Source organism: Bufo gargarizans, chromosome 5 (assembly GCF_014858855.1).
Source record: "Bufo gargarizans isolate SCDJY-AF-19 chromosome 5, ASM1485885v1, whole genome shotgun sequence".
Taxonomy (NCBI): Eukaryota; Metazoa; Chordata; class Amphibia; order Anura; family Bufonidae; genus Bufo; species Bufo gargarizans.
Window position 1 is genome coordinate 421,646,045 of NC_058084.1, and position 576,716 is coordinate 422,222,760.

At 43.4% G+C, this 576,716-nt stretch overlaps 1 protein-coding gene across 6 annotated transcripts; it reads right to left on the reverse strand.

The window, feature by feature from the left end:
* Positions 1 to 22,763: 22,763 nt before the first annotated feature.
* Positions 22,764 to 443,386, reverse strand: DIP2C (disco interacting protein 2 homolog C). Of its 6 annotated transcripts, XM_044292963.1 has the most exons (41): positions 442,870 to 443,386; positions 256,710 to 256,778; positions 223,978 to 224,049; positions 219,488 to 219,598; positions 217,710 to 217,835; positions 215,763 to 215,972; positions 212,006 to 212,035; positions 211,375 to 211,512; positions 200,231 to 200,362; positions 193,176 to 193,295; positions 185,653 to 185,850; positions 174,404 to 174,495; positions 163,386 to 163,496; positions 161,198 to 161,321; positions 159,609 to 159,718; positions 158,933 to 159,035; positions 155,597 to 155,661; positions 149,001 to 149,094; positions 147,673 to 147,792; positions 138,507 to 138,621; positions 124,709 to 124,848; positions 118,494 to 118,630; positions 112,136 to 112,344; positions 105,554 to 105,668; positions 104,926 to 105,127; positions 103,466 to 103,575; positions 90,585 to 90,665; positions 89,197 to 89,320; positions 87,833 to 87,954; positions 79,850 to 79,961; positions 72,922 to 73,031; positions 70,176 to 70,306; positions 67,368 to 67,536; positions 64,422 to 64,592; positions 51,834 to 51,863; positions 43,699 to 43,760; positions 30,002 to 30,059; positions 29,752 to 29,826; positions 26,083 to 26,257; positions 24,647 to 24,770; positions 22,764 to 23,053 (listed from the first exon to the last, which is right to left on the reverse strand). In XM_044292963.1, the coding sequence occupies exons 1-41, from the start codon at positions 442,952 to 442,954 to the stop codon at positions 22,801 to 22,803; spliced, it is 4,935 nt and encodes a 1,644-aa protein (XP_044148898.1). In that variant the 5' UTR covers positions 442,955 to 443,386; the 3' UTR covers positions 22,764 to 22,800. The 6 variants fall into 6 exon arrangements, with proteins under 6 accessions (XP_044148898.1, XP_044148893.1, XP_044148894.1 ...); XM_044292958.1 differs by lacking the exon at positions 51,834 to 51,863; XM_044292959.1 differs by lacking the exons at positions 51,834 to 51,863; positions 256,710 to 256,778.
* Between the last annotated feature and the right edge of the window lie 133,330 nt (positions 443,387 to 576,716).

The following is a 576,716-nucleotide window of genomic DNA, read 5'->3' on the forward strand; positions in this document are numbered from 1 at the left end:
TATGGGGGCTCTAAAGGGGCTTTTTATTTTTACACATTATGGGGGGCACTATAGGGGAGAACGGCACTATGGGGCATCTGGTGGCACTATAGGGGCATTATTTGGGGGCACTATGGGGAAGTGTGGGTTCTAAAGGGGTCTTTTTTTCTTATTGGCACATTATGGGGGGTATTATGGCATCTGGTGGCACTAAGGGGGCATTTTTTACTGGCACATTATGAGAGGCACTATAGGGGAGAGCGGCACTATGGGGGAGTGGAGCACTATTGGGGCATATGGTGGCACTTAGAAGGGGCATTTTTTACTGGCATATTATGGGGGACACTATGGGGAAGGGGGAGAGGAGCACTATGAGGGCATTTACTGGGGCACTATATAGGGGTATTTTATACTGGCATACATTATGGGGACATTAGCTCAACAGCGGGCACTAAGCGGGGGTATTTCATGTACTGTCATATTGTAGGGAGAATTATTAGTACTAGGAGGTATTATGCGGAGCTTTGCTACTACTTAGGGACTATGAGGAACATGATTACTAGTATGGGCACTATAGGGGAATTATTACTACTAAGTGTGCTCTGGCAGAGAATTATTTCTATTTTGGGGAGCACTGTTACTTTGAGGGGCACCCTGCCACAGTATCAGCTTAGCACAATTATTTTTGGGGGACATTATCTTTATACTATTAGTGTCTGGGCACAGTTATTTTTTAGAGCACTGTGTGCCAATAATTGTTGAAGGGGGCACTATCTGTGCGGTAGTAGTATTTCCAGGGGGACTGTTTCTGCAGTATAGTATTGGGGGTGGCAGGAAAGGGTGTTCAGAAGATGTGAAGATGATGGAAATGTGGGAAACTAATGTCTGTTTGTTAATCTCTGCAGAGATGGGAGATGGCTGAAAAATCATCATGGCGGTCTGGTCTGAATGGAGAAGATAAAGAAAGAGAACGTCTACAACATAGGTGACATCACTGGATGTAAGAGGTATGGGGCGCTATGTAGGAGAGGAGATGCTCCGGCTCCTCCCCCTGCCATTTGCAGAAGGAAGATTCAGAGCTAGGTGAGGATGGCCAAAGGGGGCAGCAGACCACGGGCGGGTGGCAGATGGTAGGGGGGAACCACAGGCCTTGAGCAGGATTGGGGTGGATGATGATGATTAATAACAAACTTGGGCAGCTCAGCCTCTGTTGGTGGTGGACCTTGTGCCAGCCCTGACTCTACATATAGAAATTCCATTTCTTAGACAGAATACACCAAAACACTCCTTTTTAAAAGATGTTGTACAACTTAGTCTGATAGTGGGGGAGGGGGTCCGTTGCTAGTATTGAATACGTTTTCTTATCTTCCAGCAACCTGTTGATTTGGTTTATTGCAGTCCGTATCTGACCGAGTCCAGGTCTGATTTTCCGTGCTTCATCGGGAGGGTGAAGGTGAGATCTGCAGTGATCTTCTTTCACTACACTATTGAGTATCCTGGACAGCGTGCACTCCCTGTACTTTTGCCATTATATTGCGGATTTTACTTCCTTGATCCTGGGTGTGATATTAGAATGTCCGCAGCATTGCGATCCGTAGAAGAATATGAGGATCAGCTGAAGGAAATGGACAATATCTTCAACACACATGCTAAGCCTGAGTTTGGCGAGATGGATCTTAAAATCAAAATTACATCATTGAAGAGACTTCTCACTAAGGAATTACGTACATGGTGGGATTTGACCTCATTGAAAAAGTACCTTGATAAAAATGATACCTCAAGGTTTACGCATACAAAAGAAGCCCACTACTACGTTTTCCAATGCTTTTACTACACAGTGGCATGACATCTTAACGGAGTGTTCCTTTAAATTGATGCGGTTAATTGTCACCCATGAGGAAGCCGCTTTAAAAGAAATCCATGATAAGATTAAAACACTACAAAAAGGAATTATGCGTTATGAATTCGAACCTAATTTCATCAGCTTGTAAATTAAAGGAGAGTCTCAATGAATTGGAGAAGAGTCTCATGGATTTTAAACAAGAGAAATTCAATCGAGACCTTTTGGACTACAGCACCAATACAGTATATGCCGTAGGTAGTCCAATAATAGATCGGATACTCCCCGCTCTGTCCTGAAGAGGTTAAATCGGTCAAGAGGCAAGCGGGACTCTAGAGCAGGGATGGCCAACCTGCGGCTCTCCAGATGTTGCAAAACTACAACCCCCAGCATGCAAAGACTGCCTACAGCTATCAGCCTACAGCAGGGCATTCTGGGAATTGTAGTTTTACAACAGCTGGAGAGCCGCAGGTTGGCCAGCCCTGCTCTAGAGTATCTTTCAGCTCAATAGAGGCCGGCTCACATGATTCGGTCCCTGATCTGGTAGGAGATCCGGGAGTCTCCGATTTTTCTATGGGAGAAGGTTCGGTGGATCATGGCTCAATGGTTAAGGAAAATACAAGTCACAAGATATTGGCAAAAAACGCAGGGTGGGGAGAAAGCACCACAAAAGACCGACGATATCCTGTTCCCCGCAAATAGCGACTGAAGATATTCCGGTAATTAATCTTTAATCTAAAATTATTTAATCATTATAGAAACAAGCGTTATGTAGAGGTCTTTCTTTTTCCCCGTCCTGCCATTTTGACCTTTATCGTACTATTATAGATGTCAACTGTTTGGCAAGAAACCTGACCCTGAGAGAATTTTTCCTCTACCATCACAGAACATGTAATGGAAGAACCAGCAGCCCTTGGTGATCCTCCATGTGGGGAGGCAACACAGGACAACAGTGTAGCATTATATAATAATGTGTTTGATTTTTCTGAACTTGTTCAGATCTCCTCACTGCAGGACATGTATCGAGGGCCGGATACTACACCTTTGCAGAATACCTCTACAGGTTTTAGAACATCCAATAAAAATTTCTATCCCATCCAGTCTAGATCCACTGCCCTCGATAGATTCCAGGAATTAGTGGAGAAAGATCTCTGTTCTTTGAAAAATAATATTAGACAAAAATGTCAGAATAAGAATTTGTCTAGACAAGAATATGCAGCTCTGGTTAACCCTTTCATGACCAAGGGTCCATGATGCCCCAGTGTCCAGGTCAAAATTTACAAATCTGACATGCGTCACTTTATGTGGTAATAGCTTTGGAACACTTTTACTTATCCACGCCATTCTGAGATTGTTTTCTCGTGACACATTGTACTTCATGATAGTCATATATTTGAGTCAATATATTACACCTTTATTTATGAAAAAATCCCAAATTTACCAAAAATTGTGAAAAATTCACAATTTTCCAAATTTCTATTTCTCTGCTTCTAAAACAGAAAGTCATACCTAATAAAATATTTATTACTTAACATTCCCCATATGTCTACTTTATGTTGGCATCATTTTGGAAATGTCATTTTATTTTTTTTAGGACGTTAGAAGGCTTAGAAGTTTAGAAGCAAATCTTACAATTTTTAAGAAAATTTCCAAAACCCACTTTTTAAGGACCAGTTCAGGTCTGAAGTCACTTTGTGGGGCTTACATAGTGGAAACCCCCATAAATGACCCCATTGTAGAAACTACACCCCTCAAGTTACTCAAAACTGATTTTACAAACTTTGTTAACCCTTTAGGCGTTCCACAAGAATTAAAGGAAAATGGAGATGAAATTTCAAAATTTCACTTTTTTTGGCAGATTTTCCATTTTATAATTATTTTTTTCTTTAACACATTGAGAGTTAACAGCCAAACAAAACTCAATATTTATTACCCTGATTCTGCGGTTTACATAAACACCCCACATGTGGTCATAAACTGCTGTACGGGCACAGGGCAGGGCGCAGAAGGAAAGGAATGCCATACAGTTTTTGGAAGGCAGATTGTGCTGGATTGGTTTTCTGAACGCCATATGTTTGTTATTTTTCTGCCGATCGTCTTGTGCAGGGGCTCGTTTTTTGCAGAAAGTGTTGAGGTTTTTGGGTAGATAGGATTTTTTGATCATTCATTATTACACTTTATGGGGCAAGGTGACCCAAAAATTGACTGTTTTGGAACAGTTTTCATTTATTTATTTTTACAGCGTTCATCTGAGGAGTTAGGTCATGTGATAGTTTCATAGAGAAGATCGTTACGGACGTGGCAATACCTAATATAGGTATACTTTTTCTTATTTATTTAAGTTTTTCACAATAATAGCATTTCTGAAACCCCCAAAAATGATGTTTTAGTGTCTCTATAGTCTGAGAGCCATAGCTTTTAAATTTTTTGGGCGATTGTCTTAAATAGGGTATCATTTTTTGCGGGACGAGGTGACAGTTTGATTGGTACTACTTTAGGGGTCACAAATTTTTTTTGTTCATGGTAATGCAAACGGATCCGTTGTGAACGGATCTAAGCGTTTGCATTATAGGTGCGGATCCGTCTGTGCAGATACCAGACGGATCCGCTCCGAACGCAAGTGTGAAAGTAGCCTAATATGTGTATTTTATTTTTTCATTTTTTTTATAGGAAAAGGCAATTTCTTTTTTTAATTTACATTTTAATTTATTTATTTATTTATTTTTGCTTTTATTATTTTCACTTATTTTTTTATCAGTTCCCTCTTGGATCTTGAAGATCCAGTGGGGCTGATAGTTGTACTATACTTTGCAATGCTCTTGCATTCCAAAGTATAATACTTCCAAATTGCCTGTAGGTGGCAGCACTGGACGCCTTTGCCATGGCAACCATCGGGTGCTGCAATCACAGTGCTGCAGCCCCGATGGTGGAGAGAGGGAGCTCTCTCCCTCTGTTAACCCCATGGATGCCGCAACCGTGGCATCTATGGGGTTACAGGAGAGTGTCAGCATAGAGCTGACACTCCCTGCTGATGGCGGCGGCTCAGTAATGGAGCCGCCGCCATCACACACAGAAGGGGGATCGGGGGCAGCGCTGGAAAGGGGGGGGGGGTCAGGAGGCTGCCTACAATATTGAGGGAGGATGGGGCAGGAGGGGCGGCTAAAAAATGAATGCATGGGGCGAGGAGGGGGCGGACCACATCAGGGCAGATGAGCGCAGGAGGCAGGAGAGGGGCACAGATCGGGGGGGGGGGCACAGAGGGGCACCAAGGGCTTGGAGGGGCACAGATCGGGGGGCATGAGGAACACTGCAGATCAGAGCCTGAAAGCAGATAGAGCGCGGATCAGAGCCTGAAACCGGCATTTTTTCACTGCCGCGATCCGATTGGTTAGTCTGCACAGACTAACCAATCGGATCGATTGCTGGCAAGGGGCCACTCTGATTGGTCCCTTGCCGGCATTACTGCACTGTATGCTGTCCGTGACAGCATTCAGGGCAGGGGCAGAAGCTTTAATCCAATCGCTTTGCAGTGCTTGGATGAAAGAGATGCCAGAAAGTTTATATACGTGGTAGCTGCACGGGGTATGTGCAGCTATCACGTATATATACAGATTGCGGTCGGGAAGGGGTTAATCTATCTAACATGAAGGATGTTGTTCTAAGTAAGGCTGATAAGGTGGGGAGCAGTGGTGCTGCTAGATAGTGAGATTTGTAATATGCAAATAAACAGGGTGCTGGAAGATAAGAAGAGTTATTCACTACTAGCAACGAACCCCCTCCCCCACTATCAGACTAAGGCCCCATGCACACGGCCGTGTTTCACAGCCGTGTGCGGGCCGTGGAACCGCGGCCTGGATCCCTCCTGAGAGCAGGAGCGCACGGCGTCACTGGTTGCTATGACGCCGTGCGCTCCCTGCTGCCGGCACAGTACAGTAATACACTGGTATAGATCATACCAGTGTATTACTGTATTGCGGCGGCAGCAGGGAGCGCACGGCGTCATAGCAACCAGTGACGCCGTGCGCTCCCCCTTCAGGAGGGATCCAGGCCGCGGTTCCACGGCCCGCACACGGCTGTGAAACACGGCCGTGTGCATGGGGCCTAAGTGGTTCGACATCCTTCAAAAAGGAGTGTTTTGGGGTATTCTGTCTGATAAAGAAAAGGAATTTATATATGTAGAGTACCCAAGCACTCCTATTTTCCATGCTCTTCCTAAGGTGCACAAGGAGGGTTTTCCTCCACCTTTAGTGGCGGGGATAGACCTATAGTGGCGGGGATAGACCTATAGTGGCGGGGATAGGATCATACTCTGAACGACTGTCGGAGTGGGTCGATTCCCTGCTGCAACCCCTTGTGCCCCTCATACCTGGCTGTCTTAAAGATACTTGTAGCGTCCTCCAGAATTTTCATCAGTTCAGATGGTAAAAATAATATATGTAGGTTACTGACGATATCACTTCATTGTATATTAATATTTCACGCCATTTGGCTATTTTAGCTTTAAAATGGTTTTTGGATATGTAAAACAATTACACCCTGGAACTCCGTGATTTTCTTTGCATTTGTATTAATTTTTTACTTAAACATAATTTTTTATGTTTAATGGTTTATATTATTTACAATTATCCGGAGTTTCCATGGGTGCTAAATTCTCACCTTCTGTGGCCAACCTGTTTATGGCGTGGTGGGAGAGTTCCTTTTTCTTTTCGGACAGTAACCCATATTCTACATCTATAAAATGGTATGGGCGTTTCATTGATGACATGTTGTGGGTATGGCAGGGTGATGCAGAAGATTTGCTTTCCTTTGTGGAGTATTTAAATAATTGTGTTTCCCTCCATTAAACTTTCTATGGTTAGTGATCCTTCCTCGATTGTATTTTTGGATCTCTCTTTGCGGGGAGATCCAGACGGGCATTTAGTTCACACCTGTACTTACCGTAAAACCACTGCGGGGAACACTTTACTCCATGCATCATCCTGTCATCCCCCTCATGTAGCCAGAAACATCCCCACTGGGGAAATGCTGAGGGCTCGACGAAACTGTTCCACCGTTGATCTTTTTTCTAGGGAGGCCTCTGATTTGCAGACCAGGGGATATTCAATGGAGAGTATCCATCTAGCTAGAGAATTTGCTAGACAAGAAGATAGGGACTCTCTTGTGAATCAATGTTATGTACGGGGTTTGAGTGAACCAGTGACCTTTGTCGCGAATTACAGTAAAGAATATCCCCTTATCTGCAATATTATAAGAAAACACTTCCCAGTCAATTGCATCAGAATGACCAGACAAGGGTCCGGTCATCTTGATGGATACAAAGAGCTCAGATTCAACAGAATCTGAGCCCTTTGTTGTAATTACCTCCAGCTCTGCTGGAGATAATTACGCATGATAGAAGAAGGGGAGAAGCCTCCCCTCCTTCTATTATGCGCATTCCGGCAGTAAAATTAACATCTCGCTGGCCGGAATGCAGAGTGCCACAGGCGGGAGATCAAAGGCTTCTCCCGCCTGTTGGTGTGCAGCGCGTCTCCGATGTGCGGGCCGGCGCAGTGATGTCATATCACTGCGCCAGCCCACGTGCATGATGGCCGCGCGGGTGGGCGGCGCGGGAGTTCGGGCCGCCGGGGATAAATATCTGGTGGCCCCGGCACTCAACTAGTTAGGGTCAGGGCCCCCACCTTGAGGAGAGCGCAATCGGCGCTCAGTACAGCGCGCCCTCCCCCCCCCCCCCTCCGGTTGAAGAGCCCGACCGGACCCCCCCATATAGGAGAGCGCGATCGGCGCTCAAGGAAAGCTGCCCCCTCAGAAGGAGAGAGGATCGGGACCCCCCCCCCACCTGAAAGGGCACGCTCAGCCTGACCGGACCCCACACCTAAGAGGAGAGCGCATCCTGCGCTCAGGAGAAGGACCGGACCCCTGCTGCCCCCACCCCCCAGAAGGAGGATATTGGCGCTCTGTACAGAGCGGCCCCCTGGCTGGAGAGGATCACCCTAGACCAGGCATCCTCAAACTGCGGCCCTCCAGCTGTTGTAAAACTACAACTCCCACAATGCCCTGCTGTAGGCTGATACCTGTAGGCTGTTCAGGCATGCTGGGAGTTGTAGTTTTGCAACAGCTGGAGGGCCGCAGTTTGAGGATGCCTGCCCTAGACGAACGAGCTAAGACTGAGTATCTCCCCCTGTATTAACCCCTATCCCACCAACGATTCCCCCTCTGGTTCCACATAACCCTTCTCCTACACCCCTGATCCCCTGGTTATCCCTTGACCCCCTAACCCTTACACCCCTGACACACTTGCAGGGTATTAACCCTTGCATGGACCTCACCCCTATCCACAAACCCCTACACCCCTGATCCATACCCCTTAACCCCTGACATTCTGGGCCCCTGATTTCCCTGGTGGCATTGCTGCTGTCCTTAACCTCTGCTCTGCTGCCACAGTACAGAGCATTAACCTCAGTGCTCACTGTGGTGTTTAACCCCTTGTATCCTGTAGGGACAGTGATCAGTCAGGTGGGTGGGTTGTTAATATACTTGTATGTGTGAACTGTATAGTTAGTTTATGGGTGGAATTTGGGAACGTGTAGTGTAGTTTAGGCTTGTATATTGTAGTGCTGTGTATTTACTGTATATCGTGTGCGTCAGGTGTTCATAAATACCGTTATATTTGTACCCTTTGTGTAGCGTGTACTTGTTAGCGGTATTGAGTTGGTTAGGCGCATGCAGTTAGCGTAGTGATTAGTGTAAAGTATAGCAAAAGTATTGTGTTATTGTTATATAAAGGTATAAATAGGTGGAGTCATCAATAGATGGCTCCTCCTATTTATGAATATTAATTATCGATATTCGCATAATATTGGTGATTAATATTCCCCCTTTACAGTCCCATACTTAGATGACTGGCTTCTAAAAGCCGCCACTCTAAACGTCTTGCAATCTCATCTTCCGCTGGCTCTTCAAACTCTTCAACGCTTAGGCTGGCTTATAAATTGGGACAAGTCAGAAATTCTTCCTTCCACCACAAGTAAATTTCTGAGGTTTGTGATCAATTCTGATCACATGACTCTTTCTCCGGAGAGGAAAGATCGTGTAAAAAGAGCAGCGGAGTTCCTTCCGGTACCCAGGCGAGTTTCCATCAGAACTCTTATGAAGATGTTAGGCCACATGTCAGTGTCTGCAGAGGCAGTTCTTTGGGCCTTGTGGCATCTACGTCCCCTCCAAGAGGAAGTATTAGCGGTTTGAAATTGCAATTCTAGGGGTTTAAACAAGACGCACCCCCTGTCCACCGAAGTCTGTTTTTCACTCAGGTGGCGGAAGAACCTATCAGATGGGAGGTCCTTGATTCAACCTCTTTGGATTACGTTGACCACGGATGCCTCCCTTCTAGGTTGGGGAGCCTATCTGGAGGAGAATCCAGTACAAGGTACTTGGAGTCCTCAAGAGAAACTTCTCTCATCCAATATGAGAGAGTTGAGAGCAGTCCGTCTAGCTCTCAATCACTTTGTTCCTCTTATCCGCTACAGGGCAGTGAGAGTTCGTACCGACAATACGACCGTAGTCGCCTACATCAACAGACAGGGAGGCACAAGATCCCAACTACTCCTCAGGGAAGTGAGTTTAATTATTTCCTCGGCAGAGACCAACCTATCCCACCTAATGGCGGTTCATATCAGGGGAGCTCTCAACATAGTTGCATTCGAGGCCTTCCAGTTTCAGGCGAGTGGTCTGTGAACAAGGGCATCTTCACCAAGATAACCCAGCCCTGGGGAACTCCAGAGATCGATTTGATGGCAACTCGCCAAAAGCCAAGGTGAACAGGTTCTGCACCCTTTACAAGGAGGACAATCCTGTAGAGATAGACACTCTTTCCATAACATGGAGGTTCAGGCTGGCTTATGTATTCCCTACAATTTCCATGATACTAAGGGTATTGATAAAAAAAATCAAGCAAGACCAGACCTCAGTGATCGCCATCATTCCATTCTGGCCAAAGAGGTCTTGCTTCAACCAGCTCACAGGGTGTCTATTGGAGACTTCCCCTAACGCAGGACCTAGTCCATCAGGACACGGGTTCCTGCCTAGATCTGAGGAGACTCAGTGACAGCCTGGAGATTGACAGGTCCATACTAGAAGCTAGAGAGCTTTCAGCGGAGGTCTTGAGAACAAATTTCAAACTCCAGGGCGGAGTCTACAAACAAGAAGTATTCCAGGATAAACAAGATCTTCCTTCAATGGTGTGCTGATAAATAGGTAGTAGCCTCAGATCCTCCTCTTTCAGCTATTTTTCAGTTTCTTCAAGATGGTCTGGACAAGGGTCTAAGCCCATCTAAACTCAGAGTCCATATCTCTGCTTTATCTGCCTGTTTTGGCAGATCTCTTTCTCAAGACCCTCTAATCAGGAAGTTCCATAAAGGAGCTGAGAGACTTAAACCTAGCATCCTGAGACCAATCCCTGAGTGGGATTTATCTATTGTTCTAAAGGGGTTATGTTCTTCCCCATTTGAACTTTTGGAAAATGTTGACCTTAGGTTTTTGTCCCTAAAGGTCACCTTTTTGTTGGCCATTACCTCGGCTAAAAGGATTGGAGAGCTTCAGGCTCTGGGGGCCTCTGAGCCATATATATTGTTTCTTCAGGACAAGGTCCTGCTAAGATTCCTTCCGACCTTTGTACCAAAAGTTCCGTCTTTCAGGAATACCAACCAGGCAATATCTTTACCAGTCTTCTGTCCTTCCCTATCACCTCCAGAAGAAGAAATGTTGCATACATTGGACATCCCTAGTCTTAAGAATTTATTTGGACAGAACTGTGGGCTTCAGAAGATCAGAAAATCTCCTGTTAGCATATGCCGGTAAAAACAAGGGTCTTAAAGCCTCTAAACCTTCTTAGAGCAGGTGGGTAAAGGAGGCTATCTGGGTAGCTTTCCTATCTCAGATTTGGCTCCTCCACCCTTTGTGACTGCCCATTCCACCAGGGCAGTCTCCACTTCCTATTCCAAAAATAAGCTGATTCCGCTAGACCAGATCTGTGCTGCTTCTTCCTGGAGCTCCAGAGCACTTTTATTAGACATCATCGTCTAGATTCTAGACGGTCTGAGGGAGTGGCCAGGGGCGTAACTATAGGCGAAGCAGGGGAAGCGGCTGCTTTGGGGCCCTGACCTAGAAGGGGCCCATCCAGGAGGACTCAAAGTCTTTGTCAGGGCCCCTCTATTAAATTATATAGTGTGAGGAATGAGGGCCACATGAAAGGAAGGAGTTGCGAAAAAACTACTGGGGGAGGGGGCCCCATTCAAAAATTTGCTGTGGGGCCCAGTCATTTCTAGCTACGCCACTGGGAGAGGCCTTTGGACAGTCTATTCTAAGAAATGGGGTCTCTCCCAATTTGTGTGCTGTACTCCTTGCTAAGTCCCGACTTGTGCTGCCGGTTAGGATGACAGGGAAACGTTCCTTTTTAACGTAAATTTGTTTTCCCTTAGTCCTAACAGCAGCACACAAATCTCCCACCCTATCTCGTATATTATTTCTACTTGCTAAAAAGCACCTCCTGCCAGGGGTGGGTTTAATTAGTTAATTAATTATACCTGGCAGTAATTTTATTTTTCAACAAAAATTCTGCCTGTCCTGACCGGCTTCACAGGGGAGGAAACCCCACTTGTGCTGCTGTTAGGACTAAGGAAAAACTAATTTACGTTAAAAAATAACGTTTCTACAACATCTGCTATCGGGGGAGAGTGAGAAAGCACCCCATAAACATTGAATACATGACCGATTCTGCCAAAATGTTCTAGCATGGTCAACCTCATTTTTGATACATACAGTAGATATAAAAAGTCTACACACCCCTGTTAAAATGTCAGGTTTCTGTGCTATAAAAAAATGAGACAAAGATAAATAATTTCGGAACTTTTTCCACCTTTAATGTGACCTGGGGCTTATGGAGAGGCTACTGTGAGGCTGCTGGGGAATGATGAGAGGTATGGGGCTCTTATCTGACGTCTGATTGGGGGTCATTCATATTGGGGTCTGGGCAGAGTTCTTATTGGGGTCTTATTAACATTGGGGATCTTATTGGGGCTGTTAGTTAAGGTCTGATTAACATTGGGGTTCTGATTGGTGGTCTGACCTGAGGTATAATGATTTTTTTTTTCTTATTGTCCCCCTCTAAAACCTAGGTGTGTCTAATAGGCCAGTGCGTCTTATAGGGCGAAAAATACAGTACTTGCTTGCTCCTCCTCCCGATCTCCCCTGCCCCTTATGTACGCTGCGCGCCGTGACGTCACATGGAGGCACTGCAACGCTAGAGTGAGCCCCGGTCTCCTTCCTGATCTGCAGAGTGATGCCCACTTCCAGCCCTGAGCCCTGCACCCAGAGCACTGATCCTGCTGGAGTCTTCAGAACTGTAAGTATTTACAGTAATTCTCTGTAAGCTATATTATATATATTACTTGTTTTATGTGAGTAAGGGTTGGAGAAGGGGAGGGATGAAGGAGGGAGAGGCAGAGGTGGATGGAGGGGTTCGTAGTACATTTGCTTCATAACATCAATATCCATTATAAAACAAGGAAAAGGTGTGCATAGATGGTGAGCTGATTCGGTGGTGCAATGGGCCACTTGACTGGATTTGCCCCCCAGGACTAAGGCTGCCAACCCTCCCCTGTGTATAAGTGTGCATATTGGGATGTGTACGGTTAATTCCTGTAACGCTGGCCATCTAGCGTCTTGTGTATCAAGCCTGTAAAATAATTGCCTTCTATTGCATAGACTCTGAGCCATCTACTATCCAGGAATTCAGAGTGCGTGTACGACACCTGATCCCAATGGAAAAATATGTTTATCAAATAAGGGGGAATATGCAAAAAAATTATGACATCTGGGGATGCTGGATCATTAAAGATTTTTAGAAATACATCTTTTATTCATACGGGCAAGTAAGTTCCTAATAGTTATACTATAATTGGGGTGCGGGGTGGGTAGCAGATGCTCTGTGTGGGATGATTCTGTGGCTGAGTTGAACTTAGTGCTCCCTTGGGGTATGGGATGCTGGTGTGTTGGGTGCGCTGAGAAGTAGTGAGGGTGAAAAATCTAGATATCTAAGAATACCCAAATCCTGATGGAACGGAGAAATTATGGACTATGCCACAAATTGTAAGACTTGTCAAACGTGGGCTGTATTGCATATGGACTGCTATGCGTAAACTACAGACACAATGGAATGGGAAGGAAGGGGGGGGTAAATGTCATGTTTAATGGTTCTGTATATTAAAAAATGTTTAATAAAAAATATCTGAAAAAAAATAAAAAAAACATTAGTTGTCCGCCTCTTAATTGTGCACTCTAGAATCCACAGTCTGTGTGTAACAAGCTCCTCTACATTCATAACTTCTTTCTTACTACCGCTCTTAAAGGGTTTCTACCACTTTGATTTCACATAATTAGGTGTCAGACACTAGCGATCCGCTAGTGTCTGCTCTGCCAAACTATCCTGCTATAATAGCTTTTGGGGCAGCCGTTTACCTAAAAAAAGAACTTATATTAATATGCTAATGACCCTCTAGGTGCTATGGGGGCGTCATTAGCACCTAGAGGATCGGTCTACCTTCTCAAGATGCCGCCGCCCAGCGCCTCCCTCCAGCCCACCCATCTGCTTCGGAATGCGATCAAACGGACGACTTCACGCGCACGCGCCGTGCGCGGCTGTATTCGGCGCATGCGCAGTGAATGTCCGACCGCTTCCCTGCTCAGACATCTCCACTGCGCCTGCGCCGATGACGTCATAGTGCTCCATCGGCGCAGGCGCAGTGGAGATTTCTGAGCAGGGAAGCGGTCGGACATTCACTGCGCATGCGCCGAATACAGCCGCGCACGGCGCGTGCGCGTGAAGTCGTCCGTTTGATCGCATTCCGAAGCAGATGGGCGGGCTGGAGGGAGGCGCTGGGCGGCGGCATCTTGAGAAGGTAGACCGATCCTCTAGGTGCTAATGACGCCCCCATAGCACCTAGAGGGTCATTAGCACCTAATTATGTGAAATCAAAGTGGTAGAAACCCTTTAACCTGCTGGCCTTCACTGACACCTGGATTCAGGAATCTGACACAGCTTCCCCTGCTGCTCTTTCCTACAGCGGACTACACAGCAGCACATCTCCCTGTGTAAGATAATCAGTAGAACTGAATGGTGAAAAAAAACATTGTGGTAGCAGTCTGACCTCCCCCATTGACTTTGTATTGGCCTGTGTTTACCATCGATTATTGGCCTGTGTTTACCATCGATTATTAGCCTGATCAATCGGGTCCTTCGCTAAGCACAATTCCCCTGTCAGCTTTGTTCAGCTCTCCTGGAAAAGCTGGATATAGCTATGTATGGATTATTAGAGATTCTATATCCCATAATACTGTGCCGCTAACCCAGTCTATCCCAGGATCAGCCAAACAAACATAAAGGAAACTGACACTCTGACCCACACCCATTAATACTTCCTAAATGTTGTCATTATTAGAATATGATATTGCTCATGTGACATTTCTAAGACCTGGGATGTGAAATGAATGACACGCGGGGCAGATATTCAGAGCAACAAAAATAAAAGCTTTTATTTGTTCATTTGAATATAAAACAGGCGTTATCACAGATGTACAAAGCGTACTGGTGGTTTAACATACAAGAAGGTTGCTGTCTTTTGCACTTTTTTTTTTTTTTTTCGTTTGTATCGGTTCAGCTGTGATTGGCTGAGTGAATGGCGTTTCTCAAACCAGTCAACACTCCATGAAGTAACGCTTCTGCTAACATTCAACTGATAGACAGGGACGGTCATTCCCTGGGGTAAAGTGTCAAGCAGAATTAAATAGATCATAAAACAAGCACCATGAGTAATCTGTTGGACTGTGTGTTGTGTGGATGGATTTATCTGCACTCTCCTCTCGGTCTACCCACATCTGAAAAAAGCACAAGGGTCACAAGACAGACGTTACGAGATCCCATGAATGGTATTATCTACAGTACGCATTCTAATACAGAATCTTCCTTTATTGCTGTTTCTTATCCTTGCCAGAACTAAGGAGGGCAGTCACATGTCATGTGTGATGGGCACAATGCACAAAGATCTGGAGAACTATTATTATACATTTCCTATTTGCAGGCAGATAGTGCTACATGTTTCTGTCTTTACTAGGTTGTTGGTTCGCTGATGTCCCTCCAAAGTGAATAATTGATGCTCGTTGCAGTCTAATACCTGAGGTCAGATGCTGGCATTTTGAGTCCACACGACCGTAAAGAGTTCATCGGGTCAGTACTGCTTCCTTATTATAGTGAGTTCAATAGTTTTAATCACTAGAATCATTTTACTGTCACAAACACCACAATCATCTATTCATAATTGACAAGCCAAAGAAAACCGGTGACTGTAATGATTGGCTTCGATGTACCAAAGTGACACAATTGAACCCTAGGATGAAATTCTCCTGATTATGGAATGACAACAGGTTAATCACACACATTCTACTGCAAGTGTCAAGACACAACGGCTGCCTCATGTCTGTGCAAGTCAGGGCGCATTCACACTGCTTGCAGTATACACTGTCCATAGGACACCGTTTACCCAATGAATTCCAATAGGGTGTCCTCCTGGACTCTATCTGGCTGGTTTATGCCAGGGTACACTTTTTCTGCTGTACTGAATATTGCATCTAATAAAAAAAAAAAAATTATGCCACATGTTTTTTTTTTTCACAATGGGAACCTAGGGGCAGCAGATGCCACAGTATGACTAGACAGTGCCATGCATTGGAGGTACAATTCATTAAAGTGTCCCAACTTATACCCCTGATGGGCACTGGAAAATACAATGTGAAAAGACAATTAGTGAGCTGTAATGGGTCACTAAGCTTTCGGTATGCCATAGCTTAGATCGGTGGGACTCCGAGGTCATAGACCCCCACAATCACTAGAAAGAGGAGAGAAAAGCACCCACATACCGCACTCTCTCATTGCTGCAGGAAACACGCTCAATAGATAGTCTATTGATTCCGTCTCCTGCAGCGAGGAGTGTGCTATGTGAGAACTTTTCTCTCCTCATTCTAGTGATCGTGGGTGGTCTCAGCAATGAGACTTCCACCAATCAAAACTTTTGAAATGCCACTAATGTCATAGCTTTGAGTCTGAGTTCTTAGACCCCACGATCACTGGAAAGAGGAAAGAGGAAAGAGAAGTGCCCACAAAGTGCACTCTCTAATAGTTACAGGAGACGCGTTCAATAGAAAATCTACGGGCAAGACTTGATTTCTTCGCCTGCAGAAAGGAGTGTGCTATGTGATTGCTTCTCTCTCCTCGTTCTAGTGATTTTGGGGTTCTCAGCAATGAGACTTCCACCGATCAAAACGTTTGATATGTCACTGACATAAAGCTCAGTGTAATTTTAAGGATCAGTAGCAATTATTTGTTATATCATCACTATTGTGCATTTGTTGTAGAAATTTCTGCATCTTAAAAGCTCTTCCATGCATGTGAATGAGGTTGTGTCTGCAACAAGTAAATGGGTTTCTGCAAGCTTCATTCAGAGTTTTGGGATAATTGCACACATTTCTGCAAGAAAATGCCATGTGTGAACTCAGATTTGTTAATAAATTATGCTTATGATTAAAATAGCCCTTTCTAATGGGGGCAGTTTTGAAGTTTAATTTCAAGATCTGTAAAATGCCAAAAAAACGTTCCTCATCTACACCAAACAGAGCATTATAATCCTATAAATCAAATTGCTTGGACGTACGCTGGAGCCAATGACGACCTGTGATGAAAGTTATCCAGCTGTCGAGTTGCCATAAGGAAAAAGCCTGCAACTCGAATCTAAGCTCCGTACAGACATTTATTTTTTATAGGAAATCAAATTACAAATAAATAAATAAAATACATAGACTAAATAATTTATGGGATCCCTTATTAAATCCAAAGACCCCCTAAGTGACTGCAGTAATCTTCTTGACCTCTTTTAAAAATTGAGGCACTGTTGACTTTCGACAAATATAAAATGCAGTCCATGTTTAAACTTTAGGTATATCTGTTATCATATGTGTATGTTGCAATCATCCTTTATTTTTTAAAAGGCAACTATGGAGATTCAAATTGATTATCAATTTAAATTTATGTTAAGTGTAAAAAAAATAACTAAAAATCCTTTTTCCTCATCACATAGAGACCTAGCAGAAAAAAAGACAAAAGAAAGCTAGCTATAAAGTAAACTATACAGATTCTTGAACCAGATCCAACATGAGGGGCTTTATGAGTAGAGGTAGTGGTTATGTCTGGGTGGATATAGGGATGTCAAGAAACCCCTTTTTATGCTCTCCTGATCACCTTAGGAAATCTAGTGCATACAGTAGGTTTTTAAATTGAAAAAGTACAAAAGTATGTCAACTGATATACGTTTTAATACACATCTTCCCTTTATAGCATTTTACCATATAAAATATAAGTCAGAAGTGCAACTAGAAACAATATCTCATTGGGAAAAATACTTTTACATGTCCACACTCTTCTACAATTGCCTATCCTGTATGAATGTGTTTGGCTGTGATGCTTGATAGAATTAAAGAGTAAGTAAACTTTTATTCAACTTTTTTATTTTTTTAATGTCCCATTTTCTAATATACTTTATTAACAGATTGAGGGGGTCATTTATTAAACAGAAGTATGCCTATATTAGGCATAATTCTGACGCAGATTGCAGCATAAAGGTCCTTTGCGCCACAACCTGCTACTTTTCCCCACTCACACCAGATCTAAAAAAAAAAAAAAAGTGGCCGTGGCAGGGACGTGACGGCAGGCCAGTCTTATTCATCAATTTCTGCTCGGGAAGCGGTCTCACATTTAGAAGCGTTGATGTATCCGCCGAAGATATGTAGGGGCCGGAACCTATACATAACTTTGGCGCAGACTTTTTACTAAAGAAATTGGCACCCAAAGTCCTGATTTCTACTATATTCGCACATCACTGACTTCTCAGCAGTGTACAGATTCCTTGTGCACAGTGAATGGTGTACGGGCAGGAGCACAAATCCTGCCTGTGCCCGCTCAGCTAATCCTGGCATAGCATTTAGCCAAACTGAAGGGCGCATGAGCAGCTGTGTGCGCTCCTGTCCTTACACTGTTCGCTGCTGCCCCATTGCTACAGTACAAGGAATCCGTAATGTTTACACCACTGAAAAATCAGCAATGTGCGAATATATTGCATTTAAAGCGCAGTAGAAATCAGGACTGTGGGTGCCAATTTCTTCGGTTAAAGGCTAAATATGTTATTAAAATATATTAGAAAAATATGTTATTCATTACTCTACTGAACATGTTCTAGACTGCAATGTAATGCGTCCTTCAGAAATGTGACAATTATCCTCTCTCCACACTCACACACCTAAAGCTACTTTCACACTGGGTTTCTGGGTCCGCTTGTGAGATCCGTTTCAGGGCTCTCACAAGCGGCCCAAAACGGATCAGGTAAGCCCCAATGCATTCTGATTGGATAAGGATCCGTTCAGAACGCATCAATTTGGCTGCGTTTGGTCTCCGTTGCGTTTTTTAGGCGGTCACTAAAGCGCAGCTTACAATGCAAGTCAATGGGGACGGATCAGTTTTTCATTGACACAATATGGTGCACTTGAAAACGGATCCGTCCCCCATTGACTTTCAATGTAAGTCAAAACTGATCCGTTTTGACTTAGACTTTTTTTGAATGAATAATGTAAACGGATCTGTTACGAACGGATACAAGCGTTTGCATTATCGGTGCGGATCCGTCTGTGCAGATACAAGACGGATCCTCACCCAACGCCAGTGTGAAAGTAGCCTTACAACAAAGGCGAAGCAACCACTAAAACATATATAGGTGGCTGTACAGATTCATTGGAACCATCTTACACTCCGTCTGCTCCTTCCCATTGAAGAGAATGGGAACAGAGGAGCTGCAATGACACCTACTTGCCGCCTTGATGTTGACGGCGTGGAGGTAAACAATGAAGAGAATGCAGCTCTCGCATGTAAATACCATGAATATACAGCAAACATATTTAAGCAGTTAAAGTCTATAAGAAAACATTATGCCGTCAGCTCCCTCTAGTGGTTGCAGCAGGCAGATTTTTATGACTTAAAGAGAACCTGTCGACACAAATAGCAATGCAGTCTGCTGGCAGCATGTTATAGAGCAGAAAGAGCCGGAAAGATCGATATGCACTGTGATAGGCTCTCTTTATAGGGAACCTTGTCAGAGCCCTTATGCCGCCCTCTCTGTCAGATACTGTATGCGGTTTTCAACTGTCTGAAGTAGTTTTTCTGTACTTACAAGTTAAAGTTCAGACAGTGTGACCAACGAGGAGTCTGGTGTGAAGGAAGGCGTCCGATGTATTCATGGGATCTGTGCTTTACCCCACCCTACAGCCTCTGATTTACAGCTTTCTCCAAATGCATAGTAATACAGAGAAAGCTGGGGGTATATTATGAATACATGGCACTCGGCACATGTTAACCTGCGAGTTCTTAAAAACGATATGTTAACGTTAACGACGCTGAACTCATAGTGTCTGTCACAATACCATGCTGCCGTTAGAAAGGACAACAGAAGGGACCTTTAATTCTACATCTATGCAGGGGGATTTGGCGTTCTCCATGTTGCTGCTTCAATATCCAGATGGAAGCAGACATTAAGAAATGTTGGTTTTAAAAGCAACAAAGTGTTAAAAATAGGACATTTAATTTGTGAAAGAGATGCCCGAAGCGTGTACAAAACTGGGGGTGCCTTTAATTTCTATCAACCTAATTGCTAGAGCAAGATGGAGATGCTCATCGTCTCCAAAACACACTGTAGATTCAGGAACAGATTTTTCAGTATGGGAACATTGTCCTTACTGGAAGCATACGGTGCATGCAGAAGCCGCACTTTCACTAAATATTAGGAAACTGCTTTTTATTATACTTTTTCGAGATCTGCTCTTGATTTAAAAATGACAGGGGCTGCCCATGCTCCGTGAACTGTAGACTGCCAGCAGGGTATTATGGGATCCTGCAGACAGCTAAAGCAGCTCTGAGGACCTCCATACAAAAATCAGTGTCTGTAGTCAGCAGGGGAGGACGGCCGCAGGAATTACTGCAACTACCAGCTCAGTACTGAAAGCTTATCTGCAAATACGAGTATCATCACAGAATTCCACAACTTGCCTCAAATACAATGAAGTGTTTAGAGCCAAGCTGAGCTTTCTTTCTAACAGCTATCTAGACCTTTATTATTATAATTGCTCCAATGCATCTAAAAAACAAAGCAACTTTGCTAATAATCGCCATTAAAAATCGGCAGTTTTGTGTCTATACAAACCCTGTGTAATATGATCCTGCAGTCATCCAGCTCCCTATTTTCAGCGAGCTAGCAAGAAAACGGGATGAATGGAAGGGAGTAGGACTACAAGATGAAACAGGTTTGTAGTCTGTTACCATGGAAACACATAGGTCTTCGAAGAAGCTGTTGGCACAAAACTATAGATTTTTTTAACCAGGGCTATTTGCAAAGTTATGTTATTCTTTATTTTCTATATACTTAAGCAATGGTTGCAGAGGGTTTTCCAGCTTTCATGTATCTGCCTTATATACTCTTCTGTAACTTTTACTAAGAAACCCTTGACTCTGACCTGACAGTGCGTGGAAATCGCCTGCTTATGACACAGAAGCTGCAGTTTACAGCCAATGTGCCGGTGCTTTCCTATAGATTAGAAATCGCTGGAGACAATACACTTGAAACTTTACTGAAACTTTAGTTTCTGCGGTCAGAAGCTGCTATCGGCTGGCAGACTTCCATGGTGAGCGAGGCCTGTCTGCCGTTACAGATTCTCTTAAAGATAAATGACTGGATCCAAAGTTCTTTTTATTTGTTACCCTGTGAGAAGATAAAAGACTTTCTGTATTTTCTACATTGGACACAATTACAAAAAAAAGTCACTTTTTGTCATTTCTGAGGTCAGAACAAAATAACCTTACACAGAATTTAGGACGAGGCAGCAATGGTGCACTTGGTATTCGCAGAACATTGGACATGTAAACGAATGGACGGAGCCTCTTCGACACATACAAATAACCATGATTAATGCCTTTTCATCGTTAGGTGGCTTTTAATTTAAAATTCATGGGGCTTCAAAATTTGGTCTTGAAAATCTGCGTAAATTAAAAATCTGTAGTTTTTTTTCTACATATCATTACAATGCAGACGACACTGAATGCCCATGGAAGATGTGAGGCAGCACATTTCTGAACAAGGAGGATGATGACGGCACAACTCTGAATTTCTGAACACCACTTCTTTCCTCAACATGATTTTTTTTTTTCTTTTTTTTTCTTTTTACATATTATCAAATGCATCCTCCGATCAGCACACACATTGTACAATTGTATCTACGGTTGCTTCTCTAGGAGAAAGGAAAAAAAATGATAGTGCATTTCAGACATAAGTTTTGTACACCATCTAAAGGATGGTCTTTAAAATCCACTTGCTGGTATCTAGAGTCGTCTTGTATACGGGAACAGAGGCAATCCACGATTGCAGTTTTTTTTCGAACAAAGATTGTGAAGAACACCCAGATATATACAGTGGGAGACACCATGCAAGTGACACGTACTGCATCGTAAACATTAAAATATATCCCTTCCCGCATAACCCATTAGTGAATTTATAATTTCATATATATATATTTGATGTGATACTATCCACTCAAGATAATACAACGTTTTTTTTTTTTTATATTAGCTAACATTACAAGAACTTGACTTTCTTGAATGCAGTTTTTGTTTTATACTTCTAAAGAGATCAAAATAAATTAAACATTTTATACATAATTACATATGGAGAGTTAACTTATTTTATCTTTTTAGTTCAGTACAAAGATACTTGCCAAAGTCCACCTAATGCATACTATTTTTTTTAAACAATCGCTAGTTACATTACTCTCAATCTGAGATGAACAGCCATTTTATTTTTTATTTTATTTGTGTGCTTACTTAGGAATTACTATGTAGACTGTCATGGGGTTAGAGAAATAAGATTGCTAGGTTACAATACATAACCTCAATCGGTCATTCTTCACCCCCAAGGAGGCAAAAACTATTAAATAAAGACTTTCTACAGTAGTCTGGTTTTGGTCGCAGAAGGACACATCAAAGCCCACTGTGTGCCCTCGATGGTTCGCAACCAGTAATCTTTTCTTGCCGTATCTGACGGAGAAATAATAATAATAAAATAAAAAAATTCCACTCTGATATCAAGGGGTTATATCACTGGGCAGATTAGCAGCTTACAAACTTTGGCTTCAATCCAGTACCCAAAAAGCTAGAACTGCGATTTCGATCCTTGTGTGTCATTATGAAATTGGATTTTTTTGTGTTTTCGTACCCTTTATCATTTCGGAAATAAAAGGACTAGATCCAATTGTCTCCGACACACAGATGGGAACCCTGTAACAATCCTGTCACCGTAAACATTTTTTAGCCTATTTCGTTCCATTTAAAGATAATCCTTCATAAAGTACACAGCTACATAATGAAAACAATGGGGTCAGTCTAGCAACAAAAAAAAGACAAAAAAAAACATTTTTCTTGCTTTAAAAAACTGCCATTTAAAATAATGATAATAATAATAAAAGCTGAGGGTCACACAAGGGTCTTCGTACAATGGAGACCTGTATAGTTCTCAGCCTGTTAAACTGAGGCAGCAAAGTACCTTAAAAAAAAAAAAAAAAGTCTATTGGTGCTAAAATGTAGTGGTAAAAACAAAAGCACATTTCACATTCTGTCTGCCCAATTTTGAGAAATTGGAAAGTTAAAATGACAAAAACTGCTCCATTCAGAACAAAAATTAAACCCCCTATTTGCAAGTTTGGCATTTTTTTTTGTGGATTTTTTTTTTTTGTGGACACAAAAAATTTATACATCTATTGTGAAGTCCATGGAAGCCTTTATAATTACAAGACTACATGTTGTAGGCCACATATATGGGGTCCAGCTGATCTGCCAAAAACCCATCTCGCAGGTGCATACGCTGTTTCTCTCCACGGGAGTTGATAGGAATGACACCAATGTCCACCACTACGACCACGCCTACAATAAGATAATGTTCCTCCAATATCACGTTGGTGACTAGTGGTACCAGATCCAAGGCTTCTTGTTCAGAGCCATCAAGTTCTACAACGACGACCAACAAATTTGTCCAGGTAAAGACAGCACTGGTGGGAGAAGGAAAGAGAAGAAGAGTTGGATATAGCACCAATGGAAAACTAAAATTCACCAGAAAAAGAAAAAATGTCCATCAATATTCTGTTCATAGTGATGCTGAAATATGTCTTATACGGAGTCATTAAAGGTGTTTTCTAGTTTCACTAAATTGATGACTGTGGGCACCCCCACAGATGAGCTGGGGGCCTAGGAGCACGTGCCCCCTGTTCATTGTTTATCTGCACACTATTGGGAGTCAGACCCCCACCGATCTGATATTGATTACCTATTTTGAGGATAGGTTATCAATATCATGGAACCAGAATACCCTTTTAAAGTAGACTCTGCTACAAAATAAATTTACAACACTAGGTACCTTAAATATCCAAATAAGTTCACCTATTGCAAAGAAGTGCATTAGAAGACAAAATGACTAAAGCTGTCCAAAATGAGATAACTGCCAACTAAAAGACATTTTGACCATTCATTATCAGGCTCTATGCCGTCACTAATGTGTGTTGGGCTGAGCTGTATGCTGAGCAGATGGATGTATAGTCTTATAGGAAAAGATTCATTAAAACCTGTATTTCATTTATTTCAATTTCTGCTCATTCTGGGCTTTGAAGTCAAGGAGACGGTCCCATAAGTGATTGCCAGCTTTCAGTCTATGACTGTATACAGAAATGTCTGTCAATCACTGGTAGGGCCATCACCTCAGAGAGAAGGCTGTCAATCACTGATAGGACCTTCTACTTATAGAGGGAAGGCTGTCAAGTCACCAATAGGACCGTCTCCTCATAGAGGGAAGGCTGTCAATCACTGATAGGACTGCCTCCTTATAGAGAGAAGGCTGTCACTCACTGATAGGACCTCCTACTTATAAAGGGAAGGCTGTCAGTCACTGATAGGACCACCTCCTCATAGAGGGAAGGCTGTCAGTCACTGATAGGACCTCCTCCTCATAGAGGGAAGGCTGTCAGTCACCGATAGGACCTCCTACTTATAGAGGGAAGGCTGTCAGTCACTGATCGGACCCCCTACTTATAGAGGGAAGGCTGTCAGTCACTGATAGGACCATCTCCTTGACTTCAAAGCCCAGAATGAGCAGCAATGTAAATTAATCAATACCAAGTTTTAGTGAATCCTTTCCCATAAAACTATATATCAATCTTTTCAGCTTCCAGGGTTATTTCCCTAGAGAACAAAGGACTGGGCATGCTAGAATTCAACATGCCTGATCCCTCTTTTACCCATCTGCCATTGGCAGATTGCCACTATACACATGGTTGGCTGGTTCTGCCGAAGTCTGCAGGGTTGGCTGACGTTCATCTAGTGTGTATGGCCACCTTTACGATTATTCGAAAGTGTTTGAGCAGCTAGCTTCCAGCTGAAGTAACATTCTCGCAACATTATCCACTTGTTGATAACCTGCCTGAATTGTCTTGGTATGATGGTCATATGACGATACAGTATGCAGTACACGCATCCTATTGAATGCGGATGAATTCTTATGATTCTTTCTATTGATTATAATTCCTACTATTTTATTATATTGTTATACGGTATTCACAGAGTTCAAATTAAAAGGAAAGCAAAGCAATTACCATTCTGTAACACTCTTGTGGGCTCTAATCACCGATGTTTCTATATCAATCGGGTGATATCTCATCCCTCGTAGCTCCATTGCTTCATCCAGCGCCCCAACCACATAAAGAGCATCATGTCGTTCTAAATGGATTAAAAGCATATGATTTCTCTGGGAAAAGCTTTGTCAATCAGTAAGCAAAAATGAACACTAATCTAGGCTTCTTTATCGCTCATAGATTCTCCAGCCCTTTAAACTATCATGTTGCTCGCCTAGAAACGGATACCGGTCTCATAAGATTTTGCAAAGTTAATGAGAAATGTAGAAGGCAGAATTAATCGTCACCTCCCAGCCCACATATCTTGGCAGGGTTGTAAAAGATATTAATACTCTGTAATTATGAAAAAGACTGAGCAATACATTGTGTAGCAAGTTGTAATAATTCTACCACTGTGGAGCCCTTACTTAACCTACCATTTTTTGGGGGAGTGCAGGAGGTAACCCAAACAAACACAGGGGACACATTCAAACTCCATGCAGATGTTGCCTTTGGATGGAGCTGAGCCACTGCTACCCATAGCAATGGAACAACTTAAAGGGGTTGTCCAGGCTCTAGATACTGATGACCTATCCTCAAGATAGGTCATCAATATCAGTATCAGATCGATGGGGGTCTGACACCTGGCACCCCCACCGAGAAACTGTTCTCAACAGTTGCCGGCACCAGAAATGACAAGGTGAATTGAGTCAGAAGCAGAAAGCTCCGTACACTGTGTAGCAGCCAGGGCGGGTGGCTGTAGCTCAGCTCCAAGTCACCTGAATATTGCTGTTACTCAGCACGGTTACTCTACAGGTGATGGAGCTGTCTGCTTCTGGCTCCATCGACTGTGATATTTCCAACACCAGCGACAGCTGAGAAAAGAGACGCTCACCAATCTGATATTAATGACCTAAGGAGAAGTCATCAATAGCTAGAGCATGGACAACCAGCTAACAAGGCAACAAATTCAGTAACAGATGTGTGTTATAAACCATCCTGCATCTCTACTAGCCATACATTTAAATACTAGCAAAAAGATGCAAAACTTTTAAGGCATCGTTCAGCCTTTCCGTTCTCCTGCTCCGTTTAGGGGCAGGAAAACGGCAAGGACGGATTTGGCACATAACTGAGCCGAACGGAGCCCACAGGCCCCATAGACTATACTGGGTTCGTTAAGTTTCCGCTCAGAAGAAGATTTTGGAGCGGAGACAAAAGTTGTGCATGCAGGACTTTGTCTCAGCTTCAAAAATCTTCTTCTAAGCGGAAACCTAACGGACCCCATTATAGTCTATGGGGCCTGTGGGCTCCGTTCGGCTCAGTTATGTGCCGAATCCGTCCTTTCCGAGAACGGAAAGGCTGAACGGTGATGTGAACAAAGCCTAACAAGGTATGTGATGTTTCATTTACTATCTTACCACCATTTGCATCCGTTAACTCCGTTCTTCTTAAGAATCCCAGGTAACCCGTTCTTGCCCAGACAGTTTGCGTGTCTCCAAAGCTAAGCCTCGAACTAAAGTGATCAGACTGCAAGGACTCATCTCCATAAATTGTGAAGTATCCGCTGGCATTGTGAGCGCTGTGAACCCAAATCTACAAACAAAAATCAGAGAATAAGTTTTTCATTTGTCTGAATGTGAGCTCTTTACTTTGCCAAGGTTATTTGACTCAACAGCTCACATGGCATCATAATGTAAGGAGAACTTGACTCCGGGGCAGACCAATTCTGATCAGCGTGATGCTCTACCAACACTGATTACCAATGGTCACCACATATGGTAACCAGGGCATGGGGACTGTTCTTTTTATCTCTTGGCCATTTTGCTGTACAAAGTAAACTAGGATGTCAGCTTCTCTCCACTTTCACAATGCCTCTGAAGTAGGCTCTTCCTTCTACAAAGTCCTTGTTACACTAAAACATAAGAGTGCCAATACACATTAGATAGAAGTAGGCTGATGGTTGAACACAAGTCGAAGAATCATCTCACAACAACCATTTCGCAGACATTTTACTCCATATTGACCATTGTTCAAACTGGTAATACATGTTCAATGAAACCGGGCGACGTATGAACACCCTTCCTGGGAATGTTCTTTCCAAGAAACATCTTTTGTCCACAAATGATCTTTCCTTAAACTAAAAGATCTTGCTTTTGACTATTGGATGAAAATTTCAAACACAGCCACAGGCTCCTTTTTAGAGGATGATGGTCCGTCATTGGGTGGCTAAAACAATAAACAAACAATAGTTTGCTGTTAAAGGGGTTGTCCAGCCTTTTAATATTGATGACCTATCCTCAGAATAGGTCATCAATATCAGATCGGCAGGGTCCGACATCCCCGCCGTTCAGCTGTACAAAGGGAAGGTGCGTGCAGTGTGCAGTCTCCCTTCTCTCTTTCTGCTAGCGGCTGCTGTGTCTATGGCAAGCAGGAAGAGAGACTAGAGACGGGAGACGGCACGCGCGCACTGCATGCGCATTCCCTTTATACAGCTGATCAGTGGGAGTGCTGGGTGTCAGACCCCCGACGACCTATCATGTGGATAGGTCATCAATATTAAAAGCCCGGAGAACACCTTTAAGTGATAGCCTATACGCAGGACAGGGCATCACTAGCTGATTGACAAGGGTGTGGGGTACCAGACTCTGGCCAATCAGCTGTTCAGTGTAGCTCCTTCCTGAAAGTCGGTGCTGGAACATTGAAGTTCGGCGCACTGAAGTGTACAGCGTTTGCAACTGCAGCTCTGCTCCCACTGACTTCAGTGGAGACGCGTTGCAGTGACAAAAATTGTCCACCACAACTGGGCTCTGTAGCTGATCTCTGGCCTATCCTTCACCTGACAAAAAATCGTTTTGTTTTAAATCATCAGTTTTGATCAACTTTAGACTAAAGTGTATAGGTTACCTTTATAGGCATCAATTATTAAGCTGAAGGAAAACATGACTTGGTGATGGTTTCCTTTTAAGAACCTAAATAAATGCTCAATTGTGAGCTGAATCCTGATCTAAACTGGCCACACTCCTTACCTGAATGCCATCTCCCCTGACATTAGTATACGCACAATACGTTAGTACGTTGGGGAACAGTCTGGAGGTCCCAATACACATTAGGCTATAGGCAGACCTTGACAAAATCTTCCACTGTAGCTAGGGGCAGATAGTCTTTAAAGGGTGTTTCTGGGACTTAGATACCGACAGCCTATCCTTAGAACAAGTCATCATTGTCAGATTGGTTGGGGCCCAACACCTGGCACCTCCACTCATCAGCTACTAGCTGGAGTCGCCGGCGCTGGAAATAATAGCAGGAAGCAGACGGCTCCGTACACTGTGTAGTGGCCGTGCTGGGGTACTGCAGCTCAGTCCCCATTATAGTGCATACTATTCTACACTGTATATGAACACTGTGTAATTGTGAATTATGTATAGATTTTCCAGTTTGACTCAAGGATATACGATCAATGTAAACTATGATTCAACCATAACTACTGAAAAGTGAGGGAGACTTAATTATTCTGCGCAAATTTCCAAAACCCATCATCACGTTCTGTAAATTAATTACAATGATCGTACAAAGCTTAATACGAAAAGAAAGAATGTATTGCTGGGAAAGTCATTATCTTAATAGTGAAAATACTTCAGACACGAGTTAATCGTGAGTAATTTCACATTGGCGTTTTCAAAAGCAAAATGGATACGTTCATGTCCTAAGCAAGAAAGCCGACATCTTAAACCATGGGAAGAGCTAAGTCTCATTGATTAATGTTCTGTCACGATTCAGAAGAGGAATGTAATCTCTTTCATAAACAACAGTAAGTTGTAAGTCTCTGGTACGAAGCCCTTTGATTTTTGATTTGCAGATATATTCAATATTAGATGCCAGAGAAAGAGAATAGAGAATGCCAGAGAAAGAATAATTTAAATGATTAAAAATAAAAAATGGGCATCCATGGTAAAGAGTCAAAAAAAGTAAGTGTGTATATAGAGCCATCAACAAACCCAAGAACCTAATGTCTCCGACACTGCAGCCTCTCCAGTTTACACGTTTTCTACGTGTCCTTCCAATATTCACGTGAATTTTTTTTAAAGGGGTTAGCTGGTGTAGAAAAACATCTATTGCCTCTCCACAGGACAGGTTAAATTACATGATCGGGGGTCTAGTGTGCCCTGTTTGAATAAAGCAGTGATAATGCAGGCGCACTTCCGTTCATTTTAAAGGCTATAGCAGGATGCTTAACCTGTGGCCCTCCAGGTGCTGCAAAACTACAATTTCAAGCATGCCTGGACAGCCTACAGCTATTAGGGCATGCTGGGAGTTGTAGTTTTGAAACCGCTGACGGGCCTCAGGCTGAGCATTCCTGGTCTATAGGATTGATGCCATAGAAGAGTATTATCCTTGGCAACATGATAGAAATTGCATGGAGCGGTAGTGTGCACGCATGACCACCACAAATTTCACTTGGGGAACATAGGAGCCTGTTCTCATGATCAGTGAGGGTCCCAGTGATAACACATTTATTCCCTTTCCTGTGGAAAGGTGATGAATGTTTTCCATGGGCCAACCCCTTAAAGATGTGCACCATATTATCCTCTGTAGTTTGAGTTGGGCTGAGCTGCAATGCCATACTCAACCCATGGACAAAAGTGGCGCTGTTTCTAGAACAGGAAGCCATTTTTTGTGTCTCACCCCATCCATGTAATAGTTAAGGCGATGTCCACACGACTGATTATCTGTAGATTTGCAGATTTCCGTGCACTACCAGCAGAGAGAATGAGATTCTAACAAATCTGATCCTCACGCTGTGTACAAACCGGCAGCATAGATTGAACTGCAGTGGAGATTTTAAATCCGCATTTATGCCTCGGATCTCTCCAGCGGATTTAAAACATTGCAATGAAGAGGGTGAAGTCCGCAGCCTTTTTTTCTGGCAAAAGCCACTGCAGACTTTTCCGGGACACGTGGACATGGGCTTAAGGCGATAAACCAAACGTGGGAGACTTTGAGGTTCTGAACATATCGGTTAGAAATCTTCAGTTTCACCTTATGACCAAGGTACGAGTATTACTCATCAAAGAACAGACATGACTCACCTCACCAAGATGAGAGTCTCCCAGTGGTCCCTTTGTTTCTGGATTTGCAATTATGATTCGAACACCTGGAAGGATCTGTGAAGAGAAGAGCAGACAATTATACGTGTAATTATCATTATACAGTCAGCGAAATCTACAGGAGGGAAGTTAGTAAAGACTGCAAACAGATATCTTCTTCAGTAAGGATGACAAGTGTAGTAATAAATGCGCAGAAATGAAGTCTTAAGGAGAAAGCGTTTAGTGCACTTACTTTTCCTGATTCCATGAGAGGCAAACTGTGTGGAGATCCTCTTTCTACCAAACGGACCCTGAAAGACACAAAGGCATGATGGGCATGGTGTTGTCAATTACATTACATTTACCATTTTTCCCCCATCAATCTGCTCTCAATACCCCATAATGTGAAAGTGAAAACAGAATGTTAGAAATCCTTGAAAATTTATTGACATAAGTATTCAGACCCTTTAATCAGGACTTGGCTGAAGAACTTTGGCCAGTGATTACAGCCTCCAGTTATAAAATGCCACCTCGAATTGGTGACTTTCTGCCATCCTTCTCTGCAGATCCTCTCACGCTTTGTCAGGTTGGATGGGGAGTGTTGGTGAACAGCTATTTTCAGGTGTCTCCAGAAATGTTCGATTGGGTTCAAGTCAGGGCTCTGGCTGGGCCACTCAAGGACATTCACAGAGTTTTCCCTAAGCCACTGCTGTGTTGTCTTGGCTGTGTGCTTAGGGTCATTGCCTTGTTGGAAGGTGAACCTTCCGCCCAGTTTGAATTCCTGATCACACTGGACCAGGTTTTTATTAGAAATATCTCTTTACTTTGCTCCATTCAGCTTTCCATCAACCCTGACCAGTCTTCCTGTCCCAGGTGAAAAAAATCCCCCCCACAGCATGCCACCACCATGCTTTACTGTAAGGATGGTATTGGGCAGCTGATGAGCAGTGTCTGGTTTCCTCCAGGCATGATGCTTAGAATTTAGGCCACAAAGTTCAATCTTGGTTTCTTCAGACCAGAGAATCTTGTTTCTCACAGTCAGAGTCCTTTAGGTGATTCTTTGCAAACTCTAGGCAGCTTTTACAGAGAAGAGGCTTCTTTCTGGTCCCTCTACCAAGCCCAGATTGGTGGAATGCTGCAGTGATGGTTGGCCGCCTGGAAGTTTCTCCCATCTGCACACATTATCTCTGGAGCTCAGCCAGAGTGACCACTGAGTTCTTGGTCACTTCTCTGAGGCACTTCTCCTCAGACTACTTAGTTTGGTGGGGCAGCCAGCTCTAGAAGGAGTCCAGATTGTTCCAAACGTCTTCCATTTAATAAATATGGAGGCCACTGTGCTCTTATGAACATTCAGTGCATCAGAAATTTTGATACCATTTTCCAGATCTGTCCCACCACAAAATCCTGTCTCTGAGCTCTATGGGCAGTTCTTTCCTCCTTATGGCTTGGTTTGTTCTCGAATATGTATGGACAGCTGTGAGACAGGGTGTTTCCATCCAAATCATGTTCAGTCAACTGAATTTATCACAGGTGGACTCCAATCAAGGTGTAGAAACATCTAATTTTATTTTTATTTTGGTACTAGGCTGCAACATAACAAAATGTGAAAAAAGGAATTGGAAGACTTTCTGAATTTACTTTACATGCTATATGAAAAAAAAATGAACACATAGTGTAATGTCTCTTTTATTGGAAGGTGTTCCTACTGGAGGGAGATCTTTTGCTGTTTTTCCTGTCATTATTAGGCACAGATACATTGGTGGTCTGGCACGCCGAATAAAACTCCTCTTACCCACTTTAGTTGTACTCTGTAGGCTGGATTTACAGACATCTGTTGTGTCTGGTCAGTTGTGCTGTGCATGAGCTGGGCACAACTGATGACGTTTTTGTCTACAGTAGAGTCCATAGCGGGAGAGAAAAACAGCGCGCATGGAAACATCCAGCATTACAACTCATGTGTTGTATGTCAGAAATTATCAGTTCTGTTATTTTCTGTACGACGCCAGAAGGAAACTACAGCAATAGGCAGATATATGGGCACACAGCCAAACTGAATCTCTGCTAGTGCGACGTCTTTTCCAGTTCCAATATTATTCTGCGCTTATTAATTTAATAACATATCTTTATATGAGCTGGAGCTTTAATTCTCTGATACACACCTCCGGATACACAAACATTGAGATAAACTTCTGGCTGACTGCATGTCACCACTAGGGGGAGCTTGACAGTTTACAGCATAATTAGTATCCAGTCCAATGTATAAACAGTAACCATCTAAGCAGCCTCAAGTGATTTATGTCTACAATCGGGATTTAGAGGTCTGTAAGACAAATGGAGTCCCGACTGCTATAAAGAGATCTAACAAAAAGTAGAAATATATAACAAAATATCACAGCTCACCCACTCCACTCCATAGTCGTGGAAAGGAACCCCGGGCAAGGGAAACAATTGTAGAAAAAAGGAAAACAGCACGCGAACTATGGATAAAATCCAGTTTCTTTATTGTAAGTCTTTTTAAAATTCCATAGGCTGACTGGAGTATTTTGCGGTCTACGCGTTTCGACAATCGTCATGTCACCCTAAACATGTAATTAATGGGATCCCTTATGGTGAAACCATAAAAGTCTGTCATAATCTGTGCTTGAGTTAGAGAATGCAGCATTACACAGAAGACTCAAAGCAAGGGGTTATAGTGAAGAGCTACTATAAAACAGGCAGAAAAGAAGGTGAGACTCATAGATAGAACAACTGAGAGTAGTAACCATCTTTAGTAGGCAATTTAATGAAATACGTAATATTATTACGAGATATTTACCCATTTTAAATCAGGATGACAATTTACGACAGATATTAGAACCAGGCACCCAAATAGTGAGTAAACGAGCATCTACTATATCTACAGTTTTGTCTCCTAGTCTACAGAGATCAGGCCCGACTGGGAACACATGGTTGAACATCACTGGACATAATATCTGTAAAACCTGGCACTTTATAAAAGTAAGCAAAATGTTAAAATCTAGTGTTACAGGGGAAGAGTTCAAAATTAAATTATATATTAACTGTAACACAAGTAATGTGATTTACCAGGCCACATGTAGCAGCTGTAACGTTCATTATGTGGGTTGTACTTCTAACAGCTTGAAAATGAGAATGAGGAAACACATCACGGATATTGCAAATTTCAAAGCTGTGAATGTCTCTATGTTGTCTCGACATTTTAGAGACATACATGGAGGGGGATACAACAGACTTGCAGTTTTGGGCATTGAAAGGGTTAAGAAACCAGCGAGAGGAGGGGAGATAAACAGATTGCTCTATAATCGAGAATCTCTTTGGATCTTCTTACTACACACTAGAATCCCAGAAGGTATGAATAATAGACATGACCTCATCTTTGAATATTGATTCGAATTCTCCATTGTATGATGTTGTTTTTGCATGTAGTATTGTATTTTATGATGTCACTTGACACACCTTCGTCTTTGATTCAATTATTATTCAACACATGGGGAGGTAGGTGTGTCTCGAGTGAGTAAGGGTTTTAAAACCAGTGAATTTAGCTATACGTTATGGTCATAAGATTGTCGAAACGCGTAGACTGCAACATACTCCAGTCAGCCTATGGAATTTTAAAAAGACTACAATAAATCCATAGTTCATGTGCTGGATCTTTTCTCCTTTTTTCTAAAATGTAGAAATGTAACATACTGTAAATTAGGATCTATTTAGATAAAAAGAAATGGCGTTCACTTTATAGCAACACTCCATACAATAGCCTGTTTGTCGACTATTACATTATTCTGACAGTTCTGCCAACAACGCGCAGAAACTATGTACAGTAATTCTTTATAGCCCTGCACAGTTATCATATTGCTCATGTAGCAAAAGAGAACACATCTGACAATATAAAATTGTATTAGGGAATTGCTATTAATGTCAGAAAAATCTAAAAAGGAAATTAAAACTAAAAATAATTTAAATTTGAACACTATTATAATATTTCTATTATATGAAGATTTAAAAAAATCAACAATAAAAATAATACTCTATCATCCATACATGGGATGCTTGCGTTACACAAATCACTCTTCCTACTCCCTGTCAGGGCCAATTTAGGAGCCCGGAGGAATTTCTACAAGCATTGACTCTTGAGTACAGGGTGAAGTTTTTGTTTTTTTCTCCCCACATTCCACAAGATTTTTTTTTTCTGTTCATATAGTCATATGATAGCTTATTTTTTTGCAGGATAAGTTGTATTTTTTAATGTAACCATTTAATTTACCATGTTTTGTACTGAAAAATGGGAAAAAATTTTTTTTTGAGGGGTCAAATTGAAAAAAACTCACAATTTGACAAGGTTTTTTGGGGGTTTTGATATCATGATATTGACTGTGTGCCCAAAATGACATGATGTCCTTATTCTGTGGTTCAATGATTATGGCCATACCAAATGTGTGTGTGTATATATATGTATATATATATATATATATATATATATATTTTTTTTTTTTTTTTTGTCTTACTACTTAAAAAAATAATAAACACCTGTGGAAAAAAAAAAAATCTACATTTTCTCAGCATCTTCATTTTCTTACAGCCATAAATTTTTTATATTTCTGTCTACATAGCTGTGTAAAGGCTTGTTTTTTTTATCACTGTTATTAAATTTTTTGGAGGATAAGGTGAATCGCATGTTTTTATTTTACTTTCCATTACAACGTACATGGCGCAGGAAAATTATTTTTATATTTTAATAGTTCAGACATTTTTGGATGCAGTGATACCGGTTATGTTTATTTATTTTTATATGTAAAATTCTGAAAGGAGATGATTTGATTAATATTTGTTTTATTTTTATTTTTTATTTTTACTTTTTACATGACAACATTTTGCCACGTTAGGGGGCTAGAACCTGGGATCTTTTGATCCCTTGTCCCATTCACCATAATAGTTCTCTTTTATGGTGAATGGGACAAGGGATCAAAATATTCTGCCACTCTGCCTGCTGAGCTGTGCCTAGTGTACAGCTTTGCGGCAGTTTATCATAACAGGCATGGGAACCTTCTGCAGGCCCCAGGCTGTCAAGGTAACCCATTGGAGCCCAGCAATTTCACTGTGGGGGCTCAGATCGTAAGGTAAAGGAGCCCGTATCCCTCTTCCCTACCTCACAGAAGCTGCAATTGCTATTGAACATGACATTTGAGAGGTTAAACAAGCAGTTTCAGCGTCACTGCCGATACCGGTCATTACAGCCGGTTGCCAGCTGTATTATAAAGCCAGCACCTGCTGCGTATGAAGCGGGCTCAGGGCAGCAGCCCACTCCATACAAGCCCTCAGCCACTATGACGTAGCTATGATTACAAGACATTCACCTGAAAGATCAAATAATTTTTGGCCTTTAGAACTACACACTTTTTTCATGTTTTTTTCCTCTTTTTTTCTATCCCGCAGTCAATGTACTTACTAATTTATTGTGATTGTCTATATTGCCTCCTTTGCTGGCTTGATTCATTTTTCCATAACATTATGCACTGCTTGTTTCCATAGTTATGACCACCCTGTAATCTAGCAACGATGGCCGGCTTCCACACTATAGGAAAATATGCTGGTCTCTCTGGTGGCTGGGACCATGGGAGTGCACATTGGCCAGTACTTTTCCCTACAGTGTGCAAGCACGACCATCACTGCTGGATTGCAGGGTGGTCGTAACTCCTGGAATCGAGCAATGTATAATGCAGTGGAAAAATGAATCAAGTCAGCGAAGGAGGCAATATGGACAATCACAATACATTAGTAAGTGCCTTGTATTAACTTTGTCTACATGATAAATTACATTTGCTGAAGTGAGACAACCTCTTTAAGTTCCCTATCAGTATGTCTTTGGAGTGTGGGAGGAAACCAGGGTGCCCAGAGGAAACCCAAACAAACATCGGTACAACATAAAAACTCCATGCAGATGTTGTCGGTTGGATTCGGGCTTAGGACCCCAGCGCTGCAAGGTACCAGTACTAACCACTGTGCTGTTTACTGCATTATTTCTTCAAGTTCTATAAGGCCAGACACAGACAAGCAAGTTCAATGAGAGAAACTTGCTGCGTGTTAAAGTGTGAGTTCTCGTCTTGACATCCCCACCTCTGACAGGACCACATAGAGTTATAATGATTTATAAGGCTGTGTCCCTGACAAAATGCTGCCAGTGGAATTCAGTAGATTCCAGGTCTCTCAGGGCCACACAGCATTATAAATCATTATAACGCTGTGCGATCCTGTCAGAGGAGAGTGCACACGCAGCGAGTTTCTCACATTGAACTCGCTCATCAGTTCAATAGATTCCACAAATTCCTTAAGGGGCTGATAACCTATAAAGACACTTATACAATGTGCATCTCTGAGAAGTTTATAATCTGTGTTCTGCTTTTTACTTACTAGAATTTTTGCCGGTTATTGGTTTCTTGTATTCAATTTTTTTGTCTTTACTTCTCTCTGATCATAAGACATTTATTTTCTTTAAAAATAATTTTAAAAAAATGATCTACTTGCTTGCAAAAATGTATTTGGTGTTTAAAGGAAACTCCAGTATCTAGGACAGTGTGACATAAAAAGCTATGGAAATAGGGGTGGACGTCTGGTATGAGAACACCGCATCATTAGTATTAAATGGCAAACACATGTTTCTAATGTTTTACTTTAGACAGCCCAGAGACCACGTTCTAATGGTGATCCACCGCTACCACTGCGGGCCAGGAGAACATATCCTCTATAGGAAGGGTGGGATTTTACATGGTAGCTTATAATATGCTTCCAGAAGCAAAATAAGATTGAGACTGGATGTGAAATGTGTAGAGAATGTTCTTGGCGAGTTCTCCAGGGAGTAATTGTGGGTAAATTGCTTGCGTTTTACAGCACTGGCCATGCTCAGTACATTCTGTAACTATAATTACACATGTAAGAGTCCTGCACTGTAATGCGGTCAGTAGGTCTACGCTCTACAGTTTCTAGGTTGTTATTTAGATGCACGCTATGCGTTATAAATGCCAGTCCTCAATCAATACTGATTTGGAGAAAATAAACCTACAGAGAAGCTGAAGGGACCAAAGCAGGTATTAAAGGGCAAACTGTTGGTCAACTACCTCCAGTGATCAGCCATGTATTCTGTATTCATCTTCTATGGTGATAGCTAAAGGGAGGTAAATTCACTTATCTTACTGTCTCCGCCATTTCATTCAGTAAATCCTCCGCAGGGCAACATTTTGGTTATGTGGTTTATAAGTTTGCCATACTGATGTGCAGACCCATATGCCATGGCTCATATGGAGAGCCTTGTACCGCAAGCTGCGCTACATCTGGTACATGCGGTAAACATTCTCTCTCCATGCTTGCAGATTGGGTAGACTCTTCCAGATGTGATAAAAGAGTAGACCTTTATGCTCTGAATCAATCAGATGTCCCCAACATAAGGGCTCATGCACACAAACTTATTTTCTTTTTCCGTGTCCATTCCATTTTTTTTTTCCATATGCAGAACCATTTACTTTAATGGGTCCGCAAAAAAATACTGAAATTACTCCCCATATTTCCGCATGGCCGTTCCGCAAAAAATATAGAACATGTTCTATTCTTGTCCGTTTTGCGGACAAGAAAAAGCACTGTTACAATGGATTCGCAAACGTAAAAAAATAAACCTGATGCAATACGGATGTCATGCATATTTGTGCGGACTGCAAAATACATACGGTTGTGTGCATGAGCCCTAAATCTCACACACTAGAACAAAGAAACTGCAGCTGCATCCCCCTCCTCCCTGTAAAATATTTACGGATATTTTGAAGAATGAAGGGTGTCTCGACATTTACAGAGAGATTCTCCCCCATAAGACAGGCCGAACTGGATGGACAAATGTCTTTTTTCAGCCTTATGTACTTATGTACTAAGACATATTACAGAGTTTTGTATATTACAGAACTCCCCAAAAATTGTATGTGTTTATGTGGATTTTTTTGCTGCTTCTGCTATCCAAACAGTTAGGCCCGTTTCATACAAAAGTATTATGAGCGCATTTTCGAATCATATTAAGGACAAGTGCCCTGGCCTAACCACAGGTCTACAACCTGACCTCATGGCATCTGTGAATTTGGTTCAGTAGGCCCACGGTCAGGCCTGGATGCTCGCCCGTAACATACTGTAGGTGCATAAAATATGCTAGTAATGCATTCATGGGAAACTGAATTTATGCAGACAGATCAAGAATATGTAGCACTCTGCTGGAATATTCTAAAAAAAATAATTAAACAGCGTTTTCACCTGATGATTTTCTATAGTTGTCACCACTGAATTTCAAAAAAAGGGGTTGTCTCACTTCAGCAAAAGGCATTTCTCATGTAGATGATGTACATACAAGGGCCTTACTAATGTATTTTGATTGTCCATTTTGCCTCCTTTGCTGGCTGGATTCATTTTTCCATCACATTATACACTGCTCAGGGGTTATGACGACCATACAATCCATCAGCGGTGGTCATGCTTACACACTATCAGAAAAAGTGCTGACCTCTCTGGTGGCCGGGACAGAGCGGACATAGGCAAGCATGCGCAGCAGTTCCTGACGCGGCCACCTCATATCTGCTCTGCAGCACTGGCCATAACCCATTGGAACAAGCAGTGTATAATGCGATGGAAAAATGAATCCAGCCAGCAAAGGAGGCAATATGGATAATAACACTAGTAAGTGGCTTGTGGTAACTTTCTCTACATGTTATTTGCTGAAGTGACACAACCCTTTTAACCCGATCCTCCTGTCATTGGTCTTACTACTAGGTCCCTCAAAATCCTGATAGCCAGAAGCATCTTTGGGACATGATTGCAATCATATATGTATGAGACATTACTAGTGCAGCCACCAGGTGGAAGCATCAGCCTCAGGATGTCAAGCAGCAGAGAAGCAGACTGTGGAGATGTAAGATTATGGCTGGATAACCACATACAGAACCCACAGCTCCATAGGATGAATGCTGCAGAACAGTTATTCCCATCTTCTATCGCTAGGATTTGCAATCACTTTACAATCAGAGGTGGTCTCACTTCTGAAAACCTGACATGATCCAGAGAAAGAGTGGTCCGCAGTGCTGCTTTAGCATTGTCCCCTTCCAGGTTTATCCTGCAGCGGTCTCCATCCACCTGAATGTGAGCATGGTGCAGAGCGAGACTGGGGCACTACCCAGCTGCCACCCTATTCTCAGGATCACTGGAGGTCCTAGGCTGGGATGCCACCAATCACACAGTGATAGCATATCTTAACAATATGCCATATAAGATGGGAACAGGCAGAGATGGGAGACAAGCTAACCTAGCCTGCTTGGAGAACCTGACTGAATTAGCATAAGTTTGGATTTGAGTCTTTTTGGTTCTGGACATTCAAACCATGAAAATTTAAAAAGTGCAATAAATCAAGGGGGTCATTTACTAACAGATATACGCCACGCTCACGCCAGGTCTAAAAAAGGGGGAGTGGAATGGGCAGAGAAGAGGGTGGGCCGGCAGGCGAGTCTCAGTAGTTACCATTTTCTACTCCTGTTTTAGGTGTAGAAAATGATCTAAATCTACGCCAGCAAGGGAGCTGGGGTAGATTTAGACAGGTGGTGGATACGCCGAAGTTATGTGAAGGCTTTCGCCTCTATGTAAATTCAGCACATCCACCACCAGTCTAAAACGCCGGTCTTAGTAAATGATCCCCCAAGTTCTTATACTGAACTGATACTGAAGAATATACACAGGTTCTAGCTTAATGTATCTTGGTTCCTTCTGCAGATAAGGAGGCCATTTTTACAAGATATACTCCGCTAGCTGCCGACTAGAGCCGGGTCCCAGGTTACAAATGTTTCTGGAATGGAAAGTTCTGCTGCAGAAGGCAGGTAACCATTAGTACACAAGTAAAGCAAGGAGGAAAGAAACATTTGCAACAGTACAAGGAAATAATGAGACACAAGGGTAGAGACATTCCTCAGTATTCAGAGCAGTCAGTGTGAAATGGGTCTCTGAAGCAATTAGATGGTATTGCAGCCTGTGTAGATCTGCTCTAAATAGTGACATATTTAACAATTTGCACTCCAAAATTACAGCTTGCCCAGAAAGTACTTTAATTATGTATAAGATAAAATTGCTGTAGCAAACAGGGTGGTCATGGCTGAATCCTGAGCAAAAAAGTACAGAGCCAAATAGAAATATAAGCAACCTACTATGTATTCCTTAAAATAAGTGGATATGGAATACCATAATGGCTTGAGTGTAGAAATGGGGTAATGCACATGGCATTAAATAGAATTGCACATAAACATATTGGACTGTGGGCTTTCCCGCCAATAAAATGTTCAATAGATAAAACATCCACTGGCCATAAGAATGGAATATTCATACTCATTTGAACTGGGAGAAGAGCTTGAAAGAGATAGTCTATGCGAGTTACAAAAATAGCTAAATGAACAACATTGTCTGTTTCCTCAACTATCCAGGCCGCTCTACATCTCTTTTCTCAGTCCTGATTTCTGCAAACAGCCCATATTATCTCCTCTCCACACTCTGATCTGCTGGGTCCAACTTCCTCCCCCTCCTTGCTGCTATCTCTGAGATACTGGTGACAACTTGGCTATGTTATAGGTACAGATGTAGTAGAGTTAACACACATGCTTTCTGAGATGTGTTATCTAAACTAAATGCATTAAGCAAACACCGTCAATTGCTTTTGTATCAAGATAACGCGATGAGTTGAGAAATTTGTATACAATACATAGGGAGTATTTCTCCATATATACCTTTGACATATGCCACTGTATAGGCAAAAATGTCAGCCATGGACTCTGAATGGACAAAAAAAACGACAAAAAAACATTTTATTAACTGTGTCCCTCTGCATAGGGCCCTGCATAAGGAAAAGGACACTCTTGGCGTACATTTGGTGCATGAGGCCTATGGACACATCAGAGGTATACACTCCCAACATACGCCTCTCATGTAGCCAAAAACAGGATTTGACCAAAGTCTAAGGCCTAGTTCACACGAACGTTTTTTTTGCGGGTGTACGGGCCGTTTTTTTGTGTTCCGTATACGGTCCGTATACGGAACCATTCATTTCAATGGTTCCGCAAAAAAAACGGAATGTGTTCCGTATGCCTTCCGTTTCCGTTTTTCCGTTCCGTTGAAAGATAGAGCTTGTCCTATATTTGGCCGTAAATCACGGGTCGTGGCTCCATTCAAGTCAATGGATCCGCAAAAAAAAACGGAACACATACGGAAATGCATCCGTATGTCTTCCGTTTCCGTTCCGTTTTTTCTGAACCATCTATTGAAAATGTTATGGCCAGCCCAATTTTTCCTATGTAATTACTGTAAACTGTACATGGCATACGGAAAAACGGAACGGAACAACGGAACGGAAACGGAAACACAACGGAACTCAAAAACGGAACAACGGATCCGTGAAAAACGGACCGCAAAAAACTATAAAAGCCATACGTTCGTGTGAACTAGGCCTAAGGGTCCATCCCCCAGATGCAGAAAGATTCATGTCAATGGGGACAAAAGTGCACTTACTAATGTATTGTGATTGTCCATCTTGCTTCCATTGTTGGCTTGATTCATTTCCATGGAACCATGGAAATGAGAAGTGTATAGTATGATGGAAACATGAATCAAGCCAGCCAAGGAGAAAATATGGACAATCACATTACCTTAGTAAGTGCCTTGTATGAACTTTCTCTACATGATAAATGCCATTTGCTGACGTGATACAACCCCTTTAAGTTTGCATTTAGAAAATAACCGATTCAGACAGTTTATATAAAGTACAAATATGACACAGAATATGTCAAACCTAAAGTTTAACCTTCATTGTCATCGGTTAAAACCCCATGACACTTTTAATACAAACAAATATACATGAAGTATCCAACTTCAGTGCCAAGAGTTCCTGTCTACTCCTCATCTCTGCTGGCATCTGCTCAGGGGACCTAGCAGTGGTGAGCAGCTTCCCTGGTGCATGCTGCCACTACAGTCCATGTGAGCCCCGAGGCCTTACTGGATATGTGATAGGTCCCCTGATGGGGGGTTTCTCAGATATAACTTGATATATTGTACATATGGATTCCTTATATCATAAATCTTGTTGTCCCCATCGCAGTCCCTGCACTCTGGCGGAACCATGACCCCCAAACTGGGAGGTTAACCATTTCAATGCCTTTTTCTCACCTTCATTTAGATTACAGCCCGCCATTGGATATATTTGGGCCTGTATATCCTCCATAACCATTATATAAAAATATCAAGTGGTGAGCCAGGAGACAAGGGGGGATTCACAGTAGATTTTCTACCTACTAAAAAAGATATTTCCTTAACCTCCTTATTTGCAACATGTTCAGCGGGTATTTCTATCAATTCACATAACAATAACCGGTCCTCATGCGAGAAGTGTGTGTTCGCACTGAACACTAGCGGGCCTATTTTTACCTTTCTTTCCCCTACTGGTCTTGTTTCCAGGGTTTCTTGATTTTTATTACCAAATATCTTAAATAAATTGATTTATTTAAGGCTGTAAGAAAGATGAAACTCAAACTGACAAAGTGCAGGCACGAAACTGCCGTCCCCTAGATGTTCATGTCCATGTTTATGTAACCCGCAGAAGGCAATAAAGCAAGAAGATTTTTACTCCCGGGTGAGTGCCCTGTTATGCTCTACTACACATTCTACACTTTATGCAGCCGACTACCAGATCCTTTTTACAAGACCAGTGATATTTAATTTGTGTGTATTTATTTGTATCATACACAGAGTTTGCCTGATGACAATAAAAGTTAAATTTTAGGTTTAACATTAGTTTGCATTTAAGAATAAAAATAAATAAATCAACAACAAAAAAATAAAAAATTTGCACAAGGTGCCCAAAGCCTTTATCCCCCCCCCCTTCCCTCCGCCCACTGATCAGTCCAAGCTCAAAGAAGAAAGCAGAGTCCAGCTCTGAGTGGCTGCAGGGGGAGGGGGAGCTATTGAGGGCTCATTTTCAGGCTAGAATACAGCTAGAGCTGGGTGAAAACAAGGCCAAGAACGTGGCTCTATCCACAATCTAGCCTGAAGTAAAGGAGGTTGAAGTAAGAGCCTCATGTACTGTACTTGCACCTCTCACTTCAGTCTGTGTGGAAGAGAAAAGGAAGTGGGCAGGAGTAGGATGAGCAGGCATCGTGGAGGAGGATCACAGACCTTCCTCCTGTCCCTGCATGGATTTAGACATTAACCCTTCATGTTACGAATAAATCCCCAAAACAATGTTGAAATTGCTGTGTTTTTATCTCATTACTCCAAAACCCCCCAATATGTTATTTAATACAATATAGGTACTCCAAAGTGGTTCTTATACGAGCTGCAACTTGTCCCACAACATTCAAGGTCTATATACAGCCACACTGAAAACAATTACAAGGTTATGACCGCTGGGACATTTTTCAGGTGGTTTCTTCAATTTTAATGTGACTGTTATGGGGCTAAGGAAGAAAGATTTGGATCTTGCTCATGTAAATAGCAGTTTGTTTAAAATCTATCTAAAAAAAAAATGGCAAGCGGAGATACTATTTTAATTTTTTTTAATAAAACGTCCCCTGAGCCATAACATTAATGAATCACCATGCTTTCATTTTGATGTTTTTATCTTGTCATGATGTGAACAACCATAGGGACTTCAAGGCCCTTTTGGTGGTTTATGAAGTGTTCATCTTTTAATATTTTAATTGTAGCCATGTATAAATAATGCATCTGTCCTGTGCCGACTATAGAATATCGCCACTGCGTAGCGTGGGTAGTATTCTGTTAGTGGAGCAGAAGCGAGGCTTTGCTGAAATGAGAAGTCACAAAACAATGTGTGTGCAGCCCCGGCTTAAAAAGGATGTTTCTTTAGGAAAGTTGCTCACATACCGGTCATGTCGTAATGCTCTCATATCCACATACACAGTTGTTGGATCTGGTCCGGATGTTCCCTGCAATACAGTAAGTGATAAGAAATATTTAAAGTGTGCTAAATAAAACATAAAGCTGTAATAATTGTATACAATGGGTTGCATGTTCACCTAATATCCTTAGGTATAATAACTCCAATGTAGCAAGAGAACATCTTTTTTTTAATGCTACTCTCACATCTTTTCTTTCCAGTTTTGAGATCCGGCTGAGGAGTCAACGGTGCCGGATCCATTTTCTCGGACACAAAAAAAAATTGATTCCACCGCCCATTGACTTACAATGGTTTTAGTGCTGGTCATTTTGGAGATAATACAACCAGATCCATTCTGAACGGACGCAGACGGTTGTATTATTGACCGGATGCGTTTTTGCTGATCCCTTGCCGGATCCAACAAAAACGCAGATGTGAAAGTAGCCTAATACATAAATCTATCTATTGTCCGTCACCCAGCTTTCCCAGTAACCTACATAACTAAGAAGTAGCCAGAACAAAAAGAAAGAAGAAAACAAGTCAAACGTGATCGCATCAAAAGATCAGTTGTAATGAAGCCAATGCTAGATACGTAAAGGTGAGGTATAGCAACAGAATAAAACAGGATAAAAAATATCACGCCAGGCCTCCTGCACATGAACGTAGATCTCCCATTGCCGTATTGCGGACCGCATATGCGGATTCACAATACACGGGCACCGTTCCGTGTGCATTCTGCATCACGGATGTGGACCCATTGACTTGAATGGGTCCGCAAATCTGGAACGGTGCGGAACGGAACCCTACTGAAGCACTACGGAGTGGGGTTTCGTTCTGTACTTCTGTTCCGCAAAAAGATAGAACTTGCTCTATCTTTTTGCGGAACGGGCGGATCACAGACCCGGAGGCCGCACGAACGTTCTCTGTGCTTCGGGGACCGCAAATTGCAGTCCCCAATGCACGGAACGGAGCACATATACGTTCGCGTGCAGGAGGCCTAAGGCAGAAACTGAAAAAAGTAAAGGGAAAAGGGAAAATATACAGCCATATTATAACTGAGATATTGAATTATTAAGAATTGCTGCAACATAAAAGCATTAACGAAATAACAGCACCATATCACTCAGCAGGGGGCAGCAGAACAAACACAGGCTGAGTTTTTAGGGAAAATGCAGCCAGTAATGCACAACACAAACAAGGCAAGAACTAATTCAACCTTATGCTCAGGCACGGTTGTGATATAAGCGCATGATGCATTCATGATCAATCACACTTTCTAGAAATTATAATCTGTACTTGATTAGAAACTATCTGGAGAACAGTAAATCCCAAAAATGGAGACTGATCAGTTCAGTAATGTGTTTGTGGTATAGGTATCTCCTGTGTAGATGACACCTTCTTACACCAAAATGTCATGCGTCACACTTTATCTACATTCATGGCCCCTCCACCATTGTCTAAGAGGCACACGTGGTTCTCGGGACCCTTGACTTCCCATCTTTTGGCAGCTGCAAATACTATTTTGCATCTATGACGTTACATTATTACTGGAATTATCCACTTGTTCACTGTTTAGCCACTATGTACGTTTTTACAGGCACCACATAATACCACATAACCCTTGCAACGGCTGAGCAGGTTGAGACTTAATGTGTATTTTTGACAAGGGATTGTGTTGATACAATTCCTTTAATTTAGCTGATCACCATTCATTCTACTTAAATGTGGCTCTTAAAGGGCTTATCCCACAAAAAAATAATGTTAGCATAGCTCCACCTGCTGTTTCTTTTGAACAACCTTTTTTCTTATGAACAGACCTCTCAGGGTGGCCAGACCCGCGGTGATTATCATACTTACCTGGTCCCCGCTACTGGGTTCCCAATCTATTGCCACCTCCGGTGGTCCTGAGTCACTCGGAATCAACACCCTGTTGATAGAGGTCACGTGACTGCTGCAGCGGTGATCTGTCAATCATGAAGCACATGACCCAGCGGTGTACCGAATGGGTGACAGGTTACCTCTGTGGCCAGTGATTGGTTGCAACGGTCATTTGACCTCCACCAACAGGACATTGATTATGAGAGATCCAGGACCTGCAGAGTTGGCAGTGGAGCAATGGAGCCGAAACCCAGTGGCAGGGACCAGGTAAGTATGAGCACCACCATGGGTCCCCCCACTCTGAGGTCTGTTACAAAAACACTGAAGTTGCACAATCCCTTTAAACAAAAAATGGTCGACACTAATGATACCCAAACCACAACCAAGAGGCCAAAGGATTATGGCACAACACCTGTGATGGTCAAAGAAGGGGAGCTATACATGGAGGTAATATTAAAGGCTTATCTCAAAACAGGTGGAAGATCTCTGCAATAATAAAGATTATTTATTTTTCCCCAAGGCAGAGGGAAGAACTGTAACTTACACTGTTCATCTACAGAATTTTGGGGCATCTAAACCTATTAAGTATCTAAAAAAAATCTGATAATGTTCCTGTCAATTATACAGTTCATCTGCAACCACAGGGGAACCATTTTAAGTTTAATTGAAGCACCGATCCAGTATATCGGTAATTATACAATCATAAGGAAGAGCACAGACACATGCAGAGATATTTTCTTGAGACTCTTAAAAAATAAAAATATATATAAAGGCAGCACTACACAGTTTACCATGTCCCTGTCAAGAAGACAGACTACAATGTGAGAAACAAGATGGCTTCCACAAAGAAAGAAATAAAATGTGGACATTACTTTCTGTGTATCATCAAAGTTAACTGTAAAAAAGCATTTTAATGTTTAGCTTCTGCGCAATTACCAAAGGCAAGTTAAAGGGATTTTTCGGGTTTAGAATACTGATGATCTATTCTCAGGATAGGACACCAATATCTGATCAGTGGGGGTCGGACACCTGGTACCTCCACCGTTCAGCTGTTTGAAGAGGCCTCCAGTAAGCACCATGGCCTCGTAGCTAACCAAGTACAGCGCCATACATTGTATAGTGGCTGCGCTTGGTATTGCAGCTCAGCTTGGTATTGCAGCTCAGACCCATTCACATAAGCCAAGTGACCGTATGAGCCAGGAGCTGGACTCCCCACGAATCAGATATTGATGACCTATCCTGAGTGTAGGTCATTAATATTCTACTGCTAGAAAACCACTTTAAAATCATGGACAAAAAAATATTTTATACATAAAGCAGATTTAATTATAAATGCTAAAATGTCAAGCTGTGATGTTAGATCAGATAAAATAAGTCGTCCTGTACCATCCTAACCTCCAAACAGTGTCGGTCTGGCTGGTTTAAAGGGATTCTGTCATCAGATTTAACCCCTCTAACCTAAACATATGCTCATGACCAGACTAATAAGAAGAATCCTAAGCTGGCCTTATTAAACCTCACTGTGGCTCTATTTGCCCAAAAAACTGTTTTTTATAACCTGTCACTCACTTACTTAAGGTGCCCAAGGGGAGGTCCGTTAATACAAGGTGCCCGGCCGCACCCCTCGCCGTCCGGTGCCCAGCGCTGCCTTTCCTGTTTTCAGCGCTGCCTTCCCTGTCTTCAGCGCCGCCTTTTACAGCTCAGCGCCGCCTCCGCAATCCTCCCTGTCCCTCTGCCAGATCCCGCGCCTGCGCACTAGGCTAGTGCCAATTCTATGGTGTCTCTACTCCATTTTGAGTTAAACATGGGCCACCACTCAAAATCAAATGCAGCTCACGAGGTACAAATGATTGGGACGTCTGGGATACCTTTCTCAACCAGTTTGTAACAAGGACCCCCACTTTGAGCCAAAGCTGAAAGCTGCTCTCACTTTGGCGGACTCGTGCAGCCATGCATTTCATGGACATTGGACGGCCATTCATCTAAACTGCCAACGTGTAACACTACATATAGCCCTGCAACGTCTGCTGCAGGGGAAATCAATAGGTGACAGCAAATGTCCCCAGTCAGCTGTTTGCCACCGGTGATCACAGAGGTTGTCTCCAACCAAGGACAACATCTGCATGGACATTTTATGTTCTCCTCATGTTTGCGTGGGTTTCCTCCTACACTCCAAAGATATACTGATAGGGAACTTAGATTGTGAGCCCAATTTGGGGACAGCTTGATGCTGATATCTGTAAAGCACTGTGGAATATGTCAGCGCTATATAACTGGATAAAATAAATAAAAATTAACACTAAAAGGGAATCTGTCACCATGAAATTTGTTGTTAAAATAGGCATCACTGCCTGAAGGTCTTTTAATCCACATGCAAATGAGCAGCTAAGTGCCCCGAGGGCAGGCCCAAGCCACTCTATGCACTCTTGCTCTTCCTGCTTCCTCTGCCAATCCCACCATCTTCTTCTTCCTACATAGTCATCTCACCTGTCCCTGTTAATCAAGAAGAAGAATGAAGGGCTTGTAAAGGAAGGAGAGGCAAGGGTGCTGGGTGCTGGTCATCTAATGGCCCTATCTCTAAATTACTAAGAGGTCATAAAACACTTATTTAAGTCACATTCCTATCAGTAAGATAAGTATTGAGCTATAATGAGTGTTTATATGGACAGAGATTAGAGATGAGGAGCCCTTCAGCCCAGAGCAGAGAGAAAATTCAGATTCTGCTTGTAGAGCATCTCAGCTTTGTACAAAGGGCTCCACATTTTTAATAAATAGCAATAAAAAAAAAATATTTTTAGCTCATAATGAGTACAATCACTAATAAAAAAAATGCCCCCAATGGTGTATATAGCCTTTAATCTGTAGAACAGGCTCTCTCGGTACCCAAGTTGTTCAGCTGTTTATAGGAGCTGTGGCCCTAACCTTCACTGTTTACATACAAACATCGCAACCCCTTCAAACAGCTGATCAGCAGAGGGCCAACAGTTAGACCCTCACCAATCTTAAATTGATGGCCTATTCTTAAGATAACCCCTTTAAAAACTGTGTCCACCTATGCAACCATTTTTTATATTGTTAATGGCTCTTTCACACTTGCGTTCTTTTCTTCCGGCATAGAGTTCCGTCGTCGGGGCTCTATGCCGGAAGAATCCTGATCAGTTTTATCCTAATGCATTCTGAATGGAGAGAAATCCGTTCAGGATGCATCAGGATGTCTTCAGTTCCGGACCGGAAAGTTTTTTGGTCTGAGAAAATACCGCAGCATGCTGCAGTTTTTGCTCCGGCCAAAAATCCTGAACACTTGCCGCAAGGCTGGATCCGGAATTAATGCCCATTGAAAGGCATTGATCCGGATCCGGCCTTAAGCTAAACGTCGTTTCGGCGCATTGCCGGATCCAACGTTTAGCTTTTTCTGAATGGTTACCATGGCTGCCGGGACGCTAAAGTCCTGGCAGCCATGGTAAAGTGTAGTGGGGAGCGGGGGGCAGTATACTTACCATCCGTGCGGCTCCCAGGGCGCTCCAGAGTGACGTCAGGGCGCCCCACGCGCATGGATGACGTGATCGCATGGCACGTCATCCATGCGCATAGGGCGCTCTGACGTCACTCTGGAGCGCCCCGGGAGCCGCGCGGACTGTAAGTATACCGCTCCCCCGCTCCCCGCTCCTACTATGGCAACCAGGACTTTAATAGCGTCCTGGCTGCCATAGTAACACTGAACGCATTTTGAAGACGTCTTCAAATGCTTTCAGTTCACTTGCGTTTTTCCGGATCCGGCGTGTAATTCGGCAAGTGGAGTACACGCCGGATCCGGACAACGCAAGTGTGAAAGAGCCCTAAAATGCATTTAAAGAAAAAAAAAAAAAAAAAAGCAATTTTGCAAACAGTATTAAAGGTCAAATTTTTGTATTACTTATTAACAAATTATATGTGAATGTTCTATATATCTATCCTATCTTGTCTCTTTAACTTCGTCCTTTTTTGCAGTCAATTTTGCTTAACCCCTAAGGACTCAGCCCTATTTCACCTTAAAGACCCGGCCATTTTTTGCAAATCTGACCAGTGTCACTTTAAAACGCTTTGACTTATCCAGGCCATTCTGAGATAGTTTTTTCGTCACATATTGTACTTCATGACACTGGTAAAATGAAGTAAAAAAATAATTTTTATTTGCAAAAACAATACCAAATTTACCAAATTGTTTTTAAAAAAATTGCAAATTTCCAAGTTTCAATTTCTCTACTTCTATAATACATAGTAATAACTCCAAAAATAGTTATTACTTTACATTCCCCATATGTATACTTCATGTTTGGATAATTTTGGGAATGATTTTTTTTTTTGGGGGATGTTACAAGGCTTAGACGTTTAGAAGCAAATCTTGGAATTTTCAAAAACCCAATTTTTAGGGACCAGTTCAGGTCTGAAGTCACTTTGCGACGCTTACATAATAGAAACCACCCAAAAATGACCCCATTCTATAAACTACACCCCTCAAGGTATTCAAAACTGATTTTTACAAACTTTGTTAACCCTTTAGGTGTTCCACAAGAATTAATGGAAAAGAGAGGCAGATTTTGCTGGACTGTTTTTTTGACACCATTTGAAGCCCCCCTCATGCACCCCTAGAGTAGAAACTCAAAAAAGTGCCCCCATTTTAGAAACTACAGGATAGGGTGGCAGTATTGTTGGTACTAGTTTAGGGTACATATGATTTTTGGTTGCTCTATATTACACTTTTTGTGAGGAAAGATAACAAGAAATAGCTGTTTTGGCACAGTCATCTGACAGGTTAGATCATGTGATATTTTTATAGACCAGGTTGTCACGGATGCGGCGATACCTAATATGTATACTTTTTTTTTTATTTATGTAAGTTTTACACAATGATTTCTTTTTGGAAGCAAAAAAAAATCATGTTTTAGTGTTTCCATAGTCTGAGAGACCAAATTTTTTCAGTTTGGGGGCGATTACCTTGGGTAGGGTATGATTTTTGCGGGATGAAATGATGGTTTTATTGGAACACTAGAGCCACAAAAAAATTGAACTTGTCCTATTTTTTTGCAGTATGGACGAATCACGGACCCATTCAAGTTGAATGGGTCTCGATCCGTCTCAGCCGCCGCATGGACGTTGCCCGTGCATTGGGGACCGCAAATTGCGCCCCCCAATGCACGGAACGGATGCACAATGTTTGTGTGCAAGAGGCCTTACTAAGACGTGATCTGATTACACAGGGTGTGTCTATAGTGTGTATCCATGGAGAGACATAGAGCTGCATAGGTGCTGTAGACACAAAATAGTAGATTATTATTAATTCAGACTATTTGTAAAGTTGCTTCATTTGCTATTTTAGATGCACAAATAAAACAAATTAGTTACAACAGTGAACATACAAGAAAGCAATTTGAATCACGTAACAGTTCTACTTTCAAACCTCATATGACTTTTGTGGTAACTAGAGATGAGCAAATCGAATCCCAGGAAGTGAAATTTGATCCGAATTTCAGGATAAATTCGATTCGCCTAGAAGCCGAATTTCCTCGTGCTTCGTGTCAGCTAATCGATTTAACCTGAAATAGTATATAAAACTAAAAAATTCTAACTAACCTGCTACATTTGCTTGCGATGGGCCGCCAGCCTCCATCTTGCTTGAAGATCTCGGCGGAAATCCGGTGTGGTGCGAGATTACCACATCACGGCGACGTCATACGTCACCACGCCAGCTGGCGTTATGACGTAATCTCGCGCCGCACAGGATTTCCGACGAGATCTTCAAGCAAGATGGCGGTGGCGGCCGGCCCGTCGCGAGCAAATTGAGGAGGTAAGTTTGATTGAATTTATTTTGTTATTGTTAATTTTACACTCAGATGCTGTGATCATGTATGAACGAGGCATCTGAGGCGTACAATATCGGGGGTGGCGCTATCGCAGCTTCCTGTCATTGCACCAGCTACTTACAAAAAAATGTGGTTTGTGACAAATTAATTTGTCACGAAGCGCATTTTTTTGTGAAATTCGGAGAATCAGTCGAATCGAACTTTTAAGAAATTCACTCATCTCTAGTGGTAACCTATATCAGTACAACACAGATATATATCTAGACTAATATATAAAATAAGTTATAGACACCTGTCACAAATGTGTCCCTTTAATCCATGAGTCCAGACTCATCCTATTCCCTATTATGGTCTAGTAAAGGAAGCTTACAGATGGGTTTTCAGTGAACGTAAAAATCCCATACCTGCTCAGTCAGTTTCCCCAGCCTGTGCGGCTATATCAGCAGGGATTGCAAAGGGGGTGAGTGAAGGTACAGTAAGGAATAGGTGAAGAAAATTAAAGGAAGGAGGTAACACACAAAAGTCAAACAGATATAAGAACACAGGGATGTAAGGAAAATGCCAGAAGCGGGGAGTAAAAGGAAAAACAAAAAAAAAAACAAAAAAAAACAAATGTCAAATATAGAAGCCTTTTTTTAAAATGAAACAAAAACAGTTACAAAATAACAAAAGAAAAAAAAAATCTGTTAAAAGTTTAAACAACTAAAAGATGAGATGTTACAAGTTCAGTAGAGACAGTTATGAACAGTTGATGCCAAAGCAGCATTTAATGTCTGACACGTACCTGAGACATCGCAGCACAATGCTGGTGCATACAAGCAGGACAATGGTAACATATGTGCATGGATTCAACTCAGACCAAGGCGACTGGTCTTAAAGGGGTTGTCCAGGACTAGAGAAACATGGCTGCTTTCTTCTAGTATCACGTCTGTCCATGGGTTGTGTCTAGTATTGGAGTCTCCATTGAAGTGAATGGAGATGAGCTGTAATGCCCAAAAATCTGTGGCCATGATTTTATTATCCTAGGCAACCCCTTTAATAAACCCCAAATGCTTTACAGATGTTTCCCCTACAACACATACAGCAAACTGTAGAAGCAGCAACAAGTTATGTAGGCTGTAGGATCCCACCTGCTTACCCTGGTTAGTCAATGTCCACCCCACCGCCCAATAGGAGATCTATGGCCAGGAGTAAATATACTACCTATACAACTGCACAGGGGAAGGGGGCAAACAGGGTGGAAATGGGTCTTGCAATCAGTGTCAGAATTAAGGCTACTTTCACACTAGCGTTCGGGTGTCCGCTTGTGAGTTCCGTTTGAAGGGGCTCACAAGCGGCCCCGAACGCATCCGTCCAGCCCTAATGCATTCTGAGTGGACGCGGATCCGCTCAGAATGCATCAGTCTGGCAGCGTTCAGCCTCCGCTCCGCTCAGCAGGCGGACACCTGAACGCTGCTTGCAGCGTTCGGGTGTCCACCTGGCCGTGCGGAGGCAAACGGATCCGTCCAGACTTACAATGTAAGTCAATGGGGACGGATCCGTTTGAAGATGACACAATATGGCTCAATCTTCAAACGGATCCGTCCCCCATTGACTTTCAATGTAAAGTCTGGACGGATCCGTTCAAGCTACTTTCACGCTTAGAAATTTTTTAACAATATAATGCAGACTGATCCGTTCTGAACGGATCCACCGTCTGCATTATATGAGCGGATCCGTCTCAGACGGATCCGCTCTGAACGCAAGTGTGAAAGTAGCCTAAGAAGGGGAATAGTAACGCCAAGTTACCATTTTTCAGTGTTTGTTTATACTTTTTAAAGAGGAATAATAAACAGAAGAATGGTACAAAGCAGAGTTTAATGAAAAAGCTAAGGCTACTTTCACACTCGCGTTTGGTGCGGATCCATTTGTATCATCTTTAACATAGTCAAGACGGATCCGAAAGTCAATGGAGGACAGATCAGTTTTCTACTGTGCCAGATTGTGTCAGTGAAAACTGATCCGTCCCCATTGACTTACATTGTGTGTCAGGACGGATCCGTTTGGCTCCGTTTCGTCAGACGGACACCAAAACACTGCAAGCAGAGTTTTGGTGTCCGCCTCCAAAGCGGAATGGAGACGGAACAGAGGCAAAATTATATATTCTGAGCGGATCCTTTTCCATTCAGAATACATTAGGGCAAAACTGATCCATTTTGGACCTCTGGTGAGAGCCCTGAACGGATCTCGCAAATGGAAAGTCAAAACGAGAGTGTAAAAGTAGCCTAAGCTGAAATGTTATTTTATGGGGAATCCAAGCATTTATTTAAAAAAAACACATGTCAGAAGAACTGACAGGTCCCCTTTAAACCCGGGCAGCAATTAGATGTCCCCTGACCATAGGTGTTAGTGCACCCACTAGGCGGTACATTCTGTACTATAACCAGTAAATCCCTCTCAGGAGCTGAGGAGGATCATGCAGTCAGCCTTCCTCATTTAGAAGTGATGGTATACTAATCTCACGGATCCCTCTTGGTCAATCACTTCAGAGCAATGCACTGATTACCATGCGGCATGCATACGTTTTTAACCCCCACAAAGCCGTTCATTTTTCACCTCAGTAACACAAATCCTAGAAGCACCCCTGTGTATGTGTGATGGGCGCCCTGTCATGCTCTATGAATACAAAATGTTCTGATTACTACAGATTTATTTCTTACACATTCATAATGCCTTAACTGAAATACATACAAAACACACATTAAAGGGGCTGATTTACCGATGACCTATGAAGTAGCATTGAGCGAACTTGTGTTTTTAATTTCAGCGTACAAGGTTCGGGTTATCTAAGAGTTCCATTACGGATCCCGCCACCACGGACTATAAGTTATGGTCTGTGGTAGTGGACTCCATAACGGAATTCTTTGATAACCCGAACCTGAACCTTGTATGCCGAACTTAAAAACACAAGTTCGCTCATCCCTAGTGAGAATCGTTGCAAAGTCACACCGGCAATCTGACTGAAAAGGGAGCGCTCACATGACGGTATTTTTGCATTTTCTGCGAATCACAAGCAGACTCTAAGGGGACACAAAAAATGCAGACAGCACATGGATGTCATCCCTATGTTGTCCGCATACGTGCGGCTGTTCCGCAAATGGTAGAACATGTTCTATTCTTGCCCGTTTGGTGGACAAGAATAGGCGGTTCTACAATAGCGCCCACAGAAAGTGCAGGATGCACACGGCTGGTATCTGTGTGTCGCGAATCTGTAGCTTGCGGACTGCAAAACTCATATGGTGGTGTGAATGCTCTCTTAGGCTGGTATGGTTTGTACAGTGCTGAAAGCAGAGATGTAGGAATCCAGCTTGCTAGCAGACACCAATGCCATGCATCTCCGACGACATTATTAGGGCTCATGCACATGACTGTATGGATTTTGCGGTCCGCAAAACACGGATCCACAAAAAAAAAAACTGTCTGACATCCGTGTGTCATGCGTTTTTTTTGCGGATCCATGTCCATGTGGATGTACAGACACAGAATGCACACCGGGTCATTTCAGGGTTTTTTTCAAGCCACATTCAAAAGGATGGTTCCATATACGGACCTCTACAAAAACGGAACAGAAACTGAGGGAAACATATGTTTTTTGTGCATGAGCCCTTAATTAGATTTAAAAAAAAAATATATATATATATATATATTTTTAGGTGGATAACCTCTGTACTTGCATGTAAAGTGGGATTTGCCCTGAGGACAAATCCCGTGTTAAGTGCGTGAGCGATAGTCACATGTATTACAAGCAAACGCTAAGAGAAAGCACAGGATTCTGCTACTGGTGAGATTTCATATAAATACAGATTCGCAAGCTAAAGATTGTCATCTACCAACCTCTCAGCCGATAATCTTAGAGATTTAGGTAAATAACATCAGGAAATGGCATTAGGTTCTTAAGCTCGGAAAGTGGAATACTAACGCTCATCTTGAAGAAGACTTGCACGGTACTCAGCTTAGAAATATTCTACCAAGTGTAAATATATGGAGACATGAAGAGAGAATTATGAATATGATAATCATAATCGTCACATAATCCACGCATGGGCACCGACAGGCACACGTGTGGGCGGCATGGTATAGCGCAGGAGGAGCTGGGCAGGTTGAAAAGATTCTGTATAAAGGCCATGTCCGTAATAGGATCATCAGTGGTTCATCCGTGAAGATGCCCGTTAGGAATGCGCTTTTGGTCCGTGCGTCCGTTTTTCTATCCCCTCTGTGTGTCATCCATATTTCATGGACACTGCTAGACTGAAAATGAATGTTCAGAGTATATTCTATCACAGATCCCTGAAAACTACAGACCAAACACGGATGGCATCAGTGTTGTGTCCGTAGTTTTCATGGACCCATAGACTATAATGCGCATGAGTGATCCGTAATCACAGACATAATAGGGCATGGAAAACAACTGATGTGTGAATACACACATTAAAGTCAATGGATACATGGGCGGTCCGTGGAGACCATGGATAGCATACGTCCATGACTCACTGAGACCTAACTTGCAGTTTATTCATTTACATCCCTGCTCTTTCCATGCTTAGGAGTCCAGTGGGTGGTACTAGTCAGTGGCAGACCATTATCGCTATTCATTGTGCATACAGAGATAGCTGTCAATCACTGATAGGACCGCCCACTGGACTCCTACACCCAGAATGAACAAAGATTTAAATAAGTTAAATACAAAGTTATACTAAATGTTTCCCAGCTGCCTGTGTATCGGACTGTAGAGAAGACATGTCCCCTTCAATGTCCTAAATTATGCTCTTTCTTGGAGAAGATTTGTGAGCGTACAAGATTAAAGGGTTTGTCTCACTTCAGTAAGTGGCATTTATCATGTAGAGAAAGTTAATACAAGGCACTTACTAATGTATTGTGATTATCCATATTGCCTCCCTTGCTGGCTGGATTCATTTTTCCATCACATTATACACTGCTCGTTCCCAGGGGTTATTACCACCCTGCAATCCATCAGTGGTGGTCGTGCTTTCACACTACAGGAAAAAGGGCTACCCTCTCTGGTGCCTGAGGCGGGAGTATGCCTAGGCTGGTGCTTTTTCCTATAGCGGGCAAGCACGACCACTGCTGCTGGATTGTAGGGTGGTTGTAACCCCTGGAAACGAGCAGGGTGTAATGTGATGAAAAAATGAATCCAGCCAGCAAAGGAGGCAATATGGACAATCACAATACATTAGTAAGTGCCACGTATTAACCTTCCCTATGTGATAAATTCCATTTGCTGAAGGGAGAGAACCCCTTTAAGTCATCCTCTTCCAACACAAAGCAGTTGTTGATGGAGTTTAGTCAATGGAATCTGAAAACTGTGCTTTGCAGAACGCACCAGTCATAAAATCAGAACCATCTATCAGTGAGAAGAACGGTGTTCTCAACAGTTTCACAGTACACTACATTCTGCTACGTCCAGACGGTGCGGCACAACGGCGGCAGTCAGGTTCCAGCAGAGACAGCAGGGTCTCCAATGTAAAGCCGCTCTCACACACTGGTTTCTGGTATAATTTATGCTGGGATTTAGACTGACTACAGACATTTTCCAGAACAGCTATTTTATATTACTGGCCACATAAATCTAACCCAGTGTGTTTTCATGGTGGGGGGATGTTGGAAACTTCAACTGAACCCACTAAGATTAATGGATTTTGCGTTGCACTTCTGTTAGGCTTAGGATATTCTACGCCCCCGTTAGGCTTAGGATATTCTACGCCCCCGTTAGGCTTAGGATATTCTAAAGCAGCGGTTCTCAACCTAGGGGTCGCGACCCCTTTGGGGGTCGATCGTCCCTTTCCGGGGGGTCGCCTGAGGCTTCCTATTATGCCCCCGTTCCCGCCCCCAAGTGAGCCGCCGCCGCAGTCAAGCACAGGGAGATGAGCGCTTCCATTGCGCTCATCTCCCTTGTAAACTGCCTGTGCTGCGGCGGTGCAGGGGAGGGAGAGGTGTGTCCCCTCCCCTTTCTCTGATAGGCTGCAGGCGCACTAGGCCGGCAGCCTATCAGAGGCCGGCGCAGGCGGCGCGATGACGTCATCACGCCGCCTGAGCCTTACAGCGCGGGACACAGGCCAGAAGAGGCCTGCATCGCATCGCTGACACCGAGGTAAGTATAAGTGTTTTTTTTGTTTTATTACAATACTGGCACATGATGATGATGATGATGATGGGGGGGGACTTAATACTGGCTGGCACATGATGATAATGGGGGGGGGGACTTAATACTGGCTGGCACATGATGATAATGGGGGGGGCACTTAATACTGGCTGGCACATGATGATAATGGGGGGGCACTTAATACTGGCTGGCACATGATGATGATGAGGGGGACTTAATACTGGCTGGCACATGATGATAATGGGGGGGGGACTTAATACTGGCTGGCACATGATGATAATGGGGGGGCACTTAATACTGGCTGGCACATGATGATGATGATGATGATGATGATGATGATGATGGGGGGGGACTTAATACTGGCTGGCACATGATGATAATGGGGGGGGGACTTAATACTGGCTGGCACATGATGATAATGGGGGGGGCACTTAATACTGGCTGGCACATGATGATAATGGGGGGGCACTTAATACTGGCTGGCACATGATGATGATGAGGGGGACTTAATACTGGCTGGCACATGATGATAATGGGGGGGGGGACTTAATACTGGCTGGCACATGATGATAATGGGGGGGCACTTAATACTGGCTGGCACATGATGATGATGATGATGATGATGATGATGATGATGGGGGGCACTTAATACTGGCTGGCACATGATGATAATGGGGGGGGACGGACTTAATACTGGCTGGCACATGATGATAATAGGGGGGGGGGACTTAATACTGGCTGGCACATGATGATAATGGGGGGGGCACTTAATACTGGCTGGCACATGATGATGATGAGGGGGACTTAATACTGGCTGGCACATGATGATAATGGGGGGGGGACTTAATACTGGCTGGCACATGATGATAATGGGGGGCACTTAATACTGGCTGGCACATGATGATGATGATGATGATGATGATGGGGGGGGGCACTTAATACTGGCTGGCACATGATGATGATGGGGGGGACTTAATACTGGCTGGCACATGATGATGATGGGGGGACTTAATACTGACTGACACATGATGATGATGGGCGGGGGACTTAATACTGACTGGCACATGATGATGATGGGCGGGGGGACTTTATACTGGCACATGATAATGATTGGGGGAGGGCGACTTTATACTGGAATATGATTGGGGGGGCGACTTAATACTGGCACATGATGATGATGGGGCGGGAATTAATACTGGCACATGATGATGATGATGATGGGGGGGGACTTAATACTGGCACATGATGATGATGGGCGGGGGGGCTTTATACTGGCACATGATGATGATTGGGGGGACGACGACATTATACTGGCAAATGATGATGATTGGGGGGACATATCAGATATTTACATTACAATTCATAACAGTAGCAAAATTAGTTATGACGTAGCAAGGAAAAAAATGTAATGGTTGGGGGTCACCACAACATGAGGAACTGTATTAAGGGGTCACGGCTTTAGAAAGGTTGAGAACCACTGTTCTAAAGGGATATAGCCGAATGTAAAATAACCAGTTAGTGGAAAACTGAAGGCATGAGAAGAGGACTCATGTCCTAGAGACCAATGGAAGCACATACAATCTTCACGACCTACCGCTGTAGGTGTTCACGACGGTTGGATAGAGAAGGATAGAGCCCTATAATGTGTCACACGTACTGTAGTTCCTCTGGCTCCATATTACAGACCTGTAGGCACTCTGTGTCCCACAATATGGTGCCCTTGTGAGCTGGAACAGTTTAACGGGTAGTAAACTGGCCTTTTAACCAGGCCCTATATTTTCCATGGGGGTCTCGCTAATGGGAACCTAATGGCAAACTAAAACCACTCAGGATTATTTTGTGCTGTATGTTGGTCTTATTTAGGATGTGAATGGTAGTATCATGTGGGCTTTATATGGCAGTATTATTTGGACACTGCACATTTATGGTGTTATTATGTATATGGCTGTAATATTCTGCCACTATAATGCGGGTTTAAAGGGGTTGCGCTCTCTCAGACAATGGAGGCATATCGCTAGGATATGCTACCATTGTCTGATAGGTGCGGGAAAGACAGGGACAATGGAAAAGTCAGTGGCGTGTGCCTGTACGTGAGGAGCGATATGAAGGCGAGTGTGAAGGAGGCAACTGTCGGTGATGATTATGTCGATTGGTTGAAACCTTATGGGTGGAATTACAAAGGGGAATAAATACTGAAATAAATAATCCTTGGTGTGATCTATAGACCCTTACCATCACAGAGGAGATAGAAGTTAAGCTGTCTAACCAAACAGGCTGATACATTGGTCAGAATGGAAAATGTTAACGTTCCCAGTTATTGACTGGGGTAATGGTTCTGGCTCAACTCTAAAGGGGAGAAAATCCGTCAACTTGCTGCAGGACCACATAATGGGCCAGTTTGTAGAAGCTCCCACTAGGGGCAATGCGGTGATGGATCTGGTAATTTATTACAATGTGGAGCTTGTTGGGAAGGTTACTGTTTGTGAAACACTAGGTAATAGTGACCACATTATCATTATATTCCCCCTAAACCAAACACAAAAACAAAAAACAAACGCTTAAGGCCTCATGCACACGGCCGTTGTTTGGGTCCACATTCTAGCCGCCGTTTTTTCACTTCAATGGGGCCGCAAAAGATGCAGACAGCACTCCATGTGCTGTCCGCATCCGTTGCACTGTTCCGTGGCCCCGCAAAAAAATTATAGCATGTCCTATTCTTGTCCGTTTTGCGGACAAGAATAGGCATGTCTACAATGGGCCGCCCCCGTTCCGTTACGCAAATTGCGGAAGGCACACGGGTGGCTTCCGTTTTTTGCGAACCGCAAAAAACGGCACGGTCGTGTGCATGTAGCCTAAAGGACATCTGTCAGTAGATTTGTACCTATGACACTGGCTGACCTGTTACATGTGCACTTGGCAGCTGGAGGCATCTGTGTTGGTCCCATGCTCATATGTGCCCGCATTGCTGAGAAAAAAGTTTTATTATATGCAAATGAGCAACGGGCGTTACCCTTACACCCAGAGGCTCTGCTCTCTCTGCACCTGGCACAACCTCTGCACTTTGATTGACAGAGCAGGCAGTAAAAACTGACGGCGTGGCAGTTGCAGAGCGAGCCGAGCCTCTAAGTTTAAGGGCAATGCCCCCATTGATCCTAGAGGCCCAAAGCAAAAGTTTGGGCACTCTGCATGGTTAGTACCTAGCAGCACCCCCTTTGGCAAGTATCACAGATTGTAAACACTTTTTGTAGCCAGCCATGAATCCTTTAATTCTTTTTTAGGGATTTTCATCCATTCTTCCTTGCAAAAGTCTTCCAGTTTTGTGAGATTTCTGCTCTTTTGAGGGTTAACCACAGATTTTCAGTGATGCTCAGATCAGTGGACGGTGAGGGCCAAGGTAAAACAGTGGAGGTCAAGAGAAGGTCTGGAAAACTAAGAATACTTTAAGAGACAGCTGCTCATAGGATTGCTAGACAGGCAAATTAGAACCCCCGCTTGACTGCAAAAGATCTTCAGGAAGATTTAGCAGACTCTGGAGTTGTCATACACCTGCACAAATATGGCCTTTATAGAAAGAGTGATCAGAAGAAAATGTCTCCTGCGTCCTCACCAAAAAATTGTGCATCAGAAGTTTGCAAAAGAACATCTAAACAATCTAACATCTAAACCATTGAAAATCTGTGGATAGACCACAAGAGCAGCGCATGCAAGAGAGCCCAGAAATCTCACAGAACTAAAAGACTTTTGCAAGGAAATGTGAAACCGGAAACTACCTCAAAAGGTGCAAGCTAAAGGTTTTACCTTGGTCCTCACAGTCCACTGATCTGAGTATCACTGAAAATCTGTGGTTAACCCTCAAAAAAGCAGTGCATGCAAGACGGCCCAGGACTCTCATAGAAGACTTTTGCAAGGAAGAATGGATGAAAATCCCTCAAACAAGAATTGAAAGACTCTTGGCTGGCTACAAAAAGCGTTTACAGGCTGTGATACTTGCATGGGTGCTACTAGGTACCAACCATGCAGGGTTTCCAAACTTTTGCTTCGGCCCTTTTCTTTTTTGGTATTTTGAAAATGTAAAAGATGAAAATAAAAATAATTGTTTTGCTTAAAATACAGAGGGAATGTGTCATCTTTAACTTTATGTCTTTTGGAGATCATTTCATCTTCGACTTGCTTAACTGTTCACAGTAAGGCTTCGTTCACATCACAGTTCAGTCTTTCCATTCTCCTGCTTCATTTTTGAGCCGAATGGATCCCAAGGACCCCATAGACTATAATGGGGTCCGTAAGGTTTCGGCTCAGAGGAAGATTTTTTGAAGCGGAGACAAAAGTCCTGCATGCACAACTTTTGACTCCGCTCAAAAATCATGTTCTGAGCAGAAACCTAAGGGACCCCATTATAGTCTATGGGGTCCTTAGGATCCATTCGGCTCAGTTATGTGCTGAATCCGTCCTTTCTGTTCTTCTGCTCCTGAACGGAGCAGGAGAGCGGAAAGGCCGAATGGTGATGTGAACAAAGCCTAACAGTAATTTTGACGAGGGGTGCCCAAACTTTTGCATGCCACTGTAGCTGTATTTATAACAAAACATTACAGATAAAAAAGTGGATGTTTTGGAGAAGTATCCACTAGTAAAATGGTAAAAGTAGTGGCAGACTAAGACTTGAATGGGACAGCAGTCATGACTTCTGCAGCTCGATCGATCCCTAAAATTACATTGTACGTTAGGTCACCCATTCCCCATTTTATAAAAGGTGGCATGTGAAGACAGAAAAACTAGTCTCTTCCTTTCACAGGGTAAGCACTTTACTCCAGACAGGTAAAAGTAAAATACATCTGTGGAAACTGATACTGTAATATTATATAAGCAAGATGTCTGAAGCCAGAACAAGACAGATGGTGAGCCCAACCAGTGTAATAAACAGCTTGTGACATAGAAATGCTCCCAATATCCTAAGCCCTGGAGTACATACATAATGACAGCATCGTCTACAAAGAGCCCGCACGTTTCACGGCCATGCCAGCCCCATAAGGGATGGGAACTTACAACAGCTGCACTAAGCATAGATCTAAAAATACCCCGCAGAGTCATTTCCAGGTCTACTGCAGGTACGTGAAAGAGGACCCAACACTTCATTATGGAGGAGGACAGATTTCAGCCATCATTATAATAGCTGTTCTGACTTTCTAAGGTTCATGGACATTAACCTACTGTAGATCTGGATGATGTTGAAAAGCCAGGATCTTACCACAAATGTTAATATGGGCTACTGCTTTATGAATGAGGGCAACACAAACATATTTTTGGGGACCTTTTCTTATAATTTGACAGTATCTTCAAGGATGGTTCTAACTGGTCAGCAGTTGATCGCTTCAATGACCAAGTTTTAGTGATTTTCCATTCATCCTCTCAGACAATATAGATTGGCTTGCGTCAGAACATAAAATCCTTTTTTTGGCAGAAGTGATATTTTGAACCATTTTCTTCTATTTTATGGAAATAAAAAAAATATTATTATAACGTGACGTCTGATTGATATTGTTCTTGGTTTAGCTCCACTTATGTTAGGTCATTTTTGGCCATTGTTTTAATATGAACACACACTGAGATGTTCGCGTTAATAAGCCACTCCATTTCTAGTGCTAAGACCTCAGGTTGAAGATATTTAACAGTATGAGCCACTGGGCACTTATAGTGATATCGGACTGTGCAGAGACCTCAGCGGCTCTGACGCTTCATCTTTTTTAGTGATTTTGTAGACTACGTAGAACATGTAATTTTTGGACTGGTCTCAGTAGTCTACATTAAAAAAATTAACCAAAATGTAATTAAAGTGGGAGGTGCAAATTTGGAAGGTTACAGAAAGAGTGCAGCATGAATTGTAAGGCAAAGGATCTAAGTGTGGCAAGATTACGGAAGTGTGTGGCGCTGCTCATATCAGTGGGACTAAAAGAGCGTATCAATCAGGTTTACTGAAGTAGGAACAACGCATTTTGTGGGCGAACAAGGTTTACTTGAATTGAACCTGACGAAGGGGCCCTTTCGGCCCCAAAACGCATTGTTCCTATATTAATAAAACTGGTTTATACACTCTTCGTGTGCCACTGTTAAGAGCAGAGATGCTGCACTTTCATCATCTTGCTACTTCCATTATCAGGCCCAACTTTGGGACTGAAGCCAGCGAGCACAGAAGCCTGTAGTGGACACCTCTTAATGCCTTAGAGAGCGTTGTACCTCTTTCACAACTCACTAGGGTGAGCACCCATTTAGCATCCGATGCCCTGCTTCTTTGCAGTCCTACCCATTGCGCTCTTTCTTTGTTTTTTGCAAGGACCTAAAGGTGCCCGTTTGCAAATTCAGGTGATGCCATTGATTTTGGAGGGACTGGCTGACCATACCTCCATGGGGTCGCTGGAAAGAAGGGTCAGGCATAGTGAAATTCAATATGCCCAATACTTGGTTCTCACAGGTGATAAGCTACCATCGATGGTTTGAGATTGAAGCTTACTCCTGTCTCTCCATTCCACATAACCAGATTAGAGCAGTTTTAACATTGTAGACACTACCATCAGGAGGTAAAAACAGTACACATACAGTTCAGGTGCTCATGGAATATATATTTTTGAAAAAGGAAATTCCTAATCATAGATGCCCAGTAATAAGGACAGCAGTGGCAGCTTGAGTTTGTGCGATATCCCTAATCAAATGTACTGGAAGGTGAAGATATTCATAGAGGCGTTGTAAGTAACATCTGTGCTTAACTAAAAGGAAGGCTAAAATAACCCTAGATATTGTGTCAGATCACAGCGTTCAATAACAATAATATATACTTTACCTGTAAACATATGGCTAGGTTAACACGGCAGCCAAATGATGTGCTTACGGCCCTTGGGTGCAGACCAAGGTCTTTAAATAATTTGGAGAATGATTGTGTTAGAGAGATACGAGGGCGCTCCTCAGCCACTACCACGCATGTTCGTACTCTAGAGAGGTCCAAGCCCCTTGCCTGAAAACCAAAATGACAAATGATTAACGTATGCTTCCGCAAATACATAGAATAAGAATGAGACTGGAAATCTTCTGGGTGACCCTTCATGTCTAGGGACAGTTTTGCCTAGATGATAAAGCAAGCCTTCTTATGGTATGGGTTTACTACCCCTTGCCAAAAGTCTCATTTAGAGACATATATTCCAAAAATGATGCCAGCACTGATAAACGCCCTGCTTAAAGTTTAAAGGGGTATTCCTGGTTTGCATCAATAGCTTTCAAACTAATTAGATGTGGGGAGGTTTAAAGTGAACCTGTCACCTGTACTGAGGGCAGCATAGTGTAGTAACAGACCCGCTGATTTCAGCTGTCTGTCTCTTCTAAGATGGCAGTCAGTACTTTTACGGTACTGACATGCTGAACTCCGCAGAGACCCAGCGCTACGTGGCAGATCAAATCAGTAAAAGTGTTCTGAGCTTCTGGGTATCGTCCTTGAAAGATATAATACTGCAAGTTATATATACTAGATTACTGTGGATAGGTGCTTGCCACAGGTATTTTTCTGGCTTTAATAATTGAAGTTGAGAAGAAATTTGTCCACTAATAGGGGGCAACTGGCAACAACGTTATATGGGCTTTTCGTCTTTCTCTGGATCAACATTATAGGATTATCAGTTGAACTTGATGGACTTGTGTCATTTTAACCTATGTTACTAATTATATGGAAGGCTATCAGGAGACAGTTAGGACTTTGAAGGTGTCCACCTCTGCCAGGCTTCCTTCACACTGCACACCTGCATTTATTCATTCTCTAAGAATTAGTATACAAGGATGACCCCACGAATACAGGACTCTTACATCAGATGGTCTCTTCAGAAGGCTTCTCAAGGATTTAAAGTTCAGAATTGAAAGATTTAAAAAAGGTAAACCAGGGGTCAACATAACTTGTTCACATCTATACACGACTATTAAAGAGGAAGCAGAAGAGTTGAGCCAACTGGATCCAGGTCTGCTCGGTATAATAAAACGTGGGAATGATCTGGCTTAGCGAATAACCAGAAATCAGACAAAAACTGAGAAACACTTCATAAAAACGAAAGGTTGTAGGAACATAAAAACAACGTGGTGCTTAATCCCCCCACTAGGACTGCCAAATAAGTGATGTGGACTGGCAGTGCTACAGAATAACATATCTGTGGTGGATCGGGAGCTCTGCCGCTCCTTTCATTGAAATACTTATTATTCATGTAAGACTGATCCTAATGAGTTATACAGACATTCCCACAGCAGTTTTGGAGGTGTGCAGCTACCTCCCAATTCTCTTCACTGCTGGATACATGAAAACAGCTTCCAGAAATCATTGAGATGAAAGTTTTTTTTTTGAGGTGTTTAAAACTGAAGACCTATCCTTAGGACAGATCATGAATATTTGATAAGTGGGGTCCGACACCTGACACCCCGGCTGATCAGCTATCTAAGAAGGCTGTGGAGCTCTGGTGAGCATTGCGTCCTCTTCGCAGCTCATCAAGCACAACGCTGTACATTGTATAGAGGCTGTGCTTCGTACTGCAGCTCGGCCCCATTCACTTGAAGGTGACTGAGCAGCGCCAAAGGGATGAACATGACGTCATTGGCCTAGAGAAAGGCCAGAGCACTCACTGGAGTGCCGCTGCCTATTTAAACAGCTGATCAGCAAGGGTTCCAAGAGTCGGGCCACCACCAATCAGATATTGATCACCTTTCCTTAGGATAGGTCATCAGTATTAAACAGACAGTCCCTTTGAGCAGAAGAATCTGTCTTTTCCAAAACCTACTGTGCCTTTTCTATCCTCTAACTTGTGGCACTTATTAGCCACTGATGAAAGACAAGTGTGCCCACAAAAGTAGCTGACTGTTTTTTCCACTTTATTCTTTATAATGCGAACACAGATTTAAGGTGGCCATACTCACTCTATAGCTGATCGAAATGGACAATTTCAACCAAAATGTTTGATTGTTGTGTGAAATTGCTAAATTGTTTTAGCCGGCCAATAACATACCATCATCTGAAAAGAAGTCGGCCATGTTTGAACTCTTAGCACGATAGTCTGAGATAAGATCTTCTGTTAAGAAAGTTGGTTCATGGACATAAGATCTTTAGTCTATCGCCCACTTTTACTGAATGTGTATGGTCAATTTGAACAACTATAATGGCCAATATGGACTACAATGTGTATGGCAGTGTCTGCGTAACAAACGTTCTCCAAATGTTAGTTTGTTCAACTGCTGGTCAACCATCAACCTGCTTCTATCCAATGTGTATGGCCACATTAAACGATCTATTAGGCCATCAATGCAGGAACATTGGGAGTCAGACTCCCACCAAACAGCTGCAGTATGAGGCACAGTGCCGTAAAGAAAGGTGTGGCTGTGCCGGTCAGAGACTCAGCCTCATTCACTACACGACTACTGCCAATGATATCATGTATGAACTGGTTGATGCTATTATATATTCACACCAATGCTATTAGATATGTCAACTGCTGAAGTGAAATACTGTGGTGCTATTATATATACACTACTGCCTATGTTGCTATATATGTTATTATATAAGCACTATACTTCCATTACATATTCCAGCTATATTCACCCCCTGGATTCACCTCTGAAGTCAATGAAAAATTCTATCCCAGGAATAATAAAGACCAACAAATGTAAAATGAATGCATCATCCCATAAAATACGACAAGCTTTAATTTTTCTTTCTGAAGTCAAGAGATAAACAATATACCTCAGGGCAAAATGCATTAGTTACCTTTAGGGATTCAGTCTGCAAGCCAAGTCCCTTGGTACAAAGCTCCATTACAGAGTAGGAACAAAATGTGTCTCTCACTTTGTACTGACTCACAGCGAGAAGCCACAAGGCAGGATTGATCTCCAGCTCTGAGGGAGGAATCAGAATAGACTGGTGTCCTGAATATACGCTGTAAAGACATGAGACGTATTAGCATGCACTGGGAGTCAGGCTGCAGCATTTTATGACATGAACACTGCTGACTGTGCAAACTCCTATGACCTGTACATAGCAATTAAACCTTACGTACTATTTTATGGCACTAATCTATGGTGGTTTTTAATCTTTCAGACACCAGACTGTAATAAGCAGTGCTCAAGACATGAATTTGAAAATAAGATTTTGCATTCACACTGCATGACACATCTGCACAAAATGCCTCTGATTTCTTTCCGTTTTAGACTTTGCCTAAAAATACAGTAAATGATGCTGCACATCATAAGAGACACTGAGGCTGCCTATGACGTGCAGATTAGGGCGGATTTTCGTGTGGAAAAACCGCAACGTAATACAATGCAGTCTGCTGGTGCGGAAACATGCAGAAATTCACAACTGTTGCAGGTAACCTAAAGGTACGGCCACGTCTGGATTCTCCACAGTCCAACTGCATGTGGAAAACCCAGTGTATGCATAAGCAGCAAACTGGATGAAAATTTCTGCAACAGAATCCACACATAAGATGGCATGCGGTGCAGATTTTAAATCCGCGGCATCTCAATATATGCTGCAGATCTCCTCCACAGATTTCAACCTCTGCAATATAGAAGAAATACAAAGAATCTCCCAAGACATCTCACCAGATCCACTTATTGGAAGTGGCTACCTATGTGTCAAGATCCAACTTTCCAATACGTCTTGGGATTTGACAAGGGGATATTGCCAAGCCAGATATACCTCAGTTTTGGGGTGCTTGTCCCTCATCAGTACAGAGTAGGATTCTGGCTGGTTGAGTGCGGTGTCTTGAATGCAGATTAGGCAGGGTGCTGAATCTTCTTAAAGGAGACTTACTGGAAGTATTCCATAGTATGGAGACTTATCACCAATGCTTTAGGGAGATCTAGCACCCTGCCAAAGCCGCATTCAAGGCATTGCACCCAGCCAGCTAGAATCCTACTCCAAACTTATGAGGGTCAAGCACCCTGAAACAACTGAATACGCCGGATATCTGGCTTGGTTATATTCCCTTGTCAAATCCCAAGGCTTGTTGGAAAGGCAGATCTTGGAGCCACTTCCAATAGGTGGTGCTTTCTTGAGACATACTTCTTTGCATATTCATTTCCTGTGGAGCATTGCCAATAAGTCTCCTTACCATGGAACGCCTCCAGTACAGGAGGAGATTCAGCACTCTACATAAGCCAATGTAGAGGATAAAATCTGTAGCCAATGCAGTCTAATCCACATTAACATCTCATGCAGATTTTGCTTAGGTTAACTTACACAGCATATATTTTTCACACCAAAATGTTTTTTGGCTTTAGATTTTCCGTTTTTTAAGGTACCCCGATTACTTGAAGGAGAGTGACACACTCACTTAAAAGGGGTTGTCCAGGATTTAAAAAGGGGTTTAAACAACCCCTTTTTGTTTAAACTGAGCCTAATGGGGTAGAGCGAGTTCTCATTCTCCCCGTGGAGACACTTTATTACATCTGGAATCTGTAATGTCTATTGTGCAAAGTAGATAAAGCCTTTAATGAGAGTCTGTCAGCAGCTTATACCCTGAAAAACTGCCGACAGTTCTAAGAAGGGGTCTGGGCTAGTTTGGTAAACGTACCTGTATCACAGCTTACAGCTGAAGCTTTATTCCATCAGGTGCCGATCCTGCAAATGCCCAGAATGCTCTCTGCTTTGAGCTGCTTCACAGCCCTGCCCTATGCTGGATGCTACAGCGGTCACTCAGTGGGGAGGGACTATGAGGGCACTTCACAGCGAGGGACCGCCTTCTGGTCACTTGCGGGAGTGACGCACGGCAAAATAAAACTTTGCTTTTTAAGTTCATAGATTCAAACGTTTTTACATTCCAACAGACCCGTGTCCTAGGACAGGCATGGCTAAGGACTATATGGGGTACTTCGCACAACACATGAAAGTATGTAGTAAAAAATAATAAAGGGGAGAACTGAAAGGAAAACCTAGGTACCTTATGGTATTCAAGTCATAAGCCTTTACCCACAAGACAGGAGATAAATGTTAATTCTGTAGGGATCTGGACTCTGAGACGCCCCCAAATTGATAGAACTTGCACACACTGTAGGAAGAGATGGTCGACTTGGGTACCACATTCTACTGATCAGCGGGGGTCTCACTGGTTAGACAAAACATGTACATATACCCCATATACCCTATTAGGGAATATGGATGCCATGGGGGGGGGGGGGCTTCTCCATTTGGGACCCCCGTGGGCTAGAATGGAGAGTTGCTTTGTGTGAGGGAGTGTCTCTCAAGTTAACCATGTCTGAATGATCACCATTGCATACTACATTTCTCCTGCAGGGTCAGGCTTGTTGCAGCTTCTCTTCACAAAATTAAATTGTAGCAGTTTCAGGAGCGGGACCAGGGGTGACCAGCAGAGCACCCCAAGGCCTGTTGTCTTTGATTGGACAACCCCTTTAATCACGTATGCCATGGATAGGTGATCAATTCAACTATTGTTTTGTCTAGGGAAAGGTAAACTCTTCATCAATAGCACCATACATTTCTGGAAAGTTTACAATGGACACCTACAAAAAAAAAAAGAAAGAAAACAAATGACAGACTACTCCCAAAACATACCTACAGAGGCACCATAGGACAAAGCCCAGTCCACAGTAAGGATCCAGACAAATAGCCACCTCTCTGGAAGGATAGAGCTCACACTGAAGTTTAATGGATCGACAGAAGGCACTAGTGGCTGCATGGGACATCTGAAAGAGAGAAACAGATTCCAAGTCCAGGCTAAGACAGTAAAAACAACAACAAAACCAAGTCAATATCCCGAAACTGAATTAGTATCCACAAACCGGGAAACCAGACAAAACAGTCCACTCAATCCCGAGAATACAGGATCACCAGTAAGGAAGACTAGAACATATATTTAATAACTAGTACAATAGCAGCACTACCAACAGGTAGCAATATGAGGGAGTAACAAGATTGAAGGATCTGACTACACATGGTCTGTCTGTGGTCTGCAACCATGGATACACATAGGTCTGCCTGGGAGATGTCTACTCAAAACGGTAGGACATTTTTAAATGCACCTACTCGCAAAATATCATTTTTACTATAGACGCACTGGTGTACATACCCTCAAGCCCTTGTTATTATTAAATTAAATTAGCCAGCCAGCTTTTTCTAATTTATTTTATTTTCTTGTTATTATTAGTTAGACCCTCTTATGAATTTAGTCTACTTTTGGAAGACATGTGTCTGTGATCACAAACTACACATAGATAGGCATACATTGGCACCACAAGAGTTACAACTGCTGCAAATTACAGAACGGACAGAGTGATAAATCTAGACCGAGGCTTTATTTAAATGTTAAATATGCTCGTAATGAACTGAAAATGATGACTTGGCTGCAGCGTATGTGCCATTAAATCTTTATGATGCACAGGGACATTTTTACTACACTGTGCTTGAACTGGAAATTACAGCTTGTTAGGGCAATCTGTAACGCAATTGGATCCATTCGCAATATAATATTTTCTAGTGAGTAAATACAGGCCATTTGACAAAATCACAGACACTTCATTGTAATCATTCTGTAGAAATTATTTCCCCAAAAGTTGTAATATTTAACAAGCATTTTGGTGTTATCGGGACCTGTCCTATAAAAACAGCAGAGTCAGACATTTCATGGTCCGAGCCAAAAGTGAGCTTATTAGTCCGCTAAGAATGTAGCATAGGGCTACGCTGTAATGTTTGGCATCATAGTGAACACTGGTTTCATGATTTGCTTTGATCATATTTATTCTTGCAGACATACAACAACTTGCCATAAGCATATGTTATCACTTCTTGTTTGCTGCAATATGTGGGATGCATAACTGGACAACTCAAAACCGGGATTGGAAACATTTGTCGGATATTCCACATATTCAGAGATGTAACTTAACAGCTGCATCTATACATTTTGCGACAGTCCACGGGGAGATATCAGCACATGTATTGTTCAGGGAATTAAATAAGTAACTACCCCTTTAAGAGAAAACTTTTAAAAATCACAAAACATTTTGGATCTTTCAATCAAATACGTGCATTCCTTGTGGAATGAATTGGAAATATGACCTTATCTTACACTATTACTATATCAGCAGTTTCTTCCTAATTTGTATCCATTTGTTATTCTTTGTGTTTTTATATATTGTAAATGGTGGTAGTTATATTGGTTTATTCCATTTTTATTGTCCTCATCCACATTTTGCAGGTCACCTTACCTATTTGATGAACCATCCACCAATTGCAGCAATGGAGATGGTCTTTTAGTGTTTGTATTATGTTATGAGGAAGGATTGTGTTGTTTAAGATCCGAAGCGCGTTGGATTATTTTGTGTCCTATACTGTCTTTACCCAGATGATCAAATAAAGGTTGTTGATTTTACAACGGAGTGAGCTGGACTTTTCCGTTGATACAGAACAGGAAAAGCTGAGCAGCTTGACACAGTTTTGTGTAAAAGATTCAGTATAACCTTTAATTTACTCATTTAAATCCCTGCACTTTCTAAGCTTAGGAGTCCAGGGGGTGGTCCTCAATCAATGAGTTAGACTGCCCACTGGACTTCTAAGCACAGAAAGATCAGGGATGAAACTTCTTCCATAAAATGACATATCAATCTAAACAACTTCTCTTGCTCTGTATCATGTAGAATACATTGTGACATGTTTGTTTTAAATAAAAAGTAGCTAGCCTCCATGCTGCTATCCAAAAGGGATGGACTTGTTTGTTGGTGGGCAGTCCAGCAGAAATACTCAGGGGTGGTCACAGGTGAGATATAAAGCAGGCTACCATCCAGAAGTGAGTTGTTAACCCAGAAGAAAGAGTGGAAAAACTGCCCACTCATAACTAGTCACGGGCACTTATTTGTATTGTCACCCAATACTGTAATTTGAAAGGGGGGGGGGGTTATGATTTTTATTTTTTTTTTATTTTTATTTTTTTACAGACATCTGACAAGTGCTTGAGCAAGAGCTGAGATTATCGGTGATGTTAAAAGGGGTCATCTCATAAAGATAAGCCCTTTCTATATACCTCAATTTTTAAACTATATGGACTATATAAACGGGGTCCCTGCTCAGGACCCTCTTCTGTTTGCTAGAGGCTAAAAGCTGTTCTGCTCTGGCGGACCTGATCCGGCCATGCATTACACGGTTGTCCATTTGATTAAATAGCCAGCACGTAATACCGCGCTTCTACTGCAACAGTCATGACATCAGCTTTCTGGTATTTCAGCTGCCAGATCAGATAATCACTTGGTCACCTTCAGTTGAAAAAGTCTGTTGAAATGAATATGGTCACACAAAAAGCGGGACCTACCTTTACCCCAGCAAGCATTCCAGTTGTAGATACACTAAAATCAAGGTAAGCCAATGTCTCCGGGTCTGAGGGTTTGTAGATTTGGGATGGTCTTTTCTTTGGCAAGTCATCTTAAAAATTAAAGAGATAGACAATCTTACAAACCAGGAAGAAATTTAGGGTCTAGAAAAGTCAGCAGAAAAAATGATTTTTACAGCCAATCACAGTGGTGGACTAGTAACTTAAAGTAACTCTGGAAACAATAACCCCCAAAACAATTGGCCTCACATTTTGTAGAGGGTGCAAATTGACAGAAGGCAGGGCAACACAAGTAGGCAAGGTCAGCAAAACCATAGTGCAGAACCAAATAATGCCTTAGCAGAACCAAATACCACAGTGCACTACCCAAATGTTGCCCTTCTGTAGTGGCCATCCCAAGCTGTCACATTCTTTCCTCCACTTCCTGCAGTCATCTCCAATTAAGATATGGCGCAGGGGATTAGGAGGTGAGATGTGGCCCACAGCATCTAGCTACCTTTACCATCATTATCCTGTCTGGACAGCCCCTAGTAATGACCTTTATAGTGCCCCAAGTGGCCAAGTCTCTTCCAGACTGCGTCCCTGCTCCTTTTCTGTGCTGCCTCATATAGTGCCCTGTGGCGTATGATGATGAACAGCAAGGCAGAGAGCCATGGATTCCGGACCCTCCTCCAGTATTCAACTGCATCACTGCCCTGATGATGGAGATACAGTTGAATTTAGGAGGGCACCTGTATCCACCAGCCACATACATAAGTGCCTGATGCACCCAGGGTTAATTAACACAGAGAGTATCAGATTGTTGGGTATCTGGCGAACAGCATTTAGGAGGCCTCAGGCAGCCCCCCAAGGCATAGGCCCACTGGGAAATATTCCTGTAGAGTATATGGCCAGTCCACCCTTGCCCATTCACACAAACTGGATTTCCAAGTCACTAACCAATCAAGTACAATGAAGAAATATGATATTTCTAAACCTGTTCTATATTCAATATTAAAATGTGGTCCCAACTGGCTGATCTTGAGGACTTTTACATGCAGACCTTTATTAGTTTATATATCTGAGTCCTCATACACTTCATGTACCTATCTAGTCCTTACATAGGAGGAAAAGAGACATTTGTGAGTACTGCTCTATGGGACCATGGACAGGCAAGTCTAAATTACATAATGAGAGCAATGTAGAAGACCATAAACCACATTAGGTCTACAGTCATACACACTAGTGAAGGCAACACTATAAAATAAAACACAAACCTCACCAGCATGTGAACTGCCAGCATGAGATAGCCGTAAAGGCAGAACAAAATAGTTTAATAATAAAGTGAATAGAAAGCACAATTGTAAAATACAATTACAGAAATGTTTAAACTAATTTGGGAGCAGTGGCCTTTTCATTAATTTGTCTCCAGATGCTTCTGTATCTGACGACCTACAGCCCAGGGCAGGATCGGTTTGAGACAATTTTCCCAACTGCCCTAATATAATTATATTTCTAAGTACAAGATCAAGATGAATTTAGGGAATCTATTGAGAAAAAGAGCTCCCCTGACAATAGTAAAATAAAGCACATTTACACATTATCGCTGAAAAAGAAGATAACATTTGTAGGGGCCCGAGAACGAGCCTAAAAACAGCACCAGAGCTCTGTTAAATGAGGACTTCAGATATAAGGATAAATGATAGGTGAGGTAGTTAACACGTGCGTGGGATGATTGACATGAAATCCATGGGCTATATCAGTAAAATTATCACTTCTGTATCAGAAGACATCACACTGTAGTTCACCCCTCTTTCGGGTGCTCAGTACGTGTTCTTAACCACTTCCCATCTGGGCCATTTGCCCCCTTCCTGACCAGGCCTAATTTTGCAAAACTGACATATCTCACTTTATGTGGTAATAACTTTGGAACACCTTTATTTATCCAAGTCATTCAGAGATTGTTTTCTCGTGACACATTGTACTTCATGATAGTCATAAATTTGAGTCAAAATATTTCACCCTTATTTATGAAAAAATCCCAAATTTACCCAAAAATTTGAAAAATTCGCAATTTTCTAAATTTCAATTTCTCTGCTTTCAAAACAGAAAGTGATACCTCATAAAATATTTATTACTTAACATTCCCCATATGTCTACTTTATGTTGGCATCATTTTGGAATTGTCATTTTATTTTTTTAGGACGTTAGAAGGCTTAGAAGTTTAGAAGAAATTCTTCAAATTTTTAAGAAAATTGCCAAAACCCACTTTATAAGGACCAGTTCAGGTCTGAAGTCACTTTGTGGGGCCTACATAGTGGATACCCCCATAAATGACCCCATTGTAGAAACTACACCCCTCAAGGTATTGAAAACCGATTTTACAAACTTTGTTAACCCTTTAGGCGTTCCACAAGAATTAAAGGAAAATGGAGATCAAATTTTTAAATTTCACTTTTTGGGCAGATTTTCCATTTTAATCCAATTTTTTCTTTAACACATCAATGGTTAACAGCCAAACAAAACTCAGTATTTATTACCCAGATTCTGCGGTTTACAGAAACACCCAACATGTGGTCATAAACTGCTGTATGGGCACACGGCAGGGCGCAGAAGAAAAGGAACTCCACATGGTTTTTAGATGCCATGTCCCATTTGAAGCCCCCTGATGCACCCTTACAGTAGAAACTCCCAAGAAGTGACCCCATTTTGGAAACTAGGGGATAAGGTGCCAGTTTTATTAGTACTATTTTTGGGTACATATGATTTTTTGATCATTCATTATAACACTTTATGGGGCAAGGTGACCAAAAAATTGGTTGTTTTAGCACAGTTTCTATTTATTTATTTTTACAGCGTTCACCTGAGGGGTTCAGTCAAGTGACATTTTTATAGAGCAGATTGTTACGGATGTGGCGATACCTAATATGTATACTTTTTCTCATTTATTAAAGTTTTACACAATAATAGCATTTTTGAAACAAAAAAATTATAGTTTTAATGTGTCCATGTTCTGAGAGCTATAGTTTTTTTATTTTTTGAGACATTTTCTTATGTAGGGGCTCATTTTTTCCGGGATGAGGTGACGGTTTTATTGGTACCATTTTGTGGGACATACGCGTTTTTGATCACTTGGTGTTGCACCTTTTGTGATGCAAGGTGACAAAAATTGCTTGTTTTGACACCGTTTTTTTTTTTTTTACGGTGTTCATCTGAGGGGTTAGCTCATGTGATATTTTTATAGAGCTGGTTTTTACGGACGCGGCAATACCTAATATGTATACTTTGTTTTATTTGTTTCACTTTAACACAATAATAGCATTTTTGAAACCAAAAAATGATGTTTTAGTGTCTCCATGTTCTAAGAGCTATAGTTTTTTTTATTTTTTTAGAGATTTTCTTATGTAGGGGCTCATTTTTTGCCGGATGAGGTGACTGTTTTATTGGTACCATTTTGTGGGACATACGTGTTTTTGATCACTTGGTGTTGCACCTTTTGTGATGCAAGGTGACAAAAATTGCTTGTTTTGACACAGTTTTTTTTTTTACGGTGTTCACCCGAGGGGTTAGGTCATGTGATATTTTTATAGTGCTGGTTTTTACGGATGCGGCAATACCAAATATGTCTATTTTATATTATTTTTTCTATTTTTAATTCCTTACTTGGGGACCTTTTTTTTTTTTTTTTTTATATGTGAAACTTTATTTTATTTTATTTTTTCAACCCTTTATTTTTTTTTTACACTTTTCGTCCCCCATAAGGTCATACAAGACCTCTGGGGGACATTTGCTTCACTTTTAAATTTTTTTTTCCACTGTTGATTTCTCCTGTAACTGGGGCTGACATAGTAGCCCCAGTTACAGAAGAAATGCACCCCCCAGAGAGGCTGTACAGTGTCATTCTGCGCTGTACAGCCTCAGAGCAGGGCTGATCGAGGTCTCTGTAAGACCTCACACAGCTCCTGCACGCTCCGGTCCCGGCGGTCACATGACCGCCGGGCCGGAACAGGAAGCGCTGCTCTGCAGACACAGCGCTCGGTGAGCGCTGTGTCTGCAGCGATCCGGAAGGCAGGGACACCTGGGCACTGTCCCTGCCTTCTCTCTGGGTTGCCCTGCTGTCACTGACAGCGGGCAACCCGATCAGCAGCTGCACGATTAGCGTGCAGCTGCTATTTCTGAAAGGACGTTTTAAAACGTGCTTTCAGAAATAGAGGTCCACCCATAGGACGTTTATATCCTATGGGCGGACGTAAAGTGGTTAATAGAGGAATAAGCCCATCTGCCAGAGAAAAGGATATGTCATATGTTGGTCCCATGCCCAAATCCTCTCTCCCCTAACATCTCTTGTTAGGAGAGAGTTGAGACACCCCCATAGATATTAGATGGTCAATCTATCCCGTGGAACTTGTTGGGCTTGGCCAATACGCATCTATTGTGTATTGTCTGCATAAATGGGTTTTCTGGGATTACTATGGTCTTTTAAAGTCTATGTACACCTTTAGGGGCATTTTTTATTATATCGATGTGCTGAAAATAATCTTTTCAATTGTTCTTTATTAAAAATGTTGAGCCCTTTTCTCTGTACAGCCTTAAGATTCTCTAGTAGCAGCCTCTCTATTTTTATTCTGTTCCATCAGGCAGCTGAGCTGACGGCTCCTTATCTCCGATCTTAAAACATTAATTATAGCTAAATTCTTATCGTACTGATAAGAATGTGGTTTAAATAAGTGTTTATGACCTTTTAGTAATTTAGAGAAAAGGTTTATTAGATGGCCGACAAAAAGTGAAAGTATGATTCACACAGCTGGGCAAACATCTAACCCTTTGTGACAGAACGGCTGAATATTTTTAATAAAGACAAATTTTTTTTAGCCAAAAATGATTAAAATGCAATCATAAAAATCACTGCCCTTGTTGCTGCTTTGACATGCCCATGGACATAACATCACAGGAAATAAGAAAGAACTGCATGTCACATGGCCCAAAAATAGGAGGTCGGAGCAATAAAAAATAAAATACAATACAAAATTATAGCTACCGTCATAAATGATTATTTTAAAGTATGTTGCAGCAAACCGGGAAAACCTCTTTTAAAAGGACCCTTCTTCTGAATTCAGATAAAATAATAACCCCAATAGCCAAATGGTTCTGCCTGAAAAGAAAATGTGTGGGTGCTTACCCTGTCAGGCTTCATTAGTCATTGGTTAGCCCAACAAAAAGCACCATACACCACTTTTTTTTATTTTTTTTATTGTACTGTGAAATTTATACAAAAGTTAAAATATTGCCTATGATGCCATACAGAATTGCTAAAAGTACAACCTTAGAAAATTAGTGTCGCCACAACCTATCTGTACCAAACATATGTCCATTCTTTACCCTTTGAACATGTGTTATTTATTTGGATTATTCTGCTATTTGCTTGACAAAATTTATGTAAATCCAGGTGGTTATGCCTATTAAATATTAACGAGATGTAAGTCGCAAAAATTTCTATTCAAAAAGTATGGCTACCAAAGTCACCTTCAAGGGCATATTAACTACAATGCAGTCTAGCTCCAGCCATCAGCTACCTATGTGTCCTACCTTTACTTGTCTATCAGCCCGCCATATCCCAAGATGTATGGCGCAAGATGCTAAACAAATAGGAATAAAATGTATACATCCGATGGACACCCTGTTCCTATGTTAAAAAAATAAATAAATAGTATACCTTAATTTAAGAAAGGTTAAAGGGGTTGTCCGATATAATAATAAACTTCCCGAAAGACAGGATTTATGGGGATGTAATCATATAACCCACTAGACCACTGTGGCCAACCACTAACCTTATCGACTTTGCGCCATACACTAGCAACTGGATACAGTGGTCACGTGGGGTATATCAGCGAGAAAAGGAGTGTCCTACGGCGCAAAAGACCACCCCAAAGGTTCAGTTGAGATGCAGGGTACTTTATTAGGCAAGCGGCACAACGCGTTTCATTGATAAAACCCTTTCTTCAGGTACAAATCACAGAAAGTCATTTGTACCTAAAGAAGGGGTTTTATCCCTGAAACACTCCTTTTCTCGCTGATCTACCGGCTTTCTGAGGGACTCCAGGCATCCCTGACTAGAAGTACCTACATCCCTGGCTGCATACCATCCACTACAAGGGGCTTTCTTTAACCCCACATGTGTCTACATTAGAGTTGTGCCTATATCTAGCACATGTCCTCAAGGTGAGCTTCCATCTTTTGGAGACATTATTTTTTCCTAGACGTTATTACCCTATGGTGCGCCATTTCTGTTCTAGAGTTGAACATAGCCTGCATTAACCACGTGGGGTATATGGCTACGTCACAGCTGCAGCCATATAAAAACATACCAGAGGTGGTAACCGGCGCACCGGTGCTGGATGTGGCAGGAGATTAAACCAGTGAGTATAGGATTTTTTTTTAACATACACCTGGACAACCCCTTTTAATGATAAAACAATCTGTAGGTGGTGTGACCCTGGGAAATGTAGAACAATGGTGACCACAGTGATTCCAATTTTTTTTTTGATGTAGCAGTTTAATTTATATCCAGACTAGGGATGAACGAACTTGTGTTTTACAAGCTCGAGTTTTATTACCACGGGCCATAACGGAATTCTATGACGGAATGTCTTTAAGAGGCATTCCGTTTTGCATTCCATCATAATAGAAGCCTATGGGCCTCATAGATCCATCTGGTTTCCATTATGCAGGAGTCCTCTCGAACACAAGTTCGCTCATCCCTAATCCAGACATCTTTTCTTCAAAAAGTACTAAGGGGGGATACATTCATTTTCCCAGCTGCCACATTACATCCAGATTTAACAATTATGAGTGCTGGCCGACAATCTTACTCTGGTCTTAAAGAATTAAACATATCCCTTCCCTTTGTAGAGAACATGAGGTAAATTCTCACCAGTATCCAGGATGGGAGGCCACGTTCTAATATCCACGGCTGCTGCTGCTTCCCTTGACCGTAACAGTTTACAAATGAGTTGCGTAGTCATTAGGCAGGCGGAACGACTCACCTGGGAGACAAGGAGGAAGAGAACAAGGAAACAATTATGTCTGCTCCAAGCCTTTCAAAACAATTTTATTCTCCTTGGGAGTTTCTGAAACCTAGAGATTCTTCTTATACACAAGTTCTGAGAATGACATGTATTAATATTTCGAATTTTGTGTAATAAACTCTATGTTGTGGAAGTCTGGAATAGCTATCAGAGCCTGATGATCCAGAACCTGCCAAGACATGGAAATAACATCAAGCAAAAGCAAACTAGTACCTACCCGCGACAGACAGCAAATCTGTTGTGTAGTATAAGGCTTTCTGTCATATGGCAGCCTCAGTGTAAAGGGAGAATAAGACCTGCCTCAACAATCCAAGATCCTCTGCTAGGGTTACATTTCTACATAGGTGTTTGGCTGGTTTTCTACAATAGGGGGCCCCCTAAGGAAAAGGGACCATGTGAGCAACCTAAAACTACCCAGTTATATGTAGTAGTCTATGACGAGAACTACACAATCAAGTTATATTTATTATGACTACTGGCTAATATCCAGAGTAACCACCATGTGCAGCATGGACGGTAGCTAGATGAGCTGGGAGTGACTCCACAAGGTCCTGGTAGGTTGTCACAGGCATTTGGAGCCATGCTGACTACAGTGCATCCCACAGGTGCTGGAGGGTGCATGGTGGAGGATCCAAAGAGCAAACACAAAGCTCAATGTGGTCCTATAGATGCTCAATTGCATTCAAGTCTGGGGAATTGGAGGGGCCAGGGTAGTACTTAGAAGTCTTGGTCATGGTCTTCTAACTAATGTCAGACATTTCTAGCCATGTGACATGTCCCATTGTCTTACTGGAAAATCCCATCCGCCCCAGGAAAGACAATTAACTTGCATCAGAGTACGTGATCTGCAAGGATGGATTCATACTCAAACGGAGTAGTGAAAGTGCCTTCCACATGGATAAGTGATACGAAAACCCCAGACCATAATGCTACCACCACCAGCTTGTATTCTTCCAGCAATGGTTGCAGGGTGCTTGTTCTCTGATGTTTCTCGCCTGACAAGTCTACTTTCATCCGTTCGATGAAGCAGAAAATGTGACTCACTGAAGAAGACAACCCTTTGCAGAGGTCCAATTCTGATACTGATGTAAAAATGTAAGCCTTTTCTGCTGATGCAACATCATTAGCAGAGGTGCAGTGACCGTCCATCTGCTTCGGAGCCCCGTATGCTGTAGGGTTCGCTGAACTGTTGTTTTAGTCATATGTCTGGTAGCCCCGGATTCATTTGAGAGGTGAGCTGCTCCACTGTATTGTGTTGGTCTGCACCTTCATAGCGGATGTTCACCTCTCACATCAATGGTCCGCGGTGCTCCACAGTTTCCAGGTCACTTATTCACAATGGTGCCATTTGTCCACTAATTATACACTTTCACCACAGCAGCACATGAACAGTTCACAACCTGCGCAGTTTCAGAAATACTGCCATCCTTGGCCTGAAATCCAATAATCATCCCTTTTTGCAACTCTGATAAATTGCCCCTTTTACCCATCTTATGGACAGGACCTCTATGTGGACAGCACAGAAGATTTTCCCAACAAGGGGACAGAAAGTGGCCAACCCAATTTAAAAGCATATTCATCAGGAGGGTACCAGTAATCAGTAGTAAGGGAAGGACTACGATTTCCTCATAGCTCCCCTATTTACACGGTTTTGCGGCAACCTGTGCTTGCTTCTCCGTGGTCAGAGTAGAGACCGCCATTAAGTGTAGCCTGCACTTCATTGGTGGTTTTGCAGCACAACAGTAATTGATTTCTCTGTTGCTGCCCTGCTCTAGTATCATATCACTCCACATCATATATGGAGTGGTTTCAATACTAGAAGTATGTCAGGGGCGGACACAGCATTGGAGCCCCTGTGCAAAAAACATAACTGGGCTCCTTGCTAACAGCTAGTTCTTGGACAGCGATTACTTGCATCAGAGTTCTGGAAAGTCCTTAAATGATGTGCCGATATCTGCCATGGCAATTCTTCTTGGTCATCTACGTGCAATCTATTAGACAATGGGAAGCACTGCTCTTTATATGTGCAGCATTGCATTATGGCTTCTGCTATAACGGATGCACATTTTAATAGAGACTTAGATGGAGCTGGGCTCCTTTACATATTGGGACTCTGTTACACAGGCTACACATACGGTATGGCGGTAATTCCCCTAACACAAAAATGCAGAGAGTAAGAGAAGAGGTGGGCTTGTGAGAGGTGGGCTTGTGAGAGGTACGGACAATATGACATATCACCTATACTAGGGGTCAGCAACCTTCAGCACTCCAGATGCTGTGAAACTACAACTCCCAGCACGCACACTTACTTGGCTGCTATTGTAACTCCCACAGAAGTGAAAGGAGGATTCTGGGAGTTGTAGTTTCAGAACAGCTGGAGTGCCGGAGGTTGCTGATCCCTGACCTATACAATACACGGTCTCAGGAGTGAACCATAACCCTGGGTTCACACTTGAGCGTTTTACAGCGCGTTCCTACGCGCTGTAAAACGCACAACAAGGAGAAACCAATGCTTCCCTATCAGCATGGTTCTCACCTGGGCGTTTTACAGCGCGTACGATCGCGCTGTAAAACGCCCGACGCTCAAACAAGTACCTGACCCTTTTTTTGAGCGTTTGTCGCGCGTTCCCGTACAATAGACTTTCGGGAACGCGCGACAATGTGTGCACGCCTGTCTCTGTATGCGCGCTTGTAAACGCCCGTACAAGCGCGCATACAGAGCGCTCCTTTCGGAACGCTCAGGTCTGAACCCAGCGTTAGTGTTTGTCTGAATGTTTGCCAAGTACAAAACTGCTGTGACAAATGATCGTTTAGGGTTTGCTTAGAGGACTACTTTGGCATTAGATCAAACTTCAGTGCAAGCATTCATCGATCCGAAGATCTGCTGTCATATCCTTATTACCCAGATGTAATGTATTACTCAGTAATGTGAGCAACGCCATGATGAACACCAACACACACTCCATGACACTAATACCAAATATTAATACCATAAAAACCTTACCATGCATGACTACTTAAAGGAAATGAGTCAGCAAAAATTTTATCTGGCAGTTTAAGTCAGATAGAGACACATATCCCTTTTACTTAATCTGTTTTTATTTTCTGATTACAGATTTTTTTTATTTATTTCCTGACCATGATTATGCGGGCGGCCATCTTGCCTGAGCTGTTCTTAACAGTATTTAAAAAATTGCTTTACGGCAGCCCCATGGTCCATAGACACAATGGACAGGAGGGGACCCCAGTGATTTTTATAGGAGAGTTTTCTAGGCATTCTCTGAGACCTGTGCAGAGGACATTGTACAAGGAAGGAATATATAAGCTCTGACAATCACCAATTGTGAATGGAGGATCATGTCTTATCTATACACAGAGGTGATATCATTACAAGCCGGATTAGAATAGCAGATAAGCAGATAACTGCAGTAAAGTGATCTGTACAAACCAAGAAGTGGCACCAATTATTAGACATAGCGGCCAGTGAGAAAACCATCTGATTTTAAATATAAAAAGTGACATGGAAAATTAAAAATAACCGTCAAAAATGTGTAAAACATAAAGTGATTTAAACAGCAGGTCTTTTTCTGATGACACGTTCCCTTTAAGGGAAGGCACACACTATTGTGTCACAATATCTAAAATAGGCTAAGACTGATGATGAGGCGCCACCGGCCTACAGTAAACCATGGCACCGTTGTAAGATGTCCGGCACTCTTCATTGCAGGCCTACAAAGGCCTGATAACCACAACCAAATAGCCACTTTTCGTACTAGAGACATGTATGATGAGCCATGCAACATTTTCATGAAGTCACAGTTTTATTACAAGTGCTTGTTCCTGAAGCGGTATGGATACCCCAGTATGGCGACAATAATAAAACTGCTATCCATATGCCTATTAAGAAGTCCTAGCACGTAATCTCTTTCAATGCACATTGGGTGTTCTCACTTTAGGCATTTATGGCAGATCTTTCATGACACCGTTTTACACCCATTCTAGATGTGGCCACCATTTGCCAGGAGTGCCATTTATAGAATAAAACTGAGTAGACCAGATTTTATCCGCTTCATCTGTGTGTGCACAAAGCCAAACGGAATTTAACACAGTTTTTCATGAGTGTAAATAAAATATCCGCAAGCGTAAACTCAAAGTCACCTTGAAATGAAAAAGCCTCCTATTCAGCAGTCTTAGGAAGCACATGAGAGTTTACTGAACCGTTTACAAGCATCGGCGGCATAATCTTCAGTTAAAGGGGTTGTCTCCCTTCAGCAAATGGCATTTATCAAGTAGACAAAGTTAATATAAGGCAATTAGGGTCCAGACACAACACCCTTTCCATTTTGCGGACCGCAAACTACGAATCTGCAAAACACAGATATAGACCGTGTACGGTGCGGATCTATTGACATCAATGGTTCTACAACCCACAAGATCCAGCAAAGAATAGAACATGTCTTAACTTTTGTGGTGCTGCTGCTGCAAGGACCTGGAAGAACATGGAAGCCCTTGGTGTCCAATTTTTTGCGGATCTGCAACTCACAGTCCGCAAAATTAATGCGGTCGTGTGAATGGACCCTTACTATTGTATTGTGATTGTCCATATTGTCACCTTTGCTGGTTTGATTCTTTTTTCCGTCATATTATACACAGCTCATTTCCAGGGGGTTACGACCACCCTACATTCCAGCAGCGGTGGCCGGGCTTGCACATTATAGGAAAAAGAGCTACCTGGTGGCTGGGGCTATGGAAGTGCACATAGGCAGCAACTCCTGTCTCGGCCACCTCGTATCTGCGTTGCATTGGTGGCCATAACCCCTGGATAGGAGCAGTGCATAATGTGATGAAAAAAATTAATCCAGCCAGCCAAGGAGGCAATATGGATAATAACAATACATTAGTAAGTGCCTTGTATTAACTTTCTCTGCATAAATGCCCTTTGATGAAGTGACACAGCCCCTTTAATATAAAACTTACTGCATTGTCACCTGCTGCTAAGAAAACGCAGACATGCTTAATCAACTGGTGGGATTCTTCTAAATCTGCAAATAGCACATATGAATAAGGCCTTATGCACACGGCCGTTGTTTTGGTCCACATCCGAGCCGCAGTTTCAATGGGGCCGCAAAAGATGAGGACAGCACTCTGTGTGCTGTCCGTATCTGTTGCTCCGTTCCATGGCCCCGCAAAAAAAAATATAACCTGGCAATTTGCGGACTGCAAAACACACAACGGTCATGTGCATGTAGCCTAAGAATGGAAAAAACTCATGATGATGGTAATTAATATGCACCACAACATTTCTGATGGGGATAACTGACGCCTGTGCAATTAACAAGCATGACATCTGAGAAACACATGGAAATCAATTTCACCAAAAAGATATGGGATAATCGCTCACATTACTTAAAAGGTAATTAAGATCAATTTGATGTAATGTGTATAGATAAGGAACATAATGCACTCGTCAGACACACCCCACCTGCCTCCAGAAGGCGCTCCACCTGCTCGGATAAGTCTATTATAACAGACTCACATAGGGGGTCATTTATCAAACAGAAATACGCCTAGATTCGGTGTATTTCTAGCGCAGATCGCTGCCCAAATATCCTGCAACTTGTCCCGGCTCACGGCATGTCTAAAAAAGTAGGGATGGCGTGGGCAGGGAAGGGCTCATCTCATTTACTACGCCTGGTTCAGGAGTAGAAAATTGTCTAAATGTAATGCAGCTCGGAAGCAGTCTTACATTTAGCAGCGGCAGTGGATCCGCCGAGGTTATGTAGAGGATCCACCACCAGGTATAGGGGTTATCAAGACCGGAGTCTAAAATGCCAGTCTTAATACATGTGCCCCATAGAGTACAATCCCACATATGAAATGTGGAGAATGCCAATAAACAAAGTATTTGCCATATTTTATCACAACATACCGTGGTTTTTGCAGGGCGGTTTTCAGCCCTCAACTTGACAGATGAAACAAGGTTTTGCACCTTGGTAACTGGTCTAGAGGCGCAACAATACTGTTACTATCCAGCATGAGAAGCAGCCACTAAATGTCATCCCGCCAGGACACATTTATTGGATAATGAACAAAGGACCATAGAAAAATGTAAAGCCTATGAAATGGTTAATTGTAGTGTGAAGACCATAGCTAAATATTAAAAAGGTTGTTCTACAGGATAAGGGATAAGTGTCTAATGAGCGGGGGTCCAACCACTGGTGGCCTCACCAATCACAGGAACAGGGGCGTTCAATGGGACTGTCAGAGATAACACAGTACAAGCGCTCAGCAATATCTGGCAGGAGGCGGCCCCTGCAGTCAGACAATTATCCCCAAACCTGGGGATAGGAGATAAATTGAACAGCCCCTTTAAAGAAAATATTATTGGAAAGTAAAATATTAAATCAAGATTTTATTATAAATATATATTTTTTGAATTTTTGGTATTAAAATTTTGAAGTTTTCGCCCTAGCCACAAGTGCAGCCAGAATAAGGTGATATTTCCATTGCAGCTTAGGGACAGGTATAGGAGCATGATCTCACTTTCATTAGCACATTGGTGAGTTAATGACAGCCCCATTGTACTACTACAGGTCTATAGCAAATGTGGCCATTTCTACCCCTGCCTCAATACACATACACATACACATTTGGTTCGCATCATTGTTCATGTGGTCTCAACTAGGAGAAAAAAATAAGTCACTGCCAGAGACCTCTGGTGGTGACTTATCTCTTGTGGGAACAAAGAATCGGACATGTTAAAATCTTTCTTTCCCCAGACACCTGTTGTAGGAGAACAGTTGGACACCCTCATATACTGTAAATTACCTGGTCGGTCATTGGTCATGTTAAGACTTAATGTTCTACATGACACTTTCCCTTTAGGGTTTATACACAATAATTTGATTTCCATGCGTGTTGTAGGTCAAGTGGAATGCATGGAGTATTGGTGCGCACGTCAATGCAATTGTCTTATGGAACCAAAGGCATGAGCGACTATATGGCAGGCTGAGCGACTAAACTCACGGAGAAAGGGAAAGCTGCTCAGGTTTGTCCACATTCTCTGGCAATGATTTGAATCTGTGAAAGGTGTCCTGATAGATACCCCAATGTAGGAAGAGGTAGAGTGAACTGACAATCATGAATCCTTCAATCTGATAAAGGACTTGAAAGGTGTGAGGACGTTACCAACTTTCAGGTCCTACAGTGCCAAGATGTGGGGGAGCATGTTCTTGTATTCAGTAACACTAAGTATGGCTTCTGTTGTAATTTTTTCTATGGTGTCGGTTCTTCTAAAACGCTATAAGCCTGAATTTGTCACAAGCTGGCACCACTCTGTTCTCAAGAGAAAGTTAGCCTAAGTTCTACTTCTCATGAACAGGGAAAGGCAATCATCATAGGTAGTAATCATAGCTGTCTTCATAAAGCTAACGTCCTCTCCTAATGATGGTAGAGGAGACCTTCCTTTAGTTCTTCACCTCTAATTATGGGAGAAATGGCAGTAAGACAAGGAATAGCTGAATGCATTAAGTTTAATAGCAATTGTTGTTCTTGCCTTCTCATTAGACTACAATATTTTCTGCTGAACAAAATTTCATGGTCAAATTATGGAGCTGTATATCTAACGCAAAGGAAATGTGACTCGTTGAGGGATTTTTCACAGAATCACAATTACAAAGGCTGAAGTTTGGAATAGAAGCCTGAATCAGAATGCAGAAATTCTGGATAATGTTGTTGTATAGCGCCCACACATTGTCTAGACATTAAACACTCAGTATGGTAGCCCATAAAATGGCTGCTCAATCTCTGACGAAAGATCCATAACCTACCTCAACAATCATCTTCACCGTAGGCAGTGTTGTTGCAATGTTCTGTGGGTGTGGCGGTCGCACTGTTATTGGCACACAACCAGCATAAAGGCAGCCATAAAATGCTGCAATCAGATCTATTCCTACAAAGCAGAAACAGAAAACGTCATCAGCAACTAATGCCGGGAACAGATGTCCCACCACGGACAACATCAATCAAATTTTACCTAAAACTTCTTAAGGGAACATGGCATCCTTTGAAGGGATGTCGCTTATCCTGTGCCCTACAGTCTACCTTTCATGGATCCACATTACATGAGAAATGTCCGGCTCCGTGCTAATCTTGTCTGAAGATGTTGAATCATGATTAGCAATGATTCCGTACAATGCTGTATATACAAAAATAGGCAGGGGAGACAAATCTATGGCGGCACTGCTAAAGGGTGCACCAGTTTAACCAGTCACAGTGAACAGAACTGGTTTAATTTGGTAGCATCTCCAAAGTCGGAAGCAAAGTGTCTACCTTGTGCTGAACTACTAGTAAGGTGGTCATTTGTATCTCCTTCCACATTCCTATATCCCACTGGATTTAAAACAATGCTAAACTAAGCTAGATACACTGTATAGATAAATGACATCTGGTGCTGGTACAAATTTATAGAGGGTTCATAAAATACATTTTCAAATAATACATTTAGTCCCCATACAAAATAATTCCAAGAGCTTCTCTAGCTCTGGGGGAACTCGCGCCTCCATGCATTAGATGGACAACCCATTGATTTCAGTGTAAACTGTGTAACGTTTCACTACCCTCGTGCCGGTGTTCATTACCCTTTAGGTGGTGTTTGGGGGAACTGAACACTTGTTGATAGACCCCATGACAAATTACAGCTGACTGTTAGGTGTCCCAGCAATGGCACACCCTATGACCTATCATCAAGAGGTCCTACTAACAAAAAGTAATTGCCCAAAGAGGGCAAATTAAGAAAAAAGTAAATTGTACAGTTTAAAGGGAACCTGTTACCAGGATTTTGTGTATAGAGCTGAGGACATGGGTTGCTAGATGGCCACTAGCACATCTGCAATACCCAGTCCCCATAGCTCTCTGTGCTTTTATTGTGAAAAAAAACTGATTTGATACATATGCAAATTAATCTGAGATGAGTCCTATCCATGACTCATCTCAAGGACAGGACTCATCTCAGGGTAATTTGCATACGTATAAAATCGTTTTTTTTACACAATAAAAGCACACAGAGCTATGGGGACTGGGTATTGCGGATGTGCTAGCGGCCATCTAGCAACCCATGTCCTCAGCTCTATACACAAAATCCTGGTGACAGGTTCCCTTTCAAACTTCACATAAGAATTAGATATATGTATACCTGGAGGATACACAAGAGCCACATGATCTCCATCTTGTAAGTGTCCCCTTTCCATCAACATTACTGCAATTTTCTCAGCCCGTTTATGTAACTGGCTACAGGTCAGAGAGCTGGCTATTGTTCCCTGTAGATAAAATACAGCAAGATTAAATCGCTTAATTAAAAAAAGGACAGTCACCTTGAAAACTCAATACACACAGAAATATATATATATATATATATATATATATATATATATATTTATTTTTTTGGGCAGTACTAGGTCATTGAAAATGAAATGCAAACTCTTGTCCTTCTGTAGCAGCACAGGTAGATAGAAGTTCACAATAGAAGAGCAAATCAACCTCAGTTTATGACTCTGTTGTACAGGGAAGGTTTTATCTGCAAGGTATTGCTCATTAAAATAGGAGCTAACAGGTTAGGCCTGTATTAGACCATCAGCATTTTGATTGTTGGGAAGGAAGCATTCAGCTCATCAGTGGAGGAGACCGTTGCTATATTGTGCAGAGATCTCCTCCATAACATAGGGAGGAGCGATCGCTAGTGCCCTCGCTCGTGCCCATACAGAATCATTATTTGCCAGCAGCAGACCGTGATTACATGGCACAATCAGCCACTGGCAAACAATGATTTTTTTAGCCTGCTAATCAGTGGCACTTTTACACACGCAGATCTGGATGACCTGGTTGACTATCTGCAGGCCTAATAATGACTGACAGTATGAAAGCTCTATTGTTTTGTTCATAGGCGTAGATAAACATGCAGAGGGACAATTAATTAGTTTAATGTGAAGATCCCCGATCAGCCTCATAGCTTAGGTTTGGTTGTGGTGCTCTAATTGAGTCACCACCCCTCAATCCTCCCTGGTCTGAATGATGGTCTGACAAAGAGCATAAAGTGAGACGATTGTGTTGGGAGGGAACTCGAGTGCCTGAACCTCAGTATCATAAAACACCTTTGGGATAAACTAGAATGCTGAATATGAGCTAGATCTTCTCATCCAAGGTCATTGTCTGACCGAACAAATACAAAAAAAAAGCACAAATTCCAAACAGAAGCACTACAAAATCTTCTGGAAATTCTTCAAAGTGTAGTGGCTTTTATGCTGAAATAGTGTGATCGTGTTCTATCAAGGGTGACACAGCAACAGGGCATGTTCCTGCTATGTGTATGTTCGATCTCTTTTCCTAAAAGAACACCATAGGACTACAGGACAAGGTAAAAAAAAGTAGACTCACTGTACGTACAGAAGATCCAACCAACAAACCTCACACTCGTCATTGCTCCAATTTGATCCTCATATTTGACGCCCAATTTTTAATCCAGTGTTTCACCCCAATTACAACGCACTGAATGGTTTATTAGAGCACGAGGGCTGAAGGTCTTACCCTTGAGTTTAATAATGTATAAAGCACATGATCGGGAGTCGTTTGAGCTCTCCATTGCAGAACTTCAGACAAAAATAAGAACTAAAAAACAAATGAAAAACAGATTTATATTAGGAATAGCAGAAAATAATTGCATATAAATCATAATAATCAAAATGTACGACTTGTGTAGACAAGTGCCATCAATGCAATGGTTACACCATGAGAGCAAAATAAGATGATTGATTATACCTTAATCTGACATCAATATCATATACTAGTTTATTGGTCAAACCACTGACCAATACATAAAATTAATATGTACGTTTTTTGTTTCGTTTTTTATCAGTGGAGTTTGCTAATTGGCGGTATCTGTTGCAGAATTTTAAAAACTATGACATGCGAGATTAAAGGAACTTTACTATATTAAGAATACTTACAGAAATCATGATAATTAATTCCATGTTCCATTATGAGGGCCCCTACAGTACATGTAGGAGGTGGAAAGGCGAGGACCCAACTCAGATTCATCCCGTTCCCCTACCCCAAAGTGTGTGTGTGGGTGGGGGGGGGGGGGGGGGGGTAAAACTTAGGGAGGCCTCCCACTTTTACAAGGGATTGGGCAGAACAGCATGTGGAAATGTGAAGCAACATTATGCCACTATACTGCAGAATGTGAGCATGAAGATCCCTTCTTCTAGTACTGTTGTTTTCTGCACTAAAGTCTCTACATGCTCACAAAACTATAAGGGAGGCTTCACATCACGTTTATGCCATCCATTTAAAATATACAGTACAGACCAAAAGTTTGGACACACCTCCTCATTCAAAGAGTTTTCTTTATTTTCATGACTATGAAAATTGTAGATTCACACTGAAGGCATCAAAACTATGAATTAACACATGTGGAATTATATACATAACAAAAAAGTGTGAAACAACAGAAAATATGTCATATTCTAGGTTCTTCAAAGTAGCCACCTTTTGCTTTGATTACTGCTTTGCACACTCTGGGCATTCTCTTGATTAGCTTCAAGAGGTAGTCACCTGAAATGGTCTTCCAACAGTCTTGAAGGAGTTCCCAGAGAGGCTTAGCACTTGTTGGCCCTTTTGCCTTCACTCTGCGGTCCAGCTCACCCCAAACCATCTCGATTGGGTTTAGGTCCGGTGACTGTGGAGGCCAGGTCATCTGGCGCAGCACCCCATCACTCTCCTTCATGGTCAAATAGCCCCACACCATCACACCTCCTCCTCCATGCTTCACGGTGGGAACCAGGCATGTAGAGTCCATCCGTTCACCTTTTCTGCGTCGCACAAAGACACGGTGGTTGGAACCAAAGATCTCAAATTTGGACTCATCAGACCAAAGCACAGATTTCCACTGGTCTAATGTCTATTCCTTGTGTTCTTTAGCCCAAACAAGTCTCTTCTGCTTGTTGCCTGTCCTTAGCAGTGGTTTACTAGCAGATATTCTACCATGAAGGCCTGATTCACACAGTCTCCTCTTAACAGTTGTTCTAGAGATGTGTCTGCTGCTAGAACTCTGTGTGGCATTGACCTGGTCTCTAATCTGAGCTGCTGTTAACCTGCGATTTCTGAGGCTGGTGACTCGGATGAACTTATCCTCCGCATCAGAGGTGACTCTTGTTCTTCCCTTCCTGGGGCGGTCCGCATGTGAGCCAGTTTCTTTGTAGCGCTTGATGGTTTTTGTGACTGCACTTGGGGACACTTTCAAAGTTTTCCCAATTTTTCGGACGGACTGACCTTCATTTCTTAAAGTAATGATGGCCACTCGTTTTACTTTACTTAGCTGCTTTTTTCTTGCCATAATACAAATTCTAACTGTCTATTCAGTAGGACTATCAGCTGTGTATCCACCTGACTTCACAACGCAACTGATGGTCCCAACCCCATTAATAAGGCAAGAAATCCCACTTATTAAACCTGACAGGGCACACCTGTGAAGTGAAAACTATTTCAGGTGACTACCTCTTGAAGCTCATCAAGAGAATGCCAAGAGTGTGCAAAGCAGTAATCAAAGCAAAAGGTGGCTACTTTGAAGAACCTAGAATATTACATATTTTCAGTTGTTTCACAGTTTTTTGTTATGTATATAATTCCACATGTGTTAATTCATAGTTTTGATGCCTTCAGTGTGAATATACAATTTTCATAGTCATGAAAATAAAGAAAACTCTTTGAATGAGAAGGTGTGTCCAAACTTTTGGTCTGTACTGTATGTTAACGGATACATCAGACAGATGCCATACAGTAGCATCTGTTCACCATACAGTTCCATTGTAAAAAAACAAAAACAAAGAACGTATATGTTAACATCCACTTCTTTTTTTTTTTACCGGACTCTGCAGGAGTGCCACACTTTTGTATTCCTTTTTTTCCAACGTATACCATACAGCAAACGGATGGCAAAAACGTGATCTGAACCCACCCTTCTTGTATCCTTTCTACAGATACAGAACACAAGACCTGACTAATAGACAAACACTATACTGTAGATTAGGGATCAGCAACCTCCAGCTGTTCAGAAACTACAACCCCCAGAATGCTTCATTTGCCTTAATGGGAGTTGGAAGAACAGCCGAGCATGTTTGCCGAAGGTTGCAGATCCCTGCTCTAGATAGACCTAGAACTTCAGACACAGCCAATACAATATGCACAAACAAATACAGAGAAGGGCACTATGACCTACAGATCTATTCACACATCCTAAAATTCACTGTTTTTGCTGTGATTTCCGTGGCAATACGGCCACCCATTCATATACTACAAATGCAATGCAATTGAAATCAAATGATGCTTTTGCTGTTATTATAAAAAGATCTTCCAAATTCTGCTCCGCATGGGAGAGATATTACGTGTTCTGGTTGATCACATATTTATGATCATATTTTGGTGTATACAGAACGAATGCACACAGTATATCCACAATGTGTTACGCTGGCAACCCGTGTCCACTGCTGCCCTGGGCAGGCATGGGCATCACTCCACTAACCCCGTGTGTACTGGGGCTAGTATTCAGTGAAACTTCTCTGTGGTACTGCAAAGGTTAACCTTCCCTCTAGCCGCTCATTAACCCTCCTATTTATTCTGGGCACTTTGTTTCAGCCCTTTGCCTGCGCTTAGGTTCCTTGTCACTAGTTACCAGTGAAGGCGTGATATTCTTTCTGACTACCCGTCTGACAACAGACTGACTGCAAGCTGCCTGCCCTGACCCTAACCTGTTTCTTATATTGCCCCCCTGACCTTGGAATTGTTTATCGGATTCGTCTATATGCTGCTGGTCCTGACCTCGGCCTGTTACCGGACTAAGAGTATTGCCTGATCCTTCGGTGCTCTCTGATCCTCATGGGTCAGCCACCAACTACTCCAGGACTATCTCAAGAGGTAGCGACCTGGTGGCTTCCCTGTAGTGAAGACCAGAGCCCTGTTTAGGGGTTAAAGGGTTAATACCTGGGGACTACCAGGATAACTACCTAGAGACAGTCTAACGTCAAACCAGTTAGTTCTCACAGGGGGTCCACATCCACTGCCCAGTTTGCCTGAAAGCAAATAGGAAGATGAAAAGCCAACAAAACCTCAACTTTAACCACAGACCTCTGCTCAAGTAGCTGTACAAGCCGTGATCAGGTGACGTGTGCTTGTTCGGTGATGCAAGCGTGCCTGGAAACGGCCTTTGTTTCTTCCCATTGCAGCTTATATGAATCATCCCTGATCACTGCCAAAATATCACAAAACAGCCCTAAAACTGCAGACCTGGCTACTCGCCTGAGACTACATGATTAACGCCCAGAGCATTAGATTAGGTCACTGCAGGACATTGACCTTCCTGTGGATTGAGCCTACATGGTATCATGGGAGCCTCATTTACAATTACACACCGTTGGTCTCCTACTGCCGGCCCTGTAAATCTCGCACCTGCGCCGTTCCGTTCAGTATTTGGCGCAGGTGCAGTTAGTGAAGGGCGCTGGCCGGCTGCCTCACTGCGCCTGCGCTGAATACTGAATGGCGCGAGATTTCCCCGAAGCATAGGTCCGGCAGTTGGAGGTGAAGGCTGCCTGGCCCTGTCAATCTAGTGTAGCAGGGCGTGGCCAGAGGTGGGAGAACGGAGCCTCTAGGAGCAGCGGCAACGCCCCCCTGCACCTTGGGGATAATTAGCATATTATAAAAGTTATATTTCTGGCGTAACGGGGGCATAGATAAAAGTAGGAATAGGGTAGTTAAGTTCAGCTGACATTAGCACATCGCTGTTGTCAGCTAATTTAATAGGAATTATTCTTGTGACAGAAATCCTTCTAAAGAGATTTTCCAGGCTCCTGATAGTGATGACCTAGCCTAAGGATCGGTCACTACTATCCGATCGGTGACGGTCCGACACCCAGCACCCCCCCACCGATCACCCTGCAGCCTCCAGTGCTTGAACTAACACTGAAAATGGAACAGGAAGCACAGCTCCGTTCAAAGTGTAGTGGCCGTGCAGGGTACTGCACCTCCATAGGTCTGATATTGCATTATCCACTTCAAACAGCTCAATGTGGTGGGATATGACCATTTCAGGCCGGGAACTGTGTAATGGTTTATTGGCGCTACAGGGAAACTGGACACTTCCTTCTGGGATCCCTGACAGGATACAACTGATCATACTAGTGGTCGCAGTGTAGGGACACTATTTAATAAGATTACTTTCAGAAGGCCCTTATAAGAAAAAGGCATTGACCAAAGTCGTGTCTATGTGCAGACTGAAGTGCACTGCTAAATAGCCAGACGGATACGTCTCTTGGATCTCCATTCTCGTGGAGATGTCAGACCAGACACCAAGTCTCATCATTTCAGCTAATTTAGTGCTGAGGAAAATGGAAGACACACTGCCCTTTTCAGACAGATTTATTTGCTTTACTTCTATATTTTATCCATTGAGATGCGCTATTGCAAGCGAAGGCCAAAACCGCTCGGTGCGTTCTGTCTGTATGTCTCAGTGCAATGTCAGATTTTTACAGATTTAACTTTATTATGTTTTCAACGATGTGGAAGATTTAGACTAAATACGCTGTCAGAAACCTGGCCAACACAACAACTGACACAACCCTATGCACGAGAACATGACCGCAGATAGATAGAAGGGGCTTTTTACACTGCATCTGAATAGTCCGCTTGCCGTATGAGCCGGAAAAGGTCCTGCCACATCCAATAACTGGACCCTTAAAACGGATACCACTGAGAGGCATCTATCCACTATACCGTATGTATATATATAAAATATGACAGTTACCCTTTAAAAGGGGTTGTATCACTTTTCACAGCAAATGGCATTTATCATATAGAGAAAGTTAATACAAGGCACTTACTAATGTATTGTGATTGTCCATGTTGTCATCTTTAATGGCTGGATTCATTTTTCCATCACATTATACACTGCTCGTTTCCATTGTTACGACCACCCTGTAATCCATCAGAGGTGGCCGTGCTTGCAAACTTATAGGAACAAGTGTGGACCTCTCTGGTAGCCAGGACCGTTGTAGAGCACATAGGTTGGTACTTTTTCCTATAGTGTGCAAGCACAGCCACCACTGATGGATTGTAGGGTGGGCGTAACCATGGAAACGAGCAGTGTTTAACCACTTCAGCCCCGCTAGCTGAAACCCCCTTCATGACCAGAGCACTTTTTACACTTCGGCACTACACTACTTTCACCGTTTATTGCTCGGTCATGCAACTTACCACCCAAATAAATTTTACCTCCTTTTCTTCTCACTAAAAGAGCTTTCATTTGGTGGTATTTCATTGCTGCTGACATTTTTACTTTTTTTGTTATTAATCGAAATTTAACGGGTTTTTTTTGCAAAAAAAATGACTTTTTTCACTTTCAGCTGTAAAATTTTGCAAAAAAACGACATCCATATATAAATTTTTCGCTAAATTTATTGTTCTACATGTCTTTGATAAAAAAAAAAATGTTTGGGCAAAAAAAAAAATGGTTTGGGTAAAAGTTATAGCGTTTACAAACTATGGTACAAAAATGTGAATTTCCGCTTTTTGAAGCAGCTCTGACTTTCTGAGCACCTGTCATGATTCCTGATGTTCTACAATGCCCAAACAGTAGAAAACCCCCACAAATGACCCCATTTCGGAAAGTAGACACCCTAAGGTATTCGGTGATGGGCATAGTGAGTTCATAGAACTTTTTATTTTTTGTCACAAGTTAGCGGAAAATGAGGATTTTTTTTTTTTTCTTACAAAGTCTCATATTCCAATAACTTGCGACAAAAAATAAAAAATTCTAGGAACTCGCCATGCCCCTCACGAAATACCTTGGGGTGTCTTCTTTCCAAAATGGGGTCACTTGTGGGGTAGTTATACTGCCCTGGCAATTTAGGGGCCCAAATGTGTGAGAAGAACTTTGCAATCAAAATGTGTAAAAAATGGCCTGCGAAATCAGAAAGGTGTCCTTTGGAATATGTGCCCCTTTGCCCACCTTGGCTGCAAAAAAGTGTCACACATCTGGTATCGCCGTACTCAGGAGAAGTTGGGGAATGTGTTTTGGGGTGTCATTTTACATATACCCATGCTGGGTGAGAGAAATATCTTGGCAAAAGACAACTTTTACAATTTTTTTATACAAAGTTGGCATTTGACCAAGATATTTTTCTCACCCAGCATGGGTATATGTAAAATGACACCCCAAAACACATTGCCCAACTTCTCCTGAGTACGGCGATACCAGATGTGTGACACTTTTTTGCAGCCTAGATGCGCAAAGGTGCCCAAATTCCTTTTAGGAGGGCATTTTTAGACATTTGGATCCCAGACTTCTTCTCACGCTTTAGGGCCCCTAACATGCCAGGGCAGTATAAATACCCCACATGTGACCCCATTTTGGAAAGAAGACACCCCAAGGTATTCCGTGAGGGGCATGGCGAGTTTTTTTGGCACAAGTTAGCGGAAATTGATTTTTTTTGTATTTTCTCACAGTCTCCCTTTCCGCTAACTTGGGACAAAAATTTCAATCTTTCATGGACTCAATATGCCCCTCACGGAATACCTTGGGGTGTCTTCTTTCCTAAATGGGTCACATGTGGGGTATTTATACTGCCCTGGCATTTTAGGGGCCCTAAAGCGTGAGAAGAAGTCTGGAATATAAATGTCTAAAAATGTTTACGCATTTGGATTCCGTGAGGGGTATGGCGAGTTCATGTGAGATTTTATTTTTTGACACAAGTTAGTGGAATATGAGACTTGGTAAGAAAAAACAAAAACAAAAACAAACAAAAAATTTCCGCTAACTTGTGCCCAAAAAAATGTCTGAATGGAGCCTTACAGGGGGTGATCAATGACAGGGGGGTGATCAGGGAGTCTATATGGGGTGATCACCCCCCTGTCATTGATCACCCCTCTGTAAGGCTCCATTCAGACGTCCATATGATTTTTTACGGATCTACGGATACATGGATCGGATCCGCAAAACACATGCGGACGTCTGAATGGAGCCTTACAGGGGGGGTGATCAATGACAGAGGGGTGATCACCCATATACACTCCCTGATCACCCCCTGTCATTGATCACCCCCCTGTAAGGCTCCATTTAGACGTCCGTATGATCTTTTACGGATCCACAAAACACATGCGGACGTCTGAATGGAGCCTTACAGGGGAGGGGTGATCAATGACAGAGGGGTGATCACCCATATAGACTCCCTGATCACCCCCCTGTAAGGCTTCAATGACAGGGAAGTGATCAGGAAGTCTATATGCGTGATCACCCCCTTGTCATTGATCACCCCCCTGTAAGGCTCCATTCAGAGGTCCGCATGTGTTTTGCGGATCCGATCCATGTATCAGTGAATCCGTAAAAATCATGCGGATGTCTGAATGGAGCCTTACAGGGGGGTGATCAATGACAGAGGGGTGATCAATGACAGGGAAGTGATCAGGAAGTCTATATGCGTGATCACCCACTTGTCATTGATCAACCCCCTGTAAGGGTACATGCACACGTTCCGGATTCATGTGCGGAGAATCCGCACTGAAATCCGCAGGTGTTCACAGGCAAATCCGTGCGGTCAATCCGCATTAATTGGTGCGGATTTGCGTGCGGATTTGTGTGCGGATTTGGTGCGGATTTTCCGCATGCGGATTTCACTAAGTGAATAAGGAAAATCCGGTTAGGAAAAAAAAAATTAATTGACATGTCGCGGATTTTAAAATCCGTACCGCAGGTCAAAATCCGCGCGGAAAAAATCTGCATTGTGTGCATTGAGAATTTCAAATTCTCATAGAATACAATGTACATGACCTACGGTGCGGATTTTCCGCACGCAAATCCGCACGTAAAATCCGCACGCAATCCTGATCGTGTGCAGGGGGCCTTAGGCTCCATTCAGACGTCCGTATGCGTTTTGCGGATCCGATCCATGTATCCGTGGATCCGTAAAAATCATACGGACGTCTGAATGGATCCTTACAGGGGGGTGATCAATGACAGGGGGGTGATTAGGGAGTCTATATGGGGTGATCAGTGGTTCATAAAGGGTTAATAAGTGACAGGGGGGGGGGGTGTAGTGTAGTGTGGTGTTTGGTGCTACTTTACACAGCTACCTGTGTCCTCTGGTGGTCGATCCTAACAAAAGGGACCACCAGAGGACCGGGTAGCAGGTATATTAGACGCTGTTATCAAAACAGCGTCTAATATACCTGTTAGGGGTTAAAAAAATCTGCTGCTGGCACGCTAGAGATACACTCGCTTACCTTCCGTTCCTGTGCGCGCGTTCACAGGAAATCCCGGCCCTCGCGAGATGACGCATATATGCGTGATTCTGCGCAGGGCTGCCACCCCCGGAACGCACATCTGCGTTAGGCGGTCCGGAGGTGGTTAATGTGAAGACAGGTGCACTCTGCAGTCTCACTAAACCCTCAAACTGATTTTAAAATTTAGAGATTAGTCAACATGTCCTACGGTGTAGAACATGTCTAAGCCCGGGCACCACGCCAGTGGGCATACAAGCATGGCTACATACTGGAGGTAACTGGTGAGCTGTTTGTGAGTCAGCCTCATGCTCCTGTAATTTGCCCACTGGCTCCTGGTATTGCCCATACGGCTCAGGTAGTAGAGTGTTAGGTCCCGGGCTACTTGAGAAACCTTGGCGTGGTGCCCGGGCTTAGACATGTTCTACACCGTAGGACATGTTGACTAATCTCTCAATTTTAAAATCAGTTCGAGGGTTTAGTGAGACTGCAAAGTGCACCTGTCTTTGCTATTGTTTTGTTATATTGTTATATTGATTATTACATCCGCACTTGCTACCTTGTGTGAGATGTCTATTGTGGTACTTGTGGTTCGCCGCGGGCATCCTCCACCGTATGCATTTTGCTGGTGATCGCCATTAGCAATGGGCCACAAGTGCAGGATTTGCTCCCCTGTATATATGCACGACTGCATGTGGGTTTGAGCACCTCCTGCTAATGCCACCCTGTCTTTTTAGTTTAAGGGACGTACCAGAATCTTTCCCGGCCCATACGGTAAACGCATTATTTAGACGCAGTGTGAAAAGAGCCTGAAATATACCATCCGTGCACATTATGTATACGTGGATGTATAAAGAATATAATATATACATCTTGTTCTAGAAAATGGTATAAAGTCATATACGTGTAAACGTCAGTAAATTGTGATTCTTGAAAAGAAGAGTCTAATCTACAGCAGGTTCACTAAATGTGTATCAGAGACCTCAGAGTAGTGTTACACATCTCCACTTCCATTCATATACATTTCATTACCAGCTTAGGATAGGCCATCAATATTAGATTGCCGGAGGAGAGATTCTTAGCATCCCTGCTGATCAGATGTGTTGTGGAGCTCCAAGCCCTCTCCACTGTTTCCCAGGCACAGCGCCACACTTAGCAGTGGCTATGCCTGGTATTACAATGTGTTGTATGGAGCAGTAAGAACACTGAAGGGGAGAGCACTGGTCTCTTCAAACAACTGATAGAATGGGATGCCAAGAGTCAGACCCCCACAATCTAATATTGATGGTCCATCTTAAGGACAGATCATGAATTTTAAAGAAACAAAATAACCGTTTAAAGGCTATGTACACCTTCTGCATTTTACTCATTTTGGGCTTAAAAAGATTTTTTTTATTGGTCTTTCTTAAAAATATTCAGCAGTTTTGTCATAAAAGGTTAGATTCTAACTAGCTGTGAGAATCATACTTTCACTTTGTCAGTCATCTAATTGCCCTTATGTCTAAATTACTAAAAGCTAAAAACATTTATTTAAGCTACATTCTTAGCAGTAAGAACTGAGCTAAAATGATGGTTATAACAGGTATCGGCAACCTTCGGCACTCCAGCTGTTGTGAAACTACAGTTCCCAGCATGCTCTATTCGTTTCTATGGGAATTCTGACAAGAGCAGAGCAATTATGCATGCTGGGAGTTGTGATTTCGCAACAGATGTTGTCTACCCCTGGTTTATAAGGTCAGAGATAAGAAGCCATCAGCTGAGCTGCCTGATGGAACAGTAAAAACACAGAGCCTGCTATTGGTGAAACTCGAGGCTGTACAGAGAAAAGGGCTCAACATTTTTAATAAAGACCAACTTACAATGAGTACTAATGAGTATTAATGCAATAATAAAAAAAAATGGTGTTCATAGCCTTTAAAGGGGTTGTCTCATGACAGACAATGGGGGCATATACCTAAGGCATATTGCTGGGACCGGCACCTATATGGAGAACGGAGCCCCAAAAGTGGCATGCGCAGCCGCCCTCCATTCATTTTCTATGAGGCTGGCGAAAATAGCAGAGCCCTGGCTCGGCTATTTCCGTCGAGCTCACAGAAGTGAATCATAGTGGTTGCGGGTCATGCGCGGTGCGCTCCCATTCGCTTCTATGGGGAGCCACCTTGTGGGGCTCTGTTCTCGAGTAATATGCCCCCATTGTCTATGATGAAACAACCCCTTCAAGGCCGTTTTTAATCGGTCACATTAAAACCCACAATTCTGCTACTGGGCAGCACGGTGGCTCACTGATTAGCCCTGGTGCCTTGCAGCACTGGGGTCCTAGGTTCGAATCCGACCAAGAGCAACATCTGCATGGAGTTTGTATGTTCTCCCCGTGTTTGTGTGGGTTTCCTCCGGGTACTCCAGTCTCCTCCCACATACCAAAGACCTACTGAGAACATACTGGGAACTTGGATTGTGAGCCCCGTTGGTGACAGTGTGATGCTAATGTCTGTAAAGCGCTGTGGAATATAGTAGTGCTATATAAGTGTATAAATAATACATATTGTACTGTAGAGTTCTATATTTGGTTCAGTAAATCCATTTGGCTCTTTGCCTGTATTACTGCCCTTTTAAACTAAGCTAACATAGATTTCTACAGGAGATATTAACACATTCCATTTTGCATACATAGTAACACTTTGGGGGGAATTCATCATGTGGGGAAAATCTGAAGTCAGTTTTGCTTGAGTCTACGTTGGAGTACATTATCAAATGTCTCATGTTACTTGATCAATTGCACACGGTCGTGAGCGGTCCGTGGTATCCCGGCCTGGCATCCTGCTGACAGCAGGAGCGCACGGCGTCATTGGTTGCTATGACACCGTGCGCTTTATGCCGCTGCTGCACTACAGTAATACACTGGTATAGATCATACAAGTGTATTACTGTAGTGCAGCGGCGGCATAAAGCGCACGGCGTCATAGCAACCAATAAATCTGGAGGGAAGCTCATTACCATAGGTAACCACACCCACGTCCAAAACTGGAGTGAGTGGTGTAAAAATGCACAATTGTGCACAAAAATTATGTGCGAGTGCAAAAAGTCCAAGACTTTTTCAATGATGGACCAAAGAATGGTGAAAAAAAAATGATCCGTAGAGATGAGGTTAATACTACATGTAAAAGCTGTTCTCAGTTATTGCTTCCCTCCTGACACAGGCACACACGGGTTAATCTAAGCTAACAAGGAGTCAGAGCATCCTGACATTCAGAGCAATCCGAGAAATTAATTTTCTCTGGAGTCTGTATCTAGTTATTGTTATTTATTTCTCCCGGATCGATACTAACACATTTATAAAATGATGTGGTCGTCTACAATCCATAGGTCATAAAGCAACCTGCGCATTCTTTCCAAATCTAAATTACAATGTCACTCTGCATTACTCCGGGAAGGGGCAACAGGATTCTTAGCACTGTACTAGCAAGCAAACGGCAGATCATCGTCATTTCATGAGGACGTTATAACTTTAAGTGTAAAGCCATGGGGAATAGCTTAAAGGGGATTTCCAGGAGGGAATCTGTCACCTCAAGTAAGCCCTGAAAAGTACAGTAAGGCCTCTTGCACACGACCGTATGGCTTTTTCTGTATTTTGCAGTCCGCAAAAAACGGATCCGCAAAAAATACAGACGACGTCCGTGTGCAATAAAATTTTTTGCGGAACGGAACAGCTGGCCCCTGATAGAACAGTACTATCCTTGTCTGTTATGCGGACAATAATAGGACATGTTCTATCTTTGAACGGAAAAGAAAAAAACGGAAATACAGAAACGGAAGGCATACGGAGTACCTTCCGTTTTTTTGCGGATCCATTGAAATGAATGGTTCCGTATATGGAGCGCAAAAAACGGAACTTAAATGGGAAAAACGGTCCTCTACTTTTTTCTATGTAAACGGTCCTCTACTTTTCCTCTAGATCCCAAAGAACAACCCTACATCTACAGACATTCATAACAAGACTAGACTCCGACAATAATCCACATGCTGTATGTCATCAGTCACGAGACCAAAGACACTTCTGGCTCTAAAAACAACATCTCAAAGACTACAATTCTGATGGTTACAGAGTATTTATAGGTAAGTCTATCCCAGCACTGAACATCACTTACCTTCCTGGCCTGATCATTGTCTTCTAGCTGTCCCAGATCCCTTCCACTGGCCTGTGCGATCCTCTTACCAGAGACCAGGTTCCCCACCATCACAGAGGCAGGGCCAATTTCTACACAGACAAAATAGGATGCATTTAAGTTTAATGGAAGGGAACTTTAATAGAAAGTTTAGACAAAAATGTACATATGAAATGCAAGTCTTATTACATTTCCCCCATAGTATTAATCAGAAAAATCTGCCACTAGACGGAGCTTTAGCACTTAGGCCTCGTTCACACTTCAGTGTTTGGTCAGTGATTTCCATCAGTGATTTGTGAGCCAAAACCAGGTGCAACTTTAAACACAGAACAGGAGCAGATCTTTCCCTTCTACCTCATGTCTGTGGAGGCTCCACTTCTGGTTTTGGCTCACAAATCACTGATGGAAATCACTGACCAAACACTGAAGTGTGAACGAGGCCTTATGGATACTGCTTTATTAATGAGTCTAAATGGAGTTTGTCAGCAGTTTTGCATCAACAGTGTCGAGCTGGAGCGCCTTGGGCCTACCAGAGGGAGTTCTTCTGAGGGCCCAATCCCAATATCATCAATAATATAATAGGTTTTGAATAAAAGAAATAGATCCTAGTGGCAAGTTATTATCTCTAAAGGCAGCTCCAAAGTTTTTTTTTTGGAGTTCAAAGGTCCATCCAGAGCCTGGGCCCATCGGAGGATCCTCTAGTACTCTTGTGGGCCAGTCTGACCCTGCTGACAGATATAGCGGGTGCTGCTCTTGAAAGCGTATTGGGGGCGGGCCAGCAGGCTGCAGGGTTTTAGGTGTATGGGCCGCACCACAGCCCCTCTCCCTCCCATATGCTGCGAGTGACAGCTGAAGCGGTCTCCTGGCCGGACACTACATCTGTTACTCACAGCAGAGAGAAATGGCTGTGGCTCAAACACTGCTCCTGACGTACTGCACCCTGGAAGCTCGCCACTTCTGCACTTCCAGTGCATTTGCACAAGTGGCGCCTGTGGGATTTAAAGTTCATTTTCTCAGTACTATAGTGATTAAAAGCATACTCTATGCCCGTCAGCAGACCCTGCCCATGCCCGTCAGCAGACCCTGCCCACGCCCGTCAGCAGACCCTGCCCACGCCCGTCAGCAGACCCTGCCCATGCCCGTCAGCAGACCCTGCCCACGTCCGTCAGCAGACCATATGTCTGTCAGCAGACCCTGCCTATGTCCGTCAGCAGACCCTGCCAGTCACAAATTTAGCTTTTCGTTCTTTATCTATTCAGATATAAAAAAAAAAAAAAAAAAAAACAACTCTGCTAAAATAAGTCCATATTGCTCATGAAAATTTTATGGGAATCCGCTCTCTCTGAGACCAACACATGGGGGCCAACTTCTAACATCTATTCTCAACCTCTACTTCACAAAAGGTAACATAATGGTGTACTATAGAACCAAGATGATCTTACCTGGCTGTTTCTGTCTTGGTTTAGGAAGGTTCGTCACACACGTGTGAGGACACATGAGCACATTGCACGGATGGAGTGACCCCTCGAGGAACAGTTGCTTGGTCTCCGACAGGTGAATGCCACCTAAAGGGGTTTTGGGAAGTGTGTTTGCTGGTACTAGAGCTAGACAGTAGACTCCAACTTGATGTATACTATCAATTGCCTACAGGAAACACAAGAACAGTAGAAGCCGTTACCATGTATGCAAGCCTTCATGTTAATGGCGGTCATATCCAGACCAACTGATGATGTCTGACAACAAAGGCGAGTTATGCCAGCATAAAATTATGTAGTAAAACCATGATGTGTATATACTGTATGTTCTTATAGGCCGGGCCTCTTATCAAGTTGCCAGGCAGGATGGACCAGTACCCCACACCCTAAATAAAGTAAGGTCACCGCATCAGTACTGGTACATGGGTTTTGCATGTGACTTGTTTTAGGGTGACAAGAATGGACCTCATATGCTTGACTGTTTCTGAATCCATTGATTCAAGACAAAGTGATAAGGCAGTCCTCTGAATTTTCACTTTTACTACTTACAAAGTTAAGAAAGCTTCCTTCATCGCTTTCCACTAGTTTGTCTCACCTGAAGAACTCTGCTCATCCACTGGAAGCTGTCCTCCTCTGTGGAGTCCGGCCTCTGCTCCGCAACAATAACTATCCTCTCATCGTGCAGGACATTCACAGAAAAGACGGCTATCCTGCACAAAGACAATGCACACCACAGTTATACAATGTCTAAGACACTTACAAGGGGAACTAAGCTACAAAACAACCTACAGGAACGGTGGAAGCGGTAACCATGCCATATATCAGGGCTGGCCAACCTGTGGCTCTCCAGCTGTTGTAAAACTACAATTCCCACCATGCCCTGCTGTAGACTGGTAGCTGTAAGCAGTCTAGGCATGCTGGGAGTTGTAGTTTTGCAACAGCTGGAGAGCCTCAGGTTGGCCAGCCCTGCCATATATTCTAGTAGTCTACATCATGCAGGCTCGTGTACTAACACTGCAAAGGGAAAGTCTCAGTTATCTATACCCAACATCTTATTAATACCTTCTCTTGGAACTTTGGAAAATGTAAAATAGTCTTAAAGGAGCTGTCCAGGATTTTACAAGCTGAGCTGGATGGACATATGTCTTTTTCAGCCTTACAAACTATATTACAAGTAATGACCTATCCACAGAATAGGCCATCAATATCCGACACCCTGCATCCCGCCGATCAGCTGTTCCGCAGTAGCTCCAGTGCTGGATTTACACAGCGCCGTTCATTGTGCACTGGACAAAGCGGGGTACTGCAGTGCTGCTCCCATTTAAGTGGATAGGAGCAGTTATGCAGTAACTAGCTCCGTCCACTATATAATGGATGGAGCTGTCAAATAGCTGATCGATTGGGATGTGGAGATGTGTCAGATCCCTGCCAATCACACTGTGATGGTCCATCATTTTTATAGGCCATCATTGGACAACCCTGTTACAGGGGTTCTCCAGGAATGATTTAAAATGGCGGCAAGCAACCTGTCCTAGAATGTGAGCAGGGCTAGTTGCCTCCACTTACAGAGCTGCCTAGGGAGGGTGAGATGGTGGGGCTTCACTACACTGGTCTACAAGAGTTGATAATGGTGTGATCCTGCCTATGATATGCCATTAGGGCTGAGCAGCCTAACAGGAAAACTGAGCAACATTTAATATATGCAACTGCCAGAGCATAGTATGTAGTGAGGTCCCCCCTACACTCCGCAGCTCTGCAACCCGTCCTGCTCACATTCTCAAACAGGTTACTGGCGACCATAATAAAATATTCCCGTAAGATGCATTGTACTATGTACTATATTAAGGATGACTATAATCACAATAGTCATTGGTATGATTTATTTCAAGTCATCTTTCTCTATTATGGCAGTCGAGACGGAGCAGGAGAAGTAAAAACCCATTGATCAGGTGTTACTATTATGGGACCATACAAAGTTTTTTGAGAGCCGAAAAGATTGACACCATTTTCTGCTGACCATCGATGCAGTTTGTGACATTATTGAGCGTGAAAGATGTCCACCTATGCAGATATCTGCTGACAAGTTGATCTGCCATGTTGGAGGTGATGTAGAAAATGCAATTATGCCAATCAACATGTCTACATCCCACGAGAAGTCCAGGATAGACCTCATATCACAATGATATTTCCTTTTTTTCCCTCCTAGCCCAGTCAGGCCCCACAATATTTGCCATGGGACACCCATGCAAGGATACTAAGGCAGCGCCATTAAAAGCTGAAATAAAGCTACTTACTTAGTGATTGCTGTAAAATGGCGCATTCACAGTCACTAAGCGGTTAAGCATTACAGAGTCCATTGAAATGAATGAGATCCCTGTGCAATGCACTGCTATGCCTGGTGCAGTAGAACATCCTTTGTGGCAGTTCTCTGCTCTGTCTAATAGGTGAGGGTCCTGATCAGGAGATGTATTCTCTGTTGACAGGACTATTTTTTACGTCACCCTTATTTTTCCCCATAGACATGTATTAGGACGGAGCAAAATGGAATGTCTCTTAAAGGCTTCGGTTTTGCATTCCCTCCAAGAATTCTGTTATATCCCATTATAAAGGAACCTATAATTGGAATTCACTAATGCCAATGCGAAACCGCGCTAGGTGGTCAGTTATAAATTCCTGGATAATATCGCCGTCATATTTTAAAGTTGAGATTTTGAGTTCTTCTGAAACCTGCTATTATTACTGGAGGGAGGGTAGTATTATATATCAGAATGGCTATCCGTATAATACATGGATGGACTGGGTTGGCAAAAATAATAGACGCTGTATGTATGTTAGCGGCTCACCACTTTGGGTCACGGAGGGGAGTCCTCAGAGTTTGACGTCCATACGCCAATTTATGACAAATATACTGGATCCGTGCAAGGACACAGCAGCATCAATCCACATTTCATTGGATTAATATAAATATAATATCTTGTAACCACAAGAGAGCAGAGAAACGGGGGACACATCTGTATGGGAAGATTTCAGACATGGCCGCAGCACGTAGCCTGAACATGACAGACACTGGCCGGGATGAGATTTCTCTGGTAATTATCAGCTGGGTAAAGCCTGCAGCTGTCAACAGCGCTCAGGAAATCTCATCATTTCTCCACCCAGAATCGCAGCAATTCAGTTTATGTCGTGTTTGTGTAATGACCATAAACCGTACACCATGTCATTAACAGGCTGTGAGCCCCCCCCATATACTTAATACACAGGGACAAGGCTGGCCGGAAATCCAAAGCTCAGACAGGTAATTGGAATTATTACATAACCTCGGACAAAGGACAAACCATGCGCATGCCGCAGGGATCTGGCTAGACAGAGAGGTGAGCAGAGAATTAGATGTAGCAGAGCAGAGATTGTGCTCATATTGATGTCATGTCTTCCGATTTTAGACAGAACTGCAGGTGACCCCACGTCATCATTATCAGGATGCAGACAACTCTTTTGCACGTTTTGCAGGCAGAACTTGGTGTGGATTCCATGGGGGAAAAAAAGCTGCCGGGCGACTGCGCAGAAACCACCTCCCATCGTTTTAAATGGAAGGCCACGCTGCCGTCAGGGTTTATTCATCGTGTGGTTGCGGCCATAAACCGTGGCTTCCCACTGAAAACAAGGGGAGGCGGTTTCCGTGGGTCCATCAAGCGGCCTTTTTCGCGCAGAATCTACACCAAATTCTGCCTGCAAAAGAGGTCGTAACAGAGATTATTCTTCAACTGCTTATAGTTTTCAAAATCACTGCTTGCAGTCATTGAATGTGAACCTTCATGTGCAACATATGTATTACACACACATATATGTTATATGCACACATCTTAATAATGAGTGTTATATTTAAAACCAGCGTACCCGTTTGAATTGCAAACTCAGCACTGCTGCATCTAAATCAGTGTGAGAACAGATAACGTAAGGCTAGATATGCCATGAATTTAGGATTGCACTTTTTACAACTTGTGATACATATGTGAGGTTACGTGTAATGCTATATAAAACCACCAATAATTCTAAATCGCAAACTCAGCTCTACTACATTCAGTGTCATCGGCGTCCAGCATTAACAGGCTTCCTTTAAAAAGAAAGGAAAAGATTTTCTCAGGACAAGAGACTATTTTTAGGGAACCCTGCCCCGAAACAAGATCCTGGTTATAATGTTAGGTGTGGCGGACACGGCCCATGTTAAGCTTCTTCTCCTTGGAAGGCAGAATGAACAATTTCCTCCACAAGGTGGTCAGAATTTACAGCGGCTCACATCTGGCAGCTGCTCAGTCTCTTTCTATATCTTTAATGTGGTATATTGCACACTTTCCAGTCATCTGTAGGCTCACACTGAGCCCAGTAATACTCAGTTTTACACATGTACATGCTGTATATAAGAGAGTTATAGCCCAGAAAGCAGAGCTGTAAATGGATCATATGATAGAATGGTGTATGGTGGAATTTACTAAGACAGAGGGTAGACAGCCCTATCCATCTCCCGTTTTCATCTTGCTATGTGTCGCTGCTAATCTTGACCTACTGGGAAAGTTATTAAGACCGACTAAACTGCCAAGATGCTGTAGAGAGTCTTAAAGGGAATCGGTCACCAGCAACTTCCCTATCCAATTGTTTGCATAGACACATAGCTGTGGTTCATCTGATTAAAATGTTCTTTTTATTTTGCTGATTCGAGGCTCTGTTCTCGAGTTATATTTTTTTCCTAATATGCAAATCAGGCCTTTGGTGCAATGAGGGGCATCGCCGTTGCTCTTGATGCACCCAAATTTCTCTCATTTCTGCAGTCAGCCCCTCCCTCACTGCTTTGATTGACAGGGCCAGGCAGTGGCAAATCATAAGGAGTTGCTGGCCACAGAAAGGAGCGAAGCTTGGATGCAACAAGAGCAACGGTGATGCCCTCATTGCACCAAAGGTCTAATTTAAATATTAGGAAAAGGTATCATAATTCGGGATCAACAAAAAAAAACTGAGTTTTAATCCGGTGAACCACAGTTATGCAAACAGTTGGATAGGGAGATGACTGGTGGGATAAAAAGTATGCAAAGTAGCGGCCCTCCAGGAGGATGGAAAACTTTGTAATACCACCTATCAGGGGGAGCTACCTGCAATACATGGCTCTTCAGAGACAGTATTTCCTTCGTCCTGGAGGAGAGCTACTTCGCAGAAGACTGACTAATATAATAAGGTGCCTTCATACGGATTTGCAGCAGATTTCAGCCTTTTTTAATGCAATGCACTGAATTGCGAAAGGTGAAATCTGCGCCAATTATCTGGATCAAAATTCCCATGTAAGACATGCCGATTTTGTGGTGGATATGTCCACAGCTGAAATCTCAGTAAGTCTGAAGGTGCCGTAAGTCAGTAAAATTTCATTTATGGTGGCAAAAATGATAGGGGAGGAATCATATGCTTTGCACTACGTGGCACTAGTTTTGCACTTCAATTAATATCCATAGGAGATGTGTGCCGGAGGCTCTACAGAGGTACACAGCTGCTCCACACCATGGGGCTGTGAGAACTCTGTGTGCGCCATAGAGCGCTCTGCGCGGCACAAGACTACTATGCTACGGGGGAAGAACAGCTCCTGTCCAAACAACTGTGCCTTTTGGCTCGGTACAACTTGCAGGCCCTGCAGAACTGTAATAGACTTCAACCCTAATTTAGTTCCAAAAAAAGTAAAAGATGTTCTGAACATTGGCTCTTGACCAATCTGACCTTCCTCTGCGCTAAAGTCTCTCAAAATGGCTCCTAGCTCTCCTCAAAGCTAAAAAGTTTTTCTTGAAGAACCAGAAGACGATTGAATCTATTGCGGCAATGACAACTCTAATCATTAGAGCCTTAGACATTTCCTAGACTATTTCAGCTTTTATTGGGACATGTTCAGAAATTCATTATCACATTATAGTGAAATCACAGACAATTGGCTCTTGCTATACAGCCGGTGAGGCCATTGATGTCCTCCAAGGCTATATCTTTGAGAGTTTGATGTGAATTCTAAAAAGGCTGTAAGACAAGAATGATGGCGACATGGTTTGCATACAATTGCAGTTTTCTCTAAGGTATTGTGAAAGGCTTGTAAATGGCTTAACTATCAAAAGGGAATTATACCAGCCGCGCCGACTAACCGGAATACAAATTATTTTAAGGTGTGATATCAGACCCCGAAAAACATTTACAAAAGCTTATTTTTCATGAATTGTTCTCTATCTACCCTAATATGATGGGAGGGTAAACTGGAGTAAGGCAAGGTGACTGCAGACATATTGGAGCAAGGGGTGATGGGGTATGAAGCAATGGAGACAGGGACAGGAATCAGTAGTAGATAATAGTGTTGGTAGCTAAATTTTTTCAATTAAAGGGGTTATGCTATGAGTGATGTAAAAAATGAAAATCAGACATTGTTAGAAAGAGATTCTCATGTACGATACACAGTTAGAACCAGCCCTGTACCTCACATGGATCCAGAGATCTCCACATTTATTGCTCAATTTATCCTGCTCATTTCAGGCCTGATACTCGGGGGGCATGTCCTTTCTCGGAATTGGGGGGGGGAGCCCTATCTGCTACAGCTCTTTTCCTGTAACTTCCACATCTTTTAACAGAAGATACGGCTGGTGACAGTTAAAAATTTAAACTGAGCGTGTGCGACCACCTCAGTGAGGTGGACAGAAAATAAGGGCAGGTGGACCTATACAGAAACCTTTTATTGGATAGTTCAGTGGCTATAACATTTTTTTTTTTTTCCAAACAATTTTTATTCAATTTTTTGAATAGCACATCAAGAAGCATATAGATAATTTTGACAAGTACAATTGTCATGAATGCACACAAAAAAAAAAAAGAATACACAAGATATCCATTTAACATATTCAAGTGTAAGTTGCGTTGTGTCGAAATCTGTCCAATCAATGCTGCTGGTGTCAGACTGTGCAGGGATACCCCCCAACTGGAAACCTTTACTGCAAGCTGCTGGCAATTCATTCATAAACTTCTAGTAGAAATAACCAAGGAATGGTTAGAAACAAACAGCCATAAGAAAAGATGTTCCAGATTATTACATGGGAAATGCAAGTAGTTACTAAAACGACATGTCAGGAGAGGTGACAGCTCCTCTTTAAATTGTATCATTTCCACAAACCTTCCTCTGTAGACAAATTTCATTGGTTCCACTGCTAGTGCCGTTGCTACGATGTCATCAGCATTGTGTCTCCGTCCACTCACAACCATCAGGCCGTCCATTTTTCCCACAACAAAGACCAGCCCAGCTGGTCCGATAAATCCAAGAAGGCCAGTCCTTATGAATGGATATTCACTTATTGGTGCTCCTGAGCTGGTCATTGGGAAAACCTAGGAAAACAATAGGTAAGTTAGACTAGAAACTCATGGTTTACCCTGTACAAACAGATATACAATATTGTAGCACATTTTCAAATTCCAGACCAGACCTTTTTGACAGGCAGTTCCGTCGCCAGAACTGCCGGATCCATCAAAACCTATGCAAACTGATGGCATTTGTCAGACGGATCAAGATCCTGATCCGTCTGACATATGCATTGAAATGATGGATCCGTCTCTCCGGTGTCATCCGGAAAAACGGACCCAGCATTTATTTATTTATTTTAGATTTTTTTGCGGTTTGAGCATGAGCAGACCGCAAAAACTGATCCGTTGCTCTCCATTCAGAATGCATTAGGATAAAACTGATCAGTTCTTTTCCAGTATTGAGCCCCTAGGACGGAACTCAGTGCTGGAAAAGAATAACGCTAGTGTGAAAGCACCCTTACCTGATAACATCTGTAGAATTACCAGTTCATAGAATATAATGGAAATCAATGTATCCTATACTCTTAAAATGACAAAAGAAAAAGCTCAAACCAAGCAAAAGGATTCTCCAAATATATTCCGACTGCCTTTGAATCACAAAGCTGTTTGCAAACCACATCCAATAGCTGTCTGCAGAACAATGCCTCTCCCGTCTCCCTTAGACACACACGGTTGTTTCAGCCCAATGTGTAGGTTCATTTAGTAAGAAGAGAGGAGAAAGCTGATCTCAGACACCTCTGGTGGAGGCTTATCTTCTGGGAGAACAGAAGAATCGGGTGAGAATATTCATTTCCCTCAATACTTCTCGCCCTCTGACATCTTTTGTCTGGGGAGAGTCCAGAGCTCCCCCATACACATTAGACCGTCGGTCAAACCCACCGTTCCGTGCAAAGTCCATGTCGCCCCTGACCTAAAGTGGATTTGGAATCTGCAGCATTTCCAATTATGCTGTGCACTTCCACCCCGAACTTCACCTTTGCAACGGATAGGATGAAATCTTGCTGCACATTCATCATAGATTTTTCAACAGCAATTTACATCCCATGTAGATAAACCCTAAGGATAGGCTCACGCGAGGCAGATTGGTTGCAGAAATTTCTCTCACTCTAATTGAGCAAAATTATTCATTTCTCTCTACCAAAATCCTTAGAAATATTTAAAGGGGTCTGTCATCAGGAAATTGGATAGGACCATCTCAGCTGAATATAACGATAGCTTTCACTTAGAGATCCGTTATATCATACTGGAAAAAAAGTTATTTTAATCCATATGCAAATGAGCAGTTAAGTGCACAGAGGGAGGGCCAAGGCAATCAGTGCAATCATGCTCAGGGTAGGACTAGCCCACCAGAAGATCCTCCAGTGGTCTCAGACTTTGGCGCAATAGTGGGCCCCAATGCCCAGGAGAAAAACTCATTTGGAGCTACCTTTGTAGATAATCACTTGCTGCTAGGGTCTACTTTGTTGATTCAAAACCTATTAGACATTATGGATGATATTGGGGTTGGGCCCCAAGAATAATTTCCTCTGGTGGGCCCAAGAAATCCCAGTCCAACACTGCTTGTGCTTCTCCTGCTTCCTCTGCTAGCCTCTCGCACTACTTCATGATTGACAGGGCCAGGTTCCTGCACAGTGTTTCATCTGGTCCTGTCAATCAAGAAGAAGAGGAAGAGCAAGGTTGCACACAGCGGCTTGGATCTGCCCTCACTGCACGTAACTGCTCATTTGCATATGGGGAGATGACAAGTTCCTCACACTGGGAAGTGTAACATAATGTTGGCTCTACAGGGCTGAGGTTTATGGATATCAGAGCCACTAATAAGTAGTGACCACCAGATCACAGGGGTCTCTGCCGAACAACTCCCTGTATCTTGGCTTTCTAGAGCCATATGAGTATTTGAGTGTTACCTAGAAAGCATGGGCGGACTGGCCATAGACCCCACAGGGAAAATAGTGGTAGGCCAAGGTAAAGTGGGCCAGCCAGGTACATAACAATCCTGAAAAGTTCTGCTGGGGCAGTATATTGTGCTGCACTGTGGTATATGGTTATGTTGGGGCAGTATATTGTGCTGCACTGTGGTATATGGTTCTGCTGAGGCAGTATATTGTGCTGCACTGTGGTATTTGGTTCTGCTGAGGCAGTATATTGTGCTGCACTGTGGTATTTGGTTCTGCCGGGGCAGTATATTGTGCTGCACTGTGGTATTTGGTTCTGCCGGGGCAGTATATTGTTCTCCACTGTGGTATTTGGCTCTGCTGGGGCGGTATATTGTGCTGCACTGTGGTATTTGGTTCTGCTGAGGCGGTATATTGTGCTGCACTGTGGTATTTGGTTCTGCTGGGGCGGTATATTGTGCTGCACTGTGGTATTTGGTTCTGCTGGGGCGGTATATTGTGCTGCACTGTGGTATTTGGTTCTGCTGGGGCGGTATATTGTGCTGCACTGTGGTATTTGGTTCTGCTGGGGCAGTATATTGTGCTGCACTGTGGTATTTGGTTCTGCTGGGGCGGTATAATGTGCTGCACTGTGGTATTTGGTTCTGCTGGGGCGGTATATTGTGCTGCACTGTGGTATTTGGTTCTGCTGGGGCGGTATATTGTGCTGCACTGTGGTATTTGGTTATGTTGGGGCAGTATATTGTGCTGAACTGTGGTATTTGGTTCTGCTGGGGCAGTATATTGTGCTGCACTGTGGTATTTGGTTCTGCTGGGGCAGTATATTGTGCTGCACTGTGGTATATGGTTATGTTGGGGCAGTATATTGTGCTGCACTATGGTATATGGTTATGTTGGGGCAGTATATTGTGCCGCACTGTGGTATATGGTTATGTTGGGGCAGTATATTGTGCCGCACTGTGGTATATGGTTATGTTGGGGCAGTATATTGTGCCGCACTATGGTATATGGTTATGTTGGGGCAGTATATTGTGCCGCACTGTGGTATATGGTTATGTTGGGGCAGTATATTGTGCTGCACTGTGGTATATGGTTATGTTGGGGCAGTATATAGTGCTGCACTGTGGTATTTGGATCTGCTGGGGCAGTATATTGTGCTGCACTGTGGTATTTGGTTATGTTGGGGCAGTATATTGTGCTGCACTGTGGTATTTGGTTCTGCTGGGGCAGTATATTGTGCTGCACTGTGGTATATGGTTATGTTGGGGCAGTATATTGTGCTGAGCTGCATAACCAGACCTCTAGGACACATTATTTGGCTCTACTCTATTGTATTTTCTTGTGTTCACGGTATTAGAATTCATATTAGCTTACAGAAAAGCAGTAACATTAAAATACCGCACAGAGTTTACAAATCCTCCCAGGTTTTGCCTTCCAAGTGCGCAGCAAGAACACTCTATTCAATTATTAACATTCACTACAGACAAACGCCTTTAGTGGTGAGCGCTCAGCATGCGGACTGCAGTCTTCTGCCCAGCAGACATGATACGACCTTCATTATTTTACTTACGGGGAGCAGCACAGCATTATTTCCTAAAGCAAAGATATATAAAGGCAGGAATGCTGGAATATGCCTATATATCCAAATGTGATGGAAGCCAAGAAAATGACCTGCAGGAAAATCCTAAGCAGGGCATCTGTACCTATATGTTGCCTAAAGTACACTGCTCAAAGAATGAGTTCTGAAAAGCACGAGGTCAGAGGGCGCAAGGACAGACATTCAGTACCCATTGTGTCCAGTACATGGTGATGTAGAGCTCTTCCCATGGGATATCTCTATGAGCTCTTAAAGCGGTATTCCCTTCTAATGCCTCATTCACACGTCAGTGTTCGGTCAGTGATTTCCATCAGTGATTATGAGCCAAAACCAAAAGCAGATCTAAATCCAGAACTGGTGCAGATCTTTCCCTTATACCTCATGTCTGTGGAGGCTCCAATCCTGGTTTTGGCTCACAATCACTGTCCAAAAGTGAAAGGAGCTCATAGGGCAATAGTTTTTTGGTCAATTGGTTAAAGAAAAAATGATAATTGTGCTCACCTTTTAGTGTTGTGCAAGTATAGGCGCGTATTGAGATATTGGTCGGTGCTGCCGGTATCGTTCGCTCATCACTTGTGGAGTTGCCAGTCCTCCAGAGGAGTGATGGGACACAATAAGGGAGTGTGGAGTAAATGGGGTCCACGGTTTTCAGATCTCAGACTTAAATAAAAGGAGTGTCTTTCAACTACGAAACATGTTGTCACCCATATGTAAATAAAAAAGAATGGTCTCCAACCACTCGAGGTTGTGATATTGCGCCAGGAAGTATCGAAAACAGTGGACCCCATTTACTCCACACTCCCATGTGAATAAGGCTTAAAGCATTCATGGCTGAACTTGGAATATCTGCTGGAGGCAGCAGTCAGAGGTGGTTTGGGTTACAGAAACAGCTGAGCGGGCTGTTCTATACGGTTTTCATCATTCTTTCTTGTGACTTTGTATGCTTTATGATCTTCTAAAATAAGTGTTTCTTGGTCATTTTAAAATGTGGTCCACACTGGAACGCGTGAGTACAAGGACAATCTCTGACATAGTAAAGTACTTGAAGGTCTTGATATTGATGGCCTATCCTTCGGATTGGCGGGGATCCAGTTCCCGACACCCCCACCCCCCATACCAGCTGTTTGAGGAGGCCACAGTGCTCTTGCTGCTGTCTCCTCACAGCTTACCAAGCACAGAGATGTACATTGGATAGCGGCTCTGCTTGGTATTGGAGTTCAACCCTAATGGACTTGAATGGAACTGAGCTGTATCTAGACCATGTGACCGAGGACAGTGATGTCACCGGCCTAAGAAGAGGACACATCGCTCACGGGAGCGCAGTGGTCATTTCAGGCAGCTGATCGGCAGGAGTTGGACCCCCACTAATCAGATATTGATGACTCTTTAATATGAGGATATTAGAAATTACCAAGTGTATGCCGACACCTACCACTCACTTTGTTTAGATAAAAAGCACAGACTGAGTCCTCCCTCATGGGACGAATACTCAAATATTTTTCTCTATTTACTGCATGTGTAGAACAATATACACATTCAGAAGCCGATTTTTTCACTAAAATTTGTTCTAATAAGATTATAGAGGACTTGCCCGGCACTGAATATTCTTGCTCTGCACTCACTGAAAAACAATATCAGCTATTCGTAATGAAAGTCAACAGAGTTTTCAGTCTGAGGGATGATATTCTGTAGAGCGGAGACGGGATGCGTGTGCCATTGTGGTCACTGCCATTTAAACAAACTGCATAAATCAATACTACAAGTGAATATAAAAAGCAGTGCAATATGTCTAGATAAAATACCTTTTTCTTCCTCTAGCAACTCACCCCTTGCCCCACCATAGTGTTCTATAGGCAGCATGTAATCTGATCCTTTAGTGAGGTGACAAGTAGTGTTGAGCAAACTTTTTGTTTTAAGTTCGGCGTCTAAAGTTCGGGTTATCGAAAAATCGCGTTAAGGATTCTGCTACGCGATTCTTCGATAACCCAAACCCGAACTTTAGACGCTGAACTTAAAAGTTCGCTCAACACTAGTGACAACCCGTCTTGTCTCTTCAAAATGTTAGTTTAGGAGCCGGTGGGGGGAGAAGAGGTATTTATAGCTGATAAAATATATTACAACATTTCATATACTGTAGTCACCCGTACTACTGATACATGCAAAGTTTGTTAAAACAACAGTGACCATTTAAGTCATAGACTTTGTTGCTTTGGGATCCTACAGTAACTGTATTATTTCAAGGCCTAGATTAATCCTACTTGATACCAATTTTTTATGTGGTACTCTACAAACGGAGATCTGCGAGAATGTATGCATGTCTTTTTATCTGACCGGAAATACAAAAAGAAATATAAAAAAAATACCAGTGAATTATTACAGTCATTACAGTCTGGCGTTATTACCCATAAGTGCCAAGCTTAAGAAATGTAACCACTCGCGGTCCAAGTGGCAAATTAAATTTTCATATAGCAATTGACATTAAGTGATGTAAAAAATTATAAGCTTTCATTATTAAAAAAATCACACCAAGTACTGAGAACGTCATAAAAAAGACGCTGATATTGAGAGAAATGTTCATAGGAACACAATATCTAATAAATGTCAACTAAATTCCTGGCAGTATGAAATCCATGACTGTAAAAAGTAATGTTAATCCGTTATAATAAAATGCTGCCACTAACCTCAAAGGTGTTCTTGGTCATACCGGACAGACCATAATAGGATGTGCCTGTAGCGAGCGCGCACACACACAGCTCCCCTATTTCATCCGTCCGACATAGCTGTGGAATCCCATCAGGCTTCACCGAGCACATAATAGCTGAAATAAATAAAAACATAAGAGAAGCTTAAATCTATGGTTACATCAAATAAATTTCTCTTTGAAGGAGCATAGGACCTTCCACAGGATAGTTAAGTTTGGACAACCTTTTTAATTCCGGGTGTTGGGGGGGGGGGGGGGGGGTGTAGGTTTCAGGAAAGTTCTCTGTTCAGGCACGAAGGTCCTTTGCACTGCAATCTACAACTTCTCCCCGCTCACGCCAGGTCTAAAAAACTTTGGCATGGGCGGGGAAGGGGACGGAATGGCAGGCTCATCTCATTCATCATTTTCTGCACCTGGTTTAGGCGTAGAAAACTGTCTAAATGTAAGACAGCTAGGAAGCAGTCTTACATTTAGAAGCGGCGGTAGAGGCCAGCGCCACTACATAACTCCGGCGGATACACCGCCAGCTATAGGGGATATTAAGACCGGCGTCTAAAGCGCCAGTCCTAATAAATGACCCCCTTAGTATCTCCCTGCAGGGAAACAGAACACTTACTGCTAAGTCCCGCGCAAACAACGTAATCGATGAACCCAGAAGGGGACACTTTGTGATCAGCTTACTATGAAGGGACCTTTCTAATATGTAGGACTGTCCAAACCAGAAAACCACTTTAACGTTTCTCAAAAAAACAAGAGATACAGCAGGTGCAATCCATAAGGCTATATTAACCCAACAGAGACCAAAAGAGAGCCCGTCTAGCCTCAGTCGGACCAGTATACATTTTTCCTGTAGTACACTGCCTTATTCCATATAAGGATATAGAATAAAGCTATACTTTTTATAATGGGAGTCTATGGACAACATATCACAATTTATGCATATACAGTGGAAAGCATGCAGCCTTCCATCTGAGGCATATGCTGAGACAATCTCATGGTATATACCTCTGATGCGACATGGTTTTCCAGGTGCACAATATTGATGACCTATCCTCAGGATAGGTCATCATTATCTGATCGACAGGGGTCCGACACCCAGCACCCCTACTGATCAGCTGTTTGAGGAAGCAGTGATGCCACTGTCCAGTGGACAACTTACCAAGCATAGCACCATCCGCTGGATAGTGGCTGTGCTAGGTAATACAGCTCAGCCCCATTCACTTGAATAAGACTGAGCTATGCTTAGGCCATTTGACTGATGAATATGAGGTCACTGGCCTAGGAAGAGGCTGCGTCACTTACCAGAGCTCCACAGCCTCTTTAAACAGTTGACCGTCAGGGGTGTCAGGAGCCGGACTCCCACCGGTCCGATATGACCTATCTGCAGGAAATTTCAGATAATCCCTCTAACAAGCAATTGCAATGAGATACAATACACAACACTTGACTAGCTAAGGCTACGTTTACACTTGCGCTTTCCCTTTCCGCTTTTGAGATCAGTCATCATTCATTGTCAAGTGGGACAAAACTGAACTGAATGAAATGGAATGCACCTGAATGCATCCCGTTCCATCTGGTTGCATCCCCATCGCAGACAGAATAACACTGCAAGCAGCGTTTTTCTGTCCGCGATGTGGTGCGGAGCAAAATGGATCCATCATGACTCACAATGTAAGTCAATAGAGACGAATCCGTGTTCTCGGACACAATCGAAAATGGATCCATCCCCCATTGACGGATCCGTCATGGATATTTTAAAGATAATACAATGGGATCTGTTCAGAACGGATGCAGACGGTTGTATTATCATGACAGAAGAGTTTTTGCTGATCCATGACGGATCCAGCAAAAACGCTGGTGTGAAAGTAGCTTAACAAGGCTGTGGCAGTGAAAAGTAGAAGGGGCAGAGAAGCAGAGATCACCCTCTTCACGCCATGATCCATGGGCCATTGACATTAATTTACTAGATATGGAAATGGAATCTGTCCACAGGTTGAAAGATATCAATCAGAATCCGCTAGAGGGCACCTAGATGGCGGAGAAGGGAGAGGCTGTGCTGACGCTGAAATACTCCTATTATTTGTCCAAGCGGTGATGTTCTGAGCTCAGACATGTCTCCCCAATGTATCTGCTGTATTCGCTTCCAGTTATTTCACTTAGCGTGTGTTTACAGAGATAAGTACATCATGCACATGTTTATTTCACTGGACCCCTCATCTGTCCAGAAGCATTACAACCAAATTAGCTAAACAATTCTGTTTCTGTGATTTCAAATCTGCAAAAGGAAAACTAAAGGAGATGTTGTCCTCCCGCTGGCAGCAAATGAGTGCCGAGCGGAGAGCAGCTGCAAGCAATCTTGTGTGAAGGCATCTTTCACATGTTCCACTTTTATTTCGAGACGCTGCCTCAAACAATGCGGTTAGCTCAGCTGTAGATCTGATCCCGTAGGCACGCCCAGCCTCTGGCCTTAGATGACCAGAAGAAAATCATCATCGAAAACTCTGTGTATATATACCTTTTCTATATGTACAGCATGTTCCCAGTACTCAGGAATTCTAGATAACCCATGGAAATATGGCTAAATATGAAAGCATAAGACTACAGGGTATATCATTTACATAAATGTCTGCACAAAAATATTTTATTTTATTTAGTATTCGTTTTACTATTATTTAGGTCATAAAGAAATTTGAAAAAATGAGATATATGTTCTTGAGGAGAAGGAGCCATGGAGAGAACTGCTGCCCCTTCGTTTTGCTGATCAGTGGCAGTGCCAGGGTTGGTGCCCCTACTGATCTTATATTGATGGCCCATTCTAAAGACAACCATCAGTATAATAGACCCAAAACCCAATGTAAAAGGGTTGTCTTGGATTTTACTATCGATGGTCTATCCTCAGGATAGGCCATCAATATTTGATTGACGGGAGTCCAACACCTTGCACCTTAGAAGACCAGATGGTTTGGGGTAGCTCCAGCATCAGAACTACTCTGTCAATTGTCTACTGCAGTGTTCCTCAACTCCAGTCCTTAGGGCCCACCTGCCGGTCATGTTTTTACTGAATTTCCTTAGTATTGAGCAGGTGATATAATTAGTGTCAGTGCATCAAGGCTCACCACAGGTATTCATTTTGTGGGATATTCTCAAATCATGACCGGTAGGTGGGTCCCGAGGACTGGAGTTGAGGAACTCTGCTCTAATGGATGGAACTGGTGACTGCAGTGCTGCTCCCAATCACGTTAATAAGGACAGGGATGTGCAGTTCTGGCACCAGAGATATCTGAATCAACTGATCAGTGGGTGTATGGGGTGTCGGGCCCCCACCGATCAGCTATTGAAACTCTACCCTGAGGATACACAACTAATAGTAAGATCCTGTACAACCTCTTTAAAGGGGTTGTCTCCCAAAAAATATTCTTCATTTTTAAAAACAGCACCTGGTTCTGACTTCTTTTTGTAATTGCATGTAATTAAAAATGTTGTATAGCCACTGAGCTAGTCAATTTTTTATTCAAAGTTTAATTTATTTTTTCAGTAAACATATAAAACCTATACATATGTGGCATCATTGTAATCCACCACAATTGGCATTTTATTCCCGCTTCCCACTACATTGTATGCCACATTACATTGTGGCATTAGAAAGTACAACCTGTCCTGCAAAAAACAAGCCCTAATATGGATATGTGAAGGGAAAAATAAAAAAAAGTCATGGCTCCAGGAAGACAGGGAAGAAAAATGAATTGCAAGGTGGTCATAACCAAGGAAATGAGCAGTGTATAATGTGACGGAAAAAGGAGTCTAGTCAGCAAAGGAGACAATATGCAAAATCACAATAAATTAGTAAGCACCTTGTATTAACTTTATTTACATGATAAATGACATTTGCTGAAGTAAGACAACCCCTTTAATATCAACTGCTGTTTACTATACATTTTTTTCCCATTTTAACACATATTAAGGGCTCTTTCACACTTGCGTTGTCCGAATCCGTCGTGTACTTCATTTGCCGGAAGTGCCCGCCGGATCCGTAACCCCACAAGTGAACTGAAAGCATTTGAAGACGGATCAGTCTTCAAAATGCGTTCAGTGTTACTATGGCAGCCAGGACGCTATTAAAGTCCTGGTTGCCATAGTAGTAGTGGGGAGCGGGGGAGCAGTATACTTACCGCCTGTGCGGCTCCCGGGGCGCTCCAGAATGACGTCAGAGCGCCCCATGCGCATGGATGACGTGCCAAGCGATCACGTCATCCATGCGCGTGATCACTCTGAAGCGCCCCCGGAGCCGCACGGACGGTAAGTATACTGCTCCCCACTACACTTTACCATGGCAAACAGGACTTTAGCGTCCTGGCAGCCATGGTAACCATTCAGAAAAAGCTAAACGTCGGATCCAGTAATGCGCCGAAACGACTTTTAGCTTAAGGCCGGACCCGGATTAATGCCTTTAAATGGGCATTAATTCCGGATCCGGTCTTGCGGCAAGTGTTCAGGATTTTTGGCCGGAGCAAAAAGCGCAGCATGCTGCGGTATTTTCTCCGGCCCGGAACTGAAGACATCCTGATGCATCCTGAACGGATTTCTCTCCATTCAGAATGCATTGGGATAATCCTGATCAGGATTTTTCCGGCATAGAGCCCAGACGACGGAACTCTATGCCAGAAAAGAAATACGCAAGTGTGAAAGAGCCCTTCGTCAGCCATGTTCCATATAGTATTCTATGGGGCAGTACTGTACCCTCTGTATGCCAATATTGCAGCCCAAGGGCTTAAATTCATTAAAGGGGTTATTCAATATCAATATACTTACCTGGGTCCCCGCACCGCCACTGCTGCTTCTCCCTGTGCACGGATGAAAACATCCAGTGTCAGGGGGAGCAGCCAAGTCACCAATTGTAGATCACACCATATTTGCCTAACAATTTGCAACTTTTTGACCTTTTCAACACCTTTTAGTGTAGCTTACTCCAAAAACTAGCATTAAGTTATACCTTGAAGGGGTTCTCGGGGAATTAAGAAAATGAAAATACTTAAATATTATTTTATTATAAATATATTCCCAAATACCTTTAATTAGTTATAATGGCTCATTTTGTCTAGGAAGCAACCATTAGGAGAAATGAAATGGCTGCCGTCCTATTAGTACACACAAAACCTGTCCTAATCACACAGCAGAACAAGTTACTTCAGGACACTGAGCTAAAGAGTTGCCTCAGCCTCCTCTCTCTGATTGTCAGAGATTATGATCCTGAATACAGCTGATAAGATCTTTAGCTGAATCTCTGTGGGAATGGAGTTCATGGAGAGACATGAAGTACAGAGAGGTCGGACAGGACAGAATGTGGTAATGGAGACTGCATACAAGTGCTGCTGCTCATTAGTCGCATCCCTACGTCCTCTCTGTCTCCTCATTAACTCCACTCCTACAGAGGGTCAGCTGACTATCTTTTCAGCTGTATTCAGGCTCATAATCCCTGCCAAGTAGGAGAGGAGACTGAGGCAGCTCTTTAGCTCAGTGTTGTGAACTAACTTGTCCTGCTGTGTGATTAGGACTGGTTTTGTGTGAACTAATTATATATATATATATATATACACACACACACACACATATATATACACATATACATACACACATATACACACACACTGAACAGAAATATAAACGCAACACTTTCAGTTTTGCTCCCATTTTGCATGAGCCGAACTCAAAGATCTAAAACATTTTCTACATACACAAAAGACACATTATTCTCAAATATTGTTCACAAATCTGTCTAAATCTGTGTAAGTGAGCGCTTCTCCTTTGCCGAGATAATCCATCCCACATCACAGGTGTGACATATCAAGGTGCTGATTACACAGTTTTGGCGGCTCGGATGCGGACCCATTCACTTCAATGGGGCCTCAAAAGATGCGGACAGCACTCTGTGTGCTGTCCGCATCCGTTGCTCCGTTCCGTGGCCCTGCAAAAAAAAAAAAATAACATGTCGTATTCTTGTCCGTTTTGCGGACAAGAATAGGCATTTCTACAATGTTCTTTGCGGATTTGCGGACCACAAAAAAACTGAACTGTCGTGTGCATGAGGCCTTATCTTGGAGAATTTTTGAGATACAGTTTCAGAAACACTGCTCCATAGGATCTGTTTAGGGGAACATCATATGGACATTGATGGACATTCTACTAATGTGTACTCACCACCAGGCATCACTGTCCCGACATCTTGCACGGTGAGAACAGACAGCTTTTCTTCTGAGTCCACCCTGATGACTCCGTGGGTGAGTCCTTGCATTGATAACACCCCTCTTCCTGGAGGCTGGTTGCTGTCATCAGTCGGCCTGTGATAAATATACACAAGCAAGAAGAATGGATAAAGAATACTTTCTAGAGCAGTTCTCATTCTATATTTTACGTGCTTTATTAGACTCTTGTACACTACCATGGAGACACCTAGGCTGGTATAGGAGATGTATACAGAAAATAGTAGAAGATTTTTCAATCAGGAGTTTTTTTGATGCATTCCAACAATAAAAATATACTTGGTTGCATAGGGGAACTTCATGTTACACAGCAGGGCAAGACTATAAGGAAGAAGTAAGAGTCAATTGCCCAGGAGCCTCCAACTATGTGGGGAGAATTTATAATCCCCCGCACAAGTGCCACTTTTTTCCTGAAAAGGATGATGACGGGAGGTAGGGGGGCGCGCAGATTATTTATATTTTTTTATGCCAATTTTCAGTCTAGGCCAGGGGTCGGAAACCTGTGGCACATGTGCCAGAGCTGGCACGCAGACCCTATTCTGCTGGCACGCCAGATTACGGCAAGACTTTTAAATCTTGTTGCCATTTGTTGGATGTCTCGCCGCCGCACTGTATCACTTTAAGATCTTCAGACGCGTTATGCACGCCGTGTCTGCTAGGCCGCCCCTCACACTTCCCACCCCGGACTCCACAGAGGAGCGATAGTGGAACTCTGCTACGCTACTGGCTGGCCTCTACTGTACCTCCCCGCTGCGCGTCTCCTCCTCCTCAGGACTGCTATAATCAAAAGGTATACAGAGAGTTTGTGTGTGACCAGATTGGGGGTGAGAAAATGATGGGGAAACCAGCATGTGACCAGATTGGGACTGGGGGCAGGAAGGGAAGACAAGCATGTGGCCGTATTCGGGAGGGGGGGGGGGGGGTGAGCTTGGGAGATGGGGCATCGAGCATATTGGGGGTGGGGGGAAGTTGGTGAGTCTGAACATTATAGCTGGGGGGATAGGAGAGGCTCGTTATAAAGGGAAACCAGCTTTCTGACTACTTTGGGGGAAGGAGTGATGAGCCTGAAAATTATTTCTGGGAGGGGGGAATGGGGAAGAAGTTATATGACTACTTTGGGGGGGGGGGGGGGGGGGGGGGGGATGGTGTAGGAATGTGATCAGTCTGTGAGGGGGTGAGATCTAATTGTGATTGGTGCAGCTCTGTGGGGGGGTCACCATTATGTGGGGTACCAATGTTTGTCGGTCAGTGGTGTGGGAGGGCAGCCCTCAGTCACTTAAAATGGGTGAGGGCTGCTCTTCCCCACTGTCAATAAGTGTATGGTTGGTGAGGGGTGGGGGTCCCCCATATATTGGTCTCTTAAGAGGATTCCAAGGAGCAGTGACCATCTTTACTATCCATACTATATTTATTTATTTTTTACTGGAACCATACAGGGCTTCAGGTGTTATCCCATCAACTATAGAATGAAAAATGCTATAAAAATACTGTTTGTTTTTATTTTTATTCACATTACATATTCCTTTCTGGTAGCGCCCCCTGCTGTTTCTCGTTCTGGTCCATGCATTCAGTGGTGGACTAACACACTCAGCATCTTCCCTGCTCTCTCTCCTACAGTGATCTTATAGTGAAGCGCAGACACCTTTTATTCATTCATGCCTGCTGCTAAATTCATAGAAATCTATAGCTACATCTGTATCTGGACAGTGGAGAAGGGAATTATGGGGGCATTAAATACCATATGCATCTCTGGGGCTATAGGAGAGGGACTAAAGTGTATGCAGGGGAGGAAGGGCTTAACAAGAGATAACTGCACTGCATCCTTGGAGATGCCGGGGCTTAATGAGCTGCTGCCCACCCACAGACAGGGAGCAAAGTCCTTAAGATATGTGAGCACAAAAAACAAAAAAAAAACATTACATTTGTGGGATAACCCTGTAATTAATTCACTGTAAATATTATTTCAGTGCTTTTTTCTACTAACATTCAGTGATATAACCAGTGCCACCACTGAAAGACATGTCCTCTCCCAGTGGTTCTCCGCTAATGCCCCCAGAGATGGTGAAACAGGTGGTAAAACATAATAAGGAGGTTTTATTGCAGGAAGTTAAACGTACTGATGAATAGGCCGTCCCGCCATCTTTTGGGACTGCTTATTGCTTGTGTGTCCAGGAACTGCCAAATGTATTCTACAGCCAGAGATGATGGCACCTATTTTTACTAGGGTCGTTACTGTATGAATCTCATGACGTTCACAGTAATTAGATATCACATTTATCCTGATCTTATTACTGCATATTACTCTTTTTCTTATTCTTTTATGCTGGACCACTGGAATTCCTATCTGCATGCATAAAAACCAATACCCATAGCAATAGCAGCAAAATGTTCTAATGGAGCTCCAGTCTCCTGAAGGATCTAGGCAGATCATCACTGGTCTGGGACTATGCCGTTTGTGGCCAGATGCTGGTCCACCAGTTGAATAGTGGAGACTGAGCTGATGTCTAATATCAGGTATCAGCACAGTCCATGGAGTCAGCCCATTAGGGTAAGTGGTTACCGGGATTTATGGTGACAGTGGACACCAGGAATAAATTATTAGGGCTGAATACAGTTTTTCAGCCTCTGACTGAAAAGTCACCTGCCGATCTGCGGGTCAATTCTAACAGAATTTACATGCCTTTACTATGTAGAATAATTACCAAACCATCCTGACCTTATACATGGGTCACACAAGACAGATAAAACTCCTACCAAAAATAACCTGTGTGAAAAAGTCCATAATAGGATCCGTTTAACAGACACATCATGAGATATATGTTTAAAAGATGCCTGTAATGGATGTTATACCCTGGAGTCTTTAGCCCACAGGTTACCATGTTACAGGGCATCTGTCAGCAGATTTGTACCTATGACACTGGCTGACCTGTTACATGTGCACTTGGCAGCTGAAGGCATCTGTGTTGGTCCCATGTTCATATCTGTCCGCAGTTTTAATATATGCAAATGAGCCTCTAGGGGGAGTTACCATTACACCTAGAGGCTCAGCTCTCTCTGTAACGCTCCACTTTGATTGGAGAGGGCGCGGCAGTTGCAGAAAGAGCCGACTGAGACTCGGTGTAATGACAACGCCCACATTGCTCCTAGAGGCTCATTTGCATATATTAAAACATCATTTTTCTCAGCAATTTTTATCACAAAATGTCCACATGGGCACATGGAGGACCTTAAAAGAGTCATCTGGTTGCGTGAATCCATAATTTCTTGGAATTATGTGAATTGTAGACCCAGAATTTGATACCCAGCAGTACAACCTAGCCCATCCTGTGAGGCGTTAATATGACAAAGCTGGAGGTGGCTACCGACCGGGACCCCACTGACGGACCAACGGGGTTTCCTTTGGGAAGAATAGAGGTATGTGCTGCAGAGGATCGGATGGTAGTGTGAACAAAGCCTTACATATTTTACAGACTCCATAGAAAATACCGCTATGTAGTGTCAAACACACACAAACCATACATTATATCTTTTCATGATTATAATTGGTAAGGACTCCATGTTGATGACCTGATCCTAATAAATCTGTAACTACTCATATTTCCTCTATGGCTGCGCTGTCAAAGGCTTATTAATAGGCATTTACCTCCGTCCTGCCAGTTTTGTGTAGTATAATGTGCGCTCTGTCATTTAGCGGGAATATAGAATGCATCCATAGAACCACAGCCTATGTCATATACGCTACCGACTCACTCAAGCAGCCAGCTCAGCCAGACAGAAATGTCACAGCGATTTTCAAGGATGAGAAGAGACACCACTCCATCCGGCTTTACTCCGAGACGCAAATAGGAAGATAATGCAATTCAGTCTGGCTTATGAATGACAATTACATGAAAAACATATCAAATTACTTAAATGGCCCAGGCAAATGTAGCAGGAAGAAGCATTCAGCATCTCTGTAGGTCTCCCGAGGTTCTACCGTGTCATTTTTATCCAGTGCGCCAGGCGCTTCCATTCAGGACTAATTATTTGCGCTCTTCTAACAGGTCATATGACACAAGTTAATTTAGAAAGCAATACGGTCTCTTGCAAAGCTTTTCTTGAAAACCTGCAGTGATAAATCTCAATTAAAGGTTAATGCAAGAGCCGGCTCTGAAACGGCAGAGATCTCAGAAGCTGAAAGCCTCCAGGCGTCAACAGCAAAGAAAAGACAATATGAAGAAATGTGAGAGACAGAACTGGTAGCGATGACATCTGTGCTGACAGGCAACGCCTGGGAAACCGTAATGGAGGAGCTCCATGAAAACTGGCAGGAGAAGTTCTATCTAAGAGCAAGACTAGGTTGTATATGCTGAAGACATCTCATCAGGCGGCCATGTTCACTCTCCATGTCTGTATAGACAAAACAGAGAGCTGCATTCCCAAGGACTGTACTAATGGGGTCTCTCAACCATTAAATAGCTGCTAGAGTGGCTATGTCTTCGCATTGGTTCCCCTCTATAATTCCCACCCATGGGACTCCCATTCAATTTTCAATACAACAGACTCCTTGTAATTACAGATTCAACAAGGGACCTCTATTGGCAAACTCCATGGCAATGTCTGAGTGCTAAAGGATTTGGGTGGTTTCGCACTGAGTAAGCTCTCGTCACAAATGTCAAAAGTGTCCATAGGCTGCCACGGAGGCCAAAAAAGTGTCCTTGTGGTTTCCAGACTTAAACCTCTGATTGATGTGTACACTGTGTACTAATACATTGGTATCCATATCCCTAAACCTCCCATTGTAATAAAAAAAAGGATATCATATATAGTATAGTTTTTTACAATGAAAGCTGCACAGACTTTGATACAGCACCAATATATGCCAGCCAGTGGCCAAAGAGGACACTCTTTTGGCTTTGATCGGGTGAATGAGGGCCTATGAATAGGTCTGACGTATGTGCTGAGAGCTCAAGCAGGGTGAATTTCACTGTTTTAATATTACAATGTTCTGGGTTTAAATTGGATTCCCTTTTTTCTTGATGTCCTCTGCCCTAGCACCAGGCAGCGCTCCAGATGGCGACAACACTTTTTAGTCTTGAATAAAAGTTAGAGAGGGCTCACCTACTGGTCAAGGATGGTATGGGTGCTCCTACAAAAGGATTCACCCAATCCTCTGGAATTATTGCACAAAGTATATAAAGTAGTAGGGCACACCACCACTTGGTTTCACAAGGAGAGTTGATATAACAGTATATTTTTATTGTGACATATAATACTATTCCGACATACTAAGATACATAGGTAAAATTGTTACTTTAAAAATATATAAAACACTAATACTACAATGTAATTAAATGAGAAAAATAAATAAATATTTCTCTGTATTCACCAGAGTTTCAGAGTCTTTTATATTGATATGATATCGTCTCTACAACGAATTGGTTAACTTAGTTGATTAGTTACCAATCCCATGAAATAAAGTACAGGATTGGAAGATTTAAAGCGCTTAAAGAAAAAGATGAGAAAAAGAAGAGGGATCGGTGAAAATTTGTCTTTAAAGAAAAGCTGGATATCTGTTTTCCTTTGGTGAGATTCTCTCCTGGTGAGAGTAAACCCTGCGTGATACAAACTAACAGCGCAGTAAGAGGACACTACAAGGTGATCTTAAGGACAGAACAGCTCTACAGGTCCTTCTCAAAAAATTTGCATATTGTGATAAAGTTCATTATTTTCTGTAATGTACTGATAAACATTAGACTTTCATATATTTTAGATTCATTACACACCAACTGAAGTAGTTCAAGCCTTTTATTGTTTTAATATTGATGATTTTGGCATACAGCTCATGAAAACCCAAATTTCCTATCTCGAAAAATTAGCATATTTCATCCGACCAATAAAAGAAAAGTGTTTTTAATACAAAAAAAGTCAACCTTCAAATAATTATGTTCAGTTATGCACTCAATACTTGGTCGGGAATCCTTTTGCAGAAATGACTGCTTCAATGCGGCGTGGCATGGAGGCAATCAGCCTGTGGCACTGCTGAGGTGTTATGGAGGCCCAGGATGCTTCGATAGCGGCCTTAAGCTCATCCAGTGTTGGGTCTTGCGTCTCTCAACTTTCTCTTCCCAATATCCCACAGATTCTCTATGGGGTTCAGGTTAGGAGAGTTGGCAGGCCAATTGAGCCCAGTAATACCATGGTCAGTAAACCATTTACCAGTGGTTTTGGCACTGTGAGCAGGTGCCAGGTCGTGCTGAAAAATGAAATCTTCATTTCCATAAAGCTTTTCAGCAGATGGAAGCATGAAGTGCTCCAAAATCTCCTGATAGCTAGCTGCATTGACCCTGCCCTTGATAAAACACAGTGGACCAACACCAGCAGCTGACATGGCACCCCAGACCATCACTGACTGTGGGTACTTGACACTGGACTTCAGGCATTTTGGCATTTCCCTCTCCCCAGTCTTCCTCCAGACTCTGGACCTTGATTTCCGAATGACATGCAACAGTCCAGTGCTGCTTCTCTGTAGCCCAGGTCAGGCGCTTCTGCCGCTGTTTCTGGTTCAAAAGTGGCTTGACCTGGGGAATGCGGCACCTGTACCCCATTTCCTGCACACGCCTGTACACGGTGGCTCTGGATGTTTCTACTCCAGACTCAGTCCACTGCTTCCGCAGGTCCACCAAGGTCTGGAATCGGTCCTTCTCCACAATCTTCCTCAGGGTCCGGTAACCTCTTCTCGTTGTGCAGCATTTTCTGCCACACTTTTTCCTTCCCACAGACTTCCCACTGAGGTGCCTTGATACAGCACTCTGGGAACAGCCTATTCGTTCAGAAATGTCTTTCTGTGTCTTACCCTCTTGCTTGAGGGTGTCAATGATGGCCTTCTGGACAGCAGTCAGGTCGGCAGTCTTACCCATGATTGCGGTTTTGAGTAATGAACCAGGCTGGGAGTTTTTAAAAGCCTCAGGAATCTTTTGCAGGTGTTTAGAGTTAATTAGTTGATTCAGATGATTAGGTTAATAGCTCGTTTAGAGAACCTTTTCGTGATATGCTAATTTTTTGAGATAGGAATTTTGGGTTTTCATGAGCTATATGCCAAAATCATCAATATTAAAACAATAAAAGGCTTGAACTACTTCAGTTGGTGTGTAATGAATCTAAAATATATGAAAGTCTAATGTTTATCAGTACATTACAGAAAATAATGAACTTTATCACAATATGCTAATTTTTTTAGAAGGACCTGTATACGATCACCGAGGATCCCGGATTCTACACAAAAGATTTGTACAAGCTCGGCGGAAACCTTAACCGCATTACACTGCAGCCTGCAAAGAACTCCATCACACGTGGGACGCCACGAGTGTTGCAACAAAACCGACATTACTCCAGCCAAAAAACTGTGAGTAAAACAACTGCGGTTTACCTTTGCAAATAGGCAGCGATACTATAACAGCATTATACCGAGTATGTGAAGTAGATACACAAGATACAATCAACCCCTCAGGTGCCGCACCTGAGGGGCTAATTGCCGGGGATTGCAGCGCCATGCCATAGAGGGCAGGTGCTGGGTATGTAATATCGCTGCCGGCACACACTGCCTACACTTAAATTAATGTGCTAATTCTATTCATTAGTGGCGCAGTGGTGCCCCCCTCCAACCCCAGTATAATAAAGTATAATCATTGGTGGCGCAGTGCGCCCCCAAACCCCGCTTCCCCCCAGTATTATAACTTTTTATAATCATTGGTGGCCACAGGGTCCCCTCCCCTCCTGCTCATTGGTGGTGCAGTGTTAGCTTCTACACGGAGCCCCAGTAGTGCAATCGCGGGACTCCAATTGGTTACCATGGCAGCCAGGATGCTACTGAAGCCCTGGCTGCCATGGTAAGCTCCCTGCTGCTGTGTGCACAGAGCACAGGGCAGCAGGGAGAGTGTGAAGTCTTATTCACCCTAATATATCTCTATTAGAGTGAATAGGACAAGGGATCAAAGATCCCAGGAAGCAGATTGTGAGGGGTGGTGCACGAAGAGCGGTCTGTATGGAGAGCGGTCTGTGTAGAGGGGGATGCACGGAGAGCGGTCTGTGTAGAGGGGGATGCACGGAGAGCGGTCTGTGTAGAGGGGGATGCACGGAGAGCGGTCTGTGTAGAGGGGGATGCACGGAGAGCGGTCTGTGTAGAGGGGGATGTACGGAGAGCGGTCTGTGTAGAGGGGGATGCACGGAGAGCAGTCTGTGTAGAGGGGGATGCACGGAGAGCAGTCTGTGTAGAGGGGGATGCACGGAGAGCAGTCTGTGTAGAGGGGGATGCACGGAGAGCAGTCTGTGTAGAGGGGGATGCACGGAGAGCGGTCTGTGTAGAGGGGGATGTATGGAGAGCGGTCTGTGTAGAGGGGGATGTATGGAGAGCGGTCTGTGTAGAAAGGGGGATGCACGGAGAGCGGTCTGTGTAGAGGGGGATGCACGGAGAGCGGTCTGTGTAGAGGGGGATGTATGGAGAGCGGTCTGTGTAGAAAGGGGGATGTATGGAGAGCGGTCTGTGTAGAGGGGGATGTATGGAGAGCGGTCTGTGTAGAGGGGGATGCACGGAGAGCGGTTTGTGTAGAGGGGGATGTATGGAGAGCGGTCTGTGTAGAGAGGGGGATGCACAGAGAGCGGTATGTGTAGATGGGAAAGTATGGAGAGCGCTCTGTGTAGAGGGGGGGGGGAGTGTATGGAGAGAGCTGATGCCTGCTGATGTGGTCACTGGTTGCAGTGGCACCTTTCTTAAGGAGTGCAGTAAGGATAGTTGATTTTAACCCATTCTGTGTCACATATAGTAGAATTTCGGTTTGAATATCAGTTTGAAACCCCCCTTAGAAATTAGTGTATACAAACCTTTTAAGGAGTTAATATTCTGAGACTAGCAGGACCTTTGTTGGTGATCATACTTACCTGATCCCCAGTGCTGGGTCCCGGCTCGTTTGCTCCCCAGCCTCCGTTGCTTGTCTTAAGTCCCTTCATGAAAACTTCCTGTTTGACGCCATTACAGCCAATAACTGACCACTGCTTCCCTTGCGTTATGTTAAATGGTCATGTGATGCAAGGGGAGCAGATCTCCACTGTGACCAGTGATTTTAATGGTGAAACACAAGACAAGCAGCGGAGGCCTGGAAGGAGCCAAGGCCAAGCACCTAGGGATCAAGGAAGCATGATCAGCAACGTGAATCTGGCCAGTCAGAGTTCATAGAAATTAGTGCACAACCCCTTAAGAGCCTCAAGATTGATGGGGTTAGAAGAACAAATCAAAAGGAGAGACAAATGGGCAACTACACAGGGTAAGACATGTCTTTTTTTATTTTTTATATACCATAATTATATGCATTTTAAATTTGGTGACTAAAAATTTTATTTGGCTCCTAAAATTTTCAGGTTAGGAGCCAATGGCTCCTTGATATTTTTTTTTTAGTCTGGAGCACTGCCAGGAATACCATTAACACCATGACTCGTCTGGACCACCACGGCTGTAGACATTAACTAGTTCTTTGACCCCTAGGGATGCTAACATGAACTTCCGTTAGGCCACCAGGAGTCCTCGCATAACCCTAGACTACCCTGATGACACAGACACAATAAACATTTTATCCACACCCTATATAAAAACTATTATTGACAGTACATATGTGGCACCGTGTGCCAGTAGTTACAAGATGCGAAGAGAACTAGTAAACCCCACCTTCACAATATTGAGAATTGGTTGGTGCACTTCTCTTGTATGACTGTAGTCCTTCAACAAGGTGCAAGTATCACATCCATTTTATATCTCTGGGCACTTTACCACGGCGCACAGAAAAATGAAAAGTTCACAGTGGATAAAAAAAAAAAGCCATAGTGATGGAAGGTTGGACCTCCTCTTACTACCAGTAAACGGTAACAAAGCATTTTTGTAGGCTCGATGGAGAGTGCTACGGCCCATAATGTATGAAGTCTGGATGCACCCACAGAAAACATAGTTTGAAAGGTCATGACTAATGTATCAGAAAATAGAGAAATCATATTCAGACTTATTGGTAACAGTGGATGTAAAGAGACAACTGGCAATTTTTTTCAATCTGGGTAATTGGTCAACTTTACTGTAAACCATTACAATGCAGCCTGTAGTCCATCCTGCTCTGCACAATGTATATGTGTAATGAGGCTGTGGGTATTACATTTTCCCTTCACTTTACAGTAGGTTGAAGTAGCCCCCCTTTCATCAGACTATGATCTCAGCTAGCCTGGAGTAGGAGAGGGGTAGCAAAGTGGTAGAAGTACTGACAGTCTGCTGGGAAAAGAGGAGAGATGGACCTCCTGTCCCTGTGTAACTGCAGATGACCACGGGGAGGGGTAACATGGCCTTCTGTGCATGTTAACAATCCCCTCCACATCAATCGGAGAGCATACCTGGGCACCTACTCATCAATTACCGCTGTAAACCTAATGAAGCTGTTTACAGACTCCACGAACCGGACATTTACCGGTGTCTAGATTACGACGTCAAATAAGTCCACCAGGCATTTGCGCCACACAAGCATCCAAACATCAGTAAACTTTACATTTTACCTATCCAACCTAATCTCTAACTTTAGCATAAAATCTGCAGACCGCTTCACTAGCGATACCTGTTACACTCTGCATTAAACGTGATGTAAGGAATATCACTAGAGAGGAATATCAAATATAATTTTGACAACTGGAAAATATTTTCACTCACTATCACCATAAACAATAATTTTCAATCATTGTGCTTTTACTAATAAAATAAATAAATGTGTTGCAAATCAGAGAAAACTGGGCTCCTGTATAGGGCTGCACGTTTCAGGGGTCAACATTTAAATATGGGTAGGGGATGTATTTTCCTGGCTTCTCTGTAGAAACTAATTCAATTACCAGAAAGTTTCCCTGTAGGGTCTATGGCCACCCCGGTGTTCTTCTGAATCCTGATATTCATGAGCTCCTGGACCTACCCACTGCCGATGGATATCTTTTCTGCAATAGCAATCAGAAGCGGGGGAAGGGCAGAGAGAGCTGGGCTCGGATTGCGCTGGGGATGCTCAATACAGAATTTAGCAAAATAACTGTCAGTTCAAGTAGTGACCCAGGGTTTAGATAAGGGTTTATGTTGCCCTCAGATCTTGTGAAATAAAACTGGTGATAGGTTACCTTTCAAAGAGAGATAGTACCCCCCAAATCTTGACCTAGGCCTTTCACCCAGTTAAGCCAGTACTCTCTGCTCTGCATTGGTGAGGGGCAATCACCCCGAAAGAGCTGTCGGCAGATGAGGTGCTGGCTTATTTATTATCCAAGTCATGTCTCAAGACCTATTTATTGATCGAACATTGACTTACTGTATAGGATATAGGATAGCTACCTTACATCCGGTGGCAGAGGCACAGCGTGCTAAGAGCCCAATTGTATCCCTTTCTTTAAAAAAATATATTTTACCAGCCAGACCAGCCCTTTAAAGGGACACTGACAGGTCCAATAAGCATAATTATATATATATATATATATATATATATATATATATATATATAACTGCACAGGTCTTCTATTGTGTATTAAAAACATATAAGTCTAACTCCTGTCCACCTTATGAACACTGCAAACTGATGTTTTATAACCTGATGTAATCGGTCTTCTTTCTGCCCAAGGGGCGGCGTTTCAGCTTCACTTGTGCCCAGCCAGCCGCGCCCCAACTGCCGTTTTGAAGCGCCGCCCAGCTCATCAATATTCACTTCGCTGGGCGGATTCTGCTGTCCCAGACGTTCCGAGATCCCGCGCATGCCCAGTAGAAAGCTATGGGATCTCGGAAGCTGCCCAGCGAAGTGAATATTGATGAGCTGGGCGGCGCTTCAAAACGGCAGTTGGGGCACGGCTGGCTGGGCACAAGTGAAGCTGAAATACTGCCCCTTGGACAGAAAGAAGACCGATTACATCAGGTTATAAAACATCAGTTTGCAGTGTTCATAAGGTGGACAGGAGTTAGACTTATAGGTTTTTAATACACAATAGAAGACCTGTGCAGTCATATACAGGTCCTTCTAAAAAAAATTGCATATTGTGATAAAGTTCATTATTTTCTGTAATGTACTGATAAACATTAGACTTTCATATATTTTAGATTCATTACACACCAACTGAAGTAGTTCAAGCCTTTTATTGTTTTAATATTGATGATTTTGGCATACAGCTCATGAAAACCCAAAATTCCTATCTAAAAAAATTAGCATATCATGAAAAGGTTCTCTAAAAGAGCTATTAACCTAATCATCTGAATCAACTAATTAACTCTAAACACCTGCAAAAGATTCCTGAGGCTTTTAAAAACTCCCAGCCTGGTTCATTACTCAAAACCGCAATCATGGGTAAGACTGCCGACCTGACTGCTGTCCAGAAGGCCATCATTGACACCCTCAAGCAAGAGGGTAAGACACAGAAAGACATTTCTGAACGAATAGGCTGTTCCCAGAGTGCTGTATCAAGGCACCTCAGTGGGAAGTCTGTGGGAAGGAAAAAGTGTGGCAGAAAACGCTGCACAACGAGAAGAGGTGACCGGACCCTGAGGAAGATTGTGGAGAAGGACCGATTCCAGACCTTGGGGGACCTGCGGAAGCAGTGGACTGAGTCTGGAGTAGAAACATCCAGAGCCACCGTGTACAGGCGTGTGCAGGAAATGGGCTACATGTGCCGCATTCCCCAGGTCAAGCCACTTTTGAACCAGAAACAGCGGCAGAAGCGCCTGACCTGGGCTACAGAGAACCAGCACTGGACTGTTGCTCAGTGGTCCAAAGTACTTTTTTCGGATGAAAGCAAATTTTGCATGTCATTCGGAAATCAAGGTGCCAGAGTCTGGAGGAAGACTGGGGAGCGGGAAATGCCAAAAATGCCTGAAGTCCAGTGTCAAATACCCACAGTCAGTGATGGTCTGGGGTGCCATGTCAGCTGCTGGTGTTGGTCCACTGTGTTTTATCAAGGGCAGGGTCAATGCAGCTAGCTATCAGGAGATTTTGGAGCACTTCATGCTTCCATCTGCTGAAAAGCTTTATGGAGATGAAGATGTCATTTTTCAGCACAACCTGGCACCTGCTCACAGTGCCAAAACCACTGGTAAATGGTTTACTGACCATGGTATTACTGTGCTCAATTGGCCTGCCAACTCTCCTGACCTGAACCCCATAGAGAATCTGTGGGATATTGGGAAGAGAAAGTTGAGAGACGCAAGACCCAACACTCTGGATGAGCTTAAGGCCGCTATCGAAGCATCCTGGGCCTCCATAACACCTCAGCAGTGCCACAGGCTGATTGCCTCCATGCCACACCGCATTGAAGCAGTCATTTCTGCAAAAGGATTCCCGACCAAGTATTGAGTGCATAACTGAACATAATTATTTGAAGGTTGACTTTTTTTTGTATTAAAAACACTTTTCTTTTATTGGTCGGATGAAATATGCGAATTTTTTTAGATAGGAATTTGGGTTTTCATGAGCTGTATGCCAAAATCATCAATATTAAAACAATAAAAGGCTTGAACTACTTCAGTTGGTGTGTAATGAATCTAAAATATATGAAAGTCTAATGTTTATCAGTACATTACAGAAAATAATGAACTTTATCACAATATGCTAATTTTTTTTAGAAGGACCTGTATAGCTAAATATGCTTATTGGGCCTGTCAGTGTCCCTTTAAACTGAGGGATATGCTATTCTATATTAATACTTTAAATATACGTTACCTCCTTATGGCCACAGTAAGAGCCTCTGGTGAACTGGCACATGGACAAATGACTTCTTGCCGCAGGCCCTTACTTTGGAAGACATTGAGGAAAGCGTCACAAGAAGAAATGGACCCTGAGGAGAAAGCACAAGAAGAGTACACGATGAGGAACGTGCAGGAAACACAGCACTCGGACAAGATGATTTAGAGCTCTTTACAGACCGGGAGGACGTTCAGAAAAGCTCATCTTCAGACGTGTCCCATGGCATTAAAACACTGCGAGAACTAAACTGTTAGGGTACTTTCACACTAGCGTTATTCTTTTCCGGTATTGAGTTCCGTCCTGGGGGCTCAATACCGGAAAAAAACTGATCAGTTTTATCCCCATGCTTTCTGAATAGAGAGCAATCCGTTCAAAAGCCATCAGGATGTCTTCAGTTCAGTCACTCTTACGGTATTTGGCCACAGAAAATACCGGAGCATGCTGCGGTATTTTCTCCATCCAAAATGTCAAAACACTTGCTGGAATGCCGGATCCAGCATTATTTTCCATTGAAATGCATTAATGCCGGATCCAGCACCAAGTGTTCCGGCAAAACAGATCCGGTCTTCCGGTCTGCGCAAAAAAATTAAAAAAAATACCGGATCCGATGTTCCGGATGACACCAGAGAGACGGATCCGGTGTTTCAATGCATTTGCTAGATGGATCCGCCTACAAATGTTATCCGTTTGCACACGGATTTCCGAATCCGGCAGGCAGTTCTGGCGACGGAAACTGCCTACCGCATCTTCACAACGCAAGTGTGAAAGTACCCTTAGCCGGCAGCTCATTAGTCTCCGTCTCTCTCACACAAGCCATGCCGCCAACATCTCTCGCTTCAGATTGTGGTTAGAAGGACAAAATACAAAGCCTAATCTATGAGAAGACGCTTGAATAAAGTTTCTTATCAAAAGTCAAGTTCATTTAAAGGGAATGTATCCGTGAACTATGTAATGGGGCAGAGTTGCAAAAATGTAAAAGCAAAACTGCATTTTGCCATCGCAACACAGCTTTCATCTTCTTGTGTTGTGATTGGTTGCATTAGGCAACAACGTCTTTCTTTTAGATAGGTCTAGAAATGTGCCCCGAGTCTGTGGCTCCCAGTGCCAGCTGTAAACTACTGGATCTCTATATGATAGGTCCACCCACAAATTCTTATTCCCTATGCAGGTATGTGGGACTGGCCACAGGTTATGTGGGTCCCTGGGCAACAGAGTCACAGTGGGACCCCTATTTACCCCACACTCTGTTTGACAAGCATGAAATATATTTGCCCATATCAACCTGGACCTCCCCAAAGACTAGTGGGCCCTGGCATCTCTCCAGGATTGCCTGGTGCTGACTCAAACTGAGCAGGTATATCAACCCTATGGGGACTCAACTGCTAAATTACACTACTCCACCAAGGGGTTTCCGTAGATATTTTAATTGATGACCTATCCTCTTCATAGGTCATCAGTTTCTGATCACTTGGCGTCTAACACCCAGGACCCCCGCCGATCAGCTGTTTGAGAAAGCAACAGCGCTCACAGTAGCACCGCAGCGCCGTACATTGTATAGTGGCTGTGCTTGGTATTGTGGCTCAGCCCCATTCACTTCAAAGGGGCTGAGCTGCGCCCACCAATCAGACCAGGTGTCAGACCCCCACCAATCAGATACTGATGACCTATCCCAGAGCATCCAGGTCATCAGTTAAAATATCTCATTAAACCGATTAAAAAAAAGGTTTGTTCTTTACGTCTTCTAAATACATTAGTAGGACACCTTGGGGCTACTATTAAGAACTTGGATAACTTGTTCTCCTGCTCTTCATTGGCTACTGGTGATAAACTAACTAGAGATTACCATACTTTTTTTTTATTATTTATTATATATATATATATATATATATATATGTGAATTAAGTATGGATGGGCACTCATATAAGGAGGTATAGGACACACTTTAATATTAAAATAATTAATAATAAAAAATACAGTTCATACATTAAAAAAAATTTCATTAAATGACACACAATCCTGGCTTGAAACTGAAGCTGGCAGTCCAAACAACCAAGTTGTATAACTGGTGGTTACTCCTAGTTACAGGAAAAAACGGAGGTTGTTCAGGCGGCAAGTCCCTGCCAAGTCAGGCAAAATAATTATATAAAATGCGAATATAAAAAAGCTTAACACATTTAGCTAAACAGAATAAAAATTCATTAGTGTGGTCCTATATAGGGAAAAGCAAATAATGGATGCTTATTAGACACTGGGTATTTGTCTCAATAGGTTTTGACCTGCATCTGGAGATGTTGTTTCACATACAGACGTGGACAAAATTGTTGGTACCCTTTGGTCAATGAAAGAAAAAGTCACAATGGTCACAGAAATAACTTTAATCTGACAAAAGTAATAATAAATTAAAATTCTATAAATGTTAACCAATGAAAGTCAGACATTGTTTTTCAACCATGCTTCAACAGAATTATGTAAAAAAATAAACTCATGAAACAGGCATGGACAAAAATGATGGTACCCCTAGAAAACACAGAACATAATGTGACCAAAGGGACATGTTAATTCAAGGTGTGTCCACTAATTAGCATCACAGGTGTCTACAACCTTGTAATCAGCCATTGGGCCTATATATATGGCTCCAGGTAATCACTGTGTTGTTTGGTGATATGGTGTGTACCACACTCGACATGGACCAGAGGAAGCAAAGGAAAGAGCTGTCTCAAGAGATCAGAAAGAAAATTATAGACAAGCATGTTAAAGGTAAAGGCTATAAGACCATCTCCAAGCAACTAGATGTTCCTGTGAGTACAGTTGCACATATTATTCATAAGTTTAAGATCCATGGGACTGTAGCCAACCTCCCTGGACGTGGCCGCAGGAGGAAAATTGATGACAAATCTAAGAGACGGATAATCCGAATGGTAACAAAAGAGCCTAGAAAGACTTCTAAAGAGATTCAAGGTGAACTTCATGCTCAAGGAACATCAGTGTCAGATCGCACCATCCGTCGTTGTTTGAGCCAAAGTGGACTACATGGGAGACGACCAAGGAGGACACCATTGTTGAAAACGAATCATAAAAAAGCAAGACTGGAATATGCCAAACTACATGTTGACAAGCCACAAAGCTTCTGGGAGAATGTCCTGTGGACAGATGAGACAAAAATCGAAGTTTTTGCCAAGGCACATCAGCTGTATGTTCACAGACGAAAAAATGAAGCATATCAAGAAAAGAACACTGTCCCTACTGTGAAACATGGAGGAGGCTCTGTTATGTTCTGGGGCTGCTTTGCTGCGTCTGGCACAGGGTGTCTTGAATCTGTGCAGGGTACAATGAAATCTCAAGACTATCAAGGAATTCTAGAGAGAAATGTACTAGCCAGTGTCAGAAAGCTTGGTCTCAGTCGCAGGTCATGGGTCTTGCAACAGGACAATGACCCAAAACACACCGCTAAAAACACCCAAGAATGGCTAAGAGGAAAAAATTGGACTATTCTAAAGTGGCCTTCTATGAGCCCTGACCTCAATCCTATTGAGCATCTTTGGAAGGAGCTGAAACATGCAGTCTGGAAAAGGCACCCTTCAAACCGGACACAACTGGAGCAGTTTGCTCATGAGGAGTGGGCCAAAATACCTGCTGAGAGGTGCAGATGTCTCATTGACAGTTACAGGAAGCGTTTGATTGCAGTGATTGCCTCAAAAGGTTGCGCAACAAAATATTAAGTTAGGGGTACCATCATTTTTGTCCATGCCTGTTTCATGAGTTTATTTTTTTACATAATTCTGTTGAAGCATGGTTGAAAAACAATGTCTGACTTTCATTGGTTAACATTTATAGAATTTTAATTTATTATTACTTTTGTCAGATTAAAGTTATTTCTGTGACCATTGTGACTTTTTCTTTCATTGACCAAAGGGTACCAACAATTTTGTCCACGTCTGTATGTAGCAGTCTCTATAGGAAAGATGGGCTTCCTTTTTTAACTGTTGCAAAACTTGTATCAAAGTTCTGTCTTTAAATGTAAATGATGTTTTTCCTCTTGTTGCTTGGATGTAGTAGTTTAATAAGCTTAACCCACTATGTGGGCTTACCTTCACCTGCGTGCCTCTGTTCGTTCGGTGGGTTTGCGGTCCACAGTATATGCCGGCGTCCCGGCTCTGAAGTTCACCGCGTCCCACGTGTCTCTCAGCTGGCTTGCAGGGCTTGAATCAGTAGGAGGATCACCCGACGCAGGTTAATGACGTCTCAGGGTTTCTGTCCTTACGGAATAAGACCGTTCTTTTTTCTTTCTTAATTCTTTATAGTGCACTCTTTATTCATAGATCATCTGTGGTTCAGGGTATTCCGCCAGACGCGTTTCGAGGAGACGCTGTCCTCTTCCTCAGTGGCATACCCCAAATCTTACAACGGTCTCTATTTATACTGATTTTCGATCTATTTCAAAACCCGATCTGGATTCTAATTATGTCTCAAAGGAAACCCCGGTCTGGATCTATTTTTTGTTCCATATTTTATTCGCGTTTTTGCTGCGATTCTTTTCATTAAGTTACTTTCTTGATCTTTCTTAAGTAGTAGGCTATTAAGCTTCATCTCAACAAAATTTCTCATACATTTTTTCTTCCTATTTGCCCATATACAGGTTTTTCTTTTCTTCACATATCATTAAAAATCAATCAGCATTGACTAAAAATCATTATATAAACAAATTCAATTAAAATAAATAAATACATGCGAATTTTACAGCTTTGATATTTCCTCTTTTTTCGCAGGTACTCGCAGATACATTTGTAAGAAAAAACGCATATGCGATTTTATTGCGTTTTTTTGGGAAATTGCCCATATTTTAGTTCTTATGGTATTCTTAAGATTCTCAGATTATTCAAATTCATAGGGAACCAATTCAGATGTTTTATACATTAATTTTTCTAAATTAATTTTTCTAAATACCTTTCATCCTCTCTCTTGAATATGGATATAGAAGGGAAAAAGGGTGGCCTATGTGGGGTGGAGGGAGAGCTGCAGTGCTGGAAAACAGCCAAACTTGCAACTCTCCATCAACGCCCACACAGAACACCCATGTCTATAAAAAGCCGAATATTTCTAATTCGGCATTTAAGCCTCTTGGTAACATGCTACCGAATTCATAAATTTTTCTCGATTCTGCCCGCGATAGTCTTTCGATTTGGTTGCCTCCCCGCCAATGTTTCTCAACCTTCTCCAGTGCCGTAAAGGAGAGGCCCCTAGGGTCTTGATTGTGTGCATCCTTGAAGTGTCTGGACAGCGAATGTTTGTCATAACCTTTACTGATATTATTCAGGTGTTCTGCTATCCTGACCTTCAAGGTGCGTTTAGTTCTCCCTATATATTGTTTTTGACAAGGGCACTGGACTAGGTATATAACATTATCAGAATTACAGGTGAGAAAATGTTTAATTGTCATTGAGTTCTGTGTGGAGACAACTGAAGTGGTTTTCCTCGGGAATTTAGTTTTTCTACATCCCAGGCATTTTCCACATCGAAAGAAGCCTTTAGGTTGCAACCAGTTGGTAACCGTACTTTTTTTACGTCTATCTTTCACTGAAGGGGCTACTTGAATCCCTAAATTTGGGGCCCTTGAGTAAATTATTTTCGGTGTTAAAGGCAACAGCATCCCTATTATTTTGTCATTGTATAAATGGTGCCAATGTGCCTTTATAATATGTTCAACCTGTCTTGCCTGAATATTGTATGGCAGAATAATCCGAAAGCTTAAATCTTCCTCCTGTTTTATTTTTTGTGTTGGCTGAAAAAAGGTGTTCCTATCCAAATTTTTTACTTTCTCGAGGGCATCATTTATAATGAATTCTGGGTATTCCTTTTCTTTGAATTGGTCCCTCATAATATTTGCCTCCTCCACAAATGTATCATCTTCCGTGCAATTCCGTTTCAACCTTCGGAATTGGCCGAAAGGGACATTTGTAAGCCACCTTGGTAGGTGGCAGCTTGTAAAGGGAATATACCCATTTTTTGCTGTGGGCTTGTGGAATGTATTGCATCTATATTTGTTTTCTTTACATGTGATCGCAATATCCAAAAACTCTATCTTTTCACTTCCAAAATTGGAGGTGAATTTTAAATTATTGTCGTTAACATTAATCTTTTTGATAAAGTTTTCAAGGTCTTCTCTTGTTCCACCCCAAATAAAGATAATATCATCTATATACCTCCGCCATAGGACCAGGTCTACCCCCAGTTTGGGATCAATATTCTTAGTCTCCCAATGCGACAAAAATAAATTGGCATAACTGGGGGTAGACCTGGTCCTATGGCGGAGGTATATAGATGATATTATCTTTATTTGGGGTGGAACAAGAGAAGACCTTGAAAACTTTATCAAAAAGATTAATGTTAACGACAATAATTTAAAATTCACCTCCAATTTTGGAAGTGAAAAGATAGAGTTTTTGGATATTGCGATCACATGTAAAGAAAACAAATATAGATGCAATACATTCCACAAGCCCACAGCAAAAAATGGGTATATTCCCTTTACAAGCTGCCACCTACCAAGGTGGCTTACAAATGTCCCTTTCGGCCAATTCCGAAGGTTGAAACGGAATTGCACGGAAGATGATACATTTGTGGAGGAGGCAAATATTATGAGGGACCAATTCAAAGAAAAGGAATACCCAGAATTCATTATAAATGATGCCCTCGAGAAAGTAAAAAATTTGGATAGGAACACCTTTTTTCAGCCAACACAAAAAATAAAACAGGAGGAAGATTTAAGCTTTCGGATTATTCTGCCATACAATATTCAGGCAAGACAGGTTGAACATATTATAAAGGCACATTGGCACCATTTATACAATGACAAAATAATAGGGATGCTTTGCCTTTAACACCGAAAATAATTTACTCAAGGGCCCCAAATTTAGGGATTCAAGTAGCCCCTTCAGTGAAAGATAGACGTAAAAAAAGTACGGTTACCAACTGGTTGCAACCTAAAGGCTTCTTTCGATGTGGAAAATGCCTGGGATGTAGAAAAACTAAATTCCCGAGGAAAACCACTTCAGTTGTCTCCACACAGAACTCAATGACAATTAAACATTTTCTCACCTGTAATTCTGATAATGTTATATACCTAGTCCAGTGCCCTTGTCAAAAACAATATATAGGGAGAACTAAACGCACCTTGAAGGTCAGGATAGCAGAACACCTGAATAATATCAGTAAAGGTTATGACAAACATTCGCTGTCCAGACACTTCAAGGATGCACACAATCAAGACCCTAGGGGCCTCTCCTTTACGGCACTGGAGAAGGTTGAGAAACATTGGCGGGGAGGCAACCAAATCGAAAGACTATCGCGGGCAGAATCGAGAAAAATTTATGAATTCGGTAGCATGTTACCAAGAGGCTTAAATGCCGAATTAGAAATATTCGGCTTTTTATAGACATGGGTGTTCTGTGTGGGCGTTGATGGAGAGTTGCAAGTTTGGCTGTTTTCCAGCACTGCAGCTCTCCCTCCACCCCACATAGGCCACCCTTTTTCCCTTCTATATCCATATTCAAGAGAGAGGATGAAAGGTATTTAGAAAAATTAATTTAGAAAAATTAATGTATAAAACATCTGAATTGGTTCCCTATGAATTTGAATAATCTGAGAATCTTAAGAATACCATAAGAACTAAAATATGGGCAATTTCCCAAAAAAACGCAATAAAATCGCATATGCGTTTTTTCTTACAAATGTATCTGCGAGTACCTGCGAAAAAAGAGGAAATATCAAAGCTGTAAAATTCGCATGTATTTATTTATTTTAATTGAATTTGTTTATATAATGATTTTTAGTCAATGCTGATTGATTTTTAATGATATGTGAAGAAAAGAAAAACCTGTATATGGGCAAATAGGAAGAAAAAATGTATGAGAAATTTTGTTGAGATGAAGCTTAATAGCCTACTACTTAAGAAAGATCAAGAAAGTAACTTAATGAAAAGAATCGCAGCAAAAACGCGAATAAAATATGGAACAAAAAATAGATCCAGACCGGGGTTTCCTTTGAGACATAATTAGAATCCAGATCGGGTTTTGAAATAGATCGAAAATCAGTATAAATAGAGACCGTTGTAAGATTTGGGGTATGCCACTGAGGAAGAGGACAGCGTCTCCTCGAAACGCGTCTGGCGGAATACCCTGAACTACAGATGACCTATGAATAAAGAGTGCACTATAAAGAACAAAGAAAGAAAAAAGAACGGTCTTATTTCGTAAGGACAGAAACCCTGAGACGTCATTAACCTGCGTCGGGCGATTCTCCTACTGATCCTCCTACTGACTCAAACCCTGCAAGCCAGCTGAGAGACACGTGGGACGCGGTGAACTTCAGAGCCGGGACGCCGGCAGATACTGTGGACCGCAAACCCACCGAACAAACAGAGGCACGCAGGTGGAGGTAAGCCCACATAGTGGGTCAAACTTGTTAAACCATCATATTCAAGCAGTAAGAGGAAAAATATCATCTGCATTAAAAAATATCATCTGCATTCAAAGACAGAACTTTGATACAAGTTTTGCAACAGTTAAAAAAGGAAGCCCATCTTTCCTATAGAGACTGCTACATATGTGAAACAACATCTCCAGATGCAGGTCAAAACCTATTGAGACAAATACCCAGTGTCTAATAAGCATCCATTATTTGCTTTTCCCTATATAGGACCACACTAATGAATTTTTATTCTGTTTAGCTAAATGTGTTAAGCTTTTTTATATTCGCATTTTATATAATTATTTTGCCTGACTTGGCAGGGACTTGCCGTCCGAACAACCTCCGTTTTTTCCTGTAACTAGGAGTAACCACCAGTTATACAACTTGGTTGTTTGGACTGCCAGCTTCAGTTTCAAGCCAGGATTGTGTGTCATTTAATGAAAAATTTTTTTATGTATGAACTGTATTTTTTATTATTAATTATTTTAATATTAAAGTGTGTCCTATACCTCCTTATATGAGTGCCCATCCATACTTAATTCACAATTTAACTACTTTTTGAGGGGTGATCTCAAATCTTGTTTGGTGCACCTACCCTGAGGGTTACAGAGGTGAGCGGATCTCTCAAACCTTATTCAATATATATATATATGACCCAACCCTGGACTGTACTTACAGGGATTTGCTCCATCAGCCACAATCAACATGCGTAACGAGGAGAGGTTAATGTCTCTCTGATCCCGATGGGCAACCAGGGCCCAGTGCATGTCTCTTGACTTCACGCACGCAACTTTTGCTTTAAGGGAAGAGAAAAAAAATAATCAGAATGTAGAATCACATAGAGTAACCATAAATACTAGACTGATTTGTCAGTGCCATCATATCCCCCTATAATAAACTCTTAAAGGGCACCTGTCAGCAGATCTGTACCTATGACACTGGCTGACCTGTTGCACGTGCACTTGGCAGGTGAAGACATCTGTGTTGGTCCCATGTTCATATGTGCCCGCATTGCTGAGAAAAATTATGTTTTAATATATGCAAATGACCCTCTAGGAGCAACGGGGGTGTTGCCTTTACACCTAGAGGCTCAGCTCTTTCTGCAACTGCCGCGCCCTCTGCACTTTGATTAATATGGCCAGGTGTGATGACGCCCTGTCAAAGTAGAGGGGGCATGGCAGTTACAGAGATAGCAGTTCCTCTAAGTGTAACAGTAACGCCCCCATTGCTCCTAGAGGCTCATTTGCATACATTAAAACATCATTTTTCTCAGCAATGCGGGCACCTATGAACAGTATGGCAATTTGGCCAAACGTAATAGGTTACATATTTAAATGATTCACAGCAGACACGACAAATCAACTATGCTCCCTTCCTTACAGGGAGCACATCAAGTGTCCATCAGGGCCCAACTTGGTTCGTTGCCCTAGGCTAAGGGTGGCCATACACATTAAGCCTCCTGAACATAAACGTATGCGCTCCATGGCCGTATTGCAGACCGCATTTGCGGATCCGCAATACACGGGCACCGGACCGTTCACTTCAATGAGTCCGCAAATCCGGAGATGCAGAATGGAAGCACGGAACGGAACCCTACGGAAGTGCTTCCGTGGGGTTTCATCCCGTACTTCCGTTCCGCAAAAAGATAGAACATGTCCTATCTTTTTGCGGAACGGCCAGATTGCTGACCCATTAAAGTGAATGGGTCCGCAATCCGCTGCCCCACGGACGGTGTTCGTGCAGCAAACTTTCGTGTGCAGGAGGCCTTAAGAGTCATCTTGGCCACATCCTAGGTTTCAGCGACAACAGCTGACAATTTAATGTGTATGTATAAGCAAATGTTGGGGGGGAGAGAAGAGTCAGGCATGTTGAATTTTAAAAAACGCCAAGCCCTCTGGTCTACCTACTGAGGACGAATGCACGCTTGGCCGGGCAAGCATCCTGAAGTTTAGGCGTAGACGTCTTGTGTTTGGAGAAAAGTCGAAGAACAAAGTTTACAGTTACCTTTGTACTGGCAAACTTTCTGGATCCAGGACAAGGGATTGACTTTCATGAGCGAGTACGGGATGCTGATGACGTGCATCATGTTCATGACACTCTGAAATCAAAACACAGCGATCCTGGATTACAAAACCAGAATGAAACGATCTTCTGGGATAATTAATCCACACAAACAGCAGCGGTGCTAGTTTTCTAATTTAATTTTTGCCTTCTCTAGGCATTTTCACGAGTACACTTAAAGTTAATGTTCATAATAATTTAGAAACATGAACATTTTATTGTGTTGTAAAAAAGCTGTGCCCATTATCTGCTAAAATACAGGACACAGCAACGTCCTTGTAAAGCTGAGGCTGACCCAGGAAGAGGTTTATGGAGAGATACACAGAGGACGTTTTAATAACAATGCATTCCTAAAAGATGGGAAATTTAGTCCTGGATTTAGCATTGTATATGGTTCTACATTAAAAGGGTTGCGCAAGAATGGGGGGCGGTTGGCGAGACCTGTAAAGGAAAGCTTACATTCCTGCTCCCCGCTCCTTCTCTTCAAGGCCTGCGATTCTCAGCTGGGCTTCCTCGCTGTAAACATCAGGTCTGACACCGGCTGCAGCCTATCACTGACTGTGGCGGTGATCAGCTCCCCTTTTGTCATGACAATCGGTCACATGACTCTAGGTCATCCAGTCATTGCCACGGCCAGTGATTGGCTGCATGTGGCGTCAATCTGGATATTTCCAGTGAGGGAGCACAGCACAGCATTGCAGGCCAGGAGGAGAAGGATCGGGGAACCAGCGCCAGGAAGCAGGTAAGCTTCCCTTTACAGGTGCCCCCATTCAAGGACAGCTGTGTATCGCAATGCAGAGAATTGTATGAAGCTCAGCTGTATTGCATGGGCTGCTGCAGTGTGAATGACAGCTCTGGGGAAAGGTCCAGAGATCATCTAGTATAATCCAGTCAACCTAAGGCACTTTTCAGACTATTTTTTATTTCTATCCTTTCAAGAGTATTTTTTTTCCAGATATATCAGAAAGTATCCTTTTTAGTGTAGGCAACAGTGTATGAATCTACATCTATTGTGGGTCTGCAGCACGAGAAGAAGCAGAAGGCAGTCGTTAGACTATTATCTGATTTCAGGGGTCTGGCTGACCATGTACCATGTATTAGGGTACTTTCACACTTGCGGCAGAGTGATCCAGCAAGCAGTCCCATCGCCGGATGCGGATCAGTCTCACAAATGCATTGCAAGAACGGATCAGTCTCTCCGTTTATCCATTTCATTTTTTTTAAATTTTTTTAAAGGTCTGCGCATGCAGCAGTGCGGTATTTTTAATGCCGGATCTGGCACTAATACATTTCAATGTAAATTATTGCTGGATCCGGCATCTGATCAGGAATTTTGGTCGGAGATAATACTGCAGCATGCTGCGGTATTTCCTCCGTCCAAAATGCCGTTCAGTGACTGAACTGAAGACATCCTGAACGGATTGCTCTCCATTCAGAATGCATGGGGATAAAACTGATCAGTTCTTTTCCGGCATTGAGCCCCTGTGACGGAACTCAATACCCGAAAAGAAAAACGCTAGTGTGAAAGCACCCTTAGATGTTCAGCGGAAGTTTGTTCAGTAGACGTTGACGAAAAAAAAAAGTATCAAGCATATTGAATTACAACATATTTAAAAAAAAATCTCTGTTCAGCCGACAGAGGTGTATTCCCCTTTTCACTTCGAGAACACATGCACTCAGCCAAACCAAAAGCACAAGATCTGAACTAAGGTCCGTGTAGGGTACTCCACTGACAGGTAAAAACCATAATAAGCAATTTTTCTGATTCTAATAGATCTAATAGACTCCGTTCTTGTAAAGCTGTTCATCGATGTAGAACGACGACTCTTTTGATGGTGTTGAAACAAAACTAAAGATGCATTTACATGTTCCGATGGAGCAGGCAATTATCGGGAAAGGTTCATTACCGATAATCTGGCCGAAAATTGTGCAATGCAAATCTGCCTTAACCAATGATTAAGTAAATCTGATTGGAAATAGATGTGGTTGCAGCTCACTTCTGTCCTTACAGGACTAATAATTAACTACTGTCTCCCGTAAACTGGCCATAAACATTATAGGAAATCGTGCCCGACTAATGGTTCTTCTAGGAGACATTGGCTCACTAGAACATCATAAATGCAGTAACCCAAAGTAAAGCACATATGTTCATTTTTACTGATCATCCCTTGGTGGATGAAAGCTCAAGAACAGCCAAAAACTGCTATGCAGGCAAAACATGGTGGGCAGCACGGAGAGACTCTGGTCCTGGGTTCCAATCTGACCAAGGGCAACATCTGTACAGGATTTGCATGTTCTGCTTGTGATTGCATGGAGACACTCTGGCTTCCTCCCACACTCTTGAAAACATAAAATAGGCTAATTTTGTGAGCTCCAATGGGGACAAGGAGCAATGTGAGTGATGCCAATCTATGTACTCTGCTATGGAAAATAATAATAATAATCTGTTAACTTTGCATCAGGCAAATATTTCAATGATTATCTGCTATATCCTTCTTCTCTCGCTTTCTAACACTGCAAAAATAGAATTTATCATCTTTCCCCCATCTCGCTCAGCCCCACCAACAGACCTATCACAGTAAATGGCTGCACACTCCCTTAGTCAACCAAGTCCATTACCTTGGGGTAACCTTTGATTTCCCCTCACCTACTGTATCCTTGCCCCATCCCATGTAGATTGAAATCCCTCGCAGGCAGGGCCCTCTCTCCAGACGGTTTGTAACTCGTCTGGTTCATGCTTATTGCAATTGTATTGTATTTTGTATGTGCACCCTTTTTCATATGTATAGCGTCATAAAATGAATGCACTTTAATACAAAATAATAATAAAAAAAATAATTAATACCTGAAAATTGAACTTTTGGAGCAGATAACTTTTAGTACTTGTTTTCCAGTGTCACAGGATGCAAGGTTATATGAGGAGAACTTACATTTTAGGTGAAATTCTCATTTAGCTGCATAACCTGCTCTGGTTCAATCCAAAAATCAATTCTCTTCCACGACACAAACAAAGCCATTAACAGCAAGAGAAATATTACCCAAAGCAACAACGAACACATATCAAAAACAACGGCTCAACTTTTGTTCTTGCAGATCACAAGCACAGTTCCCTCCTGGGGATCCAACATCCGAGTCACCTTCACGTATCTACTAGGAATATATTTCCTTACTCGAATTAGATGGAAATGTGAGCTGCTCACGTCAAAAAGGGCAAAGTAATGGAAATAGGAAGTGCAGGTGGTGGATTTAGGAGCAGATTTAATCATCACCTACAGAGTGGTTGTTTTACAAAACATGCAAGAACAGGTCAGGAGACAGATTATAGGTGGTCCTTCTCCCACCCCACTTGTGGCAGCAGCAGTTCTACATATTAATAAGGGTAGGTTCACATCACCTTTTTATTTTCTGTTCTTCTGATCCGTCAGAAGAACAAAAAACCAAAAATTACAAATAGATTCTATATTTTGAGCAACCGTTATGCTCAGTTATGCTAATTTTGCATCTGTTTTTGCCATTTCCGTCTGTGATCCGTTATTTTAGATGGAAAAACAAGTAGTTAAATGGAGAACTTTTTTTCTGTCTAAAATAACAGATCTCAGACGGAAATGGCTAAAGCGGATGCAAAATTAGCATAACTGAGCATAACGGATGCTTAAAATACAGGATCCATTCTTTTTTTTTTTTCTGTTCTGATGGATCAGAAGAATGGAAAATAAAACGGAGATGTGAACCTATGCCTTCTAAATTATAGATCTTGTATATAGCAATAAACACATATGCAACAATTAGAGGCTTCTGGATAAAATGTTGATGAGAATTAAAGGAAGAGCAAAGCAAAATACTGGAATTTTAGTAAGGATACTTTCACACTTGTGGCAGAGTGATCTGGCAAGTCGTTCCGTCGCCGGGACTGCCTGCCGGATCAGGCAATCTGCATGCAAAGGGACAGCATTTGTAGACGGATCCGGATGCGGATCAGTCTCACAAATGCATTGCAAGAACAGATCCGTCTGTCCATTTGTCATATGGACAAACGGATCAGTTTCTATTTTTTTTTCTCAAATTTTTAAAGGTCTGTGCATGCGCAGATTGGAAGGACGGATCCGGAATTGAGGTTTTTTTAATGCCAGATCCGGCACTAATACATTTTTTATTGATTCAGGCAAGTGATCAGTATTTTTGGCCAGACTGAAAACCGTAGCATGCTGCGGTATTTTCTCCGTCCTAAAACGTCAAAAAGACTGAACTAAAGACATCCTGAACGGATTGCTCTCCATTCAGAATGCATGGGGATGAAACTGATCAGTTCTTTTCCGGTATAGAGCCCCGAGGATGGAACTCAGTGCCGGAAAAGAAAAACGCTAGTGTGAGAGTACCCTAAATAGGAAACAGACTTAGACTATCATGTCCTTAAAAGGAGTCTTCACTCGCATGCAAGGAGTAGCGGAGAATACTGATGTATAGTTTTGTATAATTAGACATCGGTGCATGAGCAGCAGCTCAGAGTCTCTGCCAGGATGAAAATAACTCTGCTGCGTATGCGCAGATGTCTAATCGCATGGTGCTTGTGAAAAAGATGGGGCCAGGCAGGATGACATAGCTAAGGCGTGGCCCTGCAAATCAACCTTCAGAGGGAGGGATAGGAAGCTGAAGGAGGGGATCTATCATCCCAAGAGCCACGGGTAGCTCCTCGGTGCAGGCAAAAGCTAATCTGCATATTAACAAAAAAAAAAAATCTAAATTTGGCACAATGGAAGCATGGGAATTTTAATACATACAGGGATGGATTGAGGTGAACAAAATCTATTTGAACGTGACCTTGGTTTATTACAGCTGCTGCTGCAATAATGAGCAGAAAATTATCTGCTCATTATTATCAATATTCTATAATTACAATAATCCTGAAATAACACCACGAATGGCTATAATAAAGCCTTTGTAAATGCTCTGCTCATGAAATGAATGATCCACCGAGGTGAAGTGGAGGAGAAGATGATCCCAGACAGAAACATGAGATACAGGAAAGCAAAGACTTTTGTGTGCGGGTAAGAGCAGGTGATAATACAGAGAGTGAATCACCAGGACTGTTTGGTCGCGGACAGTTGTTCTCAAACTATAGAGCAAGCAACCGCACTGATGTAATCTGAAATGCAGGGCTAGCGTCGGCTTTATGATTTTAAGAGGTCCTTTGTGACAAGCGAAGATGGAAGTACACACTCATATAACAGGTGCTACTGTGAATAGTGCGAGCCGCTGCTGCGAGGCTCCAAGTGACTCTTCCAATGAAAGGCCCTCCGCGGACAGCTCATCCTGCAGCGTGACAAAACGCAACGCTTCATGAAAACACAATGAGGCTGAAAACATCTGTGCTTTGATCTCTGATGCTTTTTGGGTTACGGTCTAACACTTTGTGTTTGGCAGGTATGGTATTGTGAACAACAAGTAAACCAACCAAGCCCATCAGGTGCATGAGGAACCACTTTACGCTGCTCCCAGGGCACCAAGTATTGTTTTTTTACATAAAGACCTGCTGTAGAAACATGAAGTCGGTGATCCTCAACTAGATGCGCTCATGTGCCTTAGGACGGTAAAGTCATACGGCACAGCTGCTTTCTCCAGGATGATGATCAGACATGAAGAAAAAGGAGCCTTCTAGCGGGTGCTGCAGGCTGAGGAAACTTTCAACTGCGTAGTCTTGGTATATCCATTTATTTGTGTAAAACAGCAGCCCCTTCCTTAGGCAACACAAAAATTGCATGATGCCGAAGGAAGGGGCTGGTCCAGCCGCAAAACGCGCTGCTATTTTACACAAATAATTGAATATACCAAGACTACGCAGGAATCCGTCCCTGTCTATGCGCCTTCTTTGTATCTTTTCAGATATTGAGAAGAAAAAATGACCAGACATGGACCTTCCCGTGCACGGAGGGCTCTGCTCAATCATAAAGAATGTTGGATCTTGCCCGTTTTTCCTCTGTTGTGTGTCATTGTGATAGCTTTTCCAACTCCAAAAATTGTGTAGATGTTAATGCACGGGATCTATCAATGGTCTATGTATCTTCCATATGTACGGTATTTAGAAAGCTTTTCTTCTGCCGAGAGCAAACCCTTTTCATGGTTTGAATTAAGAGGTGGTTTCTGCTCAATGGAGGACATTTATCATTTAGGTTGTGCCTGAAAAGTGGGTGTTAAAAAGTCAAACTGTGTGTTTGCAACTTTTTGGAAAAAAAATTAAAATAGTCTCAAGTGGCAGTTTTTAAGCCACCCTCACCACTTGCAAGAAGCCACAATAAATTTTGGCAATTATGCCAGTTTTCTGCCACAAATGAATCCAGAAATCTATGGCAGCTCTGATGTGACGTAGATTTCGGTTTAGGCACATGGACTGCCAGAGGATGCGCCTAATTTATGATGAGGGATGCTCCTCATCATATTGTTAATTAGGCACATCCGCCTCCAGCTCAGGAAACAACAGTCTTAATAAATCCCCCCCAATGAAGTAATACTGCTGAGAAGTAGTAGAAAGCCTTATATCATACCGTCAGGATTCCGTGCCAAAGCCCCACGTCTTTCTTGAAATCCAGAACATTCACAATGGTTTCCGCTACACAAAAGAGATAAAATATCAGTATAAGAAAATATCTGAAATGAAGTCAAAACGAAACCAATAATAGCATTAAACTACATTCTAAAGTATCCTCGGTTACTGCAAATCTGTAAGGACTAATCTACACTAGGGAGAGGAGATTACTGGGTTATGAAGTCACTATGTGCAAGACACTTACTGTATAACTTTCTATTCTGCCAATTATACCTGTTATACACACTTAAAGCCATACTGGTATCTGTAAAACACCAAGACAAGAACCAGTGTGACCAACTCTTACAGGAGAAATCCACTAAAGCAAAAAAAAAAAAATATAATAAACACTTCTGGTGTGTCTTTGGACAAGTCAGAAGATAATGTTAGTGGTGGTTCAAGAGGTAGAACCAACTCTCATCTCAAGCGCTTTAGCAGTGAATCAATGCCTAACACTGTGCTGAATGATTAAAGGGATTGTCTAAGGGCAGACATTGGTGACACATCACTAGGATATGCTACGAATATCCAATCAGCAGGGGTCACCGCTGTGTGAAATTGTCTTCTGAAAGTTAAGTGGAGATGAGGTGGCATTTCGCTTTCCTACCACTACTGCCACTTTGTTCTAGTAAATTCTGTGTTATGTTGTTTGAGTTTTTACTCTTTAATTTCTAATTACTCTTATTTTTGCTCCTATTGTGAATGGGATTGCTGCTGTTACACCACAATTTCCCCACTGATGGAGAATAAGGGGATTTTCTTCTTCTTCCTCTTCTTCTTCTTCTAGTGATCAGCGGTGGGACGTCTACCGATCAGACCTTGGTATTATATCTAGTGTTTTGCCACCAATGTCCATCCGGATGCAATCTCTGACATGTCATAGTGACCCTTCATTTCTGTTCGGTTTGGCTCTTGGTATACAAATTCATAGAAAGTCTACAGAATTTCTATGAAGGAAAAAACGTGGATAGATCCGGCACTCAGATAAAAACAAATTCCTTTATTGACTCAGAACATAGTGGAAAGATGTTAAAACCACTGTCGCTTACGTGTTTCGGGCATACAAGCCTACAAGAAAGGGCTTGTATGTCTGAAACGATTAAGCAACAGTGGTTTTAAAAATTTTCTACTATGTTCTGAGACAATAAAGGAATTTGTTTTTATCTAATTGCCCGATCTATCCACATTTTTTCCTGCATTGTTCTAGGTTGCCAGCCCAGATTGCGTGCACCATACCTGCATGGAGGTGAGCTGATCCAATTTTTATTTTTTTGAGAATTTCTAGGACTTTGTATACTCTGAGAGCTGAGGACAGCTCAACAGAAGTGAAGGACACAGTGCTGAGCTAAGTCATTAGGACTCTTCATTTTATCAATCCGCAGGGGTCTCAGAACCTGGACTGCCACCGATCAAATCTTCTGACACGTCACTGTTTGCTAAAATAATAGGTACCGTTCACATAAGCTTTGCATAAACCCATATGCAAATAAGGCTACTTTCACACCTGCGCTAGGTGCGGATCTGTCTGGTACCTGCACAGACGGATCCGCACCTATAAATGCAAACGATGGAATCCGTTCAGTGCGGATCCGTCTGCATAACAGCTTTTTCATATCTGAGTTTTCACGATCGTGAAAACTTAGATCCGACAGTACATTCTAACACAGAGGCGTTCCCATAGTGATGGGGACCCTTCAAGTTAGAATATACTAAGCCCCCTGTAAGAGATCGGGTGGTGCCCCCTGTAAGAGATCAGGTGGTGCCAGGCAGCAGGGGGCAGTCATGTACACAGTTCTTAGTATATTCTAACTTGAAGCGTCCCCATCACCATGGGAACGCCTCTGTGTTAGAATTTACTGTCGGATCTGAGTTTTCACGATCTAACTCAAATCCGATGGTATATTCTAACATAGAGGCGTTCCCATGGTGATGGGGATGCTTCTAGTTAAAATATACCATCAGATTGGAGAAAACTCTGATCCGATGGTATATTAATAGGGACTCCTGACTTTACATTGAAAGTCAATAGGGGACGGATCCGTTTACAATTGCACCAATATTGTGTCAATGTAAACTGATCCGTCCCCATTGACTTACATTGTAAGTCAGGACGGATCCGTTTGGCTCCGCACCGCCAGGCGGACACCTAAACGCTGCAAGCAGCGTTTTGGTGTCCGCCTCCAGAGCGGAACGGAGGCGGAACGGAGCCAAACTAAAGCATTCTGAATGGATCTGCATCCATTCAGAATGCATTAGGGCTAAACTGATCTGTTTGGGGCCGCTTGTGAGAGCCCTGAAACGGATCTCACAAGCGGACCAAGAAACGCCAGTGTGAAAGTAGCCTAAATTGTTCTGAATTTTTTTTCAGTATACAGTATATAATAAAAGGGAGCAATGGAGAGAAAGCGGAGGACCTGACCAGTGGTGGCTGTACTCATTGCTCTCTGGATATAGTACCAAACTGTGCAAATATGGACGCCGTATCAAAAGAGACAAATGGCAATATCTCTGTATGGTTTAAAAAAAAAACTGACATAAAAAATTGGGAGGAAAATCCTGTTTAATGCTCTCATTGTACTCTCTGCTAGAACCTTCTCTATAACAGTGCTGACATTTCATTGGGGCTCACAATATTCTGCAAGTGTTTTATAAGAGGTCTCTGGGACTTAAAGAAGGTTTGCTCATTTCAGACACTGAGACCTTTGGGACCTGCTCCTATTTCCAAAGTAAAGTCCATTCACTGTTACGGGAGTCCTGAAAATAGCTGAGCAAGTATGCTCAGCGATTTTTGGAATTTCCATAGCGCTAAATAGAGAGTGCACTGCGCATGCACCTCTCCATTTACAGCTATTGTACTTCTGGCAATAGCTGAGCCAGCGGATAGCTACTTTCCAAACTCCCATAGAGACAATCTGAGAGTGGCTGCGCTTGCACAGTATGCTCTCCTTCACTTCGGGGGCCCTCTTCTGGAAATAGAAGCATGTCCTCAGACGTGGATCTGGCATCTACCCCACACTGATGGCATATCCTAGTGATATGCCATCAATGTCTGACATGGGAATTTTCCTTCACGTGGTGATGACCTATCCATAGGGATAGGGGTAGGTCATCAATATCAGATCAACTCCTGGAATCCCACTGATCAGCTGTTTGCAGGAACCATGCCTGGTAACTGCTGCGCTGACCCAAATACAAATGACATATGAAACATGCAAACTAGTGTACAGCCTGTTCAATTCTAATCAACCAACTAACTTCTTCACATGTTTAATAGAAAGGCGTGGATGGCATTTACCTTCCGTGTATCCACAGGCTTGTGTGAGGGCCTGGCAATGTGTGAGGAGCGCTATTCTCGTCACCGTCACTCCTAGCACGCTGCCATCTTTACACGTTTTATACTGTAGAAGATTTGTGCAAGGAGAATAAATACACAAACATAAAACACATGACAGTTTTTATCATTCACTGTGTAAGGAAAAGTCAGGCAGCTCTGTAATATATGACAGGTTTTATTTAAAGGGGTTGCCTGCCCAATAAAAAAAAGGTCTGAATGGGATAACCTAATATAAACGATACCCCATCACTCTCGTTCCGATTTGGACAACCACTTCAAGAAAAATTTGATTTACAAGTACAACATCGGTGGTGGCTCTTGCAGAGCTCACGCTGCTGTGAGAACCGAGCATGGGCATATCCCGATAAAGCATATAGCAGGAGCCGCTCTCGCACCGTCTGCGCTGACTGTACAGTGCTCCGGTTCACTGCTCTTTCATAGTGCATACCACCAAAACTGATGGCACCTATTGTTTGACAATGGATGGGGAAGGAGGAACGAAACTAGGGTGGAAGATCAGGAATTAGAGGAGAGACACTTATGAAAGAAAGCTGGAGGTTCTGGAGGATGTGACATGTCTTCTTTACAGGTTACTCAGAGATCTAGAAGTGCCAGGACTATGGTATCTCATACTCACCTCTATGTAGGCAGTGTCATTATTTGCATCTTTGATATGTGGAAACCAATCACGAGGAGGCTTGGATAGGTGTTTAGATTCTGTGACAAACCAAAGCAACTTTGGCCAACCTTAGTAAAGAAAAACAAAAATGTAAAAAAATAAAGAAAAAAATAAAAGTTAAAAAAAATCTCAATTGCTATCCCAACAAGTAGAATGATGGTTCATAGTTATAACTTCTGTAGCAGGACTACATTGCCTGTAACACAGGGCTTGAAGGGGTACTGCCATCATAAGCCCACCAATCACCTGACAGAAGGGGCACCTCCTCTCTATCCACCCACTACGCAAGGACATTGCGTTACTCAGGTAAATAGGTGGGAACATCCAGGGATTAGGGAGGGCAATTACTTTACAATGCAAGAGAAACATGAGCTCTGTAAGAATGGAATTGACAATCCATCCACTATAAAAGTTAAGATATTTACCCAATACCATCCAATCTTATCAGAGATTTACTTTTCTAGTGCATTCAGTGTATCAGTGAGATACATTAGGATTTGTCACATCATGGATCGTGTAATAATGGAAGCCATGATGCCAAACTTCGGGTGCGGCTGGACACATGTGGCTAAGCCACGCCAACCCGTGGCAGCCAATCAACATACAGTTTTGTGGTGGCTTGACCCCATGCAGCCAGCCGCACAATCGGGCTGTACCCTTACACTGTAATAACAGAGCCATCATTGTCAACTTTGTCACTATGGCAGCTAGGGATGGTGGTCTGTATGTATGCAGGATACCGGCATTTTTAGTAAATGGCAGCTTGGAGAAGTCCTAGAAATGCAGCACTGCAAGGCACCATACATGTTGCCAACCAGTATCCTGCTCTGTACTCGGAGGTGCAAGAACCCTGAAACCGTTCTCTCTACAGATGGTCTCTGGTTTGACTGGTATAAGTTTTCCCATGGAGCACTGCCTGAAAAATAAGTCTCCATATATCAGCTAATCCTAGAGCAGACACCCTTTGGGGCTTCAAGCAGCACCCGTCTAGACATTGCACCAAGAAGGACTTGATGCAGTCGTGGCTTTAAACCAACGGCCCGCAAACTGCAGTGCTGCCTCCCATTGAAAACAAGGGGAGGCAGATAGCATTTGGCCGCTGGCAGAATTTTGGCGCACATTCCACCATGTGCACGACTCCTTAGAGAACACATCAATGAACTGTACCAAACATCAAGTTTTTTAACAGAAGATCTGCATAAATTAACATCCTATCATTTTTGCCAAAACATTTATTTATTGTATGCACTTATATAGCGCTACTATATTCCGCAGCGCTTTACAGACATTAGCATCACACTGTCCCCAATGGGGCTCACAATCTAAGTTTCCTATCAGTATGTCTTTGGAGTGTGGGAGTAAATCGGAGAACCCGGAGGAAACCCACGCAAACATGGGGAGAACATACAAACTCCATGCAGATGTTGCCCTTGGTCGGATTCGAACGTAGGACCCCAGTGCTGATAGGCACCAGTGCTAACCACTGAGCCACCGTGCTGCCCATAACATGGATTAGAATCCTCCAATCAAGTGCTCCTGAAGCTCACCTTTAAATTGTGGTATCTCCCCCGTAGGACTCTTTGGCAGTCCTTTATGACAGGCATCACTAGTCAAGGCCACAGTAACCCCACAGCTTCCTAGCAAAAAACCAATCTGCTGGCTTCCTGCATCCTGGAGAAGACAGAACGTGAAATACCATGATATAAGAGCAAACACAGGATGTCACACAAGGTCCATAGGTGTCGAGCAGATCCTGCAGTAGTCCATGTCTTGACTAGGGGGCAATTTGTAGAGCAAAACATGTTAGACTCCCACACAGTTTAAATTGGAGAAAAAGAAAACATGACAAGTGTGATCAGGCGTGTGTTCCTCTGCTGCAAGATGCATATTTTAAAGCAATCTCGCAGTTGATCATCCTCCCAGCTGCAGGCTACATCTCTATGTGAACACTGTCAGCCCGGCAGCACCAAACCGAGCTGGGAGGACTGAATCTCCTTCACATATCTAATGTACAGCGACTTTGTGAATATGTGGCATTACAAGGAGATTCACATTCAGTTAACATATTTTTTTCTAGAATAAATTAATTTGTGATTAAGGCACAAAACAACTCAAAGTCAAATTTTAAAAATGCTACATGATATCATGTATGGTTGAGTGAGGCTCATGCCTCAGATAATTAAAATATACACGATTAACAGGCTTTGAAGGGGTTTTCCAGGCAGCAAAATGGAAGGCCTATTCCTAGGTTATCTGAGATTGCAAAACGGAAGCCCTACCCTTAGGTTAGGCCATCAACAGTTGATTGGTGATGGTCCAACTGAACAGAAGAAAGGAGCTGCAACACCAGACACAGCCACTACAAAAAGTATGGAGCTTTCCCTGAATATGCCGATCAGTGGTAGTGTTGAGTCAGACCATCACCAATCTGAGGACAGACCATCAAGTTTTTGCAGTCAGTAATAACCTCTTCAATTTTTTTCTTCAAGTCTTAATATTTATTTTTGATCACATTTGCAGTAAGCTGAGATATGAGGTGTTGTTTGGTGGTGACTTACTCTGGTGGTCACCTATAATTTAATAGCTATCCAGAAGGGTAGAAAATTTGACCCTGCACTAGAATTTGGTGCATTTTGGTTGCAGATCTATTTATGAATCAACAAAAGAACAACAAAACGATTAATTTACTGCACACAGCTGATCCTCACATTTTACCGGACCTGTAAAGGGAAGCTTATTTATCTGCTTTCCGGCGCTGGATCCCTGCTTCTTCTCCTTCAGGCCTAGGCTACTTCTCGGGGCTCCCTTAATGTCAACATCCGGTGTGACATCGCCACAGCCAATCACCGAATTCGGCAGAGACTGGATTCCCTTGCATCATGTGACCATTTGTCATGACAGAAGAAGTGGAGCCGGTCACCACCACGGCCAATGAGTCTGACATTAAAGGAGCCCAGAGGAGTAGGCTAGGTCTGGAGAAGGAGTGGGGAGCCAGCGCCGGGAAACAGGAAAATAATCTTCCTTTTACGGGTCGGGTTGGAGGTTTGCCAAAAGCAACCGATTTTGCACAACCCCTTTAAGATTTGCCAATGCGTGCCAGAATTTTGGCAAAATATTCAGCATGAGTCGCTGTGATAGATTTGATGCAGCTTTAGACTGCCTGTCTAAGTTAACATTGTCTACATTTTAAACAGGATTAATATATCTGTCGAAATATATAATTTTTTTTTCGAGGAGTCCCTTAAACCCTGCAGACCAACTATTTTCATTGAGAAAAAAAAAAAGCACCTCTGACTACAGCTACAGTCACTCAGCTCAGCAGTGACATGCCATTTTTGCACATGTGACCGCTGAGGCCAGTGAGTGGCTGCAGTGGTCTAGTTACCATGAATGGTTCCTAATCACTTCCAGGTTCAGCAGGGACCATTGAAAGCCATGGCGCGGGACCAAAGGGCGGATTAAAAGGTGAGTGAGATTTTTTTTTTTTAACATACTCCTGCCTGCCCCTTATATTTCGTTTTTTTTACCCTGCATTAAATAGCTGCAGATGTCAAATGCTCCACAAACTTTAGGTACCAAATTTCCACCATCTCTTAAAGTTACTGATCCTTTTACACAGGTCTAGGAAATAGAGTCAAATCACTGCATCACCTATTAAACACAGCACTGGTTTTAGCAGCACTAATTACATGGCCATTTTTATGAACACTGCAGGTAGCAATGGGGTCACCTCACCTTCCTTGTAAGTGGAACTTCAATGGGAACGGGAACAACTTCAGCTAATAGACAGCCATAAAACGCTACCATAAACGCAGCAGGGTCATTATTTGGAAAAACGAGGGCCACCTACAAGAACAAATAAATTGTTACCGAGGAGAGAAAGAGATTAAACAAGTCTGCGCAGATAATCTGTGGTGCAGTGTAATGGCCATACATAAAAAACAAACATATAACCAAAAGAGAAAAAAAAAAAATTTAAATTCTCTCTCTATTCTTAAAATTATGTTAGAATATATGTCGTGGAAATACAGTTTTTGTCTCTTTAAGCTTTACTTTTTTTTACCAATAAAAATCAGACAGTGACACATAATTCCTTTTTTGTAATTTTTTTCTATTTTCTGACTCTTGCCATGGCAGATAACTGTATTTAGAGATATGCCTTAAGGCGGATTTAGGCTACTTTCACACTTGCGTTCGGAGCGGATCCGTCTGGTATTTGTACAGAAAGATCCGCTCCTATAATGCAAACGTTCGTCTGCATTATATTTTACTAAAAAAGTCTAAATACAATTTGTATTCAGACGGATCTGTCCAGACTTTACATTGAAAGTCAATGGGGGGAGGATCCGTTTGAAAAATGCACCATATTTTGTCACCTTCGAACGGATCCGCCCCCATTGACTTCCATTGTAACTCTGGACGGATCCGTTAGCAGACCGTGCTATCTAAACAACGATTTGCGGCCCAGAAACAATGATTCTGTATGCAACAGCGATTCCTTGTCCTTATACTGTGAAGGAGATCACTGCATATATATGCGTGGTCTCCTTCACTAAACAAGCAGCCAACTGTCGGGAAGGAGTGTTTCCTTCCCGACAATCGGCTGTTCCATCGGTCCGTGTAAACCCGCTTTTACACATGTGACCAGATTGACACAATAGACTGAGGGGAGTAGATTAGATCACCTATTGTGAATAGTGGTTCATGTGTTATCTATGCAACAGTGTTATCCATCATTTTAATCCTGTCTGTGAAGATAATGAAGTGATATGTACGGAACACTAAGGCCCCTTTCACACAGGCGAGTTTTCCGTGCGGGTGCAATGTGTGAGGTAAACGCATTGCACCCGCACTGAATCTAGACCCCATTCACTTCAATAGGGCTGTGCAGACGAGCGGTGAATTTCACGCATCACTTGTGCGTTGGGTGAAAATCACAGCATGCTCTATATTTTCACGCAAAGCAGGCCCCATAGAAATGAATTGGGCTGCGTGAAAATCACAAGCATCCGCAAGCAAGTGCGGATGCGGTGCGATTTTCACGCATGGTTGCTAGAAGATGATAGGGATGAGCAACCCCGGTCCCCATTAAAGTAAATTCACTGTATTATTTTCCTTTATAACATGGTTATAAGGGAAAATAATAGCATTCTGAATACAGAATGCTAAGTAAAATGTCGATTGAGGGGTTCGGGTCTGGGTACCACATTAAATTTTTTATCACGCATGTGCAAAACACATTACACCCGCGCGATAAAAACTGAACAACGCAACACAATCGCAGTCAAAACTGACTGAAATTGCGTGCGCACTCGCGCGGGTTTCCTGCAAAGCATCCAGGGCAAATCCGGGATGCCCGTGTGAATGATGCCCAACTGTTAGCTTACTATTAAGGTGGATTTACACAGGCAGACGAGCAGCAGATTGTCGGGAACGAAGCACATCACCTCCACAGTATGAGGACGAGGGGTCACTATTGTGATCGCTCACCCGCATACATCGCCGTTTCACTCTTCCATCAGGTGATCGGTTGCCCATTTAGACCGGCAGATTGTCAGGAACGAGTGATCGTAGGAATGTTCGATCCCGACAATCTTCCAGTCTAAATCCACCTTTAGGCTTACTGGCCAGCATAAAAAGTGCAGGATTTTAGGATGGGTTTGTAAAATATACATAGTGAGGTTAAAAAAAAATTCTACTCCCATTACTGAACCCTAAACATTTTAATCAATGGAGAGGAGCAGCTGAGGGGAAATAAAATCCCCTGCAGCAGGTCTCCATGAAGCGGTCAGACAGTGTGTAGCATCCCAAAGTAAGTCACAAGATAGCAAAATAACATCATTTATTGGAAGAGAGTATAATTTGGGATGGCAGAGACTTCATAGTTGATATGATTATGTTGTTATGGACAGCAGCCATTCATTACAGCGAAAATTACAGACAAATCTCTGCACAGGTCTGTGAGTAGGAGAAACAAGTACGTTTTGATGAGATGACAACAACAGTGGTGTATGCACGCTGGCACTAATCTGATACTTGCTATGGCAGATTTACAACTAAAAACCCCCAACATATCAAATCGTGTTTTTGACTTACATGTACCTTTAGGGGCTGTCATATCAGGCAAGACATTGCACTAAGACAAACCCCAAGATCTGTGCTCTAGAAGGAGCCACTAAGAGGTTCATGTCCACGGCTGTGTTATCCACCTGGGCATGAGCCAGTTAGTTAGTGTCAAGGACAGCATTAGAGCTTGTCCTAAGGGAACGAAAACCTGATGCCATCTTAGTTCTTAAAGGGGTTCTGCCACAAAACACATTCTATATTTTTTAAACCAGCACCTTGATCTGAATACTTTTGTAATGACAAAGTTTGAGGTAGGTGGAGCGTCCTGAAAATTTATTTTAGGGATTTAGGTCACAAGCTTAGGACAAGGATCTCAAAAGTGGTGTTTTCAGAAATACTACCTGCACCATGAGCCACACAAGAACGGCAGCGTTAGATTAGGGAGGTTAACAAGTAGTACTGGTGAAATAAGGAGGAGTTTGGGTTCCTGGAGAACTGGGCCGACTATCGTAGGGACGGGCTGCACCTCAATGGGGAAGGGGCAGCTGTATTGGGGGAAAAGATGACTAGAAGGTTGGAGGAGTGTTTAAACTAGGGACTGGGGGGGAGGGTAATTACGTTAAAGGAGGGGAAGATAGTGCAGATAGAGACCGGGGGCAATGTAATGGGACTAGGGAGGAATGAAAGGAGGGACTAGAACAGTTCAGAAGGAAAAGTGCAGGGTACAAAATATACATAAACCTCTCAAATGTATGTATACTAATGCCAGAAGCCTGACTAATAAAACTGGGGAGCTGGAATTACTGATGTGTGAGGAGGACTATGACATAGTGGGAATAACTGAGACATGGCTGGATGATAGCTATGACTGGGCAGTTAATGCACAAGGTTACAGTCTGTTTAGAAAGGATCTTCAAAACCGGAGAGGGGGAGGGGTCTGCCTCTATGTAAAGTCCGGTCTAAAGCCCACACTCCGAGAAGATATAAGTGAGGGACATGAACATGTGGAGTCACTGTGGGTAGAAATACATGGAGGCAAAAACAATAAATGACTAATAGGAGTTTATTATAAACCACCTAATATACCAGAGTCCACAGAAAATCTGCTACTAAACGAGATAGACGAGGTGGCAAATCATAATGAGGAGGTTATTATGGGGGACTTCAACTACCCAGATATAGACTGGGAAATTGAAAGCAGTACATCTCATAATGGAAACAGGTTCTTGGCAATAACCAAAGACAATTACCTTTTCCAACTGGTTCAGGACCCGACTAGAGGGATGGCCATACTGGACTTAGTATTAACCAATAGACCTGACAGAACAACAGATGTGTAGGTCGGAGGACACCTTGGAAATAGTGACCATAAAGAAATAACCTTCCAATTGTCATTCAAAAGAGTGTTTCTTCAGGGAGGAACAAAAATACCAAACTTCAAAAAAGCTAAATTTAGCCAACTAAGAGAGTCCATAGGCCTAACTAACTGGGACAAAGTCCTCAAAAATAAAAATACAGCCACAAAATTGGATATTTTTAAAAAGCATCCTAAAATCTAATTGTGAGAGGTACATACCTTATGGGAATAAAAGGTTAAGGAACAAGAAAAAACCAATGTCGATAAATAGAACTGTAAACAAGGCAATAAATGACAAAAAGAAAGCATGTAAATCACTAAAACAGGAGGGTTGCGAGGAAGCACTGAAAAACTATGAGGAAGAAAACAGAATAAGGAAAAAACAAATAAAAGCAGCTAAACTAGAGACAGAGATTAATACTAACCCTAAAATGTTCTTCAATTATATAAATGGTAAAAAGTATAAATGTGAAGGTGTTGGCCCTTTACAGGGTAGTGAGGGGGGAGTTACAGAGAGCGATGAGGAGAAAGCAAAGCTATTAAATATTTTTTTCTCCACTGTATTCACTGAAGAAAATAAACTGTCAGATGAAATGCAGAATGTAAAAGTAAATTCCCCATTAAAAGTGTCCTGTCTGACCCAGAAAGAAGTACAGTGGCGTCTTAAAAAGTTTAAATTGACAAAATCACCAGGGCCAGATGGCATACACCTCTGTATCCTAAGAGAATTAAGTAATGTCATAGCCAGACCCTTATTTCTGATATTTACGGACTCTATACTGACAGGGAGTGTTCCACAGGATTGGCGCATAGCAAATGTGGTGCCAATATTCAAAAAGGGTCCAAAAACAGAGCCTGGAAACTATAGGCTGGTAAGTTTAACATCTGTTGTGGGTAAACTGTTTGAAGTTTTTCTAAGAGATGCTATCTTGGAGTACCTCAATGAAAATAAGCAAATAACGCCATATCAGCATGGCTTCATGAGGGATCGGTCATGTCAAACTAATTTAATCAGTTTCTATGAGGAAGTAAGTTCTAGACTTGACAGCGGCAAATCAATGGATGTTGTATATCTGGACTTCTCCAAAGCATTTGACACTACACCGCATGAAAGGTTAGTATATAAAATGAGAATGCTCGGACTGGGAGAAAATGTCTGTATGTGGGTAAGTAACTGGCTCAGTGATAGAAAACAGAGGGTGGTTATTAATGGTACACACTCAGATTGGGTCACTGTCACTAGTGGGGTACCTCAGGGGTCAGTATTGGGCACTATTCTCTTCTCTATATATATTAATGATCTTGTAGAAGGCTTGCATAGGAAAATATAATTTTTTGCGGATGACACTAAACTGTGTAAAGTAATTGACACTGAAGAGGACAGTATACTACTACACATAGATCTGGATACATTGGAGGCTTGGGCAGAGAAGTGGCAGATGAGATTTAACACTGACAAATGTAAGGTTATGCAAATGGGAAGGAATAATGCAAGTCACCAGTACATACTAAATGGTAAAACACTGGGTAACACTGACATGGAAAAGGATTTAGGAATTTTAGTGAACAGCAAACTAAGCTGTAGAAACCAGTGTCAGGCAGCTGCTGCGAAGGCCAATACGATAATGGGTTGCATCAAAATGGGCATAGATGCCCGTGATGAAAACATAGTCCTGCCACTTTACAAATCACTAGTCAGACCAAACATGGAGTACTGTGTACAGTTCTGGGCTCCTGTGAATAAGGCAGACATAGCAGAGCTGGAGAGGGTTCAGAGGAGGGCAACTAAAGTAATAACTGGAATGGGTGGATTACAGTACCCCGATAGATTATCAAAATTAGGGTTATTCACTTTAGAAAAAAAGACGACTGAGGGGAGATCTAATAACTATGTATAAATATATCAAGGGTCAGTACAGAGATCTCTCCCATCATCTATTTATAACCAGAACTGTGACTGTGATGAGGGGACATCCTCTGCGTCTGGAGGAAAGAAGGTTTGTACACAAACATAGAAGAGGATTCTTTACGGTAAGAACAGTGAGACTATGGAACTCTCTGCCTGAGGAGGTGGTGATGGTGAATTCACTAAAAGAGTTTAAGAGGGGCCTGGATGTATTTCTGGAGTGTAATAATATTAGAGGCTATAGCTACTAGAGGGGTCGTTGATCCTGCGAGTTATTCTGATTACCCGATTGGAGTCGGGAAGAAATTTTTTTCCCCTTAAGTGGGGAAAATTGCCTTCTACTCTTTTTGCCTTCCTCTGGATCAACTTGCAGCATAACAGGCCGAACTAGATGGACAGGTGTCTTTTTTCGGCCTTGTAAACTATGTTACTATGTTAATTGCAAGTAAGTATGAATTTAGCATAGCCACAGAGTTATTCAATAAAATGTATCTGTAAAGCGCCACCTGCTGTTCTTTTCCTTATTTCTTGTACACCTCAGTGAGGTGGTTGCACAAGCTCCGTTTAAATCTTCAACTGCCACCAGCTGTATCCACTGTTAGAAACTGTGACAGTGACCGGTAAAAAGCTATAGCAGTAAAGGATATACCCCATGAGAACGGACACGGCCCTGAGCTACCAGCCTGAAGAGAATCCAGCAGAATAACTGGTGCAATGAATGGGGAGATCTCTGGATCCATGTGAGGTACAGGGCCAGTTCTAGCTTTGTCATGTACTATATGATGTCCGATTATGATTTTTCACAACCATCGTAGCATAACCCCTTTAATATATGGCTCGCACATGAAGCTATAATATGGCCCATGAGCACTAAGGTTAAGTTATTTCCCACAGAGCTTCATTGGACATCGGGTACAGAAGCTTTGGTCATACCTTAGCTTTGATACCTAAAGGCACCTTCACAGTCCCTCTGGAGGCTAAAGAGGACCTCTTCACTCCTGTAATTTCTGTTTTAGTAAATACATGTTTTCCCTATTAAATACCTAAGAACTCTATATTATGTTGTTCTTTTCTTATCCTTCCTGGAAATATATGAATAAATTGACAACTGTGCCTAAACATTTCACTGGGGGCAAGCCCCTACCCACTCTCAGGCCTTAGACACGTCTGGGTCAATGACTACATCTATAAAAAGACAGTCAACGTTTCACCTGTGAAGATGTCCGTGAATGGTCAGAAGTTGGTTCATGTGTCCATTTATCTGACTTTTTGTTCATCCATGGTCCATGTGCATGTCACGCTTCGATGTGGGAGGGAAACACCACACCGAGCATAGGAGGGAAGGGGGGTACAGGGAATCAGGCCTGAGAACTAGGGAAGGAAAATAGACACCTCCTAGTGAAAACCCTAACCAAAATCCTGACTGACTACCAGTATGAACAGACCCCAAAAGGTAGGAGAGTTCATACGCAGGAATACCTACAGTCCTATCAAGCCCTATAGGATCCTGGTACTAATGGCAGGGGATGAGACTACCTGTTCCTCCAAAAGGAAGGCTGAACAGGAGTCTCCTTCAGGCCTAATACAAACAATAGGGAAATGCAACACACAGAACCCAAACAAAATACAAAAGGGAAAGGAAAGACTTAACTTCAAAGGAGCAATGGATGCACCAGGAACTCAGCCAAGATCCAACCATAATCTATCTAAAAGGTCCAAACAGAAGCTATAAACCACACAGCATTGTGGGAGAAGCAACTATAAATAGAGAAGGTTAAATGACCCTAATAGCCACACCTGGGGAAAGAAAGTGTGGCAGGCACCAGAAACAACACAGACGTCATTTGATCCAAAAGGAAAACATGTCAGATCAAACCACGTGTTGCTAGTCTCACAGATCTCCTGCCACCTGTCACGGGAACGTCCGTGACAGTGCACTGCTAGACTGGAGAGAGGATTTCTAGAGTTTTGCATAGCAATGGTAAGTGAAAACCACTGACAGAACACGGTCCGCACCACGGTTAGTGGAAAAATAAGGATATGTGAGTAAACCCATTAAAATCAATGGATATGGTGATGTCCGTGGAGAACACGGGCAGAACCCATCAGTGATGTGTGAATTAGCCTTCAGGCCTTATTCACACCACAGTGAAAAACGGCCATGCGACAGCCATTTATTTATTTATTAACGTCCATCACAGGGCCGTATTCAGAACAATGGAGGTCTATGGTTGTATTCACATGACCATTTTTTTTTAACGGACCATCAAAAATTAGGACTTTTTTGTCTGTTTTCATAGTCTGACAGTCCCCATACAAGTCAAGTGGCCATTTTTCAGAAAGGAGTTTGAAAAACTAAGAGTTTACCTGTTTTTATTGTCCGTTTTTCTCCACTGTTGTGTGAATGTAGCCTCACACCATCCAACCACTCAATGTCAGACTGTGTAGTGACACAGGCAAATAGTAACACCCAGTTGTCAATTTATTCACACATTTACAGGAGTAAAAAAGGAATGGCACAACGCAGGATTCTAACAAAAGATGTTCCACAATTGTTATTCCATGGGGAGTCCAAGTCTTTACTAAAACAGACGTGTCAGGGGAGGTGACGGGTCATACGCCTCCGAGTACTTTTTATATCGTGACCTTTTATTGGATATGTACGTAGCTTATCCCAGCAAACACAACATTAGCCGTTTCTATCCAAGCTTAGAGGTTTCTAGTGGGTATAACAGGTCATATCTTACGGTAATTTAGCAAACAATAGCGCTCTTAGAATTATTTTCTTCTTGCTATTCCACAATAATTATTCCACTTTAACCATGTATTCTCAAATGTTCACACACAAACTTTCCGTCCTTTGCCGCAGAATGATAATATTAAATATACACGAGCCCGCGCGTTGTAATTGTGGCCCCGCAGATATGAGAGATTTGTACTTACACAGCAGTAATTAAAAAGCTGTCTTTGGGATTGTATTTTCAGAAGGAAATTAAAGGTTTAAGCAGGTCTCACTCCCACATTGGGTGGAAAGCAACATAAAAAGGAGTTAAATTGCGATAGCATATTTATTCTGGGGAGACCAAGCAATGAGATTGTATGAATCCCATCTGCACTGTACATCCTTGCTACATCCTGCCCTTTCAGGGAGCGGAGCTGCGAAATTACTATGTGTTGGCACATAATTATGCCTTTACAGTGCAGTGACATTTTGTAGCGAGTGCGGAAGAGGAGCGCTGCGGAGCCTCTGTGTCATCTTATAATGTATAGATTTTGAAGGTTTAAAGTTTTATATCAGGTTAAGAGATTCTATGGATAGGTTAAACATTTAAAGGGGCCTTCTACTCTTACGTGAGCATTTCTAGCTTCAATTTCTAATATACTTTGTTTCTATTCCTCACCATTTTCAGGAGCTTTGCTTGATGTCAGCGAATGAAAATAACCATGTTTACAGCTCAACATATCGAAAGAGGGCTGTTTAGATATGTGGCCTAACCTGCCGATTTTAGTGGGACCGGCTAATGCGTATCGGATTGTCCCAGCTCTCTCCCGGCGGCAGATGCTGGGGGAAGGAAAGGTCAGTCACGCTGAATTTCAGCATCGCAGTCACTGAATTGTCACACCTTACACTCATATTTCTGTAAATGGGCAGTGTGCAAGTAACACACACATTGGGGCACACAGCATGGTAAATGTGCAGTGCCTGCCCTGCCAGTACCTTTGTATCCAAGCGCCCTCCATGCTGTGCACCGGACAGATCCGGCGCAGTAACTCCAGACTCCTCCTACTGGTTCTGACTGGATAAGCTCAGGCGGCAAGGCTGTCCCTAATAACAATAGTGCTCTGTGGCTGGCATGTCAGGGGCACCTGTAGCTGGCATGTCAGAAGGCACTGTGATGAAACACTGTGGCTTGCAATGTGATCAGTCACTGTAGCTGCCATAGTAAGGGGGCATTATGGCTGCTAACGTGAGGAGGTACTGTGGCTGACATAGCTCAAGGGGCACTGTGGTTGGCAATGTGATGGAGCACTGTGGCTCACATAGCCAAGGGGCACAGAGACTGGCATAATCAGGGGGCATTATGGCTGCTAATGTGATGAGGCACTGCGGCTGGCATAGACAGGGAGCACTGTGGCTGGCAATGAAATTGGGTACTGTGGCTGGCATAGTCAGGTGGCATTATGGCTGCTAATGTGATGAGGTACTGTGTCTGGCATAGACAGGAGGCATTGTAGCTGGCATAGTCAGGTGGCATTATGGCTGATCATGTGATGAGGTATTGTGTCTGGCAATGTGCAGAGGCACTGTGGCTGGCATAGTCAGGAAGCACTGAGACTATCATAGTCAGAGGGCATTATGGCTGGCAGTGTGATGGGGCACTGTGGATGGCAATGTTATGAGACATTGGATTTTGTACTGTGTATGTACCATATGAAATGTATCACTCCTTGTATTATATTTTCTGTTTTTATGCTTTTACTTGTGTCTTATAGTCTAAAAAGCAAAGTAATCCTTGTAAGATGAATGTTGGGATCCCGAAAATGAAATATGGAGGGATCCTCATGGGATTATAATCATCCCAGAGGTCTTACTTAGGAGCTTTTTGGCGGGAATTTTTCCCGCCAAGAAGATGAGGTTTCTGGCTAAGAACAGGAAGGTTACTGAGCAGAGTAGGGGAGGTCAGTGATTGGGTCAGGGAGGGACCTATGGGATTGGCTGCCGGGCAGAATTGAGTAGGGATGCCCAGCAACAGGTTTGGGATTGGGTGGAAGTTTTGGGCTGGGACCAGGTTGGAGTTATAAGAAGAGGAGTTTGACAGCTGAGGGCTGTCAGAACAAGTACCTGAGGGAGGTTTCGCTGCTCCACCCGCCCTTCTCCCTTTTATTTTGTTTTCTGTCACGGCCGCTTTATTAGAAGGAGGGTAAAAGTCGCTCACTGATAAGGTGAGCAGACGAGTTGAGTCAGTAGTTTAGGCCGAGCTTATGGCTGGTCTAATCATTGGTTTGTTAATAAGATATTGATGATGAGTTAATTCATTGATGATTTATTTTATGATGTTTTATTGTTAATTAAATTTAAGCTATACTTTAATAAAGATGTCCGTGGCCGTATTTATTCCACCCATTTAAGGTGTCCACGTGTATTTTTGTATTGATTAAAGGTATTGAGTAGCTGGTTATAGGTTTTGGGTATGATTTATAATCCCATGAGTTATCAGGTATTGTTTTTACAGTAAATTGGCAATACGTATAATTTGACATCCACTAGCATCATTGAGTCCATATATCTGTTGGGTTACCAGTTATAACCTTTGATTTATCAGCTCCTTATTTAGTAATAACACGAAGCAGAAAGACAAGACGCGCAGACAAAACAGCACAACGTGAAGACCTTGTGGTCCCCAGCACAGCACATAGCTTTACCCTGTCTCCAGGCCTGACCATCGGCTCCTGCTTAGTTCCCAGTTTATGCAGTATATTGTAGGCAACCTTCATACTTCTGGTCCATAGTTTTCCTGTTACAAAACAATTACAATTATTAGGACAAATACAATAAATGAAGTCAAGTGCAAAGCTCAAACAGAACTGCATTTCCCAAGATATGAGAATATTTCTAATGACAGAACACAAAGGAAACGGTCTCCATATTTTCATTTTTGAGCAGTCACCTAGTTTTATGTGATACAAGACATTACTGAAATGCAGCAGAAGGGAAGGAATATAAAGAGCATTCCTTTTTATTTCCACCATGTATTCTTATTGATTATGTAGCATCACCTATTCCACAGAGCTGTACACAGACCGTCTTCCTTCACTTCAAACCCTTAATGGGTCTCGTAATCTATATTCCCCATCCAAGATACACAGTAATGGTGTTTCATGGGAAGCCAATTCAACTTTCAATGTGATTTTTGAGGTGTAGGAGGAACCCAAGCAAACAGAAAATACAAACTCCATGCAGATATCGTCAGGGGATGGATCTGAGCTCAGGACTCGCGCACACTACCGCAAATTGCAGACCCGCAAAACAGGATACCGGCCACATGTGTCCCACATTTTGCAGAATGGAACGTCTTGACCACTATAGAACAGTCCTATCCTTGTCCGTAAAACGGAAGGAACATACGGATGCAGAGAGCACACTGTGTGCTGTCCACATCTATTGTGGCCCAATTGAATTGAATGGGTCCGCATCCGACCCGCACTAACCAATGAGACACCGTGCTAACCCAAAATAAAGGCTAGTCTAGCTAGAAAAGTCTAGGAGGATCATCATTTCAGCATTCCATGTATTTCAGAAAAGTGGTCTCTTTTTTAAATGTAGATTTACAGATGTAGCAGAGCTGAATTTGTCATAATAATGTTGAAGAAAATGTCCTGCTGTAGTTTAAACAGTTTTAAAAAAAAACGCAAATAACTCACAATAAGCTAAACTACAATCCAGAATGCCCGATGACGCGCTCTGCTATATCTGTGACCACAACAAAGACAGTTGCGCATGCACTGAGCCATTATGCAGTCCGCAATTGAAAGTACATGGGACGCCTGACAAAGCTGCACAACTTAGGCCTCATGCACACGACCGTATGCATTTTGCAGTCCTCAAATTGTGGATCTGCAAAATACAGATACAGTCCGTGTTGCATCTGCAATCTGAAGTCAATGGGTCCACTCTCCACATTTTGACGTGATCTATCTTTTTACGGAAAGGACATATGCACACCGCTCCGCCACTGCACACCGCTCAATCACTGCCGATCACCGCGGTATACAGTATGGGGCTGCTGAGGTCAGGTTGGTATACAGACATGTCACCGCTGCAGTCAGATAAACCTAGACCATTGGGGAGGATCAGAGTGGCGCTGCTGGAACAATGGGGGGAGGAGGGGGCTGGGCAATGCTTCTTTTATAGTTTTATCACAATTCCCCCTTGGGCACTTTTTTGACCAACCTGAACAATCCCTCGAAATAAAGCAATAACAGAAATGCATAACAAACTTAAGGAGGACCTTTAACCAGGATACATGTATTGAAAGGAGCTAAAGTTTTCACGAGAATCGCAGCTCCTCCTCCCGCGAGAACATGAGCTCCTCCCTGGCTAAGAGCGGGGCGCTCTGATTAGATGCTCTCAAAGCCAGGGAGAAGATAACCGCGCCCTGGACAAATTCAAGTCTGTGACTAGTATAACCGAGTCGCCTCATCAGCATATGAGGAGCTAAAAGATAAAAAGATACGGGGACCACAGCAGATGAAAGGGGGGGGGGGGTCCTTTAAAAAAAATAAAAAAATAAAGCGGCAAGACATCAGTGAGGGCCGCACTGTAAGGTAATATAACTGTTTCAATACATGTATCCTGGGGAAAGGCCCTCTTTAAATTCAAAGGAAAATGTTCATACTGAGATATTTCTGTTCATGTCAGGCTGTAAAGAAAATTAAGCCTTGGTCTGGATGTAACCCACTGACAGGTTAAAGCAATAAAAGGAACATGACATTTCCCAAGATGTACTGAGTTGACAGCCTGGAAATAAAAAATTGACACTGATTTTGGAAAAATAAAATAAAATAAAATAAAAAATTAAGAAAAATAGACCCTGACAGAAAGTGATTACACAAGTTTTGTGTTCAAATTTATAACAGGATTACTAAAGAGACTGTTGAAGATTAAAAGAAAAATATATAATTTTGTTCTTTAATCCGAAATGCGCCACGTCCGCCCGTAGGCCGTGCCTGGTACTGCAGTTCATCCAAATTCACTTGAAAGGAGATGAGCTGCAATACTGGACAATAGTTGCCAACAGTTTCAGGAAAGCAGCAGGGAGAAATGATAAAGGGGCAGGTGGTTGCAAATTACCGCCAAAGTGGGTAGTTTGAGGGCCTTTCCTGGGCATTTTGGGGCCAGGGGTTATATTCCATAAGTAATGAGGGTAACTATACCAGACACAGCCCATGGACAGATGTGGCACGGTTTCTGCTAATAAAGCAGATCTTTTTTTGTTACTCTATGAGCGCCCCTTTAGGAACAATCTCTGAGTTTAGGGAGGTAGATCATTGGGAAGAATATCTATGTTACAAAGGGCTCCTTTAGTCAAGCAGATAATTGTTATGCTTCATGGTGTAATGTGAGTGAATGTAGCGAGTGAACGACTTTACTAAAAACCCTCATTCAACGTTTGTGTTGATGTGAACAATGAAATTATCATTTAATACTTAACGGGTCTATCCCACGAAAAATATTCTATGGTTTTCAAACCAGCACCTGGATCTTAATAGTTTTATAATTGCATGTAATTAAAAACTTCGCATAGCCAGTGAGCTATTCAAAAAAATGTATCTGTTTAGCGCCACCTAGTGTTTGTGTTTTTTTCTTATTTCTTTGTCCTGCTCGCTGAGATGGCCGTATATGCTCAGTGTTGTCCTTTAACCCCTTCAGGCCCCGTCATTTTCCACCTTAAGGACCAGGCCAATTTTTGCAAATCGGACATGTGTCACTTCATGTGGTGATAACTTTAAAGGGCTTTTACTTATCCAGGCTATTCTGAGACAGTTTTCTCGTCACGTATTGTACTTCATGACATGACACGGTAACATTTCGGCAAAAAAAAAATTCATTTTTATTTATAAAAATATTCAAAATTTACCAAAGATTTGGGAAATTAGCAAATTTCCAAATTTCTCTACTTTTATAATAGATAGTAATACCTCCAAAAATAGTTATTACTTTACATTCCCCATATGTCTACTTCATATTTGAATCATTTTGTGAATGCCATTTTATTTTTTGGGAACGTTAGAAGTTTAGAAGCAAATCTTGAAATTTTTCAGAAAATTTCTAAAACAGACTTTTTCAGGACCAGTTCAGGTCTGAAGTCACTTTGTGAGGCTTACATAATAGAAACCACCCAAAATGACCCCATTTTACAAACTTTGTTAACCCTTTAGGAGTTCCACAAGAATTAATGGAAATTAGAGATGAAATTTCTGAATTTCACTTTTTTGGCAGATTTTCCATTTGAATTTATTTTTTCCAGTTACAAAGCAAGGGTTAACAGCCAAACCAAACTCAATATTTATTGCCCTGATTCTGTAGTTTACAGAAACACCCCATATGTGGTCGTAAACCGCTGTACGGGAACACGGCATTGCGCAGAAGGAAAGAAACGCCATATGGTTTTTGGAAGGAAGATTTTGCTGGACTGTTTTTTTTGACACCATGTCCCATTTGAAGCCCCCTTGATGCACCCCTAGAGTAGTAACTCCAAAAAAGTGAACCCATTTTGGAAACTACAGGATAAGGTGGCAGTTTATATATATATATCATGTTTTAGTGTCTCCATAGTCTGAGAGCCATAGTTTTTTCAGTTTTTGGGCGATTATCTTAAGTAGGGTACGATTTTTGCAGGATGAGATGACTGTTTGATTGGCACTATTTTGGGGTGCGTATGACTTTTTGATCGCTTGCCATTACACTTTTTGTGATGTAAGGTGACCAAAATGGCTTTTTTTTTACACAGTTTTTATTTACATTTTTTTACGGTGTTCACCTGAGGGCTTAGGTCATGTAGTATTTTTATAGAGCCGGTCGGTATGGACATGGCAATACCTAATATGCATACTTTTTTTTTTTTATTTACGTTTTACACAATAACAGCATTTTTAAAACAAAAAAAAACAACAACAATGTTTTAGTGTCTCCATATTCTGAGCCATAGTTTTTTTTATTTTTGGGGCAAATGTCTTAGGTAGGAGCTTATTTTATGAGGGATGAGGTGACGGTTATATTGGTAGTATTTTGGCGGGCATACACCTTTTTGATCGCTTGGTGTTGTACTTTTAGTGATGTATGGGTACTTTCACACTAGCGTTGTTTGAATCTGGCGGGCAATTCCGTTGCCGGAACTGCCCGCCGGATCCGGAAAAAACATGTGAAAACGAATTACATTTGAATCCTGATCAGGATTCTGATCACAATGAAAAAATACATAGGAAAAAACAGATCCGCCATTTATGGACTTTAACTTTTTTCGGGTTTGATGGAACCGGTTTGATGGAACACACTGCGTCGGATCCAGCATTAATGCAAGTCGATGGGAAAAATTCCGGATCCGGTGTTCAGTCAAAGTGTTCCGGAGGTAAAAATACAACATGCTACGGTTTTCTGAAAAGCCTGATCAGTAAAAAAAGACTGAACTGAAGACATCCTGAACGGATTGCTCTCCATTCAGAATGCATGGGGATAAAACTGATCAGTTCTTTTCCGGATTTGAGCCACTAGGACGGAACTCGGCGCCGGAAAAGAAAACCACTAGTGTGAAAGTACCCTAAGGTGACAAAAAATGGTTTATTTAACACAGTTTTTATTTTTACGGTGTTCATCTGAGGGGTTAGGTCATGTGATATGTTTATAGATACGGACGCGGCAATACCTAATACTTTATTTGGGGACAATTACTTGCATTGGCTGTATGAGTAATACAGTGTGTATTACTCATACAGCTTCCTGCCTGTGAGATCCAGGGGGCTGGATCTCACAGGCTTCCATTCCATCTGGTCCCCGTCACAGCAGCACGGGGACCAGATGGCAGCGCCGTTCCCCGCCCGACATCGCACATGCCGCGGTCAGTGCTGACTGTGGCACATGAAAGGTTAATGCGCCGGCATCGGTGGCTCATTCATTGCTCTGCTAGATTTATATCAAGCTGACAGCTCAAGGGGAGTTCCCATGCTCTGCCTATTACAGCTCAGGGGGCGTGTCCATGCTCTGCCTATCACAGCTCAGGAGGAGTGTCTATGCTCTGCCCATCACAAGTGAGGAAGCAGTTGAAGGACGACAGGGAGCATTCTTCATACAAGCCTCATTCACTTCTATGGATCCAGGGCTGCGTGCAAAAACGCACAAAATAGAAGATGCTGCTCCCGATGGAAAAACAGCAAACACTAAACACAATCGCAGAAAAACTAATTTAATTTCTGTGAAAAACCATCAATTTTTCCCTGAACAGATCCTGACACCATCTGTATCACTTGTGTGACAGAGGCCTAAGGGCGAGATGAATCTGGTCTGCTAATTTTTCGCACTGAAAACATGCAATCTTTTTCCTGGCGTTGTAGGCAGAAGGAAAAACACCAGAAAAAAGAGCCCAAAGCTTCAATATGCTGCCTTTTGAAAAAAAATATAGCAGAGAGACAAAAAAGCCATTAATTATAAGAAAAAAGAATAGCACTGGACAAAAAAAAAAAGCTCGTCACCCTGCATTTCATATTTTCCATAAACTGTTTACCGCAAAAACCGCATGTGCAAAATATGCCACAAAATACCTGAGTGTTTTCAGCCTAATAGCGGTTCACCTGTTACTTATTCACTTGGCGGTCCCTTATATAACCTCGTTACACATTCACTATTTTTCTTTGAATATTCCAGACGTGTGATTTCATGTGAAAGCATGTTAATGGTTAATGAGTGACTCGAGAATTAATCTCCTCGTCTATTTTCTTATATATTTGCTTGCAGCCATGGGGCAAGGAGAGGAGGTCGGAGTGTGAGAATTGCTAATAAGATTTGCCTTTTCACTTCAAATCTAAACACTGAGGTCACAGTGTCATCAGTTTATTTGCCAGAGATTTACTATGGCAGCACACGACCAAACATTCCAACCAAGATGACTCAAAAATTTAGGATTAGGTTCATTTCGCTCTCTTTAAATCCTCTGCAAAAAGAAGAAAAGTGCATTCATTTAACATGTATTTTTTCATGTTTTCTTCATTAAAGTTAATGTGGAAAAAAGCCACATGAAAGGCAACACCTGGGAGATTATGTAATTTTCCATAACGGCCGCACGCTTCACAGCCAACATCTGACCACTAAAGGCTTTAACTAAATATAAATGGGCAGGAAAACCTTTTATGTAGCTATTTCACCTAATATGAGGAAGCAACACAATCCTATAAAATAAAAAATAATCTCAGTCAAAAAAAAATCTTCCACCAATTTTATAAAAAAAAAGAAAGAAAAAAAACCTCCTACTTTTCGAAGAAATGTAAAAAAAATCTTACATCAGTTAAAAAAAACTTAAAAAAACTGTGACCGCTGCAGCCAATCACTTAGCAGTCTTGCCTGTATGTGGGGCACAAAACTGCAGTGAGTGGATGCAACTGTCACATGGGTAGATGGCACATGATCAACTTCGAGAACGGCAAAGGCCACCAAAGCTGCGGGACATTAAAGAAGTGAGTATTGTTTTTTAATTTAGCTTTTTTTTTCTATAAAAATAATTTTACAAAATACTTTTTATATTCTGGATGACCCCTTTAAACTCACCAACAGATGTCATTGACCAATGACTGCCAGGTGAATAAGCTCTGAATGCACCACCAAGTTTACAGAACACTGAGCAGCAACAACTGTGTTATGTACACTAATTAAAGGAGGTATCCAAGATGATAAAAAATCTCAGACAAACTCTAAAATGCCTTAAAATAAAAAATAAAATAAATCTTTATGCCCCCCTCCCCCCTTTCTCCAGCACTGTTCTGTGCAGCGCAGGTTCGGTTCTACAGCTGACATTTGTATACAAATAGCATAGGTGACGTATCGGGATACAGCAGGTGACTGCTGCAGTCAATACCTGGCCTCAGCGGTAGACCGCTGCAGTGGTCGCATGCCGTATCCCAACACGTCACCTCTGATATTTGTAAACAAATAGCGGCAAGAGAAGTGCTGCAGAGAATGGCGCTGGAGAAAGTGACTATACCAGGTTTTTTTAAAACTCTTTTTTTAATTATCTCGTAAAACTGCTGTCACCACTATCCAGAATATGGAGTGGATTATGTCAATGAATCATCAGTGTGCTGACCACCAGAAACTGGTGATCGGACTAAGCTGATATAAAATTGACCACTTAGCATGATGTAATGGGTACTTTCCATCAGGGGTGCACCTAGCCTTTCTGCTGCCTGAGATGAAAACTAAAACGGCGCCCCCCCCATGCCAATTTCTTAACCTAACCCCTTTGCCACAATGAGAGCGCTCATTGCCCATGGCCCTTCCGCTGCCCCCTCTTGCTCCTACCTGGTGCTGCCTGAGGCGTTCGCCTCACCTGGCCTCATTGGTGGCGCACCCCTGCTTTCTATACACATCTAGGATGTGAACTAAAGATCAAGTAAACACATGGGATCTGACATCTATGGTATATGTACAGGACTAAAGCACAGTAGTGGTTCCCAGATCACCTTTCTACCTTGAGAGGCAGCTGTACACAGCCGCAGACTGTATAGGATGGTGACCACGCACGATGAAGAACGTCAAGGTGTGCACAACTGACTCCTAGCTCTATGGAAAATGAAGAGAGAATAGCAAGCTTGCTTCTTCCACTGATGCTCGCCCACCCTAACTGATCAGACATCTGTAGCTTATCTGCAGGTATTAAAGAGGAGCTGTCACCTCCCCTGACATGTCTGTTTCGGTAACTACCTGCATTGCCCATGTAATAACAATTCTGGAGGATCCAATCTATATAATTCTGTTGTAGCATTTGTTTATTACTCCAGAAGTTATGAATGAATTGAAAGGTCCATCTGGGTATTACCAGCTGGGGGGGTGTCCCTGAACAGTCTGACACTATCCAATCAAATGCTTCCAGTGTCAGACTGTGCAGGACACCCCCCAACTGGTAAACACCCAGCTGGGCCTTGATTGCAGACTGCTGGAAATTCATTCATAACTTCTGGAAGGAATAATAAACAATTAGTAGAACCGGGTTATGAGACTAGATGCTCCACTACATGGTACTTGACATGCCAGGGGAGGTTACAGGTTCTCTTTAAAGGGGTTGTGCGGAATCCTAAAAAAAGGCCATTCTATTGTGTACACCTCGTCTAGTCTCCTACAGAGCATAATAGTGTACCTTTCAACTTTTCCTGAGTCTTCACTTCCGTCTCTTTGCTCCTGCTCTGCTCTATTGTTTACAACCTGAACATCCAGGTTGTGGACGTAGATGAGCAGCAGCCACAAGATTTCCAATAGTGATCTGTGCTGCAATATCAGCCAGACATGTAAACGCCTACTGCACCCTTCACTCACCCCCCAAAAACTCCACCTACTACACCCTCCATCATCTTCTTACTGTCTCCGCCTAATGTTTCCTCTCCCACTGCCTCAATAAGACAAGCAGTAGACTCCAACTAGCCTGCTTGTGGATTAAGAGCATCGACCAGCCCATTCCAAAATGACATGGGTCTGACATCATGACCATTCGGATGGGGATTCTGAAAAAGGGGGTCATGGGAGACCTGGTCGCAATGTCAGAGGATTTACAGTCTCCACAGGGGGCGCAGCCATGTTACCACTCTTATAGGCCAGATAGTGCTCCTCTGGAATCACCCCGAAACAGCTGTCTGCAGATGAGATGCTGGCTTAATTATTAGCCAAGTTATGTCTCAAGGCCTCTTGAAAGGTCGAGCATTGACTTAGGATAGCTTTCTTACATTTGGTAGCATTAGAGACAGAGCTTGTTAAGAGTTCATTTGCATAACTTCTTCCCAGATTCCAGAGAAGCATTGCCTGGCCTATAAGACTCCTCGTGCTGTTTAAGGTGCTCTCCATAAGGAAATATTGTAATTCTAACACATAAACACTTATTTAAGCCATAGTGTTATCAGTAAGATATGAACTGAGCTATAATGAGTGTTTATGAGCTGTCAGGAGACCAGAGAGAATCTTCACATGAGCCATCAGCTGAGCTTCCTGACAAGATGCATTGTAAACACAGAGCTTGCTAATAGAGAATCTTAACCCTGTACAGAGAAAGGGGCTGACAATTCTGAACGAAAATCAATTAAAAAAATGATTTTAGCTTATAATGAAATATTAAAAAAAGTTGACCCCAAAGGTGTTCATAGCCTTTAAAGGGTATTTTCCATCACAGACAATGGGGTCATATCTGATAGAGGTGGGACCGGCACCTACACTAAGAACAGAGCGAGGAAAGGTGGTGGAGGGCGCACTGTGCATGCACAGTCGCCTTCCATTCATTTCTATTGGGCCACCGAAAATAGCCGAGCACTGGCTCAGCTATTTCCGTGGGCCTCATAAAAATGAATTGGAGCTGTGGCCGCGCAAGCGTGGTGTGCTCCCATTCACTTGTATGGGGAGAGAGCTTGGCGGTGGCCGGACCCACTGCTCTCCCTGCTCGGTTCTCGGCGTAGGTGTGGGTCTTAGAGGTGGGACCTGCACCTATCAGACAATGGGGGCATATCCTAGCGATATGCCCCGACTGTCTGTGATGGGAATACCCCTTTAAGGACAAAGGTGAACCAAATCCTTGTAATATACGCAGCATGAGCCTTGAGTTGAGATTTGTTTGGGCCTTTTGTATAAAAAGGTGAAATCTGCAACAAGGATTAATCTACAGGTCTATAAGTATAATACCTATGAAAAAATTACAGATCGGAAGAAAACGATACCTATAATACAAAGAGGACCACAAATAATAATTCCAAGATAGTTTGACCATCAGTACAACAAGGAAAAGGAACATGAATATGTGATTGTTCGGTAGGTGCCATTTCAGAAAGTGCATTTATCCTTGCCAGGAAAATTGCATTTCATGTCACGTCATGGGTGTTCACCGTCTGATCGCACGACAAATCACTGGAGCAATTTTTAGAAATGATCATCTGCAGACAGCCTGACTGGATCATAGTGTCGGCCATTAAGTGCTCCAATTTAGAACCAATTTGCTAAGTGCTTTTTCAGGGATCAGCAACAAATACAATACCGGATTTCTGGCGAGTGTCATTTTAAACATGCAACTAGTGCCAGTTGTGTTGGCTAATATCCAGGGGTATACACACAAATGATAGGGCCCCGTTGTGAATGTCTGCCAAGTGTACTAGTCCTTTTTAACAACTGTTAACGCCATCATGATTTCATAATATATATTTTATATGGGTCACGCTAACGTTTCACACCTGGAGCTTCCCACACAGTCATAGGGTTAAAGGGATTTTCTAGGACTGTAATATTGATAAATTATCATTAGGATGAATTGTATAATGCCATTTGCTGAAGTGAGACAACCCCTTTAAAGAATAACTATTGTCGTTTGCCTTATCCGTTCATAGTTTTTATATTTTTTTTTAAAAGACTTCTTCATCTGACTTTGTAACGTTCAGTTGAAGTGCGTTCAAAAATGTTAATTAGGGATGAGCAAAAATGTTAATCAGGGATGAGCGAAGCGAGCTTTGGATCCTAGATCTGAAGTCACTTCGATTTAATACTATACGGAGATCTGTCTCTGTACAGAATAAAATGTAGTGGCTCTGGTGAGGAGAAATGAGGTATCGCCGACGTATCGCGAGGTTTTTGATTATTAAACTTGAAACACATTTTACAACAGGTATCCAAAGCCGACTTCAGAACCAAGTTTTAAAATGGTTTTCAAGTTCAAAAATTTAATCCCGTGAGACTTCGGTGATAACTCTGTTCACCTTGCCGGACCCCATACATTTTAATGCTGTACGGAGACAAATCTCTGTACAGCTTTAAAACAAAGTTTGGAGCAAAGCGACTTCTGATCTTGGATCTGAGGCTCGCTTCGCTGATCCCTAATGTTAATCATGCTTTGATCGTTCCTTTCACCCAAACTATGTGAGTCAATACAAATCCGGATTCTTACCATATGTCAGTATGTAGAGTGGTTTTCCATTTGTATCCATAGTGGTAAGGCAGGGCGCTTTAGGTGATATGGTTCCCCATCGCTGTAGTGCTGCTTCTAATGAAGGCGGCCAGTTTGTGACTACTCCCAGCTGCTCTCCTCGCATGGCTAACATCTGTGCTCCCTCTGGTTTTGGCTGGTTTGGGTCTGGCTGTTGGACTGCGGATAAAATATAATGTCAGATTTAACGTCAATACAACAGACACAAATTATCCTGTGGAACGCTGCAGATTTATTAACGTAATGTTTTTTATCTTTACATACTTGTTTAGGTTGTGATTTAGCGCTTTAGTCAAAAAGTATAGTAAATCATAATCATGTTAGCGATCCCCCACCACTCCGATTCTGGTGCGTCATGGTCCCCTACCTGTCATAAATAGTACTGACCAACGCTCTAACAAGCGCGAATACGTGTCTACCCAAGGTTTTCTCATTCCTTGCCGTCATCAATCTTTAAAGTGGGACAAAAAGACGCACAATAAAACACAGCAGTTCAAATCCAAGACTAACCCTGGGTTCAGACCTGAGCGTTCGCGATGGAGCGCTCTGTATGCGCGATTGTACGGGCGTTTGCAATCGCGCATACAGAGACAAGCGAACGCCCATTGTCGCGCGCTCCCGCTAAAGTCTATGTACGGGAACGCGCGACAAGACGCCCCAAAGAAGCTCATGTACTTCTTGGGGCGTCGGGCGTTATGCAGCGCGATCGTACGCGCTGTAAAACGCTCAGGTGAGAACCATTCCCATAGGGAATCATTGGTTCTTGCCTGTTGCGCGTTTTACAGCGCGTAGGAACGCGCTGTAAAACGCTCAGGTGTGAACCCAGCCTTATAGTCCTATAGTCCTCCCTACCAGTCTCTGATTCCTGGTCCCCTTCGATACACAGGAAATGGCATTCAGCCAATCATTAGCCACAGTGGTGATCCTCTTCAGCCGATGACCGGCTGAGCGGTCATTTCCAGCGTTTCAAGCAAGCAGATACCGGCAGGGGACCATGAAGCACAGGAACGAGAGCAGCAAGAGATCGGTCAGGTAAGCATTGACATATTTTATATCATGCAAAAACCTTGTTTCAAAATTTTTGAACAGATAGAGAAGCCCTTTAACCCTTTAAAATAAAAAATGAATGTTACGCAGGGAATGGTATTAAAAAACTGAAATTATTTTTATTTTTAAATCATGGTTTACAGAGATTTTTTAACTAATGACCTATCCTCTGGATAGATCATCAGTATCTGATCAGTGTGGGTCTGATACCTGGGCCCCCACAGATCAGCTGTTTGAGAAGGCACCAGCGCTTGCAGTAGTGCACGGTCTTCTCCCTGATCACCAAGCACAGCGCCGTACAATGTATTGCAACTGTGCTTGGTATCAGAGCCCTATTCACCTCTATGGGGCTGAGCTGCACCTACACCATGTGACCAATGAATGTGGATAGGTCATCAGTATAAAAGTCAGAAGACTCCTTTAAATACTATAGTAATTACATAAAACCCCTTTAAGCCAATTATTTGTAGTGCCAGACTTTAGGTGTTATATAACAGGTCTTCAGATCAAGGAGGTAGCACTTAATTCTAGCTATTACCTCTGCCAAATTACCCCCATACATGTCCTCAGAACTTGAAGTTCTCTGTCCTGGACAGTTAATAGAGGACAGTATCAGCATTCAATTTTAGCCTGATGGAGGTATTGATCCTATGAAGCCATGGCATTTATCCAGATGCCAAATTAGTAATACACCATTTTAGGTTTTGACGTTCCAAAACTAAATCTTCAAAAAAGATATCGGAAAACCTCTTTAAATGTCCAGGATTGGAGTTCACTCTGATCCTGGCTGCTGTGGGCGGGTGTCAGCGGTATAACACAACTGGCACCAGCCATGTATGAAGCTCACCTTGTGAGCCCACTTGATACATTCCTTAGCAACCAACGAAGTCAATGTATATTCATTGGTCACTAAGAGGTTAAGTAACTTTTATTTTATTTTTATTTAGGAAAACAACATATTTAGTGTGTTTTTTCCATGTTTATTTTTATGAAGATTTATTTCCTCCCCACATAGGGAATGCATCTTTTAGTTCATCTTTTTTTTTTTACTATTAACATGCTGCCATACTTCTGCATACTAGCATACTGTACCTGTTCATAGAAATATGCATATGGACCTATAAGGACATACATGAGGCAACCTCGACTCCCTTTGTCAGGTTCTGGGCTGTCTTCATGGAGACACGCCTGAACAATAAGGCTTCTTTCACACCTGCGGTCCGGGTGTTTCAGCTGGCATGTCCAGCAGAGAATGCCAGAAATCGGCCAGACAAAATGTCAATGGGGTCTGACAGGAAGGCGGTAGCATCCGGCAATGCCGGAGCCAAAGAATTGTGGTCTACCAGGGTTCTCTGACGCAAGCAGGAAACTAGCCTTATGGCGCTCATCGGGATTGGAGTTTTCTCATACACTTTCATCATGGGGTGGAAAGAGGTGAAAGCGATGTTCTACTTGAACTATTACAGCAGGGAACTACCTTGTTGGGGTTAGATACTGCTTAGCCCCCCCGGTGTCCTGATAAACTGGGCGACTACTGTCAGCGCGGCAGGCTATTAATTGAAAAATATAATTCTGTATATAAATTTGTACATTTGTAAGCTGGATGCTGGTGACAAGAAACAGGATTATTATCCCGCTATAATATCACAGCTTATCTGAGATAATGTACGGCACAATTTTGTAACTCCATATGCAGTACTAATACTGTACTGATCCTGAATTACAGCATGTGTTATACCCCAGAGCTGTATTCTCAGTTCTGTATGCTTCAAAATTGAGATCTTCTCTCATGCCTTGCTCACTGTCAGCAAATGGGATTTTTTTGGGCAATGAATGAATTTTACAATTACGGTAGACAATAATATAGGAACGAGCATCCATTCCCCTGCACTATAAGACACCTGACAACAAGCCTGTTGACCGTTTCCAAACACAACCAGAAGAATTGTGACGACAGCTCTAGACTCAGTACAAAATATTTTATATAATTGGCTGATATATTTACTCCGGTTGAATGAAGCCACCGTGCCACATACAAGTGCGTTGTAAAAAGTGGGAAAGGATTCAAAGTTGCACCATGCACAGCTCAATTAGCAAAAATTTTCCTCACACTTTTCCACTTAGAAATGTGTATCTAAACCAATTCAAGTCTGACCTAGCATACACCAACAGGGCGTAAACCCTGCTAATGAATGGGCCACTCGATGCAATAGGGGAAGAGTCGTAATAAATCTCTGCCAACTGCATATTGTATTATATATAAACTGTAGAAGGATGTTCGACATTGGCATAAAAAAAAAGAAGAAAAATCTACACGTTACTGCTACAAACCACGCTGCTATTAAATATAGAAGCGCGCTGATAGACGCACGCTTGGAAAGGACACAAACACACACAATGTAACTGTGGTGGATTCCTCTGCTATGCAATTAAGAAGAACTATGGGGAAAGAAGGAGATTATTATGATATTAGCATTCCGCCAGATAATAAATGGTATTTATTGGCTTTGGGCACCTCTCGCATGTCAGCACAAATGAAAGTTGACAAATTGATCAAATGCAATTAACGGAAACGTGACAGCATGCCAATTCTAGTGGAGTCAGGTGCGTAGCGCTTATTAATGCTCTCCAAGAACAGGCGTCAGAGCGGGGGAAGGCGGCGCTGCGCTACGCTACACGGAGGGATCGCCTATTGCTCATGTAGACTGTGTTGTCTAGGAACACTTGGGAGGATAGCTATTAAAGTGTATGTTTTAGGCAAAATATTATCAGGGCTCATGTACCTGCCCATTCAAATGTACTGAGCCTTTAAAGCGGTTTTCCAAGATTTTCTTACTCTGGATCTGAGACCCCTGCCAATCAGCTGTTTGAGAAGGCACTGGAGCTCCTGTAAGTGTCGCCACCTTCTCACAGCTTTTGCTAGGCCGAGTGACGACATAGTCATCGAACATATGGCCTAGGAGCAGCTCAGCCCCATAGAAGTGAATGGGGCTGAGCTGAGATACCAAGCACTGCCACTATACAATGTACAGCGCTGTGCTTCATAAGCTGTGAGAAGGCCGTGGCACTCACAGGAGGGCCAGTGTCTTCTCAAACAGCTGATTGGTGGGGGTCCTGGGTGTCAGACCCCAACCGATCAGATACTGATCGCCTATCCTGAGGCTAGGCAATTAGTATGGAAATCTCGGAAAAGCCTTTTATTGTACCTGGACATGGGTCCATATTTACAAATAGAAATTCTGCAGCGATTTCCATGCAGACTTCTGTGCATTTCCACACCTAATCTGCACCAAAAACACAAAGCGATTTTTCAAAACTGGTGTAAAGGAAAACTGGCTTAGTTGTCAATAGCAACCAATCAGATTCCATCTTTCATTTTTCAGAGCTCCTTTGGAAAATGAAAGGTGGAATCTGATTGGTTGCTATGAGCAACTAAGCCAGTTCTACTTTACACCAGTTCTGAAAAATCTCCGCTAGTGTGTTACATGTGGTTTTTGATGCGGATTTGCATCTGCACAAAAAAACTGCACAAAGAATTCACGTGTTGAGGATTTCTAAATTCGCACAGCAGGTCTATTTTTCTACACGGAAAAAAGCAAGTATTGGGCCAAACGTTACTACTCCCAAGTACGTGGTCTCAATGGGGAGACCGGAGAAAACCTCTGCCAGACAGCGGCTTTCTACTCTCTGGTGGCCGCTTATCTCCCAGAAGAACAGAAGGATTGGGCACTGAAATTAACTGTGCCTGATTCTTCTCTCCCCCAACATCATCTGTCAAGAGGAGAGTCCGGAGCTCCATATACACAGTAGATTGTTGGTCAATAGTAGTCAATGCTGACCCATTTTTTAGTGGTCAGTTCCGGATGTCCGCAAAAAAAAATGGATTGCGTTACGCATTTTTGCGAACCCATAGACGTCAATGGGGCGACGTGCCGACTTTCACTGACAAGTTTAGGAAATGTTTTATTTGTTTTGCGGAGCCGTGGAACGGAAGAAAATATGCGGACATCTTTTGGGGCCCAATAAAAGTGAAAGGGATCAGATGCGGAAAGCAACATATGGCTGTCTGAATGAGCCCTAACATATATGGGAGCCTTAAAGGGGTTGACCACCCTTGGGAGTGGATTTGGCAAACCCCCATTCCTGGGCAGACCTGCAAAGGGAAGCATACTTACCTGCTTCCCTTGTGTCACATGACAAAGGGGAGAAAACAACGCTGCGGTCAACGAATGGCTGCAGTGGTGTCGAAACTGATAATGACAGCGGGGGAACCCAAGCGAGGCAACCAGGACCAAAAATTGTTGCACATCATAGGTCACGTATGTTCAAAAATCACAGAACAAATGTAGTGTACAGAGGCGGATTTGGCCATAAACCCTACAGGTTAATTTCCCAGTGGGCCGATGCCTAGGAGGGCCACCCAAACCCTCTTCTCGGCCGCCAGAGAGTTACATAATGATGTGATTCTCTCTTACACACTTGGCCAGCGATACAGTTGAATACTGTGGAGCAGGAGGCAGTATTTTGTGCTGCACTGTGGTATCTGGTTCTGCTGGGGCGGTGTATTGATCTGCACTATGGTATTGCTGGCTCTGCCTACTTCTGTTGTCCCTGCCTAATTATGTTGCTTTCTATCAATTTAGACCTGCCTTCAACATGGGCCACTTTTGGCTCGCAATCCGCCCCTGGTAGTGTAAAGCATGTCTGCTAGTTTTATGCCATAAATAAGCCAGAATTCCAGCAAATTGACCTTACAAAATTTCTCCCATTGTGTGGTAGTTGGTGAAAAGGAAGAAGAAAATGAATTTACTGAAGGAAAAAGAATGACTTCTGTGCTCCCTGCATTAACATCAAAGCTTCATGAGGGGATACAAAGCCCACCATTAGAGGACCGCTATCACTAGGATTGCATTTAAATAGGTTCATTTACATGTATTCTAATGAGTATTTGTCCCAGAGGCTTCCAGCACTAATCAAGTAACAGAAACCCGAACAAGGATAGGTCAGACTACCTAGGGAACAAAGTGGGGGGAGAGATACAGTAAAGCAGTTTTATGTTCAAAGTTTAGATTGGATTGTAGGTTTTCAATGACTTAATAGCTAATAAATCTGAAGTGAAGCGAATTTCCATTTTACGACATATCCTGCTATAAGTTGAACTAAAGAAGTCGGCTGGCTGCTGCACAGCGGGCTGGCTGCTGCACAGCGGGCTGGCTCTGGACTGCCCCCTCGTAGTTGTAAGAAGGTGGTCAGGGGTAAGTTAAAAACTACACAGCCAAGCTGGTTTGTCAGATTTGTTTAATTTCAGGTTTATCTGCAATTTATTCATTTTTGTAGGTGAATCTATACTTTAAAGGAGTTGTATAAGATTTTGATATTGATGGCCTATTTTCAGGATAGGTCATCAATATGAGATCAGACGGGGTCCGACTCCCAGCACCCCGGTCAGCTGCCTGAAGAGACTGCGGCACTCCACCTCTGCCTCTTTATAGACCAGTGATATCAGGTTCAACGGTCACATAGGAGCAGCTCAGTCCCATTCAAGTGAACAGGGCTGAGCTGCAATACCAAGCACAGCCACTATACAATGACCGGCGCTGTGCTTGGAAAGTTGCGAGGAGCACCTTGGCCTCCTCAAACAGCAGGGCTGCTGGGAGTAGGACTCCCGCCAATCTTAAGTTCATCAGTATTAAAACACTCTTACAACCCCTTTAAGTTTTCCAGAAATCATTACTTTCGTCAATCAATCCTTAGAAGGCTTTGAATGTCTAAATGTCCTTAACAAAATGCAAAGGCGTATAAAAAAAATAAATAAGAGTCACTCATCTTATGAAGATTCCACCGATTCAGCGCTGAGGATTTCCTTCCCGCTGACTATGGTCTCCACTGGACTGGAAGTGATGATAGGCCTTCCCACTCATGAAAACCACTGTAGTCAATTACTGGCCTCAGCAGTCTGCCCAAGAAAATAGTTCACTCACCAAATGAGACCATGCTGTGCTCAAGTCGTCACGGGACATAGCAAATGTCCAAACAGCGAGAAAAAATAAAAAAAATTCTTCCAGCACCAAAATTTTTTATATTATTTTTACCTTGCTGTTTGAACGTTTGTGTGTAAGAACCACTGTCACCACTGAGACTCTGTAGTGACATGCACTTTGTGCACATGAGATCAGTGACTGACTACAGTGAGTGGTCAGTGTGGACTGAAAACACAGGGGTCGAGAGCCGCAGGGCTGGACCTTGATGAGGGACGTTTTGATTAATTTTAGTTTTTGCTTAGACAACTCCTTTATGCAGACTATAAGAATCCTTCTTTGGAAGATAAGTACAAGTCAGCAGCAAAGAAGGAATTTACCAATCACTTTCAAGGTCTCCCAGCTTCCCAGTTTGCAGCAGAGTATTTAGTAAAAAAAAAATAAAGCAGCATTACTAACCTTCCAATAACTCCTCAAAATCGTCAACGAAAAATTCTCGTAATGGTGGCCGTTTGGGTCTTTTTAATGTGTTGACAAGTTGCTGGATTTTTGCGGACACTCTACTGCTTACAGGAACCCCTATAAAATTATGAATAAACACAAAGATCAGTAACACACCAGCGATTCACAGTAAAAACTGACAGTAGGGTAGCTCAAATGATCACCAATATTCAAAAATAGCTGCCGAATTCCAGTTTTCAGTTGTCTAGGTCTAGTTTGAGGTAAAGGAGAAACGTATGACCTACATATTACCCAGATCACTGCATCTGTGAACCAATCCATTCAGACTTGATCCCAAAGATCCTCAGATGCTACTGTATATTGCAGGTGCCAAACTAATATACAGCGACGGGCTTTATGAGACCTTTCAATGGTCAACATGGTTATAAAAATTTAAGAGGTTGTCTCACTTCAGTAAGTGGCATTTATCATGTAGAGAACGTTAATACAAGGCACTTACTAATGTATTGGGATTGTCCATATTGCCTCCTTTGCTGGCTGGATTCATTTTTCCATCACATTATACACTGCTCGTTTCCATGGTTACACGCCACACTGCGATCCAGCAGCGGTGGCCGTGCAGAGGCTGACGATTCTTCCTATACTGTGCAAGCATGACCACCGCTGATGGATTGCAGGGTGGTCTGTAACCATGGAAACGAGCAGTGTATAATGTGATGGAAAAATGAATCCAGGAGACAATATGGATGATCACAATACATTAGTAAGTGCCTTGTATTAACTTTCTCTACATGATAAATGCCACTTACTGAAGTGAGAGAACCCCTTTAATGTCTTCAAAGAGACCAGATCAGGTTTTCTATTACTTTGGTGGAAAAATCTACCTTAATTACAAAATGAGCAGACATTTGTAGATAATAAGCTAGAGCAGAGAACTCTAGGCCTCCACAATAAAGTCTGAGCACCACTTTCGTCTAGTAAAATCAGTACAACATACTATTAAAAAAAACTAATATTACTGAGAAATCTGCAAGACTATCAAGCTCCAAATCCTCTGTATAGGCAGAGAGAGTTAAGGGCCCTTTACATGGGCCGAAAATCCCAAAGATATTCGCTAACGTGCATTCATAGGAACGCTTGTTAGCAATTATCTGGCAGTGTAAGGCTAGGGCTAGACGACGACATGTGTCGCATGACACTTAGGGCACAACTACACTGCAACATGTGTCGCGCGACAATTTTTATGATGATAGTCTATGGTGTCGCACTGCGACAGTCGCAGAAAAATCCATCTTGGATGGAATTTTTGCTACTGTCGTTTTGCAGTCGGAGCATTTCGCATGTAGCAGTGCGACACCAAAGACCATCATTATAAAAATTGTCGTGCAACAAAATGTCGTCGTGTAGCCCTAGCCTAAAAATACCATGGATTACTCCAGTTTATCGAGTAATTGAATAGTTTGTGCGGACACAAAGATTATTGTATACTGACAACAGATCATGCTGTGTAAACAAAAGTGGCATTCCAAATGGATCCCATCATAGCCAATAAGGCCTGCTCGGCACCATTCCGGTCAATTCTACTTTTCTTGTTCTGCTCCTCTAAGGTGCTGGCATGAACCTAGCCTGATCCTGCTGTCTTGCAGTTTTAGACTTTCTTCTGTTTATCCCCAGGAACAGGTGACAGACAGAAGGGAAGTGCAGACTACATATGGGTATGTTTGCAGTCTGTTACCATGGGAATGTACAGTCTGCAGAGAAGCTGTAGAAGCAAACTTTTTAATTAACACCTTCTGTAAAGTTGCTTAAAAGGCTTGTACAAGAATGGGGATCCACCCACTTGGCCGGACTTGTAAAGGGATCCCCTTGCATCATGTGACAGCTTGTCATGATGTAAGGGGAGCTGGTCACTGCCGTGGTCAGTGATTGGCTGCAGGCGGTGTCAAGCCACATGTGGACATTGAGGGAGCCAGCGAAGCATCTCAGGCCTGGAGGAGAAGGAACAGGGAGCCAGCACCGAGAAGAAGGTGAGTAATCTTCCATTTACCGGTCCAGCGAAGTGGGGGGCAGTTTTTTTAATTTTATTTTACATTTAAAAGAATAAAAGAAAAATGTTTGACATCTAGTTGCATTCGAGTCCTCCAACTGAAATTGTAATTGAAATTACAATCTGCTTAATGGTAGTATTAAGAATTATCTAAAGAACTATAAAACCTAGATTGGGGCTTAAGGTGGATTCAGATGGGCCGACTGAGCAGCAGATTTTCTGGAAGGAAGCGTTCCTTCTAGACAGTAGGCTGCTCACACATGGCTTCTGAGTAGTAGATCGCTGTTTAGACCACACGATCTGCTGCTCAGAAGCCATGATCGGTGGTGCCTGCATGAACGACAGGATCACCCAATGAACGTTACTCATTTATCGGGTGATTGGCGGCACATTGAGACGGCCAGATGATCGGGAACAACCGTTTGCAGGAATAGTTGCTCCCGATAATCTGGACAATTATTGGTCCGTCTAAATCTACCTTTAAGGGTACTTTACACGGGCCGACTGGTTAGTGATAATCTTGCTGTGTAAATGCACCGTCGATTTCCCAATGAACAAGCAAAAAGCTCATTCATCAGGTAATTGTATCTTTTGTGTAGCAGAAAAGATAATTGTCTCCCAGTGGCACAATCTGCTGCTGGGAAACGAGACAGTATGGGGAAGAGCGATGGCACAGGTGATCACTCCTAATACTTTGGAGCAGATCGCTGCATGTAAACGCTTTGTTCCCGACAATCTGCTAGATCGTCGTCCTGTGTAAAGGGACCATTGGTCATTGGCACTTGCCCTACCTTACTACAGGAGTCTTGTTGATGGAACTTGTAAACTCAATTATGTGTAATTACTTGACTCTCAAACACATTAAGAAAGGAATGTTTGAAAAAACGGTTTGCGAAAGCAGATGTAAGTTTTCAGCATGAAAAAACTAATTGGGATTTTAGAACATGTGAAGCAAAAAACATACAGGGCTGTATTTCCCTCTGCAATTTTTTTAGAATGCATTGCCCAACGGGTGACATTCATCATCACTGGCATCACCTATACATCCAGCCCAGCCTCAGCTTTAGAGGGGTTAGGACAAATATTACCAAAAAATTGTCATACTCATTCTTAGAACGTACAGCATATGACAAATGAGTGCCGCTGCTTATAACAGCAGTGCGGCCTCTGACACATGGGGGGGTCATCCTATACTTTCCCATTCCATTTTATTTCTTGACAGAGGATAAAGAAACACACATTGGGATCATTGAGTAATGGAGCGCCAGTGCATACAGCGGTAACAGATGACAGATGTCAGAAAAGGGTATTAGAAATCTAGTACATATATGACATTTCCTGCATTCTCTTCCAAAATCTGTTTTCAGCCGTGACTGTGTGATTACTCTATAGTTATCAATCATCTGTGTGTGGAAGGGGGAAGGATATGATACCAACCATGGCCATAACCTGGTACTGCTCTGACCCTGGTTCTATATAAGTAGAGAAGTGTGGGACGAAACCCACAGAAACTTGTTTCAGATCTTACCCTTGGTTCTATTTAAATCCAGGATGGCCAACAGTGTTAACCGCTGACCCAGTCTGATGCCATGTGTCACCAGATTTGTTGCTTCTCACACAAATTTTGCATCTATTGCACCAAGTCTAGTTTCACACACAGCAATCCGGCAGAGAACAGCCTGTTGGAGTTCTCTGAATCCGGCACAGCTGGATAGGGCCGTGTGCCCATCAGACCCTGCTTACTATAAAGGGAACCGGCGGGGATCCAGCCGCTCCCTGCATAAATGCCAGGATTTGGTCAGAAATTGCTGCACGCAACGTTTATGTGGGGTCTGGCGGGCAAGTGGCACTATCTGGCTATGCTGGAACCGCAGAGTACAGCCTGCCGGATTGCTTTGTCGAATGTGTGAAACTAGCTTAAATGTGAAATGTCACTAAGATAATAACTTCTCTCCTACAACTTCTAATTTGTGATCCATACAAGAGAGTTGAGAACCACAAAGGCTTGAAGCAAGTTCCAATCAGTTTCTTGCCCTATAAAACGGGAGTTACTTCCATCGCCTGTCCAATGACACATAACAGCAAAAATAGCTCAGCATAGTGTGGTGTTCTTGCCGTCAAAAAGATGGAAACCCACCAGGGTGGACATAGACATAGAGGGCCCCGTGCAAAAATAGCGTATGGACTCCATGCTATTTAAGAATTTATGAAGAGTGAAGGTCTCATTGCAACCTTACTATGTCTCTCTACTTAAAGGGGTTGCCCATCTCATACATTGTCTCATAGGTGAGGGTGCCACCTCTGGGACCCACACTTAGCTCTAAAATGGAACCAGCGAAGAGAGAGTGTACCACAAATGCGTGGCTGCCCTCAGTTCACTTCTATAGGAGTGCCAAAAATAGACGAGCAGCACGTTCTGCTATTTTTGGAAGTCCATAGAAATGAACGGGAAGCGCACCAAGCAATGGCCACCGCTCCATTCATTTTTATGGGGTTGACGGAAACTGCCAAGCCAGCGCTCAGTTATTTTCGGCAGTCCTATAGAACTGAATGTATGGCTGTGCATGCTTGGTCTGCTCTCCTCCTTTTTGCGGGCTCCGTTTTAGAGATAGTTGTACGTCTCCAGAGGCGGGACCCACATCTATTCGACAATGGTGGCTTATTCTAGCGATATACCCCCAGTTTATGAGATGACACAACCTCTTTATATCAGTAATTTTGAGCATAGGAGACTTTGGTGACCTTATTTTTTATTGTGGAATAGGCCCCTTTTACCTATGGGACCCCAATGAAGCCAAACAGGTCACACCAATGCAATGACCACCCCCGCGCAGGTTCTGTCAACCACCATCGGAATCTATTTAATGATATCGTCAAGGATACTTTTAGATGTGAACAAAGCCTAAATCATGAGTGATATTCGGGGGATTGGGGGGAGACCCTGCTACACAATTTGCATAATTTTCCAGAAGCTTCACGTTACGCTGCTCGATTGAAGCATTCAGTGGCGGAGGGAATGACATCAACTGCAGTGTGCGAGAAAATAGTGGGCTCAAGGATCATTCGAAAACAGAATTTCGTATATTTTCTATTATGTGATGGTTCAGATGACAGAAAACGCATCATCCTATGAGTCAGCCCTTCATATTATCGGATGTGTCAGATGATCAGCATGTGACTCATTATATTCCTTGCCACACTGAAGTCCTCTATAACAAATCAACTCTTCCAGGAGTTAAAAAATAAAATAAGTAGTCAACCCGCCGAAGGCTAAATCCATTCCTGCTGTTCTGTGGTGTCGTGGAATGCCTTTAATTGTAATTATTTTCTCACAATGTTGAATGACTGATTGTTCTCAAAATAATTAACATCAGCTCCAATAAACAGAGCCAATTATTTAGAGGAGTCAGGCTCTCATCTCTAAGCGACAGTACTTGAGTTTAGTTTTAATATTGGGACAAATGGGGGAAAAAAAAATCTAATTATAAGAAGTAAGAGAATAACAGATTCTAATATCCAGGTAAATGGAATGTTATTTCTAATGTCAATTACCGTAATAAGTATGAATACAAATGTGATTTTAAATAGATGCCTCCATATTGTAACAAACTATTGGCCATACAGAAACAACTGACATATTATATTAACTACAAAGACCTAATATTAAGGCAATCAATAAGCCAGAGCAAGGCCTAGCCTATTCTGTCCAAAAAGGAAATATTTCCTGGGCGGTATTAAAGTAATAAAGTTATATAATTAAATATTACTAATCTGCACATTATGAATCAGATGCCCTGGTGAGTCCCCAAAGTCCCCGAATGTTTACAGTGAGCCAAAAGAAGAAAATTCCCACTCGTCAGCTAAGTCGTATTTCAGGATATTTGGTAATACCAGAGATCTATTCACATTAATAAGATAATCGCAGTGGAAAATACCTTTATCTTCTGCTTAAAGGAATAGTCTGGTTTATAAAGTTTGTCTCACTCTGAAGGACCCATTGTGTCTGTCAGTTACATGGCTAGCCATAGCTAGGAAAGAGAGAGAGAGAATGGCTATTGAGCTTAGATTGACAAAGTATAAACTGCTAAAGGTGCTTGGTCAATGATCCACAGGACACCTGGTGTTGGTCCTGTGTGTCTCCATACTATTCATGATAGCAACAGGAGCTCTTCACCCCTCCTGGAAATTCTGCATGGCGCAGAGACACACAGGACACCAGGTGTCATTGTGTCAGGCACCATTGGCTACCATGGCCGTTCCCCATCTAGTATTCGTGAAGAAAACATTGACTAGCCTTTGGTATGTCCAGGACATTGAGCAACCAGTCCTTCTGCCTTTAATGACGCAGTTAGGAGATATGGTGTTCCAACAAGATAATGGCTGCCCACAGTAAACAACGTGCTCCTCAGGGTATCCAGCAGCTTCCATGGCCAGCTCGATCCCAGATCTTTCCTCCACCGAGAACGTCTGGGACTGGATGGGGTGACGGATCTCCCATGCACAGCAGCCAACAACCACTTTGGCTGAAAGAGCATAGAATGATATACCACAGGAGGATATCCAGTATCTGTATGACTGTTACCATGCCAGGGTAGCAGACTGTATTACAGCAAGAGAAGATACCACTCAATATTAATGTGACCCTGCTTCCACATATACCCTGCTGCAGAACCGAAAATAAAGGGGGCACCAACTTTGTCGTGTGACCATTGATCAAGCGCCACTAGCAGTTTATACATTGTCAAATCTCAGCTCAATCGCATTACGTTTTCTAGGTGTTCTTAGCTATACCAGTGTATACCATGTAAATGCAACCTAAACCTAGAATGGACTGAATTTGTCCATTCTAGGTTTAGGTTTTGGACAAATTCAGTGTGTTTATCCCCAGCTCCATTGCTCGTGCTTGAATATAGACATTTATACTTCGTTACATTTTGGTAAAATTTGCCACATATTCAAAAGATACAATAAAAGCAAACTCTAGTAATACAAGACGGATACTTACCATCTCCCGTTTCCATAAGTTCGGCGTTACCATATTTGGAGGTTGCCCGCGATGTTGATCCCTGTGGTCTTTCTACTTGTATGGAGTGCTCTGAGGTGTATGTGGTAACATCTGGAGGGGCTGAATGGTTTTCTGTAAAAACACAGCAAGACTTAGCCATGGAGAAGACATCGCTCTTCGATGGAAACAGAACAGTAGACTATATTCTTACTGATCGTTCATTTCCCACACAGATAGAGGAACCAACACATTACTGATCAACTTTTACATCAGGCGGCCAAAACTGATGCTTTGCAAATGTATAAAGGACATTTATTCTGAAATATTAAAAAAACAAAACATATACTAGCTGAGGCTTCTGCAAACAATACAAAAACTGGGGCGGGATAGACAGCAATGCAACCATTGACTATTCCAAACATCTGGGAGGGACACAGGCAATTTTCACAGACATTTCAGGTACGTAAGCACAGGAGTTACTGCCAAGCATTTCTTGCATTACAAAACTACCATATTTAACCAATCATAAACCTCATTTAAACATCATATATGCCTTGTATACAATGTTTAAAAAGCCCAAGACTAGCGATGAGCGAATTTCTTAAAATTCCATTTGGATTCAATTTGGCCGAAATGGTCAGGTGATCAGATTAGAGTCCAAATAAATCCAACATTCTCCAACTACCCAACAGTTGCGTATGACATTCTGAGGTCTCCTAGGACATGCAACTCAGTTCAAACCCTTTAACGCCAAGACAGCATTGGTAATCTTAAAGTGACATATGAGGGCGAGTCAAAAATTATTCATAATCTGGCTGTAGAATTTTAATCAACTTTCAGAAAAGACAAATATCTTATTTTTCGACAATCTCCCTAGTCACTCCTGGGAAGGTCTGAATGTGTTACGTCAGTTCATTTAGACTGAGGTGCGAGAAACAATGGTTGCCCCACTTCTGATTTGCCTGAAAGAAGAGTTGCGTGCAGTGGTTCGTTTTTATCGAAGACTTTGTGCACAATATGGAAAGAGTGTTTTGTTGCAATGAATGAATAGAGTTGATCAAGGAAGGTCGCACAAGTGTCAGTCATGAAGAAAGAACTGGACGCTCGGCCACAACTGATGACCACATTGAGCATGCACGTGAACTGATCCTGTTGGATGAGTGAGAGTGGATTATGTGGCCCTACGAGGACCAAGATTCATGTCTGATGAAGAGTTGAAGACAGCGGTGCATTTGTGGCTCACAGCTCAGCCTAAAACATTTTATAAGGTGGGAATCTGAAAGCTTGGGGACAGATGGACAAAGTGTATTGAAAAGAAGGGAGATGTTGAAAATAATCTATTTGTCTTTTCTGAAAGTCGATTAAAATAAATTCTACAGCCAAGAGTGTGGATAATTTTTGACTCACCCTCATATACGGCTATGGGTAAATGAATGGCTGTTGGTGGTAACAAACTGCCCTGCACTGTAGGATGAAAAAAAAAAAAAAAACAATATAGTCTGCTTTTTTGCTGCATATGCCTGCTGGTGTGTATGTAACCACTACCTGGGGTCATGTGATCATCCTTCAGGTTTCTTATATTCTAATCTGAAAAACGACTGCTGCTATTCTGAGAAATTCGCCAAATCGAATCATGAAAAATTTGGATTTGTCCTGAATTTTTGGAAAATTTAGGTCAAATTTGATTCATTTAGATTTACCTTGCTTGTCTAAACCTATGTCCAGATAAGTAATGCCAGTTCTATAATCTTAGATGACACGCCACCCATTGCTTAGTGACCTCTACATCATATTTCAATATAGGTTTGATGATTATTCATGTCAGACACCACTGCTGCCTTAATGGACTCAAATACATTTTAAACATAAACTGCCATTGGTAAAATATTATAATAAATAGTGCTGATCAGTGCAGCTTTCCTAAACTGTGATTCTGCGCATTTAACAGGATCAAACTAAGCGTCAGGCCGCGACATAGGAAATAAACACAAAACTAGAACAAAAGTCATATGTGAAAGGAGGGATCTATAAAATCACTTCGTGTTATTGCATTTTGCAAATATAACAACAGCACAGGCCAATGTTGTGCAGCTATATGTACAAGTAAAAGATTTTAAAAAAAAGTTTAAAAAGTTTAAGAAATATGAAAACTTCAATCCAAATGATATACTGTCGAAAGAACAGGTCTATTGCAAGGATATAGCTGCCTCAATAACAAAGTAGAATAAGGTCCAATTTTAGCAGTACAGCAACTTCTTTAAGGGGACCTTTCACCAAAATATGCAATGCAATCTGACAGCACCATGTTATAGAGCAGGAGGAGCTAAGTAGATTGATACATATCTTTGTGGGAAAAGATTCAGTAAAACCTGTAATTTATACATTTACATCTGCTTTTTCTAACTTCTGCTAACAGCATAGGTACAGGAGGGAGGGGCTATCAGTGACTGACAGCAATGTGTGCATAAGTGTACATAGAGAGACCGCTGTCAGTCACTGATAACTCCGCCTCCCTGTACCGATAGCCGTCAGGGCTGCAGATATAAATGTATAAATTACAGGTTTATATCAATATATATCAATCTGCTCAGCTTCTCCTGCTCTATAACATGCTGCTTTCAGATTGCATTGCATTTTTTGGTGACAGGTTCTCTTTAAAAGGGAACCTGTCACCAGGATTTTGTGTATAGAGCCGAGGACATGGGTGGCTAGATGGCCGCTAGCACATCTGCAATACACAGTCCCCATAGCTCTGTGTGCTTTTATTGTGTAAAAAAAAAAATCGATTTGATACATATGCAAATTAACCTGAAATGAGTCCTGTACGTTAGATGAGTCAGGGACACGAGAGTTATCTCAGGTTAATTTGCACATGTATCAAATCGGGTTTTTTACACAATAAAAGCACGCAGAGCTATGGGGACTGGGTATTGCGGATGTACTAGCGGCCATCTAGCAACCCATGTCCTCAGCTCTATACACAAAATCCCGGTGACAGGTCCCCCTTAAGGTCTACTACACATAGACATAGACATATTATGGTTTTGCAGTCTAGGAGGTCTACCCTGTACTTTTGTAGGCTTCTTCCTGTTAGATATGTATGGAACCAGAAAAGAAGATTGTGACATGCTCTACTAGATGCGATATCATGTACTCTTCTGCAGAGCGTAACTTCTCATAGGGTAGAATAATTCTGTAATACAATGCTGTATGGTGGCTCCATATGCCTCCACTTTGTGCCTATGGGTCCACAGTAGAGAGCGGTGGGGACTTCACAGACCTCCTGATAGGCCAGGTGCACACGTAACTGCCCTACCCTTTTGTGAATACTCGCTCTTTAAAATCAGAAGTGCAGAACCTCTCTATAATTTACATTAGTAAATTAAATAAAACTAAAGCTGAGTGAACCAAGGGGAATACTTGCTAAATATCTAAAGATGTTTTTTGGCATATGGAACTATGAAGAAATATATGTAACTTTATTTTATTAAATAATTTACCAATATAACAATACTTAGTTTTACAAACAGCGTATATCCTATTAAGTACATATGTTTACTGCTCCCTTCAAAACACATTTTGCCCTAAATTCCGCGACAAAGATTGATAAACCATAGACCCATTGTCAATTACACCAAGCAAGAGTCAACTCCTAAATTGTGGTATCTGAAGGGTTTCCCATAAATCACAGTGCTAAGCATTGACAGATTTAGTGATTTTTTTATTAATTTTTTAAAACTTTCTTGCATTAGTTATTTTTCTTTATATTTTTTTTTCTCAGTATTGCGTTAAATTGTATTACTCAAAAATTAAATGGGGGGAGATTTACTAAGGTAAATACACCAGGAGTCTACTTCAATGTGTGCCTTACACCTCAGTTAGTATGTGCTTGAGGCCTTTTTTGTGCCTCACTAAACAAAAAGGATTAGAGGAAAAAGAACGTGGTTTAATGGAAAATTGTACCAAAAATGTAAGTTGTGGTGCAAAGTAAGCTAACCAATAGGTGGCGTGAAGTTATATAATAGCGTCTAACATGTCTGGCAAGATGCACCAAATTTATTGAACAGCCGAACCCCTGTGATGAATTTGGCACGTCTTTAGACTGTCTAGTTTGCACTGTCTAAATATTACACAGGATTAGTAAATCTGCCCCGCTGAACACTTAAAATGTACTGGAAACAAAATGTATATGTTTTAATGAAGGCAATAAAAGGCAGATTTATCTTATTGAAAATGTTAGGCAGGCAAATGAATACATTTTGTTGGACCAACTAGCAAAAATAGGCAATCCAAATCCAATCCAACATACAAATCGAGGGATGGCGGGGTCTTACAGATTTGTAAGTACTTTCACCAGTTCATTTGAATATCAAAATATGTTGGGGAAAGAGTAGTGCAACTACTAGTATTAGGCCAATTATACCTTCATGCTTGCTAACGTCACTTATCATTTCTCAATAGTATCTGTAGCGCCCATATAATGCCTACGTAAAATTTTGGTGCGCTTTAAAACCTCATAGCCAACTCCATGTAGTATGGGAGTCAAGAACAGATATGTGAGTGGCTCGGAAAAGGGCTTACACACATGTGGACAAAACTGTTGGCGTTCTTCCGTTAAAGAAAGAAAAACCCACAAAGGTCGCTGAAATAACTTGAAACTGACAAAAGTAATAATAATAAAATTTACTGAAAATCAACTAATGAAAATCAGACATTGCTTTTGAATTGTAATAATCAAAAATAAAGAAATAAAGGAACTAACTGGCTTGGACAAAAGTGAAAGAACCCCTAAAAAAGCCTTAAAATAATGTAACCATATGGAGACATTAAACTAAGGTGTGTCCTGTACTTAACATGACATGCGTCTTCAAACTTGTAATCAGTCAGCCTGAATATTTCAAGGGTGAAAAGTAGTCACTGTGCTGTTTGGTATCATGGTGGATACCACGCTGAACGTGGACCAAAGAAATCGCTTGACTGAAGTGATTGCCTCAAAAAGTTGTACAACAAAATATTAAATTAGGAGTTATATGTTTTTGTGGTGCTGTTCTGGTGGGTTGGTGGGACCCAGTGCCATGGGTGGCATCGTCAGACAGCATGGTTGCTGCTTTGACTCCTGGGTCCCGCCGCCTACCAGGATATCGCCGCTTTGTCATCGCACCGTGCTGCGCCCTTTTGTCAGAGTAGGTCCCACTCAATAGAGGCTTCCTTGACGTGGTGAGTGGGCTTATGCCTTTTGATCAAAATGTACACTAATGCCTCTTGTACAGCATGCAATACGGGGGGCTGTACACTTTTTAGGTCAAAGCCAAGCACTGTGGATGTGCGACCCAGTTCTTTTTTCTCCCCCATATAATTGTTATTTGAATCTTTCTTCTTTATTACTGGTGTCAGCACTCCTCCCATTCGGCACAGGTGGTTTTAATCACACAGGATTGCATATAGTGGTCATTGACCTGTAGCTCCTGATAGTAATGGACATGCTGTGTTAGACAGCTGTTCATATGGTGCGATACTGTGCGGTGGCCTTTGTTTTTGTGGTGCTGTTCTGGTGGGTTGGTGGGACCCAGTGCCATGGGTGGCATCGTCAGACAGCATGGTTGCTGCTTTGACTCCTGGGTCCCGCCGCCTACCAGGATATCGCCGCTTTGTCATCGCACCGTGCTGCGCCCTTTTGTCAGAGTAGGTCCCACTCAATAGAGGCTTCCTTGACGTGGTGAGTGGGCTTATGCCTTTTGATCAAAATGTACACTAATGCCTCTTGTACAGCATGCAATACGGGGGGCTGTACACTTTTTAGGTCAAAGCCAAGCACTGTGGATGTGCGACCCAGTTCTTTTTTCTCCCCCATATAATTATTAAATTAGGAGTACCATCATTTTGGTCCAGGCCACTTTTACTAGTTTGTTTTTAAAAATTATTCTGTTGAACCACAATTCAAAAGCAATGTCAGATTTTCGTTAGTTGATTTTCCTTAAAAAAATAAAAAATTCTCATAACTTTTGGCAGTTTCAAGTTATTTCAGTATCCATTGTGCGTTTTTCTTTCTTTAAAGGAAGGGCACCAACAGTTTTGTTCACATGTGTATAAATTACATTTTGTAGTAAGTAAAGGTAAGTAGAAATGAGTTTTGTAGCAACTTGGGTTCTTCTAGCGTGCAACAAGAGAAGCAGCAAAGTGATTGATTGCTTCTTCTCCTAAAGCCATTCTGGAGCGGGATCAGTATTTTTTACACAGACAAATCCCCCTCCCAAACACACAGCGGGGATGTATCAAAAAGCATCAGCTAGGAACAATTTGGAAGTACTGACCCGAGTCAAGTTAACCTCCCATCATACATCAAACTCTAAATACTCCATTAATGTCTCTCAACGACAAGAAATACTGCAAGCCCATGCCGGGGTTTTGTCTTAATGCTCAACAAACTCCACAAGCAAAGCAAGAAAACAGAAGGGGGGATGGACGGTGTCTGAACGCTGACAAACAATTGATTAGACTTTTTTTCCTCAGGAGCAAAAGGTTTGTGGGGGAGAGACCATAAAACACCACAAACCATCACAACAAACCAAAGAAGGATGACATACATAAATCCAGATGCAGATAGAACAGAAATGTTCATACATTTCAAGGCTGTGTTCCCAACTTCATTTTTATTATGACAAAAACAGTGGAAAAAATTGCTTTAAATACCCTTTAAATGTCTAAAAGGAGAGAGTGAAGTGTGCCCACTGACTGGCCCTAAATCTTCTTACTGAGGGTCAGATTCTCTTAGTGGCAAGTAATCAGGAAATTGGGAATTTTGGGGGCAGATGCATCACCTATCCCCACTTCAGCAGGGCGCTGAAATAAACAGCTTAGTCATGTTTGGCCTATGGACATTGCTTATGGTGTAGACTAGGGATGAGCGAATTTCCGCTTATGAAATTCGTTCACACTTCGTTTGGTGGTAAAAGGTAAATTGCGTTATGGATTCCGTTACCGCGGACCATAACGCAATTCTATGATGGAATGCATTACAGGCATTCCATTATTCATTCCATCATAATAGAAGTCCATGGGCTGCAAAACGGATCCGTCCCGTTTCTGTTATGTATTATACTTCTGAGCTAGAATTTACTATTCTGCAAGGTTCAGAGCCGATAGTCCCCAGCATCACCTTCTGGTAATATAAAGGACATCTGTCAGCAGTTTTGTACCTATGACACTGACCTGTTACATGGGCGCTTGGCAGCTGAAGGCATCTGTGTTGGTCCCATGTTCATATGTGCCCACATTACTGAGAAAAATGGAGTAACAGAGGTGTTGTCATTACACCTAGAGGCTCTGCTCTTTCTGCAACTGCAGCACCCTCTTCACTTTGATTGGCAGGACCAGTTAGTGAAACGTGACCACACCTGGTCCTGTCAATCAAAGTGCAGAGGGTGCGGCAGTTACAGAGAGATCAGAGCCTCTAGGAGTAATGCTAACGCCCCTGTTGCTCCTAGAGGCTAATTTAAATCTATTAAAACATCTTTGTTCTCAGCAATGTGGGCACATATGAACATGGGACCAACACAGATGCCTTCAGCCGCCAAACACACATGCAACAGGTCAACCAGTCAGATGCCCTTTAATAAAAACTTCCCCAGTGCTAAGCTAAAGATGCCCATACATCTTCAATAGGTGTCGGGCTAACCCTCGCTCATCCGGCAGCTATCCTTAACTCTCCCATACACATGCAGTCTTGGCCTGGCCAAGCATGGATGTGATATCAATAGGAAGAGGGGAGCAAGACGCTGATAGAAACCTCTGATGGCGGCTTATAGCCCTTTAGAACAAATAGATCAAGCGTTAAAGATAGTCATCTGGTCCCGCTGCAATCGGCAGGTTTGGTTGACTTTACCTTTATGTGTACGGGCATCAGAAAGGGATTTTCCAGGATTTTTATATTAATACCCTATACTTAGGAGCTACTAAAAAAGAGCTGATTGGAGTGGGTGCCAAGAGTAGGACGTCCACAGCTGTGTGTCAGTAGCTAAAGCGACAGAAATAAACACCAGAACTACACAGTGCCATCCACTGTGTAGTGGACAAAGGCGGTTACTGCAAAGTTGCTCCCATTGAAGTGAATGTCCACTACACAGGGGTAGTTTCATCACCAGAGCTACAACAGAACAGCTGATCGGCGGAGGTGCTGGGAGTCAGACCCCTGCCAATCAGATATCTATGACCTACACTAAAGATAGGCCACCTACATAAAAGTCCTGGAAACCCTTTTAAAATGGAATATGTCATCAGACAGATATCAATTGTTTAAATCAGTCTTTAGAATTTTGGGCAATTTTTTGTTTTCCCCCCATGTCATTATCTATATTTTAAAAAACATATATACCGGTAATCCTGCAAATCTCACAATGGCCACTAGACCTAATAATAGGTTTTAATTTCCTGTTCTGTGAAGGTAACTTTTAAGTAACACCTCTGTACAGATATCACAGCTTATCTACTCCCTCCTGACCTCTGTACAGGTCACACAGCATGTCTAGAAGACTACCATAGAAGTCAATGGGGTCATCTGTCCATTGAGTCTACAGCCTATGTAGCTGCTCTCAAAAGATAGGAAGTTTTGACAAAGTTTAGGCCTAGTGACCAGTGTGAAAACTGCAGGATTATATACACTTTTTTAAAATATTGATAGCGATTGAAAAATAAAAAAACAAAACTCACCAGAAATTCTAAACAATATGTTTAACATAAAAATGTGATTTAAACAATAGGTAATTTTCTGCTGACACTTTCCCTTTGACAGTTTCTAATGATGGCCAGAAGAACTGTGACTGGTGCTTTGGACTAAATAAAGGCCATCACTTGGGATCAGTGCAAGCAAAGAAGGGTAATGTATTTACAAGATAATTTAGGGGGGGTTTCTGACTCTTTATAACTGATGATCTATATTCTGGATACATCATCGGTATCCGATTAGTGTTCGATACCCGGTACCCCCGCCGATCAGCTGTTTGAGAAATTACCGGTGCTCCTGTGAGTGATGTAGCCAACTTACCAAGAAATGCCCCGTACATTGTATAGTGGCTGTCCTTGGCATGGTATCGCTGTAAATGGGGCTGAGCTGCGCCTAGGCCACGTGGCCAATGAGAGTGACATCACTGGCCCAGGGTTAGCCGGTGATGTCAGGAACGCCGTCGCTTTCTCAAACTACCGATTGGCAAATCTTGGGTGTCCAGAGGACAGGTCATCAGTAGTAAAATCTTGGAAAACCGCTTTAAGTAATGTATGTACAAAATTACATTTTATGCAGATTATACATTGGACAGCTATATAATATACAGTACAGACGAAAAGTTTGGACACACCTTCTCATTCAAAGAGTTTTCTTTATTTTCATGACTATGAAAATTGTAGATACACACTGAAGGCATCAAAACTATGAATTAACACATGTGGAATTATATACATAACAAACAAGTGTGAAACAACTGAAAATATGTCATATTCTAGGTTCTTTAAAGTATCCACCTTTTGCTTTGATTACTGCTTTGCACACTCTTGGCATTCTCTTGATGAGCTTCAAGAGGTAGTCATCTGAAATGGTTTTCACTTCACAGGTGCGCCCTGTCAGGTTTAATAAGTGGGATTTCTTGCCTTATAAATGGGGTTGGGACCATCAGTTGCGTTGTGGAGAAGTCGGGTGCACACAGCTGATAGTCCTACTGAATAGACTGTTAGAATTTGTATTATGGCAAGAAAAAAGCAGCTAAGTAAAGAAAAACGAGTGGCCATCATTACTTTAAGAAATGAAGGTCAGTCAGTCCGGAAAATTGGGAAAACTTTGAAAGTGTCCCCAAGTGCAGTCACAGAAACCATCAAGCGCTACAAAGAAACTGGCTCACAAACGGACAGCCCCAGGAAAGGAAGGCCAAGAGTCACCTCTGCTGCGGAGGATAAGTTCATCCGAGTCACCAGCCTCAGAAATCGCAGGTTAACAGCAGCTCAGATTAGAGACCAGGTCAATGCCACAAAGAGTTCTAGTAGCAGACACATCTCTAGAAACCACTGCTAAGGACAGACAACAAGCAGAAGAGACTTGTTTGGGCTAAAGAACACAAGGAATGGACATTAGACCAGTGGAAATCTGTGCTTTGGTCTGAGGAGTCCAAATTTGAGATCTTTGGTTCCAACCACCGTGTCTTTGTGCGACGCAGAAAAGGTGAACGGATGGACTCTACATGCCTGGTTCCCACCGTGAAGCATGGAGGAGGTGGTGTGATGGTGTGGGGGTGCTTTGCTGGTGACACTGTTGGGGATTTATTCAAAATTGTAGGCATACTGAACCAGCATGGCTACCACAGCATCTTGCAGCGGCATGCTATTCCATCGGGTTTGCATTTAGTTGGACCATCATTTATTTTTCAACAGGACAATGACCCCAAACACTCCTCCAACCTGTGTAAGGGCTATTTGACCATGAAGGAGAGTGATGGGGTGCTGCACCAGATGACCTGGCCTCCAGTCACCGGACCTGAACCCAATCGAGATGGTTTGGGGTGAGCTGGACCGCAGAGTGAAGGTATAAGGGACAACAAGTGCTAAGCATCTCTGAGAACTCCTTCAAGACTGTTGGAAGACCATTTCAGGTGACTACCTCTTGAAGCTCATCAAAAGAATGCCAAGAGTGTGCAAAGCAGTATTCAAAGCAAAAGGTGGCTACTTTGAAGAACCTAGAATATGACATATTTTCAGTTGTTTCACACTTTTTTGTTATGTATATAATTCCACATGTGTTAATTCATAGTTTTGATGCCTTTAGTGTGAATCTACAATTTTCATAGTCATGAAAATAAAGAAAAACTCTTTGAATGAGAAGGTGTGTCCAAACTTTTGGTCTGTACTGTATATATATATATATATATATATATATATATATATTTATTACATTATGGCAACAGAGAACAAACTAATATGACAAGTAGGTAGTCAATAGAAACCACCACGTTTGTTCGGTATATTTCTGCTTTTATGTGGTGTCCCTTTAGTGGTTGTAATGCAGACCACCACTTAAATGGCACAACAAGACACCAAAGATCTATAAAACGGGATAAATTGATGCGAGGGAGGAGCAGGGAGGTTGTGGAACGTTATGTACTCACCATTTTTAGGTGTGCTTTGCCAATGGCAAGAAGCACCTTTAGCACTCGCCTGATTCTGTCCGTTTGACGTTAAGAAAAAGCCGCGACCGCTTTTGTCACAAGACTCATTTTGAAAGTGTTCCTTGATGGAATGCACAACTGTCAGTGAAGGTAAAACACACCAAGATGTGAGGATCGCCTCTCAGCTAAGCAGTGAAGGAGTTAATGTGCAACACAAGTTTATAATCAAAGAGGTCTTGTAGCTGAGCTCACAGATTATAAACAGATTTTCCAAGAAAATCTACGGCATGTCTACTACATCAGCCTATGAACTCATGAAGTCCATTAGGAACGCTCCACATCAATATATCAATACACTATGGAAGCTGGTGGTGATGATTCACCATGACTTCTATAGCACTATCGCCCACCACTGACCAGCATTCTCCAAGAAAGAATGGACCCATTCGGCAATCCCGCTAAAACACAACCCTCCTAATGACATTCGGTGCTTATGGATTTTAAGTAACATGAATGGGAAATAAGCAAATTGCCATTCTAGGGAGAGGGATAAGTCAACATAACAAGGAAGAAGCTTGGGCAGCTAGCACTGGAGAGCAAATTCAAGATGCAAAAAGTCAACTATACATACTGTGGTACTGTCCATCTGTCCTCCTATTTCCTTCAGGAAAGAAAAGCAATCGTAAGCCAAGGTAGCAAAGGCTCAATGAACGTGCTTGTGAGACAATATACATGAGATGCTGAAGACATAAGATGATAGACTCCCCTCCACTTAAAGGGTTTTTCTGGGATTTTGATACTGAGGACCTATCTTCAGAACAGGTCATCCGATACCTGGGACCCCAGCCGATCAGGTGTATGAGAAGGTAGCGGCGCTCCTGTGAGTGTCGCGGTCTTCTCTCACAGCTTACCAAGCACAGCGCTGTACATTGTATAGTGGCTGTGCTTGGTATCGCGCTCAGACCTATTGAAGGATAGGTCATCAGTATCAAAATCCTGGAAAACTCCTTTAAAGGCTATAAACACCTTCTGGGGAACTTTTTTTAATCATTGCATTTTACAAATTTTGAGCTACAAATCATATTTTCAATTGGTCTTTATATTAAACATTTTCAGCAGTTTTTATTCTACAGAGTTAAGTTTCAGACTATTTGTAGAGTATCTCGCTTTCAATTTCACACTGAACCGTCAAGTTGCTGCTCCGACAGCTCCATTTGAAGCCCCTATCTCTGAGTTCCTGACATACAATCATAGAAGATTGACTGGGGGAAGAGTGCCCAAACTGTAACCCAAAACCAACTTATTTATAGACAAGTGCCAACACGGCAATTTAACCTGAATACTACAGTACAATACAATGTATCTTCCATGTACTTTATCATTTAGCTATAACAGCCTGCCTACATTCAGTGCGCTGCCTGTGCTGTTCATAGTGCGCCCTGCGCTGAAGAAGGGCAGAGAAGATCTAAGGCATATTGGTTCACCATAGACTTTTTCCAGGGTGCGGGTGCCCACAGAGAGGGCTCCGAGTGCCGCCTCTGTCACCCGTGCCATAGGTTCTCCACAACTGCCCTAGTGTATCTAGTCTATATAATATAAATATTTCTTTATTCTCTAAGGATAGACATGTGTATATCACAGGCATGTTTAAATTCACTTATTCTAGATTTCCCAGCCACGTATGCTGGAAGTTTGTTCAAGCTTCAACTACTCTTAGCAAAATAATATTTCCTGACATTGCCCGTGATCTTATCCCCAGCTAATTTCAGATTGTGCCCCTTGTTCTTGTGTTTAGCTTCTTATTGAGACCTTATTTAAACCTTTAACATATTTAAAGGTTTCGACCATGTCCCCCCTTTCCTTTCTTTCCTCAAGGCTATGCAGCTTACGTTCTTTACGTCTATCCTGGTATGTTTTATGCTTAAGACCCTCCTCCATTTTTGTAGCCCGTCTCTGCACAGATTCCATTTTATCTATGTTTTGTTGTAGGCGGGACAGCTCAAAAACACTAATTATAGCTAAATTCTTATCAAGACTTATTAAGACAATGTCTTAAATGGGTGTATATGAGCTGTCAGCAGTTCAGAAATAAGGGCTATACATCCAGCTGTCAGAGCTATATTCTCTGTAGATAGACTGAAACTTAACCCTGTAGCACAAAAAAAACTGCTAGAAAGGTGTTCATAGCCTTAAAAGAGGACCTGTCACGTCTGTGTTAGTAACTACTTACATGTATTCTTATGACTCTGTGTTGTACTATTCCTAATTTATGAACAAATCGTGAGCCGTCTGCAATAAAGGTCCTTCTGGGTGTTACCAGTTGAGGGTATCAGACAACTGGTAACACCCATATGGACCTTCATTGCAGACTGCTGATAATTCACTCAAACTTGGAGTAATAAAAGGATATGTACAACATATAGTTATATAAAAAGATGCTTCAGAATTTTTATTAGATGGGGAATACAAGTAATTACTAAAACAGACATGTCAGTAGAGGTGACAGGTTCTCTTAAATGGCAGGAAGACATTGTATAGGCTGAAGAGCGTATCCTATCAATTTGGAAAATGCCCATGTTACATTGGTGCCCATTTCCTAGTTAGTAAATTCAGAAAAAAGGCGATGTGGCTTGTGTGTAGTCAGTGGACTCCCGGTATAGAAGACGGAGCGGTCACAATCTCAGATGATAATTATACACAGTTTACTCTGAAAGGTTTGATCACTTGATTTATCACTACTTTCGGAAAGCGGAATATCCGGTCAACTTATGAGCGTTTCCTTATGTAGCCTTACATTACACACAGTATTTTCTTCTAATTCAGGGGAAATAGTCACATTTCTTAGAGTACAGAACAAAAATACATTAAATAATAACAATCCAACCATTTCAAAGACAGCTTTAAATAAAACATAGTATAAATGTGATAAAAAAGGAGCCATGCGGCCAGTCTTAAACACTTTATGGGGAAAAAATATTAATTACAGGCTTTATTAAATGCACAGGCTTACTGCAGTACTGTACTCCCGACAATTTAAAGGGGCGTTCTAGGGGGGAAAAAAACATTGATGGCTAATCCGGAGTCCCACCAATGACCAATACAAAGGTTCTCTGGAGAATAGGGCTGCATATATAGGCAAGTTGCTGGGCTTCGGTAAAAATGATGGCTCAGACGTCCAATGATCACACAGTGATAGCTTAGCCTAAGGATAGGACAGCAATTTATATTCCCAGAAAACCCCTTTAAGGCATGTCCACACACGGCGTATTTAAACAAGTGTAAAAAATCTGTGCAGAAACCACACGAAAACTAGCACAGCAAATTTCACCCATTGCTGCGCATAGGGTGAAACCCGAAAAAAATGTGCATGGTACTCAGAAAATGCAGCAAATTTTTTTTTCTCGCAGCAATTTACATCCCCTGCGGACAGACCCATAAGGGGGTTGTGCTGAGTGTGGAAGTCATCCCTTTAGCCACAGAATAGGGGATAACTCACTGATCTCTGGAGGTTGGACCATTGGGATCCCCATGATCCCAGGAACAATGGTACGTTCCCCAGATCTGATGGAGGGGCAGGTCGGGCATGCTCCCTGCAGCTCCATTCAATCTCTATGGGACTGTCGGAGACAGTAGACTACAGCGCTCATCTATTTTCGGCGGTCCTATAGAAAATGAATGGGGCGCATGCTTGACCTACCGTTCCATCAGACTGGGAGAATGGGACCCCCATTTTTGGGATCGGTGGAGGTCTCAGCTTTCGGACCCCTAGGGATCAGTTAGTTATCCCCTATCCACAGGATGAGGCCTCATGCACACAACCGTATCCATTTTGCGGTCCACAAACCACAGATACCGATCGTGTGTGCCCCGCACTTTCCCATTCCATACATCCCACACTATTGTAGAAATGCCTATTCTTGTCCGCAATGCAGACAAGAATAGGACATGTTCTATGCTTTTTGGGGGGCTGCGGAGCGGACATATAGAGGAGAACGGCACGCGGCGTACTGTCTGCATCTATTGTGGCCCCAGAGAAATGATCTGAAAAAAATAAAATAATGCAGATCGGATGCAAACAAAAAATATGGTCGTGTGCAAGAGGTCTAACTTGCAAACTTAGCACAACCCCTCATTAGTAAATGTTCTGCTCATTCAGATACAGAAAACCCAACTTGAAAATCATAGACGTGCACAGTAGTGCTGTATCATACTTTCCATGGCTCTAGGAGCCGCCATGGTTTGAGACGTGGTCTTAGCGAGGAGACAGATTTGTTGCAGGAGCAGGACTCTTCTGTTTCTGGCAGATTTTTTTTTTACAGATGCCTGCAACACCTTTGAGTCAAGGAAAGAAGTCATTACACAGAGTGAGCAGCTTGGTTCGTACATACCTATGTGTGTCTGGGCCATGACATCTGCTAATCGGTGCGCGGCACTGCTGCCCCCGCTCTGGGTTGAAGAGGAAGAAGTGGTTGATGTGGTTGACCCATGGATTGCTTGGCTAATCCAGTGCTCCATGTTTATACTTCCTTGGCTTGAGGTGGGGGTTCCCTGGGAGTCCCCTTGTACTGAACCTTCATCCTCTGACCCTGAAGAGGTATCTGCCAAAGACACAGACGTGAATCTTTAAAATGCCAGCAAGCAATCAGCAAAAAAGTTATCACTGGAGCTATTTCTGATGGATTTTTCTATGACGACAATGCAGAGAGTCGATAATAATGATTTTAAAGGGAATGTGTCATCAGAAAATGGCCTTCTGTTTTGGTGATAACGTTCCATGTCAATATCTACAGTATATAAAAAAAAGTCCTGCAGTTTTCACACTTGCCAGTAAGACAAATAATTGGCCATCTCAGCTGTCATCTCATTATTATCACAGACAGGATTATCACCAATATATGGATAACATAGGATCCACCATTCACAACAGGTAATTATCAAAACTTGGCTTCTCCCTCGAGACCTCGGCACAGGTCACGTCCACTGTGTCTATGGCCCATGGTGGCTGCTGTAAAGCAAAATCTAAATGCTGTTAAGAATGGCTCAGGCAAGTTGGCCGCCCCCATAATCATGTTCAGGAAACAGAATTTAAAAAATCTACAATTAGAAAAAAAAAAATGATTAGAAACAAAGGATGTGTGTCATTGTCTGGTGGCAGAAATGATGTTCATTGACACGTTCCCTTTAAAAGGAGCAACAGAACCATGAAAAATATTTGAGACATTTTATACTTTAAGCTTTTACTGTAATTTACAATGATAAATTATGGCTACAATTGCTCAGAAACAAGTGAATGGTAACGATAACTGAATGCTTAAGGGGGTTCTTGGCTTTCTACAGTCCCTACTTGTTATAAAGGATCCTTTCACGATTGGATGCAATTTGTGGAACGGTTCCATTTTTCAGCAGTGCCCCCACAGGGGAAACCATGTATTACACTATGCCCATTATATCTTTGCTTCCTCTTGCAATCACAGACCTTGGTGACATCTGTGGTATTTTCCTAGTGGGTTCCATCAACTATTATTGAAGACAATGATAAAAAGGAGCTCTCCTCACATGTCTGTCTATTTTAGTAATGACTTTCTTTCTATATGTAATAACAATGTATTTCTTATAACTGTATGAATTTTGCTATTATTTCTACTGAAAGTTTATGCATTAATTTACAAATGGGTGTTAAACATTGGGGTGTGTCCCTACACAGTCTGACACCATCCTATACAGTAGTTTCATCTATTTGCCCAATATTTGTATTAGTGAGTATGGACATTATTCTTAGACCGGACGTTTCGGTCACATTAGACCTTCATCTGGATGCATCCAGCGCCCCACAAGCCTCCATACCCGCCAGAACAGATAAAGAATGTGACCGCAGATGAAGGTCTAATGTGACCGAAACGTCTGGTCTAAGAATACTGTTCATACTCACTAATACAAATATTGGGCAAATAGATGAAACTACTGTCTGAGTTGAATGAATAAATCCTTTTGAAATTGCAACATTGAAAACTGTGTGCCTCAACTTTACTACATGTATACTGGCTGCTGGCAGCCCTTGGTTGGCACCAGAACCTACTGAATAGAGTGCAGTTCTCCATCTTCTCAGAAATTAGACTGCGAAGGGACCCCCAACCAGCTGAAGCTTTATTAACATACTTCAAGAAGGAATAGTTGAGGGAAAGTACAGCAAAAAATCATAAGAACAGATGCTCCAGATTGGTCATATCACGTGGAATACAATTATCCACTAAAGGAGCGAACAGGAGAGGCAACAGGTGCAGTTTAACATGATAAATTGTAGATAAAATAAAAAGGACATTTCTGTACCAGCCCACCTGGGGGGGTGTATGCATCCATTGACGTTTGCACCACAAGAGAGCGTCGTTTCGATGGCATGGGTACAGCCATTTTTCTTTCTTTATGTTTGGCGAGGGCTGCCTGGACTGCTTCTGTATGTACATCTGCAAAAACAGCCAATATTGATTGAAAGGAAAAATAATTCCAGTTGAGGTCCTAGCAAAGGTCCTGTCTCCTCCCCTGACATGTCTGTTTCAGTAACTACTTAAAAGGGAACCCGTCATCAACTTTATGGTGATCTCACTGAGGGCAGCATAAAGTAGTGACAGAAATGCTGATCTCAGCGGTGTGTCCCTCATGAGCTAAAAGTAAGTGGTTGCTGAGAACCAGCATCATAATCATGGCAGCCCAGGCCTGAAAAGAGTCAAATCTACCTGAGAAGAGTCCTGGTAATTCATAATCTTCTGAACTCTCACCCATCTGCTGATGATTGGCAGTTCTCTCCTAGAGAGAAAGGGAGAAAACTAGGTAGAAGACTGTCAGTCATCAGCAGGTGGGCAGGAGAGCAGGAATTCATGAATAACCAGGACTCTTCTCCGGTGGCCGGGACTCTTTTCCAGTCTGCAATGATTGTGATGTTGGTTCTCGGCAACAAACTTACTTTTAACTTTTAAATGACAGACCGCTGAAATCAACGCACCGGTCTCTACTTTATTCTGCCGTTAGTACGGGCAGCACAAAGGTGATGACAGGTTCCCTTTAAATTCCCCAATAACATTTCTGAGTCATCATTTCATATAACGCTATGTTGTGCCATTCCTCTATTAGTCCTAGAAGTTTATAAATGAATTGTCAGCAGTCTGCAGTAAAGGTCCAATTAAGCGTTACCAGTCGGGGGAGGTGTCCCTGCACATCACTAATAGGATAGTGTCAGACTGTGTAGGGACACGCACCCAACTGGTAACACACAGAAGGAACTTTATTGCAGACTGCTGGCAATTCATTTATAAACATCTAGCAGGAATAATAGAGGAATAGCACAACATAGAGTCATAAGAATAGCTGCTCCAGAATTGTATTTACACGGGGAATGCATGTAGTTACTAAAACAGACTTGTCAGGAGAGGTCATTGGTCCTTTGTAAAGGGCACCTGTCAGCAGATTTGTGTCTATGACACTGGCTGACCTGTTACATGTGCAGCTGAAGGCCTCTGTGTTGGTCCCATGTTCATATGTGCCCGCATTGCTGAGAAAAATGATGTTTTAATATATGCAAATGATCCTCTAGGAGCAACGGGGGCGTTGCCTTTACACCTGGAAGCTCAGGTCTCTCTGCAACTGCCGAAGTCAGGGCTAGGCATGATTACCTTTTCACTCCCTGGAGCGGTCAATCATTTTTCTCAGCAATATGAACATGGGACCAACACAGATGTCTTCAGCTGCCAAGCGCACATGTAACAGGTCAGCCAGTGTCATAGGTGCAAATCTGCTGATGGATGTCCTTTAAGTCACTACCTTGAAGTTTATTTAGCTCTTCAGTCTCTGCACAGGTTGCTGATGTCTTTCCCCTATACTTTACATTACAGCTTTGTTTCATAGTAGCCTACCTGTATCGCATCTAGCTAGCCTAGATTGCCATAAGCTGTATTCACATTCTCCAGACTCCTCCTGCTTGTTCAGCACCTGCACAGAGCTTTCTTTAGCCAGGTTGATCATGTCAAGTGTCATCTTTACACCATGCCCTCTACAGTATTCTTACATTTTTTCAAAGATTTTCAAACCACAAATGCTGAACCCCTGGGAAGAGGCATCTTACCAGATCGATAGCGTTCATCTCTTGAGCCTGAGGAGCGTCGGCGATGATATCTAGAGGAAGAGGAAGGGGTGACGGGAGTTCTACGTTCTGGCGGTAGTACTTGATCCACCCCTGCAGGAAGGAGAGAATTTGATAAAGGTAAACAAATGTAAACACATTGGGGGAAAAAGATAGTAAAAAATAAATAAATAGTAATAATAATAATGTAATACTTTATAAAAGGAATGCAGGCCCAAAAAACTACATTTCTAAAGTAGATGTTCAATCCAATTAGAATTTCTCTTTCCACCCCAATATTTTTTTTTTCCATGCGTTCATTTTGGGATGCTCAGGTGACAGTAAGGAGCTGGATTGGTAGAGGTGATAGGGTTAGGCAGAAACTTCCATCTGTCGGTGATCACACAGAAATATTAAAGGGGTTGTCTAATTTCACCGCTACTAAGGTGAGATGAGACTAAGGGGGTCATTTATTATACTGAAATATGCTTATATCAGATGTATTTCAGGCGCAGATGTCGGGGCAATAATTAGTTGTGGCGCCATCTGCGACTTTTCCCCGTTCACGCAAGGTCTAAAAAAAAAAAATATTTAAAAAAGTGGGCGTGGGTGGGGAAGGGGACGGGCCGACATTTTCTGCGCCTGGTTTAGGTATAGAAAATAGCCTGAATGTAAAACACCTGGGAAGAGGTCTTACATTTAGATGAACAGCCTACATAAAGACACCTGAGCCTCAATAGCTCAAACAACAGTAATCTTTATTAAATACACATACATAACATGATGAAAATAGAGATGAAACACATCAATGCTAGGGTCCGTTCACACAAGTGTTTTGCTGATCCGCAAAACATGGACACCTGCAATGTGCGATCCGCAAATTGCGGACCGCACATCACAGACACTATAATAGAAAATGCCTCTTCTGCTCCGCAATTGCGGACACGAATAGGACATGTTCTATTTTTTTCAGGAACGGAATCGCGGATCCCGAAAAAACGGATGCGGATCCGTTCCAGCCTCATTGAAAGTGAATGGGTCCGCAAATTGCGGAACAAATGCGGACCCAAATTACAGACGTGTGAATGGACCCTAAAAGTGCGGCTTCGCCCGAGGGATAGTATGGCAATACAATAACCACAGAGGGGGTAAAGTGACCATCCAATACTGAGCTGCCCAGTGCACTGATAAATACTAATGATGTACAAATGTAAAACATATCAATTGTATCTAATGCACACACCCCTCACTCAAAAATAAATAATAAACAGGTAAAAATGATGGTTACTTACCCATAAATAGAGTCATCACCTCAGGAGAACCGCGCACCCCAGATGAAGGTTCACATTGAGGTTTCATCTCTATTTTTATCATGTTATGTATTTAATAAAGATTACGGTTCTTTGAGCTACTGAGACTCCGGTGTCTTTATGTAGGTTGTTCTGTTTGTTTTGAGTTGGTTCCTTTTTGAGAGGATCAGATGTTTTTTACCCCATTGTTTGGGTTTTTACCTGCTTTTGTGCTGTGTACCCCTTTATATAATACTTACATTTAAAAGCAGCGCTGGATGCGCCAAAGTTATGTAGAGAGCCAGCGCCTCTTTATAACTTCAGCGTATCCACCGACTGTGCAGGGGCTTTCTTAAAACCGGCGTATAAACCACCAACCTTAATAAATGTGCTCCTAAGGCCTCATGCACGCGACCGTGCCATTTTTTGTGGTCTGCAAACCGCCCGTGTGGCTTCCACAATTTGCGGAACGGAACGGGAGGCCCATTGTAGACATGCCTATTCTTGTTTGCAAAACGGACAAGAATAGGACATGCTATATTTTTTTTTGCGGGGCCTCGGGACGGACCAACGGATGCGGATAGCACACGTGCGGCCCCATTGAAGTGAATGGGTCCGCACCTAAGCCGCAAAAACTACGGCTCGGATGCGGACCCAAAAACGGTCATGTGCATGAGGCCTAAGTCCTCACCACCAGGCTGGCGGGAAACAGCGATGCGGGCTGGCGCTTGCGGTTTCAGTAGTTCCTATAAGTGCAAGGGAGCTACGGAAACAGCATGACTTCCTGCCCATGCCCTGCAAAGGGAGCTACGGAAACAGTGAGCGCTGGGCGCCTGGTGGTCGGGGCTCCTCATATCGCCTTACAACCCCAATAAACCAATTTATATCCTGGTGCGAGACTGGAATCTGTGTAATGTCTTATGACATTGTCCAAGGCCAGGTTTACAGGACTGGAACGTCACAAACCTCCAAAGAAGGACCGTGTGCTCTGTGCCTAGGCCGAGATGTACCTGTCAAAATAGGTCAGAAACCGGGGCAAATCTACTAATAAATCTACCGCATTGTGTCAGGATCCTTAAGATTATTCCCCAACTGCTGGGGCACATAATAAATCTTCCCTCAAACTGTTCTGCTGTGTTAGCACCAATGTTAACCACTTCATTACTGGAGGGCTTAACCCTCCCCCTTCATTACCAAATCCATTTTGGTGGATTTTTTTGAGCCCTAATGTAGCTGGACGCAGGATGATTTGTATTTTTTTATTGGCACCATTATGCGGTACATATAACTCCCTGACTGACTTTTATTCATTTTTGAGAGGAGGGAAATGGAAAAAAACAAACATAATTTCTGCCAATATTTGCTCTTTAACTTTACACCATATGCCGTCTGTACAATTACACAGACACCAAATATGTGGAGTTTCATTGGTTTTACTACTTTAGCACAGTAATGCCATATTTCATGGGGGAAAAAAAAGGTAATATTTTTTTTTAGGTTAATGCATTCCAAGAACCTGGAAGAGGTTCTCCTGAGGATAGGCCATCAACATCAGATTGGCAGGGGCCTGACCCCACCTCCCGATCAGCTGTTTCAGGGAGCCACCAACATTGGAAACTATAGAGTGTACAAAAGTGGCTCCATACACCTTGTAGTGGCCATGCTGGGGTACTGCAGCTCCAGTGAATGGGAGCTGATCTGCAGTATGCTGGTGCTGGAAACCGTGCATGGAGCCTTCTGCTTCCACTTGTACGCTGTATGGTTTTTGCACCCCAGTGGGGGTGTCAGAACGTGACAATTTGAAAATGAGGACCTATCCCGGGCATAGGTAATCAATATCTTTAGCTCAGACAACCCCTTTAACTTTTGGATTTTTGTCTTCTAGGTACCTGAATCTTGCCCCTTTTTTTGGGGGGGGTGGGGGGGGGGGGGAGGAGAAGTAATTTTTTTAATAGAAGTATTTAAAAGTTATTTTTTAAAGTTTTCATTTTTTCTGGGGGGGGGGGGGGGGGGGATCAATTCCCCCAATTCTTTTTTTTTTTTCACAGTGCAGCTCAAATGGCAAGCCAATTTTATTGTAATGGGTTATTATAAATGTGGCGATACAACACATGAATACTTAGAACGTATTTTTTTCACACTTGCCAAGTAAGGCTACATGCACACGACTGTTGTGTGTTTTATGGTCCGCAAATTGCGGAACAGCACGGACAGCCATTACTATAACTGCCTATTCTTGTCCGCAAAACGGACAAGAATAGGACAGGTTATATTTTTTTTTGCAGACGACGGAACGGAGCAACGGTTACGATTGAAGTGAATGGGTCCGCATCCAAACCACAAAAAATGCGTCTCGGATACAGACCAAACAACGGTCGTGTGCATGTAGCCTAAAACTAATTTCTATTGGAAATTTTTTCTTTTCTTTTTTTTTTTTTTCTTTCTTGGTTAGATGCCACCCTGTGGTCATGAAGGGGGCACTGTCAAGGTAACAAAGGAGTTCACTCCCTCTGTCTTACCACTTAGATGTCACTATTTTATATTGACAACAGCAGGCAGAGGTAAACCGATGTAGCAAAGCCCCAGCAGTGCTGCAGGGTCTTCCATCTACTGAGGCGGTTGCACATGGTCCAGCCTTTAAATGCCACTAGTCATATTTTATTTTATTTTTTTACAAAGGGTGACAGTTACAGAGAGAGCTGCAGAAGAAAAGACACACACCCTGAGCTGTGATAGAAAAAACTGCAGCAAGAAAGGACACGCCCCCTAACAATGAACACACCCCCTGAGCTGCCAGTCTGCAGAGAAAGTGAATGTGGAGATCTCTGGATCCATGTGAGGTGCAGGGCTGGTTCTAGCTTTATTAGAAAGAGATGGCCATGTACTGTATGAGGTCTGATCTTCATTTTTTACATTTATCAAAGGATAACCCCCTTTGTGACCACCCCCTTCGTCAATAGTTTAACGCTGCCCAATCTGATCTGAGAGTCTGTGTAAGGACACACCCTATAAACAAGGAGACTGGTAACATCTAGAAGTTTATTCCTACATTTCCAGAAGGAATAACAGAGGAACTGTACAGTGCAAAGTACCAAGAAAAGATTATTTTATGGGGAGCACAATCATACCGTAAACCGGACATGCCGGAGTGGAGGCAGAGCCTCTAAATACTGCAGGAAGAGTTTATATCACTTTAACGCATACCTTGGAGCTGAGGCAGATAGGCTCCTATTAATTTCGATCTTTTCTTTTCATAACCTTTCTGTGTGATGTCACCTGCCAAAAATAAGAGAAAAGGTATGAGACAGGGAACTTTGTTTTTAAAGCTTTTACATTTGTGAAATTTCACCGGTGTTACATCAGACGGGGTGGGGGAGGGGGGAACACAAGCCAAATGCCAGGTCAGCAGAACACAAGCCACAACACCCGTATCCACTGCCAAAGCAATGCAGACCCAGAACACAGTCACTAATGGATGTTCCTGCCGCACGTTTCCAAGTAAAAATAACATCATTACAGTCCAGGGTTTTACTGAAGACCTCGCCTTGGGTTTACTTTATAGAAAGGAACTTATAAATGATATTGTCATTGAAAATAGTCATGAAGCAGTGGAGGCATACCACGTAACCACTATGGGGCCCCGGGGAGTGGAGCTCAGCGCTGATCTCCTTTTCTGGACAAGAAAACACTGCTTTTTCTTGCATCCACCACTAGGGGGAGATCCATACAAGGATTATTTTGGCTTCCATTACAGTAAATGGCAGCTGTATAAATTCCTAGGCACTGAGCTCCTCCTAGTGGTGGCTGCTATGTAATAGAAGGGAAGCCAGAGATTTATAAGTGTACTTATGCCACTTGTAAATACATTATGAAATAAGGTGTACATATTTATGAAGCAACTGTTCCACTTTATTGACATAGAGGTTGAATAAAAGTGGGTGACGTGAAGGGTGGCTTTTTTTACTTTTCCCACAAAATAAAATAAAAACAAAATCTAGGGTGTTGCACTCTGCATGATTTCTCAAAAATACCTCCTAGGAACTGAATTTTAGCAATTATGAACCCTTTGTCAGTTGGACCTATATTATATGAAATATATGAAATCTTAGGATGCCTACAAGATAACAAAACTTAATAAAATTTAATCACAAAGACATAAAGGGACGAATCCCAGGAGCCTGGAAGCCACCTGCAAATGGAGTCTAACTTTAAGGGTGGAATTTATTAAGACTGGTGTTTCCTTTGGCAGTTAAAGGATTTTGGGGGGGTTAATGACCTATCCTCAAAATCCGATCAGTAGTGTTCCAGCACTCGGTACCTTCACTTTGAACAGAGCTTGAAGCACAGCTCCATTCAAAACGTAGTGGCTATGTCAAGTTACTGTAACATTCAAGTGAATGGGAGCTTGGCTGCAGTAACCCGGTGTGGCCACTACACTATAAATGGAGCTGTGCTTCTGGCTCTATTCTGGTGCTAGAGGCTGCAGGTAATAGTAGATCAGTGGGGGTGCCAGGTGGTGGATCCTGAGGATAGGTCATTAATATTAGGAGGCCATAAAACCCCTTTAATCAAAGGTGAGACGTATTGTGGGTAGACGTGCACCATGCCATAGGCACTAAAGCTGGCGCCAGAACACAGTGCTGCGCTGAAGAGCCAGAGCATGGTGGCATCCAGAGGTGGAGAGGAGAGGTAAATATTTTTTGTCTGCTCCGAGGTCTGAATTGGGTGGGGGTTATAGGGGCGGCACCAGTGTGATTTGGGGTCTGTGTAAATTAGGGGTCTGATCTGGGGTCTGTAAGAATTTGAGGGCTGGTTTGGGGTGTAATCTGGGATCTGAATAAAAGTGGTGTCTAATCTAGGGTCTATATATTTGGAATCTTAATTAATTTGGGGGTAGATTTGAGATGTAATTAAGGGTTTGTATAAATTTGGGGTCTGATCTGGGGTCTGTATGGATTTGGGGATGTAATTTGGGGTTTAATCTGGATCTGTATGAATTTGTGGGCTGATTTGGAGTTTAATCTAGGGTCTATATGAATTTGGGGGCTGGTCTGGGTTCTGTATGAATTTGGAGCCTGATCTGGGGTGTAATCTCGGGTCTGTACTAATTTTGGGGTGTATATTAAGCAAGGGTTGTCATGCCACGTGAAATTTATTTTTGAAAACTGATTAGAAGGCCACAAAAAAAGTAGTGATGCCTCTCTTATCCTCAGCCCACCACTAGGCAGGGGCGTAGCTAAAGGGGAAGCAGCCTGCTTTGGGGCCCGAACTCAGAAGGGGGCCCACCCAGAGAAGGGCTAAAGGATTTTATTGTCAGGGCCATCTCAACAATATTCTAATATGACATTATATACAGAGACCCTGTGGGAAACAGGCGGAGCGGCTGCCTTGTCTGGTCTTGTACGGGAGAAGGGGCTTTTTGGATTAGGGGGGTTGCGAAGAAGTTGCTTGGGGGGGGGGGGGTGAAGAGTCATTCAAAAATTTACTGTGGGGCCCACAGTCATTTACGCGGTGAGTGTGACACATGTATCCATGTATCCTACTATGCACCTGGCCCCATTAACTTGAATTTTTTTTCTATGTGTGGCCCATATATCCAGTCTGAGCAATGGATGCAACGTTCCGCACCTACCTTTCAGTATAACCGTACCCTATATCTCACACAGCAATCTCGGACATAATTGCATTCCTGCATATTAATAATGCAGTGACTTTCAACGTACCGCACATTAATGCTTCGTATAGAGGGCCTCCCTACGTCACCAGAGATGATGAAATCCGCATGAGGTCTCCAGCTTAAGGAACACCTTCAGAGCTAAATTAATCATTGTCTTTACTAAGAAACATTTAGAAAGCCTGTAAAGCCTTTTAAAAAGGCAGAGCTGCATGATGTGAACAGCGATCAATGCATTACATGTAACCACAACAGCCCTGGAAGAATATAATCAGAACACTAAAGTCAATGAAGACTGGACAAAAATGGAAACCAAACTGACCCTGCAACATCTATGGTAATTACATGTGGATATCAAATTTGGGCTCAATACACTCCCCTCCCCTAAGTGTCATCACAATCCTGCGAGGATCAGGATACGTTCTCAGGTCTGCAAATGTAGAGGCAAAGACTGCTCAAGTGCACTTGACGAGAGAGGAGCCTAGGAGCATGCTGGCACATCTGCGGTCCAAAATCTCTCGGGACTATTGAAACGTCATCATGAGTATTTAAAGGGAAGGAGCCGATGGACAAGTCTAATTGATCCACTCCGAGGCTTTATGCATCTAATGGGAGATGAAAGCTGATCGCCAGATCCATTTGTATCCTGATTCTGTACGGAAATTATGTTTATTACCTGTACTGCACGGTGATTGATCCTTTATAAAGCGAGTCTAATACTAAAGCAGTGGGTGAGGACATCTTTACGGTGCCCAATTAAAGGGAGTCTGTCAGCACTATTGACCATGCTAAACTATTGACAGCAGTAGCTGGGGGCTGTGTAGAGCAGGACAGACATGCCTTTCATAGAGCTTTTATTATCGGTATTGTGAATATGAAGATTTATTCTGCAAGATTCTGCTCCTGCAAGTGCCCAAGATTGAGCTGCTTCACAGCTGATCCCCTCGGAGTGACAGGTGCAGCATCCAACCAGAAGCCAAATATAGTTGGCACTCAGAGCAGGGGGGCTGTGAAGCTACTTGACAAAAAGGAGCTAAATCTGGCAGAATTAAACTTCATATTCTCTCTACTCCTGATTATAACAGCTCCACAAAAGGTTTGTTTGTCCCACTCTCCCCAGCCCTAGTGCTGTCAGCAGTTGAGCATGGTCAAACTGCTGACAGACTCCCTATAAATATGAACTAGTAGGTGCAACAGTGCCAACTGCATGGCCTGCTAACATACAAGGCTAAAGGAAAGCAGAGACAGCAGTCACATCTAGGCCCAAAGGTCCCTCTCCTCTACATAAAAATGGGGGCCCCATTACAGATTTTACATTGGTTCCCAGAAGCTTCACACTACACATCTGGAGGCCATAACAACTGTGCTCCAGTCTCCATGAAATAGTAGCAAGGCTCTAAGATCAGACAGATCCATATGATTCATTTGACAAATTCGTTTTGACGATTCCCATCAATCGGGATTCATATGTCAAGTTCTGAACAAACAGAGCCTAACAGTCATATAGGATAAAGGGGTAAGGACTCCTAGACGGGAGGATAAAGGGGTAAGGACTCCTAGACGGGAGGATAAAGGGGTAAGGACTCCTAGACGGGAGGGCATATTTGATAACCTATTCTCCTGCCCTCCTCAGTGAGTTCGTTTAGTGGGTGCAATTTATTATATTACTGTAGAATTATATATTTTAGTACTACTATATTATATAATTATATCTTTTAGTACTACTCTGAAGATGTCTGGTGACAGCATCAATGCAGACGATCCCCTGAAAAGAGGCATGGCTTAGGTTAATTAACCCCAAATCTTTTAGTTTTGCTGCGTTTCCGGGGAGGTACCGATTTTTAGATTTTTAAAAGTTGGCAAACAAAAAGCTTTTTTACTGGGTATATAAAATATGTTCCTACTATGTAAAAATAAGCTTATTGTGCCGACTACCCAGTCATTTAATGAGAAAATACAGATATATCTGGAGCCTGCGGACGTCCCTGGTGGATCTGTAATTGAAAATCTTCAGGTATGAAACGCGCTCCATACAGCAGGGTTATGGAATCACTTTCATCCCTGTTTCCTCTAAATAAATCAATTTATGAAGTAGGTGACACATTTGCACTAAAGATGCTTATCTCAACCTGAGTACATAAACTGAATGTAAACTACTCAGCATTAGGCAGTATATATGATACATGCATCCATCAGCGCCTAATCCATTTGATTCGTTGTGGCAGGTCACTGCCAGACTGTCACATCGACCTGCTGCGACAAATAAGGCGGATTACAGCCTGACGGATAGTTCATCACTGGGCCGGCGGCCTCATTCTAACTTTACTATTGATTTTCATCTGACGAAGGAGATGTGGACAATGGAATTTGATTTTAAAAGAAAAACCATTGGAGAAAGTTACCGGGAAAGAAAAAAGATCAGCGCCCCCCCCCAATAAAGCTGCCGGACTGCATCAATGTAAAGGTGCGGCCACACGTAGTTCTGGTCACAACAGGGTTTCTTTGGCCAAAAAACAAATCCAAAAATGCATATATTTAGTCTTTTTTGACCAAATAGTGTGTTTGAGCACCTGTGTTTTTAATGGTGCATTTGTGCATGCCTCTAGTTTTTACATAGGAAAGTATTTACCCCCTGTAATGTCACTTCCTTTGTAGAGTGTATGGGAAAAATGCATTGATTAAAACAAACACCAGGCAAAACTGGCACAAAAAGAGGGAAAAATTGCCAGACCTAGAGCATGCTGCGAGAGAAAAACAAACAAACAAAAAAAAACAAAAAAACACAACCGTTCCTAAAAGCACGTTTCAAACAATGTCGCAAAAAAAAATAATATATATATATATATATATATATAAAAAATAAGGAACACTAAACAAAAGCAAAACGGCACAAAAAACACTATGTATGGAGCACCTATCAGCAGAAAAAAGGGGACATGTTGTTAACATATGTCCTTATGTTCAGCGTCAAGGTGGAAAAAATTAAATAAAATGTTCAATCCTCATCTCACTCTTGGTGGTGTGAGTGGGGAACCTGAGAATTTACTTTGGTCATTTGCTGGTAGTACCCGATTACTCCTGTCTGCCGAGGTGGCGCTAGATTCCAAAACTGTGGAAATTGAAGGGTTTATTGACAGTGGGGCAAGGGTTAACCTAGTTGGTGGCCACCATTCCCGTTTCCCTAGCCTTGAGGCCTAGTTCCTGGTCATTTTCCTTCTATTGTCATTCTGGTGTTTCTCCCCTCCCTTTACACTGTGACACAAGAGCATCTATTCGTATGGCTCTAGGTTGTGTCATTCCTTTAGGCCTCTTTCACATGGGCGAGATTTCCGCGCGGGTGCAATGCGTGAGGTGAACGCATTGCACCCGCACTGAATCCGGACACATTCATTTCTATGGGGCTGTGCACATTTTTCACGCACGGTTGCTAGGAGACGCTCGGGATGGGGACCCGATCTTTATTATTTTCCCTTATAACATGTTTTTTTGAATACAGAATGCATAGTACAATAGGGCTAGAGGAGTTAAAAAAAAAATTTAACTCACCTTAATCCACTTGTTCGCGCAGCCGGCATCTCTTCTGTCTTCGTCTTTGAGGAATAGGATCTTTGATGACGTCACTACGCTCATCACATGGTCCGTCACATGATCCATCACCATGGTAAAAGATCATGTGATGGACCATGTGATGAGGGCAGTGACGTCATCAAAGGTCCTATTCCTCAAAGAAGAAGACAGAAGAGATGTCGGCTGCGCGAGCAAGTGGATTAAGGAGAGTTAAATTTTTTTATTTATTTTTTAACCCCTCCAGCCCTATTGTACTATGCATTCTGTATTCAGAATGCTATTATTTTCCCTTACTGCAATTGGGTAAATACTCCCACGGGTTTGCCGCAACACATCCGGACCTTAACTGGACACGCTTGTGTGAAAGAGGCCTCATTATTTGCACTAGAAGTTATGAATGAATTGCTATTAGCCTTCAGTAAGGGTACAGAGGGGAGGTAACCAGTTGGGGGCGTGTACCTGCACAGTCTGACAATGGCAGCACTGATTGGATAGAGTCACACTGTGCAGGTACACGCCCCCAACTGGTTACCTCCCCTCTGTACCCTTACTGAAGGCTAATAGCAATTCATTCATAACTTCTAGTAGAAATAATAAAGCAATGACAACATATAGACATAAGAATAGATGCTCCAGAATTGTTATTACAAGGGGAATGCATGAAGCTATTAGAACAGGAATGTCAGGAGCGGTGAAAGGTCCTCTTTAAAGAGACATACAGTCCATCTTCGATCTTTTTGTTTTGCATTCTATTGTTTTCTACTTCAAGGTAAAGAGAGTCGGGAACCTTCAATGGATCCGTGATAAAAAGTCCTAAATACAATACTTCCAGGGTCCCATACTTTCTAGTCCCACTTAACTGTGGCCATTCAGCAAGCCGCAGTCACCCGCCTCAACCAGCGATCGGCTGAGTAGTTGCTTCTCCGTTTCAAGATGGACCAGGAAGTAGAGACTGGCGGGGGACCACGGAAGCATCAGAACGAGAAAGGCGATTAATCTGAAAGGTGAGTGTGACTTCTTTTACTTTTTGAGCGTGTCTGACCAGTTAAAAAAAAAAAAATGATGAGTCGGACAACCCCTATACATCTCTATTAAAAATATTAACAGATTCTTGACTAGTGAATTATTCTAGGGTTCCTTTCCTGTACAGGCAAACATATTGTTTGATCAGATCAATGTTTCCTAATTTATTTGAATTAGTCTGAGCTGCAATACCAGACATAACCTGTAGACAAGAGTCGTGCTGTTTCTTGAGGGAGGGCAGCTTTTTTCTTCCTAATCTTATATAATTCGCTGACCAATTCAAGTTATTTCACCATATAGTTAAGACACTGCAATCTGCTCACAGCTATAAAGAAGCCAAGCAACTTGTATCTCAGACTTATTCCTCATTTCAGTTCAGCCCAGAGTTCATACAGTGGTGACATTACTCAGACTAGACAAGGGAAAGACACGTGTGGGACACAAGCACAGCTCAATAAGTTATGGAAATGCAAACAAACCCACGTTTTTTGGCACCCTCCCAGTCATTAAAACAGAAAAGCATCCAAAGATTAGACATGATGGAGCGGTCCAAGACGTCTGCAGAGTGGCTGCATCTTGTCCACTATTAAAAAGGGTATCGCCGGGGCCCGCTTCCCATGACAAGAGCAGAGTGCATCCAGTAATGACATATGAGACAGCCAACTACATAGTCATAACTTAGACCGATGGAAAAGCCGTTTGTACACCGCCTGTACGGCAGCACATGGAGACCCTATGGCTCCAGATTATAAAGGTTTTCTGAGAACGTAAAAAAAGGTGTAATATATAAATAATAATATAATTTGAAGTTGGGGATTTGGTGAGGATTAAAGGGAACCTGTCACCAGGATTTTGTGCATAGAGCTGAGGACATGGGTTGCTAGATGGCCACTAGAACATCCGCAATACCCAGTCCCCATAGCTCTGTGTGCTTTTATTGTGTAAAAAAAATAAAATGATTTGATACATATGCTAATTAACCTGAGATGAGTCCTGTCCCTGACTCATCTCACGTACAGGACTCATCTCAGGGTAATTTGCATAAGTATCAAATCATTTTCTTTACACAATAAAAGCACACAGAGCTATGGGGACTGGGTATTGCGGATGTGCTAGCAGCCATCTAGCGGGCCATGTCCTCAGCTCTATACACAAAATCCCGGTGACAGGTTCCCTTTAAGGGTGAACTCAATGCTGAGACATATAGGCAGATATTTATCCATCATGCAATACCATCAGGGAGGCATCTGACTGGATCCAAATTTATTCTGCAGAAAGACAATGACCCCGAACACACAGCCAATATCATTAAAAACTAGGGTTGTTTTGATACCAAAATTTTGATTTCGGTTTTGATACCATAAAAAAGTATTGCGATACTTAATACCATTCGATACCACGCAAAAAAAATCCTATCCTATTTTCTTGGGGGGACAAGGTAACTTAAAAAAATTGAGAATCACGCGGTTTTTATTTATTTTTCTGTTACGGCGTTCACCGCATAGGAGATTTTTAAAAGATTTTAATAGTTTGGACTTTTCGGACGTGGTGATATGTAATATGTTTATATATTTATTGTTTATATATTTTATATGCAAAATTGGGAAAGGGGGTGATTTATACTTAATATTTTGGTGTTTTTTTTCTTAAACTTTTCTCCTTTTTTTTAACTTTTTATTTAATAACTATTGCCCTTAGGGGCTAGAACCTGGGATCTTTTAGTCCCTTGTCCTATTAACCCTAACCCTGGGTTCACACCTGAGCGTTTTACAGCGCGTTCAAACGCGCTGTAAAACGCTTAAGACATGAAAACCAATGCTTCCCTATGGGAAGGGTTCACACCTGGGCGTTTTACAGCGCGTACGAACGCGCTGTAAAACGCCCGACGCTCAAACAAGTACTTGAGCTTCTTTGGGGCGTTTTGACGCGCGTTTGTGGCCATAGGACACTGCAGTCAATGACACAAACGCGCGTCAAACGCGCGTTTACTATTACAAAAACGCGCATAAAAACGCGCGACTAAAACGCGCGTTTGAGGAACGCTTAGGTGTGAACCCAGGGTAATAGAGGACTTCACAGTCTCCCTGCTGCCCTGTGCATAGTACACACAGCAGCAGCAGGGAGCCGACTATGGCAGCCAGGGCTTCAGTAGAGTCCTGGCTGCCATGGTAACTGATCAGAGCACTAGGATTACACAGCTGGGGCGCCGATCAGAAGCTGCCACTGCCGCCAATGAGAGGAGGTGAGGGTCTCTGTGGCCACTGCCACCAATGATTTTAATACTGGGGGGGGGGCGCACTGTACCGCCAATGTTCTTAATACTTGGGGGGGGGGGGGGCACTGCACCACCCATGATAATTAACATTTAATACAAATACAGCCGGCGGCAGAAACACATTGCCGACACCCGACCTCCGACAGGGAGCTGTGATCAGCGGCAGTTAACCCCTCAGGTGCGGCACCTGAGGGGTTAATTGCCGCAAACGCAGCGCCCTGTCAGAGGTCGGGTTCCGTCAATGTGTTTCTGCCGCCTGTATTTGTAATGTATTAAACGTTAGTTATCATTGGTTGCGCAGTGCGCCCTCCCCTCCTTTTCGTTCCCATTGGTGGCAGCGGCACAGGGGAAGGAGAGACTGCTTCCTTCTCCCCGTGCTGCTGAGGGAACATGTAGCACAGCCTAGTATCGATAAAAAGCAAATCCTGGTATCGACAAAAGTATCAATTGGGTATCGAAAATTCGATACCCGAAACAACCCTATTAAGAACTATCTTCAGCGATAAGAACAAGAAGTCCTGAAAGCCATGATGTGGCCCCCACCGAGCCCTGATCTCAACATCGAGTCTGTGATTCCATGAATGGAAAGAAGGATCTGAGCAGGCCTGCATCCACAGAAGATCTGTGGTTAGTTCTGCATGATTTTGGTAAAAAACTCCCTGTTGAGTTCCTTCAAAAACCATGTACAAACGTACCTAGAAGAACTGATGCTGTCTTGAAGGCAAAGGAAGGTCACACCGGATATTTCTCTTTTGCTTATTCACCAAATTTTGCACAGTAGAGCATAATATAATTTTTATTTATATATATATATATATATATATATATATATATATATATATATATATATATACATATACATACATACACATACATATACACACAACCAGCTTTCCTTCACACCTTCATTGTGTATATAACTGTATTGCTTATGATTCTACAATGTAATAAAAAAAAATTAGATCCATATTCTCCCACTAAGAAACAATTTTCTGCGAATTGTTTACTGATGACTCACATTTGGTGTCTGCCGCTTGGCAGAGAGGATTATGGAGAAATAAAGCTGTTTGTGCAGCAGTTCATGAGTCATATTTTTTTATACCATCTTTGCCAATCCAGGCATTTTAGATTGAGTATGGATTTTTGCTCTAAAAACGTTTCAGTCTACCTCACAAATGGGAAAAGTTACCAATTAAAATAAAAATAATCCTCACTGAGCCGCCCTCAAGAAATGTACAATCTCATGACCTGTCTGGACATTCAACAACAACAGTATCTTTATATGTACTTTAAATATCCTAAAACGGCTTTACGGCAACCATTTCATTTCTACTGGAGCTTCTGATAGCCATCTTTAGTACCTTCTGAGAAGTTACACTGATGACTTTGCCAATCGTGACCCGTTTATCTCAAGCAAGGTTTAATTTTTATTCTGATTATACATATACAGTGATCGCTCAAGATACAATGGCCTCAGGATACAGTATTTTCAGCATACAGTGGTCTTTTCTGACCCATCGTAAGTTGAAACCAGACTCAAAATACAATGTCTCAGACTCAGATGTAACCAAACAAGGCCACTTCTCTGGTAAAGTAGCTGTATATATGTATTCAATGACTGTTATATGTAAGGACTAGTTTTATCTATTTTAGTCATCTGCTTATTTTTCTTAAATCTTCATTTTCTTTCATCTTGGATGCTTTGGAACCAATTACTCAACTTAGGGCTCTTTCACACTTGCGTTCTTCTGTTCCGGCATAGAGTTTCGTCGTCGGGGCTCTATGCCGGAAAAATCCTGATCAGGATTATCCCCATGCATTCTGAATGGAGAGAAATCCGTTCAGGATGCAGCAGGATGTCTTCAGTTCCGGACCGGAACGTTTTTTGGCCTGCGCATGCTGCGCTTTTTGCTCCGCCAAAAATCCTGAACACTTGCCGCAAGGCCGGATCCGGAATTAATGCCCATCGAAAGGCATTAATCCGGATCCGGCCTTAAGCTAAACGTCGTTTCGGCGCATTACCGGATCCGACGTTTAGCTTTTTCTGAATGGTTACCATGGCTGCCAGGACGCTAAAGTCCTGTTTACCATGGTAAAGTGTAGTGGGAAGCGGGGGAGCAGTATACTTACTGTCCGTGCGGCTTCCAGGGCGCTCCAGAGGGACGTCCGGGCACCCCACGCGCATGGATGACGTGATCGCATGGACACGTCATCCATGCACATGGGGCGCTCTGACGTCATTCTGGAGCGCCCCGGGAGCCGCACGGATGATAAGTATACTGCTCCTCCGCTCCCCACTACTACTATGGCAACCAGGACTTTTTTTTTTTTGGTCAAATCTTTTTATTTAAGATCAATTAAGATCAGATTTTCCATTTTTTGCAAGTAAACAAAAGTGACAACACACAGAAACCCATCCCCCCCCCCCTCCCTCCCTCCCTCCCATCCCCAAAGTCCAGGTGCAGTCCATCACCGAAAAAGTCCACAGCAGATTGCAGAGTGTGATCCATTGTACATTCAAACCACAAGCACACCAGCACATACATTTATTATTTTGTATCGTACAGTATACCCATTTTCATGTCACATACGTTATATCTCTCACTTTCTTTACCTTCCCCAGGCCACTGTCCTAAACAGTAAGATGAAAATGTTCAATCCAGGTATACCAAATTTTATTAAACTTCTTGTTATTACCCCTCTTCTGATAAACATAACTCTCTAGTTGCACCAAGGTATGTGTCGATTTTATCAATTCGCTTAACTCCGGCGGATCTGGAGCTATCCAGCGAGACGCTATCCTCTTCCTAGCCTGATATAAAACGCTGAATAGCCAGCTTGACCTCTCTAGATCCTGACACTTCCCCAACATAACCTAATATGCACGATACAGGAGAGCGTTCAATCCTAATCTTATATACTTTCATGATGAGGTCTACCACCTCATTCCAATACCTGCGTAGGCGGGGGCAGTTCCACATCAAGTGTATCAAGTCAGCAGAGGCAGCACCACATCTTGGGCATGTGTCATCAGCACGAAAACCTATCCTACATAGCATTTTCGGGGTTCTATATACCCTGTGAAGCAGCAATAGTTGCGGAACCCTATGAGCCTCACTCACCGCTATATCAGGAAAGTCAGCTAGCACCTTTTCCCATTGGTCCTCCTTCAATCCTGGTACATCTGTCTCCCACTTCCCGAACAGTTGTAGCGGATTCTTTTTATGCAAGGCGTCCATTAGACTAAGGTAATGCAGCGATATCACTCCCCCCGAGCCGCCACCAGTAGCTGTGAGGTCTAAAATCAGATTCTTCTGAGCAGGCAACAATTTCTCCCGTCGCTCCTGCACTTGTATTGCATGTCTTACTTGCAAATATACATAGAAGAGGGATTTGGGCAGACCAAACTCCTGTTGTAGTGTAGAGAAATCTTTAAGGGATGTATCACCGAATAACGGACATAGCCTGTCCAGGCCGAATTTCCTCCATGCCTTGACACTGGAAACCTTACCAAGTTCAATATACATAATATTTGGCCAAATTGGCGTAAACTTCGTGTACCCCTCAATACCTGCCATTTTCCTGGTTTTCCACCACACCCTATGCATTAAGTCCAATATCCTATATTTCCTCCCCACATCCTTAAAAGTACCATCCTCCAGCGCAGATAGGAGGCACCCTCTATTAAGCAAGTATTTCACTATTGTACCTATCTTATTAACTTGTCCTTCCTCACCCCATCCCCTCATATGCTGCATTTGGGCCGCCAGGAAATAAACCAAGGGGCCAGGGACACTCAGTCCTCCCTGAGTCTTAGATCTACAAAGGGTACTCAATTTGATCCGGGGAAACCCCTTCTTCCAGATTAGGTCTCTAAATATTAAGTTTATAGTAAAGAACATACTTAGTGGAATCCACATGGGGGCGTTGTGCAGCACATATAGGAGCTGGGGCATGAGGATCATTTTTAGCAGGTTCGTTCTGCCAACCAAAGACAAAGGTAATTTCGACCATGCCTGTGGCAACCAGGACTTTAATAGCGTCCTGGCTGCCATAGTAACACTGAACGCCTTTTGAAGACTGATCCGTCTTCAAATGCTTTCAGTTCACTTGCGTTTTTCCGGATCCGGCGTGTAATTCCGGCAAATGGAGTACACGACTGATCCGGACAACGCAACTGTGAAAGAGCCCTTACAATGGATTCAACATACAATGGTTGCCCTGGAACCAATTAAAACTGTAACTTGAGGGAGCACTGTATATGATTTAAAACACTTGTGGTGTAAATGGAACGGTGATAACGCAGTACACAATATCTATCAAGGGGCACCAACTCTTTGTCCTACAGAAATGAAAGTTTTTATGTGGCAATCAGAGGAGGTATAGCATTTGTGCAACACAAGCTGTGGTCGATGAAAGGAGGTCATCCACCTTCAACAGGTGTCTGCTGATGATCGTTCGGCCACCAGCAATTCCCCAACGGTTCAGCAGACGGTGTAATGCATATGGGGAGCTCCCGACTCTCTCCTGACAGATGATGTCCGCTTTACTTACAGGTAGATCAGCATTTTTCCGTTCAGCCATTTTTTCGAAAGATAAAAACAAAAACTCGAATGTTCATAGGAGTGGAATCTAAATAATTTCATAGTTTTCCTATCTGAAGGGTTATCCGGCTGTGAATATACTAGGAATAATCAATCCGTGCAGAGGAAAGGTATTGTGTGACGCTCCAAGGGGAGAGGGGGGTATAGCTGAACAGGAAACATTAATACATTCAGTTCAATAATTCAACAATTGCAGTACCCAAATGCAATATTTATAATAAAAAAAAGATAGAAATGTAACATTGATGGTCTATCCCCGTGATGGCTAACCTCCGGCACTCCAGCTGTGGTAAAACTACAACTTCCAAGATGCACACTTGCTTGACTGTTCTCAGAACTCCATAGAAATGAATGGAGCATCCTGGGAGTTGTGCCGGAGGTTTGCCATCACTGGTCTCCTCAGGAAAGGTCATCAAATATGAGATCTGTGGAGAATCCAACACCTGGGACCTGCACCCTGGCAAATTTACTAACGTATGCCTGGATGGCAAAAAACAAAGTCAGAGCACACATAAATTAGTCCAATCCTCCAGCAAATACTGGCGTGAAAACACCGGTCTTTGTAAACATAGCGCACCATTTTTGTTTGCTTTTAGGACATCCGCTCCTTCTACTTCTTCCTTTTATTTTTTAAACAATCTACCATTCTTTTGGTCACTCCATTTACAAGCGCTCCTTCCCAAAAACGACCTGCTCGTTATTGGAGGTGAAGCAGTGAATTTATAAGTATGAGGACCAACAATGGCTACTGCCGCGGCACATCCTCATACAGCTGCATTGTTTCTGGTCTGCAGAGAGCTGTTCAGATTGGACGATCTGCTGCTCAGAAACGCTAATTTCGGTGTCCACATGAATGATTGTCCCGCCTGTTCAACGGGTAATCCGAGGAACCTTTAGGAACGTTCATCCCGGCTAATCTGCCCGGCCATCGGGCAGTGTAAACCTATTTTATAGCATCTCCTATCAGAAAAGGCAACTTCCTATCTAAAACACACACATCCACTTCAGCACAGGAGGACTCTGCTATACGACGCTGGACACATCTGCTGAGGAGATAATATTTAGGCACGCTTTGTTTCGTGTTCAGCGGTGTTATGACATGCTATGGTCCCAAGAGCAGGAGTGAATTCCCCAGGTACTGGCCTGCAGCCAATGGTGTGAACACCCTGCTAGAGACGTAAATAGTTTCAGGCGGGAGAATTGTGTGGTCGCTTGGATTTCCCAGAACTCCCCGGGAGTAGAAGACTCGAGCTGGGCTGCTTTTATGGACTGGCTTACTGTAAAAGTAAACACTGGCTGTCTCCACAATGAGTTTTCCATATCTAGTGTCAGAATATTTCATGATTTTAAAAGTTGCAGCGGACACTTTGTATCGAGGACACAGTCATTTCCATTTTTGGAATTTTATGGGCATTAGAACCTAGTAAAATATTTGCTTTCCTCTGCGCCTGCTTTATATGGCATATTATCCTCAAAAGACTAGGGGGGAGATTTATCAAAGCTGGTGTAAAGGAAAACAGGCTGTCCATTGCAACCAACCAGATTCCACCTTTCATTTGCCAGAGCTCCTTTAGAAAATGAAAGGTGGAATCTGATTGGTTGCTTTGAGCAACTAAGCCAGTTTGCCTTTACACCAGTTTTGATAAATCTCTCATGTGTTATTTGATAGAAACCAGTCCATAATCAACTTATTTTAAGATGATATATGTTGACGGCAATATATTTTAAGTTACCATTTTATTTCCAGCTACCTTCTTGGTTGTTATCCATCTTTAGATTTAGAAAGGATGTCCAGGACGGCTTTCCTGCAAACACAATGCCACACCTGTCCAGAGCTTGCATGTGGTGCTTTAATAGAGCCGAGCTGCAATGCTTGGCTCAGCCCATGGGCAGGTGTGACGCGGTTTCTTGGGGGAATTAAAACAGTTGACTTTAATGGGAGCAGTGATGTAACGATGGGCGGGTGTAGATGCTGTGCAGTTCTGGGGCGACGGTGCTACCCCTGAACAGCTGATTGATTGGTGGGGGTGTGGGGAGTTAACACAATCAATCAGCTAGTGATGGCCTATCTTGAGAATAGTCCATCATTTAGGAAAGGCTTGAGAACCCCTTTAAAGACAGATCGCTTTAGCTTTGCATCATGTCTTAATACAGAAGTCTAATCATGTACTAGAAATGTTATTGTAACACCCCCACAGGCAGTCAGCGGCAGGGAACGCTGCCTTGACAGTGCACAGCCTCAATAGGTGCCGAAACTAAAGACTGCTTGGAAACGAGAGCACTAGAAAAAAATAAATCAGCAAAATCTGTGGAGCCAAGTAAAGGCAGCTGCCGTTGTTGGAAAAATAAAAAAAGTCATCATATTCTAGCTGCCTGCAGTCACCACTAGAGGGAGCTTACTTCATACAGTTATTTTTTAGTTCAATCTACAGTATAAACAGTGGATACTAACCAGGGTGGATTTGATTTAAATCAAAATTATTTAAATCACTAGTCAGTAAGGCTCTATTTAAATCATAGTTTTCTACATAAAGACTAATTCTTGTTGGTATAACTTATAATATGCAAGTAGATGAAGATTTTTAGAATAACTGTTCATATTAGTTTGATTAGGTTGATTCTGCATTCATAGGTTTGTAGAAGTTAGGATTAAGGTATTTTTCTCAACTCTGTTCATGTTATAACATTTTTGCTGTGAAGAGGCATGTGATCTCTGCTGAGTCAAATTCAGTTTTGAGAACTGCAAAAGTAAACCAAGCATCTGTTATAATATCTTGTAGGCAGAGAAACTGCCCAATAATCTTACAAACACCCCTGGAAGAGCATGACATTGTGACTGGATTAATGGGATTTATCTACCAAAAAGAGTACACATATAGAAACAGAAAGTGTCGGCAGATAAGAATCATTTGGCCCATCTAGTCTGCCCAATATACTGAATACTATGGATAGCCCCTGGCCCTATCTTATATGAAGGATGGCCTTATGCCTATCCCATGCATGTTTAAACCCCTTCACTATATTTGCAGCTACCATTCTGCAGGAAGGCTATTCCATGCATCTACTACTCTCTCAGTAAAGTAATACTTCCTGATATTACTTTTAAACCTTTGTCCCTCTAATTTAAAACCATGTCCTCTTGTAGCAATTTTTCTTCTTTTAAATATTCTCTCCTCTTTTACCTTGTTGATTCCCTTTATGTATTTAAAAGTTTCTTTCATATCCCCTCTGTCTCGTCTTTCTTCCAAGCTATACATGTTAAGGTCCTTTAATCTTTCCTGGTAAGTTTTATCCTGCAATCCATGTACCAGTTTAGTAGCTCTTCTCTGAACTCTCTCCAAAGTATCAATATCCTTCTGGAGATATGGTCTCCAGTACTGCGCACAATACTCCAAATGAGGTCTCACTAGTGCTCTGTAGAGCGGCATGAGCACCTCCCTCTTTCTACTAGTAATGCCTCTCCCTATACACACAAGCATTCTGCTAGCATTTCCTGCTGCTCTATGACATTGTCTGCCTACCTTCAAGTCTTCTGAAATAATGACCCCTAAATCCCTTTCCTCAGATACTGAGGTTAGGACTGTGTCACTGATTTTATATTCTGCTCTTGGGTTTTTATGCCCCAGGTGCATTATCTTGCACTTAGCAACATAAAATTTGAGTTGCCAGATTTTTGACCATTCCTCTAGTTTTCCTAAATCCTTTTCCATTTGGTGCATCCCTCCAGGAACATCAACCCTGTTACAAATCTTTGTGTCATCAGCAAAAAGACACACCTTACCATCGAGGCCTTCTGCAATTTCGCTGATAAAGATATTAAACAATATTGGTCCCAGAACAGATCCCTGAGGTACCCCACTGGTAACAAGACCATGGTCTGAATATACTCCATTGACTACAACCCTCTGTTGTCTGTCCCTCAGCCACTGCCTAATCCATTCAACAATATGGGAGTCCACGTACAGCCTTATGCTACATAATTAAAAAACTAATCTTTATTTCATGATGTAATAACCTTTGGATGGTAATATATTTGATTTTTATCCACCCTGATACTAACCACCTAAGCTCTCTCTAGTGGTGGCTACAAGGAACCATGATTATATCACTTCTTACAATACTACAATTCAGGCGATTTGGAGCTCCATATAAGAACAATGAATCCATGACCTCTATTCAGATGCATTAACAAATGGATCAAATGCTGGACCAAAAAAAGACGATGTTAGTAGGTGGACATTCACTGAATGCTTTGATGTTGGAACCACAAACTTCCCAAAGCAACTCCCATATTGCATAGCATGGCAACTCCAGCGATGTATGTTTCTGATAATGTCATGATCCATCCTGAGATAGATAAGCTGGATAATATTAACAATATGGGTTTCCCTGACACTGCATAAAATATATGTTACCCTGCTAAGAAGAACATAAGGGAGTAATAAAATGCAACTCCTAAATATCCAGCTGGTGACCCTTTTCCTGGAGAAGGAATGCTGGCAGCCCTGAAGGGGGACCACATGAATATAATTACCATCTACAATCCAGAACAAGAATTCTTTTTTGCAAAAACCAACCGACAGCTGCATTTTTCCCAAAATTCCCTCGCTCAGCCTCCTATTGTCCCGGCCTACTAGAATCTGCTAATAGTAGCTTTTAAGAGATCAATAAAGCTTGTTCCGAAATTCTCCTCCTCTGCTTAAGGATTTTAGTAATTTGAAGTGAACAATGTCAAACATTCGTGCCAGTGGTGATAAGCCAACAGAACGGCATGTGCCAAGGCAAACACTTGGTCTCGGGATATGCAATGTTCTATTCCTATAACTGAATGCAGCCCAGAAAATACATCGCCGTACACCATCATAAGCATGATGGGTAATCTCAACGCTATTAATAAGAACAGTTTTATAATAAAGTGATCACAAGGAACTCTACGCAGGTTCGGACTGGCCTACCAGGCCCAAGGTCTGACAACAATGGATCCCTAATAAAACAGGGCCCTTAAACTCCTATATACACAGCGGGTGGGCCTCAGAATCATTCTCTCTGACACTGTATGGGGGGCACCAGTATCAGGTTCGTACTCATAAGTTGGGGGGGGCCAGACAAGGGAGTTAATACTCTAAAGAGACTCATTAGCAGCAAATGTGACTATTTAGACTAGGGATCCACTGCATGAAATCAATGCCCACTACAATAAAAATATATAATATATTTATTAAAAAAGTAAGCAAACTCAAGAATAAAAAAATTACAACATGGGCGTCTCTGAATTTCTTTCACCATCTGCAACAGGTTTTTTCCTGTGTGGAGTCCTTTAAAGGGCATCAGTCAGCAGATTGGTACCTATGAAACTGGTTTGGCAGCTAAAAACATGTGTTGGTCTCATGTTCATATGTGCCTGCATTGCTGAGAAAAATCTTTAAATACATGGAAGCCTCTAGGAGCAACGGGGGCATTGCCGTTACACCTAGAGGCTCAGCTTAAGAGCACACCATGGAAACATAGCCACCTCTCCATTCACCTCTATGGGACTGCGGGAAATAGTCAAGCCTGCACTCGACTTTTTTTGGAACTCCCATAGAAGTAAATGGAGGGGGCCTCGCTCGGGCGGCGTGCTCTCATTCATTTTAAGGGGGCTCGTTCTGGAGACAGGAGCGAGTCCCAGGCGTGTATCACCTATATGACACTGGTGGCACATTACAGCGATATGCCACCAATGTATGAGATGAGACAACACCTTGAAGTCGCTGCAGTGATTTTACAGCAACTCACCAGCTACAGAGTCATGCAGTGGAGCCCTAGCTTTAATAGTGTAACCCCTGCATACTCATACCTTACCTACATCCTTGGAGTCCTCCAAGATTTAAAGTAAAAAGAAATAAATAAAATACTAAAAGTAGGAAAGGTGATACAAAAAAAACAAAAAAACTCCCTAGCACCTCGGTAGCCCTGCCGCTGTTAACCGACTTGTTGGGGAGCTAAAATGTACAGTAAATGTGACCACAGCAGTCAATCATTGGTCTCTGCGGTCTCATGTGATACATGAAAGTATCACAGCTGAGGCCAGAGATGGGCTGCTGTGATCACGTGCGCATGTACTGCACATGTAAGTAAACAGAGCAGGGACTACCAAAGCGGCAAGGGATTTCCCCATGTAAATTATCTTTTTATTTTACCAATTCCCTGCTTTTAGTAATTTTATTAAACTCCTAGTCAACCCCTTTAAGGAAAGTGAGAAGCACAGCTGTCTGGTTGTGTGGTCTAGACTGCCTGTATCACAGCAGTCAGGTTGTGTAGTCTAGACTGCCTGTATCACAGCAGTGTGATTGTGTAGTCTAGACTGCCTGTATCCCAGCAGTGTGATTGTGTGGTCTAAACTGCCTGTATCCCAGCAGTGTGATTGTGTGGTCTAGACTGCCTGTATCCCAGCAGTGTGATTGTGTGGTCTAGACTGCCTGTATCACAGCAGTGTGATTGTGTGGTCTAGACTGCCTGTATCACAGCAGTGTGATTGTGTGGTCTAGACTGCCTGTATCACAGCAGTGTGATTGTGTGGTCTAGACTGCCTGTATCACAGCAGTGTGATTGTGTGGTCTAGACTGCCTGTATCACAGCAGTGTGATTGTGTAGTCTAGACTGCCTGTATCACAGCAGTGTGATTGTGAAGTCTAGACTGCCTGTATCCCAGCAGTGTGATTGTGTGGTCTAAACTGCCTGTATCCCAGCAGTGTGATTGTGTGGTCTAAACTGCCTGTATCCCAGCAGTGTGATTGTGTGGTCTAAACTGCCTGTATCCCAGCAGTGTGATTGTGTGGTCTAGACTGCCTGTATCACAGCAGTGTGATTGTGTGGTCTAGACTGCCTGTATCACAGCAGTGTGATTGTGTGGTCTAGACTGCCTGTATCACAGCAGTGTGATTGTGAAGTCTAGACTGCCTGTATCCCAGCAGTGTGATTGTGTGGTCTAGACTGCCTGTATCACAGCAGTGTGATTGTGTAGTCTAGACTGCCTGTATCACAGCAGTGTGATTGTGAAGTCTAGACTGCCTGTATCCCAGCAGTGTGATTGTGTGGTCTAGACTGCCTGTATCACAGCAGTGTGATTGTGTAGTCTAGACTGCCTGTATCACAGCAGTGTGATTGTGAAGTCTAGACTGCCTGTATCCCAGCAGTGTGATTGTGTGGTCTAGACTGCCTGTATCACAGCAGTGTGATTGTGTAGTCTAGACTGCCTGTATCACAGCAGTGTGATTGTGTGGTCTAGACTGCCTGTATCACAGCAGTGTGATTGTGAAGTCTAGACTGCCTGTATCACAGCAGTGTGATTGTGTAGTCTAGACTGCCAGTATCATAGCAATGTGATTGTGTAGTCTAGACTGCCTGTATTGTAGCAATGTGATTGTGTAGTCTAGACTGCCTGTATCACAGCAGTGTGATTGTGTGGTCTAGACTGCCTGTATCATAGCAATGTGATTGTGTAGTCTAGACTGCCTGTATTGTAGCAGTGTGATTGTGTAGTCTAGACTGCCTGTATCATAGCAGTCAGGATGTGTAGTCTAGACCGGCTGTATCACAGCAGTCTAGTTATGTGGTCTAGACCGGCTGTATCCCAGCAGTCTGGATGTGTAGTCTAGACTGCCCGTTTCCTAGTCTGTATCATCTCTATAACAGCCGCCTGGTTGCATAACCTTCAACACCCACCTTCTCACTTAGTTCTGTATGTTGCCAAATCAGACATACTACCATTATTTTGTAGGATATATACTGTATACACACACACACCTAATAAGAGTTGACTACATCTACGCACAATAGATGACTCCTAAGCTATGAGACGTGCATGGCTGGTAATACAAGTATCTTCAGTTCTGAGCTCCTCCGAAACCATTTTAAAGCAGGCAATATCCTCACAAACTTCACAAGCTTTTCTGGAAGTAGCACCAGGGAAAAGAGATGAACGGAAGACCAAGAAAAGGTCAGCACATCCAGCACTCCAGCAAATGGCTCACTGTGAAATGAATACAGAGATCAGTTTAATGGGAGGGAGAAACGACTAAAGCATGTGAAGTTCAGCTGTCTACTGCTGGTTTGCTGGAGAAGGCAATGCAATTCTTGAAGTCTGCACACAGTCTCCTTCCAATTATAAATGTTCACAGCAATCTCCCGTCTTCTCATTACAATTTGTTTTGCTTGTTAAAATTAATGTGAATTTTAACAAACCATAAAATAAGTTAGGGCCAAGTATTTATCAGCTATATACCGTACATGGGAGTATCTGGCTTGTCTGATGCTGATCTGCAGCTGTGATGTGTGACTACAGTTTAGATACGGTTCCTACTCAGCGGTAGACACATTCCTTGTCACAGCATTGGTTCAGGCTGCTGCTTCCTCCTCCCCCCTGCAGTCTGAACCAATGAGCAGACAGGAGGCGTGTCTCAGACTACCACACAATACCTGTAGATACTGTAACTAAACTGTAGTCACGGACCAGAACTCTGCCTCAGCTGAGCTACACCTAAGATAAGGAGCAAGCGATGAGTAAAATTACTAGCATGTAAGCCTTGCCTGTATGAACTGGGCTTTGATATCATTTTTGAGGTCCTGACTGAAGGGTCACTTTAAAAAAATGCTGAATATTTGTCAGGAGACGGACCTCAATCTAAGGAAAAAAAGAGAGCTAAACCTAAGATAAGGAGCAGTAGTTGAGTAAAATTACTAGCAGGTAAGCATTGCCTGCATGGGCTGGCTTTGACATCATTTTTGAGGTCATGACTGAAGGGTCGCTTTAAAATAAAAAAATTCTAAATATTAGTCAAGACGGACCTCAACCAAAAGAAAAAAAAAGACAACCCCATACAATGTTCTGCTAAGAGGTCTACATAATTGATAATCAAAACCCATAAGCATGCAAACATTATATGCCAATTTATGATCCACAAGTGCCTTTGATGGGAAATAATAAAAATAAGGCCATTATTAGGCTCTATATAGAGTACTAGTCTTACTTTTCTGTGTTTTATATTTTGTCACCCATGAAGTATATCAAGATTTCTACAGAAATTGGGCACTTGGCCATATAATTTACATACACAGCTTTTCAACCAATCACAAGAGAGGGCATGCTACGTAGCAATGGCTGAACCACTTCTATTTTTTAGGACGGTTGTCCACCTTTTGAAATGATCCAGTACCCAAATATATTTATGTAGGTTCCACCATAACTATTTATCACCTGTGCACAGGGTAGGTGTAGGTATCCGACCGAGGGGGGACTCCGACCGAGGGGGGACTCCGACCGAGGGGGGACTCAAACCCCCCCCCCCCCCCTGTACTCTGCTTCCATTAGAGGTGTATAAAGAAGAATTTGAGGGACTCTGTAATGTCAGTTATCGTGATGGTTAGAGTCCCAGTTGGATCCCCATCTAGAAGATACTTACCAGCCATTTGTGATAAGTTTTTATGGTAGGACACAAGGACATTACACCTGACTGGGTAACTACTAGATTTTTCGGCTTTGATTAAATCTACCTTTACAAACTGAAGATTGAACATCCTGGTAGACAGTACTGCAAAACCTGATCCGATGAGATCACCTAAAGGATATTAGTCATCGAAACCTTAAGCATGGCAAATGTTCTTAGCCCACAGAAGAGGTCAATCTTCTCTCCTATTTCCTTCAACACTTCAGATTGACAAGATGAGTCTGAAGTCCAAATTCTTCATCTGGTATTACTGTATGATACAGAATGAGGTCCACGAGTGTCTGGAATAGCGAGGGTTAAGTAACAGCATCTCCCCCGTACGTCAGCAGTGAATCCCAGTTGTTACTCCTGGTAACACGTCGTGATTACTAAGCAAGTCTATTTATAAGCCACGTCTCTGCGCTCCTCTTCATTACAGCAGTGATCAGCTCCACATTATGTCAAGGGCATCGCGCCGCACACAGGTAGACCGCAGTTCACATCCAGAGGACTAATATAGCAATATAATAAACAAGACTCTGCATCAGGACCTAGATGGCATCTCCTCCCCGTCACCTGGAGGATGAGGATATTTTGCAGCACATTTTATCAAGATGAGAAACCAGATTTAACCTTGTCATGATACCAGGCAGGGGACAGCCGGTAACAGAATCAGGTTGTATAATAATGCAGTAATGAATAATATTCCGCATTCAGCATATATGCTGCATATTCTCTACCACGGAAATGCAGGAGTACAATCCGCAACAAAGTGGTTGAGATCCGAACAAATCTCATCCACATGCTGCATCAGCACAGTATAGGCGTGGAAAATGATGTGTGGTACAGGGGTTTTCTGGGATCTGACACCCGGGGCCCCCCGCTGATCAGCTGTTTGAGAAGGCCCAGTGTGCTCGCACTAGTGCCGTGGCCTTCTCTCTGCTCACCAAGCACAGTGCCGTTGTATACCACCCCGTACTCAAAGCTGCCAACTGTGCAGAGTTTAGCGGGACTGTCCCTGTTTCCATGACAGTCCCAGTAAATGAGCGCTGTCCGGGGCCGAAAAATGGGAGGGGCTATCATAAACTCTGTACATAAGTCGGAGTTTCTAGGCAGGATCTTGGCGTTCTCATGGGTGGGGCTTATATATCCCAATTTTACCAAGTGGAACATTAAGTATAAGTACCACTAAGCTTGGTATCACAGTGAAGTGGTATTGAGTGAATGGGGCTGAGGTGACAACACATGGCCTAGGTCAGTGGTGGGCAATCTTTTTTGTCAACTGAGCCAAATATCGCCAAAACCACGATTGAAATTTCTTTTGAGAGCCGCATTTTTAAAACCTAAAATATATAGGAAGGAAGCGCATGCTGAAGTGAATGGGTCTATTATGCGGGCTGCACACGCACTTCAATGGGTCCAGGATCCGGGATATGAGTGCTACAGTGTGCTTCCGTGGTGCTTCTGGCGGTGCCTCCGCACCGCAAAAAAGTAGCGCATGCTGAAGTGAATGGGTCCATGATGCGGGCTGCACATGGCCGTGTGCAGCCACCATCATGGACCCATTCACTTCAGCATGCGCTACTTTTTTGCGGTGCAGGCAGTCTGATGCGGATCGCGAACCCCATTCAAGTGAATGGGTCCGCGATCCTCATGCAGCTGCCCCATGGTCTGTGTCCGTGCATTGCGGGCCGCTATTTGCGGTCCGCAGCACAGGCACGGCGCCCTTACATTCGTGGGCATGAGCCCAGAGTGTGTTTTTACATACTTTCATATGTACTTTCTTTTATTTGGATCTTGATTATTATTTCATTTTATCTTTATCATTTTTTACTTTTATTAAACTTGTCTGCAGACATTACTTTTGCTGTTTAAACACATGCCAAGCAAATGCTGATGCCAAATAATTGAGTCACCTGTAGAAGGAGGTACACTGACTCTGACTTGTAGCCTGCAGCGGTGTTCTGTCTCTGGCAGATTTCACTGCCCGGGAAGTTTTCAATACCCCTCGTGACTTCCGACGTCTACTCTGGAAGGAGGTGCGTACTGCCGGCCCTACAGTGATGCGCATGCGCTAATACTAGTTAGCGAACACGCCCTCTCTTGCTTTGTGGAACGCAAATGCGTCCCACTGGCAAGATTCGATTCCTCTGTAGTGCAGGATGGGTCGCCATGGTAAAGAGCCGCATTGAAGGGTCTAAAGAGCCGCTTGTGGCTCGCGAGCCGCACTTTGCCGACCACTGGCCTAGGTGATGCTGTGAAAAGGCTGTGGGTGCTACTGCGGGCACCAGTGTCTTATCAAATAGCTGACCGGTGGGGGCAAGGGGTGTTGGATGTTGGACGTGCCCTTAAGATTAGGGCATGTAACATTCAGTGGTCCATTCAATGAGCTGCTTTACTATAATCAGGAAGCCCGCTTCACATACAGTGGAGGAAATAATTATTTGACCCCTCACTGATTTTGTAAGTTTGTCCAATGACAAAGAAATGAAAAGTCTCAGAACAGTATCATTTCAATGGTAGGTTTATTGTAACAGTGGCAGATAGCACATCAAAAGGAAAATCGAAAAAATAACTTTAAATAAAAGATAGCAACTGATTTGCATTTCATTGAGTGAAATAAGTATTTGAACCCTCTAACAAAAAAAGACTTAATACTTGGTGGAAAAACCCTTGTTTGCAAGCACAGAGGTCAAACGTTTCTTGTAATTGATGACCAAGTTTGCGCACATTTTAGGAGGAATGTTGGTCCACTCCTCTTTGCAGATCATCTCTAAATCCCTAAGGTTTCGAGGCTGTCTCTGTGCAACTCTGAGCTTGAGCTCCCTCCATAGGTTTTCGATTGGATTAAGGTCCGGAGACTGACTAGGCCACTCCATGACCTTAATGTGCTTCTTCTTGAGCCACTCCTTTGTTGCCTTTGCTGTATGTTTTGGGTCATTGTCGTGCTGGAACACCCATCCACGACCCATTTTCAGTTTCCTGGCAGAGGGAAGGAGGTTGTCGCTCAGGATTTCACGATACATGGCTCCGTCCATTTTCCCGTTTATGCGAATAAGTTGTCCTGTGCCCTTAGCAGAAAAACACCCCCAAAGCAAAATGTTTCCACCCCCATGCTTGACGGTGGGGACGGTGTTTTGGGGGTCATAGGCAGCATTTTTCTTCCTCCAAACACAGCGAGTTGAGTTAATGCCAAAGAGCTCTATTTTGGTCTCATCAGACCACAGCACCTTCTCCCAGTCACTCTCTGAATCATTCAGGTGTTCATTGGCAAACTTCAGACGGGCCTGCACATGTGCCTTCCTGAGCAGGGGGACCTTGCGAGCCCTGCAGGATTTTAATCCATTGCGGTGTAATGTGTTTCCAATGGTTTTCTTGGTGACTGTGGTCCCTGCTAATTTGAGGTCATTAACTAACTCCTCCCGTGTAGTTCTAGGATGCTTTTTCACCTTTCTCAGAACCATTGACACCCCACGAGGTGAGATCTTGCGTGGAGCCCCAGAGCGAGGTCGATTGATGGTCATTTTGTGCTCCTTCCATTTTCGAACAATCGCACCAACAGTTGTCACCTTCTCTCCCAGCTTCTTGCTAATGGTTTTGTAGCCCATTCCAGCCTTGTGCAGGTCTACAATTTTGTCTCTGACATCCTTGGACAGCTCTTTGGTCTTTCCCATGTTGGAGAGTTTGGAGTCTGCTTGATTGATTGATTCTGTGGACAGGTGTCTTTTATACAGGTGACTAGTTAAGACAGGTGTCCTTAATGAGGGTGACTAATTGAGTAGAAGTGTCTAACCACTCTGTGGGAGCCAGAACTCTTAATGGTTGGTAGGGGTTCAAATACTTATTTCACTCAATGAAATGCAAATCAGTTGCTATCTTTTATTTAAAGTTATTTTTTCGATTTTCCTTTTGATGTGCTATCTGCCACTGTTACAATAAACCTACCATTGAAATGATACTGTTCTGAGACTTTTCATTTCTTTGTCATTGGACAAACTTACAAAATCAGTGAGGGGTCAAATAATTATTTCCGCCACTGTATATACTGCTATCCGGCCTAGTTTCCCGCCAGAGTGGTGCAGGCAACACCGGAGGGCAAATTAAAACTGTGGATTATTATTTGTGGGACAACCCCTTTAGAGGGTCATCCAGTAATGGATAATGACGACCTATCCTTAGGGTAGGTCATCATTATCAGATTGGCGGGGGTCCAAGTCCTAGTACACCTGCCAATCAGCTGTTTCAGGGATGCGCTCATCGGAGAGCATGCGGCTCCCAGCACCTCTTCAAGTACAGCGTCATACATTGGATAGCAGCTGTGCTTGGCATTGGAGCTCAGTCCCATTTGCCATGGCCTAGGAAGAGGAAGCAGTGCTCATGGAGCGGGGCCTCTTCTAGCATCTGACTGGCAGGGTTCCTGGATGTCGGACCCCCACTGATCTGATATTGATGACCTATAATGAGGAGAGGTCATCAATATTAATTACTAGATTACCATTTTAAGTGCAGGGCACATATATCAGTTGTGTCTGGCTCCTGGCCTAAAATAACTGTCTGGGTACATCTGATATATGTGAACCAGGCCTAAGATAGCTGCCATGCTAATTCTCCCAAAAAAATAATATATATGTTGAAAAATCCAGGATGTACCTTCTAGAAAAGTCTATAGTAAAATAGGGGCTTTATCTGCAGAAACAGGTTGGGTTTCATATTGGAAAAGTGAATCTCTATGGCACAATATTATTTACATCTAAACTTTAACAAAGTACCCTGCTTTAAAAGGTCTCACCCTCCAAAACAACCCACTACAATGTTAAGATTGTGTTCTCTACAACAGTGTTTTCTGATCCAGACCTCCAGCAGGACATGTCTTCACAATTTAGAATAAGAAAGAAAACTCATGTTAAAGAAAATAGCCAATATCTTTTGGGGTTCCTTGAGGGCTGGATTGTGAAAATACTGCTGTAGGGCATCTAACCACATGAAATACACCTCATTCTCTAGAACAGTGGTCTCCAACATCTCTAGCTGTTGCATAACCAAGGTCAGACCGGGGTTCCTTGCTCCCACCAGAGGAAATTATTCTCGGGGCCCAAACCCTACATCATCAATAAAGTCTAATATGTTTTGATACAAAGAAACAGACCCTAGTTGCAATTTATAGTTTCCAAAGCCAAATGATTTGTTTCTCCTGGACATTTGGGACCCACTATGGTATCAGAGTCAGGGCCCACCGGAGGATCCTCTGGTACTCGGCTGTGCCAATCCAACACTGTGCATAACTACAATCCCAATCATGGTGGGAGAAATCATTTTTCAATATCTGTAGGGTCCTAGAAATCTGCTGGGGGTTTCTACCTTTCTGTAGAAAGATTGACTTATTATAGACTGAAAAAGCTCTGCAACATTCGAATATAATAGAATTTGTGATTCAATTATTTCCTATGTTCTCAGGATATCTGCTTGCGGTCAGTAAATGGAAACATTCTGTCTTACACTGACAGGTTGAAAATCTGTGTCACATTACATAATAAGGACATGTTTTTTGGACTCAGAATGCAGACAGGCAGGCCCAACAGAATATGGGCCAAAGTGCAACACTTTTGGTAAATCTTTTCATTCTTAAATCCATTCTACATGAGAGTAATGCTCCTTTCACACTAGCGTTCGGGTGTCCGCTCGTGAGCTCCGTTTGAAGGGGCTCACGAGCGGACCCGAACGCAGCCGTCCAGCCCTGATGCAGTCTGAATGGAGCGGATCCGCTCAGACTGCATCAGTCTGGCGGCGTTCAGCCTCCGCTCCGCTCGCCTCCGCACGGACAGGCGGACAGCTGAACGCTGCTTGCAGCGTTCGGGTGTCCGCCTGGCCGTGCGGAGGCGTGCGGATCCGTCCAGACTTACAATGTAAGTCAATGGGGACGGATCCGTTTGAAGATGCCACAATGTGGCTCAATCTTCAAGCGGATCCGTCCCCCATTGACTTTACATTGAAAGTCTGGACGGATCCGTCCGAGACTATTTTCACACTTAGCTTTTTTTTTGCCATTTTAATGCAGACGGATCCGTTCTGAACGGAGCCTCCGTCTGCATTATTATGCGCGGATCCGTTCAGAACGGATCCGCCCGAACGCTAGTGTGAAAGTAGCCTAATGTGGTTTCATTTTTAGCTCATACCATAGCTGCAAATCATGGCCCAATGTCCCAAACAAACTGCATCAAAAGGATCTACAATGATGTTAGGTCAGGATAAAAGACCTGCTGTTGGGTCATGATTTGAGACCATAACATGCTGTGTCAAACCGGCCTTAGAAGTGGAAAATAACATTAAAGAAGTTCTCTGCCTGATTTTTGATCAATGATGCAAGTTGGGACAGGAAATGGCATGGTCTGATAACTACTTTCAGTAGTGCTATCAGTGCCAGTCTAGTTCACATCTGCTGAATAGCTTTCTATTCTTCTGATCATTTATTTTGAGCATCAGTTATGATCAGTTTGCATCATTGTGTGTCACTTCTGGCAGAGATCAGTTAGGCTCCTTTCACATCTGCGTACGGAGCTCAGTTAGGCCCCTTTCAAACTAGCAAGTTTTCCGCGTGGGTGCAATGCGTGACGTGAATGCATAGCACCTGCACTGAATCCTGACCCATTCATTTCAATGGGTCTGTGTATATGAGTGTTTTTTTTTTTCACACATCAGTTCTGCGTTGCGTGAAAAACGCAGCATGTTCTATATTCTGTATTTTTCACGCAGCCCTGGCCCAGTAGAAGTGAATGGGGCTTCAGTGAAAAACACATAGCATCCGGAAACGAGTGCGGATGCAATGAGTTTTTCACTGATAGTTGCTAGGAGATGTTGTTTGTAAACCTTCAGTTTTTTATCACACAAGTGAAAAACGCATGAAAACGCATTGCACCTGCGTGGAAAAAACTGAACGCAATTGCAGACAAAACTGACTGAACTTGCTTGCAAAATGGTGCGAGTTTCACTGAACGCATCTGGACCTAATCAGTCACACTCATGTAAAAGAGGCCTTAGGATGGGTTCACACGGGCGAGATTTCCGCGCAGGTGCAATGCGTGAGGTGAACGCATTGCACTCTGCCACACTGAATGCGGACCCATTCACTTCTATGGGGCTGTGCACATGAGCGGTGATTTTCACGCATCACTTGTGCGTTGCGTGAAAATCACAGCATGCTCTATATTGTGCATTTTTCACGCAACGCAGGCCCCATAGAAGTGAATGGGGTTGCGTGAAAATCGCAAGCATCCGCAAGCAAGTGTGGATGCGGTGTGATTTTCACGCATGGTTGCTAAGATGAAACATGGTTATAAGGGAAAATAATAGCATTCTATAATACAGAATGCTTAGTAGAAGGTCAATTGAGGGTTAAAAAATAAAATAAAAAATTAACTCACCTTCTCCTCTTGATCGTGTAGTTGCCTATCTCTTCTTACTTCTTTAATCATGAGATGCCGGCTAAAAGACCTGTGGTGACATCACAACAGATGGTCCAATCACATGGTCCATCACCGTGGTGATGGACTATGTGATTGGACCATGTGATGAGCTCAGTGACGTCATTACAGGTCCTTTGACAGGTCCTGAAGAATGAACAGGAGACCGGCAGCTACGCGATCAATTGGAGGCGAGTTAATTTAATTTAATTTTTTTAACCCTCAATTGACCTTCTACTAAGCATTCTGTATTACAGAATGCTATTATTTTCCCTTATAACCATGTTATAAGGGAAAATAATTACATCTACACAACACCAAACCCAAACCCCTACTCGCGCAGGTTTGACGCAATGTACCCGGGACGCATCCTGAGCCAAACAGTGACGCCCGTGTGAACCCAGCCTTAGGCTCCTATCACATCTGCGTACGGAGTTTCGGTCACAGATATTATCAGAAAATAGCAGAGAGAGAAAAGTCCTGCATGCAGTACCTTTTCTCCACTACAAAAAAATTCTCCAGAACAGAAACTAAACAGATCCTATAGTCAAGGGGATCTCTAAAATTCTGTTTGTGTCAGTTATGTGCTGAATCAGAGACTTTCGTTATTTGGATTCTTCTGCTCCTATAACAGAACAGAAGAAGGTAAATGACAAGCTCTGATGGTGAATGCAGCCTTCTCTTTGACTGGAGAAAAAATCCTGCAGAGAGTACTTTTTCTCCAATCAAGAATAACTGATCTCTGACAGAAGGGACACAAACTGATCATAACTGATGCTCAAAATAACGGATCCATTTTTAATTTTTTTTCTTTATTTTTCTGTTCTTCTGATGGACCAGAAGAACGGAAAGCTAAATGCTGATGTGAAGGGGCCCTTACTTGAGACAGACTTGTGCACACTGTCCTGCAGCATATCCCTAGCAGTCAGTCCTGACCAGTCGAGGTTAGAGAAGGAAGGAGGAGTCTAGGCATTACTCAAAGCAAACTTTCCTCTATATCATTCTGCCCTAGTAATCAGATTTTTCCAAAATTAATTTCAGGTCAGGCATTCCAAGTTTTACAATTAAAATAATTGAGTAATAACTCAAAATATATATTAACTGTTCACAATACTTAATTATCCCCCAACGCATGTTTTCAGTTCATAACATTCTCATCTTTAGCAACTTCAAGGGAAAGCCATTTATATTTATTGCAGACTTCTGATTTTGGAGGACTCCCCAAGCCTAAATCAGCAGAGCTGATACGTTATCTCTGACTGCTTTATGTTTCAATATAATACGTATTACGATGGATTTCCTGGATTAGATTACTATTTTTACCATCTTAATCAGGGTCTTACATTTAATTTACCCCCACTGAGGTCTGCATAAGAAAAATGGCTGCTCCCGAAAGCTTTGATTGTATTGTCCAGCGATTTCAAGATACAGAACCAAAAACACTGACACCGCTGGTTATAGACCTAATATATTGTGCTTATTTCTCCATTTCATTTATTAGCGGCTTGTCGTTTAATGTACACACCACTTGAGATTAGGATGTGTGTAAATTTGGAATTTCACATCGAATGCTATATAAATATCACATAGCATTACACATAACAGTCAAATCAATAGATAATCAACACATGAAATGACACGCTATAGACTGCCATTTCATGTCATAGTAATTAGAGGAAGAGAACAAGCTCTTGACTCTTTTTGAGTCTAATTTCTCATTGTGGCCATGAAGGAGCTCCTGATTGGTACACTCCCAGAAGCACAACATTACATGATTGCAGAAATAAATCACAGGAATCACAGTGGCGAGGAGACGTCGAAACACGGCACAAACACAATCAAATGTTGAAAATATGTATGAATCCTTCTTACATAATGCTGCTGTTTTCCAAGACCTCCCATGCCATCTCATTGCTGAGGGACCCGAGATACATGGATGACCTGGAAAACAGTTATTGTGGAAGAAACAGCTAGTGAAATTAATCATTGCAGGCAAGACATATTTAATTCATTATAACTGCCCTTTCATACACAAATATACCCGACCCTCCGCAATGTTCTATGTCCATTTCCCCGTAAAATCAAGAAACTGCCTAGAAAGATAATACCCTGAGCTCTCCCTCCCTTTGGATGCATGCTAATGTTAAAGCTTCTATAAAATTTCGTAGTTTTTATTTTTTAACTCAAAGGGTTTTTCAAGTGTTGTATACCGATGACCTAACCTCAGGATAGGACATCAGTATCTGATCGGTGGGGGTCTGACTCCCAGCACCCCAGCTGTTTGAATACTCCGTGGCACTTTGTTGAGCGTCGTAGCCTCCTCTTCCATTGGATAACGGCTGTGCTTGGTATTGCAGATCAGCCCCATTCACTTGAATGGAACGGAGCTGCGCCGAGGCCACGTGACCGATGAATGTAATGTCACCGGCCTAGGGTGTGAGGAGGCTGCAGAACCCACCAGTGTGCAGCGGACTCTTCAAACAGGGATGCTGGTAAATTGGGCCCCACCGACCGAATGAGTACTGATGACTTAACCGACGTTAGGTCTTCAGTATAAAACACTCGAAAAATCCCTTTAAAAAGGTCACTAACCTTTGAACAAACTTTGCAGAAATCAATAGTTCAGGCGAATATAAGAAACTTTGTAATATATCTTTCTATATTAGAGAATTCAGAGTGAAGAGGCTGACAATTGCAGAAAGAGGCATTTTTCTCTGGTAAGATATATTATAAAGTCTCATATCTGTCTGTACTATTGATTTAGTCAAAGTGTTGAAAGTCTCCCATTCGTTGCCACCAATCTCCTCATGACCCCTGAATAATAAAGATACTGTATATCCATTGTTATGCTCTCTCTCTACTTGGGCAAGTTTCAAAATTTACTTGGCTGTGGCAAAAAAAAATATAATGTTTTTAGAACCAGGAAGATCAGGATGATCATGGTTTAGACTTCAAGATCAATAAATCTGTGGTGATGGGTATGACAAATGGAAAAAAAGGGGATAAAATATCAGAAGATGAATGATTTAAAACAAAGCACGTGATTATTATCATCAATAAGCAATGTTGCTTCTTTGGCTGCAATATAAGAAGACCTAGGGGGTCATTTACTATACTGAAATACACCTAACTTAGGCGTATTTCAGGCGCAGATGTGGCGCAAGGGTTAATTGTGCCGCTATCTGCGACTTCACGCCAGGTCTAAAATTGTGGGCATAGCATGGGCGAGGAAGGGGACGGGACGGCAGATGTAGAAAAAGGTCTAAATGTAAGACAGCTCGGAAGCAGTCTTACATTTAGAACTGGCACTGGATGCGGTGAAGTCTTGTAGAGGTCGGCGCCTCTTCATAACTTCGGCGGATCCACTGCCAGTTTAGGGGTTTATTAAGACAAGCCTCTAAAACGCCATTCTTAATAAATGTACCCCCTAGTTCTTTAAGGCAGAGACCACACAGAAACAAGAGCAGACGTTACATAAACTCGAACAAGCCACTTATTCAGGTAAGGCTAGCATGAAATCTGTGCTCCGATTTCTTGCTTTCTGAATGATGATAATGACCCTGCCAGATCTATCACATGACTGACACCAATGGTCAGACCCCTATAATGGGGTCCATTGGGTTTCCATCAGGATATCCAAGATCTTTCCACCTTTTTTAATGGAATTTCACATTGAGACTCTGACACAAATGTGAAGCTAGCCTTGGCCACTTTGTCATTTACTGTTGTATTGTATTGTAAATGTAGTTTATAGACCATGGCTGTATGAAAGGGGTTGTCAACCCTTTTCTTTACGTTCTGCCAGGACATATGCACTTTACATAGTGGAGTTTTCCAAGGCCTGTTAAGAAACGGCGGCTCTGCCAGACCTAACCCATCCACGAACGGTCGCATGTAATATATTTCCCTGCTCTGGCCTCTGGAGAACTGCAACATCAGTAGCTTAGCGGTGGTGTCAGAAGTGACTTCTATATTAAAGGGGTTGTCTGTGATGAGGTGTGTGCTCTTACATGCAGGTCTGTCTATGAGTGCAGCAGACAAACGTATAGGGGAGATTTATCAAAACAATTGTAAAAGAAAACTGGCTTAGTTGCCCATAGCAACCAATCAGATTCCACCTTTCATTTTTCAGAGCTCTTTTGGAAAATGAAAGGTAGAATCTGATTGGTTGCTATGAGCAAGTAAGCCAATTTTCCGTTATACCAGTTTGGTGAATGTACCCTATAGCGTGTAAAAGGAATATGTCACCAACATTTTTTTCTGCCAGACCAGATAGCAGCACATATCCTTTTTTCCAATCTGTTTTTATTCTCAGATTGTAGATTTTATTTTATTCTATTACCTAAACATGACAATGGGGGCAGCCATCTTGCATCAATTAGAGAACTGCTTTACAGCAGCCACATGGGCCATAGACCCAATGGACAGGACTTCTATAGGAGAGCTGTCTAGCCATGGTCTGTGACCTGTGCAAGTCAGGAGGGAGTATATACACTTTCACTAATCCTGCCTGTCATGATAAGCAGATAACTGCAGTTAAGTGATTTGTACAGGCCAAGAAGTGGCGCCTATTATTAGGTTTAGTAGTGGACAGTGCGAAAACTGTAAAATGTCATGTTTTTGTTTAAATATAGACAGCGACATTGAAAGTAAAAAAAAAAAAAAAATTCTTTAAAAATATGTTTAACATGAAAAAGTGATTTCAACAATAGATCATAGACGACACATTCCCTTTAACAAAACATCCATAGAACGTGCATTTCTTTTTGTGACTAAACCTTAAAATACTACAAAACTATTTAATGTGGAGGATATTATGAACCTTTAAAAGGTGGGCGATATGACCATTTCTTCACAGACCGATCGGACAGATTCTGATACCGTTTGACTTTGGTCATAACACATAGATTGTAGGTACTACTTTAGTTCAAGGAAACATAATGAAGAATGGATTTAATGATATTAATCAACATAATTACCACCTAAAGCGGGTAAAGATCCTCTGGCCTGTAGTAACTACTGTCCAATTTCTCTGATTAATGTGGATGTAAAGATCTACGCAAAAATTTTAGCAGACAGATTGAAGCCATTTATGTCCTCTTTGATCCACATAGATCAGGCAGGATTTGTCCCGGGAAGGGAAACCAGAGATAATACCATACGCTCTCTGGCCATCATAAATAGGGCCAACAAAACTTCTAGCCCTCTTCTCTCGATAGACGCAGAAAAAGCGTTCGATAGTGTGGATTGGACCTTTTTGGGCGAGTCCCTGAGGGTGTTCGGTTTCGGCCCTAGCATGATCACTGCTCTGTACCGAGACCCTAGCGCCCAGGTACGAGTCAAAGTATGGCAGTCTAAAAACTTTCCTAACCTCCTTGGGCTCCAAGGAAAGACTCTCTAGGGACCTCACTGCCTTCATCTCCCCCCACACATCTAGTGTCTCTGGTTTACGGGCTGCTCCAGAGGGAAGATGATTCAGTTTCTGCCCTGCCTTTTGTAAGACCATGGGAAAGAGAACTAAGGAAGTCATTCTCTTCAGACCAATGGGAGAAGGCGTTTGTGTTATCACATAAGTCGTCCGTAAGCTGCGGACTCCAGGAAAATAATTTTAAGATCTTGTCCAGATGGTACAGAACACCAGACCTGATACACTCCTATTACCCTTCATGCCCTAGTACAGGGGTGGCCAACCTGCGGCTCCTTGCAACTTTATTTGCGGCTCGCCGGGGACCGCGGTCCGGTCGGGATTTGTGTTATTGCGATACTAGGCTGCGAAGCCTAGTATCTCAAGAGAACATTGCGTGTGCCGCACTCGGCCTTCTACACGGAGGAGGGAGGTAGGGAGTCCCTCCCTCATATGACGCGACCGCCACTGAAAGCAGTGAAAAGAGCGGGCTATAAAGCTGCCCGCACCACTGCCACCAATGAATGTGCGGCTAATTAAAGGAGGAGGGACGGGGGAGGTAAGAAACTGCTGCGCCGTCTGAGCTAGTGAGCTCGGCGAACAGCAGCCTCCTCCTGAGTGTCCTGTCCTCGCTCAGCGTCAACCCCAGAGTCGGTGTGCACTGAGCAGCCAGCATAAAAGGTACCCCACACTCACACAGTGCAAGAGTGATTAGCCTGCCTCAAAATAAAGGCAGGCAAAAAACATGTATCGGGCAGCCAGCAAGATTGGGGTTAATGTGACTCATTAACCCTAATCTTGCCACTGCCATGTTTTAAACATGATGGGGGTCATTTATTTTTAATGTCAGGCTGGCTACATGCTTTTGGACTGGACCCCATGTGCCTCACATTAATAGTAAGTGACCCCCAAAGTACCATCTCACATAATGGGCAACATAGGGTTAATGTGACTTACAGAATACAAGCCACTTATTAATATGAGGCACATGGATTGACTGTGCCAATAGCAAGTGACTGTTCATGTTTGTAGCTCATGCATTAACCCCATGTTGCCCATTATGCAAGGATATGGATACTTGATAGGGTTATTATGAGGCACATGGGGGTTATCACTAGTAACGGTTGGACCTGTGCCTCACATTAACCCCATCATGTATCACTTTGGCAGCTTCCGATCTGAGCGATTGCATCCAGGATGGTTACCATGGCAGCCAGGATGCTACTGAAGCCTTGGTTGCCATGGTGAGCTCTCTGCTGCACTGTAGTTTTTTTAAAAAAAGTGAAAAAATTAAATACAAAAATATTTAAAAAGTTTAAATCACACCCTTTCCCAATTTTACACATAAAATCGCCATGCCCGAAAAAGTCCAAACTATTAAAATATTAAAAAAATCTATGTGGTGAACACCGTAACAGAAAAAAATAGTCACCTTGTCCCCCCAAATAATAGGATAGGACTGTTCTATTATGGGCCAAATGTTCTATAAAATGTTTGAAAACTCAGTTGCAGTAATACTGCCGTGTGCACGTATATTTGTGTAAATGTATAGCTTGTGGCTCCTGGCAGTCATACGGTTTTTTTTCTGGCTCTGTGTCTGTAAGGTTGGCCACCCCTGCCCTAGTACATGTTGGCTGTATAGCCAGGAGGTGGGCAACATGACACATCTGGTGGTACTGTAGTAGACTAACACCCTTCTGGAAGTCCCTGAATGACCTCTATGGCCAGGTCAGCGGTAGCACTACCAGATGGACTCTAGAGGGGGCGCTGTTTTCTATGTTGCCAGTACCTAATGGAACCATTTTTCACTGCATTGCTTTTTAGGACTCCTTGGATTTTGTTTAAGGGTTCCAGGGAATTCTAATCACGGTTGAACAGGGCACATGTCAGTATTTAAAGGAACCGTTTTTCACTATATTGCTTATCAGGAATCAGTCCCTACCCCCTCCCCCCTTTTCCTCCTTATGCGTCTCCCGTCTTGTATTTGTGTATCAGTGCACCCTGTTGGAGACTCATTACGCGTATATATTTTATGCTGTATACTCTTCGCTCGTCCTATTTCTCGACAGTGTTTATCATCTCCCAAATGTGAAGTCCTTACGATTCTCTGTTCATTTATGTACGCAGCCTCGACCTGCAATCGAGGTCTGTTCATGTTGTATCACATCATTTTCTCTGATCTTACTAATAAAAGTAATTGAACAACATAAACATAATAACCTTAAAAAAACATTTCTTGATTTCTACAGCGTTTTTGGCATGAAATCTGAAGCCTACACTACCACCTATGCAATGCTGGCAGTACATCTATTATTCTTCATGATTATTCATTTATTTTGGAAGTATTTTGATTTATATGATTGGAAAAGTTTCTCTGTGTTGCGTCGCCACTTTGTGTACACAGAGAAAACGACACGAGGACTTACATAGTTACATAATTAATACGGTTGAAAAAAGACATAAGCAAGCCCATTAAGTTCAACCAAGGGATAGGTGGGGATGCGAATCCCAGAAGGAAATGAGAAGCATTAATGTCATTTACTTTTAAGAATTTATCTAAACCCGTTTTAAAACTGTCCACTGTTCCTGCTGTGACCACGTCCTGAGGAAGTCTATTCCACAGATTCACAGTTCTTACAGTAAAGAAGCTTTGAAGATTCTAGAGACTGAACTTTTTCTTCTCCAGTTGGAAAGCAGTGCCCCCTTGTCTTTTGAGGGTAATTTACATGGAACAGTTTTTTACCACATTTTTTGTATGGCCCATTTATATATGTGTATACGTTAATCATGTCCCCCCTTAGACGTCTCTTCTCAAGACTAAATAAAATTAAATTATTTTAATCTTTCTTCATTACTTTCGATATACACTCTATAAAAATCTCTAAAGTTACCTAAAGGCCTATTCACATGACGACCCATACAAGTGAGTGGTGGTGTTCACACCACCATTTTTTGGCATGGACCAACTCAGAAAATGTCCTAAGTATCGTGGGCCGTGTCTCATGAAACACAGACCTGCAGACAACTGGAGATAATGGTCTCTGGTGCTCAACATGCCCTACGTGGAAATACAGACCTTACTGTCGTACTAAAAATTGTCTGTGTTGCAACCACAATGATTTTTAGCACAGATGTGTGGATATTAAATTACATCCTGACAAAATAATACCAGGCCCTTTGACAGGGTTAAGTACTAAAAAGGAATGTCCAGGAGTTTAATATTGATGGCCACCAATATCTGATTGGCGGGGTAGCTCCAGCACCAGAAGTACACCGCTCCATTCATTGTGTAGTGGATGGATGAACTGTGGTTACTGCAGCACTGCTCCTATTTAATTGATATAACCAGCAAAATCAGCTGATCAGTGGTGGTGCGGGGTGTCGGACTCCTGCCGATTAGACATCGATGGCCTAATAGTAAAATTCTGGAATACCCGTCTAAGGGCCCTTGCACACGACCGTATGCCTTCCGAGACATACAGTCCCGTGAGCGGGCCATATGTCCCGGAGCGGCATTTATAGTGCGCACGGGAGCGCAAAGCATCATAGGTTACTATGCCTCGGAGGGCATACAGTCGCGTGCAAGGGCACCAAGGGTTATGTTAGAGAGCGAAGAGATGGAAAGTTCCTTACATACAGATGCAAACATTAACGTGTTAAAAACAAAAAGTCATTGAAAAGTCAAGTTAAAGTTTGCTAGAAACTGGGTACGTAATGTATTTTTGTCAGGTTAATGATTGCCACATCTGTAGATCAGGGTATCCAGTATGCAAGTAAAAATGGTGGCGCTGCTACAGCTGAACAACCATACGCCCACTCTTGTGCGGTAAATCTGCTGGTGTGTAGCCATACAAGGAGTCTGTTGAATGCATCTGAATAGGGTTATTTACTGAGTACGTACTTGAATTCAGATGTATGGGGCAGTCTCCAAAATTTCTGCCACTAAGGCCTCATGCACACGACCGTATATCATTTTAAAAAATAGGCATGACGTTTGTGTGCATTCCGTATTTTGCGGAACGGAACAGCTGGCCCCTAATAGAACAGTCCTATCCTTGTCTGTAATGCGGACAATAATGGGACATGTTCTATTTTTATGCGGAACGGAAATACGGACATACGGAAACTGAACGCACATGGAGCAACTTCCTTTTTTTGCGGACCCATTGAAATGAAAGGTTCCCCATAGTGCTCGCAAAAATAACCCCCCCAAAAAATAAAATGGACACAGAAAGAAAATACGTTCGTGTGCATGAGCCCTAAAGAGGCAGACATGCAACAAAACAGCAAAGTGTCAACTAAACAAAGGCGATTACTGGAAGACCTTTTCAGCAGGGTTGCTATTTATTGGCCAAGTAAGAGTTTCAGGATATACAGGTCCTTCAAAAAAAATTAGCATATTGTGATAAAGTTCATTATTTTCTGTAATGTACTGATAAACATTAGACTTTCATATATTTTAGATTCATTACACACAACTGAAGTAGTTCAAGCCTTTTATTGTTTTAATATTGATAATTTTGGCATACAGCTCATGAAAACCCCAAATTCCTATCTAAAAAAATTAGCATAATTTATCTGACCAATAAAAGAAAAGTGTTTTTAATACAAAAAAAGTCAACCTTCAAATAATTATGTTCAGTTATGCGCTCAATACTTGGTCGGGAATCCTTTTGCAGAAATGACTGCTTCAATGCGGCGTGGCATGGAGGCAATCAGCCTGTGGCACTGCTGAGGTGTTATGGAGGCCCAGGATGCTTCGATAGCGGCCTTAAGCTCATCCAGAGTGTTGGGTCTTGCGTCTCTCAACTTTCTCTTCCCAATATCCCGCAGATTCTCTATGGGGTTCAGGTCAGGAGAGTTGGCAGGCCAATTGACCACAGTAATACCATGGTCAGTAAACCATTTACCAGTGGTTTTGGCACTGTGAGCAGGTGCCAGGTCGTGCTGAAAAATGAAATCTTCATCTCCATAAAGCTTTTCAGCAGATGGAAGCATGAAGTGCTCCAAAATCTCCTGATAGCTAGCTGCATTGACCCTGCCCTTGATAAAACACAGTGGACCAACACCAGCAGCTGACATGGCACCCCAGACCATCACTGACTGTGGGTACTTGACACTGGACTTCAGGCATTTTGGCATTTCCCTCTCCCCAGTCTTCCTCCAGACTCTGGCACCTTGATTTCCAAATGACATGCAAAATTTGCTTTCATCTGAAAAAAGTACTTTGGACCACTGAGCAACAGTCCAGTGCTGCTTCTCTGTAGCCCAGGTCAGGCGCTTCTGCCGCTGTTTCTGGTTCAAAAGTGGCTTGACCTGGGGAATGTGGCACCTGTAGCCCATTTCCTGCACACGCCTGTACACGGTGGCTCTGGATGTTTCTACTCCAGACTCAGTCCACTGCTTCCGCAGGTCCCCCAAGGTCTGGAATCGGTCCTTCTCCACAATCTTCCTCAGGGTCCGGTCACCTCTTCTCGTTGTGCAGCGTTTTCTGCCACACTTTTTCTTTCCCACAGACTTCCCACTGAGGTGCCTTGATACAGCACTCTGGGAACAGCCTATTCGTTCAGAAATTTATTTCTGTGTCTTACCCTCTTGCTTGAGGGTGTCAATGATGGCCTTCTGGACAGCAGTCAGGTCGGCAGTCTTACCCATGATTGCGGTTTTGAGTAATGAACCAGGCTGGGAGTTTTTAAAAGCCTCAGGAATCTTTTGCAGGTGTTTAGAGTTAATTAGTTGATTCAGATGATTAGGTTAATAGCTCGTTTAGAGAACCTTTTCATGATATGCTAATTTTTTTAGATAGGAATTTTGGGTTTTCATGAGCTGTATGCCAAAATCATCAATATTAAAACAATAAAAGGCTTGAACTACTTCAGTTGTGTGTAATGAATCTAAAATATATGAAAGTCTAATGTTTATCAGTACATTACAGAAAATAATGAACTTTATCACAATATGCTAATTTTTTTAGAAGGACCTGTACATTCCTCTGAGTATTTAGTAATATAGTAATAAAAGTATCATAGCTGCCAACAGTCCCTAAACACCAAAATTTTCAGAGGCAGTCACGACAAATACATAATGGGTGGATTGAGCTTGTGCAAATCCTGCCCATAAGTGAGCGGCACCAGTCTGGTTTGGGATATTCCCAAGGCTTACATGCCCTAAATTGACCAAATGCAATGTTAGTAAAAGTATGAGGTGGGTGGGTTTCTGCATATCTGCTTTCAGCCTATAACCATAGACTGAATTCGGGGGGGGGGGGGGGGGGGGGGGGGGGGGGTCTTTTTTTTTTTTTGCTTGTTTTTTTGTTACTGGAAAGAAATGAACATTCAAAAGTAAAGCTACTGGTCATAAGTCATCTGTATAAATGTACACGTCTATGAAAACCATAACCCACAAAGCCTTTAAAACTCCAACGTGCGAACTTCATTTATGCAGATTTTATTTGACTAAATCCGCTATTTTCTTTTATAGTTCCATTATGTATAACTTTTTCTCCACAGATGGGAATTGCTAGGTGCAATTAGCAATTTATCTTGCAGAAAACATTTAATTCTTAAGCATATCAGAATAATGCCTTGAGAGGAAAAATAGGGGAGGGGGACCAATTAGCCTGCGATCACATCTGCTTTTGTATTCCGCATAAGCAGTAAAAACTTTTAATACATAACTTCTGAAAAACCTTTAAATTCATCTGAAGCCGTCAGACCTGTGAAATGAGAATGTGCGATGCCGGTGAATTAAACTAGTGCTGCAGGGACTGACGGATGTGATAATTGATGAAATTCATAAAATTATAAATCATATAAAATTGTACCCTAAAATATACTCACATCCATAATTAAATAATAAAAAAAACACGTGGAAACAAGTATTTGGATGGAATAAATTAGACCACGGCCAACTTTATTAAAGATCGTCTTAAACCAATTAAAACTGCATCAATCATACCAATAACGTAATACACAATAATTAGACCAGCCATAAGTTCGGCCTAAACTTCTGACTTAACTCGTCCGCTCACCTTTTCAGTGATAGACGTTGTACCCTCCATCTAATAATAACGTGGCCGTGACAATATCAAAACTTTCAACAGGGAAGGGCGGGCAGAAGGGCCCTAACCCGAAACAGTCCCACCAGTGCCCTACCTGATGCTGGGCATCTCTGCATTTTTTGCCCAGCAACACCATACCATAGGTGACCCAATGAGTAACCTCTGCCCTGGACCCCAGCAACCATCTATGTTTAACTGGCTTATAAACATTTTTAGGCGGGAATTTTTTTCCCCGCCCAAAAAACACAATGAAGGCTAATGGGATGATTAGAATCCCATGAGGATCCTTCCATAAATTTTCCGGGATCCTAACATTTTCACAGGAGAAGCAGGTAGATGTGACTATCATCATTTCACAAATGTAGGACAATCTAGCAGGATCTAGCTGATGTATATGATGCGTATGGAAGTTCACTAGAAGGATACGAACTGCCAGTGCAGCTGGCAGCATCTGGCAAAGTCACAACCAGCTGCGGCAGCCAATGGGCGCACGATTGCGCTGCAAAGTTGGCTGCCGCGGATGGGCGGGGCCTGCCTGCACACAACCGGCTGAGGGGTTGTGCTCAAAGGGTGTCTATACGTGCTGCAGATGAGCTGCTGTAGATGCACGTCTTGCCGCAAGTACGGCACAGCAATAAGTGGAAAGAGCAACCACAAGCAGCAGAATAAAATCAGCACAGAAATAGCTATGAGCAGCAATATTGTTATGGTTTTACCTTTTGCAATACATATGAATCCAATGTAAACTCCACATTTTGTTAAGTGGATCATGCTGTATTTCAAATTGATTGAATTAGGATTTATTTTGTTCCTTTCAGTCCTCCTCACCTTTAGGCCTCATGCACACGACCGTTGTTGTGTTCCGTTCCGCAAAATGGGGTTCCGTTTCCGTGTGTCTTCCTTTATTTTTGGAGGACCACCAGACAAAGGAAAGTAAAAAAAAAAAGTCTTTGCCATGCAAATGATAGGAAAAAAACTGACTCGGACGACAATCTTGTGTGCCTCTGTGTTTTTTAGCGGTCCTATTGCGTTGAATGGGTCCGCAAACCGTTTTCCGCAGAAATAATAGGACAGGTTTTATTTTTGTTGACGGACTGGAACCACGGATCACGGACGCGGATGGCAAACGGTGCATTAGCAGAGTTTTCAACTGACCCATTGAAAATCAATGGGTCCGCAGAAATTCTCTAAAAACGTCGCAACGGAAAAAAACGGTTGTGTGCATGAGGCCTTAGACTGCGCTCACATGTGACTGAAAATCCAGCTGCAAAATCCGCTGTAGACCTTGATGTGTTTCCACAGCAAAAAAAGTTACAAAACTGCATGTATTACATGCGGTTTTTACAGCGGAAAAGCCATCAGATTTCACCCTCTCCATTGCAAAGGCTAAAATCCGCAGGAAAAATCCACGGTGTAAATCCACAATGCTGCAGCTTTTCTGATGCATTTTATGTACTCTGCGGGTGGACGATGAGAATACTGTACACTCGTAAATCCACATCAGCAAATTTGCACATAATCAGTCATGTGTGAATGTTCAGGTACTGTCCGAGTTTAGAACAAAAGACAGACACACTTTACAGCTTCTTTTCCTACCATGGATCCGTTCGGAGAAAATTGTAGCATGCAGTATTTTGGTCAGATTTTCCTCATTTAAGCCAATGGGTTAGTGAAAAAGAAAACAGCAAATGGAAGTGTTACAGCGATGGATGTGGAACCACTGTCTTAGGGCTCTTTCACACTTGCGTTGTCCAGATCCGGCGTGTACTCCATTTGCCGGAATTACACGCCGGATCCGGAAAAACGCAAGTGAACTGAAAGCATTTAAAGACGGATCCGTATTCAAAATGCGTTCAGTGTTACTATGGCAGCCAGGACGCTATTAAAGTCCTGGTTGCCATAGTAGTAGTGGGGAGCGGGGGAGCAGTATACTTACCGTCCGTGCGGCTCCCGGGGCGCTCCAGAGTGACGTCAGAGCGCCCCATGCGCATGGATGATGTGCCATGCGATGACGTCATCCATGCGCGTGGGGCGCCCTGACGTCACTCTGGAGCGCCCCGGGACGATAAGTATACTGCTCCCCGCTCCCCACTACACTTTACCATGGCTGCCAGGACTTTAGCGTCCCGGCAGCCATGGTAACCATTCAGAAAAAGCTAAACGTCGGATCCGGCAATGCGCCGAAACGACGTTTAGCTTAAGGCCGGATCCGGATTAATGCCTTTCAATGGGCATTAATTCCGGATCCGGCCTTGCGGCAATTGTTCCGGATTTTTGGCCGGAGCAAAAAGCGCAGCATTCTGCGGTATTTTCTCCGGCCAAAAAACGTTCCGTTCCTGAACTGAAGACATCCTGAACGGATTTATCTCCATTCAGAATGCATTAGGCTAAAACTGATCAGGATTCTTCCGGCATAGAGCCCCGACGACGGAACTCTATGCCGGAAGAAAAGAACGCAAGTGTGAAAGAGCCTAAACCAACAGATAGTTTCTTTGTGTTAAACCTAAGAGCGTTATACTAGGGGTCAGGCGGAATCATAGTCAAGGACATGCCATGGTCAGGGCTGGCGGAGAACAGGCAATACGATAAAAGGCTGAGGTCAGGGCAGGCAGAGTGGGATCAATACGGGTAACAGGCACAGGTTAAATCAGTCAGCAAAAGTGTAAAATATGGCAAAACAGGCAGAGGTCAGTACATGGACAGACAAGATACAGCACACCTAGAAGGAATTAAGAAAGGTAAAACACTGATTGCCCAGGCACCCCTAAGGTGCCTTAAGTACCCAGGGTAGCCAGGCCATTGGCAGGTGAAGATATGCATGTGATGGCCCTTTAAGAGGCTGGGGGACCGAACATGCACCCTATGGGCGAAGGGGTAGAGGCCTAGCTGGCAAGCAGTCTGCAGCCTGCATGAGGGAACAGCGTGGGCACGGTGGCAAAGCTCAACCGGAGGATGGCAGCGGGAGGTGGATCTGGATGCCAGGTGAGGCTACTTTCACACTTGCGTTTTGAGCGGATCAGTCATGGATATGCAAAAACGGATCCTTTACAATAATACAACCGCAGGCATCCATCATGAACCGATCCGTTTGTATTATCTGTAACATAGCCAAGACGGATCTGTCATGAACTCCATTGAAAGTCAATAGGAGACGGATCAGATTTCTATTGTGCCAGAGTGTGTCAGAGAAAACGGATTAGTCCCCATCGACTTACAGTGTGTGTCAGGACGGATCCGTATCGCTCAGCTTCGTCAGTCAGTCGGATACCAAAACGCCGCCTCCAAAGCGGAATGGTGACTGAACAGAGGCAAACTGATGCATTCTGAGCGGATCCTTTTCCATTCAGAATGCATTAGGGCAAAACTGATCCATTTTGGACTGACTGTGAGAGCCCATGACTGGACTCACAAGCAGAAAGTCAAAACGACAGTGTTAAAGTTTAACAGTGCATGATGTAACAGGATGCCATTTGATCCGTGTTTGCTAGTTGCTAGGAGATGCTGTCTTCGGGGGGGGGGGGGGGGTTTTAGACAGATGTGAAAAATGGATAACTTACTGATGCCACATAGAATGAAAAAAAAAAAAAAAAAAAGAAGAAGAAAAACGACAAATGGAATGCAGTGAGAGACTGTAGGAAAACTGTCCATTTTTAGTGGACATAAGACAAACAAGTTTAACCCCTTCCCCACCGCAATCTGTATATATACGTGATAGCTACCACGTATATAAACGTTCTGGCAGCTGCAAAGCGCTTGGATTAAAGCTTCTGCCCCTGGCTTGTATGCTGTCACGGACAGCATACAGTGCAGTAATGCCGGCAAGGGACCAATCAGAGTGAACCCCTGCCGGCAATCGATCCGATTGGTTAGTCTGTGCAGACTAACCAATCGGATCGCGGCAGTGAAAAAATGCCGGTTTCATGCTCTGATCTGGATCACCACCAAGGCCAAGGCCATCCTGGTGAATCTGGGCTCTGCTGGTGGCAATGTCTCAAGGCAGAGAATCCAACGGACACTGCACACTGCTGGGTTCCACGGATGCAGACCAAGGAGGACGCCACTTCACCAGAAAAGGACCAGGTAACCTAATCACAGTAAACGGCCCGATGAAAAAAGAGCAATACATGAGGATTCTCTACGACAACATCAGGCAGTCTGCAGAGAAACTTGGCCTTGGGCACCAGTGGACACTTCAGCATGACAATGACCCAAAACACACAGCAAAAGTTGTGACGAAATGGTTAGCAGACAACAACATTAACGTTTTGGAGTGGCCCAGCCAGAGTCCAGACTTGAATCCAATTGAGAATCTGTGGAGGGAGCTAAAGATCAGGGTGATGGCAAGAAGACCCTCCAACCTGAAAGACTTGGAGCTCATTGCTAAAGAAGAATGGGCAAAAATACCTGTGGAGACATTCAAAAAGCTGGTCTGCAATCATAGGAAGCGTTTGATTGCTGTAATAGCCAATAAAGGCTTTTCTATTGATTATTGAGAAGGGTATGAATAATTTTGGACTGGACACTTTTTGCTCAAATGTAAATAAAAGCTGAGAAATGTTTTTTATCCCCCACAATAATGCCTCTTGTACATGGTCTTATTGTCTTTTGGGAGACACCGATGTCATTTCCCGTCAAAAAATTACTTGCTGGTTGAATAAAAGTAACCAAGTCAAAATTTGCCAGGGGTATGAATAATTATGGGCAGCACTGTATGTGTATTATACACACAGCGTGCTATAGCTTCACCGCACCGAGATCTGCTCAGAAAGCTAATATACATATCACTGCTGTATTCACAGGCAGAATGTAGGATTATGAGGACACCTGTGCTGTCACTATCAGCACAGAAAACCATGCAGCTCTATAAGGTAATGCTATAGCTTAGTGGTATCGTGATCCGCTTTGAATATAGACATCTTTGGTTCAAGTCCCAGGAGAGGAATAGGTTGTTGTTTTCTTTAAAACCATATTAAAAGCCTACACTATAATAAATAATACGTAATCATATTATAATAATAATGCCTTACTATTTTGAGAACAGTGTTTTTTTTCTAAAACCTGTTACTGCTTTATTCATAGACACAAAACATGATTATGAAGAAACCTGCAATATTTATTAGCTTTCTAAAATAAAAAATTTTTAAAAACATTATTCTCAATATAATAAAGGACATAGACTTTTCTTATGGGATGAATATGGAAGGAAAAAAAATATCTGAAGGAAAAAAAATTCTAAGTCTCTCCTAAGATTCAAACCTGGGATCTTCACATACAAAACCAGTTGCTTAACCTCTAAGCTATAGCACTGCCACATAAAAATGCATGATGTTTTTTTTTCTATCCTCATAAGCTAACACACAGTACTGGTGTCTTTATAATCATACATTCTGCCTGTGAATACAGCAGTGAAAAGTATATTAGCTTTCTGAGCAGATCTCGGTGAAGCTATAGCACAGAGAGTGTATAATACACATATATACAGGAGATGTGTATAAGCCAGGACACCGCTCTGCCCTCAGCCTGATGTCTAGCCCTGTCAGTCAAGGGGAGGGGGCGTGTGCAGAGCACAGGGGGTGTTACATAGCAGTGCTCAGATGATTCAGTCCCGCCTCCGAGTGCTTGAATTGCTCATTTGCATATAAATAAAAACACAGATTTCTCTGCAGCCGTTTAACATACAGACAAAAGAAAGGTATGGTTTTATTCAGCATGATGAGCCCTACCAGCCAGTATGTCTGAATTAATGGGGTTGATCCTGGTGACAGAGCCTCTTTAAGATAAGGCCAAGGTTATTCAAAACATTCCTGAAATCAGGTCTACTGTAACTTCAAATATATGGACATTTGAACTATTGGAAATAATAAAATACTAAATAAATGTAATAAAAAAATAACATTTTTCTTATTTCTTGTCCACCTCACTTAAATCTTCAACTGTCACCACCTAACGTTCCGTTAGAAGCTCTGACAGTTACAGGGAGAGAGCTACAGCAGAAACAACATGCCCCCTGAGCTGTGAAAGGCAGAGCATGGACACGCCCCCTGAGCTGTGATAGGCAGAGCATGGACACGCGCCCTGAGCTGCAGCAGAAAGAACATGCCCCCTGAGCTGTAATAGGCAGAGCATGGACACGCCCCCTGAGCTGTGAAAGGCAGAGCATGGACATGCCCCCTGAGCTGTGAAAGGCAGAGCATGGACACGCCCCCTGAGCTGTGATAGGCAGAGCATGGACACGCCCCCTGAGCTGTGATAGGCAGAGCATGGACACGCCCCCTGAGCTGTGATAGGCAGAGCATGGACACGCCCCCTGAGCTGTGATAGGCAGAGCATGGACACGCCCCCTGAGCTGTGATAGGCAGAGCATGGACACGCCCCCTGAGCTGTGATAGGCAGAGCATGGACACGCCCCCTGAGCTGTGATAGGCAGAGCATGGACACGCGCCCTGAGCTACAGCAGAAAGAACATGCCCCCTGAGCTGTAATAGGCAGAGCATGGACACGCCCCCTGAGCTGTGATAGGCAGAGCATGGACACGCGCCGTGAGCTGTGATAGGCAGAGCATGGACACGCCCCCTGAGCTGTGATAGGCAGAGCATGGACACGCCCCCTGAGCTGTGATAGGCAGAGCATGGACACGCCCCCTGAGCTGTGATAGGCAGAGCATGGACACGCCCCCTGAGCTGTGATAGGCAGATCATGGACACGCCCCCTGAGCTACAGCAGAAAGAACATGCCCCCTGAGCTGTAATAGGCAGAGCATGGACACGCGCCCTGAGTTGTGATAGGCAGAGCATGGACACGCGCCCTGAGCTGTGATAGGCAGAGCATGGACACGCGCCCTGAGCTGTGATAGGCAGAGCATGGACACGCGCCCTGAGCTACAGCAGAAAGAACATGCCCCCTGAGCTGTGACAGGCAGAGCATGGACACGTGCCCTGAGCTACAGCAGAAAGAACATGCCCCCTGAGCTGCCAGCTTGAAATAAATCTAGCAGAGCAACTACAGCAATTAATAAGAAGATTGCTAAAAGTTGAATTTCCATGGGTAACAGATGCAGCAAATCCAAAATCGGAACCTCATTTTAACTTTCGTGTTTCTTGTACCTTTTCCTTCATGTTCTGCTTGCATTTAGTCCTGATTTCAATTAGGATGTTTCCATGATTTATTTTATTTCTTTTGATTTCTCAACTGCCCTGCCAACCAACCACCAAAGAAACGGGGGGCTAATGTGAGCGGACGTAATGCAGGCACTTCTACAAAATTTTGGTGGCATTCCCAAGGGATATAGGACTTAAAGGAATTGTCTCATCTCAATGTTACAAAGGCGAGATGAGACACAGTCCCGAATAGTTCCTGGCTGGGAAACAGCAGAGCGCTCCAGTGCTCATTTTTCCAGTAGCTCTCATTGCCATGCATGAGAGCTACGGAAACAGCGTAGCACAGCAAGCTATGCTCTCTCCCTTACTCAGAAACACCACGGCAATGAGTGCTACTGAAACAGCAGAGAGCCGAAGCGCTCTGCTGTTTTCCTGGCCAGGAGGTGGTCAGGACTGTGTCTGAGATGAGACAACCCCTTTAAGATGCCCTACAATGTATGCTTCACGTATTAGAGGATAAGGTGTTGTAAGGTAATGAACTATACTGCATTGTGTTGTCCCTTAATGAAATAAATTAGTATCAAGACCTTTCTTTGGCTGCTTTTGTACATGTAAAACACATGTTCTCAAATAGTGGTCACCCTGACCAGAAGCCGAGTGTTTGCTAGGCAACCTCTACAAAAGAGGCAATAAAATAAGTAGGTTCTCCTCATTCTAATTAGTTTGGTATTAATATTTGGATTTTCAGGTGAATAATTAGTTTGTAATGTCTTTAACTACTGTATAAAGCAAAAATCTGTGAAAATGTATCATAGTTAACTCTGAACATGCTGCATGAACTTATTCAGACTGAAACAATGAGATGTTCTTGCTTTGGGCATGGAGCAAAAAAAAAAAAAAAAAAAAAAAAAGAGTGGGGGAAAAATCATGACAATAACCATAGAACTTATAAAAGAAATAGAAAGACAAAAAGGTCACGCGCTGGTTTATAGGGTCAGATATAAAACAGACGACATATCCATATACATCAACTGCACAATGTCAAGCAACTGGGCAGAAAGCCATAGTCGTAGGCGCAAATGTCTGGTCTATATTCTATATCTGTGGGAATAACTGAACACGAAATGGATAGAGCCCTGACCCATACAAGTCAATGGGGCGACGCATATGTCCATTTATTTTTTCCACAGTGCCATGCATCCAATCGAAAAATCTCTGTGGTATTCTTCTCCGTTTTCAAAGATGAGACTAGCCCTTTCTATTGATGGGAGTGAGAAAAAATGGAATGCACATGAAAGATATCCATTTTTTCTAGGATCCCTTTTATTGCGGACCACAAATCAGATACATGAGGCCTTAGTAAGAGCCATATGGTGCCAACTATGGTAAGCATAAATTCAAAATACAGTGACACCTCTTCAAAAGTCCACCTCTGTAAGAAGACCAAACCTTTATCGAGACCAGATTTCTCAAGACAGATTTTTAGCTATCCCATTTATATACACTGGCCATCTACTTTGATATGACTACCCCCAACAAGACCACTTTTCAATATAATTTTGGGTGTTTGTCTCAAAGAGGTTTCTAACACAGAGCTCAAAATGTTCATCTAAAAATAAACTTTCTACTACCTGGGGTAAGCCTTTCTTCTGATCTTCTGTGGTACCAGGGGTAGTGTTGAGTGAACTTGTGTTTTAAGTTCTGCGTCCAAAGTTCGGGTTCGGGTTACCGAAAAATCCAGTTATGGATTCTGCTACCATGGACCATAATGGAATTTGGAATCCATAACGGGATTCTCCGATAACCCGAACTTTGGACGCAGAACTTAAAACACAAGTTCGCTCAACACTAACCAGGGGCAATGAATAGCCAACTTCCAAAACATTGTACATGAATGCAGAAGATTTTATTTATTTTTAACACATCTCACCTAAAAACATCCCAATCATGTGACTAAATAGCTCAAAACGAGAGGGACTCTGACAACACCCTACCAAATAAAAAAAACTATAGTTGGTCCGCTGAACACTTTGGTGGTCAAAGATCATCAGAACACACTGACAACCAAGTAAAACCAATTGCAACAAGCACAAAGGAACGGAATCTGATGCCACCTAGTTTACATAATATATATTTGCCCCTCTCTAAAACATCTATCCACCAAGGAACTATATGAAGGTCTCTGCACTTGGTATACAGCGGACACCATGAAGGACATTGTAGTAGCTACAGAAACACAGCAGGTCCTGTCTCTTTGGAGGCCTGGACCAACGACTGTGATGATTAAAATGTTCATACGAGAGGCAGGTGATGCTTATTTGTCACATCAAAACCACTTCGCTATTAAAAATACCTTTTTTCAGCCTAGTTTAGATTGTTACTTCTGAATGGCTGAACCAAATGATGAACATTTAGCTTAAATTGAGTCTTTTTCCCTTCAATTTGCATCATCGTTAAAGGACAATTACAGCCATAATACCAGCGACTCTACCAGAAGATAACGGCAAGAACATCACATTCTGCTAAATTATTTTTTGAATTTAAAGACTCTACAGAAGGAAAGTGGGAAGGTTAAAACTTCCTGTGCTATTGTGAAGGGGGGAAAAATAGCAATTTTCCATTTTTGGTTCTTCAAAAAATTGCCGCCATTACTTTGCTTCTAGCTGTCTTCAAATGACAAGCAAATGGATTCAAAGAGATTGCCACACAATTACTTGTCTGCAAAAATGTGTTGTTTTTTTGTCTAGGGAATGTGTGGTTTATGGTTTTAAATATTGTCTTTTGCCCTTCTCCTAAAAAGACTTTTTATTTCCATATTACACCTTTCTGGTTGCACATGTTAGAGTACCTGCTTTTCATACAGTGAAAAATAACCAATAAGGCCTCCTGCACACGACAGTATTTTTTAACGTCCCGCAAAACGTGGTTCCGTTGTACCGTGATCCGTGCCCGTTTTTTCTTCTGTGGGTCTGCCGTGATTTTTGGAGAATCCACGGACATGAAAAAAGAAAAAAAAAAAATCTAAGTCAAGTTTGCCATTGAAATGATAGGAAAAAACGGACACGGATCACGAACGCGGATGACAATCTTGTGTGCATCCGTGATTTTCACGGACCCATTGACTTGAATGGGTCCGTGAACCGTTGGCCGTGAAAAAAATAGGACAGGTCATATTTTTTTCACGGCCAGGAAACACGGATCACGGACGCGGCTGCCAAACGGTGCAGTTTCCGATTTTTTCACTGACCCATTGAAAGTCAATGGGACCGCAGAAAAACACGTTAAACGGGACAACGGCCACGGGTGCACACAACGGTCGTGTGCAGGAGGCCTAAGGGCTATGTATTTTTCTTCCATTTTCGTTTGGTTTTTAACAGGTCCGTATGCTGAACCATTCATTTCAATAGGGCTTAAAAAAAAAAAAACACGGAAATGACGGATTTCACAGAGAGGTCACCCTTTTTCTGCGGATTTGTGTTTTGCGGACCGCAAAATACATACGGTCGTGTGCGTGAGCCCTAAATCCAATATAATCTATATATCTTAATGCACGTACAATTTTCTTCCTCTTTGTAAAGTATACACGACAAATGACCGCAGGCTTGCTATAGGGATGTAAAAATAAAGGCGATCGATCCCATGTAGCTTAAACAGCGGGAATCAATAGATCTGCTAATCTCCTGGAAATTGAGTTTTTTTTCCCATTTGTGACTATGAAGACATGCTGCCCAGGAATATATGCAGTTTCCCTTAAATGCGTCTTTCATTCAGAAAAAGGGATTAGTCGGCCCGGCGCGGAGGGTTTATACTGCACTGCAGATCTGAGGTAAAGTGAGATTCAGAGGCACGGGTTACCATGGAGACGGCTGATTTACTGTGACCATCTCTCTTCCCGGCCTGATTCTCAAGCTTATCAGGATAGAACGTCCTTCTGATGCCGTGATTTAGTCGTCATCTTGCTATGGCTTCCCAGCTACCTTGTCCCTTAAATAAAAGCAGGTGGCGATTTAATAGGTCAGAAAACAAATCTGCCACTTGCTGACAGCTAATCTGATCTTAAAGGGAGTCTGTCGCCATGAATTACCATTTTATCACTCAGAAGTCCTTCAAGAATTACCACCTGAATTAGTACAATTAGAACGGTTCTCTGAAGGGGAAGATGGATTTCTTAAATCCTCATAATGGTAGGAACTGTACTTTAACCCCTTTACTACCGAGCCATTTTTCACCCTAAATCCCAGGCCGAATGTTGCAAATCTGACGTGTGTCACTTTATGTGGTAATAACTTTGGAACGCTTTTACTTATCCAAGCCCTTCTGAGACATTTTCGTGACACATTGTACTTCACGACTGTGGTAAATTTGAGTTGGTATATTTCACCTTTATTTGGCCTCATGCACACAACTGTTGTTGTGTTCCGTTCCGCAAAATGGGGTTCCGCTGTTCCGTGATCCGTTTCCGTGTGTCTTCCTTTATTTTCGGAGGACCATAAGACATAAAGGAATGTAAAAAAAAGTCTAAGCCAGGTTTGCCATGCAAATGATAGGGAAAAAAACGGACTCGGATGACAATCTTGTGTGCCTCCGCGTTTTTTAGTGGTCCCATTGACTTGAATGGGTCCGCAAACCGTTTTCCGCGAAAATAATAGGACAGGTTATATTATTTTTTTGACGGACTGGAACCACGGATCATGGACGCGGATAGCAAACAGTGCATTAGCCGAGTTTTCAACTGACCCATTGAAAATCAATGGGTCTGCAGAAAATCACGAAAAAAAACTGCACAACGGACACGGAATAAAACAACGGTCGTGTGCATGAGGCCTTTATAAAAAGAATCCAAAATTTACCAAAAATTTAGAAAAATTCACAATTTTCTAAATGTGAATTTCTTTACTTTTAAGGCCGAATGCACACGGCTGTAAGTGGTCCGTGGTATCACGGCCTGGCATCCTGCTGACTCATGCGCTTCATGCCGCCGCTGCACTACACTAATACACTCGTATGATACGAGTATCACTGTAGTGCAGCGGCGGCATGAAGCGCACGGCGTCATAGCAACCAATGATGCCGTGCGCTCCTGCTCTCGGCAGGAATCCAGCCAGGCAGTGTTACCACAGACCGCTCACGGCCATGGAACACGGCCGTGTGCATTCGGCCTAAGACAGATAGTAATTCCTCATAAAATAGTTATCAATCAACATTCCCCATATGTCTGCTTTATGTTGGCATAATTTTGTAAATGTAATTTTATTTTTTAGGACGTTAGAAGCAAATTTTTCAAAAACATTTCCCAAACCATTTTTTAAGCACCAATTCAGTTATAAAGTGATTTTGAGGGGCTTACATAATAGAAACCAACCATAAATTACCCCATTTTAGAAACTACACCCCTCGAATTATTCAAAATTTATGTTACAAACTTTGTTCACCCTTTAGGTTTTCCACAAGAATTAAAAGAAAATGGAGGTGAAATTTTTTTTGCAGATTTTTCATGTTAATCAATTTTTCCTTGCAACACAGCAGAATTATGACTGCTGCTCTGGACTGTAGGGCTACTTTCACACTTGCGGCAGAGTGGTTCGGCATCCGTCTCACAAATACATTGCCAGAACGGATCCGTCTCTCAGTTTGTCATAGGGACAAAAGGATCCGTTTCTAATTTTTTTTAAACATTTTTACCAGTCTGCGCATGCGCAGGATCCGGCACCAATACATTTCAATGTAAATTAATGCTGTTCTGGCAAGTGTTCCGGAATTTTGGACGGAGATAAAACCGCAGCATGCTGTGGTATTAGGCTACTTTCACACTTGCGTTTGATGCGGATCCGTTCAGATAATACAACCGTCTGCATCTGTTCAGAATGGATCCGTTTGTATTATCTTTAACATAGCCGAGACGGATCCGTATTGAACACCATTGAAAGTCAATGGAGGGCGGATCAGTTTTCTATTGTGCCAGATTGCGTCATAGAAAACGGATCCGTCTGGCTCAGTTTCATCAGACTGCAAGCAGCGTTTTGGTGTCCGCCTCCAGAGCGGAAAGGAGACTGATCGGAGCCAAACTGATGCATTCTGAGCGGATCCTTTTCCATTCAGAATGCATTAGGGCAAAACTGATCCGTTTTGGACCTTGTGAGATCCCAGAACAATGGAAACCAAAAACACCAGTGTGAAAGTAGCCTCGTCTCCATCCTGAAAAGGCAAAAAGACTGAACTGAAGACAACGGATTGCTCTCCATTCAGAATGCATGGGGATAAAACGGATCAGTTCTTTTCCGGTATTGAGCCCCTAGGACGGAACTCAGCGCCGGAAAAGAATAACGTTAATGTGAAAGTACCTTAATATAGACTGTAACAAAAGAACAATGTGAGATCAGTTATGCAATGTAGTTACAAAGTTGAAAAAAAATTTGGGTAGATTAAATTACTGTATTAGGCCCCATAATATTTTTGGCACTGTTTTTAAGATGCTTTCTGCAGCAAAAACCGCCTCCTATTCAGAACTTGCTTTTTCTTTTTTTCTACTTAGAACAAAATCAGCGTTTATTTTCCATTGAAATGAATGGAAAACTGAAAAAGTAGGACGCTGAAAAAAAAAAAAAATCGCCAAAAACCGCACAGAAAATCAGAACAGATTTTTTTTCAGCGCATTTTGAAAATCTGTCGTGCGAACATCCCTTAAAGATGCACATAGGTTTTAAAATAACGATTTTATATCTTCACATCTAAATGATATAATATCACGCATCTCCTCCCTATCATTCTCCAGTGGCTACGAAACGTCTTGCATACAGCTCCTATTTTAACCATTTTGAGGCCGGACAGCTGGCAGGGGCCAGGTCTTTTGCTGCCTAATGTCTGGAAGTCATTGCTTTTGGCAGTGGAGTCAATGGGAGTCATTTCAAATGATGCACATATTTTCTGACATCTAAATAGATCTGTCTGGCGCGGATTGCTCCAGTTGGACGCAAAACGCTACATTCTTATCTCACATTGAGGAGGCTGCTCATCATTTAGATGTAACACAAACTTTCCACATCACTCACAAAAAACTCCACTCTCATCGCAACTAGAAAATGGGCCAACGTGGAAAGATATACTCTTTATACAACACTTAGGCTACTTTGACATTAGCTGCAGGGGACTCCGGCAGGCTGTTTCGGCAGGTGAACAGCCTGTCGGATCCGTCCTGCCGCTAGTTCACGTGTGCCCCCGGACTGCCGCTCTGTCCCTATTGACTATAATGGGGCGGGGGCGGGGGCAGAGTTCCAGCGGCAGCACGGCAGCGCACGTGAGAGGCAGCCGGACTTAAAGTACTGCATGCCGGAACTCCGCCCGCGCCCCCATTATAGTCAAAGGGGACAGAGCGGCGTAAACTAGCTGCAGGACGGATCCGATAGGCTGTTCACCTGCCGGAGTCCCTTGCCGCTAGTGTGAAACTAGCCTAAATTGTACACATATATACTATGTACATCTTGTAACAAGGACAACAGTTTCGAGAGGCTTAAAGAGGACCTGTCACCTCTCCTGTTATGTCACAGTTTTAGTAACTATTTGTTACCCCAGACCTGGGGGTATCTGCAATGTTAATATCATTGTTTTGGCCGTTCATTCCAGCTAGAAAAGGTATGGTTGGCAATGGTTGCTACGAACAGGGCTAACCACCCTGTTCCTACCCTCTTGGAAGGATTGGGCTGTTCGTACTTCCTGCCAGTATGGAGAGTTCCAGTTCAGACAGCAAAGGGAGAGGAAGCACATGTCAGAGCACCAACTCCTAGGAACAGTACCATCACTCCAGAGAGATATTCAGTATCCAGAACACCGCTTCCAGAAAGTATCATGTGTCAAGACAGCACAGGGATCAGCAAAATTACAGCTTTACAGTCACTGCTGCAGGTGATGGTCTTACAGCTCAGACACCCATAAACTAGAACAACCACCAGGCCAGACAAACATCAAGCCTTTATCACAGTGGACACCTATACACACAAGTGCTATTAAATGGGCATTCAACTAGCTACTATAAACTCCTCATCTGGTGCCAGAAACTGCACTTTGTACTTAAAGGGGTTGTGTCACTTCAGCAAATAACATTTATTACGTAGAGAAATTTAATACAAGGCACTTACTAATGTATTGTTATTATCCATATTGCTTCCTTCGCTGACTGAATTCATTTTTCCATCATGTTATACACTGCTCATTTCCATGGTTACGACCACCCTGTAATCCAGCAGCGGTGGTCGTGCTTGCACACTATAGAAAAAAAACCAACAGCCTATGTGAGCTCCCATGGTCCTGGCCACCAGAGAGGTTGACAGTTTTTCCTTTAGTGTGCAAGCACGGCCACCACTGATAGATTGCAGGGTGGTCGTAACCATGGACACAAGCAGTGTGATGGAAAAATTAATCCAGCCAGCAAAGGAAGCAATATGGACAATCACAATACATTAGTAAGTGACTTTCTCTACATGATAAATGCCATGTGCTGAAGTGAGACAATCCCTTTAAGACTTTGCATTAAGTAAAAGACTAATATTTTTACTTGTGGCCCGATTCTTCAAACCACCTTTCCTACGCACCGATCCCCAGGGAGCAATGGCCTGAGTGAGTACACCGTGACTCAACAATTCATCAGGGCCACTACAACTCCCATTCTCTGCACCAGCTCCTGAAGGACTTGCTACACTTGCATTCCCCATGTAATAAGAATTCTGGAGCCTCTATTCTTTTGGTTCTCTGATGGGCCATTCCTCTAATATTCCTGCTAGATATTTATTAATGAACTGCCAGCAGTCTGCAATAAAGGTGTTACCAGTTGGGAATGTATCCCTGTACAGTCTGACATTATCCATTCAATGATGAAAAGCAGAGATCTTGTAAACGGTAACTGATACACAAAGTATATTAAGAAATTGTCTAACTTTTAAAATCACAATAAGCTTTATCTGCTGAAAAAGGAATTTATTTGAAAAAATAAAAAAATCATCCTTGAAATATGAGGTGCTGATGGAAAAATGTCCCTTAAATAGGCTGAGTCTGCCACCCAGATAATGTGAGCTGCGCCTATAATGACAGTATTCAGAAACTGCATTTTCTGAGACTGTATTTTCTGGCGTAAACAGCTATGCCAAGATGATGCCGTGCATAGCAATTGCAATCAGCGACTGGAAACGGTCGCTCCCGCACATCCTCGAGGTAGTGACGGTTTCTGCAACATGAGGGTCACACTATTTGTCCAAATATGACAATCCAAAGCAGAATCAGTGGCGAAGACAAACACACAGGCCAAAGGTTGAGCGCAACATGTCTTGGCTCACTCCGTAATAAGTCAAGTACACAAATAGCTAGAACTTCTCAAAGGCTGCTGCAAAGCAGAACACAATTCCGAAAACTGTGAGAAACTGAAATGCGTACGATATGGTGGGTTCTTTTAGGGAGACGTGCCTAGGTGCTGCAGCAACTACAACTACACCTCCCATAGATTTTATAGGCTGGCCACGCATAGGTAGCCACTTCTCTACCAACAATTGGAAATGGACATTCCTGTTTTCAGGAAGAGTGTGGGCTCCCAGCGTTTGGTTTCCCACCAAGATGGGACGTTTGTGAAATTATCAGTAGGACTTTTCATCATATGAAAGGGGGATGAACCTGTAATAAAGAATATAGGATTACTTTACCTGACAGATCCTTGCTGGGAGAACTTGAGTAGCAGCGTGGGATCTGTCAGGTAAGTAATCCTCTAAACTTTATTACAGGACCATCCCCTGAGTTGTCTAGTTTACTCTTGAAATGAATCTGTCAGCAGTTCAGACCATGCTAAATTGCTAACAACATTAGTTAGGGCTGAGGAGAACAGTACAAACATAACCTTTGTGGAAAGTTTATCACAAGGAGTAGCGGGAATATGAACTTTTAGACCCCCTTCACACGAGCGAGTTTTCGGCGAGGGTGCGATGTGTGAAGTGAACGCATAGCACCAGCACTAAATCCTGACCCATTCATTTCATTTCAATAGGTCTGTGTACATGAGCGTTTTAGTATTTTTTACGCATCAGTTCTGCATTGAGAATCGCAGCATGTTCTATATTCTGCGTTTTTCACGTAGCCCTGGCCCCTTAGAAGTGAATAGGGCTTCAGTGAAAAACGCATTGCATCCGGATGTAACCTGCATGCAGTCTGGGTGCAATGCGTTTTTCACTGATGGTTGCTAGGAGATGTTGTTTGTAAACCTTCAGTGAAAAACGCATCAAAACTGTTTGCACCAACGCGGAAAAAACTGAACAACTTAACGCAATCGCAGACAAAACTGAACTTGCTTGTAAAATGGTGCAAGTTTCACTGTACGCACCCTGAACGCATCCTGCGACAATCCTCATAGTTTGTGTGAAAGAGACCCTATTCTGACAGATTCCGTTTCCGCAAGTGCCCAGACGGTGAAGCTTCCCTGTGAAGTGCTCTCTGCTTTCCTCCGCTGAGTAACAGCTGTAGCATCCAACCAGGAGACCAGTACAGCAGTCAATTAGAACCAGAGGGGAGGGGGCCGGGGGGCTGTGATGCATCTCAATGCAGCGAATAAAAAGAACTTCCCAATTATTAGCTGGACACCACTCCACCTCGTTGTACCTCTGAAGGAAAGCATACTTACCTGCTCTCCACCCCATGTGACCCACCAACATGACAAACAAGGTGGACACGTTAGTGCTGCAGCGGCACACGTGACCCCCATCAAACCAGATGCTAATGAGCGAGACCAGAGTGTGGCACCGGAGAAACAAAGGACCAGTGGCGGATTACATAAGGGACGTTCAGGTCGGCAGTCCCGGGCCCAGCACCGCTGGGGGGGCCCAACGCTGACCCGAACGCCCACATACTGCGGCGGGGCAAGGGAGCGCATAGCTCCCTGTCCCGTCGCCGATCACCGCCATAGGCTTCAGGCCTTGTAGGCCTGAGGCCTATGCGGTAGTGAAATCCCGGCGCAGGCGTGCGTGATGACGTCATCGCGCGCCTGTGCCGGGACGCAGCACTGTGATGCGCCTGACTCATCCCGCCTTCCCCTGCGAGCAAGCGCCTGGCCCTGGACATAGGTGAGTATTTATCTTTTCATTTTTTGTTCATTTTTTATTTTTTTATTTCATGTGCCTACTTGGGGGGGGGACACACAGGAGGACATATTAGGGAAGATAAATCGATTACATGGGCGGGGGGAATGTGGGGGCTGTATGAGGCCAAATTATTATGGGAGGGAATACTATGTGGGGGCAAATTACTAGATGGGGCAGTGTGGGGGCAAATTGCTATGTGGGGGCAGTGTGGGGGCAAATTGCTATGTGGGGGCAGTGTGGGGGCAAATTGCTATGTGGGGGCAGTGTGGGGGCAAATTGCTATGTGGGGGCAGTGTGGGGGCAAATTGCTATGAGAGGGACTACTATGTGGGGGCAAATTACTATATGGGGCAGTGTGGGGGAAATTGTCGTGTGGGGGCAGTGTGGGGGAAATTGTCGTGTGGGGGCAGTGTGGGGGAAATTGTCGTGTGGGGGCAGTGTGGGGGAAATTGTCGTGTGGGGGCAGTGTGGGGGAAATTGTCGTGTGGGGACAGTGTGGGGTAATTTCTTGTGTGGGGACAGTGTGGGGTAATTTCTTATGTGGGGACAGTGTGGGGTAATTTCTTATGTGGGGACAGTGTGGGGTAATTTCTTATGTGGGGACAGTGTGGGGTAATTTCTTATGTGGGGACAGTGTGGGGTAATTTCTTATGTGGGGACAGTGTGGGGTAATTTCTTATGTGGGGACAGTGTGGGGTAATTTCTTATGTGGGGACAGTGTGGGGTAATTTCTTATGTGGGGACAGTGTGGGGTAATTTCTTATGTGGGGACAGTGTGGGGTAATTTCTTATGTGGGGACAGTGTGGGGTAATTTCTTATGTGGGGACAGTGTGGGGTAATTTCTTATGTGGGGACAGTGTGGGGTAATTTCTTATGTGGGGACAGTGTGGGGCAATTTCTTATGTGGGGACAGTGTGGGGTAATTTCTTATGTGGGGACAGTGTGGGGCAATTTCTTATGTGGGGACAGTGTGGGGCAATTTCTTATGTGGGGACAGTGTGGGGCAATTTCTTATGTGGGGACAGTGTGGGGCAATTTCTATGTGGGGACAGTGTGGGGCAATTTCTATGTGGGGACAGTGTGGGGCAATTTCTATGTGGGGACAGTGTGGGGCAATTTCTATGTGGGGACAGTGTGGGGGTAATTTCTATGTGGGGACAGTGTGGGGGTAATTTCTATGTGGGGACAGTGTGGGGGTAATTTCTATGTGGGGACAGTGTGGGGTAATTTCTATGTGGGAAAACTGCTATGTGGGGGCAAATTACTATGTAGGGGAAAACTATTGTGTGGGGGCAGTGTGGGGAAATTACTATGTGGGGGCAGTGTGGGGGCAAATTACTGTGTGGGGGCAAATTACTATGTGGGGGCAGTGTGGTGGAAATTACTATGTGGGGGCAGTGTGGGGGCAAATTACTGTGTGGGGGCAAACTACTATATGGGGGCAGTTTGGGGGAAATTACTGTGTGGGGGCAAATTACTATGGGGGGATTACTATGTGGGGGCAGTGTGGTGGAAATTACTATGTGGGGGCAGTGTGGGGCAAATTACTGTGTGGGGGCAAACTGCTATATGGGGGCAGTTTGGGGGAAATTACTGTGTGGGGGCAAATTACTATGGGGGGGATTACTATGTGGGGGCAGTGTGGTGGAAATTACTATATGGGGGTGTTGCTATTGGGGAGGCACTGTAGGGGCAATTTTATTATTTCTGGGGACACTACAGGGATTATTGCCTGGAGCACAATAGAGGGTGTTATTATTACTCGGGCACTCTAGGGGACATTATAACTGCTGTAGACACTATAGGAACATTTGGGGTAATTTATCAAACTGGTGTAAAGTAGAACTGGGTTAGTTGCCCATAGCAGCCAATCAGATTCCACCTTTCATATTTGACAGCTCTTTTGGAAATCCAGTTCTACTTTACACCAGTTTGATAAATGACCCCAATTATATCTATCAGGGTTACTATTTTTTCAGCAGTATAGTACCTGGGGCATTGGGGAGCACAACGGGCACAGTATTGGGGGTGGCAGCAGGATGACACTGTGGGGACACCAGGATGAGGAGGTTGATGGAAAAATTTAGAAATCTAACGTGTCTGTGTTACAAACTGTAGAGACGAGATGCGGCTGAAAGAATTTGCCATGGTGGTCTGGGTCAAATGGAGGAGAAGAGGAAAGAGAACATCTACATGACAGGAGATGTCACTGGATGTAACAGGTATGTGGTGCTGTATTCTCCTTCATGTCTTTTTTATTACAATTATATGTATTTTAAATTTGGCGACCCAATTTTTCAGTTTAGGACCCAATTTGGGGTATTTTTTTTTAGTCTGAAGATGTCATATGGCCTAAGAAGAGACTGTGGCGCCCATGAAGCACCGCAGCCTCTTCATACAAAAAAAAACTAAACTAAAATGGGGGGGGGGCCCAAGTTGGTTAGACAGCCCCGGGCCTATCATGCACTTAATCCGCCCCTGCAAAGGACCCAGAACCTGGCAGCGAGGAGAAGGTAAGTATGCCTCCCTCCCCAGGCTGCAACACAGGCATAACAAATTCGGAGCAGAAGGACATATCTAAGGATTTCCTCTGCAGAAATACACACAAGATTTTAAGTTGATGTGTGAACGAAGCTGATTTGCGTGGACTGCACCCGCCTCTCTACAGTGTCTCCTCTGTAAAGTTAAAGTAAATCTGAAACTATTTCAGTTTATTTAGACAGAATTTTTTTTTAATGTTTCTTAACTTTGAAGGAGTGATTCCTGATCTCTGACGGACCGCTTCCTGAGCCCCGGCGGATCACTTCCTGAGCCCCGGCGGATCACTTCCTGAGCCCCGGCGGATCACTTCCTGAGCCCCGGCGGATCACTTCCTGAGCCCCGGCGGATCACTTCCTGAGCCCCGGCGGATCACTTCCTGAGCCCCGGCGGATCACTTCCTGAGCCCCGGCGGATCACTTCCCCTTTCTTAACTTTCACCATCAGTTTTGTAAAGGAATTGTCTTTTTCAAGACTCCTTTGAAATTCAACTGGTAGCTAAATTTGTGCCGGCCATCCCGAATTCAGCAATTTTCAAAACTAATATATCTTTTTCTTAAATTCAAAATATCTTCCCGGAATACAGTCTGCATGCCAAATGAATATGATTGAATACCGAGCTATAACGCAATGACAGCTGCAGCTCTTACAGAAATTGCCCTGTCTTTACTTCCATCTGCTTGTTCCTCTACTAAAGGATAATCCTTACATTACTTCGTGTGTAAGGAAGGACCCCAACAGAAAACAACCTTGCTTTGATTACCATAAAACGTCTTTCATTTATAGTTACACCCAGTTTGTAAAGAAAATGGCACTTCAGAGTGACAGCCATATATAAAAATGAATAGTCTATTCAAAGCGAAATAATAAAGAAAACAACTGGGGACAGAACAAGCTAAAAACAAAAGGTGACCGTTTTGCCAAACTGGAAGCACCAAATAGCCAGCTGCAGAAAACAGATAAATCCACTAAAATCAGAAAACTGCAGAGCACAATGTAAATCATCATTGTCGCCGCTGACCTAACCCAACCAGACATGTGAGGTTTGTCTCCGATAACGGTACGTGGCGCTCTGTACAGGAGAACGCCAAGCGGTAAATAATTTCATGGGATATAAAATAAATAAAGCACTGCCAGCAGGAAAGGGGCAGTATTCACACTTCAGTTCCATATTAATCAGGGAACTTCCTCACACTTGTTACTGCATTTCTCAGTTTTGCTTTTTTCTGTATGAAATTACATTAACATCCGAAAGACAAAAATCATAAACTTCTATACACAACCACACAAAATATACACTAAGGATATAGGATAAAATAAATTTAAAATGTTATCATGTTTATGAAAATATAATTCTGCATGAAAAACTAGTTACCGTAGTTTAGCAAACAAAAATATGAGATGTTCTCTTTTCTTCATTATAATAGTGCCCCCTGGAGTTTAATTTGTATAGAAATGTGCATGACCACCTACTGAGATGGTCGCAAATGCTCAGTTTACATTTTTGCATTTTGGTTTATCACTCCCCGCCTTCCCATAATCCAAACTTTTTTATTTTTCCCATTCACATAGCCTTATGAGGGCTTATTTTTTGCGGGACAAGTTGTACTTTCTAAATGGCACCATTTACAGTTGCATACCATTTAGTAAGAAGCAGAAAAAAATTCCAAATGGGGTAGAATTGGGAAAAAACGCAATTCTGATAAAGGTTTTTATTTTTTACACTGTACACAATGCGGTAAAAATGACCTGTTCTCTTCGCTCTCCAGGTCAGTACGGTTACAACGATACCACACTTGTATAATTTTTCTTGCATTTTAATACAGAAAAAAAAAAAATGAAAACCTTAGAGGAAAATGTTATTTATTTTTTATAACCATATTCTGACCCCTATAACTTTTTTGTAGTTATCTTTACGGGGCTGTGTGAGGGCTCACTTTTTGCGGGACGATCTGTTCTTTTCAGTGATACCAATTTCAAGTGTGTGCAACGTTTTGATCACTTAAAAAAAAATAAAAAAAAAATAATTGGGTAGTATAAGTGCAAAAATGGCAAAAATTGGCAGTTTTTATTTGTTTCCCGTTACGCCATTTGCCGTATGCCATTAATATTGTTATATTTTAATAGTATGGGCATTTTTGCACGCAGCAATGCCCATGTTGTTTATTTTTTTATTGTTTATTTTTATTTTAAGTAAGGGGGGTGATTTGAACATTTTTTTTATATTTGCAAAAACTTTTTTTTAACGTTTTTTTTTTAAGTCACATTGGGTGACAACTGGCAATCATTAGATTGCCTATTGTGTTCATTGATGTCTATATAGATACCATTGAACACTTCATATGCACTATACCAATACAATGCTGCCACCTAGAGGCCTGTATTAGTATAGTCATCTAATAGGCACTAAAGCTTGCTTGAAGCTTCAGCCTATTAGATCAATGTAACAGGTTCCCCGATCTCAGCCGGGGAACGCTGTTACTGGAGCGGAAGTGCGCAACTTCCGCTTCCAGACTGTGCAGATTCCGTGGTCAGATTTGACCACGGCATCTGAAAGGGAAAATGTATGCGATCAGCCTGATAGCATACCATGTGCCACGAGTCTCTGCTATTTAAAAAAGCAGAAACCCGGCGGCTATGGCGCCCGCTGCACAAGCGAGCGCCATGTTTGGGGATAGGACTTCCACTATACATGTACGGCGGAGATCCTTAAAAAAGGTTAAACTGCCACCAGCTGGATCTACTGTTAGAAGCTGTGACAGTTACAGGAAGGGAGATGCAGCAGAACGGGCATGCCCCTGACAAAGGACACCCCCTCCCCATCCTGGATCTTTGATGGGGAAAGAGCTGCAGCAGAAATGTCACACCTCTGGAGCGGTTATAGTGAAAGCTATAGCAAAAAGGACTCTCCTCCTGAGCTGTTATAAGGAGAGCTGCAGTAGAAAGGACACACTCCTGACCGAGGAAGGACACACTCCTGACCGAGGAAGGACAAACCATGAGCTACCAGCCTAAAATAAATCTAGCAGAGCAAATGGAGCAATGAATGATCTCTGGATTCATGTGTCAAGAAGACAACAGTTTTAGAATATATGGACATTATCTACAACATTGGCAGTCCTGGTCTGTTAATAACCCTCCTTCCTGGATAATCTGCAATTAAACTTGCAATTAGCAATTAAATTGACAAACCTGCATGTAATAATATATTTTGACTGCAGATAGGGAGCTCGGAAGTGATTGATCACCTGCCAGGCCAACAGGAGTCCCCAAACCCCGTGTGAATGGAGTAGTGTTGCGTATGTATGACCTCCATTGTCTATAGTACTGGCGAGTATAGGGCTCATCTATCTCCAGTCAATGAATGGAAGGGTGGGCATGAATGTGCACCCCTGCTCCATTCACAAAGGGGACCTCCATTGCAGTGATCGGTGGGGATCCCAGCTGTCATACCTACATAACACTTACTTATACCATCAAAAGCCTTCAGCTATTGATATTAAATTTTACACAAAAACTAGTGTTTCATTGCTGGTGGTGGAACAGGAAGATGGATGAAGTCATGGGCTATTAGCATCTCTGAAGCTTCGGAGAATCCTATAGTACACCTCAATATTCTGTCTGTTAAAAAAAAAAAAAAAAAAAAGGAAGCCATGTCACCAGTGTGAACAGAGCCAAAGTTTAGATTTTCAAAGTACTTTCAATGGGAAGCATTTTAAATAAATTCAGAAAAAATAATTCAGGTAAAAAACTATTAGAAATAAATAATAAAGTGCAGAAAATGACGTCTACCAGCTCTACAAATCACGACAATGGTGTGAAAAACCTTAAAGGGGTTTCCTGATATGCAACATTGGGGGCATATACCTGCAGATAGGATATGCCACCAATGTCAGACAGAGGTCTCACCTCTAGGAACTGCACCTACCTCTCAAATAGAGCTCCCCAAGTGAAGAACAGCACCCCTGATTCTCCATATAATTCTCGGGGAGTTCAGGCAGAGAAGTTAAATGGAGTGGACTTGCGTTGCTCAGCAATTTTCGGCACCCTCAGAGATGAATGGGGGGTGGCCGCGCTCATGCACGGTTACCTCTGTTCTAGAGATAGGTGCTGGTCCTAAAGGTGGGACTCACACCTGACATTTGTAGCCTATCCTAGTGATATGCCACCAGTGTTTGAGGTGGGACAACTATAAGTTACAAAGTGCAGATTTGGCACAGCTTTTGATTTTCTTCTCATGGCCAAAAACCGGACCAGATCCGAAAATCAGGAAAAGTATAATGGCTCACGGCAAACTACTTCATTCCGGCTCAATAAAACCTCGGAGCTGTAACGAGCTGTAATAAAAAAATATATATATAATAATTCACCCATAGACTGCTATGGGGCCCAACTGCACCTCCTCATGCCTCATTTCATATGGAGCTTCTTCCATAGGAACACATCATGCCTTGAAACATGGCTTCTAGGAGACAATCCCGCTTTACAGGTAAGCACCATACATCAGCATATGCTCTGCCATGTACATGAGATATCCTCTGTAGGTGAGAAAGAAAACTACATTTTGTATTTATTTTTTTTAGGGAAAAATGCAATATGTAATGAATTAAAAAGTTTGAGTATTGCCGACACTGAGTTTGGGAGGATATAGTTTATATATGTTAAAAAAAAAATAAAAAAAACACCCCCCAACTCGTAGAAGGAAAGGCTACATGATTATTTTTTATTTTTAAAGCAATCAAGGGAAATGCATTTACTTCACAGGGTTATTATTCCTCGTATAGTTATATGTGAGGGGGAATGAGTCAGCCTCTGCTGCCTCTTAAAAATAAATCTGGGCCTTTGTTTTCTGGCAGCAGTGATGCCTGCAGGTACGATACCTGTAATTACTCCTGAAATCCCTGGCTCACTGAACCCTGAAAGACACTCCTGTTCCATTGTATAGCAACCTAAAAATAGGCTCAGCCCCTCGCACTAAACGAATCTCAGGCTAATCAATTAGGTCCCTTCATTAAACGAGCCGTGCTGAATGGCACAAAGCAGTGCACGCAATGGCGGCTATTCTTTGGGCTTATAAAGGACAACTAGAAAAGTGTACATAGATCTAAGGCAGGGAACCAATAAGGTCGATTTCACATCCAGAAAACCTGAAGGTCGTGGATTCCACGGCAATAAAGCTTAAAAGGGGTTATCTGACTTCTGAAATAAAATAAAAACCGCACCAAATGCTATAAAATAAAAACTACCCATTGCTTCAGTCCCCCGCCGTTTCTGAGCAGAAGCTCTGATGGTCGCCTAGTGTTTTGACGGCAGCGGTTGCGTACTGACCTCCTGTGGCTTCCGTGGTCATACTACTGGCATCCCCGTTCAAAGATGGGAGCCAGGATGACAGTAGTATGGCAAGTAAACACTGAGACCAGGGACTGACTTCAGCGGTCATGTGCTAGCCTTTTGGACATAAAGGCCAGAGGGATCACTAGAGGGTCTGAGCCGGATCGGTGGGGGACTGGAGAGGTGAGAAGAGTTTCTTATTTTATAGAATTTGCAGCTATTTTTTTATCTTTCCAAAGTTTAACAACCCCCTTCAAAATTTAAGGTTTGATATTTTATTTCTGCAGTGTAGGGATCGGCAACCTTCGGCACGCCAGCTGTGCGAAACTACCACTCCTAGCATGCACACATACTTGGCTGTTCTTGTAACTCCCAGAAGTTAAAAGGAGGATTCTAGGAGTTGTAGTTTCAGAACAGCTGGAGTGCTGGTTGCTGATCTCTGGTGTAGTCTAACATTTTGGAAACAATTTAACATATGTAGTATGTTCGAGAAAATCGATGCTTGCAAAAATGGCGGGTTCATCCACCGACTGTACTGTGTGCTCTGAGCCAATCAAATGTCTCCCTCCTGCGGCTCCTCCTCCCCTCTTCCTATCAGGCTACATGCACACGACCGTATGCGTTTTGCGGTCCGCCCAAAAAAAAAAACGGATGCTGTTACGTATGGCATCCGTTTTTTTTTTTTTTTTTTTTTTTTGCGGATCCATTTTTTTTGCGGATCCATTGTAATAATGCCTATCCTTGTCCGCAAACTAGAAAAAAATAGGACATGCACTATTTTTTTAGCGGAGCAACGGAACGGACATACTGATGCGGACAGCACACTGTGTGATGTCCTTGTTTTTTGCGGAAAGAAAAATCCAAACACCACTGTACTACCATAATAATAAGGCTGAGGATAGGAATACTGGGCTATTCTCGATAGAATACACCTGCAAAACATGGGAGGGGAAGGAATCGCCTCTCATACATGAGCACGCTCTGTACACTGCAGCATATCAACAGCTGTCTGGACGGCAGACGTGGGTCAATAAGATCTTAAAATAAGGAACGTCTCCAAGGAGGAAATCTCCTAAGAAACATGGTTTGTTTGAAGAATACAGTTGGGAGCAGTTTATTCAAGGACAAATCTGTAACACGTCATCTGCAACACAGCGTTTGGTTAGTAAATGGTGCAACGTTAATAAATACTGGAGAGTGCCCAACTGGTATATTATACACCTCAGGTTAAGGGTTCATTCACACGACCGTATAATTTTACCAGTGTCTGATCCGCATTTTGCGGAATAGATGCGGATCCATTCATTCCTATGGGTGAATAAAATGTGCGGACAACACTCAGTATGTTGTCCACATCAGTGTTTCTGCATTTCTAGTCCGTAAAAATATGAAGCTTGTACTACTATTGTCAGCATAGATCGGTCCGCAGCCCCATTCAAATCAATAGACCAGCAATTTGCGGATGACATACGGAATGGTTTCTGTATGTCATCCGTTTTTTGCAGATCCGTTTCCGTATTATTGAAGGCCTTAATTCTTTTTTTTTTTCTCTCATTTTTTTTTCCTTCTTTTTTTGCGGACTGTAAAAAAACGGAAGACATATGGAACACAAACGGAAGTCATTCGTCCGCAAAATGCGGACACATGGTTCCGTTATTTGCGAACCGCGAAACGGAAAGGATTATACACTGTTGTGTAAATGTACCCTAATAAAAAGAGCACAAGTTAAGGGTACTTTTTACATTAGAGATAGATATAGAGAGATAGATACAGGTCCTTTTCAAAAAATTAGCATATTGTGATAAAGTTCATTATTTTCTGTAATGTACTGATAAACATTAGACTTTCATATATTTTAGATTCATTACACACCAACTGAAGTAGTTCAAGCCTTTTATTGTTTTAATATTGATGATTTTGGCATACAGCTCATGAAAAACCAAATTTCCTATCTAAAAAAATTAGCATATTTCATCCGATCAATAAAAGAAAAGTGTTTTTAATACAAAAAAAAGTCAACCTTCAAATAATTATGTTCAGTTATGCACTCAAAACTTGGTCGGGAATCCTTTTGCAGAAATTACTGCTTCAATGCGGCGTGGCATGGAGGCAATGAGCCTGTGGCACTGCTGAGGTGTTATGGAGGCCCAGGATGCTTCGATAGCGGCCTTAAGCTCATCCAGAGTGTTGGGTCTTGCGTCTCTCAACTTTCTCTTCCCAATATCCCACAGATTCTGTATGGGGTTCAGGTCAGGAGAGTTGGCAGGCCAATTGAGCACAGTAATACCATGGTCAGTAAACCATTTACCAGTGGTTTTGGCACTGTGAGCAGGTGCCAGGTCGTGCTGAAAAATGAAATCTTCATCTCCATAAAGCTTTTCAGCAGATGGAAGCATGAAGTGCTCCAAAATCTCCTGATAGCTAGCTGCATTGACCCTGCCCTTGATAAAACACAGTGGACCAACACCAGCAGCTGACATGGCACCCCAGACCATCACTGACTGTGGGGACTTGACACTGGACTTCAGGCATTTTGGCATTTCCCTCTCCCCAGTCTTCCTCCAGACTCTGGCACCTTGATTTCCGAATGACATGCAACAGTCCAGTGCTGCTTCTCTGTAGCCCAGGTCAGGCGCTTCTGCCGCTGTTTCTGGTTCAAAAGTGGCTTGACCTGGGGAATGCGGCACCTGTAGCCCATTTCCTGCACACGCCTGTACACAGTGGCTCTGGATGTTTCTACTCCAGACTCAGTCCACTGCTTCCGCAGGTCCCCCAAGGTCTGGAATCGGTCTTTCTCCACAATCTTCCTCAGGGTCCGGTCACCTCTTCTCGTTGTGCAGCGTTTTCTGCCACACTTTTTCCTTCCCTCAGACTTCCCACTGAGGTGCCTTGATACAGCACTCTGGGAACAGCCTATCCGTTCAGAAATTTCTTTCTGTGTCTTACCCTCTTGTTCGAGGGTGTCAATGATGGCCTTCTGGACAGCAGTCAGGTCGGCAGTCTTACCCATGATTGCCGTTTGGAGTAATGAACCAGGCTGGGAGTTTTTAAAAGCCTCAGGAATCTTTTGCAGGTGTTTAGAGTTAATTAGTTGATTCAGATGATTAGGTTAATAGCTCGTTTAGAGAACCTTTTCATGATATGCTAATTTTTTGAGATAGGAATTTTGGGTTTTCATGAACTGTAGGCCAAAATCATCAATATTAAAACAATAAAAGGCTTGAACTACTTCAGTTTGTGTGTAATGAATCTAAAATATATGAAAGTCTAATGTTTATCAGTACATTACAGAAAATAATGAACTTTATCACAATATGCTAATTTTTTGAGAAGGACCTGTAGATAGAGAGATAGATAGATATGAGATAGATAGATATGAGATAGATAGATATGAGATAGATAGATATGAGATAGATAGATATGAGATAGATAGATGGGCTTGATTGTGCTGGGCTGAAACGTTTGCAGGGGAATAAACAGAGTCCATCACCCCATCCATCTAGTGCAGGCATCCTCAAACTGCGGCTCTCCAGCTGTTGTAAAACTACAACTCCCACAATGCCCTGCTGTACGCTGATACCTGTAGGCTGTTTGGGCATGCTGGGAGTTGTAGTTTTGCAACAGCTGGAGGGCCGCGGTTTGAGGATGCCTGATCTAGCGGAACATTTGCTCTGGGTCCAGAGGGATTGCACCCTTCTCTCTATTGACTGTGCTGCTGTTTTTTTTCTAGATAGATAGATAGATAGATAGATAGAAACTAAGAATCTGACATGTTGATCAGGGAGATTACATTACATTGGCACCCGATCCCAAATATTTGATGGCGGGGCGGTCTGGCCATAGACCCTACAGGGAAATTTCCCGGTGGGCTAATGCCTAGGGTGGCTGCCCAAGCCCTCCTCATGGTTGCCAGCAAGGTATATAACAATCTGATTCTCTTCTGTGCAACTGGCTAGTGGTTGCAGGTGCCCTCCTGAATTCAACTGCATCGCTGTCCTCAGGATGGCACAGGTGGCAGTATTTTGTGCTGCAATGTGGTATTTGATTCTGCTGGGAGGTACTGTATATTGTTCGGCACTATGGTATTGCAGGCCCTGACTACTTCTGTGGTCCCTGCCTACGTATATTGGTCCTGTGGTGCCCTGCCATCTGTCAATGCATCTGTATGGGGGGGTATCTGTATGGCATTCATTTTTCTTCAGGTTAGTATTTGGGGGTATTGGGGAGCATAGCAAGCAGCAGGATAACACTGTGGGGACTCCAGGTTGGGGGATGATGATGACAGAAATGTGAGGAACCTAAGATGTCTGTGTGTCACACTCTGCAGAGACGGAAAGAAAGAAGTTGTCTGAACAGAGTGGAGAAGAGGATGACAGAGAAGATGTACATCAGAGGAGACGTCACCTGGAGGCCCTGGATGTGACAGGTATGTGCTGCTGTATAGTAAGTACAGTAACATGCAGTGTACGAGGAGAGGGTCGATTTAGGCTATTTTCACACTAGCGGTAGCCTTCTCCAGCAGGCTGTTCCGGCGGGGAAACAGCCAGCCAGATCCGTGCTACCGCTAGTGCCCCGTGCCGCCGGAAGTCCGCTCCAGCCCCATTCACTATAATGAGGCAGGCCGGAGTTCCGTTCGCAGCATGCTGCAGTTTTATTCCAGCAACCTCTTGGCATGTTTGCCGTGCTGTGGCCAGACCTCCGGCCCGCCCTATTATAGTGAATGGGGCCGGAGCGGACTTCCGGCGGCACGGGGCACTAGCGGTAGCACGGATCTGGCAGGCTGTTCCCCCGCCAGAACAGCCTGCCGGAGAAGGCTACCTCTAGTGTGAAAGTAGCCTTAGAGAACTGGGCCATATACATTGGGGCTTGGGCCCCAGTTTTTTTTTAACCCTATCAAAACGCCCCTGCCAACAGGTTAACAAAATCAGATCAGCATTGCCACATAAAAAGTGTGGATTTTATAAAAGACACACAGGTCTATTACTAATAAAGGCTCGCTGTGTGCACTTCAGTCTTATGAAGAACACACTTGACATCAATTACCAACCTTACAGTGCGTTCACAACTGCACAGAGGAGACTGATCGCAGGAGGACTCCCCCTTCCCCCCTCTCAGCACGACGGCAGCAGAACATATGACTGAAATCTTCAAAGTCTCCAATTATTGTATTGTTAAGCAGACAAAGATCTCAGGAAGTGTTGAGAAGGAACTGTATCCAAGTTTTCATTTAAAAAATTAAACCAATAAGACAAGGAAAAAAAGACTCATCAAATTATAACAGCCATAAAAACATACTAATTAGCCAACGCTACTCAAATTATAGCAAGAGCAAATAAGTGCTGGTATTCCAAATTAACCCCTTGTTTCTTGCTCAAACATTGCGAAAAAGGGTTTCTAAAAAAAGAAAAGAGGAACAAGTTGCTTACCCATCCCTGTAGTAAGGGGGGATCAGAGGAAGACCCTCGCTGGGGCAGCATGAAAGCGCCCAACACTGCTGCACCTAATTACATTCTCATGACGTACAGCGCTTTTCATGAGGCTGACAACTCAGCAATGACAATCGATGCTTGAAGACAACGCTGCACCCGGAAATAGGTTTTATCTTTTTCAAAAACTATAGAAAATTTGAAATGAAGGTACTAACTGAACACAAAAACAATCTTCTCACAGTCCATGTCCTGGTCAACCAGAAGACTTTGAAACTTAAGGTGTGGCAGCAACATTTCCCATAGTGTCAGTATAGATTTTGGATCTTCTGAGCTGGGTTTACAGCAATTTATCACTCGCTGCTCATGGGTAGACTGACCAGCTTGGTGAATAATGGTGTAGACACTGGATTCCAGACAAAGAGACCTGACCATGGGAATACGCAATATGTAAAAGGTCACAATTTAGAAGTCTAAGCATAAATTACCATATTTTTCACTCCATAAGACACACTTTTTTACCTCATAAGTGGAGGAAAATGGCAGTGCATCTTATGAAACAAATACTAATGCATAATGGAAGCACTCATTAGTACACAGTAGGCCTGGGGAGCAGTGAATATAGCATGTGCTGGCACCACTCCCTGGTCTTCTTTCGGTGCTGCACTGTGTAGGGATTGACAGATTATCGGTTTTACCGATATTATCGGCCGATATTCAGGATTTTGAACGTTATCGGTATCGCCATCTATTTTGCCGATATACCGATAATGTATGGGGAACAAGGATCGCGCTGCTGACAGCGCTCTCAGTGTTCCCTTAGCATCACAGGGGAGAAGGAAGCAGTGTCTCCTCCCCCCTGTGCTGCTGCTGCCACCAATGAGAGGAGGGAGGACAAGAGGAGGGGCGGGGCTGTGGCCACTGCGCCACCAATGAAGATAACTCTCTCATTAACCTCTTAAGGACATAGGGCGTACAGGTACGCCCTTGTGCCCTGGTACTTAAGGACACAGGGCGTACATGTACGCCCTGTGCATTTTCGATCACTGCCGTGCGGCTGGCAGTGATCGGAACCCGGTGCCTGCTCAAATCATTGAGCAGGCACCTAGGCTAAATGCGCGGGGGGGTCCCGTGACCCCCCCATGTCGGCGATCGCGGCAAACCGCAGGTCAATTCAGACCTGCGGTTTGCTGCGATTTCTGCAGTTTCTGATCCCCGCGGTCCCTGACCGCGGGGATCAGAAACTTTAGTATTCCTGAAATGCATCTGTATCCCCCCCCCCCTGCACCCCTTAGTGATTTTTGCCCGGTGGGAGGTGCAGGGGGAGGGTTGCGGGCGGTGCGGGCGGTGCGGGAGGCTCGCGATCCCCCGCCCGCCTCCCATTGCGTAATCGTTGGCGTCTAGTGGGTATACCAGGGTGCCAGCACATTGCTGGCACCCTGGTATAAACGGCTGACATCTGTGCTGCGATGTCAGCCGTTTAACCCTTTCCATACCGCGGTCCGTACGGACCGCTGTATGGAAAAGGTTAACAGCGCAGGGAGCTCCCTCCCTCTCCCATCGGGGGGCTGCTGTGCCTTTGCAGCCCCCCCGAATGGAGAGGGAGAGAGCTCCCAGGCAGCCCCCCAAGCCCCGTCCTTACCCTTCCCCGTCTGCGCAGTTCTGACCATAACTGAGCAGACGGGGAAGGTTCCCATGGCAACAGGACGCGGGGAAGGTTCCCATGGCAACAGGACGCCTCTCAGGCGTCCTGCTGTCCATGGTGCTGAACAGATCTGTGCTGAAAGCATAGATCTGTTCAGTGTAAGTAAAATATAGTACAGTGCAATATATATTGTACTGTACTGTATTATACAGACATCAGACCCACTGGATCTTCAAGAACCAAGTGGGTCTGGGTCAAAAAGAAAGTGAAAAAAAGTGAAAATAAAGTAAAAATCAAAAAACACATTTATCACTGATTAAAAATAAAAAAAATGAAATTCCCTACACATGTTTGGTATCGCCGCGTCCGTAACGACCTGATCTATAAAACGGTCATGTTACTTTACCCAAACGGTGAACGCCATAAAAATAAAAAATTAAAAACTATGATGAAATTGAAATTTTGCCCACCTTACTTCCCAAAAAAGTTAATAAAAGTGATCAAAAAAGTTGTATGTACTCCAAAATTGTAACAATCAAACCGTCATCTCATCCCGCAAAAATCATACCCTACCCAAGATAATTGCCCCAAAACTGAAAAAACTATGGCTCTTAGACTATGGAAACACTAAAACATTATTTTTTTTGTTTCAAAAATGAAATCATTGTGTAAAACTTACATAAATAAAAAAAGTATACATATTAGGTATCGCCGCGTCCGTATCGACCGGCTCTATAAAAATATCACATGACCTAACCCCTCAGGTGACTACCGTAAAAAAAAAAAAAAAGAAACGGTGTAAAAAAAGCAATTTTTTGTCATCTTACTTCACAAAAAGTGTAACAGCAAGCGATCAAAAAGTCATATGCACCCCAAAATAGTGCCAATAAAACCGTAATCTCATCCCGCAAAAAATGAGACCCTACTTGAGATAATCACCCAAAAACTGAAAAAACTATGGCTCTTAGACTATGGAGACACAAACTTTTTTTTGTTTTAAAAATGTATTCGTTGTGTAAAACTTACATAAATAAAAAAAATTGTATACATATTAGGTATCGCCGCGTCCGTGACAACCTGCTCTATAAAATTACCACATGATCTAACCTGTCAGATGAATGTTGTAAATAACAAAAAAAAAACGGTGCCAAAAAAGCTATTTCTTGTTACCTTGCCGCACAAAAAGTGTAATATAGAGCAACCAAAAATCATATGTACCCTAAACTAGTACCAAGAAAACTGCCACCTTATCCCGTAGTTTCTAAAATGGGGTCACATTTTTGGAGTTTCTACTCTAGGGGTGCATCAGGGGGGCTTCAAATGGGATATGGTGTCAATAAAAACAGTCCAGCAAAATCTGCCTTCCAAAAACCGTATGGCTTTCCTTTCCTTCTGCGCCCTGTCGTGTGCCCGTACAGCAGTTTACGACCACATATGGGGTGTTTCGGTAAACTACAGAATCAGGGCCATAAATAATGAGTTTTGTTTGGCTGTTAACCCTTGCTTTGTAACTGGAAAAAATATATTAAAATGGAAAATCTGCCCAAAAAGTGAAATTTTGAAATTGTATCTCTATTTTCCATTAAATCTTGTGCAACACCTAAAGGGTTAACAAACTTTGTAAAATCAGTTTTGAATACCTTGAGGGGTGTAGTTTCTTAGATGGGGTCACTTTTATGGAGTTTCTACTCTAGGGTTGCATCAGGGGGGCTTCAAATGGGACATGGTGTCAAAAAAACTGTCCAGCAAAACCTGCCTTCCAAAAACCATATGGCGCACCTTTCACTCTACGCCCCGCTGTGTGGCCGTACAGTAGTTTACGGCCACATATGGGGTGTTTCTGTAAACGGCAGAGTCAGGGCAATAAAGATACAGTCTTGTTTGGCTGTTAACCCTTGCTTTGTTAGTGGAAAAAATGGGTTAAAATGGAAAATTAGGCAAAAAAATGAAATTCTCAAATTTCATCCCCATTTGCCAATAACTCTTGTGCAACACCTAAAGGGTTAATGAAGTTAGTAAAATCAGTTTTGAATACCTTGAGGGGTGTAGTTTCTTAGATAGGGTCACTTTTATGGAGTTTCTACTCTAGGGGTGCATCAGGGGGCTTCAAATGGGACATGGTGTCAAAAAAACTGTCCAGCAAAACCTGCCTTCCAAAAACCATATGGCGCACCTTTCACTCTACGCCCCGCTGTGTGGCCGTACAGTAGTTTACGGCCACATATGGGGTGTTTCTGTAAACGGCAGAGTCAGGGCAATAAAGATACCGTCTTGTTTGGCGGTTAACCCTTGCTTTGTTAGTGGAAAAAATGGGTTAAAATGGAAAATTAGCCAAAAAAATGAAATTCTCAAATTTCATCCCCATTTGCCAATAACTCTTGTGCAACACCTAAAGGGTTAACGAAGTTTGTAAAATCAGTTTTGAATACCTTGAGGGGTGTAGTTTATAGAATGGGGTCATTTTTGGGTGGTTTCTTTTATGTAAGCCTCGCAAAGTGACTTCAGAGCTGTAGTGGTCCCTAAAAATTTGGTTTTTGTAAATTTCTGAAAAATTTCAAGATTTGCTTCTAAACTTCTAAGCCTTGTAACATCCCCAAAAAATAAAATATCATTCCCAAAATAATTCAAACATGAAGTAGACATATGGGGAATGTAAAGGCATCACAATTTTTAGGGGTATTACTATGTATTACAGAAGTAGAGAAACTGAAACTTTGAAATTTGCTAATTTTTCCAAATTTTTGTTAAATTTGGTATTTTTTGGTGCAAAAAAAATATTTTTTTTAACTTTATTTTACCAGTGTCATGAAGTACAATATGTGACGAAAAAACAATCTCAGAACGGCCTGGATAAGTCAAAGCGTTTTAAAGTTATCAGCACTTAAAGTGACTCTGGTCAGATTTGCAAAAAATGGCCTGGTCCTAAGGTGTAAAAAGGCTGTGTCCTTAAGGGGTTAATTCACATACAGGAGGCGGGAGCTGGCTGCAGAATCACATAGCCGCACCCGACCTCTATGACAAGTAGCTGCCATCAGCAGTTAACCCCTCACAGAATATCGGTATAAATTATCGGCTATCGGCCTGAAAGTTCACAGATTATCGGTATTGGCTCTAAAAAAAAATCTATATCGGTCAATCCCTAGCATTGTGTCCTGACTGCGAACAGCGCTAGGACATAGTGCCCATAAGCGCTCACTATGACCTGACACTGTCTGATAATAGATCACAGTGCAGCACTGCAAGAAGAGCTTTGGATCTCCCGAAAGGCGGTGCTCTCCAGAGTAGGAGAGATAAGTTATTTAATTTATTTTATGTCTTATCTGAGATCTGATGAAGATTGACGGTTTGATGAGAATTGGGGGTCCGATCTAAGGTTTGATGAGGATCGATGGTCTGATCTGAGGAATGATCAGAACTGGGGGTCTGATTAAAATTTTTATTTCTTATATTCCTCCTCTAAAACCTAGGTGCGTCTTATGGGCAGGTGTGTCTATATTCTAAAAACATACATATAAAAAAGTTGGAAAATACTCTAAACTGTTCCCATGAGGTGGTCTAACTTCAGGCACCATGATCAATAAACATATATTGTATAATTTTCTAGGACAATGAAATATAAATCCATGTGACTTGAGAACAGATTCTTGGGTCCCAGTTGCTAATAATTTATTTTTGCAATAATTTACAGATCAGCACATTGCCTTCATGCATCACAACTGTCTCAGAGTAAAGTTGGCCTTAATACCCTTGGCAACAGACAAGAACTCAGGGAATGGGAGAGGAGCTGCAGTAACCAGGTACGGCCACTACTCGGTGTCTGGAGCTGTGTAGATCAGGTGACTGGTTCTGGTACCGGTACCGCAGCTGATAAAAACAGCTGATCAGCAGTGGTTCTGGGAGTTGGACTCCCAGCAGTTTGATAACGATGACCTAGGGAGAACAGGGCATACAGGTTCCATACTTCTTGTCAGCCACCCGGGAAAAAAAAAAAAAAAAAAAAAACACGTTTTGCTTTGACAGTCTACAGTACTTCTTTGTATGCTTTTGCGCCAAACCTAACCCTAAAAAGCAAATAATGGTATACAATGTAATGCTTCCAGATATGAGCAGGGGTAAGTGGGCCCACGTGTTCTGTAACCAGTCCTACAGGCAATATTGTCAGTACGGCATCTGTTCAGAGGAATGCAGGGCCGATAAGCAGCCCATATGGAAAACTAATTAGGCAACAACTGTGAAACGCATTAATACGTTTTTCTTAATTAAATTTAAAAATAGCATCGCCATAGAAGAACCTGTATGGCCAAAAGCGAATGCAGAGTGCGCAGCCAAGCGGTCCATTCATTCATGTTATCTCCTCTCATGTTCCCATTAGGAAGTAAGCACTAATAAATCTCTGACACTTTCCCCTGTCGCCCCCTCAATTCAGCTATTTCTGGACATCTACACATAATACCCGCAGTTCAATGCTGGATGCACAGGCCGAATGCCCTCTGAAATCCATAAGTCCTGCTGGTGAGACACAAGAGGAGATGGAAAAGGCCGAACACTACACAAGGACAAAAGGATTTCTATTCTGGCTAGTAGTTTCATAGTTGAAGGGACGCAAAAAAAAAAAAAAAAAAAAAAAAAAAAAAAAAAAAAAAAAAGACACTTGAGCCATAGGGGCTACTACCAACATGTAAAGTGAGGTCATTTGGTCTATATCACAATCCAGAGGAAGAAAAGAAAATAATATACCATATGTGTCGCAATAGGTATCCTTCCATGGCTAGGCATTAGTGTCCATCCTGGTCCAACAGCTGCCTTGGTCCACTGCTGTTTGTCCTCCTGCTGATGGTCTTGTTACTTGCCGCGTAACTATTTCTCCTCTCTATAGTATTTCTCTACTAGCTAGGTCTCTACAACTTTGGACGCATAACCATCATGGTAAAACTGAGTAAGTTGAGGTTACCTTGTGACAACTGGTTGTCCAACTTTTTCAGTCAAGAAGAAACCCAGACTATGGGAACCTCCAGAACCAAAAGGTTTTCATGGAGTCCTAGCCTAAAGGTCCCCCGTATGCATTATTGTATTGTTGGCCGAACCCCACAGAAGTTTGGCCAACAGTCTAAGGCCTCATGCACACGACCGCGCCGTTTTTTGCGGTCCACAAACCGCGGATCTGCAAAAAAAACAGAAGCCGCCTGTGTGCTTTCCGCAATTTGTGGAACGGAACGGGCGGCCCATTGTAGAAATGCCTATTCTTGTCCGCAATACGGACAAGAATAGGGCATGCTCTATTTTTTTTTTTGCGGGGCAACGGAACGGAGAAAAGGATGCGGACAGCACACGGAGTGCTGTGCACATCTTTTGTGGCCCCATTGAAGTGAATGGGTCCGCACCAGAGTCACAAAAACTGCGGGTCGGATGCGGACCCGAACTACGGTCGTGTGCATGAGGCCTAATGCGCATATGGAACTCCCAACCCAGATGATGTTGAGGGAGAAAGGGATTGGGGTAAGTATTTTGTCCAATCCCTTTGTCATTGACAGAAGTGTCTGGGTGTGACTCTCTCGCCCGTGAATACACCTACACGCTTGGCTTAACGGAGAGGCGAAAGGGAGTTGGGAGGGTTGGCAAACTATTGAATGTGTAAGGTTGTCATGGGGGGGGAGGGGTGCATCAAAAATTGCATCAAACTGTCCTATGAGATCCTGGCCTAAAGGCGGCAATGCACATTCGATAGGTGTTGAACGAATGATCATTCGGCGACAGTCATCTCTCACGATTACACCCACCAATACACATTCGGCACAATTGAGAAAAAAGAAAGCCACCAGCAGACGATTAAAGCGACAGCTTACCTCCTGGAACAACAAAGGATTAAAGGGACTCTGTCACCAGTTTCTAACCCCCACTTTTAAAAATATTGTTCTGTCCATGGAGCCCTTGTGATTACTATTGTGGTGTTATAAGCTAAATCTGCTGGCTCGTTTTGTTAAAAAAACGTTTTATCTAACCTGTCAGTCATATTCTTAAGGTGCCCAGGGCGTTGCTCATGGCCTGAAGATGCCGCCCGCCGCCGCCGCCGTTGGTGCCCAGCTCCTCCTCTGCTCTCGTCAGCGCCGCCTGAAAATACTCAGATACGCCTCCGGCTCTCCCTCACTCCCCCCTCCTTCTTTTCTAAGATCCCGCGCGTGCGGCAGTGTTCGTCTTATCAGGAGGTTGAGCGAAGTGCGCGCGCATGCGCACTTCGCTCAATGAGGCTGAACCGAAAAGTCTGCACGGGCGCATCAGGCACAGGCCTGTGCACATGCGCGGGATCTTAGAAAAGAAGGAGGGGGGAGTGAGGGAGAGCCGGAGGCGTATCTGAGTATTTTCAGGCAGCGCTGACGAGAGCAGAGGAGGAGCTGGGCACCAACGGCGGCGGCGGGCGGCATCTTCAGGCCATGAGCAACGCCCTGGGCACCTTAACAATATGACTGACAGGTTAGATAAAACGTTTTTTTAACAAAACGAGCCAGCAGATTTAGCTTATAACACCACAATAGTAATCACAAGGGCTCCATGGACAGAACAATATTTTTAAAAGTGGGGGTTAGAAACTGGTGACAGAGTCCCTTTAAATATTCACTTCGCCCGATGCGTCTCTCCCCTGACATCATCTGTTGCGGGAGATTTGGGAGCTCTCCACACATTGATGTTTGAACCCGCCATTCTCGGTGGGTTCTGCAGGCAATACACTAATGTCTATGGGGGCCTATAGGCCTTATTCACACCGTCAGTGTTCAGTCAGTGATTTCCATCAAAAAATTGTGAGCCAAAACCAGGAGTGGAGTCTACACAGAGAAAGAGTATAAGGGAAAGATCTGCACCTGTTCTGTGTTCAGACCCGCTCCTGGTTTTGGCTCACAATCACTGACCAAAACACTAACGTGTGAATAAGACCTTAGTCTCAGTTTCCACCAGCAATGTCACCTTAGCAGGGACAAAAGGTCACATTTTAATAACAAGCTTTGAGTAAACCATAAAGTTTGCTCCTATTTTCCTAATTTTGTTCCTTTAATCTCACTAATGCTTCAATGCAATTAGGGGGCAATAAATTGTACAGAATCTCCATATTACTTATTGGTTTACTATAAAGGTTTTGTGTTTAAACAAGATCTATCCCGGGGGCTATAAATTCTGGGCTGGACCGTTAATCCTCAGAGAAACAGCTGCACAAAGTTCAATGTGTTCCAGAATAAACAGACGTATATTATCTTTATGCTTTATGTACACAGGAGGTTTGGCCGGGGACGGAGCTTCTGTTCATCACACAGAGAGCAAACAATCACTGGATGGACCCGCTAACTCATTAGGACGATGACAGCGATTATCTACCCCCCACATATGGATATTAAATATATTTCCACTGTCCAAATGAGGAGATCACATAGGTGCTTCCTCATCATATATTCTAATATCTATCTATCCTGAGATTTACATATAGCAGTGACTAAAATAATTAAAAGGCACTAAGAAAATCAATGCAAAAAAAATGTTCACGTGTGATCAATGAATTCAGCCACTTTAACCATATTTGTTTTTTCCAAAGTTGGTTTTGTAAAGTGACAGCTATGTTCATACTCGGCAGTATAAGTTCTTTTCACCTATTGAAATGCATAGTTAAAGGGGCACTCTGATCAGAAGCAATTATCAACTATGCTTTAAAGGGAATCTGTCACCAGGTTTTATGGTATCCTACCTATGGGCAACATAAAATACTGACAAATCCCCTTAGCCAAATGCCGGGTCACATTCTTTAAAGGAGGTTATCTAGAAATTTTTAATGTTGACCTAGGTGCCGGCCCAGCTGTTTCAGGGAGCTGCCGCACTCACCGCTGGAGCTCTGCTCGGCAGCTTTCCAAGCACAGCGCCGTACATTGTATAGTGGCTGTGTTTGGTAATGCAGCTAAGCCCTATTGACTTGAGCTACAACTAGGTCACATGACCGATGATGTAATTTGGCCTGACACGCATGAGCATCGGCCTCCTCTACCAGCTAGTCGGCCGGAGTCCTAGATAACCCCTCTAACTGACCCAGGCGTTTTGCTACAATCTCCTGGCTTTCTCCACCCCCTCGTGCTGGTTTGGAGCCCGGGGGGGGAGCAAGCCAGGAGTTTATGAATATCAGGACTCATTGGCATGCGCTAGAGAAAAAAAAAAAAACTGCTGACAGATTCCCTTTAGGATAGTTTTACACAAGCATCATTGCCCAGGCAGGCTGTTCCAGCGTAATGCCCGCCAGCCCCAATGACTATAATGGGAACCGGCAGAGATCCTGCCGCCACCTGGCAAATATGCTGAGATTTGGCCAGTGAAAAACTGGATCCTGTCGGTTCCCATAGCAACCTGCCAGAACTAATAACCCGAGTAAAAAACTAGCCTTACAGTAATTACGTTTACTATCAAATCACTTGTAACCAGGGGCGTAGCTAAAAGGGGTGCAGTCGCTAATGAGCCCAGAAGCCAGAGGGGGCCTAAAGACCCTTGTGCCACATAAGAATTATAGAAACTGCATGCTGGTCAAGTTACACCTCTGGCTGGAGGGAAGGAGTTAGGTCAAGAATTTGGCATGGGAGGGGGGTTGCCATTTAAATTTTTGCCTCAGGCAGCACAAAGGCTATGTGCTTCACTGCCCCGGCCACAAAGCACTGAGGGAAGGGGGGCCCAAGCTGAACTCTTGTATCAGGGGATCCTTGACTGTTTTTATGACTTAAAGGGAGTCTGTCATCAACATTTCACCTTTGTAACCCTTCCCATGGCTTTCCTGCATCCTTACAGTTAATAAAAAGGTTACCTTTATGATCAATCGTGGACTTATAAAACCGGCAAAAAACATCTTTGTAGCATATGCAAATGAGGGCTCGCAAGTGCCCAGGGGCGGCGTTACCCTCGTAGGTGCCCTTTTCTTCGCTTCCCCCTACCCCTTCCTTCCCTCCGCCCACCCATCCTTTCCCTCTGACCGCCTATCTACTAACTTCTTGTTTCGCCAAGATCCCGCACCTGCGCACTCAGTCCGGCGCATGCGCACTGCGATGCCCATTCCTTGTACGGCATCACAGTAATTAATGCACATGCGCCGGCTAACGGCGCGAAAACACAACAAAGGAGGCGGTCCATCGGCGCATGCACATTAATTACTGTGATGCCGTACAAGGAATGGGCATCGCAGTGCGCATGCGCCGGACTGAGTGCGCAGGCGCGGGATCTCCGCGAAACAAGAAGTTAGTAGATAGACGGTCAGAGGGAAAGGATGGGCGTGCGGAGTGAAGGAAGGGGTGGGGGGAAGAGAAGAAAAGCATAGCATATGCTACAAAGATGTTTTTTGCCGGTTTTATAAGTCCACGATTGATCATAAAGGTAACCTTTTTATTAACTGTAAGGATGCAGGAAAGCCATGGGAAGGGTTACAAAGGTGAAATGTTGATGACAGACTCCCTTTAAACCATCCTTAGAATAACTGCTGTTCCCCAGTGTCCCTGCCCATCATCTCCTAATAGGAAACGGGGGAAGAAGTACAGTACTAGGCAAATTGACTTCAGTCCAAGACATGATGTATAAAACGTATAGGAGACTGCAGAGAACTGCTGTGGACAGCAACATGTAATGGCAGAAGCAATTTATACATGCTAAGTGCATATAAAAGACACATGGGTAAACATAGCCAGGCTGGATGGGAAACTATGAGGAAATGCAGCATAGAAAGAGAGAGATAGAGAGCGATACGAGAGAGAGATACGAGAGAGAGATACGAGAGAGAGATATAAGATAGATAGATGAGAGAAACAGATCGATCTTCCACGGAGTGCACGCTGCTGAGCTCCCTCATATTTCTTTACCTCAACATTTAACCAATTTTGCCAAAAATAAATAAAAAACATAAAAAGGGAAGAACAGTCCAAAATTAAGCTCATCTGGAAAATGCTCCGTGAAATGAAAGAATAAACTACAACTATCTATATAGCTTATTTCTGTATGTAAAAGTGCACCGCTGGCGGTAATGCTGTCACGCATGAGCGAGTGAAAGCTGCATGCAGCACAACAATAGAATATGGCCGATGTACAGATTCTCCACATGTCTGTGATAACAATAATAATATAATAATAATTTGCAGCATCTCAAATTCTTAGCCAGTTAGGCTGCTTTCACACTAGCGTTCGGCTGTCCGCTCGTGAGCTCCGTTTGAAGGAGCTCACGAGCGGACCCGAACGCAGCCGTCCAGCCCTGATGCAGTCTGAATGGAGCGGATCCGCTCAGAATGCATCAGTCTGGCGGCGTTCAGCCTCCGCTCCGCTCAGCAGGGGAACACTTGAACGCTGCTTGCAGCGTTCGGGTGTCCGCCTGGTCGTGCGGATCCGTCCAGACTTACAATGTAAGTCAATGGGGACGGATCCGTTTGAAGATGCCACAATATGGCTCAATCTTCAAGCGGATCCGTCCCCCATTGACTTTACATTGAAAGTCTGGACGGATCCGTCCGAGGCTATTTTCACACTTAGCTTTTTTTTGCCATTTTAATGCAGACGGATCCGTTCTGAACGGAGCCTCCGTCTGCATTAATATGATCGGATCCGTTCAGAACGGATCCGATCGAACGCTAGTGTGAAAGTAGCCTTACGGGGTTCTCTGAGAACAGGAACCCTTCTTGGTTTATGCATGCAGGGTAAATATATATCTCGCCTGTTACTGGCCCGCCAGTTTCAGCATTCCAGTCCTCATTGCATCCAAAGTGTGACGTGCCAGCTACATACACATCACCTCTGCCAGTGTATTGGTGGCCTCAGCAGTGGCAGCGGTCACGTGCCATGCCTGCATACATCACTGCTAAGGCCACTGATTGGCTGGTAGTGGTGATCTGTGTATACACAGCACATCACACTCCTGGGCCAGCGGGGACCAGAAACATAGAAGATGGTAGCTCCGCCACCCCCTTCCTTGCACCATGCCTGCCCATAAGAAAAAGGGGTTTTCTGTCCTGGAGAACCCCTTTAAAGTAGTGGGTTAAAAAATGCATATCTTAGGACCCAGTTAGACTACTCCATAGGGACTTTTCTGGCGATCCAGCAATAATAACCTTCGTCAATGGTAACCAAGTTTTAGGCAAGCTAGCTACTAAGTTCATGGGATCCCCTGCAGCCTGCTTCGATTTTCAGTTCTGGGTGAAATACAGTCCTGATCAAAATTTTAAGACCATCATATTTAGCATGGCTGGATCTTAACAAGGTTCCAAATAGAGCTTCAACATGCAACAAGAAGAAATGGGAGTGAGACAAAACATTTTTTGAGCATTCAATTTAATATAAACAACAAATAAACGGAAACAGGCTGTTTTTCAGCTGATCAAAAGTTTAGGACCACATGCCTTTGAAAGGCCAAATCTGTGCAAAGATGTGGATTCATTGTCATTTTCTGTCAGGCAGTCACACATTGTGTGACTACCCCCTTTTTGAACGTGGTCGGGTTGTTGAACTGCATAAGAAGGGTCTCTCACAGCGGGCCACTGCTTCTGAGGTGGGACGCAGTAAGACAGTCATTTGGAATTTCTTAAATGATCCTGAGGGTTATGGAACAAAAAAGTCAAGTGGAAGACCCCAAAAAATTTCATCAGCACTGAGCCGGAGGATCCAATTGGCTGTCCATCAAGACACTGGACGATCCTCGACCCAAATTAAGGCCCTTACTGGTACTGACTGCAGCCCCATAACCATCAGATGGCATCAGAGACTGAAGGGCTTCAAAAACAAAAAACTTCTTCAAAGACCTCGTCTCCTTGAACGCCACAGAACTGCTCGTTTGGACTTTGCAAGAGAGCACCAAACATGGGACATTCAAAAGGTGCAAGAGAGTTTTATTCTTCTGATGAGAAAAAAATTTAACCTTGATGGTCCTGATTGTTTCCAACGTTACTGGCATGACAAGCAGATCCCACCTGAGATGTTTTCTACGCGCCACAGTGGAGGGGCACCATAATGGTCTGGGGTGCTTTTTCCTTCAGTGGAACAATGGAGCTTCAGGAAGTGCAGGGGCATCAAACGGCCGCTGGCTATGTCCAGATGTTGCAGAGAGCATTCCTCATGACTGAGGGCCCTCGTCTGTGTCGTAACGACTGGGTTTTTCAACAGGACAACGCTACAGTACACAATGCCCGCAGGACAAGGGACTTCTTCCAGGAGAATAACATCACTCTTTTGGCCTATCCTGCGTGTTCCCCTGATCTAAATCCAATTGAGAACCTTTGGGGATGAATGGCAAGGGAAGTTTACAAAAATGGACAACAGTTCCAGACAGTAGATGGCCTTCGTGCGGCCGTCTTCACCACTTAGAGAAATTTTCCCACTCACCTCATGGAAACGCTTGCATAAAGGATGCCGAAATGAATTTTTGAAGTGATAAACAATAACAGCAGCTACTCATTACTGAGTTCATGTTTGGAAGTTGGATTTCTGTTTTGGGGGGGGGGGGGGGGGGGTTCGTGTTTTTTTTTGGAGGTGTGGTCCTAAACTTTTGATCAGCTGAAAAACAGCCTGTTTCAGTTTACTCGTTGTTTTCATTAAATTGAATGCTCAAAAATGTTGCATGTTGAACCTCTACTTGGAACCTTGTTAGGATCCAGCCATGCTAAATATGATTTTTTGCCATTTTTCAAGTGGTCTTAAACTTTTGATCAGGACTGTATGACTTGATCTTTCAAACGTTCTTGGATTCCAAATTGCAGCAATCTTAGATGATTTAGCTCTCAATGTCTCCAATACCACATCACTATTATTTTAGGCAAGTATTGGGACCTTCTTCATTAAACATGATCTGGAGAAGCAGGTGCCCCGAATACCATAGTTATCCTGAAAAAGATCTACATTAGGTCTCATGCACACGACAATATGTTCGGTTCGCATCCTATCCGCAAAAAAATTGATCCATTAATTTCAATGGGGCTGCAAAAGATTGGGACAGCACAGAGTGTACTGTTCGCATTCATATGTTCACTCCCAGCCCTGCAAAAAAGCGAGAACATGTCCTATTCTTGTCCGTTTTTGCTACAGGACAAACAAAATTGTCACAATGCATACGGCAAGAATCCGTGATTTGTGGACCACAAAAAGGTTACGGTTGCGTGCATAAGGCCTTAGAAACATGTACTGTACCATTTAAAAAGGTAACTGCTTACAATACATATAAGACACAATACATTTACATGTAGAACTGTAAAGTGGAAAGTAAAGGGAAAATACACAGAATACAAAATAATATTGGAGCCAGAGCATTCTAGACAAATTCAGTCTCATAAATTATACAAAGAAATCAAAACATGAAATAAATATGTTTCCCAGGAACAAGTGTGTAGTTCAGAGCCCAGAAGTCCATTAGCAGACTTACTGAATGTAGTCGTACATACTGAAGGCCTTGATAATTGAAGACGGCCTTCAAATATTTAGAAATATTGTATCTGTCACTAATCTACATTGACATTTATTTGTGCAAAATAAAGTGTTTCTGTTCACAATTAAATACCCTAAACTGTGACCATGTCACCCAAATGGGAAAAACACAATACAGTGTTCTCATGGACAGCATAAGCAGTTCAGCTAAATCATAAAGAGTGCATGCAGCGCTGCAGTAACCGGCTCTGTCCACTACACAATGGATGGCGCTGTGCAGTTCCAGTGCTACTTTAGCTGATCGCCAGGGGTGCAAGGTGGTCGACACCCGCTGATCCGATTTTGAGGGCCTATCCTAGGCCATCAATATCAAAATACTGGACAACTCCTTTCAATAGGTGTAAAGGGGTTGCCAGGTGGAATAAAACATAAAAAAATATATAATTACTAACCTTACTGATCCCCTGGTGACCCACCTTAGCAATTGACTAGCTGAGCAGACATTTCCTGTGTGTGGAGGCTGGACCAAAAAGCGGACACCAGGGGGAGCAGGTAAGCATCACGACAGCATCAGTGAAAGATCAGTGATGTAAGCATTATTTTTATTTTATTTAATTTTTTTAACTCATTCAACCCCTTTACTGTACATTGCTAACCTCTCTGTACCATTGAAGGTAAGCAAATCATGCAATCAAGTCCCATAATAACCTCCCTGAAGTCCTCCAAAGCCGAAAGTAATATGTGACACAGCTCTTCACATTAGATAACGTAGCTCCAATTAACGGGACATGTAGACAACCTTGTTTGATTTTTATTTTATTTTGCAATTTTCCACACCCTTGGGGGCCTGCTATTGTTGCCTATGCCTTAAAGGATAACTGTCATTTTCACTCAAAATTAAATTTTCATATATGTTGCTGCTGTGGTGATAATCCATAATCACAAATTATTGTGTTCACATACCACTTGTTTAATACGATTCCGTCCATAGCCACCGCTCCTCACAAGACTTCTTTCTGACTATCTTCTCAAGATGGCCACCGATGCCCTTACCCTGAGGCTAAGACCTCCCTCCCTAACTACCCTGAATTCATTCGGCTCATCTCGGGAAAGCGCAGCCTCACTCCAACCAATCGGCTTTCTCCAGACTTAAACACGCCCTCTTCCTCCTGAGTAGTTGATCGCTAATTTTTTATCGCAAATATCGGCACGCAGCGTTCGGGACTGCCCACTACTACGTCCTCCGTCTTCTGTATATAGAAGATAGGAGACGGAGGACACCTAGCAACGCTGTTTTAGCAGCACCACTGAAATGCCTGGGGTAGGAAAGAACATGCTGCCATTACTAGGTAATTCAATACCTATCCAAAAGTATTAACTAGGGAACCAAGGTAAACTTAGTCAGACCAATCCAATTACATAAAAAAAAATAAAAAATATGACAGATTACTTTAAAAGGCTATGTACACCAAGCATGTCAAACTCAAAGGCTAACATGGGCCAAAAAAACAAAATTTAAGTTTATGTGGGCCGCATCAAAAAAAAATAATTTTTTTTTACAATATAATGCAGACGGATCCGTTCTGAACGGATCCACCGTCTGCATTATATGAGCGGATCCGTCTCAGACGGATCCGCTCTGAACGCAAGTGTGAAAGTAGCCTTAGGGGCGAGAACCTGGGATCTTTCATCCCTTGTCCTATTCAGCTCTATCAGGGTGAATAGGACTTCACACTGTCCCTGCTGCTCTGTGCCTTGTGCACACAGCATCAGGGATGTTAACATGGCAACCAGGGCTTCTGTAGCGTCCTGGCTGCCATGGTAACTGATCGGAGCCCCAGGCTTACACAGCTGGGGCTCCGATCAGAAGCTGCCACTGCACCACCAATGAGGGGGAGGGGAGAGGTCCCTGTGGCCACTGCCACCAATGATTTTAATACTGGGGGGGTTGAGAGGGGCTGGCGCACTGTGCCACCAATGATAAATTACCCCTTTATACAGGAGGCTGGTACTGGCAGATCAGCAGTTAACCCCTCAGGTGCGGCACCTAAGGGGTTAACTGCCTCTGATCGCAGCTCCCTGTCAGCGGCAGGGTGCCGGCAATGCGATTCTGCTGCCGGCACCCGCCTCCTGTATTGTGTTAAAGACTGACTTTCAGCGGCGCCCAGCGATGTCTCAGCACTCTCCATTAGTCCTGGGCGCCGCTCCGTTCGCCTGCAGTGCCCCATTACTGTCTCCTCTTCTGCTCCACATGCTGCTGATTACTATCGGAGCGATGGGAGGAGACATCAGCTTCACTAGTGGGCGTTCCTTCTTCCTGGCTATAGCGCTGTCCAATCGCAGCGCAGGGAGAAGGAACGCCCACTAGTGAAGCTGATGTCTCCTCCCATCGCTCCGATAGTAATTAGCAGCATACATTAGCAGCATGTGGAGCAGAAGAGGAGACAGTAATGGGGCACTGCAGGCGAACGGAGCGGCGCCCAGGACTAATGGTGAGTGCTGAGACATCGCCGGGCGCCGCTCTGTGTGGGAAATGGGAATAGTCCTATCATTGGTGGCTCAGTGCGCCCGCCCCTCCCCCCCCCTCTCTTCTCATTGGTGGCAGCGGCAGCAGCACAGGGGGAGGGAGGACAGCTTCCTTCTCCCTGTGCTGCTGAGAGAACGTGAGCGCGCCGATAGCAGCGCGCTCATGTTCAGAGATACTAGACTGCCGGGCCGCAAAGATATTCATTGCGGGCCGCATGTTTGACACCCATGATGTACACCTTTGGGGGCATTTTTTTTTATTATTTCATTGTACTTATTTTGAGCTAAAAATATATTTTTTAAATGGTCTTTATTAACAATATGGAACGCCTTTTTGTGTACAGAGCAGAGATGCTGTAGTAGCTGCCTGTGGATTTTCTCTCTTTTCTGTCATCTGGGGAGCAGACCGACTCTCATTAAAGCTTAAACCAATATGCCGGCCCACTCACACAGTGAATATACTTACCCCTCTCCCCGTGCGCAGATGAAAACATCTGGTATCGGGGGGAGCAGCCAATGGCAGGCGGAGACTGGGAAAAGCCTCCCTAGCATCGCGGGTGATGCTAGGGAGGCTTGTCACCGCCTGCTCCCCCCGACACCAGATGTATTTATCCGGGGAGAAGCAGCGGCGGCAGTGCGGGGACCAGGAGCGGAGCAGGAAGCGGGGAGCCAGGTAAGTATACTTATTGTGAGAGGCCCTGCATATGGGGGACATTTTTATAGTCTTGGATAATCCCTTTAAAGAAGTGTGTATGACTTCTTAGTAGATTAGATATAAGAGTTATTAGATGACCAGCACAAAGTGAAAGTGAAAGTACCAGTCACACAGCTAGAAAAACTGTTAACCCTTTGTGACAAAATGGGTCAATATTTTTTTTTATTTTTTTTTATAAAAGGCCAAATGAAAATATGATTTTTAGGCAAAAATTTGTAAAATGCAATAATCATAAATAAAAAAAATTATTGCCCCCAAAATGTGTAAATGGCCTTTAAGCCAATGACCTTAAAGGGGTTCTCCACTTTGGACAAGAACTCCTTGTTGGAAAGGTCCAATGACAAATCAGATAATAAAACTTGGCATGAAGTGTTCAAGTTTTCCTGCAGCACCATCACAGAAGAAATTATACATTACAATGCCCATTCACATGAAGGCGTTGTCTGTATAATACAGAACAATATGAAAAAAAATAATAATAATAAATACATAAAATTATATATAAAAAAGAGGTTTAAAAGATGGGTTATATATTAAGGGTATGCAGGGCGCCTGCGCCGTTTAGTATTCGGCGCAGGCGCAGTGAGGAAGCTGGCTGTCGGCGAACGTCCTTCCCTCACTGCGCCTAGGCCGAATACTGAACGGGACGGCGCAGGCGCGAGATTTCCCCGGCAGACAGGAGACCAACGCTGGCCTGGCCCTGTCAATCAAGTGTAAAAGGGAGTGAAAAGAGGTAAGCAAACGGATCCTCTAGGAGCAGGTGCAACGCCCCCCCCCTGCTACTAGAGGCTCATTTGAATATTATAAAAGTTTGTTTTTCTAAATAACGGCGGCACATAGCGACATGGGACTAATATAGTTATGTTAAGCTGACATTAGCACATCGCTAATGTCAGCCAGGTTAATACCCATTTTTCTGATGACAGAAACCCTTTAATACAGAACAAGACAGGTCATCCAGAACTGTCAGGTCCCTTATGCTGCTCCCTCTGAGGGCAGCACAGTGTAGCGACAGACACATTGGGGGTCATCTACAAACTGATATACGCCAGAAAACTGGCATATATATGTCGCAGATTGATCTCAACCAGCATTGAGGCCGGGACAGGTAATAGAAATACTGACAGGCACCAAGAGGAGAGAAAAAAAGATCCCGTCTCCCTGTACATGTCCCAGGGTGAAGGTTACATGGCCTTCTGTGCATATTATAAATCCCCCTTCACCCAATCAATACCTACAATAGAAAAAAAGAAAGGTGAAATTCTGATGGAGATGGGGGGGGGGGGGGGGGGTAAATTGTTCTGCCCTTAGGGGAAGTAATGCTTTCCCTATATCATTAAAATGAGTTCCTCGAACATATAGTAGACTGCGTTTCAGATTATCCAGATCTATTCACCACGCTCGTCTACCACTGACTTTCACTACACGCACTTTTTTATTTTCTCTCCAGGAAATGAAATATCTGATATCTATAACACAATGAGACACAGGAAAAGCTTTGAACACCAGATAACTTACTGACACAAACCCAGAAGATAAGCAGATTCGATGATTCTGTACCCTCTCAGCAATGTCACTGGTCTCGCGTCCACCACGGCTTTCACAAATGTGCTATTTTCATTTATTTTTCCAAGGTTACAGATTTTTTTTTTTCTTTTTGAACAGCAGTTAACGATGACGCGAGCACAAAATGACATTTCACGTGAAGGCCTGTCTGCTCAATGTAACACTGGAAGGCCATGGATGTGTGATAAGTGCCAGACTGATACTTATAAGGCACTCTGACCTCGATAAAGAGTAGAAGCTCCATTTTAGTCTTTTGTTTCCACAGTCGTGTCGTACCTACTTTTATGAAGCCCTACGGCATCAAGCTTGAAAGGTCACTTAAGAAAAATGCAAGATCTCCCCGGCTTAGACATGGACGTTTTATAAATACTCCCTTCAACTAGGGCTAGGAAACAGACACCAGTGTAAGAAGCCTGGTCATCATCAGCAACCCAAGTTGTCGTAGTCCAAATTTTTACAGTCATTTTCCGATATTCTCAAATAAATGCCACGTCAACCAAAAACTAAAAATGGTGGCTAAGATATCGTACACACTGTGAACCAAAAAGGACTTATAAAAGGGGTTGTTCAGTAGTTGAAAAAGAGAAATGAAGCAGCATACATCTTACAAAAATAAAATAAAATCTTCAACCATCCTGGTGGCCACATACCACTACAGTTGTTTTTTTTTAACTACCAAGCATCTTTAACACTTAAAAGGGTCACTGAACTTTAGTGATATGTCAAAAGTTTTGATCAGTGGGGGTCTCAGTGCCAAGACCCTCACCGATCACTCGAATGAGGAGAGAGAAGCACTCACATAGTACACGCTTCTTGCTGACTGAGATGGAAGACTACGGATAAGCAAACATCTGTTTTCAAGTTCGGTGTACAAGGTACAAGGTTCGGGTTATCTAAGAATTCCGTTATGGATTCGGCTCACACAGACCATAACTTATTGTCCGTGGTAGCGGAATCTATAATGGAATTCTTAGATAACCCGAACTTTGTATGCTGAACTTAAAAACAGATGTTAGCTCATCCCTAATCGAGACCACCAAGCCCATCTCCTGCAGCGAGAAGAGAAAATGTGATAAGTAAGCGCTTCTCTCTCTTTGTCCACAGCACTCAGATCCCCACTGATCAAAAACTTGAATATGCCCCTATGACACAACCATATCGCGAGTTCTGAGATTCCAGCAAAAAATAAACTTAACAAGTGCATTAGAGTTTACTAAACTATGATACAAGATATACATACAAAAGATAACATACAGAGGAAAGTTAGTAACCGTCACCAAAATCTGTGAACAAATGAGCAAGCTCCCATCGACCATTTCCCAACATGGCACTCCTCCGACGCCATTTCCAGCAGTCCCACATAAGTGAATGTAGCAGTGGCCGCACTTGTATGGTGTACTCTCTATTTATTTGTGTGCGACTTCCGAGAATAGTCGAAAGTGTTCGCTCTTCTATTTTTGGAACTTCCACAGAAGTGAATGGAGAGCACGCCAAGCACGCGCAGTGTTCACTTTGGGGGCCCATTCAAGAGATAGGTGCAGCTCTTGGACCCACACCAATCTGACATTGGTGGCATATCCTAAAGATATGCCACCAATGTTGTGAGGTAAAAAAAAACAAAAAAAAAAAACGACCTAAAGTTATATAAGGAACCTATATGAATCTATACATCTACCTATATATTGTTCTGCATGCCGGTATACAGAACAATATATGTATTGTATGCCTCTAATTTCATATAACATAAGAGCATACTACATTTATTTATGTTGGATTTATACAGAATCTAACATTATATACATTGTGGTGTGCAACACTGGATGCCAGATTACAGAAGTATTCTCTCCTGGGAGCGTGTAGAAGTGGTCCGAAAAAAATGAATGCAGATTGGCATTGAAATGATGTATGGCAATGCAGTATTATACACACACATGCACACACAATGTAAATGTACCGTAAAATGCTGTCTAGGAGAACATAATGAAATTTAGACTACTATATGGGTCATCATGGTGTGAAAAAATAAATAAATGACAAAGTAATATATTCCGCTGGTTTAGTGCAAAAAAAATTACCCGTAATTTGTCCATTTCAACCTAGTACAAAAGATCAGGTAAATACAATCCTATTTACCTGAAATACAATCATTACAGAGGAAATAAAATCCTTGCTGTCAGCGCAGCCGCCAATGTGCCGCTCAGGCCGTGTATTTGTGGGAAAAGCCAACCGTAGCACTTTATTTAATTGGTAAAACATTTTTCTAATACAGCTCAGCTGCTGAGAATCTAAAACTGTTTGATGGCTTTATGAGCCCCGGATTTTACTGCCATGGAATATCAATTTTTCACATTCCTTTTACAGGCGCAAAGTAAAAAATGAGATCTAGTCCGAAGAGCCAGGTCAAAAGTTAATAAATATGAAAGATGACCCTGGCCGTAGCAGAAGTCAAAGCCGTGTGCATACAGTGAAAACAGAACAAGGGGTGAGATTTATCATCTCCCTGTGGTGTAAAAAAAAGTCATTAAAAAAAAAAAGTGTTTGCGACTATTAACATGCCACTGGTGACATGCATGGTGCGCCCTCTGGCACTTTGTGGGCTCCATTCTAAGGATAGGTGTGGGTCCTAGAGAAATGCCCCCAATGTCTAAGATGGGACATCCCCTTTAAACTAGACAAGCTTGTCAACAGTCTCCACTGATAAGCAGCAGAAATGTGAAAACCGCCCTGGGAAATAATACAGGATCTAGGTTTATATTTATTTTAGGACCATATAATAGTGTCCAAAATGTGAACATGCCCTTTAAAAAGGTTGTCCCATGAAGACAACTACTGCCCATATGCCGCATATGGGGATATGGACATTATAGAGCTACACAATATAGGGGGTCATTTATCAAGCTGGTGTAAGGTAGAACTGGCTTAGTTGCCCATAGCAGGCAGATTCCTCCTTTAATTTTCCAAAGGAGCTGTCAAAAATGAAAAGTGGAATCAGATTGGTTGCTATGGGCAACTAAGCCAGTTCTACTTTATACCAGCTTGATAAATGACCACCATAGTTCTTATGTTTTAAAATATGTTTGTTCCAGAGAAACACATTTTTTAAAAGAGACGGGTCAGATGGATTAACAATATAAAAATAATCATTGCTCACCTCTTCGACTCACCTCTTCGGGTCACAGCTGCGGCCAGCGACTGGCTGAGCAGGCAGCCCATTCTATTTCCTGTGTGTCAAGTGAGGGCCAGGAAGTGGACAGAAGTGGGGAATGGAGCAGTGTCTGATTGGCAGCGAATAGGTGAGGTGAGCAATGATGTTATTAACCCATCACATGCTGTAATATATACACTCACCTAAAGAATTATTAGGAACACCATACTAATACGTTGTTGGACCCCTTTTTGCCTTCAGAACTGCCTTAATTCTACGTGGCATTGATTCAACAAGGTGCTGATAGCATTCTTTAGAAATGTTGGCCCATATTGATAGGATAGCATCTTGCACTTAATGGAGATTTGAGGGATGCACATCCAGGGCACGAAGCTCCCGTTCCACCACATCCCAAAGATGCTCTATTGGGTTGAGATCTGGTGACTATGGGGGGCATTTTAGTACAGTGAACTCATTGTCATGTTCAAGAAACCAATTTGAAATGATTTGAGCTTTGTGACATGGTGCATTATCCTGCTGGAAGTAGCCATCAGAGGATGGGTACATGGTGGTCATGAAGGGATGGACATGGTCAGAAACAATGCTCAGGTAGCCCGTGGCATTTAAACGATGGCCAATTGGCACTAAGGGGCCTGAAGTGTGCCCAGAAAACATCCCCCACACCATTACACCACCACCACCAGCCTGCACAGTGGTAACAAGGCATGATGGATACATGTTCTCATTCTGTTTACGCCAAATTCGGACTCTACCATTTGAATGTCTCAACAGAAATCGAGACTCATCAGACCAGGCAACATTTTTCCAGTCTTCAAAAGTCCAATTTTGGTGAGCTCGTGCAAATTGTAGCCTCTTTTTCCTAGTTGTAGTGGAGATGAGTGGTACCCGGTGGGGTCTTCTGCTGTTGTAGCCCACCTTTCTTTCCCATTCTGACATTCAGTTTGGAGTTCAGGAGATTGTCTTGACCAGGACCACAACCCTACATGCATTGAAGCAACTGCCATGTGATTGGTTGACTAGATAATGTGTGTGTGTATTCTCCTGGAAACCCCCTTTAAAATAGGAGCATAATACTTACATGTGTCCCTTTAATACTTCTAAATTTGTACATTTCAATGAGCAGAAACCATTTCTATCCGCTGGAGTTAATAAAATTCTGCGTACAACAAACCATTTGCTTTTTAAATATCCCCCAAGGATCCGTCTGTTTTGGGAATACAGTCATGCTCAATAAAGCTTTATACTGAAGCTCATCCACTTCCAGGGTAAAATGACAGCCATACATAACCCCTCCATTGCTCTGAACAGTCTGTAGAAAGGATTTTGATCGATCCCCACAACAGATCTGTATAAGTTCCAGTGATCCAGAATCAGGCTACATTCACACAACCATAAGTGTTTTGCCGCCGGAAAATTGCAGATCCACTAAACACGGACACCGGCCGTGTGCATTCTGCATTTTGCACATGGCTGGCTCTATATAGAAAATGCCTATACTTGTCCGCGATTGTGGACAAGAATAGGACATGTTCTATATTTTTGTGGGCCCGCGGAACTACGGATGCGGACAGCACACGGTTCGGGAATAAATTATTACTGTAAAAAACCTTGGTACCAAACTCCGGTTCGGTTCCAGGGTACCACTAGGAACCGAACCGGAGTTTGGTACCAAGGTCTTTAACAGTAATAATTAATTCCCAAAGTTATTAAACAAAGTCTCGCACGACTTCGCGAAGTAATAACTTCGACTCATCGGAGCCAATGCATTCTAATACTGTACAGAGCGGGAACTCCGTACAGTGTTACAATTAAGTTTTTAGCCAATCGACTTCAGATGTACCATCCAAAGTCGATTCGCTCATCCCTAGTTACGACCACCCTGCAATCCAGCAGTGGTGGTTGTTCTTGCACTAAAGTTAAAAGTGCCAGCCATTCTGGTGGCCAGGACTGTGGCAGTGCACATCGGCTAGTGCTTTTTCCTAAAGTGTGCAAGCACAGCCACTGATGATGGATTGCCAGGTGGAAACGAGCAGTGTATAATGTGTTGGAAAAATGTATGAAGCCAGCAAAGGAGGCAATATGGACAATCACAATACATTAGTAAGTGCCTGGTATTAACTTTGTCTACATAATAAAAGCCATTTGCCAAAGTAAGACAACCCCTTTAAGGCTTATGAAAACTTTATACTAGTTTATTATAATCTGATGTGAAAATAACATATCCAATCTTAATTTGTAACCAGAGCTTCTTATCTTGACAAGCAGATGTCCTGGGAAACGCAGCACAGGGCAAAAAATATCACATAGCACAAAAAGAAGCTATCACCCCAAATCTAGTCTAATGACCACAGATGCCGAAATAAAACCCGGAACAGTTTAACGTCTTAATAATAATAAGACTTGATTTGACTTTGCACGTTTTCTAATCAGCATCTTCACAGGGACCATCACGCCAAAAGTCCTGCTTATTACTTTTGACATAATAATCTTCAGCGCTCACAATATCGCAATGACATCGGGGCAGGGAGATTATGTTTTACATGCTGGATATCAAAAGGGAGAGCATTGTAAACGGCTAAGTGGCAGACTTAATCAAAACTCACAGTACGACGGGGACGTAAAACACACAGCTGGCCTCAGAAGAGAATGACTATTAAAAACTAATATTTTTGGAAGAAAAACTTCCCAAATATGATAGGACAAACGTTATCTGGCAGGATTAAGCCACCAAAGCCGATTTATTAATATGAAGTTTTATCTATTTTTATACTGGGAAGCAAAACACAGCAATCTCAGCCACTATTTCTCTCAAAGAACTGAAGAGAATTACTATTTTTATTGTCAACTAGAATGTCCCTGCTTTGCATGTCAAACTCTCCCCTTGTGGGCGACAACCCAGGCACATTAAATTTCTGCTTTTGGAAGCTTTTGATTTTTTTTATATTGCGATTTAATAAATATGCCAACAAGTTATTCCTGAAAATATGCCAGTTTCCACCAGTCACCTCCCCTAATTAAGGGCTATAAACACCTTTGGGGGCTATTTGTTTTTTTTATCATTGCATTTTACTCATTTTAGGCTAAAATAAAAGGTTTTCATTTGCAGACTATCCATCCTGAGTGCCATCAGCTGACTGCTTATGTGAAGCCTCATCTCTGATTTCCTGACCTGATGACAGCTTATGTGATGCCTTATTTTTGACCTCATGACGGCTTATGTGAAGCCTTATCTCTGATCTCCTGACCTCATAACAGCTTATGTGAAGCCGTATCTCTGATCTCCTGACCTCATAACAGCTTATGTGAAGCCTTATCTCTCATCTCCTGACCTCATAACCGCTAATGTGAAGCCGTATCTCTGATCTCCTCACCTCATAACAGCTTATGTGAAGCCGTATCTCTCATCTCCTGACCTCATAACCGCTAATGTGAAGCCTTATCTCCTTACAGCTAAACTCTTTATCAGACTGAATAAGTGTTTACAAGCCGTCAGAAGGTCAGAGATAAGGCTTCACATAAACCGTTAGCTGACGGAGCTCAGGACGGACAGTCTGCAAATAGACTGATTTTTAGTTGCATTTATAACAAAAAGTGCAGAAAACTTTTAATTAAGACCGATTGGAAAAAAATATATATTATTAGCCTAAAATAATTAAAAAGCAATCATAAAAAAATATGCCTGGAAGGCGTCTATAGCCCAGGGTCTGTTCACAAAACGTTATAGCCTAATGCGTCAGATATACTCTGGGAAAAACACCTAGCTAAAGATATCCATAGAGCTCCATATACCACACAGCAGCCAAAGCTGTGTCCTTTAAGTGGCATTCATATACTTTTGTGTGTGTGTGTGTGTTTATGCATGTCTATTTGCAAAGATCGCTTATCATAAAATGGAACAGCAAAATTAGCCTTGACCTGCAGATCTATGTCCTACCTCTAAGGGAAAGTACAAAATCTAAAAAGGATTGCCAACCATCAATCATTTTTAAAATTGCAACCGCCTCTCTGCCATCCCTGGCTGTCTGCACTGCACTGGTCTGCAGAGTCCAGCATGGACGGACTCCCGTGCACTGCTGCAGCCAATGACTGGTCTCCAAGCAGCTCGTTCCCGCTGGGTCACATGACGCATGGGAACATGTCACTGCTGAAGCCAGTCACTAGCTGCAAATGCGCACTTGACGCGGTCTGTGATAGAAGTTTACATTTATGGCCTCAAGTACAATGAATACAGCCAGGGATGGAGCCAAATGGCAAGGAATAGGTATGCATGCTTTTGACTGTGGACAATCCCATTTTAGCAGGAGCAGTCAGCTATCTTATGTGTATGGGGCTGTGCTGACTTGTTCATGCCCCACTGAAACCACATGCATGCTTGGCCCTGCCGTCAGTGATGTGTATGGGGAGTCGGAAAGAATAGAAGTTGATTGAACAAGTGTTTTGTCAACAGCTGTTCAAGGATGGAAAGTACGGGAACCTTTATACCAACAGAATAGGATATATTATAAAAAAGGGTTGTTTAAGAAATGCATGTAGATCAGGAAGTCATCAGGAAGAAATGGTTCCTTCCCGATACTTGCATGCTCACTCAGAGGGTCTAAAATGTGCTTAAATGGAGTTACCTAGAAAAGATAATGATGACCTATCCTCAGGATAGGTCACCATTTTCACAACAGTTGGGGTCCAAGTCCCGGCACCCCGACTGATCAGCGGTTTTAGGGACCCACCAAGCTCACTGGAGCTCTGGTGAGCGATGCAGGCTCCTGGCAGCTTTCCAAGGACAACCACATAGATCGTATACCGGCAGTGCTTGGTTTGTAGCTCAGCCACATTGACTTGAATGGGGTTGAGCTGCAACTAGGCCACGTGACCAATGTAAAGTGATGTCACTGGCCTCGGAAGAGGCCTCTTCTAGCAGCTGATCGGCAGGAGTCCCGGGGGTCGCACCCCCCGCAGATCTGATACTAATGACCTATCCTGAGGATAAGTCATAAATAGCTTTTCCTGGATACCCCATTTAAGTATCTGTGTAAGCCACCATATTCAGTGACTCTTCTATACCACATCCCTCCTCTTCAGTAAAATAGAACTTAAAGGGGTTGTCTCACTTCAGCAAATTGCATTTATTATGTAGAGAAAGTGAATACAGGGCACTTACTAATATATAGTGATTGTCCATATTATCTCCTTTGCTGGCTGGATTAATTTTTCCATCACATTATACACTGCTTGTTTCCATGGTTCCGGCCACTCTGCAATCCATTAGTGGTGCTTGTGCATGCACACTATAGGAAAACACCTGTGTGCGTTGCCATGGTCCCTGCCACCAAAAAGGTTGGCACTTTTTTTTATAGTGTGCAAGCACGACCACCACTGCTGGATTGCAGGGTGGTCGTAACCATAAAAACGAGCAGTGTATAATGTGATGGAAAAATGAATCCAGCCAGCAAAGGAAGCAATATGGACAATGACAATACATTAGTAAGTGCCTTGTATTAACTTCCTGAAGTGAGACAACCCCTTTAATGAAAACCAAGAGCAAAAGAAACTATTTACCTATAACCTATGAAGTGAAAAGTCCTTCTGCTAAAATTTCCAATAATGTTAACACTTTCACCTGAAATATATGAAAGGAGAAGTCTACATTTGGGGGGGGGGGGGGGGGGGAGTCCAGACAAGGTCATTTAAAACATTTTCCTTAACTAAATATGCAGTAAGCAAACTGAAGAGCCTTGCCTATGCTAATACCATGCTTACAACTTTTATACTTTTTTATTTTATCACACTATTCAGAAGAACCTCCAACCACTTCTAAAACCAAGCTCCAGCACTGCCTTATCCTTGTTATGTTACTCCTCTGCCTGTGCTTAAACTCTTACCAAGATGCGGTGGCTTTCTCGCTTCTCATTGATCTTGAGCTGCACATTTGCTAACTCATCAGTTTCATCACCTTTCTTTGTGCCCTGTAAACACTCTGTATTCGGTTTTAGGACTGACTGATTTGCTGCAAGATTGGCTCACTGACATTTCAAATCCTGGAAAATCAAGGTCTTTGGTTATCTGCAGGAGCTGATGCTTTCCTATAAACCTACTTACTCTCTTCGATCGGCAGGTGAGGATCAGATGACAGTCCCGGCTCTGTGCGTTTCTGCATCATCTCAGCTGACATTTCAGCTTCGTTGTCCCCATGTAGTTTTAACCTTCCCAGAGAAAGACATGTGCCCCAGAACAGGCTTACAGATTCTTTCCACAACCCAGCTATTCACCTTGATCATCTCAAGCTGGATATTAAATATATCAAAATGTCAAAGACAGTGACAGCGACAGAAGATTTATCAGAATAGATTAAACCAACACAAAAGTGGGAAAAACAACATCAAATGGAAGAAGGCTCTTATGGAAAAATGAACTAATTCAAAGAGTCTCCTATAATAAAAAAGAGCAACAACCAAATAAAACCCTAAAATTTATTACACAATTTTACAAGCTTAAGCGCACACTAAAATCTTCGTTGAATTTCAGAAATAAGCAGAACACAAGTAATACATATACCCACACATATCTGGCTTATCAGACGCCAGCCAGAAGGAATTTTTACTGTATTATTACAAACCCTTTGAAAGCATAAAATACAGTATCTACTGGTTCTTGTGTTAAGGTAGCCAAACACTTGATATAGCAAACACTAAATTAGCTATCCACAACGACCTTCCCATACTGATGCACACTCAGGTTGGCCAAGCCTTCACGTATTCTCCATGGAGAGATGGAAAAGGATTGGGTGTCGAAATTTAAAATGTCCCACCCTTCCTTTCAACAAAATTCAAATGTCCATGGAGAGCCATAAGGCATACATATTAGATGGGCGGAATTAATCTAATGTGTATGGCCACCTTTAACCTTTGGAAGGTGGACACCAATGAATCTTTAACGGGGGGAGATTGGCACCTAGAACTTAAAAGTTCAGTGATGCGGGGTGGAGGATGGAAAGAACTAAATAGCAAGATTCAAGGAAAGCTAGATAAAAGCCAAGTTGAGGGCATATGGATTGTTCACAGTAACATGTACAACAAATACAGGCCTGAACATACAATGTGAATCTATCCCATAGTTTACATAAAAAGGTCTATAGCCAAGAAGTATGATGAAGTGTGGACTCCACTACTGGAGGGTGGAATGTTTCGCTTTATAATGTCTTGGGTAGATCTTCCAAAATAGCCACTTCTCACATGACAATAGCAGCATACTGTTGCAGGTTAGTGGTTCTACTGGCCAAAACCCTGTGGGGTGATTTGTACTGAAGGCCATCATATAACACACCTTTTGCTGCCTAATCAGTGGCATAACTATTGGGGGCTCTAACTTCAACAATGCTCCCACACCTTGGAAGCCCACAGTCTACCCAGCCACATACAAAAGCCAAATTAGCAGAATGATAGAGTATAATGACTTTGTGAAATCATTAGGGGTTGGGTGAAGGGTCAAGTATAGCTTTTAGGAACCAAGATATTTCAGAAATCAATTTAAACCTGTACTTACTACCTATTAAAGGGCATCTTTCAGATTTGCAGCTATGACACTGGCTGACCCTTTATACAGTTGCAAGAAAAAGTATGTGAACCCTTTGGAATGATATGGATTTCTGCACAAATTGGTCATAAAATGTGATCTAATCTTCATCTTCAAGTCACAACAATAGACACTCACAATCTGCTTAAACTAATAACACACAAATAATTAAATGTTACCATGTTTTTATTGAACACACCATGTAAACATTCACAGTGCAGGTGGAAAAAGTATGTGAACCCTTGGATTCAATAACTGGTTGAACCTCCTTTGGCAGCAATAACTTTAACCAAACGTTTCCTGTAGTTGCAGATCAGACGTGCACAACGGTCAGGAGTAATTCTTGACCATTCCTCTTTACAGAACTGTTTCAGTTCAGCAATATTCTTGGGATGTCTGGTGTGAATCGCTTTCTTGAGGTCAGGCCACAGCATCTAAATCGGGTTGAGGTCAGGACTCTGACTGGGCCACTCCACAAGGCGTATTTTCTTCTGTTTAAGCCATTCTGTTGTTGATTTACTTCTATGCTTTGGGTCGTTGTCCTGTTGCAACACCCATCTTCTGTGGAGCTTCAGCTGGTGGACAGATGGCCTTAAAGGGACACTGACAGGCCCAAAAAGCATATTTAGGTATATATATATATATGACAGTACAGGTCATATAAAGTGTATTAGAATCATCTAAGTATCCCCCCTGTCCACCTTATAAATACAGTAAAAATACGTTTTATAACCTTCTTTCATCGTGTTCAATCTGCCCAAGGGGCGGTGTTTTATCTCAACTTGCGCCCAGCCAGCCTCGCCACAACTGCCGTTTGAAGCGCCACCCAGCTCATATTCACTTCGCTGGGCGGCTACTAGTGTTCCCGGCCATCTTCAGCGCATGCGCCCGGCACCCTCACTGGCCGGGATCGCATCGCGCCTGCGCACAGTCTGATTCCCAGAGGCCGATGCAGCCTCTACTTAATGCGCATGCGCCGGGCACAGCAGCGCTTCAGAGTAGCCGCCCAGCGAAGTGAATATTGATTAGCTGGGCGGCGCTTCAAACGGCAGTTGGGAGCGGCTGGCTGGGCGCAAGTTGAGATAAAACACCGCCCCTTGGGCAGAATGAACACGATGAAAGCAGGTTATAAAACATATTTTTACTGTATTTATAAGGTGGACAGGGGAGATACTTAGATGATTCTAATACACTTTATATGACCTGTACTGTCATATATATACCTAAATATGCTTTTTGGGCCGGTCAGTGTCCCTTTAAAGAGGACCTTTCACCGATCCTGACATTGTGAACTAAGAATACAGACATAGAGAGCGGCGCCCAGGGATCTCACTGCACTTACTATTATCCCTGGGCGCCGCTCCGTTCTCCTGCTATGCCCTCCAGTATCTCCAGTCACAAAGTTATAGTAGGCGGAGTCTGCCCTTGTTCTTCTGTAGCGCTGGGCAATCGCGTTGCAGAGCTCACAGCCTGGGAGAAAATAACCTCCCAGGCTGTGAGCTCTGCGCTGCGATTGGCCAGCGCTAGAGCAGAACAAGGGCAGACTCCACCTACCATAACTTAGTGACTGAAATCTCCTCCTACTATAACTTAGTGTCCGGAGACACCGAAGGGCATAGCAGGAGAACGGAGCAGCACCCAGGGATAATAGTAAGTGCAGTGAGATCCCCAGGCACCGCTCTCCATTTCTGTAATCTTAGTTCACTGTGTCATAAATCGGTGAAAGGTCCTCAAGTTCTCCTGCAAAATGTCTTGATAAACTTGGGAATTCATTTTTCCTTCGATGATGGCAATCCGTCCAGGCCCTGACGCAGCAAAGCAGCCCCAAACCATGATGCCCCCACCACCATACTTCACAGTTGGGATAAGGTTTTGAGGTTGGTGTGCTGTGCCTCTTTTTCTCCACACATAGTGTTGTGTGTTTCTTCCAAACAACTCAACTTAGGTTTCATCTGTCCACAGAATATTTTGCCAGTACTGCTGTGGAACATCCAGGTGCTCTTGTGCAAACTGTAAACGTGCAGCAATGTTTTTTTTGGACAGCACTGGCTTCCTCTGTGGTATCCTCCCATTAAATCCATTCTTGTTTAGTGTTTTATGTATCGTAGATTCGCGAACAGGGATGTTAGCATATGCCAGAGACTTTTGTAAGTCTTTAGCTGACACTCTAGGATTCTTCTTCACCTCATTGAGCAGTCTGCACTGTGCTCTTGCAGTCATCTTTACAGGACGGCCACTCCTAGGGAGAGTAGCAGCAGTGCTGAACTTTCTCTATTTATAGACAATCTGTCTTACCGTGGACTGAAGAACAGCAAGGCTTTTGGAGATACTTTTATAACCCTTTCCAGCTTTATGCAAGTCAACAATTCTTAATCGTAGGTCTTCTGAGAGCTCTTTTGTGCGAGGCATCAGTCACATCAGGCAATGCTTCTTGTGAAAAGCAAACCCAGAACTGGTGTGTGTTTTTTTTATAGGGCAGGGCAGCTGTAACCAACACCTCCAATCTCATCTCATTGATTGGACTCCAGTTGGCTGACACCTCACTCTAATTAGCTCTTGGAGATGTCATTAGTCTAGGGCAGTGATGGCTAACCTTGGCACTCCAGCTGTAGTAAAACTACAGCTCCCAAGATGCCCCCCTTGCTTGGCTGCTCTCAGAACTCTGTAGAAATGAATGGAGCATGCTGGGAGTCGTCAGCTGGAGTGCCAAGGTTAGCCATCACTGGTCTAGGGGTTCACATACTTTTTCCACCTGCACTGTGAATGTTTACATGGTGTGTTCAATAAAAACATGGTAGCATTTAATTCTTTATGTGTTATTACTTTAGGCAGACTGTGATTGTCTATTGTTGTGACTTAGATGAAGATCAGATCACACATTATGACCAATTTGTGCAGAAATCCATATCATTCCAAAGGGTTCACAACTGTATGTGAGCTTGGCAGCAGAAGACATCTGTGTTGGTCCCATGTTCATACGTGCCCGCACTGCTGAGAAAAATGATGTTTCATAATAAGGAAATAAGCCTCTAGGAGCAACGGGGGCGTTGGCATTACACCTAGAGGCTCCGCTCTCTGCAACTGCAGCACCCTCACTCCACTTTAATTGACAGGGCCAAGCAGTGAAAATCATCACACCTGGCCCTGTCAAAGTGGAGAGGGCGCAACAGTTGCAGAGAGAGCAGAGCCTATAGGAATAACGGTAACGCCCCCGTTGCTCCTAGAGGCTCAGTTGCATATATTAAAACAAATTTTTCTCAGTAATGCGGGCACATATGAACATGGGACAAACACAGATCCCTTCAGCTGCCACAGGTCAGCCACTGTCATAGGTACAAAACTGCTGACAGATGCTGTTTGCTTTGAATGCTGTTGACATGGTTAATGGGATAAAAGCTTAGACAAATTCCTCAGCATATGTATGAAAAAGATACACAAACCCTAAAACAAAGCCAAGTACTGTACTTAACTTATTTCCTTAGATATTCCACGGTTCAGTTTAAAAAATAAAAAAATTATGGTGTGTGAAGAGGTTAAACGCCTACTGTACCATTGACCCCGGGGGGTGGGGAGAATGCTCCGATCATATGATTCCATCCTAATAAGAAAGCTTTGATTGTTGGATTTTTTACAGTCTGGCCTCTAGTAATGGACTAATCGCTAATATGTTGACCTTTACAAGAAAGGAAGCTTTTAAGTGAAGGAATATTAAAGGAATACGTGTCTTTATTAGACTGTGTTAGAAGAGTACAGAGCAAACCAAAGAAAATGGTGTCATATTTTATGAACACAGAATGTAAGCATAGGTCATGAAAAATTGTCACAAGGCTGCCACATCTCTAGTCACTGCTTTCGTGAGACACTTCACTTGCATACTGATTAGATCCATAGGGAGCAATTTGTCACTGTTCTTTCAGGCATGCAAGTGTCCAGTGTGTAGAAATGTATATTAATTAGAATTTAGTGGGATGCAACGACGCCACCCTACCCCCCATGGAATTCTAGCCATAATTTCCAATGAGGGCTCTCAATTAAAATTAGGTATGCACCAAGGGTGTTTATGACCAATGACAACTTTCAAAAACAAGCTCTTCTGTCTACTACTAACCTCATCATTGCCATAATACAACAGAGAAAGGGTCAATAAAGACTAAACCCTTCTATTCAATGACCTGTCACCAACCAAGGTGGTAGGACAGCTTCATTATTCCAAAATTTTAGTCTGTGCATCTCTGGAGGCGAGCAACTTAGACTATCCCCTGGGCACAAGAGCTGAAGTGAAGGAACCAGGGGCATCGCTGTAGTCGGTGCAGAAAGAAGACACACCCGGGCCCTGGTGCCTGACGGGACCCTGCTGCTATATTAGAAGACATCAGCATAATAAAGGGCAGATAGTAGGTTGAGGGACCCTTTTACATATTTTGGATTTAGGTCCAGGCCCCTTTGGTTAGCCCTCATATGTTGTCGCTATATAAACCAAAGGAAACTACCAGTCCTTTCAGCTGAGTTATAGCTTCTATGGTCATTAACACATAAAAAGTACACATTACAGCAACCAGGTACCAATTATAAGTGCATAATCCAGAAAACCCAGCCAATCTTAAAGCAACTCTCCAGTTCCATTTAAAAATACCAAATTAGCTGGGGAATGTATAGTACGCTTACATCATGACCTCTATTTTACAAAATGAGCTGTGGATCCACCAGTTCCAAGGCCACCCAAGTCAACCTGCCACTTCTCAGACTACGTTATGCACAATGCATCGGTAGACCAGGGCACTTCCTGCTTGTCCAGCACTACTCCCGGATTGACCAGTAGTGTCTCAGACTACTGATGCACAGTCTGCATAGGGCAGTCTGAGAAGCAACGCTGCCATCTTGGGTGGCATAAGAGGGGCTTGGGAATCAGCAGATCAATGGATGAAACTGATGTGCGTGTTTCCCCGGCTAATTTGAGAAGAGTGGCTTTAAACTGAAATCCAGCACATGTAGAGATCTACAATAAAAGAGTCGAGATCGATTCTCCGCGTCACGGCACACGTAGTGTGTATTTCCCGCTGTACAGTCATGTGACCTCCAACCATTTCTGCTCCTTTAATAAATGAAGATCTGAGAGCATTTCACCATTAACTGTGGAGGGAGATCTGCCTTGATGTTGTGGGAAATTAAAGCCTCCGGTTGAACGATGGAGATGGCGGCGCATTTATCAGCTCTACTTTCTTCTGACAATGGTACAAGGAAATGGTTACCGTTAAGTGCATCATGAAACCGGGCTTCCCAGAATTAGCCGTGATGAGATTAATATAATATGTAGTAGTACTAGAAGGGCTGCTACTTGTCATAGTTCTGAATTCACATCACTGGAATATCAGTTATCCTCATGGCCTCCACATATCCATGTGCCTATACAAAACCGCAAAAAATACTATAGGTACCTAGAATGTGCTGCATGGGCAAAATTCAGCTGACCTAAAAAGATTTCAATTTGTCGTTAGCCTAAAGATTATAAAGATATTGGGGAGAACTTAAAATTGGCTTTATATCAGCGTTCTGGCATAAAAAAAACATTATAACCATTTCTACAAAAAAAAAAAAGTGAGTGGTGAGCATTGGTCCAACAAATTGACTTAAATTTATGCCAGAAACATTTTATTTTCTGGTGCATGGACAGCTAATAAGATGCGCATAAACCTCTTCTTACTCCAGTCTACGTACAAAATCCCAAGTAAATCTCCCCTCTAGGGTTTTTAAGAAATCATCTGTGTGATGAGCTCCATCTAGTGGTGGCTACAGTCAGAAAGAAATGCATCATTTCACTCTATCAGCATTTTCACACATCTGATTTTAGATGCTGAAAAATCTGCAGTGAATCCGTAATAGAAAAAAAAATTCTGAACGAATGTGCAGATTACTTTCTTTTTTTTTTCTTTTGTTCACACAGATTTCAATGTAGAAAATTCAGCCGTGTAAACATGTGCAGGAGATAGGGAGTTTAGTATGAAATGCTAATCTTAGCAGCACAAGGAGTTTCAAGACCCAAGAAATATTGTTTTTCTTCATTCTATGTTGTCATAAGGCGCAGGCTGCAGGTATATCTAAAGGTGGCCGTAAACTTGTTGGCCAAACTCACCAATTTTGGCAGAGCCGTCCAACCCTCTAAAATGTGTGGGCCTATGGGGCCTCCTGAATTTCCCCCAATGTCAGAAGCAAAAATTGTTGGCCACGTTACATTTCAACATGGCCATTACTTTTGTTTTTTAGGGGAGGTAAGCAGCTGCCAGAGGTTTTTGGCACCAGCTTATTCCCTTCACCCCATTTAAGCTAGGGCTACACGGCCACATGTGTCAAAAAGTGTACAACTACATTGTGACATGTGTCCCGCAACATTTTTTTATGATCATAGTCAATGGTGTCGCACTGCAACATGCTGCGACTGCGATCCGACAGTCGCACAGAAATCCAACTTGGATGGATTTTCTGCGCGTGTCGTGTCGCAGTATGTCACATGTCACAGTGCGACACCATTGACTAACATTACAAAAAATGTTGTGCGACCTTTGCGCGATACCCGTTACCGTGTAGCCCTAGCTTCAAAGCAGATAGGTGCTCAGCTCAGTCCTGTATGCAGTGGTCAGGAGGAATAGCAGTCGGCTAATAGTTGAAGAATATGACCAGCTTTCGGGACCGCGGCAGAAATATTGGGACCCTAGCTCTATTGTATTGTAAATGAAGCTAATATGAAGCCATCTCTGGCACGTACATGACATGTTCTGTGTATCCGGCCTATGGAAACAGTAAAATGAAGGAAAATATCCAGTAAAATACTTGTAATCAACTCAGTGTAATTCACTAAGAGGTCATCAGGGTGGAAATCTAATTAGTGGTAAAGTGCTATTAGTATAAAATGTTCAATTAGCATGGGCATGGATTAGCACGATGTACAATGGCAGATTAACCATCAAGGATTAAATGATGTCTGTAAGCCGCCAGAACAAAAAAAAGGGCGGCTCGTATTTACTGGCAGGTCATTTATGTAGTACCACATTAAACCAGGGTGTGGCGATGCTTTGTTGCTCATCGTGTCCTTTCTGTTAATAGTGGCATTCCCAACCTTTATATGTCACTTTTACATTTTTTTATTTTATGCACTATAAAATGTGCTATTTTCCGCAGCGCTTTACATACATCAGCATCAAGCTGTCCCCAATGGGGCTCACTGTATATGAAAGGGCAGCAAGGGCAATTATAGTGTAATTATAAACCGCCAATCTACATAAATGTCTAGGGGTAGAGTATTTGTCCCACCAAACATAATACAAGAACAAAGGGGATCATTTCATTAAAATAAAATGTTACCTAAGAAGTATACACTGCCCTATTACTTTAGGAATTCATAGGCTACACACAGACTTTTTAGTAGCAAGATTTTTTCCAATGTTATCTATCAAGTTACATCCAAATGAATACATTAGACTGGGGCTACAACTAAATATTTGGTGGCACTTTTAAATGATTTTACCTACCCTAGTGAATGGAAGCAGCGCTGCAGTAACTAGCTCTGTCCAATGCAGAACAAATGGCGTTGGAGCTACTCCAGAACATCAGGGGCGCAGTACAAGCTCTGTCCACTACACTATAAATGGCGCTAGATCTTCCCCAGAACTGCTGATCGTCAGGTATGCAGTACACTCTGACCTTAAACAATGAATGGCGCTAGATCCACTCCAGAACTGCTGATTGTCAGGTATGCAGTAACCAGCTCTGACCATTAAACAATGAATGGTGCTGGAGATACTCCAGAACTGCTGATTGTCAGGGGTGCAGTAACCAGCTCTATCCACTACACAATGAATGGCGCTAGATCCACTCTAGAATTGCTGATCGTCCAGGGTGCAGTAACCAGTTCTGTCCACTACACAATGAATGGCGCTAGATCCACTCCACAACTGCTGATCGTCAGGGGTGCCGATCCGATATTGATAGCCTATCCTGAAAATAGGTCATCAAAATACTTTTAAAAAAAAGCCTTTAAGTTTAAAATAAAATAATTATTTTTTTTGTTGCTTTAGTAAAAAAGGTAAACTAAGTGATCATGTGTCAGTTAAAATCAAAGTGTGGGTTGGAATGAGCCATCCCTGGGAAATATCTCAGTTCTTCTGGCTGGCAGACAAGCAGTGAGTGTTCTGCACATCCTCACAGTGTGCATTAATTATACCTTTAGTCATCTTCTCGCCTCAATATGGTTCAGCAAGATGTCTGCTAATAGCACACTTTAACTCCAACAAAATGGCAGATCTGCAATTGCATTTGTCAACATCTATGTAACCAAGAAGGATTATATTAATTTCACCGCTAACGGGAGAAAAAAAAAAAAAAAAAGGGGGGGTGAAGAAATAACTAGTTACATTGATCACAGGCGACACAACGAGCGGTATCCCAGCAACAATATTACGCTTCTCATTATTCCCAGTGAACGCCGATTTGTTTATTAGAGCCAATATGACTTCTCTATGCTCTGGGGGGAAAGAATCCACAAACTTCTTCTCACGCAGACTGCACATGGCGTGATGCAGAAGCTGCTGTGATAACACCATTATTTATCTGACACGTTGCTAGCACCTTGGACAGGGCGACGGGGCGAAACCTACCCTGACGGCTCTGGAATTTTCAGGTAAAGCCAGAAGTAAAAGCAGCAGATAATTGGACTAGCAGTGAGTAACAATATATGTCGCGTGGAGATTGCATCAACAGAAACCAATGGGCTTCCATAGTTTCTTAGATGAAAGCTCACAATGCTGATCATCTTCTGAAAAAACAAACAAAGAATGCAGCAAAGTAGGCCACAAGTTCTTCTAGGCTTGCAGTTTGCAGAGGGGATGGGACACACCACCTGGCAGTGATCTTCGGCATCACCGGTTTTATTTCTGAAGGTATAAGAGTATAGTTAGATATCCAGAAACTGATTGCACAGCCTGGTCTAGACCCAGGGCTGGTAGAGGCCCCAGGGCCCCCATTCCAACCAAACCCTTATAAGTCACATATCATTAATTGGTGGCCAAGCTCGCATGTGGCTCTCTAGGTCTATAAAAGCTATGGGGACAACCAAATCAGCAACTCGCTTAGGCTTCAAAAGGGAGAGCCACAAATGTGAAACCAACTCTTCTTGGTTGGGAAAAGATTGTTTTTCCCACATTAAGTCTTGGTTTTAAAAACCTTATTGAAGAAACTGTCTGGCCATGAAGAGTGGTGGAAGGCTCTAGGTTCCAAACATGGTCGAGTCCCCAGGACACGTGGCCTGTGAAAGGGTGCTGCTGATCACCCAACAAACAAGCGCAACACTTCTTGTTTGGTGATCAAATCTTTCATTTGGCATCTAAATCATCGTCTGTTGGCAGAAAATCACCTTGGGTAAACAGGAACATGCAAAGTAAACGGGGAATGCACCATCAAAAATAACTATCATTAAACCCCTTTCACTTTCCATCGGTATGTATGAAAGGCGCTTTAAACGAGTGGTGGTCAACTAGTATCAGTGCTCATTGTTGGCCTGGCATCGGCCTCTGTGATAAGACTGGGTCGCTCACCACAAGCCACACCCCCGAGGAATCTCTCTTATCAATCCCTATCTTTTCTCTATATTGGTTCCTGTACTCTGTACACTAACCAACTTTACAAGTCTATGCATTGATTATTTTACCTTCCTATTGACTTGTGCACTGTATGGCTCATTGGTTGGGACTTATTTAGATAAAATAAATTATTTACACACAATTTAGAGATGCTCTATCCCAGTTTTCTGATAAAGTGGCATGGAAATGGTGCCTGAGATATGTAGAAAAGCCAGTGGGAATGGACTATGATCTCCATACATTCTCATTGTCCCAGCAGCTAACATATTCCTGTGAGTGTAGGATGGATTAGTCACACAAGCGCTTACTGTAATTACCACAGTGGATTCTGGGCACTGAGCCATAGTAACAGGTGCACACCAGTTACATTATAAGGGACACAAGTGGTCTTCACAAACTGTGTTTACACCCTGAAAGGCGCCTGACCCCCAAAAAACATTTCTTTTTATAATGCTGTATTATTACTTTCTTCATATTTGTGTTCATTAAAATACTACAAAAACATTTCTCACATAGATATAGCATCAGTGCCTACATAAGATATGGCTCGCAGAGAGCCACCATAAAGAACATAAGAAGGTCCATCTCATAAGTACCAAGACCTGCTTTTAGTATGTAGCAAAATTAACTAAGAAAATTTAAAAAATTACAACAAACCAAGGATCCAAGTAGCCAATGCACCATGAAAACTGCAGATAGTTATCATTTTGGGTTGTTTTCTGTGGATATCCATAGATGACCTTAATGTTTGCCCACTAAAAAAAAATCGAATAGGCTCCTGGAGTGATGTATGGTGACCGGATCTAAAAGGCTTGACTATTTTGTCCATTTAAAGGGGTCTACTGGGAGAGCAACATCATTTACCTATCCCTATAAATGCTTGGAGATGTGACTTTCGCGAATTCCACTGATCAGCATGATGAAAGGGTCATGTCACTGTTTACATAGGCATAGTGTCTCCAAGTGAAGAGGACAAGCTGCAGTACTAGAAACAGCTGCTCGTAAGGACCATCAAGTCCTGACTTCTACAATAATATGTTTAATTAGGGTACTTTCACAGCAGAGGATTCCGGCAGGCAGTTCCGGCAATCCGGACACAAACGAATGGCATTTGTCAGGCGGATCCGGATGCAGATCGGTCTGACAAATGCATTGAAATACCGGATCAGTCTCTCTGGTGTTACCCGGAAAAACGGATCCAGTCTAAAAAAAAAAGGTTTGCATTTTTAAAGGTCTGCGCATCCATTTTGCCGAAACACTTAATGCCGGATACGGCACAAATACACTTCAATGTAAATTAATGCCGGATCCGGCATGTGTTCAGTATTTTTGGCTGGAGAGAAAACTGGAGCAAGCTGCAGTATTTTCTCAGTCCAAAAAACGTAAGAGGGACTGAACTGATGCATCCTGAACGGACTGCTCTCCATTTAGAATGCATTAGGATAAACCTGATCATTTTTTTTCCGGTATTGAGCTCCTGTGACGGAACTCAATACCGGAAAACAAAAACACTAGTTTGAAAGTACCCTTAAAGGATAACTACAACCAGAATATTCCCCTGAGACTTGTACATGTTACTAATGAGAAGGTATAACCGATATAGGGACAGGATGAGTGGTAAGCGGAGTAGGCAGCAGACAAGCGAGCAATTGGGGGAGTAGGTTTTAAAGGGAACCTGTCACATTGAATATGATGTTTGAGCTGAAGGTTATAGAACAGGAGGAGCAGATCAATATATAGTTTTATAGGTAAAGATTCAGTAAAACTTCTACTTTATGCATTTTAATTCCTGCTCATCCGGGCTTTGAAGTCAAGGAGACTGTTCCATCAGTGACTGACAGCCTTTCCTCTATGAGGAGGGGGTCCTATCAGTAAGTGACAGCCTTCCCTCTATGAGGAGGAGGTCCTATCAGTGACTGACAGCCTTCCCTCTATGAGGAGGGGGTCCTATCAGTGATTGACAGCCTTCTCTCTATGAGGAGGAGGTCCTATCAGTAAGTGACAGCCTTCCCTCTATGAGGAGGAGGTCCTATCAGTGAGTGACAGCCTTCCCTCTATGAGGAGGGGGTCCTATCAGTAAGTGACAGCTTTCCCTCTATGAGGAGGCGATCCTACAAGTAAGTGACAGTTTCCCCCGTGACTGTGTATCCAGAGACAGCTGTCAATCACTGATAGGACCGCCTCCTTGACATCGAAGAACAAAATTAACAGAAATTTTTATGTCTAAAATGCAAGTATGTACATTCACATGACCGTAAGCGTAAGCGTTTTGCAGAAACCACATGGCCAGCCCTCTGATAGAAATGCCTATTCCGAGATCGTGGACAAGAATAGAACATGCTCTATTCTTTTTGCGGGGCCACGGAAAGGAACTACGGATGCGGACAGCACATGGTGTGCCATCAGCATCTTTTACAGCCCCCATTGCAATGAACGGGTCCGCAGCCGTTTCTCAGAACAGATGCAGACCCAGAAATACCGTTGTGTGAATGGACCCTTATACTGAATCTTTTCCCACAAAATTATACATTTAATCTGCCGGCAGCATGTTATAGAGCAGGAGGAGCTGAGCAGATTATTCACATTTTCATGGTAACAGGTTTCCTTTGCACAAACCCTACCTAGGGGCACTGAGAGATATATAAACAATAGTGATTTGTGAGGAAAGGGGGCGACAGGAGATCTTACTGACCATTTGATAGCTAATAACCTTTGTTTCCGAGACCATAGGTGATGGCACATTCTGGATCCCCTGTTTTGAACATGGCAGCTATAAAAATACTTCCACTGTGAAAAAAAAAATCTACAGAACGTTACTAAGGGTTAAATATGGCCCAATGCTTTTTCCTGTCTGAAAGGAGTTAGTGTACCACAGAGAAACTGCACATTGCATATAATGGATAGAACTGGTGGTCACCCAGACAGGAGGTCATGCGGTTGCTAGGTTACTTGAACTCCCACACTGCAGGACACACTATGAGGGCCAGGGCATGAGGAGAAACAATGGCCTGTAATAAAATGATCCTATAGTCATTAGCACAGTAAAGGTAGCCCTCAACATGACACCAAGAGAACAATATAAAGTGCAAGAATTGTTCCTATAAAATAATTAATGATCAAATAATTCACGGAGTAAGGCGATGGGTGTATTTAGAAGACGGCATTAATTAGCCGAGTTACATATTTCAAAGTGTGAAAGAAAAAAAATCCTGTTGCAATAAAAGATGATGGCACTTCAGATCAGCGGCAAAACAATCACGCAACAGATGGCGGATACAACATTTAGCAGTCCAGCTCATTAGACAATTGTAAGCAATGCACGGCCTGCTAATCTCCCCGCCGCATTGTGAGGAACCACGTACGTTCTAGATGTAGCAGCTAGAGAAAACGCCAATAGTCACCATAAACTCAGACGATTCATTAAAAGGCCAATCGCCATGTGCAAACAAAGAGATTCTTAGTAAAGGAAAGGAAAATATTAACTAATCAAAGTACAGCTGCCATTCTTCTAGTGCGAGACATGGTCTCCTATACGGTAGGCAGCGATGAGCAGACAGTATGGACGGATCTATTACTGGGCATGAGCTGGGGAATAGCTCAGAAATGCTATGATGTGCTATGTACGGGAGAAGCTGCCTGGAGTTTAAGGCAGATCTGTCATATAGACCATGATGTCCCTTCTGAAGGCAAAATATCAGATATGAAGCAAGGTTTTCTGGAGGGAGAAGACTCGGAACTAAGCACCATGTACGTAACACAGCAGATGCAATGCTTCTAGGGAAACTTGTGTTTCCAGTTCGGTGTACAAGGTTTGGGTTTTCTAAGAATTCTGTTATGGATTCCGCTACCAGGGACCATAACTTATGGTCCGTGGTAGCAGAATCCATAACGGAATTCTTAGATAACCCAAACCTTGTACACCGAACTTGAACACACAAGTTCGCTCATCCCTACTCAAGTCCAATCCTCAGGGGTCACCTGCCGGTCATGTTTTCAGGATTAGGGTACTTTCACACTAGCGTTTTTCTTTTCCGGCACGGAGTTCTGTTAAAAGGGCTCAATGCCAGAAAAGAACAGATCAGTTTTATCCTAATGCATTCTGCATGGAGAGTAATCCGTTCAGGATGCATCAGGACGTCTTCAGTTCACTCATTTTGACTGACCAGGCAAAATAGAAAACCGCAGCATGCTACGGTTTTATCTCCGGCAAAAAAAACTGAAGACTTGCCTGAATGCCAGCATTTTATTCCATAGGAATGTATTAGTGCCGGATCTGGCATTCAAAATACCAGAATCCCGGAACAGTCTTTCCGGTCTGCGCATGCGCAAAATAAGTGCCGGATGACACTGGAAAGACGGATCCGGCATTTTAATGCATTTTTTTTTTTGACTGATCAGGCATTTTTAAGTCTTACTAGTGCCATCAGTTGACATACGTTTTGCCGGATCCGGCAGGCAGTTCCAGCGACGGAACTGCTTGTCGGATCACTCTGCCTCAAGTGTGAAAGTAGCCCTACTATTGAGCAGGTCATATAATTAGGGTCAATGTATCAGAACTTACCACAGGTGTTCATTCTGTGGGATATTCTCAAATCATAACCAGCAGGTGGGCCCTGAGGACTAGAGTTGAGGAACACTGTTCTAAGGAAGCATACAAGGCAGTAAGTCAGATCAGGGTTGCCAACCGCCCAGAAATTTCTGGACAGTCCGTAAAAATAGGTAACCTTTTTCCTGTGTCCGTGATTTTTTTTTAGGCTGGAGTTACTTGACTAGATTAATTTCATGGTAATTTTTATCATTTTATAGATCACAATAAATGCTGGTAATGAGTTATCAGTATATTGAGCTATAGATGTGTATCACTTATAATCTTTATAATTCGTTATGGTTTTCCAATTTGTCTGTAAAAAATGTTGTCTGTCTGTGATTTTGGCATAAGTTGTCCAGAAAAAAGAAAAAAATTCTGGTTGGCAACCATGGATCGGTTGTCTATGGAAAGTAGTAGCACTGTAGCGGATGCGTAGGGGAACCCCTCTGTACACACAATATATTATGAAATACGCTTCCTCGTCCTATGGCTCCATAAAAAACAGACGTACTCGGCATGAAAATCATGACAAGAGGTGACATGTCACCTTTTTTATTTTTTTTGTGCTAAAATTCTAATGAGGGTGCCTTAAGTACCGAGGAACAGACAACCATTGGCTGGGGGTGCACTGGGATCTGCACGCTGGCCCTATAAGAGGACCGAGAGTGAGCGCATGTATGCCCTAGCAAACAGGCCAGGGGACCTTCCAAAGCGCACACAGGCCTCAGCCTGCAGAAGACATGTGGCTGCAGGTGGGAGCGCTGCCAGCTACAAGGGGAGGAGCAGGAACAAAGCGGGAGGTGTGGACCTGCTGGGTAAGTGAAGCAGTGTCCATGCTCACAGGAGAGAGCGGGAGCAAGGCGGGCAAGGACCATCAGCACAACAATAACAATAACCGAAAATGTTAAACTGCTCCAATATTATAGGAATAAACCAACATTTAACCCAACGTAAAACAATTATGTTGTCCCAGTTCCTATAATTTTGGCTTCGTGGAGACATTTTACCGAAACTTTTCCTTACACAGAATCTAAATATAAACCCTGCATGAGTAAATGATTCCTGAAAGCTGAAAATAGCCAGAATTAATGTCAAAACAACAAACTAACCGCAGGCAAAAGAGCATGGAATAAAACAAAATGATGTAACATTCAGAACAGGGTATAATATCAAGTGTAACATCACTGGTATTTCTATACTGTTACAGAAAAATCAGACTGCAAACTGACTGTGCTGGAATTTGTGTGAAGCTAGCCAGGATAGACCTTTTAACTGGACCAAGGACTCCCATGGATAAGCTGGATAAACAATGGGGTCTGGAGCTCCACAGCCCATTAGTTCTGCTGATCCGTAAGGTCCCCAGGGTTGGAAGCCTACAGATTATGCTGTATATTCATGGCCAATCTTAAAGATAATCCATAAATTTAAAATCTTGGGGAAATACTTAGATCTCTATAACCTGAAATGTAGCATTCCAAAATAATCGCCTTACCAGTGGCCCATCTGCAACTTGTATTATGGAAATCTGTTTCTACTTTATGAATAAGCATGTTCTAGAGCAGGAGGAGCTGAGCAGATTGCTATATAGTTTTGTGGGAAAATATTTAGTAAAACTTGTAACTTATACATTAGGGCTAAAGTAAACAATTATTTTATAAATAGAGTATTCTACAGAATATTTTTACGATTGAGTACTCTAATAAGAATAAATTAATTAATAGACGGTTTTCCTTTATAAAAACTCATCAGACCCCCTGCCATCAGTCCCCAACAGCCTTTGTTTTCCCCTGTGAGATCAGCCCAAGTGCATCAGTTCCCCCCAGTGCCATCAGCTCCATTTCTCCCAGTGCCATCAGCTCCGTTCTCCCCAGTGCCATCAGCTCCGTTCCCCCCAGTGCCATCAGCTCCGTTCCCCCCCAGTGCCATCAGCTCCGTTCCCCCCCAGTGCCATCAGCTCCGTTCCCCCCCAGTGCCATCAGCTCCGTTCCCCCCCAGTGCCATCAGCTCCGTTCCCCCCCAGTGCCATCAGCTCCGTTCCCCCCCAGTGCCATCAGCTCCGTTCCCCCCCAGTGCCATCAGCTCCGTTCCCCCCCAGTGCCATCAGCTCCTCCCCCAATGCCACCAGCTGCCCCCATTGCCATCAGTTCCCCCACTCCGCCCTCCTAGACATCACTGCCCAGCCGCTGCACCAGTAAACTAAAATGTCCTGACAATGTGCGTACGTCAGGATCCAGTGCAGCGTTGTGCGAGCAGGTGGGTGACCACGGAGCATGAGTAATAGCAAGCTCTTCACTCACACTCTGTGGTCACATGGCACAAATGAATCATCGATTCGATTGATTCAAGGATTTTTTTTGTGTCGAGTTTATCAATTAATTAGAGTAATCATTTCAGCCCTATTATACATTTATATCTCTGCTTTTTCTAACTTAAGTCCGCCCCTGTGTACAGCTCTCTGTATACGCACTTACGCAGAGAATGCTACCCATCATCCATAACACCTACCCCAGTGACTGACAGATATCTATGTATACACACAAAGCTGTCAATCACTGATAAAGATGGCCCCATGTACAACTGAGATCAGCAATAGAGATTTAATGTAAAAAATACAAGTTCTGCTGAAATGTTTCCCACAAAACTGCTCAGCTCCTTCTGCTCTATAACATGCTGCCTGCAGGTTGCATTGCATTTTGTTGTGACAGGTTCTCTTTTAGGGCCCATTGACTCATCAGTATTTTTCTTTTCCAGATTTTCGTTCCGTTTTTTGCGGATCCGTGTTTCCGCAAAAACCTTCCATTTTTATCAATTGTACATCCACATCCGTTCCGTTTTTTTTGGGGGGGAGGCGGAAAAACCGAAGGAGGAAAATATGTTGCTAGGGTACAAAAAAAAGTTTTTGTTCTATTTTCTGGAAACGGATCCGCAAATGCAGATGACATATTGATGCATTCCACATGTGATCCGCATTTTTGTGAACCCATTTTTGGGTGGATCTGCTTAATGGAACAGAACGGATTTGGACAGCACACTAATGTTTTTTTGCGGGGCCATCGAAATGAATGGGTCCGCATTCCGTTACCCAAATTTGCGGAACGGATGCGGATTACAAAATACTGATGTGTGAATGGACCCTAAAGGGGTTTTGCAGCTTAGCTATTGATCGCCTCAGGATAGGTCATCATTGCACCAGATCGTTGGAGGTCTCAAACCTCTACGATCATCTGACGACAGTCGCTGGCGCCAGAAACTGCACAGTGGACAGAGCTGGAAGCACACATTTCTATCCACTGTGTAGTACTCAATGAATGGGAGGTGAGCTGCAGTATGTTGATGCTGAAAACTACACAATGGACAGAGCCTTACAATAGTTTTCAGCATTGGTGGCTGCCAGAAAAAGCTGATGAAAGGATGTGAGGTGTCGGACCTCGACCAATCTGGTATTGATTAACTATCCTGAGAATATTTCATCAATAAGTCCAAGAAAAGTGACATTAATAGTTCATACAGCATTGAGATGTGTTATCCTGGAGACTGCATTATAATGATGGATGCAGATATTGATTTTTATCTCCCCATATAACCTTCCAATGAAGTATAACTCTTAATTTTGTGAAAAAGTGAAGCAGCCACTGTAAGTACACTGTAGGTCTTTGACTTGTCCTCTTCCGCCTAATCATTAGTCTTTACTTTTTTAATTTTTTCTTTTGTAACAAATGCTATTAAATTTTAAGCCATTTATAAGCATTTTTGGTGGAGGTTTTTACATTTGTAACATGCGTGAAACTGCAGTACCCCACTGCCAGTGACAACGTTAATACAGTGTTTATGGAGTTAAATGTAATTTGTTGTGTACCTGCACTGGCATTGTATGGGCAACATATGGTTAACATTTTGGCAACTTGGATTAGGTTGTCAGAGGATAGACCAGGTCCGGCCCTTATAGCGTTGAGTGGGTCTAGTCTTCCGAGCAGTGCAAAGTAAATGATGTGTGTTAGGACTCTTTCACATGAGAGATATGGATTGTGTCAGGATCTGTTCAGGGAAAAACTGATGGTTTTGCACCCAAGTTTAATCCGTTTTTCTGCAATTGCGTTCAGTCTGGATTGCATGCGTTTTTGACACAGGTGAAGAAAAATTGAAGAATAACAATCTACATCTCCTAGCAACCATCAGTAAAAAACTCATTCACGTCTATGGGGCGGGGGCAGCGTGAAAAACGCTCAATATAGAACATGCTGTGATTTTTCCAGAACGCAAAGATGATGCGTGAAAAACAACGCTCATGTATACAGACCCATTGAAATTATTGAGTGAGGATGCCATGTGTTCACTACATGCATTGCATCTGGACAGGAAAACTCGCTGGTGTGAAAGAGTTCTTACAGCTCCTGCACAGCTAGACCCAAGTTCAGAATAGCCGAATCTCCAAGTCTACTAAAGAACCCATGAAAAGAGAGAGACCAGACATCTTAAGACAATCTAGAACTCATAAGGCCGCATGGTATTGTGCTTGTGCAACCTGCCATATGTACGGCAGAAGTTGGGTCTTCAAAAATGCTATAGCCGCTGGGTTTCTGCTGCTTTACACCGTAGACATCCGGAGCTAACCCCTCAGATGCCATGGTCAACCACAACACCTGAGGCAACTTTACCCGGAAGCACAACCCAAATGACTGCCCGCATCAGAAGCTTGGCTCCCCTTGCCATCAGAACTTTCAGGGCTCCTTATAGGCAAACTGTGTTTTCAAAACTTCCTCTTCCTGCTGCATAGCCAGACATATTTGCAGCAAATTCTTCTAGGAAAACTGGGTTAAAAATCTTGCATGAACAATATTAATGTAACAAAATATAAAGAAACCACTGATTAATATCACAGCAAGGATAGTTAAAGATATTTAGCATAGTAGATGCCAAACTGCATGGGTCCACAACTCAACCCAACCAAACCATTGAGTAAATGGACAAATCTAAAAACTGAAAAGAACAGTAATAAAAAAATAAAAAATAAAATCATAACTGATCATCCACTGAACAGCCAGGTGTTAGGTTATCAAACATTATGGATTATCAAATGGACAAAGTAACCGTTCCTGAGTACAGATCATCCAGCCTGAACCTGAGAGGGGTTTTCCAGTTTGTATCAGCATTCTTTTTAATAACCATTTATAAAAAGGTAGCTGTAATATTGTAATGCATTTCTTTTATCTGTATTACTCCTATATACCGTAGTAATGTATTACTTTTATCGTCATTACTAGTTTCATTCATGGTTGTGGTCACATGACCATGTCCATGCTGCTCTTTCCAATTTCCTGTGATGTTACATCCATAGGCATGTCAAAGAAACAACAGAAGAAGAAGAGATAGGGGAGAGTCTATGTAACTAGCTGGGAGGGAGGAGCTACAAACTAGCTGGGCGTTATTAGGGGCGGGGCTAAACTGTGGCATCATGGGTTTGGTTGGACACAGCAACAGGAAGTGCTACATACAGGATGGAAACAGAGTAATGGGGTAAGATGTATATGGCTAAGCAAATTGCAGAGTTAAGAAATTGAGCATCTCTGTTAAAAAAATCATAGTAATCCTGGAAAAATATATGCCGGCATGAAGTACCTCCGCTTAGTAACGCTACATATACAGTACAGACCAAAAGTTTGGACACACCTTCTCATTCAAAGAGTTTTCTTTATTTTTATGACTATGAAAATTGTAGATTTACACTGAAGGCATCAAAACTATGAATTAACACATGTGGAATTATACACATAACAAAAAAGTGTGAAACAGAAAATATGTCATATTCTAGGTTCTTCAAAGTAGCCACCTTTTGCTTTGATTACTGCTTTGCACACTCTTGGCATTCTCTTAATGAGCTTCAAGAGGTAGTCACCTGAAATGGTTTTCACTTCACAGGTGGGCCCTGTCAGGTTTAATAAGTGGGATTTCTTGCCTTAGAAATGGGGTTGGGACCATCAGTTGCGTTGTGGAGAAGTCAGGTGGATACACAGCTGATAGTCCTACTGAATAGACTGTTAGAATTTGTATTCTGGCAAGAAAAAAGCAGCTATGTAAAGAAAAACGAGTGGCCATCATTACTTTAAGAAATGAAGGTCAGTCAGTCCGAAAAATTGGGAAAACTTTAAAAGTATCCCCAAGTGCAGTCACAAAAACCATCAAGCGCTAAAAAGAAACTGGCTCACAAGCGGACCGCCCCAGGAAATGAAGACCAAGAGTCATCTCTGCTGCGGAGGATAAGTTCATCCGAGTTACCAGCCTCAGAAATCGCAGGTTAACAGCAGCTCAGATTAGAGACCAGGTCAATGCCACACAGTTCTAGCAGCAGACACATCTCTAGAACAACTGTTAAGAGGAGACTGTGTGAATCAGGTCTTCATGGTAGAATATCTGCTAGGAAACCACTGCTAAGGACAGGCAACAAGCAGAAGAGACTTGTTTGGGCTAAAGAACACAAGGAATGGACATTAGACCAGTGGAAATCTGTGCTTTGGTCTGATGAGTCCAAATTTGAGATCTTTGGTTCCAACCACCGTGTCTTTGTGCGACGCAGAAAAGGTGAACGTATGGACTCTACATGCCTGGTTCCCACCGTGAAGCATGGAGGAGGAGGTGTGATGGTGTGGGGGTGCTTTGCTGGTGACACGTTTGGGGATTTATTCAAAATTGAAGGCATACTGAACCAGCATGGCTACCACAGTATCTTGCAGCGGCATGCTATTCCATCCGGTTTGCGTTTAGTTGGACCATCATTTATTTTTCAACAGGACAATGACCCCAAACACACCTCCAGGCTGTGTAAGGGCTATTTGACCATGAAGGAGAGTGATGGGGTGCTGCGCCAGATGACCTGGCCTCCACAGTCACCGGACCTGAACCCAATCGAGATGGTTTGGGGTGAGCTGGACCGCAGAGTGAAGGCAAAAGGGCCAACAAGTGCTAAGCATCTCTGGGAACTCCTGCAAGACTGTTGGAAGACCATTTCAGGTGACTACCTCTTGAAGCTCATCAAGAGAATGCCAAGAGTGTGCAAAGCAGTAATCAAAGAAAAAGGTGGCTACTTTGAAGAACCTAGAATATATGACATTTTCAGTTGTTTCACACTTTTTTGTTATGAATATAATTCCACATGTGTTAATTCATAGTTTTGATGCCTTCAGTGTGAATCTACAATTTTCATAGTCATGAAAATAAAGAAAACTCTTTAAAGGAGAAGGTGTGTCCAAACTTTTGGTCTGTACTGTATGTCGCAATGATGTACATCTGCTCAGTACTAAATATATGTCGCTATGACTTACCTCTGCTCGGTACTAAATATATGCTGCTATGATGTACCTCTGCTCAGTTATACTAAATATATGCCGGCATGAAGTATCTCCGCTCAGTAACTCTACATATATGTTGCAATGACGTACCTTTGCCCAGTAACACCAAGTATATGCTGCTATGATGTACCTCTGCTCAGTAACACTAAATTTATGCCGCTATGACGTACCTCTGCTCAGTAATACTAAATTTATGCCGCTATGACGTACCTCTGCTCAGTAACACTAAATATATGCCGCTATGATGTACCTCTGCTCAGTAACACTAAACATATGCCACTATAATGTACCTCTGTTCAGTAACACTAAACATATGCCGCTATGACGTACCTCTGCTCAGTAACACTAAATATAGGGACATGTCTCTTCATGACTCAGATTGGAAATCTGAGAGGTAATCATCCGTGGCTGAATTAATGGCAGTGTAGATTCCCATCGACTACGATTCCATGCAGAAATGCATGAATCTCGAGTGTGAACAAAACCTTAGATGACTATTTTCTTCATGTAAATCTACATATAGGGGGGAATTCATCATGAGGGGAATATTTTAAAGGTAGTTTCACATATAGGGCAGGGTGATCCAGCAGAAAATGCCAGCAATCAGCTGGACATAAACCTTAGTGTGCAGTGGTTTCTGTCCGTCCAATACTTGGCATTTTTGCCAGATTGTGGACGGATCTCCGCTGAACCCCAAGGTGGCAGATCCGGAGAACTCCGGCAGGCTGGAACTCCTCTGCTGGAATAGCCTGCCAGAATTGGTGCCGCAGATGTGAAAGCAGTCTAAGTCAGTTATTCTTGAGTCTGCATTGGCTTACTTTTATCAAATGTCACATGTGGCTTGACAATTTTGTCTTGGGCCGGGCTCACATCGCAGTTTAGTTTTCCATTTTTCTGATCCAGAAGTAAAGAAAAAAAAAACATCCTGTATTTTGAGCATCCGTTATGCTCAGTTATGCACATTTTGCATCCGTTTCGGCCATTTCCACCTGAGAGACGTTATTTTAGATGGGAAAAAAAAAAAGTCCTGCATAAGGGATCTCAGAAGGAAATGGCTAAAATGGATGCGGTTTTCCTTCTTTACCCTTCGACTGGAGTGAGATTGCTACATTTTTGTGGGAAAGTGAGTTGTAAAAATACAAAAAGTTGCAATAGTTTTACACAAGTGGGCCCAAAAAGTCGTAAAGGTCCTGTTTTGCAAATTTTGAGACAGAATTCCAGTGAAGGGGTGATAAATCAGGGCCATAGTGTGGAAACAATCTAATGTCTATTTTGGATGGTCAGACAGATAAGCGGCATCAGGGGCTGCTCTCCACTGAAAATAATACACATATACTGTATTATCGGGGGCATCAGCGACTGTAATAGGCACAGAAACCTTTTCGGCAATCTTTCCCTAGCCTTAGACGGTGGTACATAAGAACAGTGCGCTGGAAGTGCAGGGACTGCTCCTGCGCATGATTACATACCACCAGCAAAATGTGTGACCGTAATTATAAACACGCATAAAAAACGCCATAAACAATGAAATCTATTTATAGATGTGAGACGAACAAGTGCTAAACAGCTGCACTGGTATTTCATAAGACGACTAGAAGGAACGTATTTACAGCGTGAGCCTTTAGATGGTGGAATACTTCACAGATTTACATACTAACGAGCACTGGGGGGGGGGGGCGATCCATGAAACGGCAGAAATATTTTAGGAAAACGCATCATGAGTTACACAAATGTAAAAATGTTAACACAGCTAGGAAAATTTGGGTTACCATGGTAACGATCAACAACTGAAATTATTGAGTGAGCCAACTACTGTTCCTATGGCAACCAACGTCTCCCAGGTTTCATTCATTGGCAAGATATTTTCAGTAAGATAAAATTAAGAAAACATGCGAAGAAGTCAATTTTACAGGTAAGTATGTGGAAGTGTGAGCTCCCAGCAGGAAAATAAGCGTGGGGCGGAGAAGAGCGGAACACATCAGCAACTATAAATACTGGTCAGAAATGTAAAAACACTAAAGGCAAAAAAATTATCAAGTACATTTAGATTTTATCATAAATCAGAATCAAATGGGATTTTTTTTTAAACCCCCATAGGCCGGGTTCACATGACTTTAGTTTTCTGTTCTTCTGATCCGTCAGAAGAACAGAAAAAAAACAGATCCTTTATTTTGAGCATCCCTCGTTTCTGTCAGTTCTATCTGAGATCCATTATTTTAGGCCTCTTTCACACTGGCGAGTTTTCCGTGCGGGTGCAATCCACTTGTTCGCGCAGCTCGGCTTCTCTTCTGTCTTCTTCTTTGATGACCTTGGAGGAAAAGGACCTTTGGTGATGTCACTGCGCTCATCACATGTTCCATCACATGATCTATCACCATGGTGATGGACCATGTGATGAGCGCAGTGACGTCACCAAAGGTCCTTTTCCTCCTAGGTCATCAAAGAAGAAGAGAGAAGAGAAGCCGGGCAGTGCAAACAAGTGGATGAGGAATGAAATTATTTTAAAAAAAATTTTTAACCCCTCCATCCCTATTTTACTAAGCATTCTGTATTAAGAATGCTAATATTTTCCCTTATAACCTGTCCGGCCCTCACACGCGAAGCCCGTGTGAAAGAGGCCTTAGACTGAAAAAAGTCCTGCAAGAAGGAATTTTTCCCCCGTCAAAAATAACAGAACTCCGAAAAATGGGTCTGTTATATATTTTTTTTTTATTCTTCTGTCAGATCGGAAGAACAGAAAACGAATTGGTGATGCGAACTCGGCCTAACTACAAAACAATAGGCTCCAAACTGAGCAAAAACACATGTTGTCCCAGTTTCTATGATTATGGCAGGAGCGGTTAATGTGAGGGGATGGAGCCACAGTTGGTCCGTCTATTTTATTAAGTTTTAAAAAAAATTTAAATGGTGCAAAACAACCGATATCGTCTTCTGGCACACAAATAGCCCAAGATGTGTCAAATTTATTGAAGAGGCATGTTGGCACATCTAGTTCCACATTACTTTGGATTAAGTCTGACATATGAAAGACTGGTCTTAAAGAGGAGCCGTCACCCCTCCTGACATGTCTGTTGTAGTAATTACTTGCATTCCCCATGTAATAACTACTCTGCAGCATCTATCCTTAGGAGTGTATGTTGTGCCATTAGTTTATTATTCCTGCTAGAGGTTTTTAAAGGGGTTATCCAGAAAAAGATATTATGTGCCTAAACCAGTGGTTTGTGTAAGGAGTATTTGACAATTTAATTAGACATATTGGATATTAGATCTTATTATTATTAGAAATATTAAATATTATTATTAAATATTAGAAACAATCCCTTCAGTAAAGGAAGGATTCAAGTGATATCCTGAAGGGTTGCGGAGCTATAGGATGCAGAACATCATCCATCCACAAACTGCGGTCTCCAGAATGTACATTATAGACTATCAGGGAATAGATGAATCTGCTGATAGACCTGCATCTTCTCATAACAACCAGTAAAACTAACTCCAAAAACCAGAAGGTTCTTCATCAATTTTGTAGAAGTACGCATGCATTTATGACTCAGCGAAAATAGCACAAATTGCAGCAAATTTAAAGAGTAACTAAACCTTTTTACAATTTTCTTTTAAACTGTTCTAAATAGCCCAAAAATCATTTTTGCAATATACTTACTGCTTTCCATTTCAAAAAGTCCAAAGTCCTGGATTTTACCACTGCTTAAAAACATCATTCTGGTACAGCGCTGGTTTGTCTGCGCTGTACTGGTATACGGATTACTGGCTGCTGTAGAGAAGGCTGCACAGGATGAAGCATAGATCGCTGATCCTGCCTATGCTCCCCTCAAGCCAATTCTGGCACAGCACATTGGTACCTTGTGCCCTGTACTGATGTGCTCTGCCAGGATTTAGTGGAGCGGGCTCCTGCCTGTGCCCGCTCTTCTCAGCTCAAGGCTCCTGTACAGATGTGTTCTAGAGAGCCTTGAGCTCCACTTAAGATGGGAGCTGCTCCACTCAGCTAAATCCTGGCATAGCACATCGTCACAGGGCACAGGATAGGCCATCACTAGCTGGTCGGCGGGGTCTGACATCCCGCACTACCGCACATCAGCTCTTTGGCAATAGCTCCGGAAGAAGACAGCTCGGTCTACTTTGCAGTGGACTGAGCTCACCACTATAGAGCTGCTCCCAATAAAGTTAATTACACTGAACAAAAATATTAACAACACTTTCGGTTTTGCTCCCATTTTGCATGAGCTGAACTTTAAGATCTGAAACATTTTCTACATACACAAAAGACCAATTACTCTCAAATATTGCTGTGTTAGTGAGCACTTCTCCTTTGCCGAGATAATCCATCCCACCTCACAGGTGTGGCATATCAAGGTGCCGATTAGACAGCAGGAATATTGCACAGGTGTGCCTTAGACTGCCCACAATAAAAATGCTACTTTGAAATGTGCAGTTTGATCACACAGCACAATGCCACAGAGGTTACAAGGGAGAGTGCAATTGGCATGCTGACTGGAGGAATGCCTACCAGAGCTGTTGTCCGTGCAATGAATGTTCATTTCTCTACCATAAGCCATCTCCAAAGGCATTTCAGAGAATTTGGCAGTACATCCAACCGGCCTCACAACCGCAGACCACGTGTAACCACCCCAGCCCAGGACCTCTACATCCAGCATGTTAACCTCCATGATCGTCTGAGACTAGCCATCCGGTTAGCTGCAGCAACAATCGGTTTGCATAACCAAAGAATTTCTGCACAAACTGTCAGAAACCGTCTCAGGGAAGCTCAGCTGCATGCTCGTCGTCCTCATCTGGGTCTGGACCTGACTGCAGTTGTTCGTCGTAACCGACTTGAGTGGGCAAATGCTCACATTCGATGGCGTGTGGCACGTTAGGGAGGCGTTCTGTTCACGGATGGGTTATGGTATGGGCAGGCGTATGTTATGGACAACGAACACAGGTGTATTTTATTGATGGCATTTTGAATGCATAGAGATCCCGTGACGAGATCCCATTGTTGTGCCATTCATCCACGACCATCACCTCATGTTGCAGCATGATAATGCACAGCCCCCCTCAGTAAGGCAAAACTGTACACCTGTGCAATATTCATACTGTCTAATCATCACCTTGATATGCCACACCTGTGAGGTGGGATGGATTATCCTGGCAAAGGAGAAGTGCCCACTAACACAGATTTAGACAGATTTGTGAACAATATTTGAGAGTAATGGGTCTTTTGTGTATGTAGAAAATCAGCTAGTGATTGCCTATACTTAGGACAGTCCATCACTTGGTGGCCAACCCCTTTAATAAAATTGCTAAATAATGTAAAGGGGGTGTGTGAACCTGAAAAAAAAGGTTCAGAATGGAGTAAGATAATAAAGTGAGGCTTCTTTCACATTTGCAGAACAGCCTTCTGTTCATATGTTAAACACTTATTAACATATAAAAATAATTTAACTTTTTTTTGTTGTTGCAAAACTGGGACCTCCAAGCAACAGTATATTATAACATGAACCCAGAGGCAATAATATCATAGGGATGACAATGGCAAAAGCTCGGCTAATGCTGACCTGGTCATCTAGACACTATTCTCTATACCAAAGGAACCAGACTTATATACTTACTATATATAAAAATAAAATAAAAAAAGCGCTATTTTAAGCTCTTATCATTTGACTAGACTCTCTGGAGCCTAAAAAAATTCTCCCATGAATTATGCAGCGAGAAATTGTTGCATAAAACATTGATTGTACCTTACAAGAGAGATGTGCTGGCATACGCCACGGTTTTAAGCAGACCTGGATTAGCTAGACAGTCATTGCAAACCAAGTGTTACTATTAACATACAGATTCTCAAAATTATCTCCCCCCAGTAACTTTCTTTTTCACGGCTCCTGTAACAGACGCAAACGAGAGAGCGAAAATTCCTGGCACTCAAATAAAAATGTATTATAAAATCAAAGTCTGAACGACCTGCTAATGAGGGAGGGCGATTAGACGTGCCGAGGGACTTGCAAGTGACATCATGAGACAGAAAAAAGTATGTTGCTTGCAATGCCTTTAAGCCTCTCCCTGGCAGCAGAACAGTGTAACCATCCATTTTATAGCTGAAGGGGGTCCCTCCAGGACCACAAGACACCGATTTTACAGGCAAGGCTAGAAAATATTTTTCCATGGCAACCAGGGCACAAAGAGGCTAAAAGAAATATCACATAGCTCCTCAGCACAAACTGCTGTCAAATAACGAAGAATAACAAATCTCTTAGGTTACACTGGTTAAATAACCATCATACCAGCGGAGCAAGTAAAAAAAAAATCTCCATAAAGTCCATAAAGAATAACAAAAAAGACCCTACCTGCTGAGGGGGGTGATCTGCTTACCTACACTATATGATCTGTCTGGGTCACAAATACCCCATTAGTAAATACTGGGGTCTCATGTTCAAGGCTTTCATCTTTTAACCACAATGGAAAGTAGCTACAAAGAGAATATCTACCTATGGAGGACCCAGCACGTCCATGCATTACATGGTCAGACCAAATTGAACTGTGTGATACTTAATTTCTCCTGCGGGGGCACTGCAGGGACATTAAACACTGCCTCAGAGATGAAATCTCAAAAAGGAGATAATGTGATCAGTTTTTTTGTCTGACAAAAATGTAGAAAACCCCTTTATGCAGATAGCTAAGTCAACAACACAACACATGGCAGTCGTTCTGACGGGCCAAATAAATCAAACCATCAACAGCCAGTGGATTACCTTAATAGTTCATGAGGCTCCCAAACTCATGTCCATACAATTAGTGTTGAGCGAACTTATGTTTTTTTCAAGTTTGGCGTACAAAGTTCATGTTCGGGTTATCTAAGAATTCTGTTATGGATTCCGCTACCACGGACCATAAGTTATGGTCAGTGGTAGCGGAATCCATAATGGAATTCAATGATAACACGGACCTTGTAATGCAATTCTCTTAGCTTAGCGGAGCAGGCAGAAGCAGGAGCCCTCTCCGTTCAGCTAATCCTGGCATAGCACATGGGTACAGGGTACCCATGTGCTATGCCAGGAGTTAGTAGTTGTCCGGGGAGCACAGGCAGGAGCAGCAATGTGCGCTCCTGCCCGTAGTCACAGTGCCGCTGCTGCCTATTCATAAAAGGAGTACTCCGTACAGAGCTGAGATGTCAGTGGTGGACAGAGATCTGAGTTTTAAGCGCACAATTAATAGCAGTATGCTTTAGGGATGTAAAAGTGCAGTAAAAATTGAAAATGAATAAAGTATATTAGAAAATGTGTTTTAGGGGATTAGGGACAAAATATAAAAAATTATATAAGTTGAGTTGCTCTTTAAAGGGGTTATCTTGAAATTTGATGTTGATGGTGTTTCAACCCCCGGCACCCCTGCCAATGAGCTGTTTGAAGAGACTGCTGCTTTCACTGGAGCTGCAGTCTCTTCACAGCTTGGTATTGCAGTTCTGCCCCCTTTATTTGAATAGGACTGAGCTGTACCTAGGTCATGTGACCAATATACGGTGACGTCACTGGCCTAGGAAGAGGCCTAAGCAGTTAAGTAACGCAGCGGGCTCTTCCAACAGCTGATCAGTGGGGATGCCGGGTGTCGGACCCAACCATTCTGATACTGATGGCATATCCTGAAGATAGACCATCAATATCAAATTGGAAAAATTTGGAAAAAGTCCACGTGTAAAAGGGTCCAAAGGTGCAAGGTAAATCCAAATTTTCAAACAGGCAATCCCAGAGGGAAACACGGTAGAGGTGAATCAAGCATGATTACATGCTCAGAGGTTCTGATGGCAGCATCAAAAGAGTTGTCAAGTAAGATGAACATTTTTAGATATGGGGTAAAATGAAGTAAAAATTTTAAAGAATGTAGACCTGGTAGGCACTTAAACAGTAGCGGCGGGCGATCGGTAAGGTGACAATTTGTTTCCTCCATTCTGAAACATATCTTTAAAAAAAAAAACCATTTTATACCGTATATACTCGAGTATAAGTTTTTTGGCACATATTTTTGTGCTCAAAAAGCCCCCTCGTCTTATACTCGAGTCTACTATCTTACTTTGTCTTTGCTCCGGTAATAGCAAGCAGTGCGGGGGGCGGCGCTCACTCACTGACGTCACGCGCCTGACGTCACGCGCCGCTCCCCGCACTGCCTGCTATTACCGGAGCAAAGACAAAGTAAGATATCCAAACTTAAAGGTTACTGATAAATACTACTTTATAAATATACTGCTGTGAGCGTCGGGGAGGGGGATCTGTGGATGGCACTGTAGGGGGATCTGTGGATGGCAGTGCCATCCACAGATCCCCTTACAGTGCCATCCACAGATCCCCCCCTCCCCTAAACAGTGCCATCATGGCACTGTTTAGGGGAGGGGGGATCTGTGGATGGCACTGTTTAGGGGGGGGATCTGTGGATGGCACTGTTTAGGGGGGAGATCTGTGGATGGCTCCCTGTATTTAATGCAGAGTGTGTGTGTATATAATGCACACACTCTGCATTAAATACAGGGAGTCAGAGTCAGACTCCCATCAATCTGAGTCACCCTCTTGCAGATGTGTGTATATAATGTAGAGTGTGTGCATTATATACACATACACTCTGCATTATAGCTGCATTTCCCACCCTAGTCTTATACTCGAGTCACTAATTTTTCCCATTTTTTGCGGGTAAAATTAGGGGCCTCGGCTTATACTCGGGTCGGCTTATACTCGAGTATATACGGTGTGTGTGTGTATATATATATATATATATATATATATATATATATAAAATTTTATTCTGTAGTGGCATTGTGACCCACCGGATCCATTTTTCTCAGAGAGTGAATAAAGGAACTAAAGCACAGTCAAAAGGTGAACCATCGCATTCAATGAAATAATAAAAGGACACAAAGTAACAAAAACAATAAGAAAAAGAACATTAGGGTAGGTCTGATCATTAGAGCAGGTGGTCATTGTACTTAGAAACCTGTGGCTGGCGGCAAACGCTTATTATTATTGCCATTCCACTAAAAAGACAACCAAGCTCCTCAATTTTCAAGAGTAGACGTTACAAGACTCACATATTCACAAAACAATTTGTATAATTGGAGTGGCAGAAATTCAATTAAGATTATTCTGGAGTTGTATTTCGGTTGCCCGGGGCAAGAAGGTGATCTATTGTATTCATCTTACTTTATCTTAAATTTCTGCTTGACAACGTTACACGCTCCTGTTCCGGACTTCATAAAATGTGTCGGTAAAAACTGCATATTAGAGAATTTTCAAGACAATTATGTTATGACCTCAGGGTTTTCCATCAGTTTCTGATTAATTGTAGATATTTAAGGATTGCGATTACTCCAAATTTTATGAAGGCTTTTTTTTTTTTTTACGAAATTTTGGAATAGTTAACCTACCTATGAACAGAGTTTTTTTTTTTTTTCAGAAACAGAGGCCCACACCCCCCTGTACAGATACAGATTTAAAAAGACAACATTTGGCTACCTGCAATACCCACTAGGAGGAGTTAAGAAACATACCGTTATATATGGTAGTGAACAATAACATATGCAGCAAGCTCCATAGTTTCTTCTCTCTGCATGGGATTTAGGGCTTTGTCGTAGAAAAAACACGATGATAAAACGGGGGAGATTCACTTTAAGTATTGGGCATCTCTCCCCATTGCTGTTCTCCAGATTTATAGCACTTTTACACGGGCTGATAGAACAGGCAGTGATCGAGAACGAGCGAGTTCATCCCTGATCATTTCCTGCTCGTTGGCTGAATTTACAAGCAGCAATTATAGCTAATGTATGGCAATGAATGATGGTTTCAGCAATCATTCGGCCCCATACAGTTCCACTGCTTATCGCCCTCAACTCTTTTGTCTTAAGGGGCGATGTGCTGCCGAAAAATGAGGATTTTAGGTGCTGCACGAAAGATGCAAAAATCACCCAAAAAGCAAGTCTTTTCTCATTCACAAGTCCAAATTCATAAGGAATTATCAGGAAAGAGTTTGTACGAAAGTTCATTCCCGACGGTTTCTTGGCCCATTTAAAAGTGGCCTATGTCGTGATGACTCATCTTTTGATGGAAGTGGTCGATCACCTTCCATGACAGGGATTTATTGTCCATTGGCCTGTCACTGTGGCATGTGACATTCGCCCACTACATGACATGAGCAAGAGATCACAGTGCAAAAGAAAAACGGAGGCCCCCCCGAGAATAGCAGAGCATACAGGGTACGTTTTACCTCTCTATCATCCATATGCCCTCATTTTGTACACACAATTTTTTTTCGACAAACAAAAAAATAAAATAAAGTACAGTAAATAGTTAACTGCCTTTTTAAAAAATCACAAAACAGGTCTGTCAGAAACATATAGGGGTACTCTTGGTAAGGAAAATGTGGCTGTATCACTTACATGTTTAACCTTTTAGTTGCAGATCAGTCAGTTTCCGGGCTCCTCTTCTGCCATCCAAGATGGTGCACCACTTCTCAGACCCTCATGCATTTGGTAACCCAAGACACTTCCTACTTGTCTACTGCCTACTGCTCACAGATTGGCCAGCTTCAATCCAAGCTGAGCAGGAAGTGTCTTGTGCTCCCCAATGAACACTAGGCATCAGGTAGTCAGAGGAGTGGTGCGGCCATCTTGGATGTTCAGAAGACGATCCCGGGAATCTGCAGCTAAAAAGATGAGAACGAGGGCAACTGGTAATTGTTCTGTTCATTCCCCAGTTAATGTAGTAATATTTTTTTTTTCAGCCGAGGGTCGCTTTAAATTATACGCATGAATCGAATCCATATACTTAGCTCATTATAGCAAATCATTGATGAAAATCACAGTACAACACATTAATGTATGTACTCAATGTCTCCTCCAACTCAGACTCGTCCATCCGGAAAATGGAGCATCATTTTACCTGAAGAAATCTGCACTTACGTCCAGCTATGGAATATCCAGTGGTTAAATAGCGATTACCACCTGTCCTCAGGTACAGTGGGATTAATGCTGCAGAAATCCAAAATATGCAAATGCAGTGGATTAATATTCTGCCGTGGAGAGAAGCAGCTGAATATAATGTATCAGCGACTCGGGTAGAATAAGCTTTTCCATTTGTAACGAAATGACTTGCCAGCCTCCCACAAGTCGGACTTCTCTCCACACAAAGCCCGGCCGGCAAATCACTTAAAAACCACCTCGCCGAGTACCTGTATGAAGTCCCCTGAGAACCTGCAGCTTCGTATCAAGGCAATGAGCTTTTCTCTACTTGGATGATCACTCGCTTACAGTAAAATGAAAAGCTTTAGTTCTGAACTTACCAATCTATGGAATTTAGATTTTTTTTAAATATATTTAGCAGAAACGGACTGCTTTTACCCAAAATAATAGATTCAGGATATAGTCCTAGAACTGGCTCCCAAAAAATTCAATATAGGTCTACGGACTGCACAGGAAACGTCATGCACACAAATGTCCGTTCAGGTTTTTTTTTGTGGTCCGTATGTGGAACCATTCACTTCAATGGGGCCACAAAAAACAGAAATGACTCCATGTCCGCATGGACGTTCCATTAGAGCAGGGGAGCACAACCTGCGGCCCTCAATACCATTCTGTGCGGCCCCCAACCATCTGGTAACAGACATGTATGTCTATGTCTTGTGGCTGCTCACATGTATCTTTCATGTATTTTCCCAATAGATGGGAGTCCTGGAAGTGTAACTAGACATTTATGATACATACTGTATGTTCAATATGTCATAAAAATAGTATTTCAGTTGGTAATACCCCTTTAAGTTTTATTTTCGGCCCTTGGAATTGGTTCAGGCTCACAATGTGGCCCCCAACCAGAAAAGGTTGTGCACCCCTGCAATAGAGGCTGATCGCTCCGTTCTGCAAAATCCACATGGTCGGTATCCGTGTTTTGCGGATCTGCAATTCGCGGACCACAAAACATTCAACGGTCATGTGCATGAGCCCTTACCCTGTTGGTAGCAGACATTACAAGGCTGGCCATAAAAAATAGAGATCAGTCATCCAAACACCCGTTCAGTCGACCGCTATTGTTCCTGATCCCGCCATACACGTGTCTAGGACTGCAGCTATCGACTATTTTTGTGATAGAGTATTCTATCGATTAATCCAACGTAAATGTAAATTAATGCCGGATCCGGCATTCTGGCAAGTGATCAGCATTTTTGGCTGGAGAGAAAACTGCACCATGCTGCGGTATTTTCTCCGTCCAAAAAACGTAAGAGGGACTGAACTGAAGACATCCTGAATGGAATGCTCTCTGCATTATGATAAAACTGAGCCGTTCTTTTCCAGTATAGAACCCCTAGAACGGAACTCTATGCCGGAAAACAAAAACGCTAGTGTGAATGTACCCTTACAGGTGAAAATGTTAAATCAATATGTTTGACCTGTAAAAAATCACATTAATTACCACAAACTGCATCAACCCTGGCAATGTGTTTTTTACACCCGGTCTAAGAATAACATGGAAATAAGAAACAAAATGAAGGAGAGATAAATGGTATAAAAATAACCTGGGAATCCCGCTGCCCGCTCTGCATCTGTGCCCATGGCCAACGTCGAGCAGTGAGCAGATATTGCACAAAGCTTTAGTTGATAGCAACTAGGGATGAGCGAATCGACTTCGGATGAAACATCCGAAGTCGATTCGCATTAAAATTTGTTCTAATACTGTACGGAGAAAGCGCTCCATACAGTATTAGAATGTAGTAGATTGTATTGTATATGTACCTTGTTAGTGGTACCTTGGAACCGAACCCGAATTCGGAAAATGTTTTTTTTTACAGTATAAATCAATTTCTGAAGTTATTATGTGAAGTCTCGCAAGACTTTACGAAGTAATAACTTCGGCTCATCAGAGCCAATACATTCTAATACTGTACGGAGTGCTCACTCTGCACAGTATTGAAACAAAGTTTTATGCGAATCGACTTTGGAGTTTTCACCAGAAGTCGAATCGCTCATCCCTAATGGCCACATACGTATGCAGTCACCAGCTGACACGCAGGCTATAGAAATGATGGCGGTTATATTTCTTCTTTATGAGTGGAAAGTAACATAAGAGCGTTCAATCAGCACCGCATCTTATGATGTCAAGAGGATTCGCTCCTGATTTTGACTTCAAAAACTTTCATCAGGAAACCTGAACGTGTGGCAGCACCCTTACAGCCAAGAAGGTTTCTCTCTCACCACTACGATATAAAAGGGAATATAAATCCGACTAAGGCCTCATGCACACGATCGTATGTGTTTTGCGGTCCGCAAATTGCGGATCCGCAAAAAAAACGGATGACGTTCCGTATGGCATCTGTTTTTTTTTGCGGATCCATTGTAATAATGCCTATCCTTGTCCGCAAACTAGAAAAAAATAGGACATGCACTATTTTTTTTTTGCGGGACTATGGAACGGACATACTGATACGGACAGCACATGGTGTGCTGTCTGCATTTTTTGCGGACCCATTGAAATGAATAGGTCCGCATACTATCCGTAAAAAAAACAAAAAAACGGAACGGACAAGGAAACAAACAACGTTCGTGTGCATGAGGCCTTAACGGTAGTAAACTGCTATGGCATGAGATTGGCAAGCGGTTCATTTTATTTGCTTACAGAGGTAGCAGTTCAGATAAAGGTAGGTGGGCCAAAAAGATGATCTGCCAGAAATAGGAGGAAAGGCCCATCTGTGTACATAAAACCCGCGAGAAAAGGTCTTCAATATCTTGGTTCTAAGCAGAGAAATGATCACTTAAAAGGCATCTGTCAGCAGTTTTGCACTTATGACACTGGCTGACCTGTTACATGTGCACTTGGCAGCTGAAGACATCTGTGTTGGTCCCATGTTCATATGTGCCCACACTGCTGAGAAAAATGTTGCTTTAATATATGCAAATAAGCCTCTAGGAGCAACGGGGGCGTTACCATTACACCTAGAGGCTCTGCTCTCTCTGCAACTGCCGTGTCCTCTGCACTTTGATTGACAGGGCCAGCAGGGGGGGTGATGTTTACACTGCATGGTCCTGTCAAAATGCGGCAGTTATAGAGAGAGCTGAGCCTCTAGGTGTAATGGTAACGCCTCTGTTGCTCCTAGAGGCTCATTTGTATACTTTAAAACATCATTTTTCTCAACAATGCGGGCACATATGAACATGGGACCGACACAGATGTCTTCAGCTGCCAAGCGCACATGTAACAGGTCAGCCAGTGTCATAGGTACAAATCTGCTGACAGATGCCCTTTAAAAGGGACGCTTCCAGCACATTTTTATCACCTATTAACAGACTATATGTGAATATTCTATGTACTTTAATAAAAAAAAAAAAAAAAAAAAAACACTAAACAGGCAGATGATTTTGTGTATCCAATTTTCGAAGTCATGCTACGTATTCTACGTCTGGTCCTGGCTCTTTAACTTCCTCTTTGTTTGAACTTGCTCACCTCTCTCAGTCAGAGAGGGAAAAGGATGAGTGACTCCATTATATTACACCAATTACACCAATCTTTATCTAGGCCTATCAAGAGAACAAATGAGCTGTCATATTGTTATCTCAATTTCTGCACCTACTATTATCATAAGGGCTAGTCTTCAGGTAACGCATTCCCTTCACAGCAGCAGTAAACTGAAAATGGATTTATATAGGAGGACTTTGCTGACTGCTACAGGATGACAGTTTTTTTTGTGGGCAGCACGGTGGCTCAGTGGTTAGCATTGGGTCCTTGTAGCGCTGGGGTCCCGAGTTCATATCTGATCAGGGATCGTGGTGCATGGAGTTTGTATGTCCTCCCTGTGTTTGTGTGGGTTTCCTCCAGGTGCTTCGGTTTCTTCCCACACAGTGATCGCTCAGGATACAATGGCCTCAGCATACAGTGGTCTTTTCTGACCCATTGTAAGTTGAAACCAGACTCAACATACAATGTCTCAGACTCTGATCCAACCAATCAAGGCCAAATCTCTTGTAAAATATCTGTATTAGTTGCTAGTTGGCAGCTATTCCTGACTGTTATATATAAGGACTTGTTTTATCTGTTATCTGCCTATTTTTCTTAAATCTTCATTTTCTCTCATCTTGGATGATATTTTGAAGCTTTGGAACAGATTACTCAACTTACAATGGTTTCAACATTAAATGGTCGGCCTGAAACCAATTAATATTGGAACTTGAGGGATCACTGTATACAAATAGGCAAAATGGCTTCCTATGAAATTGACCCTAGTGTGTGTTGGGGTTGAGCGCCTATATGGCAGCCACTGACTTCTCTGGGAGTCGGCCCAGCCATGCAGCTATCCCTGCGCTGTGAGAAAAGCACGTTACAAATGGCTGTCATTGTATTTCATTTTCAATGGTTTAGTACTGCCAAAATAAAAACAATCAACAATTCTAATAAAAGTTTTCAATGAATATTGAGTTTATAAAAAATACACCTTTCTGAGGCTAAATTTCTAAGGCTAGTTTCACACTAGCATTGTGTGCACAGTGGTTTTCATCCGGCCGATTCTCTGCCAATTTGCCAGGTTGCGGCAGGATCTCTGTAGAGATATCCCAATTATAGTTTAGGCCCCGTTTGGATGGTCCGCATCCGATTGGCATTTTTTGAGAATAGGATGCGGGCCCTTTCATTTTAATAGATCCTCAAAAAAATGTAGGCAGCACACCGAGTGCTGTCCGCATCTCTATGTCCGTTTCCCCAGCCCCACAAAAAAAGATAGAACATGTCCTATTCTTGCCCGGAAAAGGATAGGCATTGTTACAATGCATCCACACAAAAAAAAATAATAATACAGGGATGCAACCTGTTATACGAACGTCATCCGTATTTTTTGCAGATCTGCATTTCGGGGACTGAAAAACACATATGGTCGTGTGCATGAGTCCTAAAACCTACTTGATAGAAACCTCATCTGGACGAAGGGGGTCCACAACCTCCTGCTCTACATAAGTCCCAGAATTGAGAGTTCCTTCTATCAGACATTTATGGTATACTGTATCCATAATTTTCAACAGTCCTGAATTTGCCGGGATTCTCCTGAACTTTCACAAAAAATACCAGCAAATTACCGTAGTCTTGCCCCTGGCTGAAAATGGGTTGTGCTGATCTTAGACGATCAATATCAAAATCCTGGAAACCTCCTATCCATATTTACCTACAAAAATGTTGGTAAGTGGCATATCCTGTAGATTTTTCAAATGTCTCAGGTTGGAATACCCCCTCAAGACACCTTTGTCTGCCCTCAGTCACCACGTTGTCCCAAAAGTCGTCATATCAGTTTTCAGAAGAATAATTAAAAAAAAATGTCCACTGCATCTAATATACCGGTGACATAAAATATGCTGTGCTTTAAAAAAGAAAATAGAAAAATAATAAAATAAAAAAAGTACAACTGAGAAGTTAGTGCTTCGAATAAGCGTACTGTATTACCACAACATGGAGTTTCCCAGTAGTGGATGGCATGTAGGTGGCACTGCCAAGAGGGGGATTATAAATTCACTTTGAGGATACGGAGCTGACAGCTTCAATGACTCACTCATTTCTCTTTAGGAAACAAATCAGGTGGACAGTCCTTCCCATATGAGGCTTTTGGTATGGTTTTAGTCCTCGCCTGACATTTATCAGGGCAGAGACACTGATAAAATCCACTAAAAGGAGATGAAACAACGCGCTAGCAGGAAGTTATGACTCCATTACTCAGCTCTGGGCTCCGAACCTGATCACCAGTATCCTGCAGTGTCAGAGTTATACAAGTTTGACAGCCGGTTCAGACCTGAGCGTTTTACAGCGCGTTCCTACGCGCTGTAAGACGCTCAACAGGCAAGAACCAATGATTCCCTATGGGAATGGTTCTCACCTGAGCGTTTTACAGCGCGTACGATCGCGCTGTAAAACGCCCGACGCCCCAAGAAGTACAGGAGCTTCTTTGGGGTGTCTTGTCGCGCGTTCCTGTACATAGACTTCAGCGGGAACGCGCGACAATGGGCGTTCGCTTGTCTCTGTATGCGCGACTGCAAACGCCCGTACAATCGCGCATACAGAGCGTACGTTCAGTACGCTCAGGTCTGAACCCAGCCTAAGGCTGGGTTCACACCTGAGCGTTTTACAGCGCGTTCCTACGCGCTGTAAAACGCTCAACAAGGAGAAACCAATGATTCCCTATGGGAATGGTTCACACTTGGGCGTTTTACAGCGCGTACGATCGCGCTGTAAAACGCCCGACGCTCCAAAAAGTACATGAGCGACTTTTGGGGCGTTTGTGGCCATAGGACACTGTAGTGAATCACACAAACGCGCGTCAAACGCGCGTTTACTATTACAAAAACGCGCATAAAAATGCGCGTCTAAAACGCGCGTAAAACGCGCGTTTGCGCAACGCTCAAGTGTGAACCCAGCCTTAATGTAAGTTTCAGAAGAATTTGGAAGGATTGCTGCCCCGCCCGCCCTTCCCCCTTTTGTTTTGCCATTTGTCACGGCTACTTTATTAGAAGGAGGGTCAAAGTCGCTCACTGATAAGGTGAGCGGACGAGTTGAGTCAGTAGTTTAGGCCGAGCTTATGGCTGGTCTAATTATTGGTTTGTTAATAAGATATTGATGATTATTTAATTAATGATTTAATTTTATGATTATTTATTGTTAAATGACTTTAAGCTAAATCTTTAATAAAGATGGCCGTGGCCTTATTTATTCCACCCATTAAAGTGTCCGCGTTTATTTTTATTGGGTTAAGCCATTGGTTAGTTGGTGAACATTTCTGGCAGCATTGCCAGATTCACCAGTTCAGTCGAATTCCTATTGGCCATAATGGGATCTAGCCACTTTCCAGCATAAATAATGGGTTTTGGACAAAAAGAAAAAAAGAAAAACATCATGCGGTAGTTTTGTCCGGCTGACAGCTGGGACTTATGCCGGATCATCTCTAACGGAGATGTGAACGCAGCCTTAGGCCAGGTTCACATATATCCAGCCATCCATTGTAGTTTCCCTGTATAGTATGGAAGAGCAGGAGAGCAACGAAGGCCAGAAATAATCCCATGGATTTGTATATTGTTGTTCCTGGCATCAGATAATGAGCACAAACTTGGTTTTGCTCCTATGGCACTGTGCTGCAATGACTACACTTCCCAGAATGGAAGTAAATCAATGCAGACTAGTCCAGGTTTCAGAAACCTTCGTCATTCCAGCTGTTGTGAAACTACAACTCTCAGCATGCTCAATTCCCTTCTATGAAAGTTCAGAGAACAGTTGAGCAGCTTTGGATGCTGGGAGTTGCAGTTCCACAACAGCTGGAGTGCCGAAGGTTGCTGAAACCTGCTTTAGTCAGACAAGGAGCCAACAATGTGAGTGGGATTTTAGCTCTGAAGCCAGCAGAACTGTGAATGCAGCTCAGGACTATAAGCCAGACTGTAAATCGGTATAATCACATCAATTAATGCAATATGTTAAGTTCCAAAACTTTTATATGAACTGTATAATGCTGCTCACAGGTGGACACGTGTTTTAGGTCTGAAAACCAGAACGAGTTTGAATATTTTTTATATTTTTTGCCCTTAAACAAAAGATAAACATGCCACTTTCTTACTATGATCTAACACTTTGCCTATAAAATATCAAAGCGCTGTCAGTTTATTGGATTCTTTGGGCTGTCTGGATAATCAACTGCATCCCTGTAAGAAGTGGAACGGTACAGAAAATGAAGAAGAAGAAAAACATCATTTTAAAAGGGAAAAAAGGGGATGTGTGGTCGGGTATTTGAGCCAATTTGTGATCAAGAGAAAGCGCTCTTCCTGTGACTGATCCCCCTAATGAGACATCAGGATGTGAACACTTTGACTGACCTCCTCCTTGAGCCTTTGATGTGCGTCAACAAGTGAACCGTTTAGACATTATAGTCTCTTTATAAGAAAATAAAAGTTCTGACAGTCCTCTAGGACACGACGGGCAAGCAACCAAAAAAAAAGCCACAAGACAAAGAATACACATTAAACACGATAAAAAAAAAAAGGACAAAATTGACCAATTACACCCATAATGATCCAATCTTCAAATAATATGATCACCGCTGATTTCCAATTACAAAGTACCACAAAATGAATAGAATAATAGTCTCCTGGGACATTAAGTAATCTGGACCAGTGTTATGTCAAAGACGGCTCCATAACCTAATTTACCCAATTTGAAGACAAAATCATGACCTAACTACATATAAATGGGGGGATAACCAGGCAATCACTGGATCACTGAGCTCTATGGAAAAGAGATGTCTGGTACAATGAAAATCAATTAGTGATCCCCGTGTACGACCAAAGCCTCTGCTCCCAAAATAGGACAAAGCAGTGGGGTCGCAATGACACCAAGTATTTGCTGGATCGGTTTTGTAATGGACACCAGAATGAACCCACTAAGTTTCCAACGGAAATGTGAATACAATCCTAAATTGCTCCAAAAAGTGCATGAACCTATAGTGCCCACACCAGGGTATAGTTACAGGGGGTTAGAGGTAGCGCTGGGCCCCTGGAGCCTCTGAGCTAGGGCTGCAGTAAACGAATATTTTTGTAATCGAGTATTCTATCGATTATATTTCTCGATTCATCGAGTAATCTAATAAGAAAAAGCTACTTAAAATAACGTACGTAATTAGGTATGTATAAAGTTATTGGTTTGAAGGGGTTAATAACTTTATACATGCCTAATGCCAAGGTGCTTCCATTAACCCCTCCAAACCAATAACTTTATACATGCCCATTGGGTTTGGAGGGGTTAATGGAAGCACCTTGGCATTAGGCATGTATAAAGTTATTGGTCTGAAGAGGTTAATGAAAGCACCTTGGAGGTGCCTTCATTAACCCCTCTCTAAACCAATAACTTTATACATGCCAAGGTGGTGCTTGCAGCCTCCATTAACCACTCTCTCTCCATCTGCTTGCCCCCAGCCTCTGATCTGCTTGCCCCCGCCTCTGATCAGGCTCCCCCCCCCCCAGCCTCTGATCTGGCTCCCCCCCCCCCCAGCCTCTGATCTGGCTCCCCCCCCCCCCCCAGCCTCTGATCTGGCTTCCCCCCCCCCCCCAGCCTCTGATCTGCCTTCCCCCCCCCCCCCCCAGCCTCTGATCTGCCTCCCCCCAGCTTCTGATCTGCCTCCCCCCCCAGCTTCTGATCTGCCTCCCCCCCCAGCCTCTGATCTGCCTCCCCCCCCAGCCTCTGATCTGCCTCCCCCCCCCAGCCTCTGATCTGCCTCCCCCCCCCAGCCTCTGATCTGCCTCCCCCCCCCCCCAGCCTCTGATCTGCCTCCCCCCCCCCGCCTCTGATCTGCCTCCCCCCCCCCGCCTCTGATCTGCCTCCCCCCCCCCAGCCTCTGATCTGCCTCCCCCCCCAACCTCTGATATGCCCCCTCTGGTAATGCAACCCCGCCTCCCTCCCTCCCCAGTATTAATCATTGGTGGCAGTGGCCACAGGGTCCCCCTCCCCCCCCATCATTGGTGGCAGTGTCAGTTCCGATCGGAGCCCCAGCAGTGTAATGCTGGGGCTCCGATCGGTTACCATGGGAGCCAGGACGCTGCTTAAGCCCTGGCTGCCATGGTATGTTAGTAGTGAGCAGAGAGCAGTGCATTATACTCACGTGCGCTGTGGCCGCCGGTCGCTCCTTCTTCTGTCTGTGCGGCGGATTGCTAATGCTTACAGCATTAGCAATGCGCCGCACAGACCTATGAGAAGGAGCGACCGCCGGCCACAGCGCACGTGAGTATAATGCGCTGCTCTCTGCTCACTAACATACCATGGCAGCCAGGACTTAAGCAGCGTCCTGGCTCCCATGGTAACCGATCGGAGCCCCAGCATTACACTGCTGGGGCTCCGATCGGAACTGACACTGCCACCAATGATGGGGGGGAGGAGGGGGACCCTGTGGGATATGGCTGGCACATTCATTGGTGGCGCAGTGGCCACAGTCCCTCCCCTCCCCTCCTCCTCCGTCCCTCCCCTCCTCCTCCTACTTGGTCTTCAGCGGCAGCCGCGCACAGTGGGTAGGGAGAGACTCCCTCCTCCTCCCTCAGCTGTGCCGGCCGCTCAGTCCTGCCTCTCTGGCTCCGGAGGACACGGAAGCGGTGAGTGAGACGCTTAATTTCACTCCCGCTCCGTGATCACGTGATCTGAACGATTCCTCGATGCAGGGAAACTGCATCGATGAATTTTTTGACTCGATTTAATCGAGTTATTCGAATAATCGTTTCAGCCCTACTCTGAGCGCTCTTTTACCTTGTAAGAAGACACTAGTTTTATAGAGTTTCATTAGGCATCAGCAGCTTCAAGCTACGTGCCGATGCCCACACAAAAGTTTGCAAAAAAAATGGTGAACATTGGGGAGTGCATGGGTGCTGACAACTTCACTCAGGCTACTTTCACACTTGCGGCAGTGTGATCCGGCGGGCAGTTCCGTCGTCGGAACTGGCCGCCGGATCCGCCAATCTGCTGCTGACTGAAAGCATTTGTGAGACGGATACGGATGCGGATCCGTCTCACAAATGCATTGCAAGGACGGATCAGTCTCTCCGCTTGTCATGCGGACCAACGGATCCGTCTTGTACATTTTTCTCATTTTTACCGATCTGCGCATGCGCATGCCGGAACGACGGATCCGGTATTCTGAATGCCGGCTCCGGCGCTAATACATTCCTATGGGAAAAAATGCCGGATCCGGCGTTCAGGCATGTCTTCAGTTTCTTTCGCCGGAGAGAAAACCGTAGCATGCTACGGTTTTCTCTTTTGCCTGATCAGTCAAAACGACTGAACTGAAGACATCCTGATGCAAATTGAACGGATTAGGGCCCTTTCACACTTGCGTTGGCCGGTTCCGGCATAGAGTTCCGTCGTCGGGGCTCTATGCCGGAACAATCCTGATCAGGATTATCCTAATGCATTCTGAATGGAGAGAAATCCGTTCAGGATGCATCAGGATGTCTTCCGTTCTGGAACGGAACGTTTTTTGGCCGGAGAAAATACCGCAGCATGCAATACTTTTTGCTCCGGCCAAAAATCCTGAACACTTGCCGCAAGGCCGGATCCGGAATGAATGCCCATTGAAAGGCATTGATCCGGATCCGGCCTTAAGCTAAACGTCGTTTCGGCGCATTGCCGGATACGACGTTTAGCGTCCCGGCAGCCATGGTAACCATTCAGAAAAAGCTAAAGTCCTGGCAGCCATGGTAAAGTGTAGCGGGGGAGCAGTATACTTACAGTCCGTGCGGCTCCCTGGGCGCTCCAGAGTGACGTCAGGGCGCCCCAGGCGCATGGATGACGTGATCGCATGTACACGTCATCCATGCGCCTGGGGCGCTCTGACGTCATTCTGGAGTGCCCCGGGAGCCGCACGGACTGTAAGTATACTGCTCCCCCGCTCCCCACTACTACTATGGCAACCAGGACTTTAATAGCGTCCTGGGTGCCATAGTAACACTGAAAGCATTTTGAAGACGGATCCGTCTTCAAATGCTTTCCGTACACTTGCGTTTTTCCGGATCCGGCGTGTACCTCCGGCAAGTGGAGGACACGCCGGATCCGGACAACGCAAGTGTGAAAGCGCCCTTACTCTCCATTCAGAATGCATAGGGATAAAACTGATCAGTTCTTTTCCGGTATAGAGCCCCAGTGACGGAACTCTATGCCGGAAAAGAAAAACGCTAGTGTGAAAGTACCCTCAGACCTCCCAGAGTTCAGTTGGTCTAAGTGGTAATTTCTGGGAATATGAAAGCAACACGTTTCCAGACTTTCCAGCCTGAAGAAGGCACCAGTTCTGTGCCCAAACTTCTCACTTTGCATTTGCTAAGTTACTAACTTAGAAGACTGAAACTCTGAGTCTGAATGAAGTTATCAGAGCCCGTGTACCCCAAGTTTTTCTGCAATCTACTGACAGTGATGAACCCTGATGCCCTGGGGTGGATCAGCAACCCCGTTATATTCCAGTACATGTCATTTATGCTGTACTTGACCCACGGCACAACTATGCAAGGTGTGCAGCTTACTCAGCACTTGTGCCAATGTAGCTTGCCTGCACATACATACTGTACTGACAACTTTGTAATGCAACTTGTGTTTCAAATATTCAACGTTCATTGTCCACATCCAGAAGCTGAAAATCAGTGCAGACCTCTACAACTGTACAACAATGTAAAAACAACACTACCCACATCCACTGACTGCAAGCAGAGCTCTTGAAAACAGGAATAGAAACAAAGGATCTCAAAAATTATAAAAAAAATTGCATTGTATAAAGGAATACATCTTTGCGTTAAGTCTCAAAACTGAGTTTTACCATTTTTTAGATGCCACGGAATTTTTTTTTTTTTTCTAGACGCAACTGTCATTTTAACGTCGCCATTTCCGAAAAGGGGGCATAGCGAGGGCAGAGTGTGGCTAGGGCCATCTGCCCTGGTACATTTAGGCCTCATGCACACGACCGTCCTATTGACTTCAATGGGGCCGCAAAAGATGCGGACAGCACTCCGTGTGCTGTCCGCATCCTTTGCTCCGTTCCATGGCCCTGCAAAAAAAAAAATTATAGCATATCCTATTCTTGTGTTAAAAAAGTTGAAGAGCAGCACACAAATCAAAGCTGGTGCAATTCCTTGAAGCAGACCACGGAGGATTTCTACAATGGGCCGCCTGTTACGTTCCGCAAATTGCAGAAGGCACACGGGTGGCTTCTGTTTTTTGCATATACGCGGAACGCAAAAAACGCAAACGGTCGTGTGAACGAGCCCTCATTATTTACACCAGAAGCTGGAGTAAATAACTGAAATCCATGGCAGTGGATGGAAATCTAATCTGCTGTAGATTTCAGTCTGGCACACAGACTGCCGGAGGAGGCATGCAAGTTATGACGAGTCCTGTGCCTAAGGTTGGGTTTGCAGCACATTTTTACCATACGTTTAACGGATACAAAAAACGTATACGTTGAACGGATTCCTCATACTGATGTCATACAGTAACACAGTTCCATTGTAAAAATATATATATTTTATTTTTTAAAATATATATACACACACACACACATTTACTGGGCTCTGCAGGATACAAGAACGTGGTGTGCTGTGTTTTTGCATCCCTTTTTTTTTTCCTAACATATATGTCAAACGGAGGCATAAAACTATATGAACCCACCCTAAGCCTTCTTTCACAACTGCAGCCGGGTGTTCCGGCAGAGAATTCCAGGAATCGGCCAGACAGAAAATGCTGTGTGCATCTGGACCAAAAAATAAAAAATAAAGTTTGCGCAACATATTTGGGAAGATGGTAGTATCGGGCAATGCCGGATCCTGAGAACTGGTAGAGAACAGCCTGCCGGAGATCTCAGCCGCAGATGTGAAACTGGCCTAAATTAAATGCCTCCAACAGCAGTGCAGACCCCATCAAGACCAGCGTAGCACATGTCTGTCTTGATAAATCAGGGCCTTTATTTCTTAAAAAAAAAGAAAAAAAGAAAAAAAAATAATCTGACTGAATACAGGGTATGATGAATATGCTGGTTGTTTTGTGCTGGTCTGCAGACTATGACCTGTATATGTGGGGGATAAGGTAAGGCGAGGAATGCTTAGTCGGTATTTAGTCTGTACAAGCCTTGGGTAAACATCGTGTCATTGTTCCAGCCGGTGTTTTTTGGTTATGCAGTAACTTATTAACATTATATGAATTATGTCATATTGTATCTCCTCTGTTATTTGCTGACTTCTGAGTTCTTCAACTTGAACAAATTTGAGCAGATACTAAGCAAACACAGATTACAGGGGATGAGACCGCTAACACATTGTACATGGAACCAACTCCAGGTTCACACAGTAAAAGTATCAAGAAATGAGACAGTATTTCTAATATGCAGCATCGGCACAGGTGACAACCTTGGCACAAGAGCAGAACCATCTCAATGTTATAGGTCCCCCTGCCAAGGATATCGTGCACACATTAGCATCGCTTAGAGGGGTTGTTCAGAATCAGTGACAAATCTACCCATGGGCTGTGTCTAGTATTGCAGTTTAGCCCCATTTACTTCAAAGGCGCAGACCTGCAATACCATCATCGCTCATGTGCCGCTGTATCTGGAAAAAGTAGACCATAGACAGAGTAAAATGTGATCCATCAACTTCAATGGAACTTCACATAGATCTGAGCAATCCACAATACAAGGCATCGTAATTTGCACTTTAAAGGTGTATTCCGTTTAGATGCCCCCCACCGATCACGAGAAAGGGGCTGCAGGGGGTACGGGGCCCCTGTTCTCGTGATCAATGGGGGTCCCAGTGGTAGGACCCCCACCATACTAATAGTTTGTTGACCCAGGATATAGTAGAAGGTGGGACGATTTAGGTCTTTCTTATTCACCATTTGCAGGTACAAAGTATATCCCAGTTAGCCGTCAAAATCAGAGTTAAGGGAACAAAATATATATCCCTACTCTATCCCTGGATCTCACCCTGCCTACAGGCAGAGCACCCGCCCCAAAAGGGGCGACCCCACCTCTCAGTGGCTAAACACTTTCTAGCCCCTGCCCTAAGGATGGTTGCGTTTGCCCAGTATTGCCACTGGTTCTTCAGGGGAGGGTGAGATCCAGGGACAGAGTAGCGATATATATTTTGTTTCCTTAACCCTGATTTGGACAGCTAACTGGGATACACTTTGTACCCTCAAATAGTGAATAAGAAGGACATCAATCGTCCCACCTTCTACTATATCCCAGGTCAACAAACCATGAGTAAGGACACAAACTGTCCAACTCCTCTTGACTAACTTGCCTGAGATTGTGATTTTAGATGTATGGTGTATTTATTGTTAATATCTAACTATCAGTAGGGGGTCTTTTGGGACACATGTTTTAATGTATTCAATAAAAAGGTATGTTTTAATAAGGTAAGTAAATACTTTAGTTTTTGTCATCTGAGAAATACAACAACATCTTAAAAAAAAAACGGCACACTTCTGGAAAAACATTTTTTGGACATATGAAACCAAGATCAACCTCTACCAGAATGATGGAAAGAAAAACTATGGCGAAGGCATGGTCCAGCTCATGATCTAAAGCATACCCCATCATCTGTAAAACATGGCGGAGGCAGTGTGATGGCTCGGGCATGCATGGCCGCCAGTGGCACCGGGTCTCTAGTGTTTATTGATGATGTGACACAGGACAGAAGCAGCCGGATGAATTCTGGGGTTGTCAGACATACTGTCTGCTCAAATCCAGCCAAACTGATTGGTCGGCGTTCCATAATACAGATGGACAATGACCCAAAACATAAAGCCAAAGCGACCCAGGAGTTTATTAAAGCAAAGAAGTGGAATATTCCTGAATGGCCGAGTCAGTCACCGGATCTGAACCCAATAGAGCATTTCACTTGTTAAAGACTAAACTTCAGACAGAAAGGCCGACAAACAGCAACTGAAAACCGCGGCAGTAAAGGCCTGGCCGAGCATTAAAGAGGAGGAAACACGGCGTCCGGTGATGTCCATGAGGTCAAGACTTCAGGCAGTCATTGCCAACAAAGGGTTTTCAACCAAGTATTAAAAATTTACATTTTATTTACAATTATTTAATTTGTCCAATTACTTTTGTACCCCGGAAATAAAGGGATTGAGTTTTAAAAATGCTTTAGTTCCTCACATTTTTATGCAATCATTTTGTTCACCCCACTGAATTAAAGCTGAAATTCTGAACTTCAACTGCATCTGAAATGTTTTGTTCAAAATCCATTGTACGGAACAAAAATTTGAAAGATTTTGTCCAAATATATATGGACCTAACAGTATATGCCATTTGCTCAAGTGAGACAACCCCTTTAATGGCCTCAGATCTATGATGTACCATCACAGCAAGGCACACTATGGCATTAATATTTAGGGATAGGACAACGTGCAACAAAACCTCTTAGGCCTCTTTCACAAAAGCAAGATTTCCGTCCGGGTTCGACGTGTGAAGCAAACGCAGAGCATCCAGACTGAATCCTGACCCAATCATTTCAGTGGGTCTGTGCACATCAGCATAGTTTTTCACACACCAACTCTGCATTCTGGAAAAATCGCTGTTGTGCGTTTTTCACGCAGCCCTGGCTCCATAGAAGTGAATGGGGCTTGTGCAAAAAACTGACTGCATCCGCGCAGAACAAAAAAAAAAATGGAACACTGAACGCAATCACAGACAAAACTGACTGCCCTTGCGTGAAAAACCATCGTTTTTTTCCTGAACACACGATCCGTATTGTTCGTGTCCACAATTACACAGATATTTCCATGCACTTCGAGGGACTCTCCATGAATCAGCCAAAAATCTAAACATGTAAATGAAGAATTGGGAGCCGCTCTTTACCATTTTCTACCTGTTTAAACCATCACAAGGCAAGAAAAAAAAAATACATTGCTTTCACAAAGCAGTCCCATCAATCAGAGGTGGTAAAATTCATGGACCTGTCAAGATCTTTCACAAGTCACTTGAAACATTGTTCTCTGCTGAATTGTTAGATGGAGGTTCCTTACCTGGGATAACAAAATGACAAATTACAGAACAGGGAGACGAATGAGCGGAGAGGCCGGGAGTATCTGACTGTAAATAAGACTCCCATCCACTGCCTGCCATCATAATCCAGCCCGACCGCCGCCAAGACACCAAAGTCATCCTTAAGAAACGCTGTCCACCAGAAGAAACATCTGCTGGAACTTGGTTATCATACATTCCTGGATAGCGATTTGGGAAGTTAAAGGTAAATTTTATTGCGGTCAATAAAAGGTTAAGAGAGTGCAAGCACCTGTGGTACTCAAATACTCTGTGGGCGGTAAAGAAGTATGCTGCATGTATGAGAACATACATCATGCCCAAGGCACAGGCCATACTGCTATAATACCTATAATACACTGTGCAAAATTACAGCCATGGCTGACAAAAACACCCAACCTATAACATTCATATTGGGTAGAGGGTGTTAAAAACTCAGCTTTTGGAGAAGTACATAGGGCCACATTTACTAAGACCGCCATTGTAGACACCGGTCTTAATAAAGGGCCTGTGCTGGCGTTATGAAGAGGCACCGACCTCTCCATAACTTCGGCGCATCCAGAACCAGTTCTAAATGTGAGACAGCTTCCGAGCGGTATTACATTTAGACAAACAGGCATAGAAAACGGTGAATGAGACCGGCCTACCGATCCCTCCCCGAACACAATTTTAGACCTGGCGTGCACAAAGCGAAGTAGCAGAAACTGATGCGCCGCCTTCTGCGCATGAATTACGCCCGATTTAGTTTTTTTTTTTCAGTATAGAAAATGACCTCCATAAAGCTTATTTTAGGAGTATAAGGGCTCATGCACAGGACCGCATGTTTGGTCCACATCTGAGCCGCTCGGCAGCCACACAAAAAAGACGTAACATGTCCCATTCTTATCCGTTTTGGTCTATGTGGACCCCTGACCATTTCTGGACTTCTCCCATCAGGGAAAAGGATTGACTGGATTTTCGCCTGCTTATTAACCAGTTTCCATCTTGTGACATCATCACGGCCGTGACTCAGCAATGTAATTTCCAGCAAATCCCCAAACTTGTCTCCACACAAACGTCACGCCGATCCCTCACCAGAAGCTCTTCTGCGGAGAAGGGACTCATTTTATTGCAGATCCGGATTTATTACTGTATGCGAGATCTGCTGGGCAGCTTGCATTGCCGAAATGAAATATGAGCCACAGACTCAGATGCCATTCCTGTAGTCATTATCCTGCCACAGAGAATAACAGAGATAAAACGGCGTGAATTTACCAAGTCATTTCTTGAAGAAAGCCTCTCTCGACCAAGCAAGTAATCTTGTTACAGTCAACAGTGAAGCGCTCAGACATTCAGATTACACGCCATGCCGGGTTATTGTCCCTCTAAGCCCCAATTCTCCGACCTTTGGCGATGGATATGGAGACATATTTATTGCAATCAATTTTATATTAAATGTAAGAATAAAAATAAAAAAAAATCTAGGATAAGGTAAATATTCAAAGGGTTTTTCGGTAAGGCCATTAGGGATACGCGCCATTTACTGGATGTTGCTGATGAAATAACCATTGTATGTCAGCGAGGTGAAGAATGCAGCGCGGGGGGATTTGAACCAGGTTCTGTTATATCACAGGAGGTGACATCATCCTCATTCCAGCACTGCAAGCAACTGGCTGGAAATGATTAGGGGCATAAGTGCTAATTTGTAACCCTTTCCTGACTCACTGAGCCAATATATGTGTCCGAATGGACAAAGAGGCCATTACTGAGAGTCATTCAGCGAGGGTCAGTTTTCCGATTATTTCTCATTTAGTACTGGAAAGACTGGAACATGGAAAGAGGAGAGGTATACATTCGGGCTTTATAGGGAAAAAGCTAAAATAGATAGATAGGAGAGCAAATTGATATTTTATCACAGAATATTACAAATAAAAATTAAAGCTTTAATAAATAATTCTATACTCTGTATTAACAGGTCTTCGGGGGAATTTAGTAATTGAACTATTGTTGACGGGAATGTGTCATCAGAAATCGACCTACTGATGTTTAAAATGTTTTTATTATTAAAACATATTTTTTTCACAATTTTGGTGGTCATTTTTTATTTTTCTTGTCATATATATATATATATATATAAATAATAAAATCCAGTAGTTTTCATACTGACTACCAAGACATGTATAGGTGCCACTTCTTCGTTTGCCAGGAGCACCTTTTGGGCAGTCATCTCATTATCATGACAGGCAGGATTACAATGAAACTTAAAACCACTGTACAGATAACACAGGACACCACTGACAACAGGTGATGACTGTGGCTTAGCTACTCGCCCTCCTTGCACAGTGACCTCTGCACAGGTCACAGAGCATGCCTAGAAAACTCTCCCATACAAATAATGAGTCTCCTCCTGACCATTGTCTGTGACCTGTGGAAGGAAGATGCTTTACAGTACAGTCATCGTCCCTCGCTCTGCTGATCCCGCTGTCTCTGCTGCACTGGCACACGCTGCAGGCTCCTCCACCCGAGTCCTGGCCGGATGTTGCCACATCTTTTCCTCTTCAGCTGCATAGTATTGAATGCAGCTGCACAGGAAAAGAAGCGGCCACATCTGGTCAGGACCCTTATTCTGTGCGGCATCGGCAGGGCAAGGGACGGCAGAAGTACCATGTAAAATATCTTCCTCCGCAGGTTAGTACCAAATACTGATTAGGTTAAATGACCAGAGAACCCTTTTAATAAATAAAATAAAAAAAAAGGAGGCGATACATTCCCTTTAAAGAGAATCTGTCAGCAGTTTTATGACAACAAGGGCAACATAAACTAGTGGCAGATCCCCTTAGCAAAATGCTGGGTCACTTTGTTTAACTGACCAGTCATTTTGCTAGAATCTTGTACTAAACCGCTCCATGCAGAAATCTTCTGTAGTGCTTAAAGGGGTTGTCCGGGCTCAGAGCCGATTCCGGACATACCGTTATTTTCACCTCGGCAGCCCCCCTGATGTTGGCATCGGAGCATCTCATGCTCCGATGCGCTCCATAGCCCTGTGCTAAATCGTGCAGGGAAAGGGCTCTTTTGCTTTTAATAACACACTGCCGGGCGGAAACTTTCGCCTGGCGGTGTGTTAGGTGACGTCACCGTCTCTGATGGGCGGGCTTTAGCGCTGCCCTAGCCGTTTTACTGGCTAGGGCAGCGCTAAATCCCGTCCATCAGTACTGGTAACGTCACCGGGGTTCTTGGCAGCCCCATGGAGAGCCCGGTACGTCACCGGATCTCCCAAAAATGCCTTTGCCCTGCGTGATTAAGCGCAGGGCAAAGGAGAGCATCGGGGCATGAACTGCCCGGATGCTCATGTCAGGGGGGCTGCCGGGGTGAAAATGGAGGTATGTCCGGGTTCAGCTCTAAACCCGAACAACCCCTTTAAAGGGGTCCTCTGGGCGACAGGTATAAAGTCTGCCAAAATGAAGCATCTCATGCGTGTGAATGAGATTTTCATGACCATGTTTAAAGGGGTTCTCTGGTTACAGATATTGCTGAATTATCCTCAGCATAGGTCATCAATATCAGATCAGTGGGGGTCCGACACCCAGCATATCCACCCATCAGCTGTTTTGGGTTGTCATGGCACCCAAAGCTATACTGTGTAGTGGCCGTGTGGGGGTACTGCAGCTCAGTTCCCATGTAAGTGAATGGGAGCTGAGCTTCGGTACGCCGTGTACAGAGCCTGGAACAATGGCCAGTGTAGGCAGAGCTGACCATGAGCTGGCCCTGCCTTCTAACATGCGCATGTAATAGCTTCCCAGCCAATTCTCCATGACCGGCTACTTGTAACGCACACCTGTATTTTCCAGAATTACACAATAAAATCCTATGAAAATTTACCGAGATCTGTTTACACAGGTGCTGTCCACGGCTCACTATGTATTTTCCTAAGCGAACCCATGAAGCGAAGACACAGATTCCTGAAAGGATAATGAAATGGCTGCCGGCATCTTCTCTATAATAAGTGTGTGTGCATTAGAAGAACGAGCACATTAATATGTAACACACAGGCTGCACTAAAGAAAAATCCTCTGCTGCAAATCCACAGCTCATGGGCAGAGAATTCAGATTAAAAAAAATTAACAATTAGTGACAGACCTTAAAGGGTTTATGTCATGATTAATGTAAAAAAAAATCTGACATCATATAGTACATGACAATACCTTTCTAACAAAGCTAGAACCAGCCCTGTACCTCACATGGATCCAGAGATCTCCCCATTCATTGATCCAATTGCTCTGCTAGATTGACCTCAATCTAGGGGGTGTGTCCTTTCTCAGTGGAATGTGCCCTTTCTGTTGCAGTTGAACTGAGCATGTGCGTCCACCTCAGCGAGGTGACTCAAATGTAAAAAAAAAAAAAAATAACAGACAGCAGGTGGCGCTATAGAGATAGATTTCATTGAATAACTCAGTGGATATACTAAATGTTTAATTATGTGCAATTCCAAAAGCATTCAGACGCGGGTGCTGGTGGGGCAACTTGGGCAAAGGGTTTTTCTTGGACTTCAGGATAGGTCATCAATATATGATTGATGGGGGTTCGACAACGAGCACCCCCACCAATCTGCTGTTTTTGGGGGGCAGTCAGAGGCAACAGGAACTATACAGTGGACAGAAGGCTGCGTCCACTGGGCAGAGTCCGGCACCGCATTACTGTAGATCGGCCATTATTCACTTCTGGCGCATGCACGATCCTAGCCGAGAAAGCTTCATATGTTTGCACATGTGATTTTTGCAGAGTATTTTTTTCTTTAGATCTTCGGTAGAAAAAAAAAATGGATCGCTGTTCCTTCTGAAGCTAACACTGAGAAAAGTCACCACAATGCTCGAGTATTTAGAAAAACACAGCATGGTATAAAAGCACTCTCCGCACTCCTACATGAAGTACTATTCAAAGAAAAAACTCAAACAATGCATTGTTTTTAGACAAAAACCCGCCACCCTGTGTCTACTCAGCCTTGCAAATACATTAGTAAATTCTATTAGCAGCTGTTTTATTAGTTTGTCTCCTTAGAATTAGCGCTCCTTTAAATAGCTACATTAGCAATAGGGTTCGTTATCTACCGTTACTATAAATATTACCCCACAGAGCGGTACGTGAACCTGTAAATATTCCGAATCCAGAGGCCACCAGCCCTAAAAGCCTCAACTACAGAGCCAGTTTGTAGTATGTTAGAACAGCGTTTGGGGTAATTAATATGCACATGAGGCCATAATCAATTAAAGGGGTTATGCCATGATTGACGTCAAAAACTAAAATCAGACATCATCTAGTTATAGTACATGACCATCTCTGTCTAACAAACTACCGAACATGGCTCCAGAGAAACCCTTCCATTCATTGCTCTGCTAGATTATCTTCAGCCTAACCGCTCAGGGAGCGTGTCCTTTCTGCTGCAGCTCTCTCCCTGTAACTGCCACAGCTTCTAAACAGAACATATGGCTGGTGGCAGTTGTATGAACAGCTCAGAGGGAGGGACACAAAAATAAAATAAGGAAAAGAACAAACAGCAGGTGGCGCTATACAGATACATTTTATTAAATAGCTCAACGGCTATTATAAATTTTTTATTACATGCAATAACAAAATTGTGGGAAATTCTTAAAATAGAGGTTACATAGTCTCAGGAGACCTGAGGCTACCAACAAAAATCACACCATTCCCACCACTGAGTGGTTTCAGCTATAGAAATGCTTTTCCACAACAGGTAGGTTTGTGAAGGTAAGTAGATAAAGATAAGAAATGCAAATAAATAAATGAAAAAAAATGTCCATCCTGGAGGAAAACCTGCTGCAGTCTGCAAGAGACTTCCAGGGGCACAGGAATGGCTTAAAGAGGACCCTTCACTTCTCCTCTGTTTTCGTGAATCCTTATATTGACCATGACATAACCATTCTCCATTCTGCAGCATCTTTTCTTAGAACTCTATTGTTTGTCGTTTCTCGGTTACTCCTCCTAGAAATTTATGAATGAAATGACATCCGAGCGCCAGCATTCCCCTTGTCTAAGTGGTGTGCGGCTACACTCTGACACCTTCATCAATGACACATCGCTTTAAACAAGGTGAAGGCTAGCGCTTCGTTTTTGATTCATTCATAAATTCCTAGGAGGTATAATAGGAGGATGGCACAATAGTTCTAAGAAAAGATGCTCCAGCATTCTAATTTCACGAGGAATTCACGTGTCTAGTTTACTAAAACAAACATATCAGGGAGGTGACAGGTCCTCATTAAAGGTTTGGCTCATCTGAGGCAATGGGGGCCTATTGCTTGGATATGCCCCCATTGTACGATAGGTGTGGGTCCCAGAGGTGAGACCGGCACCTATCTTCTAAATGGAGTCCCAAAAGTGATGGAGTGCGCACCGCACATGCACAGCCACCCTCTATTCATTTCTATGGGGCCACCGAAGATAGCCGAGCGCTGGCTAGACTATTTCCGTCTGACTCAAAAGTGAATAGGAGCGGTGGCCGGTCATGCGCGTGCTCCCATTCACTTATCTGGGGAGCTGGCTCGGTGGTGGACGGACCAAAGTCCTCCAGCCACCACTTTGGCCCACTCTATTCTCGATATAGATGCGGGTCACAATGGTGGGACCCAGATTTGCGATCCTAGCGATAAGCCCCCATTGTCTCAGATGAGACAACACCTTTAAGCCTTTCCTGTGCCTCCAAAATTCACACATAACTTGACATGCTGGGAAATTAAATTCTGCAACCCAATTTAGGTGCACTTCCGTCAAGGACGTCACTCCTCACAATGCAGATTTATAAGAAGTCTTCAAGGATGCCTCCATACCAGTAAATGTTTCTCCCACAATCCTCCATTCACTTCTATGGGAGTTACTAGAAAAGCCGAGTGAGTGTGCATGCTGGGGGTTATAGTTTCACAGCAGCTGGAGTGCTGAAGGTTGAGGACTCCCGCTCTAGGACTTTGTTGTCCTATCGGTAGCCCATCAGTAGCATCCGTAAATGTGCAGCACAAAAATCTCACGCCATTATATTGAATATAATCCAGAGTGACATGGGTCAGGCTGCTGGAATATGGTTAGTCACACAGCAGATGATTATGAAATTTTATAGCCTGATTTCTCACCTTCAGATTGCCATTAACAGTGATTACAAATGCACTAGAGAAATCGCCGTCCGTCCCATATCAATCAGAACAAGGCTTTTGTGAAGTGAGCTCTGCCAGGCAATCAGGCCTCTGTCAACAGATGGTACACTTGCCACTCAGTCTATCAGGTGAGATTTCATCAAAGTCCTATATTATGGCGGCAATGCACTACACTAGGGGCTCATGTACATGACCGTATCCGCATTGCATTTCGCTATTTTCTCGCTCCCATCAATAGAAATGGCAATTTTTGCTGACAATGCTAGGATATGTTCTATAATTTGTGGAATGGACATACGAAGGAATGGGGGTCTGATGAAAAGTATAGATATTTTTTTCTAATTTCCCTCCTCTGCATCCTAGTTGCGTTTTATGGTCCAGTGCATCTTACAGTAAAAAAAAAAAAAAGATATGGTACCTACACTGTATTGTCCTGTAATGGCTTCATGTGGGGAGAGGGACTGCACAAAAAAAATCCATATAAATATATACAGTAAGTAACCTACCTATCTCTGTATGTCTGCCCATAATATTAACATGTAGAAATACAGACTGTGGTGGTAATTAAAGGGAATGTGTCATCAGAAACGGACCTATTGTTTAAATCACATTTTTATGTACCGTAACATATTTTTTAAGAATTTGTGATTGTTATTTTTAATTTTCCATGTCACTATCTATATTTAAAACAAAACCCATAAAATCCTGCATTTTTCACACTGCCCTCTAAGCCTAATAATAGGTACCACTTCTTGGTCTGTACAGATCACTTTACTGTAGTTATCTGCTTATCTGTCATTATAATCCTGCCTGTAATGATATCTCCTCTGTGTATAGATAAGCCATGATCCACCATTCACAATATCCAGGGGCGTAGCTAATGGCTCATGGGCCCTGGTGCAAGAGTTCAGCTTTGGGGCCCCCCTTCCCTCAGTGCTTTTTGTTTAGGGGCAGGAAGCACAAGGCCTTCGTGATTCCCAAGGCAAAAATTGAAATGGCACCCCCTCGAGCCAGAAGTGTAACTTGACCACCATGCACTTTCTATAATACTGGTGTCTTCTTATGCACCACAAGGGTCTTTGGGCCCCCTCAGGCTCCTTGGCCCGGTAGAGACTGCTACCTCTGCACCCCCTATAGCTACGCCCCTGACAATATCTCTTCTTTCCTGCACAGGTCACAGAGCATGCCTAGAAAATATTCCCATAGAAGTCAGTGAGGTCTCCTCCTGACCAATGTGTCTATGGACCATGGAGCCGCCATAAAGCAATTTTCTTAATGCTTTCTAAATGCTGTTAAGAACTGAGGAAAGATGGCCTCCCGCATAATCCTGTTCAGGAAACAGAATAAATAAATTTAAAAAAAATCTACAAATCAGAAGAATAAAAAGATAAAAAAAAAAAAAAAGAGAAAGAGAAAGAGAAAGAGAAAGAGAACTCTATCTGGTTTTAATTGGCCAAAAAAAATGTTGGGGTTTAATTTCCTTTAATAGCTTTGCGTGATGTCTTGCCACAAAAATAACTTTTTGGAATTGCAAGAAAAAAAAGCCAGTTTGTTACTGGGAAAAGCAGAGAAACGTTCAGTCCGATAGACTAATAAAAATGAGCGAATTTCATATTTTAAAATTCGTTCACGCTTCGTTTGGTGGTAAAAGGTGAACTGCGTTATGGATTCCGTAACCACGAACCATCCTGTTTCTATTATGCAGGAGAGGACTCCCCTGCATAACGGAAACGGGACGGATCCGTTTTGCAGCCCATAGACTTCTATTATGATGGAATGAATAACGGAATGCCTCTAAAGGCATTCAGTCATAGAATTGCGTTATGGTCCGTGGTAACCAAAGCCATAACACAATTCACCTTTTACCACCAAACGAAGTGTGAACGAATTTCATAAGAGGAAATTCGCTCATCTCTACTTATTATTAATTATGGCAGACGGTTCCGCAAATCTACATTCGCTCCGACACTTCGATTTGTCTTTAGAACGGCTCAAGATGCGGCAAATTTATAATGGGGCGGACAGCTCTAAAATGTATCTTACTCCAGAGCACTTCTGGTTGCGAAACGTATGAAATGCCAGTCTTAATTAATCTCCCCTATATTCCCTCGGATATCTGCTTCAGCGGAAAGCTATACAAATGTCTGTCCTTCACAATAGACGTTCAGTCCCCCCTCAGAGCAGCGTGCACGTGGCAGCTCATTTTTTCACCAAGGTTGACGTTTATAGAAAAGCCAATTTCCAGTGTAATCCGAAGTCAGCTTACGTCTACACAAGGGGAACCGAGCCTGGCTGGCACTGGAGGGGTTAACTTCCGTCCCCATGCAAGCATTGATTTTGCACATGCTAGAAAAAGAGAACAGCTGCTACTTGTCAAAGTGCAAACCAAACCTTGCAGCACACGCCCTTCCCAAACACGTCCAGCCGTTTCACACCCAACTGCCGCCAGGCCGCACTGGGCCCGTGTACTCACAAAACCAATCTGACGTTTGCAGGGAAGGTGACAACATTATCAGTCACCTGGTAGGACATTCTGCCGTCACCGCGCAAGACAAATACTAGAAGGATCCCAACGAGCAAACAGAACTGGGGAACGCGCAGCATGTCCTAACCCTTTTATACCCCCTGGGTACCCACAGAAGACACGACTCCAGTGTGAACAGAGCCTAAGGGTATGTTCACATGCTGCAGATTTCCCACCACAGACTTTACAGTAGCAGCAAAGTGGGTGAGATTAAGAAAAGTCATCCACAGGCTGCAAAAAATAAAAAATAATCCCCAGTGTGACTTGACCTGTGGTGCAGATTTTAAATAAAGGCCTGATTAGATTGCCCGATTTTTGGGCCAGTTATCGTGGACAAGAAATCTTATGAACGCTCGTTCTTGTGAGCAGCCAATTACCTGAAGAACGAGCAAACGCTCTTTCATCGGGGGATGGGCGTCTTCCATCAGGATGGAAAACCGTTTGCATGCTCCGATACAGTATCAAACTACAGAAGACAGATTTGTGCTGCAGGTGTACTGCACGGACATTAGATCGACTACATTGGGGACAACCGCTGCCACATGTACCCCCATCTATGCTTATTATGTAGCTTCATTCATAAACATGGTCCAATGGCTGGACCATCTGTAAATACACACTTGTTTGCACCCACTGGCCTGACTTCATTAAAGGGGTTATCCCATGAAATGAAAACTTTTTTTTTACTCACTTATCTGCTTCCCTTTCTGCGGGCAGGCAGAAGCTCACATGAGACAATCAAGCACTGCATCTCCTGGGATGCACTGCAAGTAGCTCTTGCTAACCTTTTTTTTTTTAGGCTAGCCCTGGCCCATAATAGGATCCGTCCGCTTCCCAGCAAGAGAGCCAGTTTTCGGACAGACAAAAAAACTGTGTGCACACCATTAATTATCCAGCCGAAAACAGTCACTCTTGCGGGATCCTGGCGGTGAGTATTCGGCTAGTCTGGACACGGTGAACTCCGGCAGGCTGTTCCTCTGCAGGAACAGCCTGCCAGACAGATTTACCGCAGGTAGCCTTAGGGTGGTGCCCCACGTAGCAGAGATGCCACCAAAAAGCCTAGGATCACGTTTTCTGCACATGAAGGTTGCAGATTGTTAATGGTCGTGCGGGTTACAAGTGATACAATTATTTTACCTTTAAAGATTACAACAGAATCATAAACAGCAAAAATGCATGCCGCTTTCTCCAATGAGATTTTAACCTGCTACGTGTGAATATACCCTTATAGTTGAAGACGTTGCCAACCTCACTGACGTCATGCTCATTTGGCATTACACACGTCGCAGATATGGTATGCGAATGGCTTGTTAATCCTAATTTGGGTAGCTTTTAGGCCCTCATCCTCCTGTGGGATTACAAGGCCTGTACATTAAAGTTCAGTCAGACGTAATCTCTTCATAACCCGTATGCATTTTCAGCTCTAAACTGCCAGCGTGCATCCAATGTGCTGATATTTATAGCTCCGGAAGCCGAATCCATGATTTATGAGCGCAGTTTCACCTACTTTACCCCACAGAGTCTTATGACGCAGTGCAGCTACAATACTACACTCCAATTCCTGAGAAACTGCTAAAACGTCAATGGTTAGACCCAAAATTTCTGAGTTCTTGGTTGTCCTGCAAAAACTGCTGGGCCCCGCATCTGTCTTTTTCAGTCAAACAGAGAGAGACCCTGGGCTGTGACTAATCTACACCGGAAAATAGATCCACTCTCAGGCATGTTAAAATGGAATGAAAAGCTGGCGAGAGCCGTCATGTAACATCACCAAACCATTTGCTCCATTTGACTAAAAAGCTTTAACTGTTCATGGCGCGTATGAGGGAGAAATGTGGGGCAGGCCTGTGCAGGGAGGTCTGAAAAAAATCTGCCAACTAATTGTTATGGATTATAAAACAATCCAGATTATTGGTCAGAGATATAAAAGCAAAACCTCTCACAGCAGAAGCCCACCAGACAAGAGGTCCAAAGAAATTGAGAAGTCAGAAAATTCATATTTCACATTTTACAGAGATATATGTCAGGCTTTTTCTTGGAAGCAGCCCAGGTGCTGAGATCCCCAAAGATCTACTGAGCATTATTGTTCTTCATCTCCCATTTGTCAGCGCTACTCTCAGGGTTGAGGAACCAACAAATGGAGATAGAAGACAATAGGTGAAGATGGGTTCTGGTGTCTCAGTACTTGACCCCTACCTTCTGACAGTTCTCCATGACTACTGGATAACTTAAGGCCACATGATGAGGGAAATGATCTGCTGCCAAGCAAAACAATAGAAGTGGACATCAAAAGTCCAACCAGACTGATTGATCATGAAGGGTCTCTACTGGTTCCTCAGATATTAGATTGTGCCACACTCAGAAAATATCTTATGTCTATGGGAAATAAGAGGTGTTGGTGAGGTTTATATCAGGTTTATTAGAAAATCTAGCACCAGAAACTGATATGGATTTGAGGAATTTTACTTTACAACAATCCAGGACATTTCTGCACATGAAGAGAACACATTTTCCACTCCACCCTTCCTCATACAAGCATTTCTCTGCTAGGAAAGTGAAAACTAAGGAACAACACTCAGAAGCTGCTTATTTTGGGCTATATTTTTGCCACGTCAACTGTCCATTACTTATTCTTAGACATGAGTCAAGATCAGACCATGTTCACTTGGGCAACTGTCTGCACTCGGTCCTGCCACAATACATTTCATATAGTGTCATGTCTCCCATATCGGTGTCCACATATTCAGGGCCTCAGTACTCTCACATCCTAAGGCTTCATTCACACAGCTGTGTCTGTGATGACATCCATGACAGCATGGTCAGTGGTTCATCAGTGACGATGTCCGTGAAGGATCTGTTTTTTGTCAGTGTGTCCGTTTTTAGTCTTCCGTGTGGGAAAATTAAAGCGGTTATGCCATGATTGATGTACAAAACAAAAACAATCTGATATAAATTTCTAACAAAGCTAAAACCAACATTTACTACTCCAATTGCGTTGCAGATTATCTTCAGCCCGACAGCTCAGGAGTCATGTCCTTTCTACTGCAGCGCTCTCCCTGTAACTATCACAGCTTCTAACATATGGCTGGTGGCAGTTGAAGAATTAAACGGAGCACGCTCAACCAGCTCAGAGAGGACAAAAAAATAAAAATAAAGAACAAACAGCAGGTGGCGCTATACAGATACATTTTATTGTATAGCTCAGTGGCTATACTAAATGTATGCAAATACAGAAATATTCAGATCTACAATGGATATAAAAAGTCTACACACCCCTGTTAAAAAGGTCAGGTTTCTGAGACAAAGATAAATCATTTCAGAACTTTTTCCACCTTTAATGTGACCTATAAACTGCACAACTCAATTGAAAAACAAAACTGAAATCTTTTAGGTGGAGGGAAGAAAACAAAAAAAAAAACTAAAATAATGTGCTTGCATGAGTGTGCTGTGTTCAGAATTAAGCAATCACATTCAAAATCATGTTAAATAGGAGTCAGCATACACCTGCCATCATTTAAAGTGCCTCTGATTAACCCTAAAGTTCAGCTGCTCTAGTTGGTCTTTCCTGAAATGTTCTTAGTCGCATCCCACAGCAAAAGCCATGGTCCACAGAGAGCTTCCGAAGCATCAGAGGGATCTCATTGTTAAAAGGTATCAGTCAGGAGAAGGGTGCAAAAGAATTTCCAAGGCATTAGATATACCATGGAATACAGTGAAGACAGTCATCATCAAGTGGAGAAAATATGGCACAACAGTGACATTACCAAGAACTGGACGTCCCTCCAAAATTTATGAAAAGATGAGAAGAAAACTGGTCTGGGAGGCTACAAAGAGGCCTACAGCAACATTAAAGGAGCTGCAGGAATATCTGGCAAGTACTGGCTGTGTGGTACATGTGACAACAATCTCCGTATTCTTCATATGTCTGTGCTATGCGGTAGAGTGGCAAGACAAAGAAGAAAAACATCCAAGCCAGGCTACATTTTTCAAAAACACATCTGAAGTCTCCAGAAAGCATGTGGGAAAAGGTGTTATGGTCTGATGAAACCAAGGTTGAACTTTTTGGCCATAATTCCAAAAGATGTTTGGCCCAAAAACAACACTGCACATCACCAAAAGATCACCATACCCACAGTGAAGCATGGTGGTGGCAGCATCATGCCAAGGGGCTGTTTTTATTAGGCTGGAACTGGGGCCTTAGTTAAGCTAGAGGGAATTGTGAACAGTTCCAAATACCAGTCAATATTGGCACATAACCTTCAGCTTCTGCTAGAAAGCTGAACATGAAGAGGAACTTCATCTTTCAGCATGACAACGACCCAAAGCATACATCCAAACCAACAAAGTAATGGCTTCACCAGAAGAAGAGTAAAGTTTTGGAATGGCCCAGCCAGAAAATAAAATAAAATAAAATAAAATAAAAAATCACCTGTCACATGCGCTCCAGTTCCAGCGACAAGCTCGCTTCCTCCAGTCCATGCTGGATCAGAAAATGATATGTCTTCTATACACATCCCCTCTGCTGACCAATCAGTGGCCTCAGCGGTGACGTATGCAGGCAGAGCATGTGACTGCTGCCACCGCTGAGGCCACCGAATGGTCGGGAGCAGTTATGTGTGTGCAAATGGCAAGTCATGCCTCTGTCCTAGCCGAGGCTAGAAACCAAGAAGGTGTTTGCTCGGCACTGGATCATGATCGCCAGTGACAGGTGAGTATTTTTTGTCGTTTTTAACCCCTGCACACATTGTAAGAGTCTTAGTTTGACCAGCTTTTATGGTTTTTTTTTAGGACACCTCTTTTTGCTAAAATCTCTGACTGCCCACCACCTAAAGAGATTCCACGTAAGATACTAATGAAGTAAATGCTCACGTTTGAAAAACTCACTGCACTTACAGGAGCCATCAGACATGTATGTCAAAATAGCAACCAGTAAAACTGTAAATGCAGTTTTTGGATACAATAGAGGCTGCGACTCAGGATCAGCACAATAAAAAATAAAAAAAAAAGTGTTCAATTCACACATTTGATGCTCACACGTGCCCAGAAAGTCTTTCCAATTAGACAAATTTTTGTATCAGTATAGTGCTAGTTATACAATCACTAATGTTCAGTGGTGGATCTTACTAATAAAGCGTTGGCTGAACACTACAGGTTTCACAAAACGGATTCAAAGTCATTCATTTGTACACCATACATAAAGAAGGAGACTGCTATTAGATTACTGGTAGAAAGTGAGCATTTATATATTTATTTTATGCTTCTATGCGTTTCCTTGGTGCTGCTGCTATAATATGTGCTGCTAGTGGTGTGTTCTGGACAGAATCAGTCTTCTTCCCCCTCTGGTAGCGGACAGTATAGTCCCTTTTTACCTCTACTGCAGAGAGTCAGGCTTCTCGGCTAGATTGCCATGTTACTGCAGAAGCTCTGCTCCTTTCTGAAAAGCAGGGAATAAAGCTATTTCTATTGGCTGTTCTACAGTTATCGCTATGCAGAGACCAGGCTGTGAGGACCGTGACTGGGCAGGTGTGTCCAGCAGCACTCATTAGGTGGTCGTGTACATTGATTGCTATATATTTTGAACACCAGGTGGTGCAATACTATGTAACTAAATGTCAAACTTCTCACTTGATATTAAATTTTTTTTTTTTTTTTTTTTTTACAGCAAGCAACTAGTAAATATGCTTACATTTTTTTTATTATTATTATAATTTTTTTTAAGTATACACTACTTTTAGCTGGAAGACAGTAACCATATGGTCCTACGTGGCTGCCTTTACATGGATTGCAAAAGAAAATGTATAACAGATTATGGCGCTCATAAAAGAACGAGACTCGCATATGCTGGCTTTGCATATACAGTCTATGACCCAGTTTCCGCTTTACATTCAAATTATGCTACAGTGAATTAATCTGCAAGTCAACTCCCACATATATTAGTTTGGCATATACATTGCAGATATGTGCAAATGTTGGCTGGGAGGATATAAGGGGATTTATAATTATACCCATCAAATAATTCTTAACTAAAACAGGGTGATTTTGAATATTTTGAGGCTGCAGCATTAGCAAATCTAGATCAGGTGTGAAGTGGAGCTGAATATTCCTTTAAATACATTCACAAATATTCTGTGTATAAAACACTTCACAAATTTATAAAGACATCAATATATTCCAGATAAGGACATAGATTATATACAGACGTGGACAAAATTGTTGGTACCCTTTGGTCAATGAAAGAAAAAGTCACAATGGTCACAGAAATAACTTTAATCTGACAAAAGTAATAATAAATTAAAATTCTATAAATGTTAACCAATGAAAGTCAGACATTGTTTTTCAACCATGCTTCAACAGAATTATGTAAAAAAATAAACTCATGAAACAGGCATGGACAAAAATGATGGTACCCCTAGAAAACACAGAACATAATGTGACCAAAGGGACATGTTAATTCAAGGTGTGTCCACTAATTAGCATCACAGGTGTCTACAACCTTGTAATCAGCCATTGGGCCTATATATATGGCTCCAGGTAATCACTGTGTTGTTTGGTGATATGGTGTGTACCACACTCGACATGGACCAGAGGAAGCAAAGGAAAGAGCTGTCTCAAGAGATCAGAAAGAAAATTATAGACAAGCATGTTAAAGGTAAAGGCTATAAGACCATCTCCAAGCAACTAGATGTTCCTGTGAGTACAGTTGCACATATTATTCATAAGTTTAAGATCCATGGGACTGTAGCCAACCTCCCTGGACGTGGCCGCAGGAGGAAAATTGATGACAAATCTAAGAGACGGATAATCCGAATGGTAACAAAAGAGCCTAGAAAGACTTCTAAAGAGATTCAAGGTGAACTTCATGCTCAAGGAACATCAGTGTCAGATCGCACCATCCGTCGTTGTTTGAGCCAAAGTGGACTACATGGGAGACGACCAAGGAGGACACCATTGTTGAAAACGAATCATAAAAAAGCAAGACTGGAATATGCCAAACTACATGTTGACAAGCCACAAAGCTTCTGGGAGAATGTCCTGTGGACAGATGAGACAAAAATCGAAGTTTTTGCCAAGGCACATCAGCTGTATGTTCACAGACGAAAAAATGAAGCATATCAAGAAAAGAACACTGTCCCTACTGTGAAACATGGAGGAGGCTCTGTTATGTTCTGGGGCTGCTTTGCTGCGTCTGGCACAGGGTGTCTTGAATCTGTGCAGGGTACAATGAAATCTCAAGACTATCAAGGAATTCTAGAGAGAAATGTACTAGCCAGTGTCAGAAAGCTTGGTCTCAGTCGCAGGTCATGGGTCTTGCAACAGGACAATGACCCAAAACACACCGCTAAAAACACCCAAGAATGGCTAAGAGGAAAAAATTGGACTATTCTAAAGTGGCCTTCTATGAGCCCTGACCTCAATCCTATTGAGCATCTTTGGAAGGAGCTGAAACATGCAGTCTGGAAAAGGCACCCTTCAAACCGGACACAACTGGAGCAGTTTGCTCATGAGGAGTGGGCCAAAATACCTGCTGAGAGGTGCAGATGTCTCATTGACAGTTACAGGAAGCGTTTGATTGCAGTGATTGCCTCAAAAGGTTGCGCAACAAAATATTAAGTTAGGGGTACCATCATTTTTGTCCATGCCTGTTTCATGAGTTTATTTTTTTACATAATTTTGTTGAAGCATGGTTGAAAAACAATGTCTGACTTTCATTGGTTAACATTTATAGAATTTTAATTTATTATTACTTTTGTCAGATTAAAGTTATTTCTGTGACCATTGTGACTTTTTCTTTCATTGACCAAAGGGTACCAACAATTTTGTCCACGTCTGTATGCTTCCAGCCTGTAACCCTACTATAGTCAAGTAGCTGGCTTCTGGGCATTTAAGGGGTTGTCCAAGATTTTTGATATCGATTGCCTATTCTGAGGATAGGTCACTAATATCAGATAAGTAGGTGTTTGTCTCCCGTCACCACTACTGATCAGCTATTTGAAGACACTGCGGCACTCTGTGGCCTCATCCTAGGCCAGTGACGTCATGTTTATTGGTCACATGGACTAGGCGCCGCTCAGTCCCGTTCAAGTGAATACGGCTGAGCTTCAATACCATACAATTGATGTTGTTGTGCATGGTAAGCGGCAAGGAGGTTGCAGCACTCAGCAGTGCAAGGCGGCCTCCTCAAACTGTTGATCGTCGGGGGGTGTCGGAACCCCCGCCAATTTGATGAGGATAGGTCATCAATATTAAACACCTGGCATATCAATAGGAGTGTAGGCCTTACCTTTGGGACCCACTCCTTTCTCAAGAACAGGGCCCCAAAGTGAATGGAGAGCATGCCCAGCCCTTCAACGCTAGGATAGCTGAATACTGACACTGCAATTTTTGAGAGTCCCATAGCAGTGAGTGGAGAGGACACCACACAAGTGGGTCCCATTTCTGAGATAGGAGCGGGTCCTTGAGATAATGCCCACACTTAGGCCTCTTTCACACGGGCGTCAGTTTTTTTGCCTGGATAAGAGGCGAGTGCGTTGCGGGAAAATGCGCGATTTTTCCGCGTGAGTGCAAAACATTGTCATGCGTTTTGCACTCGCGTGAGAAAAATCGGGCATGTTTGGTACCCAAACCCGAACTTCTTCACAGAAGTTCGGGCTTGGGATTGATGTTCTGAAGATTGTATTATTTTCCCTTATAACATGATTATAAGGGAAAATAATAGCATTCTGAATACAGAATGCATAGTATAATAGGGCTGGAGGGGTAAAAAAAAAACAAAAACAAAAAAAAAAACTCACCTTCTCCTCTTGATCGCGTAGTTCCGGGTCTCTTTACTTCTTGAATGAGCTGTGGGCTAAATGACCTGTGGTGATGTCAGATCACATGCTCCAATCACATGGTCCATCACCGTGGTGATGGAGAATGTGATCTGACGTCACTACAGGTCCTATAGCCCACAGCTCATTCAAGAAGTAAAGAGACCGGGAACTACGCGATCAAGAGGAGAAGGTGAGTTAACTTTTTATTTATTTATTTTTAACCCCTCCAGCCCCATTATACTAAGCATTCTGTATTCAGAATGCTATTATTTTCCCTTATAACCATGTTATAAGGGAAAATAATACAGTGAATAGACTGCGCCTAGCAACCATGCGTGAAAATCGCACCGCATCCGCACTTGCTTGCGGATGCTATGCGATTTTCACGCACCCCATTCATCACTTCTATGGGGCCTGCGTCGCGTGAAAATCGCACAATATAGAGCATGCTGCGATTTTCACTCAACGCACAAGTGATGCGTGAAAATCACTGCTTATGTGCACAGCCCCATAGAAATGAATGGGTCAGGATTCAGTGCGGGTGCAATACGTTCACCGCACGCATCGCACCCGCACGGAAAACTCGCCCGTGTGAAAGGGGCCTTAAACATTTGTGGCATATCCTATCAATATTCTATAAAATGATGGAACAATATCTTTACATTTTTGATGGACTTCTTCCATCCCCCCACAACCTCCAACCTTTGGCTATTTTGGTTGCTCTGTTCACTAGAACAAGATTTAGATTTGGAGGGCAACGTTTTTGTTTAGTGCCATAGGGCCATTACACAAAGTCTTGCTTACCAAAGGGACCTTGGACCACTGCTCCCAGATTAGACCGAGCAATATTCTTAGGGTGATGTCACAATGTGTGGCGATACTACCTCTATATAAAAAGGTTTAAACCAGAAAAGTAAAAGTGGGAGACATTTTCTTAAAAATATAAAACAAAATTGAAGGAATTAAAGTAAAATCTTTTTAAGGAAAATAACATCAGTGAGTAGAACACATCAGATAAAATAAGAGGAAAGGTTAAGCCCGGATCATCACTACATGCAGCAAGCTTGACAGTGGAATGAGAGAACACTGTAATAGCGAAGTAAAAAAAATTTAGGTCGTCCTTCAAAAAACTCCAATTTCTTGGGAGAAATCCTCTGACGCAGAGAGCTGTTCCACTAATAAAATAATATGACAGGACGGAGTCTGGCCAAGCCCTCAACTCCCTGAAAATAAAGAGTGCGAATGAAGCAAAGCGCTGTTTATCTGGAAAACTCCGCCATACAGCCACTTGTAAAAAGATTTATTAGTCACATTTGTTTCTCAGAAGAATATTTTTCTCTCCAGGGTTTGTTCCATCCAAGATCAGTGCAACATAAATGAAATATGATTGACATGCAGAAACAAATCAGGGGGCCAGCACCAGGGCGAGGACGCAGTACATGCTTCCACGCCAGAGGGGCTCGTTATACATTGTTAAACATGAATGAAATCTACGTCACCGAGAGGAAGCCCATAGCATACAAATGGGAGGGGGAGTAGGCCATATGGATCCACAAAGAGGGAATTAAACGTTCTGTGGCACTGGGAAGAACTGCCAGTAATAGAGGGTAACCCTATATTATTTAAACAACTAAAGTCCTTTAAAAGGGGTTCTTTAATTTAAAGGGGTTTTAGAAGATTTAATTTAATTTAAAACCGTAAAAGGGTTTAAAAAGAGGTTCTTTAGCCAAATATTATTTAGAAAACATAAAATAAAAGTCTTAACTTACCGATTCTTTGCCGATCCAGCTCTGCACTGCCCAAGTCCCTCATCAATGTGAACTTCCTGCTCCCTCTCGACACAGACATGTGACCTGCAGTTAATGACCGGCCACAGCAATTACATGTCGATGTCAAGATGGAGCAGGAAGTACAGACTGGAATGGAACTTGGACATCATCAGAACCACAGTGGGAAGGCTTGGTAAGGTATGGCTTTCCAAGCTGTTATTTAAAGGGGTTATCCCATCTAGGATATTTAGGGTACATCGATAGGATATGCCAAAAATGTCAGATAAGTGGGACCCTCTCCTAACTTAACGGGGCTCAGAAGAGAGTGGGGAGCACAAAAAGCATGCATGGCGTGCTCCCATTCATTGCTATGGCAATTCCAAAAATAGCCCAGTGATCATGCTCAGTTATTTTCGGTAGTCCCATAGCAGTCAATGGAGATCAGGCCACGCAAGTGTGGTCTCCTTTTCATTCACCACTAGGGGATTTCCGAAAATAGCTGAGCCAGCGCTTGGCTATTTTCAGATGTCCCATAGCTGTGAATGGAGAGTATCAGGACAATTGCAGTTTGCTCTCCCTTGACTTCGGGGCCCCTATCAATATGCTCTAAATGTCCCAGACAGGAATACCACATTAAGTAGTTTTTCTTGACTCCTTAAACTTTATTAAAATTTGCATAAGAAAATTACTGATCTAGGAACCTACTCCTCCACCTCAAGTGCTGTGTGTGTCTATATACATGCAGACTGTAACATTTGGTTCCAGAACACTGATCTTGAGGAACACAGCTACATAAGAAGACAAGGGGTGAGAGGCGTCACGATGGGTGCCCTGGCTATGGGGCATATCCCTTGAGATTTGTGTATACCGTACATCCCAGCCATAGAGCATATTATATGACCTTAAAGGGTTTAAAGACCTTAACATTTTTGAAAAATAATTATCAGAATGCAGAATGGCAGCAGTGGTGACCCGCTAGCTGAGTACTCATTCCCTGTGTCAGGAAGGAAGTAAAGACCATTGAGGGATCGGGAAGCACTGGCACAAGAGCTGTAGGGATCAGGTAAATGTGATATATTTAGCATTTTGGGACTTTTTTCAAAAATGTTAATTTCCCAGGCAGTCTTTTTAATGTATAAATACAACTGCTGTTACCACTGGTATCAACTTGGGCAACAGCTAAAAATAAAAATCCTCCTCGTTAGGTGATTGATACACACGTAGTTCAAATACAGACATTCTAGATCATATGATCTAGAACAGCATTAGACAATGTCCTTACCTAGGTGAATATGATTTTTTTTCTTTTTTTAAGCATTTTTGTTTTAAAACAAAATCCTCCTGAATTATTAGGCGATTGATATGTACAGAGCTCAGAAGACACCGAGCACAGAGCAGACATTCTAGGTCATATGATCTAGAACAGCATTAGACAATGTCTTTACCTAGACTTATAAGGCACACTGAGGCCTAGTGATGACTCAGCTCCCCACCTCCACGTTTCGTTTCTTCCACCATCCTGTACATATCTCATTCCATAAAATGAAATTATTTCCTAAGTGGCGATCATGTGGAAACATTTACGTTCTCTATATTTTGCTCAGCTGGGACTGCATTGCTAAGAGCACATACCACAAAACGCTCTGACACAGCTGCTGTCTTATTCAAATGCTTCCACTTCACAGACCCAACCAATTTTCTTGGAATGTCCCCAATGAATTTTACCTGTACCGCCCTTTGGATTATTCTCACCCAGCCTACAAAAAAGCCTTGGCAGCCAGATATTGGGCTGCTTTTATTTGAATTTCTTCAGGTTGACCACACTGGTATGGACAAAAAGCACACAAATGTCATCATGAATGTTTAATAATGCTTCTCTTACCGAAAAAGCCTAGATTTACACAAGAGTTCACCAGACTGAGAGTCTCGGGTTTGCAGCTTTTGCTTCAGACACACAACCTACGAGCAACCAGTCATTCACTTGCAATGATCTACAACAAACATTTTTTGGGTCCCACATTTTGTAGAAAACACAAAAATTTACATTCATTTTACAAAACTCCCATAAATCCAGTGAGGGGAACCATTTTGGCTGGAATATCATTGGTGGCGCAGTGCGCCCGCCCCTCTCTTCTCATTGCCGCCCCTCTCTTCTCATTGCCGCCCCTCCTCCGCCCTCTCTTCTCATTGCCGCCCCTCTCTTCTCATTGCCGCCCCTCCTCCGCCCCTCTCTTCTCATTGCCGCCCCTCCTCCGCCCTCTCTTCTCATTGCCGCCCCTCCTCCCCCCCTCTCTTCTCATTGGTGGCAGCGGCAGCGGCAGCAGCACAGGGGGAGGGAGGACAGCTTCCTTCTCCCTGTGCTGCTGAGAGAACATGAGCGCGCCGATAGCAGCGCGCTCATGTTCAGAGATACTAGGCTGCGCAGAAGCGCAGCCAAGTATCAAAAAAACGGAAATCCCTGTATCGTATCGATACCGGGACAAAAGTATCGATTGGGTATTGAAATTTCGATACCCGCAACAACCCTAGATTCATCATTGTGCACCAAAATTTCAGCGCAATTCTGGCGTAAAAATAGGTCTCAAAGGAAGCTAATCAATAATTGGTATAGAAACAGATATAAGTGTCTATTCCTGCACCACTTTGAACCTCCTGCCTGAATCCTTCTGATCATTCTAGTGCAGGTCTACACAGCCGGTCTAAGCGTACTCCATTTTTACAATGAGCAAATCGGGACCAGTATATATGTATATGTATATATATATATATATATATATATATATATATATATATATATATATATATTATTTATTTTGTGCACTATAGCACGTTACTTATGAATTATGAGATGGGGGGGGGGGATGTTTTTTATTACAGTATCTATGTATAAATACAAATATATTCACCACCAGCACCTAAACATGAGTAAAGGATGTGCAGCCGGTCAATACATCTAGTTGCAGACCCATAGAGGACGTCTTGTTGTTAATTATAAAAATAAAGATTAGCAACTTCCTATTTATTGGGCACAACTAAAGAAACCCCGCACAATTTTGCATGGCAAAATACAGCAATAGCCGAGCATGGCTGGCAGGTAAAGGAACGAGGGCTGTGGTTTATTTTTGCATATCACAGAGGCTCCAATGTATCCCCTGGTTCAGATAAACTAGGAGAAATATAATTATGGCCAGTAATTGCCACTTGAAGCATTAATGTTCGGAGTAGGAGAACATTATATCCGCTCCAGTGCAGATAACATGCCCCCGAACTGAAACATCAAGCTCTATTGTATACCGCAGACAGACGGCCGTATACAACAGAGCGCCCAATCACTGCTCCAGCAATAAAATAGGAAAGAATTGACAGTCTGTTATTTTAAAGGGGCACTCCACAAACTGCTGCTGCTTCCAGTCTCGCTAATCGTTCAAATGACCGTTCAAAATCTGCCGGCAGCACCTACCATCATGTAAGCAATAATGGAAATTGTATGGGGAGGGGGACACATACAAATAACCGTATCTACAGAAAAACGGACAATAATTGAAACGTGTAAATGCAATCAAAAGAGCAATGATCAATTGATATTCGATACTGGCAATTTATCTGGCCTTAGACAGGGTGACAGAGCATCCCTCTACCTGCCTTCCATCCTCCTGCTCTAAGGCACCATAGTACACCGAGGGAGCGGCTGTTCATAGGTGACAACCCCACAGGGAGCTTTAGTGGTTGCTTATGGCTGTTGTCACCTTGACAATGTCTGTTATTACAGTGGCCTCTGAGAAAAGCCGATGAAAGCAACCCTTCTTCATTTATCTGGAAAGCTTCCACTTTTTTTTTTTTTTACTCCTCAAAATGTTTAACCTTTGAAGGGGTTAGCCCAAGGACAACAAGATAAAAGTATGATTCCTAGGAGATATACGGCTGGATCCCCAACCATGCACGAGATGAGGCTTCCCCAAATCCTCTGTGTGAATTAAGGAGTCAAGGGCGGACTGGGAACTTAAAGTGGCTCCGTTTTGTAGTCTGGTCCAAATTGATGGAAAACAGGGCCAGAAAAACCAAATTGTGGCACATTATACCACCCCAACATAGCCAAATATCACAGTCCATGACAAAATACTGCCGCCAGCAACACAACATACATCCCCAAAACCTCCACTGGCTGCCCGTGAGGAGGGCTCAGGCGGCCCCCTGGGAAACTTCCCTGTAAGGTCTATGGCCAATCTGCCCCTGGCAGGAGTAGTCCACATGTGCGACCACCACTTGATTCCCGGTCTATAGGACTACCAATTGCAGCACAGAGCTATCTTCGGAGGTCCCCTAGGAGTTTATGGAACAGTGGTCATACGTGCACTACTGCTCCTTTCACAAAGGAAATTTTTGGGTCCCCTATTCTGTAGAAAACACAAAAATCTACAGTCATTTTAGAAAACTCCCATAATAAGGTGAGCCTATTTCTGCAAAGATATTGCTCATAGTAAAGCCTATGGTCCATGCTATTCACCTCAATGGGAAGCAGTCCTGTTGTACCGATCTGCAGCATGGTTTAGAGGAGGAGGAGCGGAGCAGATTGATATATCATTTTGATGCAAAAGATTCCGTGAAAAAACTGACATTTAGGGTCCAGTCACACGTCCGAAAATCTGTCCGTACCCGTTCCGCAATTATCCCGAACGGGTGCGGACCCATTCATTCTCTATGGGGCAGGAATGAATGCAGACCGCACACAGTGTGCTGTCCGCATCTGCATTTCCGGAGCGCAGCCCCGAACTTCCGGTCCGCGGCTCCGAAAAAAATAATAATAAAAAAAAAAAATATAGAACATGTCCTGTTCTTGTCCACAATTGAGGACAAGAATAGGCAGTTCTATGGGGGTGTTGGCCGGGTGTATTGAGGATCTGCAATACACTACGGACGTGTGAATGGACCCTTTATTGATCTAAACCTCTGCTCGTTTTGGCTCTGGAGTCCAGCTGGCGGTCTCACTCAATGATAACAATATCTGTAACTCCAACTCCCATAACCAGCACTTACTGCGGTTATTCCCATCCTGACTACCCCTTTAAAAATTTGATATTCAGTACAGTTTTGTGTCAGTAACTTAGGTTATTACTTGCATTTAATTAGCAGTCCGGCCATAAGTCTGCAGGATTAATATCAGGTACAGGCCAACAGTTCTTGACTCTTGAAAAAAAATAAGCTTGTTGTTTTGACAAAACCTACTGAGTGTGATCAATTTCTGTGCTTAATTAACGCCCAGTTATGGCGACGTACTTCACTTACCATTTCTTATTTATATTTATATTTCTTCACGTCACATGCAATATCAGATAATACAAATAAGGCTACTTTCACACTAGCGTTCAGAACGGATCCGTCTGCATTATATTGTAAAAAAAAATTCTAAGTGTGAAAATAGCCTCAGACGGATCCGTCCAGACTTTTACATTGAAAGTCAATGGGGGACGAATCCGTGTGAAGATTGAGCCATAGTGTGTCATCTTCAAACTGATCCGTCCCCATTGACTTACATTGTAAGTCTGGACGGATTTGCACGCCTCCGCGCGGCCAGGCGGACACCCGAACGCTGCAAGCAGCGTTCAGGTGTCCGCCTGCTGAGCGGAGCGGAGGCCAAACGCTGCCAGACTGATGCATTCTGAGCGGATCCGCGTCCACTCAGAATGCATTAGTGCTGGACGGATGCGTTCGGGGACGCTTGTGAGCCCCTTCAAACGGAGCTCATAAGCGGACACCCGAACGCTAGTGTGAAAGTAGCCTAACTATTACGCTCAACGTTAAGCCCAATTCCCACTAGGCAGTTTTGACACAGTTTTCATTTTTATAAAATTTTTGGAGCATAAAGCAGAAGAAAAACCTAAAAGAGAAAACAGTATCATTGAACATTTCAGATGTCTCCTCTTTTTAGTTGGACCAGGGTGCAAAAAACAGCATCCAAATTTAAAGTGTGAACTGGTCACACGATTCCTCATTACATGGATTTTTAATACAGACCCCATAGAAATCTAAAGTACAACCAGGTTTATTTTCTTCGAGGATTTATAGAGTCTATTAAAAAAACAAAAACAAAAAAAACACTGTGCTATGTTTGCCCTGTTAAAGGGGTTATCCCATGAATTATGTAGAAAATAAAAATCTGACATATTATAATACATGACAATAACTTTCTAACAAAGCCAGAACCAGCCCTGTACCTCACATGGATCCAGAGATCTCACCGTTTATTGCTCTGCTGGATTTATATCAAGCTGACAGCTCAAGGGGAGTGTCTTTTCTGCTGCAGCTCAGGGGGCGTGTCCATGCTCTGCCTATCACAGCTCAGGGGGCGTGTCCATGCTTTGCCTATCACAGCTCAGGGGGCAGTTAAAGGATAAAACTGAGCATGTGCGGCCTTCTCAGTGAGCAGGACAAAGAAATAAGAAATTAATTGGCGCTGTACAGATACATTTTATTGAATAGCTCAGTGGCTGTACCAAATATTTAATTACATGCAATTACAAAAGTATTCAGATCCAGGTGCCCTTTAAATGGAGGTATACTTCATCATAGGCATCATACTTTAGAACAGACATGCTCAACCTGTGGCCCTCAAGCTGTTGTAAAACTCCAACTCCCACCATGCCCTGCTGTAGGCTGTTCGGACATGCTGGAAGTTGTAGTTTTGCAACAGCTGGAGGGCCGCAGGTTGAGCATGCCTGCTTTAGAGTATGGACTGTGTACGGTTCCCTTAGCCTGTAAATCATCCTATTCTGCCTAGTTATTAAAATTTCTATTTATCCACTTCTCAGTTATTTCTTTGGCAACTGGGTGACAACCAATATACTTAAATTACAGTTCCTACAGGTACAGCCACCCAGTTTTCCCAAATTTCTTACAGGGGTTTTCTCACGTAGCCAAATCCTGTCCAAATTCTCCATTAGAGCATGTTGCCCTTGACCTGGCACAAGCCGCCCATCTTCTACACCATACGAGTGGCTGCATGTATTACTACTTTGCATCTATAGCCAATAGCAATTGGCTTTGACAAAATCACTGTGGTGAGAATCAGCAGAGATTTAGTAATGGTGACTGTACCTTTAATTTGAAAAGGGAATGTCACCCTTCAGGAGATGTGCTCAAAACCAGTGCCACCATTATCCATGGCCTGAGCCATCCAAGCGAATGAATTTATTCTGCAAATCATATCAAGTTCATTATTCATCACATGCAGTAAACGGTTATATAATAATCCCATATTCTAGTGTGTTGCAAAAATGGAAAAATAAATAAAATTAGCAACAGATTAAGTGTAGACCATATAGACAATGATGACATAGAAAACATCACAGGGTAAGAGATGTAATAATAATAATAATAAATAAAGTGGCCCTATGTTGTGGGCGTGTCCAAACTGATAAAAGGCAGGGCATCAGAAATAGGCAGGGTCAACTGAAGTAAGCAGGGCCAGCAATACTGTAGTGCAGAAGAAAATGCCACCTCAGCAGAACCAGATACCACAGTGCAGCACAATATACTGCCCCAGCAGAACCAAATACCACAGTGCAGCACAATATACCGCCCCAGCAGAACCAAATACCACAGTGCAGCACAATATACCGCCCCAGCAGAACCAAATACCACAGTGCGGCACAATATACTGCCCCAGCAGAACCAAATACCACAGTGCGGCACAATATACTGCCCCAGCAGAACCAAATACCACAGTGCGGCACAATATACTGCCCCAGCAGAACCAAATACCACAGTGCGGCACAATATACTGCCCCAGCAGAACCAGATACCACAGAGCAGCACAATCTACCGCCCCAGTAGAACCAGATACCACAGAGCAGCACAATATACCGCCCCAGCAGAACCAGATACCACAGTGCAGCACAATATACTGCCCCAGCAGAACCAAATACCACAGTGCGGCACAATATACTGCCCCAGCAGAACCAGATACCACAGTGCAGCACAATATACTTCCCCAGCAGAACCAAATAACACAGTGCAGCACAGAATATTGTCACCTTCACCACAGTATGAAACTGAATCATCGTTCTGAGGATGGTGACACAGTTGAATTCAGGAGGGCATCAGCGACTGTTGGCCAGGTCCATAAGTGCCTGATGCTCCTACATTAATGCTGAGAGCATCAAATCTTGTACCCGGCTGATGGCCATGAGGAGGGCTTGGGTGGCCCCCTGGGCATCGGCCCACTGGAAAATTTCCCTGTAGGGTCTACAGCCAGTCTGCCTCTGCGAGATGCCCGTGTAGCATCATTTTTTTTCCCGGACCCACTGTAAAAATGCCCATTCTTATCTGCAAAACGGACAATAGGACATGTTCTATCTTTTTTGTGGGCTGCGGAACAGACATACAGATGTGGAAAGCATCGTTTTTCTTGCATCAGCCCTTTAAAAAAGCGCTCATTGACCTGTTATATCATCAACCGCTGTTATGGTCCTGCATCTGGCCATGTAACAGGACCCTGAAGCTTCCTGCACATGATGGCACCCATACGGACACTTACTGTAGTACCTCTGCATGCTTCTGATTTCACAGGGACGTGCATGCTCCAAACAGCTTTGTAGATCTAGCACATGGAGACATTATGGCTCCATACTACGGAGCTGTGAACTGCCATATAGGCTCCATGCACACATGCTGTGTATATGGGACACTGGTGGACTGGTTAATCAAGGCGCCTTCACACTGCAGTATGTAACAGAGCAGTGAGTGGATTCACATATGAATCCTCATCAGTTGTGCCGATAACTGTACAAATGTACATAATATCCTGAGCTAAATACATGCACAGCGGGACTTTATCTCCTGACCTCACAGTCTGCTACAATGTATCAGCGCAGGTATAATCTATCAGTCAGAAGTACACGCTGTTTAGCCCACAAAGAACTGCCAAGGTCGAATGCAATTATAGCAAATGCCCAGAAGAAGAATGGTTGTTCCGGCACGGAGCAGCCTGCCAGATCCTCTACTTCACCGCCGGATCCCCATTGACTGCATTGGGGCCCGGCTGTGATCCACCCAGGGATAAAACTCTACATGCAACTGTTTTTTATGTCAATGGGGATCTGGCAGTGAAGTAGAGGCTCCTCTGTGCTGTAACAACCTGCCGGACATGTGAGACTAAGGTTATGCAGTCTATAGGATTGGTAAATCTGGGCCACTGTTTTCATTAACTGACAGCAAACAGAGATCTTGACAATAGTGAGGAACTGAAACAATGGGGGGGTGGGGGTTTACTGTAGGTACTTTCAGGTTGGTTTTGCTAGGTGCACCTGCTCCAAATTTATACAAAATGGCGCACAGTAAAAATAAATTTGGCGCAAGTGCAATGTGACTGCAGCTATTTAAGTAAAAGGTACACCTGGAGGATGCATGGGGTGGAATTGTGACTTTCTAAAACGTTGCACTGCATAAATAAGTGATCTACTATGAAATGATGACCAAATTTTCACACCAAACCTGTAAGTGGCGCTGGAAGTAGATGACGCCACTTATAGCTGAATTCACACATGCAGTTTTGTATCAGTTTTTCAACCAAACATTGGAGTACATACAAAAACTGCATCAACAACTGCATGAGTGATTCCAGCCTAAAGGAACTACTGCCTGACACAGACAATGCCTGCCCATATCCCCCTACTACAGCATATATGACTAGAACTGGCTCATCCACTGAGCCCCTTTGGTGGACCTGGCTCATCCACTGAGCCCCTTTGGTGGACCTGGCTCATCCACTGAGCCCCTTTGGTGGACCTGGCTCATCCACAGAGATGCTCTGGCAGACCTGGCTCATGGATTACATGGTTGGCCACTCATTTTCCCTGCAGCAGAAATGAACGAATGAATGAATCTCCTTCAAGCGATGATGGACGATTTCCAGAGCATGCATCGTATCAGGGGCAAATCTATCTATTGTTGGCTTTCGCCTGTCACATACACTGACATAAAAGTGATTCTCTTAAGTTACCAACTATTTTTACACCACTTGTTATTGGACAATTTTAAACTTTCATTAAAATGAACTATGTCAGGAATTGTAATTTAACTCCCTCTCCAAAGGGTCAACTTTTGCTTAGACTTATTATAGACAAGAACTGTGTGTGTGTGTGTGTGTGTGTGTGTGTGTGTGTACACACACAGTGGATATAAATATAAAAAGTCTACACACCCCTGTTAAAAATGTCAGGTTTCAGCGATTTAAAGTGATTCTATTTCGGTGATGTCATCGGCGCAGGCGCACTGAGGGAGTTCTGAGGAGACGAGCCTCCTCATCTCAGAGCGCCTGCGCCGAACCCACAGAGGCGCGCGATTTTTGAAATGCCAACAGGGCTGGCCGGAGGAGGAGATCCCGGCTGGCCCTGTCAATCAACACGGCGAGGGGGTGGATTTCTGCAGCAGCTAGCAGCAAGTAGCCGCCCTACTTGCTGGTAGAGACCGAATTTACATATGATAAAACTTCGTTTTTGGAAGAAACTGCTGGATCAAAGTAAGTGACACAATTATATTGTGATCTATCGCAATATAACTACCGTATTTATCGGCGTATAGCACGCACGGGCGTATAACACGCACCTTCATTTTAGAGGGAAATTTCAGGAAAAATAAATAAATTTCAAATAAAGCCTCTGATCTGCCCCCTCGGGTAACGCAAACCCCCCCCCCCCCTCCCTCCCCAGTATTAATCATTGGTGGCAGTGGCCACAGGGTCCCCCTCCTCCCCCCCATCATTGGTGGCAGTGTCAGTTCCTATCGGAGCCCCAGCAGTGTAATGCTGGGGCTCCGATCGCTTACCATGGCAGCCAGGAGTCACGCTACTGAAGCCCTGGCTGCCATGGTATGTTAGTGAGCAGAGAGCAGCGCATTATACTCACGTGCGCTGTGGCCGCCGGTCGCTCCTTCTCATAGGTCTGTGCGGCGCATTGCTAATGCTGTAAGCATTAGCAATCCGCCGCACAGACAGAAGAAGGAGCGACCGGCGGCCACAGCGCACGTGAGTATAATGCGCTGCTCTCTGCTCACTAACATACCATGGCAGCCAGGGCTTCAGTAGCGTGACTCCTGGCTGCCATGGTAAGCGATCGGAGCCCCAGCATTACACTGCTGGGACTCCGATCGGAACTGTGGGATATGGCCGGCACATTCATTGGTGCGCAGTGGCCACAGTCCCTCCCCTCCTCCTCCTACTCTGTCCTCGTTGGTCTTCAGCGGCAGCCGCTCACAGTGGGGAGGGAGGGACTCCCTCCTCCTCCCTCCGCTGTGCCGGCCGGCTCAGTCCTGCCTCTCTGGCCTCCGGAGGACACGTTTCAGCCCTAATCGGCGTATAACACGCATACATCATTTGCCCCCTATTTTCAGGGGGAAAAAGTGCGTGTTATACGCCGATAAATACGGTAATTTCACCAGCCCCAAAAAAAAAAAAAACACTTTAGTGGGGTGACAGAAGCCCTTTAAAAAAAAAAAAATAATGAGACAAAGATGAATAATTTCTGAACTTTTTCCACCTTTAATGTGACCTATAAACTGTACAACTCAATGATGTCATTTGATTGGATCTAATATGACTCATAATCTGATACTGTATTAGCATTGTTATTCGTGCTACCTTTTCCACTTAATTTGTTGAATTGTCAAATGATTACAAGAACAATTGTAATTGTATACTTTTATTATTCTATCTTTTTTTCAATAAAAAGAATTATATATATATATATATATATATATATAAAAAAAAAAACTGTACAACTCAATTGAAAAACAAACTGAAATCTTTTAGGTGGAGGGAAGAAAACAAAAAAACGTAAATAATGTGGTTGCATAAGTGTGCACACCCTCTTATAACTGGGGATGTAGCGGTGTTCAGAATTAAGCAATCGCATTCAAAGTCATGTTAAATAGGAGTCAGCATACACCTGCCATCATTTAAAGTGCTTCTGATTAACCCCAAATAAAGTTCAGCTGCTCTAGTTGGTCTTTCCTGAAATGTTCTTAGTCACATCCCACAGCAAAAGCCGTGATCCACAGAAAGCTTCCAAAGCCTCAGAGGGATCTCATTGTTAAAAGGTATCAGTCAGGAGAAGGGGACAAAAGAATTTCCAAGGCATTAGATATACCATGGAGCACAGTGAAGACAGTCATCATCAAGTGGAGAAAATATGGCACAACAGTGACATTACCAAGAACTGGACGTCCCTCCAAAATTTATGAAAAGACTAGAAGAAAACTAGTCTAGGAGGCGACCAAGAGGCCTACAGCAACATTAAAGGAGCTGTAGGAATATCTGGCAAGGACTGGCTGTGTGGTACATGAGACAACAATCTCCCGTATTCTTCATATGTCTGGGCTATGGGGTAGAGTGGCAAGACAAAAGCCTTTTCTTACGAAGAAAAACATACAAGCCAGGCTACATTTTGCAAAAACACATCTGAAGTCTTCCAAAAGCATGTGGGAAAAGGTGTTCTGGTCTGATGAAACCAAGGTTTAACTTTTTGGCCATAATTCCAAAAGATATGTTTGGTGCAAAAACAACACTGCACATCACCAAAAGAACACCATACCCACAGTGCAGCATGGCGGTGGCAGCATCATGCCAAGGGGCTGCTTTTCTTCAGTTGGAACTGGGGCCTTAGTTAAGCTAGAGGGAATTATGAACAGTTCCAAATACCAGTCAATATTGGCACAAAACCGTCAAGTTTTTGCTAGAAAGCTGAATATGAAGAGGAACTTCATCTTTCAGCATAACAACAACCCAAAGCATACATCCAAACCAACAAAGGAATGGCTTCACCAGAAGAAGATTAAAGTTTTGGAATGGCCCAGCCAGAGCCCAGACCTGAATCCGATTGAAAACCTGTGGGGTGATCTGAAGAGGGCTGAGATGCCCTCGCAATCTGACAGATTTGGAGTGTTTTTGCAAAGAAGAGTAAGAAGAGTGGGCAAATCTAGTGCTGCAATAAAATCAAAAGGGGCTTCAACAAAGTATTAGTTTAAGGGTGTGCACACGTATACAACCATTTTTTATTTTTATATTTTTTCTTCCCTCTACCTAAAAGATTTCAGTTTGTTTTTCAATTGGGTTGTACAGTTTATATAGGTCACATTAAAGGTGGAAAAAGTTCAGAAATTATATTTTTTTTACAGCACAGAAACCAGACATTTTAACAGGGATGTGTAGACTTTTTATATCCACTCTGTGTGTGTGTGTATATATATATATATATATATATATAAGAAAAAAAGAAATGGCAGCACCGTCACAGATAAAAAAAATGGATGAAGGGTGCAAAAAAGCCCAGTATGGATATAAGCCAATCCAATAAGATGCAAGCGATGAAAAGAAGGGCAGCACTCCAATAAATAAAAATGAAAAAACTTTATTTACCCATAAGGCTACAGCTATGGGTAAATAAAGTTTTTTCATTTTTATTTATTGGAGTGCTGCCCTTCTTTTCTATATATATATATATATATATATATATATATATATATATATTTATTTATTTTTTTTTTTTTTCATATTTTTTTTTCAACCACCATCGGAAAAATGTCACTCCCTTAAAGGGGTTTTCTGTTTTGACTCAACATCTGTTAAAATAACCATTTATGAAGGCAGCTGTAATTTTGTAATGTATATCTTCTACTTTTATCACTCCTATCTCCTATGGAGACATGACCATGTCCATGGAGATTATTTCCTGTGATGTAATGTCCATGGATGTGGCAAAGCAGCAACATGGGCAGTGATAGGGGAGCGTCTATGTTAGTGGTGGATCCGGAGATGTGTCAGGGAAATAAGGGCATCATGGGTTTGGTTGGATACAGCAACAGGAAGGGCTACATAGAGGATGGTGATTGATGATGAGTGATTGGTTTACATGGTGAAAATGGGTCAGGAGAGTCCAAATGGAAAAAATAAAAATATGGAAAAGATGTAGATGAGCACATATGTTAAAGACCATAGTAATCCTGGAAAACCTTTAAGACCTATAATTTCACATAATCAAGAGACTCTGCATCAAACAGCAGTGACATGGCGATAAATAAGAATCAGGTGCACTGAAGACTATTCATTATAAAAGGAAAACCCCACATTTTAATTGGAAGAACAGATTGAGGTCGCTCAGGTGTGATCTCAGCATTTACCTGCTTGCGGATGAAACACAACTCCCTTATGAGAAGGCAAATCCTGGCGGCCCCCCTGCTGTTCCTTAGCCAGCCACTTTGCAGCAAGTCTTCATTCCCTTGGGTGTTCTTCTCAGTGTGACTTTCCATAGTGACACGTCTGGTACTTCACGACTCAACAAACACCATTCCTCTAGCTATGTATAGCACAGCACAAAAGGATGAATCCACCTTTATAAGCACAACCTAAGAAACCAAACTACAGCTCATTCAGGGCTAGTCGCAAGCTCTACTCCATTGAGTCAACCTATGACCGGACCCTCAAGTCACAAGAACAAGCCAAGTGCAGCAGTAAAATGCAATCAGTATGTCTTAAATGTACATCTCTAAGTAGACATTAGAGGCTGCTTACACGGAGTAACACATCAAGATGTCAGGATCAGGAGAGGACTATTCATTTGCTGGGAATAATTTACATTGCAAGGCCATACAGTACAAAGTTTTCTGGAGTCAAGAAAAGTGAGATGGGTCTTACATGCTTCTGAAACGTCTAATTGATTTTCTATAGATTACTTATTTGAAAAAAAAAATTTATATATATATATATATATATATATATATATATATATATATATATATATATATATATATATATATATATATATTAGAATTGGGGGGAGAATTTAAGTTATCCTCTGAGACCAGGAATCCCTTTCTCATACTAGCAGCCCATTATAAAAATCATGGAGACCATATGTTGGTCAAGTTTAGACCAGCATATCATTATGATGGCTCTTTTAAAGGGTTTTTCAGAGAATTTTATACTAATGACCTATCTTCTAGATAGGCCATCAGTATCTGGAGGGGGTCTTACCCCCACCAATCAGCTGTTTGATAGGCACCGGCGCTTTTAGCTAACCTGTGGAGAGAAGACACTTTGAGCATTACTTACCCTTCCATTGCTCCATCAGATGTGCTCCTCTTTCTTAGGGCTGTTTCACACGAGCGGATGCCGTGCGTGGCATCCGCTCCGTGAAAGAGTGCCAAGACCCGATGCGGACAGCAGAGGCACGGAGCATTACCATGACTGATAATGCTCTCTGCCTCTCTGTGATCTCTTTACTACGAAATCACGGTGACAACTTTATCTCACTGTGATTTCGTAGTAAAGAGATCACAGAGAGGCACGGAGCATTATCAGTCATGTTAATGCTCCGTGCCTCTGCAGTCTGCATCGGGTCTTGACACTCTTTCACGGAGCGGATGCCACGCACGGCATCCGCTCGTGTGAAACAGCCCTTAAGGTTCAGCTGCATAATGTAGATGTAGCTGAAAAGGAAAAAAAAGAGCACATCTGGTCCAACATAAGAGGAAGGGACTGCAGACAGCCAGAAGGTCATGTGACCCTAGCTGGGATTGCGGAATAGGTGGCGCCACGGAAGGGTAAATTCTGCTCAAAGTGTCTTCTGACCACAGGTTAGCTGAAAGACTTTAGGTACAGGCCCTGGAGAACTCCTTTAAGAACAAAACACATGACAAGATTGTAAACAGATCCACACTTTGAAGATTTTGCTTGCCCATTTTAGTCTCCTCCCGTTCCCATACGTGACCTCTATCTGCTGACTGTATCACCTGGGGCCCACACAGCAGACCCTGTGATCTAAACCTTAGACCAATGCACGTCAGTGAAGGCTAAAGGAAAGCTTAATTTGTTAAGCTTTTGCTTTACTGTTTTTTCCCCCCCCTTTCCAAACTGAACTACACAGCTTATGTAATGGAAAAAAAAAAATCCTCATGAACCCGGGCAAAAGAAGGAAAAATTATTTCAGTGATGTCATCAAATGAAAACCAGATTTAAGGAATCTTTATTAATTAAGTCTTTGCAGGCTTTTTACGGGTCATTCAGGAAGTCAAAAGGTTAAAAAAAGAGCATTTTCAAATAACTGGCATATTTCTCTCCCCTGGTGGAAGACTTCCAGATTGAGATGCAGTTCTGGATTTACCATCTCTTTTTAATTATATATGAATGGCTGGTATGGAAAAAAAAAAAAAAAAGAAAGAGGCCTGCATGAATGATTCAGGAATTACAATGAAATGCAAGCGTACGGATTCCATCGCTTCAAAAAATGTGGTCTTAAGACTGAATATTACCAGAGATGCCGTGTGTATGAACTAAATCCTCACTGCTGAAATCCATGTCATCTTTGGGATTCGCTTTAGCTGTAGAAAATTAGAGCCTCGACAAATCCCAGGAGATCAGGAGCTACATTTCTTGGGTAAATTTTAACTGTGTAAGTGTGAGCACATCTTTCATGACTCCTTGGGGAATCCGTGAATTTGTCTGGATATTGAATTCTCCTTCTTTCATTGGATAAAATACACCTAGAACACTTATCGGTCTACATATTTCTAGAAAATGCCAACTTCATTTTTCTTTAGATAAGCAAAAAGAAAACAAAATAAAATAAAAAAAAAGTTAAAAAGGACCCAGAGACCCACCTTAGTCACTGATATATTGCCTGCAGAAGAAAGCTTCCGATATATCTACCATCTCAACAGCCACTCTGAAACCTGGTCAAATCCTATTTCCCTCTAGAAAATCCTAAATCCACCATGTTACCTTCTTTATCAGGCTTCCAGATTTTACATGATGGTCCATGGACAGTGACATCTCTTTCACAGCCGAGGATGAGGGAAGTGCTGTGGTACCTGGCATATGCACAGATGAGATGGATTCAGCAGTTTGTGCAATACCGCCTAGTCTACAGCATCACTTCCATCGTGGACTGCAGAAGTAAGGCCACCATTCATACACTTTTCCAGAAATCTGGTAAAGGACATGACATTAATAGATGTAGGATTTTCAGAAGAGATATGTTACGTGACTGGATTCTACAGCAGCTGATCCATGCAACTTTGAGATGATACGTTTGGTATATTGGAAACCTTCTTCAGGCATGACATGATTGATTAAGATGGGTTCTAGGTCCCACTGGGTCTCGGAAACCCCTTTTAAACTATATGGCTCTACAGACAAAGGACTAAAAGAACTGTCCCACCTGGACAACCCCTTCTTAAAATGAAACTGGCTTCCAAATACCCAGAAATTAACTGTTCTGACCAAAGGAATTGTGAGGCTGCACATTTCCCCCACATTGCCTACTTTAACAACTATATACCCTAATATGGGAACCCTTTTAAAATGGCTGTACCCATTAGGTATCTCACTCAACCTCTTCAAAAATATGCACGATCAGCAAAGCATTCAAGTTAATTCACTGAGGTAACTTCTTTCCCAGAAGAACAAACTATAAGCCACTTAGAAGTCCAACATGCTTTTTCTTCATTTTCCCTACTACATAGTTGGGGGGCAATTGGGGAGCCCCCAAAGTAATTCGATTGATGGCAGATGAAGACTAAGTTAATAGGATCTGCAGGCATAAAAATTGTATGAACCTTACCAATGGACCCTGCCTAAGATACCCATTGATTATACCTAATATCGAGAAACTATGAGAAGATATTAGAAATATATGGTCACAAAAGGTACTTGAAAATCCAAAATTTGGACAATATATCCAATCTGAAGGAAAAGCCTCATCATATACATATTCTTAAGGACATTGCAATGAAGAAGGGTTACACCATTGGACCGTTACGTGTATGTTGTACAGTATAGTAACGTTTTGTGAATAGGACAAAGCTGCAACACGAAACACAGTAGCTAAGTACGGCATGTGCCATAAGAACCATGGAAACAATGAAGAGGCGACCAAGCGCCACAGCACCTCCAAACAGCTGACTAGTGGGGATGACGAGAGTCAGACATCCAACGATCTAATATGGAACGGCATTGTAAGGAAAGGTCTTCAATTTCAAAAACTTCCAGATCAGCAAGCTAGAATTGTCATTGCAATGACTGTATTATTACCTATTACATTTCTGTGGCAGTGCTATGCGCCAATCTAGGTGCTGCCACACATTGCCTGGTACGAGAGGGCAACTTTTTTCTTTCCTGTGGAGATCAATGAACATCATATTGCAGGCTTCAGGAGGTACACAGATCCCTCCAAAGCCAGGTGGAGATAAAATTAGTCAAATCTTGCTTAAAGAGGACCTGTCACCAGTCCTGAAATTCCTGTTTTAATAGCTCCATGCATTCCCCATGTAATAACAATTCTGGAGCATCTATTCTTATGTCTCTATGTTGTGCCATTCCTTTATTATTTCTACTAGAAGTAATGAATTGAATTAGCCTTCAGTAAGGGTACAGAGGGGAGGTAACCAGTTTGGGCATGCAAAGTACACATTACAAGTAGGGGTGGGCGATATGGCCTAAAATCTATATTGCGATATAATTTTAAGCATGTGCGATATGCGATATATATTGCGATATATTGTTTTCTATATTGGGGGGGGGGGGGTGTTTAAATTTTATTTATTTTTTACTTTTTATTTATTAACTATTGGCCTCCTTAAGGGCTAGAACCCTTGTCATATTCACCCTAATAGAGCTCTATTAGGGTGAATAGGACTTTACACTCTCCCTGCTGCCCTGTGCATAGTGCACACAACAGCAGGGAGCTGACCATGGCGGCAGCCTCTGATCTGCCCCCCTTCCCCAGCCTCTGATCTGCCCCCCTTCCCCAGCCTCTGATCTGCCCCCCTTCCCCAGCCTCTGATCTGCCCCCCTTCCCCAGCCTCTGATCTGCCCCCCTTCCCCAGCCTCTGATCTGCCCCCCTTCCCCAGCCTCTGATCTGCCCCCCTTCCCCAGCCTCTGATCTGCCCCCCTTCCCCAGCCTCTGATCTTCTCCCCAGCCTCTGATCTGCCCCCCTTCCCCAGCCTCTGATCTGCCCCCCTTCCCCAGCCTCTGATCTGCCCCCCTTCCCCAGCCTCTGATCTGCCCCCCTTCCCCAGCCTCTGATCTGCCCCCTCTGGTAACGCAAACCCCCCCCTCCCTCCCTCGCCAGTATTAATCATTGGTGGCAGTGGCCACAGGCCCCCCCCCCCCCCATCATTGGTGGCAGTTTGCAGTTCCGATCGGAGCCCCAGCAGTGTAATGCTGGGGCTCCGATCGGTTACCATGGCAGCCAGGAGTCACGCTACTGAAGTCCTGGCTGCCATGGTATGTTAGTGAGCAGAGAGCAGCGCATTATACTCACGTGCGCTGTGGCCGCCGGTCGCTCCTTCTCATAGGTCTGTGCGGCGCATTGCTAATGCTGTAAGCATTAGCTATCCGCCGCACAGACAGAAGAAGGAGCGACCGCCGGCCACAGCGCACGTGAGTAAATGCGCTGCTCTCTGCTCACTAACATACCATGGCAGCCAGGACTTCAGCAGCGTGACTCCTGGCTGCCATGGTAACCGATCGGAGCCCCAGCATTACACTGCTGGGGCTCCGATCGGAACTGCAAACTGCCACCAATGATGGGGGGGAAGGAGGGGGACCCTGAGGGATATGGCCGGCACATTCATTGGTAGTGCAGTGGCCACAGTCCCTCCCCTCCTCCTCCTCGGTCCTCATTGGTGTTCAGCGGCAGCCGCGCACAGTGGGGAGGGAGGGACTCCCTCCTCCTTCCTCCTCCCTCCGCTGTGCCGGCCGGCTCAGAACATGGTGCGCGCGATCATATCGCGGTCCGGCGATATAGGCGATATGGCGAAAATCCATATCGTGGCCCAAATTCATATCGCATATCGCCTATATCGCCCACCCCTAATTACAAGCACAGTTGTGATTCCTCACCTTCAGATTTACTAATGAAGCTCCAGAATTCTGTAGCACATGCCTTGCTCCACAATTGTTAAGTGCTACACTTTTTAGCACCTTGAGCGGAAATGGGGTGTAATTTAAAATGACACAACGTGAGCCAAACTTGTACCGGGAAGTAAGCCACCTAAACCTACTTTCACACTAGCGTTTTGGCTTTCCGTTTGTGAGATCCGTTCAGGGCTCTCACAAGCGGTCCAAAACGGATCAGTTTTGCCCTAATGCATTCTGAATTTAAAAGGATCCGCTCAAAATGCATCAGTTTGTCTCTGCTCAGTCACTATTCCCCTCTGACGAAGCGGAGCCAAATGATCCGTCCTGACACACAATGTAAGTCAATGGGGATGGATCAGTTTTCTTTGACACAATAGAAAACGGATCTGTCCCCCATTAACTTTCAATGGTGTTTAAGACGGATCTGTCATGGCTATAGAAGACATAATACAACCGGATCTATCCATGACAGATGCATGCGGTTGTATTATTGTAACGGAAGCGTTTTTGCAGATGCATGACGGATCCGCAAAAAAACGCTAATGTGAAAGTAGGTACAAACTCCAACCAGACTACTGATGGCTGCTCCAGATTTAGCATCCAACATCGGTCCTTTTGATAAATCTAACTCATCTTTAGACCAAGTAATATTAGACAAGTTTAGTAAATCTATCCCTAGATGTTGCCACCTAAGGATTAGGAAAGGCCACAGTGTCAAGGATGGCTCTCTCTACATAAAAATTATTTTATTTTTTTAAATCTCTATCTACAAAGCCATACAACGTATCATCTTCCCTAAATGTTTTATGTTCTCCTAGAAGTTCACATTAAGTGATGCAGAAGAATTCTCTGGAGAACACATAGCCTTTCCTTCACAACCCACATTCTTCTGGAATGTCCCATCTATATATGAAAGTTAGAAGTGACTGTATTTCAAAGAAATGTTATGAACAATGGCACTATTATTCTACTCCATATTGGAGGTCAAGCAACGCAGGGGACAAGGCCAAGCTCACTGAGCTGCAATGTGTGGCAAGTCAGGCCCCTCAGAGGGTAGGGTGAGTAGCAAATGTCAGCAGAAGACATGTTTTATTGAAATCAGAACACGAGTGCACATAGCAAGAACCACAAGTACCATGCAGCCCTGGTAGAGCCTGATAAAAAGTTTTTCAAACCAGGAAATTTGAACCCATTTGTGAAAAGCATATTCTGTCCACTAATTCTGGAGTATCTTTTTCATAGAACTCTACATTGTGCCGTTTCTGTTATTCTTCCTGGAAACAAATGAATAAATTCGCAGAGTCCCACCCATTTCACATTGAAAATCGGAAGGGGCGGCACCCAGCATCACTAGCAATGAAGCTGCCGCAGATGAAACCAAGCAACTCCCCATTATGGAGAACCTCCAGTTTGAGGTTGAGGAATGAACCTGAAAAAACTATCTTTCGCAAAATTTATTGTAAAGGAACACTATGCCACCAGTGACATATATATGTACATATCAAGCACTCAGCAGAAACACATGAATAAACTGGACGTTATCATCGATTTGCCATCATTAACTGAACAGCAACCGACTCGGTCTACTATGCAGTTGATGATGCTGTGCAGTTCCGATGCCGACTTTCAGTGCTAAAGCTTCACCTAAAATGATCAGCGGGGGTTAGAGGTGCTGGACCACCGCCAGCAAGCCAGTGGTGGTCTTTCCTGAGGACAGCCCATTACTTCGTAAAAGTTGGACAACCCCTTTAAGCAGACCATGCACAGTAGATAAAAGTTGTCCGAAGCCTCCGATTTCTGTGGGGTTGGCCAGAGTTGTGAGGTGTATGGAGGACCTCCCAATCATGCCTCGATGGCAGATTTTAAGTGGAAAGAAAAGTCAGGCATGTTGGATTTTGGCACACCTGCCATTCTCATGAGAGATGTAGCCGGAGGGGTCGGGGGTGCAGTTTAATCTTCTATCTTCACAGAAATAAAGAAAAATGCTGGGCCTGGTAGAAGGTGGAGTTGAGTGAAATGGCTGTGAGCATTCAGCCAACAGCTGCTGCGTGTGTATGGCTTCAGGCCACCAAAAATAGAGATTTTCATGAAAAAGTTTTAGGATCGTTAACCATAAATAAACTTTAGTATCTACGATACTAAAAATGATTGGCTCAAAGCAATGGAAATCATAGGACCATCCAAGAAAACTACATGTGTGATAATGGAAAGAAAAGGATAATGGAATTTAGAAAGTTGGTCCTACCGCCTAAGTTAGGCTACTTAAAAAAAATATATATATAAAGTCACACAGGCTCTTGGATTCACCGATCAGCCTCCATTCTTATTATCCAACCTTAAACCTTTTGGTTTGGGTAATCTGTCTTCCACACTTGACATGTAAGCATTTTTCACACTTTACATTAGTCGACATCAACAGCCGATACAAAATCTCCGTACATGTCACCTACCAGGGAGCGCTGCCTCATGGAGTGTTTGCCTGGATAAAGTCACTTTCAGAGATGTCACTGCTATGTGGCGTCCTACAGAGCTCTACGACTCACATCAGGAAAGAAGCAATTGTGTAGGTGCCAGACTAATTTGCACAAACCATTTACCGGCTGCAACTGCAATCCCTACTGCAATGGCCTGAAAGTAACAGCAATTTACCTGTATATATACACAGTACCAAAGGGGCCTAAGAGCATAATTCAATCTCACAAAACAAGTGTGCATCCAGCCGGCAATCATTTTATAGCACATCAGTGGTGACACTTATTTCATGCAATTGACGAAGACAAAGAAAACCGTAGATGCTTGATCAATGTAGGACCAACCTTCCATATGAAGCACAAATGACCAGATTGAAGCTTATTTTCGACAGTTTATGAAAAGACCTTAGCAGTCCGACTACAGATTTCTTGTGGGTATACATGGAGTTTTACAAAAAGTCTAGTGTGAAGAACGTAACTTCGGTGTATCGGTGCCCATCTCGAAAACCTTTCTGCCTTTTGTCCTCTGTCAAGCAATTCCCAAATCTGAGACTGTACTCACATGAATTATACTTTTGAATTCGGTATTTGTCGAAGCCATCCCTTATGTGAATCCAATAAATGCAACACCTCAGGTGGGAATGTGCCCTTCTTCAATTGTCTAGGACGTATGAGCGAGCAGTGGTGGAAGAACAGAGACAGAATGGCACTAGGCTTTACATGGTCAATAAACCAACCTTCATATAAATATTACCATGTTCTAAAGAGTACCTGTCAGCTGGCTTCCACCCAATTAATCCAGGCATAGTGCTTGGTAGGGTTGGTCTAGCTGGCTAAAAAGATACCAGTCTTGTGAAAATCAGTTGCGGCATTGCCAATAAAAAGATTTTCATTATTTATGTAAATGAGGGCTTAAGTGCACAGAAGGGAGTGGCCAGCACCAGAAAGCTGAGGTGCACTGAGGGGCTAGGACCCACCCCTCGGTGCACTGAGGGGCTAGGACCCACCCCTCGGTGCACTGAGGGGCTAGGACCCACCCCTCGGTGCACTGAGGGGCTAGGACCCACCCCTCGGTGCACTGAGGGGCTAGGACCCACCCCTCGGTGCACTGAGGGGCTAGGACCCACCCCTCGGTGCACTGAGGGGCTAGGACCCACCCCTCGGTGCACTGAGGGGCTAGGACCCACCCCTCGGTGCACTGAAGCTTTTTAATTGCAAAAGAATAAGGGAGTAATTTATTAAGACTGGTGTTTTAGACGCCGATCCTAATAACTCTTGTGCTGGCCGTGGATACGCCAAAGTTATTTAGAGGCGCTAGGAGTCCCAATCACTAATATTTATTTTCCTACCGGCCTTGTTCTCCCTATCATCTCTCAGGGCTGCGTTAAAATACATTGTCCATTATGTTAGAAGAGCACCGCAGTGCAGTAGATAAATAAAATATAGTGATCTGGACTCCATATCTGCGGTACTACTCACGTGGGGTAACAGTCTACAGATTCCCTTAAACAGGATATAAAGCTTACGATTAAAAGGGTTTGCTGAGATTTCATTACTGTTGATTTATCCTCTGAATAGGTCATCATTACCTGATCGGTGGGGGTCTAACACCTGGGACCCCCTGCCAATCAGCCGTTTGAGAAGGCAGTGGCTCTCATGTGGGTGCTGAGGCCTTCTCTCAGCTCACCAAGCACAGCGCCGTAAGGGTCCATTCACATGTCCGCAATTTTGTTCCGCATTTTGCAGAACGGAATTGCGGACCCGTTCATTTCTATGGGACCGCACGATGTGCAGCCCAGATCCGGAATTGCGGACCTGCACTTCCGGGTCCTCAATTACGATCCCGAAATAAATTGAACATGTCCTATTCTTGTCCACATTAGCAACACGCTGTCCGTGTTTTGCGTATCCGCAAAACACACACGGATGTGTGAATGGACCCTAAATAGTATAGCAGCTGTGCTTGGTATCAAAACGCAGCCCTATTTACTTCTATGTGACGTCACATGGCCTAGGAAAAGCTGGAGAAAGCCACGGCGCTACTGCAAGCGCTGCTGCCTTTTTAAGCTGCTGATGGGCCAGGGGTCCTGGGTCCCCCTCACTGATCAGATGCTAGTGACCTAGGCTGAGGACAGGTCATCAGTTATAATGTCTCAGAAAAGCCCTTTAAAGGAAGAAAATTGAACACTGCAGCAAAGAATCCTGGGTGCAGCATGAAGGACCAACCAGCGACATCTCTTATGTGCCAATTGTCTTTCCCCTGTACTGTACGTGATACCACTGGAAATCCCCCCCAAAAAATGTGGAGAACTTGTGGTGTCACCCAACATCTGTGTGGCCACCAAACATGTGGCCTAAACTTGAGTGCATTTGGCTTTCAGTGTAAAAAGAATCATGACTGTAGGTTCCGAAAAAACACAGGATACATTTTTGTATTTAAAAATCTCCAGCAGTCCCATTGAGAATGGATGGCAGGACGCTCCAGGAGGACGGGGGAACAGGACCCCATTCACAGGATCGGTGGGAGTCCCAGTAGTTGGACCCAGCGATAACTTAGCATAACCCCTTTAAATCCCTGCACTGTAAGGCTGCATTCTCATCTGCGGCAAGCTGATCCGGCACAAATGCCGGCTGGACAAACAATCATTGCATGCAACGCATTTATCACCGCCGGACCTCATTACAGTCAATGGGGATCCGGTGGTGAACTACAGAATCCAGCAATGCTGGATCAGCCTGTTTTGGCAGAGGTTGCTGGAGATATGAATGAAGCCTTAGAAACACCAGCCATCGGTAAAAGATGTAAAGTAGAATGGGTTATGTACGTCAATTACATGGTGGTAATATTATTTATGCTAATGGAGAAGACCATGCTGCCTCCTAATTTGAATTAATTTGCCTAAATAGCATCTTTTTAATGCAGCACTTAGGCTTTATTCAGAAGAAGCTTCATGCCGCTCTTTTGATCTCAGCTGTCAAATATGAGACACGCTGGCTGATATGACGCTTATAAAGAATCATGTAAAATCTGAACAGGTCACTATTAAATATATACAGTGACACAAGGCAAGAACAATACACGAAGGCGCGCGAGTTTACGCCTGATCCTGGTTTCATCGCTGGTCACAGATGACAACTTGAAACATGAAGACCTGTGATGGGAGGAGACCCTTACATGAATAGGAGTAGAAACAATATAATAAGGCTACCTTCATACTAGCGGCACGGACCTCCGCCAGGCTGTTCCGTCGGGTGAACAGCCTGTCGGATCAGTCCTGCCGCTAGTGAACGTGTGCCCCCGGACTGCCGCTCCGTCCCTATTGACTATAATGGGGGGGGGGGGGATTCTGGCGGAGGCACGGCAGCGCACGGCGAGAGGCTGCCGGAATAAAACTATGACATGTCCAACATTTATTCCGGCAGCCTCTCGCCGTGCGCTGCTGTGCCTCCGCCGGAACTCCGCCCCCATTATAGTCAATGGGGATGGAGCAGCAGTCCGGAGGCACCCGCTCACTAGCGGCAGGACGGATCCGACAGGCTGTTCACCCAAACGGTAGCCTAACCAGAAGATTTGCCAATGACCTGGTTGTCAGACTGACTATACCGCAAAGGAAAAAATCTACAACCTCGCAGGTACAGATCAATCACTGAATTACAACAGAACAAAGGATGAAAACAGTAGTGACATTATTCTTTAAAGGGGCTACCCCATAATTGATGTAAAAAATTTGCTCTGCTCGATTTTCTTCTGACTAGCAGCTCGGGGTGTGTCCTTTCTGCTGCAGCCCTTTCACTATTACAGCTCTCACCCTGTAACATCCATAGCTTCTAAAACTAGATATGGCTGGTGGCAGTTGAAGGATGGAACAAAGAATGTGTGACCACCTCAGCAATTTTACAAAAATGGACGGAAAAGAAAAACAGCAGGTGGCGCTATACGGATACATTTTATTGACTAACTCACTGGCTATACTACATTTTTAATTAAATACAATTACTAAAATATTCAGATCCAGGTGATGGGAAAACCCATTTATTGTGTTGCTATCTGTCCATCCATCTATCTACCAATCAATATCATATTTATCCAGGGGTGGACTGGGAATTTAAAGTGGCCCTGGAAAAAAACTAAAAGTGGCCGTAAATTGTAGGTGGGTGCAAATTGACATAAGGCGGGCAACACAAGTAGGAGGGGTCAAAACAAGTCACAAGTTGGCAGGGAGAACAGTGCGGGGCAAGCAATACTGCAGCACAAAATACCGCCCCACAAAACCAAATTCCACAGTGCAGTATAAAATACTGCCCTATCACTATACTGAAGCTAGTGATACAGATGAATTCAGAGGGATACCTGCGGCTACTGGCCAGGTGCACAAATACCAGATCCTCCTAGCACTAATTAATGCCGAGAGCATCAGACTGTTACATAACTGGCCAGCAGCCCCCTGGGTATCAGCCCACCGCAAAGTTTCCCTGTAGTGTCTATGGCCAATCCAAACCTGTATCTATCCCTCCATCTCAGATCATGCATTATCCATCTATCCTCATCTACAGACAGAAGTCAGTGGCTGTAGTAAAATGGTGTGGAAGCCAGCTAACTTAAAAGGGGTTGTCACACTTCGGCAAATAGCATTTATTACATAGAGAAAATTAATACAAGGCACTTACTAATGTATTGTGATTGTCCATATTGCTTCCTTTGCTGGCTGAATTTAATTTTTCCCATCACATTATACACTGCTTGTTTCTATGGTTACAACCAATCCATCAGTGGTGGCCATGACTGCACACTATAAGAAAAAGCGACAGGGACTGTGGAAGTGCACATAGGCTGGGGCTCTTTCCTATAGTGTTCAAGCACGGCCACCACTGCTGGACTGCAGGGTGGTCGTCACCATGGAAACGAGCAGTGCATAATGTAATGGAAAAATGAATCTAGCCCGCAAAGGAAGCAATATGGATAATAATATATTAGTAGTGGCTTGTATTAACTTTCTATACATAATAAAAGCTTTTTGCTGAAGTGACAAAAGCCCTTTAGGACGGGTTTACACTGCACGAGGTAACAGCAGATTGTCGGGAAAGAAGTGTTCCTTCCCGACAGTCGTTCAGTGGAGGAGACCACAGCATTTACATGCAGCGATCTCCTTCACAGTATGAGGACGGGGGATTGCTATAGCGATCGCTCGTCTTCATACTGAATCATTGTTTCTGGGCAGCAGATCGCTGCTTAGACTGCACGATCTGCTGCCCAAAAGCCATGGTCTGTGGTGCCTCCATGAACTACAGGATCACCTGATGAATGATGGAGTGATCAGCGGCACGTTTAGATGGGCAGATTGTCAGGAATGATCGTCCATAGGATTGTTTGTTCCTGATAATCTGCCCAACAATTGGGCAGAGTAAATCCACCTAAACTCCAGGAGCTAAGTTAACTCTTGCATAAACCAAAGTGCCACCTAGATGAGTCCTGGGTGCCACTTATCATAAAGAATGCGAAGCAGGCGCAAAAATCTGAGTAATCACCAATTACCGGTATTTAAAAATACACTTTTTAAGAAGATGACCGCTCATGTGTGTATTTGACCTCCTACAGATAATTTTGTCGATTCTCTTATCGATATTGCAATAAATCGACTAGAATTGTAATAGTTTCTGGGTATTTTTAATGCAACATTGTATCCTAGTGCCCAACTAAATTAAGGCTACCGTCCCAATGGTCCAAAAGGCAAGAATTTCACTTTAGAAGCGAAAAATAAAAATAAAAAATTGGCGTAGGTAGATATATTTAACCAGCTCTTAAAGAACCACTCCCGCTCTTAAAGGGTTACTGGACATGCTTTGCAAAGCAGAGGACAAAGGAGCGCGGCTCAGTTTTTAGAACAATCCCTGTCTTTCATGCAAAGTCTATATCCCCCAAATAGCGACCTCATTACCTTCCTCAATGACAAAGTCAACAAATGCAGACAGCGCCTCAGGAGGAGGATCCTCGAGAGGAGGCTGAAAAGGCAGAGTCAATAGATGCACTGGACCTATTCAAATACTCTTTCATTACACTCTGTTTGCTCTTTGGATACCATTGTGCCTGCTGCTTAATCTCAAAATCTCCTCCGTACCTTGCTTTCTGCTTCAGTCTGTGAACCGTCACACGTTACGGAGAAGTTGTGCCGCTGAACACGCACCTTCACTTTCACCAGAGAAGTCTCTGCCTTCTATCAGCGCTCAGAAGAAGAGGCCTCTCTGTCCGCTACGCCAGACTTCTGATGATGATCACACAAACGTCATCAAGGCGTTTTATTTCTCGTAATGCCACACACAACCCGATACTGCTGTGCTACAATACAGAAAAAAATTAAAAACACCCTGATGCCACACACAACCCGAGACTACTGGGCTACAACTGTAATCTATTATAGGTGGCCGACTTAGGGCATTTTTTTAAATAATAGGGGACCTGGGAAACAATTAAAGTAGCCCACCCGCGCACATTTTGGTATTGTCGGCAACAAATGTTAATAAGCTCTCTATCCAACTACTAGAACAGTCAGTAAAGTGGAATATTTTTTTTTTCTGGTCCATTCTGAGGTAGCTCCTCCTGGGGTTCTATTCCCTGGGAGCCCTAGGCGATTGCCCAGTTTGGCACCCCCTAAAACCAGGACTACTTAGAAGTTGTTTAAGAATTTAAAAAAGTGTCAAACGTGACCTATGTTAGAAGTAAGCTACAGTGTGCTGTCCCTTTAAAATCTCTGAGGAATGCAGGACTTGGGACCCAGCTGTCCACGAAGAACAGCTTCCAATACAGATCTATTAGCACAATTTGCCCTCTACATTAGCTTCTTTCGAAGCTCTGTCAGTGAGCCCTGATCTCTTGATGCCAAACATCAGTCCAAATGGGTTGAAGCTGCATCTCCGTCCTCAAAAACACAGTGGTGACCATTGTTGAGCAAGGCTGCTACAGCCTGCCAGCCGCATGGACCCCTGCTATTGTCCCATCCAAGGTCATTTCCCATATACAATGAGGATAAGTCAGCGACAGTGAGAAGCCAAAAAAAGAAGGAATGAACTGCGTCCCTCACTGGAGCAGAACCCCTGCCAAGATGAGGAACGGCATTATGCTGCCAGTCTGACTTGTATTATGTTAACACTCATGTGGCACTGACACTGCCAACAAACAATGAGATGGTCAAAGAGAGGAACAAATCAGTAACAAGGATAGCTATATGCAAAGCCTAAAACGCGTTAGAGGGAGAAATGGACACTTCACTGCCCTTAGAGAGGTTTACGTCATACACAGCATTTTTAAAAGAACATTTTCACCTTAAAGGGAACCAGTCACGTTACAGATACAGTTTTTTTCTGAGTGGTATAAAGCAGGAGGAGATAGATATATAGATTTTTTTAAAGTTTCAGTGTAACCTGTATTTTATTTATTTAAATCTCTGCTCATTCTGGGCTTAGGAGTCCAATGGGCGGTCCAACTCAGCTATTTCTGTATGCACAGTAATATAGTGAAGGCCGTCAATTACAGGAGGTTCATCATGAGGGCAATGTTTAGCTTGGCAGGAGTCTGAGAAATTTGTGCCACATTTATCCAGAGGTGTGACCTACTCCTATCTCCCGAATAGGGCCCCCAACTTGAGGAGGAGCACGTCACGGATATGCAGTATGCTCAGTTTTTTTTTTTTTTTTTTTTTAGAGAAGTTTTTTGTTTGTTTTTTTACACCTGTTTTGGGTGCTTTTTTGTGGTAAGTATGCCGGCTCCAGAGATTAACTAAGAGTCTATGCAAATGTTAGAAACAAAAGAGCACACATGTTTTTTGCTACTGATGTTTTTTTGTGGGAGGCAGCATAATTTATACTGGGGGAAAACAAAGGAGCATAATCTATACTGGGGGGAAAACAAAGGAGAGCATAATCTATACTGGGGGGGAAAACAAAGGAGAGCATAATCTATACTGGGGGGAAAACAAAGGAGAGCATAATCTATACTGGGGGGAAAACAAAGGAGAGCATAATCTATACTGGAGGGTGCAAAAGGGGAGAGTAATCTATACTGGAGGGCAACAAAGGGGGAGAATAATCTATACAGGAGGCACAAATTGGAGCACCCACCTATCACGTCGAGGAGATTTCTGTATATATATTTATTTTCTGAAACTTTTATTCATTTTTTAAAAATATTCAGTCTCAATCGTTCATATATATCCAGAAGTTAGAGTGCCCCTCAAAACATTTTATACTCGATAATTCTCTCTTTTCGCGGCATTGGGGAGCACCTACTATTTGAGGTATTTGGTGAAGCCACGAAATTATCTATTTTTTATACAAATTGGAGCATACCTTATACTAGGGGGCATAAAAGGGAAGATACTTTATACTAGGGGGCACAAAGGAGAGCATAATTTATCCTGGAAGTATTTATGAGGGGCATCTATAGTTGCAAGAAAAAGTATGTGAACCATTTTGAATTATATGGATTTCTGCACAAATTGGTCATAAAATCTGATCTTCATCTAAGTCACAACAATAGACAATCACAATCTGCTTAAACTAATAACACACAAATAATTAAATGTTACCATGTTTTTATTGAACACACCATGTAAGCATTCACAGTGCAGGTGGAAAAAGTATGTGAACCCTTGGATTTAATAACTGGTTGAACCTCTTTTGGCAGCAATAACTTCAACCAAACGTTTCCTGTAGTTGCAGATCAGACGTGCACAACGGTCGGGAGTAATTCTTGACCATTCCTCTTTACAGAACTGTTTCAGTTCAGCAATATTCTTGGGATGTCTGGTGTGAATCGCTTTCTTGAGGTCATGCCACAGCATCTCAGGCGGGTTGAGGTCAGGACTCTGACTGGGCCACTCTACAAGGCGTATTTCCTTCTGTTTAAGCCATTCTGTTGTTGATTTACTTCTATGCTTTGGGTCGTTGTCTTGTGGCAACACCCATCTTCTGTTGAGCTTCAGCTGGTGGACAGATGGCATTAAGTTCTCCTGCAAAATGTCTTGATAAACTTGGGAATTCATTTTTCCTTTGATGAGAGCAATCTGTCCAGGCCCTGACGCAGCAAACCATGATGCCCCCACCACACTTCACAGTTGGGATGAGGTTTTGATGTTGGTGTGCTGTGCCTCTTTTTCTCCACACATAGTGTTGTGTGTTTCTTCCAAACAACTCAACTTTGGTTTAATCTGTCCACAGAATATTTTGCCAGTACTGCTGTGGAACATCCAGTTGCTCTTCTGCAAACTGTAAACGTGAAGCAATGTTTTTTTTTTGGACAGCACTGGCTTCCTCTGTGGTATCCTCCCATGAAATCCATTCTTGTTTAGTGTTTTACGTATCATAGATTCGCTGACAGGGATGTTAGCATATGCCAGAGACTTTTGTAAGTCTTTAGCTGACACTCTAGGATTCGTCTTCACCTCATTGAGCAGTCTCTGCTGTGCTCTTGGTCATCTTTACAGTAGCAGCAGTGCTGAACTTTCTCCATTTATAGACAATTTGTCTTACCGTGGACTGATGAACAGCAAGGCTTTTGGAGATACTTTTATAACCCTTTCCAGCATTATGCAAGTCAACAATTCTTAATCGTAGGTCTTCTGAGAGCTCTTTTGTGCGAGGCATCATTCACCTCAGGCAATGCTTCTTGTCAAAAGCAAACCCAGAACTGGTGTGTGTTTTTTATAGGGCAGGGCAGCTGTAACCAACACCTCCAATCTTATCTCATTGATTGGACTCCTGTTGGCTGACACATCACTCCAATTAGCTCTTGGAGAGGTCATTAGTCTAGGGGTTCACATACTTTTTCCACCTGCACTGTGAATGTTTACATAGTGTGTTCAATAAAAACATGGTAACATTTAATTCTTTGTGTGTTATTAGTTTAAGCAGACTGTGATTGTCTATTGCTGCAAAGTGGCCACTCAAATGGACAGACAGAAAATGGATGTACACATTGATGTAAGATGGTCGTGTGAGTGAATCCTAAGACTCATGAAGTTGTAGTCTCCTCTCCGGTGTTCAGCGCAGAGCAGACGTCTACACAGAGTGGCATGCACATTGCATCAGCCCATGGAAAAAAAAAGAAAAAAAAAACTCCCAGACAATTTCAGGAAACACCCCGGCAATCTCCAGCTCGCTGTAACCACAGAGAGAACATTCCCTCTCGAAAACCATCCACTGAAAGTATTTTCCATTAACACCGTTTTCATAATTTACCAAATGTAAAACCAAAATGGTATCTGTGCAGCCAGTTTTCCCATCCCCCCTGAAAGGTCTCCGTCTAGTGCTTTTTCAATTATAGAACATTATTTTTTCATTAGTGGGGGAGGGGGGTTGCAGCATATGTTTTAATTAACAAAAAAAAAAAAAAAACATAAGGGAAGCTAAATGGCTTCCACTGAAATCATGTGTTTGACAGGGGCTACATGATGTGCATGTCCCCTGTCGCGGCGCTTTCACACGTAGCAAATTTTGTTGCAGAAAATTTCTGCGGCTGAAAATCAGTTCCATTTATCTGAATGGGATTTGCAAAAATCCATCTGGTTCACGCCGTCAAAAGAACCCCATTTAGATGAACGGAACCGATTTTCTGTCACAGAACTGTACTTACGACATAAAGTGTGTGCATGAAGCCTTAAAAGAGTTGTGTAAGGTTACTTTCACACTAGCGTTATTCTTTTCCGGTATTGAAATCCGTTAAAGGGTCTCAATACCGGAAAGAAAACACATCAGTTTTGTCCTAATGCATTCTGTAAGGAAAGCAATCCGTTCAGTATGCACCAGGATGTCTTCCGTTCCGTCCCTTGTACAGTATTTGAACGGACAAAATACCGCAGCTTGCTGGATCCGGCATTAATTTCCATAGATATGTATTAATGCCGGATCCAGTACCAAGTTTTTCGGCTCTGCTCGTGCGCCGGGATATAGGAGGAGCTATATTCTCTTTTGATCTTTATTAAAAATAATAATAATAATAATATCGGATCCGTTATTCTGGATGATACCGTATGAGACGGATCCGGTTTATCACAGGATCAGTCTAATGGATCTGGGAAAAAAAAAAAAAAAAGCTATCCATTTGTATACGGCTTGCCGGATCCTGCCTGCCGGATTCTAATAACGCTAGTGTGAAAGTAGGGGGGGGGGGGGGGGGGGCGACAAATGGTCAGAAGGGGAGCCCGACACCGCCACAGCCTGTGATTGGCTGCAGTGATGTCAAACCAGATGTTAACAACGCTGCAGCCCAGAGAAGCGTTGCCTTCTTGTACACCACCCTTTAAGGGGCTATTCGCATGACCGAAATTCTGGGTCCGCAGCCATCCCCCAATTATGCGGAATGGGTGCGGACCCGTTCATTTCAATAGGGGCCGCAAAAGATGACTGTTTGCATCTGTTGTTCCAGTCGTGGACAAGAATAGGCATTTTCTATATAGCGCCGGCCATGTGCGGTCCGCAAAAGGCATAACGCAAACAGCCAGTCTCCGTGTTTTGCGAATCCGCAATTTGCAGACAGCAAAACACTTATGTTCGTGTGGAGGCACCCTAAGAGGACATGCTAGCATTCCTGACAAGTCTGTTATAATAATTTTGAAGCACCTTTTCTCATAATGCTGCATGGGAAGCCATGGATACTGACCATGTGCAGGCACCACCACAGCGCGGACGCATCAACAGTAATTCTTTATAGTGCTCAAGGAGTCAGTCTTTTTTAAACCGACTCCCTTCTCGGCCAGTTTAACCTGGCACGTTGCTGTTGGGATCATTCATACAAACGATCCCACGGACAAATGATCGGCCGATTATTGTCTCCAATGTATGGCGAGCTTTATACCGCGAGACTGTAGAGACATGCCCCACTGACAAGGGGAAGGGCTGTCAGTTTATTCATAGATTTCCAGGAGGCATAACAGAGGATCAGCACAATGCAGAGTTCTAGGAGAATAATTCCAAAACCAGGCACGCCAGGAGAATGGACAGGGTACCTCCATACAGGACGTAAAAAGCAATGGCAAAATTTATAAGTGGATTTTATCCCGGATTTTGCTGTGGATTTCCCTCTTTGCATTGGAAACCTGCAGTGGAAATTGACTTGTTGCAGATTTAAAATCCCCACCGCATGTCAATTTCTGCATGGACTCTACATGGAATGAGATTTAAGTTTTATCCACTTCACTGCTACTGTAAAATGCTGCCGCTTTAATGCCCAGTGTGAATGTGCCCTAAAAATAGGACCCTATACCTCTAAGTTATTCAGCACAAATACGCACGTGCTACAACGGTTTGCCTACATAAAAGGCTCTATCTGTGCGCGTCAATGTCATTGTGAAATTCCTGCGTAAGCTTTAGACACACGGATTCAGCAGCTGAATGACAGCCATGCCCCCTCTTTACATTCTGTCCACGTTACCAGGGAAAGACGGCTTCATTGGTGGCTGTAGAGCAAGGTCCTTCAAGGAGACGGCATGAATGGGCACAGCAGGAAAAAAAAAAAACGTTATCAGATTGAAAAAAAAAAAAAAAAAAAAAAAAAAAAAAAAAAACACAACACACGCGCAAACAAAAGCATTATTATAAACAATGAGAAACGTACAGCAATGGCGTCTGAGCAGGGCGGCCACAGGCAAATGAAGCAGAGGGGAAACCGGAAGAGTCGCACAATGGGGCTCATGTATCAAACTTGTCTCTAAAAAAACATTGTGCAAATACATCAGAAAATACAGTGCAGCAGATTTATCTTTTCCTGCCCAAAATAACAGCTTTGTGTTTTTTTATTACATACTAAGCAGTCACTATAGCGCCTCCCATAAGAGAGGGGTTGTCTGTGGTGAAACCCCTTCAAGCATAAATGTAACAAAAATGTTGACATCACAAAAGTCATGAGACTAAAAAAAAAATTATAAAAAAGAAGATGAAAATAGCCAAGAGTTCTCCTGACCGCAGGCCAAGATCTGCAACCCCCACCCTTTTATGTGTTAAAAGGAGGAATATAATGCCAATGTCTTATCCCCTTCTTGCTGCTGATGGGGCTGGCATGAGCTTAATTAATCTTCCTGGCACAGTGCCCTCTAAGACGGTTAGAAAAGGATCCTTACTCTACCTTACAGCAAACAGAGGGTCAGGGTGTCTGTTGATGGCAAGGGGGGGGGGGGGGGGGGGGGGGTTGAGGTCAAAGTCAATTGTTTGAATAGACAAGGATCTACATAAGAGAGGTCGGTCTTACGCTGGGTTCACACCTGAGCGTTTTACAGCGCGTTCAAACGCGCTGTAAAACGCTCAACACATGAAAACCAATGCTTCCCTATGGCCCTGGTTCACACTTGAGCGTTTTACAGCGCGTTTGAACGTGCTGAAAAACGCCCTACGCTCAAAAAAGTTCTTGAGCTTCTTTAGGGCGTTTTGTCGCGCATTCCCGTACATAGACTTTCGGGAACGCGCGACAATGGGCGTTCGCTTGTCTCTGTATGCGCGATTGTAAACGCCCGTACAATCGCGCATACAGAGCGCTCTTTTCAGAACGCTCAGGTGTGAACCCAGGGTTAGGGTTTCTGCACGTAGTTTTGGAAGCCTAAATTATTAAAGGAAAATATGCTTTCTCTCCTTTTATGATCCATTCCTGGTTTTGGCTTCCATAACTGCATTAGGAAACCTGACCGAGTGGCCTCTTCTCTGGATTGGACATGATTTAAGTAATCTCAGAGGTAATAAGCTGATCCTCCACTTCCCAGACAGCTGAAGATCCTATAAACCTAAGCCTCTGACACTTTTCAGATGGTGACGAGCCGTCGCCCAGAGAGGACCCAAAGTAGTCATCACACATTGTACCACAAATAACTACTTCACCTCCACCATCTACGTTCTTTTAACTTATTTGGATGACACTTTTTTTATTTTATTTTTATTAGATGCAATCACTACAGACCCTATTTTTCATATAAATAGTTAAGATTGATACATTCAGATGAAATGCACATTTTTTAGCAGCTGCTGGACACATTTTGGAAAGTTTGATATAGCAACAAATAATCATTCTGTACAATGGACAATTGTATCTATTAATGTGAACCTGTCAACTTAAAGGGGCAACCCTTTCAAGGGTCCCTAAACACACAAATTTACCAGCATTTATTTTCTCAACTGTAAAAATGGCAGAATAAGGCCTCATGCACACGGCCGTTGTTTTGGTCCGCATCCGAGCCGAGCGGACCCATTCACTTCAATGGGGCCGCAAAAGATGCGGACTGCACTCTGTGTGTTGTCCACATCCGTTGCTCTGTTCCGTGGCCCCGCTAAAAAAAAAAAATAACATGTCCTATTCTTGTCCGCGCTATGCGGACAAGAATAGGCATTTATTGCGGAATGCACATGGACGCCATCCGTGTTTTGTGGATCCGCAATTTGCAGACTGCAAAACACACCACGGTCGTGTGCATGCGGCCTAAAACACGTGTGTTTTTTTAGGGCTCCTGTGTGTGTTTTGCAAACAGTAGTGCAGATTTACTAATCTATTTGCACCAATAAGGAGTCTAAAAAGTGGTGCAATCTGGCGCAACTAGGGTTTCTACACTTTTTTGAGACCTGCTCAAAAAGAGGGTGGGGCTTAGTATAAAGGGGCAGTGCTTAATTGAAAAAGGGAAGGGGTCTAAGATTTGCCACAGTTTCGGCATAAAAATCTGTCTCAAAGTAAGCCAACCAACAGTAGGTGACAAAAAAGGCCAACTAAGGAATAAAACCGCCAGGTGCAAAAAAATAAATAAAAATATGCCTGTGTGTCCTGCATTTCAGATTTCCTAAAAACTTTCAGCTAACATTTGGAGCTGGCATTTGTAATCACAAAAAGAAGAAAAAAAATAAAATAAAAAAAGGACTATAAAGACCGGGCGCAAAAACACTGGTAAAAATTCAAACAAAAGTGCAAAAAAAATTAAAATAAAAAATAACACACCACCAGGTAAATCCTACATGTGATGCTGCTTCCTGCTCTATGCTACAAAGCCCAACTATAAGCTTATCCTAGTACTGTCATGGCTGACCTCCGGCAATCCAACTGTGGTAAAACTACGACTCCCAAGATGCATGCTTGCTTGGCTGTTCTCAGAACTCCATAGAAATAAATGGAGCATGCTGGGAGTTGTAGTTTCAACACAGCTGGAGAGCCGGAGGTTAGTCATCACTGGTCTAGTGTGTCCTAATAGTGTGATCCTTCAGCAATCCACGTGATCTTTGGAGGGAACGTGGCAGCAAGTGTTCCGTTTCTCTGCAGAGCCACCACAGGTTAAATGAAGTATTACACCAGGCCTCCTGAAATCAATGGCATGTCCTTGTACTGTATGGGGGTGCTGGGTCCTCGAGAGAGAGAGAGAGACACTGTAATTGCTCCCTGTTCTGGATAACCTGAAGGGACCTGAATAAGGACTCTGTAATCCCTAATAGGGTTCTTTCATGTTGTTGTTTTTTATTTTGTGTGATCTGTGTGTAAACCAGGCAACAACCCCATCAAGTTTTGAGCATATTTGTAATTTTATTTTGCTTATGTTCAAGCTGGGTGACCATGAACATGGCTGCCGTTATAGCACAGGAGAGGTCACCTAGCTTTTTGTTTGGTAGCAGTGGATTTATCATTGTATAATTAAGGGAGAAGATCAAAACCAGGTCTTCAGCTGGGAAGATGTGGGGACTATCATTACCATGAATGGCTCTGGTGGTGCACAAGGGACCCACTAATACCATTAATAATAATACTATTCAGAAAACCATAGAAGGGTGTGTGTTTCTACCAACAAAAAACAATATAATAGTCCTAACGGAGTGTCTCCATCATGTTACAAGGAGATAAAATGACTGACCACTGGGATTTCTAATATTATAGGGATTTCTTAGCGTAGTTATGACATACAGGACCACAAACAACATCAAAGATGGTGGTCCATCATTCAAGACCTGGCTCACTATTGAGGGAGCTACCTGACAAGTCAGATGTGACAGCAGAGTCACCTTAATGCCCTACTCCCAAATATCCCATACTCCTCCCAGGGGATGAGGATTAACACCAGAGCAGTTTTCTTACCATGTCACGGACAGAAGCTTAGACAAACAGCACCCCATATCCCAGCACCTCTACCATCATTTAGGTGCAGCGTTATGTGGCGTTGACTACAGTCATACCCATATATGAATCTATATACATTTCTACACAGTACAAGGCAATCCTTTCTTGTACCTTACTATAGATTTCTGCCATTGTCCAGGCCGCAGCCTCTTCTTTTATAAGGGTCCACAATGTCTGGCCTTCTAACACTTGATATAGGAGGAGAAAACCCATCCAAGTGACAAAACGACTTATCAGTCCAAATGTTTCCGCTCTAGAACTCGTGACAGTTCATGACATAGACCAGACAGCAAATGGAAGGTGACATAATGTGTTTGTACAGACAGCAGCGTATACGTCTTCTGCTCTAAGCTCAGGCACCGTCTGTATTCCGCACATGATACCTGTATACAATGGGAGAGGCCATTTTGAGGCCTGAAAAGCATTCACAAGACTAAAGGGCCTTTTACACTTAACGGATCTGTTTTTCTGTTTTTTGTTTCACTAGTGTTTCCGGTTCCATTTTTCCATATGGCATATACAGTAATTACATAGAAAGAAATTGGGCTGGGCATAAAATTTCCAATAGATGGTTCCACAAAAACGGAACGGATACGGAAGACATTCCGTATGTACTCCGTTTTTTTTCTGACCCATTGACTTGAATGGAGCCACGTAATATAATTTGCGGGCAATAATAGGACATGTTCTATCTTTGAACGTTTTTTCTGACCCATTGAAATTAATGGTTCAGTATAAGTAACCGATACTGAACTAAAAAAAAAAAAAACGGCCAGTATACTGAACGCAAAAAACGTTCGTGTGCATGATGCCTTACTTGCGGTTTTTGGTGCGGAATTGATGCGGTTTTGCTGGAGATCTCATCCTTGCATTGAAAAAGGGTAAAATCCACCAAAAAGAACCACACAAAGAACTGACTGTTGTGGATTTCAAAATCCGCACGGCAGGTCAATGTCCGCATGGAACGAAAAAGCAAAGCCTCCATGAGAAACGTCTAATCTGATGCACCTTGCTGGTGCTGTATTATACCACGGTTTTTCCACACAAGAATCAGCAGGAAAAAAAAAAAAACACGTAGCTGAACGTGAGGTTAATTTACTTTTCAATTCTCATTTTATGAGGTAAATTTTGACATTAGCAGCAATCTTCCACAAGGTTTCACCATTTGTCATAAAACACAGAGACCATTTCTTAGATAATTTAAGTTTTTATGAACCAAATCGGAATAAATATAGTAATAAGTAAGGAAATCCATTGAAGCGAGGCTACACAATCCATCTCATCTTTATAAAGGAACACTCACAATACAGTGAAAAATGGCCGTCACACAAGAAATATAATTTTTTTTAACGGCCACAGCCAGCACACCGCCATCTTCAGAACCACTGAGGTCTGCAGTCTAGTCACACTGATGTTTTTTGTAAAGGCCCATGAATGACAGCCATCAAAAAAAATAGGACATGTCTAGTGTTGAGCGAACTTGTGTTTTAAGTTTGGCGTCTAAAGTTCGGGTTATCGAAGTATCCCGTTATGGATTTCGCTACTATTGACCATAACGGAATTTAGAATCCATAACGGGATACTTCGATAACCTGAACTTGAACTTTAGACGCCGAACTTAAAAACACAAGTTCGCTCAACACTAGACATGTCCTATTTTAGCTGGTGGCCCCCTTACAATTGAAGGGATTGTTTTTAAAGGCTGTTTTTTAGAAAGTGGCCATTAAATATGGGCAGTTTTTACCGTCCTTTTTTTGAATAACGGTTGTTTGAATGTACCCTTCAGAGTTCCAACATACAGAGCGGCCATGCTGTGCTTGGGATGCGGCCACCTTGCAACTGCGGCGAGTACAGCCGTACAGTACTCTGCCATACGTGGCTGCATCCCAAGCGCAATATGGCCGCTCTCTGTGGTCGTACTCTATAGGAACAACAAAATACCTTCCCATGTCATAACGTATAAAATGTCATAGTACACAGCATTTCTATCCACAAAACATATCAGTAAATAGAAGTCCTGTCTTCTGCTTCTATTCAGAAAGGGGGAGATTGATCAAAACTGGTGTAAAGTAGAACTGGCTTAGTTGCCCATAGCAACCAATCAGATTCCACCTTTCAAAGGAGCTGTGAAGAATGAAAGATGGAATCTCATTGGTTGCTATGGGCAACTAAGCCAGTTCTTATTTACACCAGTTTTGCTAAATGTTCCAACCTAATTATTGCTAAAATACATAAAAGGTATATTTATCAAAACTGGTGTAAAGTAGAACTGGCTAAGTTGCCCATAGCAACCAGATTCCATCTTTCATTTTTTTCAGAGCTCATTTGGGAAATGAAAGACTGAATTTGATCGGTTGCTATGGGCAACTAAGCCAGTTTTCCTCCTACATCACTTTTGATAAATCTCCCCCATTATGTGGAAATGTCCCTCAGAATACTGTATTACTGTGGCATCAAACACTATCATTTTATCCCCGGACTGAAACAGAGGAAGCAGCACTGACCGTAGACTATGCGGGGATTACGCATTTCTATGAAGCCTGGGTGACTTTATGATAAAAATGACAGTATAGGGCCATATTCACACAATCAGGATTTGACATGTATTGTCATCGGAGCTGAAATCTACCTCCAATGTAAAAGAATTTGTCACCCCATTCACATGCTCTGAAAAACAAATCTACGCAAATTTTAAGTGATGCGGGGGGGGGGGGGACATGAGTAAGACCTCATGCACAGGACCACAGTTTTGGTCCGCGTCTGATCAGCATTTTCTGACTTCTATAGGTCTGCAAAAAATGTCACCCGTGTGCTGTCTGCAGCATCTGTGTGGCCGTTTCACGCATTATAGAATAGGTTTTATTCTTGTCCGTTTTGCAGACAGGAATAGGCAGTTTTAGTGAAGTGAGTGAGAAAACTGCGGACTGCACACAGCAGATATCTGTCTTTTGCGGATTGGATATGGTCATGTGCATGAGGCCTAAGTATCATGCTACATATTCCCGCAGATTCTGCAGGAAGAGGTAGCTGTTGATCATCCTCACGCGGATTAGACCCATTGAATGACAGCACTTTAAGGGTACTTTCACACTAGCGTTTTTCTTTTCCGGTGTTGAGTTCCGTCACAGGAGCTCAATACCGGAAAGTTTTATCCTAATTTATTCTGAATGGAGAGCAATCTGTTCAGGATGCATCAGTTCGGTCCCTCTTACGTTTTTTGGGACAGAGAAAATACCACAGCATGCTGCAGTTTTCTCTCTGGCCAAAAATCCTGAACACATGCCGGATCCGGTTTTACGGATGACACCGGACAGACAGATCTGGTATTTCAATGCATTTGTCAGATAGATCTGCATCCGGATCCGTCTGACATATGCATCCGTTTGCGTCCGGCCTGCCGGAATCCTCTGCCGCAAGTGTGAAAGTACCCTAACACCTGCACGTCCAGATTTCTGCTCCAGATCCTCTGGTAAGTACGTGTCAGGTTTGCCACGGACAAGTGTGAACATACCCTGACTGGCTAACAAAGAAAAACACTGACGAATTCTCAGCCCGATTTCTAGCTAGTGGTCTGACAACTAATATGGCTGCCCTTACAGCTTAAAGGTTGTCATTAGACTCCTGAACAGCAAACCTATCTTAGGCCCCATTCACATAACTGTATTTTTGGTCCACATTTAATCCGCATTTTTTGTGGATCCAAAGTGGACCCGTTAATTTCAATGGGGCTGCACACGGTATCCGCATACGCATGTCTGTTCCGTGGCCCCGCAAAAAAAATACGCGTCCTATTCTTGCCCATATTTGCGGATAAGAATAGCCATTTTTATCATGGAGAAGGATATTCTGCTACGCAAAATGCCAGCATCCATGTTTTGAGGATCCACTATTTGCAGTCCACAAAAACGGATACGGTCGCGTGAATGAGCCCTTATCATGAGGCAACATGGATTTTTTTTAGTGCAAAACTAGGAAGGGCTGCCACGCAGGGCAAGGTGACAACGGCTACAAGAACCATAATAACAACCAAAATGGCAGCTATTCCCGGATTCAGCTACCGCCAAGAAGAGGAAGATTCAAGGACTTCTATTTACAAGGGACTATACATGTTTTACTGAAGTGCACAAACTGAATCAGTACACTCAAAAATTAAAGCCGTATGTGGCGTAAAATCCCTAAATTATGGCGTCCAATCCAACAACATGACCACAGGAAAACATCTTCCCAAAGCTGCGTAATTCTGTAGCCTAATTGGCTAAGTCGGGCTGCACGCCGCCACAAAAGGGCTAATCCACTTTCGTGCTGTAAACGCATAGCGGTATTAAGGATGCTGTGAACGGCACCCTAGGCCGAAGTCTGAACGTTTACTGAAAACCCACAAGCATTGTGACCATGGAAAAAAAATGGCAGAACGCAAAGGAAAAAAATAAAAAATAAAGCTGGATCTTCAGGCACAAATTAAATACGGTTTGACACTCATTCCAATAACGTCCACACAACGTCCTCGCCGTCCACATATCTAGAAGCATCCTCGAGGCGAGTCCATCGAAGGAGGTCCTTTTAACCGATTAAAATCACAAACATTTCAAGTCGTTCGCGTCAAATCCCCCACAGAGAAAGGGCACAGCCAAGAAAGAAGCCTAAACGGGTCGGCGTTGGACTATTTAAAGATGGCTTCTCTCTAAACGGGGGATGCTGCGAGCAGGGGTTGCCATGGTGATGCCAGCAATACTTTCGCTCTTTTGCTTTAGACGTGGAGTGTTGTCATTGAGATGGATTCCAGGCAGCAAACAAATGTGACTTCAGGAGATATACTATAGAGGGGGAGAATTTCAATTTTTGTTTTTTTAATCTAGTTTATCGGGAGTTGGGGGGGTAACATCAACTTACGAAGGCAGATACAGGAATCAGGAAAGAAAACGGAGAAGGGACAGATAAAAGGGTTTTTTCCCCCCACCTTTTCTTATACAATTTGGAAACCGTACGCTGTCAACGGTCAGGTTTCGCCGTAGCCCTGAACACCCCATTTCTTTCCTGGCGTAAAACGGCACAATACGTCTGCCCTGGCATCAGCACATACACAGGAGCCGCAGGACACAGCGGTGGGCAGAACGCAGCCTGGGTGACACGGGTGCTGGCTGTAAACGATATTTTTAGGAGGTGGAGGAGGTCAGGCATGACATTTTCCACCTCCACAGCCCTGACATTGCCAGTCTAAATGCAACACCTCAACAAATGCAACCCCAGCTGCCGGGAGAGAAGCGGCGCCCGCCCCCCCTCCTCCCCGCACAAAGAGCACAACCCTGGCCCCCCTATCACCCACCAGGGGGGCATTGACAGTGGCATTAACCCCTTCTTCGCAGAGGGATCTGGCCCTGGGGCTGTCAGCGGGGTGAGGCCGCCTGCTTAACCCTATGGTCGCCACAGGTCTACTCAGGGAATGGGGGGGGTCAATGGGCACGGTGCATAAGCTCATTATCATCGGCTGAGGGGCACAGAGAGGGTTAAACCAGCCCCTTCCCAGCAACAGAGGATGGATGCTATGGAGGGATCTGCAGTAACAGGGGAGGGAAGGCTGCAGTCAGCCCGGGATCAGGGGGGACAGGCGGGTGGAGGGGCGTCTTACCTTCAGACAGCTCCAGCTCCAGCTCGGCCAGCCTGGCTCTCACCTCCAGGGGAAGGGACACACTGTCCAGGCTGCGGTCAGCCATCCTCCAGCTCTTAGATTGGGGTTCAAGCGAGCAGCACTCAGGTCTCCCCCCAGCTCTGTCTTTGTCAGGCTCTCCTTCAGCCAGGCATGGGAAGGGAGGGGGTCTGCAGAGGAAATGCACTGATTTGCTCCCTCCTTTGATGGGTGTCTTTTTAGTTTGTATGCAGCGATGGAAGGTGCCGAGGCTTCTCTGTCACTGCCCGGGGCTGCGGTGCATCAGGCCGGCTCCTAGCTGCACGGAGCGTACACAGCAGACGGGCAGCCCACCCTGGCAGGTCTGCAGATCATTCTCTGAGAGCCGCTCTTTCCAGTGAGGAGAGGAAGAGGAGGGAGGGGCTCGCGGCCAGGCAGGCACACATACAGACGGTGCACCTTAAAGACGCAGTGCCATGCGCTCCGTGCGCCGTCAGAGCTGCGCTCTCCCCCCTCTCACAGCCTGCCCCGCCGCACCACTGCCACCATATGGGCAGCTCTCCATTGGTGCTGCTCCCACGTGGATAGGCGGTCACGTGACCCAGATTTGACATCACGAGTGGAAATGTCAGATTTAATCTCTCCTCTGTTTTGGCCCTGTTCATCTCGTCTGCGTCCTATCCTGCGACAGCTCTCTGCGAAATGTCTCTAGGCGCCTTAGGCCTCATGCACACACAGTGTTTTTTCACTGTCAGTGATTTGGCTTCAGTGGTCCGTGTCCGATTTTGCTTCAGTTGTGTTTCCTTGTGTCTCCCTTTTTTTTTTGTCTGACGGGAAAAAAAGGAAGGTTAATGAAAAGTGTAATTTTATTGCACCAAGGTCTTGTAGAAAAAAAACGGACGCGGACACGGATAACATACCAGTTGTGCATTAGTTTTTTTTGACGGACCCATTGACTTGAATGGGTCTGTCCTCCGTCCGTATGTGTTTTGCGGATCCGATCCATGTATCCGTGGATCCGTAAAAATCATACGGACGTCTGAATGGAGCCTTACAGGGGGGTGATCAATGACAGGGGGGTGATCAGGGAGTCTATATGGGTGATCACCCCCCTGTAAGGCTCCATTCAGACATTTTTTTGGCCCAAGTTAGCGGAAATTATTATTATTATTTTTTTTTCTTACTTACAAAGTCTCATATTTCACTAACTTGTGTCAAAAAATAAAATCTCACATGAACTCACCATACCCCTGACGGAATCCAAAATTTTTTAGACATTTATATTCCAGACTTCTTCTCACGCTTTAGGGCCCTTAAAATGCCAGGGCAGTATAAATACCCCACATATGACCCCATTTCGGAAAGAAGACACCCCAAGGTATTCCGTGAGGGGCATATTGAGTCCATGAAAGATTGAAATTTTTGTCCCAAGTTAGCGGAAAGGGAGACTTTGTAAGAAAATACAAAAAAAAAAAACAATTTCCGCTAACTTGTGCCAAAAAAGAATAAAATTCTATGAACTCGCCATGCCCCTCATTTGAATACCTTGGGGTGTCTTCTTTCCAAAATGGGTTCACATGTGGGGTATTTATACTGCCCTGGCATTTTAGGGGCCCGAAAGCGTGAGAAGAAGTCTGGGATCTAAATGTCTGAAAATGCCCTCCTAAAAGGAATTTGGGCCCCTTTGCGCATCTAGGCTGCAAAAAAGTGTCACACATGTGGTATCGCCGTACTCAGGAGAAGTTGGGGAATGTGTTTTGGGGTGTCATTTTACATATACCCATGCTGGGTATATGTAAAATGACACCCCAAAACACATTGCCCAACTTCTCCTGAGTACGGCGATACCAGATGTGTGACACTTTTTTGCAGCCTAGGTGGGCAAAGGGGCCCACATTCCAAAGAGCACCTTTCGGATTTCACCAGTCATTTTTTACAGATTTTGATTTCAAACTACTTCTCACGCATCTGGGCCCCTAAAATGCCAGGGCAGTATAACTACCCCACAAGTGACCCCATTTTAGAAAGAAGACACCCCAAGGTATTTCGTGATGGGCATAGTGAGTTCATGGAAGTTTTTATTTTTTGTCACACGTTAGTGAAATATGAGACTTTGTAAGAAAAAAATAAAATAAAAATAAATCATCATTTTCCGCTAACTTGTGACAAAAAATAAAAAGTTCTATGAACTCACTATGCCCATCAGCGAATACCTTAGGGTGTCTACTTTCCGAAATGGGGTCATTTGTGGGGGTTTTCTACTGTCTGGGCATTGTAGAACCTCAGGAATCATGACAGGTGCTCAGAAAGTCAGAGCTGCTTCAAAAAGTGGAAATTCACATTTTTGTACCATAGTTTGTAAACGCTATAACTTTTACCCAAACCATTTTTTTTTTACCCAAACATTTTTTTTTATCAAAGACATGTAGAACAATAAATTTAGCGAAAAATTTATATATGGATGTCGTTTTTTTTGCAAAATTTTACAACTGAAAGTGAAAAATGTTATTTGTTTGCAAAAAAATCCTTAAATTTCGATTAATAACAAAAAAAGTTAAAATGTCAGCAGCAATGAAATACCACCAAATGAAAGCTCTATTAGTGAGAAGAAAAGGAGGTAAAATTCATTTGGGTGGTAAGTTGTATGACCGAGCAATAAACCGTGAAAGTAGTGTAGTGCAGAAGTGTAAAAAGTGGCCTGGTCATGAAGGGGGTTTCAGCTAGGGGGGCTGAGGTGGTTAATATATATACAACCGGCCTGGGATGAATGATTTACTAATGTAATGAAGGTTTCCCTTCACACCAGGAGGATTTTGCCATTGAATGGGGCTAGGGTTCATGTACACGAACGTGCAAAACACTCCGTATGCATACTGTTTTTCCGTTCCGTTCAAAGATAGATCATGTCCTATTATTGTCCGCATAACGGACAAGGATAGGACTGTTCCATTAGGGGCCAGATATTCAGTTCAGTAAAAAACGGAATGCACACGGATGTCATCTGTATTTTTTGCGGATCCGTTTTTTGTAGACCGCAATACACTGAAAAAGTCATACGGTCATGTGCAATAGGCCTCATAGTGCTGTGAGTTCCAGCCCGACCGCAAGTCTGCTGTACTGCGGTAACAGCATCGTACAGAAGGCAGGAGATGACCGCAACATAATGCTGTGAGTTCAGGTCCGCTGAGCCACGGTCGGTCCGGGAAAGGCGGCCATCACACAGGCGGTTTTTATTTCCAAACCGCAAGCATTCATCTGAAGCCGCCCTTAGGAGTCATTAACCAGTTGAGGAATATGGCGAATCTACAGGTACAACCACATTTCTGCACGGAACCGTTGCAGAGCCGCATGCACGCGGTGCGTATTATGCGTGGATATTTCACAAGCATTTTTGTGAAGAAAAATACCAGCTAAGCAGATGTATTCTGATGAATCTATTCTGACATTTTTTGTGCAGAGATTAACCTGCGGTGCGGATTTTCAGCGCAGATTTCATCTGGATCTGCGGGCAAATCTGTATTAAAATTGACGAGTAAAGCCTCATTCACACGTCCATGTCCATGCTTAAATCCGTGAAAAGGTGGTCAGTGATGCCTCCGTGAAGATGTCTATGATGGATCCGTGTGTGCTTCATGTGTCCGTTTTTTGCTGTCCGTCTGTCATCCATGTTTCACTGACCCTGCACAGCTGAAAAATAATTTTCAAAGCATCTCTTCCTAATGATTCATGAAACATGGATGGCATCCGTGGCTTTCTCAGACCTGTAGACTATAATGGGCATGATGGATCCGTGAACACGGGCAAAATAGAGCATGCATCCGTGCTAAAACACTGATGTGTGAATACACACATTAAAATGAATGGGGACATGTGCTGTCCGCGGAGAACATGTACAGTACACGTCCGTGGAACACTAACGTGTGAATGAGGCTTAAAGGGGTTGTCTCACTTCTGTAAGTGGCATTTATCATGTAGAAGTTAGGACAAGGCACTTACTAATGTATTGTTATCCATATTGCTTCCTTTGCTGGCTGGATTAATTTTTCCATCACATTACACACTGCTCGTTTCCATGGTTACAGACCACCCTGCAATCCTTCAGTGGTGGTCGTGCTTGTACAATATAGGAAAAAGCACTAATCTATGTGCACTTCCTTGGTCCCGGCCATCAGAGAGGCTGACGCTTTTTCCTATATTGTGCAAGCACGACCACCACTGATGGATTGCAGGGTGGTCTGTAACCATGGAAACAAGCAGTGTGTAATGTGATGGAAAAATGAATCCAGCCAGAAAAGAAAGCAATATGGACAATCACAATACATTAGTAAGTGCCTTGTATTAACTTCCTCTACATGATAGATGACACTGAAGTGAGACAACCCTTTAACACATGCAGATTGTGGTGCAGAAACAGCTGAATCAGCATGAAAATCTGGACGTAAAATCTGTGTAAATTACACCGCTGTGTCCATGTACCCTAAGGCCTCTTTCACACGGGCGTCATGCATTTTCTGAACCGACCCAAACTCACAGCATCAGGCCTCTTGCACACAAACGTTTTTTTTCCCGTTTACGTTCCGTTTTGTGCGTTCCGTATACGGAACCATTCATTTTAATAGTTCCGCAAAAAAAACCTGAATGTACTCCGTATGCATACTGTTTTTCCGTTCCGTTCAAAGATAGAACATGCCCTATTATTGTCCGCATAAGGCACAAGGATAGGACTGTTCTATTAAGGGCCAGATGTTCCGTAAAAAACGAAATGCACACGGATGTCATCTGTATTTTTTGCGGATCCGTTTTTGGCAGACCGCAATACACTGGTGATGGATCATGTGACGGACCATGTGATGAGCGCAGTGACGTCACCACAGGTCCTTTTCCTACTGCACAGCAAAGATAAAGACAGAAGAGAAGCCGGGCTGCGCGAACAAGTGGATTAAGGTGAGTTAAGTTATATATTATTTTTTTTTAACCCCTCCAGCCCTATTGTACTATGCATTCTGTTTTAAGAATGCTATTATTTTCCCTTATAACCATGTTATAAGGGAAAATAATAAAGATCAGGTCCCCAGCCCGATCATCTCCTAGCAACCGTGCGTGAAAATCGCACCGCATCCGCACTTGCTTGCGGATGCTTGCGATTTTCGCGCAGCCCTATTCACTTCTATGGGGCCTGCGTTGCGTGGAAAATGCACAATATAGAACATGCTGCGATTTTCACGCAACGCACAAGTGATGCGCGAAAATCACCGCTCATGTGCACAGCCCCATAGAAATGAATGGGTCCGGATTCAGTGCGGGTGCAATGCGTTCACCTCATGCATTGCACCCGCCCGGAAATCTGGCCCTTGTGAAAGGGGCCTAAGACTTGAAGGCCAAGCTGTAAAATAATCCTGGAGCATCTTTTCCTAGTGTGGTGCCTTTCTTCCATTAGGGTACACTGGGTGGATTTTGCATTCAGATTTGGCGGGTGAAGAACCATCAGCATTTTATAGTGGAAGTTTACTGGAGGCCGCTCTGCGTTAAAAAAAAAATCCACATAGAAACTGACATGCAACCTGAATTCTGAATCTGCAGTAGGAGCGGTGAAGGAGCTCACGAGCGGACCCGAACGCCTCCGTCCAGCCCTGATGCAGTCTGAATGGAGCGGATCCGCTCAGACTGCATCAGTCTGGCGGCGTTCAGCCTCCGCTCCGCTCGCCTCCGCACGGACAGGCGGACAGCTGAACGCTGCTTGCAGCGTTCAGCTGTCCGCCTGGCCGTGCGGAGGCGTGCGGATCCGTCCAGACTTACAATGTAAGTCAATGGGAACGGATCCGCTTGAAGAGGTCACCATATGGCTCAATCTTCAAGCGGATCCGTCCCCCATTGACTTTACATTGAAAGTCTGAACGGATCCGCTCAGGCATCTTGCGCACTTAGAAAATTTTCTAAGTTATTAATGCAGACGGATCCGTACTGAACGGAGCCTCCGTCTGCATTAATATGATCGGATCCGTTCAGAACGGATCCGATCAAGCGCTAGTGTGAAAGTAGCCTAAAGGGGTTGTCCGGGTTCAGCAATAACCATATTTTCACCCGGGCAGCCCCCCTGATGTTAGCCCTTCCGCCCAGCAGTGTGTTCGGTGATGTCACCGGCTCTGATGGGCTGGCTTTAGCGCTAGGAGCTTTGGCAGGAGGACCCAACTGCGGTAGGACGGGTTCGCTGTCTACAGGAATCTGCGGACAGAGTACTGCGCTTCCGTGAGAAGCCCCAGCCAGAGCCGGAGGTCCTTATCCCAGGATTGCCTGTGCCCCCAATTTGCCAATTGGGGTGCGTGTCCACTACCACCTTCACGTACTGCCCGAAAGTCGTCTACCAGCTACCATGGAAAATGGCCTCGGCAAGGGAGAGAGCGGCCCAGGATTCACCACCACGTGAGGAGGACTGCCTACCAGCTCCTTTGCAGCCGGAGGTACTGGATCTATTTCTGATGGCAGGAGAGTCCGGACCTATGAAGCAAAAAGTTGCGGCTACCATGAAAAGCGTGACCACCCGGTCACTACCCAGGTTTGCCAGTAGGTGTCACCAAAGCACCACAGTTGCTGTGCACCTGGACTACGAGCAGCAGGAAAAACATCTCATCCGTTTCAGCAGCAGCAGTGAGGAGGATCTGAGGTCCTTCCTCTCTGAAGAGCTCCTCTTCATTTGGCAGTGGCATCTAAAGAAAACCATGGACAATTGGGAGCCACGGCATGAACTACTCCTGATGGCACTAGGACTAGTTGGCATTTTATTTGTTTTGGTTGCCCCTGTTTGTCCTCACCTAGATAGACATGTCTGTTAGGACTCCCCCCAAAATACCTCCAAGTTGCGTACAGTTACGCACAATTCCTTTTTCTCCCCCTTTTCAGGTTAATTAGGAGCCCCCTCTCTAAAAGGGTTCTCAGTACCTTTGCTATTCCTATACACATGTGGATTACAAATTACATTGTTATCTCATATAGATTACAAATAATGACATTATTTCCCATGGATTACAGGGAACATTGTTGCACTTCAGGTTCCACTTTGGTGCACTTGACAAGTCAAGCACTGAAGAAAAGACTCTAATGTGATTGTATTGCACTGTTTAATTGCAGTATGTAATTGTGTTATCTATTTGCACTATTTCTGCACTAACCTTTTTACATTTTCAGCAACATTTAAGTATATTGTGCCCATTGTGTGTATTCTTTTGCAGGTGCCGCAATGTGATTTTATGCACTTTTGTATGGTCTCTGCACTGTATACTGTTAGCCAGATAGCTAACGACCTTACTTTATTGCTCATATGGACTGCCTCTGAGGACGTTTAATACGAATGGTTCTTATGTTACCTTGTGTTAGCTAGAAAGCCTAGGTATTGTATTATTGCTACACAAGGGGAAACGAGTGATAAGTCACAAGCAGATCTAAAATCGTCGAGGGTAACCCGCTGCTAATATGGCTTTGGAGGGAAAAGTCCTAAAGATACGGGAGAGCACTGCCTCCTCCTCCTAATTTGTGTATGTTCCTCCTAAATTTTGTAGCTACCTGTTTAGACATCAAGGTGATGAAGCGTAAAGCATTATTAGACCTTGGTGCTTGGAAGGGAATACAGGCTGAAGCCACCATTCTATTTGCAGACTCTTAGCATCATGGAGGGATTACAGTACATGACACCCCCACGCTTCTGGTGGTACTAGTGCTCGGTATCCACAACGGGAGTATTTGAAATCTTTGTGCAGTCTTTTTTGGTTCATTGGTTATTACACAGAAGGCAAACTGTGAATAGACACCCTACTCATACGGGCAGGAACCTATTGGTAGCCGTCTTTATGTCAGTCTACAGGGAGTGCAGAATTATTAGGCAAGTTGTATTTTTGAGGATTAATTTTATTATTGAACAACAACCATGTTCTCAATGAACCCAAAAAACTCATTAATATCAAAGCTGAATATTTTTGGAAGTAGTTTTTAGTTTGTTTTTAGTTTTAGCTATTTTAGGGGGATATCTGTGTGTGCAGGTGACTATTACTGTACATAATTATTAGGCAACTTAACAAAAAACTAATATATACCCATTTCAATTATTTATTTTTACCAGTGAAACCAATATAACATCTCAACATTCACAAATATACATTTCTGACATTCAAAAACAAAACAAAAACAAATCAGTGACCAATATAGCCACCTTTCTTTGCAAGGACACTCAAAAGCCTGCCATCCATGGATTCTGTCAGTGTTTGGATCTGTTCACCATCAACATTGCGTGCAGCAGCAACCACAGCCTCCCAGACACTGTTCAGAGAGGTGTACTGTTTTCCCTCCTTGTAAATCTCACATTTGATGATGGACCACAGGTTCTCAATGGGGTTCAGATCAGGTGAACAAGGAGGCCATGTCATTAGATTTTCTTCTTTTATACCCTTTCTTGCCAGCCACGTTGTGGAGTACTTGGACGCGTGTGATGGAGCATTGTCCTGCATGAAAATCATGTTTTTCTTACCTTGCAGACTTCTTCCTGTACCACTGCTTGAAGAAGGTGTCTTCCAGAAACTGGCAGTAGGACTGGGAGTTGAGCTTGACTCCATCCTCAACCCAAAAAGGCCCCACAAGCTCATCTTTGATGATACCAGCCCAAACCAGTACTCCACCTCCACCTTGCTGGCGTCTGAGTCGGACTGGAGCTCTCTGCCCTTTACCAATCCAGCCATCTGGCCCATCAAGACTCACTCTCATTTCATCAGTCCATAAAACCTTTGAAAAATCAGTCTTGAGATATTTCTTGGCCCAGTCTTGATGTTTCAGCTTGTGTGTCTTGTTCAGTGGTGGTCGTCTTTCAGCCTTTCTTACCTTGGCCATGTCTCTGAGTATTGCACACCTTGTGCTTTTGGGCACTCCAGTGATGTTGCAGCTCTGAAAAATGGCCAAACTGGTGGCAAGTGGCATCTTGGCAGCTGCACGCTTGACTTTTCTCAGTTCATGGGCAGTTATTTTGCGCCTTGGTTTTTCCACACGCTTCTTGCGACCCTGTTGACTATTTTGAATGAAACGCTTGATTGTTCGATGATCACGCTTCAGAAGCTTTGCAATTTTAAGAGTGCTGCATCCCTCTGCAAGATATCTCACTATTTTTGACTTTTCTGAGCCTGTCAAGTCCTTCTTTTGACCCATTTTGCCAAAGGAAAGGAAGTTGCCTAATAATTATGCACACCTGATATAGGGTGTTGATGTCATTAGACCACACCCCTTCTCATTACAGAGATGCACATCACCTAATATGCTTAATTGGTAGTAGGCTTTCGAGCCTATACAGCTTGGAGTAAGACAACATGCATAAAGAGGATGATGTGGTCAAAATACTCATTTGCCTAATAATTCTGCACGTAGTGTATGTATGTATATTCTCATGCAGCACTTAACCTTTTTTAGGTACCCTTAGAGCACATCCTAAGCACAAGACGAGGGTGGATTGGTTTTAAGTACGGGGGAATGTAACGCCCCAGAGTGGCATTACCACTCATACACCTTTCTTCTATCTGTGTATGCTAATATCACGTCATCTATGCATTTATTTCCAGGTCCTGTATAATGTGCATATCTATTTCTATGCAACAGTTTATGTTCATGTGTATTTATTTCAGGTCCAAACAATGTGCAATTCCTATTTTGTAACTGTTATGTTGATATGTAATGTGCCTGGTTCACCAGGAGGTGACAGCAAACATGGAAGTGCTACATAGACATAGAATGGAGCTTTCCATTCCATTCCAACCCCCTTCTGAGGAGGAGTGGGCTAATCCCACTTCCTGCACGAAGGGTGGGGACCACTTAAAGGTCAGTGCTAGCTTACCCCAAGCTAGGTAAAGGTGTGCAGGGCCACGTCTCTTTGCGACGTGCCCAAGCCAGCCAGAGCACCCTAAGCTCAGCTGGACATTGAGGCCAAAACTTAGAGCCTCAGAAACCAGGAAGAAAGTTGCCTGGTAGAACTTAAGAGACAGACTACAGAGAGAAGTTGCAGCATACAGCAAAACCTGAGTCATACAGTCATCCTGTCAGTACAGCAGAGCCAGTGAGCAACAGATGTAGGAGAGTTGAATTTGCCTGCTAAAGTTTCATGCTAAAGCATGAAAGAGGGACAATGTCTACAAGCAGGCCTGTGAGGGACAATGTCTACAAGCAGGCCTGTGAGGGACAATGTCTACAAGCAGGCCTGTGAGGGACAATGTCTACAAGCAGGCCTGTGAGGGACAATGTCTTCAAGCAGGCCTGTGAGGGACAATGTCTACAAGCAGGCCTGTGAGGGACAATGTCTACATGCAGGCCTGTGAGGGACAATGTCTACAAGCAGGCCTGTGAGGGACAATGTCTACAAGCAGGCCTGTGAGGGACAATGTCTACAAGCAGGCCTGTGAGGGACAATGTCTACAAGCAGGCCTGTGAGGGACAATGTCTACAAGCAGGCCTGTGAGGGACAATGTCTACAAGCAGGCCTGTGAGGGACAATGTCTACAAGCAGGCCTGTGAAGGAACAATGTCTACAAGCAGGCCTGTGAAGGAACAATGTCTACAAGCAGGCCTGTGAGGGACAATGTCTACAAGCAGGCCTGTGAGGGACAATGTCTACAAGCAGGCCTGTGAGGGACAATGTCTACAAGCAGGCCTGTGAAGGACAATGTCTACAAGCAGGCCTGTGAGGGACAATGTCTATAAGCAGGCCTGTGAGGGACAATGTCTACAAGCAGGCCTGTGAAGGACAATGTCTACAAGCAGGCCTGTGAGGGAACAATGTCTACAAGCAGGCCTGTGAGGGAACAATGTCTACAAGCAGGCCTGTGAGGGAACAATGTCTACAAGCAGGCCTGTGAGGGACAATGTCTACAAGCAGGCCTGTGAGGGACAATGTCTACAAGCAGGCCTGTGAGGGACAATGTCTACAAGCAGGCCTGTGAAGGAAAATGTCTACAAGCAGGCCTGTGAAGGAACAATGTCTACAAGCAGGCCTGTGAAGGAACAATGTCTACAAGCAGGCCTGTGAGGGACAATGTCTACAAGCAGGCCTGTGAAGGAACACATGTCTAGAGGGGACAGCTGGCCCTGGGACATCGTTGGTCATTCCATCCATACTAGCAATCCATTTGGTAGAAGAACATAATAAGGATATGACTGTTATTAACCAGCTCTCCGTAAGAGAGTTTGGATGTATTATTTCTAGATTTCTCCGTATCTTGGTTGATGATCGGGTCTTAGGATACTGCCACACATTCAGGTTTTTTTATTTAGTTTTTGAAACCAAAATAATTTGGGGATCATAAAGACTGAGTAATGGGGAGTTCACATCACCGTTATTTTTCTGTTCTCATCAGTTATGCACATTTGCCATCCGTTTAAGCCATTTCCACCTGAGATCCGTTTTTTTAGATGGAAAAATAGTAATGCTTGTATTTTGGAGGGATAACCCCTTTAACCCCTTTGCGCATATTCATGTACACGTACATGGGGGAATGCGGTCTCTTTCCACATCCCCACGTTCATGTACGTGATCCGATTGGAAGGGTACAAGAGCTGCACCCACCTGATCAGCAGCACGGGTCTGGCTGCTTCTGACAGCTGGGACCCTGCTGTATCCACCACCATCAGTGAAAATGCTGATGCCTGCGGATTAACCCTTCATATGCCACGGTCAGTGCTGACCACGGCATGTGCGGGGTTGACAGAGGGAGGGGTCTCCCTCTGACTCTATCAACCCCCCGAGCTGCGGTGACAGGGGGCGATGGCAGCCCCAATGCCTTACACAGGCATTGGAGCCTGCCAATGCCTGTGTAAGGCTTGCAGAAATCCATGTGCTTGGTGCCCCATTCAAATGAGTGGAACTGATTTTCAGTCGCAGAACTTTCTGCCACAAAATATGCCGCATGTGAAGGCACCCTTAGGCCTCATGCACACGGCCGTTGTGCGACTGTTCCGTGCATTGGGGGCTGCAATTTGCGGTGCCCAATGCACGGGCAACGTCCGTTCGGCGGCCGGGACGGATCGAGACCTATTCAACCCCCTGATCTGACTTTCTGAGCAAGGAGAAGATTCCCGGATACAGGCGGTGCTGGGCTCCAGCACGGTTAGTGCAGCCCCTTGGGCTCCTTACCAGGCTGATTTACATATATATAAAATCTTTTTAACAGAAATGAAACCACTCAGATATATGGGACAGGTATATTTGCGGACATGCTAGCGGCAATCTAGCCGTGCATGTCCGCATCTCTGTAGGGTAAAAAGAGGTGACAGAATCCCTTTTAGGGGTATTCGGGTTACAGAACTTTATCTCCTATCCACACTGCAGTGCCCAGCTATCTCCGGCACTACTCAGGAATGAATGGAGAGATGGCATGCTTTTCTGACCGGCCTCTCCATCCAATTCAGAAGGGTTCCACGGGGTATGGGGCACCCGTTCTTGTGATTAATAGGGGTCTCAGCGGTAGGCCCCACCGATCTGATAGTTATCCCCTATACTGTGGGCAGAGAATAACTTTTTATAACCGGGATATCCCTTTAAAAATTTTGGCTTGGGAAGAAACAAGCTGAGGGGCTCAGCTACACAGCTACAAAGACTGGCTTTTTACGCCAGTCTTTGTTTCCCCCTGACGCTGGCGGAGAATGCGCCTAATTTATGATGAGTAAAGTAGTTTTTTTGTTACTTTTACACCTAAAACTGATGTAATTAATGTAAGGAAATGTAAGTAAATATGCCGATGCCCCGGCCTGGCCCTCACCACTCCCAAGTTGTGAGGGTGGCATAAAAACACCCGTGCAACAAAATAGTGTAGCATGGACATTTAAAAAGTAACAAAAATGGGTCTGGCGACTATTTCTACGCCTAAAACCAGCATAAAAACGTGAGTAAATGACCCCCCTGAGACTCATACAGTCTCAGCATTTCCGCACTGAAATTCAACGCAAAATCTGCACTATTTGGTGAAGATTTCAGCCAGATATGCGGATTATTTACAACTGCAGAGAAGCCACGGTGGGCCTGCTACCTGAGGCTATGTTCACACTACATCATTTTGAAGCTGAAAACTACAGAGCTGATTTGAAGAGAAATCAGCTGCTGAAATTCAGGCCATTTTTGGTGTATTTCTTTTTTCTTATTTCCAGCTGCGTAAACACCTGCAAAGTGCATATCAGATGGCAAAAAGGTGTATTTAGAGTGTGTTTTGGCAAAATCAGCAGCAAAAACATTTTTTAAATCAGTGGCGTAAAAATCGGTGCCCTTGACGTATTACCAGCGAATTATGGTGTGTAAAACAGGCATCTTACGGGTCAAAGTATTCTACTGATTCTGCCATGTGAACATAGCCTAAGTTGGGGGTACTGAGGGTTGGCCCACTTATAAGCTTCTGTCTGCCATCTTAATTTTAGGAATCCCTGTCTGCAGGTACCAGCTATGGTTTCGTGCCCAGGCATCGCATAGGGAGGTGTCGTGAGATGAGATTATCAGAAGCTGTTGTTACATAAATCAATCCGAATTGTGAGCAAGATACAGATTTAGGTTTTGTTCACATTTGTGATAAACGTATCCTGCAGGCTGTTCCAGCAGAGTTCACCAGATCCAACCTATCTGGTTACTGCTGGTCACTGTTGGATCCCATTGACTATAATGGAAAGTGTCCAGATTCCTGCCAGTTCCCATTATAGTCCGGAGGTGAATGGTAGTATCTGGCTAGGATCCGGTGAGCTCCAGCAGACTGTTCTCTGCAGGAACAGCCTGTCTGATATGATTATTCCAGGTGTGAACGTAGCCAGAGGCGAAAGAAGGTGCAGGAAAGGCCTGTTACTGTTGCCATGTTTTGTGCCTCATGTTGCCCCACATTGTTTGTGCACCCGTTTGGGCTGATGGGCCACTGCACAGGGCAGCACCAAGCCTACCAGCACAAGGGCCCGCCCCAGAGCCTGCAGTGTGGTCCAGCAGAGCGGCTGTGAGACTGTCCTTAGGTCAGAGGGAGAGACGTGGACATCCAGAGTGCCAAGTGGTGCCGTACAAGTGGCCTGAGTGTTGACACTGGGAAAGAAGCTGGACAAGATGTGACAGGATCAATAGATTTCTAGGAGATGAGCCAAGTGATAGAGAGTCATCGCTTCTCCTGCGTAAAGTGAAAAGCTGAAATGTTGCATGGTGAACTGCAGGTTAATCTGTGTGAAGTTACTGCTGTTTTTGCTGTTAAATTGAACATCCTTAAAGGGGTTGTCTCATCATGGACAATGGGGGCATATCGCTAGGCTATGCCCCCATTGTCTTATAGGTGCGGGTCCCACGGCACCTATATCGAGAACGGACCCCTGCAATTGAAGGAGGGCACACTGCGCAGCCGCCTTCCATTAATTTTCTATGGGGCCGGTGAAAATAGCCTAGCTCTGGCTCGGCTATTTCCATCAGCCCCATAGAAATTTATGGGAGCGGGGCCACGCATGCGCGGTAAGCTCTCATTTACTTCGATGGGGAGCTGGCTTGGTGGTGGCCAGACCGGAGTCCTCCAGCCACCAGCAAACACATCTATAAGTCAATAGGGGCATTTCCTAGCAATATCATTGTCTATGATGAGAAAACCCCTTTAAGTCCCCTTTCACACAAGTGAGTTTTCCGTGCGGATGCGATGTATGAAGTGGACGCATAGCACCCGCAATGAATCCTGACCCATTCATTTCAATGGGTCTGTGCACATGAGGAGTTTTTCACACATTAGTTCTGCGTTGCGTGAGAATGGCAGTATGTTCTATATTCTGTGTTTTTCACACAGCCCTGGTCCCATAGAAGTGAATGGGGCTCCAGTAAAAAACGGATTGCATCCGGATGTAATCTGCATGCAGTCCGGATGCAATGCGTTTTTCACTGATGGTTGCTAGGAGATGTTGTTTCTAAGTCTTCAGTTTTTTTTTTACACGCATGAAAAACGCATGAAAAACGGATTGCGCCCGCGCAGAAAAAACTGAAACACTGACCACAATTGCAGACAAAACTGATTTAACTTCATTGCGAAATGGTGCAAGTTTCATTGAACGCATCCTGAGAGAATCAATATAGTTCGTTTGAAAGAGGCTTAAAGGGGTTTTCCGGTTTCAGTAAAAAAAAAAGCCTGCAATAAAGAATAGAGCAGTACTTACCTTGCAGATCCAGTATTGACACTCCAGTTCTCCCTGCTGCCCTCTTTTACCAGGCTGCAGCGGTAATATCATGTTTATAACATGTGACCACTGCAACCAATCGCTGTTCCCAGTGGTACACTTAAGAGCCCAGTGATTGGCTGCAGCAGTCGTAGTTGTTGACGCGATGTTACCGCTTCAGCTGGGTAAACAGATCCTGGGAGGTAAAATTGGAGCCAAGGTTGCACTGGCCATAGACCCTAGCGGGAAATTTCCTGGTGGGACCCAAGCCCTCCTCACAACCGCAGGTCGCATATATAGCGATCTGATGCTCTCAGCATTAATTAATGCTAGGAGCATCTGGTACTTATGCAACGGGTGCCTCCGCCCAGGGCCCTCTATATTGCGTCCCAGGTGTAGAAAATGCCGAGTGGTATGTTGCGGCCCAAAATGTCTCTTATTGTGTGTCACGGTGCTCCTACCTGGATATGGCTGGACCCCAGGCTTTGGCTCCGAAGCAATAAATAGGAGGAATATTTGAGGGATAAAAGAATAACTGGAGTCCAGACCTTGAGATGAAGTTCAATGGCAGCTTTACTTTCAATAAACGTTCTCCAGAACGGTTTACAGGCTTTGTCTTGGTTCCAGCAGGCTTTAGCATGAAACTGGCAGGCAAACTCCACTCTGCTATATGTCTGTTTCTCTCTGGCTCTGTACTGACAGGCTGGCTGTATAACTCAGCTTCTTCTGTATGCTGCACTTCACTTTGTAGTCTGCCTCTAGGTTATGCCAGGGAACTTTCCTCCTGGCTCCTGAGGCTTTAAGCTTTGGCCTCCATTGCCCCTGCACACCTTTCCCCTAGCTGGGGGTGAACTATACTGACTCTAATTGGAAACTTCTACCCAACCCTTCCTGCAGGAAGTAGGTCTGCCCGCTCCCCTACAGAGGGGGGTTAGAATGGAATGGTAAGTTCCGATCTCTCTAACTATAACTCTGCCATATTTGCTGCCACCTACTGGTGATCCAGGCACATTACATGAACAGTTACATAACATTAGAAATGCACAGTGTGGAGGACCTGGAATAAATGCATCCGATGACATGAGGTTAGACCAATAAGGACAGTAGCAAAGTGCAGAAGTGGTAACACCACTTTGGGGTGTTACACTTATGCACCAGGCCGGCTACCGCCGATGCCCTCCTGCATGTAACTGTATTGCCATTCTCGGGATGGTGATATGGTTAAATGCAGCGGTTCTGCTGTGGCAGTATTTTGTGCTGCACTACAGAATTGCTGGCCTCGCTTACTTATATTGTCCCTGCCTTCAGTCAGTTTGGACCCGTCTACAAATTTAGGCCATCTGTAGTTTTTTCCAGGGCCACTTTAAGTTTCCAGTCCATCTCTGACTGGAGCGGTGAAGCTCCATCTGCAAGGTAAGTACTGGTCTGTTCTTTATTACTGGCTATTCCCAGCATAGTCTGCTTTCTAACTAAAACCGGACAAGTTAGACAACCCTCAAAGAGAAAGCAACCCTTTCCTAAGAGGACTTCTACTAAGGCCTAGTTCACACGAACGTATGGCTTTTATAGTTTTTGCGGTCAGTTTTTCACGGATCAGTTGTTCAGTTTTTGAGTTCCGTTGTGTTTCCTTTCCGTTTTTCCGTAAGCCATGTACAGTATACAGTGCCATGTACAGTATACAGTAATTACATAGAAAAAATTGGGCTGGCCATAACATTTTCAATAGATGGTTCAGAAAAAACTGAACGGAAACGGAAGACATACGGATGCATTTCCGTATGTGTTCCGTTTTTTTGCGGACCCATTGACTTGAATGGAGCCACGGAACGTGATTTGCGGGCAATAATAGGACATGTTCTATCTTTCAACGGAACGGAAAAACGGAAATACGGAAACGGAATGCATACAGAGTACATTCCGTTTTTTTTGCGGAACCATTGAAATGAATGGTTCCGTATACAGACCGTATACGGAACACAAAAAAATGGCCCGTACACTCGCAAAAAAAAAACGTTCGTGTGAACTAGGCCTAAGGGCTCATGCACACAAACGTATTTTTGTCCATGTCTGTTCCGTTTTTTTTGCGGCCCGTATGCGGAACCAATCACTTCAATGGGGCTGCAAAACAAGCAAAACAAAATGTAATAGTGCTTGCATTCTGTGTCCGTATGTCCGCAAAAAAAATAAATACATGTCCTATTTTTGTCCTCATTACTGACAAGGATAGGACTGTTCTATTATGGGATGGCCAATCCGTTCCGCAAAATGCGGAATTCAAACGGCTGTTATCCGTGTTTTGCAGATCCGCAAATTTGTTTCGGCCAGCAGGATCAACTCTACCAGGCCGTATAACTGGTTTAATAGGGTTGATCCCGATGACGGGTACACTTTAAATAGTGTTGCTGATATACGATGTAGGATATCTGTATATTCTCCATAATAGAGTTTTCCCAAATTTAAATTGCTCTGCACAATACTGACATGAGAACCCACATGTAATTTGGGTAATTCAGCTAAAGCGGATTATGTTTTGGTAGCTTAAAAAGTGAATTCTTTGCAAAACTGAATTTACGTATTCCAGCTAGGCAGAATAATATTTCAGAAGGCTCGGCGTATTCAAGCCTTAATTGGTGCCACGGTGACCTTTATGATAGCTAGCTGTGGAATATGGCCAGAGTCTGCAATTTCTCTAACAGAAGTCTAATGGAATGAGTTTGATCTTTCTATAACTTTCCTGCTTAATACATTACTGACACATTGAAATGGCTGCCCAGTATATATATCTTGCGCTTATTATTATTTTACACTTACCATTTACCTATATCACTTAAATGGGTTTGAGCTGCAATACCAAACACAGCCCATGGGCAGGAGTGGCGCTGTCTTGGGCGGGGGGGGGGGGAAGCAGACACTTTTGGTAAACGACTTATAACAAAAGTTCTACTTATACTACAGGAGTCCCCAACATATTGGATTTATCAATGTGCAAATAACCTACGCACTTTTGGTTTCCTGTACTTGAAACCTATACTTAGGGTACTTTTACACTAGCGTTGTTAGAATCCGGCAGGCAGTTCCGGCAAAAGAACTGCCTGCCGGATCCGGCAAGCCGTATACAAACGGATAGCTCTTTTTTCCGGATCCATTAGATGTGTATCATCCAGAATAACGGATCCAGTATTCAAAGATTAAAAGCGAAACTAGCTCCTCCTATGTCCTGGCACATCCGGATCCGGCGATGCGGCAATTTCCAAAACACATTGTATCGGATCCGGCATTAATACATCTCTATGGAAATTAAGGAAATGGATGCCGAATGCCGGCAAGTGCGGTATTGTTCCGGGATTTTGGCCAGAAAAAATACTGCAGCAAGCTGCAGTATTTTGTCTGGTCAAAAACCCTACAAGGGACGGAACGGAAGACATCCTGATGCATACTGAACGGATAGCTTTCCATTCAGAATGCATTAGGACAAAACTGATGCGTTTTTTTCCGGTATTGAGACCCTTTACCGGATTTCAATACCGGAAAAGTGTAACTCTAGTGTGAAAGTAACCTTACATACTGTATATATGTCACAGGTAGTGACATCATAACGAGCATAAGTGATGGTGATAAAAAAATATATGGACAATATACAGGTCCTTCTAAAAAAATTAGCATATTGTGATAAAGTTCATTATTTTCTGTAATGTACTGATAAACATTAGACTTTCATATATTTTAGATTCATTACACACAACTGAAGTAGTTCAAGCCTTTTATTGTTTTAATATTGATGATTTTGGCATACAGCTCATGAAAACCCAAAATTCCTATCTAAAAAATTAGCATATCATGAAAAGGTTCTCTAAACGAGCTATTAACCTAATCATCTGAATCAACTAATTAACTCTAAACACCTGCAAAAGATTCCTGAGGCTTTTAAAAACTCCCAGCCTGGTTCATTACTCAAAACCGCAATCATGGGTAAGACTGCCGACCTGACTGCTGTCCAGAAGGCCATCATTGACACCCTCAAGCAAGAGGGTAAGACACAGAAAGAAATTTCTGAACGAATAGGCTGTTCCCAGAGTGCTGTATCAAGGCACCTCAGTGGGAAGTCTGTGGGAAGGAAAAAGTGTGGCAGAAAACGCTGCACAACGAGAAGAGGTGACCGGACCCTGAGGAAGATTGTGGAGAAGGACCGATTCCAGACCTTGGGGGACCTGCGGAAGCAGTGGACTGAGTCTGGAGTAGAAACATCCAGAGCCACCGTGTACAGGCGTGTGCAGGAAATGGGCTACAGGTGCCGCATTCCCCAGGTCAAGCCACTTTTGAACCAGAAACAGCGGCAGAAGCGCCTGACCTGGGCTACAGAGAAGCAGCACTGGACTGTTGCTCAGTGGTCCAAAGTACTTTTTTCGGATGAAAGCAAATTTTGCATGTCATTCGGAAATCAAGGTGCCAGAGTCTGGAGGAAGACTGGGGAGAGGGAAATGCCAAAATGCCTGAAGTCCAGTGTCAAGTACCCACAGTCAGTGATGGTCTGGGGTGCCATGTCAGCTGCTGGTGTTGGTCCACTGTGTTTTATCAAGGGCAGGGTCAATGCAGCTAGCTATCAGGAGATTTTGGAGCACTTCATGCTTCCATCTGCTGAAAAGCTTTATGGAGATGAAGATTTCATTTTTCAGCACGACCTGGCACCTGCTCACAGTGCCAAAACCACTGGTAATGGTTTACTGACCATGGTATTACTGTGCTCAATTGGCCTGCCAACTCTCCTGACCTGAACCCCATAGAGAATCTGTGGGATATTGGGAAGAGAAAGTTGAGAGACGCAAGACCCAACACTCTGGATGAGCTTAAGGCCGCTATCGAAGCATCCTGGGCCTCCATAACACCTCAGCAGTGCCACAGGCTGATTGCCTCCATGCCACGCCGCATTGAAGCAGTCATTTCTGCAAAAGGATTCCCGACCAAGTATTGAGTGCATAACTGAACATAATTATTTGAAGGTTGACTTTTTTTGTATTAAAAACACTTTTCTTTTATTGGTCGGATGAAATATGCTAATTTTTTTAGATAGGAAATTTGGGTTTTCATGAGCTGTAGGCCAAAATCATCAATATTAAAACAATAAAAGGCTTGAACTACTTCAGTTGGTTGTGTAATGAATCTAAAATATATGAAAGGCTAATGTTTATCAGTACATTACAGAAAATAATGAACTTTATCACAATATGCTAATTTTTTTAGAAGGACCTGTAATTGAATTCATCACAGTATACATAATAAGAACAAAATACCCATAAAAATTCATGTAATCAAAGTGCATATTAAAATACTGTACCAGATATAGTTACACCACAGGGCAGATGTTGTGCAAATAAGTGTAGCATACTAATCATTCAAATAATATCCTGGGCGGGGAGAGAGGGATCGCTCACCAATCAGTATCCTCCAGTGGAAAGTAAAGTCCATAAAAAAACATCTGCCCAGGGTGTCATTGGCATAATTAGTATGCTACACTTATTTGCACAATATCAGTCTGTGGTGTAACTATACCTGGTGTGGGTTTTTATTATGCATTTTGATTACATGAACTTCTATGGGTATTTGTTTTACTTGTTATCTTTTTATCTTTCTATGATTAATTAAATTATATTGTCCATATATTGTTGATCACTACCAATTATGCTATTATGATGTCACTACCTGTGGTTGGTCTATTTAAATTGCTATGTGTGTATATCACAGTGTGCTTGAAAAAAGCTCCAAGTGGGAGCTGAAATGTTTTTTTACACACACACACACACATATATATACATATAGGTGAATGTCCATAAATTAGAATATCATCAAAAAGTTTATTTCAGTAATTCAATACAAAAAGTGAAGCTCATATTCTCTATAGATTCATTACACACAGAGTGATCTATTTCAAGCGTTCTCTTCATGTTAATGATTACGGCTACGGCGAATGAAAACCCAAAAGTCAGTATCAGAGAAAATTAGAATATTGTGAAAAGCTTCAATCTTGGAGACTCAGGGTGTCACACTCTAATCAGCTAATCAACACAAAAGACCTGCAAAGGTTTCTTAAAGGGAACCTGTCATCAGCTTTATGCTGACCTCACTGAGGGCAGCATAAAATAGTGATAGAAATGCTGATCTCAGCGGTGTGTCACTCATGAGCTAAAAGTAAGTGGTTGCTGAGAACCAACATCATAATCATTGCAGCCCAGTGTCACGGACGGTGTACAGGAAACAAGGCAAAGCAACATGTATAAATGACTCGCTGGATCCAAAAGCTAAGGAACCAAGGGAGACCCCTGCAGAAGACCTGGCACTTTCCCTGGCTGCTCAGCCTATGCAAAGATCCTAATGGTGGAGGTTTGCATATCCACGAACCTTGACTATAAAGCCCTGAGCACCCTACAATAGTGAGGGGACACGACCACCGGCTCCCTACACAAGATACGGAGGGAGTCAGGGTCACCTGGGATCCAGCAAACAGAAAATAACAGATAAAGGTACAACACTTAGCTTTGAAGCAAACAGGAGAACAAAGTCAGCATGCACACACACTCCAGGAAGTAGTGTAAGCCGCCCAGAAAAGCATTCTGGGGAGGAATTTAAAGGGAAGCAATTAGTCCAACACATGACAGCTGAGAGAGGCTAACGAGAGGAGGAACTGAATACCACAACACAGAAACTCAAGGAGGAGGTTCTGAAAGGCCTCTGTCAGAGCTTCTCAGCTGTCTGGTTGTGACAGTACCCCTCCCTCTACGAGTGGACTCCGGACACTCAGAACCCACCTTCTCAGGATGGGACCTATGGAAAGCCCTGATGAGACGAGAGGCCTTAATGTCCGTCACTGGGACCCACATCCTCTCCTCAGGACCATACCCCTCCCAATGAACAAGGTACTGAAGAGAACCGCGGACAAGACGAGAATCCACAATCCTAGAGACCTGAAATTCAAGATTCCCATCAACCATAATCGGAGGAGGAGGCAAAGGCGAGGGTACAATGGGTTGAACATAAGGTTTCAATAAGGACTTATGAAAAACATTATGGATCTTCCAAGTCTGAGGAAGATCAAGACGGTATGCAATGGGATTGATGACAGACAGGATTTTGTAAGGCCCAATAAACCTAGGACCCAACTTCCAGGAGGGAACCTTCAATTTGATATTCTTGGTAGACAACCACACCAGATCACCAACATTCAGGTCCGGACCAAGCACACGTCTCTTATCTGCCACACGCTTATATCTCTCACTCATGCTCTTTAGATTATCCTGAATCTTTTGCCAAATAAATGACAAAGAGGAGGAGAATCTGTCCTCATCAGCTAAACCAGAAGACCCCTCTCCCGAGAAAGTCCCAAACTGCGGATGAAACCCATATGCACCAAAAAATGGTGACTTATCAGAGGACTCCTGACGACGGTTATTTAGAGCAAACTCAGCAAGGGACAAAAAAGAACACCAATCCTCTTGATTCTCCGCCACAAAACAGCGCAGATATGTCTCCAGATTCTGATTGACGCGCTCTGTCTGGCCATTCGACTGCGGGTGGAAAGCAGAAGAGAATGACAACCGAACCCCCAAGCGAGAACAGAAAGCCTTCCAGAATCTGGAAACAAACTGCGTGCCCCTATCAGAGACTATGTCTGAAGGAATACCGTGCAATTTGACAATGTGATCAATAAATGCCTGCGCCAGCGTCTTAGCATTGGGCAAACCAGGAAAAGGGATGAAATGCACCATTTTGCTAAAACGGTCCACCACCACCAGAATCACGGTCTTCCCCGAGGAACGAGGCAGGTCCGTTATGAAGTCCATGGACAGATGTGTCCAAGGACGGGAAGGAATGGGTAAGGGAAGGAGAGGACCTGATGGCCGTGAATGAGGGACTTTGGCACGAGCGCAAGTCTCGCAGGCTGCCACAAAACCCTCAACCAACTTACGAAGCGCAGGCCACCAGAATCTCCGAGCGATGAGATCCAGTGTGGCTCTTACCCCCGGGTGCCCAGCAAGGACCGTATCGTGGTGTTCTTTAAAATCTTGTGTCTTAAAGCGAGAGGCACAAACAACCTCCCAGGAGGACAAAGATCAGGAGCCTCTGACTGGGCTGCCTGCACCTCTGCCTCCAATTCAGGAAAAAGAGCAGAGACCACCACACCTTCAGCCAAAATGGGACCCGGGTCTTCAAAATTACCGCCTCCCGGAAAACAACGTGACAGGGCATCTGCCTTCACATTCTTAACTCCAGGGCGGAACGTGACAACAAAATTAAACCTAGAAAAGAACAAAGACCATCTGGCCTGTCTCGGGTTCAGACGCTTGGCTGACTCCAAGTAGGCCAGAGTTTTATGGTCAGTAAATACGGTAATAGGGTGTCTGGCTCCCTCTAGCCAATGGCGCCATTCCTCAAAAGCCAACTTGATGGCCAACAATTCCCTATCTCCCACATCGTAATTTCTCTCTGCGGAGGAGAGTTTTCTTGAGAAAAAGGCACACGGTCGCCAATTGGCAGGAGAGGAACCCTGAGACAAGACCGCCCCCACCCCCACCTCAGAAGCATCAACCTCAACTATGAAGGGTAAAGAAACATCAGGTTGCACCAAGATGGGAGCGGAAGCAAAACTCTCCTTGATATCAGAAAAAGCCTTACGCGCCTCTACTGACCAAGAAGAAAAATCTACCCCCTTTCTGGTCATATCAGTGAGTGGTTTAACAATAGAAGAATAATTCAAAATGAACTTCCTGTAATAATTGGCAAAGCCCAAAAAACGCATCAGCGCCTTCTGATTCTCAGGAAGCTCCCACTCAAGCACAGCGCGGACCTTCTCGGGGTCCATGCGAATACCAGAAGCGGAGAGAAGAAACCCCAGAAATTGAATTTCTGGAACCGCAAACACACATTTTTCCAGTTTCGCATATAATTTATTCTCCCGCAGGATGAGCAAGACCTGACGTAAATGTTCCTTATGAGTTTTGAAATCGGGAGAAAAAATCAAAATGTCATCCAAATACACCAATACAAATTTTCCCATCAAATGATAAAAAATGCTGTTCACGAAATGCTGAAAAACGGCTGGGGCATTCATCAAACCAAAAGGCATAACCAAATTTTCAAAATGGCCCTCAGGGGTATTGAAGGCCGTCTTCCATTCGTCCCCTTCTCTGATCCTGACCAGGTTGTATGCCCCTCTTAGATCTAATTTGGAAAAGACTTTAGCCCCAACAACCTGGTTAAACAGGTCCGGGATCAGAGGAAGCGGATAAGGGTCACGAATTGTGATATTGTTCAGCTCCCTGAAATCCAGACAAGGTCTTAAAGAACCATCTTTTTTCTTAACAAAGAAAAAACCAGCGGCAACAGGTGACTTCGAGGGTCGTATGTGTCCCTTTCTCAGACTCTCCGAGATATAAGCACGCATAGCGATCCTGTCAGGTTGGGAAAGATTGTATAAACGAGATTTAGGCAGCTTGGCGTCTGGGATGAGATTAATAGGGCAATCGTACTCCCTGTGCGGGGGCAAATCCTGAACTCCACTCTCAGAGAAGACATCCGAAAATTCAGAGAGAAAAGGTGGTACAGTCTTAGTAGCAACCTCAGAAACAGATGTCATGAGGCAATTCTCTCTGCAAAAGTCACTCCAACCATTTATTTGCCTCGCTTGCCAATCAATGGTGGGGTTATGCTTAGTGAGCCAGGGCAGCCCCAACACCAGAGGGGTAGGTAAACCGCTAAGAACGAAACATGACACATCCTCAACATGAGCATCACTCACAATTAAACGGATATTGTGAACTATGCCCTTTAATGATTTTTGAGAAAGTGGAGCGGAATCGATAGCAAAAACAGGAATATCCTTTCCCAAAGTGCGCACCTGGAAACCATGAGTTATCGCAAATTGATTATCAATGAGATTGACCGCTGCTCCACTATCCACAAAAATCTCACAAAAAATGTTCTTGCTCTCTAGCGCCACCCTAGCCGGCAGGACAAAACGGGAACTACAAGCAAATGGAAAACCTTCAATTTCCGCCTCAACCCTGCCAATAGTAACAGACGGAACATTTTTAAAAGATTTTTTCCTGTTTGTTTCTTTATTACTCCCAGAAAACTGCCTGAATCTCCTAGAGGGACAAATATTTGCCAAATGATTTATACCTCCACAACAAAAACAAACCCTCCCATGCGAGCTGAATCTTCTATTGTAAGAAGCAATCAACCCCAGCTGCATGGGCTCCTGCTCAGAAGGGGCTGACGGCGACTGAGACCCCTGCGCACAGAATGGGACCGCTGCACTGTCCTGGGACTGAGTATGACAGGAAGGGGGCATCTCTCCTCTCTCTCTAAGACGCCTGTCAATACGAACGGCCTGAGACATAGCAGAGTCCAAAGAAATAGGCCTCTCATGAAAGGCAAATGCATCTTTCAATCCCTCTGAAAGACCATGGCAAAATTGACTTCGGAGCGCAGCATCATTCCAACCAGTATCAACTGCCCATCTCCGAAATTCTGAGCAGTACATTTCTGCGGATTGTTTACCCTGGCATAATAGACGTAGTTTAGACTCAGCCAGAGCAATACGATCCGGATCATCATATATCTGACCCAGGGCTAAAAAGAATTCATCCACTGAACGGAGAGGCCGTGCCCCCTCCGGCAGCGAAAAGGCCCAGGACTGAGCGTTACCTCTGAGCAGCGATATAATGATCCCCACCCTCCGTTCCTCATCAACAGAGGAGTGGGGAAGAAGGCGAAAATGGAGTTTGCAAGCCTCTCTAAAACGCACAAAATTCTCACTACCCCCGGAGAACGTATCCGGGAGCGAGATCTTAGGCTCAGAACAAACTCCATGAACGCAAGCTGAACCGGTCACTTGAAGCTGAGAAAAAGTCTTACGGAGATCAGCTACCTCCAATGAAAGACCCTGGAAGCGTTCAGCCAAAAGTGAAACCGGATCCATGCTTGAGACGGTTATGGCGGCTTATAATGTCACGGACGGTGTACAGGAAACAAGGCAAAGCAACATGTATAAATGACTCGCTGGATCCAAAAGCTAAGGAACCAAGGGAGACTGTCATGGAACCATGAACCAGACGTACAACAAGAGATAAGTGGAAAATAAGAAGGTTTTATTGAAGAGCAAGCCGTAAGCAAAGTCCGAACGGATGGCTAAACCGAAGCCGGGTCTTGCGGAGACAGAGGTCAGGAACCAGAAGGGTAGTCAGACGAAGCCAGGAACAGGAACCAACGGGGTAGTCAGACGAAGCCGGAATCAGGAACCAACGGGGTAGTCAGACGAAGCCGGAATCAGGAACCAACGGGGTAGTCAGACGAGGCCAGGATCAGGAACCAGAAGCAGCAGCAGTCTTGGAAGCATGTGAACACAGGAGGACCAAGCAAGGAACTGAAGCCACAGACCTCCTATATATATGAGCTGGGCATCCAGCTCCTCCCAGTGGGAAGGAGGAGCCGCAGGGTGGGAGGCTACAAGAAAACCCAGAAACCAAGATGGCCGCCAGCACATGTCAAACGAAGGGAACAGCAAGGAGGTAAGACCATGACAGAGACCCCTGCAGAAGACCTGGCACTTTCCCTGGCTGCTCAGCCTATGCAAAGATCCTAATGGTGGAGGTTTGCATATCCACGAACCTTGACTATAAAGCCCTGAGCACCCTACAATAGTGAGGGGACACAACCACCGGCTCCCTACACAAGATACGGAGGGAGTCAGGGTCACCTGGGATCCAGCAAACAGAAAATAACAGATAAAGGTACAACACTTAGCTTTGAAGCAAACAGGAGAACAAAGTCAGCATGCACACACACTCCAGGAAGTAGTGTAGGCCGCCCAGAAAAGCATTCTGGGGAGGAATTTAAAGGGAAGCAATTAGTCCAACACATGACAGCTGAGAGAGGCTAACGAGAGGAGGAACTGAATACCACAACACAGAAACTCAAGGAGGAGGTTCTGAAAGGCCTCTGTCAGAGCTTCTCAGCTGTCTGGTTGTGACACCCAGGCCTTGAAAAGAGTCAAATCTACCTGAGAAGAGTCCTGGTTATTCCTAATCTCCTGCTCTCTCACCCGTCTGCTGATGATTGGCAGTTCTCTCCTAGAGAGAAAGGGAGAAAACTAGGTAGAAGACGGTCAGTCATCAGCAGGTGGGCAGGAATTTATGAATCACTATGACTCTTCTCAGGTGGCCATGACTCTTTTCCAGGCCCAGTCTGCAATGATTGTGATGTTGGTTCTCGGCAACCACTTACTTTTTAGTTATAAATGACAGACCGCTGAAATCAACTCATTTGTCTGTACTTTATTCTGCCGTTAGTATGGGCAGCATAAAGTTGATGACGGGTTCCCTTTAAGCCTTTAAATGGTCCCTCAGTCTGGTTCAGTAGGCTACACAATTATGGGGAAGACTGCTGACTTGACAGTTGTCCAGAAGACAGTCATTGACACCCTCCACAAGTTCTGTATCTAAGCATATTAATGGACAGTTGAGTGGAAGGAAAAAAATGTGTCAGAAAAAGGTGAACAAGCAACAGGGATAACCGTAGCCTTGAAAAGATTGTCAAGAAAAGGCCATTCAAGAATTTGGGGGAGATTCACAAAGAGTGGACTGCGGCTGGAGTCAGTTTTTCAAGAGCCACAGATGTATCCAGGACATGATCCACAACTATTCCATTCCTTGTGTAAATCCACTCATGACCCAGAGACGACGTCAGACGCGTCTCGGTCTAAGGAGAAAAAGGACTGGACTGTTGCTCGGTGGTCCAAGGTACTGTGTTCAGATGAAAGTAAATTTTGCATTTCATTTGGAAATCAAGGTCCCAGAGTCTGGAGGAAGAGTGGAGAGGCCCACAATCCAAGTTGCTTAAGTTTAAAGTGAAGCTTCCACAGTCAGTGATGGTTTAGGCCCCTTTCACACGAGCGAGTATTCCGCACGGGTGCAATGTGTGATGTGAACGAGCTGGTGTTGGTCCACTGTGTTATATCAAGTCCAAAGTCAGCGCAGCCGTCTACCAGGAAATTTTAGAGCATTCATGCTTCCCTCTGCTCACAAGCTTTATGGAGATGCTGATTTCATTTCCCAGCAGAACTTGGCACCTGCCCACACTGCCAAAAGTACAAATACCTGGTTTAAAGGGCTTCTGTCACCCCACTAAAGTAATTTTTTTTGGGGGGGGGGGCTAGTTAAAATCCTTATACTGCGATATATGAAAATATAATGGTGTTACTTACTTTCCTTCAGCGTCTACTTGCTGGTAGCCACCGCAAAAAAACGCCCCCTCGTCGTGTTGATTGACAGGGCCACCTGCAATCTCCTACTCCGGCCGGCCCTGTCAGCATTTCAAGATCGCGCGCCTGTGTTCATTCGGCGCAGGCGCTCTGAGATGAGGAGGCTCGTCTCCTCAGAACTCCCTCAGTGCGCCTGCGCCGATGACACCACCGAAAAAGAAGACGTCATCTGTCACCCCCACTAAAATGACTTTAGTGGGGTGACAGAAGCCCTTTAATAACCACAGTATCACTGTGCTCGATTGGCCAGCAAAGTCGTCTGACCTAAGCCCCATAGAGAATCTAGTGTCTATTGTCAAGAGGAAGATGAGAAACACCAGACCCAACAATGCAGACAAGCTGAAGACTGCTATCAAAGCAACCTTGGCTTCCATAACACCTCAGCAGTGCCACTGGCTGGTTGTCTTCATACCACGCTGCATTGATGCAGTAATTCATGGAAAAGGAGCCCCGACCAGGGATTGAGTGCATATACTGTACAGATTTTTCATTAGGCCAACATTTCTGTATTCAAATAATTTTTTTTAATTGGTCTTATACAGGGTGGCCCATGAAAAAGTAGCCTGCCTCCAACGATAGTATGACAAGATGAATGAGCAAGTGGATAGTTTTTTTTTATTACCCACAATTCACAAAAGATGCTGAAAGTGGTCCCTGATCACGTCTATGCATCTTTGGGCACATCAGACTATGTTGGCTGATACTGCTTGCAGCTCTTCAACAGTGATGCTGCAGAAGAAAAAATGCCCTGCTTTTTCCAACAAGATGGGGCAACCTGGCGCACCTCAGGGAGTTCACTGGAATGGGTTCATGAACTGTTTAGAAACTGTGAGCAAGGGGTTATGGCCACCACGTTCTCCGGACTTGTCCACATGCGATTTTTATCTATGGGGAAATTTAAAACAGAAAGTGCCCGATAAAAATCCACATCCCCTGGATGAAGTCAAGGAACACATCAAAAACACCATCCGCAGCTTCACTGCTGAAGGGACCAGCCAACATAATCCGTCGTGATCAGGGACCACTGTCAGCATCTTCAACATTAAAATAAATAAATGGCTGAAATAGATCACTCTGTGTGTAATGAATCTATATAATATATGAGTTTCACTTTTTGAATTGAATTACTGGAATAAATTAACTTTTCAGCGATATTTTAATTTATTGAGATGCACTAGTATATAATATGAAAATATAAAAAATATCTAAATGTATAAAATAGAAATCATTAACAAGCTGCTGTTGCAATATGTATTCCTTATGTGTCCTCAGTTTTACACTTTTAGTCCAGCAATGTTTCTTGGTTCTAATGCCAGTGGATCTTTTAATCCCCTTCGTAGCGTATCCACGGCACAAGCCCTACCAACAATTACTACAGTACAATAAGATCATTTAGTTAGCCTGCCTGTTGGTGGTTTCCAGGTATCAGTTATACTCTACTGAGTAAAAAACCAACTGAAAAACAAGTGAAAAAAAGCAACACCAAAAAACTAAGAAAGTTATTACAAAATACATTTGTAATAGCTGCAGGCAATTGAATGGGGTAACATTGCAAGCAAGCAGTGATGGCCGCACTTACACGCTATAGGGAAAGGTACTGGCCTCTCTGGTGGCATAGGCCAGCTCTGTTTCCTATAATGTGCAAGCACGACCACTGCTGCTGAATTGCAGCTTGGTCGTAACCCCTGAAAACGAGCAGGGTATAATGTGATGGAAAAATTAATCTGGCAATATGGACAATCACAATAGTAAGTGCCTTGCATTAACTTTCTCTATATGATAAACGCCATTTGCTGAAGTGACACAACCCCTTTAATGTTCTATTAGACACATAAGATTGTAAATATAAGAAATATGTGTTGACAACAATTTGACATCATTTTTTCATATCTCCTATTAGAGCTAATAGAGACCCTACTCAGACATCCCCACTCTATTAGCTATCCCCACTAGCTGTGCTTAGCATAGATCTCAGACTGGAAGAGGAAAACAAAGCATCGCATGAGCATTCATTAATATTATAGGGCCTGTCATCCTCTGCTTTTCCTCCATGCAGCACTGATGGAGAAAAATGAGCAGAGACACTGTGGTTCCACCATCACAAAAAATAATTGGGGATGGGGGCTCTTAGAAGTGACACCTCCGGCATCATGATTTGGCACAGCAATCTCAAATCAGGTGCCCAAACCATTTAAAGAGGACCTTTCATCGGTCCAAACATTGTGAACTAAGTTTTATGACATGTACAGCGGCGCCCGGGGATCTCACTGCACTTACTATTATCCCTGGGCGCCGCTCCGTTCTCCTTCTATGCCCTCCGGTATCTCCGCTCACTTGGTTATAGTAGGAGGAGCCTGCCCTTGTTTTCCTGGGCTACAGCCTAGGAGAAAGAGATGCCCAGGAGAACAAGGGCAGGCTCCTCCTACTATAACCAAGAGTCCTAAGTCTCCGCCTACTATAACCAAGTCCCCGAACATACCGGAGGACATAACGGGAGAACGGAGTGGCGCCAAGGGACAATAGTAAGTGCAGTGAGATCCCTGGGCGCCGCTGTATGTCATGATACTTAGTTCGCAATGTTTGGACCGATGAAAGGTCCTCTTTAAAATAAAATAATTCATTTAAAACAAAAATTAAATTCTCTCTCTCTATAAATATATTTTTTTATTATTGTTATTGACATCTGCTACTTAAAGGGAACCTGTCACCGGGATTTTGTGTATAGAGCTGAGGACATGGGCTGCTAGATGGCCGCTAGCACATCTGCAATACCCAGTCCCCATAGCTCTGTGTGCTTTTTATTGTGATAAAAAAACAATTTGATACATATGCAAATTAACCTGAGATGAGTCCTGTCCCTGACTCATCTCACCTACAGGACTCATCTCAGGTTAATTTGCATATGTATCTAATCGTTTTTTTGACACAATAAAAGCACCCAGAGCTATGGGGACTGGGTATTGCGGATGTGTTAGCGGCCATCTAGCAAACAATGTCCTCAGTTCTATGCACAAAATCCCAGTGACAGGTTCCCTTTAACTTGCTGAACCTATCACTATGAAATGTGGCAGCATGTTATAGAGCAGGAGTAGCTGAGCAGATTGATGTATAGATTTATGGGAAAAGGTTCAATAAAACTTGTAATTCATTCATTTAAATTCCTACTCATTCTGGGCAAGGAGGCGGTCCTATCAATGATTCACAGTCTTAAAAGGAAGGCTATCAATCACTGATAGGGCCGCCTCCTCATAGAGGGAAGGCTGTCACTTTCTGATAGGACTCTCTCCTCATAGAGAGAAGGCTGTCACTCACTGATAGGACCACCTCCTCATAGAGGTAAGGTTGTCACTCACTGATAGGACCACCTCCTCATAGAGGGAAGGCTGTCACTCACTGATAGGACCATCTCCTTATAGAGGTAAGGCTGTCACTTACTAATAGGACCGTCTCCTCATAGAGGGAAGGCTGTCACTTACTGATAGGACCTCCTCCTCATAGAGGGATGTCTGTCAATCACTGATAGGACCACCTCCTCATACAGGGAAGGCTGTCAATCACTAATAGGACCTCCTCCTCATAGAGGGAAGGCTGTCAGTCACTGATAGGACCATCTCCTCATAGAGGGAAGGCTGTCACTTACTGATAGGACCTCCTCCTCATAGAGGGAAGGCTGTCACTCACTGATAGGACCACCTCCTCATAGAGGGAAGGCTGTCACTCACTGATAGGACCACCTCCTCATAGAGGGAAGGCTGTCACTCACTGATAGGACCATCTCCTCATAGAGGGAAGGCTGTCACTCACTGATGGGACCTCCTCCTCATAGAGGGAAGGCTGTCAATCACTGATAGGACCATCTCCTTATCAAGTGCAGACTGGGAACTTAAAGTGGCCCTGGAAAAAAAAACTAGAAGTGGCCCCATTTTGTAGGCAGGTCCAAATAACAGAAGGCGGGACAATACAAGTAGGCGGGGTCAACAATACCATAGTGCAAAATACTATCCCAGCAGAACCAAATAACTCAGCACAATATACTGCCCCAAAAGCTGTCCCTCTGTGGTGGCCATCAATAGCTACCATTTTATGCCCTCCTCCTCCAGTTGTCTATGGAGCAGGGGGCTTAGGAGGCGAGGTGTGGGCCACAGCAGTTGAATTCAGGAGGGCATGTTTGGTCGTTGGCCAGGTACATAAGTACCTGATTCTCACAGTGTTAATTACTGTTGAGAGCTCATTATGTACAGGAAATTTGGCCAATCTGCCCCTGCTCTTTATAGAGGGAAGGCTGTCAATCACTGATAAGGCCGCCTCCTCATAGAGGGAAGGCTGTCACTCACTGATAGGACCCCCTCCTCATAGAGGGAAGGCTGTCAGTCACTGATAGGACCTCCTCCTCATAGAGGGAAGGCTGTCACTCACTGATAGGACCTCCTCCTCATAGAGGGAAGGCTGTCACTCACTGATAGGACCTCCTCCTCATAGAGGGAAGGCTGTCACTCACTGATAGGACCCCCTCCTCATAGAGAGAAGGCTGTCAATCACTGATAGGACCCCCTCCTCATAGAGGGAAGAATGTCAATCACTGATAGGACCTCCTCCTCATAGAGGGAAGAATGTCAATCACTGATAGGACTGCTTCCTTGACTTTAAGGGAACCTGTCACCCAAAAAACGGATACTAAACTGTTAATAGTAGCTTACAGTGCTGCAGAGTAGTTTCCTAATGCACTCTTTGATTGTTAAGCCGCATGTAGCCTCCTGGAGAAATCGTTGTTTTATTCAGCCGCTGCCCCCTGCTTCAAGTCAGGTTTGAAGTCAAGGGGGCAGTCGCCTAGGCGTCTCGAATACTGCTCTCCCCGCCTCCTGCCGCCTTTATTGACACGCCGGATCTCAGTGCCGGGACCGCACTCCCAGCCCGCATGCGCATGCACCCGGCATCTTCAGTTTCTTCTGCGCTAGTATGTTAGGGGGCTGGCGGGCGCATGCGCAGTAGAAACTGAAGCCGGCTGAGTGTACGAGCCGGAGCCGGGATCGTGCTACAGCAGCCCTTTACTGCGCATGCGGGCTTGGAGCAGCATTCGAGACGCCTAGGCGACTGCCCCCTTGACTTCAAACCTGACTTGAAGCAGGGGGCAGCGGCTGAATAAAACAACGATTTCTGCAGGAGGCTACATGCGGCTTAACAATCAAAGAGTGCATTAGGAAACTACTCTGCAGCACTGTAAGGTACTATTAACAGTTTAGTATCCGTTTTCTGGGTGACAGGTTCGATTTAAAGAACAGAACGAGCATGGTTATAAATGTATAAGTTATAAGTTTTACTAAATCTTTTCCTACAAAACTCAATATCAATCTGCTCAGCTCCTCCTGTTCTATAACATGCCGCCTACAGCTCAAACATCATGTTCAATGTGACAAGTTCCCTTTAACACCATTAAGAGGAAAACAAAACTCACATAACAACTGAGTAATAGCTATGAGCGTGGTACAATGACCCTATTAACACCAAAAAAGCCACGCAACAGTAAAGCAACAATATAGCAACTGAACCACCAAAACATGGAGTCCATAAGCCACTGTGCAAATTAGCAAAAGTGAGTTAGAAAACGGGAACAGCTAGTCACATAATTACCATTTCGGGAGAGCCAGAAAAAAGTATCGGCAGTCCAAAAAATCAAACTCACTCTAAAAGGTGATGACTAATGCACAGGGTTATGGAAGCCCATGTAGTTGTGTATGCAGCAGTGTGCCACCACACCAGATAGGTAAGCAATCACTGAATACTGCTGACAAACTACAAGTGAAACAAGTAAAGTATTATAGACATGGTACAGACCGCAAGGTGGTGTGACCTCCAGTGACTCCCCTCCCGGTATTGTAATTATGTGACTAGCTGTTCCCATTTTCTTACTCACTTTTGCTAATTTGCACAGTGGCTTATGGACTCCATGTTTTGGTGGTCCAGTTGCTATATTGTTGGTATTTGTAGACCACTTTTAGTGTGGGTGATTTACCTAGTGCATCTACATAGGATCCTATTTTAACAACTTTGAAGCAATTACCTTAATATGTATTTTTATTGTATTGGATTGAATAAAGATTGTGAATTTTACTATTTACTGTTTCGTGGCTTTTTTGGTGTTAATACCATTAAGAGGAAGGAAGACATGTAAGGCCTTTAGAATCTATTTATCACAGGTTTAGCTTATACCAGAGAGCTGCGAGTCATTTGCTGATTAATGTAGTTCTGCGAATTTCCACCAATGTTTTATAATATCTTATGTTACTATTCACATTTGGCATATGAGCTCTAGATAGCATAATCTTCATGAGAATGTTATGTGATGCTATGTGGTGCAAGTAATGCAGCGCGCCATTTGCTTTATTATGTTTCAGATATTTAATACACTCACATGGTTACCCTGAGATTTCATTATCGTATGCCAAACATTTCATGCATGCCTGTATTGCTCTGGGTTTTGTTATCCCATCTTGTTGACAACTGCTGGGAGAAATACATTTCCCCTTTCAATGTCACTGAAGGTTGTGGCTTGCCAGACTGGCCCATGAAACATACGGTGGGTTAACATGTGCAGTTCCACTCACCTATTGATCATATCACGTGATTTCTTGTTACAGATGGTGTTTCCCAGGATTGGAAGAATTTCAGATTTTAGGGCCTATGTCAATTTATTATAACCTAATAAAATAATGACATTTCTTTACTGGACTAAAGTAGTTTTAGTCAATCTGTGTAAATATATATACCGTATATATACAGTGGATATAAAAAGTCTACACACCCCTGTTAAAATGTCAGGTTTCTGTGATGTAAAAAAAATGAGACAAAGATAAATAATTTCAGAACTTTTTCCACCTTTAATGTGACCTATAATCTGTACAACTAAATTGAAAAACAAATTGAAATCTTTAGGTAGAGGGAAGAAAAAATATAAAAATAATATGGTTGCATAAGTGTGCACACCCTTACACTAATACTTTGTTGAAGCACCTTTTGATTTTATTACAGCACTCAGTCTTTTTGGGTTTGAGTCTATCAGCATGGCACATTTTGACTTGACAAGATTTGCCACTCTTCTTTGCAAAAACACTCCAGATCTGTCAGATTGTGAGGGCATCTCCTGTGCACAGCCCTCTTCAGATCACCCCACAGATTTTCAATCAGATTCAGGTCTGGGCTCTGGCTGGGCCATTCCAAAACTTTAATCTTCTTCTGGTGAAGCCATTTCTTTGTTGATTTGGATGTATGCTTTGGGTCGTTGTCATGCTGAAAAAGGATGTTTCTCTTCATGTTCAGCTTTCTAGCAGAAGCCTGAAGGTTTTGAGCCAATATTGACTGGTATTTGGAACTGTTCATAATTCCCTCTAGCTTAACTAAGGCCCAAGTTCCAGCTGAAGAAAAACAGCCCCTTGGCATGATGCTGCCACCACAATGCTTCACTGTGGGTATGGTGTTCTTTTGGTGATGTGCGCCAAACATATCTTTTGGATTTATGGCCAAAAGGTTCAACCTTAGTTTCATCAGACCAGAACACCTTTTCCCACATGCTTTTGGGAGACTTCAGATGTGTTTTTGCAAAATGTAGCCTGGCTTGGATGTTTTTCTTTGTAAGAAAAAGCTTTCGTCTTGCCACTCTACCCCATAGCCCAAACATATGAAGAATACGGGAGATTGTTGTCACATGTACCACACAGCCAGTACTTGCCAGATATTCCTGCAGCTCCTTTAATTTTGCTGTAGGCCTCTTGGTAGCCTCCCAGACCAGTTTTCTTCTCGTCTTTTCATCAATTTTGGAGGGTTGTCCAGTTCTTGGTATTGTCACTGTTGTGCCATATTTTCTCCACTTGATGATGACTGTCTTCACTGTGTTCCATGGTATAGCTAATGCCTTGGATACTCTTTTGTACCCTTCTCCTGACTGATACCTTTTAACAATGAGATTCCTATATATATATATATATATACAGTCCTGATCAAAAGTTTAAGACCACTTGAAAAATTGCAATAAATCATATTTTACATTGTTGGATCTTAACAAGGTTCCAAGTAGAGCTTCAACATGCAACAAGAAGAAATGAGAGTGAGACAAAACATTTTTTGAGCATTCAATTAATTGAAAATAACATGGGCTCATCGCTAATGTCAGTCAGCTACATAACAGTATTTCTGGTGGTAGAAACCCTTTAAACTGAAACAGGCAGTTTTTCAGCTGATCAAAATTTTAGGACCACATGCCTTTAAAGGCCAAATCTGTGCAAAGATGTTGATTCATTGTCATTTTCTGTCAGGTAGTCACACGTTGTGATGGCAAAGGTAAAAAAACCTCTCCCTTTTTGAACGTGGTCACGTTGTTGAACTGCATAAGCAGGGTCTCTCACAGTGCGCTGCTGAGGTGGGACGCAGTAAGACAGTCATTTGGAATTTCTTAAATGATCCTGAGGGTTATGGAACAAAAAAGTCAAGTGGAAGACCTAAAAAAATTTCATCAGCACTGAGCCGGAGGATCCAATTGGCTGTCCGTCAAGACACTTGACGATCCTCGACCCAAATTAAGGCCCTTACTGGTGCTGACTGCAGCCCCATAACCATCAGACGGCATCTGAGAATTAAGGGCTTCAAAAACAAAAAACGTCTTCAAAGACCTCGTCTCCTTGAACGCCACAGAACTGCTCATTTGGACTTTGCAAGAGAGCACTAAACATGGGACATTCAAAGGTAGAAGAAAGTTTTATTCTCTGATGAGAAAAAATTTAACCTTGATAGTCCTGATGGTTTCCAACGTTACTGGCATGACAAGCAGATCCCACCTGAGATGTTTTCTACGCGCCACAGTGGAGGGGGCGCCATAATGGTCTGGGGTGCTTTTTCCTTCAGTGGAACAATGGAGCTTCAGGAAGTGCAGGGGCGTCAAACGGCCACTGGCTATGTCCAGATGTTGCAGAGAGCATTCCTCATGACTGAGGGCCCTCGTCTGTGTGGTAACGACTGGGTTTTTCAACAGGACAACGCTACAGTACACAATGCCCGCAGGACAAGGGACTTCTTCCAGGAGAATAACATCACTCTTTTGGCCCATACTGCATGTTCCCCTGATCTAAATCCAATTGAGAACCTTTGGGGATGGATGGCAAGGGAAGTTTACAAAAATGGACAACAGTTCCAGACAGTAGATGGCCTTTGTGTGGCCGTCTTCACCACTTGGCGAAATGTTCCCAGTCACCTCATGGAAACGCTTGCATCAAGCATGCCGAAACTAATTTTAGAAGTGATAAACAATAACGGCGGAGCTACTCATTACTGAGTTCATGTTTGGAAGTTGGATTTCTGTTTTGGGGGGGGTTTATATTTTTTTTGGGAGGTGTGGTCCTAAACTTTTGATCAGCTGAAAAACAGCCTGTTTCAGTTTATTCGTTGTTTTCATTAAATTGAATGCTCAAAATTTTTTTTGTCTCACTCCCATTTCTTCTTGTTGCATGTTTAAGTTCTACTTGGAACCTTGTTAAGATCCAGCCATGCTAAATATGATTTTTTTTTTGCCATTTTTCAAGTGGTCTTAAACTTTTGATCAGGACTGTATATATATATCTGTTTATATATATATATATATATATGTATATATATATATATATATATATATACACTGTATATGTGTGTGTTTATATATATATTGTAATGCCGTGGGCTCCTATGACCAGTTTTGATGAAAGGCAGGGACACAACAAAGTCTCTTCAACACTGTTTATTGCTTGTTCCAGCCAACTTAGGCCTCTTGCACACGAACATATTTTCTTTCTGTGTCCGTATGCGGAACCATTCACTTCAATAGGTCTGCAAAAAAAACTGAAGTTACTCCGTGTGCATTCCTTTTCCGTATGTCCGGTCCACAAAATAATAGAACATGTCCTATTATTGTCCGCATTACGGACAAGGATAGTACTGCTCTATTAGGGGCCAGCTGTTTCGTAACATGCGGTTGTGTGCAAGAGCCTTAGGCCTCTTTCAGACAGGCATCCCGGATTTGCTTCGGATGCGTCCTGGGTGCATTGCGGGAAACCCGCGCGAGTGCGCACACAATTTCAGTCAGTGTTGACTGCGATTGCGTTGCGTTGTTCAGTTTTTATCGCGCGGGTGCAATGCGTTTTGCACGCACTTGAAAAAAAAATGAATGTGGTACCCAGACCCGAACTTCTTCGCTGAAGTTCGGGTTTGGGTTCGGTGTTGTGTAGATGTTATTATTTTCCCTTTTGCAGGTCCTCAAAGAAGCAGAAAAAAGACGATGCCGGTTGAGTGATCATGCGTCTGCGTCAATGATGTCACATCTACACCCGGCGCAGGAGCATTGAGGATGGAGCGGCCGAGCGAGCGTCATCCTCTCAGTGCGCCTGCGCCGACTGAAGACCGGTGCGGCGCAGGCGCGAGATTTAGAAGTCAGACAGGGCTAGCCAGAGGACGAGAGCGCTTGCTGGCCCTGTCAATCAACAGGAGGAGGGGGTGTTTTTTTGAAAGGAGGCTGCGGCTGCTACCAGCAAGTAGCCGCCCTACTTGCTGGTAGAGAAGTAATTTACATATTATAAAAGTGCGTTTTCTAAGAAACTACTGAACGAAAAAGAGTAAGAGGACTATATATTGATAAATCGCAGTATAAGGATTTTAAGTAGCCGAAAAATGACTTTAGTGGGGTGACAGAAGCCCTTTAACAGTGAGTTCCACAGCACCCCAACCCCTTGACAGTGACCTCCGCAGGGGCCCACCCCCTTAACAGTGACCTGTACAGTACTCCACCCCTTAACAGTGACCTCCATAGGGGACAGTCCCCTTAAGGACTCATGCACATGAACATATTTTCTTTCCATGTCTGTTCCGTTTTTTTTGTGTACCTTATGCAGAACCATTAATTTCAATGGGTCAGCAAAAAAAAAAAAAAACAGAAGTTACTTCGTGTGTATTCCGTTTCCCTATGTCTGTGTGTCCGTTCCGCCAAAAAATAGAAATAGAACATGCCCTATTATTGTCCGCATCACGGACAAGAATAGGACTGTTCTATTAGGGGCCAGCTGTTCCGTTCCGCAAAATGCGGAATGCACACAGACGTCAACAGTATTTTTTGCGGATCCGTTTTTGCAGACTGTAAGCCGTGTACCGAGGTGGTCTCCCCAGGATACAGTGAAATCACGAACAAGGAAAGCAACTCCAACACCAGCTTTTGCCTAAACAGAATTTTACTTAAATGTGGCAATAAACACAACCATAAATGCTGGGAACATATAATCAATTTACATACACTCAGCCCGAAGGCTGAGACCCTTGTGCTGCACAGCATGGCTCCCCCTGATGGATGCAGGAGGAAAGCGTGGTATTTTAATTACTGGCGAGCACAACTAAACTGCCACACCTTACCTGTTATTACCCTAAAAACAAGAACCACTGTATGGGTGTGTGTTATGGGTTATCCTGCGGTGCAGCACAACAGCTTACAATCTTACCAAGTTCTACAGTATTCCCCCTCCCATAACTGCTCCTGTAGCAGGTGCCTGAGTATTCTCTCTGAGCAAGAAAACGCCAGCCTGGCTTGAGTTTGTGAAATGTTAAGTTATGGAGTCTTTGAAATGAAGAGTAGTAACACTTGTGGCCTGACACAAACAGAGACCCTAACTAACTACAAGCCTAATCTCAGTCTCTGGGCGCCAACACTGTGATGAGGTGCGTGCACGATCTTACCGACCCAGGTCTGCTTTGCATCCGCTGGTGACTCTGAACCAGGGGCGTAGCTAAAAGCTCATGGGCCCTGGTGCAAGGGTTCTACTCGGGCCCCCCTTCCCTCAGTGCTTTGTTGCCAGGGAAGCACATAGACTTCATGCTGCCTGAGGCAAAAATTTAAACGCCACCTTGACCTAACCCTTTCCCACCAGCCGAGGTGTAACTTGACCAGCATGCACTTTCTATAATACCAGTGTCTTCTTATGTGGCACAAGGGTCTTTGGGCCCCCTCAGGCTCCTGGGCCCGGTAGCGACTGCTACCTCTGCACCCCCTATAGCTACACCCCTGCTCTGAACAGAACAAATGTCTCTCCAACAAGCACGCGGTACCGCAGTGTATGTTGCTTTGTTCCTCTGCTCTCATCAGCGTTCCTGGCAACAATCCTCCTTCCTCTGGACAGAATCAGGGTCTTGGACACGATCAGCTTCACTTAGCTGCAGCTCTGGTCACTGAGGGATGCTCTCACACCTGGATGCCGTCAGATTCTCTGCTCACACAGTTCCTTAGTTTCACCTCCCTCTGAGATGGCTGTTGTCTCTTTTTCTTCTCTCCAGACTCTGTGTAAACCCCACCTCTCTCATGAATATGGAGATAAATGTGCAGTCTGTAGCTGTGTTTAGGAAACAGCGGCATCTTGTGGCCAAACAGCAGAATGTCAGTCCAGATCATTTAATTTAATAACACAAACAGTGTTTAGCCAAGGAGAGCTGTTTCCCCACCTCACACGCACCACAAAATACATACGGTTGTGTGCATGAGCCCTAACTGTGACCTCCGCCATTCCCTGTCCTCTTGACAGAGACCCCCACAGCGCCTGCCCCTTTAACAGTGACCTCCACAGTGCCCGCCCCTTTAACAGTGACCTCCACAGCGGCCTGCCAATCATCCAATCAAATTCCTTTTCTTACGAGGCATTATTGTCTTTAATTGACAGTATATAAAACCCCACAAAATTATTATACACTTAAGGAGGTTTTGTCACTTCAGCAAATAGCATTTATTATGCAGAGAAAGTTTCCATGGATACGACCACCCTGCAGTCCTCAGCATGGCTGTGCTTGTACACTATAGAAAAAAGCACCAGCCTATGTGAGCTCCCACAGTCCTGGCCACCAGAGAAGCTGGCATTTTTTATTATAGTGTGCAAGCACGAGCACCACTGCTGGATTACAGGGTGGTTGTAACCATGGAAACAAGCAGTGTATAATTTGATGGAAAAATGAACCAAGCAAAGGAGGCAAAGGACCAATTATCCAGTGATTAATATGGCATCTATTAACCGCCTCCGGACCTCCTAACGCAGGATCGCGGTCCGGAGGCGGCAGTCTGAGGCACAGTCACGCATATATGCGTCATCTCACGAGACGCGAGATGACGCGCTCAGCCGGCAAAAGTTAGAGGGGGGTCACGTCATCAGCTTGCCAGCCAATAATCGTGGCTGGCAAGCTGATGGTTTTTAAAAAAACGAATCAGAAGCCAGTTAACATATTATATTTATAAATATAATGTGTTAAATGGCTGCTGTGCTCCTCTGCTGGTCCTTTTCGTCGGTTGGTCTCAGCAGAGGAGCACAGTTCACAGTGAGTACACAAGACACAACACTTAGCCCCCAGATCACCCCCCATCACCCCAATTAACCCCTTGATCACCCCTGTCAATCACCTAGTGAAAGGAAAAAAGTGATTAGTGTAAACTGTCACTTTTTTTTTTTTCACTGGTATTGACTGATAGTTTTAGGATAGTTTAGGTCCCTTGGTTAGGTAGTTAGCGATCGTTTAGCGCCCAGCCCACCGCACCGCAGTCACTTATTCGCTGATTAGCGTATCGCTAATCAGCTTTGGTACTTTTATAGTATCTGTAAGTGATCAAAACTGATCACAGTCAGATCTATAATAGTATTAGTGTCACCTTAGCTCGCCCTCCACCCAAAACGCAGTGTTTGCTCGATCAGGCCTGATCGGTCGCCCACACGTGCGTTCACCCACGCCCGCCCCGCCGCAGTGACAAAAAAATATATATTTTTTTGATCACTGCACAATCACTTTCCAAGCGCTGCGGCGATAAAAAAATCTGTTTTGATATTTTTTATCAATCGCAGCGGCTTCCGGTACCTCGCTAGCCTCCCATTTGTAAGACAGGCTTGCTTTTTTTCTTGGGTAGTCTCAGGGAATACCCCCTAAATTTAGTTGTCCAAATGTCAAACAGGGGGTATTCTTCTGAAGAGGCCTACAGGATTCTGACCCAGTCGGATGAGGAATGGGAACCCTAATCTGACGAATCTAGCGGGTCAGAATATAGACCTGTAGAAAGCAGTGGCAGTCTGACCCAAAGTTCGGACGAGGAGGTTGAGGTCCCTGATACCACCAGGCGTACCCGGCCCGTGTTGCTAGACCACAGGTTGCGAAGGATCAGCTTTAAGGGCAGCAGAGTGGGGCTGGTGCTGTCGGATTACGTGGTGATGCATACACCAGCAGCGCAGCCCTCCCTGGACCTAGTACCAGCACTGCCGTACAACCTGGTGAAGTGGCGAGCATCAGAAGGGCAGTTGAAGCTGGTACGGTGGCACGTGCAATAGTTACCCCGTCGCAGCCACCGCACAGACAGGCCCGCAGAGCCCCCAGAGTCCCTGAGGTGCTGGCAAACCCTGATTGGCAGTCCCCAACTTCAGCCGCACCATTAGTTCCCCCTTTCACCGCCCAGTCTGGAGTTCGGGTTGAGACAGCTCAGATCCGTTCGGCCCTGGGATTTTTTGAGCTGTTCTTGACTGTGGAGCTCTTGGACATAGACGTGGCAGAAACAAACCGGTATGCCACTCAATTTTATATCCGCCAACCCGGGAAGCTTTATGCCCAGTCTTTCCGGTGGAAACCCGTCCAAGTTTCCGAATGAATTTTTTTTCTGGGCCTTCTCCTCAACATGGGTCTAACCAAAAAGCATTAATTGCGGTCATATTGGTCCAAGAACCCAATTCATCACATGCCCATGTTCTCTGCTGCCATGTCCAGGGCACGATTTGAGGCCATCCTGCGTTTCCTGCACTTTAGTGACAATAGCACCTCTCGTCCCAGAGGCCACCCAGCTTTTGACCGGCTCCACAAAATTCGGCCCCTCATAGACCACTTCAACCAGAAATTTGCAGATTTGTATACCCCTGAGCAAAACATCTGCGTAGACGAGTCCCTTATACATTTTACCGGGCGCCTTGGCTTCAAACAATACATCCCAAGCAAGCGCGCCCGGTATGGGGTCAAATTGTATAAGCTCTGTGAAAGGGCCACAGGCTATACCCACAAATTTCGGATCTATGAGGGTAAAAGATCAGACCCTGGAGCCGGTCGGTTGCCCTGACTACCTGGGGAGCAGTGGGAAGACAGTCTGGGACTTGGTGTCACCCTTATTTGGCAAGGGGTACCATCTTTATGTGGACAATTTCTACACAAGTGTGGCCCTCTTCAGACATTTGTTCCTAGAACAGATTATCTGCTGTGGCACCGCGCGAACTAGTCGCGCAGGCTTCCCCCAACGGCTCGTTACCACCCGTCTTGCAAGGGGGGAGAGGGCTGCCTTGTGTAATGAAGAACTGCTCGCGATGAAATGGAGAGACAAGCGTGACGTTTACATGCTCCATTCACGCAGACATGACAATACAAATTGAACGAGCAACCAGTGTCATTGAAAAGCCCCTCTGTGTCCACGACTATAATTTGCTCATGGGAGGGGTGGACTTCAATGACCAGATGTTGGCTCCGTATTTCGTTTCCCGACACACCAGACGCTGGTATAAGAAGGTGTCTGTATATTTAATTCAATTGGCTGCATATAATAGTTTTGTTCTCTACAGTAAGGCTGGGAGAACAGGATCCTTCCTCAAATTTCAGGAAGAGATCATCGAGAACCTCCTGTATCCAGGAGGTTCCGTGGCCCCATCCACCAGTGTAGTTAGCCGTCTACATGAGTGACATTTCCCCAGTGTCGTTGCCGGTACCTCAACCCAACCGTCACCCCGAAAAAGATGTCGTGTCTGTAGCAGGAGTGGAATAAGGCGTGACACCCGCTATTTCTGTCCTGACTGCCCTGACCACCCTGCCCTATGCTTTGGGGAGTGTTTCCGGAAGTACCACACACAGGTACACTTAGCATAGGGATCACATCTCACAGGACAGGTACACAGGGCTATTAGGGCCCATTCACACAGAGCTGCTGCAAACCTCTCCTTTCACCTGGGACAAAGTGCATAATGTACTTCGCCACATCTTTGGGCGATTTGCGCTTTGCACATTGTCCCATGGGGAAGGAGAGGTTTGTCCTATAAAGGTAAAAAAATAAAAATCACCAGTAAGCAAAAAAGTTAACGTTATGTTCAAAAAGTTAAAGTTTATATGTTCTGTTCAAAAGTTATTATAAAGTTAATAAATTTATTGCGTTGCGGCCTGGTTTTTCTTTTTTCTTTTTTTTACCTTCCAGGTGGATCAACCGATCGACTAGCTGCAGCACTGATGTGCATTCTGACAGAAGCATTGCGCTGCTGTCAGATTACACAAAAGTCGGTGTATGCGGCGCTGCAAGACGAGATTTCTCCTCTGCAGTAAAAGATACGTTTGCCGAGGCATATGAGCTGAGGAGGCGGCGGTGTTCATATGCTTTGGCAAACACTTTGTATATATAAAAAAAATAAAAATCCCGGCAATGATTATTCATCCACATCGATTGATGTGAATGGAGAAATCGGGTTTGCCAGGGCATACGAGCTGAGTGGGTATGGATGTTGGGCGGAGCTCCTATGTCCTGGCAGACGCCTTTCCCCTCCTTTTTTTTTTTGGGCAGAGATTTTTTCATCCACATTGATCGATGCGAATGAAGAAATCTGTGCCGTTCATTTTTTCTTTCAGCCCAGAGGCCGAACGAAAAAAAAAAATCTCATTACCCGTATGCTCAATATAAGGAGAATAGCAGAAACTCCTAATGCTGGCCATACATGTAATGATTGCGGAGACCCTCAAATGCCAGGGCAGTACAAACACCCCACAAATGACCCCACTTTGGAAAGAAGACACCCCAAGGTATTCGCTGAGGGGCATATTGAGTCCATGAAAGATTGAAATTTTTGTCTCAAGTTAGCGGAAAGGGAGACTTTGTGAGAAAAAAAAATAAAAAATCAATTTCCGCTAACTTGTGCCCAAAATTTTTTTTTCTATGAACTCGGCATGCCCCTCATTGAATACCTTGGGGTGTCTTCTTTCCAAAATGGGGTCACATGTGGGGTATTTATACTGCCCTGGCATTTTAGGGGCCCTAAAGCGTGAGAAGAAGTCTGGGATCCAAATGTCTAAAAGTGCCCTCCTAAAAGGAATTTGGGCACCTTTGCGCATCTAGGCTGCAAAAAAGTGTCATACATGTGGTATCGCCGTACTCAGGAGAAGTTAGGGAATGTGTTTTGGTGTGTCATTTTACATATACCCATGCTGGGTGAGATAAATATCTTGGTCAAATGCCAACTTTGTATAAAAAAATGGGAAAAGTTGTCTTTTGCCGAGATATTTCTCTCACCCAGCATGGGTATATGTAAAATGAAACCCCAAAACACATTCCCCAACTTCTCCTGAGTACGGCGATACCACATGTGTGACACTTTTTTGCAGCCTAGGTGGGCCCACATTCCAAAGAGCACCTTTCGGATTTCACAGGGCATTTTTTACAGATTTTGATTTCAAACTACTTCTCACGCATCTGGGCCCCTAAAATGCCAGGGGAGTATAACTACCCCACAAGTGACCCCATTTTGGAAAGAAGACACTCCAAGGTATTCCGTGAGGGGCATTGCGAGTTCCTAGAATTTTTTATTTTTTGTCACAAGTTAGCGGAAAATGATGTTTTTTTTTTTTTATTACAAAGTCTCATATTCCACTAACTTGTGACAAAAAATAAAAACTTCCATGAACTCACCATGCCCATCACGAAATACCTTGGGGTGTCTACTTTCCAAAATGGGGTCACTTGTGGGGTAGTTATACTGCACTGGCATTTTAGGGGCCCAAATGCGTGCAAAGTAGTTTGAAATCAAAATCTGTAAAAAATGGCCTGTGAAATCCGAAAGGTGCTCTTTGGAATGTGGGCCCCTTTGCCCACCTAGGCTGCAAAAAATTGTCACACATGTGGTATCGCCGTACTCAGGAGAAGTTGGGGAATGTGTTTTGGGGTGTCATTTTACATATACCCATGCTGGGTGAGAGAAATATCTTGGTCAAATGCCAACTTTGTATAAAAAAAATGGGAAAAGTTGTCTTTTGCCGAGATATTTCTCTCACCCAGCATGGGTATATGTAAAATGACACCCCAAAACACATTCCCCAACTTCTCCTGAGTACGACGATACCACATGTGTGACACTTTTTTTGCAGCCTAGGTGGGCAAAGGGGCCCACATTCCAAAGAGCACCTTTCGGATTTCACAGGCCATTTTTTACAGATTTTGATTTCAAACTACTTTGCACGCATTTAGGCCTCTAAAATGCCAGTGCAGTATAACTACCCCACAAGTGACCCCATTTTGGAAAGAAGACACCCCAAGGTATTTCATGATGGGCATAGTGAGTTCATGGTTGTTTTTATTTTTTGTCACAAGTTAGTGGAATATGAGACTTTGTAAGGAAAAAAAAAAAGAAATTTTTTTTCATAATTTTCCGCTAACTTGTGACAAAAAATAAAAAGTTCTATGAACTCACTATGCCCATCAGCGAATATCTTAGGGTGTCTACTTTCCAAAATGGGGTCATTTGTGGGGGTTTTCTACTGTCTGGGCATTGTAGACCCTCAGGAAACATGACAGCTGCTCAGAAAGTCAAAGCTACTTCAAAAAGCGGAAATTTACATTTTTGTACCATAGTTTGTAAACGCTATAACTTTTACCCAAACCATATTTTTTTTACCCAAACATTTTTTTTTTATCAAAGTCATGTAGAACAATAAATTTAGCGAAAAATGTATAAATGGATGTCGTTTTTTTTTTAAAAAAAATTTACAACTGAAAGTGAAAAATGTCATTTTTTTGCAAAAATTTCGTTAAATTCCGATTAATAACAAAAAAAGTAAAAATGTCAGCAGCAATGAAATACCACCAAATAAAAGCTCTATTAGTGAGAAGAAAAGGAGGTAAAATTCATTTGGGTGGTAAGTTGCATGACCGAGCAATAAACGGTGAAAGTAGTGTAGTGCAGAATTGTAAAAAGTGGTCTGGTCATTAAGGGTGTTTAAGCTAGGTTGGCTGAGGTGGTTAATAAAGAAGTTCGGATACTATATATATATATATATATGGACAACTACATATATATATATATATATATATAGTATCCGAACTTCTTTAATAATAGATGCTATATTAATCACTGGATAGATGATCATCAGATAAATGCACTAAATACATTGCTGACGTTGATAAAGAACGGTACTTCCACATTACCCAAACAGAAACTAATTGAATTATTGTTTCAACCAGCATCTGGGATTTTTTCTTTAATATTGAAGGACCGAGCCATTTAATATCAGCTAATTATAATCTAACAGTATAGTTATTGGATGATTGAATCAATAACTTTTCATGAAGTGAATCCTGCACATGAATTATAAAATAAAATAAAACTTTTTAATATTTTTTATTATTCTTCTACTTTAAATAATTCAATATTCTTTTTTATACATTTTTTCTTTGTTTTGTACTACACTTGTTGCGAATTGCTTTAATAAATTTTTAATTGCATCTAAATATACTGTATCCATTTTATGCAGCTCTAGATATTCGAGTGCCCCTCATATCTATTACAAAAAAATAGAACATGTTTTGCGGACAAGAATAGGACAGTTCTAAAGAAGTAAAAAAAAAAATGACCGCATGCACTCGGCCAGGATCCGTGTTTTGTGGATCCACGATTTGCTGACCGCAAAACACATGGTGTTGCATGCCAAGAAAGTCGCGCAACATTTTATGTAATGTAGTTCAATGTTGTCACATGGTGGGATGCGACACTCGCAAAAATCCATCCAAGTTGGAATTTCATGTGACAGTTGCACTATACCAGTACTGTAAAGTGCTGTGGATTCGGTGTATGCACAATCACCAACATTTCAGTTCCGCGTGGATGTACCCTACTTTCGGCTACTTTCACATCTGCTTTTTTAATTCAGGTTTTGAGATCCTCTGCTGGATCACAAAACCTGAATTAATAACACAGATGTGAAAGTAGACTTACATAGCAGTCAGGTTTGGGCCCCTTGAGTGTTGGGCCCTGTAGTATTTGCTACATAGCTGTGGTGACATTTCTACTCCTGCCTCATGCTAAGGAATTAGTGTACACTCAGTACATCTATACTTTGGTGTAAATTGCATCAAAATGTGGCAAAATCTACTGTAGGTTTAGAGAAATGATCTGCTTGTAGATCAAAAAGGGAGCATGACCTAATAGAAAAGGGGGTGTGACTCCAAGGGAAACTAGTGTGGCTGATGGTACCCCATTTGCACTAAAACTGAACCACAATTTTGGTGTACCTTAAGATGTTGTCTCAATCTAAACCAACCAATAGTTTGTATAGAGTTAGACAAAAGTGTCTATCCCTGCCTCACATTTATCATCCAGCCCAGGGGTGGACTGGGGACATAATGTGGCCCTGAAAAAATAAAACTAAAAGTGGCCCCAAATTGACAGAAGCTGGGGCAACACAATTAGGCATGGCCAACACAAGCTACAAGTAGACAGGGATAACAGAAGTAGGCGGATCCAGGAATACCGTAGAGCAGGGGTGGCCAACCCGTGGCTCGCGAGCCGCATGCGACTCCTTGCACCTTCATTTGCGACTCGCAGGGGAGCGGTGCGGTTGTTCTTACTCTCCTCTCTGCAGCTAGGAAATTTATAATCTGCAGCAGCAGCACTTCACTTACGTGCTGCCTGCTGCAGACAGTAACAGCCGGCCCAGGTCCCACCCCCGTCAGCGCCGTGGTGGAAGGCTGGAACGAGGCGGAAGAATGTAGAGGACTCAGGCACTCACTGCAACTCAGCCTCCTCCTGAGAAGGCAAAACTGCAGTGCTTATCCCAGCCACCAGCCGCCGATGAGCAAGCCCACGGCCCCACGCCCCTATCTGTGACTGTGTCTGTGTATGACCTAATGCCCACCCCCAGTCTTCTCAGTGTCAGCCCAGCAGCCAGATTCATCAGACCGTGGGCTAGGTCTGTGGGGGCGGCAAGAAGTGGCGCAGCAAGGAAGGAGGACCTGCTTCTAGCTCCAGCAGCAGCCAGAGTGAGCAGCAGCCAAAGCTCCAAGTAAATTTTAATGAATGTTAATGATGGGCAGCAGGGCAGGGCAGTGGGCACTCAATCATAGCAGCAGTGGCAAAGAGACTCACTAAGGCCATCAGCAGCCATTTTAGTCTGATTACAACCTTTCTGCAGCTTTGGTTCTAATTTGACTAAATAATGACTGCTGCTGGTCTCAGTCTCCCTGCCACTGCTGCTCTGCCTTTTTTTTAACAGGTGCCACTGCCCAGCACACCAAGTGTGTTTGAGCATGTGGGTGGTCATCTAAGCATGGGCGGTCAACTAAGCATGGGGCGGTCATCTGAGCATGGGCAGTCACCTGAGCATAAGGCGGTCATCTAAGCATGGGTGGTCATCTAAGCATAAGGCGGTCATCTGAGCATGGGTGGTCATCTGAGCATGGACGGTCATCTTAGCATGGGCGGTCATCTGAGCATGGGGTGGTCATCTGAGCATAGGGTGGTCATCTGAGCATATTGCAGTCATCTGAGCATGGGTCATCTAAGCATGGGCGGTCATCTTAGCATGGGCGGTCATCTGAGCATGGGTGGTCATCTGAGCATACGGCAGTCATCTGAGCATGGGGCGGTCATCTGAGCATAGGGCGGTCATCTGAGCAGGGGACGGTCATCTGAGCATACGGCGGTCATCTGAGCATACGGCGGTCATCTGAGCATACGGCGGTCATCTGACCATAGGGCGGTCATCTGAGCAGGGGACGGTCATCTGAGAAATATTAAAAGACATTGTGAATAACAAAGATTGCTAGAAGTCTCACTAAAGCTGTCTACATTACAGGTAGGAAAGGTGGTTTAAATACACTTTAAAATGTTTGAAAACTCAATTGCAGTAATACTGTCGACTGCACGCATATTTGTGTAAATGTATAGCTTGTGGCTCCTGGCAGTCTTACGTTTTTTTTTTTCTTCTGGCTCTTTGTGTCTGGAAGGTTGGCCACCCCTGCCGTAGAGCAACACAAAATGCTGCCCCAGCAGAAACAAACCAAATACCACAGCGCTGCATAAAATACTGCCCTATCACCATACTGAGGATGGTGATACAGTTGCATTCAGGGGGGCACCTACCGCTGCTGGCCAGGGGGATAAGTACCTGATGATCCTAGCATTAATACTGAAAGCATCAGATCTTTATGTATCTGGCCAGCAGTTCGATAAATGTCCCCCATATTCCTCAAATTCACTCTGAGACTAATTGAAATAATTAAAGGCATTGTATGGTCTTTTCTCATGGCGTGTCGGTGGTATGGTCACAACCTGTACTATTTTCTCATGACTAAAGGCTGCTGGGTGTGTGGGCAGATGGCGTATGTATGCATCAGCCTCGTGGATGCATCATCCATTGTTTCACTATGAAATTCTCCTCAAAACTCTTTTGGTCTATTTTATAAATCATGTTTCTCTGATACAATGTTCCCTCATACAGAAGGGTATGCTTTTATTCCAGCCGCACAAAAAGGAGCAAGTTCTCAGAAAAGATTAGAAGCGTGTAGGATGAACTGCTGTACCGCTAATGGTGTTTGTTACATTCAGTTCTGGTCAGGACTATGAGACAAGAAGCAAAAAATAATAGTCAATCATGTTATTTCTAGATGGCGCCCATTTCATACACAATGGCGGCAAGTCATATTTGAAATGATGTTATTGTCATAGAGAGGTTTTCAGCCTCAGTTGTCATTTTGATCATAAAAGAAGAACGATCTGGTGTTTGGGCTTATTGCATTTTCTGGGTACATTCAATTAGCTTTAATAAAACTGCAATAATGAGAAAAACTAGTGCATTTGAAAATTGGATTTTTTGGGCATTGACAGATGCAAATTTGGTATTTCCAAATAATAGGGGAAAAAAAAAGACATGGATTTTTAAGGAATTAGCATTAGCGCACAGTCGGACCAGACAGTAGAAGCCAGCTTGCCACTTCATGAGGACCAGTTTTAAAGGGCATCTGTCAGCAGATTTGTCCCTATGACACTGGCTGACCTGTTGCATGTGCACTTGGCAGCTGAAGGCATCTGTGTTGGTCCCATGTTCATATGTGTCCGCATTGCTGAAAAAAATGTTTTAATATATGCAAATGAGCCTCTAGGAGCAACGGGGGCGTTACTGTTACACCTAGAGGTTCTGCTCTCTTTGCAACTGCTGTGTGACTTAAGTCAGGGCCAGGCGTGATGACATTTTCACTGCCTTGCCCTGTCAATCAAAGTGCATATATTTATTATAGCTACTGAGTTATTCACTCAAATGTATCTATATAGCGCCACCTGCTGTTTGCACTTTTTCTAATTTCTCAGTCCTGCTCACTAAGATTGAAGAATGTGCTCAGTTCTGTCTGTCGAGGGCCAACAGCTGCTGCTGAAAGGAAACACAGCTGAGAAAGGACACGCTTCCTAAGCGGCCAGCTTGAAATAAATCTAGCAGAACAATTGGAGCAATGAATGGGGAGATATCTGGATCCATGTGAGGTACAGGGCTGGTTCTAGCTTTGTTAGAAAGAGACTGCCACATGCAGTCTTTATTTTTTATTTTTTATTTTTTTTTTAATATACTTTTATTCAGGGAAAACACCAGTAGTCTTTATTTTTCATTATTTATGGGATAACCCCTTAAAGGCTCCTGGATTCTTGCAGGTGGTTGCTGGTGATAGCTTATGCTATGGTTGTTACATTCCGTAATCCTCTATTGCTTCCTCTCTCTTTTTTCTGTCTAGTTGAGTTCCTAGTGATGTGGTTCGATTCCAGTGCTTTGTTCTAGTTCCAATTTAATTATCTTGTGCTCTGTGTTTGTAGTCAAGTCCTTGTTTGGTTGCTGGTGTTCAAGTCTGTTTAGTTTGGTCTTCTTGTCTCTGGGTTCTGGAGTCCTCCTGTTGTTCATGTTAAGGTCAGTATTGCAGATTAGGGTTTCCATTAGGAAATGCTTTAGGGACAGTGAGGGTCATCTGTTTACTATATCATCCCCAGCATCCATTTGTTTCATCATCTGATTACCATCATCCATTTGTTTTGTATTCTGACTACCATCACGATCCTGTTCCAGTCATCTATAGGTGAGCTTTTATCGCCTTACCATCTTTGCTAGTGTTGTGAGGTGCTTCTTATTTCTTGTTTATTTGACTTTTTGATTGTTGCTTCACTCATCCCTGCTGTAAGTCCTGGGGATACCAGGAAATACAGTTAATACCTAGGAAAGGAGATTGTTATAGGTGAAGTCCAGCTCTGCCGTCTTGTGCCCAGTTGGAGTAATTACAGAATCTTCTGTCCTGCGTGGTATTGGGGTTTTCTGAACAACATCACTGTATCCAGGCCCTTTGAAATAATAGCCAGTTATATGGAAATTATAAGCCACAACCCTAATGGGTAATTTACAGATGGGGTGCAACTTTTTCCACAAGCTTTAAGATGTTATCTAAGACTAGACAGAACTCCCAGATTTTCCGACCTGCGGTGGAGAACATACCTGGTCCCCGCCTCTGAGTTCAGTGTCTTATGCTCCCTGTCCAGCTTTTTCTCTCCCTGCCACGCTGAAATCAACATCTGGGGGAACACATGACCACTGCAGCCAATCACAGGCCACAGTGGTGATCCTCTCCCCTTATGTCAAGTGACCGGTTGACCGGATGGGGAGATGAAAAGCCAGGTCGGGAACGTCAGACACTGAAACTCAGCGGTGGGAACCAGGTAAGTATGTTCTCCACCGCAGGTCAGCCACTCTGGTAGGTCTGTCTTACTTTTGCATAACCCCTTTACTTTTAACGCAGTTGTACCCAATCACTAAGCTTTATTACAGCATCTTATTGAGGCCTTTTCTGTTGACTTGTTTTGGATATGGAGCAGATTAGAAGACAAAACTAAAGATTCTACTGTGAGACCTGTCCAAAAGACCACCCCTTTGAGAAGACCACCCCTTATCTAGACCAGATGTCCTGTATAGATTTTCAGTTCCACCATACTGGACATCTTCTTTTGAAGACCACTCTGCTTTCCAACGCAATTTTGAATAGTCACCTCAGAGATGCTACACTATAGTTAACTGGCCAGTTTATTTTGCGAAAACTTGATGATACATTTAGGGCAACTAAACACTGCTTCGAACCTATTGTCTGTAAATGGCATTTTAAAATCTCCCACCACCGAAAAAGGAAGATTACCACTTATCTGCTACCGAGAGTACTATGTCTTCAGGGAATCATTCACCACATCTCTATTCAGCTACTCACTTTCTCTTTGATGTTGTGTTTGACTAATGACATGACTACAATATGTTGGCAGAAGGAAAACCTGCTAAAGATGGATGCCTTAGGAAAAAATATTCACATATTCTCTTTGTCTGTACTAAAGCTTTCACGAGTTTTGGAGTGGTCAGATGTGATGTGCATGAAGTACAAGCAACAACAAAAAATCATAATAATCTAATAAACTAATAATGACTTTGTCCACTGGTGGAATTACACATAACACTACCATGGAAGTTAGGATCAAAATACCATCTTCGTAACAAGTAGAAAGAAAGTGGATCAATTGGATTGCCTACAATGCCACGTAGACACAATTTTAATTGATCATAAAGTTTCTGGAGGTTTGATCATCAAAGTCTAATCATGCATGGGCAAATACTGCCGCTCACATAAATTATAAATGTTTTGACTTGTAAGTGGTCGAGAGATGACCATCTTCATGGAGCATCAAGAACTGTCAGGTCAAAATCTAACCCCATTTAGCATCATGCCCAGTAATCATCCACTTAACTTGTAGAGGAGCATGTCAAGAACTTAATTTTCAGCGAACCTACTGTACATGTTTTACTTATAGTGGAGTCTGCCGTGGTTTTCATTGCTTTGATGTAATGAATAACGCTGCATGCATTGCCATTCTTCCAGTAAAATCTGCCAGGACTACCCAACAGGGCCTCTAACATTGGTGTGATCAGACCTTAGTGATACCTGGAACATGCAACCTATGGTTGCCAACCAGAATTTTTCTTTTTCTGGACAACTTACCGTATCTTAAAATCACAACATTTTTTAAGGACAAATTGCAAAACCATATTTAATGATAAAGTTTATAAGCAATACACGTCTCAATATACTGATAAGAACTCTACCAAATAATCTAGTCAAGTACCACCAGCCAAAAAAAATAAAATAATGGACACGTCTATTTATTTTCACGGACACATGAAAAAAGTTGCCTATTCTTACGGACTATCCACAAATTTCTATATGGTCGAGCAAACGTAAGTATAAAGCCCCACTCTAAGGTCGCTTTAACATCTCCATTTAAGAGATCTGGCAGGCTGTTCCGGCACAGAGGAGTCTGCCAGATCTATCAGGATCGTTGCTCGACCCTCTACTTTACTGATGGATCCCCCTTGACTGCAATGGGGATCTGGAGCTGATTTCCTACATTAATGGCTGGTTTCAGTCGGACAAGAACTGTTGCATGCAACTTTTTTTTGTCTGGCCAACAGACAGCATTTGCACCGGATCAGGTTGCCAGATCTCCCAAATGGAGATGTGAACGTAGCCTAACTAAAAATATACCCTATAAAAACAAACCACAAAGGCCCCAAGTATAATATTGCAAACAATCTTTGTTAAATCGCATGAATACATTAAAAAAAAAAAAAAAACATACAGAATGGAGTAGACATAGAAAAAGGTGAGGCAACACTGTGGCACATGCTCAATTTGAATCACTTATCATTACCTATCCGAATAACATAATAGTGCCCATATGTGCCTAGTACCAATAAATATAGTAAGAAAGCACAAATGGGAAACAAAGATGGTCTATTAGATAAGTGGAACATGCAAAGTGCTAGTGCAAAACGAATCGTATAAAGACCCAGCAAGATAGAAACCTAAAATAAGCATAACCTGAAATAAGCATAAGTAAAGCATAAAGACCATAGTGCGCCTCACTGCCTAATGCAAGTTTCGCTCACACTTTTTCCAGGGGGATCTCGGCCAAAAATAGGGCATGCTTCCATGGCGTCACCATGGACCCACGGTCTGTTGAAAACCACTGATGTGTGAATAGACACATTAATGTAAGTCAATGGATGTGTTAGCGGTCTATGGAGGCCACAGACAGCACACGTCCGCAATTCACACGTGTCAGGAATAAGGACCGCCTTATCCCTAGTTATTATAATGTTTGCTGAGATATTATATGTTTTATGGTTATATGCCGTAGTGTAACATATTCCGGTTTGATTCATACATACACTCACCTAAAGAATTATTAGGAACACCTGTTCTATTTCTCATTAATGTGATTATCTAGTCAACCAATCACATGGCAGTTGCTTCAATGCATGTAGGGTTGTGGTCCTGGTCAAGACAATCTCCTGAACTCCAAACTGAATGTCAGAATAGGAAAGAAAGGTGGGCTACAACAGCAGAAGACCCCACCGGGTACCACTCATCTCCACTACAAATAGGAAAAAAAGGCTACAATTTGCACAAGCTCACTAAAATTGGACTGTTGAAGACTGGAAAAATGTTGCCTGGTCTGATGAGTCTCGATTTCTGTTGAGACATTCAAATGGTAGAGTCCGAATTTGGCGTAAACAGAATGAGAACATGTATCCATCATGTCTTGTTACCACTGTGCAGGCTGGTGGTGGTGGTGTAATGGTGTGGGGCATGTTTTCTGGGCACACTTTAGGCCCCTTAGTGCCAATTGGCCATCGTTTAAATGCCACAGGCTACCTGAGCATTGTTTCTGACCATGTCCATCCCTTCATGACCACCATGTACCCATCCTCTGATGGCTACTTCCAGAAGAGTAATGCACCATGTCACAAAGCTCAAATCATTTCAAATTGGTTTCTTGAACATGACAATGAGTTCACTGTACTAAAATGGCCCCCACAGTCACCAGATCTCAACCCAATAGAGCATCTTTGGGATGTGGAACGGGAGCTTCGTGCCCTGGATGTGCATCCCTCAAATCTCCATCAACTGCAAGATGCTATCCTATCAATATGGGCCAACATTTCTAAAGAATGCTATCAGCACCTTGTTGAATCAATGCCACATAGAATTAAGGCAGTTCTGAAGGCAAAAGGGGGTCCAACTCCGTATTAGTATGGTGTTCCTAATAATTCTTTAGGTGAGTGTATATATATATATTTATGGGCAGGGCTGAATGCGTCTTGGACGTGGGTAAGGCATGCCAAACCTAAACTATGGCTGAGTTGTGGCGGGAGCCACGAGCGTGGGTAGGCCTGGAGAGGGCAAAAAAGACAAGTACACTGTGTCGTGCAAACCGGTTTATTGTGTGCTACCGCCCCGCATGACCTATAACGCCAACGATTGAAAAGCCTGGGATATTTCCCTATGTGGATTCGGGATGTATCTATTGAAACAAGAAGATCTCCAGCGTCCCATGGAACGGATGACATGAGCAGGGACTTGGTGTTTTGAAGCTGACGAAGCCGCTCCGATGCGGAATGAGTGACCCGAGATGACGCCTGGGTCGTACCCAAGGCCTGCCGTTAGCGAACGGATATGGGACGTGAATTGATGTGAAGAGAGGGGTTTATCTTTGAAGGGTAGGAGAGGACTGTTGGGAGGAGCAGACTGTAACAGGGATAATAATTTGTTAAGAATCCGGACCGGGCACCAGTTGTTTTGGGTAGGGAAATATTTAATCTCCGTGGGTGGCCCTGTTTGGCTTGTTTTGGTCAGTGGTAGGCTGAGTACGAAATGGTCATTATGCCACGACAGCTGGTCTTTGCGAAGACAGCCGTGCCCCGGGGAGCTGCCGGTGAATTCTCCTGGACGGAGAAAGCCGTAAAAACTTAAAAACATGGCTGCTTGTAAAACCGTGCTGGTCAAGGGCCCAAAAGGGGAGCCGTCTAGCGCGGAAGACAGATCCCTGAACAGCTTGGTGGACACCGGTTGTCTGCGGGAAGGAGTTTGTGTGGCGGTTTTCTGAATTCCCCTAAGGGCTGCCTTGATGGCCTGGTTTGAAAAAATAGAAGAACGATCCGGATTACTAAGCATGAAGTGGTGTTGGAGGCCTGCTAGATATAATTTGATGGAACTGTGAGAGAGTTTGAGTTGGGATTGACAGAAAGCTATGAACGCCAGCAGGTACGATGTTTCGTCCCGGCCGTCCTGAGGGTAAAGGAGTCTAAACCTGCTGAATGCTTTCAACCCGGTTCTGTAATTCCTGGCCGTGTTTGGGGCTAAGGATTGACTTATGAAATGTTTTGCTGTCGAGATGAGAGACTCTAGTCCATCACTAGAGTGTTGTGTGGCGGAATTGAGGCTCCCGTGGGATCCGCGTCGGGCATCTCCTGGAAAAAAAAACGAAAAATTTAATCTAGACAATGCATCTGCTGCTACATTTTTATGTCCCTGAATATGTTCCCCTGCAAAACGGAAATTAAAAGAAAGGGACAACCATACTAGTCTGCGTAGCAGTGACATGATTTTTGGGGATTTAGCCCTTTGTTTGTCGAGGATGTCAACTAATGCCTGGCTATCCGTGACAAAAAGGACAGAGGAATTGGCCCACTGTTTTCCCCAGACTTGAGCGGCTGCTACTATGGGATAAAGCTCTATGAGGGGGGATGATTTTAAGGCATCTATGTCGGAGCTTAATTCTGGGGGCCATTTGCCCGCCATCCAATGGTTGCCAGAAATAGCAGCAAACCCGACTGACCCCGCTGCATCTGAAAAAATGATGGGGGAGAGTGAGGTTCGGGGAGGAATAAATAAAGAAATACCGTTCTAGTTTGACAAGAAAGACTTCCACATGTGCAGATCTGCCCTGGCATGACTGTCTAAAGAAATTGTGCTGTCCTGATCCTGAGCTTCAGGAAGAAGCTGCAGCAACCTTGACATGAACGATTTACCCTGCGGCATGACCCTGGTCGCAAAATTGAGCATTCCCAGATAAGACTGAAGTTCCGTTTTGGTGATGGAGTTTCCTAGTACGGCTCTGTCCATGGCTATGCGGATTGTGACATGTGTGGAAGGTGACATGTGTGGCTGGCCCTTCTGTCTTTTTTTGAGCTAACGGGACCTGTAACTGATTAAAGAACTCCGTCAAAGTGTTTAAACCGGTCGGGTGAGGATGCCGCTTCTCAATTATCAAGAAGTCGTCCAGATAGTGGATGACCATTGGCAAACCGCCGTGGTGAACCAATATCCAGTGGAGGGCCTGTGCTAACTGGTCAAAGAGCCATGGACTGCTTTTGCAACCGAAAGTGAGACGATTTGCCAAATAAAATTTATTGGACCATCTGATGCCATAAAAACCCCAAAGCTGTGGCTGGATGGGCAGCAGCTTGAAGGCGTCAGCTATATCTGCCTTGGTGAGCCAAGAACCCTTGCCTGAGAGCAAGATGAGTTGGACTGCCTGATCGATAGAAGAGTATCTCATTGAGTACTCCTCTGATGGAATCAGTGAATTCAGGCTGGGGGTGGACGAAGCATGTGGAGCAGACAAATCGTAGATCATACGTTTTTTATTCGATGACTGTTTAGACACAATGCCGATAGGACTGATGCGCCAGTGCTGAAAGGGAACATCAGAAAAGGGGCCCAACAAGAAACCTTTATTGACCTCTGCTTGTATCAATGTCTCGACTGCTTCTGGGTCATGACTGGCTGACAGTAAATTGGAACCCTCCCAGTTGGCTTGAGGAAGAGCGACTAACCCTGTGTGAAACCCTTCGTGGAACCCAGCTATTAAGGATTCAGTGAAGACTCGGTCAGGATGGTTTTTGAGGAGACTTGATAGCAGTTCGACATTGATGTCGGTTAGTCATAACTGCTTTGAGGCTTTCCTAGGGCACAAGGAACGTGGGTGAGCTCTGAAACACAATGAACAGATGTGCAGGGCCCGACACGCATTGAAGGCACAACTTCCCAAGTTAAAGTTATTGCATAATTGGCTTTTGCCGAGGTATATTATGGGCCGGCCTAGTTTGTCCACTGAACTGGGATTACCCTGAGCACCGGAGGGACCGGGCCACGCCCCTTGCAGCGTGCCGGGGCTAGAGTTCGGGCAGCAATCTGTTAAATGAAATATGGATTGGCAGCTCGAGCAGGTGGGGGCCCTGAGACCTGCAAAGTGCCGGCAAAATAGCTCGGTGTCCATCTCCGCCCAATTGGTGACAAACTGGAATTGGGAAAGTGCTGCTGCTGCTTTAGCGGAGAAGGACCGGTGGTAATCGTAAAATGCCGATCCACCATATTTCTGACCCAGGTCGGTGACCTGGTAAAGATATCTGTCCAGTTCCTCCCTTCTGTCTGGCTGGGCTGAACAGACCACATCTCTATATACGCTGAAAGCTAGCACGAATTCCGGAATGGTCAGCTTCCTGTTGAGACGTGCATCTTTAGCTTTCATGACTATGGACACGTCCCCACAGTTAATCACGCGACTTTCTGGAACATCATGGGATGCAATGAGGATGGAGGCTAGATTTATATCTTTCCCTGCCACAATGTCCTTTTTTAGATTCTCTGGCAGAAAGTGGGACGGGGCAATTTGGGGGGTAGGTATGTGAATACCTGGGAGAGACTGTGGGGTGGCCAGGGATGATGTGGTAGCCTGACTTTGACCGGATGTTGAGGGCTGGACTTCCAGAACGTCGACTCTGGACTGGATGTCCAAAACCGAACTGACCAAACCACTGATGGAGGATTGGAGCTGGGACAGTGAGAGCTGAATCGATGACAGGGAAGTTTGTTCCCCAGAGGGCCCAGCCTCAGACATCAAAATTCTGTAAAGTTCTGCTTTTCTGGCAGATGCAGGATACCGGATCCCTTTTCTATTCAGCTCAGCAATTAACTTTGGAATGGTCCAGCTCCGGAGGGATCTGTTGGTGACCCGACCTGAGACTGCAGAGCCTAAGGAAGAGACGTTATCTTCTATATCGGACACCTGTGACATCTTGGACCCGCCTTAAGCTGAACCGACTTTTGACGAATGACTTGATCTGGATTGCCGCGGACAGAAAAACCAACAATAAGAGCTAGACAAGGTATATGCGGACTGAAATAAGCAAGAACAGAACCTACCAGTGATATAACTCTTGTATCGAATATCTTACCTTGCGGGACTTTAGCCTACTTTCTAATTGGAAATTATAGCAGCTGGAAACACTTCTAGGAATCTGAGGGAAAATTTAAAGGGGTTGTCCAGGTTCAGAGCTGAACCTGGACATCCCTCCATTTTCACCCCGGCAGCCCCCCTGACATGAGCATCGGAGCAGTTCATGCTCCAATGCTCTCCTTTGCCCTGCGCTAAATCGCGCAGGGCAAAGGCATTTTTCTGAGTTCCGGTGACGTACCGGGGCTCTCTATGGGGCAGACAGGAACCCCGGTGACGTCACCGGCACTGATGGGCGGGATTTGGCTCTGCCCTAGCCAGTAAAACGGCTAGGGCAGAGCTAAAGCCCGCCCCTCAGAGCCGGTGACGTCACCGAACACACTGCTGGGCGGAAGTTACCGCCCGGCAGTGTGTTATTGTAAACACAAGAGCCTGTGCCCTGCACGATCTAGCGCAGGGCACTGGAGCGCATCGGAGCATGAGATGCTCCGATACTAGGCTCAGGAGGGCTGCGGGGGTGAAAATAAGGGTATGTCCGGGTTCAGCTCTGAACCCGGACAACCCCTTTAAGTAGACTGAATGACGTAGCCGTGAGAAAGGATGGGAACCGTGAGACCCTTTGAACGTCCGTAAGGCTCATGAAGCCGAGCCTATGCAGACTAGGATAGGGTGTGGCGAACCCAGTGGCACACTATATTGATCAGCCCAGATGATCTGGGTGACATACAACATTGAACTTGGCCTGGACGATCCAGGTGACATACAACATTGACACTAGACCTGGACGATCCAGGAGGTACGCATGCGAGACATGTCCTGGACGATCCAGGTGACCCTACATGAACGTGCCTGGATGGTCCAGGAAACATGCGACACTAGACCATGGCCTGGACAATCCAGGTGACCTACGACGTGAAGCGTGGCCTGGATGATCCAGGTGACATACAACATTGGACTGGGCCTGGACGATCCAGGTAACATACAACATGAGACCAGGGCCTGGACGATCCAGGTAACATACGACATTGGACTAGGCCTGGACGATCCAGGTGACATACAACATTGGACTGGCCTGGACGATCCAGGTAACATACAACATTGGACTAGGCCTGGACGATCCAGGTAACATACAACATGAGACCAGGGCCTGGACGATCCAGGTGACATACAACATTGGACTGGCCTGGACGATCCAGGTAACATACAACAATGGACTAGGCCTGGACGATCCAGGTGACATACAACATTAGACTAGGCCTGGACGATCCAGGTAACATACAACATGAGACCAGGGCCTGGACGATCCAGGTAACATACAGCATGAGACCAGGGCCTGGACGATCCAGGTAACATACGACATTGGACTAGGCCTGGACGATCCAGGTGACATACAACATTGGACTAGGCCTGGACGATCCAGGTGACATACAACATGAGACCAGGGCCTGGACGATCCAGGTGACATACAACATTAGACTAGGCCTGGACGATCCAGGTGACATACAACATTAGACTAGGCCTGGACGATCCAGGTGACATACAACATTGGACTGGCCTGGACGATCCAGGTGACATACAACATGAGACCAGGACCTGGACGATCCAGGTGACATACAGCATGGAACATGGCCTGGACGATCCAGGTGACATACAACGTTGGCACTAAGCCTGGACGATCCAGGAGACATGCGACATGAAGATGGAACCAGAGTGACATGCGGGGTGTGCTGGGCAACTGCAGGGAGTGGGGGCACGGGGCTGGACCTGCTGGAGACAAACTCTTCTCAGACCTCATTCATCTGAACAGACAAACTGACATGCCTGAGAATATCTGAGTGAGTGACCAGTTTGGAACGGCAACATACCAGAACCTCGCCGCATGTGGATGTGACCCATCTTCTGTGTGCCTGGCCGTGTCACCATGTGGGCCACAGACAAGACCCTGATGGAACGCCATGAGTCCAGTGCCACCCACTGCAGTCATACAGCGGTACCTCATGCTGGGGAAGGAGGACTCCGGTGCTGCTCCGGCGGGTGAGTGTGTGGGAACGGTCTGTGCTCTGCCTGGGGAGGCTGAATGGGGCAGGCGGAAGTAGGTGCGTTCCACCTTGGACCGCAAGACGCCTCGAGGGGAGCGCTGCTGCCGGCTGTGTGCGTACAGGAGGCGGGCGGAAGTAGGTGCGTTCCACCCTGGACCGCAAGACGACTTGGGGGAAGCGCTGCTGCCGGCTGTGCGCGTACAGGAGGCGGGCGGAAGTACATGCGTTCCGCCTTGGACCGCAAGGAGATTTTAGGGAAGCACTGCTGGTGGACGTACGGGAGTATCACGCTCCATAAACTTACTTTGAGGAGAAAGACTTCTCACCGGAATGTAGCACCGTGCAGCAAATCACTCTGGACGAGAGAGAGAAACGAGAAGCTTGCTAGACGGCTAGATGTGGCTCCTCCTACGAACGTAAGTGAGACACACCACCTGAGGGGAGACCTTAGCAGGCATATATAGGGAGCTACGCCCTGCCCACAAATACAGGCTGAAATCAACCTTAATACATATATATATATATATATATATATATATACAGTGTACATTTATGTATTTGTATTACAAGGCCAGCAGCCATTTATGAATTGGTTTAAGGCTGCATAAAGAGAGAACTAAACAGTCTGCCTCGGACCTGGGAAACAGCCAAATTGTCCCCGGGAGGGGTAGTTAGCACAGAGATGCTAACGAGGATGGGCCTGTTTGCTGGTCACACCTGGGATAGGAGACTGCAGACTCTCTGGCACCTTTTGTCAGCAGGGGCCTTCCTAACCAGAGAATGAACAATCATTTGTAATCCTTCATAACTTGTTCAGGAGGGAAAGATGTCCCCAAAATCCAGCTCATCACCTCTGGTATGATGGGGGCATTGCATGGACACCAGACATGGTGTACCAACTCACCTTCATCTTCTTAAAAGAAGGATCTCACCTTCCGAGCGTCCTGGACGTGTCACGTTTGATGTGCTAGGACTCAGAACGGGCACATATGAATTATGAAGAAGTGCCTGTATTTTTACCAGGGCAACTGGGAAAATATATTTTGGATATTTTCATACTTCTTACCTGTTCCCTAGATGGCCATGGGGGCAGGCTGCATGTATAATGAGGCCCAGAGGGGCTGTGTCAGAGGTGTGAGGGAGAATACCCCTCAGGCCTGCCCCTTGAGGAAACACATAAAAATGTAATTACTGGGATATTTGGTGTCACAAAGTGGGAGATCCAATCAAATTGGTTTGTGCACCATTACTCTGCCCAAATCTCCTGGGAGGAAAGGACTTTTACCACGCAACTGCTAAGTATCAGAACTTTCTATGTTTTCTCCTTTTTATTTTACAATTGTTTGCCATTTATGTATGTCTCTTGTTAATCATTTTATGTAACCAAGTGCTGTCCATTTTTCATACATTAAACCTAAAAGTTTGATGGTTTGTCTTGTAAACTTAACAAACCTGTTAGCTCTGTGAAGAGTGTGTGTGCAGTCTGAGGCTGTATGTTGTTTTTCCATGAGGCCTACTATCGTGTGTGTGTCTGCTTGCGAGTGGAACACTCAGGGGTGTCCTGTCGACCTTATAATGGGCAGGTGGTGGCGACAAAAGTTTCGTGTTATTGCATGGGTGTGTTTGCAGGTGGTGATTTATGCTCACGTTACGGCCTGGTGCAGGGCGTAACAGCGTGTGAGGGCGTGGAAGGGCTTGGGCATCCCTTTTCACGTGACGCGGTGGGCTGGGCTGGTCCCCGGTACGTGACAACGTGTGAAAGAGAACTAACTTTAAAGTTTCCTGGTACATCGATTAATTTCAGATGATAAATAAGTAGTAGTGGGGCACTCTCTATAGTAGTGGGATCTTTATTGATGATGGAGTAAAATTATTAAACAATATATAGTAATCCGTGGGTCAAGGATATATTATGATTCAGATTAAATCACAACAATAAATGGCAATAGTGATATAATCGACTAAAAATGGTCTTTGACTCTAAACTCATCTGCATATAAGCATAATAAAACAATATAGTCTTTTAGTAAAATATAAATCCCAATTGACATTGTTGATCTCTAAAACTAACAATCTATACAACCTCCGATGTTTTAAAATAATCGCAATAAAACAATCGACCACTGATGAAGTGGTCACTGCTCTAAAACCCCGAAACACGTCTGGTATTACCCCCATTCTATGGAAAGCACACCGATAGACTGAGGAGGCATGGACACCATCGTATGAAATATCGAACCGCCTAAGAAAACTTCTGCTGCACAGACGATACCTGGCTTTATTACAAGATCACGTGTGTTCAGAGGTTTGGCGCGGAACTCAAATCAAACAAAACAGCCCTTGAGACCGGATCCCTGTTTTCTAAAGAAGGTACAGCGTGTCGAGGGCACGAAGTCCATTCAAAGACCTCCCGGTAAGGTTGTGCTAACTACTTTTAAAAGTAAGCGATCGGATCTTGTTGGACACACAGCGGGACGCCGCTGTTTGCATTGAGTGAACGGGGCGCCGCTTCATATGCTACTAACTTTCATTTGTGCTTACAATCGGACAACACTTGGCACATTGTTTAAATATTTGGAAGAACTTGGTGTTTTATCCTCTTGCGATTTTTACTATCGAACTTTACCAGTAAATTCAATCGAATATACACTCACTTAAATAATTATTAGGAACACCATACTAATACGGAGTTGGACCCCCTTTTGCCTTCAGAACTGCCTTAATTCTACGTGGCATTGATTCAACAAGGTGCTGATAGCATTCTTTAGAAATGTTGGCCCATATTGATAGGATAGCATCTTGCAGTTGATGGAGATTTGAGGGATGCACATCCAGGGCACGAAGGTCCCGTTCCACCACATCCCAAAGATGCTCTATTGGGTTGTGATCTGGTGACTGTGGGGGCCATTTTAGTACAGTGAACTCATTGTCATGTTCAAGAAACCAATTTGAAATGATTCGAGCTTTGTGACATGGTGCATTATCCTGCTGGAAGTAGCCTTTAGAGGATGGGTACATGGTGGTCATGAAGGGATGGACATGGTCAGAAACAATGCTCAGGTAGCCTGTGGCATTTAAACGATGGCCAATTGGCATTAAGGGGCCTAAAGTGTGCCCAGAAAACATCCCCCACACCATTACACCACCACCACCAGCCTGCACAGTGGTAACAAGGCATGATGGCTACATGTTCTCATTCTGTTTACGCCAAATTCGGACTCTACCATTTGAATGTCTCAACAGAAATCGAGACTCATCAGACCAGGCAACATTTTTCCAGTCTTCAACAGTCCAATTTTGGTGAGCTCGTGCAAATTGTAGCCTCTTTTTCCTATTTGTGGAGATGAGTGGTACCTGGTGGGGTCTTCTGCTGTTGTAGCCCATCCGCCTCAAGGTTGTGCGTGTTGTGGCTTCACAAATGCTTTGCTGCATACCTCGGTTGTAACGAGTGGTTATTTTTAGTCAACGTTGCTCTTCTATCAGCTTGAATCAGTCGGCCCATTCTCCTCTGACCTCTAGCATCAACAAGGCATTTTTTGCCCACAGAACTGCCGCATACTGGATGTTTTTCCCTTTTCACACCATTCTTTGTAAACCCTAGAAATGGTTGTGCGTGAAAATCCCAGTAACTGAGCAGATTGTGAAATACTCAGACCGGCCCGTCTGGCACCAACAACCATGCCACGCTCAAAATTGCTTAAATCACCTTTCTTTCCCATTCTGACATTCAGTTTGGAGTTCAGGAGATTGTCTTGACCAGGACCACAACCCTACATGCATTGAAGCAACTGCCATGTGATTGGTTGACTAGATAATCGCATTAATGAGAAATAGAACAGGTGTTCCTAATAATTCTTTAGGTGAGTGTATATTGAATACTCCATCTGGCCGATTGTCTTATTATTTGTATATCATATCTGGTCGATTGTTTTATTGCGATTATTTTAAAACATCAGAGGTTGTATAGATTGTTAGTTTTAGAGATCAACAATGTCAATTGGGATTTATATTTTACCATAAGACTATATTGTTTTATTATGTTTATATGCAGATGAGTTTAGAGTCAAAGACCATTTTTAGTCAATTATATCACTATTGCCGTTTGCGATTTAATCTGAATCGTATTATATCCTTGACCCACGGATTACTATTTATTGTTTAATAATTTTACTCCATCATCAATAAAGATCCCACTACTATAGAGAGTGCCCCACTACTACTTATTTATTTACTTATATTTTGTCAGACTGGGTGTTGTCTGCCAGTGGGAGCACCTCAGAGAGATCCCCTCTCACTCTAGTGCGACATATCTCTGTATTTTAATTTCAGATCATATTCACATGGCTCCTTGTAATTCCAGACAATTCATAAGAAATCTGCAGGAAACCATACCCCACCCTGAATATAGAGATTTGCCTGCATTCATACATCTGCTTGTAGTTAAACAATCCCCTTAGAGCTGCATACTTCTGCATAAGTCAAGTGACAGTTGATAAATGAGAATGAAAAGAGGAAAATGAGCTTTTAGATCTTTTGATAGGAAACCCCCCAAATAAAATGGAAGCTTCTATTGTGTGACTCACAAACGGTGTCCAGATGCTCTATTGTAAGAAACGCGTATCTCCGTGATGAACCACATGAAGGAACAATGGTGACATATGTGATCATCATAATAACGTCTTAATCTGTAAACTGCACAGAGCAGTCTGCCCGGCCGAATGGAAAAATAATAGCAATTACAAGTCTCATAGACTGAACAGAATTATGGAGTGAATTCAGATGTCTATATGTATCGGCGTCTGCAGTATCCTCCACTTCCTCCTAACCCTCCTGATGCCAGCACCGCCTTAGGGTTCATTTGCAAACATGTAAAATTACGTGCCGTTGGTAACAGTTATGCAAATCAGGAGATAATGCAAGCGGCTGGTACATTAATGACACGTCTGTAACTTTTCCTATCGGTCTTAAGCTGTATGTCATGCTGAGCTTGCAGCTTCCCCCATGCAAATGACCAAGATACTGGCTGTGAGCATGCAGATTGGGAAATGTCTATGCTTGAACACGACAATTAAAAATCAAGTAGGTGTCCTGATAGGAATGGATTATGTCTGCAGCATTAATTCACATGAAGATGTGTCTTTTGGATGAAAAGTACATCAGGCTTGGGTTCTTAAAGGGAGCCTGTCACATAGGAAATGCTGCCCAATCTTCAGGCAGCATGTTACAGAGCAGGAGGAGCGGAGCAGATTGATGTATAGTTTTATGGGTAAAGATTTAGTACAACTTGTATTTTATTCATTTAATCCTATGCTGTTTCTATGCTTAGGAGTCAAGTAGGCGGTCTTATCAGTGACTGACAGCTTTTCTTTGTATAAGCATGCATACAGGGATACCTGTCAATCACTCAGCAGACCCGCCCACTGGACTCTTATGCATAGATTGAGCAATAAAATACAATTACATTGAATCTTCACCCATAAAGCTATACATCAATCTTCTCAGCTCCTTCTGCTCGGTACCATGCTGCCTGCAGATTGCACAGAATTTTCAGTAGGTTTTCCTTTAACCTGGCAAAGTTTCAGTTCACTGCCCGAGCCCTTTATTTAAATACCCTGGCAACAGCAGAGTAACTTGTTGCTCCCATGGCACATGCCCTGCCAGCTTCCCTCAAATACACCTTTGCATGCTTGACCTTTGAAAAAATGCAAGAAAACCAAGGTCAAAGCCACCAGAGTAGTTGATTACAGCAGTGGTCCTCAACGTTTTTTGCACCAAGGACCAGTTTCATGTAAGGGGGTGGGCGGGGCTTAAGGGGTGCTGGTCGGTGCTGACTGATTCACGCGCACGACAAAACACAAGGTGCATATTAAAATATATAACACTATATAACTATTACATTTATTATTTAAATGTGACTCAAAAAAAAAAGTACAAACCAAAAAAGACAAGGTGGCATTAGCAGGAGGTGCTCAAACCCACATGCAGTCGTGCATATATATATAGGGGAGCAAATCCTGCACTTGTGGCCCGTTGCTAATGGCGATCCCCAGCAAAATGCATACGGTGGAGGATGCCCGCGGCGAACCATAAGTACCACAATAGACATCTCACACAAGGTAACAAGTGCGGATGTAATAATCAATATAACAATATAACAAAACAACAACAAATACAGGTGCACTCTGCGGTCTCACTAATCCCTCAAACTGATTTTAAAATTGAGAGATTAGTCAACATGTCCTACGGTGTAGAACATGTCTAAGCCCGGGCACCACGTCAAGGTTTCTCAAGTAGCCCGGGACCTAACGCTCTCCTACCTGCGCCGTATGGGCGATACCAGGAGCCAGTGGGCAAATTACAGGAGCATGAGGCCGACTCACAAACAGCTCACCAGTTACCTCCAGCATGTAACCATGCTTGCAATGGGAGGAGGGAGGAGTCTGTGAGTCCCACTCAAGACTGACTGATATGGCCCAGGCCTCACAGGTGCACCTAAATGTGGCCTGTAGGTGGAAAACAGGCACATTTAAATTGGAGTTTATACACCTCCAGGAATCTATATATACAAACCAAAAAAGACAAGGTGGCATTAGCAGGAGGTGCTCAAACCCACATGCAGTCGTGCATATATATAGGGGAGCAAATCCTGCACTTGTGGCCCGTTGCTAATGGCGATCTCCAGCAAAATGCATACGGTGGAGGATGCCCGCGGCGAACCATAAGTACCACAATAGACATCTCACACAAGGTAACAAGTGCGGATGTAATAATCAATATAACAATATAACAAAACAACAACAAATACAGGTGCACTCTGCGGTCTCACTAATCCCTCAAACTGATTTTAAAATTGAGAGATTAGTCAACATGTCCTACGGTGTAGAACATGTCTAAGCCCGGGCACCACGTCAAGGTTTCTCAAGTAGCCCGGGACCTCGGCCTCATGCTCCTGTAATTTGCCCACTGGCTCCTGGTATCGCCCATACGGCGCAGGTAGGAGAGCGTTAGGTCCCGGGCTACTTGAGAAACCTTGACGTGGTGCCCGGGCTTAGACATGTTCTACACCGTAGGACATGTTGACTAATCTCTCAATTTTAAAATCAGTTTGAGGGATTAGTGAGACCGCAGAGTGCACCTGTATTTGTTGTTGTTTTGTCAAAAAAAAAAGTATTGCAACACCAATTCGATACCATGAAAAAAAAAATATACTCACACGTTAACCACATGTTGCATGGGATTAATGTGTGAGTATTTAAAAATTTTTACTTTTTGCAAAGTATCAATTGCCCATTATGTGAGGAGGTACTTGATGGGGTCACTTACTATTAATGTGAAGCAAATAAAAGTCTAAATTGATAAAGCCATGTGCCTCATATTAATAGTAACACCAGCAAGTACTTCCTGACATAATGGACATTGAGCAGCATGGGGTTAATGTGTAGGCTGGTGTTGGGTACTACAGTATGATAAGGTTACTGGCTATTAATGTGAGGCACATGGAGTCTAAATTGATGAAACCATGTGCCACATATTAATAGCAACCTCGTCAAGTACCCCGCTTAACATAATGGACAACATGGGGTTAATGGCATCAGGTACATGCTGTTTATATGAGGCACATTGTTTTATCAATTTGGACCTGCATGTGCCTCACATTATTAGTAAGAAACCTCATTATGTGTACCTCATATTAATGGTTAACCCAATGTTGCCCATTATTTGATGATGTGCTTGGGGGCCACATACTTTTAATCTGAGGTACATGGGGGTACTAATGTAATAGCACCATGTACATCAGATTAATAATAGGTGACCCCATCTGTGGGACAGTGTGTGGGTACCTGCGTTTTCCAGATCACTAATGGCTGGGGACTGGTCTGAGAACACAAGAGTCAGGAGGAGGAGGAGGCTGCTGCCATTTGCCGAGCACACTAGCTGAGACGGTGCAGCGGTAAACCCTCCCCGTCCCTCCTCCTACTTTAATATTAGACATATTCATTGGTGGCAGTGGTGCGGCGCCTCAGAGCCCGCTCATTGTATTGGGCTCTGCAGCGGCCGCGTCATGGGAAGGAGGGATTCCCTCCCTCCGTCCCTCCCTCCGTCTCCACTGATGTTGGCAACATGTATGCGCCAGGCGCGCATGTGCCTGGCGTCTGCGCTCCTCTCTCCTCTGAGGCCCGGCAACATATCTCCAAGGGCCCGGTACTGGACCGCGGCCCGGCGGTTGGCGACCGCTGGATTACAGGATGTAGTCATGTCATAAGATGGAAATCTGCCATGACATGTCTGTTTTAGTAACTACTTGAACAGATTTGGTTTAGGGCTACTCCTAAGGGTGTAATCTAAGTGCCCCCTTAGTCTTCACCCTTTAACCCATGTACTTGGTCCTGGACTCAGTTTTAGCAGAACCACCAGGCCACTACCTCTTGGAGTAGTCTCTGTTTGTGTGACTGCTGACCCACAGGGGTCTACTAAATCAGTTCAGCACACCAAAGGATCAGGCAAAACCATTGTCAGGGGTGGGCCAAGGTCAGGACAGGGAAGGTGCCTAGGCTGGGGAAGATAAGGGTGTGTGCACACTGACCCTATGAGTCTGAGAAAGTGTGTGTGCATGTCCTACAGTCAAGAAGAGAGGCATTGCCAGCAAGAGTGGAGGAACAAGTGGAACTATATCGGCCTGCCGATCTGCCCTGTCTGCAAAAGTGGCTTCAGAAGGGCTGGTGCATTGTTTTTAGCAGACTCCCAGGATCTCTCTTCTGCACCTTTCTAGCCCGCTAGGAAGTTTTCTGAACTAATTTAGCCTTTCCAAACAGAAATCCAACATGAGCTTCATTGCAATAGTCTATTACCTTCAAATAAGCAACAGCTGCAATAGTAGACGCATCTGAGAAGATGTGGATTTCTTTCCTCCAAGTTGTTGTAAGGGATGTTGGAGTGTAGCACCGTGGTATGTGAATCCTGTCTAATGCATGCAGACATTCCTTCCAAAACTCACACTTTTGATGTTTGTCAGAGGGCAGTGGAGCATCCTAGTCCGAAATAGACTCTGAAAGCTGTCTTAACAGGAATTTGCCTTGTACAGTCAAAGGTGCTACAAATCCCAGGGAATCATATAGGCTGTTGACCACGGAGAGAACTCGCCGTTTAGTAAATGGTTTATATGCACAGCTAACTTGAAACCCAAGGGAGTCATTAGATAAGTCCCACCTCAAACCCAGACTTCTCTGTACTGGTGGATTGTCTATCCCTAGATTCAAGTCTCTGAATTCTGTGGCATGATCACTGGGCTGGAAGGCTTTCATTACAGCAGCACAGTTAGAGGCGATATTATGTAACCTCAGACGAGATTTTGAAAGCATATCTTGTGTCCTTTTGAGTAGATAGAAACATAGAAACATAGAATGTGTCGGCAGATAAGAACCATTTGGCCCATCTAGTCTGCCCAATATACTGAATACTTTGAATAGCCCCTGGCCCTATCTTATGGCTTCCTCCGTTGTAAGCAAGGATTTGACTCACCATCAGAGGCAACCCTACGTAAGCCATATGTAGCAACAGCAGGTGAAGGACTGTTACCGAACACGTGCACCTTCATGCTGTATTCAACCATTTCCTTGCTGGTGTCATTGTCTCTGTGCCATTATGTTTGGCACTTGAGTAAAATACCATTCTTATCTGGTTTGATTTCTGTGGGTGATATACTCTAAAGGAGGGAAGGTACCAGCATTCTTCATGCTCTTGCAACGGTGGAGCCGGCTCTGCATGGTCATTGTGAAATATCTTTTCCATGAACGCCACAAAATTATTTTTCATTTCAGGCTTGTTTTTTAACGTACATTGCAAGAAGATGAATCTGGATAGTGCCTGTTTCCAGTTGTCAGGAAGTCTGGCTCTTACAGCACGGAAAGGTAAAGGTGCAACCCAGTGGTTAGATGCATCTTTGAAGAAACCATTGTCCATTATTTTAATAAACTCTTTGTCATCTATGGACGAGGCTAATCTGTTGTCCTCTTGTGTTGTACAAAACACTGAACTTCCTAAGTTGTCATAAAGTGTAGGAATGATGTCTGGTGCCTTAAGGAGCTTAGAAAGCCTTTCCTTTACCTCATAATGATGAACACATGGCTTAAAGTTAATTGTGCGACCATCTTTAAGCACAAAAGTTTTGAAGGAGTTCACTTGAGATGGTTTGTGGCTCTTATACATACATCGCCCACAATCATCCAGACTAAGTCGAGTCTCTGTGCATATGGGGCGTTGTCTGGACCGTTGCATTGTTGCCGCACCTTGTGGACTCTCAGAATGTCTCTCCCGAGCAAGAGTAGGATGTCAGCATTCATGTCCATAAGATGAATCTCTCCAGCTAGATGTTTCAAGTGGAAATTATTGTATGCAGCTTCTGGAGTAGGAATTTCATCTCTTTCATCAGGTATCTGGTCGCATTCAATTAACGTTGGCAAGGGTATATGAACGTTCCCTTTAATGAAGGAGATAAGGTATCCAGTGGCTCTTCTGCCATAAGTCTCTACACAACCAGAACAAGTGTTGAGGGTGTATGGTGTTGCTTCTCCCGCTATGCCGAAGATCTCAAAGAATTTAGGTTTCGCCAGAGACCTATTGCTTTGTTCATCTATAATGGCGTACATTCTGATGGCCTTTTCAGATTGCGCTTCTGAGTAGACCTTGACCAAACACACTTTTGCACAGCACTTGGAACCAGTCTCCTTGCCACATATTTCCATACAGGAAGAGGAGACAGTCGTGTGGCTTGAGATGGTGCGTTGTCTGGAGGCAAAGTAGGATGCATTGCTGTAACATGCCTGTCATTGCTGCATCCTGCACACCTGATGATAGCTTCACAGTCTTTTGCCATATGATTTGACGAAGCACAACACTTGTAACACACTCCAAGCTCTTTGAGTGTCTCTTTGCGTTCTTGCAAAGTCTTTGCCCTGAGTCCACGACATTCTTTTAAAGGATGAGGTCTTTTGTGGATAGGGCACATGCGATTAGGGTCCTTTTCTTTAAGGACGGGGGTGTCCTTCCTAGTAGTGGAGGTTACAATAAGTGGGACGTTTGTTTTCCTAACGGAAACTGTTCCCCTTAAGTCTCTACATTTACTTGTTGTGTTGTCATACCGTGAGCATGAGGATGAAGCAGGTAGAGTGGATTCTGTGAAGTCAAAGCTGGGATCATTCTTCTTCCGAGCTTGGTCACTGATGAATCTGGAAAAATAAGAGAAAGTGGGAAAAGACACATTATGTTCTCTCTTGTATTTGGAGCCCTGGTCTGCCCATTTTTCTTGCATGCCATGTGGTAGTTTCAACACAATTGGATTGACACCATGGGCAGTATCTCGGTAACTCAGTCCTGGCAGATGTGGGTCTATTTTAGCGAATTCTAATTCAGTCGCTCAGATCCTGGAGCTTGAGAGTGTCCTTGCTAATTATCTTTTGGAAGGTTTAAAGTCTCTTGAATAAGGTGCTTTCTATGGCTTCAGAGCTGCCATAGGTCTGTTTAAGTCTCTCCCATGCTGCAGCGAGACCTTCCCTTGAGTGGCCTGCATGAACTGCTCTTAATGTCCTTACGTGTTCTGCAGATTCTGGGCCTAACCAGTTGACAAGCAAGTCAAGTTCTTCCTTGGCAGTGAGGTTAAGATCACTGATTACAGCTTCAAAGGTCGATTTCCAGGCTCTGTAGTTTTCAGCACTGTCATCATACTTCGAGAGACTAATGTTAATCAACTCCCTGCGCATCATGTATCTGGCAATGTCCGGCATGTCTGATCTCCCATTCCTTGTTGCTGGATTGCATTGTGGTGTACTGGGGCATGTAGAGGCTCTGGCATATAAGGCTGAGATTGATCAGGACAAAATGATGTGGTATAAGGATTAAGCTGTGGTTTAGTCTCTGGAGGATCAGCTGGCTCGACGCTAGAAATTACCTTGCTATCGGTGGGTGACGATATCTGGTGCTCTGTGGGTTCACCCTGTTGGTGATTAGTGTTGATCGAGAATATTCTAATCGTGAATTTTTATTGTGAATATCGGCACTTCGATAATTTGCGAAGATATAGAATATAGTGCTATATATTTAACATAGTAACATAGTACATAAGGCCGAAAAAAGACATTTGTCCATCCAGTTCGGCCTGTTATCCCGCAAGTTGATCCAGAGGAAGGCAAAAAAAGCCAGTTTTCTCCACTTTAGGGGAACATAAACTTCCTTCCCGACTCTAATCAGGCAATCAGAATAACTCCCTGGATCAACGACCCCTCTCTAGTAGCTATAGCCTGTAATATTATTAAGCTCCAGAAATACATCCAGGCCCCTCTTGAATTCCTTTATTGTACTCACCATCACCACCTCCTCAGGCAGAGAGTTCCATAGTCTCACTGCTCTTACCGTAAAGAATCCTCTTCTATGTTTGTGTACAAACCTTCTTTCCTCCAGACGCAGAGGATGTCCCCTCGTCACAGTCACCGTCCTGGGAATGAATAGATGATGGGATAGATATCTGTACTGACCCCTGATATATTTATACATATTAATTAGATCTCCCCTCAGTCGTCTTTTTTCTAAAGTGAATAGCCCTAATTTTGATAATCTTTCAGGGTACTGTAGTCCCCCCATTCCAGTTATTACTTTAGTTGCCCTCCTCTGAACCCTCGCCAGCTCTGCTATGTCTGCCTTGTTTACAGGAGCCCAGAACTGTACACAGTACTCCATGTGTGGTCTGACTAGCGATTTGTAAAGTGGTAGGACTATGTTCTTATCACGGGAATCTATGCCCCTTCTGATGCAACCCATTATCTTGTTGGCCTTGGCAGCAGCTGCCTGAGACTGGTTTTTGCAGCTTAGTTTGCTGTTTATTAAAATTCCTAGGTCGCTAATATAATCGCTAATATTCTAGATTTTTTTTTCATCAGTAACCTCCGTTCTTGCTTGTGGGCCAATGGGAAGGCTGCAATATCTTTGTCAGAGCGTAGGGTATTTCACACTAGCTTTATTCTTTTCCGGCATACAGTTCCATCATAAGGGCTCTATGCCAGAAAAGAACTGATCAGGCATATCCTAATGCATTCTGAATGGATAGAAATCCGTTCAGTTTGCATCAGTATGCCTTCCGTTCAGTCACTGTCAGGCATTTTGGCCGGGCATAATGCCGCAGCATGCTGTAGTATTATGTCCATCCAAAATGCCTGATCAGTTGCTGGAATGCCGGCATTAATTCCCATTGACTTGCATTAGTGCTGGATTTGGCATTGCAAAACAACTGAAGGACGGGAAAACTGTGAAAAAGACTGCAAGACGGATCCGCATTACAAGCGGAGAGATGGATCCGTTCTTGCAATGCATTTGTAGATGGATCCGCACCCGGATCTGTCTACAAATGCTGTCAGTTGTCACACTGATCGGCGGATTCCGGCAGGCAGCTCCGACGACCCACCGTCCCTGAGATGAGTCAGTACAGATCTTATCTCAGGTTAAGTTGCATATGTATCAAATCAGTTTTTATACACAATAAAAGCACACAGAGCTATGGGGACTGGGTATTGTGGATGTGCTAGCGGCCATCTAGCAACCCATGTCCTCAGCTCTATACACAAAATCCCGGTGACAGGTTCCCTTTAAGTTTACATGTGCTTTTACCTAATCTGAACCAATAAAAATGTATTTAAAAAACCCCACATCAAACGTGTGCAAAAAGAGCTACAAAAATGCTGTAAAAAAAATGCTTGCAATTTTTATGCTTTTTTTATTTAACTGACCAAATTTATTGGCAAAAGTAAATCTATAGGCCGGCTCTGTGTATTTACTATTGTCACTACCAGCAGTATCGCTGCACGGTGAGCACAGACCAATTCCTGTAGCTGCCGGTTGATAACCTCAGAGACAGACGTCCAGGACTCGCATTGTGAGAGAAGGTCATTAAATGTCCAGAGATCACAGCGATTATTGACCCCAATCTCCGCAGAGCTATTTAAAGGCAATAATCAAATAACTGATTAAGTGGAGGATGGCTAAATTATCCAATAGACACAGGGCCCAAGGACTTGGAAACAAATTGTCCAGATCTCTATCATCAGAAGATGCAGCCCTTTGTGTGCCAGGAGAGCCTTCAGAAATCAGCAAAATCTCTTACGCCTTGTAGAGAAACTGTGATAGCCGTGAATGATGTTCTCCCACAACAGCTTCATCTTCCGTTGTGGATGAGCACCTGCCCTCCGCAGCACAGCTTCCACTACACACTTCTAAGACACAACCTTTAAATGAACCTCAGTCATGAGCAGAATACAGAAATGCTCATTTGTTTTCACAACTCATAACCGAGCCTTGGAAAGGGAATTTTTGAATATATTTTTTCTCAGGATTTCACAGTCTTCCATGGTTCATGCTTATGGTTCACATTTTCTTGTTGGTCTTATGTGTTTCTTATCCTATTGTTTGTATAGATGAAGAACACCTAGAGAGTCACCAGTATACAATGCCAAGGGGAAACAAGTCAAAATGCAATATTTGTGGGATTTTTATAGATATTTCTGCCTCTTTATTTACTGTTATAGCCCCAACATATTTTGCAGCACTGTTAAGAAATAGTCATCTACTGCAGGGACGCTCAACCTGCGGCCATCCAGCTGTTGTAAAACTACAACTCCCATCATGCTCGGCAGTAGGCTGATAGCTGTAGGCTTTGCAACTGGTGGAGGGCCACAGGTTGGGCATCCCTGATCTACTGTATATCAGTCCTTGTTCCCAAAGGGATTCACATCTTCTTTTCCCCATCTCATACACACCCTAGCGCCACATATAATTACAGCTGCCGCCCTTGGTTGGATTTGATCCCAGAATCCATTGCTGCAAGGTGACAATACTTTCAACTGAACCAATGTGCTACCCACCTGACCTCATACTTACTGGAGCTCCGTCACTGTGTACATTGGCTGGACCTCTCCTAAATCTAATTGCGACCACATGTCTTCAGTATTTACAGAAGATACTCTCTAGAAGTGGTCTCCAACTTCTGGCTCTCCAATACATCTATTTATCTCTCCATCCACAAGTCAAGTCACAATATTACGACCACCAGATAATATCCAGAGAAATCATGTTTGCAGCACCGTCTGCAAGGAAAGCAGCTAGACGGGCAAGGAGGTCCTGGCAGGTTGTCACAGGTATCTGGCAGTGCCTCTTACAGCTGCTGGAGGGGTGTGGGGGGTCTATAGAGTGAATGTGGCTGTGCTGTGACATCACTGTGTACATTATCCTTATATTGTGACATCACTGTGTACATTATCCTTATACTGTGACATCACTGTGTACATTATCCCTGTAATGTGACATCACTGTGTACATTATCTCTGTGCTGTGACATCACTGTGTACATTATCCTTATACTGTGACATCACTGTGTACATTATCCCTGTACTGTGACATCACTGTGTATATTATCTCTGTACTGTGATATCACTGTGTACATTATCCCTGTACTGTGACATCACTGTGTACATTATCCTTATACTGTGACATCACTGTGTACATTATCCTTATACTGTGACATCACTGTGTACATTATCCTTATACTGTGACATCACTGTGTACATTACCCCTGTACTGTGACATCACTGTGTATATTATCCCTGTACTGTGACATCACTGTGTACATTATCCCTGTACTGTGACATCACTGTGTATATTATCCCTGTACTGTGACATCACTGTGTACATTATCCCTGTACTGTGACATCACTGTGTACATTATCCCTGTACTGTGACATCACTGTGTACATTATCCCTGTACTGTGACATCACTGTGTACATTACCCCTGTATTGTGACATCACTGTGTATATTATTTCTATACTGTGACATCACTGTGTACATTATTTCTATACTGTGACATCACTGTGTATATTATTTCTATACTGTGACATCACTGTGTATATTATTTCTATACTGTGACATCACTGTGTACATTATCTCTGTACTGTGACATCACTGTGTACATTATTCCTGTACTGTGACATCACTGTGTTTATTATCTCTGTAGCGTCATATCATTTTGCACTCATTATGCGATAGCTATGAGAACTATTTTGCGCAGTGACATCATTGTTTTCAGGAGGTCTAGGTACATGAGGTGCAGAGGCAGCGGTTGCCCTGTGGAGGCCACTTAAATTTTTGCATTTAGAACCTCCCAAATGCATGTAAACCCGCCAGCAATACCTCAGAGTAACCCACAGTGTGATACTAATCATATTTTTCATCCTGCAGTCCGATGCTGCATAAGGTCAGAAAACGATCTTTTATCCTCCGTCCGCGCTATTTTGCATGTCAGCTTGAAGTCAGGGGGGGGCAACGGCCTCTATGCTTCAAATCAAGGTTACCGCGCCCCCTCTTGCCTTTGAGTGACAGCCTGGTTTGGCTTCGCTTTTCCAAGTCTTGTGCATGCGCGGTGCTCTCTGTTTTACTACGCGATCCCATGTCAGGCCGCCGCTGTTCACAACGTTTCAGCGCATGATCTTTAAAACAATAAAAGACCGTTTTCTGACCTTATGCAGCATCGGACTGCAGGATGGAAAGTATGATTAGTATCACACTGCGGGCTGCCCCGAGGTACTGCTGGCGGGTTTACATGCATGTGGGAGGTGACAGGTTCCCTTTAATCACTAACTGACCACAACGGTTCCATAATTAATTTACGTTTATTCTTTGCATATCATCTTTGAAAATCACAATTTTTTTTGCCTATAAAGCTGCCCTTTTATTGCTTGTGGCTACTTGATATTTAATGAGAGCGCACTGAATACTATATTATTTATACTATGTATCTATAGTATGATTTATAGCTGACAGAAAACTAATGCATGGATCTAGGAATATCAGTAACCAGTCAGGAAAGACAGAGATGGAGGAGGATGGGAGGCATTTCGCACAATGCTGAATCAATATCAGTTTTCCCCACTCCCACTATAAGAAATGAGGAGGAATGAGATTTCGGTGCCCTCGCCCTGCTGTAGTTTGCAGTTTTGTAACAATAGTTAACCCTGTGTATGTTGTGGGGGGAAAAAACCGACATTCCCAGCCAACAATAACGCTGACAACTTTCAGAATACCACGGGCGGCTCACATTGGCCAGATAGCTCCCTCTACTGTAGTCACTTTGGTATTACAGGTATTACATAAACCAGTTACACTGGGCAGAAATTATAAGTAGCCTATTCATATGAAATTCCGTGTTTTGCGGGGCCTAAACTTTTCTATATGCTTTATTAAAACCTATTCTAAATGCCAAAAAATGAATATATATATTTTTGTCTACATTTTCCTTGCGAAATAGGCACCTGAAGTACCTGTGCCTATAGTGCTTTGTAATCCATACACTCATACACGGGCTGACAATGTGAGCGCTGTACTGGTGTACGAATTCCACTGCGGGGCCACAGTGAGCTATGTACAGGACAGCCCTGCGGTTGATTCCGTACACCACTAAAGCACTCACATGTCAGCGGTGTACGCAGGGGCGCAGCTAAAGGCTCATGGGCCCAGATGCAAGATTTCAGCTTGGGCCCCCCTTCTCTCAGTGCTTTGTGGTCAGGGGCAGGAAAGCACATCGCCTTCATATTGCCTGAGGCACAAATTGAAACGGCACCCCCTCCAACGCGGCCATGCCAAATTCTTGACCTAACCCTTGCCAGAGGTGTAACTTGACCTACATGCACTTTCTATAATACTGGTGTCTCCTTATGTGGCACAAGGTTTTTGGGCCCCCTCAGGTAGCGACTGCTACCTCTGCACCCCCTATAGCTACACCCATGGCGAGTACACAGATACCAAACCGCTATAAATGCACAATGCAGAGGTCTGAAAAAAAGATGCTCAAGAATTGTCATTTTATGTGGAATACAGGTTACTATACAAACATGTCAAGAGAGGTCACGGATCCTCTTTAAGACTACGGCACACGGAGGGGGCTATCTTGCAAAAATTCTGCACAAATTTCCATGTGGATTTCTGTGCGTTTCAGCACCAAATCTGTGTGTGTTACTTGTGGTTTTTGGTGCGGATTTGATGCGGTTTTGCGGCAGGTCTCACCCTCGCATTAAAAAGGGTGAGATCTGCACAAAGAATGGACATGCAGAGGATTTCAAAATCCACACGTCAGGTCAATTTCCGCATGGAGCAAAAAAGCTAAGTGTGCATTACATTTGTCTAATCTCACACACCTTGCTGGCACTGTATTAGGCCTCTTGCACACGACCATATGTATTTTGCGGTCAGCAAAAAATACGGATGACGTCCGTGTGCATTCCGTATTTTGCAGAACGGAACAGCTGGCCCCTAACAGAAGAGTACTATCCTTGTCCGTTATGCGGATAATAATAGGACATGTTCTATCTTTTGGCGGATCGGAAATATTAAAATACGGAAACGGAAGGCATACGGAGTACCTTCCTTTTTTTGCAGATCCATTGAAATGAATGGTTCTGTATACGGAAAGCAAAAAACGGAACGGAAATGAAAAAAAAAACATTTGCGTGCAAGAGGCCTTGCTCCGTGTACATACGTTTCCATATGTCTGCATTTCCGTTCCGCAAAAAAATACAACATGTCCTATTATTGTCCTCATTACTGACAAGAATAGGACTGTTCTTTTAGGGGTCAGCTGTTCTGTTCCACAAAATACCGAATGCACACGTTCATCATTCGTATTTTTTGCGGATCCATTTTTTGCGGACCACAAAATACATATGTTCGTGTGCATGAGGCCTTACACTGCAGCTTTTCTGCGTAAGAATCGGCATAGAAAACAATAATGAACCACATGGGCAAGTGGGGCAGGCTCCATGTGTTGTCGAATCCCTGTGTCGCCCATTACTTGGTACAAGTGCAGAATATGGTGATCATGGAATGATACAATCCTGTGTCTGGGCCATACTTCAATTTTGAGGTACAAATGTTGTTTAGGGTCCTTTCACACGACCGTATCCATTTTGCGGTCCACAAATTGTGGATCCGCAGAACAAGGATACTGGCCGCGTGCGTCCCACACATTGCAATCCCGCACATTCCGCCCTATGTTAGAAATGCCTAATCTTGTCCTCAAAACGGACAAGAATAGGCATGTTCTCTCTTTTTTGTGGGCCACGGAACGGACATACGGATGCAGACAGAACACGGTGTGCTGCAAGCTATATATGCGGTGGGCATTCAGAGATCAACGGTGCACGTGGCAGGGTGAATCCCGAATGGTACAAAATAGGAAAAATCCCGGCATTCGCTTCCTTCGTTCAATATATTTATTCATACATCAGTTACAATAAGGGGGCGCGTTGTGGCCCGTCCTGAGCCTTTTTCAACCGTAACATACATGAAATATGTCACATGTTATATAGATGCCATAGGACGCCGTTGTCTGGGTAACCATAGACTCTAGTCTGCACTGTATGCAAAATAAAAGGCATCAATGAGCTACCATGTAACATATAGAGCAACACATAAAACAAATCTAATAAGACAATATTGCAAACAGCACAAAAGGTCATTTTATCGCCAAGTGTGCAATTTTATATTCCCTACGCTTTAGGTTCCAGGGTTTGTAGTATATGTATCCAATACGCCTCTCAGCGTTGCAAGAGTTGTTTAACATTGCCACCCGCCTTGGGTATTGAACTCATTCAATAACCAGATATTTCAGTTGAGATATATTGTGACTATGTTGATGAATAGGCAACAAAAGGTTTTCTGTACGGATCGTGGATTTGTGTTTTCCAATGCGGTCTCTTATATGTTGTATAGTCTCCCCATACAAGAGGCCTCACCGATATTTAATAATATAAATCACATTTGTCGATTCACAGGCATAATTACCTTTAGGACTTGTTCACACGACCGTGTGAAGCCTGTGCCAGTGCTGTGGACCACAAATTGCAGTCTGCAATGCACGGGCACACGGCAGGCGCATGGGGATCGCAGACCCATTCACATGAATGGGTCCGCGATCCTTCCGTCCTGCAAGAAGATAGAGCAAGTTCCATCTTTTTGCGTTGCGGAAGCACAGAACGGAGCCCCAGAAAGCACTCCGTAGTGCTTCCGTAGTGTTCCATTACGTTCTTCCGTTCCGCATCTTCGGATTTGCGGACCCATTGAAATGAATGGGTCAGCATCCGTGATGCGGAATGGCCATGGAATGGTGCCCGTGTAATGTGGTCCACAATACAGGAACGGAGGGGCAACGATCATGTGGGCGAGCCCTTAATTTTTTGTCTGTATGTTTTGTCTGTATGGGGATGACAAAAGGTCTCTCCTCGGATCACATAAGAGCAGGGTTGCTCGACCTGCGGCCCTCTAGCTGTAAAACTCCCATCATGCCCTGCTGTAGGCTGATAGCTGTAGACTGTCGAGGCATGCTGGGAGTTGTAGTTTTGCAACAGCTGGGGGGCTGCAGGTTGGGCATCTCTGCATTAGAGCATTGCAAACAGGGGAAGGTGCCATTTTTCCTGGATGACATAAAGGTTTGTATAGGTATTTTATTGTACTACCAATGTTGGCATGGACCAATTCATCACGTAAACTTTTCGATTTTCTATTACAGATCAATGGGGGGTTGGCAAACTCCTCTACTTGTGGGTATGATTTTTGTAGTACTGATTTAAAGTTTGATGTTTATCAATGAGAGGGATTCTGTTCCTATTTTTACCCTAAATTGGCCTAGTAGTGGTACTTTTAAGATGTTTAGTGTGTGTTTAGGATATCCCCTTTCACAGAATTTATTTTCCATTTCCAACAATCTAATGTCACACATTTTTTCATCAGGCATAGGGCTTGTTCACATGAACGTGTGAAGCCCGTGCCCATGCTGCGGTCCGCAATGCCGTCCGTGGGGCACGGGCTTCACACGTTCATGTGAACAAGCCCTATGCCTGATGAAAAAATGTGTGACATTAGATTGTTGGAAATGGAAAATAAATTCCCTCCGTTCCGAAAAAAGATAGAGCATTTTCTATCTTTTTGCGGTGCGGAGGCACGGAACGGAACCCTAGAAAGCACTCCGTAGTGCTTCCGTAGTGTTCCATTCCGTGTTTCCGTTCCGCATCTCCGGATTTGCGGACCCATTTAAGTGAATGGGTCCGCATCCGTGATGTGGAATGCACACGGAACGGTGCCCGTGTATTGCGGATCCACAAATGCGGTCCGCACACGTTCGTGTGAACGAGCCCATAATGTGTAACCTGTGTAGTTCAAAGAAGGTCATGAGGGTTTCCTGTAGACCATCTCCTATGCAAAATATACCATCTATAAATCTAGTCCAATATTTAATGGTGTCCTCTCTGCATCTTTTGAGGCCACATTGAAATGAATGGGTCCGCTTCTGATCTGCAAAAAATGCGGATTTGACGCGGACCGAAAATACGGCCATGTGAATGGACCCTTAATTAGTATTTTCCAGAAGAATGATGTATAGTTAATACTTTTCCTGTTCTGTCTTGTTTCCAACCCTATAACATGTCCCTCACCAGCTATTGTGCAGCTTCAAATCTATGTCGAGAAGTTGAATTTCATAAAGCATCACTGTTCTGACGCCTCATAACTGGACGCGAGCCCCAGCTGGATGTGCCTCCATACCCTATAATCTGCATTTGCTGTATTATTGCAAACCCCAGGAATTACAGGTGTTGGACTCAGTCTACTCTAATACGCTCTTACTGGCGCACACACTAAATAATCCTGCCCGCACAAACCCTCTGAACTTGCCACCTCCTATCTTACAGTCTTTGGCATGAATTATTGTATCCAGGTGGCTGGTTTGGAAAAACTAAAATGAACTTGAATTTTACTGGACAGAAGACTCCCTTCTTCCACCTGAAGCAGCGTGCGGGTGACGAGGGCAGTGGGGCGCTGGATACAGGAAAGTGAGACGTGTTAAAGTTGAGTAATTAAATCTGACAATTCGTTGTCTTCTCCTGGTCAATGCTGTTGGTGGTTTGTGACCACTGCTGCATCCACGTTAATAGCCTTCAAAGCGTTACTGGATTCTGTCTAATCAAGAAACTGGAAATCAGGCAGCGGAGATCCGACTGTGTTATAATTAACAACTAATCCAGGAATAAATGTATGATTTTTTAAAATTACATTTTCACATATCAGGACAGGAAAAAATCCTCAGAAACCCCTATAACACTGTATGTCCATCAGATGCCACAGAACACAGTTGCCAGCCACAGATTCCACATGTTGTGCCTGCCACCATTACCCTCAGTCTCAGTCTTCATGGCGTCATTCTCTTTTAGGGCTCGTTCACACGAACGTTTTTTGCGTTCCGTATGCGGGCCGTTTATTGCATTCCGTATACGGTGAAACGTGAAAACATGAGCATTCCGTTTCCGTATGTCCGCAATTCCGTTCCGCTGGATTTTGAGTCTTGTCTTATTCTTGTCCGCAAATCACGGTCCGTGGCTCCATTTAAGTCAATGGGTCCAAAAAAAAAAACGGAACACATACGGAAATGCATCTGTATGTCTTCCGTATCCGTTCTGTTTTTTGCGGAACCATCTATTGAAAATGTTATGCCCAGCCCAATTTTTTCTATGTAATTACTGTATACTGTATAGGCCATACGGAAAAACAGAACGGAAAAACGGAACCGAAATGGAAACACAACGGAAACAAAAAACTGAACAACGGATCCAGAAAAAACGGCCCACAAAACATGGAAAAAGCCATACGGTCGTGTGAAAGAGGCCTTAGGTCGGACGTCCTGAACTGCCCTGAGGCCAGAGTGACGAGCGAGTTCACCTGGAGAAACACACTGCAGGTGTAAGCGGGATTCCCCATTCTGACCTCTGCTCCTCTGACAGGTCGCGCGGCAGTATAATGATTTTTAACGCTGTGTGTCCCTGCCAGACCTCGAACCTGCTGAATTGTTTTGACATAATGCCGTCGTTGTGGTTCAGTAGATACACAGACAGCATTATAAACTATTATAATGCTGTGCGATCCCGTCAGATGAGCAGAGGTCAGAACTGGAAATCACGTTTAGGGCCCGTTCACACATCATTTTTTGGCACTGCTTTTCAGAACTTGCTTTTTATTATACGCTGAAAAAAAATTGCGCGGAAAAAAGAAGCCGAATGCTCTATCTTGGAGCAGAATTCGTGCTGATTCTCCCATTGAAATTAATAGGAAGCTGAAAAAATGCGCAAAAATCTAAATCAAAATTCGTTGTTTGAACATACCCTTACACATGCATCTTTTTTTAATCACATTGAACCCGCTCATCTGAGCCTGGCTGGATGCTGAGACTATGCGAGATTGAAACATCTCAATATATTGATGTCAGACCTCACTCGCATATAAGCCCAGCACCTTATTAAGTTGGCCAGAAGAATAAAGGGTTTGTCTCACTTCGGTAAATAGCATTTATCATGTAGACAAAGTGAATACAAGGCACTTACTAATGTATTGTGATTGTCTATATTGCCTCCTTTGCTGGCTGGATTCATTTTTCTAACATTATACACTGTTTGTATCCAGGGGATATGACCACCATACAATCCAGCAGTGGTGGTTGTGCTTGCACAATAAAGGAAAAATAGCTGACCTATGCGCGCTCCCATGGTCCCGACTGGCGCAATATGGACAATCACAATAAATTAGAAAGTGCATTGTATAAACTTACTTACTGCACAATAAATGCCATTTGTTGATGTGAGACAACTCGGAAAATAGTGGATCTTGAGTCTACTAGCCAATAACCAATGATAATGGGCACTGGTGATGATCAGCTGCCATACCATAGATACTGGTCTGAAAATCACATAGGTGGAATTCATGAGCTCAAACCAAGAGTTGTTTCTAGGCCAACCAAGAAGGGCTGAATGGTTTTAAAGGGTTTGTCTCACTTCAGCAAGTGGCATTTATCATCTAGAGAAAGTTAATACAAGGCACTTCCTAATGTAACAGGTCGTGCTTGGTGGTCGTGCTTGCACACTATTGGAAAAATCACCGGCTCTCTGATGGCCTGGGCCATTGGAGGGCACATAGGCTGGTGATTTTTTCTATAGTGTGCAAGCACAACCACCGCTGCTGTATTGCAGGGTGGTCGTAACCATGGAAATGAGCACTGTATAATGTAAAAGAAAAATATATCCAGCCAGCAAAGGAAGCAATATGGACAATCACAATACATTAGTAAGTGCAGGGCCGGCTCCAGGTTTATGTGGGCCCTTGGGCGATAAAGTCTCAGTGGGCCCCCTTGTGGCATTTTGCACGACGCTTACAGCAATGGAACTGCATGTATTATAGATTAAATACATTACACAGAGGATGCTACAGAGCGGACATATGTGAATCAGTCCTTATGTGCCTACTTTTATTTTCTACCCCCTTCATAGTAATAATGCCCTCTGTGCCCCCTTCAGGGTAGTAATGCCCTCTGTGCCCCCTCCATAGTACTAAAGACCTCTGTGCCCCCTCCAAGGTAATAAAGCCCTCTGTGCCCCCTCCATAGTAATAAAGACCTCTGTGCCCCCTCCATAGTAATAAAGACCTCTGTGCCCCCTCCATAGCAATAAAGTCCTATGTGCCCCCTCCATAGTATTAAAGACCTCTGTGCCCCCTCCATAGTACTAAAGTCCTATGTGCCCCCTCCATAGTAATAAAGTCCTATGTGCCCCCTCCATAGTATTAAAGACCTCTGTGCCCCCTCTGTATTAAAAACAATAAAACACAGTAACTTCTCACCTTGTCCCGTTCCTGAAGCTCACATACCTCTCTTCCCTGCAGGCACAGATCGCTTTGCAGCACGGTGGGGGCGGTGCTTATGTCAATTACTGGTCTGCAGGCTCCACCCACACAGGCCGGCAGCAAGATCCGTGCCTGCAGGCTGAATGGTGGAGCGGGGAGAAGTCTTCCTGCTTCACCATTCTGTGCGCTGCCGGCCTGAAGAAGGGGAGGAGCGCTGGGAGCTGAGCGATGAGTGACAGGACCGCAGCTCCCTGCGCTCCAGCAATGAGCGCTTCCATCTGTATTGATGGAAGCGCTCATTGCTTCTGGCTGCTGTGTTGTGGGCCCCCGCTATTTGCTGAAGTGAGACAACCCCTTTGACATATTAACGTTTTACAAATTGATAGAGGTCCACGCTCCCACGCTCTATGGATGTTATCGTCTGACATAAATCTTAATACATCAGAAATACCTTTTTAGGTAGGGTACTCCTTTAGGCTACTTTCACACTAGTGGCAGGACGGATCTGACAGGCTGTTCACCCTGTCAGATCCGTCCTGCCGCTATTTCGCCCTGCTGCCGGACCGCCGCTCCGTCCCCATTGACTATAATGGGGACGAGGGCGGAGCTCCAGCGCAGCACGGCAGTGCACGGCGAAAGGACGCCGGACTAAAAGTACTGCAGGTCCGACTTTTTAGTCCGGCGGCCTCTCACCAGGAACTGGTGTGCTACACCGGAGCTCCGCCACCATCCTCATTATAGTCAATGGGGACGGAGCGGCGTCCGGCGGCACGGCGAAATAGCGGCAGGACGGATCCGACAGGGTGAACAGCCTGTCTGATCCGTCCTGCCGCTAGTGTGAAAGTAGCCTTAAGATAGAAAAAAATGCATTGATGGTCCCAAATATGTTATTTTTTCTTATTTTATTGCGATTAGCTTTGTTTATTGTGATTACGATTTAATATTCTAGCACAAAACAGCATAGCAAACAGTCCAATGATAAACTGTATAATCTCCTAGGCTAGGACATAAATCTGCAGGATGTGATGTTATGCTAATGCATCCGTAAGGTTTCTGTAAATATAGTACAGAGCCGAAACAACAAGAACAAATTCTGCAATTTAATTGCTACTTTCATTAATATTCAAAGACGATCTGCAGCTGTTGGTTAGAAAAAAACAGAAACACGGACCAGAAATTGATTGGAAGAGATAAGAAACCAGAGGGAAAATATTGCTGATTGATGGAAGAGAAAATAAGAAAATAAAAGAGAGGTCCCTTAGGTTAGACAATGAACATGCAAGAACACAAACAGCAAATGAAGAAGGAGGCTAGACAAGGCTCTAGGAGAATAGAGGAAGTACAAGCAGCTACAACGTGCTACCACCGCAGAACCGGAATACAGAACAATAGGCTATACACTAAGCAGGATTAGAAAGTTGTTGCTGCTACTATGCAGGACGGTTTTAAAGGTCACCTTCTGAAATATGGCGACGTCTGACGTTCCTAATATGGCAACCAACGCTTCTGTAATGTCACCTCCATATACCACTAATGGTGGAGAAGAACACTGGAGAACAGTTTAGCTGAGAATTTGTGTACAAGGGTAGAAATGGTGGAATACATGGGACTGAAAAGCTTTGATTTGACCAACTGGAAGAGCTGGGCAGGACATGGCTACCTAGGCTTCAAAGGCAACATAAAGTTTTGTTTGTTTTGTGGGATTTAAAGGGATTGTCCTGTTTCAGGAGGAAATCAGACAGCAAATGTGAACCTCCAGCAGTAAAGAATAGATCGTTACTTACCCTATAGATCCTGTGCCACCATATAGGTTCTCCCGGCAGTGATGTCACATCGATAACTTGTGACCACTGCAGCCAGTCACTGGCCTCTTCGTGCACTGCTGAGGCCAGTGATTGGCTGCAATGGTCCGATGTTGACAGGCAGCTGGGATAAAAGAGCCCTGCTGGGAGTATCGGAGCTATCAGATAAGTAACAATCTATTATTTAAAGGGGTCATCCAACATCTCCAACAGCCCCCCCCCCCATGTACCTGCCAGATCTATAGGCGTATGTACCAGATGCAGAATAGATATAAATTCCTGCCACATATTGCCAAAACCTGTTGGGACCCAAGACTGAAGCTGTAACTTGTATGGATTTAAAGCTGCATTAAGTAAAGACGAGTTGGCCTATATTCCCTGTCTGGATCTTAATTATTCCATCAAAACTCCTATTAACAACACTCATTTTGTTGCATGTGAGCTGGGATACAGGAGTCCAGCCGTACCAAGGTAGGATACACCGTTGACACTATACAGAGACATTATTCCCCCTCTGGCATTCCTCTCCTGGTATCTGAGCTATACCATCTTAAAGGGCCCTGCAACAGTACCTGCGCAAGCTGCAACTGGCATCACAAACTTATACACATCTAAATCTGACCCACTGCATAGCAACCCCACTGACCCAGTGTCCTGCTCATTGCATCAAGTGGCATCACGAACAGGATCGGATTGTATTGTGTGTCCATTCCTAACAACAGAACCGCATCCTATTGTGCGCAAAAGATCGGTGCAAAGATCGGTAAAATAGTGACTTTCTTACTTGTATTGCTGTGCCAAGAAAGCGCTACATGTGCGCTGCAGCACTTGAGAGTTAATTCGACATTGTTGAAATTTCCCATATTCGTTTTAAAATGGCGCTTCATCTTCATGCCAAAGAACAAAGGAACAGAGGAACGCCCTCCCAAGAGCGCGAAGATGTCGAATACGCCCCTTCAGGAGCGGGAAAAATAGAGAACGCCCTCCATGACCTTGTTACTGACCTGCCCCGAGGTGATAAAGACTCCACCCTCTGCGCCCCACCCTTAGTTCTGGCGATTAGTGTATGCAGAAGAGCAGCAAGCATGGCGTACCCGCGTCCCAAGTGGAACGAAATGTCCATTGGCGGAGAAGATGTCTACCCAGAGCAGCCGCTGGAGATCCAAGTCTCCCAATTAATGCAGAGACGTGGACCATCGTTCTTTGGTGTGGATCCCTCTGTGCCCAAAGACTCTATCTCACCTGCCCTGTCCAGTATCACTGAGGAGTCGGAGAAGGGCGCTGCTGAAGCCCCGATCCCTGATGCTGAAGACGAAGAGGTGTTCAAGTACCTGGAGGCCGTGGATACCTCCGCCGACGCAAGTACCCCCGCGGAAGGCGATGCTGTCACAAAGATGGAAGTGGACGTCGATCCAGCCACCGCAGGGGCCGTCGCTGACATTACCAGCATCCAGTCTGCGGCGCAGATGAAGAAGGAGCTGCAGGAGCGTGACCAGAGGACATCAGATAGGAGCAACCCTGCTCCCTGAGGCCTAGGCCTGGTCCATGTCCGCCCCGCTCCCACGTCCAGAGACCCCAGCACCTGCCGTCAGGCCCAAGCCTGCACCGCGTCCCGCGACACCTTCCAATGTCACTGGACCCCAGCCTGCACCTCTGTCTGTGCATCCTGGTGCGGCGGAGGCGGCTGGAGATTCCACTCCGCCGCCCAGCTATGAGAAGCTCCGCAGTCTGAACCCTGACGTGCCCCACGAAATTACAGCATTCGCCCAGACTACATGGGAATATAAGTCAGCGGTGGAGGAGTGGGTGAAACAAGTGATAGATGACCCTCAACCAGGAGACCCCAAGTTGGCCAGGAGGACTGGAACTGTCCTATGGTTTTCGGTAGAGAGAGGAGTGGGGTTCCTCCAAGACAATTACTCAGGGACTGAGGTGTTTGTGGGCCGCCGGTCCGTGAAGCGTCATTATTTGCCCCAGGAGAGACACAATTTGTATGTGGGGGACCAGGTGGAATACACCCCCATGAGGTCCATGCAAGGACTATTTGCAGCAGGAGTCTCCCTATTACAGAAGCCACTTTTCCCTGCCGTCACCCCAGAGACCTGGCAGGAGGATCCAGGCTCTGCGGGCAGGACCCGTTGTCTACAGGAGACCCCGGATGGCCGTCTGTTATTCAGAGAAAAGGTGCAACCTGCTCCTGCACCCTTAATTCCGGATTTATCACCGCCACCAACCCTGAAGGTGGGCCAGATAAACAATAGTGTTCTAACATTTAACCCCAAGGTGCAGCCCTGCTTCATGCCGCCTTATATGCTACCCTGGAAGCAGCCACAACAGCCGCAATCCAATGTCCCAGCTCTCCCTGAGCCTTTGCAGCTAGAAGTTCTGCCACTCCCTGCACCGGCTGTGAATCCCGGCTTGCAGCGCATGACAGCAACTCTCTCCAGGCTGTCTGCAAGATCAGTTCCTACTGTCACCGGTAGAGGGCAGTGGTGTACTACCAACGCTACTGTGTGCTTCCACGAGAGGCTGGAACCTCCTCTCATGCGATTCAGCAGCTCCAGCAGTGACGAGGAGCTGGACACCTATCTGTAAGGTGTCCCCACTACAGAAAAGATAATATCAGTGACATTGTTTTGGGAGCCACGCCATGGACTGTTATCTGACGGGTGAGGACCTGTTTGGCATGTTTTAGTGTGCTGTATTTAACCGTTTTTGTTCCAGGTTGCCAGTTTTGCCCTCATCCAGATGGTCATGTCAGTAAGGACTCCCCCCAACAGCACTTAACCCCCTTATCTCCAAGTTGACTGTTTTATCCCCTTTCTCAGGTTACTTGATAGCATTTGCTGCTATCATCTTATTGACTTTTAACCCTTTGGATTACAATTTACTCCTTTTCCCTGTGAATTGCAAGGAACTTTTATCAGATTCCAGAGGATTCTACAATTTAAGCACTTTCAGGAAAATGGACTCAAGTTATTGTTGAGCCTCACCTGACATTGACATTTGAACAATTTTCTAAAATGTTTTATTGCAACGTAAAAGTTTGCACCCAAAGAAAGGACTCAAACGTGATACCTGAGCTCTTTGTGATTTATATGCTATTTAATAATTTTATGCTATTGTAACCAGTTTACAAATGTTATGCAACGTTCAAGATAACATGCCCATTGTGTGTATTCTCTTTCTAGGTGCCACAATGTGACTTTATGTACTGTCTACCATGATTGCACTTACCATTGCACTTAACAAAATTGTAGCAACTTACTTAAGTGTGCCTCTTTTACAGCTCTTGTTCTCTCCCCCCTTATACGGACTGTCATCATAGGGACATACTAATGGCCTACACCGGTGTAGGACCAAGTGGTAAGTCCGGGCAGATCCAGTTACACAGGTACCCCTGCAGCTTTGGGAATCATTAGAAGCCCTAGGCTGCTCCTTCCCGCTTGTTTTATGTTCTGGATTGTTCCCATCCGGAAGTGTCTCATTTCCAGGAGCGCACAGGATTAAGTACCCTCCTCCTGTGACATTGCCAAAAGACATGGAGATGATAAATACCTCCCCTTCTGAGCCTTTTGCCTAAGGTAAGGCGCCTCAAACCTTAGAGCCATACTTAGCTTCCTCAGAGACATCATAGTGATCGTGCTTTAAGCTAAATTTCTTCAGGCTATGGTGCAGGGAAGGGAATACAGGATAAAACCACCCTTCTATTTGTGGGCTTTGCATCTACACAATGGTGGGATTACGGAGTAAAGACACCCCCATGCTTTCTTTGGTATTGGTGGACAATATACTAGGTCAGTCAGTTATGCATGCTTTGTGCAGTATTAGGTTACCTGGTTATACCAAGTGAAGGAAACTGTGTGTTGGACACCTTACTCTAGCAGGCAGGAACCTCGAGAAAGCCGTTCTATGTTTTGTCTTTATATGTCATTATATGTAATTCACGCAGCACTTTGTATTTTATTGGGTACCCAGAGCTGATTCCTTCACCCTCCTAGCATATGCCGAGGACAGCTTATCTTAAAGTAACGGGGTATGTAACATCCCAGAGTATGTCACTAAAACTCTGTCGCCCAGCTACTTTATGTTAAAGTGTAAATGTGTTATCATCTGGTGTAATCTGACATTGCATTTATATTATCTGGATTTTCTATGACTGTTACATGTGAATTGCTGTAATTATTTATGTACACCAGTAGGTGGCGGCAATATATGGATAGTCTATAGGACAGTTTAGTATATCTAGGCTGGAATAGTCCATTTCAGTCTAGGCTCCCCTGTATGAACAGAAGTGGGACGTTCCCATGTCCTGTATCATGAGGAGGAGTAGGAAGTCTAGTCAGTGTACCAGCCACCCCTGTTGGGGTAGGTTGTGTGAGTAGGAGCTCTCAGCTACAGGGATCCCAACCCTGGATCCAACCTCGGGCTGAGGTTCAAGATCTATGTTCCCAGCCTGAGTCATCTACCTCAGCTGGATGACCAAAGAAGCAGCATCCACAGAACACTAGATCTCCAGGAAGAAGACACCATACCCTGCGAGCTGTCCTGTGAGTACAAATCCCAAGACCAGGAGAAGAGAAGTACCTCCTCAGCTAGTCAGGCCCATTACCAAGCAGAATACAGACAGAGCAGAAGACAGATACCTGACAGATCTATAGGCGTATGTACCAGATGCAGAATAGATATAAATTCCTGCCACATATTGCTAAAACCTGCTGGGACCCAAGACTGAAGCTGTAACTTGTATGGATTTAAAGCTGCCATTCAGTAAAGACGAGTTGGACTATATTCCCTGTCTGGATCTTAATTATTCCATCAAAACTCCTATTAACAACACTCATTTTGTTGCATGTGAGCTGGGATACAGGAGTCCAGCCGTACCAAGGTAGGATACACCGTTGACACTATACAGAGACATTATTCCCCCTCTGGCATTCCTCTCCTGGTACCGGAGCTATAACATCTTAAAGGGCCCTGCTACAGTACCTGCGCAAGCTGCAACTGGCATCACGAACTTATACACATCTAAATCTGACCCACTGCATAGCAACCCCACTGACACAGTGTCCTGCTCATTGCACTATCAATATGCCAATTTTTTTTGTTTAGATGGGAATACCCTTTTAAGCATTATCTATGCATTCTTTTATCCATACATTTTTAATTTGATGCTAGTAATTTAGTGTACATAATGATGTGTGTGTCAATAAGCTACTGGAATTCCTCCTGACAGAACTGGTGTAACTGAGTAAGCATGCTCACATATGCTTTTTTAGTTATGACCATACATTTTCTATGTGATTGAGGTCAGGGCTTTGTGTTGGTCACACTATTATCTTCACTTTGTGATCCTTAACCACTTCTGTACTACCATATGACTATATACGTCAGGATCGGGGGTTTAAAAATGGCGTCCGCTCCATTATCGCCGATGTCAGACATTAGCCCTGGGTGTCTGCTGTGTGAAATGGAGCAGGCGCCATTTTTAAACCTCTGACATTTAACCCCTCAGATGTTGAGGTCGGTTCAGATCACGCTTTTGTCCTACATTTCACATATACATTTTTATTTTTTTACAGTGGAACCCTATGGTGACATATACCACTGTATCACATCTGTCAGAGGCAGCCGTTTAACATATACATCATATATGTACGTTAAATGTAGGACAAAATGTTATGTGAACACAGCCTTACACGCTTCAGTAATAAAGGCTACCACTACAGGAAGATCTGATAGATGGGGAACGTGTCGACCAGAACAGTCATTTTCTCTCACTGACTTCGCAACAAACTGTTGTCTGCGTTATATTTGTATATATCTGAGTGGGGATGGGGATTTATATTGTTATATTTAGTATTCTGCAGTCTATTACAGCTCCACATGGTGGTAACCCAGCCTTCCCAGGGACCTGAAAGGCAAATATGCCCTGCTATGGCACTATTTAGAAATGGGGAGAGGGATTTATCTTGGTAGATATAGTATTTGGAAGTCTATTACAGTTCCACATGGTTTTAACCCAGCATTTCCAGGACCCTGAAAAGCAAATCTGCCTAGTTATGACACTATTTGAGAGTGAGGAGAGGGATTTATTTAGGTAGCCTTAGGGTACTTTCACACTTGCGTTGTGAAGATCCAGCAACGGAACTGCCTGCTGGATCCGGAAATCCACGCGCAAATGGATAGCATTTGTAGACGGATCAGTATGCGGATCCATCTCACAAATGCATTGCAATACCGGATCCATCTCTCTGGTGTCATCTGGGAAAAATCGATCCAGTATTTATTTTTTTCACATTTCTAAAGGTCTGCGCATGTGCAGGCCGAGAAACCGGATCCATTTTGCTGGAAAACTTGGTGCCGGATCCGGCATTAATGCATTTCAATGGAAATTAATGCCAGATCCGGCATTCCGTCAAGTGTTCCAGAATTTTGCCCAGAGAAAATACCGCAGCATGCTGCGGTATTTTCTCCGGCCAAATACTGTAAGAGTGACTGAACTGAAGACATCCTGATGCATACTGAACGGATTGCTCTCTATTCAGAATGCATGGGGATAAAACTGAACTCAATACTCAATACTGGAAAACTTTAACGCAAGTGTGAAAGTACCCTTAGTATTTAGCAGTCCCTATTACATCTTCACAAAATCTGTTACCCTGCTTTCCCAGGATCCTGGACGACAAATCTGTCTAGCTATGCTACAGCATGGAAGATTTGTCATGGGGAATAATAATCTCTGCTTTTCCAGGCTCCCAGCTAGCAAATCCAACTAGGTATTCTACAATACTGCAGATTTACCAAATCATAAACAGGCTGATCTGGCATTCTGCAGTCTGGGAAAGCTGGGTAATAGTCTCTGTGAGGCAGTGATGGGGACATATTGGTAATTTAAAATACAATGTTGGCAACTACTAGTCATTCCATTATGAGAAATTCTTCCACTCGACAGACCTCTGAGTTGATATTGGGAGACGGAAACAAGCGGAAAACGTAACCTGCAGACGTTAGGCAGGAGAAAAATCGATAAGCTGGTTGCTGCGTAGTAATGAAATAATATGGAGGATCACCCGCGCTGAACTGCAGCCTGACAGGGACTGGTTGTTAATGTAATGATAGCCAAGCAAATCCAATAATTGTATTGTCCTTTCAGTTAAAGGTCTTTGTTCAACTCGGGAGTCAAATAGTGTTGGATGTTATTGAGAATTGATTAACGTGGACATTACAGTCAATAACATGTGCTTCAATCAGAAGGAAAAACGTTAAAAACTGCGACTGGTTCTCTACTATTGTCATTTGTATTTTCCGTTATTTTCTTTGGCTGTGATATGTGTGAAGTATTTTTGCAACCGTAGCACCTCACAGGATTACAATCCAGGCTTAAACCTCATTCAATAACCCTCCATTTTTTTATTTTTTTATTTTTGCCATTTGTTGTTGGATTTACTGTTGTCCTTTTATGTTACCTTCCAGCTAAGTTTCAATCCTCTGACAGAGGTCTCGCATTATCCTCCAGCAACCTCTAGGACAATGAAGAATTCACAGAGGTGTCTATGATGGTAAACTAATGTCAAATGTAATACAAAGATAAGTCACAATACATAACTGCAGAGCCATGTTTGTAAAATAAGAGCTATTCTATGTCTAGAAGTAACATAGCAGAGTTCAACAGCAGGAACATCATGGCCAAGTTTGCAGTAGGAACAGCAGAGCCAAGGACACCAGGTGCAGGTTCCACTGTAGAAGATACAAGGTTCAAGATATAGGCCTCAAGATACATGCACAATACAGAGTTAAGGATACCAACTCAAATTCAGGGTACGGAATACAGACCCAGATCTGAGGGTACCCACTCATAATTATGCATAGGTAGGTCAGTGGGCTACTGCTATGGGGCCCAGGGGAGGGGAGCTCAGTGCTGAACTGCATATACTGTTCCCAACATAGATTCACTACCTGTTCTGGCAGACACCACTAGGGGGAGCTCAGTGCATAGAGATTTTTATAGCTTCCATTATTAAAGGGGTAGTCCACTCCTTTTACATTTATTGCCCATACACATCTGATTAGCAGGGGTCAGACACCCTGTAGTACTGGATTAGCCCTGATGCTGGAAGTTGGCACCAGAACTATACAGCTCTGTCCCTTGTGGACTGGACAGAGCTGGTTTTCTCTGAATGGAGAAGATGAGGAAAAAGAATGTGTATAATCGGAGGGGATATCACTGGATGCAATAGGTATATAGTGCTGTATTCTCCTGTATGTTTGGTAGTACTGAATATAATGTTCATCTAAATATGTCTATAGCGAAGTAAACGACACTATTCCATACAAGACAAAAGACAACGAAAACAGACCTGACGGAGACTGAAAGGACTCTATTGGCCTCCATCTAGCCCATGTACGCCTATTGATACAGTTGATGTATGCATTGGAAGTACAGGGTGATATTAAAGAATGAGTGGGGCCCAAGTTTCAGAAGCAGCCCAGGGCCTTTGGGCCACCTAAATGGGGTTGGCCATTTTCCTATATTGATGGCCTATCTTCAGTATAGGTCATCAATATCAGATTGGTGGGGTCCAACTCCCGACACCCTCGCTGATCAACTGTTTGAAGAGAACGCAGCGCCAGTGCTAGTGCTGCACTCTCTTCGCCATTTACCTGCTTGCTGTCGATATTGCAGAGCTGAGCAGGTGTAATTGAGGTTCCTCCATCCAATTGTGGCCCTCTTTCTGATCACCAAACACAGCGCCGTACAGTGTACAGCGGCTGTGCTTGGCATGACAGCCCAACCCCATTTACTTCAATGGGGCTGAGGTGCACATAGGGCCGGCCATGTGACTGATGAACGTGATGTCACATGGCCTAGGCTAAGCTGGAGATGGCTGCGGCACTACAGCGAGCGACGGTGCCTTCTCAAACAGGTGATTGGCGGGCTTCTCTGGTGTCGGACCCACACTAACTACATACGTTTTGGACAAATTCACTAAAACGGTGTGCCATTTTAGGGCACATGTCAGAGGGAAAAAAAGCACTAGGGAGGAAAAAGAAGGGTTCTCACATGACCCGGAGCGAAGTGTGTGTTTGTGGGGGGTTGTGCTTGCCCTGATTGGCTCCCAGGCTGACGGACAGTCTAGATGAGCCTGCAGCATGCCGGCTATTTGGAGTCCCAGTGTGTAGGAAGTGCCTAGTGGTCATGTAGCCTTACTGGTTCTGTGTGTGATGGTGCTCCTACCTGGATACCATCACTCCCCAGGAGTAGGTTCCACGGCATTCAAAGAAGAGAGTTATAGTTGGTGGAATATAAGCCAAGTCCAGACTTTATAAAGTTTAACAGCTTTACTTGAATAAACTTGCGTCCAAACAATACTTTATCTTTCTCTGGGCATTTATCGCGACAAGTGGGCATTGATGTCTGACCTTTGTGAGGTTTTACGCAACTTTGAGGAATCAACACATATGGTGAGCGGCGATAACGCTTTTATCAGCGTAACATCCCACTTCTGTATCTACTCAAACGCTCTCTGCTCACAATTAAGGCGGACGCTTTGCATGTGGAAGAGGTGAAAATGGGGGAAGACAGTACACAGGATGATAGCCAGACCACCCTCAGCGCGAATTGGATGAGGAGGAGGAGAAGTAGGCGGCGGTTGCCTCCGCTACAGAGGGTAGTACCCATGGAAGCATCCTCAGTGATCCCTCTGTGCCTTACAACTGTTGGGTGTCCAAGCTGGACACGTGGCACGAACTGGCGCTCTACGCCTTGGAGGTGATGGCCTGCCCTGCCGCCAGCGTTTTGTCAGAACGTGTATTTAGTGCTGCTGGGGGCATAATAACTGATAAGCGCATCTGCCTGTCAACTGAAAATGCTGACCAGTTGACTTTTAGGGCCTATTACACGACCGTATGTACGGATCTGTACCCGTTCCGCAAACGGGACCCAGATCTATTAATTTCTATGGGCTCTCAAAAGATGCGGACAGAATACTGTGTGCTGTCCGCATCCGTTATTCCGTACGCGGCTCCGCAAAAGAAGAAACTTTAATGTCCTATACTTGTCCGCAGAAAACGTTCCGTGGACCCATACAAGTCTATGGGTCTGCAAATATGCGGATCACAACAGAAATGTTTCCATAAGTAATCCGCATTAATGCGGATCGATGTCCACATATTTATTGAAGCAGCCCCAAAATCTAAATTGATACATTTCCAGACAGGTCTGTCTGGACTGAACCAGATAGAGAAAATCAATCTTTGGAGATGGAAGTGAAATTAAAATTTCCTTGAAATGGCTTTTTTCTCTGTGGAGAAAATGATTGTTCTGATCCAGGAGAGAGTGGAGTTATGGGACACTCGCTCAGAATTGTACCACAACCTTGTCCTCAAGGATAGGTTGTGGTGCGAAATTGCGGAAAAACTTATGCCGAACGAGTGGGCCAAGGGAGATAGCAAAGTTCATAAAAGGATTGGTAAGTAAATGTAAAATTTTATATTTTTTTTAAATTGTGTTTAGGTTCTCTAGCTTGTGCAGCATACTCTGAGAAGTTTGCAAACTTTTCAGAGCATGCTGCACTGATATTTAAAGTGCACGAACATGATGTCATTGTATTCTAGTGTACATGCATGTTGTATGTAGCTTGTGCAGCATGCTCTGAGAAGTGTGCAAACTTCTCAGCGCATGCTGCACATGCTATATACTACATGCATGTAGACTATATAAAACATAGTTATTTAAATATATTTTATACATTTTTTAATATAATTTTCTATATTAATTAATTTGATTTCAACTTGATTTCACAGTAAAAAAGCTTAAGACAAGCTGGCATTCTACCCGTGATCAATTCAGACGTGAGGAGAGTGGCCGGAAAGGGCGAACAGGGGACAGTGGTGGCAAAACCCAAAAACCTTATTTATACACAAAGCAATTACAGTTCCTAAAACCTATATTTGAACTAAGACCGTAAGTATTTCAAATTTTAATATTGAATGTTTAATATAAAAAAAATACTAATATCATAATTAATTATAATATATATTTTTTTTTAAGAACTGTTGACAGTCTTGTTGAAGACGCAGCTGACAGTCACCAGCCACTGGAAAGCATTTTGTGTATGTCCTCTTAAGAAAGCTCCTCACCAGCACAAACTCCTCCAATGCCAACTACACCTCCGCCACAGATTCAGACTACTCCGCTGAATATTGACGACAGACATTCTAGTAAGAGGAAAAGATCAACTCCTCCTCAGCCTGTTGTTAAAGATGAGTGAATTTTATTCTATATTTTGTATATCTAGGATTGTAATGAGTTAACTTTTTCTACTTCCAAGTGCCCACCCACCCCCCTCATTGTTTCAAGACTGGAGAGGAGAGAGAGGGGGGCAAAAAGCTGTGCTGTGGGAAGTGTCTGATTTCTCATCTTTCTACAGGTGTCCCATAGAGTGTGGTGGAATGCGTAAGCCAATCATATGGCTTGATGATATGTATATATTATTCACTGCCTATAGAGAAGCACCTCTTTGAAGTGTCACATATGACGTAGGCAGTATTCTTGTTAGAATAAACCCCATTACAAAATGGCGATGGTAACCAGATGTTTACATTAGTTCACATTCCAAAGTAGGACCCAGTGCGCAGAAGCCAGGGTGCTATCTCCTCTCTCTTATCTCTTCTTCCTTTTTGACCAATAAAACAATGTTTTAGCCTCAGTGAGGACTGCCCTCTTCTGAAGATGTATATACGCTTACCCCCATGTAATTAAAGTTAGAGATTGCCTTGACCAACTTCTGTGTCAGTGTCTAGTCTCTCAGCCACGCGTGGATATTAACCCCTGGGGGGGTACATTGATTTGGAACACCAGATTGTATCTTAAATGCCCTAATTTAGGGTGGTTTTAACAAATGGCGACCGCGGCAGGACTCCTGAGCGAACGTTGCATCAGACAGCTGACAAGACGGGCCCCTGAGCTTGACGAACGGCAGAGGAGAGAGGATTGCAACCTCAAAGAAAGGTGAGAAAACTTTTTATCTCATCTGCCTTTCTGCTGGTTACTTCGTCATGCTCAGATAGCTCAGTCTGCTGTAAGGTGGTACCCATGTAAGTATAGTAGTCGGCTGTAATGCTGAAAGCTTGGAGTCTATAGAACCAATAGTCTGAAATGATAGATCACTCTGGTGTGTATATGTTTTGTGAGTGTCTGTGATTTATGTGAGGAGTGAGTTGAGCACAGACGGTAAAGCCACAGACAAAGGGAGGGGACAGTAACCTCCTGGTTGAGAAGGGGGCGCTGTAGCGCCGAGGTGTGGGACAAAGTAAACTCCGGCTGACCTGGCAGGGAGACGCGTGGAACCGTATGACCCTTAGATCCTTGAGATAAGGGAAGACTGCGGTGATATTCTCCACCTGACCTGGCCTTAGGAAGAGGCGTGGATCCATATGACCCTTAGATCCTTGAGATAAGGGAAGACTGCAGAGATATTCTCCACCTGACCTGACCCCAGGAAGATGCGACGGAGCCCGCCTGACCCCTGGTCTTGGGGAAGACGTGCGGGGAGTCCCAGCTGACTAGTCAGACGTGATAGTCAGATTTGAGCCAACCAGAGGAGAGGGTGAATCCTTTGTCTGCGGAGGAAAGGGTTAAAGGTGCTGATCACTCCTCTGTTTTGTGTGTGTGTCAGTCTGAAATACTGTTGTTTTGATATGGGTCAGTCCCAGTATTATGAAGAAGGAGAAAATACAGCCCCTAGCTAGTAGCGAGGGAAAAATTGAAAGTTAAAATGTGAAAAAGAATGTTAGAGAAAGTGTAGACTCGGACAGAGGTCGCCCCCTGGCAACAGGCATGAAGATCTGTAAGAATCTGTGAAGTTAGAGCTTACAGACTGTGGGCATCAGAACTCCCGTGATTTTGAGGGGGAGTTCTAATGAGTGAGAAACAGAGCAGTGTCAGGATGTTAATTGATGGCATTAACAAGAAAGAAAGAAAGTGCCCCAGTGTCTGCAATCAGAACGGCGCTTGTGTTAAATGTTCCGAAACGAACCGGTTAAGTTTTGTTACCCTAATAATATGTGTGTGTTTAAATAGGGAATATCATAGCGATTACAGCAGTAAAAGATGGTCAGTTAATGGATAGGTGTTGTATCCAGTGTGAGCTACAGAGACTCACTTCCCCACCTTAACAGAAACATTCCTGAGATAAGGGGAGCAGGCGAAGGAAAAAGGGGGGAGGGAATGAGGGAATGATGCAGAGTAAGTGATGTGTAATATATTTTACAAGACAAAGAATTGTTCAATAATTTTCTTTCTTCTTTCCCAAGCAGGGTACTGTGGGAATCCAGCTTTTAACAAAATGACTGTATGATTATAACATGTATATTGTCTTACAGCAACAGACCATCAGCAATTCTGGGTGTGGTGTGGCTATCTGTTTCCAGGAAAGCTGTGTTTGTCTGTGCTGCAAGTTTTGGGATGAAACAATGTGGGTTGGAAGACATAAATGATTCAGTGGAATGTGAATGGGTGTGGCTTTGAGTTGTAATTGAGGCAAATATGTGTGAAGACTGATGGAGGTTTTTAGCAGAGCTGTGAATGCCATTCAGTTTTTATGTATGAGGGCGTGGTTATGAGCCGTTTGTGAAAATGAGTACATGAAAACATGAAAATATGAATGCGTATGGAGTACGGTATTTATTTATTTATTTTTTTAAAATAATATGCGCATTGAGTATTTTATTTTATTTTTTCTTGGAAGTTTTGGGGTTTTTATTGGTGCCAACAGCATTGATCAAGCTGTACATTTTTATTTATTTATTTTATTTTTAAATTGAAGTCAATGTGTTTGAAGTAATGGTTCTGCCGGTAGACTTGTGGTTTGGGACACCTTTAAGGCTTTTTTGAGGGGATTACTGTTTAAAAAAGTAAACTATTGGAAAAAAAACACTAGAGAGAATGGGAAGGCATTGGAAAAAAAAAAAAATTACAAGAGGCTGGAATGGTATGTATGAGACACCCTACTGTACTTAATAAGAGAGTTTGGGAGGAAGAACAAGAAAAGTTGAGGTTATATCAATTAGAAAAAAGTAGGAAAGAATTGCTCCTTCAGGGGATTAAGTTGGCCTCGGAGGGTGAAAAGGTCGGTAAAATATTAGCAAATATAGTCAGAAATCAAAAAGGGAAATCATGGATTGGAGTGATTAAAGATAAAACGGGAAAATTACTCACTGTACCTGAAGATATAAAAAAAGTGTTTGGGGACTACTTCCAAGAGCTATATAAGTCCAGGGTACAATACTCAAAACAAGAGTTAGATTCCTATTTAGATAAGATTGCCTTCAATAGGATATCTGAGGTTCAAAAAGAATTTCTGGAAAAAGAAATAACGGTGGCAGATATAAATTCAGCTCTGGGCAAGGTTAAATCCGAGAAAGCACCAGGCGGAGATGGACTGCCCTTTGAAATATATAAAACCTTCGCACAGGTATTAGTTCCAGAATTAAAAATAACATTGGATGAGGCCCGAAAATTAGGTGATCTACCGAGCTCTATGAAGGAAGCAATTATTACATTAATTTTAAAAAAGGGGAAGGAACAAACAGACCCCGGCTCATATAGGCCTATATCCCTCTTGAACACGGATGCAAAAATTTTGGCAAAAGTTCTAGCAGACAGGCTCTCTAGGGTTATTAAAGAAATAATAAATAAAGATCAAACAGGTTTTATACCGGGTAGAACAATATACTCCAATATAAGAAGGCTATTCCTTAACATTGAAGCTAATAGATCAGATGCAGGGGAAAAAGCGATACTCTCATTGGATGCTCAAAAGGCGTTTGATTGCATTGAATGGGAGTATCTATGGGCAGTATTAAGGAGATTTGGCATAGGGGAAGGATTTATAGGGTGGATTCAGCTAATTTATCGTAACCCCAGGGCTAGAGTGGTTGTGGATGGGAGCCTATCCCCCTCGTTTGCCCTATCACGCGGTACAAGGCAGGGATGCCCTCTCTCCCCATTGCTATTTGCAATTGCAATTGAACCCCTGGCAAATATAATAAGAAATGACAGGGAGATTAAAAGTTTTACATATGTGGGTGGAGAAGAAAAACTGTTGATGTATGCAGATGATATTTTACCTTTTTTGCAAAACACTGGGGAACAGTTTAATAAAATAGTAGAGATAATAGATAAGTTTGGGTTTTACTCCGGTTTAAACATTAATTGGGGTAAATCACACATGTTATTATTAGGAGAGGGGCAACTACAGAGAGACACACGGGTGCATGTTTTAAAAAGGCACGAAAATTTTAAATATCTCGGTATACAAATCTCCGGGAACATAGAAGAATATGAAAAATTAAATATTCTCCCTCTAATAAAAGAACTAAGAACTAAAATACACATATGGAAAAGATTACCACTGTCAATGCAGGGCAGGGTAAATTTAATAAAAATGGTCTTCCTCCCAAAGATACTTTACGTATTGCAAAATGCCCCAGTAAGAATACCACAAAATATTTTTAAATTATTTGATAGATTAATGGGGGATTTTATGTGGAAGGGTGCGATTCCTCGGATAAAGAAGGAAGTCCTTCAGCTCCCAGTGAAAGAAGGAGGATTAGCGCTTCCTAATCTATTTTTCTATTATTTAATAACACAATACGGGAATATAAAGGATAGCTTAGATAGTCAGGTGGGTAGACAAGAAATAAATAGATGGGGATGGAAAGAAAAATTTAATCACTTAGAGGTGTTGGAGTCAGGTTTTTTTGGGAAAAAAAACACTAGTAATAGGATATTCAACCTGTTAGAATACGTATGGGGGGAAATTAAGAAACTATTGGAGATTAAAGGGTTTTTGAAATATACACCGATATGGAAAAATCTTAATTTAAAGGAATTGGAAACAATAAAGGATTATATAGATTGGGAAAAAAAAGGAGTGAAATACCTAGAACAGATTTTCGAGGGAGATAAGCTGAAGGACTTTAATATAATGGTGTCGGAATTTGGGATCCCCCACAGGGACTTGTATAAATATTTCCAGCTTAGGAATGCATTGCGGATAGCGGTACAGGGGGATAGGTACCGAAGGGACACATCAGATATGTTGGACAAGTTTATTGCAGCAGGGGAAGGAGGTGGAATAACTGCAAAGAGATATAAGATCTTGATGGAGGAAAAAAGAAAAACAATTACAATGCTTGCCGTGAAGAAATGGCAGAAAGACTTAGATTCCTTCACAGAGGAAAAATGGAGCGATGCCCTTAGAAATTATGCGACAATTTCGGATAGGGGTTCGCATAAGATCTCACAATTCTTTATAACACACAGACTACATCGTTCTCCATGGATGTTAAAAAGAATGGGAGTGAGACCAACAGATAAATGTTTAAAATGTTGGGAGGAGAGAGCTGATTTGATACACTGTTTTTGGAGGTGTCCCAAGCTTCATAGATACTGGACAGAAATTATGGAAACTGTGTTTTTGTTACTGAAGGTCCGAGTACCAAATGACCCAGTAATTTGTATTTTAGGGGCAACTGAACATTTGAAATTAAATAAAAATATACGATTGGTTTTGAATAAAGTATTATTTCAGGCTAGAATCCTGATACTTAGGAAATGGATAAAGGTAGATCCACCGACGGTGGAACAGTGGAGGAAAACAATAGATAAGTTAATTAAAGAAGAACGTGGGACGAAGAATTATACTAAAAAGTCCTCAAATCTCGACCAGGTCTGGAAAAATTGGGTACTTTAGTTTTTTTTTATTTTTTTATTTATTTATTTATTTTTTCTCTCTCCACGCTGGGGGTAATGGGAGGGTGGGTGCCGGGAGGTGGTTGGGAATGGGGTGAAAGAAAGAAAAAGAATAGAAATGAAAGATGAATAGTAATCACCATTTGTTAATAATCTTTTCTTATGTACTGTTGGGATAATGTTTTGTTACGGAAGTATTTATTGTACGAAATTGAAAAAAATAAAATAAAAAAATAAATAAAAAGAAGTCAATGTGTTGTGTGTTCATGTCTGTATTGTCCGATCTGTTTGTTTCAATGTTTGAAGTTATGTGTTACATGTTAAGTGTTGTGCTTCACATCAGAGCTCTGTTCTCCTGAACGGCTGGGGCACTAATGACAGGATGGGAAAGTAGTACGCTCCCCTTTTTCAACAGAAACCATCCATATTAGATTTGCCCCTAACCAAGATGCGCTTGCCCGTTTGCTGGTCAGTGGTAACGCCCCTTGTTGCCTCCTAGGTGCAGATTTGTTTGCAAAAGTACATGCTGGTATCTCACATCAGGAGGACGGCACTGTGAAGCTTACAGGTGCCCTCAATGACCAGGAACTTTGTTTGTTGGCCATTAGTGATAAAATTCCCTGGTCCATGTTTGTATCAGTACTCCCAGAAGCTGAGTAAAGCAAACCACTCACCATTGGATGGTACATGACCTACATGCCGTTAATGAAGCCACAGTTTCTAACACCCACATCGTGCCCAACACACACAGACACCTTGTCGGCTCAGGTTCCCATTACCCCTACTCACTCCACTGTGATTGATTTGTCCTTTAGTCCCTACCGCCTCACAGATGAGGTGGTAGATGTTTTTTTTATGCCTAGAACTGGCAATTTTGTGTTCCCCCACACTGAGCCTATCAGATTATTACATTTAGATTGTATTGTTATGAAGTGAGTGGCTGTCCTCACCCAACTGCATGGCCGGCAATAACGCCCCGTAGCATATTATTCAGTCAGACTTGATCCTGTGGCCAGAGGTGCCCCTTTCTGCATCAGAGCTGTAGTAGTTGTACTAGCTATTCTTGATGAAAGCTCTGAGATAGTTCTGAACCACAAAGTGATGGTGATATTACATCTATCCTCATGAACGTACAATCCAAATGATTGTTTTGTTGCCCATTATTGTTCCATTTTTTTGCCTGACAATGTTGCTCTCCAAAAGGTGTAATACTTTGGATCTAGCCACCCTGTTGCCTCTGGATCAAGGGGGGAGGGAAGAGTTAGGGCACCGCACTTTAAACTTTTCTTTCAGATTCAAAGAAAGAGGCTCCTGACTGTTTGCAGATGATGTCACAAGAGGTAGTGGGATTTGGTAAATCAGCCATTAGGTAATCTAGATCATGTGCTCTTTGTGGATGGATCAAGGTATGGCCAGTATGGCAGGTATTACACAGGTTGGGCAGTGGTGATTAAACGTGAACTACCACACATGTCTGCTCAGACGTGGAGCTGAAAGACTCTGAAGATGGCTTGCAGATATGCAGATGGAAAAACAGCCACCATTTACACTGATTCCAGGTGTGCTTCGGGATAGCCCATGACTATGGGCCCATATGGAAAGCCAGAGACTCCTTGATCGCTTCAGGTAAACCCATTGAAAATGGGGAAGCAGTGAGGTCTCTGATGGAAGCCCTCTTGTCACTAACATGAGGGGTGATGATAGCAACGAATGGCCACTGTAAACAGATGCAGAGGAGGCAAAGGGGAAAGCCACGGCAGATCAGGTGGCAAAGATGGCTGCCAAATTACCTAAGCAAACCCCTGTCTTAAGTGGCCACAGTTCAGGTCCCTGAAATAACTCCTCCTGTCTCCCGAAAGTTCTTAAGACCTTACAGAAAAAGATGGGGAAGGAGGAAAGGGACTGGTGGATGAAAAAGGGGGGACTACAAATAAGAAGGAAAACTTTACCTTCCCAGGTCCCTCTACTCCACGATGGCACAGGCAACCCATGGAGTGATGCACCAGACAAAAACTGCTATGTGTGATTTAGTACGTAGCATATGGTACGCCCCAGGGTTCAGCACTGTAACAGTCAGACATACTCAAGGATAAATGGTTTGTGCCCAGAACAACGTGGGCAAGGTGGTTAAGGTACCCAAGAAACACGTCTTGCTTTTTGTATGTGTTTCAACGTTTGCAGACTACCTTCAAATATCCAAGGTGGGCATGGTTGAGTATGTATTGATATGTGATGACTTGTTTTCAGGATGGCCAAAACCGTACCCAAAGAAGTAAAGAAGATTATGGCCGAAGTTGTGTGCAAGTATGGGGTACCTTAGATCATTGAAAGTGACACAGGTGTTCACTTCACAGGTGAAGTGATGCAGGAGATGACGAAGGTTTTGGGTGTAGGACAGGCCTTACATGCTTCGTACCATCCACAAAGCAGCAGTAGAGTAGGTAAAAAGGAACTGAACGGGACACTAAGTTAAAGATTCAAAGCCTTAATAGAGTGCCTGCTGGTAGCCCTCTTTTAGTAAGGTATACGCCTAACCGTGTGACAGGCCTTTGTCCCTATAAGGTCCTTTTTGGGTCAGCCCCTAGAATAGGATTTTACTTCCCACAGCAGCTCCAGATGCAACATGGTTGTCTGACAGATTATGTGATCGGTTTTGTATAAGCATTTGACTAAAGTACATTTTCGAGTTTTTGCTTCACTTCCAGGTTTTATAAAGTACCAGGAACCCACCCACTTGTGTCTGGAGATTGGGTGGTAGAAAAAGACACGTTAGAAAAGTCCCAAAACCCTGGTTTGATGGTCCATTCTGAGTGTTGTTGACCACAAGCACAGTGAAGCTCAAAGAAAAGCATAATTGGATTGATTTCAAGGAAGTGTTGAGACTGGTTTTCCCTTGTGTGACTGTTGATCATGACTCAAAAGAATATGGAAAAATTGTATGAAAACTTCGATCCAGAAAATCAGGAGCACTGATGACCTCCATTCCCCCCATATAATGTCAATGCCAGTTAGGGAAAGATCATCTGACTTCCCCTTGCTCAAATCCAGTGTCACGGGAGGCGGTTCGCTAGGAATGGCTTGTCGTGGAAGCTGGTGAAGAGGAGGCGGAGCATTGGGACAGATGTTTAGGTTTAGGGAGAGAATGAAATTCAAGGGGGGACTGTTAAAGATGTGTGAATTTTATTCTATATTTTGTATATCTAGGATTGTAATGAGTTAACTTTTTCTACTTCCAAGTGCCCACCCACCCCCCTCTTTGTTTCAAGACTGGAGAGGAGAGAGAGGGGGGCAAAGAGCTGTGCTGTGGGAAGTGTCTGATTTCTCATCTTTCTACAGGTGTCCCATAGAGTGTGGTGGAATGCGTAAGCCAATCATATGGCTTGATGATATGTATATATTATTCACTGCCTATAGAGAAGCACCTCTTTGAAGTGTCACATATGACGTAGGCAGTATTCTTGTTAGAATAAACTCCATTACAAAATGGCGATGGTAACCAGATGTTTACATTAGTTCACATTCCAAAGTAGGACCCAGTGCGCATAAGCCAGGGTGCTATCTCCTCTCTCTTATCTCGTCTTCCTATTTGACCAATGAAACAATGTTTTAGCCTCAGTGAGGACTGCCCTCTTCTGAAGATGTATATACGCTTACCCCCATGTAATTAAAGTTAGAGATTGCCTTGACCAACTTCTGTGTCAGTGTCTAGTCTCTCAGCCACGCGTGGATATTAACCCCTGGGGGGTACATTGATTTGGAACACCAGATTGTATCTTAAATGCCCTAATTTAGGGTGGTTTTAACACTGTTTCGGGATCAAATACTCGAGACATGGTAGACTGCCATGTCCTTGAGTATTTATCCCGAAACAGGCCTGAGTGTCAAGAGGACTCAATTATGTTGGGTATGGGGCCCTTTTTACAAAGAGTTCCAAAGACACGACAACAAATGTGTGTTGCATCATTAACAGCTGTACTTGAACTGTTTGCTGGGCCTCGTATGCCAATGAATGTATTCAATTATTTAAATGATGCTTGGAAACAGCTTAATGTCCCTGCTGCTACTGTGACCCAACCACAGCAGCAGTTACAGCCTGCAATGTTTCAACCAACAAGGGCTACAAGGGTCTACCCTGAGGCCTCTACCTCCTCAACCGAGGCTTATTCTTTTTGCAGAGATCTGTATGAGTTATGATGTTTTAATTATATAATTTTTAATAAAAATGTATGTTTTTGGAGATCTGTAAATTGCAAACAATTTTTTTGGGGGGAGATTTATTTTTACCACAGCTGTAAGAGGTCAGTCATCACAGCTGTAGTACAGAACTTATTATTATTTACGTAATTGATTCACACCTATAGGGGCATTAGGCCTCTTTCACATGGGCGAGAATTCCACGTGAGTGAAAAATGCGTGAGTTGAACGCATTGCACCCGCAATTAATCCTGACCCATTAACTTCAATGGGTCTGTGTACGTGATTGTTGAATTTCACTTATCACTTGTGCGTTGCGTGAAAATCGCAGCATGTTCTATATGCTGCGTATTTCACGCAACCCAGGCCCATAGAAGTGAATTGGGCTGCGTGAAAATCGCAAGCATCCGCAAGAAAGTGTGGATGCGGTGTGATTTTCACGCGTGGTTGCTAGGAGATGATCGGGATGGGGACCCGATATTTTTTATTTACCATTATAACATGGTTATAATAGAAAATAATAGCATTATTAATACATAATGCTAAGTAAATTAGGGATGGAGGGGTGAAAGAAATTATTTAAACTCACATCATCCACTTATTTGCACAGCCCGACTCGTCTTCTTTCTACTTCTTTGAGGACCTGGGAGGAAAAGGACCTTTGGTGACGTCACCACGCTAACCATGACGTCAACAAAAAGGTCCTTTTCCTCCCAGGTCCTCAAAGAAGTAGAAAGAAGACAAGTCGGGCTATGCAAATAAGTGGATGTGAGTTTAAATAATTTCTTTCACCCCTTCATCCCTAATTTACGTAGCATTATGTATTAATAATGCTATTATTTTCCATTATAACCATGTTATAATGGGAAATAATAAAATCTACAGATTACTTAAAGGGGTATTATCATCTTAATGATCACTGTTAAATCTGTTAATGATTTAACAGTGATCATTTTTCTAAATATATTTAATTAACAAATTCCCACCCCTTAGAAAAAAATAAACCTATACTTACCTGACTGTTGTCTTCCATCTCCCCTGGTTACGGCCATCGCTCTTCTCAGGAATCGCGGTGGCCGCGCGTGCGCAGACTACTTCTTTTCTTCTCCCGGCCGGTATAGTATATTTGCCAGGAAGAAGTCACCAGGGCGCATGCACAGACTCGGCGTGCGCGTTTAGCACAGCGCGCGGCCCGGCCGGGAGAAGACATCAATCAAGATGGAGCCCGCCCCCTGCCGAGTGACGAAACCAGGAAGTGGACAGCGTGCCGGGAGCAGTTAAGTATTAAATGCCGTGTTGAGGATACCCCTTTAACCCAAACCCAATAGTGCCTGCAGCTTATCACAAGAACGGGGAAGGGAGACGCCTCTACCTCTCCTGCCCTGCTGGAGCACAGCCATTGCTGTCAGAGTACCAAATATTTAGTTATTAATAACGCATGTATAGAAAGCATTGCTCTTGCGCCTAAATAACTAAACGAGGTTACACAATCTCAGTCAAAACAGAAAAACATTGAATATGTCACCAATGTCTGATCTGTTCTGGTCCCACTACATAAAAACGCTATGTTATAAAAAACTAAAGTGACAAAATTAAGAAGGCAGACAACATAAAAGCTTTATTAATTAAGTATACTCCATTCTCCTTGTAGTTGAGTGGACCCCGTCAATATATTATTACTGAGCGACCGAATATTGTAGAAGATTTAAGAGGAGAGATATTTTCTCTTGGATAGTGAATTGTAGGGTTCATGAAGTCGCTTTGTGTTCTTCACTATCTTGTAAGGTGGTGGCTCTGGTGAATAACAGACTCTTTTCAATGAGGTATTAGTCAGTTTTTTATAATGTTCTTAAAGAAACCTTAGCTCGCAAGCCCACGTCAAGGGTCCTCATTATCTTGCGAGTCCCTAATCTAATATAACAATATAGGAACTAACTAAATAAAAAAAAATTAAGTAAATTTAGAAATGCACCCTCTCTACTAATGAAGTAATAAGCAAAGAGTTCTCGAATTGCTAGTCCAGCAGATCCAGGTCTTCCATGCTGATTATGGTCTAATCCAACAGATGTAATTGTCGGAAAAGGGGCCACTTCAGGTTCGGAGGGTGCATCATGAATCCTGGTGAAATTGTGTAAAATCACACAAGCCTGTATTACCAGGGTGGCATTTTGCGGACTCATTTGCAAGGATGACATGAACACTCTCCATTTATTTGACAGTATTCCAAAAGCACATTCAACATATCGACGTGCACGAGACAGACAATAATTGAATATGCGCTTTCGGTCATCCAAATCGCGTCTAGGAAAAGCTCGCATTACATGTGGAGATAATGCAAACCCTTTGTCTGCCACAATTACAAATGGAGGGGTGAAGCAGAAGATCCGGGTAGTCGTCTGGACTCTGGCAAGGCAAGTTGGTTGGCGCGAAGCCGTTCACCCATTCTAGAAGAACAGAAGATGCGGGCGTCTGCTGTGCTTCCATAGGCCCCAATATCAACAATAATAAATCTATAATGACTGTCAACTAAGGCCAATAGCAGTATAGAAAAATATTGTTTAAAATTAAAATATTGGGACCCTGAGTGAGGCGGTTTCTTAACACGTACAGACAGGTCCATAAATATTGGGACATCGACACAATTCTAAAATTTATGGATCTATACACCACCACAATGGATTTGAAATGAAACGAACAAGATGTGCCTTTAACTGCAGACGGTCAGCTTTAATTTGAGGGTATTTACAACAAAATCAGGTGAACGGTGTAGGAATTACAACAGTTTGCATATGTGCCTCCCACTTGTTAAGGGACCAAAAGTAATGGGACACTTGGCTTCTCAGCTGTTCCATGGCCAGGTGTGTGTCCCTCATTATCCCAATTACAATGAGCAGATAAAAGGTCCTGAGTTAATTTCAAGCGTGCTATTTTCATTTGGAATCTGTTGCTGTCAACTCTCAAGATGAGATCCAAAGAGCTGTCACTATCAGTGAAGCAAGCCATCATTAGGCTGAAAAAAACAAAACAAACCCATCAGAGAGATAGCAAAAACATTAGGCGTGGCCAAAACAACTGTTTGGAACATTCTTAAAAAGAAGGAAAACACCGGTGAGCTCAGCAACACCAAAAGACCCGGAAGACCACGGAAAACAACTGTGGTGGATGACTGAAGAATTCTTTCCCCGGTGAAAAAACACCCTTCACAACAGTTGGCCAGATCAAGAACACTCTCCAGGAGGTAGGTGCATGTGTGTTAAAGTCAACAATCAAGAGAAGACGTCACCAGAGTGAATACAGAGGGTTCACCACAAGATGTAAACCATCAGTGAACCTCAAAAACAGGAAGGCCAGATTAGAGTTTGCCAAACGACATCTAAAAAAGCCTTCACAGTTCTGGAACAATATCCTATGGGCAGATGAGACCAAGATCAACTTGTACAAGAGTGATGGGAAGAGAAGAGTATGGAGAAGGAAAGGAGCTGCTCATGACCCTAAGCATACCACCTCATCAGTAAAGCATGGTGGTGGTAGTGTCATGGCGTGGACATGTATGGCTGCCAATGGAACTGGTTCTCTTGTATTTATTGATGATGTGACTGCTGACAAAAGCAGCAGGATGAATTCTGAAGTGTTTCGGGCAATATTATCTGCTCATATTCAGCCAAATGCTTCAGAACTCATTGGACAGCACTTCACAGTGCAGATGGACAATGACCCAAAGCATACTGCAAAAGCAACCAAAGAGTTTTTTTAAAGGAAAGAAGTGGAATGTTATGCAATGGCCAAGTCAATCACCTGACCTGAATCCGATTGAGCATGCATTTCACTTGCTGAAGAAAAAACTGAAGGGAAAATGCCCCAAGAACAAGCAGGAACTGAAGACAGTTGCAGTAGAGGCCTGGCAGAGCATCACCAGGGATGAAACCCAGCATCTGGTGATGTCTATGCATTCCAGACTTTAGGCTGTAATTGACTGCAAAGGATTTGCAACCAAGTATTTAAAAAGTGAAAGTTTGATTTATGATTATTATTATGTCCCATTACTTTTGGTCCCCGAACAAATGGGAGGCACATATGCAAACTGTTGTAATTCCTACACCGTTTACCTGATTTTGATGTAAATACCCTCAAATTAAAGCTGACAGTCTGCAGTTAAAGCACACCTTGTTCGTTTCATTTCAAATCCTTTGTGGTGGTGTATAGAGCCAAAAATGTTAGAATTGTGTCGATGTCCCAATATTTATGGACCTGAATGTATGTGTTTGCCTTCCAATGCCCCTATGCAGTCTGAAAACTGCGCAAATTGATAAAACCCATCAGCAATTCTAAGCCAATCTTCTGCCTTGGGTTGGGGCATCACCGCATCTCTGAGTTGCTGCCAGATAAGTTGACATGTGTGACAGACAATCCCAGATATAGTTGAGATTCCCAGCAGATACTCATAATGCAAGGAGGCAAAAGAGTTCCCAGTTGCAAGGAACCTGTGAAGAGAAAAATACATTTATAAGTTTCTATTTTTTTTAAAACAAAATATTTTACAGTTATAATTAAGGATAGACTAATAAACTTACCTCAATGTGACTAGAAGTCTTTCTTCCGGTGATATGCTGCGCCCGAATATTTGTGTCCTGGAAAGGAAGTCCAGAACGGAGAGACGCAAGCAACATATCAAAAGTAGCTACTGTCATACGGCAATAACCGAGAAATTAATCAGGGTGCTGCCGCAAGTCGAAGTACAAAGTGTGAAAGTGGCCCTTCTGTAGGCGCTGGGAGACAATGGGATGAACCCACCGCCTCCTCCTCGGTTCTTCAGACAGCATAGCTGGCTGCCGTCCAAATCTCTGAAAAACTAGCCAGTACAGAAGAACCTCTCGTTCATTAGCAATAATACACAAGAAATATAGCCCAAAATCGATGCCGACCAAGCACAAGTTTCACACTAAGCTCTCTGTGCAATCAAAGCCAGACAAAATGGCGCTAAAGCAATCTGACAGGATTTTTTTTATATACACCTACCCTTTTTTTTCAACACCTAAATCTTTATAGAAAATGTAAAATACACCATCCGTTTTTTTTGCGGATCCGCAAAAAAACTGCACATTATCCATTCCGTTTTTTAACGGAAGAACGGATCCCCTTTTTTGCAGATCCGCAAATGAATTACGGTCGTGTGAATGGGCCCTTATAAAAATGAACAAGGCCTGGATTGCCCCTGACTTCTCTACTCCACAAGAGGAAATCGGCTGAACATAAAGGCACTCTAAATGTAGCTTTTATGGTGTATTGAATACACTGTATTCCCATGCACCCCTTCCACCACTAAAAAGGGTATATGGTTCAATCTTCCTTTTCTCATCCTCCTCCTCCTCCATCATATTAACATGCTTATTAGGCTGGCCTCGCTCCTAATGTTTTAAAGGGTCACCTCGGCAGCAGGCCCTCACCCATAATGTTTTAGAGGGCCACCAGTAGGCCCTCGCCCATAATGTTTTTGAAGGTCACCAGCAGGCCCTTGCCCATAATGTTTTTGAGGGTTACCAGCAGGCCCTCACCCATAATGTTTTAGAGGGTCACCAGCAGGTCATCGCCCATAATGTTTTTAAGGGTCACCAGCAGGGCCTTGCCCATAATGTTTTAGAGGGTCACCAGCAGGCCCTTGTTCATAATGTTTTTGAGGGTCACCAGCAGGCCCTCGGCCCTAATGTTTTAGATGGTCAGATCAGCAGCAAGCACTCGCCCCTAATGTTTTAGAGGGTCAGCTCAGCAGCAGACCCTCACCCCTAAGGTTTTAGATGGTCAGCTCAGCAGCAGACCCTCACCCATAATGTTTTAGATCAGGGATGGCCAACCTGAGGCTCCCCAGCTGTTGCAAAACTACAACTCCCAGCATGCCTAGACTGACTACAGCTAGCAGCCTACAGCAGGGCATGGTGGGAGTTGTAGTTTTACAACAGCTGGAGAGCCGCAGGTTGGCCATGCCTGTTTTAGATGGTCAGCTCAGCAGCAGGCCCTCGCCCCTAATGTTTTAGATGGTCAGATCAGCAGCAGACCCTCACTCCTAATGTTTTAGATGGTCAGATCAGCAGCAGACCCTTACCCCTAATGTTTTAGAGGGTCAGATCAGCAGCAGACCCTCACCCCTAATGTTTTAGATGGTCAGATCAGCAGCAGGCACTCGCCCCTAATGTTTCAGAGGGTCAGCTCAGCAGCAGACCCTCGCCCTTAATGTTTTAGATTGTCAGATCAGCAGGCCCTTACTCCAATAGGTTTTGAGAGTCACCAGCAGGCCATCAATCATAATTTTTCAAGAGTGTGTATGATGCCCTCCTTTATGTGACATACAGGTTGTAACGGAGTGCCTCTTCCTTGTAATTTTTGGCAGCACTTGCACTTTACATACAGAAAAAAAGAATGTTTCCTAAAAAAATTTCCTCTGAAATCGATTTTATCTTCGGTTTTGTTCATATTATTGTCAGTCTGTAAAAGTGGCGTACTACTCAGACAACATCGTTCCCAGCAGCGACCTGGGAGTCCAAGATGCATCCAGACATCCTCCCTATGCTGTTCCCGAACCATTTCAGTGGTGTTTCCATCAATTTCTGACCTTTTCCTGTGAACTAGACACCCTCCCCTCTTCAGAGCAGGGGGTGCCTGGTTTAATGCTCGGATTCTCCCATTGACTTCCATTGTGCTTGGGTGCTCGGTAGAGCACCCGAGCATCCCGAGGTGTTCTACTCGAGCACCCGAGCACTTTGGTGCCCAACTAACAGTAGTGGTGAGAGCTCACTACAGGCAGGGCAGGGGGAAGCTCTTATACAGTATATAAGGACAGTTATGTCCCTCCGCCAGTGTCCAAACATCACTTTTGTCAAAATGAATTAAGCCTGGATTCATGAGGTTTTTCACACTCCTCCGGTTGTTTCCGATGTATAGACTTCACCTTGCTTGTAGTGCCACATCTTGCCGCTGTTGCTGTTTGTTTGCCTAACTACCATCACGCTCGGGTTCGGTGTTCGGGTGATTTTATTATTTTTTGTTAAAACAGAATACTAAATAAAATGTCTATTGAGGGGTTAAAAACAAACAAGAAAACCTCACCTCATCCACTTGATCGCGCAGCCGGTATCTTCTTTTCTTCAGGACCTTCAAAAGGAACTGCGGTGACGTTACCGTGCTCACCACGTGGTGAGCGCAGTGACGTAACCGCAGGTCCTGCTGAATGATACTACATGTCTGAGGTTTAAAAAAGACAATCCTCCAGGACCTGCTGTGTTCCACGGGATCTCTGTTCCTGCGGCTCTCTATTCAAGGACCTTTGTCTCTCTGATGCTCCAGGTTTCTAGGTACCTATTCCAAAATCCTGTACGCCAGAAAGTTAACATTTTGTATTAGCTCTGTGTTCCTGATGCTCCATATGCCTGATAAGATGGCACCAGCTACTGGCAGTGTTTGACAGACGTGCACATCCAGACATGCTTGGGTCCAGAACTGGTCTACCACCAGGACAAAAGTTCAGACCTTTGCCTTAAAATGAAATCTTGATACATTGAACGCCAAAATAATAGAAATCGTATGCCTATCCTGATGCATAACTTTCTCCATGACTCATTTCAGTAAAAAAAAAAATAACTTCCATTGTATTGAATAATTCAAGTTAAAAGAAACCATTACCATGAATTATTTAATTCCACCCAGATTAATTCATCTGGACAATCCTCAAGCCAAGAATCATTATTCAAATGCAACCTTGTCAGATTTGTTCCTCAGGCACATCTCCTTAAAGTGGATGTCCACCACTGAACACCATTTTGTTTTTGTTCACCTAAATAGGTTAAAACCTGTCATCAAAAAAATGCAGTGCAGTCTGTAGGCAGCATGTTATAGAGCAGGAGGAGCTGAGCAGATGGATATATAGTTCTATGAGAAATGATTCAGCAATACTTGCAATTTGTACATTTAAATCCCTGCTCTTTCTGTGCTCAGGACTAGAAATTAGCTAATTGATTCTTACGGAAATGTAGCGGCGCATGCACAGTCACTGCTCTGGAAGCAAAGCCACTGCGCTTGCGCTGCTACTTGGGGCCGGCCCTGTCAATCAAGCAGAAGGGGGAGCTTCTTCATCAGCGGGGACAGCCCCTCACAAGTCAGGAACTCTTGATGAGACAAATTAATGCCTACTCAAGAGCCTTGTGGGCAGTCTTATCAGTGATTGACAGTCTTCCTTATGAGTGTGCCTACTGAGATGGCTGTTGGTCACTGAGAGAACCACCCACTAGATTATTAAAGGAGTTATTCCATGACTGATGTAAAAAATGAAAATCAGACATTAACTAGTACATGACAATATCTTTCTAACAAATAACCTATAACCAGACCTGAACCTCACATGGGTCCAGAGATCTCCAATTGACCTGAATTATCTTCAGCCTGACAGATTGAGGAGGGGGGGGGGGGGGGGTCCTTTCTGCTGCAGCTCTCTCTCTAATGCCACAGCTTCTAACAGAACATATTGCTAGTGACAGTTGAAGATTTTAACTGAGCATGCTCGACCAGCTGAGTGAGATGGACAAAAAAAAAGGAAAAGAACAAACAGCAGGTGGCGCTATACATATACATTTTATTGAATAGCTCACTGGCTATACTACATTTTTAATTACATGAAATTACAAAGTCATTCAGATCAGGGTTGAAAAATGTAGAATATGCTTTGTGACCCAACCCTTGTAAGTAAAGAAAGAGCAGAGATTTAAATGAATGTTTGCTAAAAAAAAAAGACATGAATCACACACTAGCTGTCACGCTTCGGTGTGGGAGGGAAACACCATACCGAGCATAGGAGGGAAGGAGGGAACAGGGAATCAGGCCTGAGAACTAGGAAAGGAAAATGGACACCTCCTAGTGAAAACCCTAACCAAAATCCTGACTGACTACCAGTATGAACAGACCCCAAAGGTAGGTGAGTTCATGCGCAGGAATACCTAGAGTCCTATCAAGCCCTATAGGACCCTGGTACTAATGGCAGGGACAAGACTACCTGTTCCTCCGAAAGGAAGGACGAACAGGAGTCTCCTTCAGGCCTAATACAAACAATAGGGAAATGCAACACACAGAACCCAAACAAAATACAAAAGGGAAAGGAAAGACTAAACTTCAAAGGAGCAATGGAAACACCTGGAACTCAGCCGAGATCCAGCCACAATCTATCCAAAAGGTCCAAACAGAAGCTATAAACCGCACAGCATTGTGGGAGAAGCAAGTATAAATAGAGAAGGTTAAATTACCCTAATAGCCACACCTGGGGAAAGAAAGTGTGACAAGCACCATAAACAACACAGACGTCATTTGATCCAAACAGAAAACATGTCAGATCAAACCACGTGTTGCAAGTCTGGTCGATCTCCTGCCACCTGTCGCAGGAACATCTGTGACACTAGCCTTGTGGCTGCGCCAACCGCCGCGTGATGTTGTACCAAATTGGTGTAGGAACACACTCAAAAGAGACCACTGCTTCGTGGTAAGTGGGACTATGCATTTTAACAAAAAAATATGCAAAGATCGTCATCTTTATAAATGATACTTGGCAGCAATCAATCAGTTCATAGCATGTGGATGTGCAACCCATGGCTTTTGTTTGTTTGATATGAAAGAATAAAGTTAAACTTTTGCTGAATATTTTTCCATAAACTCCATAGAATAAACATGAGTTTAACCCTTAGGATACCAGAGGTTTTTTAGTTTTTGCGTTTTTATTTTTCTTTCCTATCTTCTTTGAGCCATAAAGTTTTTATATTTCCGTTCACATAGCTGTATGAGGGCTTATTTTTTGCGGGACAAGTTGTAATTTGTAATGTCACCATTAATTATGGCAAACAATGTAATGGGAAGCGGTAAAAAAAATCAAAATGGGGTGGAATTGGAAAAAAAACGCAATTCCTCATAATACCCCATATGTATAGGTTTTTATGTCTAAATAGTGTAAAGATTTAAACTTTGAAAAAAAGAAATAACATTTTTTTACATCACCATATTCTGTCCACCATAACTTTTTTTTATAGTTATATCTACTGAACTGTGTGAGGGCTAATTTTTTGCAAGACAATCTGTAGTTTTTATTGATACCATTTTGGAGTGTAACTTTTTGATCACATTTTATTATATTTTTTTGGGTGTGAAAAGCATTGAAAAAATGGCAAATTGGCCATTTTGACCCTTTCTTTCATTATGCCATTCGCCGTATTGTAAAAATATTTAATATTTTAATAGTACGAGCGTTTTTGGTCGCAATGATACCCATGAAGTTTATATTTTCTGTTATTATTTTTTTATTATTATACGGAAAGGGGGGTGATTTAAACTGATATTTTTTACATTTTTTATATATTTTTTAACAGTTTTTTAACTTTTTTTTAATGAATTGAATCAATTTATTTTTTATTTTTATTTTGAACAATCATGGATTTTTAAAATGCATTTATTACTAACTATTGCTTATTTCTTATTTTGGCCTGATACCTGGTGGCCAAAATAGGAATTGCAGTTTGGATTCCCTCTGCCTCTTCAGTGAGGCTGAGCGCATTCAAATCAATCGCCGTCATCCTCACTGGTCTTAGAGGATGCCGGTATTTAGATGCCGTGATCTCACTTGATCATGGCATCTAAAGGCTTTAATTACCGCGATTGGCATTATTGCCGGTCGCGATAATTAGCCGCAGGTCTCTGCTGTTTCCAACAGCAGAGACCTGACAGCCATGATGCCCACTGCACGTGGGAGCGGGAGCCATGTTTGCCTATCGCTCCAGCACTGTATATGTATGGCACTAGTAACAAAAGGATTAAAGACATTTAAAGGGGTATCCCCTTAGAAATCAATGGAGGTTGGCCGCGCATGCATGCTGCCCTCCTTCGCTTTGCTGTCTCAGTTTATGAAATAGGTGTGGGTCCCAAAGGTGGGACCAGCATCTATCAGACAATCAGGGCATATCCTAGCGATATGCCCCCATTGTCTTATATGGGAATACCCTTTAAAGATAACACTCTGTTGCTTGAAGCTGCCATTAGAGAAAGCTTAGGAACTTACTACATACTGTTATACATTGAACTACATAATTAGACAAAATCTCTTAACTGTTTCAGAGCCAGAGCTTCCTCTAGTGATTGGCACACAGTACTACATGCTGGAGAGCTCACTAGTGGTCAGTATGCCATATTATACATTGGAGCTCCCTCTTGTGGACAGCATGGTGGTTGCCAGCATTCACAGTTTACAGACGGAATCCATGGCCAGTGGTGGACACTGAGCCAGGGTGTTCTGGTAAGGATTCAGGGTGTTTGGGGTTTCCTAGTGCCCACAAGGTTATGGCATTTTGGAAATTGTTTTAGAAAGTGTCCAACAAATTTAAGTGGGGTTGTGGAATTGGTAGTCCATATAAACATTGGGAGCATGATAGACTCTGCTTATCGAGAACATTGCCAGTGTTAAACCCTAACTGGTGAAAATTAATCGATTATGTCACGCCAGGTTCATGACAAGCACTTGCTATGATGGGAAAATTCCTTTTGGTCCCAGCCCCATACATGTGCGGTGGAAGGAGACGTTTTAAATATGGAGCCCACTCGCAAGTACAACGGGTGGCGTAGATGCCGAGTCTTTACTGTTTCAAACGGCAGAGGTCTGGGACTAATGTCTGCGACCAGCAATAACGCAGATTGCAGACATTTAACCTGTATCTAACTGCTGAAAAACCAGAAGTGCACACTTAGAGATCAGGAAGGGCTCCCCCACATGGTGATCGGGGGAGCCATTCCTTCGATCTGATGCGCTGGGCCTCTCTGAAGAGATCCAGAGTATCAAAGCTATAGTTCCTATCGAGGTCTGCAGGTGGCAGGGCTCCATAGGATACAGTGGACTAGCTAAAAAAGATTGGGCCCCACAGCAAATTTTATGCAAACCCCCACTCCTGTGGCTAGTCAAGATCGCTCTCTCAGACGAGGTCCGGCAGCCACTCAGTCCATTTCTTACAGTGTCTCTGTATATAATCTCATTTTATTCTATAATACTGTTGAGTGGGCCCTGAAAACAACATCTTTTTGTCCTCCTCCTGGGTGGGCCCTTTCTAAGTTCAGGCACCAAAGCAGCCGCTTCTGCTGATTCCACTAGCCAAGCCCCTGATAGGATAACTGCAATTGGAGCTTACATTGTAGACGCACACGTCACTTAATCTGTGCAGGTCAATGCGCCAGAACTGAAATCTACACCAGCGTAGATTATAATGAATGGGCCAGGCTGACAATGCCAGGCCCCGCTCCCCACCGGGCTCTTTACACTTTTTTGAAAAATGGCAAGTGGGCAGGAACCAAACTTCTCCCCTCCTTCCCCCCATGTTGCAGAATTTTCCACAAGCAGTGAATGTGCCAAAATGTGCAACTTTTAGATGCCAGTTTTCTGGCGTACAGGGGATGATAAAAAACCTGGACATATTGCATGTGAATTTTAGCTATTGCATTGCAGATATGGCACGGTGTGTATTTGAATTTCTGCAGTATGTGCTCACAACCTAATAATTTGCTTACAGTGCCCACTACTGTCCGTAGGTGATAATACAAGGGAAATATAAAGCAATATCTTTTTTTATGATTTATTCAGTATGATATAGTGTATTTTATTGCTTGTATTGCAGAGATAGTGAGTAGGGATGAGCGAATCAACTTCGGATTAAACATCCAAATTCAATTTGGAATGAGTGAGTGAGAGCTCCGTACAGAGTGAGAGCTCCGTACAGAGTGAGAGCTCCGTACAGAGTGAGAGCTCCGTACAGAGTGAGAGCTCCGTACAGAGTGAGAGCTCCGTAAAGTGAGAGCTCCGTACAGAGTGAGAGCTCCGCAAACTGAGAGCTCCGTAAAGTGAGAGCTCCGTACAGAGTGAGAGCTCCGTAAAATGAGAGCTCCGTACAGAGTGAGAGCTCCGTACAGAGTGAGAGCTCCGTACAGAGTGAGAGCTCCGTACAGAGTGAGAGCTCCGTACAGAGTGAGAGCTCCGTAAAGTGAGAGCTCCGTACAGAGTGAGAGCTCCGTAAAGAGTGAGAGCTCCGTACAGAGTGAGAGCTCCGTACAGAGTGAGAGCTCCGTACAGAGTGAGAGCTCCGTAAAGTGAGAGCTCCGTACAGAGTGAGAGCTCCGCAAACTGAGAGCTCCGTAAAGTGAGAGCTCCGTACAGAGTGAGAGCTCCGTAAAATGAGAGCTCCGTACAGAGTGAGAGCTCCGTAAAGTGAGAGCTCCGTACAGAGTGAGAGCTCCGTAAAGTGAGAGCTCCGTACAGAGTGAGAGCTCCGTAAAGTGAGAGCTCCGTAAAGTGAGAGCTCCGTACAGAGTGAGAGCTCCGTAAAGTGAGAGTTCCGTACAGAGTGAGAGCTCAGTACAGTATTAGAATGTATTGGCTCCTATGAGCCGAAGTTATTACTTTGTGAAGTCTCGCGAGACTTCGGGTAGTGCCTTCAGAAAATAATTTCTACTGTAAAAAAAAAACCTTTTACCGAACTCTGGTTTAGTTCCAAGGTACTTACAGTATTCTAACAAAGTTTTATGTAAATCGACTTCGGATGCTTCATCCAAGGTTGATTCGCTCATCCGTAATAGTGAGCTGTTGCTTGTTTCGTAAAACACTGTATGAATATTATAACATCGCACACATTATGTAAGGAGCTGCAGAGCTGACATTCCCTTGAGAGTTGCAGTTTGAGGCTGGTAAGTACACTCTGTTATATTGCTGTTGTGTCCTGCATTTTCCTCTATAAGGCTACTTTCACACCAGCGGTTGTATAATCTTTAAAATAGCCATGATGGATGCATCATGAACACCATTGAAAGTCAATTGGGGACAGATCCGTTTTCTATTGTGTCCGAGAAAACTGATCCGTCCCCATTGACTTACATTGTGAGTCATGACGGATCCTTCTTGCTCCCTATCACGCTGCTTGCAGCCTTATTCTGTCCGCGATGTGGACGCAACCAAACAGAACGCAATGCATTCTGGTGCATTCCGTTTCGTTCAGTTCAGTTTTGTCTCCATTGACAATGAATCGGGACAAAACGGAAGCGTTTTCCCCTCCACTGAGATCCTATGACGGATCTCAATAGCGGAAAGGGAAAGTGCAGATGTGAAAGTAGCCTAATTGTGTCTGGATTTACATTATGTATGAACTGCCTTTCATGAGCCACCGTCCATCCATCTGTCCATTTATTTCTTGGCTTCTGTTATCACTTACTACTTTATTTAGTTTCCAGGAGCGATTGGGACATTTACCTTACACAGAATTGCTTAAAGGGAATCCATCACCAGTTTTCTACTCCGTTACCTCCTAAGGCCTCTTTCACACGAGCGTGACGGATTGGCCCTGGATGCGTTCAGGGTGCATTCAGTGAAACTCACACCATTTTGCAAGCAATTTCAGTCAGTTTTGTCTGCGATTGCGTTTAGTTATTCAGTTTTTTTCACGCGGGTGCAATGCATGTTGATGCGTTTTTCACGTGCGTGATAAAAAAACGGAAGGATTACAAACAACATCTCTTAGGCCTCTTTCACACGAGCGTCGCGTGTGAGAGCCGGATAGGATGCGGGTGCGTCGCGGGAAAATGCACGATTTTTCCACGCGAGTGCAAAGCGTTTTAATGCGTTTTGCACGCGCATGAGAAAAATCGGCATGTTTGGTACCCATACCCGAACCCGGACTTCTTCACAGAAGTTCAGGTTTGGGTTAGGTGTTGTGTAGATTTTATTATTTTCTCTTATAACATGTTATAAGGGAAAATAATTGCATTCTTAATACAGAATGCTAAGTAAATTAGAGATGGAGGGGTTAAAAAAATTAAATTAAATTAAACTCGCCTCATCCACTTGTTCGTGCAGCCCGGCTGTTCTTCTTTCTTCTTCTTTGATGACCTGGGAGGGAAAGGACCTTTGGTGACGTCACTGCGGACATCCTCGGTAAAGGCCTCTGAGGAGAGAGGGCAGCCTCCCGTAGCTCCAAGTTAAGAATCTCGCTGATGGCCTTCTCCGCCTCAAAGGGGGATCGAAAAGTAACTGTGCTTCCCTGGGCACTGTGAATCTTCAGCACCGCCAGAAACATACGTTGAAAGCGAATGTTCTGATGATAAAGCTTGGTGCAAATAGGGCTGAAAGCCTTACGTTTTTTCACAACATCTGTCGAAAAGTCCTCAAATAGCAGAATTCTGTGGCCTCTAAGGGTAATCGGGTGCTGCCTCCTGCGAAAGCTGCGAAGCATGGCCACCTTATCATTAAAGTCCAAGAGTTTAAATATAACTTGGCGCAGTCTTCCATCCCCATTGCGAGGAGACGTTGCAGTAGTATCCTTGGTCAGGACTTTGTCCGGACCTACCCTGTGGGCGCGTTCCACCCTGCAGAAAAAATTTAGACCAAGGGCTTCTGGCAGTTCTCGCAAATCCAGGAGCTCTGGTTGTTTGATGGATTCAGGTAATCCCACCACCCTCAGGTTATTGCGGCGGGACCTATTCTCTAGGTCATCAACCTTGGAGCGCAAGTAATCCACAGCATGCTGTTGCGATTGAATAACTGAGTCAGAGTCCCCAACTTGTTGCTGGAGAGAGCACAGCTCCCTTTCCAAGTTTCCCACTTGAAGGCTGGTCTGGCTGACCTCTTCTCTCAGAGAATTAAAAGAGGCCATTATGGTGGTCTCCGATGTCTTTTGGCTATCCGGCATAATGCGCAGCTCCACCTCTATGGCCAGCTTTTTGTAATCCAAAGGGTCAGGGCTTCCCAGTAGAGTCACAGCGCCCAGGGAATTCTGAGAGCTCTCCTCTTGAAACAGCAGCGGCTGGCTGTCCGCCATCTTTGCCGAGTCCCGAAAGGCTGTCTGGTGCGCACCTGTGGATTTCTGACCGCTCCGCAAGAAGTAGCAGTCCATCGACATCAAGGAGTAGGTAAGTAATGTCCCTTGGTGGTTTCAGTCGTCTCCCCATGCCACAAAATGATCAGCAGAGTCGGTGGTAAGAGGGAGCTCCGAGCGCTGCTACTTCCGTTATTAACGGATACAAGCGTTTACATTATCGGTGTGGATCCGTCTGTCCAGATACAAGACGGATCCGCACAAAACGTGAGTGTGAAAGTAGCCTAAGCTGCAGTCACTGATCATAGTAATGCCCACATGGAGCTAAGCTGCAGTGTAAAGCATAACAAACAATGTGTCACTACATCAGTGCACAAAGCTGACACACAGACCCTTACTGTACCTGAGTGCACAGAGCAGGGCATGGGGGCATTACACTGTGTGTCAGGGGTGAGTAGTGGGCAGAGTTAGGGGGCCTAATTCAGATTCCTGCTATGGGGCCCAATGATTTCAATGTACGCCCCTGCTCTACACTGTCAAATACAAGTTGCTTGCAGAGAAATGAAGTCCCGATTCCCATGACACAGTACACTAAGACTTCCCTGCTGGGTGCTAGGCAAGATAGCAGATCGTCCATGTACAAAACACTTGTTGAAAAGATATCACAAAATGGCGGTATGATTAAGATGGTGGTTCAATTGTTCAATCTTGTCATTCAACATAAAATGGTGGATATATTTCTCTCTTGAGTATCTGTACTCTCCACTTTAAGTTATTTAAGCACTTTATGATCTCTCTGAGAGGTATATCTGAGGTCTAACTAATAGTTCTCTTGCTGAATTTGGTCGCAATTTGCAGTATGCAGTTAGCAGTAACTATTGGCAGATTGGTTCAGTATGATCTGGTATGGTTGTATGCAATTGGGATTGCAATATGGAATTTGAATTTGGATTGTGAACTTTCTAGTTTGCAATTGGTTTGAAATGTGGTGTAACTGTAAGTAAAAAAAATAAAAATAAAAATAAAATAAAAATAAAATAAAAATAAATAAAATAAAGTGGCTATGGGAGGAAAAGCTCAAAAAACCCAAACACTGTACCGTGTTTATAACCGGAGGAGCAATTCCTCTGCATGTGATCCGTTGCTAACGGCAACCCCCAGCAAAAATGCATACAATGGAGGATGTCGGCAGCGGACCACATGCACCACAATGGCATCCTACACAAGATGGGATAATGTGTGGATGCGAATATAAAAATACATAAATCACTGCGAAATGTGCACCTATTGCAGTTGTTTAAGGACCTGTAAGTAAACACATATACAGTACAGACCAAAAGTTTGGACACACCTTCTCATTCAAAGAGTTTTCTTTATTTTCATGACTATGAAAATTGTAGACTCACACTGAAGGCATAGAAACTATGAATTAACACATGTGGAATTATATACATAACAAAAAAGTGTGAAACAACTGAAAATATGTCATATTCTAGGTTCTTCAAAGTAGCCACCTTTTGCTTTGATTACTGCTTTGCACACTCTTGGCATTCTCTTGATGAGCTTCAAGAGGTAGTCACCTGAAATGGTTTTCACTTCACAGGTGTGCCCTGTCAGGTTTAATAAGTGGGATTTCTTGCCTTATAAATGGGGTTGGGACCATCAGTTGCGCTGTGGAGAAGTCAGGTGGATACACAGCGAGTGGCCATCATTACTTTAAGAAATGAAGGTCAGTCAGTCTGAAAAATTGGGAAAACTTTGAAAGTGTCCCCAAGTGCAGTCACAAAAACCATCAAGCGCTACAAAGAAACTGGCTCACATGCAGACCGCCCCAGGAAAGGAAGACCAAGAGTCACCTCTGCTGCGGAGGATAAGTTCATCCGAGTCACCAGCCTCAGAAATCGCAGGTTAACAGCAGCTCAGATTAGAGACCAGGTCAATGCCACACAGAGTTCTAGCAGCAGACACATCTCTAGAACAACTGTTAAGAGGAGACTGTGTGAATCAGGCCTTCATGGTAGAATATCTGCTAGGAAACCACTGCTAAGGACAGGCAACAAGCAGAAGAGACTTGTTTGGGCTAAAGAACACAAGGAATGGACATTAGACCAGTGGAAATCTGTGCTTTGGTCTGATGAGTTCAAATTTGAGATCTTTGGTTCCAACAACAGTGTCTTTGTCATGCCCGGCTCTGACTATGTGCGGAGGTCGGCCAGAATAGCAGCACGTCTTTAGTGTTTGTTTTGGAGTCGTGCTGGATCCACCTCCCATCAGGTGCTCTGGGTGGGGTCATTAGTTTAAATGGCTCTCATTTCCAGTGCTCTGAGCGGGTTATAGAAATAAGTCTGGCCTAGGAAGCAAGCAAGCAAGGAAGGTTTTCTGTCCCAGCTCTGTTAAGATAAGTGTGGTTTCTGTTCTTGTTGTTTGCTGTTTTAGTTGTGTTGATATCTTCTCTCCCATCCAGGTTCTGTGTGAGCAGGCTGCTCCTATTTCCCCTTTTCACCATCTCAGGGAAGTTAGGGTGTATTAGCCTAGGCACGAGGACACAGCATTCCTACCACTAAGGTCTGCCTGTGGGCTGAGCAGTGCAGGGAGAGCGGTCAGGGATTAGCTAGGTGACCCTTCCCCTGTTTCTCGCTCAGAGCCTGGTTGTTGGTTTTTCTGTGTGTCTGAGTGCTTAGGCTAATTCACCCTAACTTCCCTGAGATGGTGAAAAGGGGAAATAGGAGCAGCCTGCTCGCACAGAACCTGGATGGGAGAGAAGATATCAACACAACTAAAACAGCAAACAACAAGAACAGAAACCACACTTATCTTAACAGAGCTGGGACAGAAAACCTTCCTTGCTTGCTTCCTAGGCCAGACTTATTTCTATAACCCGCTCAGAGCACTGGAAATGAGAGCCATTTAAACTAATGACCCCATCCAGTGCACCTGATGGGAGGTGGATCCAGCACAACTTCAAAACAAACACTAAAGACGTGCTGCTATTCTGGCTGACCTCCGCACATAGTCAGAGCCGGGCATGACAGTCTTTGTGCGACGCAGAAAAGGTGAACGGATGGACTCTACATGCCTGGTTCCCACCGTGAAGCATGGAGGAGGAGGTGTGATGGTGTGGGGGTGCATTGCTGGTGACACTGTTGGGGATTTATTCAAAATTGAAGGCATACTGAACCAGCATGGCTACCACAGCATCTTGCAGCGGCATGCTATTCCATCCGGTTTGCGTTTAGTTGGACCATCATTTATTTTTCAACAGGACAATGACCCCAAACACACCTCCAGGCTGTGTAAGGGCTATTTGACCATGAAGGAGAGTGATGGGGTGCTGCGCCAGATGACCTGGCCTCCACAGTCACCGGACCTGAACCCAATTGAGATGGTTTGGGGTGAGTTGGACCGCAGAGTGAAGGCAAAAGGGCCAACAAGTGCTAAGCATCTCTGGGAACGCCTTCAAGACTGTTGGAAGACCATTTCAGGTGACTACCTCTTGAAGCTCATCAAGAGAATGCCAAGAGTGTGCAAAGCAGTAATCAAAGCAAAAGGTGGCTACTTTGAAGAACCTAGAATATGACATTTTCAGTTGTTTCACACTTTTTTGTTATGTATATAATTCCACATGTGTTAATTCATAGTTTCTATGCCTTCAGTGTGAATCTACAATTTTCATAGTCATGAAAATAAAGAAAACTCTTTGAATGAGAAGGTGTGTCCAAACTTTTGGTCTGTACTGTATAACTGGTTCAGTATACAGTTCTAATCACTATATTAACAATAAGAACATTTTTTAGCTGTTTTAAATTCCTATTTTGGCCTCTCTGCTTCCATAGAACACAGCTCTTAGTGGAGTGAATGTCTATTCAGCTTCTTTCTCTGGTGAATAATGATTCTAGCAGCTCCTGATAGGGAATTTCCCACACAACCTGTGTGTGAGGCTGGCTGTAATTGGTCAAAACTCCTGGGCTGTGTGAGGCTGGCTAGGATTGGTCAAGTCTCTTGCCCAGCAACAACAGTTTAACCCTATGCTTTCTGTTGTTTCTGCTGTGTCATTGTCACAACCAGACAGCTGAGAAGCTCTGACAGAAGCCTTTCAGAACCTCCTTCTTGAGTTTTCTTTGTTTTGAATTTCAGTTCCTCATCTCGTTAGCCTCTCTCAGCTGTAATGTAGTTGGACTGATTGCATCCCTTTAAATTCCTTCCCATAATGCATTAGTGTGCGGCTTATACAACTTCCTCGAATGTGTGTGCATGCTGATCCTATTTTCCAGCCTTCTACAAGATAAGTGCAGGACATTTATTTGTGATTTTCTGTTTCCTGGATCCCAGGTGACCCTGACTCCCTCCGTGTCTAGTGTAGGGAGCCGGTGGTCGTGTCCCCTCACTATTGTAGGGTGTTCAGGTGGTATATAGTCGAGGTACGTGGATATGCGATCATCCACCATTGGGATTTTCGCATAGGCTGAGCAAGCAGGGAGAGTGCCAGGTCTTATGCAGGGGTCTCCCTTTTGTTCCTTAGTTTTGGATCCAGTGAGTCATAAATTCATGTTGCATTGTCTTGTTTCCTGTACACCTTCCGTGACATTATAAGCCGCCCAAAACCGTCTCAAGCATGGATCCGGTTTCACTTTTGACTGAACGCTTCCAGGGTCTTTCATTGGAGGTAGCTGATCTCCGTAAGACTCTTTCTCAGTTTCTAGTGACCGGTTGAGCTTGCGTTCATGGAGATTGTTCTGAGCCTAAGATCTCGCTCCCGGATACGTTCTCCGGGGGTAGTGAGAATTTTGTGCGTTTCAGAGAGGCTTGCAAACTCCATTTTCGCCTTCTTCCCCATTCCTCTGGTGATGAGGAACGGAGGGTGGGGATCATTATATCGCTGCTCAGGGGTAACGCTCAGTCGTGGGCCTTTTCGCTGCCGGTGGGGGCACGGCCCCTCCATTCAGTGGATGATTTCTTTTTAGCCCTGGGTCAGATATATGATGATCCGGATCGTGTTGCTTTGGCTGAGTCTAGACTACGTCTGTTATGCCAGGGTAAACAATCCGCAGAGATATACTGCTCAGAATTTCGGAGATGGGCAGCTGATACTGGTTGGAATGATGCTGCACTCCGAAGTCAATTTTGCCATGGTCTTTCAGAGGGATTGAAAGATGCATTTGCCTTTCATGAGAGGCCTATCTCCTTGGACTGTGCTATGTCTCAGGCCGTTCGTATTGACAGGCGTCTTAGAGAGAGAGGAGAGATCTCTCGTTCCTGTCATACTCAGTCCCAGGACAGTGCAGCGGTCTCTTTCTGTGCGCAGGGGTCTCTGTCAGAAGTCGCTGTCAGCCCCTTCTGAGCAGGAGCCCATGCAGCTGTGGTTGATTGCCTCTGACAATAGAAGATTCAGCCCGCATGGGAAGGTTTGTTTTTGTTGTGGAGGTATAAATCATTTGGCAAATGTTTGCCCCTCTAGGAGATTCAGGCAGTTTTCTGGGAGTAATAAAGAAACAAAAAGGAAAAAATCTTTTAAAAATGTTCCATCTGTTACTATTGGCAGGGTTGAGGCGGAAATTGAAGGTTTTCCGTTTGCTTGTAGTTCCCGTTTTGTCCTGCCTGCCAGTGTGGCGCTAGAGAGCAAGAACATTTTTTGTGAGATTTTTGTAGATAGTGGAGCAGCTGTCAATCTCATTGATAATCATTTTGCGATAACTCATGGTTTCCAGGTGTGCACTTTGGGAAAGGATATTCCTGTTTTTGCTATTGATTCCGCTCCACTTTCTCCGAAATCATTAAAGGGCATAGTTCACAATATCCGTTTAATTGTGAGTGATGCTCATGTTGAGGATGTGTCATGTTTCGTCCTTAGCGGATTACCTACTCCTCTTGTGTTGGGGCTACCCTGGCTCACTAAACATAACCCCACCATTGATTGGCAAGCGAGGCAAATAAATGGTTGGAGTGACTTTTGCAGAGAGAATTCCCTCACGACATCTATTTCTGAGGTTTCTACTAAGACTGTACCACTTTTTCTCTCTGAATTTTCGGATGTCTTCTCTGAGAGTGGAGTTCAGGATTTGCCCCTGCACAGGGAGTACGATTGCCCTATTAATCTCATCCCAGGCGCCAAGCTCCCTAAATCTCGTTTATACAATCTTTCCCAACCTGAAAGGGTCGCTATGCGTGCTTATATCTCTGAGAGTCTGAGAAAATGACACATACGACCCTCGAAGTCACCTGTCGCCGCTGTTTTTTTCTTTAAGAAAAAAGATGGTTCTTTAAGACCTTGTCTGGATTTCAGGGAGCTGAACAGTATCACTATTCGTGACCCTTATCCGCTTCCTCTGATCCCGGACCTGTTTAACCAGATTGTTGGGGCTAAAGTCTTTTCCAAATTAGATCTAAGAGGGGCATACAACCTGGTCAGGGTCAGAGAAGGAGACGAATGGAAGACGGCCTTCAATACCCCTGAGGGCCATTTTGAGAATTTGGTTATGCCTTTTGGTTTGATGAATGCCCCAGCCGTTTTTCAGCATTTCGTGAACAGCATTTTTTTATCATTTAATGGGAAAATTTAGTGTATTTGGATGAGATTTTGATTTTTTCTCCCGATTTCAAAACTCATAAGGAACACTTACGTCAGGTCTTGCTCATTCTGCGGGAGAATAAATTATATGCGAAACTGGAAAAATGTGTGTTTGCGGTTCCAGAAATTCAATTTCTGGGGTTTCTTCTCTCCGCTTCTGGTTTTCGCATGGACCCCGAGAAGGTCCGCGCTGTGCTTGAGTGGGAGCTTCCTGAGAATCAGAAGGCGCTGATGCGTTTTTTGGGCTTTGCCAATTATTACAGGAAGTTTATTTTGAATTATTCCTCTATTGTTAAACCACTCACTGATATGACCAGAAAGGGGGTAGATTTTTCTTCCTGGTCGGTAGAGGCGCGTAAGGCCTTTTCTAATATCAAGGAGAGTTTTGCTTCCGCTCCCATCTTGGTACAACCTGATATTTCTCTACCCTTCATAGTTGAGGTTGATGCTTCTGAGGTGGGTGTGGGTGCGGTCTTGTCTCAGGGTTCCTCTCCTGCCAAATGGCGACCGTGTGCCTTTTTCTCGAAGAAACTCTCCTCCGCAGAGAGAGATTACGATGTGGGAGATAGGGAATTGTTAGCCATCAAGTTGGCTTTTGAGGAATGGCGCCATTGGCTAGAGGGAGCCAGACACCCTATTACCGTGTTTACTGACCATAAAAATCTGGCCTACTTGGAGTCAGCCAAGCGTCTGAACCCGAGACAGGCCAGATGGTCTTTGTTCTTTTCAAGGTTTAATTTTGTTGTCACGTTCCGCCCTGGGGTTAAGAATGTGAAGGCAGATGCCCTGTCACGTTGTTTTCCGGGAGGTGGGAATTTTGAAGACCCGGGTCCCATTTTGGCTGAAGGTGTGGTGGTCTCTGCTCTTTTTCCTGAATTGGAGGCAGAGGTGCAGGCAGCCCAGTCAGAGGCTCCTGATCTTTGTCCTCCTGGGAGGTTGTTTGTGCCTCTCGCTTTAAGACACAAGATTTTTAAGGAACACCACGATACGGTCCTTGCTGGGCACCCGGGGGCAAGAGCCACAGTGGATCTCATCGCTCGGAGATTCTGGTGGCCTGCGCTTCGTAAGTCGGTTGAGGGTTTTGTGGCAGCCTGCGAGACTTGCGCTCGTGCCAAAGTCCCTCATTCACGGCCATCAGGTCCTCTCCTTCCCTTACCCATTCCTTCCTGTCCTTGGACACATCTGTCCATGGACTTCATAACGGACCTGCCTCATTCCTCGGGGAAGACTGATTCTGGTG

Coding starts and splice junctions, on each gene's coding strand:
- DIP2C (XM_044292963.1), bottom strand. CDS start 442,954: ATGGCTGACCGCAGCCTGGACAGTGTGTCCCTTCCCCTGGAGGTGAGA. Junction 138,622..147,672: donor GGCTGATGGAGCAAATCCCT/GTAAGTACAGTC, acceptor CTTTCTCCTCAG/GGTCCATTTCTTCTTGTGAC. Junction 124,849..138,506: donor CTTACTGTGGCCATAAGGAG/GTAACGTATATT, acceptor TATTTATCACAG/GCCGACTGATGACAGCAACC.